At 39.9% G+C, this 576,716-nt stretch overlaps 5 protein-coding genes and 1 pseudogene across 19 annotated transcripts; 1 reads left to right on the forward strand and 5 right to left on the reverse strand.

Annotated features, from left to right (window-relative positions):
* Window positions 1–8,666: 8,666 nt before the first annotated feature.
* On the reverse strand, window positions 8,667–44,004 carry TMPRSS12 (transmembrane serine protease 12). Its single transcript, XM_055394768.2, has 5 exons — window positions 43,758–44,004; window positions 42,894–43,089; window positions 28,223–28,491; window positions 16,801–16,943; window positions 8,667–8,918 (listed from the first exon to the last, which is right to left on the reverse strand). The coding sequence occupies exons 1-5, from the start codon at window positions 44,002–44,004 to the stop codon at window positions 8,667–8,669; spliced, it is 1,107 nt and encodes a 368-aa protein (XP_055250743.2).
* Window positions 44,005–73,534: 29,530 nt separating this feature from the next.
* ATF1 (activating transcription factor 1) lies at window positions 73,535–142,054 on the reverse strand. Of its 8 annotated transcripts, XR_008681727.2 has the most exons (9): window positions 141,422–141,573; window positions 129,053–129,151; window positions 99,199–99,318; window positions 94,346–94,446; window positions 83,673–83,803; window positions 80,150–80,332; window positions 79,905–80,064; window positions 77,094–77,215; window positions 74,920–75,038 (listed from the first exon to the last, which is right to left on the reverse strand). XR_008681727.2 is itself a non-coding variant. In XM_055394409.2 (8 exons), exons 2-8 carry the CDS (start codon window positions 129,143–129,145, stop codon window positions 74,894–74,896), a joined length of 933 nt encoding a protein of 310 aa, XP_055250384.1. In that variant the 5' UTR covers window positions 129,146–129,151; window positions 141,788–142,054; the 3' UTR covers window positions 73,535–74,893. The 8 variants fall into 8 exon arrangements, 7 of the variants coding, with proteins under 7 accessions (XP_055250384.1, XP_055250383.1, XP_055250385.1 ...); XM_055394409.2 differs by lacking the exons at window positions 77,094–77,215; window positions 141,422–141,573 and adding an exon at window positions 141,788–142,054 and having other exon boundaries at window positions 73,535–75,038; XM_055394408.2 differs by lacking the exon at window positions 77,094–77,215 and having other exon boundaries at window positions 73,535–75,038; window positions 141,422–141,571.
* An 11,265-nt stretch (window positions 142,055–153,319) lies between these two features.
* Window positions 153,320–382,177, reverse strand: DIP2B (DIP2 acetate--CoA ligase B (putative)). Of its 3 annotated transcripts, none has more exons than XM_055395794.2 (38): window positions 381,244–382,176; window positions 270,732–270,803; window positions 251,742–251,870; window positions 230,575–230,700; window positions 220,903–221,115; window positions 218,120–218,272; window positions 217,580–217,702; window positions 214,273–214,470; window positions 212,748–212,839; window positions 210,661–210,771; window positions 208,976–209,099; window positions 208,256–208,365; window positions 204,749–204,851; window positions 203,522–203,586; window positions 201,313–201,406; window positions 200,720–200,839; window positions 199,158–199,272; window positions 198,316–198,455; window positions 197,581–197,717; window positions 193,751–193,831; window positions 191,555–191,682; window positions 189,732–189,846; window positions 186,214–186,415; window positions 180,770–180,879; window positions 180,552–180,632; window positions 176,835–176,958; window positions 175,316–175,437; window positions 173,961–174,072; window positions 171,509–171,618; window positions 170,900–171,030; window positions 168,808–168,976; window positions 167,802–167,972; window positions 166,758–166,819; window positions 165,852–165,909; window positions 164,161–164,235; window positions 162,031–162,208; window positions 159,192–159,315; window positions 153,320–157,436 (listed from the first exon to the last, which is right to left on the reverse strand). In XM_055395794.2, exons 1-38 carry the CDS (start codon window positions 381,341–381,343, stop codon window positions 157,184–157,186), a joined length of 4,731 nt encoding a protein of 1,576 aa, XP_055251769.1. In that variant the 5' UTR covers window positions 381,344–382,176; the 3' UTR covers window positions 153,320–157,183. The 3 variants fall into 3 exon arrangements, with proteins under 3 accessions (XP_055251769.1, XP_055251771.1, XP_055251772.1); XM_055395796.2 differs by having other exon boundaries at window positions 217,583–217,702; window positions 381,244–382,175; XM_055395797.2 differs by lacking the exon at window positions 220,903–221,115 and having other exon boundaries at window positions 381,244–382,177.
* On the reverse strand, window positions 301,889–316,629 carry LOC129536728 (small ribosomal subunit protein uS5 pseudogene; annotated as a pseudogene).
* Window positions 382,178–402,101: 19,924 nt separating the features above from the next.
* Window positions 402,102–474,102, reverse strand: LARP4 (La ribonucleoprotein 4). Of its 5 annotated transcripts, XM_055394302.2 has the most exons (17): window positions 473,953–474,066; window positions 462,792–462,840; window positions 450,126–450,273; window positions 448,999–449,151; window positions 445,131–445,206; window positions 437,623–437,759; window positions 436,072–436,175; window positions 429,627–429,737; window positions 428,844–428,897; window positions 417,967–418,179; window positions 417,660–417,793; window positions 413,573–413,782; window positions 412,885–412,933; window positions 409,997–410,158; window positions 406,921–407,045; window positions 406,636–406,804; window positions 402,102–405,558 (listed from the first exon to the last, which is right to left on the reverse strand). In XM_055394302.2, exons 4-17 carry the CDS (start codon window positions 449,126–449,128, stop codon window positions 405,220–405,222), a joined length of 2,013 nt encoding a protein of 670 aa, XP_055250277.2. In that variant the 5' UTR covers window positions 449,129–449,151; window positions 450,126–450,273; window positions 462,792–462,840; window positions 473,953–474,066; the 3' UTR covers window positions 402,102–405,219. The 5 variants fall into 5 exon arrangements, with proteins under 5 accessions (XP_055250277.2, XP_055250275.2, XP_055250276.2 ...); XM_055394300.2 differs by lacking the exon at window positions 462,792–462,840 and having other exon boundaries at window positions 450,126–450,270; window positions 473,953–474,102; XM_055394301.2 differs by lacking the exon at window positions 462,792–462,840 and having other exon boundaries at window positions 413,573–413,764; window positions 473,953–474,102.
* A 4,644-nt stretch (window positions 474,103–478,746) lies between these two features.
* On the forward strand, window positions 478,747–565,521 carry FAM186A (family with sequence similarity 186 member A). 2 transcript variants are annotated; one of them, XM_088836688.1, is made up of 10 exons: window positions 478,747–478,917; window positions 515,669–515,885; window positions 517,040–517,210; window positions 528,446–531,204; window positions 532,213–532,464; window positions 532,537–534,323; window positions 550,931–551,123; window positions 556,642–556,793; window positions 557,436–557,618; window positions 565,500–565,521. In XM_088836688.1, exons 1-10 carry the CDS (start codon window positions 478,747–478,749, stop codon window positions 565,519–565,521), a joined length of 5,907 nt encoding a protein of 1,968 aa, XP_088692814.1. The 2 variants fall into 2 exon arrangements, with proteins under 2 accessions (XP_088692814.1, XP_088692813.1); XM_088836687.1 differs by having other exon boundaries at window positions 528,446–534,323.
* The last annotated feature ends 11,195 nt before the right edge of the window (window positions 565,522–576,716 follow it).

Consider the following 576,716-nt stretch of genomic DNA (forward strand, 5'->3'; position numbering starts at 1 on the left):
TATACATATACACAAATATTATTTTTGAAATTATTTTCCATTATAGGTTATTACAAGATATTGACTATAGTTCCTTGTGCTATACAGGAAACATTTGTTGCTTGTTGCATATCTATTTTTTATTAGAAATCTAGCATTCTATTCGTGTTAAGTCAAACAAGTGGAATCAAAATGTTATAAATTTTTTAGTTAGGCTAAGATTTGTAAGTTTTCTGATATATATTGTACATACTATTTATAAGTATATGAAAAGTTTGCTTGATAAAGGCTTGAGAAAGGAACAAAGAGATGAAGAAATTGGAAAACAAACTAAATGTAACGAGAGCACTGAATATGAAATAAAAAAAGCGAAACGAGCTAGATAAAAGATCATCATATAGTTTAGTTCTTTTTAAACATGGCTGCTCATTGGAAACTTATCTGGAGCTTTGGAGAAAAAAAAATACCTAGACATTTGTATTTTTCCAAAAAAATTCCAAGATAATTCTGATATGCATCTGTATTTTAAAAAGTGATTACATATATTCCTATTAAATGGAAGTTTTGATGATATAGACTTCTATTATTTGTCCAGTGACAAATCATGATATAATGGTATTAAGTGAGTAACAGGTGCATAATCAGAATAGTAAAAGATGTTTATCTGTTTTCACAATATAGCCAGACAGAAAATAAAAGATAATTACAACTGCAAGCTGTAATGGGAACATGATTAGGTAACAATATAGAATAATTACATACAATTTGGGGTGTTGAAGCAGAGTGATGTGGTAAGTGGAAGTGCATAGATGAACATGTTTGCACCCTCCGAGCTAGTCTACGTCTTTTGGTTGATACATTTAATCCATTTACATTTAAGGTAATTTTCAATGTGTATGCTCCTATTACCATTTTCTTAATTGAGTTTATTTTCTGTAGATCTTTTCCTTCTCTTGTGTTTCTTGCCTAGAGAAGTTCCTTTAGCATTTGTTGTAATGCTCGTTTGGTGACGCTGAATTCTGTTAACTTTTGTTTGTCTGGAAAGCTTAAAATTTCTCCATCAAATCTGAATGAGAATATTTCTAGGTAGAATAGTCTTGGTTGTAGGTTCTTCCTTTTCATCACTCTAAATATATCATGCCATTCCTCTCTGGCTTATAGAGTTTCTGTTAAGAAATCAGCTGATAACCTGATGGGAGTTCCCTTGTATGTTGTTGTTTTTCCCTTGTTGCTTTTAATATTTTATCTTTGTCTTTAATTTTTGTCAGTTGGATTACTGTGTCTGAGTGTGTTCCTCCTTGGATTTATCTTGCCTGGGACTCTGCACTTCATGGACTTGGTTGACTACTTCCTTTCCCACATTCAGGAATTTTTGAGCTATTATCTCTTCAAATATTTTTTCAGGTCCTTTCTTCTCCTTCTGAGACCTTTATAATGTGAATGTTGGTGCATTTCATGTGGTTCCAGAGGTCTCTTAGGGTGTCTTCATTTTTTTTCCATTCTTTTTTCTATATTCTCTTCTGTGGTAGTGATTTCCACCATTCTGTCCTCCAGGTCATGTATCTGTTCTTCTGCCTCAGTTAGTCTGCTATTGATTCCTTCTAGAGTATTATTCATCTTTGCTTGTTCTTTAGTTCTTGTAGGTCTTTGGTAAACATTTCTTGCCTCTTCTCCATTGTTTTCTAGAGATCCTCGATCATCTTCACTATCATTATTCGGAATTCTTTTTCTGGAAGGTTGTCTATCTCCATTTCATTTAGTTGTTTTTCTGGGGTTTTATCTTGTCCTTCCATCTGGGATATAACTTCTGTTTTTTCCTCCTGATTAACTTTCTGTAATGTGTGTTTTGTTCTAGCAGCTGTGGCATTGTGGTTCTTCTTGCTTCTTCTGTCTGCCTTGTGATGGAGAAAGCTAAGAGGCTTGTGTAAGCTTCCTAATGGGAAAGTGAAAGTCACTCAGTCATGTCTGACTCTTTGTACCCCATGGACAATAAAGTCCATGGAATTCTCCAGGCCAGAATACTGGAGTGGGTAGCCTTTCCTTTCTCCAGAGAATCTTCCCAACCTGGGGATTGAACCCAGGTCTCCCGCATTGCAGATGGATTCTTTACCAGCTGAGCCACAATGGAAGCCCAAGAATACTAGAGTGGGTAGCCTATCTCTTCTCCTGACCCAGGATTAGAACTGGAGTCTCCTGCATTGCAGGCAGATTCTTTACCAGTTCAGTTCAGTTGCTCAGTCATATCCAATTCTTTGTGACCCCCATGAACCTCAGCACACCAGGCCTCCCTGTCCATCACCAACTCCTGGAGTTTACCCAAACTCATGTCCATTGAGTCAGTGATGCCATCCAACCATATCATCTTCTGTTGTCCCCTTCTTCTCCTGCCCTCAATCTTTCCCAGCATCAGGGTCTTTTCAAAAGAGGCAGCTCTTCGCATTAGGTGGCCAAGGTATTGGAGTTTCAGCTTCAGCATCAGTCCTTTCAATGAAAACCCAGGACTGATCTCCTTTGGGATGGACTATTTGGATCTCTTTGCAGTCCAAGGGATTCTCAAGAGTCTTCTCCAACACCACAGTTCAAAAGCATCAATTCTTCGGTGCTCAGCTTTCTTCACAGTCCAACTCTCACATCCATACATGACTACAGGAAAAACCATAGCCTTGACTAGATGGACCTTTGTTGACAAAGCAATATCTCTACTTTTTAATATGCTGTCTAGGTTGGTCATAACTTTCCTTCCAAGGAGTAAGTGTCTTTTAATTTCATGGCTACAGTCACCATCTGCAGTGATTTTGGAGCCCCCCAAAATAAAGTCAGCCACTGTTTCCCCTGTTTCCCCATCTATTTGCCATGAAGTGATGGGACCGGATGCCATGATCTTAGTTTTCTGAATGTTGAGCTTTAAGCCAACTTTTTCACTCTCCTCTTTCACTTTCGTCAAGAGGCTCTTTAGTTTTTCTTCACTTTCTGCCATAAGGGTGGTGTCATCTGCATATCTGAGGCTATTGCTATTTCTCCTGGCAATCTTGATTCCAACTTGTGCTTCCTCCAGCCCAGCGTTTCTCATGATGTACTCTGCATGTAAGTTAAATAAGCAGGGTGACAATATACAGCCTTGACCTACTCCTTTTCCTATTTGGAACCAGTCTGTTGTTCCATGTCCAGTTCTAACTGTTGCTTCCTGACCTGCATACAGGTTTCTCAAGAGGCAGGTCAGGTGGTCTGGGATTCCCATCTCTTTCAGAATTTTCCACAGTTTATTGTGATCCACACAGTCAAAGGCTTTGGCATAGTCAATAAATCAGAAATAGATGTTTTTCTGGAACTCTCTTGCTTTTTCAATGATCCAGTGTATGTTGGCAATTTGATCTTTGGTGCCTCTGCCTTTTCTAAAACCAGCTTGAACATCTGGAAGTTCACGGTTCACGTATTACTGAAGCCTGGCTTGGAGAATTTTGAGCATTGCTTTGCTAGCATGTGAGATGAGTGCAATTGTATGGTCGTTTGAGCATTCTTTGACATTGCCTTTCTTTGGGATTGGAATGAAAACCGATCTTTTTCAGTTCTGTGGCCACTGCTGAGTTTTAAATTTGCTTGCATATTGAGTGAAGCACTTTCACAGCATCATCTTTCAGGTTTTGAAATAGCTCAACTAGAATTCCATCACCTCCACTAGCTTTGTTCCTAGTGATGTTTCCTAAGGCCCACTTGACTTCACATTCCAGGATGTCTGGCTCTAGATGAGTGATCACACCATTGTGGTTATCTTTTTTGTACACGGATTCTTTACCAACCGACCCCAACGAAAAACAAAAAAATAGAACTACCACCTGGTGGTTTAGTTGCTAAGTCTTGTCCAACTCTTGCAACCCCATGGACTGTAGCCTGCTAGGCTCCTCTGTCCATGGGATTCTCCAGGCAAGAATACTACAGTGGGTTGCCATTTCTTTCTCCAAAGGATCTTCCTGATCCATGAATTGAACCCAGGTCTCCTCCATTGCAGGCAGATTCTTTACTGACTGAGGTATGAGAGAAGCCTCTCCTATTGGGAAGGACCAGGAAAAACTGGGTCTTGCTCTGGTGGGCAGAGCCTTGCTCAGTTTTTCTAATAGTCATGTATGGATGTGAGGGTTGGACTATAAAGAAAGCTGAGTGCTGAAGAATTGATGCTTTTGAACTGTGGTGTAGGAGAAGACTCTTGAGAGTCCCTTGGACTGCAAGGAGATCAAACGAGTCAATCTAAGTGAAATCAGTCCTGAATACTCATTGAAAGGACTGATGCTAAAGCTGAAACTCCAATATTTTGACCACCCGATGTGAAGGACTGACTCCTTAGAAAAGACCAATGCTGGGAAAGATTGAAGGCAGGAGAAGGGGATGACATAGAGGATGAGACGGCTGGATGGCGTCACTGACTTGATTAACATGAGTTTGAGCAAGCTCTGGAAATTGGTGATGGACAGGGAGACCTGGCGTGCTGCAGTCCATGAGAACGCAAAGAGTGAGACATGACTGAGCGACTGAACTGAACTGGGGTTTTGCTCCCTTCCTGCTGTTTGGCCTGAAGCAACCCAGGTCTGGGGTCTGTGGGCTCTATGGTGAGGTTAATGGTGACCTCCAAAAGGGCTTATGTCTAGGGGGATCTTCTAGGACTGCTGCTGCCAGTATTCCCGTCCCTGTGGTGAACCCGAATGCAGAGGATTCTATAAGATAGTTGACTTGGACTCTATCACTGTTATAAAAGACAATATAGAATATAAAATAAGGATAGAGGAAACTATTTTAAATTAAAGGACATTGCAATGTGTGGAATTTGGATTATATCCTGGAGTAGGGCAGAGACTATAAAAACATTTTTAAGACAGGAAGATTGGAATATAGATCCTATATTAGATGGTATTAATAAATCACTGTTAAATTTCATTGGTGGGATAATGGTATTGCAATTCTTGTTCTTGGGAGATAATGTGTTGTAGTATTTGCTTTCAGATTGTTAAACCAAAAAAAAAGTGTGTGTGTGGAGAGAGAAAAAAAGAATGTGCAAACAGGGCAAGAGTTTAATGTTTCGTGAATAAAAGCAGACAGTCATACTACTCATCTTTCACCTTTTAGACTGAAAATTTTGAAAATAGCTGGGATAAAATAATGCTTAAGAAGAGACTGTAAAAATCCACCTAATAAATGAAATAGGCAGAACTTATGGTAGCTGCCTTTGCATAGTATGCCTATGTATGATTTTTTCTCTACTTGTTTTCTGTACTTCAGATTTTGATAGTATAATATATATGAAGATAGACTATTTTGGGAATTGTAAAAATAAATTAAAATTTATAATAGTATACTTTAATTTTAAAATTTTATAAAATATTTATTTTCTATGCCACACAGCTTGTGGGATCTTAGTTCCCACAACTAAGGGATTGAATCCAGGCCACAGCAGTGACAGCACTGAGTCCTAACCAATGAAAACACCAGGGAATTGCCCTATTTTATACAGTTTTTAAAGATAACTTTCCACTCTCCATTTTGAAATATTGGCTATATTCCCTATGTTGTACAGTACATCCTTGAACCTATCTTATACCCAGTAGTTTGTACCTCCCACTCCCCGCCTCTGTATCGTCCTCACCCCAAACTGGTAACCACTATATCTGTGAGTCTGCTTCTTTTATGTTAAAAATAATATACTTTAAAATTTGAGTTTATAAGTAATAACAAGTTCTTTGTTCTAGTAAGTTTTTCATATTTTGAAAGAAATAAGGTATTGATATATCTGTCTATCTATATAATGAAAAGACTGTATGAATCATGTGTGTGCTAAATTGCATCAGTTATGTCTGACTCTGTGCGACCATGTGGAGTAGCCAGCCAGTCTCCTCTGTCCGTAGGATTCTGCAGGCAAGAATACTGGAGTGGGTTGCCATTTCCTCCTCCAGGAGATCTTTCCAACCCAGGGATCAAACCCACATCACTTATATCTCCTGCATTGGCAGGTGGGTTCTTTACCCCTAGCACTACCTGGGATAATAATAATAGGAACTGAGCACCTTCAGTATATCAAAACTTTGTATAATCAACTTGTTTAATCATCACAACATTGGTGCCAAGTAGGTATCAATAATCGTCCCAACACTTACAAATACTAATTTAACAGAATGAAATTTGAAACAAAGTCTGTCTTAGGTTCCAAAATCTATCCTCTAATAGTCTTTTGTGGTGGAGAGAAATGATATATAACTGAATTATGGTTGGCTGAAATAAGTGAACTAAACTGGGCAAGAGAGTTCCAGAAAAACATCTACTTCTGCTTCACTGACTATGCCAAAGCCTTTGACTGTGTGGATCACAATAAACTGTGGAACATTCTGAAAGAGATGGGAATACCAGACCACCTGACCTGCCTCTTGAGAAACCTGTATGCAGGTCAGGAAGCAACAGTTAGAACTGGACATGGAACAACAAACTGGTTCCAAATAGGAAAAGGAGTAGGTCAAGGTTGTATATTGTCACCCTGCTAATTTAACTTATATGCAGAGTACATCATGAGGAATGCTGGGCTGGAAGAAGCACAAGCTGGAATCAAGATTGCCAGGAGAAATAGCAATAACCTCAGATATGCAGATGACACTACCCTTATGGCAGAAAGTGAAGAGGAACTAAAGAGCCTCTTGATGAAAGTGAAAGAGGAGAGTGAAAAGGTTGGCTTGAAGCTCAACATTCAGAAAACAAAAATCATGGCCTCTGGTCCCATCACTTCATGGGAAATAGATGGGGAAACAGTGGAAACAGTGTCAGACTTTATTTTTTTGGGGCTCCAAAATCACTGCGGATGCTGATTGCAGCCATGAAATTAAAAGACGCTTACTCCTTGGAAGGAAAGTTATGACCAACCTAGATAGCATATTAAAAAGCAGAGATATTACTTTGCCAACAAAGGTCCATCTGGTCAAGGCTATGGTTTTTACAGTGGTCATGTATGGATGTGAGAGTTGGACTGTGAAGAAAGCTGATTGCTGAAGAATTGATGCTTTTGAACTGTGGTGTTGGAGAAGACTCTTGAGAGTCCCATTGACTGCAAAGAGATCCAACCAGTCCATTCTAAAGGAGATCAATCCTGGGTGTTCATTGGAAGGACTGATGCTAAAGCTGAAACTCTAATACTTTGGCCACCTCATGTGACGAGTTGACTCACTGGAAAAGACTCTGATGCTGGGAGGGATTGAGGGCGGGAGGAGACAGGGACGACAGAGAATGAGATGGCTGGATGGCATCACTGACTTGATGGACATGAGTTTGAGTGAACTCCAGGAGTTGGTGATGGACAGGGAGGCCTGGCGTGCTGTGATTCATGGGGTCGCAAAGAGTCGGACATGACTGAGCTACTGAACTGAACTGAAATGAACTGAACATTAATAGCCAGGGTTTATCAAGTGAATATGAATGATAGAATAAACAGAAAATGACTAATGTATTATACTGATTGTTATAGAAGCATCACCCACTAATTCCTTATAAGACCTTGTCAATGGATAAACTAGGGTTTCCTTCGAAAAAGAAGAGTCAGTATCCCCTGAATGTTGCTCACATGTCTATAAAAAAAATCAGTTTTCTACCCCTTGAACATTAAACTGCTGATGATTCCCCAAGGGAATTAATTGATGGAAAACTTATGCTTCAGTTCAGTTCAGTTCAGTTCAGTCGCTCAGTCGTGTTGGCAAAGTAATGTCTCTGCTTTTTAAAACTTATGCTTACTTTCAGTTAAATCCTAAAATTACGTTAAAGCTAAGCAGAACAAAACAGCAAAAATACATGGTTTTAACTGGTTGAATGTTAAAAGGAAGGATGAGAAAATAATTATTTCTCCTTTATGCATTAGTTCTCCAAAGTTTAAGGGAGATGTGAGTAGATCCTAATCCTGTCTTTTTTGTTTTAATAATTCATATTATAGACTAGTCATCATAATGTTAATCCCAGGTTGGTATTCTTCCTTTCTGAGCATGCTTCTCAGTCACCTCTCCTCATCGTTAATTCAAGGGCCCAAGGAATATAGACTTTTAGCATGGGCTTCAAGAAAATAATGTTCAGAAAGTAGGTTATAACGTTGCAAAAAAAGAAAGTCTTAGTATACATTTCTAAATTAAAAGTAAATTACTTGGAGGTGTTTGCACCACACTTCTCTCTTGGCATCAGAAAAGAAGTATTAATAATAAATAGTTCTAATTAGAATTTGAATAATAGGCAGATACTTACTTCTTCAAATATCCTTTGAGAGTCAGAAACAAGATGATAATTCAAAAAATATATATTATACAACCAAATGTTTTTGAATAAAATAAAACCTAACTTAAAAGTTTTGATTAACAAAAACCAACTTTTCTTTTAATTATTAACTCTTTATTATTTGACATTTATATACATATATATTTAGCTGTTTATACAAATTCTAGGAAGATATTCCAAATGCAAAATTATGATTATAAAGTATAACAAGATACATCAAGGAAGAATGTGATTGAGTGCCAAATTTGTAATCACTTATCTAATATGTCACAATCCTTTTATTCCAAAAAATGTTCACATGAGAACTCTAAAATGGGCAATTATTTGTCAAAAGAATAAATGATTTTCATTACGTAGAACATGGAAAGGGACACGATGCAAAATAAAAATTCTTCAGAATTTTTTTATGGAGTTGCAAGTAAGACAACAGAACCTAAGGCTATAAGGACCTGTCCAAGTAGAATATTTATATTAAATATGCCTTTATTGCTTGTCTGGTAGAGTTGCTCTGTCAGCCACTTTTGGTTGAAGGATGGTGCACTATAGACACCAGGAAAATTTTTTCGACCACAGCCATATCCGTAACTGGTAATTCCCATTACAAAATATCGTTTACGTTCTGGTAGGTAGCACATTAATGGTCCACCACTATCACCCTATTAAAAAAGTCCCAAAATAGTATTAGTTACTTCCAATAGTCCTTAAACAACAATAAATCTGGAATAAATTAATCAAATCAATCATATATTTATATAAATATACATTTTTAACTTACTTCCAACTTATAAAGCTGCATAGATTTTCAGTTTTATATTCCAACTGAAACAGGTATTCAGTCTGGCCTATTATTTTTGAGGAATCATATAGCTGGTGGGTAAATTTTCCACCTGCATAGTTTTGAACCAAAATACTATAAATCGAATTGTTTGGATTTTTTAGTGTAGTTACTCAGGAGGAATATAATTTAGGAGCTGTGCAAAATGCTATAAATATCGTCTATTAGAATACTTGTATTAATGCTGTGTAGGAATGGTAGAACTAAGATATATAATGGATTCATTTAGGTGTGTATGTGGTTTGCTAACTAGAGGACAGGAGTGAACGGGCATCTTGCAAGACATGGCATCTTTCTAAGTGTTGACGTTGACTGGTGCAGGATCATAGGAATAAATAGCTAAGCATGCAATGCAGGAGACCGGGGTTCGATCCCTGAGTCAGAAAGATCCCCTGGAGAAGGGCATGGCAACCCACTCCAGTACTCTTGCCTGGAGAATTCCATGGACAGAGGAACCTGGTGGGTTACAGTTTATGGGATCACAGAGTCAACATGACTGAGCAGCTAACATTTAATGGTATTATAAATGACAAATCTCTGTAATAGTTAATACTAGACTGTTAATACACTGAAACACCATTACTGAAGAGTATTAATCATTCAAAACAGTAAGGACACTGAGATAACTGTTTTAATGCTTAAAGTTTAAGGACCATGTTTCTCAGGTGTTTTCAAATTCTCTATATAAGGAAAGCTTTAAAAAACTATTTTTTGACGATGAGAATGTTTCACTTGTGAATGCAATTAAATTAGATTGAATTCTTCTACTCAGTAAGATTTTTAAGGAAAAGGATACAGGAAAGATAAACCCTGAATAGCAGAAATCAAAATGAGTAGGAAAAGATCAGAGCAGGGGACACTGTTTGGGAGTGATATGCTGGTAGATTTAGAAGCAGTGAAGAAAAAAGAGGAATAAAGAAAGATTTAAAAGCCACAAGGGACAAAACAAAAACAGATAAATTGGATTTTGTAAAAAAAAAAAAAATCAAAGATGGGAATTCCCTGGTGGTCCAATGGTTGAGAATCCACCTGCTGATACAGGGGACATGGGTTTGATCCCTGGTTCTGGAAAATTTCACAGGGTGCAGGGCAACTAAACCCATGTGCCACAACTACTGAGCCCCTGCTCTAGAGCCTGCATGCTGCAACTACTGAAGCCTGCACCCTCAAGAGCCAGTGCTCTGCAACAAGAGAAGCCACTGCAATAAGAAGTCTGTGCATTGCAACTAGAGAGTATCCCCCTCTTGCTGCAACCAGAGAAAGCCCATGTGCAGAAAGAAGACCCAGTGCAGCCAAAAACAAAAAGTGAGAAGAATAAAAAAACATGATGGGACCTCCCTGGTGGTCTAGTGGCTAAGACTCTGTGCTCCCAGTTCAGAGGGCCTGAGTTCAATCCCTAGTCTGGGAAGTAAATCCCACTTCCCAGATCTGAGAATTCAATTGCCACAACTAAAGATCCCGCAGTGAAGATTGAAGATCCTGAGTGCCACAATTAAGACCTAGCTCAGCCAAGTAAATATTAAAAAAAAAAATTAAAGACGCTCCTTCCCTGGTGGCCCAGTGGTAAAGAATCTGCTTGCCAATGCAGGAGACACGGGTTGATCCCTGGTCAGGGAAGATCCCACATGCTGTGGGGCAACTAAGCCCATGTACCACAACTACTGAGCCTGTGCTCTAGAGCCCGGGAGATGCATGTGCTGAGCCGTGTGCCACAACTACTGAAGCCTGCCTGCCTAGAGCTCTTGCTGTGCAACAGGAGAAGCCACCACAATGGGAAGCCTGCATACTGCAACAAAGAGTAGCTCCTACTCACCACAACTAGAGTAAAGCCTGCGTAGCAATGAAGAGCCAGCACAGCCAAAAATAAATAAACTTGTTTTTAAAAATCATTACACGAAACAGAAACAAACTCACAGACATAGAAAATAAACTTATGATTAACAGAGGGGAAAGGGGTAGAGAGAGGAATGAATTACTTAGAAGTACAGGATTCACAGATACAAACTACATAAAATAGATAAGCAACAGGATTTACTATATAGAACAGGGACTATGTTCAGTATCTTGTCATAACCTATAATGGAAAATAATCTGGAAAAGTATACTCATATAACTGAATCAGTTTGCTGTACACCTGAAACTAATACAGTATTGAAAATCAATTGTATTTCTATTTAAAAAAAGACAATAACAAGTGCTGACAAGGATGTGGAGAAATTAGAAACCCAGATAATCACGATGGTGTGATCACTCACCTACAGCCAGACATCCTGAAATGTGAAGTCAAGTGGGCCTTAGGCAGCATCACTAGGAACAAAGCTAGTGGAGGTGACAGAATTCCAGTTGAACTATTTCAAACCCTGAAAGATGATGCTATGAAAGTGCTGTACTCAGTATGCCAGTAAATTTGGAAAATTCAGTCAGTGGCCACAGGACTGGAAAGGTAAGTTTTCATTCCAATCCCAAAGAAAGGCAATGTCAAAGAATATTCAAACTACCACACAATTGCATTCATCTCACACACTAGCAAAGTAATGCTCAAAATTCTCCAAGCCAGGCTTCAACAGTATGTGAACTGTGAACTTCCAGATGTTCAAGCTGGTTTTAGAAAAGGCAGAGGAACCAGAGATCAAATTGCCAACATACGCTGGATCATCGAAAAAGCAAGAGTTCCAGAGAAACATCTCCTTCTGCTTTATTGACTATGCCAAAGCCTTTGACTGTGTGGTTCACAACAAACTGTGGAAAATTCTGAAAGCGATGGGAATACCAGACTACCTGACCTGCCTCTTGAGAAATCTGTATGCAGGTCAGGAAGAAACAGTTGGAACTGGACATGGAACAACATACTGGTTCCAAATTGGGAAAGGAGTACGTCAGTCTGTATATTGTCACCCTGCTTATTTAACTTCTATGCAGAGTACATCAAGAGAAACGCTGGGCTGCTCTGCATATAAATCAAATGCTTTTCTACCATAGGCCTGATCCTATGCTAGTTTTAGAAATTAATCCAATTGTCGGGTTTGTAGACATGTAAAAGCTCATTCTGCTTATACAAAAACTTTGTTAGACTTGTGCCATCCTAATGTCCTTAAACCATGGCAACAGTCTGCTTCTAAATAGGAAAATTAAAAACAATAGCTAGAAATCAGAGTCAGGGCTATGGGAAATCCAAGATGGCTGCTTGGCTTTTCCCAGCTCCCTGACAAACCTCATTTTTTTATTTGATGGATTAAAGCCTCCCTGGCTACAGTGCCTCCATAATGAAAAATCACGGAATATTAAGTTTTGTAAATTGTGAAATTAAGTTTCTAGTTTTGTTAATGTCTGGCAAGCCACTCCAGTACATGGACGGAGGAGCCTGGTAGGCTGCAGTCCATGGGGTCGCTACGAGTCAGACATGACTGAGCGACTTCACTTTCCCTTTTCACTTTCACACATTGGAGAAGGAAATGGCAACCCACTCCAGTGTTCTTGCCTGGAGAATCCCGGGGACGGGGGAGCCTAATGGGCTGCCGTCTATGGGGTCACACAGAGTCGGACACGACTGAAGTGACTTAGCAGCAGCAGCAGCAGTGTTTACTATGACTCACTGCTGAGACAGTTCCTTGTTACGTGATACTGCTAAAAGATTTAATTAAGTTATTAAAAAGGACACTCTAGGTTAGTTTCTAAGGCTTATCTCAGTAACCAATCTTCAGATTAAGGTCAGATGCTCCATAATGTACAACCAGGAGATTAATACCAGACTATAATCATTTAACGAATGAAGTCAGGTGACTTGAGGTATACCAGGCTTTATCTAATGAAAGTTCTTGACTTATAATTCTTATTTTACTAATAACTGCTGCTGCTGCTGCTGCTAAGTCACTTCAGTCGTGTCCGACTCTGTGTGACCCCATAGATGGAAAGAACACCGGAGTGGGCTGCCATTTCCTTCTCCAATGTGTGAAAGTGAAAAGTGAAAGTGAAGTCGCTCAGTCGTGTCTGACCCTCAGCGACCCACGGACTGCAGCCTACCAGGCTCCTCCATCCATGGGATTTTCTAGGCAATAATAACTGCTAGCTATGGCTATATTATTTTCTATGTCACTTGTTTCACTGAGCCTGTGATATAATGCTGAACTGACAGTTCCATATGAGATCAATAATTGTAATAATGTGGCTCTGGGTATGGGAAAAAGCAACAAGAGGAAATATTTTCCTGGACCAGGAGGCTAGTAAGACAGTGGTCCAGAGACTTTTGCTACTTGCAAGGCCTGGTCCAGTTTTAGCACACTGAGTGGCCCATCACTTCCCTAGACCTGGGAATGAGCCTTCCCAGCACCGCGGGACACAATGGCCATGAAATGGTGTCACATGGTCAGATATGTGTCTATGAAGGGACCCTGCTGACTGGAAGTTGGTCCTTGCCAGCTGCCTCTACAAAGATTACATCATGACCATTGCAAGCTGCTGACCTTCAACACCCCCTGAAAGAAGTTCAGGGTGAAAATCAGGAATGAGGCACTCTCTGCTCTGAAAAAAAAAAAAAAAAAAAAGGCAGAACAGGCCTTCAGATAGTTAGATATTTTCAGAAAAAGGTTTTATGAGTTCCAATTCTTGCATCTTCTCATACCTAGAAAAACACTGACGTCATCAATGGTGAAATCTGCTTTGGCTATTAAAAAAAATTTTTTTTTTACAATTAAAAGTCAAAATAGAGTAGCTATGGTTCAGACATCCTGGGAAATAACTATTTCCCAGATATCCTGAAAAATGATATTATGGGTGTGATTTCAGATTAGATGCTGTGACCTAATGTAAAACTTAATGCTCCTGTAATGCATTTTTGCTTCTGTACTTTGCTTGCTGCTCGTAAAACCAAAGTTACTCCATTTTAAGATAAGATTGTTTTTAAGTAAAGATTCCTAAAATTGTTTTTGAAAAAATAAAAAAATTAAAATAAATAAATTAATTAAAAATATTTTTTAAAAAAATGAAAAGTTCCCAAATTATAATAATAGCATAATTCTATTAGCAATTTTATGGTAGCTGTAGTAGATTATGCTTCTCAAATAATCACTCAAGTTCTTACAGGATTTACCTGGAGCAGTAACTATGCCTATCAATTACTTAGAGATTATAGCTTCATTTTAAATCCTTGTTAACCTTTCAATTAAAATGCTTATTAAAATTAAAAAAAAAAAAGAAACGCTGGGCTGGAAGAAGCACAAGCTAGAATCAAGATTGCTAGGAGAAATATCAATAACCTCAGATATGCAGACGACACCACCCTTATGGCAGAAAGTGAAGAAGAACTAAAGAGCCTCTTGATGAAAGTGAAAGAGGAGAGTGAAAAAGTTGGCTTAAAGCTCAACATTGAGAAAACTGAGATCATGGCATCTGGTCCAATCACTTCATGGCAAATAGATGGGGACCCAGTGGAAACAGTGGGCTCCAAAATCACTGCAGATGGTGATTACAGCCATGAAATTAAAAGACGCTTACTCCTTGGAAGGAAAGTTATGACCAACCTAGACAGCATATTAAAAAGCAGAGACATTACTTTGCCAACAAAAGTCTGTCTAGTCAAGGATATGGGTTTTCCAGTAGTCATGTATGGATGTGAGAGTTGGACTATAAAGAAAGCTGAGTGCCGAAGAATTGATGCTTTTGAACTGTGGTGTTGGAGAAGACTCTTGAGAGTCCCTTGGACTGCAAGGAGCTCCAATCAGTCCATCCTAAAGGAGATCAGTCCTGGCTGTTCATTGGAAGGACTGATGCTGAAGCTGAAACTCCAATACTTTGGCTACCTGATGCAAGGAGCTGACGCATTGGAAAAGACCCTGATGCTGGGAAAGACTGAAGGCGGGAGGAGAAGGGGACAACAGAGGATGAGATGGTTGGATGGCATCACTGACTCAATGGACATGAGTTTGAGTAAACTCCGGGAGTTGGTAATGGACAGGGAGGCCTGGCGTGCTGCAGTCCATGGGGTCGCAAAGAGTCAGACACGTCTGAGCAACTGATACATTGTTGAGACAGTCAAAAGGCAGATAAAAAGATGCTCAACATCACTAATTATCAACATTAGAGAAATTCAAATCAAAACTACAATGAAGTATCACCTCACACCAGTCACAAATGGCCATCGTCAGAAAATCTGCAAACAATAAATACTGGAGAAGGTGTGGAGAAAAGGGAACACTTCTACACTGTTAGTGGGAATGTAAATTGGTATAGCTACTGTGGAGACAGTATAGAGGTTCCTTTAAAAACTGAAACTAGAACTACCATATGACCCAGCAATCCCACTCCTGGGCATATACCCAGAGAAAACTGTATTTCAAAAAGATTACATGAAGATTGCATCACTGTTTATAATAGCCTGGACACAGAAACAACCTAAGTGTTCATCAACAGAGGAATGGATAAAGAATATGTGATACATATATACAATGGAATATTACTCGGCCATTGAAAAAGTAATGCTATTTGCAGCCACATGGATGAACCTAGAGATTATCATACTGAGGGAAGTAAGTCAGACACAGAGAGACAAATATATGATACTGCTTATATGTGAAATCTAAAAAAAGGAGTACAAATGAACTTGGTTGCAAAACAGAATTAGAGTCACAGATGTAGAAAACAAACTTATGATTAACAGGGGATAAGCGGGGAGGGGTAAATTGGGAGATTGGAATTAATATATACACACGACTAAATTGAAAGCAGATAACGGAAACCTGCTGTAAGCACAGGGAACTCTACTCAATGTTCTGTAATGACCTATATGAGGAAAGAACCTTTAAAAGTGAATATATATATATATATTTAATTCACTTTGCTTTATACCTTAAACTAACACAACATTGTAAATCAACTATATTCCAATAAAAAACAGAAGAACTCTCATATTGCTGCATAAGAATTTAAAATGATATAGGCACTTTAGAATACCGTTGGACAGTTCTTTAAAATGTTAAGCATTGACTCAGCAGTTCCACTGCTAGGTAGAATTTCCAAGAGAAATAAAAACATACTTACACATAAAAACATGTACACAAATATTTATAGCCATGTTATTCATAATAGCCAAAAGCAGAAATAGCTTAAATGTCCATCTACAAATGGATGGGTGAATAAAATGTGACATATCCAAACCATGGTATATTATTTGGCAATAACATGAATAAGGTATTAATACATGCTATAATGGAGACGAACCTTGAAAACATTATGCTAAGTAAAAGAACCCAGTCACAAAAGACCACAGATTGAATGATACTGTTCATAGGAAATTTCCAGAATAGGCAAATCTCTACAGACTAATGGTTGCCTTAATGGGAAGAGGTATTTTTTTTTTTGAGGGGGGTGACAAAAGTATTCTAAACATTAGATTATGGTAATGGTTGCACTACTCTAAATATAAAATCCCCCACTGAGTTTTATACTTTAAATTGGTGAATTGTAAATTGTGTCTCAATAAAGGTGGTAATGAAAAAAAAAGATTCAAGGCAAATATTTCTTAAGGTTGATCATGATTGTAGAAACCAAGGAATTAGGCAAGCATGATGATTTGGATTGTTGGAATAGTTAAAAAGGAGAAAAATAATTTAGATTTGAGAATTAAGACTTCACCAGAAAGTGATCAAAGACTTGTTCAAGTTCCTTTCTGTCTTTAGAAAATATTGCTAAGGAAAATTATTTGGTCTTACCCTGCAAGAATCAAAAATTCCGTCTTCATCACCTGCACAAAATGAAGTGTTAGGAACTATACCCCCATAGCTCCTCTCAGAATTACAGAAACTTCGAGAAATATAGTGCACTTCTGCTTCTTGTAACTCTTTGGTAGCATTACCTATTAACAACAACAACAACAACAAAAATACCAGTTAAATCATTTTGGAGAGCAGACATTTGACAGCAATATAAAATGTTCATGTTCAACAGGTTTTCTTTCCATAGTGACTGATTGAACAATTATGTAAAATTGTATCCAGATATGTATGCATGTATGCCTGGAGGTACAGTGAAAGAAAGTCTACCAAGTCTTAATGATAGTTATCTCTAGATGGTAGGGATTTCAGGTTACTTTTTTTTTAATCTTTACTCTCTTTTGTTTCTTGGAGGTCTCACAGAAGGATCTGTAGTGTTACAAAATAAAACTATAAAAATTGTCAAGGGCTAAAGAGGTAAATGCTGAAGTCAGTCTTATGTTGTAAGTTGTGAATAATTTTAATTAAATTTTCTAATGATGCTGTCTCTCAAAATGTTGAACGTGAAAATAAAGCAGGTTTCTAATTCATGTACTCCCCTAACTTCTCTGCTTATTCTTGAACATAAAGTGGTTCTTTGCTACAGAAAAGATAGGAAGATAACACTTCAGATTATTCTAAGATTTATCCACAGAAAAGCTACTGTAACAGGAGCATCTGATACCATCAGGCTGTCTCAGAACTGCAGTTGTCACATGTGGAAGCTGAATATTTTATGTGCACCACATTCTTCCTTAGCTTTTCAAGTAATAGATGTTTTCCCGTTCACTGCAAGTGGGAAGATGACCAAACTGTTCCATTCACAGAATTCCATTCTCCTGGAATTAGTCTAGAGGTGACTATATTTGGTATCAGTTCAGTTCAGTTGCTCAGTCATGTCCAACTCTTTGCGACTATAAGCCTAGTCAATTGGCATACTTATCCAGCATTTTTTAACTGGAACTGTCAGAGAAGAATCTGTTTCACCCTAGTCACATGATTAGCTATTAATATAATTTCAAATCAGCCTGCAGCCATAGTTCCACACTTATGAGGACAGGCAGCCTGAGAAAGTAAAGTCAACATGGATAGAGAATAAGAAAAGGAAATAGAAATAAAGTATATCTAATAACATCCAAATTCCTGGATCAAGGCTTCCTGGAGGAAAGATGCATTTCTACCCTTTGTTTTCAAATAATTTAAGTAATACTGACTGTATATAAAAGAGTATATGTAACATAGGGAGCCTGGTGGGCTTCCGTTGATGGGGTCGCACAGAGTCGGACACGACTGAAGTGACTTAGCAGCAGCAGCAGCAACATAGACGTGAACCAGATATAATAATGAAATGAACATCTGTAAACCTACCACCTGAACAATACTAATCCAGTGTGGTATTGGTGTAGGGTTATTCAAAATAACTAGAGATTTTCATGGCATTAATTTGAGAGAGGGATAACTTAGGTATGGCATTGGGTTTTTTTTCTTTTTACAGCTTGAGGCAGTTGTAAAATAACTTAATGTAGCTTTTTGCAACTGTGTATTCTATAGTATTTTTTTCATTTGGTGAAATTTTAACTGTTAATGTTTTTGGCACTGTGCTTTGTACCATTTATTAAATAAAAATAAAAAAAAAATAACTAGAGATATTCGAAGTGAATAGGAGAAAGAGAGTCCAGAAATAGATACCTGGACTGTTTTCTGTTCTGTTCCACTGCTCACTTAGAATATTCTTGCATAAATACAATACTGATTCAATTACAAATGCTCTCTTCCAACAACACAAGAGAAAACTCTACACATGGACACCACCAGATGGTAAATTCCGAAATCAGATTGATTGTATTCTTTGCAGCCGAAGATGGAGAAACTCTATACAGTCAGCAAAAACAAAACCAGGAGCTGACTGTGGCTCAGATCACGAACTCTTTATTGCCAAATTCAGACTTATATTGAAGAAAGTAGGGAAAACCACTAGACTATTCAGTTATGACCTAAATCAGATCCCTTATGATTATACACTAGAAGTGACAAACAGATTCAAGGGATTAGATCTGATAGACAGAGTGCCTGAAGAACTATGGATGGAGGTTCTTGACATTGTACAGGAGGCAGTGATCAAGACCATCCCCAAGAAAAAGAAATGCAAGAAGGCAAAATGGTTGTCTGAGGAGGCCTTAGCTGAGAAAAGAAGAGAAGCAAAAAACAGGAGAAAAGGAAAGATAAACCCATTTGAATGCAGAGTTCCAAAGAGGAGAGATAAGAAAGACTTCCTCAGTGATCAGTGCAAAGAAATAGAGGAAAACAATAGAATGGGAAAGACTAGAGATCTCTTCAAGAAAATTAGAGATACCAAGGGAACATTTCATGCAAAGATGGGCACAATAAAGGACAGAAATGGTATGGACCTAACAGAAGCAGATAAGAAAAAGTGGCAAGAATACACAGAAGAACTAAACAAAAGAGATCTTCATGACCCAGATAACCACGATGGTGTGATCACTCACCTCGAGCCAGACATCTTGGAATGCAAAGTCAAGTGGGCCTTAGGAAGCATCACTATGAACAAAGCTAGTAGAGGTGATGGAATTCCCACTGAGCTATTTCAAACCCTAAAAGATGATGCTGTGAAAGTGCTGCACTCAATATGCCAGCAAATTTGGATAACTCTGCATTGGCGACAGGACTGGAAAAGGTCAATTTTCAAAATCCCAAAGAAAGGCAATGCTAAAGAATATTCAAACTACCACACAATTGCACTCATCTCACACAATAGCAAAGTAATGCTCAAAATTCTCAAGCCAGACTTCAACAGTATGTGAACTGTGAACTTCCATATGTTCAAGCTGGTTTTAGAAAAGGCAGAGGAACCAGAGATCAAATTACCAACATCTGTTGGATCATTGAAAAAGCAAGAGAGTTCCAGAAAAACATCTCCTTCTGCTTTATTGACTATGCCAAAGGCTTTGAATGTGTGGATCACAACAAACTGTGGAAAATTCTGAAAGAGATGGGAATACCAGACCACCTGACCTGCCTCCTGAGAAGCCTGTATGCAGGTCAGGAAGCAGCAGTTAGAACTGGACATGGTACAACAGACTGGTTCCAAATCAGGAAAGGCTGTATATTGTCGCCCTGCTTATTTGACTTATATGCAGAGTACATCACGAGAAACGCTGGGCTGGAGGAAGCACAAACTAGAATCAAGATTGCTGGGAGAAATATCAATTACCTCAGATATGCAGATAACACCACCCTTATGGCAGAAAGGGAAGAGGAACTAAAGAGCCTCTTGATGAAAGTGAAAGAGGAGAGTGAAAAAGTTGGCTTAAAGCTCAACCTTCAGAAAATTAAGATCATGGCATCTTGTCTCATCACTTCATGGCAAATAGATAAGGGAAAAAATGGAAACAGTGGCAGACTTTATTTTGGGGGGCTTCAAAATCATTGCAGATGGTGACTTCAGCCATGAAATTAAAAGGTGCTTGCTCTTTGGAAGAAAAGTTATGACCAACCTAAACAGCATATTAAAAAGCAGAGACATTACTTTGCCAACAAAGGTCTGTCTAGTCAAAGCTGTGGTTTTTCCAGAAGTCATGTATGGATGTGACAGTTGGACTATAAAGAAAGCTGAGCGCCAAAGAATTGATGCTTTTGAACTGTGGCGTTGGAGAAGACTCTTGAGAGTCCCTTGGACTGCATGGAGATCCAACCAGTCCATCCTAAAGGAAATCAGTCCTGAATAATCATTGGAAGGACTGATGCTGAAGCTGAAACTCCAATACTTTGGCCACCTGCTGTGAAGAGTTGACTATTGGAAAAGACCCTGATGCTGCGAAAGATTGAAGGTGGGAGGAGAAGGGGATGACAGAGGATGAGATGGTTGGATGGCATCACCGACTCAATGGACATAAGTTTGAGTAAACTTCCCTGGTTATGGACAGGGAAGCCTGGCATGCTGCAGTCCATGGGGTTGCGAAGAGTCAGACACAACTGAGTGACTGAATTGAACTGATATACATTATTATCTAGTTATAAGGATTTAAGATTATTATTATTTCATCTTTGATATATGAGTTATTTTGTAATATATTTTAAATTTTCAAATGTGTGATTTAAATTTTTTTTTGGTCATTTTTAAAGAAGCTTGATTTATGTTTAATTTACATAACCATTCTCACACTGTAAGAAAGCAGTTCAATGATTTTTGGTAAATTTATACCAGGCCCACATCGAGTTTTAGGATACTTCAACTCCAAAGAGTCCTCTCCATGCCCAACTGCAGTCACAATTCTCACCTCCAGCCTCACACTCAGAAAATGACTGATAGAATTTCTGTCTCTGTAGGTTTGCCTTTTCTAGGAATTTTGTATAAATAAATCAGTTGATCATAAACATAAGTTGGGTTGTTTGGGGGTTTTTTGGGACTCTGTATTGTGTTCCATTGATTTCCGCTGTTTAACCAACCAGCACTGCAGAAATACAAAGGATCATAAGAGACTACTACAAGCAAATATACACCAATAAAGTGTATACCTTAGAAGACATGGGCAAATTCTTAGAAAGGTACAATCTCTCAAGACTGAACCAAAAAGAAACCAAATTTGAATTAACAGTACTGAAAGTGAATCAGTAATTTAAAATCTCCCAGCAAACAAACAAATATCCAGGACCAGATGGCTTCACTGTTGAATTCTACCAAACATTTAAAGAATAGTTAAAATCTTTCTGAAACTATTCCAAAAACTTACATGGGAACACTTCCAAACTCACTCTATGAGACCCCATCACCTGATACCAAGACCAGAGAAAGATATTACAAAAAAGAGAAGATTACAGGGCAGTATCACTGATGAACATAAATGCAAAAATCCTTAACAAAATACTAGCAAACAGAATCCAACAGTGCATTAGGAGGATCATATATCATGACTAAGTGGGATTCATCCCAGGGATGCAAGGATTTTCCAAGGTCCGTAAATCGATCAGTGTGATACATTGTATTAACAAATTGAAAAATAAAAACAATGTGACCATCTCAATAGATACAGAAGAATTTTTATAAAATTCACCATCAGTTTACAATAGGAGCTCTCCAGAAAGCGGGCATAGAGGGAACATACTTCAATATAATAAACGCCATAACTAACATCATACTCAATGGTGAAAAGCTAAAAGCATTCCTTCTAAGATGAGGAACAAGACAAGGATGCCCACTCTTGCCACTTTTATTCAACACAGTTTTGGAAGTCCTAACACAGAAGTTGAAGAGGAAAAAGGAAAAAAAAGGAATCCAAATTGGAAAGGAAGAAGTAAAACTGTCATTATCTGCAGATGACATGATACTATACGTAGAAAATTCTAAACATGCTACCAGAAAATAAATCAATACCATACTGTATTAATGGCTGTAGTTTTTAGTATACTTTTAAATTAGGTAGAGTAACTTAGTTTTGTTGTTCTTCCAGAAAACTTTCTGACTATTCTCGATTCTTTGCCTTTCCATATACATTTTAGGATCAACTTTTCAAATTGTATGAAAACCCTTGTTGGGATTTTGATAGGGATTGTACTGAATATATGGGTCAATCTGAGGATAATAGCCGTATTAACAACATTGAGTCTTTGAATCCATGAATGTGGTATGTCTTTCCATTTATTAGGTCTTCTTTAATTTCCCTGTGTAATGTTTTGTAGTTTTAAGTATACGTGTTTTACACATTTTTAGTCTTTTTAAAATCTTAATTGGGATTTGTTGAGCTTCTTTATTATAAATTAAAGTTTTGTGTTGTTTTTCTTTTTCCATGAAATTCAGGTAGTTTGGGGCCATTATTTTCTTCAGCTATTTTTTGGTCCCCATTTTTTTCTCTCTTTCCTTTCCAGAAATCCCACTATCATCCCCATGGAAAAGAAATGCAAAAAAGCAAAATGGCTATCTGAGGAGGCCTTACAAATAGCTGTGAAAAGAAGAGAAGCGAAAAGCAAAGGAGAAAAGGAAAGATATAAGCATCTGAATGCAGAGTTCCAAAGGATAGCAAGGAGAGATAAGAAAGCCTTCCTCAGCGATCAATGCAAAGAAATAGAGGAAAACAACAGACTAGGAAAAACAAGAGATCTCTTCAAGAAAATTAGAGATTCCAAAGGAACATTTCATGCAAAGATGGGCTCGATAAAGGACAGAAATGGTATGGACCTAACAGAAGCAGAAGATATTAAGAAGAGGTGGCAAGAATACACAGAAGAACTGTACAAAAAAGATCTTCATGACCAAGATAGTCACGATAACGTGATCACTGACCTAGAGCCAGACATCTTAGAATGTGAAGTCAAGTGGGCCGTAGAAAGCATCACTAGGAACAAAGCTAGTGGAAGTGATGTAATTCCAGTTGAGCTATTTCAAACCCTGAAAGATGATGCTATGAAAGTGCTGCACTCAATATGCCAGCAGATTTGGAAAACTCCGCAGTGGCCACAGGACTGGAAAAGGTCAGTCTTCATTCCAATCCCAAAGAAAGGCAATGCCAAAGAATGCTCAAACTACCGCACAATTGCACTCATCTCACACGCTAGTAAAGTCATGCTCCAAATTCTCCAAGCCAGGCTTCAGCAATATGTAAACCATGAACTCCCAGATGTTCAAGCAGGTTTTAGAAAAGGCAGAGGCACCAGAGATCAAATTGCCAACATCCGCTGGATCATGGAGAAAGCAAGAGAGTTCCAGAAAAATATCTATTTCTGCTTCATTGACTATGCCAAAGCCTTTGACTGTGTGGATCACAATAAACTGTGGAACATTCTGAAAGAGATGGGAATCCCAGACCACCTGACCTGCCTCTTGAGAAACCTGTATGCAGGTCAGGAAGCAACAGTCAGAACTGTACATGGAACAACAGACTGGTTCCAAATAGGAAAATGAGTGCGTCAAGGCTGTATATTGTCACCTTGCTTGTTTAACTTATATGCAGAGTACATCATGAGGAACGCTGGGCTGGAAGGAGCACAAGCTGGAATCAAGATTGCTGGGAGAAATATCAATAATCTCAGATATGCAGATGACACTACCCTTATGGCAGAAAGTGAAGAGGAACTCAAAAGCCTCTTGATGAAAGTGAAAGAGGAGAGTGAAAAGTTTGGCTTGAAGCTCAACATTCAGAAAACAAAGATCATGGCATCTGGTTCCATCACTTCATGGGAAATAGATGGAAAAACAGTGGAAACAGTGTCAGACTTTATTTTTTTGGGGCCTCCAAAATCACTGCAGATGCTAATTGCAGCCATGAAATTAAAAGACGCTTACTCCTTGGAAGGAAAGTTATGACCAACCTTGATAATATATTGAAAAGCAGAGACATTACTTTGCCAACAAAGGTCCGTCTAGTCAAGGCTATGGTTTTTCCCATGGTCATGTATGGATGTGAGAGTTGGACTGTGAAGAAAGCTGATTGCTGAAGAATTGATGCTTTTGAACTGTGGTGTTGGAGAAGACTCTTGAGAGTCCCTTGTACCGCCAGGAGATCCAACCAGTCCATTCTAAGGGAGATCAATCCTGGGTGTTCATTGGAAGGACTGATGCTAAAGCTGAAGCTGCAATACTTTGGCCACCTCATGCGACGAGTTGACTCACTGGAAAAGACTCTGATGCTGGGAAAGGTTGGGGGCGGGAGGAGAAGGGGATGACCGAGAATGAGATAGCTGGATGGCATCACCGACTCTGTGGACATGAGTTTGAGTGAACTCCGGGAGTTGGTGATGGACAGGGAGGCCTGGTGTGCTGTGATTCATGGGGTCACGGAGAGTCAGACATGACTGAGCGACTGAACTGAACTGATACTTGATGTTGTGCCACAGGCCTCTCTGAGTGTGTTTATTTTTCTTTAAGAATTTTTTCTCTGTTTTCTCCAGAGTATATTATTTCTGTTTCTGCAGTTTAAGTTCACAGATGCTTTCTTGTGCCATATCAAATCTCTAGAATTTCCATTCGGTTCTTTTTAAAATTGTTTATTTCTCCACAGGCATTCCCTATTTGTTAAGTCATTGTCATCACGTTTTTAATTCTTTGAACAATAATTTCTGTTTAATTTGTCAAACATATTTAAAGAACTTCTTTGAAGTCTTTGCTGTATTCAACATCTAAACCTATTCAGAGTCAGTTTCTATTGACCACTTTTTTCCCCTGAATATAGGTCACATTTCTGTGACCTATATTTTTTAATTCTTAGTTTTTTGGATGTCTTACAGTATTTCTGTTGAAAATTGTGCATTTTCAGATTAATGTACTGTAACAACTCTGGGTTTTGATTCTCTTCTCAACAATGTTGTTGTGTTTTCTTAGAAATAACTTGCCTGGACTTAAACTGTAGAATCTGTGTGTCCCACGTTGTGTGACTGTTGATGTCTCTGCTCAGGTTTTTAATTCTGATTTTTACCTTTTAACCTGCCTTCACAGAGCTTACCCATGTATCTGTATAGTTTACTTATCAGTTAATGATTTGGGTTTTCATCATCTGCTGATGAGTCTATGTATGGTTTGGGGAGTGTGTTCAGAGGTTGGTCAGATTTCAAGTCTGCCTTGGTTTTCACTTTATGCTAAGCTCCCTCATTTTTTTTCCCCACACGTATATACATGTATGTTTCCCAGTAAACCAAGGATGTTTGGAAAGCTTATCTAGCCATTCTGTAGCTGTCTCATTTTGAGGTTCTTCCTGTCAAGTTTCTGAACTTTTCCACTCCTGGCTGCATCTAAGATCACAATCCCAGACCAGCAGAGCTGTGTGTTTCCCCCATTCATCTCTTGCTAAGTACAACACTTGTTTAAAATTTATTTTTAAAAATTTTTATTTAGTTTTTTGAATCAGTTACTTTTACTGACAGTGCTGTTGGCCTGGATTATCAACTAATCAAGTCCATTTCCTCTGGTAGCAAGATTCTTTTTCCTCATGATCCTCATGATCTTGGTAAAGCTATTACCCTGACTGATCTGAAAGGGAGTTAGGAGCAGCCACAGCAAGAAAACTACAAGTTCCTTTTTTTACCCAAATTTCTAAATGCTTATAATAAACAAATACTCCTTAATTTATTGTGCATTTTTATTTCCAGGGCTCTGAAATGTTTGCTTTTGATAGTTTTTGAGTTTTTTTCCAATTTATGCTTATGTTGGGGGATGAGGATTTGCCGACCTCCTTATTCCATCATATTCCCATCTCTCTTATTTCTAAATTAATTGTAATCAGAGTATATAGTCTGTACATTACCTGTCCTTCGAACTTGGAGATTTTCTTTATGGCCTAGTAAGCGGTCAGTTTAGGTTTTACCTGTACTTGAAAAGATGAAAGTCTCCGATTTGGGATGCAGAATTTTCTGATTTGGCTATTAAATCAGGCTTGCCAATTCAAACATTATAATTTTTTTTTTTTACAACCAACACTTTTATTTGCATTTATTTTTTGCGGCATTTATTCCCAGGCCATAAGTTTTTGTTTCTTCAGTTTCTTCTGGGATATCTTTTTCTTCTGTGCAACCTCCTTTTCTGGTTTAGGAACAATCTGTTCTATTTCAGTAAGGATCTTCTCAATATGACAGGGAGAACTCGTGTAGGGGTTGATCCAACCGTGAGCTCTGTAAGTCCTGTGCCACATCTTGGGGGCTTTGTTCACCGGGATGTGCTCAGTGACCACAGAATCTACATCTAAGCATTACTCTGCATTTTTGAGCATGTGCAGTAAAAGCTCAGCACTCTTTTTGGGCCGCCAACCCTGCATCCAGCTCCACTGTTTGGCCTGTGCACACCTATCAGCTCCACCACTGTAATGACAGAATGGCACACATTGCTTCTTTAAAGTGACGTCCTTCAGACACTTGGTGACTTTTCGGATATGCATACCCATTATGGCCTGGGCAGTTCCACAAGTGTTCTTTAAGTGAACACGAAGATTTGAATCTCCTGATTTGCATGATTTTGTGGCGTTTTCTGGATTGAGTGAATAGAGCACGATTTTTAGAGATGACCTCAGGCCACCAACTGGAAAGGCAAACATTATAAATCTTTACTAATTTTTCATCCGCTTAATATGCCAATAATAAAAGAGTTGTGTGAAAATTCCCTATTATCATAGGGAAGTTATACAATTCTATTGTCATACAATTCTATTTTTAATATTTTTAATTCTTTAATATTGTCTGCAGAGACTGTTTTCTGTTTTTCTATTCCTTCCATTAGTTCAGATAGTCAATTTTTTGTGCCCCTTTAGAAAATACATGGCAATCAACCTGTTTGATACTAAACAGTACACTAAATAAAAAGGATACTAAATTTTATTCCTTATAGCCAGAAGCTTATTCCATATAGCCAGAGACATTACTTTGCCAACAAAGGTCCATCTAGTCAAGGCTATGGTTTTTCCAGTGGTCATGTATGGATGTGAGAGTTGGACTGTGAAGAAAGCTGAGTGCCGAAGAATTGATGCTTTTGAACTGTAGTGTTGGAGAAGACTCTTGAGAGTCCCTTGGACTGCAAGGAAATCCAACCAGTTCATCCTAAAGGAAATCAGTCCTGAATATTCATTGGAAGGACTGATGTTGAAGCTGAAACTCCAATACTTTGGCCACCTGCTGCGAAGAGCTGACTCATTGGAAAAGACCCTGATGCTGGGAAAGATTGAGGGCAGAAGAAGGGGACGACAGAGGATGAGATGGCTGGATGGCATCACCGACTCGATGGACATGAGTTTGGGTAAACTCCGGTGGGTGGTGATAGACAGGGAGGCCTAACGTGCTGTGATTCATGGGGTCGCAAAGAGTCGGACGCAACTGAGCTGAACTGAGCCAGAAGCTTATCGTTTAAGATAAGCAAATCTGCCACAGAACTTGCTTTGTCACCTAGGAGTCTCAGAAACTATAGAAACACTTGGAACCATCATCCTCTCTGAGAAAGTCTAAAAGTTTAAGTGTCTTGGCATGTAGGCATGTATAACAAAAGAAGTCTCTATTTCTGCTTTGGAAGATAAATTTCTCTCTCCCGCAAGGAAGAAAAAAACATAGAAAATTAAAAGACATTTTCTTTTCACTAGTTTATAAAAACTTACTGTTTAAACTCATGATATAAAGAGATTTAAGTGAAAGTCACTCAGTCGTGTCCAACTCTTTGCGACCCCGTGGACTATACAGTCCATGGAACTCTCCAGGCCAGAATACTGGAGTGGGTAGCCTTTCCCTTCTCCAGGGGATCTTCCCAACCCAGGGATCGAACCCAGGTCTCCTGCATTACAGGCGAATTCTTTACCAACTGAGCCACAAGCCCAAAGAGATTTAAAGACATACATAAAAGAGTTCACCCTCTGCCGATTATCAGGAAAATCTGTATCAGCAAAATTCAGATTATAATTACCTTCTTCTTTTGTTCTTCCCCAGCCACTTATAAAACATGTTGTGTTTTTGTTTAGTCTTTGGAAGACACCGAAAGGTAGACAAATAGGCTGAATGTAATTATTATAACGCACTGCTTTTTTTAAGTGAAAAAGTGCAATATCATTATCATAAGATTCCACATTGAAGTTTGGATGGACCATAATTGCATTAACTTTGATCTTCTTGCTGTATGGCTCACTCCCTTTTATATTATTAGTTCCAATCACAGCTCTCCATATTACAGGATTTCTGAAAGAAAGTAAATGCTTTTGTTATAAACATGGTTATTTAAGTAAATATTTTTTTCTCCCACTAGTTTTTGTTTTTCTCATGTTAGATTAATAACAAAAAAAATTAATCCTACTTTCATCTGACAAAGTTATATCAAGGAAAAACCTAACTACTGTGATGTAGGAAAGGAGAAAAAGATCAGTGGGACAGAAAGTCTCAAATGGATTCAAGTACCTGAGAATTTAATATACGGTAGCAGTTCTTACCAATGGACAAATGGATGAATTATTCAATAAATGGTATTGGAACTAACAAATGAGTTTGAAAAGTGAAATAAAAGTAAATCTCTGAAAAATATTAAACAGTAAAATAAGCTCCAAATGGATTAAATATTTAAATACTCAATCTTTTAAATAAAGACTTATCTTTCAGAGATACATAAAGTGGAATGTCTGAGATTTCTTTCAAAATAATTGGAGGGGGAGTTGGCAAGAATAAAGATGAAATAAGATCAGGCATGAGCTGATGAACTGAAGCTGCATAATATGTATTGGGAATTCACTAAACTATACTTTTTAACATTTTTTAAATCCTTGAATAAAACATTTGGATATTAAATAAGGATGAGAGGTTTAAAACTTAAACCAGAAAGAAAATATAGATGAATATATAACTTTGATGTTGGGAAGGACTTTATATATTCCACTGGACTGTATCTTTATGAGAAAGGACTTTATAAAGCAAGACACTAAATGTAAAAGAAGCAACTAATGGATCTTGACAGTCTTTAAAAGAAAAGCAAGCAGAAATCAAACTAAACCGAAAAATCTTTTGTAGGTCAAAAATCAACAATTAAAGCGCCAAGTCGTTAATAGTTACTGCATTTGAATTTGGTTTGGAGGAACTATTTACTTTATACCCTGTTGTTTACAAATGCTGAAGCTCCTCTCACCCTTCAAATTGGCAGATGGTGTCTATGCATATTTTATGATTATGCTCAGTACAGACAAGACTCAGAGGAACAAAGTTACTCTTATTCATTGGGGAAAATATAAATAGATGGGTATTTTGGCAGCATGTACCAGTAACCTATAAAAGCTACGTTGTATTTGACACTGCAGTTTAGCTTTCTAGAATTTATTCCAAGGAAGTAGAAGATATTTAGCTATCTTAAAAGTGGGGGTTCAAGAGGGGGAACACATGTACATCCGGTTAGGATTCATGTCAATGTACGGCAAAACCAACCAATATATTCAGTTCAGTTCAGTCGCTCAGTCGTGTCCGACTCTTAGCGACCCCATGAACCACAGCACGCCAGTCCTCCCTGTCCATCACCAACTCCTGGAGTTCATTCAAACTCATGTCCATCGAGTTGGTGATGCCATCCAGCCACCTCATTCTCTGTCGTCCCCATCTCCTCCTATCCCCAGTCGCTCCCAGCATCAGAGTCTTTTCCAGTGAGTCAACTCGTCGCATGAGGTGGCCAAAGTATTGGAGTTTCAGCTTTAGCATCAGTCCTTCCAATGAACACCCAGGATTGATCTCCTTTAGAATGGACTGGTTGGATCTCCTTGCAGTCCAAGGGACTCTCAAGAGTCTTCTCCAGCACCACAGTTCAAAAGCATCAATTCTTCGGCGATCAGCTTTCTTCACAGTCCAACTCTCACATCCATACATGACAACGGGAAAAACCATAGCCTTGACTAGACAGACCTTGGTTGGCAAAGTAATGTCTCTGCTTTTTAATATGCTATCTAGGTTGGTCATAACTTTCCTTCCAAGGAGTAAGCGTCTTTTAATTTCATGGCTGAAATCACCATCCGCAGCGATTTTGGAGCCCAAAAAAATAAAGTCTGACACTGTTTCGACTGTTTCCCCATCTATTTCCCAAGAAGTGATGGGACCAGATGCCATGATCTTCGTTTTCTGAATGTTAAGCTTCAAGCCAACCTTTTCACTCTCCTCTTTCACTTTCATCAATAGGCCTTTGAGTTCCTCTTCACTTTCTGCCATAAGGGTGGTGTCATCTGCATATCTGAGGTTATTGATATTTCTCCCAGCAATCTTGATTCCAGTTTGTGCTTCTTCCAGCCCAGCGTTCCTCATGATGTACTCTGCATATAAGTTAAATAAGCAAGGTGACAATATACAACCTTGACGTACTCCTTTTCCTATTTGGAACCAGTCTGTTGTTCTATGTCCAGTTCTAACTGTTGCTTCCTGACCTGCATACAGGTTTCTCAAGAGGCAGGTCAGGTGGTCATTAATGTAAAGTAATTAGCCTCCAATAAAAAAAAAAGTGAAGAAAAAAAAAGTGGACTGAAGTGAAGCCTCTCAGTCCTGTCTGACTCTTTGTGACCCCATGGACTGTAGACCACCAGGCTCCTCCATCCATGGAATTTTCTAGGCAAGAGTACTGGAGTGGGTTGTCATTTCCTTCTCCAGGGGTTCTTCCCAACCCAGGGATCGAACCCGGGTCTCCTGCATTGTGGGCAGAAGCTTTACTGTCGGAGCCACCAGGGAATCCCAAAAAGTGGACTAGGTAACCTCTAAAAACTTTGTAAAAATATTTTAAAGTCCTAGTTCTATTGTGTTTAAAAGGAAATTATAGCTTAAATGCTTTAAGCTACTTTTAAATACCTGTATGCAGGTCAGGAAGCAACAGTTAGAACTGGACATGGAACAACAGACTGGTTCCAAATTGGGAAAGGACTATGTCAAAGCTGTATATTGTCACCCTGCTTATTTAACTTATATGCAGGGTACATCATGAGAAATGCTGGGCTGGAGGAAGCACAAGCTGGAAATCAAGATTGCCGGGAGAAATATCAATAACCTCAGATATGCAGATGACACCACCCTTATGGCAGAAAGTGAAGAAGAACTAATGAGCCTCTTGATGAAAGTGAAAGAAGAGAGTGAAAAAGTTGGCTTAAAGCTCAACATTCAGAAAACTAAGATCATGGCATCCGGTCCCATCACTTCATGGCAAATAGATGGGGAAACAGTGGAAACAGTGGCTGACTTTATTTTTCTGGGCTCCAAAATCGCTGCGGATGGTGATTGCAGCCATGAAATTAAAAGACACTTACTCCTTGGAAGGAAAGTTATGACCAACCTAGACGGCATATTAAAAAGCAGAGACATTACTTTGCCAAGAAAGGTCCGTCTAGTCAAGGCTATGGTCTTTCCCGTTGTCATGTATGGATGTGAGAGTTGGACTGTGAAGAAAGCTGAGCACCAAAGAATTGATGCTTCTGAACTGTGGTGTTAGAGAAGACTCTTGAGAGTCCCTTAGACTGCAAGGAGATCCAACCAGTCCATCCTAAAAGAGATTAGTCCTGGGTGTTCATTGGAGGGACTGATGTTGAAGCGGAAACTCCAGTACTTTGGCCACCTGATGCAGAGAGCTGACTCATTTGAAAAGACCCTGATGCTGGGAAAGATTGAGGGTAGGAGGAGAAGGGGATGACTTAGGATGAGATGGTTGGATGGCATCACTGACACAATGGACATGGGTTTGGGTGGACTCCAGGAGTTGGTGATGGACGGGGAGTCCTGGCGTACTGCGGTTCATGGGGTCACAAAGAGTCGGACACAACTGAGCGACTGAACTGAACTTTTAAATAATGTTTCTTTTCTTTCTTGAATTAAATCATCTTTATTATAAAGATAAAGATATAATTTATGTCTTGAATTAAAATTTTTTTCAGTTTTATTGAGAAATAATCGACATACATCATTGTGTAAGATTAAGGTGTACTGCATATTGGTTTGATCTACATATATTATAAAATGATTACCACAATAGGTTTAATTAACATCCATTATCTCATTTATATGCAATAAAAAAGGAAAGAAAAAAATTCTCGTGATGAAAACTCTTAGGACATACTCTCTTAACAATTTTCCTGTATATCATACAGCAGTCTTAACTATACTTATCATGTTGTATGTTACATTCCTATTTCTTATTTATCTTATGATGGAAGTTTGTACCTTCTCCCCACAGCCTGTCTCTGGCAACCAGCCACAAATCTCATCTCTTTTTCTCTGAATTTGGTGGGGATTTTTTGTTTTTCTTGGATTCTACTTATAACTGAGAACATGCAGTATGAATTTGTCTTTCTGTCAAACTTATTTCACTTAGCATGATGCCTTCAAGATCTATCCACAGTGTCACAAATGGTAGGGTTTCCTGGTGACTCAGAGGTTAAAGTGTCTGCCTGGAATGCAGGAGACCCGGGTTTGATCCCTGGGTTGGGAAGAGCCCCTGGAGAAGGAAATGGCAACCCACTCCAGTACTCTTGTCTGGAGAATCCCATGGAGGGACGAGTCCATGGGGTCACAAAGAGTCGGACACGACTGAGTGACTTCACTTTCACTTTCCTCATTATTTATGGCTAAATTACACACACACACACACGCACCACATTTCTTTACTTTTTTATCCATTCATCCATCACTTGTCACTTAGAAGCTGTTGTAAATAATTCTGCTATGAACATGGGGTGCAGATATATTTTCGAGTTAATGTTTCATTCCTTTTGGATATAGTCCCAAAGATAGAATTGCTGGATCATGTTATAGTACTATTTTTAATTTTTTGAGAACCCTCCATACTGTTTTTGCATAGTGGATATACCGATTTACATACTCCCATAAGCAGTTCACAAGTGTTCCGTTTCCTCCACATCCACAACAGCATTTGTTAGCTGTCTTTTTTGATGTAGGTCATTGTAAGGTGATATTTCATTGTGGTTTTAATTTACATTTCCTTAATGACTAGCGAGTTGAGCATCTTTTTGAGTACCTGTTGACCATTCATATATCATCTCTGGAAAAATATCTATTCAGATTCTATACCCATTTTAAAAATCATATGATCCTTTGTATTTCTGTGGTATAAGTTGTACTATGTCCTTTTGCATTTATAAGTTCATTGATTTGGGTCCTCCCTCTTTTTTCCTTGGTAAGTAAGGGTTTGTCAATTTTGTCTGTCTTTTCAAAGAACCAACTCTTAGTTTGGTTAATGTTTTATATATTTTTGGTATCTATTTAACACTGTGCTAATCTTTATTGTTTCCTTCCTTCTAATTTTAGGTTCAGTTTCTTCTTTTTCTAGTTCCTTCAGGTACAGAGGTAGGTTGTTTATTTGGTATCATCTTGCTTCTTAATATATGCATTAATTGCCATGAACTTCTCTCTCAGAACTGCTTTTGCTGCATAAGTTGTGTTTCCATTTTTGTCTCAAAATCCTTTTTAAATTTCTCTTTTAGTTTCTTCTTTGATCCATTGGTTTCCTAGGAGAGTATTGTTTAATTTCCATGTATTCACGCATTTTCCAATTTTCCTCTTTTTATTGATTTCTACTTTCATGCTATTGTGGTCAGAGAAGATCCCTGGTATGATTTCAGTCTCCTTGAATTTGCTGACTTGTTTTGTGGCCTGACACGGTTTGTCATAGAAAATGTTCCATATGTACTTGAGAAGAATATATAATCTGCTACTGTTGACTAGAAGGTTCTGCCTATGACTGTTAGGTCATTCTTGATCTATAGCATTGTTTAAATCTGCTGTTTCCTTATTGATTCTCTTTCTAGATGATCTGTCAATTGTTAAGATCCCCAACTAAAGTTCCCAACATTTCTGAATTGCTATTTATTTCTCCTTTTAACTCTGTTAGTTCTTGCTTTATCTTTTTAGATGCTCCAATGTTGGATGCATAAGTATTTACTGTTGTTATGTCTTCTTGATGGCTTGACCACTTTATTATTGTTGTTCAGTCGCTAAGTTGTGTCTGACTCTTTGATGGACTCCAGCATGCCAGTCTTCCCTGTCCTTCACCATCTTCTGCAGTTTGCACAGATTCATGTACATTGAGTGGGTGATGCTATCTAACCATCTCATCCTCTCCTACCCTTTTTTCCTTTTCCCTTCATCAGGGTCTTTTCCATTGTATGCTATCTTTTCTTGTCTCTTTTACCATTTTATGCTTAAAGTCTATTTTGTCTAATATAAATACCCTTGCTTTTTAGCAGGTTACCAATTTCTTGAAATATCTTTTTCCATCCCTTCACTCTGTCTATGTGTGCCTTTAAAAAAATTTTTTTTTAATTTATCTATTTGGCTGCTTCAGATCTTCATTGCTGCACATGGAATCTTCGTTGCTGGACATGGGATCTTCATAGTCTCATGTGGGAACTTTCACTGTGATGTGTGTGCTGTCTGGTTGTGGCATGCAGGCTCAGTTGCTCCATGGCATATGAGATCTTAGTTCCCTGGAATTGAACTGCACCCCTTGCATTGCATGACAAACTCTTAACCACTGAACCACCAAGGAAGTCCTCTATGTGTGCCTTTAAAGCTAAAGTGAGTCCCTTGTAGACAGCAAATTGTTGGATAAAGACTTCCTGAACAAACAAAAGCTGAAGGAGTTCATTACTACTAGAATAGCCTTACAAGAAAATTCTAGAAAAACATCTTGTTTTGCTTCATTGACTAAGTTAAAGCCTTTGTGTGGATCATAACAAACTGTGGAAAATTCTTAAAGAGATGGCAATACCAGACTATCTTACCTGCCTCCTGAGAAACCTGTATGCAGGTCCAGAAGCAACAGTTAGAACTGGACATGGAACAATCAGTTCAGTTCAGTTCAGTTCAGTCCCTCAGTCGTGTCCGACTCTTTGTGACCCCACGAATCACAGCACACAGGCCTCCCTGTCCATCACCAGCTCCTGGAGTTCACTCAAACTGATTGCATCGAGTCGGTGATGCCATCCAGCCATCTCATTCTCTGTCGTCCCCGTCTCCTCCCGCCCCCAATCCCTCCCAGCATCAGAGTCTTTTCCAGTGAGTCAACTCGTTACATGAGGTGGCCAAAGTATTGGAATTTCAGCTTTAGCATCAGTCCTTCCAATGAACACCCAGGATTGATCTCCTTTAGAATGGACTGGTTGGATCTCCTTGCAGTCCAAGGGACTCTCAAGAGTCTTCTCCAACACCACAGTTCAAAAGCATCAATTCTTCGGTGCTCAACTTTATTGATAATCCAACTGTCACATCCTTAAATGACCACTGGAAAAACCATAGCCTTGACTAGACGGACCTTGGTTGGCAAAGTAATGTCTCTACTTTTTAATATGCTATATAGGTTGGTCATAACTTCCCTTCCAAGGAGTAAGCGTCTTTTAATTTCATGGCTGCAGTCAGCATCTGCAGTGATTTTGGAGCCCAAAAAAATAAAGTCAGCCACTGTTTCCACTGTTTCCCCATCTATTTCCCATGAAGTGATGGGACCAGATGCCATGATCTTAGTTTTCTGAATGTTGAGCTTCAAGCCAACCTTTTCACTCTCCTCTTTCACTTTCATCGAGAGGGTTTTGAGTTCCTCTTCACTTTCTGCCATAAGGGTAGTGTCATCTGCATATCTGAGGTTATTGCTATTTCTCCTGGCAGTCTTGATTCCAGCTTGTGTTTCTTCCAGCCCAGCATTCCTCATGATGTACTCTGCATATAAGTTAAATAAGCACGGTGACATATACAACCTTGACGTACTCCTTTTCTTATTTGGAACCAGTCTGTTGTTCCATGACTGGTTCTAACTGTTGCTTCCTGACCTGCATACAGGTTTCTCAGGAGGCAGGTCAGGTGGTCTGGTATTCCCATCTCTTTCAGAATTTTCCAGTTTATTGTGATCCACACAGTCAAAGGCTTTGGCATAGTCAATGAAGCAGAAATATATGTTTTTCTGGAACTCTTTTGCTTTCTCCATGATCCAGCGGATGTTGGCAATTTGATCTCTGGTGCCTCTGCCTTTTCTAAAACCTGCTTGAACATCTGGAAGTTCACGGTTAACATATTGCTGAAGTCTGGCTTGGAGAATTTTGAGCATGACTTTACTAATGTGTAAGATGAGTGCAATTGTGCAGTAGTTTGAGCATTCTTTGGCATTGCCTTTCTTTGAGATTGGAATGAAGACTGACCTTTTCCAGTCCTGTGGCCACTGCGGAGTTTTCCAAATTTGCTGGCATATTGAGTGCAGCACTTTCATAGCATCATCTTTCAGGGTTTGAAATAGCTCAACTGGAATTCCATCACTTCCACTAGCTTTGTTCCTAGTGATGCTTTCTAAGGCCCACTTGACTTCACATTCCAAGATGTCTGGCTCTAGGTCAGTGATCACGTTATCGTGACTATCTTGGTCGTGAAGATCTTTTTGTACAGTTCTTTTGTGTATTCTTGCCACCTCTTCTTAATATCTTCTGCTTCTGTTAGGTCCATACCATTTCTGTCCTTCATCGAGCCCATCTTTGCATGAAATGTTCCCTTGGAATCTCTAATTTTCTTGAAGAGATCTCTTGTTTTTCCTATTCTGTTCTTTTCCTCTATTTCTTTGCATTGATCACTGAGGAAGGTTTTCTCATCTCTCCTTGCTATTCTTTGGAACTCTGCATTCAGATGCTTATATCTTTCCTTTTCTCCTTTGCTTTTTGCTTCTTTCATGATTATTTGTAAGGCCTCCTCAGAGAGCCATTTTGCTTTTTTGCATTTCTTTTCCATGGGGATGGTCTTGGTCCCTGTCTCCTGTACAATGTCATGAACCTCCATAGTTCATCAGGCACTCTATCTATCAGATCTGGTCCCTTAAATCTATTTCTCACTTCCAGTGTATAATCATAAGGGATTTGATTTAGGTCATATCTGAATGGTCTAGTGGTTTTCCCTACTTTGTTCAATTTAAGTCTGAATGGACTGGTTCAAAATTGGGAAATGAGTACATCAAAGCTGTATACTGTCACTCTGCCTATTTAACATATATGCAGCATACATCATGTGAAATCCTGGGCTGGATGAATCACAAGCTGGAATCAAGATTGTTGGGAGAAATATCAATAACCTCAGATATGTAGATGATAACCACCCTTATGGCAGAAAGTGAAGAGAAACTAAAGAGCCTCCTGATAAAAGTGAAAGAGGAGAGCGAAAAAGCTGGCTTAAAACTCAACATTCAGAAAACTAAGATCATAGCATCTGTTTCCAAAGCTTCATGGCAAATAGATGGGGAAACAATGGAAACAGTGACAGACTTTATTTTCTTGGGCTCCAGAATCACTGTGGATGGTGACTGCAGCCATGAAATTAAAAGACATTTGCTTCATGGAAGAAAAGCTATGACCAACCTAGACAGCATATTAAAAGCAGAGACATTACTTTGCCAACTAAGGTCCGTCTAGTCAAGGCTATAGTTTTTCCATTAGTCATGTATGGATGTGACAGCTGGACTATAAAGAAAGCTGACTGTCAAAGAATTGATGCTTTTGAACTGAGATGTTGGAGAAGACTCTTGAGAGTCCCTTGGACTGCAAGAAGATCAAACCAGTCAATCCTAAAGGAAATCAGTCCTGAATATTCATGGAAGGACTGATGCTGAAGCTGAAGCTCCAATACTTGTGTTACCTGATGCTAAGAACTGACTCCTTGGAAAAGACCCTGATGCTGGAAAAGACTGAAGGCAGAAGGAGAAGGGGATGACAGGATAAGATGATTGGATGGCATCACCAACTCAATGAACATGAGTTTAAGCAAGCTCCAGGAGTTGGTGCTGGACAGGGAAGCCTGGAGTGCTGCAGTCCATGGGGTCACAAAGAGTTGGACATGACTGAGCGACTGAACTGAACTTGACTTCAGTTTATATTCAGAACATAAGATTAAGAAAGCAAGTTATATACACTGAAAACTATAAAACTTTGCTAAAAGAAATTAAAGATGATGTAGCTAAATGGAAAGGCATCCCTTGTTCATGTATTAGAAAACTTAATATTGTTAAAAATGACAGTACTAGACAGAATGCTCCATAGAATCAATGCAATATCTATACCAATATCAATGTTTTTGCAGAAATTAAAAAAAAATCCTAGAATTCATATGGAATATCAAAAGACCCCAAGTAGCCAAAATAAACTTGAAAAAGAAGAATGAAGTTGGAGGATCATACCTCTAGTTTTCAAAACTTAATGAAAAACTACAGTAATCAAAACAGTGTGGTACTAGCGTAAGGGCAGACATATATGGCAATGAAAAGACTAGAGAGCCCAGCAATACATTCTTGCATATGTGGTCTGTTGATTTTTGACAACAGTGCCAAGACTATTCAATGGAGAAATGAAAGACTTTTCAGCAATGGTGCTGGGAAAATTGGATATCTACGTACAAAAGAATGAAACTGGATCCTTACTTTCCAGTATAGGCAAAAGTTAAGTCAACACAGATCAAAGACCTAAGTGTAAGAATAAAGCTATATAACTTTTAGAAGAAAACACAGAAGAAAAGCTTCATGATATTGGATTTGGCAGTGGTTCTCAGAAGTGACATCAAACATATAAATAACAAAAGAAAAAAAATAAATTGGAGTTGGTCAAAGTTAAAACTTTTGCATCAAAGGACACTATTAAGAGAGTGAAAAGACAACTCACAGAATTTGAGAAAATGTTTGCAAATCATATATATTTAATAAGGGGTTAATATTCGAAAATATATAAAGCATTCCTACAGCTCAATATCCACAAAAAGCCAAACAGCCCAGTTCAAAAATGGGCAAAGGACTTGAATAAATGGTTCTCCAAAGAAGAATACAGGACTTTTTTGGTGGTCCATGCTTCCAGGCTTGATTACTAGTCTGAGAACTAAGATCCCACATGCTGCATCAGTTCAGTTCAGTCACTCAGTCGTGTCCGACTCTTTGCGACCCCATGGACTGCAGCACTCCAGGCCTCCCCATCCATCACCAACTCCCGGAGTTTACTCACACTCACACCCATTGAGTTGATGATGCCATCCAACCATCTCATCCTCTGTCGTCCCCTTCTTCTGCCCTCAATCTTTCCCAGCATCAGGGTCTTTTCCAATGAGTCAGCTCTTCGCAGCAGGTGGCCAAAGTATTGGAGTTTCAGCTTCAACATCAGTCCTTCCAATGAATATTCAGGACTGATTTCCTTTAGGATGAACTGGTTGGATTTCCTTGCAGTCCAAGGGATTCTCAAGAGTCTTCTCCAACACCACAGTTCAAAAGCATCAATTCTTCGGCACTCAGCTTTCTTTATAGTCCAACTCTCACATCCATACATGACCACTGGAAAAACCATAGCCTTGACTAGACAGACCTTTGTTGTCAAAGTAATGTTTCTGCTTTTTAATATGCTGTCTCAGTTCAGTTCAGTTCAGTCACTCAGTCGTGTCCAACTCTTTGCGACCCCATGAATCACAGCACGCCAGGCCTCCCTGTCCATCACCAACTCCCAGAATTCACTTAAACTCATGTCCATCAAGTGGGTGATGCCATCCAGGCATCTCATTCTCTGTCGTCCACTTCTCCTCCAGCCCCCAATCCCTCCCAGCATCAGAGTCTTTTCCAGTGAGTCAACTTGTCACATGAAGTGGCCAAAGTATTGGAGTTTCAGCTTTAGCATCAGTCCTTCCAATGAACACTCAGGATTGATCTCCTTTAGAATGGACTGGTTGGATCTCCTTGCAGTCTAAGGGACTCTCAAGAGTCTTCTCTAGCACCACAGTTCAAAAGCATCAATTCTTCAGCGATCAGCTTTCTTCACAGTCCAACTCTTACATCCATACATGACCACTGGAAAAACCATAGCCTTGACTAGACGGACCTTAGTTGGCAAAGTAATGTCTCTGCTTTTTAATATACTATCTAGGTTGGTCATAACTTTCCTTCCAAGGAGTAAGCATCTTTTGATTTCATGGCTGCAATCAGCATCCGCAGTGATTTTGGAGCCCCCAAAAATAAAGTCTGCCACTGTTTCCACTGTTTCCCCATCTATTTCCCATGAAGTGATGGGACCGGATGCCATGACCTTTGTTTTCTGAATGTTAAGCTTTAAGCCAACTTTTTCACTCTCCTCTTTCACTTTCATCAAGAGACTCTTTAGTTCTTCTTCACTTTCTGCCATAAGGGTGGTGTCATCTGCATATCTGAGGTTATTGATATTTCTCCCAGCAGTCTTGATTCCAGCTTGTACTTCCTCCAGCCCAGCGTTTCTCATGATGTACTCTGCATATAAGTTAAATAAGCACGGTGACAATATACAGCTTTGACGTACTCCTTTTCTTATTTGGAACCAGTCTGTTATTCCATGTCCAGTTCTAACTGTTGCTTCCTGACCTGCATACAGAACATGCTGCATGGTGCAGCCAAAAATAAAGTAAAACAAACTTTACAAAAAGGAAGAAGAAATACGATGGCCAGAAAGCACACGGAAATATGCTCGCCATCACTAATCATTAGGGAAATATGAATAAAAACCACAATGAGATACCACTTCACACTCATTCAGAGTAATAGTGTAAGTACTGTAAGTAATTTACTAAGGATATGGAGACTGATATTCTGAATCTACTTCTAATCAGTGGGGAGTAGTATGTATTGGGAGACAAAAAGAAACAAATTTAAGAGATACTCCATACTGGGTAATGGAACTGTTGGTGAAGCTATTATCTAGGAAAATAGAGAAGGGAAAGAATTAGAAGAAAGATTTCAAAATTTCATGTTTAGACTTCTTGAGAATGTGACTCCAATATATATGTATAGGAGGGAGCTGGAAATATGACTCAGCTGGAGAGACTTGGGAGTTACTAGCACATGATGACTCCTAAAACAGGAGTCTCATCTCATTTCCGAGATGAGACATCTCTCGAAAGAGTTCAGATGATAAGACAAGAGGATAGAAGGTGGAACTCTTGAAAATACTGCCATTTAAAAGATGACAAGGACTTCCCTAGTAGTCCAGTGGTTAAACCCCACATTTCCAATGCAGAGGGTGTGAATTGGATCCCTGGTCAGGGAATTAAGATTCTACAAGCCACATGGTGCAGCCAGAAAGAAAGAAAGAAGAGAACAGTAATCAACTTTGCCAAATGTTATAGAGATAAAATAGGATGGGGATTGAGTGGAGCTCATTGGATTTGGCATGGAGGTGGGTCTTTAATAGTGTGTTCTAGCCACAGAAATCAGATTGCAACTGAAATTTTATGAGTCAATGCAGACGAAGCAAAAGGAGTCTTTTTTTTCAAGGAATCTAGTAGTGAAAAGAAGAACAGAAACAGGTAGGGTTCATTTGTTTGTTAAATAATGATGAGTTGACCTACACATGTTTGAAAGCTGTAGGGAAGAAACAAGAGGAAAATATTGAAAAACACTAAAGAGACAGTGTGATATAATAAAACAGCATAGATTTGAGAATAGGTTGAAATCAATAGGTTGCCACTTTACAGCAGTGTGATCTTGGGCAAGTTACCAAATCTCTCTGATCTCTGGATTCCTCAAGTGTGAAATGGAGGTAACAGCAATTTCAGAGGGCTACTGGGAGGGTATTTTATTTAAATACAGAATTATATGTAACATCTTTAAACAGTACCTAATCTCAGAGCAGGTCTTTGATAAATAGTTGTTTTAAGAAGGAATAAGGGACAGCTGATGGTGCAAGATTTATAAAATCAAGGGGAACAGGAATAGAAGTGGCAGAGTCTTCTGAAACAGGAGGAACTCCTAAAAACTAGACTGTACCTCAGTAATGTTGACTTCCTCAGCATCTTGCCCAATTCCTAGTATATAACATATTGAGTAAATTTTTGTTGAGTAAAAAGGTAAAAATATCAATAAGATTTAGCCTTGAGAACTGTTAGGTGGAAAATTAATACTACCTTCAAATGCTTGGAAGAGGAATGAAATTCAATACATACGGTTTCAACAGGCAGAATGAAAGTCAAGACACTTATTCAGCATAAGGAAAGGCTTTCTAAGAATTAAAGCTGTACAGAATTTAAATGAGGTTCTTCCCAAGATTCATCAGCACAAAAGGTATTTTAAGTAGAAAGCCAAGTGGTATGGTTATGTGTGTGGATTTTCATTCTGACACATCTGGATTTGATCCCTGATTTTGTTGTTTTCCAGTCAGGGTCTCCCTCTGGCAAAGAGTGGTTGTGGGGAGTAGTGGAAATTGTGTATGAAAAAATGCCTGGCTCAGTGCATTAAAGCAGTAATTATTTCAGACTAGAGAATCCTTTATTTCAGTACTGTAAGAAGGATTCAAATATAGGACAGAGGATTGAACTAAACCCTTAAAATACCTCTTTGAACTCTTAAGATTCTGTGACAGTATAACACAGCTATATTATTTGATCAAGTTGGTACATCTAGTAGTTTCTGGAGCCTTACTTAAAATCACTGCACCACAAAGTGTCAGAGGAGGACTAAGATACAGGTTGCCCCTCTCCAAATGTGTTAGTCTCCCCACTGTGTCAAAGAAACAGACCAGTAAAGGTGCAATGTCAGGACTTAATAGGTGAGAAGAGCTTCAAAATATCCCCTAAAAGAATAAAGTAGGAATGTTCTGAATACATACCTAGCATCCTTAGTGCAGTGGGCAGCCGTAAGGACCCATCTATTTTTCACTAAGCTTCCCGCACATACATGAGCACCATATTTGCCGGACTGAATCTGTAGGCTAACTAGCCATGGCCATGCGCCAATTTGAGCCTCTGTGCCCCCTACAATCCGAGACCCCTTGAACATATGCATAAGTGGTGCTATTCCACAATCTAAAAATAAAAATGATGTATTATTTGAACTGAACATATATGTATTAGTTTCTAATCTTAATACATTAATATAATCTTTAAATTCCTATTTAAAAAAACTGATAGAGCAAGCTGGATACCTAAGCTGTGCCCATATTTTGACAAAAAAATCTTAGCGAGTTAAAACAAACATGATGTCTAATTGCTTACAAGTAGACATCAAGTAAGCTCAATTCATGAATTTTAAAACTTTACTTCTAAAAAGTGTAATATTGAGATAAGTTTCTCTGGTCAGGTAACACATTTTCCCCTATCTGAAATGGCAACTGAGAGCTCCTGGGACTGGTGAACCAAGAGCTACAATTTCTAATACTTGCCGTTTAACTTGTGGGGTTAATTTTTCTCAACTGTAGCATGAACAAGTTAGCTAACAGCCCTTTCAGCTTTGAATTTCAGTGAACTATTAATCTGTAAAATGGGAATGACACACCCCATAATATTTTAAGGTGAATATACAGACGCACAAGTGTACGGCATTTCTACCACAAGTGACTACTATGAAAGTCATCATTTAAATAGAACTGCTAAGGTCTGTAAATTTTTAGGTGAAGGCAGTTGGTAAAAACAGAACCCGACTTAAGTGGGACAAAAAAAACAAAGGGCGACTGTCTAAAGAAGAGAACAGATACTGCCCTTTGCGTCCAACTCTTCCTGTTCCCGTGCCTCGTGCGCCTTCTGTTCTCTGGGCCTCCCACTCACGGCCTCAGGCCACCCCAGACCGCCAGCCTGTTCCCGCGAGGAGCCGCGCCTACTCCTTTCAGAGAAGAGCGAGTAGTGTTCTGAGCATGTGAGAGCGCTCGCCAGAAACAGCAGCCCTGCGCTCAGGGGCCCCAGCGCCATGTCTGAACTCCTGGTGGGCAAGATGGCGGCAGGCATTTCTTGCCGGCTCCCGCCTCGCCGCGAGCTCGTGGGCCTGCGGCCTAGGTAATGTGGTTTGCGAGGTGGGAGAGACGGGAGTGGAAGGCGGTGGCGAGGCGCGCGGGGCGGCGGGGGAGGACTGTGCATGAGAAGTAGGCTAGGAGCCATACGTGAGGCCTGTGAGGCTGCCGAGATAACCTGGTTGGGTCAGGCCTCCCCCTTGTTCTAGTTACCGGGCAGACGGAGTATCTCGCCCTCAGCCAGGGTCTGGGGATTCGCTGACTGATGAGACCTTCCTGAGCCAGATCTACCTGCTTAGATGATACTGTAAGACTGTTGTGGTCAGAAGGGAGCTGCTGGAACCACTGGAGGGCGCTGCTACCTCAGATTTCCAGGGCCAGGAAGGCTTCCAGAAGGAAGAGCATCTAAACTGAAGTGGGTGAGCTGGACAAGGGAGACGTAAAGCAGAAGGCAGAGAAGTACGGAGGTTGGGATCTGAGGCCAATTTCAGTTGTACACATTGATCTTACTATAGTTTTGTAGTAGTTTACCTTCAACAGATCATCTTAGGGTGAGCTGATAGAATCAAATTTCAGTTCAGTTCAGTTCAGTCGCTCAGTCGTGTCCGACTCTTTGCGACCCCATGAACTGCAGCACGCCAGGCCTCCCTGTCCATCACCAACTCCCCGAGTTTACCCATACTCACGTCCATTGAGTCGGTGATGCCATCTAACCATCTCATCCTGTCGTCCCCTTCTCCTCCTGCCCTCAATCTTTCCCAACTTCAGGGTCTTTTCAAATGAGTCAGCTCTTTGCATCAGGTGGCCAAAATATTGGAGTTTCAGCTTCAACATCAGTCCCTCCAATGAACACCCAGGACTGATCTTCTTTAGAATGGACTGGTTGGATCTCCTTGCAGTCCAAGGGACTCTCAAGAGTCTTCTCCAACATCACAGTTCAAAAGCATCAATTCTTCTGCGCTCAGCTTTCTTTGTAGTCCAACTCTCACATCTGTAGTCCAACTCTCACATCCGTAGATGACCACTGGAAAAACCATAGCCTTGACTAGACAGATCGTTGTTGGCAAAATAATGTCTGTGCTTTTTAATATGCTGTCTAGGTTGGTCACAACTTTCCTTCCAAGGAGCAAGCATCTTTTAATTTCATGGCTGCATCTGCAGTGATTTGGAGCCCAGAAAAATAAAGTCAGCCACTGTTTCCACTGTTTCCCCATCTATCTGCAATGAAGTGTTGGGACCGGATGCCATGATCTTAGTTTTCTGAATGTTGAGCTTTAAGCCAACTTTTTCACTCTCCTCTTTCACTTTCATCAAGAAGCTCTTTAGTTCTTCTTTACTTTCTGCCATAAGGGTGGTGTCATCTGCATATCTGAGGTTATTGATATTTCTCCCAGCAATCTTGATTCCAGCTTGTGCTTCCTCCAGCCCAGCCTTTCTCTTGATGTACTCTGCATATAAGTTAGATAAGCAGGGTGACAATATACAGCCTTGACATAGTCCTTTCCCAATTTGGAACCAGTCTGTTGTTCCATGTCCAGTTCTAACTGTTGCTTCCTGACCTGAATATAGGTTTCTCAAGAGGCAGGTCAGGTGGTCTGGTATTCCCATCTCTTTCAGAATTTTGCACAGTTTATTGTGATCCACACAGTCAAAGGCTTTCGCATAGTCAATAAAGCAGAAATAGATGTTCTTCTGGAACTCTCTTGCTTTTTTGATGATCCAGCAAATGTCGACAATTTGATCTCTGGTTCCTCTGCCTTTTCTAAAACCAGCTTGAACATCTGGAAGTTCATGGTTCATGTATTGCTGAAGCCTGGCTTGGAGAATTTTGAGCATTACTTTGTTAGCATATGAGATGAGTGAAATTGTGCGGTAATTTGAACATTCTTTGGCATTGCCTTTCTTTGGAATTGGAATGAAAATTGATCAAATTTAAGGACCTACAAAGATGAGGACAGAGCCTGAGTGGAGATCATTGTACCTCACCCCAAACACACACACACACACATACACTCTTCAGGCCCCAGCCTGAGAGATAATATTCCTTGCCCCATTAGAACGCCGACATTGCAAACTGTGGTTGCAACACTGTGGAAAGAGAGCGCAGATAAATGGCCTTAGTTAATCGATCCATTGAACAAGTAGATATTAATCTCACATTTTGTACCATACACCAAAATAAATATTATATTAAGGGAAGTATGTTAAGACTTGGACCTCCAGCCCGGAGAACATTATACCTTGGCTAGTGGAGAAAATCAGGGCACATTCACTTGGGGTTAATAAATAAGGAAGTCCTGACACCCAAGCCTAGTATGAATTCAGACACAGGGGATTGGTGTCAGTTGTCTGCCTGTAAGAGGAGGATGTGAGCTGGACTTAGAAGGGGAAGATCAAGAAGAGGAAGGAGATGTAGTGAAGACAGACTAAGGCATAAATGTGTATATCTATGTGTTTCTCCAGAGAAACAGAACTGATAGGATATACAGATATAGATATACAGATGTATTGTTTTACTCACTAAGTCACGTCTGACCCTTTTGTGACTCCATGGACTGTTGCCTGCCAGGCTCCTCTGTCTGTGGGATTTCCCAGGAAATAATACTGGAGTGGATTGCTATTTCCTTCTCCAGGGGATCTTCCTCACCCAGAGTTGGAACCCACATTTGATTCTTTACCACTCAGTCACCAAGGAAGCCCAATAGATATATAGAGATATATAAGAGGAGATTTTTTTATGGGAATTGGCTCACACAATCATGGAGGCCAAGAAGTCCCATGATGTGCCATCTGCAAGCTGGAGAACTGGGAAAACCAGTGTTATAATTCAGTCCCAAGCCAAAGGCCCGGAACCAGAACCAGGAGCTCTTAAGTGGGAAAGTAGGAGAGATGGGTGTCTCTGCTCAAGAGTAAAAAGGTAGACATTGCCCTTCCCATACCTTTTTGTTCTGTTTGGGCCCTTAATGAATTGTATTGGATGATAGCTATCCACATTAGTGAGGGCAGATTTTTACTCAGTCTACCAGTTCAGATGTTAATCTCTTTCAGAAACACCCTTATAGACACACCCAGAAATATTTTTCCAGTGACTTTGGTGTCCTTTAGCCCTATCAGATTGACACAGAAAATTAACCACAGTAATGATAATACCTAGACAGAATATTAAAAAGCAGAGACATCATTGGAGTTGGACCATAAAGAAGGCTGAGTGCCGAAGAATTGATACTTTCGAACTGTGGTGATGGAGAAGACTCTTGAGAGTCCCTTGGACTGCAAGGAGATCCAACCAGTCCATTCTAAAGGAGATCAGTCCTGAATATTCATTGGAAGGACTGATGCTGAAGCTGAAGCTCCAATACTTTGGCCACCTGATGCAAAGAGCCGACTCATCAGAAAAGACCTTGATGCTGGGAAAGATTGAGGGCAGGTGAGAAGGTGGGGACAGAGGATGAGCTGGTTGAATTGCAGATCAACTCAATAGACATGAGTTTGAGCAAGCTCTGGGAGATGATGAAGGACAGGGAAGCCTGGAGTGCTGTAGTCCATGGGGTATCAGAGTGACTGAACAGCAATGATAATACAGTGTGTGTTTATAACTTTATTTTTTTTTTTACTGTTTTCTATTGTTTTACAGTCTAAAGAGGGAAAACATGTCTTAAAAATTTTAATCAGGGTATATAAGAGAAAAACCGAAGTTGAAATCTTCCTTCTGGTTTTGCATTTGATTTGATTCTGTTTGGAGTTCAGGATCATGTATGGCCCTTCTTCCCTTTAGCAGAAAAATTAAACTTTGGTTTTGGATATGCAGTAGTAGCCTTGGACCTTGCTTTGTACTTAAGGGTGTAAGTAAGCTCAGCATAATGAAGAGAAATTTTTCAGTGTGCAGAGGAGGCTGGGGGAGAGAGAACAAAGAAGCGAGCTGCCCAGCTACATGGCAGGCCAGGCTTGAGCCAAAAAGATGTCTGTGAGAGTTTCACTATGGTGGGCTGACTCAGGGTTTTTATGAACAATGATGTGTAACATTTGGTTTTAAATTGTTTTATCATTGCTATACTGAACAGTGCTAAAGTTTGCCTCTGTTAACCCAATTACTTCAGTAACAAGGGCACAGCGTGGGCTGTGGTAGTCTGGGAGGCTGGTCACATGGTGGGGATTGGAAGTAAGGGTCAGCAAAACGACAGTGCCTAGCTCATGTCATCCTCTGAGGCTGTCATGGTTGGCAGCATTAAATCCAAGGAGGCTATTAGTTGAGGCTTACAGGTATTAAGAAGTGGGAAGAGAACAGAAGTTTAGGGCTGAACTGAAATTCACTGGGAGGGAGGCAGGCAGTATTGACAAAACACATTGCAGCACAAACTGACCTGACCCAGGAGCAGAAAAGGAAACAAATTTCCTGTTCCCCAAATAGTACGGTGGAAGGTGATACCTGAAAGTAGGAAAACACAGTTGGGGTATGTTTCTGTGGGGAAGAGATATGATCAGATTGGGTATACACTGTAAGCAGGGCAAGATGATGGGTCTTGCTGTGGCAAATAATAGAGATTTGACATTTATTTTCAATATCCTGGTCAAAAATAGGCGCATGCAGCCAAGTTATGAACTGGCAATGAAAAGTACAGTGGACCAGTCAATACGAGCAAAGGTTTGAGCCCTGGAATGCCTTTGCCTTCTCTAGGTCTTCGTTCTTCCCTCCTGCATTGTTACTTCCTTTCTTTGTGGGATCACTCCAGTCAGCAGACAGATATCCTCTGGAGTGGTGGGCAGCTTCAAAAATAGCCTCTGTCCACACCCTTGGTAAGTCACCTCCCCTTTAGAGTTGGCTGGATTTAGTGACACACTTGTAGCAAATAATGACAGAGGGAATGGGCTATGACTTCCAAGATTAGATTATAATAATAAGATTGTGGCTTGTCTTTTTCTCTAGTTCTCTTGCTCTGTGGGAAGTTGGCTGCCATGTTGTGAGCTGCCCTATGGCCCCATGGAGTGTCCTCCAGTAGTAGTCAGTCTAACAGCCCCACGAAGAAGCAAACCACATGAGTGAGCTAGGAAGCAAAACTTTCCCAGGTCAAACCTTCAGATGAAACTACAGTTCTGGCTAAGACTAATAAATGCAACCTTATGAGAAACCTTAAGCCAGAGGCATCCCCTAAGCCACTCTGGAAATGAAACTCATGACCCACAGAAATTGTGAGATAACAAATATTTGTTGTTTTAAGCTGCTAAGTTTTGGAATAATTTGTTGCATAGCAGATAATGCATCTTGTTTCTCCTGTCTTTGAAAGAGGATGAGGGCATTAATGCTGGGCCTGGGGTTGGATGCAGGGATATAGGATGGTAGGGTTGACTGGGTCTTGAGTTAGGGGAGATTTTATTCTTCCTAGTTTTCCCTTGTCCACTTGAGTTAGTGCTAGAAATCTTTTTAATAAAAATATTTTATTATGTAGGCTATAAATAATAATAAAATAAATTTCTGTGTACCCACCACCTCATTCACTATTTTTGCTTGTTATGAAATATTTAATACTTTTGAAAGAATATTTATGGTATAGTTTAAAGAATGAATATAAGGCCACCTATTGAAGAAAAAGAACATTATTGTTACTTTGGAAATCCCCTGTGTATCATCCCTGATTCTGTCCCTGTCTCTTTCCCTTAGAAAAAAAACATTATTGTAAATTTTATACATACTATTCCATTGATTCTCTTTATAAACCTGACTGTACAGTATGGTAGCAACTAACAACAGGTGACCATTTAAGGTTAAATTTAAATTACCATTCAGTTTCTCAATCAGGTTAGTCTTGTGGCTAGTGGTTACCATACTGTATAGCCAAGTTATAGAATATTTGCATCATTGCAAAGTTCTGTTGGACAGCAGTGCTCTAAACAATTTTAGTTTTGCATGTCTTTAAACTTTATGGCAATTGAATCAGTCCATTTTCTTTTGTAGCTAGCTTTGTTTCTTCCAGTGTTAGGCTCCAAATGTTTATTCACGTAGTGACCTGTAACTGTTGTTTTTCAGTCGCTCAGCTGTGTCTGACTGTTTGCGATGCCATAGACTGCAGCACGCCAGGCTCCCTTGTCCTTCATCATCTCCTGGAGCTTGCTCAAACTCATGTCCATTCAGTTGATGATGCCATTCAACCATCTCATCCTCTGCTGTCCCCTTCTCCTCCTGCCTTCTATCTTTCCCGACATCAGGGTCTTTTCCAATGAGTCGGCTCTCCACATCAGGTGGCCACAGTATTGGAGTTTCAGCTTCAGCATCAGTCCTTCCAATGAATATTCAGGGTTGATTTCCTAGGATCTCATTGCTATCCAAGGGACTCTCAAGAATCTTCACCAGCACCACAGTTCGAAAACATCAATTATTTGGCTCTAAATGGCAAGCCACTCCAATACTCTTGCCTAGAAAACCCCATGGATGGAGGAGCCTGGTAGGCTGCAGTCCGTGGGGTCACTAAGGGTCGGACACGACTGAGCGACTTCACTTTCACTTTTCACTTTCACACATTGGAGAAGGAAATGGCAACCCACTCCAGTGTTCTTGCCTGGAGAATCCCAGGGACAGGGGAGCCTGGTGGGCTTCCGTCTATGGGGTCACATAGACTCGGACACGACTGAAGTGACTTAGCAGCAAGCTTCTTTATGGTCCAACTCTCATATCCATCTATGACTACTGGAAAAACCATAGCTTTGACTATATGGAACTTAATCTGCAAAGTAATATCTCTACTTTTTAATATGCTCTCTAGGTTTGTCATAGTTTGTCTTCCAAGGAGCAAGGATCTTTTAATTTTGTGGCTGCAGTCATTGTCCACAGTGACTCTAGAGCCGAAGAAAATAAAGTCTGTCACTGTTTCCATTGATTCCCCATCTATTTGCCATGAAGTGATGGCACTGGATGTCATGATCTTCATTTTTTGAATGTTGAGTTTTAAGCCAGCTTTTTCACTCTCCTCTTTCACTTTAATGAAGAGACTCTTTAGTTCCATTTTGCTTTTTGTCATTAGAGTGGTGTCATCAGCGTATCTGAGGTTATTGATGTTTCTCTAGGCAGTCTTGATTCCAACTCGTGCTCTTCGCATCAGGTCAAAGTATTGGAGTTTCAGCTTCAATACCAGTCCTTCCAATGAACACCCAGGACTGATCTCCTTTAGGATGGACTGGTTGGATCTCCTTACAGTCCATGGGACTCTCAAGAGTCTTCTCCAACACCACAGTTCAAAAGCATCAATTCTTCAGTGCTCAGTTTTCTTTATAGTCCAGCTCTCACATCCATACATGACCACGGGAAAAACCATAGCCTTGACTAGACGGACCTTGGTTGGCAAAGTAATATCTCTGCTTTTTAATATGCTGTCTAGGTTGGTCATAACTTTCCTTACAAGGAGTAAGCATCTTTTGATTTCATGGCTGCAGTCACCATCTTCAGTGATTTTGGAGCCCAGAAAAACAAAGTCAGTTACTGTTTCCACTGTTTCCCCATCTATTTCCCAAGAAGTGATGGGACCAGATGCCATGATCTTAGTTTTCTGAATGTTGAGCTTTAAGCCAACTTTTTCACTCTCCTCTTTCACTTTCATCAAAAGGCTCTTTAGTTCTTCACTTTCTGCCATAAGGGTGGTGTCATCTGCATATCTGAGGTTATTGCTATTTCTCCCGGCAATCTTGATTCCAGCTTGTGCTTCTTCCAGCCCAGCGTTTCTCATGATGTACTCTGCATAGAAGTTAAATAAGCAGGGTGACAATATACAGCCTTGACATACTCCTTTCTGTTGCTTTTGAATTTAGCAGTCTTATGGGTATGAATTGAGGACTCATGGTTTCAATCTGCATTTTCCTGACTTTAAATGAATTTGAGTATTTGAATATGTTTTCATGTTTTCATCCTGTATTTAAGGGACATTAAGAAGCACAAGCTGGAATCAAGATTGCTGGGAGAAATATCAATAACCTCAGATATGCAGATGACACTACCCTTATGGCAGAAAGTGAAGAGGAACTCAAAAGCCTCTTGATGAAAGTGAAAGAGGAGAGTGAAAAGGTTGGCTTGAAGCTCAACATTCAGAAAACAAAGATCATGGCATCTTGTCCCATCGCTTCATGGGAAATAGATGGAAAAACAGTGGAAACAGTGTCAGACTTTATTTTTCTGGGCTCCAAAATCACTGCGGATGCTGATTGCAGCCATGAAATTAAAAGACGTTTGCTCCTTGGAAGGAAAGTTATGACCAACCTTGATAGTATATTAAAAAGCAGAGACATTACTTTGCCAACCAAGGTCCGTCTAGTCAAGGCAATGGTTTTTCCCATGGTCATGTATGGATGTGAGAGTTGGACTGTGAGGAAGGCTGATCGCCGAAGAATCGATGCTTTTGAACTGTGGTGTTGGAGAAGACTCTTGAGAGTCCCTTATACTGCAAGGAGATCCAACCAGTCCATTCTAAAGGAGATCAATCCTGGATGTTCATTGGAGGGACTGATGCTAAAGCTGAAACTGCAATACTTTGGCCACCTCATGCGTCGAGTTGACTCACTGGAAAAGACTCTGATGCTGGGAAAGGTTGGGGGCGGGAGGAGAAGGGGACGACGGAGAATGAGATGGCTGGATGGCATCACCGACTCTGTGGACATGAGTTTGAGTGTACTCCGGGAGTTGGTGATGGACAGGGAGGCATGGCGTGCTGTAATTCATGGGGTCGCGGAGAGTCGGACACGACTGAGCGACTGAACTGAACTGAACTGAACTGAAGTACCTGCTTAGGTCTTTTATGTGTTTGTCTTATGGATTTCGTTAATGCAGCCACTCGTCTTGTACTGTTTCTATAGTTTTGCCTTTTTCAGAATATTGTATAATACATACATACAGTATGTAGCCTTTTCAGATTGGTTTCTTTTACTTAGAAATATGCATTTAACATTCCTCTGTATCTTTTCATGACTTGAGATCTCACTTTTTTCTTGTGATCAATAATATTCTGTTATCTGGATATACCGCAGCTTATCCATTCACCTATTGAAGAATAACTTAATTGCTTGCAAGTTTTGGCAATTAGGAATACATTTGCTATAAATACCTGTGTGCAGATTTCTGTATAAACATAAGTTTTAAGCTCTTTTGGGCAAATGTCAAACAATGCAATTGCTAGATCATATGATAAGAGTATGTTTAGTTTTATAAGAAATGGCCAAACTGTCTTCCAAACTTGCTGCACCATTTTTGCATTCCCATTAGCGATGAGCGAGGGCTCCTATTGTTCCACATTCTTACCAGCATTTGGTGATTTGGATTTGCCTATTCTAAAAGGTCAGTTTTCATTCCAGTCCCAAAGAAGGGCAATGCCAAAGAATGGTGAAACTACTGCACAGTTGCACTCATTTCACATGCTGTTAAGGTTATGCTCAAAATGATTCAAGTTAGGCTTCAACAGTATGTGAACTGAGAACTTCGAGATGTACAAACTAGATTTAGAAAAGGCAGAGGAACCGGAGATCAAATTGCCAACATTTGTTGAATGATAGAGAAAGCAAGGAATTCTAGAAAAACGTCTGCTTCATTGACTACACTGTTTGTTTCCAAGGCAAACCATTCACTATCACTGTAATTCAAGTCTATGTCCTGACCAGTAACGCCAAAGAAGCTGAACAGTTCTATGATGACCTACAAGAACTTCTAGAACTAACACCCAAAAAAGATGTCCTTTTCATTATAGGGGACTGGAATGCAAAAGTAGGAAGTCAAGAAACACCTGGAGTAACAGGCAAATTTGGCCTTGGAATACAGAATGAAGCAGAGCAAAGGCTAATAGAGTTCTGCCAAGAGAACGCACTGGTCATAGCAAACACCCTTTTCCAACAACACAAGAGAAGACTCTACACATGGACATCACCATGTGTAGATGGTCAACACTGAAATCAGATGGATTATATTCTTTGCAGCCAAAGACGGAGAAACTCGATACAGTCAGCAAAACAAGACTGGGAGCAGACTGTGGCTTGGATCATGAACTCCTTATTGCCAAATTCAGACTGAAATTGAAGAAAGTGGAGAAAAACACTAGACCATTCAGGTATGACCTAAATCAAATCCCTTATAACTGTACAGTGGAAGTGAGAAATAGATTTAAGGGACTAGATCTGATAGACAGAGTGCCTGATGAACTATGGATGGAGGTTCGTGACATTGTACAGGAGACAGGAATCAAGATATTCCCAAGAAAAAGAAATGCAAAAAAGCAAAATGGCTGTCTGAGGAGGCCTTACAAATAGCTGTGAAGAGAAAGGAAGCGAAAAGCAAAGGAGAAAAGGAAAGATATACCCGTTTGAATGCAGAGTTCCAAAGAATAGCAAGGAGAGATAAGAAAGCCTTCCTCAGTGACCAATGCAAAGAACTAGAGGAAACAATAGAATGGGAAAGACTAGAGATCTCTTCAAGAAAATTAGAGATACCAAGGGAACATTTCATGCAAAGATGGGCTCAATCAAGGACAGAAATGGTAGGGATCTAACAGAAGGAGAAGATATTAAGAAGAGGTGGCAAGACTACACAGAAGAACTCTACAAAAAAAGATCTTCACGACCCTAATAATCATGATGGTGTGATCACTCACCTAGAGCCAGACATCCCATCCTGGAATGTGAAGTCAAGTGGGCCTTAGGAAGCATCACTATGAACAAAGCTAGTGGAGGTGATGGAATTCCAGTTGAGCTATTTCAAATCCTGAAAGATGACACTGTGAAAGTGCTGCATTCAATAAGCCAGCAAATCTGGAAAACTCAGCAGTGGCCACAGGACTGGAAAAGGTCAGTTTTCATTCCAATCCCAAAGAAAGGCAATGCCAAAGAATGCTCAAACTATCATACACTTGCACTCATCTTGCACGCTAGTAAAGTAATGCTTAAAATTCTCCAAGCCAGGCTTCAGTGATACATGAACTGTGAACTTCTAGATGTTCAAGCTGGTTTTAGAAAAGGCAGAGGAACCAGAGATCAAATTGCCAACATCTGCTGTATCACTGGAGAAGGCAATGGCAACCCACTCCAGTATTCTTGCCTGGAGAATCCCAGGGATGGAGAAGCCTGGTGGGCTTCTGTTTATGGGGTCGCACAGAGTTGGACACGACTGAAGCAACTTAGCAGCAGCAGCAGCTGTATCATTGAAAAAGCAAGAGAATTCCAGAAACATCAATTTCTGCTTTATTGACTATGCCAAAGCCTTTGGCTGTGTGGATCACAACAACAAACTCTGGAAAATTCTTCAAGAGATGGGAATATGAGACCATCTGACGTGCCCCCTGAGAAACCTGTATTCAGGTCAGGAAGCAACAGTTAGAACTGGACACGGAACAACAGACTGGTTCCAAATAGGAAAAGGAGTATGTCAAGGCTGTGTATTGTCACCCTGCTTATTTAACTTATATGCAGAGTACATCAAGAGAAATGCTGGGCTGGAGGAAGCACAAGCTGGAATCAAGATTGCTGGGAGAAATATCAATAACCTCAGATATGCAGATGATGGCAGAAAGTGAAGAAGAACTAAAGAGCCTCTTGATGAACGTGAAAGAGGAGAGAGAAAAAGTTGGCTTAAAGCTCAACATTCAGAAAACTAAGATCATGGCATCCGGTCCCATCACTTCATGGCAGATAGATGGGGAAACAGTGGAAACAGTGGCTGACTTTATTCTTCTGGGCTCCAAAATCACTGCAGATGGCAATTACAGCAATGAAATTAAAAGATGCTTACTCCTTGGAAGGAAAGTTAATAACCAACCTAGACAGCATATTAAAAAGCAGAGACACTACTTTGCCAGCAAAGATCCGTCTAGTCAAGGCTATGGTTTTTCCAGTGGTCATGTATGGATGTGAGAGTTGGACTATAAAGAAAGCTGAGTGCCGAAGAATTGATGCTTTTGAACTGTGGAGAAGACTCTTGAGAGTCCCTTGGACTGCAAGGAAATACAACCAGTCCATTCTAAAGGAGATCAATCCTGGGTGTTCATTGGAAGGACTTATGTTGAGGCTGAAACACCAATACTTTGGCCACCTGCTGTGAAGAGCTGACTCATTGGAAAAGACCCTGATGCTGAGTAAGATTGAGGGCAGGAGGAGAAGGGGACGACAGAGGATGAGATGGTTGGATGGCATCATTGACCGATGGACATGGGTTTGGGTGGACTCCGGGAGTTGGTGATGGACAGCGAGGCCTGGCGTGTTGTGATTCATGGGGTCGCAGAGTTGGACATGACTGAGTGACTCAACTGAACTGAACTGAAAGTCTTTTGACTGTAGTTCACAACAAAGTGTGGAAAATTCTTAAAGAGATGGGAATACTAGACCACCTAACCTGTCTTCTGAGAATCCTGTATATGCGTCAAGAAGCAACAGTTAGAACCAGATATGGAACAACAGACTGGTTCAAACTTGGGAAAAGAGTACGGCAAGGCTGTATATTGTCACCCTGCTTATTTAACTTATATACAGAGTATATCATGTGAAATGCTGGGCTGGATAGGTTGTAAGCTGGATCAAGATTGCTGGGAGAAATACCAACAACCTCAGATATACAGATGATACCATTCTAATCCTAAAGGAAATCAACCCTGAATATTCATTGGAAGGACTGATGCTGAAGCTCCGATACTTTGGCCACCTAATGTGAAGAGCCAACTCATTGGAAAAGACCCTGATGCTGGGAAAGACCGAAGGCAAAAGGAAAAGAGGGCAGCAGAGGATGAGATAGTTAAATAGCATCACCGACTCAATGGTCATGGATCTAAGCAAACTCCAGGAGATGATGAAGAACAAGGAAACCTGGCTGCAGTCCATGGGGTCACAAAGAGTTGGACACAACTTAGTGACTGAACAAGCACCAACACCACTCTAAAGGCGGAGAGTGAAGAGGAAGTAAAGAACCTCTTGAGGGTCAAAGGGGAGAGTCAAAAAGCTGACTGGAAACTCAACATTCAAAAAATTAAGATCATGGCATCCAGTTCCATCATTTCATGACAAATAGAAGGGGGAAATGTAGAAGCAATGACAGAGTTTATTTTCTGGGGCTCCAAAATCACTGTGGATGGTAACTGCATCCATGAAATTTAAAAACCCTTGCTCCTTGGAAGAAAACCTGTGACCAACCTAGAGAGTGCATTAAAAAGCAGAAAAGTTTTTGAGAGAGAACAAGATGGCAGAGGAGTAGGTGGACATGGTGTACATCTCTCTCCACAGATATATCAAGAATACACCTTCAGACTCAGAAGGGCTTGCAGTACCCCTACTGAGAACAGGCAGGAGTACCTGACCACTGGAAAACAATATATAGAACCACGCAAAACTCAGCAGGATGAAGGAACTAGGGGGAAAAACAGGGAGTGTTAGTAGGACTGGACCTGCCCTCGACGGGTGGGGGAACTGAAGCAGGGGTCTGATCCCCACATCGGGGCAATTGTCTGGGTCAGAGGAGAAACATTTGAGACTAAGAAACATAAAGCAGCTGATCTGTGACAGCCTAAGTGAAATGAGAATCAGTCAATCCTTGCTACAGACATACGTACCCTGGACGGGGACGCAGGTGCCCTAGAAGGTGCAGCAGCTGGGAGCTGGAGCATAGAGATTGTGGAACAATCCCAGGGTGAAGGCTACTGTTGACTGCTTGGAGATGGACTGAGAGGACGTGAGGGAGGAAGTGCCTATAGAGGAAAGTCAGGCAGCCATGGAAGCAGGGATACTGCTGAGTCATGCATAGGGAGTAGAGCCATCACCGTAGCCTCTCTCTCTCCGCACGTCAGCACCGGCAGCTGAAAAATAGAGATGCTGGCCCATCAACTGCCTGATGTGGGGAACAGTAGAGTAGGACTCCACCCAGGGTGCCCCTTTAAGTGCCTGACACACTCCTTTAACTCCTATGGCTGAGGCAGTCCACATCCCTGCACACTTGGCGCCACCAGGGTCCCCACAACCCAAGCAGCTGCACCACCTCAATACCTGGCACTCACTGGAGCAGACCTAGGTTCTTCAAGGCAGCATCAGGAGCAAACCCCAGTGGACTACCCACATGCAGAGGTGGAGATAAAACCACAATTGAAACCCAGGGGCAGTGTGGCTAATGAAGAGGACCCAAAACCTTACCACCAGCTGTAGAAGCTGCAGATTAAATCCACATGATCAACTAGTCAGACCCTGTTATCTATGCAATATATAAAAAGACATTGAGTGCTCCCACAAAAGAAAATACACTAGTTCTGACAGCTGTGGACACTGGAGGCAGGAACACACAAGAGTAGGACCAGATTATATTCTGAGCTGCCCTCACAGCAGGTTCAGAGACCAGCACATTGTTGGAGGGCATCCTAGTGAGGTGAGGTGGACTGTGATTCCCAGTGAGGGAAAGGACGCTGACAGCAGAGGCTCAAGAAAAACATTTATTATTCTTATATTTTGACTTGTTCTGTAGTTTCTTTGGATTTATTTTTGTTTTTTTTCCCCTCCTTCTGTTGTAGTTGTTGATTTTATTAGCATTGTGAAATCTATTTAAGCTTTTGAGTTTTTTTTTCAGTCACACTTTTTATTTCTGTTATAGACTTCTTTCTCTATGTTGGCCTTTTGCAGTTCTGTAGAGTTTTCCTTTTCTCTCTTTTTATTTAAATTTTTTAAACATTATTTTTTCTACATTTATTCCTTTGTTTGCTTTTCCTACTGTTCTTTACCCCTTGCTGCTAATCTTTAATATATATAAATATTCTTTATCTACTTCTGTTTAACTTTGCATTTCTATTCTCTCTTTCTTTCCTTTCTTTTTCTCACCGTATTTGTTAGTTTTGCTTTCATTGCTTTATTCCCCAGTTGGTACCTTGTTTAGTTTTGTTTTCCAGTTTGTGCTTTAGTTAGTTTTGTTCTTAACTTGTGGGTAACATTTTTGGTTTCTTTTGTTCACCAGGTCAATCTATGTACTTTATTTTTGTTGGACTGTTTTGATTTTGCTTGTGGGTGTATATGTATGTGTGTATAGTCCATTATTTTAATTATTATTTGCCTGATTTTGTAATTGCCATTTGTCTGGGGTTGTCTTTGGTTTCTTGTTTTTGCGTATTTATTTTAATCCCATTTAATGCCATAATAGACCACTTGTGGAATCTCTGTTCCTGGCCAGAGATCAAGCCCTGAGCCTTTGGAGTGGGAGCACTGACTCCAAGACCTTAGACTACCAGAGAACTCCTCACCCTAAGGAATATTAAATAGTGAGAACTCCTACAAAGGCAACCACTTGTATACAAGATCTGGCATCACCCAACTATCAGTAGCACCCTGTGCAGGGCACCTCATCCAAACAACAAACAAGACAAAAACACAAACCTAATCATCAGCAGACAGGATTACCACCTCACTCAGCCCTGCCCATCAGAGGAAAAAAAAAAAGCCCACCTCCTTCCACCAGAACACAAGCACAAGTTACATCCTACATGAAGCTTATACAAACCACTGCACCAAACTTACAAGGGCAGAAACCAAAAGAAAGAAAGAATTCAACCTTTAAGTCTGGAAAAAGGAGACCTCAAACACAATAAGTTAAAAAAAATAATGAAAAGGCAGAGAAATACTGAACAAATGAAGGAACAAACTAGAAACACACATGTCCAAATAAATGAAGAGGAAATAAGCAAACTACCTGAAAAAGAATTCAGAATAATGATAGTAAAAATGATCCAAAATCTTGAAAATGGAGAAAATGCAAGACTCAATTAACAAAGACCTAGAAGAATTAAAGAATAAACATACAAACAACACAATTACTGAAATTTAAAATATTCTAGAAGGAATCAAGAAGATATCTGAAATAGAAGAATGTATGAGTGAGTGAGATAAAATGGTGAAAATAACTGCTGAAGAGCAGAATAAAGTAAAAAGAATGAAAAGAACTGAGAATAGTCTCAGAGATCTCTGGGACAATATTAAATGCTGCTGCTGCTGCTGCTAAGTCACTTCAGTCGTGTCCGACTCTGTGTGACCCCATAGACGGAAGCCCACCAGGCTCCCCTGTCCCTGGGATTCTCCAGGCAAGAACACTGGAGTGGGTTGCCATTTCCTTCTCCAATATTAAATGCACCAACATTCAAATTATAGGGGTCCCAGAAGAAGAAGAGAAAAAGAAAGGGTATGAGAAAAATTTTGAAGAGATTATAGTTGAAAACTTCCCCAACATGGAAAAGGAAATAGTCAATCAAGTCCAAGAGATGCAAAGAGTCCCACACAGGATAAACTCAAGGAGAAACATGCCAAGACACATACTAATCAAACTAACAAAGATTAAATGCAAAGAATATTAAAAGCAGCAAGGGAAAAGCCACAAGTAACATACAAGGGAAACCCCATAGGTTTAACAGCTGATCTTTCAATAGAAACTCTGCAGGCCAGAAGGGAATGGCAGGATATAAAGTACTGACAGGGAAAAATCTACAACCAAAATTAATCTACCCAGCAAGGATATCATTCAGAATTGATGGAGAATTCAAAAGCTTCACAGACAAGCAAAAGTTAAGAGAAGTCAGTACTACCAAACCAGCTTTACAGCAAATGTTAAAGGGACTTATATAGTCAGGAAATACAGGAAAGGATAAAAATCTACAAAAACAAACCCCAAACAATTAAGGAAATGTCAATAGGAACATATATATCAATAATTACTTTAAATGTAAATGGATTAAATGCTCCAACCAAAAGACACAGACTGGATAAATGGATACAAAAGCAACACCCATATATATGCTGTCCACAAGAAACCCACTTCAGATCTAAAGACACATATAGACTGAAAGTGAAAGGATAGAAAAATATATTCCATGCAAATGGAAATCCAAAGAAAGCTGGAGTAGCAATCCTCATAACAGACAAAACAGATCTTAAAATAAAGACGGTTTCAAGAGGTAAGGAAGGACACTATGTAATGATCAAGGGAACAGTCCAAGAGGAAGACATAAAAATTGTAAATATCTACGCACCCCACATAGGAGCACCTCAGTACATAAGACAAACACTAACAGACATAAAAGGAGAAATTGACAGTAACACAATAATAGTAGGAGACTTGAATACCCCATTTACACCAGTGGACAGATCATCAAAACAGAAAATTAATATGAAAACACAAATCTTAAATGATACATTAGACGAGATGGATCTCATTGATATCTTCAGGACATTCCATCCAAATGCAGAAGTATACACCTTCTTCTCAAGTGCAGATGGAACATTCTCCAGGATAGACCACATCTTGGATCACAAATCAAGTCTCAGTAAATTTAAGAAAATTGAAATCGTATCAAACATCTCTTCTGACCACAACACTATGAGACTAGATATCAATTACAAGAAAAAAACTGTAGAAAACACAAACACGTGGAGATTAAACAATATGTTTCTAAATAAGGAACAGGTTACTGAAGAAATCAAAAAGGAAATCAAGAAGAAACGAAATGAAAACATGACAATGAAAACACGACAACTCAAAGTCTATGGGATGCAGCAAAAGCAGTTCTAAGAGGGAATTTTATAGCAATACAATCCTAGCTTAAGAAACAAGGAAAACATCGAATAGACAACCTAACTTCATGCCTAAAACAACTGGGAAAAGAAGAATAGACCCCCCCCAAAATTAGCAGAAGGAAAGAAATCACAAAAATCAGAGCAAAAATAAATGAAAAAGAAATGAAAGATAGAACAGTAAAGATTAATAAAACTAAAAGCTGGTTCTTTGAGAAGATAAACAAAATTGACAAACCTTTCACCAAACTCATCACGGAAAAAAGAGAGAAGAATCAAATCAACAAAATTAGAAATGAAAAAGGAGAGGTTAAAACAGACAGTGCAGAAATACAAAGGATTATGAGCAACTATATGGAAATAAAATGCATAACCTGGAAGAAATGGACAGATTCTTAGAAAAGTTCAATCTTCCAAGACAGAACCAGGAAGAAATAGAAATTAGGAACAACCCAATTACAAGCAGTGATATCGAAACTGTGATAAAAAATCTCCCAGAAAACAAAAGCCCAGGACAAGATGGCTTCACAAGTGAATTATATCAAACATTTAGAGAAGAGCTAATACCTATCCTTCTAAAACTCTTTCAAAAAATTGCAGATGAAGGAACACTTCCAAACTCATTCTACAAGGCCATCATCACCCTGATTCCAAAAGAAGACAAAGACAACACAAAAAAAGAAAACTACAGGCCAATATCACTGATGAACATAGATGCAAAAATCCTCAACAAAGGTTTAGCAAACAGAATTCACCAACACATTAAAAAACTCATACACCGTGATCAAGTTGAGTTTATTCCAGGGATTCAAGAATTCTTCAGTATACTGAAATGAATCAATGTGATATACCATATTAACAAATTGAAAGATAAACATGATAAATACAGACAAAATTCAGCACCCATTTATGATTAAAATTCTTAAAAAAAATAGGCATAGAAGGAACCTACCTCAATATAGTAAAGGCCATATATGATAAGCCCACAGCAAACATTATTTTCAATGGTGAAAAACTTAAAGCATCTCTTGTAAGATCAGGAACAAGACAAGGGTGTCCACTCTCACCACTATTATTCAACATAGTTTTGGAAGTCTAGACTATAGCAATCATAGGAAAGAAATAAAAGGAATACAGATCAGAAAAGTAGAGTGCTCCCTATTTGCAGATGACATGATACTATACATCAGTTCAGTTCAGTCGCTCAGTCGTGTCTGACTCTTTGTGACCCCATGAATCACAACATGCCAGGCCTCCCTGTCCATCACCAACTCCCAGAGTTCACTCAAACTCATGTCCACTGAGTCGGTGATGCCATCCAGCCATCTCATTCTCTGTCGTCTCCGTCACCTCCCACCCCCGATCCTTCCTAGCATCAGATTCTTTTCCAGTGAGTCAACTCGTCGCATGAGGTGGCCAAAGTATTGGAGTTTCAGCTTTAGCATCAGTCCTTCCAATGAACACCCAGGATTGATCTCCTTTAGAATGGACTGGTTGGATCTTCTTGCAGTCCAAGGGACTCTCAAGAGTCTTCTCCAGCACCACAGTTCAAAAGTATCAATTCTTCGGTGATCAGCCTTCTTCACAGTCCAACTCTCACATCCATACATGACCACGGGAAAAACCATAGCCTTGACTAGACGGACCTTGGTTGGCAAAGTAATGTCTCTGCTTTTTAATATGCTATCTAGGCTGGTCATAACTTTCCTTCCAAGGAGTAAGCGTCTTTTAATTTCATGGCTGCAATCAGCATCTGCAGTGATTTTGGAGCCCAAAAAAATAAAGTCTGACACTGTTTCCCCTGTTTCCCCATCTATTTGCCATGAAGTGATGGGACCAGATGCCATAATCTTCGTTTTCTGAATGTTGAGCTTCAAGCCAACTTTTTCACTCTCCTCTTTCACTTTCATCAAGAGGCTTTTGAGTTCCTCTTCACTTTCTGCCATAAGGGTGGTGTCATCTGCATATCTGAGGTTATTGATATTCCTCCCGTCAATCTTGATTCCAGCTTGTGCTTCTTCCAGCCCAGCGTTCCTCATGATGTACTCTGCATATAAGTTAAATAAGCAGGGTGACAAGCTTGCCATACTCCTTTTCCTATTTGGAGCCAGTCTGTTGTTTCATGTCCAGTTCTAACTGTTGCTTCCCTGGCCTGCATACAGGTTTCTCAAGAGGCAGGTCAGGTGGTCTGGGATTCCCATCTCTTTCAGAATGTTCCACAGTTTATTGTGATCCACACAGTCAAAGGCTTTGGCATAGTCAATGAAGCAGAAATAGATGTTTTTCTGGAACTCTCTTGCTTTCTCCATGATCCAGCGGATGTTGGCAATTTGATCTCTGGTGCCTCTGCCTTTTCTAAAACCTGCTTGAACATCTGGAAGTTCACGGTTCACATATTGCTGATACTATACATAGAAAACCCTAAAGATATTATCAGAAAATTACTAGAGTTAATCAGTGAATTTAGCAAAGTTGCAGGATACAAAATCAATACACAGAAGTCACTTGCATTCCTGTGTACTAACAATGTAAAATCAGAGAAATTAAGAAATGAATCCTCTTTACCATTGCAACAGAAAGAAAAAAATATTTAGGAATAAACCTATCTAAGGAGACAAAATAATTGTATACAGAAAATTATGAGACACTGATGAAAGAAATCAAAGACAGCGTAAACAGATGGAGAGATATTCCATGTTTTTGAGTAGGAAGAATCCATATTATGAAAATGACTAAGCTACCACATGCAGTCTACAGATTCAATGTAATCCCTATCAAATTACCAATCACTTCTTCAAAGAACTAGAACAAAATTACAGTTCATATGGAAACACAAAAGACTCTGAATAGCCAAAGAAGTCTTGAGAAAGAAGAATAGAGCAGGAGGAATTAACCTTCCTGATTTCAGATTATACCACAAAGCTACGGTCATCAAGACAGTATGGTACTGGTTCAGAAACAAAAATACAGACCAATGGAACAATATAGAAAACCCAGAAATAATCCCATGCACCTATGGATACCTTATTTTTGACAAAGGAGGCAAGAATATACAATGGGGCAAAGACAGTCTCTTCAGTAAGTGGTGCTAGGAAAACTGGACAGCTACATGTGAAAGAATGAAATTAGACCACTTCCTAACATCATACACAAATATAAACTCAAAATGGATTTAAGTCCTAAATATAAGACCAGAATCTGTAAAACTCTTAGAGGAAAACATAGGCAGAACACTCGATGACGTAAATCAAAGCAAGATCCTCTGTGACCCACCTCCTGGAGTAATGGAAATAAAAACAAAAGTAAACAAGTGGGATGTAGTTAAACTTAAAAGCTTTTGCACAGCAAAGGAAACTATAAACAAGGTAAAAAGACAACTCTCAGAATGGGAGAAAATAATAGCAAATGAAACAATTGACAAAGGATTAAACTTCAAAAATATACAAGCAGCTCATACAACTCAATACCAGAAAAACAAATGACCCAATCAAAAAGTGGGAAAAAGACCTAAACAGACATTTCTCCAAAGAAGACATACAGATAGCTAACAAACACATGAAAAGATGCTCAACATTGCTCATTATTAGAGAAATGCAAATCAAAACTATAATGAGATATCATTTCACACCTGTCAGAATGGCCATCATCAAAAAGTCTACAAACAATAAATGGTGGAGAGGGTATGGAGAAAAGGGAACCCTCTTGCATTGTTGGTGGGAATGTAAGTTGATTCAGCCACTATGGAAGACGGTATGGAGATTCCTTAAAAAACTAAGAACAAAACCACCATATGACCCAGCAATCCCACCCCTAGGCATATACCCTGAGAAAACCAAAATTGAAAAAGACACATGTACCCCAGTGTTCACTGCAGCACTATTTACAACAGCTAGAACATGGAAGCAACCTAGATGTTCGACCGATGACTGGATAAAGAAGTTGTGGTGCATATACACAATGGAATAGTCACATTTGAGTCAGTTCTAATGTGGCTGAACCTAGAGCCTATTATACAGAATGAAGTAAATCAGAAAGATAAATATCGTATACTAACACATTCAGAAAACAAAGATCATGGCGTCTGGTCCCATCACTTCATGGGAAATAGATGCGGTAACAGCGGAAACAGTGTCAGACTTTATTTTTTGGGGGCTCCAAAATCACTGTGGATGCTGATTGCAGCCATGAAATTAAAAGACACTTACTCCTTGGATGGAGAAGGCAATGGCAAGCCACTCCAGTACTATTGCCTAGAAAATCCCATGGATGGAGGAGCCTGGTTGGCTGTAGTCCGTGGGGTTGCTAAGGGTCAGACACGACTGAGTGACTTCACTTTCACTTTTCACTTTCACACATTGGAGAAGGAAATGGCAACCCACTCCAGTGTTCTTGCCTGGAGAATCCCAGGGACGGGGTAGCCTGGTGGGCTTCCGTCTATGGGGTCGCACAGAGTTGGACACGACTGAAGTGACTTAGCAGCAGTAGCAGTACTCCTTGGAAGGAAAGTCATGACCAACCTAGATAGCATATTAAAAAGCAGAGACATTACTTTGCCAACCAAGGTCCATCTAGTCAAGGCTATGGTTTTTCCAGTGGTCGTGTATGGATGTGAGAGTTGGACTGTGAAGAAAGCTGATCGCCGAAGAACTGATGCTTTTGAACTATGGTGTTGGAGAAGACTCTTGAGAGTCCCTTGGACTGCAAGAAGATCCAACCAGTCCATTCTAAAGGAGATCAATCCTGGGTGTTCATTGGAAGGACTGATGCTAAAGCTGAAACTCCAGTACTTTGGCCACCTCATGCGACGAGCTGACTCACTGGAAAAGACTCTGATGCTGGGAAGGATTGGGGGCAGGAGGAGAAGGGGATGACAGAGAATGAGATGGCTGTATGGCATCACTGACTTGATGGACATGAGTTTGAGTGAACTCCGGGAGTTGGTGATGGACAGGGAGGCTTGGCATGCTGTGATTCATGGGGTCACAAAGAGTCGGACACGACTGAGCGACTGAACTGAACTGAGCTAACACATATATATGGAATCTGGAAAGATTGTACTGATGAATTTATTTTCAAGGCAGCAGTGGAGAAACAGACATAGAGAACAGACTTATGGACACAGGGAGAGGGGAGGAGAGGGTGAGATGTATGGAGAGAGTAACATGGAAACTTACATTACCATGTGTAAAATAGACAGCCAATGGGAACTTGCCATATGTCTCAGGGAATTCAAACAGGGGCTCTGTATCAACTTAGAGGGGTGGGATGGGGAGGGAGTTGGGAAGGAGGTTCCAGAGGGAGGAGACATATGTACACCTATGACTGATTCATGTTGATGTTTGACACAAAACAACAAAATTCTGTAAACCAATTATGCTTCAATTAAAAAATAAATAAAGTTTTTTTAAAAAGGCAGAGCCATTACTTTGCAAACAAAGGTCCGTATAGTCAAATCTTTGGCTTTTCCAGTAGTCATGTTTGGATGTGAGAATTGGGACCAAAAAGAAGGCTGAGCGCCAAAGAACTGATGCTTTTGAATTGTGCTGGAGAAACTTTTGAGAGTCCCTTGGGCAGCACAGAGATCAAGCCAATCAATATTAAAGGCAATTAACCCTGAATATTCATTGGAGGAATTGATGCTGAAACTCCATCTCCTTTGGCCACTTGATGTGAAGAGCCAACTCACTGGAAAAGACCGTGATTCTGGGGAAGATTGAAGGCAAAAGGAGAAGGGAGTGGCAGAGGATGTAAGTCAATAGACATGTTTGAGCAAGTTCCAGGAGATGGTAGAGGACAGAGGAGCCTGGTGTGCTGCAGTCTGTGGGGCCGCAGGGTCTTAGCGACTGAACAATGAGTGAGTGTGTTGTGGAATCTCATTTGTAAAACTTAGTTCTTGGCTGCACTGGGTCTTCTTTGCTGCCTGTAGCCTTTCTCTAGCTGTGGAGAACAGGGGCTGCTTTTTGTCCTGGTGTGCAGGCTCTAGGGCTGTGGTCTTCAGTAGTTATGGCACATGGGCTTAGTTGCTCTACAGCATGTGGGATCTTCCCGACCCAGGGATCGAACCTGTGTCTCTTATGTCTCCTGCATTGACAGGTGGGTTCTTTACCACTAGCACCGCCTGGGAAGCCCCTAGTCCTCTATTAGGTATGTCTTGTGCAGATATTTTCTCTCAGTCTGTAGCTTTTCTTTTCATTGTCTTTCACAGAGCAGAAACTTTTACTTTTAATGAAGTCTAGTTCATCAGTTATTTCTTTCATGGATCATACTTTCGGAATTATTGCCAAACCCAAGGTCATCTAGATTTTCTCCTGTTTTTTTTTTTAAAATAGTTATTTATTTATTTAACTGTTGCTGGGTCTTAGTTGCAGCATGTGGGATCTAGTTCCCTGACCAGGGATTAAACCTGGGTCTCCTGAATTGGGAGCATGGGGTCCTAGCACTTGGACCACCAGGGAAGCCCTCTTCTATGTTATCTTCTAAGAGTTTTATACTTTTGTGTTTACATTTAAGTCTGTGGTCCACTTTGAGGTAATTCTTGTGGAGGATACAAGGTCTATATCTAGATTCACTTTTTTCTTAATGTGGATCTCCAGTTGTTCCAGCATCATTTATTCAAAATACTGTCTTTGCTCCATTTTATTGCGTTTGCTCCTTTGTTGAAGATTTGTTGACTAAACCTATGTAAGTCTGTCTCTGGGCCCTCTGTTCTATTTGATTGATCTATTTGTCTGTCCTTTTTTGAGTATCATCTTGATTATTGTAGCTCTATGGTATACGACTGAAGTGACAGCAGCAGCAGCAGCATGGTATATCTTTAGGTCAGGTACTGGCAGCTCTTCAACTTCGTTCTTTTCCTTCAATACTATATTGTCTATTCTGAGTCTTTTATCCTCTCTGTATAACCTTTAGAGTCAGTTAATATCCACAAAATATTTTGCTGAGGTTTTGATTGGGCTTGTGTTGAACCTGTAGAACAAGTTTGGAAGAACTGCCATCCTGACAGTGTTGTCTATCCATTGACATGAAATACCTGTCCATTTATTTAGTTCTTATTTGATTTCATCAAAGTTTTGTGGTTTTCCTCATATAGATCTTGTACATATTTTGTTAGATTTATACCTAAGTATTTCATTTAGGGGAGTGTTAATGTAAATAGTCCCACTCTGGTACTCTTGCCTGGAAAATCCCATGGACGGAGGAGCCTGGTAGGCTGCGGTCCATGGGGTTGCTAAGAGTTGGACATGACTGAGCGACTTCACTTTCACTTTTCACCTTCATGCATTGGAGAAGGAAATGGCAAACCACTCCAGTGTTCTTGCCTGGAGAATCCCAGGGGCAGGGGAGCCTGGTGGGCTGACGTCTGTGGGGTCACACAGAGTCGGACACGACTGAAGTGACTTAGCAACAGCAGCAGCAATGTAAATAGTATTATATTTTTAATTTAAAATCCCAGTTATTCATTGCTGTTATATTTGAAAGCAATTGACTTTTGTATATTAACCTTGTATCCTGCACCCCTGCTGTAATCACTTATTACAGGAGTTCCTTTGTCAAATCTTTTGGATTTTCTACATAGATTATCGTATCATCTGTGAGAAAATTTTATTTCTTCCCTCTCAATCTGTACACCTTTTATCTCCTTTTCTTGTTTTATTGCATTAGAACTTAACGTTATGATGTTGAAAACTAGTGGGAGTTCCTGGAGGTCCATGGTTAGGACTCGGTGCTTTCATGGCCGGGGCCCAGATTCAGTTCCTGGGAAGGGAACTAAGATTCCACGAGCCACAGAGCATGGCCAAAGGAAAAAAAAAGTCCACTCTTACCAGTTCTATTTAATACTGTACAAAAAATCCTAAGCAGTACAGTAAAGCAAGATAAAGACGTAAAGAAAGATATAAAACTGTCTCTGTTCACGAATGTCACTATCTAGATAGAAACCGCCCCCCATTCCCCAAGAAAATCTGTTTTAAAAACTCCTAGAACTACTAATGAAGAAGGCAATGGCAACCTACTCCAGTACTCTTGCCTGGAAACTCCCATGGACGGAGGAGCCTTGTAGGCTGCAGTCCATGGTGTTGTGAAGAGTTGGACATGACTGAGTGACTTAGCAGCAGCAGCAGCCACAGCAGAACTACTAAGTGCCTTTAGTATGATCCCAGGACAAAATTTCTCGTTTCATATATTCCGTTCCGTTCTGTCGCTCAGTCGTGTCCGACTCTTTGCGACCCCGTGGACGTAGCCTACCAGGCTTCTCCGTCCATGGGATTCTCCAGGCAAGAACGCTGGAGTGGGTTGCCATTTCCTTCTCCAGTGCATGAAAGTGAAAAGTGAAAGTGAAGTTGCTCAGTCGTGTCCGACTCTTCGTGACTGACTACCAGGCTCCTCCGCCCATGGGATTTTCCAGGCAATATAGGTTTCTATAACTTTTTTTGGGGGGGGGCAGTTTGTCCCGCCTGTTTCTTTTGGATTAATGAGGGTTTTTTTTTAGTGGGTATAGATTTCTAGATTTCTTACAACATGCAAATAATGTAGTGAAAAGTAGAGGGGTCTTCCGATGTCCTGTCATTCCCCAAGTAGTTTGAGCTTGTGAAACACCATGTTTCATGTTTAATTAGTATTCTTCACTGAGCAGCTAATTTATTGAAATTTTATTTGATTGCTTATTTATGATGGCAGTGCGTAGTGGAGAAAGAAATTATGACTTTTTTTTTTTCTTTTTAAAATTCATTGCAGGTCTGTTTTATCAACTAAGCCTAAGCTTTCTTGCACATCTTATGAATTAAAAAAATTTTTTTCTCTTGGCAAGTATTTTTTTCAGAGATGATGGTAAATTCTAAGAATTGTCAGCTGAGAAAAAAAAATTGCTCTCATATTCAGGTTTTTTCCAAAAGAATTACTTTATCATAGCTAAAATCCTAAATTTTCTTTGGTCTGCTTGATCTTACATTTGGGGAATTAAAGTACCATTTATAAACTTCTAAAAGAGATACTACAGTCTGATATGTTATTTATGGGTTCATGTAGTAAACATAAAAACATGGACTGGTTCCATACTGAATTCATGACAGTGGTTTCCTTCAGGGAGGGAAATTGGACTAGGGAAAGAAAGATGGAGTTTATCTGTGCATTTTCTTCTTCAGAAAATGAGCTGAAGGCAACAAAATGTTAACATTTATTAATTCTGAATGGTGCATGTACAAGGATTTGATGTGTTAACTTGTGTAATTTTCTATGTAATTTTTAGTTTGTAAGACTTCTGTGATTTTTTAAAATGGAGGTTGCCATCTAGTGGACACATTTAAATAGAACTTTAAAAATCTTTGCTATTCGAGTGCAGAGCTTCAGTGAAGCTTTTCAGATTTTCCAGCACGTTAAGAAGATACGCTCTAGGTTAAGACCACAGACTTTGGAGTTGATCAAACTTAGGACCAAACCCTAGTTTTGCTATTTACCATGTAACCCTGGGTAGAGCAACATTAGGTATAGAATCTGCCTGCAATGCAGGAGACCTGGGTTTGATCCCTGGGTCAGGAAGATCCCCCTGGAGAAGGAAATGGCAGCCCACTCGTCTTCTTGCCTGGAGAATCAAATGGACAGAGGAACCTTGTGGCTCAGCTGGTAAAGAATCCGCGGGTAGACCTGGCTTCGATTCCTGGGTTGGAGAGGGTAAAGGCTGGAGAAGGGAAAGGCTACTCACTCCAGTATTCTGGCCTGGAGAATTCCATGGACTGTATATTCAATGGGGTTGCAGAGCAGATACAACTGAGTGACTTTCACAGTCTGTGGAGGTCGCAGAGTTGGACATGACTTAGTGACTAACACAACAATAGAGCACTCCTTTAAACCAGGTAAGGACTGCCCTAGACTGGGGGTACAGGAAAGCATAAGATGCAGTCTCCCCTTCAAGTTTAAAATAAAGATGTGTGTTGTTGGAGCTAAGGGTATATGTGCTGTTTTATATTGAATGGTTAGAGGTTAGGTTTAAATCCCAGATCTCTAGTTATTAATATTCATATAACCTTAGTTAGATATTAATGTCATCCTGTGAGACTGGTACTTACCTAAGTTCCATAAGAGAACTCTGCCTTGTTTGTCACTCTTCCTGTAATGCTTGGCATGTAAAGGGCTTTCAATAAGTATCTTCTTCTGAATGTCTACTTTAATAGTTTCTTATGCATAGTAATTAATAAATAGTAGATGTTAAGGAAATGGTAAAACTGTACCTGTTATATATATAGGTAACTCAATTTTGTAATAAATGTATATTTATATGTTAAAACATATATACTTATTGAAGGCAGCAAACTATCACATATATTCATCAATTTTGAGGAAAAGGATCTCAACCATGAAATGGCAAAGACTTGGTCTCTGATCCCTGGCTGTGTTTGCCATAAAGAAATGTACACGAATAAAAGGGGACTGAGTTAACAGAATCTCTTTTAAAAAAGTTAAATGGCCTACACCTCCTTCAACTGACTCTCTTAAAGATTTCTGCCAAGGACTTCCCTGGTGGTCCAGTGGTTAAGAGTCCACCCTTCCACTGCAGGGGACATGGCTTCGGTCCCTAGTGGGGGAACTAAGATTCTGCATGCTATTTTGCATGCTGCATGGCATGGCCAAAAAAATATACTTCTGCAAAACACTCCCAAGAGTGGGCTTCTGAATTCTACAACCTTGATTTAAGTGTTCCTTTACTTTCTTTATAGGAAAAAGTTTTGGGGGAAAAAAAGGAAGTATTTATTTAAAAAATTAAAACCAAATTTGAATAACAGTAAATAATATGATTACTGCAATTAGACTGTGATATACTTTGACATTTTGTTTCACTATAATCTATGACTTTTCCTTTAACTTAGTAAAATTCACTCAGTTTTTATCAATTCAGCATCCGGGAATCTGAATTGCAATTATAACAACTTTATAATTCCAAGGCATAATATGTTTTAACTGGAGAAAAACACAGGTTTAGCCAGTAACTTTAAAGTAGTAATTGCTTAATGAAGAAACAAATATGGTAAGATTTCTGAAGCTTTAACACTTGTCCAGTCTTCATGCTCTAGTCAGTAAAATTAAAGGGATTTTTTTTTAAATTTTATATGCTCAAGGATGCATCCGTGGGCAGTAATGTTATTTCCATCAATGTAACAAATTAGTAAGTGATAATTTATTTATAAATTCAGTAGTAAATTGATTAAATAATTTCATTGGTCTCTCAAACTTTTGAAATCTTAATTTCAGGCTTGTAGTATAATCACCTTTAAAGTGTCATAAACCTCATAAATTGGTATGCATTTATGGATTCCTCAGTGGCTTGTCCATGCCTGTTACATATAGCTTAACTACATAACATGAACTAGTGAGCAAGACCCTACACCAGAAATGTGTAGGTTGTGGAGAGTTTACAGTATTTGTATATGTCCAGTTGCTAAGGCACTAAGAGCTAGGGTACTGGAGCCAAATATAACATCCACCCAATAAATTAACTTTTAAAACGCTTTTGATATAACCCACTGACCCCCATACCTCCTAATATTCTTTAGCCTGATGGGCCACTGTTTTGAGACTCAATAGAAGTAACTCCACTGGTGTTCAGACTTTTCTTTCTTTTCATAAACTGCTAACACATCAACAAAAAAATGTCCCATTCTAAAAGATCAACAGAAAGTCCCATTCTAAAAGACCTGACCCTGTTAATGAAAAATTTTTTAGAATTAATAATTTATCAATTAAAATTTCTACATGACAGGCCCCTTAACCATGTCCCAAACACTTGTAGAACAAAATATTTAGCTATCTTTATTATAACTGGTTCTGACTGAAGCAAAACATATAAACATATCCCCTTCTTAAAATAGGTTGTGCAGCCCAGATTTGTAAATTTATCCTCATTTCAAAACTAGGAGTGCACTATAAGTTAGTATAATTAATAAAATGGTTATCGGGAAGCTTGTCATTCATATATCAAGCAATGTATTTTATATTCATCAAACTTAATTTTATCAAATGTCCTTTAATTCTCATACACAACAATATGATACATATTGTATAAGAAGCGCACAATAGTTTTGCAGTACAATTTCAAAGTGTATACAAATTGGAATACAGAAGTTGAACACTTGGTGTGCTGACAGCATTTTTGAACTTTGGATAAACTGCATACAAAACTTACAATTCAAATATTAGCCAATCTGGAAACTTTACTTCCCATAATATAAAAATGATACTTTTGAGATGCAAAATATTTTTTACTAACAAACTATATAAACATTTAAAATAATCATTAAAAACTTAACTTTAGAATTTATAAAGATTAGCTATAAAAATATATTGGCAGTCACTTTTCTTATAAATGTACCATTCACTACATTACAAAATAGTCTCTAACATAAAATTGCCTTAGTAACTGTATTTAGAATCTGATAAGCCTTACATTAAACTGATTATAAAATCCTCTTGGAAAACTTTGGTATGCATCTTCAGAAGGGTTTTTAAAATACTCTAATTGTCTTAAGGGCCTGTAAACATTCCATTCTATTAAAGCACAACAGAATAAGTAATGTATATTCAACTGCATACAGAATATAGAATCAAAAAACAATTCATTAAATATTTGTAGAAAATCACCATTCCCAGAGTAACCAAAAAACTATTTAAAAGTATCAAACTTTTAAACAATTCTTTTTCCATTCTGATAAAAAATGTTACAAAAATCACCATACTCCATTCATGTACCTTAGATGTCTTTTAGGACAAGGCCTCAAAAATTGTTAACCTAGTCTCAAAACCCGTCCTGAGTCCAATGAACAGACTTTTAAAAACCCATTTGAGACCTGACAACAGAACAAGTATATATAATCAAGATACATAATTTATATATTTAGTTATGTATTAGCTTTTCTTTTATATTTGCAATGTAGAATTTATTGTCAGAAACAGAACACACACACAATTGAAAAAAGATACATTTTAGGAAACAGAAATGCAAACCTGTAAGTGTAAATTGATTTATTTTTAAAGATTTGATTTACCAAATTTCATCTCATCTGCCATTTTTGGAATATTGGCAACTATTGTTATTTAGAAAATCTGAATTGGTGAAAGTTCATTTCAAATGTTTCTTGAGTATGTTTAATTTTTTACGGAGCTTCCAGTTGTGCCAGTAACTTCCTTGAGGTCTTTTTCCACTTTATCCTCTGTCACCAGATCTCTCATGTAAGGTATTCTCTTTGAGTTGTAAAAACCTAAATAAAAAGCTTCATTTTTGACCTTTTAATTCGTAAAACTCCACTAAAAAGAAAAGAACATCTAATTTTTAGGCAAGTCCACAAAAATATTTTCTTTCTTAATAATCAAACACTTTTATTAGAATAAAGATCCTTCAAAGTTTTTAACTCTTCTATTAGAGTTTTGTTTTGATTTTCCAGAACTGCGACTCGATTTTCCAGGCATTTCACATATTCTTTCTTCTTTCTGCGACATTCTCGAGCAGCTTCTCTAAATATAAGCGTTAAAAACCAACATTAGAAAAAAGTTCAAATTCTTTAAATGGTAAGTGTGTGCTGTGTATGCGCTAAGTTGCTTCAGTAGTGTCTGACTCTGCGACCCTATGAAATGTAGCCCACCAGGCTCCTCTGTCCATACAATTCTCCAGGCAAGAATATTGGAGTGGATTGCCATTCCCTTCTCCATGGGATCTTCCTGACCCAGGGATTGAACCGGCATGTATTATGTCTATTACATCTAACCTGCATTGGCAGGGGCTTCTTTACCATTTGTACCACCTGGAAAGCCCAGGTGAAAAAAGTTAGGAAAAAAGTTCACATTCTTTAAATGGCAAATACACTTCAGTAATTTTCCCTGGTCGTTCTTTTTTTCCCCCTCATTAAAAAAAATTAAGGTATCATCTATATACAGTGAAACACAATGATCTTAAGTGCAGAATTCAATTTGCTATGGCAAACGCATATACCTATATAACCCACACATCCATCAAGACAGACATTTTTATTGCCCCAGAAGTCCCCTCATGCCCCAAGCAACTACTGTTTTGATTTTTTTATCACCAGAGATGAAGTTTTTCCTATTCTATAACAGAACTTCCTTCAGATAACAGTCATACAGAATGTACTCTTCTATCTGGTCTCCTGTCACTCAGTATATTTTGAGGTTTATCCATACTCCACTGTCTGGATATCATTACAATTTGTTGATCCATTCTGTTGAGCCTTTATACTAGTTGTAGCTGCTACGCGTGTCCTTGTGCCAGTCTCTGAGAACATATGTCCCATTTCTCTTGGATAAACACCAAGAAGTGAAATGTATCAGTCCTCCGGTTAACTTTGGACATATAAATCCTCTAAATTTCAATCTTTAATTATAAACAATGCTTTGATACTCAGTTTTGTACATGTCCTGTTAGACTATTTCTATGGATTTTCATTGAAGTTTTATATACATATACAAGTAAAAAAGTATTTTGAATTTTTTTTTGAACGAAAAACTGAAGATAGTAGCTTTTTTTTCACATATACTATTTTAATGATGTCTCTATATTGGTACACAGTTCCTTGTCATGCAGACATTTCATTGTTAATTTTCACTTCCCTAACTACTACTGAAACTGAACATCTTCAAAAGTTTAACTGTCTCCTCTGGATCTGCTCTTATTTATTTGCCTGTTCATTCATACTTTTTGCCTATTTTACAGTTAGAAATTACTAGAAAGACACACAACCTAAGAACTCTCAATGAATTATACATACTAACCCGTTATCTGTTTCTACATTATTTTCTAATCTACCACTTGATTTCTGATATTTTTCTTATATGATAAATTCTCTTTTTTAGTCTTTTTCTTGGCTGAGATTAAAAACTGCCATGCACTATATATTCCTAAATTTTATTTTCAAGATTTTATTGCTTAATTTTCAGAGTTGTCTTTAATCCATCTGTAATTACTTCTGTATGTGGTATAAAATAGGAGTCCAATTTAATTTTCTTCTGGATGTGGAGTTGTGTATCATTTCAAAAACATATTCAACTTTTTTTCAGTTGATCTTTATATTTTTTCAAAGAAATCTTTTTTGGGGGGGCAGATATGTTGCAAATATCTTCTATAGGTTTGAAGCTTATATTTTCAGTCACTTTCTTTTAATGAAAAGAAGTTATTGATTTTAATGAAGATTCATCAATCTTTCATGTTAATTTTTTATGTGTGTGTTATTTTAAGGAATCTTGCCTACACTTGAAACCATGAAATTATGTATTTTCAACCTAAAAGTTTTTAAAATTTCACCCTTCACATACTCTTTAATTCATCTGGTATGGTGTGAGGAAGAAATCTGAAATTTTTTCACATAAAATAACTACCCTAGCACCATTTATTGGAGTCCCTCCTTCCCCAATAATCTGCCCTACCAAGGTTTCATGTATTCACAGATGTGTTTCTGGGCTCTCTACTGTATTTCACTAGTGATTTTGTTTACCTCAATGCCAGTATCACACTCTTTTAATTATCATGGTTTAAACAAGATTTGATTATCTCCTCACCTTATTCTTGTCTGGAATATTTTGGCTGCTCTTGACCCTTTTTACTCTTCTATAAATTTTAGTATCAACTTGTCAAGTTCTTCAAACAACCTGTTTGGGTTTTGATTGGAACTGCATTGAATCTATGGATCAATTGGGGGGAAAAATAGTCATCTTTATAATACTGAGTTTCCATATCTGTGGACATAGTATATTTCTCCATTTATTTATTAGATCTTCTTTAATGTCTCTAAAAAACATATTTTCCATAAATGTCCTGGACATCTTTTGTTAGATTTATTCTCATATATTTCATTTATTGATAATATAAGTATCTTTTAAATAATTATTTATCAAACTCTTTATTGCTGATGTGAAGAAAACAGTTGATCTTTGAAACTGATTTTATATCTAGTAACCTTATAAATTCATTACTTAGAGTAATCTTTCTCTAAATCCATTTTGTTTTTTTTTAAATCAGGCAATCATACAAAAAATAGTAACAGCTTTTATTTTCTTCATTTAAATCCTTGTAATATCCCCCCTTTTTTCCTGATTTACTAAACTGGCAAGGATTTCCAGTACAGTGTTGAAGAGAACTGGTTTTTTTTCATTTCTAAAGAGTCTGCAGATTATTTTCCTGGATATTCTAAGCAAATGAATATATCTTTGTTAAAATTAAAATAACAGTTTTGCTTTTCTCCAATTTTTATCGTTTTTATGGTCTCTTGATCTTTGATGATTTTCAAGGACATCCTTTTCTAAATATGAAAAACATGCTTCTTTGCGTCTCTCTTATTAGATAACTGAAGACTTCACAACACTCATTCTGTTGTCTGCTCTTTCTGCTGACTCTGGCTTCTAAAAGGCTGTGTGGTATTCCTCAAGACTCTGCACCCTAAAACCTGGACCCATGAATTTAAATCCTACCTCTTATCACTTACTGGGCAGAGTAACCTTGGTCAAGTAACTAGACTTCTCGAGGCCTCAGCTTCCTCTAGAAAATGGAAATAATTTTTTGTGAAAATGGTCCATGGGCTTGGCATATATAATGGACACCTAATTCTTCGGGTATTTTGATTTTTCAACTTACATTTGTTAGAACTCAATGTGTAGGAATTCTTTAGAGCCTGTGTTGAGGTTGCTTTCTCCAAGCAACTGGGGGCCCTATGAACCCTCACCCAGTATTTATTTATCTATTTTTTGGACTGCACTGGATCTTTGTTGCTGTGCGCGGGGGCCACTCTCTAGTTGTGGTGTGTGGGCTTCTCATTGTGGTTTCTCTTGTTGCGGAAGACAGCTGTAGGGCGCGTAGGCTCAGTAGTTGTGGCACACAGGCTTAGTTGCCCTGTGGCATATGGATCTTAGTTCCTGGACCAGGGACTGAATCAATGTGCCTTGCAGTGGCAGGCAGATTCTTAGCCATCGGACTATCAGGGAAGTCCCGATACCCATTTTTTAAGTGACAATTCTCAGCTTATGGGTGTAGATCTTCTTGGGTCTTGACTCAAGGAAGAAAATCTTTGATCCAGTTCTTAAGCTGGAGTCCCTATGCTCTGTCCCTGGTCGCCTCTGCATACGAAAGCTATGCCGATTACAAAGATCTGAACTTATCCCCAGGAATATACAGCAGCTGCTTCAGTGCTTATTAACATCATGGTCTTGTGGTCTTGTGCTTCTGGTTCATTTCTAACCTCAACAGATCTCTTTCTGCATGCTCATCCAATCATTTAAAAGAATGGCTTTTATATTTCATTAAGCTTTTAAAAATATTATGCAGCTGAAGTTACACTGTCAGAAAGAGAAGTATCACTCTAGTAATTTTTAACAAGTCTTCTGGGTTTCCTAGGTACACAATATCATCAGCAAAGAAATAGGATTCTTTTCTAATATTTATGGAACTTATTTCATTTACTTTTCTTACTGTATTTGTTGGAGCCTCCAAAACAACAGATGGTCTCTGTCTTGTTTCCAAGTTTATTTACAGTGATACTTGCCTCTTATTTTTAGTAAAACATTTTATCTCGAAGTAACTAAGTGTATCCATCTGGTCCTTTATGGTAATTTTTATTGCTCTAGAAAATTATCATTTTATTCTGATTTTCTAACTTACTTGAGAGGACCTGAATTTGTTGTAATCTGTAGCTATTTACCCTTTTTTGTTTCTAATATAGTTTATTGGTATCTTTTTTATTCTCCCCTGAACACAATGCAAAAGGCTATCCATTAGATTCTTTCTCTCAAAGAATTAGTTTTAATACCAGATGTACATGAGATGCAAACAGCATTGTTTAAAATGCATATTAAATGAAAGGTAATCAGGGAGGCCTGGCGTGCTGTGATTCATGGGGTCGCGGAGAGTCGGACACGACTGAGCGACTGAACTGAACTGAACTGAATGTTTCTGAGGGCTGAATGACTACTACATTTTCATGATCAAAATTCATTTTTAAGAACAATTCTGTATCCATAAGTATACTAGGTATTATGCCAGAAACCTAGTTATTCTTAGTCAACAAACAGCAAGCAGCAAATTATTATTTTTACTTAACTTTGTCAACCCAAAGTTAACCCAACAAGAACAAAATATACTGTTTAAAAAGTTTAGCTTAAGAGTGCTATTTGAAGAACACAACAGAAATGGAAGAACTCTAGGTCATATATTAAGAGACTGTGCAAAGGGACTCACTGATCTGCTAGAAACATATAAGACAGATTAACAAAATAAAACTGATATAAACTCTTCTCATTTCTAACATATAATCTCAGTTAAAATCTTTCTGAGATTTATAAAAACATTGCCCATTCTGATAACACAATTTTACCATTTACCTGTTTTTCATCAACCTTATTTCTCTTTTCAGTTGGGGGTCATCTGTCTTAGTTGTCTGAGATGTAAGGGTCACGGGAGATGTCATCACCACGGTTTGTGGTAGTGAAGTAGCTGAGGGTGTGGTACGGATCTGGTATGTCTGCATATCTCCTGATGCAGCTGTGTGGTTCAAAGAATGAGTTAAAATTTATGTGTCTTTGAAAGTACTCTAGAATGCTTTCCATAGATACTTAAGCATACTTACTTTGTACAACAACCTGGTTGCTGGGCACAAGTATTTGTTGTCCATCAGAAGTCTGTGCATACTGGAGAATTGTTGTACCTTGTTGAGTACTGCCTGAATTTGTCATGGTTAATGTCTGAAGGCCCTGTACTCCATCGGTGCCTGGACTGGCCAGCTGTAAGGCTCCATTTGGGGCAATGGCAACTTTAACCAGAGAGAAAACATAGCTAATGTAAGGCTATACAACACACTTATTACAAAGGACTGGCAAACAAAACAATCGCTTTTTATTAAAACAGATTTAAATGCAATTTCACTTGATGACTGTTGGTTACTTTAGGTGAGCTACATGTAAAAGAAGTAAAATTTGGCATTTCTTAATAAAATTTTGCACTCATCTTGAATTTAGTCTTAAATTATACAGTAACTGATTGGTCATTTTGGGCTCTATGGGGCACTGCATGCTAACTGTTAATGCTGTCACAGCAGTTCTCGGGCATGAGAAGGGCACACCACTGATAACTAACTTTTAAAGCAAAGATGAGTAGAAGCAAAGAGTAACATAGTCTGTAATTTTTATTTAAAATCATTAGAAAGATTTTATCTTAAAATTTTTTGAATAGGTAAGTGTGCCTATGGAAGGATAGAAGGTTACGTAATGAAAAAATACATCTTCATAGGCTTTCTCAGCTCCACTGTCCAGTGGTGACACTGTTTCTAGTTATCCTTAGCCTTTCCCTATTGCCACACCACAAATATTCCCATATAATTCATAAAATGACTTCAGAAGAAAAGACAATGAAGTTTTTTAGATGGAGAGATTTGTTTTAAACTTACAGTAGCAATTACTTTCAATCTCTTTCCCTGTAACAGACATTACATACATACATAAATATATATATGAAAAGGAAAAGTCTGGCCTTCCCTGGTGGTCCAGTGGTTAAGAATCTGCCTTGCAAGGCAGGGGACACTGGTTCAATCCCTGGTGTGGGAAGATCCCACAAGCCACAGGGCAACTGTGCCTGCCCGACCCAGAGCCCATGCTCCATAATAAGAGAAGCTGCCACAATGCGAAAACTATGCACTGCAACTAGAGAGTAGCCCCTGCTTTCCACAACTGGAGAAAGACTGCATGCAGCAGTGAAGACCCAGTGCAGCCAATAAATAAAAAATAAAAAGAAAAGTAAAAGGCCCATTATCCCCATTTATTCCACTCGCCATTTCCCACCACCCTCTTGAGGTAGCACATCCTTCCTGGTATCTTCCTATGCTTATATAGACTGATACATAATATCAAAATATAGGGACTTCCCTGATGGTCCAGTGGTTAAGAATTGCCTGGCAATGCAGGGGACAGAGGTACCCTGCATTCGTTCATCCCTTGTCGGGGAACTAGGATCCTACATGTTGCAGAACAACTAGGGCTGTGTGCTGCAACTACTGAGCCCGTGGGCCACAACTAGGGGGTCCGTGTACTGCAACTATAACCCAATGCATTATCTATTCACACACATTACAGATACACATCTTCTGATGTATATGCAAATGTATACACTAATACAGAATTGTTTCCATTTTTGCAACATATCTTCCTGTACTTGATTAACATGTGTATTTACCTGGTTGAATTTACTCTCAATCTGTACTATTCAGTATAGTGGCCATGGGCCACATATGGCTATTTAAATTAATTAAAATAAAAAATTCAGTTCCTCAGTCTCACCAGGTGCTCAGTAGTCACACACAGCTTAGGAGCTACTGTATTGAACAATGCAGATATAGAACATCTGCATCAGCAAGGAAGTTCTGCTGCATCAAACTGCTCTTAATACAACATGTACTGTACTGTACTTCGATTGTAACACATGAAATACTGGCCTAAGTTTCTATATAGTTTTCATAATAATAAACCATGTATCGTAACTTTTAACTTGCTAATATGCTGTCTTAAATATTTTTGGAAATAATAATACATGCATGATAAAAAAAATTTTGTTTAAAATGAAAAGTGAACCTCCCAACTGCTTCTGAGCTCTGCTCCTAAGTTTCCTTCCTTGCAACCACGTTTCCCAGTTTGTGTTCTCAAAAATATTCTACATGTACTCTTAAAATTATATGTTCATAACACACTTTACTGAAAGCCTACTATGTGCCAGGCCCAATATGCCAAGGTTATAGCTGTGAACAAGACAAAGTTCTCTCCCTCAAGGAACTATATTCATAAATCAAATAAGCTAATCTGTAATTATATCTATTCTATAATTAAACAAATATACTTTAAAGCATTTATATGTAATTATATTGGAAAAGTACCTAAGAAAATAAACTGAAGGGTGGAGCAATATATTTTAGCCACAGTGGTCTCTCTGAGGAGGTGACACTTAAGCAGAGCAAGAGTGAGGATGTAAGCCATGTGAGTATCTGGGTCAAGAACATGCAGGTGGTAGGGATGACACCTCCAAAGATCCTGAGGCAGAAATAAGCTTCATGTGTTTAAGAAACAGTAAGAAAGTTTGTGTGGCCAAATGGCATCAAGTGGCAGGAGATGAGATCAGAGTAGGCAAAGCCAGATCCTGAATGTAATGCCTTGTATGACTTATTTTAAATGTGTCAGAAAGCCACTGGAAGATTCTGAGCTGAAGTGGTGTAATCTAACAGACATTTTAAATAAACTGCTTTGCTAGCAATATGGAAAACTATCAGAGCAAGAATGGGAAGCAAGGTAACTAACTGGATACTGCAGTAGTTCAGACGACAGTATAAACCCAGGGGGTGGAGCTGGTGCTGCTGCTGCTGCTGCTAAGTCACTTCAGTCGTGTCCGACTCTGTGTGACCCCATAGATGGAAGCCCACCAGGCTCCCCCGTCCCTGGGATTCTCCAGGCAAGAACACTAGAGTGGGTTGCCATTTCCTTCTCCAATGTGTGAAAGTGAAAAGTGAAAGTGAAGTTGCTCAGTCGTGTCCGACCCTTAGCGACCCCACGGACTGCAGCCTACCAGGCTCCTCCATCCATGGGATTTTCTAGGCAAGAGTACTGGAGTGGCTGGAGCTGGTAAGAGGTGGTCAAATAGGACAGCCGTTTTGTGGCAAGAGCCAATTAGACTTAAACAACAGGGCTTATGAGAGAAGGGAGAGGTTATTTACAAATGGGATAGCACAAATGAACTTCTTGGGGGTGATGGAGTATCTTGATTGTGGTGATGCTTAGGCAACTCCATGCATCTGTCAAAACTCAGAGACCTATCCCCCCAAATAACTATGTAAGCTATGTATCACTAGCAAGCTGTGTGACTCTAGGGATATTAATTGTCTAACTCTCTAACCTCAGTTCCCTCATAAATTGGTAACTGCCCACCTTACAAAACTGTTGTAGGAAATAAATGAGATAATGCTAACAAAAGAACTTTGCATTATTTCTGGCTCAAAATGTTACTTATTATGCTTTACTAATCATCACTATTAAAGTATGACAGTCTATACCACTTCTTCACACAGAAAGGTTATTTTCTGTGTCTGTCAGGTGGGAAATCATTCCTGTACGTACTGTACTGTCCGGTGCTAGTCTGATAGATGGGAGTTGGAACAGACATAGAAGTGACAGCAGAAACTCCAGGGTTTTCTCCGTCTCCTTTTCTGCCCCGTGTATCTTCTGAAGATAGGTCTTTCAAAATCTTTCTGTGGAAAATAGAACTCTATTATTAATGTTGGTAATGAGGACAACTTTACAAAAAGAAATTACTAAACCTCTTTTAATTTCAGGTTAAAAATACAGTGATCTAGTATACACCTAAACTGTGGTGTCAAAAGAATCCTTTGTTTATTTAGCACATACTAGTTTTTTACTGCAAGCTAGAGATAGTGAAAGACAAGGAAGCCTGGTGTGCTGCAGTTCATGGGGCTTCAAAGAATCAGACAGGACTTAGTGACTGAACAACAAGACTTTGTTTAGCAGGCTGGTTACATTTTAGTTTATGATGACCTGAAAAGAGACAATGAACAAATATCCATACAGAGTGCCTTTTCAACAAGGCCCTTGTAGAGGTAGAAAAGGTCTCTTTATAGGAGAGATGGCTCCATTGTGAGTACAAGGTACTATTCATTTTCTAAATAGTGTCAGTTACCTTTATTTAAAAAGATCAAATTGGGGACTTTCCTGGCAGTCCAATGGTCAAGAATCCGCACTTCCACTGCAGAGGGCACGGGTTTGATTCCTGGTCTGGGAACTAAGATCCTACATACTGCATGGTGCAGCAATCAATTAATATATTAAATTTATTTTTTCAACCTTCAACTCTATAATGGAAGAGAAACCCATAGTTCTCAGAAAGAAACAAGAAGATTAAAAACACTACTCTAAGACTGGTGGTTGCCAAGGTGGAAGGGGATGAACTGGGAGTTCGGGGTTAGTGAATACAAACTGGTAATATTTAGAATGCATAAACAATATTTTACTGTATAACACAGGGCACTATAGTCAATATCCTGTGATAAACCACATGTAAAAAATGTATATATATGTGTGTATAAATTAGGGGGATGGAGTCCATTTTCCTAACTTTGATGGAAAGTATAAAAAAAATTACTATAAAAACACAGAGTATCTGTGATAAATAAAATTCATTATTTTAACAAGAAGTACACTTGACTCGGCAAAAATAAGGGGAGGGAAAAAGATGCCTTGCTGAAAAGAAAGGTCTTCCAAAACACAGCTGGAGATGGAAGGAGCATTATTTGTTTCTGAGAAGAAAAGAAAAAAGAAATTTTTACTCAATTCCACGTTTGCTGGAGAAAAATTAGAAAACCTTAACTACTTGTGCAAAAACAATAACAAAAAAGAATCACAAAGGAAAAAAAAAAACCCTTGGCATTAAAAGAGATCTTTCATGTTACCTATGCTAAACTTCCAGCCCATTCAGGAATTCTCTAACATTACTAACAGCTTCTATCTCTAGGAATAAGGCATCCACAATTTCAAAAAGCACACTGATGGTTAGAGCTCATCCTTGTTTAGATTCAAAGCTAATTCCACCCAGTGAAACTATGCCCTAGCTTTGCAGTATCTGACAACTGCTTCAGGTTTTCTTCATTGGAGGCCAGATAATTTCAGATCCTTCAGATATTCTCTTATCACATGGTGAAGATCCTTTCCCAGCTTGGTCCCCTTAACCTGGACAGTCTTCCCACCAAGAACTACAAGTGTAGAGTATACTAACAGAAGTTCTATGTTGGAGAACAAAGGACGTGGCGGTCCTACGAACTCTGTTAGCCATCTGTAGAACAGTCACTGTGTTTTCCAAACCTGCTATGTACCAGAATCATCTGGAGAGGCTTATTGAATCCAGATTCCCAAAGGGCACCTCTAATGATTTGAGTGAGCAGGTCAGGACAGAGCTCGAGAATACATTTAACATACTGCCTGCATGGTCCTAAGCAGCCAGCCTTGCATGAAACTGTACAATGCTGTGCCCATTCTTTTTCAATTTTAAGTTACAAAATATTTTGAGCACAAAAAGTACAGAAGGGCTTCCCTGGTGGCTCAGTGGTAAAGAATCCGCCTGCCAGTGCTGGAGCCACTGGTTCAATCCCTGGTTCCCTGAAGATCCCACACGCTGTGGAGCAATTAAGTCTCTGTGCCACAACTACTAAGCCTGTGCTCTAGAGCCAGAAAACTACAACTCCTGAGTGCATGCACCCTAGAGCCCACGCTCAGCGATGAGCGAAGCCACCACAGCGAGAGGCCTGCACACAACTAGAGTAGCTCAGCTCAACTAGAGAAAAGTTGTGCGAGACCCAGCTCAGCCAACAAAAAGGACAGAAAGCAGAACACCTATGTACCATATACCAGGAATCAACTGATTGCCATTTTGCCATGTTTGCTTCAGATATCTCATTTTTAACAGGAATTAAGTTACATATACACCAAAATGTCACCACCAATTCCTTTCCCTTTTCCCTCTCAATAAGTGCCATTATCTGTTATTTATCATTCCCACATATATTACTTTATTTTCACTATATTTTGAGATACTGTTTGCCATTGTCTTACATTCTTCCTCATCCTCCTTATTCAACCTTGGAGAATCTGAAAGAGCCGTCTTTCGGACTTCTCCATCTACATTCTTTCCAGTGAGCTTATCTGTCCCAAAGGCTTGAACACCCTGTATACACTGATGACCCCTCAAAATGGTATTTTCTCAGCTTCTCTCCTGAACTCGAAACTCACATATCCAATTGTGTACTGAATGCTTCAACAGGCACCTCAAACTTAATACCTTCAAATCTAGTATCAGATATCCTTCTACCCCTGGCAGTCTTACCCACGTCAGTAAATATCAACTCTACTTTTCAAAAATTTTGGAGTCGTCCTCTTTCTCACAACCTTTATCTGATTCATGAACAAATCTCACTGTCTCTATCTTGAAAATATATTCAGAATCTTACCCATCCTCATCACCTCCACTGTTGTTCCCCCAGTCCATGCCACCAACTCCTCCGGACTGAACAACAGCCTCTAGCAGGTCCTCCTTGCTGCAGTCTATTCTCCACACAACAACCAGTCATCTTTTTAAAATGTCAGTTAGATCAAATCACTCATGTGCAATGGTTCCCTATCAGAATAAATGACATGGTTGACAAGGTTTGTCCTGTGACTTCTCCAACCACTCTTCCCTTTATATTCATCATCCAGCCATCTTGCTACAAGATTATCAATTTTATTGATTCCACACACCCCCACCCCCGCAAAGAACCACCTGTCAGTTATATTATCTCTATTCGTTTTCTCAGTTCACAGATTTCTGCTCTCCCACACCCCCACTTGCGCCACTTGTCTTGCAGGGTGTTAGTTCCCCAACCAGGAATTGAACCCTCCAGCAGTGGAAGCATGGAGTCCTAAGCAACAGACAATCAGGAATTCCCTGATTTCTGCTTTTAATCTCTATTATTTTGTTTCTCATGCTTGTTTTAAGCTTATTTTGTTTTTCCCCTAGTTTCTTAAAGTGGAAGCTGAGACTGTTGATTTGAGACCTTCTTTCCTATAAAGTGTTTAATAAGGTAAATTTCCCTCTATTTCCTACTGATTTGTTATTTCCTACAGAGTTTGGTATTTTGTATTTTTATCTTTCATTAAGTTCAATGTTTTCTAATTTCCCTTAAGGTTTTCTGTTTGGTCCACAGATTATTTCTAAGTGTGTTAATTTCTGTATGGAGATTTCCTGTTATCTTTCCTTTATTAGCTTCTAGCCTAATTCAAGTATGAGTAAAGAACTTTGTGTAATTTCAGTGTTTCTAAATTTGTTAAGGTTTGTTATGATCCAGGATGTGGTCTTTCTTGGTGGATATTCTTTGTGCACATAGGTGAAGTGTTCTAACAATGCCAATTAGATCCAACTGGTTGATAGTATTGTTCAGTTCTATAATCTTGCTTATTATCTGCTGTAACTTCTGTTGGCTACTAAGATAGATGGACACAAGTTTTCAACTGTAACTGTGGATTTATTTTGCTTAGTTCTGTTAAGTTTCTGATACATGTATTCGGAAGCTCTGCTGTTAAGTGCATACATATTTAGGGTTGTTGTATCTCCTTGGTGAGCTGATTTTCTCTTTATCTCTGATAATATTTTTTGCTCTGAAGTCTGTTTTGTATGATACTAATACACCCACTTTACTTTTATTTTCATTATGTTATTTCTCTTGGTTATATATACAGCAATAGTAGTAATGGTTTATAAGGTAAGTATGTTCAGTATTTTGAAGAACTGCCAGATTATTTCCACAGCCACTGTCCTCCTTACCAACATTTGTTATGTTATGTTTGGGATTTTTTAAGCATCCTACTAGGTTTGAAGTGGTATCTTATTATTTTGACTTGCATTTACCTAATGACAAATCATGCTGAACAGTTTTTCATATGCTTATTGGTCATTTGTGTATCTTCTTTTGGATAAATATTCTAGTCTTTTCCTCATTTTTTAACTGGGTTATTTGTCTTAACAATATTCAGTCTTCCAGTTGATGAACATGTAATGTCTTTCAGTTAAGATTTTTAAAAATTCCTCTCAATGAAGTTTTTTAGCTTTCAATATGTAAGTATTAATATTATATACATCTGTTAAATTTACTTGACTGGTCAAAAAGTTCATTTAGGCTTTTCCATATGGAAAAAATCCAAACAAACTTTTGGCTGACCTGATATATAATTTTAATTTATAAATTTAATTTCAAGTATTTTATATAGTTTATGTTGTTATGAGTAGGACTGTTTTCTTAATTTCATTTCTGAATTGTTTATTGCTAGTGTAGAGAAATACAATTGATTTTGTATCCTGCAACCCTGCTGAACTTGTTTATTATTTCTACTTTAGTGGATCCTTTGGGATTTTCTATATATGAAATTACTGTCATCTGCAAACTTTTGTTTCTTCCTTCCAGTATGCTTATTTAATTTTCTCGCTTAACTGCCTGAGAGTAGAAGTAGTGAGAATAGACATTCACAGCCTTGTCTTGTGCCTGTTCTTAGGAGGAGAAAATATTCAATCTTTCTCCATTAAATATGTCAGCTACGGGCTTTTGTAGATACTTATGATCAGGTTGAGGAAATTCCCATCTATTTGTTTGATGAGAATTTTTATCATTAAAGGGCACTGTGTGTGTGCTTGGTCATTCAGCTGTGTCTGACTCTTTGTGATTCTTCGAACTGCAGCCTATCAGGCTCTCCTCTCCCTGGGATTCTCCAGGCAAGAACACTAGAGTGGGTTGTCATTCCCTCCTCCAGGAAATCTTCCCGACCCAAGGATCGAACCTGTGTCTCTTGCATCTCCTGCATTGGCAGGCAGATTCCTTAGTGCTAAGTCATCGGGGAAACCCTTTAACCCAGATTTCATCAAATGCTTTTTGTGTCTGTTGAAATGACTATAAGTTTTTTGGTTTTATCCTACAAATATGATTTATTACATTAATTGACTTTCAGATGTTAAAACAATTTTCCATTCCTGGGATAAATGCTACTCAATTATGGTGTATAATACCTTCTATCTGTTAACGTATTTGATTTACTAATATTTTGTTGAGGATTTTTGTGTCTGTATTCATGAGGGATACTGGTATATAATTTTATAATCTCTTTTAACTAGTGAGTTTAAGTCATGTGCTCTTTTTTTTTTTTTTTTTTTTGCCACACCACAGGGCATGTGGAACTTCCCTGATCAGGGATGGAACCCATGCCTCCTGCAATGGAAGTGCAGTCTTTTTTAACATTGATTTTTATTATAGAGTATAGTTGCTTTACAGTGTCATATTAATTTCTGCTGTACAGCAAAGTGAATCAGTTATACATACACATATACCCCTCTTTTTAGATTTCCTTCCCATTTAGGTCACCACAGAGCATTAAGCTGAGTCCCCTGTGCTATACAGCAGGTTCTCATTAGTTTATCTATTTTATACATAATAGTGTATATATGGGGAAAGCAATGGCAACCCACTCCAGTACTCCTGCATGGAAAATCCCAAGGACGGAGGAGCCTGGAAGGCTGCAGTTCATGGGGTCACTGAGGGTTGGACATGACTGAAGTGACTAAACAGCAGTAGCAGCAGTGTATATATGTCAATCCCAATCTCCCAATTCATCCCACCCACCCGCCTTGGTATCTGTAAGTTTTTTCTCTACATCTGTGTCACTATTTGCTTTGCAAGTAAGTTCACCTGTACCATTTTCCTAGATTCCAACTATAAACAATATTATACAGTATCTGTTTTTCTCTTTCTGAGTACCTCACTCTGTATGGCAGTCTCTGGGTCTATCTGTCTCTGCAAATGGGTCTATCAGTCTCTGCAAATGGCACTATTTTGTTCCTTTTACAGCTGAGTAATATTCATTGTGTATGTGGATCACATCTTCTTTTATCCATTCCTCTGCTGATGGACATTTAGCTTGAAAAGTGCAGTCTTAACCACTGGCCCACCAGGGAAGTCCCATGCTCTCTTAATATAATTATTGACATTGGTGGAACTAACATTTTATTATTTGCTTTTTAAAAAAATTATTCTTCATTCTTTTTAAGATTTTTTAAAACTCCAATTCACCTATTGTGTATTTGACTAAATCTCTTTGTATAGTTTCTTTACTAGTTGCTCTGGTGTTACAATACAGATGACAAGTCTACTTAGTCAATGTTTTACCACTTGAAGTGAACCTTAGAAACCTTACTACCATATTAAATGCCTACCTTATCCCGTTTATTTTGTAAGTTGTCTTATATATTACCTCTGCATACACTGAAAGCCCCATCAGTGTCATTTTTTTCAAATATCAAATATATCTCAACTATCAAGCTATTCACAGAAGAATAGTCTATTTGCCAGATCTTGCTATTCCAAGTTTCTTTTGGTCTTAATAACTTTTTTAGAGCAACTCTGCTGTTAATGATTTCTCTTAGTTTTCTTTTATCTGAGAATAGTCAACTCCATTTCCGAGTGTTTTTACAAGACACAGAATTCTGGATTAACAGTTCTTTTCTTTCAGCACTTTAAAAATGCTATTCATTTCTTCTAGCCTGCAGTTTTGGTGAGAAATCTACAGTCTTTCACAGAATTCCAAGTGGTGTGTCATACAAATGGTTGCTCACAATATATGTTTATTTCATAGCTATTTGATTATGGTATGTCTGGGCAGGGGTTTCTTTGTGTTTTATCCTGTTCAAGATTTGCCAAGTTTTTTGAATCTGTAGGTTTCAGTGAACTTGGGAACATTTCAGTCATTATTTCCAAAAGTATTTTTTCTGCAACATACTTTTTTTCTGTTCTATGACTCGCATGACACAATGTTAAATCTTTGGGTATTGTCTCTCCAGTCCCTGAGAATTAATTTTTCTGATCTCTATTCTTCAGACTGGATACTCTCCATTGAACTATCTTTAAGTTGAGTAACTTCTTAGCTCTGTTCTCCTATTGAATCCATCCAGTGAGGTTTTATTTCTGTTAACTGTATTTCTCAGCTATAGAATTTCTATTTTGTTCTCTTTATATCTTTTTCCTGAGAGTTTCTCTTTCCATTCATTTCAAGAGAATCTACCCTTACTTGTTAGTCAGAACATTGCAGTAATAGCTCCTTTAAAGTCCTTGTCATATAATTCCAGTATCTTGTTCATCTAGGAGATGATGGCATTTGCTGATAGTCTTTCCTTACAAGTTAAGATTCTTCCAGGTTCTTTGTATGCCAAGTAATGGACATTTTCAATATTATGATATCTGACTCTTTAAATCCTGCAGAGAATTTTTGATATTCTTCTTTTAGCAGGCTATCAACCTGGTTGTGTCTAAGCCACAAGTTCTGACTGGCCTTCTGTGGGTTGTAGTTCCAACATCAGTTTCAGTTTTCAAAGACTCTGCAGTGCTATTCAGATTTGACCCTGTGTGCACCATGTAGCGGCTAGTTTGGAACTTGAGCTATGATCTGCCACATGTATAGTTCAGTTCTCAAAGTCCATGTATGCTAGGAAAGTCCATTTTTATTCTTTACTTGCTAAAAATATGAGTAGGTGCTGAATTTTATTAAGTACTTTTTCTGCATTTGAGTTGATTATATATTGTTTCTGTTGATTCTCACTTATGATGGTTTATTTCCTCGTATGTTTGATTTATGACTGTAAATTCCTATTTGGTTGATTTTTGATAAATTCAGAAAACTTAACTTGGGGAAGCTTTGTTACAGATGTTCTAGCTTCTTACAGGGTTCTCAGCTTAATACAAAAATCTTGGGTTCATGGTCCCTTCCTGCAGAAGTAATGGGTATACCTTGGCTTTCATGCTTGCTAGTTTGCGCTTCCCATTCTGGTTTCAGCAAATATATCTGTCTGTACATGGCTTTATATTTATTGGAGTAGGGTGAGAAGACATGTCTATTATTTCCTATAAATGCACAGTTCATTAGTAAGTATCTTATCTAGGAGCTAATTGTTTTGTGCTGAGAGGCCTCCTATTTGAAAAGTAAATATTTTACCTGTATTCCTTTGGTCATTATGTCTAACAGTCTAAAGGTAATTAATACAAGACTCTAGAAGACCATTCCAGTCTTATATGTTTCTGTCTGGTATATTTTTTACATTTGATTTTAAACTACTCAAATTAATCATTATTAGTATTATTCTAAAAGGTCAATGGTATCTTAATGTCTTCGATCACCATTCTTATATTCACATTCCTATTGTTTCATTTCATTTTATTCTTCCTGACATGTACCCTTTGGTAATTTCTTACATCAGTTTCAAATGATTTTAATTTAACTTCACCATTATTTCTGAGTGATTCTTCAGGTGGATGTGTAATTTCAGGCCAACTGTTATGCTCTCTTGTCATTTAAAGATTTTAGTCCATTGTCTTCAAATACTACAGTTCAAAAATCTGTTGTCTGCCTAATGGTCACATCTTTTCTCTTTGGAAGCTTTCTTCCAAAGATCTTATTTTTATTGCTATATCTAGGTGTAAGTTTATATTAATTTATCTGGTTGGGACTTTTGTTTTCTAAGGCTGAGAAATTCCTTTCATACTGGATTACTCTTTTTTTAAGTCACACAGTACGGCATGTGGGATCTCAGTTCCCCAATGAGGGATCGAAGCCCCGCCACCTGCAATAGAGGCACGGAGTCTTAACCATTACACCATTAGACCACCAGAGAAGTCCCTGGATTACTTTTTTTTAGTTTCAGATTACGATTTCCTTTTAGTAGGCTTATTTTTCACATACTTCCTCCCCCAAATTCCAGACAAAATTTCTTCTGTTCGTTAACTGTCTATTCAGTAGAGTCCCAATTCCTTAACATGGTAACAAGGTTCTAAGTAACAAGGCTCCTGTTTACCTTTTCTTGCTAAACCAACCCATTCCTCTCTGTACCTTAAGTTCTCAGTCCCCAGAACAGGCCAACTTCGATATCATATAATCCACCTTTATTACCCTGTTTCCTCAGCCTAAGAAGCGCTCTTTCTGACTCACAAAACCCATCCCTGCTCCTAGCTCTCAAAATTTATCAGACTGATAATGAACTAAATCACATCTTTTATGAAGTCTTTCCTATTTGTTCCATCAGGCAGGAATGACTCTACACTCTATACAAAATTCTCTTATAAGATCTAAAACCTTACTGCATTTGTTTACCTGTTTCAAAACCATTTTATCCTTTTCTGTCTCCCTTTCCTCCGACCCTCTAGGCACCAGGTTTTGTCAGTTCTAACACAGAAATGTCTCAGATCCACCCATGTCAAAGATATCCCACTACCCTATATGAAATCACCCAGGTTATTTTAAAAGCTTTCTGTGAATTGTACTACTTCAGCTCTCCATTCATTCATCAAGTAATTATTACGCATCTACTTTCAGCTGGTCATTGTGATAGGTTCTGCTGCTGCTGCTAAGTCACGTCAGTCGTGTCAGACTCTGTGCGACCCCAGAGACGGCAGCCCACCAGGCTCCCCAGTCCCTGGGATTCTTCAGGCAAGAACACTGGAGTAGGTTGCCATTTCCTTCTCCAATGCATGAAACTGAAAAGTGAAAGTGGAAGTCGCTCAGTCGTGTCCGACTCTTAGCGACCCCATGGACTGCAGCCTACCAGGCTCCTCTGTCCATGGGATTTTCCAAGCAAGGGTGCTGGAGTGGGGTGCCACTGCCTTCTCCGGTGATAGGTCCTAGGATCACAAAAAATAATGCATAGACCATGCCCATAAATAAATTGGAATTCTAATAGGATGAGATAAGTACTATAAAAGGAATCAGTTAAAGGATGCCACTGAAGAAAGACCCAACCTGAAGCTGCAGAGAAATAAACAAAGAATGCTTCCAGGAGGAAATGAGGCCTAGAATATACGCAGACTATAGAAGAGTTGTGTTTCACCAAAGGGACACACACAAAAGGAAGAGACAAAAGCTAGGAGGCTAAGGACGGGAACACAAAGTAGTTCAATTCTTAAAATCTACAGTCCTTTCAAATTACTATTAAAGTTAATGAAAAGTAAATACAGATATTTAATACTTTGCCAGAAGGTAAGTCTAAATTCCTCCTTAGTACAGCAACAGGGGTACTTCATAACCTGGCTCAAGCCTCTCTCTCTTAACACGTCCCTTCTGATACAAACACATGTTCCTTCTTGATGTAATTTGCTTTGCACAACACCATTCAAACTCATGTGGTAATATAACACATGAAGGATTTGATACATAGCACTAACCTGTAAGATGGGCGCCGTGCTAGGATCCCGTGGGTTTTCTGTGAGGAGCCTATGCTGTCAGATGAGTCCTGAGACTCCTCACTCTCTGATAAAGATGATACCTGAAAAACAAAACTGGTTTTACTAAGATGAACAAACCAAGCGGGAAAAGAATTAAATTTAATTCTTACTTTCAGAAAAAAATGTTCTGTCTTCTACCACCCAAATTCATTTGTCATTAAATCTAAGGTCTAAAAGAAAGAAATAAAAGGAAAAAGGGAAAAGTTTATTTCAGGAGTTTAAACTAAAGGAACAAACAATACAGCGGGTTCAGAACTAGCAAGTCAATCCTCCAAATAAAGCAACACTACTGCACTAGAGTTGTAAATATCAGTCTTGAGACTGATGCACACTACTCAGATTTTTTATCATTAATGCTATCTGATTTGGTTTTGGACATGCTTTGAAATGCTATTAGATATCCTACTAATATCTAGTTAATAGATAATGACATTGAGGAATCTGCTGAACATACTAACCTGTGTGTCAGGGAAGAGCTCTGGGCTAGACATACATATGGGAAGTCAGCCCTCTAGGACAGCCCTTAAAGCCACAAGACTGAGTGAGCTCAGGAAGGAGAGATAGGACAAAACCCAGCGACATTCTTAGCAGTAAGAGGCTGGAAAGAAGGGAGGAACCAGCAAATGAGGCAAGAATAAGCCACCAGTGAGGCAGGAAGAATACCAAAGTAGCACAGTGTCCTTGAAAAACTAGCAAAGACAGTATTAAAGAGAAAAGAATGATCAACCATGTCAAATTCTGCTAGCAGGTGAAGTAATATAAGGACCCAGGACAACAATTAGATCTGGCAAAGTGGAGGTCACTGGCAAGGGCAGGTACAAACATAAGTAAACTTAAAAATCTGTAATAATTAGCTTTATCTCATGTCATAACTGAATTAGTTAATACATGTAAATACAGATATGACCTAAATCAAATCCCTTATGATTATACAGTGGAAGTGAGAAATAGATTTAAGGGACCAGATCTGATAGAGTGCCTGATGAACTCTGGACGGAGGTTTGTGACACTGTACAGGAGACAGGGACCAAGACCATCCCCATGGGAAAGAAATGCAAAAAAGCAAAATGGCTGTCTGAGAAGGCCTTACAAATAGCCATGAAAAGAAGAGAAGCGAAAAGCAAAAGAGAAAAGGAAAGATATAAGCATCTGAATGCAGAGTTCCAAAGAATAGCAAGGAGAGATAAGAAAGCCTTCCTCAGCGATCAATGCAAAGAAATAGAGGAAAACAACAGAATAGGAAAAACAAGAGATCTCTTCAAGAAAATAGAGATTCCAAGGGAACATTTCATGCAAAGATGGGATCGATAAAGGACAGAAATGGTATGGACCTAACAGAAGCAGAAGATATTAAGAAGAGGTGGCAAGAATACACAGAAGAACTGTACAAAAAAGATCTTCATGACCAAGGTAATCACGATAATGTGATCACTGACCTAGAGCCAGACATCTTGGAGCCAGACATCTTGGAATGTGAAGTCAAGTGGGCCTTAGAAAGAATCACTACGAACAAAGCTAGTGAAGGTGATAGAATTCTAGTTGAGCTATTTCAAATCTTGAAAGATGATGCTGTGAAAGTGCTGCACTCAATATGCCAGCAAATTTGGAAAACTCCACAGTGGCCACAGGACTGGAAAAGGTCAATCTTCATTCCAATCCCAATGAAAGGCAATGCCAAAGAATGCTCAAATTACCGCACAATTGCACTCATCTCACATGCTAGTAAAGTCATGCTCAAAATTCTCCAAGCCAAGCTTCAGCAATATGTGAACTGTGAACTCCCAGATGTTCAAGCAGGTTTTAGAAAAGGCAGAGGAACCAGAGATCAAATTGCCAACATCCACTAAATCATGGAGAAAGCAAGAGAGTTCCAGAAGAAAAACATCTATTTCTGCTTCACTGACTATGCCAAAGCCTTTGACTGTGTGGATCACAATAAACTGTGGAAAATTCTGAAAGAGACGGGAATACCAGACCACCTGACCTGCCTCTTGAGAAACCTGTATGCAGGTCAGGAAGCAACAGTCAGAACTGTACATAGAACAACAGACTGGTTCCAAATAGTAAAAGGAGTACGTCAAGGCTGTATATTGTCACCGTGCTTATTTAACTTATATGCAGAGTACATCATGAGGAACGCTGGGCTGGAGGAAGCACAAGCTGGAATCAAGATTGCCGGGAGAAATATCAATAACGCCAGATATGCAGATGACACCACCCTTATGGCAGAAAGTGAAGAGGAATTCAAAAGCCTCTTGATGAAAGTGAAAGAGGAGAGTGAAAAGGTTGGCTTGAAGCTCAACATTCAGAAAACAAAGATCATGACATCTGGTCCCATCGCTTCATGGGAAATAGATGGGGTAACAGCGGAAACAGTGTCAGACTTTGTTTTTTTGGGCTCCAAAATCACTGCAGATGCTGATTGCAACCATGAAATTAAAAGACGCTTACTCCTTGGAAGGAAAGTTATGACCAACCTAGACAGTATATTAAAAAGCAGAGACATTACTTTGCCAACAAAGGTCTGTCTAGTCAAGGCTATGGTTTTTCCTGTGGTCATGTATGGATGTGAGAGTTGGACTGTGAAGAAAGCTGAGCACCGAAGAATTGATGTTTTTGAAGGTCTGTCTAGTCAAGGCTATGGTTTTTCCTGTGGTCATGTATGGATGTGAGAGTTGGACTGTGAAGAAAGCTGAGCACCGAAGAATTGATGTTGGAGAAGACTCTTGAGAGTCCCTTGGACTGCAAGGAGATCCAACCAGTCCATTCTAAAGGAGATCAATCCTTGGTGTTCACTGGAAGGACTGATGCTAAAGCTGAAACTCCAATACTTTGGCCACCTCTTGCGACGAGTTGACTCACTGGAAAAGACTATGATGCTGGGAAGGATTGGGGTCAGGAGGAGACGGGGACGACAGAGAATGAGGTGGCTGGATGGCATCACCGACTCGATGGACATAAGTTTGAGTGAACTCCGGGAACTGGTGATGGACAGGGAGGCCTGGCGTGCTGTGATTCATGGGGTCGCAAAGAGTCGGACACAACTGAGCGACTGAACTGAGTACATGTAAAGCATTTAGTGCATGGCATAGCGCAAGGACACATTAAATGTTAACTACTATTAATAATAATCATATTGATTGTTCGTGAAAGGCTCCTTGATGAGATATTGAGATCTGAAAGGCAAGAGAAGCCAGTGCTGGAGATGTTGAGGAGAAAACTTTCAAGCAGAGAAAAAAGGAAAACCTATTAAAACTAGTTAGCACAATAACCATATGCAAGTTTTAAATTATATCTAACAATTGAGAAAATAAGAATTTTTAAAATGTATTAAATTTCTCAATATTTTTCTGAAGCTACATTGTGATACCTTCTTTTAATAAAACAGGCTTCTAGAAATGACATAATAAATAAATTCTCTACATTACCTACTGTACAGAAAGCCTTCCCCTAAACTATTTAGACTTAGATCTTAAATCTCCAAAGAAGCTTGTTTTACACTGTATCAGTTCAGTTCAGTTCAGTCACTCAGTCGTGTCTGACTCTTTGCGACCCCATGAATCACAGCACGCCAGGCCTCCCTGTCCATCACCAACTCCCGGAGTTCACTCAAACTCATGTCCATCGAGTCGGTGATGCCATCCAGCCACCTCATTCTGTCGTCCCCGTCTCCTCCCGCCCCCAATCCTTCCCAACATCAGAGTCTTTTCCAGTGAGTCAACTCGTCGCATGAGGTGGCCAAAGTATTGGAGTTTCAACTTCAGCATCAGTCTTTCCAACAAACACCCAGGACTGATCTCCCTTAGAATGGACTGGTTGGATCTCCTGCAGTCACCTTCAAAAATGAGTTCAAATGTACTTATACTTTTTTATATCTTAAATCTTTATGACCCGTTCTTTCTTTTCTATCAAAAGATAATCAGTAATAGTTAACAAATAATCACAGTAACAAACAATACAGTAATAATTAAAGAAGATCAATCGCTTCTGTTTCCTCAAGCATCACAGATATACCATTTCTAATCTAAATCTTAGCGGTTTTACCTTTTGTCCGCAGGTTTACTCCAAAGTCTCCCAGTGAACTCAAGGAAGAAAATAATTCCTAGAACTAAGACATTACTTATAACTAAGAGGAAGAACCTCTAATGACAGCACTAGCAAGTAAGAGTAAAATCTTCACATAAAAACTCAGCAAAACCACGCAGCAATCACCTTTCGCAAAAGAAAAAACGCATAAAGATGCAGCTCCAGAGCTGACAGCCCTGCCAGATGCTGTACATACTCAAGAGGAAAAATGAGCTACACAGACACTGTATATACTCAAGAGGGAAAATAAGCTACACAACTTTTCTTCCAAGATAGCTGCTTCTAAAAATGAGAGATGATCAAATGCATTCCGAGACTCACTCTCTTTTATTTGATCACCATAAAGCATAAAGTAGGTACTTTCTTACCTTCCTAAGACACTCACATCATCACCCTTTCTTCAGAATTCTCTTTCGTGAAGGATACCACTAGGATAAAAAGGTGCTTTCCCTTCAGAAAAATCTTTCATTTCCTTAAATTCTAAACAATAACTTCTCCCCAAAATTGCCTTGTGTTTTCACTGGGTAGTATATACATGAAACTACAAGTTCTAAAACTTATCCATTAACTTCATTTGTTCTATAGTCCAATTTCTAAGACATCATCATCTTGGTCTATAATATTGAAACTACAGCAACTTCAGTTGTCCAAAGACTCCAGGTTCACAAGTCCCCTCTCTCAACCACTAAGTCTTTTAATTTCTGTACCGTTTGCACGTGTGGTGGGTGAATTACAGAAGACTGAGCTGTCTGGATGACCCCCTGAACCTCTACTTGCTCTCCAGGAAGAGGTACAATTGTCACTGGCGCAGATCCTCTTAATGACATCTAAGAACAAATAAAAATTAAATTAACATAATATAATACCTGTGCATGTAAGATAGCTGAGTTCTTTATACTAGAAAACACATTTTAGAGCTTATTATATATAACCACATCTATTAATCACACATTAACTATTTTCTGTGTGCAGGAGAGTGAGCTAGGAGTATAAAATGAACAGAGTAAGAGTTATAATACAAGCAAAAATACAGAAACCAATCTACTGTGGGAGCAAAGATAGGGTGCTATTTCAGCTGGGTCTTGAAAGATATATAATTTACTGATGGTATGTATGGGGAACAGGGTTGGAAGATATTTTGGGTGGTGGAACTGATTGGATAAAAACATCATTGTTCTTTAGAACATGTCATTCTGAAGAGAGCGGGTTAAAAACTAATTAAGAAATCAAGGGTCAAAAAGTGAGAGAGGGGCTTCCTTAGTGGCCCAGTGGTTAGGACTCTTTGCTTCCATTGCAGTGGGCACAAATTTGATCTCTGATAGGGAACTAAGATCCTGCAAAAAAAAGAAAAATACAATGAGGTACCACCTCACACCAGTCAGAATGGCCATATTTAAAAGTCTACAAATAACAAATGCTGTAGAAGGTGTAGAGAAAAAAAAGAACCCTCCTACAATGTTGGTGAGACTGTAAGCTGGTGAAGTAGTTCAGACACCATAGAAAACAGTATGGAAATTCCTTGGAAATCTAAAAACAGATTTACCATATGATCCAGCAATCCTACCTCCTGGGCATATATTGGAAAAAACCACAATTCAAAAGATACATGCATCCCTATGTTCATAGCAGCAGTGTACACAATAGGCAAGACATGGAAACAACCTAAACATCCATCAACAGATGAATGGATAAAGAAGATGCAGTATATATAAACAATGGAATACTACACAGCCATTAAAAAGAATGCCACCTGCAGCATCATGAATACAACTAGAGATCATCATACTAAGTGAGGTCAGAAAGAAGGATGACAAATACCGTATGATTCCCACTTATATATGGAATTTCAAATATGACACAAATGAACCCATCTATGAAACAAACAGAATCAGGGACAGAGAGAGAATAGACTGGTGGTTACCTAGGGGCAGGGGTTGAGGGACAGAATGAAGTGAGAGGTTGGAGTTAGATGTAAGCTTTTATATATAGAATGGGTGAACAATGGGTGTACCTAAGGTCCTACTTAGGTACAGCAGAGAGAACTATATTCAATATCCTATGCTAAACCATAAGGGAAAAGAGTATTTAAAAAAAAAAACATATATACATACATTATTCTTGTCAATATTATTTTCCCTTACGGTTTAGCATAGGATATTCTGTGTGCTCACTCAGTCGTGTTCAACTCTTTGCTGTCCAACGGACTGTAGCCCACCAGGCTCCTCTGCCCGAGGAATTTCCCAGGCAAGAATACTGGAGCAGGTTGCCACTTCCTACTCCAGGGGATCTCCCTGACCCAGCAATCGAACCCATATATCTTGTATCTCCTGCGTTGGGAGGTGAATTCTTTACCACTAGGAGATCAATCCTGGGTGTTCATTGGAAGGACTGATGCTAAAGCTGAAACTCCAATACTTTGGCCACCTCATGCGACGAGCTGACTCACTGGAAGACTCTGATGCTGGGAGCGATTGGGGGCGGGAGGAGACGGGGACGACAGAGAATGAGATGGCTGGATGGCATCACCGACTCAATGGACGTGAGTTTGAGTGAACTCCGGGAGTTGGTGATGGACAGGGAGGCCTGGCGTGCTGTGATTCATGGGGTCGCAAAGAGTCGGACACGACTGAGCGACTGAACTGAACTGATTGCCATCTGGAAAGCCCTGGCATAGGATATTAAATACATACTCTGAGAAGGGAATGGCAATCCACTCCAGTATTGTTGCCTGGAGAATTCCATGGACAGAGAAGCCTGGTGGGCTATAGTCCACGGGGTCTCAAAGAGTCGGATATGACTGCGCGACTAACACACACACACACATATATATGGAGAGAGAGAGAAGAGAGATTATTATTATTGTTATTAGTTGTAACTGAATCACTTTGCTGAACAGTGTAAGTAACACAACATTACAAATCAACTACACTTCAATTAAAAACAAACAGAAATCCCTTTATCCAGGTACCGAAAAACTAGATACTCAGCACAAGCAACCCCATTCAACCTCCCTCACACACTGTAAGAGACAAGACCAAACTCTAGCACAGCTTCTGTCAGCTTAAGGCTGCGTCCCTAGGATGACCCAGTATCTTCAAAAGGTCTCCCTGAGAAAGATTAATGCTGCCAAAATAATTAACTGCTTGTTCTAGCCAACACCTTTGGCCTCACTTTTCTTAACCTTAGAAAAATTGCAGCTGTCAGTCCTTTCTCTGATCCTTGAAATACAAATCTTTTACAAGCCAGAAATGATGTCTCTCTCAAGGACCTGAACGTTATCCCTTTGAAATGTAATCACCGAGAATGACAGGGCCCTTGTCTACCAGTCTCTGGAAGGATGGGAACCTCAATTTGAGAAGTACCAATTAGCAACCAGACACAGACGGCTTGATCACACTGACCAAGCTCTCCACCTAACATCTTCAATACTTTTCCTTTAGTACACCCCAGCATTTTAAAAGGGACCCAACTTTTCTTTCAGCAGAGTTGAGCTTAATTGATGCTGGAGTTTCTCTTCCCTAATGCATGAATGAACTGTGAAATTTTGCTGCCTTTAACAGGTGTCTAACTGTCTTTTTGTTGATGGTATCCCACCTTGGAGATACAGAAATTAATGAGTAAAAATAAACAGAACTCATGAACCTTAAGAGTCTAGCTCTAGAGGTAGCCTTACACTCAGAAGTTCCCTTACTTTTCAGATCCTAACTAAAGCCAGTTCAGTTCAGTCACTCAGTCGTGTCCGACTCTCTGTGACCCCACGGACTGCAGGACACCAGACTTCCCTCTCCATCACCAATTCCCAGCATTTACTCAAACTCATGCCCATCAAGTCGGTGATGCCATCCAACTATCTCATCCTCTATCATCCCCTTCTCCTCCTGCCTTCATCTTTCCCAGCATCAGAGTCTTTTCCAATGAGTCGGTTCTTTGCATCAGGTGGCCAAAGTATTGGAGTTTCAGCTTCAGCATCAGTCCTTCCAATGAATATTTAGGACTGATTTCCTTTAGGATGGACTGGTTGGATCTCCTTGCTGTCCAAGAGCCTCCCAAGAGCCTTCTCCAACACCACAGTTCAAAAGCATCAATTCTTTGGCACTCAGCTTTCTTTATGGCCCAACTCTTACATCCATAGATGACTACTGGAAAAACCATAGCTTAGATGGACTTTTGTTGGTAGAGTAATGTCTCTGCTTTTTATATATGCTGTCTAGGTTAGTCATAGCTTTCCTTCCAAGGAGTAAGCATCTTTTAATTTCACGTCCGCAGTCAACATCTGCAGTGACTTTGGAGCCCAAGAAAATAGTCTCTCACTGTTTCCGTTGTTTCCCCTTCTATCTGCCATGAAGTGATGGGACCAGATTCCATGATCTTCGTTTTCTGAATGTTGAGTTTTAAGCCAACTTTTTCACTCTCCTCTTTCACTTTCAACAAGAGGCTCTTTAGTTCTTCTTCGCTTTCTGCCATGAGGGTGGTGTCATCTGCCTATCTGACATTATTGATATTTCTCCCAGCAATCTTGATTCCAGCTTGTCCTTCATCCAGCCTGGCATTTTGCATGATGTACTCTGCATATAAATTAAATACACAGAGTGACAATATATAGCCTTGACGTACTCCTTTACCAATTTGGAACCAGTCTGTTTTTCCATGTCTGGTTCTAACTGTTGTTTCCTGACCTGCATACAGATTTCTCAGGAGGCAGGTCAGGTGGTCTGGTATTCCCATATCTAGAAGAAGTTTCCACAGTTTATTGTGATCCACACAGTCAAAGGCTTTGGTGTAGTCAATAAAGCAAAAGTAGATGTTTTTCTGGAATTCTCTTGCTTTTTCCATGATCCAGCGGATGTTGGCAATTTGATCTCTGGTTCGTCTGCCTTTTCTAAACCCAGCTTGAACATCTGGAAGTTCACGCTTCACATTCTGTTGAAGCCTGGCTTGGAGAATTTTCAGCATTACTTTGCTAGCATGTGAAATGAGTGCAACTGTGCAGTAGTTTGAACATTCTTTGGTATTGCCCTTCTTTGGGATTTTGAAAACTGACCTTTTCCAGTCCTGTGGCCACTGCTGAGATTTTCAGATTTGCTGGCATACTGAGTGCAGCACTTTCACAGTGTCATCTTCTAGGATTTGAAATAGCTCAACTGGAATTCCATCACCTCCACTAGCTTTGTTCATAGTGATGCTTCCTAAGGCCCACTTGACTTCACATTCCAGGATGTCTGGCTCTAGGTGAGTGATCACACCATCGTGGTTATCTGGGTCATGAAGATCTTTTTTGTGTAGTTCTTTTGTGAGTTCTTGAACCTCTTCTTAACTCTGTTCTTGAACCTCTTCTGCTTCTGTTAGGTCCATACCATTTCTGTCCTTTATCGAGCCCATCTTTGCATGAAATGGCCCCTTGGTATCTCTAATTTTCTTGAACATATCTCTAGTCTTTCCCATTCTATTGTTTCCTCTATTTCTTTGCATTGATCGCCTAGGAAGGCTTTCTTATCTCTCTTTGCTATTCTTTGGAACTCTGCATTTAAACGGGTATATCTTTCCTTTTCTCCTTTGCTTTTCGCTTCTCTTCTTTTCACAGCTATTTGTAAGGCCTCCTCAGACAGCCATTTTTCTTTTCTGCATTTCTTTTCCATGGGGATGGTCTTGATCCCTGTCTCCTGTACAATGTCATGAACCTCCGTCCATAGTTCATCAGGCACTCTATCTATCAGATCTAGTCCCTTAAATCTATTTCTCACTTCCACTGTATAATCATAAGGGATTTGATTTAGCTCATACCTAATGGTCTAGTGGTTTTCCCTACTTTCTTCAGTTTAAGTCTGAATTTGGCAATAAGGAGTTCATGATCTGAGCCACAGTCAGTTCCCAGTCTTGTTTTTGCTGACTGTATAGAGCTTCTCCATCTTTGGCTGCAGAGAATATAATCAACCTGATTTCGGTGTTGACCATCTGGTGATGCCCATGTGTAGGGTCTTCTCTTGTGTTGTTGGAAGAGGGTGTTTGCTATGACCAGTGCGTTCTCTTGGCAAAAGTCTATTAGCCTTCGCCCTGCTTCATTCCGTATTCCAAGGCCAAATTTGCCCGTTAGGCCAGGTGTTTCTTGACTTCCTACTTTTGCATTCCAGTTCCCTATAATGAAAAGGACATCTTTTTTGGGTGTTAATTCTGAAAGGTCTTGTAGGTCTTCATAGAACTGTTCAACTTTGGCTTCTTCAGCGTTACTGGTTGGGGCGTAGGCTTGGATTACTGTGATATTGAATGGTTTGCCTTGGAAATGAACAGAGACCATTCTGTCATTTTTAAGATTGCATCCAAGTACTGCATTTTGGACTCTTTTGTTGACCATGATGGCTACTCCATTTCTTCTAAGGGATTCCTGCCCACAGTAGTAGATATAATGGTCATCTGAGTTAAATTCACCCATTCCAGTCCATCTTAGTTTGCTGATTCCTAAAACATCGACGTTCACTCTTGCTATCTCCTGTTTGACCACTTCCAATTTGCCTTGATTCATGGACCTAACATTCCAGGTTCCTATGCAATATTGCTCTTTACAGCATTGGACCTTGCTTCTATCACCAGTCACATCCACAAGTGGGTATTGATTTTGCTTTGGCTTCATCCTTTCATTCTTTCTGGAGTTACTTCTCCACTGATCTCCAGTAGCATATCGGGCACCTACCGACCTGGGGAGTTCCTCTTTCAGTAAAGATGATGCTGTGAAAGTGCTGCACTCAATATGCCAGCAAATTTGGAAAACTCAGCAGTGGCCACAGGACTGGAAAAGGTCAGTTTTCATTCCAATCCCAAAGAAAGGCAATGCCAAAGAATGCTCAAACTACTGCACAAATGCACTCATCTCACATGGTAGTAAAGTAATGCTCAAAATTCTCTAAGCCAGGCTTCAGCAATACGTGAATCGTGAACTTCCAGATGTTCAAGCTGGTCTTAGAAAAGGCAGAGGAACCAGAGATCAAATTGCCAACATCTGCTGGATCATCGAAAAAGCAAGAGAGTTCCAGAAAAATATCTATTTCTGCTTCATTGACTATGCCAAAGCCTTTGACTGTGTGGATCACAATAAACTGTGGAACATTCTGAAAGAGATGGGCATACCAGACCACCTGACCTGCCTCTTGAGAAAGCTGTATGCAGGTCAGGAAGCAACTGTTAGAACTGGATATGGAACAACAGACTGGTTCCAAATAGGAAAAGGAGTACGTCAAGGCTGTATATTTTCACCCTGCTTATTTAACTTATATGCAGACTACATCATGAGGAACACTGGGCTGGAGGAAGCACAAGCTGGAATCAAGATTGCCGGGAGAAATATCAATAACCTCAGACATGCAGATGACACCACCCTTATGGCAGAAAGTGAAGAGGAACTCAAAAGCCTCTTGATGAAAGTGAAAGAGGAGAGTGAAAAGGTTGACCTGAAGCTCAACATTCAGAAAACAAAGATCATGGCATCTGGTCCCATCACTTCATGGGAAATAGATGGAAAAACAGTGGAAACAGTGTCAGACTTTATTTTTTTTGGCTCCAAAATCACTGAAGATGGTGATTGCAGCCATGAAATTAAAAGACGCTTACTCCTTGGAAGGAAAGTTATGACCAACCTAGATAACATATTAAAAAGCAGAGACATTACTTTGCCAACAAAGGTCCATCTAGTCAAGGCTATGGTTTTTCCCGTGGTCATGTATGGATGTGAGAGTTGTATTGTGAAGAAAGCTGAGCGCAGAAGAATTGATGCTTTTGAACTGTGGTGTTGGAGAAGACTCTTGGGAGTCCCTTGGACTGCAAGGAGATCCAACCAGTCCATTCTAAAGGAGATCAGTCCTGGGTGTTCACTGGAAGGACTGATGCTAAAGCCGAAACTCCAATACTTTGGTCACCTCATGCGAAGAGTTGACTCATTGGAAAAGACTCTGATGCTGGGAGGGATTGGGGGGCAGGAGGAGAAGGGGACGACAGAGGATGAGATGGCTGGATGGCATCACCGACTCAATGGACATGAGGCTGAGAAAACTCCAGGAGCTGGTGATGAACAGGGAGGGCTGGCATGCTGCGATTCATGGGGTTGCAAAGAGTAGGACATGACTGAGCGACTGAACTGAACTGAACTGATATGGTAACTATAAAAATAAATACAATGAAAACAACGCTGCTATTAAATATTTTTTAAACTTAAAAACAGCGTATAATCTTAGATGTTTCATATTTCTTGATGCTTCTCTGTCCTCTGCTTCTTATATTCTAAAGACTCAAGATTCTAAATCACCAAGCCAAAACCTGAAATACAGTATGAACAAATAAAAGAGTAAATAAAATCACTTATCAAGGCGAACTTGAACTGCTCTCCAATGAGAAGGGAACATTATTAAGAAGCCAGGGTTTTCTCTAGGTAAAAAGGACCACATCATCAGGGTAAGGTAATAAAAGGAACATTCCATAGGTATGGAGGAGGGAAGGGGTGAAGAAAATGTAACTAGTTCTCTAGTAGAACCCAAATTAACCTGACCTAAATGGTACAAAAAAGAAAAGGAGAGCCTGAAACTCTGGAGGTGGTTCCCCAGGCACCTGGCAGTAGTAAATTCGTTTTGGAGAAAAACTCTCATCTTTGGCCACAAAAAAGGTCCAGAGTTTCTCAAGATTAATGGGCAGTAAAGAAAAAATAACCACAAGGCAGGAGGAACAAGATGTTAAAACTACAGTAGACAGCACAATCAGACCCAAATGATTTTAGATAATGACATTGTCAAAGATTATAAAACAATTATGCTATGTTTACATAAACGGTAGACTATATTTCAAGAAAAGCTTGAAAATATCTTCAGTAAATACAAAACTACAGTAGATTTCAAAAAGAACCAAACGGTTTCTAAAAACGAAGATGTAATACTTGAAATTTTAAAAATCATTGTTCAGATACACCGAACAAAGCTAAAGTGAAACTTAGTGAGCGGGATTATAGGTATGAAGAAATTATCTGAACTGCAATATGGACAGACAAACAGATGGAAAATGAGAGGTTAAGAAATAAGGAGGACAGAGTAAGAAGGACAAAGAAGAGGACAGACGGAAGATGTGAAGAGATAATGGCTGAAAGTATTCGTAGAACAGACCCCAATCCATAGACTCAAAAACCCTAGTAACTCCCACGGTGAATAAATAAGACGAGTTCTACACCTAAACACAATATAAGGGAACATGCAAAACAACGAAAGGTAAAGAAAAGACTATATAAAAGTACCTGAAAGAAAAAAATTGTTATATTTAAAACAGCAATAGTCATGTCTTAATCTGACTTCTCAAAAGCAACAATGGAGGCCAACAGACTGATATTTTAAACATGCTAAAAAATAACACAGAATTCTACACTCAGGGAAAATACCTTTTAAAAATGAAAACGAAATAGGTATTTTCAAGAAACAAAAACAGAGCAGCAGACTTACATCAAAGTAAATTCTAAAGCAGTGGTTCTCAACCAGGAATGATTTTGCCCCTCAACAACATCTGACAACATCTGGGGACATTTGGGATGTCAGAATTGGGTGGAGTGGCTGGTACTGATGTCTAGTAGGCAGAGGCCATGGGTGCTGCTAAATATCCCACAATGCAGAGTCCCCCACAATAAAGAACTGTCCAGCCCAAAATGTCCATAGTCCTGAGGCTTTTCTAAAGCAAATACCTAAAAGTAATCTCAAGTGGAAGCTGTGACATGTGAGAAGAAAGGACGAGAAAAGAAAGTGATAAATATGTGGGAAAAAATGATGAATACATAAAATAATTATGTTTTACGTGACTAAAAGAAAGTAAGAGAATAATGGGAAATAAATGTTCTAAAGTTACTGGACTATCTGAGATGAAAAGTATTAATTAACTTTGGGCTTTACTAAGTAGGCATGCTGTAATTAAGAAAAATCACTAAAAAACTAGTAGTAAAACTAGTATACATACATGGTTTATGTATAGTTCAAATTAATACAAGTGATGGCAGGATGGAATGAGAACAAATAACTCAAAAGACAAGAAAGGAGAGAAAAACATGGAACCTGTGGGTCAAAAAGTACAAAATAAGACAGGAGATCTAAATATGTATCAGTAATTATGTCAACTGTACATGGATCAAAGCTCTGTTCAAAGTCTAGGAGGGACTTCCCTGGTGGTCCAGTGGTAAAGAATCTGCCTTCTAACGCAGGAGATACAGCTTCAATCCCTGGTCTGGGAAGATTCCATGTGCCCATGTGCCACAACTTCTGAGCCTGCCAGCTGCAACTACTGAGCCCACAAACCCTAGAGCCTGTGCTGCACAAAAAGAGAAGCCACTGCAATGAGGAGCCCGCGCACCACAATGAAGACCCAGTGCAACCAAAAATAAATAAAAAATTTTAAGTCTAAGACACTACAATGGAATACTATTCAGTCATAAAAAAGAATGGACTCTTGTCAGCTGGGACAACATGGATGGATCTTGAGGGCATTATGTTAAGTGAAATAAGTCAGACACAGAAATACAGAAACCATGAGCTCACTTACATGTGGAAAAAAAACACCACCACCATTAAGCTCACAGAGAAGACTGGTGTCTGCCGGAGACAGGGGGTGAGCAAAATGGGCAACGGGGGCAAAAGATACAAACTTCCAGTTAAAAAACTGCTTAGTCACAGGAAGGCAATTTACAGCATGGTGACTATAGTTAATAATACTGTACTGCCTATTTTAAAATTGCTGAGAGAATAAAAATTTAAAACTCATCACAAGGAAAAGAATTTTTGAAATTATACAGTAAGGGATGTTAATTGGACATATTGTAGTGATCATTTCCCCATGCACACAGATATTAAATCCTTATACTGTACACATGAAATTAATACAGTGTTACATGTCAATTATACCTGAAACAAAACAAAAACCACAATAAGATACTGCAACATATTCACCAGAATGGTTACAACTTAAGGAAATAATACCAATTTTGGGCAATTAAGTGGATCAACAGTGTTCTCATAAACTTCAGATGGTGCTGTCAATTGGTATAAGAAGTTTATAAAACTGTTGGCAATATCTAATATAACTAAATATCTGCATACCAACTCATGTGCAGCACAGACATGTACAAGTGTGTTCATTAAGCATAATTTACAATACCTAAAAACTGAGGGGAAAAAAGTCTAGGAGAGTAGATCTTTTTTTTTTTAAATCCAGTTATATAGCATTAACAAGAGATATACCTAAAATCTAACTTAAAGACACGGAAAGACTGAAAGTAGAGATGCAGGAAAAAAGACTGCCACTAAGATACTAAACTTAGTATCAAATTAGACTAAGGTAAAAGGTATTTCTAGAAATAAAGACACAAAAGGGACAATTCTCCAGGAATATACAGTTTTAAAATCTACATTCATTTAATAACAGCCTCATAGCACACTTTCAATCACAATACACAATTATAATGGAAGATTAAAAGCAGTGCTTTCAAATCAAAGAACAGACAAAAAGTGATAAAGCCATACAAGGTTTAACAACACAACCTAAGCTGACCTAATAAATATATAGAACTCTGCATTCAAATGCAGAATATACCTTCTTTTCAAAAGCACACTGCTGCTGCTGCTAAGTCACTTCAGTCGTGTCTGACTCTGTGTGACCCCATAGACGGAAGCCCACCAGGCTCCCCTGTCCCTGGGATTCTCCAGGCAAGAACACTGGAGTGGGTTGCCATTTCCTTCTCCAATGTGTGAAAGTGAAAAGTGAAAGTGAAGTCGCTCAGTCGTGTCCGACCCTTAGCGACCCCATGGACTGCAGCCTACCAGGCTCCTCCACTAAACATTTTTAAAAGCTTACCATGGATTCAGTCAGTTCAGTCGCTCAGTCGTGTCCGACTCTCCGCGACCCCATGAATCACAGCACGCCAGGCCTCCCTGTCCATCACCAACTCCCGGAGTACACTCAAACTCATGTCCACAGAGTCGGTGATGCCAACCAGCCATCTCATTCTCCATCGTCCCCTTCTCCTCCCGCCCCCAACCTTTCCCAGCATCAGAGTCTTTTCCAGTGAGTCAACTCGTCACATGAGGTGGCCAAAGTATTGCAGCTTCAGCTTTAGCATCAGTCCCTCCAATGAACAGCCAGGATTGATCTCCTTTAGAATGGACTGGTTGGATCTCCTTGCAGTATAAGGGACTCTCAAGAGTCTTCTCCAACACCACAGTTCAAAAGCATCGATTCTTCGGCGATCAGCTTTCTTCACAGTCCAACTCTCACATCCATACATGACCACGGGAAAAACCATTGCCTTGACTAGACGGACCTTGGTTGGCAAAGTAATGTCTCTGCTTTTTAATATACTATCAAGGTTGGTCATAACTTTCCTTCCAAGGAGCAAGCGTCTTTTAATTTCATGGCTGCAATCAGCATCTGCAGTGATTTTGGAGCCCAAAAAAACAAAGTCTGACACTGTTTCCACTGTTTTTCCATCTATTTCCCATGAAGTGATGGGACCAGATGCCATGATCTTTGTTTTCTGAATGTTGAGCTTCAAGCCAACCTTTTCACTCTCCTCTTTCACTTTCATCAAGAGGCCTTTGAGTTCCTCTTCACTTTCTGCCATAAGGGTGGTGTCATCTGCATATCTGAGGTTATTGATATTCCTCCCGGCAATCTTGATTCCAGCTTGTGCTTCTTCCAGCCCAGCGTTCCTCATGATGTACTCTGCATATAAGTTAAATAAGCAAGGTGACAATATACAACCTTGACGTACACCTTTTCCTATTTGGAACCAGTCGGTTGTTTCATGTCCAGTTCTGACTGTTGCTTCCTGACCTGCATACAGGTTTCTCAAGAGGCAGGTCAGGTGATCTGGGATTCCCATCTCTTTCAGAATGTTCCACAGTTTATTGTGATCCACACAGTCAAAGGCTTTGGCACAGTCAATGAAGCAGAAATAGATGTTTTTCTGGAACTCTCTTGCTTTCTCCATGATCCAGCGGATGTTGGCAATTTGATCTCTGGTGCCTCTGCCTTTTCTAAAACCTGCTTGAACATCTGGGAGTTCACGGTTTACATACTGCTGAAGCCTGGCTTGGAGAATTTTGAGCATGACTTTACTAGCGTGTGAGATGAGTGCAATTGTGCGGTAGTTTGAACATTCTTTGGCATTGCCTTTCTTTGGGATTGGAATGAAGACTGACCTCTTCCAGTCCTGTGGCCACTGCTGAGTTTTCCAAATCTGCTGGCATATTGAGTGCAGCACTTTCACAGCATCATCTTTCAAGACTTGAAATAGCTCCACTGGAATTCCATCACCTCCACTAGCTTTGTTCTTAGTGATGCTTTCTAAGGCCCACTTGACTTCACATTCCAAGATGTCTGGCTCTAGGTCGGTGATCACATTATCGTGACTATCTTGGTCGTGAAGATCTTTTTTGTACAGTTCTTCTGTGTATTCCTGCCACCTCTTCTTAATATCTTCTGCTTCTGTTAGGTCCATACCATTTCTGTCCTTTATCGCGCCCATCTTTGCATGAAATGTTCCCTTGGAATCTCTAATTTTCTTGAAGAGGTCTCTTGTTTTTCCTATTCTGTTGTTTTCCTCTATTTCTTTGCACTGATCACTGAGGAAGGCTTTCTTATCTCTCCCTGCTATTCTTTGGAACTCTGCATTCAGATGCTTATATCTTTCCTTTTCTCCTTTGCTTTTTGCCTCTCTTCTTTTTACAGCTATTTGTAAGGCCTTCTCAGACAGCCATTTCGCTCTTTTGCATTTCTTTTCCATGGGGATGGTCTTGGTCCCTGTCTCCTGTACAATGTCACGAACCTCCGTCCAGAGTTCATCAGGCACTCTATCAATCAGATCTAGTCCCTTAAATCTATTTCTCACTTCCACTGTATAATCATAAGGGATTTGATTGAGGTCATATCTGAATGGTCTAGTGGTTTTCCCTACTTTCTTCAATTTAAGTCTGAACTTCGCAATAAGGAGTTCATGATCTGAGCCACAGTCAGCTCCTGGTCTTGTTTTCGCTAACTGTATACAGCTTCTCCATCTTTGGTTGCAAAGAATATAATCAATCTGATTTCGGTGTTGACCATCTGGTGATGTCCATGTGTAGAGTCTTCTCTTGTGTTGTTGGAAGAGGGTGTTTGCTATTGACAAAACTCTATTAGCCTTTGCCCTGATAGCAAAGTTTACTGCAAGTTAGTTTCGGAATTATTAATTTTGTAACCAAAATTGCATTCTATTACTTCAATAGAAGATATATCAAGAAACCACAGAATTGCTTCTCAAGAAAAAAACAGGTAATTCCCTGGTGGTCTAATGATTAGGACTCAGCACTTTCACTGCCAAGGCCTGGGTTCAATCCCTAATCGGGGAAATAAGATCTCACAAGCCAAGTCACGTAACTACCAAAAAAATAGGGTACTCCAAATTATATCATTACTTAGGAAAATGCACTCAACGTGAAAATTTTGAAATACAAACTCAGTTTTGTTTTTTTGTCTGTGCTACACAGACAAAAATGCAGGATTTTAGTTTCCTGACCAGGGACTGAACCTGTGCTCCTGACAATGGAAGCAAGGCGTCTTAACCACTGAATCACCAGGGAATTCTCTGAAAGTATTTTTTTTTTTTAATGAATTCAACAAAGTTGGAGTCGTAATAACCCTAGGGACAGAAACTTGTTGATCATGGTTCCTCTAAATAGTTGTGTATGCTATGATGTACTAAGTTTTCTTCTAAGATGTAATTGTTGTTCTTAGTCCTCTTACTACAAAAACCTCTTTTCATCAACAGAAAAAAATGCTACTGTGCGTACTCATATTTCTTTGAAAAAGTTCACATATACTCAAGACCTCTTGGGCTTCCAACATTTGGACATCTCAGTGACCTCACCAAGTCTACCTTAACACATTACAATAACTATTTTGCTACTACTATACTTCAGATATAGATCAGAACATTTTGTTCTGATAGAATGTTCTATTCTGGGGAACATTAATTTCTTACCATAGACTGTTAAGTGAGACTTCTCATGTTAAAGTCCCTCCATATATACTGATTAACTTAAATTATGAACCTCTGGTCTGTTAGTTCAGTCATATTACTTTATATAATTTTGGACTGTAATCCAACAGTTCTATAGGTCAAGTCCAGAGTAGTAACACTATAGACAGTGATTATGATAAAATGATGATTCTAAATCATCCTCAAATGTCTACTATAGGTAAAATTTTATTTTAGCGTATTTGTAACATACCTGCTCTCACATCCCACTGAAGAAATTAGCTATTCTTTATACATTTTCTAATAATTTCTGAAGCTAAGAGTCATTCCCTTATAACAAAATCTTATTTTACACTATGCAAAATGAATGGGTAGATGATGAGAACATCTGAGCTGTTCATAACTCTTAATCTGCTTCCAAAATGAAAGAATTACAAGTGAACCAGTTTCTTACACACATATAAAAATAAAAAAAAAACAGACAAGTGCAAGATCTGAAACCATAAAACTTCTACAGGGAAAGAGACAGCAGAAGTTGGACACTGGTCTTAGTAATATTTTTCTGGATCTGTTTCCTCAGACAAGGGCAACAAAACCAAAAATAAACAAATGGTACTACATCAAGCTTAAATACTTTAGCACAGTGAAAAAAATCTCAACAACAAAAAAAGGCAACCTACTAAATGGGAGGAGATATTTGCAAATGATACATCCAATAATAGGTTAATATCCAAAATACAAAAAGAACTCAAACAACTCAATACCAAAACACCCCAAACAATCCAAATGTTAAAATAGAAGACCAGAATAGACATTTTTCTAAAAAAGACATACACATGGCCAACAGACACATGAAAAGATGCTCAATGTTACTTATCTCTAGGGAAATGCAAACCAAAACCACAATGAGGAATTACCTCACATCTGTCAGAATGGCTATCATCAAAAAGACAACAAATAACAAGTGTTGGCAAGGATGTGAGGAAAAGGGAAATCTTCATGCACTGTTGAGAATATAAATTGGTCCAAACACAATGGAAAGCAGTATAGTGATTCCTCAAAAAATTAAAAATAGAACTACCATAGGACCCAGCAATTCCACTTCTGGGTATTTACCAAAAAAAACAAAACACTAGTTCAAAAAGATATATGTGTACTTCCCTGGTGGTCCAGTGGTTAGGAATCCACCTGTCACTGCAGGGAACACGTTTGATCATTTCAGTTCAGTTCAGTCGCTCAGTCGTGTCCGACTCTTTGCAACCCCATGAATCACATCATGCCAGGCCTCCCTGTCCATAAGCAATTCCCAGAGTTCACTCAAACTCGTGTCCATCGAGTCAGTGATGCCATCCAGCCATCTCATTCTCTGTTCCCCTTCTCCTCCCGTCCCCAATGGTGGGGGAAGATTCCACAGGCTGCAGGGCAACTAAGCTCATATGCCACAACTACTGAAGCCTGAGTGCTCTAGAGCCCATGCTCCACAACAAGAAAAGCCACTGCAATGAGAAGCTCATGTACCGCAATTAAGAGTAGCCCCCGCTCACCACAGCTAGAGAAAACCAGAGCACAGCAACAAAGGCCCAGCACAGTCCAAAAGTAAATTAAAAGATATGTGCACCTCTACGTTGATGGCAGCCTTATTAACAATAGCCAAGATATGGAAGCAGCCTAAGTGTCCTTCAATAAATGAATGGATAAAGATGAACAATGGAATATTACTCAGCCATAAAAAAGAAGGAAACCTTGTGATTTGCAACAACATGGAAAAGACCCTGATGCTGGGAAAGATTGAAGGCAGGAGGAAGGGGATGACAGAGGATGAGATGGTTGCATGGCATCACCGACTCGATGGACATGAGTCTGAGTAAGCTCCGGGAGTTGGTGATGGACAGGGAAGCCTGACGTGCTGCAGTCCATGGGGTCACAGAGTCAGACACGACTGAGCGACTGAACTGAACTGCATGTATCTAGAGGGTATTATGCTATGTGAAATAAGTGGGACAGAGAAAAACAAACACTATATAGTTTTACTTATATATGGAATCTATTTTTTTTTAATGAACAAACAAAAGATACAGACTCACATATACAAAGAACAAACAGATTTTCCAGAAGGAGCAGAATGAAGGTCGGGCGAAATAAGTGAAGGGGATCAAGAGGTACAAACTTCCAGTTGTAAAATCATCTGATCACACTATGTGATACAGAAAAAGCATCTGAAGCATCTGACAGATTTAATATCATTTCATGGAAAAAAAAATCTTAGAAAACTTAAGACGGAAACCTCCTCAAACAGGATTTATAAAAAACTTACACAGCTAACGTCCAGATTTAATGATAAAAAATGAATGCTTTCCCTTTGAAATTGGGAAAAGAAAGGATGTCCATTTCATCACTCTATTCAAGAAAATTCTAGAAGCTCTAGCCATTACAATAACACAAGAACGAGAAACAAAATGCAGACAGATTGGAAAACAAGAAATAAAACCAACTCTATTTGCAGCTGACACTACTAAACATACAAAATCCTAAGGAATATTAAAAACAAATGAAAACACCAAAATCATCCCTCCTAGAATAAGTGTGTTCAGCAATGTTGCAAGGCTCAAGATCAATAACCAAAATCAACTGCACTTCTATGTCCTTACAATAACTGAAATCTAAAATTAATACAATATCACTGAAATAGCTCTAAAGAAAATATGCAATATTATTTACAACTGCTCCAAGGAAAAGAAAATACTTAGCTGTAAGACTAAAAAAACAGATACGGGAATAAGATGTCAGTTCTCCCCAGCTGATCTATATGTTCATAGACACAGACAAGCTTCTTCTAAAATCTGTAAGGAAAAGGACCTAAAAATAGCCAAAACAATTTTGAAAAAGAATAAAATGGGAGGAATCATCTTCCCAATGTTAAGGCTTACTACACATTGTACACAAGACAGTGTGGCACTGACAGAGGGACAGACATATAGATCAATGGAACGTAGCAGAGAACTCAGAAACAGACAAATATCCCGAAATGATTTTGGATAAAAGGGCAAAAGGAATTCAATAGAGGAGGGGACTCTTTTCAACCAGTGCTATAGCACTTGTACATACATAGGCAAGCAGAAAACAAAAACCCTCAAATCTATACAAAAATTATCTTAAAATGAATCGTGGACTTAAATGTGAAATATAATACTATAAAACTTCAGGAGAAAATGGGGGAAAAGTCTTTGAAATTTAGGACTAAGCAAAGAGTTCTTAGATAAAGTCAGCACAGTTCATAAAAGGAAAAAATTTATAAACTGGACCTAATCAAAATTTAAAACTTTCAGCTCTGTGAAGACCCTATTAAGCAAATGAAAAATGAAAGTTATCCTTCTAGTCCCCATACCATCCATACTGGAAACACCTAAATAAACTTAGATTTCTAACTCTCTATAGAATAACCTTTCTTTCCTGAAAAGCAAAATCTAGATGACCGAGAACATCCAAGACATTAGACACAGAACCTCCAGGTAAGAAAGGATTACCAAAAACACTGATGTGCACGTGCACACATGCTCTTAGCTTATCCCCCCTTGGGTCAAGTTCTCATGTCAAAAATATGAATGGAATGAAAATCAATCTGTTTTAAAAGTGTTCTGGAGCCAAGCTTATTTGGAATTTCTTAAATTAGCCTCATTTATCCTCATCCATTGCCTGGAGCCAACAAACTGTGGTGATTATGAAGTTTGCAGTTGTAACAGACACCATGATACAACAGCCAGATCCCCTTTCTCTGGTAAAAGACTTACTTCCCAGCTACTGGAGGACAGCTGCTGACAGTGGTCAGCCCTCTTGGGAAATACCCTGGCTGATTAGAGTCACCTTGCCTGAGGTCACACATACTCCTTCCCAGATCAGTCAAGACACAACGCCTGGTGCATGCAGAAATAAAAAGGCCTGGCTGGTTCCTTACCCCAATTCTGAAGAGCAATCTGAGCTTCAAAGATCCCCACTGAGGTCCTCAGTGAGACTGAATCAAAGTCCAACTTTTCCCTCAGTCCAATCCTGCTTCCTTCTACTTCCTTCTTTCCCTTCCACAGGCGGTAATCCCAAAAGTCCTCCTAATAAATTTACTGCCTGCTAATGTCCATTGCACTGTCTGCTACCCAGGAAACCCAAGCCGTGTGGGAAGTCAACTTCTGGAATTCAAATTATCTCTCTAGCCTTAGTAGTTGTAAGAACCTCTAAAATGGGGATTATAAAACCACAATAGGTTGATAAGAGGTTTGAAGGTGTTAAAACATGTTTAGAATACACTAGGCACACAGTGGATACTCAATACATGTTAGCTGTTATTAGTCATATTTCCCCATTCACACATGGTTAAAGTATACAAATTTCTCTACAGTATGAGAATTCTCTACAGCATGAGAATTACTGAAACTTATGAGCTGAAAAAGACCTTAGAAATCACCACATATGATGCCTTAATTTCCAGGTGCTGAACATCACGTCTAAATAAGTTGACTCAAGTCAATGTTCCAGAATCACTAAATGACAAAACCAGGATTCAAACCAGGTCTTAAACAAGGCTGCTTCTCAATCTATGTATATTTTGTAATTAAATGAAACTCATCAAGTGCTGAGCCCTTCCCCTTCACCTTTTTGCCATAAATGAACCTCTGCTCTCCTCTGGAGAACACCACTTCTCTCCTCATCAGTTCAGTTCAGTCGCTGAGTCGTATCCGACTCTTTGTAACCCCATGGACTGCAGGATGCCAGGCGTCCCTGTCCATCACCAACTCCCGGAGCCTACTCAAACTCATGTCCATTGAGGCAGTGATGCCGTCCAACCGTCTAATCCTCTGTCAGCCCCTTCTCCTCCTGCCTTCATCTTTCCCAGCATCAGGGTCTTTTCGAATGAGTCAGTTCTTCGCATCAGGTGGCCAAAGTACTGGAGTTTTAGTTTCAGCATCAGTCCTTCCAATGAATATTCAGGGCTGACTTCCTTTAGGATGGACTGGTTGGATCTCCTTGCTGTCCAAGGGAATCTCAAGAGTCTTTTCCAACACCACAGTTCAAAAGCATCAATTCTTCGACACTCAACATTCCTAATAGTCCAACTCTTACATCTATACATGACTACTGGAAAAACCATAGCTTTTACTAGACAGTCCTCTGTTTGTAATGTCTCTGCTTTCTAATATGCTGTCTAGGTTGGTCGTAACTTTTCTTCTAAGGAGCAAGCATCTTTTAATTTCATGGCTGCAATCACCATTTTGGAGCCCAGAAAAATAAAGTCAGTCACTGTTTCCATTGTTTCCCTATCTATTTGCCATGAAGTGATGGGACCAGATGCCATGATCTTAGTTTTCTGAATGTTGAGCTTTAAGCCAACTTTTTCACTCTCCTCTTCCACTTTCATCAAGAGGCTCTTTAGTTCTTCTTCACTTTCTGCGTAAGGTGGTGTCATATGCCTACTGAGGTTATTGATATTTCTCCTGGCAATCTGATTCCAGCTTGTGCTTCATCCAGCCTGGCATTTCTCATGATGTTCTCTGCATATAAGTTAAACAAGCAGGGTGACAATATACAGCCTTGACGTACTCCTTTCCTGATTTGGAACCAGTCTGTTGTTCCATGTCCAGTTCTAATTGTTGCTTCTTGACCTGCATACAGATTTCTCAGGAGGCAGGTCAGGTGGTCTGGTATTCCCATATCTTGAAGAAGTTTCCACAGTTTGTTGTGATCCACACGGTCAAAGGCTTTGGCACAGTCAATAAAGCAGAAATAGATGTTTTTCTGGAACTCTCGTGCTTTTTCGATGATACAACGGATGTTGGCAATTTGATCTCTGGTTCCTCTGCTTTTTCTAAATCCTGCTTGAACATCTGGAAGTTCATGGTTCACCTGCTGTTGAAGCTTGGCTTGGAGAATTTTGAGCATTACTTTGCTAGCATGAGATGAGTGCAATTGTGCAGTAGTTTGAGCATTCCTTGGCGTTGCCTTTATTTGGGATTGGAATGAAAACTGACATTTTCCAGTCCTGTGGCCACTGCTGAGATTTCCAGATTTGCTGGCATATTGAGTGAAGCACTTTCACAGCATCATCGTTTAGGATTTGAAATAGCTCAACTGAAACTCCATCACCTACACTAGCTTTGTTCATAGTGATGCTTCCTAAGGCCCACTTGACTTCACATTCCAGGATGTCTGGCTTTGGGTGAGTGATCACACCATGGTGATTATTTGGGTCATAAAGATCTTTTTTGTATAGTTCTTCTGTGTATTCTTGCCACCTCTTCTTAATGTCTTCTGCTTCTGTTAGGTCCATACCATTCCTGTCCTTTATTGTGCCCATCTTTGCATGAGATGTTCCCTTGGTATCTTTAATTTTGTTGACAAGATCTTTAGTCTTTTCCATTCTATTGTTTTCCTCTATTTCTTTGCACTGATCACTGAGGAAGGCTTTCTTATCTCTCCTTGCTATTCTTTGGAACTCTGCATTCTAATGGGTATATCTTTCCTTTTCTCCTTTGCTTTTCGCTTCCCTTCTTTTCTCAGCTATTTGTAAGGCCTCCTCAGACAACCATTTTGCCTTTTTGCATTTCTTTTTCTTGGGGATGGTCTTGATCACTGCCTCCTGTACAATGTTTGGGCACTCTGTCTATAAGATCTAATCCCTTGAATCTATTTGTCACTTCCACTTTATAACAGTAAGGGATTTGATTTAGGTCATACCTGCATGGTCTAGTGGTTTTCTTACTTTCTTCAATTCAAGTCTGAATTTGGCATACGGAGTTCATGATCTGAGCCTCAGTCAGCTCCCAGTCTTGTTTCTGCTGACTGTATAGCGCTTCTCCATCTTTCGAGCCTAAAGATAAGATGTGTACTTCCTCTGTTCTTCATTGCTACTCGCAGGCCATTGTCCCTTCAATGTTCTACATGGAAACTCCCAACTTTGAGGTTCATAGCAGCACATTCTCCTTGTGGCAGTCATGTCCCCTCATTTCTTTACGACTTTAGCCCCAGAATCACTCTATCCTCTCCAATACTATTCCTGACATAATTTGTGGTGATTTCAGTACACAACATCCAGTATCCTTCCATGCCTGGGACTGTTTTGTTTGATTCCTCTGCTCCAAAGCCCTGTCTTCTACCCTCCTCAGCCACCCATTCCACTGTCACACCCTACAGTGTTTCTAAACAGGGAACTGGGGCAGGACAATTCTTCCAGGTTCAAGAATATCCTGCTCAATGAAAAACATTTAGCGTCTCTGCCCCTGCCCATTAACTGTGAGTAGCAACCTCTACCCCTAACGCCGTGTGTATTTCCAGACATCCCACTGAGGAAGCAGTACCACTCCAGTATGGAGAACCACTTACCTAAACCCTATCATTAACAATAAACGCACCCTCCTATAATCTCAAATTCAAGTATCTCTCTCTCTGAGTACCACCTACTTCTACACTTCTACTTCATTAACTCTACTATTTGGAATCTCGACAGTCCTTGGACTCCAGAGAAACCTATAATCCATTGCATCTACTATCTTTTCCCTGCTTTCGACCCCATCAAGTCCCCACTTCTTCCTTACACAGCTTAAATTTCAAGGTCCAGCATTATAATCACTGTGTCACATACACGTCCAGTGTCCTTGTCTTTTCTTGCTTTGCTGTAGTCTCTGGACTAAACAGTAACCTGCTAACTCACATACTTGATGCCTGTAACTGGTTTACAAGTATCTGAATCCAACTGGAGAAAAAAACAAACTGAATTTAATGGTCTCACTTTAAGTTCATGATCACTAACCTCAAGTGGACTGTTAATGCTTTCCAACAACCCTACGGCATATCCCTTGTCCACCTATGTTCTCAAAATGTTTTATTTGACTGAAAAACAATGTATCAAAAGAAAACTTTCAGAATAGCTCACCCACAATCTACCTACAAAGTTCCCAATCTACCTACCTAAGCACTGGACCACCAAGGAATTCCCACAATGAAGTATTTTTTAATTAAAGTATGTTCACTATTTAAACAGAACGCTAAAGCACATTTTAACAGACTACAATACACTATAAACATAACTTTTAAATGTACTGGGACACCAAAAACTTTGTGTGACTTGCTTTATTGCAATATCAGCTTTACTATAGTGGTCTGGAACACAGTATTCATTAACACCGAACTTACAGTCAACAGCACTGCAAATCATACCTGAATGAAACTCATCTAACACATTTATTTTCTACACAAGGTACATCATAACCTTCTTGCACTTAACACTTAAGCTCTAGGCTTAGAACCCATTTTAAACAGCAAAATCACCAACAAAAAGCACAATAATGTGAAAAATACAGCAATAACTAGACCACAAAGAGAATAGTTTATAGTATGAGAGCTAACGTAAGACAAAATACTGACATTATTCGGCCTCAACTGAGAAAGTGACTCATATTTTTCACTACAACACACATGTCCACTAATGACCATAAAAGTACATACTGATTTGGGGGTTACAAACAAATTTTACTAAGTAGGTAAATCTGCAAACACAGAATCCTTGAAAAGTGAAAATCAACTACATTAATAGTTATTGTTACTCCTCATCTGACCTACCAGCAGCAATTTACATAGCTGACCATCACCTCATTCTTAATTTCCAAAATCCTAATCTCTCTTATTTTTTTTTTTACTGTTTTTTTTTTTTTTTTACCACTTTGGCCATACCTTTTCAATCTCCCCAAACCCCAAATGTTGGGAGTCCCAGAATCAAATCCATTGACCTCATCTCTGACTACACTCAATCCCAGTCATCTCGAGATATTGTGGCACAAATCTCAGGTGCTCTGTTTTCCTCTGCCCTTTTTCTCTTTGTTTTACTCTCTGGATAATTTCTGTTGGTCTGTCTTCAAGTGTACTGATTCTTTCCTCAGTTGTGTCAGGTGTACGAATAAACCCTAAAACATACTTCATCTATGTCACAATTTTTATTTCTAGCATTTCCATTTGATTCTTGCATAGTTTCTATTCCTCTGCTGAAACTTACCTCTTGTTCATACATGTTCTCCACCTTTTCTACTAGAACCTCTAATATATTATTGTTATTTTAAATTCACTATCTGATATTTCTAACAACTGAGTCACCCTGAGTCTACTGATCATTATTACTTCTGACAGTGGGTGGCTTTTTGTTCTTCTGTATGTGCTTCACGTGTAAGGACATCATGTGTAAGGAGTAGAGACTGAGCAAACAGTATTTACACCTAGAAACGGGCACACTACTTTTTACTGGGCTTTTAGTGGAGGCGATAGGGGCGGGGATGACTCAGTCCATTCAGGAGTTGAAACCCCCATTCAGGGACTTGGGTTCTGTTATGATTACTGGAAGTACACTTCCTGTGTTTAGTCGCTCAGTCCTGTCCAACTCTTTGAGACCCTCTGGACTGTAGCCCACCAGGCTCCTCTGTCCACAGGATTTTCCGCGCAAGAATACTGGAGTGGGTTGCCATTTCCTTCTCCAAGGAATCTTCCAGACCCAGGGATCAAACTGGCATCTCTTTCGTCTCCTGCACCGCAGGCAGAATTCTTTACCTCTGAGACACTGGCCTCCCTTTAAGTGTACTATCAGCTCCAAATTCCTCTGCTGTGACCTTCTGCTTAGGGTCTGGTTTGCCAGAGGGTTTTTCTCAGTGTTCTTGCTCCACCCTCAGCTTTAGGCTTTCTCTGTACACCTGACCCAGTGTCTCTCTAAACTCTTGGCACTCCCCAAGGGTAGGGGATAGACTGCTGTTGCTTTACGTGTTTGGAGGAATGGGGCAGATGGGGAAGTTCTCTGTTATCCTGGCCTAGTCTCAACTGACCTGTTCAAAATTGGAAAAGGAGTACGTCAAGGTTGTATACTTGTCACCCTGCTTATTTAACTTATATGCAGAATACATCATTCGAAATGCCAGGCTGGATACATCACAAGCTGGAATCAAGATTGCCAGGAGAAATATAAAAAACCTCAGATTTGCAGATGATAGCACTCTAATGGCAGAAAGCGAAGACGAACTAAAGAGCCTCTTGATGAAAGTGAGGGACTGAAAAAGCTGGCTTAATACTCAACATTCAAAAAACTAAGATCACAGCATCCAGTCCCATCACTGCATAGCAAATAGATGGGGGAAAAAGCGGAAACAGTGACAAATTTTATTTTCTTGGGCTCCACCGTCACTGTGGACGGTGACTGCAGCCATGAAATTAAGACCCTTGCTCCTTGGAAGAAAAGCTATGACAAACCTAGACAGCGTATTAAAAACCAGAAATCACACTGCAGACAAAGGTCCATATAGTCAAAGCTGTGGTTTTTCCAGTAGTCTCGTATAGATAGGAAAGCTGGACTAGAAAGAAGGCTGAGCGTCAAAGAATTGATGCTTCTGAATTGTGATACTAGAGAAGATCTTCAAAGTCCCCTGGACAGCGATGAGATCAAACTAAAGGAGTCAATCCTAAAGGAAATAAACCCTAAATATTCACTGGAAGGACTGATGCTGAAGCTCCAATCCTTTGCCACCTGATGCCAAGAGCCAACTTATTGGAAAAGACCCTGATGCTGGGAAAGATTGAGGGCAGGAGGGGAAGGGGAAGACAGAGGATGAGATGGTTGGATGGCATCACTGACGTGATGGACATGAATTTGAGTAAGCTCAGGGAGATAGTGAAGGACAGAGATGTCTGGTTCTGGTGTGCTGCAGTCCATGGAGTTGCAGAGTCAGACATGACCTAGCGACTGAATAGGTCTCAGTCTCAGGAAGTAAGGCTTTCTCCCAGTAGTAGGCAAATTAATGATCTGAACCTGGGAAAGTTTTCTGCCCTTCCCTCAGGGTTTATGGATTTTCTTTTCTTTTCACTTCTCCCACCCATAATGGAAAAATTGGGTTTATTCCCTTCCCCAAGTTGCTTTAAGCTTTTTTCCACAAGGATGAACGGTCCTGGCAGGCCTGTACCACCTAGAGAAGCATTCTCTATATCCCTTGCTTCCTAATCTTTCTCATAAGCAACTCTTGGAGGTCCTTGGAGAAAAGCCTAAAAGTCGGTGTTACCTACCCTTGTTTTGCAGCTCCCAAGGGTCATTTCATGCTAGCCTACATTTAGACTTTAGCAGTTCATTAGAAATTTAGCTAAATTCTCTTTTCTCCCTACCTTCTTCCTGTGCTCTGCTACAGGTGAGCCACGCCCACATCCTACTTCTAATGCATTGAGAGAAGTTATGATTTTTTATATATTATAGCTTATTCTTGTTTCACAGTGGGAGCAATATGCTTTCCAGCTTTCTACATCCTAAAAGGAACTCCATGAGTTCAAATATTACCTATATATCTAGAACTTCTAAATTTATACTTCTAGTCTGGACCTCTCTTCTGGACTCCAGACCGTATATATCCAACTACACACTGGACAAGTCTACCTGTATGACTTGCCAGACAGATTCTAAGGTGGCCCCCATGGTCTACACATTCTGGTGTACATGCCTTTGTGTGAGTGTTAGAGGGATCTGTAGCTTGCTTCTAGCCAACAGAATAAGGCAAAAATGATGGAATGTCATTCCTGTGATTATGTCACGTTTTACGGCAAAATAAGGTATCACCCCTGATTATGTTATATAAGGCCCTGTCTTGCCAGATGACTCATTCTAATTCTCTTGCTGAACTAAAAAAGCCATGCTGTGAGCTGCAAACTGCAGGTGACCTCTAAGAGCTGAAGGTGGACTCCAGTCAAAAAAGAAGTTCTCAGTCCTACAGCTGCAACAAAATGAATCCTGCCAACAAACTGAGTGAGCTTATTAGAAGTGAATTCTTCTCTGTTCTAGTCTCCAGATAAAAAGGCAGCCCTAGCCAACATCTTGATGAAGCTCGTGAAACTCTGAAACAGAGAACCCAACTAAGAAGTGCCTGACCCTATAGAAATTGTGAGATAATCAATACATGTTGTTTTAAGCAACTAAATTTTTAGTGATTTGTTTTGCAACACAGAAAACTAATACAGATAGTACCATAAACTTAATATGCCCAAAAGCCAAATTCCTGCAACATCTCCCCAAAAAGAAAGAAAAAAAGTTCCAGTGTTGTCCATCTCAATAAATGGCAACTCCATTATTACAGTTATTCAAGTCAAAAACTGTAGAGTCAATCTTAACTCCTTTTTCCTCTAAACCCACATCCAATCCCAAAGCAAACACTATTGGCTTTACAATCAAATTACACGCAGAGTCTAACTTTATCTCACCACCACCACTGCTTCCACCTTAGTTTGAGCCACCACTGTCTTTCATGCACGTTTAGTGTCTTTAACAGCCTCCTAACTGGTTTTCCTACTTCCACTCCACAAAGCAGACAGAATGATCCTATTAAAATATCAGTCAGATTACATTTTTACTCACACCACTCCAAAGGTTCCTCATCTTACCGAGATTAAAGGCAAAAATCTTATAGTGGTATATAAGGCCTACATCATCTGGCATTCTTCCCTCCCAACCCAACCTCTCCGCCTCACCTTGTTTGTGTCACCTGCCTCTCCCACCACAGTGGCTGCCCTGCTACTCCTTAACCATGCCAAATGCAGTTCAGTCTCTGAGTTTACAGTTGTTGGTCCATATAATTAAAGAGATATTTCCACAGATAGGACTTCTCTGACCAGCTTATATCAGACAGCAAGTCCCCATCCCCATTAACAATCCCCTATCCCTCCTATCCGGCTCTATCAATCAGCCTCACAGCACATATTACCAACTAATATGTTTTATTCTCTCCAATACTAGAATATATGTTCCATGAGAACTGAAACTTTTGTTCACTGTTATATCCCCACCTTATACTGAATTACTGAACAATTACTATATTAGATACTTTTTCCTTACAGAATTTAGAGTCGAATAAAGCAGTCAAGCAACAAGGATACAAAGTCAGTGACATTATTTAAAAAGAATCACTATAAAACTATTTATGATCTAGAAGTGTACTTATTCAATCTCTGTAAATGCGCTTCTAAGGAAACTTGGAAAACATTCACATCTAACCATAATTACTGAAATGTGTAAGTGAACTGAATTAAAACATCTGTGACAGGTTCTACTAACAGAAAGGTAACTGAAAGACTCTATCACTATTTACCAGCCCTGCATGGAGACAACACCATTATTCTTCACAGATATAGCCAAATAATAGAGAAGAATAAATCAAGCTTGAAGGAGTAATCCTTTAGATGCTTAGTTTTCCTACTTTTTCATCTCTTTTATACTCTGAAAAATTATTAAGGACCCCAAGGAACTTTCATTTATATCAGCTTTTAATCTAATACTTACACTTAAGACTTAAATGAAATTTTAAAAATATTTGATAGTTTATTTTAAAATAACAACCATAAATCCACTACACATTAACATAATATTTTAATTAATAAAACTAAGTATTTCCCCCCAAGGTTAGTGAGAGAAATGACATTGTTTTACATTTCTGTGTATCTCCTTAATGTTTGAGTAAACAGAAAATGGCTGAATTCTCTTTATCTGCTGCTACATTAAATATATGCCACATGTTGTTTTGGTGGAGGTATATGAAGAAAGATGCATGCATCAGACAATTTGAAATTTTAAAAATACAGTGGATAAGAATCTGCGTGCCAGTGCAGAGGACACAGGTTCAATCCCTGGTCTGGGAAGATCCCATATGCCATGGGGCAACTAAGCCTGTGCACCACAATTACTGAAGCCAGAGCTCTAGAGCCCACCAGCTGCAACTACTGAGCCCATGAGCTGTAACAACTGAAGCCTTCACGCCCTAGAGCCTGTGCTCTGCAACAGGAGAAACCACTGCAATGAGAAGCTCCTGTACCACAACCTAAGTAGTCCCTAAATCTCCACAGCTAGAGAAAAGCCCATGCAGCAACGAAGACCCAGCGCAATCAAAATTAAATAAACTAATTTTAAAAATATCATTAATTCTCGGGACTTCTCTGGCAGACCAGTGGTTAAAACTCTGTGCTTCCATTGCACAGGGCACTTATTCAACCAGTGATCAGGAAACTAAGAATCCCGCCTACCATGTAGCCAAAAAAAATTTTTTTAATTTAAAAATTAAAACAAAAAATCATCAATTCTGCAATGTACATGTCTGTCAATTTAAATTATCAAATGAATATACCTATTTTCCAGTTAGGCAAAAATATTTTTTCTATATCCACAATACATATACTGAACTGAAGATGGTTTGAGTCCTAAAACTATTATTCTCTATTTCAAGTTAAAGAACCAAACCATTTTTCATTTTTCTTATGTAGCAACAAAATTAGTCTGAAAAAAAAACTAATCATGTACCGCATAAAATGAAATCTATCAATATCTCAAGTTCTGAGAAGTATATGCATATTAAAACAACACTATATTTTGGGATATAGGGTGGGATAATTTGGGAGAATGGATTGAAATATGTATATTATCATATGTGAAACGAATCTGACGTGGTTGGGGGCTCCCCACCTCAACACTCTGTGGATTTAAGAGGCCGTTACTTCCGAAAGTGTATAAATTAGTCTGGGATAGAACCTGCATGCTGAATTTACTAATTAAGAAATGAGAAACCAGAACTATAAAGGTGGCATAGAAATACAAGAAATTATTAAGTAATTTTTTAAAACTTTGAAGAGTTACAGATTTAGGCATTTGTTATAAACTGGTATATGTAATTTAACCAGAACCATGAGAAAGTTGGTATTGTGTGAATTCTGAGGCACTTTCGACATGTTGTAGGAGTGATGTGGACTTTTTTGAGTTTTACACATTCATAAGTGAATGGTCTGTATCTCGTGCCTTTGTTGGTTCTCTGTGAGCTGTAGTTTCTGGGAAGTGAGCTGCTCTCATTCCTGTAACTCTTGTAACCCAGTTATTCGTGTGCTTCCTTTATGAGGATTCACTGCGGCTGTGGTGCTGTTATCCCTCTGATAGGAACTCTAACTCGGTGTAAAGCCCCAAAGATCTGTTACTTATTTTTATGTTATATTGTACTATATTTTATTTATAGTGTTGTGCTTGTTTCAGGTGTATAGCAAAGTGATACAGTCATATATATTTATATATATATATATGAATTAACAAAAGCAGTTCCCGTCTTTTGATGGGGAACTCGTGGTTTATAATATGGGATAACTTAGGTAAGGCACTGGGTTTTTTTTTCTTTTTGCAGCTTGAGGCAGTTGTAAAATAACTTAATGTAGCTTTTTGCAACTGTGTATTCTATAGTATTTTGTTCATTTGGTGATATTTTAGCTGTTAATCTTTATGGCATTGTGCTTTGTACCATTTATTAAATTTAGAAAAAATTAAAAAAATAAATAAAACAACACTATATTTTGTAGAAAAGATAATAAAACTGAATCATCTTGACAACATACGTAAATATTCCTTCCATACATTTCAACATTTTAGCTTTTCTCTATTGCTTATTTTTTTGAATGTTAGTAATTACTGACTTGAAACAACAGATTCATCTGCAATAACAAACACTGCTAACTGGTTCCTGCCTTACCTGTTGAGCAATATGAGAAATATGAGCTGCCTGAACTGTTGAACCAGACTGAGGTGCTGTCTCTGAAGTGTTACTCTTGTGAGAATCTTCCATAATCAACTGTAAGGAGAAAAAAAAATCAGTTAAAAGATGCTTTCTAACCTCATTTTCAAGAAATCTTATGACATTTCTCTTCTTAACATGCATACTTTTTCAGAAGAACAAAACAGAGCTTTGCTATACTAAAGGCTGCGTTCAGTTTATCCAGACTCATGTTCCCATACCTCTGCTCTGGTGCATAGTGACCTAACGGTAAAATTTTTTTAAATGGCAAATCAAAAGTGCTACAGAATATAACTTGGTTGCCTCCATGGAAGAGAACTGGTAGCTATCGTATAGAAAGAGAATAGAGATTTTCCTTGCATATTCTTTTAAATTTTTTGAGTTTTGATCCACACGATCATGTTTAAATTTAATAAATGGTATACAAACATATATGACTATGTTTTCAAATGCTACCCCACTCAAGAAGTATGACAGGACTTCCCTGCAGGTCCCGTGGTTAAGAATCCGCCTGCCAATGCAGCGGACATGGTCTAGGAAGATTCCACATGCCATGGAGCAACTAAGCCCATGTGCCACAACTACTGAGCCCGGGCTCTGCTCTGCAACAAGAAGCCACTGCAAGAAGCCTGCGCACAACGAAGCGTAGCACTGCACCCCCCTCCCCGCAATCTGTCAGCAACAAAGAAAGCCTACACGCAATAACAAAGACTCAGTACAACCAAAAATAAATATTAGATAATTTTTTTTAAGTATAATATGCAGGAACACAAGCATTCTTTTCTGCAGTCTAGGGAACAGTTTCTAATTGGATACATAGTTTAATATAGAGAATTTATTGAGCAAAGGTTGAACAGAATAAATGAATGAAATCATACCTAAGGACTTTCTAAAGATCTAGATGATCTAATCAATGCAGGACATGTAGTATGGATAAGAATGAGAATAAGTGGGTTATGAGAGATGGAATATGTCAAGTAGAACTACTTAGAGACTGGTAGAAGTTTTAGGCAGAATTTAAGGTTTCTATAATTTTGTGTAAAGACATAAAAAGAGAAAAGGCTGGCCAGCAAAAAATGAAAAGATTCTCAACTTCATTAAATATTAGGGAAATGAAAATCAAAACTACAATAAGATACCACCTCACATCCATTATGATGGCTAATATTTATTAAAAAACAGAAAATAAGGGTTACAAGGTTGTGGGGAAACTGAACATTTGTGCATTTTAGTTGGGAATGTAGAATGGTGCAAGCACTGGGGAGGAAGAACAACATGGTAGTAACTCAAAAAATTAAAGACAGAATTACTATATGATCCAGCAATCCCATATTTGTGCCTCTATCCAAAGAACTGAAAGCAGAGTTTTAGGGAGATATTTGTACAGCCCTGTACATGGCAGAATACAGCCCTGTATACAGTAGCTAAAAAGCAGAAGCAATTAAAATGTTCATCAATGGATGAATGAATAAACAAAGTGTGATATATGTATACAACGGTATACTGCTCAGCTTTAAAAAGGAAATTGTGATACATGCTACAATATAAATGAACTTTGAGGACATAACGCTAAGTGAAATAAACCAGTTCCCAAAAGCCAAATATTGAATGCTTTCACATATTTAAGTTACTTACGAATAATCAAACCCATAGAAACAAAGAATGGTGGTTACCAGGGATGGGAGGGACGGAGAGATGGAGAGTTGTTGTTTAACGGTATGAAAAAGCTCTGTAGATTGGCTGCACAACAATGTAATGTACTTAACACTACTGAATTGTATACTTCAAAATGCTTATGATGATAAATCTTATGTGCATTTTTCCATAATTCAAAGAATTTTTAAAGAGAGAGAATTCCCTGATGGCCCAGTGTTTAGGACTTGATACTTTCAATGCTGGGGCCCAGGTTCAATCCCTGGTCAGGGAACTAAGATACCACAAGTCATGCAGCCTAATTAATTGATTAAAAAATTAAAATAAACATACAAAATCATTTCCATAGGATATATTCTGAAGAGAAGAATTACGTGGTTAAGAAGTATGAATATTTAAAGCTTTCTGAAAGAACTGTAGTCCACCAGAAGCACATGAGAAAGCAATGGGAATTTTTTAAAGTCATTACTAACGCAATAGATGGAAAATGGTACGCTGTCATACATTTTTTAAATTCTCCATTAATCATGTGAGCTCTGTTCATATTATATGTCCAGTCATCAGATCTTAGTGTTATCCCTATTACCCTATATTATTTCTTCATATATAAATTTTATTTCTATCATGTTAATACAAATACTCTTCCAATATGACTTAATCATGATTATTTAAAAATTTTGACAAGTTCATTTGGTGCTTCCCTGTTGCTTCTTGAACTGCTTTTTAAGCTACATATGGACTCTTCTTTAGGAAGAGTGCAGTGATTTTTAATCTACACTAAGAGAAGTGGTAATCCCACAGATTAAACGTACAGAAAGCATCAAAGATGGAATTTTATACTTTCTACATATCATTGCTACTGAAAATGCCTTTTTAAACACTCCATTTCAGAAGACACAAGAATACAGAGCAGAAAACAAAAAGAATAAAATACCTAAGAATAAACTTACATAAGGAGAAAGAGCTGTATACAGAAAACTATAAGACACTGATGAAAGAAATTAAAGATGACATAAACATACGGAAAGATATACCACGTTCCTGGGTAGGAAGAATAAACATTGTGAAAATGACTATACTACCAAAAGAAATCAACAGATTCAATGCAGTTTCTATCAAATTACCAATGACATTTTTCACAGAGCTACAACAAAAAATTTCACAATTCGTTCAGTTCAGTTCAGTAGCTCAGTCGTGTCCGACTCTCTGTGACCCCATGAATCACAGCACACCAGGCCTCCCTGTCCATCACCAACTCCCGGAGTTCACCCAAACTCATGTCCATAGAGTCAGTGATGCCATCCAGCCATCTCATTCTCTGTTGTCCCCTTCTCCTCCCGCCCCCAACCTTTCCCAGCATCAGAGTCTTTTCCAGTGAGTCAACTCGTCGCATGAGGTGGCCAAAGTATTGGAGTTTCAGCTTTAGCATCAGTCCTTCCAATGAACACCAAGGATTGATCTCCTCTAGAATGGACTGGTTGCACAAAAGATCCCGAATGGCCAAGGCAATCTTGAGAAAGAAGAATGGAGCTAGAGGAATCAACCTTCCTGACTTCAGACTATACAACAAAGCTACCATCATCAAGAAAAGTATGCTACTGGCACAAAAACAGAAATACAGACCAATGGAACAACATAGAAAGCCCAGAGACAAATCCATGCACCTGTGGGCACCTTATCTTTGGCAAAAGAGGCAAGAATATACAACGGAGAAACGATGGTCTCTTCAGTAAGTGGTGCTGCTGCTGCTGCTGCTAAGTCACTTCAGTCGTGTCCGACTCTGTGTGACCCCATAGACGGAAGCCCACCAGGCTCCCCCATCCCTGGGATTCTCCAGGCAAGAACACTGCAGTGGGTTGCCATTTCCTTCTCCAATGTGTGAAAGTGAAAAGTGAAAGTGAAATCGCTCAGTCATGTCTGACCCTTAGCGACCCCACGGACTGCAGCCTACCAGGCTCCTCCATCCATGGGATTTTCCAGGCAAGAGTACTGGAGTGGCTTGCCATTGCCTTCTCCAAAGTGGTGCTAGGCACTCCCTAATACCAACACAAAGATAAAATGGATGAAAGACCTAAATATAAGACCAGAAACTGTAAAACTTTAGAGGAAAACATAGGCAGAACACCCTCTGACATAAATCATAGCAAGATTCTCTATGACTCAACTCTTAGAGTAATGGAAATAAAAGCAAAAATAAACAAATAGGACCTAATTAAACTTAAAAGCTTTTGCACAGCAAAGGAAACCATAAACAAGATTAAAAGACAACGCTGAGAATGGGAGAAAATAACTGCAAATGAATCAACTGACAAAGGATTAAACTCCAAAATATACAAGCAGCTCAACATCAGAAAAGCAAACGATCCAATTAAAAAATGGTCAGAAGACCTAAACAGACATTTCTCCAAAGAGGACATACAAATGGCTAATAAGCACACGAAAAAATGCTCAACATCTCTGATTATTAGAGAAATGCAACTCAAAACTACAATGAGGTATCACCTCACAGCAGTCAGAATGGCCATCAAAAAATCTACAAACAATAAATGGTGGACAGGGTGTGGAGAAAAGGGAACCCTCCTGCATTGCTGGAATGTAAATTGATACAGCCAATAAGGAGAATGGTATGGAGATTTTTTTAAAAACTAGGAATAAAACTATCATATGACCCAGATAATCACGATGGTGTGATCACTCACCTAGAGCTAGACATCCTGTAATGTGAAGTCAAGTGGCCTTTAGGAAGCATCACTATGAACAAAGCTAGTGGAGGTGATGGAATTCTAGTTGAGCTATTTCAAATCCTAAAAGACGATGCTGTGAAAGTGCTGCACTCAATATGCCAGCAAATTTGGAAAACTCAGCAGTGACCACAGGACTGGAAAACGTCAGTGTTCATTCCAATCCCAAAGAAAGCAATGCCAAAGAATGCTCAAACTACCACACGATTGCACTCATCTCACACGCTAGTAAAATAATGCTTAAAATTCTCCAAGCCAGGCTTCAGCAATACGTGAACCGTGAACTTCAAGATATTCAAGCTGGTTTTAGAAAAGGCAGAGGAAGAAAAAAAAAAAAAAGAGAGAAAAAGGAAAAAAAAAAAAGAAAAGGCAGAGGAACCAGAGATCAAATTGCTAACATCTGCTGGATCATGGAAAAAGCAAGAGTTCCAGAAAAACATTTATTTCTGCTTTATTAACTATGCCAAAGCTTTTGACTGTGTGGATCACAATAAACTGCAGAAAATTCTGAAAGAGATGGGTATACCAGACCACCTGACCTGCCCCTTGAGAAACCTGTATGCAGGTCAGGAAGCAACAGTTAGAACTGGACATGGAACAACAGACTGGTTCCAAACAGGAAAAGGAGTACAAAAAGGCTGTATATTGTCACCCTGCTTATCTAACTTATATGCAGAGTACATCATGAGAAACGCTGGGCTGGAGGAAGCACAAGCTGGAATCAAGATTGCTGGGAGAAATATGAATAACCTCAGATATGCAGATGACACCACCCCTATGGCAGAAAGTGAAGAAGAACTAAAAAGCCTCTTGATGAAAGTGAAAGAGGAGAGTGAAAAAGTCAGCTTAAAGCTCAACATTCAGAAAACTAAGATCATGGCATCCGGTCCCATCACTTCATGGCAAATAGATGGGGAAACAGTGGCAACAGCGGCTGACTTTATTTTTCTGGGCTCCAAAATCACTGCAGATGCTGATTGCAGCCATGAAATTAAAAGACACCTACTCCTTGGAAGGAAAGCTATGACCAACCTAGATAGCATATTAAAAAGCAGAGACATTACTTTGTCAACAAAGGTCCGTCTAGTCAAGGCTATGGTTTTTCCAATGGTCATGTATGGATGTGAGAGTTGGACTGTGAGGAAAGGAGAGGACCAAAGAATTGATGCTTTTGAACTGTGGTGTTGGAGAAGACTCTTGAGAGTCCCTTGGACTGCAAGGAGATCCAACCAGTCCATTCTAAAGGAGATCAGTCCTGGGTGTTCATTGGAGAGACTGATGTTGAAGCTGAAACTCCAATACTTTGGCCACCTGATGCGAAGAGCTGACTCCCTGGAAAAGACCCTGATGCTGGGAAAGATTGAGGGCAGGAGGAGAAGGGGACGACAGAAGATGAGATGGTTGGATGGCATCACTGACTCAGTGGACACGGTTTTGGGTGGACTCCGGGAGTTGGTGATGGACAGGGAGGCCTGGCGTGCTGCGGTTCATGGGGCTGCAAAGAGTCGGACATGACCAAGTGACTGAACTGATGACCCAGCAATCCCACTACTGGGCATATACCATCAGGAAACCAGTCTAAAAAACACAGGTACCCACTGTGTTCATTGCAGCACTATTTACAATAGCCAGGACATGGAAGCCACCTAAATGTCCACTGACAGAAGAATAAAGATATTGTGGTACATACATACAATGGAATATTACTCAGCCATAAAAAGGAACCAATCTAAGTCAATTCTAGTGAGGTGGATGAAACTAGCGACTGTTACACAGGGTGAAATAAGTCAGAAAAATAGATATCATGTATTAACACATATGTATAGGATCTAGAAAAATGGTACAGATGATCTTATAAATAAGGCAGCAATAGAGATGCAGACAGAGAGAAGAGACCTGTGGACACAGCTGGGGAAAGAGAAGGTAGGACTAATTGAGAGTAGCACTGAAACATGTACATCACTATATGTAAAACAGACAGCCAGTGGGAATTTGTTGTATGACACAGGGAGCTCAACCTGGTGCTCTGTGACAACCTAAATGGGTGGGATGGGGTGGGAGACGGCTGGTACGTTTGAGAGGGAGGGGACATATGTATACCTATGGCTGATTCATGCTGATGTATGGCAGAAACCAACAAAACATTGTAAAGCAATAATCTTTCAATTAAAACAAATTTTCAAAAAAGAATATAGAGCAGAGGAGCAAAAAAGATGTAGCGCTAAAGCACTGAAAGAAACTGAAAAGATTTTTTAAAGCCTTGTTAAATTATTGAAAGTGATACTTTGCTGTTTCACTCTGACTCACTGATTTCCCTCCATAACAGTATTGTTAAGAAACCCAGTAACTAACATCATCAACAAAACATCACACATTTCCTAGTAAAAGCCACTACAGTACACAAATTCACTCAGTCATGTCCGACTCTTTGTGACCCCATGAACTATACAGTCCATGGAATTCTCCAGACCTTCTGGAGTGCAAGTAACATTTTGGACAATCACTGGAACTATATTTTCTGGAGTGCAAGTTAACATTTTGGACAATCACTACAACTATATTTTCTACAGAAAAGATAACCTGTTTTCTGTGTTGTCTTTTTTTTAAAGAGGAATTATTCAGTTTTTTTCCAAAAAATTAAAAGTAGCGTTATAGCTTCAGTTCATTAACTATACATATTTTTTAAAGTGATGTTATCAGGATAAAACCTTTATCCGCTCATTTTTTGAAAAAAGCTATTATTCCTGAAATTAAGGTTAAGATAAACAATCTGTTAAAAACTTGCTCGACATACAATTTTATTTCTATGTGTACAAAGACATTTTCTGTAAAAATAAAGTAAGCCTCAGGCAGCAGCTGGAAGCTTAGCATAAAACAATCCCAAGTTGGGCAAAATCACAAGTGGGCAGTGAAACACAGATTCAAAAGCATAGTCAATGGGGGAGTTCCCTGTCTGTCCAGTGGTTAAGACTCAGTTCTTTCACTGCCGTGGCCCCAGGTTCAACTTCTGATTGGGGAACTAAGATCCTGTAGCCCGCAAAGTGTGGTAAAAAAATAAACCAACTGAACTGTATTTCAAGTGAATGAAATAAACAGACTGAAAGAAAAAAAAAAAAAGTACCATCATTGGGAATGAATAATTTGGGGACCTAAGAAATCAGAGCAGGCTTTGATCTTGCAAACATATGAACAATGTTAAAGGCATGGCACTTTCAGGAATGTATGTCAAGAAAGGAGCATAGGAATTCCCTGGCAGGTCCAGTGGTTAAGACTCCATGCTTCCACCGCAGGCGGCATGGATTCTATCACGGGTTGGGGAACTAAGAGCCTACGTGCTGTGCAGCATGGCCAAAAAATAGGAAAAAAAATGCTAGGAACTAAACTAATAGCTTTTTATATACCATCATCTGGATTCTCTATTTTAGAGATGTGTGAAAGTGGAGAAAACCACTAGACCATTCAGGTATGACATGGATCAAATCCCTTATGACTATACAGTGGAGGTGAGAAATAGATTTAAGGGACTACATCTGATAAGAGTGCCTGATGAACTATGGATGGAGGTACGTGACACTGTAAAGGAGACAGGAATCAAGACCGTCCCCAAGAAAAAGAAATGCAAAAAAGCAAAATGGCTGTCTGAGGAGGCCTTACAAATAGCTGTGAAAAGAAGGGAAGCAAAAAGCAAAGGAGAAAAGGAAAGATACACCCATTTGAATGCAGAGTTCCAAAGAACAGCAAGGAGATATGAACGCCTTCCTCAGTGATCAATGAAAAGAACTAGAGGAAAACAATAGAACGGGAAAAACTAGAGATCTCTTCAAGAAAATCAGAGATACCAAGGGAACATTTCATGCAGAGATGGGCTCGATAAAGGACAGAAATGGTAGGGACCTAACAGAAGCAGAAGATATTAAGAAGAGATGGCAAGAATACCCAGAAGAACTGTACAAAAAAGATCTTCATGACCCAGATAATCACGATAGTGTGATCACTCACCTAGAGCCAGACATCCTGGAATGTGAAGTCAAGTGAGCCTTAGGAAGCATCACTATGAACAAAGCAAGTGGAAGTGATGGAATTCCAGTTGAGCTATTTCAAATCCTAAAAGACGATGCTGTGAAAGTGCTGCACTCAATATGCCAGCAAATTTGTAAAACTCATCAGTGGCCACAGGACTGGAAAAGGTCAGTTTTCATTCCAATCCCAAAGAAAGGCAATGCCAAAGAATGCTCAAACTACTGCACAAATGCACTCATCTCACATGCTAGTAAAGTAATGCTTAAAATTCTCCAAGCCAGGCTTCAGCAATACGTGAACCGTGAACTTCCAGATGTTCAAGCTGGTTTTAGAAAAGGCAGAGGAACCAAAGATCAAATCGCCAACATCCTCTGGATCACTGAAAAAGCACGAGAGTTCCAGAAAAACATCTATTTCTGCTTCATTGACTATACCACACTCTGACTGCGTGGATCACAATAAACTGTGGAAAATTCTGAAAGAGGTGGGAATACCAGACCACCTGACCTGCCTCTTGGGAAACTTGTATGCAGGTCAGGAAGCAACAGTTAGAACTGGACATGGAACAGCAGACTGGTTCCAAATACGAAAAGGAGTACATCAAGGCTGTATATTGTCACCCTGCTTATTTAACTTATATGCAGAGTACATCCTGAGGAATGCTGGGCTGGAGGAAGCACAACTGGAATCAAGATTGCCGGGAGAAATACCAATAACCTCAGATATGCAGATGACACCACCCTTATGGCAGAAAGTGAAGAAAAACTAAAGAGCCTCTTGAAGAAAGTGAAAGAAGAGAGTGAAAAAGTTGGCTTAAAACTCAACATTCAGAAAACTAAGATCATGGCATCTGGTCCCATCACTTCATGGCAAATAGATGGGAAAACAGTGGCAACAGCGGCTGACTTTATTTTTCTGGGCTCCAAAATCACTGCAGATGGTGACTGCAGCCATGAAATTAAAAGACACTTACTCCTTGGAAGGAAAGTTAATGACCAACCTAGACAACATATTAAAAAGCAGAGATATTACTTTGTCAACAAAGGTCGGTCTAGTCAAGGCTATGGTTTTTCCAATGGTCATGTATGGATGTGAGAGTTGGACTGTGAGGAAAGCAGAGCACCAAAGAATTGATGCTTTTGAACTGTGGTGTTGGAAAAGACTCTTGAGAGTCCCTTGGACTGCAAGGAGATCCAACCAGTCCATCCTAAAGGAGATCAGTCCTGGGCGTTCATTGGAGGGACTGATGTTGAAGCTGAATCTCCAATATTTTGGCCACCTGATGCGAAGAGCTGACTCGTTGGAAAAGACCCTGATGCTGGGAAAGATTGAGGGCAGAAGGAGAAGGGGACGACAGAGGATGAGATGGTTGGATGGCATCACCGACCCTATGGACATGGGTTTGGGTGAACTCCGGGAGTTGGTGATGGACAGGGAGGCCTGGCATGCTGAGGTTCATGGGGTCGCAAAGAGTCAGACATGACTGTGCGATTGAACTGAACTGAAACGGAGGTTCAAAGAAATTGCCACTACTATGGATTTCACTTAATAAGTGAATTTAAGATCTGAAGCCAGAACTGTTTTAACCCAAAATCCATGTTCTTTCATTCTACACTGCCCCTCATCCAGGAATACCTTCACCTCCCCAACTTATCCCCCTGGCAAACTCATTTTCAAGTTTCATCTCAAACCCAACTGCTCTGGGTCCTTCCTTCCTTGTTCCACTGTACTTTGTTATTTATAATGAGGTTACTTAACTTTCTGAACTGTGTTTATTGACATGTCTGTTTCCCCCAGTCTCAAGGTGCCCAAGAACAGGGACTCTATCTTGTGAATGTACGCTCTGTGTCCAGCAGAGATCATCAGGTACGCTGTAAAACAGTAAACATCAACAACGGTAGTATAATGAAGCGGGTCTTAAGTTTCTCCACCTGTAGATGATGGACAAGTCTGGGGACAAGAAGTCTATTGCTCAACACTTCCACAACTCAGCTCATGATATCCCCTCAAAATTGCCATTCAGTTCAGTTCAGTCGCTATTTGCTTCAGATCTTCAAATGTGCCTGCAATGCTTTCACCTTCCAGCTTTTGTGTATTCTGTTTCCTCTGTCAGAAACACTATCCCTTCTCATGTGACCGATTCCTGTGAGTTATTCTTACAGGCAAACTTTCCTGCCTCCCTTAGACTGGTCTAGATGAAGTCTAGAAGCTTTGGCTGTACCCCCATGGCACAAGTTTCCTCTACCTTTCTTGGCACTCATCACAGAATTGAAATGACCTGTTTTCTGTCTCCCTACCAGAAGGCAAGCTCTAGGGAGTCAAAGACCACATCCTACTCCCAAAATAATACCTTGCACTTACTGCTGCTGCTGCTGAGTCACTTCAGTCGTGTCCGACTCTGTGTGACCCCTTAGACGGAAGCCCACCAGGCTCCCCCGTCCTGGGATTCTCCAGGCAAGAACACTGGAGTGGGTTGCCATTTCCTTCTCCAATGTGTGAAAGTGAAAAGTGAAAGTGAAGTCGCTCAGTCCTGTCCGACCCTTAGCGATCCCACGGACTGCAGCCTACCAGGCTCCTCCATCCATGGGATTTTCTAGGCAAGAGTACTGGAGTGGCCTGCCATTGCCTTCTCCGTTGCACTTACTACTACTCAATAAAACGTGTTTAGATGGGTTTACCTACCTAAAACTGATAGAAACAATGATATCTTCAGATGCCTTATGAAACAAGATAGCTTCAGAAAATTACTTCAACCCAGCTTTAGAAACAGGAAAATTCAGGCACAAGAGAACATCCTATTTTAGAGCTGAAAATTCAGTAGTATCAATATAAATAAATGGAATGACATGTGAAGGGAAAAAAACATTTTGAAGGTACTACCACCTACTGGTGATATAGCACTACTACACAGATGTATCCGTTCCGTTCCGTTCCGTTCCGTCGCTCAGTCGTGTCCGACTCTTTGCGACCCCATGGACTGTAGCCTACCAGGCTTCTCCGTCCATGGGATTCTCCAGGCAAGAATACTGGAGTGGGTTACCGTTTCCTTCTCCAGGGGATCTTCCCGACCCAGGGATTGAACCCGGGTCTCCCGCATTGGAGGCAGACGCTTTAACCTCTGAGCCACCAGGGAAGCCCACACAGATGTATCAGACAAACCTTAAAAGTTAACCGCAAATTCAATAGAACATATTCGGCTTTAAGAACACCGTACTGATTCTACTTGAGACAGAGGAAAACTGCAGATTATACCGTCTATAGGAAAAACCGCATTTAAATAAAACTGCATACATCTGTTCATAATGAAATTTTCAGGATAAAATTATTTTTGCAAACATAAGCAAATATACTTTGCTATGATAAAACAAATACATCACAAACGAGGCCAGTTTGGCGAAGATGCTTGCCAAATTTATGCTGAATTAAGCCTCAGAAACGAAAAGGATCCCGATGACTATTATTAGCCCACTATGCCTCAAAAGTTGACAAAACTAGTCCTTGACATCTACAATAATAATTGAAAGATCAAGCGGGATGCTCCATGGCGAAGCGGACGCTCTGAAATACCATGCTTAGTTTTGTGATACAGGAGGAAATAGAAGAGAACGTTTTCTCGGTTTGAACGTCTGTCCAGTTGGTAAACAGACGAGTTCTGTCACTCCACACTACCTTCCCATGACTGCTTCGTGTATGATTATTCTACCGTATGTCTCCCCACTCGACTGGAAGCTGTCGGATGATAAGGGTTGGCTCTGCCCCGACAGCGAGCGGTCCGGGCCCCGCACCCCGAGGGCGCCGGGCACGCTCTACGGTCTTCGGAGAAAATAACCGGTCTCTGGCGGCGCTCGGCGGACGACGCGCAGAGGCCAAGGCCATGCCGCCCTCCCCACGGCTCCCGTCCCAACCCCGAGACCTTCGACAGAGGGCTCTCGCCTTGGGCCGCGGAGGCGGCTTCAGAGGCGAAAACCGCCCCGCGGCGGGAGGTCTTCGTTTTAACTTTCATTGGGGGAACAGCAGGCGGGAGGGCGGGAGGAAGACACCGCCGACTGAAGGGGTGCAGCAGGCCGGGCAGCGAGAACCGGAAGCGTGCCCCGCCGGGGGAGGGCGAGCAGCCCCTCCCCCTTCCGCCGAGCGCCCTCCGCACCCCTCCCCCACCGCGGCGCCCCGCGCGCCCCCCACCAGACGCGCGCCCCGCCGCGGCGTCCCCGTCCCCGCGCCCTCCTGCTGCCCGGGGACGCGGGAGCACGTCCCCACCCCGCCCCCCCCGCCCCCTGCTTACCTGTGGCTGCCGCCTCGCCGCTGTCCGGGGCGGGGAACTTCCACTCCCCCCTCCCAGGTGGATCCGAACTCACTACCCACTTCCCCACCCCCTCACGCGGTGGGGGACGTGCCTCTTTCTCAGGGGTCAGGCGGGGCGGGGAGAATCAGTGTCACTTAACAGCCAACTGTCCTAAGCTACCGTTTCCTCGGCAGTCAGGGCCGCCACTGGCGGCATGATCTACGCCAGGCCGGGGGCGGGGGAGTGAAGGGGGGCAAAACTGAGTAACAGAGCGTGGGGGGAGAGGTTAGGGCGGTCCTTCCGTGAGGGCGCCGTCCTACGTCACCGCGTTGCGCACGTGACGCGCCGCCATCTTGTGCCGGGGTATCCCGGGACGGCGAGTTCGTGTCGCGACGGTGTTGCTCTGGCGAGAGTTGGGCGTGGCGTTACCTGCAGTTCCTTTTAGCTTCAGGAGCTCTGTCTTCACTGCTCCCGGACGTCTGTTTTCAGAGGCCAGCACCCGCTCGGGGGCTCAAGAGGCCACTCGGCCTGAGACAGTTTTCTTCGGTTCGTGGCGTCAGCCTCAGCTCAACTCCTACTTGGTGCGGCCCAGAACTGTTGTCCCGGCTTTGACCCACGCCTGACCTGCCGCCTGTTGTAGACTGAGTGACTTGAAGCCTGAAGGCTTGTCCTCAGTTTTTCTTACCACCCAAACTAATGTTAATCCCATAAAACTGCGTTGGGAGTTGTATCTTTAATCACACATGAAAGGATTAAAAGCCACACCCACAAGGTGTCGGTAGGGTGTGTCATTGTGTCACGCTGAGCGCAGATTTGAAGTGAAGAAGTGAAGTGAAGTCGCTCAGTCGTGTCCGACTCTTTGCGACCCCACGGACTGTAGCCTACCAGGCTTCTCTGTCCATGGGATCCTCCAGGCAAGAAAACTAGAGTGGGTTACCATTTCCTTCTCCAGGGGATCTTCCCAGCCCAGGGATCAAACCCAGATCTCCCGCATTGGAGGCAGACGCTTTAACCTCTGAGCCAACAGTTAGACCCCAACTTAAACTCGAGAAAAGTTACAGTGCAGTCGAGTGTTGTAAAATAAAATCACACCGGGAATTTCTGGCGGTGCAATGGTTAGGATTACGCGCTTCCACTGTAGGGGAAGCAGGACTCCATCTTTGGTCTGGGATCTAAGGTCGCGCAAGCCGCACAACCCGGCCAAAGGAAAAAAAAATACAATGACACCCTTTCTGATACATTACAAAAGCTTTTTAAACTTTTTTTTTAATGACTGTCTACCTTTCTATAGAAGGGACGGTGTTATTATTCTGCTACATTCTGAATTTTTTTGTTTATCCATTTCCTTGCGAATGTTCTTTGCTGACTTTCTGGAGATAACAGACCTTTTAATTTGCTCTTGACAAAAAGTTCTATAATTTGTCTAAAATTTTCATAGCTTGAGATCTCCAAGTAGGCAACCTGATTGAGTCGATAGGGCCCTTCCCCGTTTGACCTTTAGGGCCGGATAATGTAATCCAACCAGTCCATTCTAAGGGAGATGGATCCTGGGTGTTCATTGGAAGGACTGATGCTAAAGCTGAAACTGCAATACTTTGGCCACCTCATGCGACGAGTTGACTCACTGGAAAAGACTCTGATGCTGGGAAGGGTTGGGGGCGGGAGGAGAAGGGGACGACCGAGAATGAGATGGCTGGATGGCATCACCGACTCTGTGGACATGAGTTTGTGTGAACTCCGGGAGTTGGTGATGGACAGGGAGGCCTGGCATGCTGTGATTCATGGGGTCGCGGAGAGTCGGACACGACTGAGCGACTGAACTGAACTGAATGTGATTTAATTATGACATTAAATTAGGGCTGGATAATGTGATTTAAAGCTCAAGAGTTACTCTGTGCCAAACTGTGCCAGACTCTCCTAATAACTCACTAATGTTTATCCATTGTCATTCATTCAGGAAAACACTGACTACCTATTAAAACCTACAGCAGTTAACTGCCCGCGGTTTATTTGTTTTTGGCAGAGCCCTGTGGCTTGTGGGATCTTAGTTCTCCCAACCAGGGAACCCAAATTTCCTGCATTGTAAACACAAAGTCTTAACCACTGAACCACCAAGGAAGTCCCCAACCGCCCTTACTTTAGCTTTTTGATTAGGTAAATTATCCAGCCTAAACGTGTCTTATCAAAATTGGGAAAAGTGTAAAAAAATGTCATATAGGAAAGCATAGTCCTATAAAAGTAGAGTGGAGAAGAGGTTCTCAGACATCAACCTTTCATGATTAACAAAGCCTAGCAACAGTCATTCTAGAATCCAGAATATTAATGACTGGAAGGCTGGTTCTATATTTATTGTTCTTTTCTTGCTGGGTTATTTCCTCCTTGGAAGACAGGATGCTTAACAAATATTGATCTGGGCCAGAGGGATTGCCTGCAGCGGGGCGGGCGGAGGGGGACTGGAAAATGTCAACCATTGAAAGACCTGAGGGCTCAGCAGGTAAAGAATCCACCTGCAATTCTGGAGACCCAGAAGATGTGGGTTCAATCCCTGGGTCAGGGAGTTCTCCTGGAGGAGGAAATGGTAAACCACTCTAGTATCCTTATCTAAAAAATCTCATGGACATAGGAGTCAAAGAGTCAGACATGACTAAGCACATGAAACTAAATTTTACTGAAACCTTCAAAATGTGCATGGACTCCTTCTTTAGTTCCCTTTCCACCTATAAAGCATCTTAAGTCTAAATCAAATTTTATCCTGTGCAACACTGCTACTCACAAGTATTTAATATTTCTACCAGCCTGTTTCTTTCTCATGGAAGTTTCCCAAGCAGCACCAGCTGCTTTTCTGCAATTTGAGGAATAACTGAAGATGAAGAAAAAAAAAAGGCTAGTTTATGATGCATATTGGAGTTTCAGCTTTAGTATCAGTCCTTCCAATGAACACCCAGGATTGATCCCTTTAGAATGGACTGGTTGGATCTCCTTGCAGTCCAAGGGACTCTCAAGAGTCTTTTCCAGCACCACAGTTGAAAAGCATCAATTCTTCGGCGATCAGCTTTCTTCACAGTCCAACTCTCACATCCATACATGACCACGGGAAAAACCATAGCCTTGACTAGACGGACCTTGGTTGGCAAAGTAATGTCTCTGCTTTTCAATGCTGGGAAGGATTGGGGGCAGGAGGAGAAGGGGACAACAGAGAATGAGATGGCTGGATGGCATCACCGACTCGATGGACATGAGTTTGAGTGAACTCCGGGAGTTGGTGATGGACAGGGAGGCCTGGCGTGCTGTGATTCATGGGGTCACAGAGTCGGACACAAATGAGCGACTGAACTGAATGATGCATATAGTTCTAGCCCGATAGTAAGAATTTTATAAACCAGAAGGACAAGTCTTTGACTTCAGAAGTGAGGAAGTAGAGTAAAACAAAGAAATTTAACTTTCAAAGGTAACTGTTTTAAAGCAAACTGGCCAAACCAGTGGTGGCACCTCATGGGCTCTCCTGGACCACTGTTTTCTAGCTAGGAGATAGGGACATTATAATGAAATAGGTTAAACAATACTACCTATTTCATGGGGCTTTGTAGATTTTTTTTTTTTTTTGGCTTTGTAGATTGAATGAGTTTAACACAATAAAGTTAGACACAGTGCCTGAGATAGACTAAGAACTCAATAAATGTTGGATATTAGTACGAAGGGTACTGCAATATAACTACCGGAAACTTAGGTGCTAAAAACATTAATTGGTTGCACGTTCCTAGAAGCCTCATGGGTTAACGAAAGGATTGAGCTGAAGAAGAGGACTTGAGAGCTGTGCAACAGTATCTGGAACAGGTCACCTCTCAAAAGGAAGAATTTATTTAAAACTAGAAAATGTAGGCTTTGTGGTCTAATAATAGACTTGTTTCTCTTTTTGTTTTGTCCTTTTTCAATACTCAAGTCTAAACTCACAGGAAAACCTACCCAAGTATAAGTTCTAAATGCCTACAGTAATTATATGAACTACAGCTATACTTGTTTCAACTAACACTCTTAAAACAGGGTTGTCACATATAACTTAGCTCTGAAACTTTCCTACTTCATGTTAATATGCTTGAACTCGCAGAACTAATCTGTGAGACCCTTGGAGTAGCGGTGTCCGTCCATTCCTCCTCCTTTGTACCAGAATTTGTCAGGCATCCATATCTTACCCACAGTGGGCACCTGACCCAAGCTGGGCCATCAGTCTCCCCTATGGAAACTTATCTTTGCACGAAAATTAGTCTCCCTCTAGGTAAATGAACCTAAAGCTTAGGAGCTTTATAATGAGTCTCTTCCATCTGCAAACAGCCCATGAGCCAAGAGAGCTACCCAGTGGCTTTCTAGGTCCCAGTTCTAGAACCTGCTGCTTGCCTCAGCCCTTAGGTACCATGAGCCTCTTCTTTGTCCTTGTAATGAATACAGCTTTTCTATTTAAAGTAGCTTACTTCGGTTGCTATTATTTCTAGACCAAGTACACGTAATAAATATACCTAGACATAGGAGAAACTATTTCCTGTGACCTCCTCCCTTTCTCTGTACCTCACCACTAGTGCAGTATCATTACCTCTTCCATTGTCAATTGCAGTAGCCTCCTAGCTGGTTCCAAGTAAAATCCTACAGTGAACAAATACTGGTTACTGTTAGGTGGAGTTTATAAGTAATCAAATTATTTACCTTCAAGATTATGATTCCAGGGTGGCAGCAAGACAACTTACAACAGCTTCCTGGAGGAACCTTCTTTATGTTGGTCAGAGCAGCCTGCAAGTATCATGCACCTTCATAAGCCCACAGGTAGTGAGGCTGAGTAAGGCTCTGAGGGTAGGAGAGTCTATTTTTTTCGGGGGGGTTAATTTTGGCTGCTCTGGGTCTTTGCTGTGGCATGCGGGCTTTCTCTAGATGTGGCCTGGGTGGGCTTCTCTTGTTGCAGTGCCACAGGCTTAGTTGCCCTGTGGCATGTGGGATCTTAGATCATAGTGGGATCTTAGACCAGGGATTGAACCCATGTCCCCTGCACTGGGAGGCGGATTCTTAATCACTGGATCACCAGGCAAGTCCCAGAAGTATCCAGAAAAAGTAAGTCTATTAACATAAGATCCAGTCACTAGCCCTTGAGGGCTGGAAGCAGCCCAGTGTGGCTGACTTACTATTAACCAGTCAATTAGTATCCCAGGTAAATATCGCCACCTTGGAAGCTTAGTGTTGGTCTCTGTCAGTATTTACTTAAAGATTCACAGACAGCAGCAGACAAATCAGTCTTGGTAAGTGGGAGTCCATGATACTGGGCCTTTTCACACCCTCCATCTTTGCCAGTGTACTGATTCAATTCACATGCTTATTGTGCTAATGCTGAGACGGTCAGTATGTGGCCAACGTCAGCCAGCCATGTCATTCTGTCTATTTGGAGGTTAAGTGTCTCTGCCAAGGTGAATTCTTTTTCATGGGCATTGACATATGAAGCAAAGATCTTCATACTCTGTCTTCCCTCCTCTATATCCATCTATATACTTCTGCCCCAGATCTTGCCGCAGCCAAACATCTAGTCTTTTTCCTTTTAACATACTAACCAACTGGCCAGGCCATTTGCCACAGTCCATGAATTCATATATATTCTCATTTTGAACCACTTCTCCTTCCACACAAGATGGATGGATGATCCCATGTTAATATCTGCCCGTTGAGAAGATTTTCCTTGCAACTGCCTTTCAAAGTTACCCCTCAAGGAGCCACTCAGCCAACAAGAACAGTGGCTCCAAGAAAAAGAAAAAGCTCCGAAAGCTATGCCAGGAAAGTTAGAATGGACATGTTCCTAGTGGGGCATAACTTAACAGAGGTATTCCCCATCCCATCCCCTAGGGCCCCCCCCCAAAAAAAAGTTACCCCTCAGAATGGCTGTAATTGACTCATAAGCCAAATGGGCTTTTTCCACCTGCTTCAGCAGGAGCCACCCCTATGCTCCACTATGGCCACAGATATGAGCTGAGTGGAAAACACTGGTGTAACTGCAGTAGGTAACAGGAGCTTCTGGGTTACCTCTGCACACATTTTGCTTGTGTCCTCTGATTCTGCTTAAGCTTGATCCCAGCTGTAGTATTTCTGTCTTATGACATCTTTATGTTAGGCTCATCTGACTTTATGACTTGGTACATTTGACAGAATCCAGTCAGTGGTGGACAGTTCCAGATGCATCGTCATTTGGTGTCTCCTGGTCAAGTTTTCTGTGTCCATCATGGCCCAGTAGCACACCAGAGGCTGTTTTCAAAAGGCTTAAGATTCTCTGCTACAGCTGGCGTATCCTTGCTCAAAATATTCAATAGCTTGCATTTGATTCTCCCACTGGGTCTTGCCATAAACATACCACTGCTTCTTTTCGCACAACTGTCATCTCCACCACCAAGGGATCCACAGGAAGGATCATATGATTCCAAGCCTTACTTGTCACCTGGTTATTGTCCAGAGCAGTATTTCTAGGCATGAAATGTGCTGTCTGCAGAACCCAAAGAAGCTTACCAAAGATTGTGCTTCCTTTGAGAAAAGGGATGCAAGATGCAGTGATTTGTTTTTTCCATCTTAGGGGATTATGTCAGCATGCCCCTGACCACTCACTAGACCTCTGAATCTTCAGAGAGTTTATTTCCTATCCTCTGGATTGCTTGCAGCTTACCAAGACCTTCAGGGTACTAACCACTTCTTGTTCTGTCTGATCAGAGTGATGTCATGTAATATAATTCTGGGGCAAAACTATAAATGTATGTTCCTGTCCTTTCTATGTGAACTGCTTCTGATTCTTTAACATTTTTAACTGAGATATAATTAACATATTAGTTTTTAGATGTACAATGTAATGATTCAATCTATGTATATATTGCAAAATGATCACCACAGTAAGTCTAGTTAATATCCATCACATTTAGTTACAAAATATTTTCCTTGAGAACTAATTGATTCTCTTTCTTGACTGGAATACAAAAAGACACATTTGTCAAATCAATGGCTACATACTATGTACTGAGACCATATTAATCTGATCTAACAAAGATACAACAGCTATAATTGGGTCTACTCTTCAGCTGAGCTTGCAGTAATGTACTGCCATCCTCCAGGATCCATGAATTTCTGCAGGGACCAAACTGGTGAATTAAAAAGAGTTTAAACAAAGACCACTACCTCTGGTGATATCTCCACCATTTCCTCATAAGATGAAATGTTAATAGTGTTATTAATTTATTAACTTGGCTAAATTGGGAGCCATTTCACTTTCCCATTTCTGGACTTTGAGTTCTATTCCACTGACTGACAGGTTTCTCCTTCTGCTAGAATCACACTCTCTTTATTATAGCTTTGTAGGTTTTGAAATATGGGCATGTTAGTACTCCAACTTCATTATTCTTTTCCAAGATTGTTTTGACTACTGAATCCTTTATATTTCCAGATGAATTTTAGGATTAGTCTATTCATTTTGGCAAAATAGTCAGCTAGGATTTTGATACTATGTTGAATCTGTAGATCAATTTGGAGGATATTGCTATACTACTACTATTAAATCTTCCAATCCATGAACGGGACAACTTTCCATGTGTGTAGGTCTTCTTTAGTTTCTATCAACGATTTTGTAGTTTTTAGTATACAACTTTGCACTTTGATTAGAATTAAGTATTTATTCTTTTTGATACTATTTTAAATAGAATTGGGTTTTAAATTTCATTTTTTGGAATGTTCATGGCTAATTAATTAAAAATACAGATTTTTTGTTGATCTTGCATTCTGCAACCGTGTTGAACTTGAGTAGTTTGCATGTGTGTATTCTTTATAGAGTTTCACTTATACAAGTCATTTCATCTGAGACTAGAGATAGCCTTAATTTTTCCTGTTCAATCTGGATAACTTACATTTTTCTTGCCTAATTGCCTTTTATTCAATGTTGAATTGAAATAGTGAGAACAGACTTTCTTGTCTAGTTCCCAACCTCAGGGAGAAACCCTCCAGTTTTTCACTATAAGTGTGATATAATCAGTTTTTTTCATAGATGATCTTTATCAGATTGAGCTTCACCGTCATGTTTGAAAGATCTGACAAGGCACAGAACTGATACCTTTTTTCTCTTCCAGCACTTTAAATAAATCATTCTGTGTTCTCCTCGTTTCCATTATTTCTAATGAGAAGTTGGCTATTATCATTGTTCTCCTGTATGTAATGGGTCACTTTCCCTTGGCTACTTTAAGACTTTTGCTTTATTGAAGTTTAACGGTTTTCCCTTGATCATGCCTAAGAGTGGTTTTCTATATGTCACCCACGGTTCCTGGAATTTCCTCAGTCTGTAAATTTATGTCTTTTCAAATTTAGTGAGCTTTTGTCTCTATGTCTGCACATATTTTTCATGCGTCCCATTCTCTTTCCTACCTGGAATGCCAAATGACTCTAAAGCTTTCTCTTACTTTTTTCTTCAATCTTTTTTTGTCTTTGTTCTTCAGGTTGATAATCTATTAATCAATCTTCAAGGTCACTTATTGTTTATTATACCAGCTTCAATATGTTGTTAAGGTCATTAAGTTCCCCAATTTTTCATTTCCATACTGTACTTTTCAGTTCTGGAATTTCCATTTTTTAATGTAGTTTCTATTTCTCTGCTAGATTCTCTGTTTATCCATTGTGTGCATATAAACATATAATGTTCATATATATTATTTATATATATAAACAATGGCTGATTTGATGCTGTTGACTACTAATCGCACCATCTCAGTAAAGTGAACTTGCAGTTGCTATCTATTGACTGATTTTCTTTTTCCTTAAGTATGAGTCATATTTTTGTTTCTTCAGATTTCTAGTAGTTTTATTATTGGGATGGATTATATTCATTTACAGAGTGATTTTTATTCCAGAAGGCAGTTGATTTGAGAGGGCTTAATTTCCAATCTCTTTCTTTTTCAGTCATGGACAATGGCTATTATTTCTGCTCAACTCTTTCAGCTTCTAGCTGATGTTTTATTTCACCAGGAACTCCGGATTTTTCTCCATATAATTTTGTTTAGCCATTAATCAAAGATTTTGACAGATTCTATATGCAGGTTTGCAGACATATCTTCTGGGGGTCTCTCGCTTCATAGATTTTTCATCTACCTTCTCTCTGGCTGCTCTGCCAACCTGGAACTGTCCTTTTACACCATAAGCCAATAGATTGTGGCTCTTTACTACTTAAGCTATTTGGAGTTATGGGGATGTCCTCAAACAAAAAGTCACAAACACACAAATATCACCTATTGCACTTCATTTTTCTTTTCTCCTTTTTCAAAAGTAGTTATTTCTATCTTTGGGTGGGGGTGGTTAATCTGACCATGGTAACTCCACCATTATCAGACTCATGATACTGATTTTTTATGCTCATCTTGTATTCAGCAATCTTGCTAAATTCCTATTTGTTTAAATTTGTATTAACACATTCTCGGGACTTCTCTGGTGTTTCAGTGGCGAAGACTCAGCCTGGATTCGATGCCTGGTCAAGGAACTAGGTCCCACATACTGTAATTAAGACCTAGTACAGCCAAATAAATAAATATTTTAAAAAATGTGTACATTCTCTTGTATTTTCTACATAGACTATTATATTGTCTGCAAATATTTATGTTTTTCTTCCTTAGTATCCAATTCATATAGCTCATTTCTTTCCCCCTAATTATGCTAGCTATAAACTCAAGTACAATGCTGAATAAAAACGATAGATAATAAGTATCCTCATCATAGTCTTGACCTGCATGGTAGTGCTTCTGAAGTATCACCATTAAATATATTTTACTGTAGGTTTGTAATAGATAATCTGTTAAAGAAATCTTTAATTTCTCTTTCTGCTACTTCATTGCTGGTGTATAGAAAGGCAACAGATTTCTGTGCATTCATTTTGTATCTTACAGCGTTACCAAATTCATTAATGAGGTCCAGTAGTATTCTGGTAACATCTTTAGGATTTTCTACGTATAGTATCATGTCATCTGCAAATAGGAAACAATCCCATTTACCATAGCATCAAAAACAATAAAATACCTAAGAATAAATCTATCTAAGGCGGCAAAAGTCTTCCTTGGCAACTCAGTAGTAAAGAATCTGCCTGTAATGCAGGAGACGCAGGTTTGAACCCTGGATTGGGAAGATTCCCTGGAGAAGGAAATGGTAATCCACTCCAGTATTCTTGCCTGGGAAACCCCATGGACAGAAGAGCCTGGCAGGCTCCCAGAAGGATCCCAGAGTCATACATGACTTAGTGACTAAGCAACAAGTGAGGCAAAAGTCCTATACTCTGAAAATGGTAAGACACTGTAGAAAGAAACTGAAGCTGCCACAGATGGAAACATAGACTATGTTCTTGGATTGGAGGAGTTAATACTGTTAAAATGATCATATTACCCAAGGCAATCTACAGATTTAATGCAGTACCCATCCAATTCCAATGGCATTTTCCACAGAACTTTGGCACTGTTGAGCACTTCCTCCCCTTTGAAACTCTTCCTACGATTTCCTCCTTCCTGGTTTTGACCCTATCTCTCCAGCAATTCCTTCTCCCTTTTGTAGATTCTTCTTCCTTCAGCCTTTAAAGGCTCATGTTCTCTATGACTCCATTATTAAGTCTTGTCTCACTCTATATGATCTTTCTTGGCACCATCATCCATTTCCACGACTTCAATGACCACTTTTAAAAGAACGTCTCCCAATACATAGTTCTGGGCCAGAGCTGTCCTGCTGTTTCTCTCGCTCTAGTTTCAGATGTGATGACAGTGACTTCTGTCTAGTGAGTTAGGCACTCAATCAATGTGTGTTAAATTTAAAAGGTTCTCAGCTGCCTGAATAACTTGAACTATAATTCCAAGACCAGTTTCAGTGTTGGAGAATGTGCACAGTTTGATAAAAACTCCTATCAAGTTTCTTGAAACCAGGAAATGGTAGCACAAATGAAGTCTCACCTTAGAAAAGCTGCAACCCAGGACTTCCCTGGTGGTTCAGTGGTTAAGAATCTGTATGCCAATGCAGGGGGCATGGGTTTGATCCCTGGTCTGGGAAGATTCCACATGCCACAGGGCAACTAAGCCCGTGCGCCACAACTACGGAGCCCATGTGCCTAGAGCCCGTGTTCTGCAACAAGAGAGCCACTGCACTGAGAAGCCTACACACCACAATGAAGAGTAGCCCCCAACTGCCGCAACTAGAGAAAGAATGCTCTCAGCAACGAAGACCCAGCACAGCCAAAAATAAATAAAAGTTTTTTTAAAAATGAAAAGCTGAAACCCACATCAATTACAGATTTAAAAAAAATTAACATGTATGCTCGAAAGTTTAACACTACCAAATACCACATGGGTAGGAGGAAAACTAAGCTATAATTGTTCCAGACAAAAGGCTTATTTATTTTCAAAATGACTCTACTGTTCCTCAATCTGGCCTCCTTTTATAGAACTGATCTGCTGTAACTCTGGATCTCTGTGTTCATTTTCCTAAGACCTCTCCAGCCATCTTTGGGTCTTACTATCCAAGTTAAAATAAAATTTTATTAATTCCAATTTATCAGCTTTCCCAACATGTGAAGCATTAAACACAATCAGGCATCAATATTTATTAACACAAGACAAAGGAAACACATTCAATGAGTTAATAGAACACTGTCCAGCCAGATGTTAAATTTAAAAATGTATATCTAGTCTAATTTCAAATAAATAAAAAAAAAACTTTATACATAATTACACAGTACTATAATTTGAATCTGACACTGGTAAATATCTTGACAAAAAATAAACAAAACAGCATTTAGGACTAAAAAATTATTCTTATATCTTTACACTCTCTTCCTCTGGACAAAAAACATGGCCCATCTACATATACCTAAACCAGAAATGTTGTATGAATGGTAAAGAAAAGGCCTATTGTGTATTTGGAGTACTGCAGCTTGCTCCAAATACTCTTGCTTTTACAGGAAAGCAGACAACAAAAACAACTCTAAGGCATAGATCATGTTGGAGTTTGAGGGTGAGGTGATAACTCCTCATTGCTTTAGTCTAAAGATTCCTGGATATTCACGGAAAGTAATTTATTTGGCCAAGATATTGAGCACCATGCCTGGGGCAGAGACCTTAACAACAACAACAACAAAACTAAGGCCTCCGGCCCTCTGTTGATTCAACAAAAGCATTAAGCAAGCATTGCCCAGGGACTAACATTAAGAGGCTCAAATGACCAATAGACAGGCGATGGTCCCTAAACAGCCTGAGGCAGCACTTCAGGAGGACCAGGTACAAGGGAGATAGGGGCCCTTTAAGAGGCAGGAAGGAAATGAGTGTGGCTTCACTGATGCCTATTATTAGCATGCTGGTCATCCCCAGGGTCTCACTAGTGCAGGAGATGGTATTTGTCCTGAGGCAGCCCCTCCCTGATCTACCCTCCATACTTTTGCTGAGAGGCAGAGAGGTTCAAAAACTTTCAGATGAATAGGTTCTCTCTTATTTGAAATGAGGGCTTGCTATTCATTTAGGTCACCCCTCCCTCCCCCAACACAGGCATGAAAAGCTAGACAGAATGTGTTCCCAAGTTTTGGCAACGCTGTTTCTATCAATAATGGCCTTTGGGGCCTGTCTTAAGAGCCAGTTCTACCATAAAGGTTCTGCTTTAACATGGAAAGGCTAAGAGCACTGTGTCATCAAGACAGTTTTCTTACCAAGTCTGCAACAGACTAGGCACTGGATCTGCAGATGATCCCACAAACACATCTTAATTAACAACTAGACTCTCTTCCCCTTCCAGAGGAAACTTTTCCCCAAAGACACATCTTAGTTTTCTTTCCCCCACTAGCTTATTCTGGCTTTGGGGGATAGGCAAAAGATAAAGCGGCCATAGGGCAGAAAGCAAAAAGATAACAATAAATCAGAGGCCTGAGGAACTACCAAACTAGATAATCAGCCCCTAAAAGACCAGGAATTGGGCATACTGTGAGATTAACGGAATATTTCATTTGAAGGAATGAGTATAGATCCACACTGTCCAGTATGGTAGCCAATAGCCACACGTGGCTACTGAGAACTTGAAATACGGCTAGTCTTGAATTCAGATGTGTTTAATACACACTAGATTTCAAAGATATAATATGAAAAAAAATGTAAAATCTCTCATTAATAAATTTTTATATTGATCCCACGTTGAAATGATAGTACTTTTGATATATTGTGCTAATAATATATTAAAATCAATTTCACCTGTTTCTTTTTACTTTTTAAAATGTGGTTACTAGAAATTTTTAAATGACAGATATGGCTCACATTTTATTTCTAGCAGACACCCTACCTTGTGCAGTAAGAATTCTGAAAGCAACCCATAGGACAGACTCTGTCTTTTATATCTTTTTCTTAGAACTTGTGGATCACGGAGACAGGGGATCCTCAGGATCCCTTGCTTTGATTAGTGACTCATTAAAAACTCTTTTTAAGAAAATTACTTTCCAAATAAGCAGGCTGTTTCTCTGCAGACCAAACCATTGCTAGTCACTGGGACGTCTAACCCCAATGCAAGTGCTTTTTTCCTGTATATCCTAGAACCTCTCCCATCCTGTATAATAGAACGTCATCCAAAATGCTGAAAAGAGATCTGGAACTGGAAAATGTCAAGGTCTTCCCTCTGTGGAGAATGAGTTTGGAGGAAAAGAGGATTATGTAAAAGGAAGTCAATAAAGTGGCTCTGAGTCATAAGCCTGTGTAAGGGCAGCCCCTAGGAGTGCTGCTGTGGCAAAGGGTCTGGTCTTTTCATTATAAACCTTATTTTCAGGGTAATTACAAGTCTTAAAAATTGTTTAAAAACATATTTAGTTTACATGATGTTACAGTGGGGTAAATAATATGTATTATTAAAATAGTCTAAATAAATATTTACACAATAGATCAGAGTGGGTCAAAGAGAACCATTCTGATTTAACAAGTTAACTCTGTTCACTTTTGAGTTTTTTTAATTTTTAAAAATATTTCTGTAAGAAAAAAAATAATAAAATTCAACTATATTCAAATACATGAAGTATCAGACCAAAGAAAGGAAACCGAGCCAGAGGCCACACTCAGTCCCAGGCTCTATCTGCTTGGCCTGGGCACCACAGTTATTTCAAAAGGGTTTCTTGCATACATTAGACTTCCCCTATTTCAGCATAAGCCTGGCTGTTTTGGCAACCCAAATTGGTCAATTTTGAGACGTGGAGTTAGTTACGAGGCCTTAATGCCTTCGCGTGACTGTCGATCCCACTGCTTTCCCAGCCTATCACTCTTGTTCTTAAATCCCTGCCCTCATGAACTGGAAGCATAGAGGATGCTCTTCAGTTCTCAGAAAAGAGAAGCTATATGTGTAACTGCAGACACAGTATACAACGGGCCTGGAAAAGAGGAAATTCTAAATTCTTGTGTCGTCACTTTATATGTGAAAGACTGTTTCAACACTGGGGGCCAGAGTGAGTTATTATGGTTCCTTAGAATTGGGTGGGATCTAATGAATCTTCGCTTTTCCTAACATTTTGATTTTTCAACTGAGATTTTTCAGTTTGTAAAAACAGGCTGAATTCTTAAAAGCTTAAGCTGATTCTGGGAATGCAAGCCTAAAAAACAAATATAGGCAGCTTCAGTTTATAAAATATACCAGCCAACAGACATAGTACAATGTGCAGCAAAACCTGCAAACAATTTGCACTTTTTAGTCATCTATCAATTACACTGCACCCAGAGAATACCGAGATTCTCTCTCAGAGCAGCAATGTTTCTACTTTAGTTGTTACAACTGTACAAGCCAATTCTTACGTTTTTTAGCTGAATTATGTGTATTCCTATTTACATGTTTAAAACACTGGTCAAAATGTTTTACAGTCAAGAATTATATATATAAAGTAATTCTCATAATCAGTGGGTTATCTGATTTGCTTATGGGTCAACTGAAAGTAAGCCGAGTAGTTCCATGTTAACAAAACCCGCAGAGTGTCTAACTATGGTAAAATGGCAAAATACAGTACAGAGCGGGGGACTGTGTAACTCAAACTATCCCCTTCATGTGAATTCATTAAACTCCCTTACAAAATTCTAAAACAGCATTAGATAAAAATACAAGTATATACAACAGATGAAAAAAATGCAACATGCATGTAATTGCTTTAGTAACGTGCTGTTCACGCTATGTCAAAGCTCATGACTAACAGACTGTTAACATTTTTTTCATTTGCCACCACAGAATTCCCCTCTCCTGCGTGTCCTGTGATGGTAGGATCCCACAGGATGAGATGAAGGATATAATGTAGCCATCTCAGCTTATTTCACATCAGTCACAGGTCTCTGGTTCCCATGGTTTTGTAGGACGGTCCCTGCAATCCCACAAGGCTGGTCACATGTTGTACGCCACATAGATGGGGTCCAGCTGGTCGGCGAGGAAGCTGTCACGGAGGTGCATCCTCTGCTTCTCTCCTCTGGAGTTGATGGGGATGACGCCTGGGTCTACCACAACCACCACGCCCACGATGAGGTAATGCTCCTCCAGGACCACGTTTGTCACTAAAGGAACCAGATCCAGCGCCTCCTGTTCAGAGCCACACAGTTCCACGACGACCACGAGCAAGTTGGTCCACGTGAACACGGCACTGCAATTTCAGGGACGCTCAGTTAATGTGGCACCTTTTACAGTGTCTGCCTGAGACTTACCCTCACTGCCCCGAGAACTGCCTTCTCACTCGGACCCAACCAGAAGGCTCTGAGTCACACGTGGAATGAATGGCCTCGGCCCTATGATAACAACTGATTGGTTAAACCATTTAAAATCTCTTGGGCGTTTGGAAGTGGGACTGAAAATTGTTAGCTGGTCAGATGAGCTGAGGATGTGTGGGCTGGAAGGTTCTGATGCAGTGGGTGTGCAGAGACATACAGAGAATGGCTTTCAGGGAGGAGGGAAAGAACGGAGTAGATGCCCAGACGGCTCTAGAGAGCGCGAGAAGACGGTGGTCCCTGATGGCCTTTCCATCCCTGTTTCTACCTTTCTTGAGATTTCAGAGCTGTTTAGAGGCTTCCCTGGTGGCTCAGACAGTAAAGCATCTGCCTGAAATGCGGGAGACCCGGGTTTGATCCCTGGGTTGGGAAGATCTCCTGGAGAAGGAAATAGCAACTCACTCCAGTACTCTTGCCTGGAAAATCCCATGGATGGAGGAGCCTAATAGGCTACAGTCCATGGGATCGCAAAGAGTCCGAAACAACTGAGCGACTTCACTTAGAGACTTCTAGGAGCCTCTGAGATAACCAACCAGTTGTTCTTTCTATGACCTCTCTTTTGCTTAAAAGTTGTTTTGAAGAGAATTCTTGATATTTGCAACATAACAGCTTTGACTGAGATTATTATCTACAATCCAACACCAAACAGGAAGGGAGTCGGCTGGCCTCTTTGAGCTCAGTGCCCCACTCAAGTGTCTCTCCTGTCGTGCCATAAGGCACAAAGTCACCTTACGTTCAGAGGGATTGCTGCGTTAGAAGGTATGAACTGACTTGTGTTGTGCAGTGTTGAGCTGCTTTAAAAATAGATTCCAATCATTAAGAAAAATGTACACAATATTTGGTTGCATTAAAAGTCAAATGCTTAAAATTAGGGGGTAAATGGCATCCAACTTTTCTGCACTCTTCTTATACTTCCTTGTTCAGGTCTGAGGAGAGACTGACAAAAGCAAGACAAAGAAGCGTCTGGAAAGCACGAACAAACCACTAAAAGAACTGTGGCTACTTTGCATGAATTAAAAAAAAAAACCTGAGGAAGGACACACCAACTAAAATATGAATAAAAAGAAACTGGGTGGATTCTGTATTGTTAAGAATCCAGGATGAAAGCCAACAGTTAAAAATTACAGAATTTCAGTTTTAAGAAATTTTTAGTCAGCATGAGGTTGGATGGTTCTCTATCAGGGATAATGAAGCGGGAATTCCTGCCCAGACAGGGAACCTGGACCAGATAATGATAATCCTTCTCATCTGCTGAGTACGAGATAGAGTACGAAGCACACTCTCACTTGATCCTGCTCATGATCAGGAATGAACAGAGGAGGTATTTTTAGATGAGGAAAGCAGCCACCGTGGCAGCGCTGGGTCTTCCAGATGGGTCTTTTGACCCAAAAGTCATGGTTCTTCCCATTAGCCCCACCAACTTTCTAGAGGTGGATGATCAGTTAGGTCACTTCCAGTGGTAAGATCCTGTCATTAAAAGGACTCGGCCCCAGAGTGGGTGCACGGAGCCTGTCTCCACAGCTTGCTCCCCTGGAGTTCCACATCTGTAGGTGTCTCTGGTACAGTAGACTGACTAAAGATCAACTTTAACTTACTGAAGCTGAGGAGAGACCTACTCTGTGCAGAGGACTTACCATTCGGCAATGCTCCTGTGGACCCGAGACACTGAGGTCTCAATGTCGATGGGGTGGTAACGCAGGCCTCGCAGCTCCAGGGTCTCGTCCAGAGCGCCCACCACATATAAGGCATCATGACGCTCTGATGGGGCAAGAAAGAGAAACTTAGTATATCAGATGTATTGAGTGAGATACATCACTGGAGTTAAGAGCCCAGTGTTCAGACTGCCACCACATCACCTGGTGCCACCACTCACCAGCTGTGTAACCTGCAGCCATTAACTTAAGTCTCTGATCCTGCTTCCCCTCCGTGAAACAGGGGTAACAATAAATGGCTGCTATGAGGATTAAATTCACCAAAGGGAGTTAGTACGATGCTTGGTTCATTGTAAGTGCTGAAGAGTATTTACTGTTGTTCAGTTGCTAAGTCATGTCTGACTCTCTGCAATCCCATAAACTGCAGCATGCCAGGTTTCCCTATCCTTCACTATCCCCAGGAGTTTGCTCAAACTCCTGGCCATTGAATCAATGATACCATCCAACCATCTCATCGTCTGTTGCCCCCTTCTCCCGCCTTCAATCTTTCCCAGCACCAGGGTCTTTTCCAATGAGTCAGCTCTTCCCATCAGATAGCCAAAGTATTTGAGCTTCAGCATCAGTCCCTCCAAAAAATATTCAGGGTTGATTTCCTTGAGGACTGACTGGGTTGATCTCCTTGCTGTCCAAGGAACTCTCAAGAGCCTTCTCCAGCACCACAATTCTAAAGCATCAATTCTTCAGTGCTCAGTCTTCTTTATGGTCCAACTCTCACATCTGTACATGATTACTGGAAAAATCATAGCACTGACTAGACAGACATTTGTCGGCGAAGTGTTATTTCTGCTTTTAAATACGTTGTCTAGGTTTGTCAGAGCTTTTCTTCCAAGGAGCAAGAATCTTTTAATTTCTTGGCCACAGTCATTGTCCACAGTGATTTGGAAGAATATTAGCTCCTGTTATTATTACTACCATGTGCCAGGAACTGTGCTCAGTGTGGTGAGTAAAGATGACAAAATATAGCACCTGCTCTAATACTTGCCGTCTAGTGGGGGGAACACACACCATGGGTGTCCCATGGGCGGACATCAGATGGAACGTGGTAAACCCAGTAACCAGTGTGGATGAGGGGCAAGGGGACAGAGGACATCACCCTCCCCTCCCCCAACCGCCCCCAAGCTCAGCTCACAGGTTCAGAGAAGGAAATGCTAAAACCACCTGAGCTTTTAAGGATGAACAGGAATTAGCCAGATGATGGGTGGGGAAAGAAGGAGAGGGGAGGATCTGAGATGGAAAAGAAAGGAACGTATGGTCATTGTTTCTAGATGTCTTTAAGGAATCCATGGAGAGACTAGTTCTGGTTATTAATAGGCTTCTAATCCAGCAGGATGTGGCAGAAATTTCACTCTTTTTTAAGATTTTATGCACACACTGTACACACAAGGCTACATGGTTTATGTCTACACATAAAGAGAATGATTTAGCTAGGTCTACAAAATGTTTTGGGCTCTCCAGGTGGCTCAGTAGTGAAGAATTCGGCTGCCAAAAAGCAGGTTTGATCCCTGGGTCAGGAAGATCCCCTAAAGAAGGCAACGCAACGGCAACTCACTCCAGTATTCTTGCCCAGGAAATCTCATGGACAGAGGAGCCTGGAAGGCTACAGACCATGGGGTTGGGGTAGCAAAAAGTCAGACATGACTGAGCAATTAAACAGTAGTAACAACAGAATGATGTATTTACAGGAATAGGAATATTTCTGAAACATTTAGCAAAACAAAGTGCTAGAAGCTGTTGGAGAGAGGAAGGTAAGGAAGGCCAGTCACATAAGATAAGCTGATGATTACAGTGATAAAAACAACAGAAACACAGTAGCTAATAACTAGGGAGTGCTTTCCGTGTGCCAAGTAGTGTTCCAGACACCTGAAGGCATCATGTAATTTAATCTCACATCATATCTACAAGACAGGAAATGTCATCACTCCCACTTCCCAGGTAGGAAACTGAGAAATTGAGTGACTGCTCAAGGTCACACAGCAAATAGCAGAGACAGGCTTCAAAACCAGGACACCCAGCGAGGCGTGCTTCCCCTGCCTCCAGCATGCCTGAGTCCGCTTCCCCATGAAATATAGAGTGACTGCAGAGGCGGCCAGCAGGGAGCAGATGTAAGAGGCGAAGAAGAAATGATTTGGCTCCATTCCAGCTGTTCAGTCCAGTGAGTGATGCATCAGTTCTTGATGTGTATGATGCACGCAGTGTAGGGTATTTTTAAATGGCCATTAATGGTGGCAGGAAGGTTGAAGCCAGGCCTCCTTACCAGGTAGACAGTGACTGGGGGCTGCTTACCCCAGAGCCCTGCCAAGCAGTCTTGTGAGCCACCAACGGCCAGAGTGCTTAGCAGGTCAGCTCCTCCACACTGACTCCTGCTCGCAGGGCTTAGGAACAGAGGAACTACAGATGGAACACCTGTCCCAGGAGCCTGCTGGGGGATGCAGGCAGCCCCACAAGGCTGCTGAGAGGCCTTATCCTGCCACAGGCGTTCACCCATCACCAGGCATGTCTCTACGACTGCTGGCCGAACTGTCCTGAGGCTCAGCTATCCTGATGCTGACACAAGGCCCAGGCGTTTACTTGCTGGGTCCTTTTCACAGGACAAAGTCTTACTGTAAAGGAATATAAAGTCACGAGTGGGTTCTAGAGTTGCAGAGGAGGAATAATTCAACACACATACTCCACAATGCAAAGGCAGGTTGCAGAAGGCCAGCCTGTGCTAGGGGCATTTGAAATGCACAGCAGGACAAGGGGGAAGAGCCAGTGAAGGTACCTCCAGTGGCTGCTGTGAGCTCCGTCCGGCGGACAAAACCCAGGTATCCTGTCCGAGCCCAGAGGGTCTGGGCAGCATCCCCAAAGCTGAGGCGGGTGTTGAAGTGGTCAGCTTGCAAAGTCTCACTGTCATAGATGGTATAGTAGCCGCTGGCTGTATGGGGACTATTCACCCAAATCTACAAGAAAAGGGCACTGGTCACATTTTGCCAGAATCAATTCAGTTCACTTAGGACAGATTATGTTGGTTTTCTTAACCTCATTTTTATAATAACCAAAAAGTTACAACAATGAAAGCAGCTGCCAGGTACTGAATTTACCATGTGCTGAACAGTACTTTCGGAGAAGGCAATGGCAAGCCACTCCAGTACTCTTGCCTAGAAAATCCCATGGACGGAGGACCCTGGTAGGCTGCAGTCCATGGGGTCGCTACGAGTCAGACATGACTGAGCGACTTCACTTTCACACATTGGAGAAGGAAATGGCAACCCACTCCAGTGTTCTTGCCTGGAGAATCCCAGGGACGGGGGAGCCTGGTGGGCTGCCGTCTATGGGGTCACACAGAGTCGGACACGACTGAAGTGACTTAGCAGCAGCAGCAGCAGCAGAACAGTACTTTATAAACATCACCCCCGTCAATCTTGACATACATGACATGACAATACAGTCTGTACAACTGTCACTCCCATTTTACAAATGGAAAAACAAGAATACTAGAGTGTGTAGCCACTCCCTTCTCCAGGGGATCTTCCCGACCCAGGAATCGAACCTGGTTCTCCCGCATTGCAGGCAGATTCTTTACCATCTGAGCCACCAGGGAAGCCCTTAAGTAATTCACCTAAGACACAGAAACTAAGAGACCCAGATCCAACCTGGAGGCTACGCTGCCTCCTTGGCTCATTTCTCAGCCTCTTTCAGAGTCTCACCAGTGCACTGAGGGATCATTTCTGTGCTTTGAAACTGAGTTAAAAAGCCCACAGGAAAATACTATAGGATATCTGGATTTATAATGTAAACACACCGATAGCCAATAAGAGTATTAACATGAGTGTTCACTGTGTGACAGGCACTGTTCCATGTGTATACAGATACTAATGCATTTAACTGTCACACAATTATACTAGGTAGGTGCCATTATTATTTACAGTTGAGGAAACTAGGCCCAGAGAGCTTGAGTAACTTGTGCATTAACAAGAAGCTGGTAACTGGCAGAGCCTGGTCATCAGGCTCAGTCACCTGGAGCCCTGCTCCCGGTTGGCTGTGAGATAAGACAGCAGTTGTTTCTCGGAGATTTGGAAGGAAGAAAAATTTAGTCTTTTCAGTGTTTTATAAGGGCTTTCCAGGTGGCACTGGCGGTAAAGAATCTGCCTGCCAAAGCAGAAGACATTTGAGACGCAGGTTCCATCCCTGGGTCGGGTAGCTTCCCTGGTGGAGGAAACGGCAACCCATTCCAATATTCCTGCCTGGAGAGTCCCACGGAGACAGAGCCTGGCAGGCTACAGTTCACGGGTTGCAAAGAGTCAGGCACGACTAAAGCGACTTGGCATGCACAATATTTTTCTATTAATACAAAAATGAATACATTTTGGAATAAAATTTGTATAAATCTTATTTTATTTTTTAAATACTTATTTTACTTGGCTGAGCGCAGTCTTAGTTGAGGCAAGTGGGATCTGTAGCTGCGGCATTCTTAGTTGCAGCATGTGGGATCTAGTTCCCTGATCAGAGATCCAACCCATACCCCCTGCACTGGGAGCAAGGAGTCTGAGCCACTGGACCACCAGGGAAGTCCCTGTATACATTTAAAAAATTCAGCATTTGTGGCTCCTTTTAGTTCCACTCCTTAACAGATGGGAGCAGATGAGTTCATCCATTTTCCTCTTCAGCTAAGGGAATGTCAGTGGACAAATCTGGGACTAACTCTAGCATGCGTGCCTCAATCTTCTCTCCATTCTGGCCTCCACCTCCCCTTCTGCCTCATTTCAGTTTGGAGCCTTGCAGAGAAAGGTGAACATTCTCAAACATTCACCATGAGGGAAAAGCTAAACCCACAGTTTCCTGACTTCTAAAATATGAACCCTGGGGTCTTTCACTGCTGACTTTTCAGAGTCAAGGGGAGAATTATACATACCTCTCCCAGGTGAGAGTCTCCAACAGGCCCTTTGGTCTCTGGATTAACAATAACTACTTTCACTCCAGGCAAGATCTAAGAATCAAAGAGAAAATACAAAAATTGAGTTCCATCAGATCTCATGACCTCTAATAAATGCAGTTTCCACTTCCTCCCTCCAGGGAGGTGAGGGAGTGCACACAGGTCAGAGCTGAGCCGGTACTCACAGGATCGCCCTCAGGGGACAGAGTATGTATAACAAGGTTCTGCCTCAAAGCTAAACTGGGGAACCAACCTGTCTGCCATCTTCTCAAAGGTGAGAAACCGCAGACCAGTGGCGGTTCGGCAGGAGAGGGGAGAGACATCACATGCCTGCATCTCCCTCGGAGGGAGAAGGAAGCGGCAGGTGCTGGCTGAGGATGGCTTGGGGCCTCTTCAGACACCTGTCTTCTATCCTAAACCTCTCTTCTCCTTGGGTTTCTAGCATCAAAAAGCTCACACATGTAAGACCTCAAGGAAGGAAGAGGAAGGCCATTTTTGCTCGTGTGGGCCAGGCACAGGCACTGCTCTGAAGTCCCGGAGATGCTGGCCGCCAGTGGAGGCAGAGGAAGAGCTGGCAAGACGGTAAGGAGGTCAACCCAATTCCACTTGGAAAAGTTTAAACAGAGGAGTGAAACAGGGATTTCCCCAAGGGGCTGAGCCACGACTGCACAGGTGAGGCTGGGCCCACTGTTTTCTTCCCTACGTTCTCCTTGGTCTTTCAGAATTACAAGGGATGCTAAGGCATCATTACTCTCTCTTCAAAAGGATGAGAAACTTGATAGTTTATATGGATTTGATCTACTCAATGTGAGTAAATTGTTCAGAACTAAATTTTCAGAACTGCTATAGACTGAAATCTATACGTTGAAATATGACCCCTAAAGTGATGGCATTTGGAGGCGGGGCCTTTAGGAGGAGGTCAGGGGTCTGCTCTCATGAATGCAATCCATACCCTTATACACAAGACTCAGAGATTCCCTGCCCCTTCCACCATGTGAGGACACAGCAACAGGACAGCCATCTAAGAACCAGAAATCCCTCATCAGAATCCGTGGGCACCTGCATCTTGGACTTGCCAGCCTCCAGAAATGTGAGAGAGAAGTTTCTGCTGTTCATAAGCTGCCTGGTCTATGGTATTCTGTTAGAGAAGCCTGAATGGACTAAGGCAATAACAAAAGTCTCCCTGAACAGTTTAAAGCCTTATTCTCATCTAAGAAATTACTCTCAAATATCTTCTTCCCTGTTTTGAGTTCTCTTTCAACTTTAAGTATGTGTATGTCTTCCCTGGATCTTAAACCACACCACCATCTGTCACCCTATCTTTCCACTTGTAATGTTCATAAAGATAGAAGTGGCTCTCAGTGCTGCTCGTCTCTTTACCTTGAGTATAATAAACACTGAATTTAGTTGCTTTGTCATATATGTCGGTAGGATTTAAAAATAAAAATCTATGAAAATTAAGAAAGTTCAAATCCAGTCTTCTTCTTATTTATGTACCCATATGAATTTGAAAGTATTGGCTAAAAGTGAAAATTGTTGAATTATCTCCAGAAGTCAATTCAGTCCTGCCCTGGGTACTAACATGCATATCATACAGCTTCAGGTTTCTTTAAAACTACTTCTCCACACAGGTGACACACACCTTCCCAATGGTTAACACAACAAATTACCTTTCCAGACTCTGAGAGGAGCAAACTCTGGGGGGCACCCCGTTCCACAAGACGAACCCTGTAAAAGAACAATATTTACTACACAGGAGCCTTAAAAAAAAGGTCCAGCACAGGTGTACACTCTCCTCCCAAACCTCTAATCTATTAATAGCTCTCCTCACATTAGTGCAGTTTCTCAAACTCAGCATTACGGACATTTTGGGTCAGATATTTTACTGTCATTTTTTGTGATGCGCTATCCTGTGCATTGTAGGGTGTTGAGCAACATCCCGGCCTCTACCCACTAGATGTCAGCAGCATCCCCTTGTTGTGACAACCACGTTTCCAGACATTGTCCTTTGGAGGGCAAGCTCTCTCCAGGCTGAGAACCACAGCACTAGAGACGTTCTGCCTGTGCAGGCTGGGTGAGTGCCACGGGCTTCACCATGAACACAGCCTAAGAAAGCGGGACCCAGAGACAGGTCCCAGAGCCCTCAACCAGGAGCTCCCCTGGAATTCACCTGTGGGCTGGTGAGAAGGAAGGCTTTTATTCCTGTGGTTCAGGTACAGTGTTGCTTCAAAAACCCTACACTGTCTCATTTACTTATCTCAGTTATTTTTAGACTCCCAGAGGAAAAGAATCTATCCATTTAAGTGTAATTTATGTCATATGTCATAAAATACGAGTATTACATTTTAATATTAAGGAATAGTGCAGGCACTCTAAGAATTAAAGCTTTCCTCTTACAAATGCAAATCTTATTAGGTATTAATAATGAAAATGAGTTCCTTCCCTCTTCTTACCCTCCTCCCCACAAAGACACAAACAAAATGAATGAGGTGAGGGGCACAGCTGGCTTTCTTGAGGCTCAGAAATTTATATGCTTAGGAATGCTAACAGGAAACAAGCTTAACAAATCTACTTACCTGTCATGTCTTAATGATTTCAGATCTACGTATACAGTAGTTGGATCAGGCCCTGAGGTTCCCTGAAGAAAAATAAATCAGTGGGCTATTTATTTAAAATTAGCTGAATGGCATTTCCATATGTTACATTTTCAAGTCAAGATATAGATAATTTAGTCTCATACAGGAAAAATCCAAATTCTGTTCTGAATGCTCACCCTGTCTTCAACCAGATGGGCCAGGGCTGTAGTCAACACCTAAGAGAAGACTCCTGGCCAGCTTTCTCCTCATCTTTCTTTCCTTTCCTCCAGGAGAGGAGGCTGGGGGCCAGAGCAGCACCAAACGGTTACCAGGGTGAGGAGGGTCCTCAACCCTGGACTCAAGGCAGGGGTATGACAGACCAGTATCATGGGACTTCCAAAACCAATACTGGTCCAAGCTGGCGGCAAGGCGCCCACAACGGGGCTCCAAGGTTAAAGGCTTGTGATGCTGCTCCAAAGCCACCCGACCCAGACACAGAGGACCTGAGCGTGTCCACCCAGCTATGCCACCTTCTTTGACTCTCACTCTTGTCCATGCCTGTATTTGCCTTATGAATTTTCCAAGGGACAGAAAATTATATTCCACTCTTTTCTGTTATTTTAGCCTCTTTTCTATTATTTACCCACCACGATAACACGGCAAAATTGCCATCTGGCTAAAGAAGAGAACACAAACTTATTTGTGCTTCCTTTGCCAAAAAAAAAAAAAACCCACAAAGAGTAATATACAAATAAAATTCAAGTAGGATTCAGAAATCCTGACTCATGTCAAGGACCATAAAAACACTGACAGTAAACATTTACATTAGTGCCCAACAGGCGGGCATGGCTCCAAGAGATTGGCACCTAGAAATTTGGTGGTTCTACAGGACAACCTTGTGAGGGACAATACTATCATCTTCATTTTACCAATGGGCAAAATCAGGCACAGTGAAGTCCAAATAAAGAGCCCAGAGGCCCTCGGCGGGTAAGCAGCAGTCTATTCTCTGAGTTCCCCACACAAACAAGATATCACGACAGTCACCTGCAAACATATCGCGACATTGACTCTGGATCCAAAAGTGGTGCTGACAGCCCGTGGAGACAGACCGATGTCCTTGAAAAGCTTGGAGAAGGACTGCTGGAGGGCAATGCGGGGCCGCTCCTCAGCCACCACCACACACGTTCGGATGCAGGAGAGGTTGATTCCCCGCGTCTGTAAGACACCGCGTTGGGGAGGTGGGGGGGGCGGAGGCGGAGATCAGTAGGGTCACAGAACCACTGGATAAGCAATTTCGTTGCCCTACCTCTTTGGTCAGGAAAAGCCAAGGAACTGTGTGCTCTCATCTCACATACCCAAAGAAAAGGTATACCTTTTTGAAAAACACTCAGGCATTCCTCTAAAGTCATTACCCACAGGTTGATTTGCTCATTCTCTATTTCTTTCCTCTTTCGCCTAAAACTCTTAGGTTTTTCAGCAATATATTTTTAATTCCTCTTCATTTCTGTACCTTAGATTTCTCTCTATTTCAAAATGGAGAGATGGGACAAACAGAAAAATAAATTCAGCAACACTGAGATCTAATCTCGTCTCTTTTTTTCATTCTTAAGGTCATACTTCTCTATTAAAGAAAATTCGGTGTTTTCTGACTCTCTCATATGCCACTTAGACATATGATCACTGGATACACTCATGAATGAGTGACCCTTATCTATGGAGGAGGACCCAATCTCTAATATCCTCAGGTTGCAAATTCTATTAGGAAAAATCCTCTTTCAGTTCACAGTTTCTGTTCATCTTCACATAAAAGTCATTTCTATTCAGCCTTCTAACCAGCTTTACCTTCTTTTCCACAATGTGTAAATCAGATTAAACTCTAAAAGAGTGCATTAAATTAGACAGTGAAAGAGAGACACCTACTGAGGTTTACAAATACCTGTTTGGATAGAAAAAAGCAGGCAGGTATGTCTGGCCAGCCCTACAAGATGGGGTATCACCACGCCTGGTCCATTTCTCTCAGGACTAGCTCCTTGTTATAGCTGCTTCTTACCTTCAGCACCTCCACTTGGTTTCCAAGCCCTTTGGTGCAAAGCTCCATTACTGAATAGGAGCAGAAGGTGTCTCTTATTTTGTACTGGTTGACCGTGGAGAGCCAGAGGAAAAGGTTATTTTCCAACTCCATAGGAGGAATTAAGATGGACTGGTGACCTGAGTAGACACTGCAATGAAAAAAGGCAAGCGCTAACACGATCAGTTCATCCTAGAATACCATCGATTCAACAAATATTTACTAAGCACGAGGGACAGGGGAGGGTCATATTAGATACAAAGGCCTAAGAATCAGCCTGGTTCCTATTCAACTCACACAACACAGTAACTACAGAATAAAGCAGACTGTGGAAGGTGGACACCGAGATGTGAAGAAAGGCTATCACAGTCACAGGGTGAAGAGCAAGTCCTTCAAACTGGGCGGGTGTTTCACAGAGTAGGTGACAGCTGGGCCAGGCTTGAAGAATGAGCTGGAATTTGACAGTGGCTGGAGGAAATGAGGAAGCTGGTGAGAGCTCTTCAGGCAGAAGAACAGTATATGCATAGGCACGGAGATATAAAATTACATGGTGAGTTTAAGGTCATCAGAAATGGTATTCCAGTGTTTGCCTGGGGAAGTGGTGAGAAGTGAAGGCAGAAGGGCCAGGGTCAAACTGTGAAAGGACTTTACTATTATTACATGAAAGAGTTTAGAATGTGCCCAGCAGACAGTCACTACAGCTTGAAGCTGGGGTAAAGCTAGCTACATGAAAGGAAGGATTAGAGACATGAGTCACTGAGGGCTGACAGGAGAGGCTGCAATAATCTAGGTGACAGAGGATAAGGGCTTGAACCCCACCAGCACTCCAGGATTCAAAGGAAGGAATGGCAGAGTCTCATATCATATGTACAGTCTCCAGCCATGAAACCTCAACTTCCTAAACCTTGAGTATACATCAGAGTCACTAGGAGTCCAAGAATCATCTATTAAAAAAATTACTGGACAGGGGCTTCCCTGGTGGTCCACTGATTAAGACTCTGTGCTTCCACTGCAGGAGGAATGGGTTCGATCCCTGGTTGGGCAACAAAAATCTTACAAGTGAGTGACTTTATCTATGGAGGAATCCCCAACCTCTACTATCCTCAAGTTGCAAATTTCTATTAGGAAAAATCCTCTTTCAGGTCACAGTTTCTGTTCATCTTCATATAAATAAAGGTCGTTTCTATTTAGCCTCCTAACCAGCTTTATCTTCTTGTCTACAATGTATGAATCAGATTAAATTCTAAAAGAGTTTGCTTTTTTTTTTTTCCCTGGCAAGGCCAAAAAAAAAACCAAACCTGGAATTGTGCTCTTCTCCTCTGGAAAACTCGTGAGTACATCTAGAGAAGCCTCGTTGATTTTTTTTTTTTTTTAAATAGACCCCTAGGTGATTCTTATGTATAGATAAGAATAACGGAGACAAAGGATATGACATTTAATTGGATGTGTGACATAAAGATACAGAGTTGAAGACAGAGCCCAAGTTCCTAATATGGTTCCCCAAGTGGACGACTCCATCCTAAGAAGGAAAGGAACACAGGAGGAAGATGCCGAGTCACAGGTGTCTGTGAAGCATTCCTGGAGATGCTCACCAAGGAGGTGGAAACGCAGGTTGAGATGAGGTCCTTGGGGGGAGCGGAAAGAGCTGGGATCTGCTCTTCCACAAGAAACAATCTGGCCAGTGTGCTACCTTCCAGCCACATGCTGTCACCCATCTCATTACAGTCCTTCCTGCCAAGCCTAGGGGGTACGTTCTGGCTAACACAGCATGCCATTCACCCAAGTGTCATCCTTCTACTTGGCTCTGATTCTAAAATGAGGACGGATGACAGGATGGAGCACAGGAGAGGTAGAAAGATCAGAGCCCTTTTGTCTGAGGCGTAAAACTAACAGAAAAGAGGGAATGCAAACAAAACCAGACAAACGTCAAAGATGCAGCAGGTGCACAGATTCCAGGAAACATCAGCATTTTACTGAAACTTAACCAAATTAAGGGAGCACTTGAAAGGATGGGATGGTCACAACCTCAAAGATATTCCCATGCATTCTGATTCTTTGCTTTTTCCATGCCTACCTGCAGAGACACCAGAGTGCAAAGCCAAGTCCACAGTAAGGGTCAAGGCAGATGGCGATCTGCCGAGAGGAGTACAACTCACACTGGAGCTTGATGGCTCTGCAGAGAGCATTGACCGCAGAGTGGGACATCTGGAAGGTAAGGAACACGGAACAGGATGGAACCGGCACCCCACAGGCAGAAGAGCAGCTCCAATGATAGAGTTGACATGCTCCAATTCCCTCTAGCTCCTCAAAATGACATGTATCTTCTGTTGCTTCAAAATGCCTAATCTAACTCAAGTCTATCTGTTCATTTGTCAATATTGAGTCTTAAGAAATATGAATTTATGACTTCATACTGGCTTTAAATGTAACTTGCATTATCTATTAGTGTCTATGCTAGGTTCAGAACACTTTGTGACACAAATTCCTTGGGATAACTTATTCCGGAAGAGCCAATGCTTTTATTTAAATATAGCAGAGGCCCTTGATCCTCCGCCTACTGGTCGCTGGTACAACCAACTGGCCTCTCCATCTGAAGTCCCTGGGGCAGTGGTCATCTCTATTTTTTGCAGACCTGGCATTTTACCAGTCTCCAATGAAAGTAAATATATCCCGACTACTCTACCTTCACTCCTGTGAGCATGCCAGTTGTGGAGACACTAAAATCAAGATATGCCAGCATCTCAGGAGTGGGTGGTTTATAGAGCTGAGGTAACCGTTTCCGGGGTAAATCATCTGCAAAGAAAAGAGAAAACCCAATGTCAATCACACACATTGACAACAAGGTCCTACTGTGTATAGCACAGGGAACTATATTCAATATCCTGCATCCTGTGATAAACCATAATGGTAAAGAATACACACACACACATATATATATAAACTGAGTCACTCTGCTGTAACAGCAGAAATTAAACACAACATTGTAAATCAACTACACTTCAAGAAAAACCCTGACACACTGGAACTTAAAAATCATTGCTATTCAGTTGGTCTTCTGTGGCTTTGCTAAAACCACATTTAGCTTCTGAGATTTGCTAAGGCTTAGGGCTTCTAGCATTTAACCAACCAGCTCACATACATCACTCCTGGAGTGATGGGCTGGGGCTGAGGGCACCATAAGACAATATAAACAAGGAAACGACATCAGGTAGATGTATTTACCAGAAGACTAGTGAGCAGTACCATAACATAGTAGCCGAAAACAGGCTAAAGAAGCAGGCTGCCAGTGTTCAAATTCCAGCTGTGCCACTTATCAACGATGTCGTCACCTTGGTGCTATTTAACCTCTTTGCTTCTGTTTACTCCTCTCTAAAGTGGTAATAAAATCTGCTCTCACTGAACTGTTAGGAAGTTAATTCACATAAAGCACTTTAAAACAACTCAAGAAGATTTACTTGTTGTTATGCTGGTTTCAAGTTATTTAGTTTAGGACATGGTATAGTAATCACAGTCTGCTTTAAAACTGGATGGTTCTTCTCCAAGTTAACATGACAAATTTTAAGAATGACAATTTAGAACTGGGAATTATTTCCCTTTGCTCTTTTATGATACCTCTCCTTTCTGTCCAAATCTGTATGTGGAATCCAAGGATATCAAGGATGTCTCCGGCCCTAGCCATGCCTCCTTAATGGCTCCTTTGGCCTCCAAATCAAGAAAAAATTCTGACTCTTGTTTTACAATCTCTGTGTCACTGGGCACTCATCTCTGGCCAAACCAAAGATTGTCTCTACCACCTTCCACCCAACCCTGTGTAGGGAAGAGCTGCTCCAGCACTGAAAGAAACCTTTCTGTTGTTTGTATCACAGCACACATTTCAGGTCTTCCTGAAATGTGATTGAGTCCAATAACCACAGTAGACTATCTGCATCGTTAACACCAATGCAATCCACTTGTGTTGCATACTATATAAATGACTGCTTACAGTTCAGCATCTGGACAATAACCATAAATAGATGTCATCCCTGGGTTTACAGCCATATTAATTGTTCCTGAGGTGGATACTATGTAATATTTACCTGAGAACTGGTAGGGCGTAAATTAATGGTTAAGCAACTGGGAAAGGAGCCAAACTGACTGGGTTTGAATTTCAGCCTACTGGTTCGCCAAAAAGTTCATTCGGGTTTTTCTATAACATCTTACACAAAAACCCAAACGAACATTTTGGTCAACTCACTACCTATTTAACTTCCCCGTGCCTCAGCCTTCTGATATGTAAAATGAGGATACAACTGGCATCTATCTGATAGGGTTGGTATAGGAGGAAATGATGTTATACATGTTAGATGACTGCCACACGGTAAGGACCAAAAAAGTCAGATGTTGCTATTATAATGATTGTGTGCTGGTGCTTCACATGATGTCATTTAATCTTTACAGCAACATGAAGCAGCTACGAGTGACAAGAGGACGAGGATTTATACTTGTCTGCGTGACTCCAAAACCCGCACTCGCTTCTCCACTACCATCTCCAGCCACCCTAGAGTCCCACCGCCTTCTTTAGTATGAACACCAGTTAAATTCATACACTTTATGGTTTTCAAAGTATTTTCATATTATGTTGCATTCGACATCCCCAGTAAATATGTGAGTTATGCAAGGGTAGGTAGTATTTTAAAAGAGGCTAATCTCAGCCAAGGTTATACAAAAAATGAGGACCAAAGCTTGAACCAGAACCAGGCCTGCTGACTCCTAGCCCAGTGCTGTTCCAATTCTATCGCATCTGGAAGTCAAAGGTCAGATCTTCTCAATGCTTTATGCAGCCCTATATGTCTATGGTCACATCTGGCATAAACACCTAACCACACTGTTTGATGATGCCAAGAGTATGACAGGAAGACACGCTTTGTTTCCAGAGTTCGAGCACATTGTGATCTGCTTCTTTGGATCTGGTCGTTGCAGCATCCAGTGCTTTGGTAACTCAAGCTGAGTGCATATTAAGTTTTGCATCTGTCTTAGCAGGTGGAATGGGCTGCATTGGAAGAGCTACGTAAACATCTTTGGCATGAGAATCTAGGAAACCTCAGGGAGTGAATATTCTTGCTCTCGTAATGACCCTGGAGAAATCTCCCTTTCACCTGTGTCAATGATAGTTGGCCAGGTTTTCACGTCCACGGCTGCTGCTGCCTCTCGGGACCTCAATAACCTCATTAGGGTCTGCGTGGTGAGAATGCACGCTGCTTTGCTGACCTAGAAGACAAATGGACAAAAATAAGCACCAGGAAGCTTAGCCCCGTGTAGCACCATAGGCACTGGTTGCAGATAAAAGCAACTCGCACATCCAACTGGGACAGGGCAGTGCCAGCCTTTCAAAGAACACACACAGGACAATGGAAGTCAGTATTCCCCTTATGTTTGTTCGGAAAATACACTGAATTAGAATGATGGGCTTGTTCACAACACAACTTACTATTTACAACAGTGATTCTCAAATATTCCATGGTCATAATCTCAGTATGGACCCCAGATCTGTTGTTTCATGAAGACCACAATAAAATAGAAACATGGATTTCTGTGGTACTCAGGGAATGAGAAGTGTCAGAGGATCATCTCTGAAGCAGGTAGTATTTGCAACAGTCCAGGGAGTGGTGAACTGCACTGGACCTAGAAAACATATCCTGAACTTGGTGGACTCTGTGTGCTCACAGGAACCAAGCTCTCCCACACATCTGCACGTGGAAATGCAAAGTCACCGACTTCCCTTACCACTCAAACTGTGTCAGTGGAAGGAAACTCCCCTCCCTGCTGCCCTGGCCTACATTACACACTAACCAGGGCGTTCTGCTGAACTGAACTCTGTAGAAAAATCATCTGTGGTGAATGTGGCTTCTATACTGCAGGTTCCAGCTGCTGACAGAGCAGCAGTTCTTAGACAAACAAATGTTACATCAATTGGAATTTTGCAATTTGCTTTAAAGTACATTAGGATATGATGCAATACAGATTTCTTTCACTGTCTTCAATTCTCATTTCCTGCAGAAACATCTATCACTTTCACAGCAAGATCTGGACACCTTTTTAATACTATACCAAGTGATTCTGTAAGACTAAACCCCCCAAAAGTGACCTTACATCAGGAGAATTCAGTTTGGCATCTAAAATTATCTTGGTTAGTATGCAGAAAAAATATTAGAATTTTTCTAAGAAGAAAGAAAAAAAAACAAGTTTTATGGAGAATTACTAAATGGCACCTTCACTTACTTCCTTAATGTTTATGATAAAAACATAATCCTGTATCTCACCAAAAACAGCATTTCCATATTTCTTCACTAAAAATGCTGGTCACTGTGATCAGATGAAGGAAAACAAGGTACTTTTCAAGAGTTAGATTTGACTTCCTGACTCAACTAAACTGGAAAAGAGTAAGGATCCTTGGTTGTCTGACTTGGGGCTTTACGAGATGAGGACAAGGAAAGTTATATCAGGTACTTACGTCAACAATCATGCGGACAGTGGGCAATGTGGCTGTGAGGTTCTGAGCATGAGGGGGTCTGACAGTCACAGGTATGCACCCCGCGTACAGACAGCCATAGAATGCAGCGATTAACTCTATGCCTGCAAGACACAGCCGATTAGCGGCCTGGTTTGTCACTGAGAAAGCAAAAGGCAGAGTTTCCAAACCTAGGTTATTAAATCGTGTGCCAGACAGGTTAACTAGACCAAAATTTAATGGAGAATAAAAATTATCAGAATAATTTTTATTTTTTTAGAGAAAAAAAAAAAAAAGTTTTTTGACTGTGTGGCATATGTGATCTTAGTTCCCTGACCAGGGATCGAACCCACGCCCCCTACCTTGGAACTGTGGCATCTTAACCACTGGACCACCAGGGAAATTCCTAGAAATTTTTTAAATTAAGAAGAAACTGAAGGTAAAGAAGGCAGCATATAAAACAACTTTTTAAAAAATACAGAGAAGCCAAGAATAAACAAATGAGAAAGGAAGTCAGAAGTAAAGAAAACACTTGAAAGATACCTGAAGAAGGTATTTTGACATCATTACTTGATATTATTTAGGAAAAATAACTGCAGAGATTAGGGCTGTTTCACTTGGGAAATAAAACAATGGGAAAGGAGAGATGAGGAGCATCTGAGCTTTCTCTCAATCTTAAAAAGGCCACTGTGTTTTAAGAACAATTAGACCCCTGAGATGTCACTTCCCTGGTGGGTGCAGCTATTAGGGAGGCAAAGCGTCACTTGATACAAAGCCTCTACAATGTAAGGACTCGGAGGGAGGCCCCCTCGGGTAGTGCTCATGTCCATCACCGTGATTAACTGGTGGACAGAAAACAACCTCCCAGAACAAAGTTGTTCTTAACAGCTTCTAAGAAATCTTAGTATCAACATAAATAGAAGAGCAAGTAAGAATCACTGAGTAAAATGAGGTAAACGGGATAAAAGACCACAGAAGCCTGGATGTGTGAGTAGGTTAGGTGACAGAAGACTAAAGAAAGGGACAACTGAAATATTCTGCCTAAAATTCTGAATACATCGAACTGTCATCAAATAATTGAGTCCCTCTTGCTGTGAAGAGTTGCTGAACTAGATTATAGAGTGTGGAAGATGAAAGCAGTAATAATCGAGGGACAGTAAGCACCAATTATAATGTGTAGAATGTTAAGTCAGAGTTCATGCACAACATACTTTTGGAAACTGGGTGAAACGATTCCTGAGAAACAGTCTCTTTTGAGTGTTTCCAAAAGTCAAGAAATCACCATTCACTCATCCAGTATTTACCATACTGAGCTAGACAGTGGAAATACAAGAGTAAGTACAACAGGCTCGGTCCTGGCCAGAACCCCCACACCCCAGAACTCTGGAGGGAGGGGCTGTCTGAATGGCAGCAGCCTCCGCACACAGCCCATGTGGTCATGTACGGTGGCCCTGAGCGCCTGTCCTCTCAGAGTCAGTAGTCCACTAACAGAGCTTGTCTAGTCCACCAAGCCAGCACTCACCAGGTGGGTAGAGCAACACCACATTGTCTCCTGCATTTAGATGTCCCTTGTCACTAAGAACGGCTGCAATCCTCTCTGCTCGCTTATGAAGCTGAAGGCAGCTGGCTGTGCACACTGTAGTCCCCTGGAACAGAAGACAGTATATGCACGGTTGAAGCTCAATAACGAAATACAACGGTAACAAATATGGCCAATTTGACATTACGTGAAAGGCGTGTGCCTTGCTAGATTATCCTTAGCAAGCTATCAAATTCAGTGAAACTTTCCCAAGCACCGAAAGACGTGTGTGGTCTTACTTTTTCTTTCTCAGTGTTTGAAAGTGCTGCAGGACTAACTAACAACATTAACTCAAATCAAACATATGTATTTACAGTCTTTCTACGTAAGGCAGCTTTAAAACTATATAGCAACTTATTAATTTAAGTGAAGAAATAAAAGTAGAAGGAAAATAATGAAAAGTAGGATGAAGGCAGGAATGAGGTCAGGACACTGGCTATGTGGTCAAATACATTTGCTATGAGAAAAACACAAGTCTGGCTCCATGTATTCTAACAGCAGAGACGGAAACGAAAATAGTAACAGTGAATCTGAGTCTGCTAGCTAACAATAAAGGTCCTGAGAATAATTTCTCCTGCGGGTCTTCATAAATAATCCTTATTGTCAATTCAAGTTTCACTTAGCTGGGCTTTTGAACCCCCGTTCCTCTGTAAATATAACATCCAAGTGGGAAAGTGTAGAAGATCTGAATGTGCAGGTTAAAAACCAGCCTGATGTGAAAAAGACCACTGCCAGCAGCTCAAAAGCACCCCATGGATGCCCTCACCAGCCCTCACCTTCCCTCCATGTGCTGGGGCTCAGTTGCATGGTCGTGTCTGACTCTTTGCGACCCCATGGACTGTAGCCCACCAGGCTCCTCTGTCCATGGAATTTTCCAGGCAAGAATACTGGAGTGGGTTGTCCTTGCCTTCTCCAGGGGATCTACCTGACCCAGCAATTGAACCTGTGTCTCTTGTGTCACTTGCACTGGCAGGCAGATTCTTTACCACTGTGCCACCTGGGAAGCCCCCTTCCCTCCATCAGTTCAGTTCAGTCATGTGTCCAACCCTTTGCGACCCCATGGACTGCAGCACTCCAGGCATCCCTGTCCATCGCCAACTCCCAGAGCTTACTCAAACTCACGTCCATCGAGTCAGCAATGCCCTCCGTAGGGGACCACTATCGTGATGTTTTAATGTTAGTGGCTTTCTTTTTCTTTACATTTTTACGACCATGAAGTATTTGATTTTCATAGAACTGTGCTGTACATATATATTTTGTGCTTTACTTCTTTCTCTCAACATTCTATGAAGTGTCATCTAGGCTGTGGGACCTAGGTGGAGTTCATCCATTTTTGTTACTGCACAGCGTTTAATTGTCAGAACATACCACAATTTACTCATCCATTCTACTTCTGATGGACTGTTCACTCTAATATACACTGGTGCACAAATATATGAGTTTTGGTCAGGTATTAGGTGTGCCTACAGTTCACCAGATAAAATCAAACTATTTGTCTATACAGTGCCAATAGCACATTGTCTTTAATTATTTAAAAACTTAATTTTTTAAAACGCATGATAAAAACAAGTTTACTAAGCTAGTTTTTTGAAAAATAACTTTTAAGTTTCATGAATATATAACAGTAGGTGTTCAATATAGAAAATTTGGAAGATACAGATTAGTAAATATAAGCTGGAACCACCTGGTTTTTAAAAACTAAGTATATATTGTACATAAATTCACATGAAACATTAAAAAAAATATATCATACTATATTATGCCAGAGGCTATACAGTGCATTAGCTAAGAATGAGGGCCCTGAAGCCAGTCTGGGTTTAAATGAAGGAGCTAAATTCCTAGTCCTAGCCCTTGGCCCTGCGAACTCAGGCAAGTGATTTTATGTCTCTGTGCCTCCGTTCCCTTAATCCTAAAATGAACTATGAAATGGAAAGTATCTAGGACAGGGTCTTCAGTAAGTACTCCATTATTAAAGTTTTATATTCTACTTTTCCTACTTCCACATTATGAATATTTTCTGGGTCATCAACTATTCTTCTATAACACTGTTTTTAATGACTGCATAGTATTTCATCATGTTTATATGTCATAATTTATTCAGTCAGTTGTCTACTGTTGGACATTAAGAATATTCCTTTGGCTAAAATTGGGATTAAATTCATAAGGCCATTTCTTACAATAGCCTTTTTTTTTGGATGGCTTGTGGGATCTCAGTTCCCCAATGAGGGATTGAACTCGGGCACCCTGCAGTGAAAGTGCAGAGTTCTAACCACTGGACCACCAGAGAATAATCACAATAGCCTGCTTTTTGGCCCATGGTACAGCAAAAAAACTAAACTTCTTTAAGAAGCATTTTCCGGGCATAAGGGAACATTGTTGTATGGTTCCTAAGCTTTCTGGTGGCTCGGGCTAATCCAAGGTAAAATGTTAAAATACACAGAAGAATAAATGGACTTCATGTCCTTTTGTTATCCATATATATTATTTCTCTAACCAAAAAGCAAATTTAAACTTAAGTTCACCAACAAATATATCTGGAGTATGATTTTTATCGAGCTGTAACTTTAACTGTAGCCAAGCCCGGGAGTGGACTGGGCAACAAGCTAGGCTGACATCATCTTACTGAAATGGGAGCACTCTAATCAATCCATGGCCTTAAAGAGAAGCCCACTTCAAGCAGAGATGGAACAAGGAAGTCCCAAAGTTTTCTACCACAGAGCAATGGTTCTTAAGATTTTAACTGACTCTTCATTAAGATGCACAACATATTCCTCTCAAGTTCTATCACTATATAAACTCTCAGTGTTGTGTGTGTGTGTGTGTGTGTGTGTGTGTGTGTGTGCGTGTATATATCAGAATCCAAGGGGCTGGGGCAGAAGGGGGCAATCTGGGTAAGTCCCCTAAGAGATGCCAATAGATCCTCCAGTCTTCTGCCTGTTGGTGAGAAATACTGTTCTATGCAAAGGTCACAGTACTTTTAGCTACTGACTCAGCCATTAAAGGGGCTTCCCTGTGGCTCAGATGGTAAAGAATGTGCCTGCAATGCAGGAGACCTAGATTCGATCCCTGGGGCAGGAAGATCCCAAGGAGAAGGGAATGGTTCAGCCATTAAAACCCACAAATCTCAACAGACTCACGTAAAATGTATAATGTAAAAATATAATATTCTGGTGATCCATCTATATGAAAGCAGTAGTTAAATATATTCTTGAATGATTTTCAATTGGCTTTTTAGGTTAGCAAAAAAATCAATTAAGTAGCTAAAAATTACTCTGGTTTTTAAAATGCTGACCTAAGGTCATTTTATTTCTGGTGGAAATCAAAGAACAAAAAGTCAAACTGAGTAAAAAATTACACTGACACAATGCATTCTGCACATCTGTAGATCTTGCAATTACATGGTTGTCCCTACCGTTCCTATCGGAATAAAGATGACTTGATTGTGATAAAAAAGAGACAGTACTGAACGACACTTCAGGAGGTCTCATTTCAGCCTTGAAGTAACTGCACAATTTATCCTCATATATCAAAACAAGGAGAAAGCAATAACTCTCCCCTCAGAGTTGGCAATCAAAATTTTCTGATGAAAGAGAGATCAAGAGTGCCTAAGATACTCTCACAATAGCCAGCTGATTAGATATGCAATTGAATGTTTAATACCTTGGCATTTAACAACATGAAGAGGACATGGTCAGGAGTTGCCTGGGCTCGCCACTGTAAAATCTCTGCCAGAAACTGGTGCTGAAATCATATGACAGAAAAAAAGAATGAGGGTCAGCAACTTTTAAAAAGCTGGACTATGCACCTCCCATCTGTTATCTGAAGCCTAGGTTTTGTTCTTGACTTGTCTATAAAAGTCAACATTCTGGAACACTTACCTTCCTCACTAAATCATTCTCTTCAATTTGCCCGAGATCCCTTCCTGCAGCTTGTGCTATGCGTTTTCCTGCAACCAGATTCCCAACCATCACAGAAGCAGGGCCTACACCTGCAAATTAAGAGTAAAAATCAAGTCTCAGGAGATGAGAATTCAAGCAATGTAGCACATTCCCTCCACAAGCATTTCCAGACTGACCAAAGCTGATTCAAATGTTCATTCAACCACACTGACTGAGCACCCTTCTAGGCACTGGGATACAGGAGCAAACAAGACGGCTTGTATTCTAGCGGGAAAGGCAACCAATAAATATATACACAAATAAATAACGTCAGGTGGCAGGAAGTGCCAGAAAACAGGACTACGGGAGAGACGGATGGGGTTAGCGGGGGTGGAGCGAGCAACAGAGTACAGAGGGAGTTTTCAATCTCAGGAGGTGATGGTTGGTTGCATTGGTTCCTGCTGCTGCTGCTAAGTCGCTTCAATCATGTCTGACTCTGTGCGACCCCATAGACGGAAGCCCACCAGGCTCCCCCGTCCCTGGGATTCTCCAGGCAAGAACACTGGAGTGGGTTGCCATTTCCTTCTCCAATGCATGAAAGTGAAAAGTGAAAGTGAAGTCGCTCAGTCGTGTCTGACTCTTAGCGACCCCATGGGCTACAGCCCACCAGACTTCTCTGTCCATGGGATTTTCCAGGCAAGAGTACTGGAGTGGGGTGCCATTGCCTTCTCCTGCATTGGTTCCTATTGATAAACAATTTTTATCTGCTCGAATCACAGATAAAACCCTAACAAGCAGGCTTAACACTAATGAATATCTGTTCTGCAAAGAAATCTGCCATCTATGAGGACTGAGAATAAGTTCAGCAGGAGTATCAGAAGGGCTTTAAGTGAGTAAACAAATCCACATTGTGGGACACTGCACAGGACAATTAGCTTGGATTCTTCAAAAATATTTGTGTCTTGAAGACAAAAGAGGTTGGGAGTTTTTAAGTTAAAGGATATGAAAGCCAAAAGCAATATGTGACCCTGACTAGGTACTGAGTTAAAAAAAAAATATAAGCTATATAAACAAGGGGAGATAAATGAATATAGGCTGTATATTATTAAGTGATAGCATTATATTAATGGTAAGTTTCTTAACAGGATAATGGCATTGTGGCTGATTAGGAAAATTCTAGGAGAATGTTTTTGTTCTCTAGAACACAGGTCCCCAACCTCCAGAATCTAATGCCTAATAATCTGAGGTGCAGCTGATGTAAATAATAATAGAAATGAAGTAAATGTAATGCACTTGAATCATCCCGAAACCATCCCCCCGCCTCCCCTGGTCTGTGGATAAATTGTCTTCCATGAAACATTGTCTTCCCTGGTGCCAAAAAAGTTGAGGACTGCTGCTCTAGAGATAACACAGTTGAAATATGTGGGGGAGAAATGTCATGATGTCAGAAATTTATTTTCAAAGAGTTCAGTTTAAGAAAAATAACAGTTACTGAATTTAGGGGAATGCATATGGGTGTTCATTACAGTATTCTTTTAACTGTCCCATAGGCTTGACAATTGGGGGAGAAAAGTAAAAACTCCCTTTCTCAAGAGAAAAAAGAGAAAACTTGCCCTTTCTCAATAATGCTAAGGTACTGTATGCCTTTCTTGATGGTCACGTAAAGACTAAGATTCTAATGTGTCAAACTAAGAAGATGGCTAAAACTTAACAAAACTTATGGCCAGCTGAGTTCTGAATAATGCTGATCTTATGCTTGGATTCATATTAAATAATGTTTATTGACAAAATATGTTGATTATGAATGTACTGGAACAGCTGGGACAAAAACTACTTAAATCATAGAAACACTTTAAAATATTTGGGCAAGTTGGGTAGAGAGAATAAGGGAATTAAGTGAAATTATTCCAAAATGAAAAGTTAAAGAAAAATTTTAAACTTGAAAAAAAAAAAAATCACAGCTTAAAGAGTAAAGTACACCCAATACTCTGCTGAACAGTTTTCATCTAGAAAGCATTTGCTCACTGAAATTTTAAGTATAATATGCAAAACTCTTTCTCAAGAGACTGCTTAATAAGTTACAGATATATCCTGTTGGAGATAGCCTTTCTATATAGGTAGGACTCAGAATGTATGACTGTGTAAGCTGTCCAATCCTGGACTCACACTGTAAAGTTAATAAAGGTGTGACATTTTTTAAAAGTGAATTTTTCAGAGTAATTTAAAATGACAAAATTAATTCAGCAGTAAATTCTTGAGGTCCTTCTGTGAACATTTCTTGAGTCCATGTACTCATAACATGCCTTCTTATTCTCCCCACAAAATTCTGTAAATTTCCAGTGGCAAAGACTGCTGGTCATCAACTCCAGTTCTATTCTCCTCTCTGCCTTAAAAACAGAACATCCAGGGACTTCCCCGGTGGTCCAGTGGCTAAGACTCTGCGCTCCCAATGCAGGGGGCCCAAGTTCAATCCCTAGTCAGGGAACTAGACCCCACATGCCACAGCTAAGAGTTTCCACGCTGCAACTAAAAAAAGATCCTGCATGCTGCAATGAAGGTCCAAGATCCAGTGTGCCACAACTAAGACCCAGTACAACTAAATAAAGAAAAACAAACAAAATACACAACTCGTGGTTTTTTGTTTTGGGGCTTTTTGGCCGCACTGTGCAGCTTGCAGGATCTCAGCTTTTTGCTCAGGGACTGAACCCGGGTCTCAGCAGTGAAAGCAAGGGGTCCTAACCACTGGACCACCAGGGAATTCCCCACAACCCCCAGTTTTTAGTTGGGCAAATGCCTGAAATAAAGACTGTATTCTTTATTTTTTGGCTGCGCCATGCAGCATGCAGGATCTTAGTTTTCTAACCAGAGACTGCACCTGTGCCCCCTGCAGAGGAAACACGGAAGGACTATGTTCTTTAGTGTGGGAGGATAATATATAAGGGTAAGTAATAAGTGCAATTTCTGGAAGATCTGTTTAAAGGGGAAGGGTACTCCCTTTTTTGTTTTTCCCTCCCACCTGCCAGCTGGGACGCATAACTGATGCTGGAGGTCAGGAGCTTAAATGAACCCTGAGGCAGTATGCTAAGGCTGGCTGGATTGTTTTGTTTTCTTATAAGTCTTCCTTGCTGTGATTACATGAGCAGAGTATACACCCCTCTGTTCCACCGACTTCGGGCATGGTCTGAATTGTTTTGGACAATAAAATGTTAGGAAACAAGAAGCAAACAGAAGCTGTAAGTATGCTTGTATGGTCTGGCTTGGCTTCTTACTTCTGCCATCTGCCTTGAGGAAAATACGGCCCAGCTAGCTGCTGGTTGCCTGATGAGGAGACACATGGAACAGTTCTGAACCCAACTTACAGTCTGGAGCCAAGCCAAGGCCAGCTGAGCCCAGTCAGGGCGAGCAGATCCACATTCCATGAGTGAAAACTAAATGGTTCTTACTTTAAACCACTGAGTTTTAGGGTTATTTGTCATGCAGCATATCTATGACAGCAGTTAACTGAGAACAGTGCCAGCACAAGACGGGAGGCTGGATCCACAGTGACTGAGGATCCACCATCCTAGCCCTGGACTGCCTAACTCTGGATTTCTTTAACCTGAGAAAGACATAAACATTTCTCTTGTTTAAGCAGCTGTTATGCTCTTCTGAAACCTGCAGTCAAACCGGTCCTAACACTCCTCGTTCTTTATACAAGAGCTTAACAGGAATTTCAATGAAATTTCTGTCACTGGGCTGTCTTAACACCGTTTCGATCTTCTTCCCCTCCTTTCCTTTCTAACTTCATTCCCATCCATCTCCACACTCCTGTATTCTTAAAACTCCAACCTCTCATGCCATCCCCACATCATGTCTGCTCCATATATTTCTCAATTTTCAAGCCGCTTTGGTATGACCCATACGTGTTCCACTAAGATCTTAGCAGATCATCATGACAGACGGCAAAAACACAGAATCCAAACATAATGCCTTCATTAGACAGGTGGATGCTATGCCTATGGGGGCTTATGAATAAACCTTTTATTTAGGTCTCATCATTTAGTAAAATTAGGTGAAATCTGGCTAGCAAAAGCAATGTTTTAAACATCTATTAATATTATGTCTCTAAGTCGCATCTTTTAAGCATCTACTGACATAAAAGCTTTGTTAAAGGAATTCTAGATTAAACGCTATTTAAAATGGTATTTCATTCAAATGACGAATGTAGGACTTCAGCATAACAGAATATATGATGGAGAAGGACTTCTATGTCTTCTGTATCTATCAGGTACTTAGGCAGGAAATGTGAAAATACATCTTTTTATGTATTTCTTGATTAGTAATGTACAGGTTTCTTGATTCTAACTGCTCCTTTAGAATATTAATTTCCATAAACTCTTATTTTCACTAGCAGAAACTAATAAACACTATATATACTTTAGCTCTATGCACACTTTTACTAAGGTAAGGTTACTTGGTGAGCTGACAATAACTTCTAGATAACCAACTGTGATACAATCTTCAACGGCCAGACCACTGAAGCAATAACTACTAATATCCTAATAAAAATATTCTAGAGAGTCAGAAGCTTACCTTGTATTTTATTACCGTACATCATATTTACTTTTCAGCAAAAGTAGTCTTAATGGAAATACAATTAAATTTCATACTCCCCTTTGTCTTCCTAATCCTCCACTTTCACGTCCTCTTCTCAACACGTTTGTACACATGCTGATGGACACAGTGTATTTCTGTATGTGTGTGTGACTGTGTATGCAAGTGTGTGTGGTAGCAGTGGGAGCTGTCAAGACCAGATTTCAGCTCTCATGTGTTTCCAGGCATACAAGAAACTGGAAACTATTGTTAACTTCTCATTTAAAATGAAAAAGCATTAATAAAACTTCCTGACTTCATGTTGGATTAAACAGATATTTTAACCATCCATCAATTACTCCTGCCTTTAGTCTCCTTCTCAGTTAGCCCCATAACCTAGGTCTAACCAGCAATATGACTTTTGGCATAATTCTCAACTTCTCTGAACTTTACTTTCCATAGCTGAGGACAAAGCTTTAGGATCACATTATAAAATGTAAAAGTTAGCTAGTATTTAGCTCTTAGTAAGCACTCAATAAATACAAGCTGTCTTACTATCAGAACCTTGCTTTATAGGACTTGCTTTGTTCTACCTCCACTAGTGGGAATCTGATCACCTCGATCCCATGCCTTACATCATGGAAAATGGTGGCAGTCTACTGAGAATTACTCAGAAGACTGAGCCAACAGTAAACCTGGACAAGCCAGTTTACAAAAATCTCAATCCTCCATGCTTTTGGTCAGCTGATACTATTCTCATGTTACTTACAAATCTTTTTAAAGTTTAACTCTAGAGAAAAAAGTCACACTGAAAGAATTCAGCTTCTTGAAGTTACAATTTTCATGTCATGTCTTCAAAGTCAGCACATTACCTGGTTGCTTTTGCCGGGGTTTTGGCAAATTGGTCACGCATGTATGTGGGCACATGAGGATGTTGCAAGGATGCAGCGATCCCTCCAGAAAGAGCTGTTTCGTCTGAGATATGTGGATCCCTCCCAGCGGAGTTTTGGGCAGTGTATTGGCAGGCACCAGAGCAAGACAATAAACCCCCACTTGATGAATGCTATCGATTGCCTAGAAAAATATGAAGAAAAATATTCAGTTAGGTTAATTTTATAACATTTGGCATCCTCCTAACATAATCCATTATTCTACTCTGGATTTTTCTTTTTCTCTTGATTCTAGGTCTAGAATCTGATAGATTATTAGCATCCCATACATCTAAAGGTACCTAATCCTTCCAGTGATGGCAGTGGAGTGAAATACAATCTAAATGGACGGAGGTGGATACTGATTTCCAAGCCTCAATGTGTTCTCTCTTGAGTGATAAAGTCTAAAACCTACAAATTTTGGTTCTTTTAATATTTTAGATGTCTAACACAGCTCATTAAATAGAGGCAAAGTATTTCTAGTATGACCACAACAGAACCTCTGTAAGTAAGCCCTTGCTTAAGTGGTTCACCAGGTTAGTGGGCATCCCATTTACAAAACATCTAGGTGAGGCCACTGCACACTGAGTCCTGGAGGCCACCAGCTCCCAGGGTACAAGGGTTCACCCCTGCTCCCAACCACCCAGCTGTGCACTCACTGAGCATTAGCTGTGCCTGCTTCTATACCTTTCACACCTGCTGTTCTTGGTATTGTTGTTTATATAATTTAATTAACTACCATGTCAAATGATAAAATATGAATGCAAAACAATACGAAGAGCTATGCTTTTGAAAGACTTATTAGAGGTGAGCTCCTAACAAACTACTGTTGATTTTCATAGGAATGGGCAAGTTCATTCTAAAAGGCAAGTATTATGTATTCTAGTTTCTTTCAAATACTCATGTTCTAGTCTAACTTGAAGTGAAACTAGAAACTAAAGACAATGCATTTGGATGTAGTTTAGGAAAGTAAGCTGGCCTGGAACTCAAATTGGTGTACTCAGACGCACATGCCTCTGCACTGAATGAAAGCACACTTGTACATTTTGTGTTAAAAGTTAACAGTTGAAGAATTTCTCACTGTTACAGTTTTCTGCTTCAATCACCTCCTAAAACTAACCTATCAACTATCAATACCAGTTTCAAACATACCAGGTGAGAGAGTTCTTTTTTAATTATTTCTTTTTTTGGCATCACCATGCAGCATGTAGGATATTAATCCCCAGAACAGGGACTGAACCTGCCCCCACCCCCTAACCGCCCCCACCCACCCACAGTGGAAGCATAGTATCTTAACCACTGAACCACCAGGGAAGTCCTGAGAGGATTCTTTTGTATTACCCACAAGTCTTACTGAAGAGGAGATCCAGCCTGAGAAGAATGGACCAAGAGCCATAAAAGATGGATTAAGTCCTTTTATTAAAAAGGCTTAAGATGGCAAAGGAATAGACCTGAATTCCATATTCCTCAGACTATCTCACTAACCAACAGCGATAAGTAGGAAATGGGAAGTCTGGAAGAGCTCCTAAGTCTCTAGTATCTTAGAATACGAAAATGTATCATGTGTGGCCTGGATTTTCCACTGAAAATATACTGCCTGCGGACTTCCCTGGTGGTCCAGGGGTTGGGACTCTGGTTTCATGGCAAGGAGCACGAGATCAGTCCCTGGTTGGGGAACTAAGATCCCACAAGATGCACAGCCAAGAAAACAAAAACAAAAATATACACCACTTGGTAAGTCATTTAAGGACCAACTTCCTTTGAAGGGGCTGAGTTAATTTATATCATACACAGACCTAGAATTAAACAACCTCTGGGCTCTAACCTACAGAACATATGGTATTCTTACTGTTGTTCTATGGATCCAAGAGCCCCAAGCTGAGAAGTTACAAAAAAGATAATAACCTCGTATTTCACACCCTAATCAAACCCAAAATGACTTTAACAAAAACTCTGATTAGTGAGATAGCACTGCATTTATCCTTACAGTTGCTTTCCAGGGGAAAATAACAACCTGGGGAATTTGCTTCCTATCACAGGAAAAAATGCATACTTCACCACAAGAGACTACCACTATTCCCCAAAATTCTTTCTGAATGAAACAAGCAGTGTGTTTGAAAATATGAACAGTATGAAAAAAATTCTCTTAGCAAGTCTGATTCTTAATCAGAGATCTTAATTCTCTTTCAGAGACCACCCAGTTCTACTTTCTTCCCCGCTTTTTCTGTCTACTCTATCTTCAGTAGATTCTCTTTCCTTTCTCTGATTTTCCACTACAAATAGCCTATGCTCTACCAGCTGACAATTCAAAATCACAGATCCTGCAGATAGATGAATCTTACAAGCCATCTAGTGCTATCACTCATCTCAGGCTCACATCATTTCTACAACTTTACTACTAGTTGGCAGTAAATAAATCCAAAAGCCTCAAGCAGACAAGTTACAGACACTGTGAACAACCCCAATACATATAAATTGCACGAGAAGGACAGTCCATGTTTCCTCTGGACCATCCATTCATCCAACAAATATTCTCTAAATTCTTGACTAGAGATTTTGCTTATGATGATTCTTCTTATGTTAACAATAATCACCATCATCTTTTACTGAATGCATGCACTAAATAGTTCATTATCTAATTACCATATTCATTAACCTTCCAATAGCTCTGAAATGGAGAAGGAAATGGCAACCCACTCCAGTGTTCTTGCTTGGAGAATCCCAGGGACAGCAGAGCCTGGTGGGCTGCTGTCTATGGGGTCGCACAGAGTCGGACACGACTGAAGTGACTTAGCAGCTCTGAAATACAGATAATTTTGTCTCCACTTTACAGATTAGGAGAGAAACTCAGCGAGGTGAAGCAGATGGTCTAAAGGCATTCATGTGGTAGGGGGTAGAGCTGGGGTTCAAAGTATGATTCTAAACGAACACCAGGCTCTCTGCATCATTCTAGTCTGATCCCCTGGAAAACACATCTTTCCTATTGAGCCCAAATCTTCCTCCTTCCTTAGTGGTTTATTTCACCTAGATCTCTAACTCCACAGTAAAGCTTCATCAAATTAAGAACAACAGCTCATATCAGGCACCACTTGAAGCAAGTAGTAAGATTGTGGCTGCTGGCATGGAGTTCACTAATTATGTCAAGCATGTGTTCCACATTTGGACAGTTAAAATGTTTGTGGGTAGAAACACTTAGGCACAAAAGAGCAAAAGAACTTGCTGAGCCGAGTCAAATTCAATTGTTTTTGGCAACCTGAGCAGAAAAATATTTTGTGGTCCATAAGGAGGCATGCTATTAATGATCTGATTTTGCTAACATTATCCGGAATATCTGAGTAGTTACTGGCAGGAAAAGAAGGCAGCAACATAACTCATCCACTGAAGAAAATGCTTCAGCAGTGGCTGCTGCCGCCTTTGACAGAAAAGCCAACCATCCCGACAGAGACCCCAGGTGTGCTTACCTGTAGCACACGGCTCATCCACTGGAAACTATCTTCCTCGGAAGCGTCAGGTCTTTGTTCTGCAACCACCACGATGCGCTCATCATAAAATACAGACACAGAAAACACAGCAATTCTAAGAGAGACAGATCAAACACATCAGGACTCCCTTCACAATCAGTCCTATTTGCTTTGCTCAATTGGAAATACAGAGAGGAGACATGCCCATTGCACTGCCCAGGAATGAGTAGTTTCGAAAAGAAAACGTCACAATCATTACCATCGAAACGAGGACGCAAAAAACATGTACTAAGCACCACTGTCGTGAATGTTGGGACGGAGCGATAAATAAGACAAAGTCCCTGTCTTCGTGGAGCTTGCGTGTTGGAGACAGAACAAACAAATAAATATGAAATAATGTCATGTCGTGCTATACACTAGGGGACAGAGGCAGGGCGGGGGCAGAGCAGTGTGTGGAGGTGGGCAGCGCCTCCCAGAGGAGCGGACATTGGAGCAGAGACCTGAATGAGGTGAGGACGCGAGCCACGCCGAGATCTGGAGGAAGAGGTTTCCGGGCAGAAGGAACGGAAAGCGAAAAGGTTCTGAGGTAGGAACGAGCTTGGCAGGTTTGAGGAACAGCAAGAAGGCCAGTGTGCCTGGAGCAGGGTGGTGAAGCAGAGAGTGGTGGGGAGAGGTCAGACCTGCCCGGACGTCACAGAGGGCCAGGGGAGGGGGTGCTCTGAGTGAGGTCTCCGCTCAAACGTCCCCCTGCTAGTGAAGCATCCTGGGACACCACCTTCCCCCCACATAACCAGCAGGAACCCCCACCCAATGTGGCATTTTCGTCCCCATCACCAGCTCACGTGGTCGTGATACCTATTTCCCCATGTGGTTACCTTAACCTGCTCTTCCCCCAGTGAGAATGGGCGCTTCCAGAGGGCAGAGACATGGTCTGTGTTGTTCACTGTCACACCCCGAGCATCTCAGTGGCACGCAGCTGGCAACCAATATACGCTTGTTGAATGAATGTGTGAAATAATGGGAAGGCATAGGAGGGGTGAGGACGCCGGCATGCCTGACCACCTCCCTTCCTTCTTTCCTTTCACCCACACATATTTAATGAACATCAACTGCATCTGCTGCGTGCTGAGTGCTGGTGATGTGACTGTGACCAAAGACAGAATCTCACAGGAAGCTGGTCCATTAAAAAACCTACACATTTCAGGAACTGGTTCTCTACTGGTTTGATCAATCTTTCTTACTCCTTCAAAACCTAAGGGACATCAAGACTGCTTTACACATATATCCATGACTGAAAACTACTGCATAGGATATCAATTACTCAAATATCTTTTCTTGCGTTATTATACAAGCAAAGAAAAAAGGCTATCTAATTGACTTCATCCATGGAATTTGAAACTAGCACTTATGTACTATGTAAATCTCTGCATTAAAATGGTGTAAGAATTTGGAGTCAAGTAAGAGAATAAACGCTTAGATGTAAAACTCCGACAGAGTAGCACCTATCTCAATTAGACTGAATGGGGTGACTTCTGTATTGAAGGAATGTAGGAAGTTCAATGTTTCAGAATTCTCAGTCTCAGGACTCAACAAACAGTAATAATCAAATACTGAAATCAAAATAAAAAACTAGCATATGTTTATCTTATTCCTCTCAATTACAGCCAAAGAACCAGACATTCTAAGATAAATAATCAAAGTCTGGTTTCTATTACACTTAATAAAAAACAATCTAATCTAGAGGATTTACAGAATATAACTCACACTATAGAGATGTTTAAATTTCACCGGAAGTGCTAACATCTGAACCTTGTACTACTCACCTTCCTCTATAAACAGTCTTTATTGACTCAACAGCCAGTCCAGTAGCAACAATGTCATCAGCATTATGTCTTCGACCACTAACCATCAGTAACCCGTCCATTTTCCCAACCACAAACACCAAGCTTCCCTGAAAGGTAACAGAGATTTATAAAATTTAAATAGTAAAACAGACATTTTACTCCCTGCCTTGAAATAAATCTTGAAATAAAATACTATACTTTATGGAGTCTAAGAAAGTGTTTGACATCTCAGAATCAGTGGCATCCTTTAATTAATAGGGTCATAACAGTACATAAGATAACAATTCATTCATATTCTTTCTTAGGGAGGAAGTTTACTTTACTTTTGGCCACAGAGAGCGGGCATGTGGAATCTTAGTTCCTGACCAAGGATCAAACCCATGCCCCTTGCAGTGGAAGTGCAGAGCTTTAACCACTAGACTGCTAGGAATTCTAAAAGAAAGAAATTAGGATGCCAAATGAGCACAGTTCATTTCTCCAGTCAGGTATTATGTTATTAGTTCACTTGTACTTATTCACGGAATCAATGCAGAGGAGAAAACTGTTAAGCCATTTAACACTGGAATTAGGACAAGAATAAAACAGTTTCAATGTGAGAATGAATGTCTCGATTTATAAGGGTAATGTTTCCATCTGGTAAGATTAGAAATATGTTAAGAAAGAAAGGTCTAAGGAATTGTAAGAGCCTCTCCATTCCAATAAAATAACTGAGCTACAGGAAGTCTGCTGTCAATGTCCTAAAAGCATCGTTTGTATAAATAATTCTATTATTATTTCATATAATTTTTATCAATAATTTTCCCAGACACGTTTGCAATAAACTAACTTTTCTCATTCATTACAGAATTCCTAAATTTTTGGACCATTTACATATACTGAATTATCTAGTAATCATCTCCACTTGAATGTCACTCCTTGATTCACTAAGTACAATGCAGTGCCACACACTGATGAGGCTATGTAAGACATAATCTCTAGTCTCAAGAAGCTACTGGTCCATCCTTCCGTCATCCCAGAAGACAAAAGAGAATCAGTCATTGCCAGCACAATCTGAAAGTGGACGTAAATAAAGAGAGTAAGACAGTCACTGCTAGTCCCCCAACGTCTGTTTCTCCATTTCTTCCATAGCAATAGGATTTCGAGCTGGGCATGGCTGACCTAAATAAAGACTGCATTTCAGCCTCCTCTGCAGCTAGGTTTGGCCAGGTGACTAGTTCAGAACAATGAGATATAAGGAGAAGTGTTGCTCAGCAGCTTCAGGGTTCTCTTAAGAGATAGTAGGACCGTCCTGTTTTATGGAATGCAAATGTGATGGCTGGAGCTCCATCTTAGACCTCAGCAGTGGAAAAGGAGCAAAAAGGAGCTCGGTTTTTGAGAATTTCTTGGTGCTAAGTGAATAAGTCAAGATAGTAGGTGTAGATGTCTCTTTCTGGGAGAGTGATTCTCTTAGAGGTATGCCCTCACCCCCACCATCCACCTATTAATGATGGGGAGGAAATAAAATAAAATTAGATCTTTTCTTATATAACTTGAACTGTTAAAATGAGAAAAAGAGCATATGAAGGTAATTAAGAGATGGGGGGAGATATGTTGGCTCAAAATAAAATCCAAACTTCCCATTATTTTATATAACACCCTCCAAGCTCTGGCTTCTGCCTTTCTCACCAGCTCATGAAGTTAACAGTGAGCTCTTTGAGAATAGGTTTTGTATCTTAATTGTATCTATAAACCTAGGACCTGTAAATTCTATTTGCTGAAAAACAAATTATTTTCTTTCAAAGAATTTTCTGTTACACCTGAGGCAGTACTGATAATCTATATGAAAATTATTTGTACACTATTATGGTTTCCTTTTGCTGTTGAAGTGAATTTTTCAGCACTCTTCTAACTTACTTAAATATATTAATCAAATCAAAGCAATGTAGCAAGAATAAGTGAAAATAACTAAAAAGAGTTTTGAAAGTAAAAAATAATGTTTTGATTTGAAGGAATAAAATGAATTTGGGTAATGGAAGCAATAAACACTACTCATTTTATGACACTTTTACAGAAACTGCTCTAAATATAAGTTAAGTGACCCTGGAATACTCTTGGACTAATTAGAATTTGTTCTATGAACTAAAGCACAAATATTTGGATCAGGTGCACCTAAACAAACATGAAAGCATCACTTACTGGCCCCACAAACCCCAACAATCCCGACCGGATGAATGGTACATCTCCAACTGGAGAGCCGGCAGAATTCACTGGAATCACCTAAAAGGCAGAAGAAAGTGAAAATGTTAGCTTAAAAATAAAAGAAGCATTTAATTTTTAAAATGTCTTTTAAAAACTTTTAAACAGTAATACACGCTTGTTGAAAACTAAAATATTATACGTAGTGAACCCAGGAATCCCACCCCCTTAAGAGATAACAAACATTTATAATTTGTTGTTTATCTCTCTAGACTTAATATATTGAGATTTTTTTTAAAGGGATCATAAAACACACTGTTTTGTAACTTGTTTTTTTCACGTATTATATGTGTTTCACATAGTGTATGTATTTTGGATCCCTTTTCAAGTTGGTAATAGTCAATCTATCTCCCTTTGTACAAGAATCCTATAATATACCATCACACTGGTGATGACATAACATAGCTTGTGGAGTCAGATAAAAATTCAATGTCTGGCTTTGCCATTTACTAGTAATGTGGGTCTTGAGGAGGTTCCCACATTTCTCTAAACCTGTTTCTTTGGCTATAAAATGGAACTCCCAATGCCTCTCACAGGCTTAGGGAATGTAAGCAGATTTGCAGATATAAGCACAGTGCCTGGCCCAGAGTCTGTACTCAAGAAATCATCAGAATTAGGACTATTAGAATGTAACCAGTCTTTCTGGCTAGGTAAGTCACTCTAATTTTTCACTATTACTAACAGTGCTTTATTGAATACTGCTGTACATATTTCTGTGCATTTGTACAAAAGGCATAGTCTTTTCAATTTTAACAGGCTGTCCTATAAAACTATTATAGCAATTTACACTCTACCAATATCATATTAGAATGCTTTCTCTATACTTTGGCTAACATGTTTTATCATTTTTTCCAAACTCTGCCAATCTGGTAGGCAAAAAAAAGAAATCCCACTGTTACTTTAACTGCATTTCTTTATTACTAACACAGATGAATTTATTTTCCTTTGCTTATCAGCCATTTGTATTTCTTTAGTGAATGGCCTAGTCAGGTCTCCTGTCTATTTTTTCTATTTGACTGGATTTTTCCCTTTAATTTTTAAGATTTCTTTTTTTTTATATAGGGAATAACTATAACAAGACCTAACATTTATTAAATGCTTATCATGTGCCAGGCACAGGTGTAAATACTTTAGAAATAATCAAGAAAACCCTGTGAGACAGAATAGTTTCATTTTGCAGATGAGAAAGTGAGGCACAGAGAGTTTCATTTGCCTCATATCAATTAGTAAGTGATGACAATGGAAAATTAGCTCTTTGTATTCATATGTGTTACAAAGTTGTTCTCACCAAAGCTTTTTTTCCCTTGGCCACACAATGCAGCTTGCAAGACCTTACAGTTCCCTGACTAGGAGTTGAACCCAGCTCTCCACAGTGAAAGGGAGGCATCCTAACCACTGGACCACCAGGGAGTTCCCTACCAATAGTTTTATTTTTAAAACTCACTTTTATCTTCTAACCAGCCATTTTAAGATCTTTTTCTAGTGAAGTATTAACCACACTGGAAAATTCTCGTAGGGTTTAAATGTAAAAATCCAGTAAGAAAAATATTAGAAAAATTTTAATCTGCAAAATCAGTGCAATAGTTTTCTTCTTTTTTGGTTAGGATTTTTATTCCACTTCACTGCCATTAAATTCTTACTGCAGATTTCAAAATTTCTTCATCACTATGGACCTAGAAGCTTAGTATTAAATCTGAGAATTTTGGCTAGGCACTTGCCCTCATAGGGGAATGTATTAAAATATTATTAGTAACTTCAAACACTGCTTGAGAATTTTATTTATATAAGGAAAGCGCAATGAAGAAAAACTCAGATGGAAACATATGTAGTCCAAGCACTTAAGAGAAATAAGGCGAGACTGGAATTAGTAAAATGTATATACCCTTAGCAAAGAAAATAAGCCAAGAGAATGGCAGTGAACATGTGCTTTAAGAGTTTATGAATTGGTCACAACTTCTTTTTTGCTTTGTGTTCTTTTTTGTTGTTGTGGTGGTCACAACTTTTGAAGGGAGGCCAAGAATGTAGTAATGATGATGATGATGATGGTAATAAAAGATGGTATTAAATTTAATTTAGTAATAAATTACTTAAATAATTTTAAAATATTTATTTAATAATTTCTATCATATCATTTTAGGCTGTGTAAACACAGATGATGGAACCTTTTTCAGCCACCACACCACACATAAAGATAACATTCTCCTGCCATTTATACCTCTTATTACATAATTACATGTGCTGATTTTTATATGGGATGGCAGAGAGATGTGCCATACCATACTGAGACTAAGAACCACTTGCCTGGATTAACAGAAAAGTGAAAGTGTTAAGTCACTCAGCCATGTCCAACTCTTTGCAACCCCATGGACAGTACCCTGCCAGGCTCCTCTGTCTATGGAATTCTCCAGGCAAGAATACTGGAGTGGGTTGCCATTCCCTTCTCTAGAGGATCTTCCTGACCCAGGGATCGAACCTGAGTCTCCTGCATTGCAGGTAGATTCTTTACCATCTGAGCCATCAGGGAAGCCCAAAAGGGAAGCTAAAAGAACTGAAAACTGGCAGTAGTCATATAAGCCCTGTTTAATGTGAAGGGAACATGGCCCACAAACTGGAGTTCTCTGTTCCCTAAAAGGGAGCCTGAGGCAGGTTAATCCCAGTTAGGAAATACAGACAATTAATCATGCCTGTTCTGATTTCCAGGCTCACCAGGCGGACTTTCATTACAATTTGGCTTCACATGCAGAACTGCCTGCAGGAAAATGATGCGCTAGTTTCACTGAAAAATGAGCTATTTGAGGAGTTTTGGGTTTTCCTGATGTACCACAAGCATGGAAAATAGTGCCAGACATGCAGAAGGCACTCAATAAATATTTCTCTCACTGAAAGACTGAATAACCAGAGCAATCTGCCCCTGTGACAGACCAGGTTTTCATTTTTCATTAGGAAGCTTGCATTCCAATTTACATCCATCTATTTTTTTGTAATCAATTTTTATTGGAGTATATTTGCTTTAATACATCAGTCTTTACAAGCTTGGCTAACCTCAGTCTACTCGTGAAAGATTAATCCATTCTCACTGCACTCTCAGAATTAAACCTTGGGGCTTAGAGGACTTTCCTCGTAGTCCAGTGGTTAAGAATCCACCTGCCAGTGAAGGGGACATGAGTTTGATCCCTGGTTCAGGAAGATTCTACATGCCATTCTAAGCCCGTGAGTTGCAACTACTGAGCCCATGCACCCTACAGCCCAAGCTCTGCAACAAGAGAAGCCACCACTATGAAAAGCCCGAGCACTGAAACTAGAGAAAGCCCATGTGCTGCAATGAAGACCCAGAGTAGCCAAAATTAATTAATTAATTAATTTGGGGGACTATAAAGCTCAAACCATGGGACACTGACCAGGGTGAGTTTCTGTGAGGACTTTTAGTTTTTAAGAGATAAACAAGAACACTTTCTGTGTGCCAGGTGCTCGTCTAAGCACTCTATAAACATTAACTCATTTGGTTCTCACAACAATCCTGGGGTAGATACTATGATTACTCACATTTTAAAGAGAAGGAAAGGTTGCACAGAGAGGTTACACAGTTCACCCAGGGTTGGCTAGGCCTAGGGTCTCAGGGATGGACCCTGAGCACTCCAACTCTGGAGCACACACTCCCAACTGCTGCACGGTGTATTTCCCATCAGCCAGCTCAGCTGCCATAGCAACACCAACACTCAGCTGCCACAGCTGACCCAACATCTTCCCCATGAAACTTGAACATCAAGTACCTCAAATGTGTTTTTGGTCACCCCAGCAAGCCCAAAGTACATCATGCCTCCTGTCCTGGAGCTGACACAGATTTCTCCAATTTCATCTGTTTTGCAGAGTTGAGGAGGTCCATCGGGTTTCACAATGCACATCATTCCTAGGGTACAGAATACACAGTCAAGGGACAGTCTGGAAAACCTTCGCAAAAAAAACCTCATCCTAATGAACCCAGGAAAGTTTCCCATTTATTGAGCAGCATTAAGTCAGAATACCAAACAGGAATGTTAAAAAGAGACCTGACACTGTACAGGTATATCTGAAATTTCCATCTTTTGGTTCTGAAGGTAATTTTTTAAATTCAGCAAACAAAACATACAAGAGATGCAGACTGAAGCTTTTAAAGACTGACATTAAAAATGACGGCAAAGTCTGAAGAAACGGGTTAAATTAATTTGCCCTTACACAGATCAAACTCAGACACACAGGAAGCAGAGTACTCTAACTTTCTGTCAGCCCAACACCTTGATAACCATAGTGAAAACCAGACTAGGATCACTCAAGTGTTTAGCTATCCACGTGAACAACTGTAACTCAAACACTCACAATTAAATCACCCAATCCTGCTGGAAGGTAAGACTCTTACAACAGTCCAAGCACTAATTTCTGGATTTCTGGTTTGGGATTGCATTTCACCAGCCTCCACTATCTCTAGAGACACATCTTATGAAAAGCAAATGGCGCTCCTGAGAACTCACCCCCGGGCATCACATGGCCCACGTCCTGAACAGTCAGTGCTGAATTTTTATCTTCAGTGTTGACCCGTATTACTCCATAGCTCAATCCATTCATGGAGAGAATGGCTCTTCCTGGCAGAGGGGCCCCTGGAACTCCAGGTCTGAAGACAAAATAAACATCAAATTTGTCAAATTAAAAGCTATTAAGAGAAAAGTACAAATATGGAAGAAAGAAAAATTTCCTCTGGCTACCACACAAACAAAAATCCTCATTTCTCTATTAAAAATCTGCCAAATTAATCAAGTTCACACTTGCAAAGCATGGTGGAAAAAGTAAATTTTAATCGGTTGTCAAGAATATATTGGCTTGAGGACTTCCCTAGTGGTCCAGTGGTTAAGACTTCATGCTCGCAATGCAGGGGGCATAGGTTCAACCCCTGGTCAGGGAACTAGATTCCACTTGCCACAAATGAGACATTCTGCCGCCAAATAATAAATAAATAAATTGTTTAATAAAAGAATATATTGGCCTGAGTATACTACATGTGCAGGTAGTATCTACACATAAGCTACAATCAAGTACATTTCCTGTCTAAGATACTAAGGATTTTGAAGAGAGAAAAAGAACTATTTCACAAATACAAGATGAGAACTGCTGAAATAAAATTTCAGTTTCTAGTTATACTTCGGGCAATAGTAGGAATAATAAATGAGATGCTTTAAATTGCTTTACAAAGTCATTTTCATTTTCAGGCTTATGAAGCAGAAAATTAGACCTCACCCCTTTGTCACCACCCGGTCAATTCTGCACATTTGATCAGAGCTGTAACATCCATCAACAACACAAACATTCTGAACAATACCTGCGGATTGCGACAGTCATGGCTTCGGCAGAAGTAGCACATGGACAGATGGCCTCAGGTTTCAGACCATGGCTTTGGAAAAGACTCAGGAAGGCATCACAGGATGACACAGACCCTGAGGAGTTGAAACAGATCAACCCGAGAGCTTGAAAGTGTGATTTTCATTACTGCAGGAAACTGGTAAAGAACAGAAAGCTGACACATTTGTACATCATTTGTGTGAGTGTATGTTCAGTCGTGCCCAACTCTTTGTGACCACATGGACTGTAGCCCATCAGGACCCTCTAACCATGAGATTTTTTCCAGGCAAGAATACTGGAGTGGGTTGCCATTCACTTCTCCAGGGGATCTTCCTGACCCAAGTATCGAAACTGCATTTCCTGCGTCTTCTGTATTGGCAGGCAGATTCTTTACCACTGAGCCATCTGGCAAGCCATTAATTCTGTGCAAGTATTTTACTGTGTCTCTGAGATGGTTGACAGGTTTCAAGGACAAACAAATGCTTGTCCAGCCCATGAAAGGTCACTGGCACTATTTAAAGTTACAGCGTGGAATTGGCTGTTCCTACTGAACTGCCCAATCAATAGCAGAGGTGTACTGCAGGCAACAGGCAGCTGGTTTGGAAGCAAGCAACTCTTCCTGAAGCCACTACTGCATTGCAGCCAGTGCATTACTAATATTCTGGCTTAGCGCCATCCTTTTCATGTACTCACTGACTTTTTTCTTATTAAGGCCAGTCCCAGGTTTGTGTTTTATACCAGGATGATCATTGTGACTGCTGACAAAAGTTCCCTGATGACAAAGAACACGGTAGTGTCCGATGTTCTACCTGATTCTACCCTACGGAGGCTCAGGATGTTTGTGCTTGTTAGGAACACAGTAAGGTCTCTAAAAGCTTTTGCAAACTCTTCTGATTTGCTGACAGGGAATTTACAGAAAGTCCAGACACTTGGTTATAGTAAGTTATCTCCTCATTGCTCTTTTTAGTTACATGACAGAGACAGGACCTAAGTGAGTGAGCACAGAGTGCTTTTAAAAGCTTATAGATCCATCAAATGATGAACGACTACATGAAATGTAATATATCTATACAAAGGAATATTATATGGCAATATAAAGGAATAAAGTCCAGACATAGGCCACAACATGGAGGGATCTTGAAAATGGAAGTGAAAGGAGTTGGTCAGAAAAAAACCACACATAGCATGACTACATTTATGTGAGATGTCCAGAATAGGTAAATATATAGAGACAAGGAGTAGATTAGCAGTTGCCTGCGGCTAGGGGACAGAGGATGGGAAATGGGAAATGACAACTAATGGGTATGGGGTTTCTTTTGGGGATGATGATGTTCTAAATTCAGGTCAGTGGTGATAGTGTTATAACTCTATGAACATGCTAAAACCACTCAACTGTATTTTAAATGGATGAGTTTTATGATATATGAATTATCTCTCAATACAGATGTTTAAAAACAAAAAAACTGCTTATGGAAAGGGGACGAAAACCTCAGCCTACCAAAGGAAAGGAAATTCCCAGATTGACACTCCAAAAATACTCACAGGGATTAGCTCCATCAGTCACAATCAACATCCGGAGGGAACTCAAGCTCACATCTCTTTGGTCCCGATGAGCCATCATAGCCCAGTGCAAGTCTCGGCATTTCACTAAAGCCACCCTGGCTATAAATGCAAAAGAGGTAAAGTTAACACACATGTGCTAAATCTGGTAGATATTAATATGCTACAGTAAAAACATTTTCATTTATTTTAGGAATCATGAATTGCACTTAAGAGAAAATAAGAAAGGTCTCAAAGAAATGGTGCCAGGTGCTCTGAGGCAGCAGTGACTGACGGAAACATGACTACCTTGCTCAGACACCTATAGAGAGGTCTCGTGTCCAAGCCAAGGAAGGATCGAGCACCAGAGCATTCCAATAAATCTAATTCAGGCCCAGATTCACAGAGTCATCTCAGTCCTTCAGAAAGGACAACAACCGAGATGAACTAGACAACATATCTAATCTTATAGCAACCAAATTCTAAAATCTGTTAAGGTACCAAGGTATAGAAGTATATCTCTAGAAGACCAATTTGAAAAGCCCTGAAATCTCAAACAGTTACATAATTAAAGCTTAGATGCGATGTGTAACTACCTTTGTGAGCATGTACTCTTTGGACCCAAGAGAGAGGGCAAGTCTTCATAACAGAGTAGGGAACACTAATTGTATGCATCTTATTCATTACATTCTGAAAAGCAAAGAAAGATAAAAAGTAATGAGTATCTAATACACACTTAGCATTTTAAAACTGAATTGATACTCTGTTAACAATTTTAACCATATAATACTCAAACACTAATGCTCTTTGAAAAAAATCTAAAATATTCTCTATAAGGTTGAAGCCTCCTTTGCTACCTATTCTCAAACCTGATTCCCTCCTCTCCTCCTCAGAGATAGTCACTGTTAAGAATCTGCCATGGACCCTTCCATTCCTTTTTATAGGTATCTATATGTATATTCTTATTTTTAACATGAAAGGCATCATACTATACATGTATCTGCCACTTGCCTTTTTTTCACTTAAATTGTGTTAGAGCTAATGTATATTTGTGTGTTAGTCGCTTAGTCGTGTCTGACTGTGACCCCATGGACTGTAGCCTGCCAGGCTCCTATGTCCATGGGATTCTCTAGGCAAGAATACTGGAGTGGGTTGTCATTTCCTTCTCCAGGGGGTCTTCCCAACCCAGGGATCAAATCTGGGTCTCCTGCGTTGCAAGCAGATTCTTTACTGTCTGAGCCACGAGGGAAGCCCGAAACATATGAAATCTATCTATATCAGTGTAACAGATCTATATATTTTTTTAACCCACTGCATAGTATTTCATAGTATGACTATACCAAATTTACTTAGGTATTTCCCTATTGCTGACAAACTTTTTGCAATCATAAACAACGTTTCAAGGAACATATTTATACTCATTTCCCTAGCATGTGGGCAAGTGTTTCTCTAGGGTAGGTAGAGAAAAGTTGTACCACTGAGTCACAGGCTGCATGCTTTTAAAATGGAACAGACAACTGCCAAACTGCCCTCCAACCCTCTAAGTGCCTTCCCTCAACATTCTTATGAAAGCATAAGCACATATTACATACCACAAAGGGCTGGGTCTTCCAAAGCAAGAAATCAAAGTTTATCTGTCACTAACAGGAGATCCTGCCCAGACCCGTTAGGTGTTTTGGGAGATAAAACTGAACAACCTGAGAGGGTCATGCAATTTGGTGTCTCTCCTGCCGAACATAGCCAGGACCCCCGTACCCAAAGAGATCCAGCCTGACAGAGTAACTGAATCTTGGTACTTAGACTGGCCATTCTGTGTACCACCTATCCAAAGATACCAAAATACCGCTGCAAACCTATTTTTCCTCCCTCCCCCAAGTTTCCAGCTACGGTGACAAACTTGGATTTCAGGGGAAGAAAGGTGTTTATAACTAATTCTTCACCCATGTCCCTATCTTGCTTTGTGTATCACAGAGAGAAGATTCTCTCTAACTCCTCACAAGGGTTTCTTAAGTTTTGATTTAAAAAAAAAAGGGGGGGGGAATGGGAGGGACTTCAGAGAAGAGCTAGAAAGAATGTATGGCTCAAGGAATAAGGCTTTTACTAATCTGAGGGATCCTGGGGGAAAAGGGAAACACTCTCCTTCCCTGGGCTTCATTTCCTACTCTTTCTCAGTCTCCTGCAATGTGTGAGAAGTTGGACAAGACACTCTCAAAGGTCCTGAGGGTCCTGTATCTCTTCTCTCCTCCCTCCTAATCAGAATGCTCCGTAAGAACCTTTTTCCACTTGAAATGCACCCCTCCCCCCATTTTCACCCTCCCAAAAATCTCTATATGACTATATCTTACTCATTTCTCAGTCCAATTCAACTGATACCTCTTTCATAAAAATTGAGGCCAGAGCTAGGAGGAAGTCACCTTTTTCTAACTCCCTTAGCATGGTACCTGTTCCTCTACTGTGGAAAGGAGCCTGAGCTACCTTGTTTACAATATTCTTTCATTGCAGCATGGACTCATTCAAACATTCTGTCCAATGGAAAGTTAGATATTATTAACCACAGCTTCAAAGTTCTAGATACATGCTATTATGTGAAGGGTACAACCAACCACACAATGGAGGAAAAACAGAATTATGTTCTCCCTTAAAAAAATTACCGTTCATATCACAAAATTAAATTCCCCTGGAAAATATGACTGATCTTTTGGCAGCTTAAATTTCATACAAACACCGTGAGATGCTGTGGTTACACAGTACACACAATGATCTGAATCATAAGTACAATAAAGCTCTTGATTCTGTGTAGCTTACCGCAAACATGCCATGCCACAGCCCAGCATCCTTCTTAAAGTCTAGAACATTTACTACTGTTTCTCCTATAACAGAAAAAAAAACAGGAAAAAAACACAAGGAAATCATCTTTAGTTTAAGTAGCAAAATTCTGTCATTTGCCTCTATGAAACAATCGACTTGGTACTTTTAAAAAACCACTAAAAGCTCTCAGGGTCTTCTGATTACATGAGGGTCCCCTCACACTGGCTGGGGAAGTGATCATAGAGTGACGTGGTCACAGATGACACAATGAATTTGGAATTCCTTGACTTAGGCACTGTCTTTGAGATAATAATTTTTTCCTAATTATATAAGGATCACATGTTTGCTTCAGAAGTTTCACAAGCATATGTAGAAAATTATACTTCCTAGAGAAAATAAAAAATGGTGGTATATGCATAAATCTATATATAGTATCTACATACACACACATATGCTTCTAAGCTTATATACTTGTATACAGATAGCTATCTGACAACAAAATTGGTATATATTGCTCTGATTTGTTTCCACTCAATGACATACTGAAATAATCATTAAGAACCTGAGTTTTGAAACCTCAGATTATAACCCAGTATACGAATATATGATAATTCAATCAACTCCTTTTGGTATTTTGACTGATTTTATTACATATATATATATATATTTTAACCAAACAAGAATGTGGCTGTATAATGCTGCCATAAGGAGCATGTATTAACTTGTTTCATTCTATGAAAGAAAAATAAAACACTAAAAGAATTAATATTGTGAAGAACATTCTAAGGGAAATCGTCATTATGCAATATCTATCAACACATCTGAAGTCCAACAATCCAGAATACATTTTGTGTTTTAATCTGTGCTTTTTGGTAGCAGAATTTCTTTGATTCTAACTCCAAACATACAGCAGGTGACAGCTCTATATGCATGGGGAGATGAAGGTACTTGACATTCCACAGCTAATAAACACATGGATTTAATTAGCTCTCTATTTCTGCACTCTAGAAATCATTCTTTACATATTTGGTTTGCCCAGAATTTTTGTTCCTTTAAATTACAGCATATTTGTGAAAAAGAAGAAAGAAAAAGCGAGCCAAGAATGTGTCTTAGAACATTTCCCTCTGAATGCGGTCATTAACTGGAATCCAGTCACCGGGCAGAGGGCTCACAGTTACAGAGATCTGAGCTCACAGTGCAGCCAGTCATGGGGTGAAGTCTGACCTTCAGAATAATTGCAGGCCTGGGACAGAGCTTGGCAGTGAGACAGCATTGCAAGGCGGGACACTGTAACTCCCATTACACTCCCTTCTTTGCTTGTTTTATACTAGGAGAAAAAAAACACAGAAAACAAAAACACAAGAAACAATAAAATGGATTATTTCAAATGACAAAACTAGAATCCATAAATGAAACCCAGAAAAACCATGACAATGGGCTGAATTTAACATTTCATATAAATATCTGAGGCTAGGCGACTGGGACCCAAACTTCAATCACACAAAGACAGGACTAGGGAATGACAAAGCTCAACAAAAATTCACACAAAAGGTGTGAAAAATTCTTCAAAGTTTAATTAGTTAATTAGTTAATCAGTGTGAAGTGGCTGCTAACGAAGCTGAAAAAAACAAGTGACTTGGGCTGCATTAACAGAAGCACAGCATCAAATACAGGGCAAGCAGAGTCAAAGGTGCAGAAGTGTATCAGCAGCTCCTGGCGGGGAGGAGAGACTGGGAAACGGCCTAGTCATGCCTCCAGACCAATCAGCTGTAATTTCGCTTTTACCTCGAAGCTGCTCGATACCTCCTCAAGTTGCTTTTTACCAAGATCAGTCACTTTTTATTATTAAATCAAAAGCACATACTGCACACTTCACTGTATCAGACCTTTCTGTAATTTCTGACACCTTTCTTGACACTTTCTCCTTTCTCAGTTTTTGTGATAATCCTCTTTCCTGTTCAATATTCTCTCTCCCTTCCCTCCACTTTCTCTGCTCATCCTTTGAATGCTGGCATTCCCTGAAAGTCCTGTTCTTCCTCTTCTTTTTTCACTTAAAAATTTTTTTTATTTATGTATTTTCGGTTGCACTGGGTCTCTGTTGCTGTGCACCGGCTTTCTCTAGCTGCAGAGAGTGCAAGTTACTCTCGAGTTGCAGTGTGCGGGCTTCTCTTGTTGCACAGCACAGGCTCTAGGTGGACAGGCTTCAGTGGTGGCAGCACACAGGCTCAGTAGTTGCGGCTCGTGGGCTCAGCAGTTGCAGCTTTGGGCTTTAGAGCACAAGCTCAGTAGTTGTGGCATATGGGTTTAGATGTTCAACAGCATGTGGAATCTTCCCAGACCAGGGATTGAACCCAGGTTCCCTGCTCTGGCAAGCAGACTCTCATCCACTGTATCACCAGGGAAGTCCTCTTTTTGCTTCTATCCATCAGGGTACCACACTCCTGATGACTCTCAATTCTCCATCTCCAGCTCAGACCTCTTTCCAGAGATTCAGACTCGGAGGGTCAACTCTTCACCGCGACTGACCCATAGTCCCATGAAACCCAATGTAACCACCACCACCTCTCCACCCATGAAAACTTTTCTTGCCATCACTTTTTAAAAAAAAATTATTTTATTTATTAGGCTGCACCAGTATTAGTTGCGGCACATGGGATCTTCGATCTTTGCTGGGAATCTCTCTTCAACACGTGGAGTCTCTAGTAGTGGCATGCAAACTCTTAGTTGCAGTACGCACTGGGAGAGTGGAATCTTATCCACCAGACCAGCAAGGAAGTCCCTCTTGCTGTACTTTCTATCTTGGTGAAGGATGCCATCATCTCTCCTGCTGCCCAAGTCAGAAGCCTGCGTGTCTTTCTTGCCTCCTCCCTCTCCAGTCAGTCATTAAGTCCTGCCTCTTCTTATTCCTTACTGCATCTCAGTTCCATCCATCCACTTTTCTCCATCCCCATCTCCACGAACTTGGGTTCACCTGGATAACTGTCAAAGTTCCTCATTTCCTATCTTAACCCCACCATACAGATACATCTTTTAACCACGTATTTATTCTTTCCACTCTGCTGCTGACAATACTTTGATGGCTTCCTATTACCCACAGGACGCTTGAAACTCACTAGCAACATCCTATGGATAATAAGAGGATTCCAAAGAAAACTGCAAGTTCATTCAGAACAGCAGAAGCCTGGAAATGTACAGGATAGTAGTTCTACATGCTCAGAGCTAAGCAGCAGCCACATAACAAAGGGCCCTTAACCTTTTAGGAAGAACCAATAAAGAAGCCTGAAAAAGAGTGGTCAGTGAGTAGTCAGGGAAGCCACTGAACAGTTTTAAGGAGGATGAAAGGATGAACCATGTCATCACTGAGAGATGATATGCATTGAGAGCTGACTGCTAGATTTAGTATTTTAATTGCCTATTTACTTGTCTGTCATTTAAACATACTCAAATCCCTTTCATCTCTAAAAGCAATCCTTCTTCCATCTAACATTACCTCGTTACCTCTTAAAGTTACTGCCCACTCTCTTCCTTTTTCTTTTTTTAAATTTTCTCGGCCACACTGCATGGCATATGGGATCTTAGTGCCTTGACCAGGGATCAAACCTGCCCTTGCATTGGAAGCACAGAATCTTAACCACTGGACCGTCAGGGAAGTCCCTCTTTTCCCTTTTATGCAAAAGTCGTTTAATCGTGTCTGACGCTTTGTGACCCCATGGACTATAGAGTCCATGGAATTCTCCAGGCCAGAATACTGGAGTTGGTAGCCTTTCCCTTCTCCAGGGGATCTTTCCAACCCAGGGATCGAACCCAGGTCTCCCACATTGCAGGTGGATTCTTTACCAGCTGAGCTATCAAGGAAGCCAGGGCTCAAGGTTGGGGGGATTTTTTCCCCAAAATCTTTTTTTTTTTTAATAATTTATGGATGTTTATTCATTAATTTAGCGAACAGTTGAACATTTACTAACATTGTCTCAAGCAAGATGCAGAGTACTTGAGGGCACAGCTTTTAGAGTGCAACAGATGGGAATCTGAGTTCCAGCTCTGTCATTTTTGAGTCAAAGGTTTTAGACAAACGTTTGGTTGGTGACTCAGGTTAGTTTAAGTCTCAGTCTTCTTAGCTACTAAGCAGGTTTATTAACAGCCCCCACATCCCCCCACCTCACAGGGTACTTGTGAGGATTGACTGAGATACTGCATTTAAAGCACTTGGCCTGGTGCCTGGTATGCAGTAGGACTTAATCCCTCAACTGGATTATGTCATCAATCAATCACGCAACCACAATAACCTTCAATACCAAACGCTCCAGCCATCTGTTTCTTCTTGCTCTTCATCTGTTAAATTTGTTCTTTTCAAGCACAGCTATTTTTCTTCCTCATTTCTTCAGTCTCTCACTTCCCCCCTCACCCCTACCACTCCCATCCCCAAAGCAGCAGAGAAATACCTCTGCCAGTAAATCACTCCTTAAACCTCGGAATTTCTCAAAGTCTTCTGTAACTTTCTTACATGACAAGGGTCAATTTCTTTGTTGTCTTTCTCTTGAATAGGTAGTTATGCTCAAAATAATTGGGACAGAAGGGCCATTGGAAAGCATCTTATGGGGCAAAAGATGGCAATCTAACAAACCAAGGGGACCTTCTAACATTAAAACTGCAAAAAGTGAGTTTTAAATTTCAAGGGACCTCAACCAAAGCCAAAGGAAAAGCCAGAATGTACACCCCAGACTTAGGACTTACCTCAATGTATGCTGGCTCTGTGCCAGCAGGTGAGATGAGGGGCTGCCAGTCCTTAGGTGGCTTTGAAAGGTACTTGGAATCTGTTACAACCCATTTGAGTCGGGGCCAACCTAAACCAAACCCAAGATAAAAATTGAATTGCCTAAGCCATCAGAAAAGAAATTCACAATGAATTGGTCATTTTAAATATCAAGAGATCAAATCAAGATCATTTTATAAACAAGAAAATACCTCATTTAGTGTTTAGCGATAAATCACCAGACATTTATACCTTCTTTCAAAAGCCCAATCGTTCCACATGCTAACACCAGGCCTTGACATTACCTCAACAACTGGGAGGTCCATTTGGCAGTGGAAGTCCACTGAGGTTAGTGGTCTATCCTCTGTCTCTACATGGAGCATTTACTTTTAGTGAACAGAGTGGTAGCTTTTCCAACCATCAGCATAAAGGTTAAGAGTGTGGGCTGTGGAATCAGACAGATTTGGGTTCAAATCGCTGCTCTGCCATATCTTAGCTGTGACTTTGGGCAAGTTACTTAACCTCTCTGTGTCTCAGTTTCCTCACCTGTAAAATGGGGATAATAATGGTACCTACTTCATAAGACTGTGAGAATTACATAAGAAAATATGTTAAATACTTAGCTACTATTAAATTAAAACACTAATTAAAGCACTCAGCATTAGTTTTTAACTGATAATTCAGGTGCAAATATTACCAACCTTTAAATTGTACGATTTCTCCATTCTGAGTTTTTGGCAATCCCTTTAGACAAACCTCACTGGTAAGAGCTAAGGCAATACCACAGCTTCCTAGCAAGAAGCCAATCTGCTGCCCCCCAGCATCCTGTGGAGAAAAAATAATGAACATGGTAGGGGAGCGAACGTGAGCACACCCAAGCCCAAAATCTGACACTGAGTAATGCTCTGGCACTTGTGCAATACATTCATGAAATCCCCCTGATATCTGGCAACTGTCAAAATCCAGTGACAATATGTTCTTCCAAATAACTGCTACAGCACAATGATTTCCTGAGTGCAAACCACGTTTTATTAATCTGACACTGCTAACGATGAATTCCACTAGCCAAATGTGGCCATTTTAGTCAAAGGTCAGCAATGCTCCTCTTCTAAATTAATCTCAGGAAATAAAATAAAAGTGAACATGGTTAAGTTGTCCTGACCAAGCCATAAACCCAAATCCAAAAGGAAAGCAATTCAGGTCAGAACAAAATAAATAATGTAAATGGACACCAAATGTCCAAATTTACAATGAAAGTAAATGGACAATTATAGCCAAGTTCATATACTTCCTATTATTCTATTTTAAAGGAGATAGATTTAAGCCTTACAACAGCAGCAGAGAAATAAAACCAAAAGATACAGCCTAAAGCATTTCCATTAAAATGTCATCTTAAAAGTATCATTATGAAACCACATAAACATTGCCAACTTAATAATTTAAGAACAACCCTATGATTTCCTTACCAATCTAAGGATACTTCCTTCTACCAACCAGAGTTTCAGGGATGCTACTCATTTTGTTCTTTTATTCCTTTCATAAAAAAAACTCTTTTCTTGTAAATCTACAGTTTCCACCATATTTATCTTCATCATCAACTCTCAATAATAAACTGCATGAGAAAATTAAGAGTCAAACAGCTCATGGAGAAATCACTTGATTAAACTTTGACATTTGCTACATATGCTTCATTTTAATAGGGCTGATGTGTTGCCAAAGTAACTTCTATATCCCAGAGTATAACACATCACTGCATCACACTTGGACTTAATAGAAATCTTAGATGTTAAGGAAAATGCTCTTATAGAAAGATTCCACCTACTATAAATGTGGATTACTTACAGTCTCTGAAGCAAGAATGGGACTCTCTATAAAAGCTAATTGTTGAAAAGTCAAGTACACCCCCGTAATTTTTAAGTGGTATATATATATATAATATTATAAAAATTCCATCTTAGTTGCAAATAGGTTATTTTCATGAAACTTGAAAATATTCATAAATAGATTTTCTACAACTTCCCTGTTTTTAGAAAGTGAAGTTAAGTTCTTAGGAAAATGGTCAGACTGTTTTAAGTGTTCTGTGGTGTGTGCTTAGATGCTCAGTTGTGTCCGACTCTTTGGGACCCCATGGACTATAGCCTGTCAGGCTCCTCTGTCCATGGGATTCTCCAGGCAAGAATACTGGGGTAGGTTGCCATGCCCTCCTCTATGGAATCTTCCCAACCCAGGGGTTGAACCCAGGTCTCCTGCATTGCAGGCATATTCTTGACTCTCTGAGCAACCAGGGAAACCCCTTTAAGTGTTGTAACTGTGTCAATTCATCCAAGAACCTCGATGCCTGCCGTGTTACATCAGGCTACATTCCTCTTAAATTAAGCAGCGTTACCTTTCTGGTAAGAGGTACCTCTATCGGCACTGGAATCACTTCTGCCAGGAGACACCCATAAAAAGCCACCATAAACATGACTGGATCATTGTTGGGGTAAACCAGAGCTACCTAAAAGGCATAATGACATTCAATAACAGAGGAATAAAAGCAGACTAATGCCTTCAATGTCTCTAAGTAGTACATTTATATATGACATTTATCATGAAGACAATAGGTCAAACTATTTAATAGCCTAAAGAAAATTAAGTTATTGAGATGGATGCACAAATCTAAAAGGATCTCTATCATTCCCATGATTATACAAGGCACAATTTAGAGACTATAATGTAATCTATCATCATCACCATAAGAAATTTTTCACTTAATTCTATTGGTGATTTAGCAATAAACAACTCATCTTAAGTAGTAAGTTAATTACTTACAAAACCTAAGGTAATTTACTTTAGTGCAAGGCTAAAGCAATAAAATAAATCTGATGAATCTCTCTAGAGAGACAAGCCTGTTAAAGAATAAGTCTTATTTCTCTCAGAGATGAACCTACAAGAATGAAAGGACTCAATTACAACCTTAAGGCAAACCTAAGGTTTCTTTGTTTTTTGGTCACTCAGTCGTGTCTGACTCTTGGAGACCATATGAACTGCAGCCTGCTAGGCTCCTCTGTCCATGGAATTCTCCAGGCAATGATACTGGAGTGGGTAGCCATTCCCTTCTCCAGGGGATCTTCCAGACCCAGGAATCAAACCTGGGTCTCTCGTATTGCAGGCAGATTCTTTACCATCGAGCCACCAGGGAATTCCCAAATACTTTTTAACAAATTCACTGCATTAAATCCTTACTAATTTAACCAACAATGCAAGTGTTCTAGCAAGAAGGCATTTGGGAGTTTAAGCACCACTGGTAGAAACCTTTATGAATATAAAGTTAATTCACTTAAAAAAGGTAAACAGTGAAACCTCCATAATATGTTCAGACCTGTGATCTCACCTGTAATGTATCACAGGGACAACTGACTCTCCCTAATTTCCTCAAGAGATGCAAAAATACAGAAGTCATGATCACTGCAGAGCTTGTTACTTGGTTTGGATACTCACAGGTTAACATCTGAAACTTAATTATAACACTGGACCCCTGTCTTCCCTTCTCTCACTTTCAAATTCTCTTAAATTACTCCCAAGATAAGTTTAATTGTGAACCTTCCAGTATTTCTAAAAAAAATACTAACTCCAAAAGACACTTAAACAACCCATTTCCTTTCTGCACACAAGCGTCCATGTCGTTAGGAAGACACAAAACTACCTTCTCAGGGTTCAATGAAGATTATGAAACGCTCACATGTCACACTTATAAGTAAAAGTCTACTTTAGCTTCCCTTTGCCATGACGCAGAATTTTTAAAAGGCTAGTGTAGGAGATGCTGTAATCATGAGTCTACTAAGAAGAATTCTGTTGTGTATGCATTGGGTGTTTTATTCTACAACTCCAAATGAAAAGTAATGCTGGATGATTGGAAATACTTTTATTTAGAAAGTGCAAAAAAACCTCTAAATGTTAAATAAAATTTAATGTCACCTTCATTAAAGAAAAAATAATGATGTAAATTTGCTCCTCCTTAGAAGTAACATAACTCTCATTTCCTGTCTATATAAAACTCCAGAAAACTTGTTTTTAAAGTTTTATGGGGCATTTTTCAAAGAAAAATATCAAAGCGTAACCTTGATTGCTACTGTTGTTGTCCAAATACTGAAATATTTATTTACAGAAAGATTTAGGTTTCTTTTTATTTTCACTAGTACCTTAAAACAGTATACTGATTAGCAGCCACACAGAAAGAGACATGTGACTATTTTTCAAACTATAAATGCAAGAATTATAACCTGGGTTGGAACCAAATGATTTTCAACTTCTAAGAATAACACTTACATAAATTGTGCTGCTGTACATTAAAACCCAAATGATTTTCAGTTTCTAAGAATAACAGTTTTATAAATTGTGCTGTTGTATATTAAAAAAATCCAGAATGTGCATGCTAGAAAACAATAAAACATCACCTCCTTAAAAAAACAAAACAAAACAAAAAACAATTACCCTATCTCCAGGTTTTAATACAGGTTCATTTTTGGTCCCCAGTTTATTAAGCAGTGTATAGGCCAACTTTAAACTTCTGCTCCACAACTTTCCTAGAAAAAGAAAAGAAAATAATCATGTAGAAAAACACAGGTCTCCTTTAATAAGAAGGCACTCAGTTCACTAGCACAATGAATAAGATATCCATCAGCGGCAAATGATACATTAGACAAACATCACCCTCCACACACAGAGAGGCCTTCCCCACAAAAACTGCTTTACATTCACCCTAATTTAGGAAAGCCAGTCCTGTCTACAAGCAAAAAGGAAACCAAGAAAAGCTCACTCTAGACAATATTTCATATTCTTCTCTGATGTAATCTATCTTTAGAAATAATTTGATGCGAGCTGATCACACTTAAAAAGGAAGGAAACAATTTTTTATCACAAGACTGAAAATCAGAAGACCACTTCTTTCTAAGCCTTTTCTGAAGAACCACTTACATATATGGTATTGAATACTTGAAGTAACTGCAAAGCAGAAGTATGACTGAAATGACTGAGTATTCCATATCACTATATTTCAGTGAAAACAGACAATAAAATGAAAATTATGTGAAACATGCGGATATATTCACAGATATTAAATAAACATGTAAAAATATCGCTGCTTTCTTGAAGGGTATATGGATGAGATTAATGTATAGCTCCTGAGATGAATGCTAAAAACAACTTTAGGGAGGAAAGTCTATTCTTTCCCTTTTCTTGCTCCTTTTCCCAACCACCTTATAAATTGTTAGTTGAGATTATGAAGAAACTGAAAGAGAAATCACTTTACTTTGCACAGGTATGTTAGTTTTATATACAACTCATTCAGAGGGGCATCAAAGGTGAAAACTCATGTCAATCTGCACAATTCTTTAAATAAAACCATTTTTCTTCTCTAAAATAGTCTATATGGAGGTCTCTGGATAATGTACATCACTTTAGAAGGGAAAGAGGAATCTGTCTGAATAAACTAGAACAAAAGTGCACAGCCCAGGTTGAATCCATTCTTCTTGTTATTTAAGAGAAAACGTAATAAAAATATCTTAAAAATTTATAAAACAAAACTAAATGGAAAAGTACTGATACTCTGATCATTATAGAAGCCTGTGCCTATTACGTGCAAGTGTCAGGATGAAGTAAATGACAAAGACATGAAAAGTAATCAACTTCAATTTTTAGATAGAACTCTGATTTTTACCATCACCATTAATCCTGCCCAAATGTCCTCCTAAAATCCTCTCCTGGTATTTAAACATCAGTGGATCTACAAAGTCTCTTTCTTCTTTTAAGTAACAGCTGCTGGCAATAGTCACTTTAGCAAAAGAAAATATTTGGCAACAGCTATATTTAGGAGCTTAGGATCCCACTGAAATAGTTTAAAAGATCTACTGAAATAAAGTGACCAGTCACCACTAGATAGCAAGATTGAAAAAAACATTACCCATGATAATCTGAAGAGCTATTAGGAGAAAAGGAAGCTGGACTCATGTAAACTCACCATAAGTAAGAGTGTAAACTGGCTTCCCCGTTACATCCAGTGCAGTCAGACAGGGGCATTTTGCCTGAGTAGTGCCCCAGCGCTGCAGGGCAGACTCCAGAGCAGGGGGCCAGTTACAGATGACTCCCAGTGGCTCACCCTTCACAGGGGTCATCTGCCGTCCCTCAGGCCTGGGTTGGTTAGGGTCTGGCTGAGGTACTGTACCAAAAAACACCCCAATAGGTTACATGAACAAAAGATCTGAAATAAGTACAAATAGCAGCTAACATAACTGAGGTCTCTAATCTTAAAATATTTCTCTTTCCCTTTTTCTGGCTTAAACTTACTCTGAGAAAAGAAAGGACATTGTTAGAAATAGTAATCCACACACTGGGCCTTAATTCATTTTCCCACATAACTGTAAAACCACATTTAATACATTTTATGCAACAAAACCTGACCCTGACAAAGCAAATCCCCAAACACACAAAAAAGCATAAATTTGCATTTAGTACTTTTACAATTTTTAGTAAATGTTTTTTGGTTGTTGTTTTATTCTTAGTAAACTTGTTTTAAAATCTTTAGCTTGTGTCTAATGTTAGAGAGCCAGGTTCTACCTCACCAGGTTATGTTTAATGAAAAACCATGGAACTGTGAGTCAGGAAACCCAAGCTTACATTCACTTTTTACTAGTATGACCTTGGGAAAAAGGAGTTACGTGAGCCTTTTTTCATCTGTAAAATGCAAATATAGTAACAGGTATACAACAGGGACCTACTGGCATCAGGAAGACAAGGGGCATGAATGACAATGTCCCTTCCTGTCTCTGCACCTCTGCGCACATCTCACATGGCCAACCCTTTGCCTCTTGGTGAATGTGCATTCATCCTTCTTAGGAGATACCTTCCCTGGGAAGCCGCCCGGCCATTCCTTCCTTAGTTCCTCCACACTTCACATGAGTGCACTCTTATTAAAGCACTGAGGATACTTAAGAGCTTCTATTACTCTAGACGGTTTTCTCCCTCTTAGACTGAGAGTTCCTGGGGAGAAGACATAGGCTCTTATTCTTCTTATTGCCTTTAGTGCCTAATATATAATGGTTGCTTAATTGATGTTAACTAAATTGAACGGAACTTGGGGGAGAAAAAGGAAAAGCACTAGGCAATTCCCTGGTGGTCCAGTGGTTAGGACTCAGTACTTTCACTGCCGGCGCCCCAGTGGTGGGAGAAATAAGATCCCACGTAGTATGGCCAAAAAAAATTTTTTTAAAGCAGTAGATTTATAATAGGGTAAATTCCAGAAACTGGAGGTGAATAATATTTCATACTTTTTCACAGAGACAGAAAAGTTCTCTTAATTTTTTTACAATAAACAAGTACTGCTGGAACTTAAAAAAAAAAATCCAGTATTTTCATAGCAGGAAGGATAATTTACATATGGAACAAAAGGTCAAGTGTTCACTGAATGTCAACTCTGTATGTAAGATGTGATAAACATTGAGAAGATAAATGCTGCACAGATCATTCTTTGAACAAACATTTATTGCTTCTAATAATGTCAGGTACAAGTAGTACAGAGCCATGTCCTCTAGGAGCATCCAGCGTGCAGTAGTGGGGAACCACACTCGTACACAGAGCAAAGCACACATGGCCAGGGCATGACACAGATATGAGGAGAAAGGGCAGCAGAGGACCATGCCTCCGAGCTTAGAGGATGAGGGCGCCCACCCGGAGGAGGTAACGCCTGGGCTGAGTCTTAAAGGAAGAGCAGGGATTAGACAGGTGAACAGGAGACAAGAGAAGGAGCACAGAAGAGAGCATGGATGGAATGAGCACCAAGTATTAGAAGGGCAAGTGAAATATGAAATGAAATGCATGTTGAAGCTCAATTTAATGACAGATTCGGGAAAACTTAAAACGTCTTCACTCATTTTTCTACTGATACAAAATTAACAGTTTCACTTTCCAACTCACCACCCTAGGTCACTAACGTTTGCATACTCCCAGACCCTAAACCACCTAACTATAAAAATAAACATGGGTGATTCTATACATTATTGCCATCCATTAGGCCTCACTGCAGACCCTGGGGCATACTCTTCCAAAGACTTCCAAAGACATAAAGGTATTTTTCTCTTCCAAAGATAACTGTCATTCAAATGAAAAATCATTGCCTATTTAACATTAGTGGGAAGCTGTTAGCTCTATTTGGCCAATGAATGTTGCTCAAGTATGATTCCTATTAGATTTGACTTTCATTTGCCTTCTGAACACACAGTACTAAAAAGACTGAAGAGGCTATTACTGGCATAGACACTTGAAAATTCAGTTCATCAAGAAAGATGACCATAGTTCAGTGAGTTTAGTGACTCCAAAAGAAAGAGAAATTCATCTTAAGCTCATACATCACGTTGCTTGGTGCTTCCTGCTGCATCAAATGGGCTAAGACTGGGTTGAGTCTACTAACATGCTTAGTTCCGTTAAAGTCTGATGTGATCAAAGTCTGTTAGTCTCAGGACATAAAAATGGACTGCAAAATTACCAAGGCTCAAATCTTCAGACAAAGGCTTTTTTTAGATAGATCTATTCATCACCCACCTTTAATAACTATTAATATCAAATGGCTACCTTCTATGCCCCCACATAGCCCCTTCCCAATCTTTCTATTAAATTCTAGATTCATTTTATCCCTAAATATTTTTTAAATTGTTGAGAGAATAAATCACTCTTATCACTTTCTCTAGGGAGCTTTCCCCAACCATACAGATGAGACCGATTTCTTCCTTTCTCCAAGTTGCCAGTACCAGTTGATACATACTTATTGACTAAACTCAGTTTCCGACTGCAGTGTATGTTTTGTCTAAATTGGAAACAGCATGATGGAAGTGACTATATTTTTATGAACATTTCAACCATCCACCATGTTAAAACAGATCTATATATGTGCTGACTGACTGATTTAACAAAAATGACTGGGTTATATATATTAAAAACAAAAAAGGGCAAACTTTTGAGAATGAATTTGACACTTCTAAGATAATGACAAATATAAATAATTTTTTAAATTATCTGCTTGTTCCTAATTTTAAAAAACTTATTTCCAAGGATAATTCTATGTTCCATAGTTATCTCCTTGTCCTTCCCTCCTCTCCCTCTATTTTTCATCTGAGATTTAAAATATAAATGATCATAAGGGAAAAAAGATCAGAAAACTATGAACTCTTCAACCAAAAATGATGCCTTATCCATCCATAAATCCTATAATATCTACATGCAGTAACTGTTCACAAAATTTCTAAGGAATATACGTGGTTTGGTATTATTACCACTACCTTCCACAATTTCTTCAGAATCATCCACAAAAAATTCTTTTAAGGGAGGCCTTTTGGGTCGTTTCAGAGTGTTGAGAAGCTGCTGGATTTTTGTGGATACTCTGCTATTGACAGGAACACCTATAGAGAAAAAAATGGTAAGTTAAAACTAACCGATTTTAGGAATATTTCACTTCCTCAATTCTCTTAGGAGCTTTCATTTTTAATGATGTTTGGCCTTTGTTCACAGTCTCATTCTATTTCAGCTGGGCTAAATAGGAACAAATATGTACAGGATAATTTTTATGGCAAGAGTAAAAATATGGTGCTATTATTAATACTGTTTGAAGACTCCATCTAACATCCCTTTTCTCTCCTAGCATTCTTTTCTTTTTCCATACTTTTTGTTCAGAGTATCTTTGAAAAGAGAGAGCTAAAATGATTTATGTGAATAGGTCACAAGTCCTGTCACTGCTGGACATTAGACACTGCTGTTTATAATTCGAAATTTTTGAATTTAACTAATATGTCGTATTTAACTACCAAACAGCTGCCTACCATCAGCTGTATCCATAAGGCTGGACCTGTTGGATCCTTTGTGCATGCCTTTAACTATCCCCGATGGGGGTAGATCAATATTTGCTGGGCGTATTGAGGAAGATGATGACGAAGAGGTAGTTGTAGTGACGTCAGGGGGAGCAGAGAAATTCTCTAAGAGGGGAGAAAACAAAATTTAAAATTATGTTAGCAGTAAGAATAAGAATCTTTAAGTCTTTTTTTGTTGCTGCTGTTTGTTTTTTAACAAGAGAGAAAACTACTTAAAGGGGACTACCTCTAATTTTACTAGCAAGATATAATGAGACAAACAGGTTAAGTCAGGGCATACCAGCTTTCTAAAACTATTACTTTTGAGAACTTAAGCAGGCTTAGTAAGATCAAATCACATATCAAATATTTCTCAAACACATTCTTTTCTACACAGAAAGTCTGGTAGAAATCCAATGTTATAAAAATAACCACAATAAAATAAAAATTGCTGGTGACTTCAAAATGAAACCAAAGTCAATATGATCATTACGGTACTAACATTCTAGTCTCTGAGCATTTCTTCATTTATGGTGGTTTATCTATGTCTCTTCACTCACTAAGGACAGAAACTGCATCTTGAAAGTGGGTCAGATTGCTCAAGTCTCAGATGAAGAAAACTAGATAAAATCCATCTTTAATTTTTGTAAAACAACCCAAAGGTAACTTGAATCTACTTGAAAGACAAGGTTCTTCCCTTATTCTAAGCATGATTAAACAGGGCTGTGTTATTCTGCTTCATGTAGGGATTCTTACTATAAAGAAATAATGATATAGTTGGAAGAGAGCCACTGAACAGGGAAGTGTTACCAAAAAATTAGAAGAAGAAAAAGAAAATTAGAGGAAGCAAAACGCAGAGTTCACAAGAATAATGAAAAGCCACTCAAAACTATGAACAAGGAAAAAAGCATAATATAAACAATTTCTAAAATTATTTTGGGATTTAGATTTCCAGGCCCCAAAAGTCTATACTTACTAGCTTAATACTTTTTAAAGCTTTAAATACTTTGCACAAGTATACTGCAGTATAGTCTTTCTGTAGGATGATGTGGTTAACAAAGCACTAAAAATAGACATTTTTACCTGACCCAGCAATTCCACTTATAGGAATACATCCTAAGAGGAAACAATCAAACAAAAGGACAAAGTTGTGTGTGTGAGGATGTTCATTTCAGTTTTCATACAGCAAAAAACTGGATACTACTTAAATGTCCAAAATAGGGAAATGGCTAAAATAAACATGGCAGAGCCATATATAGTGGCATATTTGAAAACCATGAAGACAAAAGTATGATTCTATATTAAAGATATAAAAGATTTCTGCTTTAAAAGCAGACATGTCTGCTAATAAAAGCAGATTCTATTTAGTACCATTTCATTTCTGTAAAAACAAAACCAGAGCCTTATGTTATGCAAATAAAGTCTAGGATCACCTGAAAGTGATAATATTGAAGTGTTATACATAAGTGGGGCTGTAGCTTATTTTTCCTTATATCTGTATTTTCAAATTTTTCCTTTAGAAACATGAAGTACTTACTAATTTCTGTTAGAGCAAACATCGAAAAGGCAATAATGTTGGATAAAATGGTTCCTGTGAGTTCCTGAACTTTTCACAGAGTAGAAGCAACATGAGATATGAAGTCAGGTAAAATCATCTTGTTAACAAAAATTGAGATAAAGTTAACTGAGTACCAGGAAACTATCTTTCACAAGTGAAACTGCTCTTTTAGACAATGTGGAAATAAAACCTGACCCTGCCATGGCTCTGTTGCTGACCCCCCCAAAAGGAGAAGTGTTGAGTCTGCTCATCTGTAGCTGCTTTGGGGTGGGGGGTGGGTGTCAGTCAATTAAGAGCACAGGACAAGCCATCGGCTGCTGGCCCTGACCTTTTAATGTAGGCAAGCATGACCTTAAAGTAGCTATTTTCTTTAAAAATTACAGGCTTGAATCAAAAGGTTTCCAAGTTTTTCCTTTTCAGAAATCACTTAATAAACATACTTATAAAGTGGTACAAGAAAGTCACTGACAAAAAATTAAGACACCAAAATGCAAATGAATTGTCAAGAAAAAAGGAATGGTATCACAGACACATGATGTTTATATATATTGCTTCATGCTGTGTGTACCAACTAATTAAGCAAAGGCAGAGACCTGAACTTTTATCTTTATTTGCAGATGTCACAGACGCTTAGAACACACACACACACACAAACATAAAGCCAAGTCAAGCAAAAGCACTGACCGACATTCTCAGCCCGCACACTTCTGTTGCAATAGTACAGCAGCAAGGACAATAAATCCAGTCTTTATGCTACAGACGAAAATCTCACCGATACTGTCTGAATTCCGAATTTTCCCAGGTTTAATTTTTTTTTTTTTTTGAGAGAGAGAGAGAATATAGGCAACAATCCTGGGAAAAATCTAAGATGTGGTGTCTTTGAACACTTTTTCCTTGATGGAATATTCTCCAGTACAGATAAAGCACACTAAGACTGGTGTTACATCTTGCAGCTTGAGTATTGCTTATGGAAATATCTATGGCTTCAGGTGGGCAATACTATCGCCAATAAAGCAGACATCCTCCATTGTTCCAAATGTGCAGCTCGTGTTTCCTTCTTTGCCTCATTGTTTGTCATGTTCATTTTGATACTATTTTTTTTAGGCCATCCTGAAAAAACCTAACACAAATCATAAACTATTTCCTGGCTCCTGGGAGCCAAATGGAACATAATTTCTTGGGGAGATTCACCTCCTACCTATTCGAGTATTGGCAAATACATCAGCTAGAGACCCACTGGTTCCTTTGACCTCTCCATGGGACAGCGTAGAAGATGCGGATGAAGAAGTGGACGATCCCTGAATTGACCGGTTGATCCAGGACTCAGCATTCTGTAAGCTCTGTTGCAAAGCAGCAGAGAGAGCAGCTTGGCGTCTCAGAGAGCCCTCATCCTCAGAGGCCGAAGACGTGTCTGTGTGGAATTAGAAAAACAGAAGTTCTCGATCCTGCCTAGAACACAGACCTTCCAGATCTTTCTCAATTAGCACACATTCAACTTTGACAGCAGCAAAACATTTTATGTAAAATTTCTTGCGAATCTCAAGGCAAGGCTTATGAACCAAAGTTTGCAAAAATAAAACAGCCAAAATCTAGAGGTTATTTTAAGCTCTTTTTAAAAACCCATTTTGAACATTTAAACTTCAGTCACTGTTTTTGTTGTTGCTGTTGCAGTTGTTTTGTTTTTTTGGTTCTGGGCTTAATCAGTATCTAAATTCTTCTGGCTTATCTCCTTATGTTCAAATAATGCTGAACTGCTTCTATTATCTTCCTCAGCGTCTTTGTTAGAGAACACTGTGATGGGCTGCTACCCTGATTTTCACAAGTACTTATTAATTAGTGTCTACTTAAAAGGAAATGATCTTGATGGCAAATATAAAAATCTTATTTTTGGTAACAACAACTGAAGTGCCAAACAGTGAACTAGATTTTGGGGAACTGACTTCTGTGGAATAAGAAACAGTGCTCAGCCCAGCAGCAGTCATGGTTTTAGTGGGAAAGCTAGCTGGACACAGGGCACAGGTGAGCTCTCCAAACAAGACTGGAGAGGCCACAGAGGTACTTTTCTCCTTGGTTGCCAGAGAACTGTGAGGAATTCACTGGTGTCTGTATTTAGACCGGCTCTGACTTTCTAAATTAGAAAAGTATGCATAAAAAAATAAAAAGAGAAAAGTTCAACCAAATATAGGACAGCTAAGGGAAGCAGAAGTCAAGAATTTATTCCAGTGCTCTGAGCATATGAGGCATACATGTTACAGCGGCATTTGGTCTGATGTCAGATAAACCCTCCTAAATGATTTTGAGGGTTACAATTCATGACTTGTGCCTTGAATTTCATTCAATTTTAAAAAAATTAATATTCTATGGTTAGTCCTGCTGAACTCTTTCCTCTAACTCAAGTGAAACTGCAGGTCCGAGTTCTACTTCAGTTTAGACAGCCAGAGAGATAATTAACAGAGCTAGAACACTGCTAGCTCCTGACAACAGAAATTCAAAGAACAAAAGACTAATTTAATCTAGAAGTCAAATTGTGAGGATCTGAGTAAGAAAGTTAATGACTATATCCTTTCTTCCTGTTTTCAAACTACCCCTAATTTATTATCTCACACTGAAGGAGATGTGAGGCCCAAGACTTATTATTATTTTACAGTGTACTACTTAACTGTAATATGTGCTAGGAACTATCAGTTCTGGGAGTTTTGAGATGTATAAATTCTTATGAGTCAGTAAATGCCCTAAGAAGGCTTACCATCTAGTACAGAAGACACACAACTCCTCAGATTATTTCATATGAATATAATAGATGCCAAGAAATGGGGTGAGCAAAGGGTTTCATAGGAGGAACTCCAATCTCAGTCAGGGATTGAAATACTTCTATGTAAATCATGTGGACTTTGGGGAGTTAAGAGCAAAAGAGGCTGGAGAGGTAAACAGTGACCAGACTCCAAAGGGATAAAGTGATGAGGTTCTTTAAAAAGAAAAGAGATTTATAATCAAAAGGAGGGTGACAAAAGGAAAATACAGAGAAAGAAATGTAACAGCTCCTGTAAAATTTTACTTAATGAAAATATTTTTTGCATAATCTTAAAGAAAAATGTTCAACTGTACCTTGGGAGGCAGAGATTTCTGCCTTTGCAAACATGCTTTAAAAAAAGAAAAAAGCATCTATGGGAGGAATGGGACAGGTGAATCTGACCCTGAGAATAAAGTATTATGGGGGTGATACATCACAGGATCCCACAACCTCCACTGTATTCACGGAGTGTCTTTATTGCACCATTTATTTTAATCTGTGTAAGTCTAAAATCAGAATAACTCAATTTTTAAAAGATAGTAAAAACAGTATTTTCATGATTAGGTTTGTGGAAAATTGGCTTCATTATGTTTCTATACTGGATCAATTATGTAATTAGGTATATTGTTTCAATTCAATTACCTTGTTTGCCGGCTAGTCCTCCTTAAGAGTGTTTAGTGACTACAACTGTGGGGAGACTTAGTGCAGTAGAAAAAACATGGCTTTGGTGTCCTTGCATTGGAACTCTGGGGCCACCATTTTCAAGCTATGTAGGGGACAAAGTTGCCCATCCGAGAAGGCTGTTTGCTTATTTATCCATTTAATAAATACTCTAAGGATTACACTAGTTGGCAGGAATAAAATGGTAAGCAAGAAGACACAGTCCCTACTATAACAGGACTTAGAGTCTTAAAGAAGTTCAGGGTTGGTGCCCAAGGAAGTGAGACCTCAACCAAGGTGAGAAGGGTTAAGTAGGAATCATTTATGAGAGGCACAGAGGTGGGGACAGAGGGGAGTCAGGTGAGAAACCTGGGAGGGGGCAGGAAACAAAGCACATTTGAAGATCTGGAAGAGATGAGACTAGCTGAAGCACAGGATGCAAAACGGGTAGTGACAAAAGATGAGGCTGGACAAGCAGGCAGCACTGGGTTGCTAACGGCCACGTAAGTCAGCTAAGGAAACTCACCTGTGCTAACTGCTGCGGGGGAGCCCCAGACAAGACGAGCTACAGAAAGCACCAGTAGTGCCCAAATATAACAGGTGGCCAATAAACATCAAGCCCCCCTTTCCCCTGGAAATCCCACCCTACGTTACCTCACAGGTACAGAACTTCGGCTCTGCAAAGTTTTACAGTTTACATGTTAAGATTACACAAAATGTAAGTAGCTCTCTAGGACAATATCTTAAAAAAAAAAAAGCTCCTTTACATATTCATACATTTTATACTTTTTTAAAAAAAATAACTGTCACCCACAAAACTGTTAGGGATTAGTAGAAAATTGGGCAAGATTAAATTAATATTAACAAAGTCATTCTTTTCCCACTGATTCTGCTCCAGTTATAGGAACTCACAACTCTTATCTATCATAACTAAAGTCCTTGCCAAACCACTTGTATATGATGAATTTAATAGGTTTACACAACAGGAAAATATTCTGGAAATATAGCGTGCCCTTCAGGTTGTAACTGGTGTGACTTTAACACTGTATCATTTAATACTGATTACTGGGAAGTCTAAAATCCATTTATAATCAATCAGGAAACATATAATGAGGGGTATGGTGCAAGCTACAAAAGTTCCTGGAAAGACAATGCCTGACACTGGGTTCTGACAGCCGATACCCAAATTAGGTCCAGATACCAGCTTAGAACAGCAGGTAAGTCAAGATTCACTGAAAGGAAGACCTCACCCTAACAAATGCTACAAAATATGACACATAAACTAGGCCAGGAAATGAGAGCTTCAAAGAACAAGTAAGGGAAACAACCATTAAGACAGTTAGTATACAGTAGTCTGGAGTCCATGGAAAGAAATATTTGTGTGTGTTTGGGGCAGGCGGAGGGGAAGGGGTGGTATCAGGTAGGAGAGTGTCATGTTCCCTTGCACTGGTGGGTCAGGGGAATGAAGGACTTCCAGAACCTTAAAGAGGGGCAAAGTAAGTTTCCACGTAGGCAAAGAGAGTATGAAGCTTAGGAAGGAAAAGCTTTAGAGACCCAAGAAGGTGCAATCTAGGAATAAAAACTTATGTGAAAAAGAAGATTAAAAGGTTAGTTCGAAAGCAATCCATTCTGGACTTACCTTGGGCTACAAATTCTGAAGTGATTAATCTAGCACTACACTCAATCAGGGTGGATACTGATTGACCAGACGTGGATCAGGAAGATGTTCAGAACTATCTGAGAGATTTTCCAGCATCCCACAGTGATCTGGGTGCACAGAGAGCTGGCTGGGATGGGAAATTACTATCTAATCGCTGATCAGCAGAGGCCCATGCATTGTCTATTAACATCCATATGGGGATACTTATGAGAGAGGGGCGCTCACTAGTAATAATTACTCCAGGATCACTCTACCCATAAGGGATTTCCGAACACTGTTTTTCAAGGATTGTACCACGTCTATGAAAAAACATTTCACAAAATGAACTAGTATTACAATTAATCCTGCGGTGAGAAGACAGGTACTTTTTTTTTTAACTTACTGCCTGCTTGAAAAGTTAGACCAAATATGCAGCAATTGCTAGAGCTCCAGAATAAAACCAGAAAACATTTACTTGACACGGTAGTTCAGTTGGTAAAGAACCTGCCTGCAATGTAGGAGACCAGGGGTTCAATCCCTGGGTTGGGAAGATCCCCTGGAGAAGGAAATGGCAACCCACTTCAGTCTTCTTACCTGGAGAATCCCATGGACAGTGGAGCCTACAGTCTATGGGGTCACAAGAATCGGACACGACTTACTGACTAAACCATCACCATGGTAGGATGAGAGGCCATACGCCAAGTGGTTTAGAGAATAGGCTTTTTAAGGCCAGACTGCTTTGGATTCCAATCTTAGCTCTGCCATTGATAGGAGCTGGCCAAAACAGTTCTTACGCGTCTTACTTCTACTGTTTTTCTATTGTTCTTTTCTATTTTGGGGTTGTTTGCTCACAAAATCCAGCGTATCTTTATCTGTGGGGATTTTAAATCCCTAGACTGATGTACGTCCCAGAAACCACTTGTGCCCCAGGTTATCATCAGCCTAGGACCACTTTCTAACATTAGATTTAACAAACAGGACACCAGAATTCAATTCTTGTACCTACTGACCACAAATTATTAGAGAAGGTCCCTGCCCTCATTATTCTAAGGCAAAGCAGGCAAGCTTTCTTGAGATTTTCTTTTGCTGGGAGGTTAATTTTTAATTTAATTTTTTCCAATTGTCCCTTCTGCTAAAGATGTGAACCCCTCTGGGATCTCAATCCCAACTTTCAACCTTACGTATGTCTGAGGTTTTACCTTTCCTACCCTTACAGTAATTAAAATTTAGGTCCTTTGTGGATGGTCTCTTCTCCTCCCTAGGACAGCCAAAGTCAGCCCCATCTCACCATACTGATTCTTAGTGATCATTCTCTACCTCTCTCACTCCTGTATGTATTTAAAAAGAAGCTGATTATATTCTACCTAGTATTTCTAAAGAGAAATTTTCTTTTCCCTCTTTCTAAGAGAGTTTTCAGGTTGTTTAACTGACCACACAGCTAGAAATAGATATCTGAGCAAGTTATTGAGCCTCTTTAAATCTGTTGTCTCATCTGTAAAATCGAAAGAGAATTGTCAAGAAAACAAATGATGAAAAAATGTTAAGCACTTAGTCTTCTGACTAGTACACAGATATTCTCAAGAAATGGTAGCTATCAAATTACGATTATTGGAAAACCTTAAATTTTACAATCACTTATTGAAATAAACTAATTCAATCTGATAGACTGGGTTTTTGTTGTGCTTTGGCTTAAAGAATATTGAATATCAAACTTCTAAGTACTTGCGGAGCTCTACTCATAACTCATATCAATACTAATGAAAGCATGTTATTAAAAGATCCAAAATTTATTAATTATAGCACATTTATAGAGGTCTGATTTGCCATCTCTGTTTACTTTGTGATTCTGAATAAAATTAGAATATCTACGGGAACTCTCCAAGTTAGTAACTGACTAATAATGCTTTAGCCTATAAGCTCTCAGAAGGCAACAGCTGTTCAATTTGTTTGGAATAATACCCATTCCAGGACCATGCATATAGGAGTATCTATTAAGCAAAAAAGAACTTTCCAGGAGTAAAAACAAAATCAAGCAACGAGTCTGACACATAATTGCTAAATCCTAGGACAAATCACTTAGTGATTGTAAGCTTCTCTGTTTCCTCATCTCTAAAGAAATCTGGACTTCGCACTTTACAGAGTAGTTGGTTAAGCAGAACAACTGAGGCAGGGCAGCCACTGGTATATGAAAGTCCTTTGCATCCTGTAATTTCATATAGCATCATTACAGTTTGCTAAAACTGTAACAATATTCCAGTCTGTTCCTGGGCATTGTTTTCATATACAGAAACACAGAGAGGAAAATGTCTCTGTGTCTGGCCCTGTGAATTACTACTACAGTCACTTTCAAGCAGAGCCCTGTATAAGAGAAACTCAGAGAGACCTCTAAATTTTAAGCTTCATCCTATGCAAGCCAGTCAAAACAGCTTACTGTGCTTTGGGGTCATTATGTGGTCTATTTGTTCATCTGAACACCCTCAAAATGCAGTGCAGGGTAAGCCCACATGGGTGCAGAAAAAGCTTAGAGAAAAAAATATATGCTGTAGTTTTTGCATTGTGTTTATCTGTATGAATGAGTAATAGCATTACACAAAGAAGCCCTACAACGAAAGAGCTGAGGTAATTGCCTCATGACATTAGTAAATGATTTCAGCACATAAAGGGAACTGGATGGCAGTAATTCAAACAGTCTAAAAGACTATGAAAAAGGCCACAGGCACTAAAAGAACCACAGGCTGCTACCAACTTGGAGAATTTAAATTTTCCAATCCACAAGATAGAAATCAGCACATATATCAATAAGCAGGTTTTAGGGTGACTGACATTTTATTATTTGAGAAGGCTATATGAACAAAAGACAAATCAGCTCTCATGCCAAGTGTTTACCATATTCTCCAGATTATATGATTACTATGAACAAAACCAAGATTTATGACATAGTTCACTTCCAGACTCTTTCTGTTAAATCCCTCGAAAATCAGCTCTAGATTTTCATCACTTCAGTGACTCCCACAGTTATATGCTGGTTGCATCTCTAAGAAGTCGATTGGCCAGTGCGCTTTAGCAGGTATCCCAGAAACTAGGTTCACCTGGCACAGCATGGGCAGAGGAAGGGCCCTGAGCAGAAACATGTTCTATGACGTGTGCAGTGTGGCCTCTCGGTGCACAAAGGACAATGGAACTACAATACCGTGAAATCTGAGGTTAGTCTCGCCCTGCAAGAGTGGCACAATTTTTCTAGAAAGAAAATAGTAGCAATGTCACTTTCATAGCTGCCTAGAACCTGTTTTGTTTTTTTTAAAATCAGCCCATAACTATCAATAATTACTGTCAATTCTCCTCTTCCTCTTCACCCCTTGAGCAGAGCTTCAGCATTTCCTCTAAACTTTATAGTGTTTTGGGGGCTAGTAAAAAGGCAAGATAAAACCTACCTGCCTTCCCTGGGTTAGGCTATAACAGGTTCTGGGAGACAGTGATAAAAGGGTTAAGGTTCAATGGCCAAGTCTCTAACTGGTGGCTCTCTGATGCTTGGAGAGAACGGAATCCATACCCAGGCAAGAATACCAGAGTGGGTAGCAATTCCCTTCTCCGGGAAATCTTCCCCACCCAGGGATACAACCCGCCTGCATTGCAGGTGGACTCTACCACCTGAGGCACCAGTGAAGCCCTTATCTTAACTTGGGAAGAACAAATTTCATCCCCCCAGTGGAAAGGTCTTGAGAGAAGCCTTATGATACAGTCCCTCCACAGCCCCTCACACTGGAGCACAGGATGGGTCCAGGCATGTGTGTTGTTGTTGAGCAAGAGCATCAGGTGCATCAGGGTTCAGCTCTCTGTGGGCCCATGTGAGAAACTGCTGCGTGGGTGCTCTCAGTGCTAGAGGTGGGAGAGGATCCCTCTTCTATTCGACAACACTGACGTCTCTAAGAGCGTATCAACATCTCTCACATACCATTCAGAGTTCCCAAAACAGGACATAAATAGACAGGAAACCTTCTTATTACTCTACTGAATAAAGGTCTTAAGAGAGAGGATTGAATCTTTACAATCATGAAATTATTAAAACTACCAGGTAATCAAGAAAACAATGCCACTTCTTCAAGGCTGCAGACAGAGTACAACATCATGTTTACAAATACAGAAGCCTGTAGTGAATTCCACAGGACTATGGTCTTGTTCAGCAATGAACAGCCTAGATTTAGAGCTGGTAAATTCCCCTCAGGCAGTGACTTTGGAAGGGGACAGAAGAGGTTTCCATTCCGTCTGCGCATTCTCAAAATCCTTTGCTGCGCTCTCCCATTTCACCCGCGGCCATGGGAGCAGACTACCTCACAGCTGCATTTCTTTAGCACAGTTCTGGGGAGGACTGGTTTGAAGGACTTGGGAGTCTGCGCTGCTCCCTACCCTTTGCCATTTACTACAACTGAACCCTCAGCCATACTGCGCCAGAATCTGCCAGCAAGGAATAGCTGTGAGACTGAGAGCCCTCTTTGTCCACGAGGACCCGGCTAGCGCTGTACTAATGCGACAGGGAAGCCATCCAAGATTCTGAACGAGTGGGCTGGAAGTATGCACCACTACAGACACAAAACGTCTCATTGTGACAGTCTGCTAGAGGTATCCTGCGTTACATTTTGAGGATCACTTGAAGCCACAGAGCTATTTCTCTTTGGAACATATTGACACCACAGATGTAAAGAAAAAAAGCACACACAGTTAATGAGCCCACAGCACATCCGGATGCTCTGAGAAGTTAGCCAGAACCTAGGAAGAGACTATTAATATAAACCTAGGCCAGAGGCTAGGATCAGTGTGAACAGCTCAACCTGACAGCTGTGAATCAGAGTCAACCACGACAAATGTAATCTTCCTGGAAATCTCCCCCAAAAGACAGGGTAAGTCACTGAGACCAAAACAATTCAGGAAATGTTTCTCCCCAAAGATTTTATTACCAAGAACATGACAGTGGAGAAACAGACATTATACTGAGGCTCTGAAACAGATGGACTGTTTAATCTCAGAGGCCTACACATCGAGATTCTGAGATTTCATCTAAATTTTTAAAAACTTTCTAAATGGAAAAGGCAACTTAAAGGTGTTCCAGTTGCTCTTCAAATATGAATTTGTTAGGGGTGGGGGTGGCAAGTCTTCCAAGTCTGGAGAGTGGCGATGGGCCTCTTAGTTCTTGGCTTATCTCCTGATCCAATTATAGAAAGTGGATTCTCAAAGAAATATAAACATATACAAAATATATTAACACACACATAAACACTTATATATGTTTTCTAGATTTATTGTAACTTTACATGACTGCTCTCCTTCATAACACAAAAACATTTTGTCCCGAGATCACATACTCCTGTGACTGCTGCAGAAACAAAGGATCTGATTTAGGTATATAAATTTGTTAAAGACATACATATATGACTCTGGGTCATATTCTGGATGTCAATAAAGAATAGCTATTTAGTCAGAGAAGGGTATTTTTTAGACCCTAAGCTTTGGCTTTATTTATGACTACATGAGTTTGGAGGTTAGAGCAAGGAAATTCTGGAATTTCAGAAGAAAATTAAAAAAAAAAAAAAAAAAAAGCTTTACTCTTAAGGCCTTTTTTATGTGTTGTTTACAATGCAATAATCAAAACCTGTCACTTTCAGTGTGCACTCATACATTTCTGATGACGAGGACAGAGTTCTAGCTCCTACCTCAAAAAAGAAAAAGCAGAACTCAAGAAACATCAAAGTAGTAACTGTCAGAGAGAAAGCTGCTGATAAACCTACCAGGTGGTGTGCAGGCATCCGCAGGAGACTGGACGAATGTGGACCGCCTTTTGGTTGGCATGGGCAAAGCCATTTTCTGTTCTTTATGCTTTGCCAGTGCAGCTTGAACTGCTTCTGTGTGGATATCTGAAAGATTAAATATTCGCATTTATTAGCTCCTGGCTCTCAAACTGTTTATTTCTTTGAGCTGAACTGTCACTGCCTCAGCTGTTAAAAGGGGATATTTAGGTGACTTTTGTCTATCATTTGTGTTACAGCAAAAAGGAAAAACAGACCAAAGAAGTAGTCAAGGAAAATTTACATGAGAGAAAAATGAAGCCCAGAACGATGAGAAGATCGTTTAACACAGCAGACAAGAAGCTGATGGAGATGGAGCTGGGTGTGTAGCGAGAGGAAGAATCTAACATGCATCAGGGCCAGGTGGGAACCCCACCTCTGAACGGAATGCATGTGATGCAGGTACCCAAAGGACACTCTCTGTTCAAGCTCAGGATTTGCTTAACTGTCTGAAAGGAGCTGACACTTCAGTTCTATACCACAGGAGAGATGGGCTGACTCTGATCTAGAAAATACAACAGCCAGCGGTACTTGTTTGCCACTCTGCCCACAAAAGAACATAGCTATTCACTTGAATATCTAATAGCGATCACAAAATTAACATATCCAGAGAAAACTCTTCATTCTCCACTCCTATACCAAAACTCAATCTATACTGCTACAAAATAGGATCATATAACATACAGTATTTTGGACTGTGCTTTGATTTTTTAAAAAAATATATTTTTATTTATTTGGCTGCACCAGGTCTCAGCTGAGGCATGTGGGATCTTGTGGCATGTTAACTCTTAGTTGTGGCATGTGGAATCTAGTTCCCTGACCAGGGATCGAGCCCCACCCCCTGCATAGGGAGTTTGAAGTCTTAGCCACTGGACCACCGGGGAAATCCCTGTGCTTTGATTTAAAAAAAAAAAAAACTCTTAGCAAATCCTTCTGAGGCAGGTAAGATCTGAGGCGGCTTCCAGGTTCAGAGAAACTTCCTCTCAAGGAATTGGCCCAATCTACATATGCAAATGATCCTTGAAAGCCTGTCCCTTGTAAGAGCTAGGCTAATCAGGTCATTTGCAGGGGGAGGCAGGGGGCGGGGGTGGGGGGGTGGGGGCGGGTTGTGTGTGTGTGTGTGTGTGTAAGTTTAAACTGAATCAAGAAGCTGCAGCTCCTAAAGTGGAGTCACATGAACAGCAGTACCCTAGAACAGACTAAGTCATGATTAGAAGCTTAGAACTTTCAGCCCTACCCTCCATCCTCTAGAGAGAGGAAAGGGACTGGGGATTGCACTAATCACCAAAGACCAATTACTTAATTAAGCATGCCTAGGTAATGGAGTCTACATTAAAAAAAAAAAAAAACCCTCTAAAGTAAGGGATTTGGAGAGCTTTCTGAGTTGGTGAACACATCTTTGGGCCAGCAGGGTAATGTACCCTAAACTTCACAGGGACAGGAGCTCTTGGGTTTGGGACTCTTCTGCACCTTGCCCTATGAGCCTCTTCATCTGGTTGATCATTTCTATCCTTCATAGTAAACTGGTAACATTAAGTATTTTCCTGAGTTCAGTGAGCCATTATATAGAATAATCAAACTTGAGGAAGAGGGTGGTGGGAATTTTGATTTACAGCCAAGTTGAACAGGGATGTCCCTGGTGGTCCAGTGGTTTAGACTCCGCACTCCTAATGCAGGAGACACAGGTTCAATCCCTAGTTCAGAAACTAAGATCCCACCTGCTGAATTAAGCAACCCCATAAAGCCAAGCTGGCCAGAGGGAAGCAATGTGGAAACACTACAAATAGTCTCCAACTTATGACAAATTCAACTAGTGATTTCTTTTTTTTTACTTTACAATGGTATAAAAGCAATATGCATTTAATAGAAACTGTACTTCGAATTTTCAATTTTTTTTTTCCTGGATATGATTCTCTCTTGTGATGCTAGGCAGTAGCAGCAAGCTACGGTTCCCAGTTAGCCACAAGATCACAAATGGTTGATACACTTAAAAACCATTCTGTAAACATACAGCCATTCCACTTGCCCAACTGTAGGCTAACGTAAGTGTTCTGAGCACATTTAAGGTAGACAAGGCTAAGCTACGATATTCAGTAGATTGTTGTTGTATGTTGAGTCACTAAGTTGTGCCCAACTCTCTGCAACCTCATGAACTGCAGCATGCCAGGCTTCCCTGTCCTTCACCACCTCTCAGATTTTGCTCAAACTCATATCCATTGGGTCAGTGATGCCATCCAACCATCTCATCTTCTGTCACCCCCTTCTCCTCCTGCCCTCAATCTTTCCCAGGATCAGGGTCTTTTCCAATGAGTCAGCTCTGTGCATCAGGTGTCCAATTAAATGCATTTCAACTTACAATATTGTCAGCTTATGATAGGTTTATTGGGATGTAACCCCACTGTAAATCAAGGAAGGTCTGTACTTGTGACTGGCCACTTCCTTCTCCAGGGGATCTTCCCAACCCAGGGATTGAACTCAGGTCTTCCGCATTGTAGGCAGATGCTTTACCATCTGAGCCACCAAGAGAGTCCAAAGGTAGGGGCGGTCTTATGAGCCTGTGGGGTCTCCACTAACTCCAGGTAGTTAATGTCGGAAATGAATTAAATTGCAGGACAGTGACTTGCTGTCTGCAGAGAACCGGAGAATTGATGGGTGTGAAAAACCCACACACTAGGTAGGTACCTACCACACAATAACCACTTCTACATCAAATCCACTCACTCACTATAGGTAACCAATCTCTTTATTGATTTATCCTGCCTGTATTTCCTTGTGCAAAAAATAACCATATTTTTTCCATATCTCTGCCTTTCATACACACAAGGTAGCATACAATATGTACTTTTTTGCACTATGTTTCTTTCACTTAACAGTATATCCGAGAATTCATTTTGTGTCAGCTACTAGAGATCTTCTTCATTCTTTTTTTAAAGTAGCGTATATAGCCCCTCATTGTATACCACAGTTTTATTCAATTGCTATCCTACGTGTTACAAATAATGATACAACAAACTGCCTTGTGCAAACACACTTCTATGCTGATGAGAATATATCTTCAGGATAAATTCCTACAAGTGAGACTCCTAAGTGAAAAGTCAAATACAGTTTAAATTTTGTTACATCTTGCCAAATTCCCATCTGAAAGAGCTTTATCATACTATAGTACTATCAGCAATGTATAAGAGAGCCTGTTTTCCCACTGACTCGCCTTCAGAATATATTATCTACCTTTTCCCTGTTGCCAGTTCAGTGGCTGAGAAATGGCACCTCAGTATACTTTAAATTTGCATTTAAAAAAAATTCATTACTGATATTAAACATCTTTACAGAGGATTTTAGAGCCACTTAATATTTGTGTGAAAGTGAAGTGAAAGTTCACAGCACTTCACCATTTTTCCACTGGGAGTCTTAGTTTATTTTCCCTTGATTTTTAAAAATTCTTCATATATAAAAGATATTAGCCCTTTATCTCCGAGAAATGTTAGAAATACTTTATTTCAGTTTGTCATTTGTCTTTTGCTATTGTTTGCAGTGGTTTGTTGCCATGCAAAAGTTTTTTTTTTTTTTTTTAAGATTTTATGGAAAATCTCAAGTCAGCAACCTAAATGCACAACTGAAGGAACTCAAAAAAAGAACAAAATAAAACATAAGTTAGTAAAAGAAGGAAATAACAAGGATTAGAGGAGAAATCACTGCAGATGGTGACTGCAGCCATGAAATTAAACGACGCTTGCTCCTTGGAAGAAAAGCTATGACAAACCGAGATAGTATATTCAAAAGCAGAAACATCGCTTTGCTGACAAAGGTTCATATATATACAGTCAAAGCTATGGTTTTTCCAGTAGTCATGTATGGATGTGAGAGCTGGACCATAAAGAAGGCTGAGGGCCAAAGAACTGATGCTTTCAAACTGTGGTGCTGGAGAAGACTTTTGAAAGTTCCCTGGACAACAAGGAGATCAAACCAGTCCATCTTAAAGGAAACTGGTTCTGAATATTCATTGGAAGGACTGATGCTGAAGCCTAAGCTCCAATACTTTGGCCACCTGATGCGAAGAGTTGATTCATTGCAAAAGATCCTAATGCTGAAAAAGACTGAGGGCAGTAGGAGAAGAGGGTGACAGAAGATGAGATGGTTGGATGGCATCACCGACTCAATGGACACGAGTTTGAGCAAACTCTGGGAGATAGTGAAGGACAGGGTAGCCTGCCGTGCTGCAGTCCATGGTGTTACAAAGAGGCAGACATGACTTAGCAAATGAACAGCAGTGCAGAAATAAAACAGGGGGAAGGAAAACAACAAAAACAAGAACTGGTTTTTTGAAAAGATGAACAAAGCTGACACAACTTTACCTACATTAAGAAAAAGACAACATCCTTGGTGGCCCAGTGGGTAAGAATCTGTCTGCGAATGTAGGGGACACTGGTTCGATCCCTGGTCTAGGAAAATCCCACATACCTTGGGGCAGCTAAGTCCATGCTCCACAACAAGAGAAGTCGCCGCAATGAGAAGCCCATACACCGTAACTAGGGAGTAACCCCTGGTGCAACTAAAGAAAGCTCACTAGCAGCAATGACGACCCAGAGCAGCCAAAACAAATAATAAAATTTTCTAATTTAAAAAAAATTTTTTTAATTTAAAAAGAAAGAAGATATAAATAACTAAAATCAGAAATGAAAGAGGAAATATTTCAACTGATGCCATAGAAATAAAAAGGATTATGAGAGAATCATCCAGTTCAGTTCAGTTGAGTTGCTCAGTCGTGTCCGACTCTCCGAGACCCCATGAATCACAGCATGCCAGGCCTCCCTGTCCATCACCAACTCCCGGAGTTCACTCAAACTCATGTCCACAGAGTCAGTGATGCCATCCAGCCATCTCATTCTCGGTCGTCCCCTTCTCCTCCCGCCCCCAACCTTTCCCAGCATCAGAGTCTTTTCCAGTGAGTTAACTCATCGCATGAGGTGGCCAAAGTATTGGAGTTTCAGCTTCAGCATCAGTCCTTCCAATGAACACCCAGGATTGATCTCCTTTAGAATGGACTGGTTGGCTCTCCTTGCAGTCCAAGGGACTCTCAAGAGTCTTCTCCAACACCACAGTTCAAAAGCATCAATTCTTTGGCGATCAGCTTTCTTCACAGTCCAACTCTCACATCCATACATGACCACTGGAAAAACCATAGCCTTGACTAGACGGACCTTTGTTGGCAAAGTAATGTCTCTGCTTTTTAATATACTATCAAGGTTGATCATAACTTTCCTTCCAAGGAGTAAGCGTCTTTTAATTTCATGGCTGCAATCAGCATCTGCAGTGATTTTGGAGCCCCCCCAAATAAAGTCTGACACTGTTTCCACTGTTTTTCCATCTATTTCCCATGAAGTGATGGGACCAGATGCCATGACCTTACTTTTCTGAATGTTGAGCTTCAAGCCAACCTTTTCACTCTCCTCTTTCACTTTCATCAAGAGGCTTTTGAGTTCCTCTTCACCTTCTGCCATAAGGGTGGTGTCATCTGCATATCTGAGGTTATTGATATTTCTCCCGGCAATCTTGATTCCAGCTTGTGCTTCTTCCAGCCCAGCGTTCCTCATGATGTACTCTGCATATAAGTTAAATAAGCAAGGTGACAATATACAGCCTTGACGTACTCCTTTTCCTATTTGGAACCAGTCTGTTGTTCCATGTATAGTTCTGACTGTTGCTTCCTGACCTGCATACAGGTTTCTCAAGAGGCAAGTCAGGTGGTCTGGTATTCCCATCTCTTTCAGAATGTTCCACAGTTTACTGTGATCCACACAGTCAAAGGCTTTGGCATAGTCAATGAAGCAGAAATAGATGTTTTTCTGGAACTCTCTTGCTTTCTCCATGATCCAGCGGATGTTGGCAATTTGATCTCTGGTGCCTCTGCCTTTTCTAAAATCTGCTTGAACACCTGGGAGTTCACGGTTCACGTATTGCTGAAGCCTGTCTTGGAGAATTTTGAGCATGACTTTACTAGCGTGTGAGATGAGTGCAATTGTGCGGCAGTTTGAGCATTCTTTGGCATTGCCTTTCTTTGGGTTTGGAATGAAGACTGACCTTTTCCAGTCCTGTGGCCACTGCTGAGTTTTCCAAATTTGCTGGCATATTGAGTGCAGCACTTTCACAGCATCATCTTTACATACCATAAACTGGATTACTTAAAAGAAAAGGAAAAATCTCTAGGAAACATATAACCTACCAAGATTAAAACCAGAACAGATCAATTACTAACAGGAAGATTGAATCAGTAATCAAAAACCTCCCAAAAAAGAAAAGCCCACATTTCACTGGAGAATTCTATATAAAGCACTTTAAGAATTAACATCAATCTTCTCAAACTCTTTCAAAAACCAAGAGGGAACACTCCCAAAAACTCATCGATAAGGCTACCCTATCCTGATACCAAAGCCAGGCAAAGATACTATAAAAAAAACTACAGGCCAAAATAATGTTGTTAACCAATACTAACTACAGACCAACTACAGACCAGATGAATATTAATGTAAAAATCCTGAACAAAATACTAACAAGCCAAGTTCAACAGCACATTAAAAGAACGATATGGCATTAAAAAGACTATCCACCCAAGTTGCAAGGTTTGATTCAACATATGAAAATAAATGTAATACACTAATATAACAGGGGAGAAAAATCCTATGACCATCTCACTAGATATAGAAAAAGCATTTGACAAAATTAACATTCTTTCATAAGAACATGAGAACAGAAGGAAAGTACTTCCAAGATAATTATCAAACATGAAAAGCCCACAGTCAACATCATATTCAACAGTTAAAAACTGAAAGCTTTTCCCATTATCATCAGGAGTAAGGCAAGGATGCTCACATTCACCTATCTATTCAACACAGTACTGGACATTCTAGTCAGAGAAATTAAGCAAGAAAAAGAATAAAAGGCATCCAAGTTGGAAAAGAAGAAGTAAAATTGCTTCTGTTTACAGATGATATGATGTTATATGTAGGAAACCCTAAAGATCTCACACACAAAGACTGTCAGAACTTATAAATTCAGCAACTGCAAGATAGAAAAATCAACACACAAAAATCAGTTGTGTTTCTGAACAGTAACAATGAACCATCTGAAAAGAAAAGTAAAAATTTACAACAGCATCAAAAAGAACAAAACACTTAGGAATAAATATAAATAAGGAGGTGAAAGATTTGTACAATACAAGACACTGATGAAAGAAAAGAAGCCAAATCAGTGGAAAGGCATTTTATGATTAAGTCCAATAAGGACTGTAAGACTTAATATTGTTAAAACGCCCATATTACCCAAAGCAATCTATAGATTTAATGCAATTTTTGTCAAAATCTCAATGACACACTTTTAAGAAATAGAAAACAAAATTCCTAAATGTATATGGAATCTCAAAGGACCCCAAAGAGCCAAAACAATCATGAGAAAGACGAACAAAGCTAAAGGCTTCACTCTTCCCGATTTCAAAACATATTACAAAGTTATAGTAACCAAGACTATGACACTGGCATCCAGACATACATATAGAGAAATGAAACAGAACAAAGAGCCCAGAAATTATTGTGGTGTACATGGCCAAACAGTCTTCAACAAGGGTGTCAAGACTATACAATGGGGAAATGACAGCCTTGATAAAAACAAATGGTGCTGGGAAAACTGGAATATCCATATGTAAAAGAATGAAGCTGATCCTTATCTTTCACCATACACAAAAATTAATCAAAATGGATTAAAGATCTAGACATAAGACCTGAAACTAAAATTCTTAGAAGAAAACATACGGGAAAACACTTTACGACCTTGGAATGTTATAATTTCTTGAATGTGACACCAATAGCACAAGTAACAAAAGCTGAAAACTGAACTAGAACTATATCAAACTTTAAAACTTCTGCACAACAAAGGAAACGACAGAGTGAAAAGGCAACTCATGGAATGGGAGAACATATTTGCAAATCATCCACTGAATAAGGAGTTAATATCTAGAATATACAAAAAAACTTCTACAACTTAATCACAATAAAATCTCAAATAACTCAATTTTAAATGGGCAAGGGAATTGAACTGATATTTCTCCAAAGAAGACAAAATGGCCACTTTAAAAAAAAAAAAAGGAAACTCACAAATGTTGACAGAGATGTGGAGGAAGTGGAACCTGCATGTACTGTTAGTAGGACTGTAAAATGCTACTGCTGCTGTGGAAACACTATGTAGGTTCCACAAAAACATTAACACTAGAACTGCCCACAACAATCTTACTTTTAGGTGTATATCCAAAAGAACTGAAGGCAGAGTCTTGAAGTGATAGTTACACATCTGTGTTCACTGCAGCATTATTCACAATAGCCAAGATGTGGAAACAACCTAAATGTCCATGAATGGATGAATGGATAAAAGAAATATAGTATATACAGACTACATTATGTATTAAGGCTGGAAAATCGTTCAGCCTTGAAAAAAGGAAACCTTGACATATGCTACAACACTGACATACTAAGTGAAATAAGCCAGTTACACACACACACAACCCCCTAATATATACCACTTTTAAGAGGTATCTAAAGTACTTAAATTCATAGATATAGGGAGCAAAATAGTGGTTGGCAAAGACTGGGGCAAGAGGAAACAGAATTATTGATCAATGGACATAAAGTTTCAGTCATGCAAGATGTATAACAGCTGTTGTATAACAAAGTGCATACCGTTAACAATACAATGTACACTTTAAAATTCTAAGAGTAAATTCATGTGTTTTTACCACAATAAAAAATTTTTCTGTAGTCTTCTAATACATCTGGATTTTCAGTCTGATAAAGTCTTCTCATAGGCTTTTCATAAACTTAGATTATTAAAAATTGACTAATATTTTCTTTAGGTACTTATATGGTTTCTTTTTTACATGAAAATCTTTGATCCATTTGAACTTTTTGCTCATATCTGGTGTGAGATAATAGGTTTACTTAATTTTTTCCCAGTTGTTGTAGCATAATTTATCAAAAAGTACTTTCTCACCCAAGTGATTTGCGATGCTATCTTTATCATACACTAAACCCCAGATGTACTTCGGTCTATTTCTGAACTTGTTATTCTATTCCAATGGTCTGTCTGCCAATTTGTGTGTCATACCACACTGTTTTAATTACAGTCTTTGGAGTATGTTGCTAGATATTAAAACATATCTAGTCACTCTTGTAGGTTTTCTGAGTGTTTCCTAGCTATTCTTACGTGTTTACTTTTCAAATTGAACTTCAAAAATATTTCTTCTAGCTCCATAAATAAATTTGATAGTGATTTTACAGGGCCTGGATTAAAATTATAATTTTTGGAGTCCTACCATCTTTGTGATATTGAATCATCCTATCTAAGAATAAGGGATGACTTTCCATTTATCATGTCTACTGTGTGTCATTCAGGATGTTCTAAAGTTTCCATCATAAAGGTTTTATACATTCCTGAAGTTTATTCCTAAATATGTTTTATTTTCTTCTATTGCTTTTGTAAATGAGGTCTGCTCTACCATTACATCTATCAACTAGTTATTATTAGCAAATATGAAGGCTACTGATTTTGGCACTAATTTCATATCTTGCTACATGATATAATTATTTCATTAAGTTACTTTTGCCATCAATTCTCCTGGGCTTTCTAAATGAATTATCATATCAACTGCAAATACAGTTTTCCATCTTCTTTTCTAATTCTTATGCCTCTAATTGATTTTTTTTTGGTACTCTTCTAGTAAATTTAAATGTTAGTAAAACACATACAAAAAAATAAGAAAAAAAAATAACTCCATTTAGAAAAAGCAGGTTTAGGCAATGGAAAGGTGGTATACAGAAGAAGCCACAAATGGAAAATAAGCATATTCCTAAAGGTCCAATCTCATTAGTAATAAAAAAAATAACATTTCTACCAACAAGATGGAACAATGTCCATTTCCCCACATCTATGGATAATACTGGGCCATGTTTTTTCATGTTTCCCAAAAAGATAAGTGGAAAATGTTACTTTACATATTTTAAGTAGTTGCTCCTATTCTTGGCTTGTTGTTATGAAGTAGTTACGACATGGTACAAAGGTGGCGCTGCTGGGCTTTAGGGACCAGGGGCAGAACCAACCAAGCGCCCTCACCTGCGAGGACAGCACTACAGATAGGCAGACGGACACACAGACACGAACAGACTGAAAGGCACATGCGTGGGCGGACTGAGTCATTTAGGTAGAGAGGTACAGTTCAAGGAGTTATCTGTAAATCAATCAGTAGTCATGCCATTTTTACCAATTTCTAAGGTACTGACCACTTCGCCATTTTTAATTACGGCAGAGGCAGTAACTGTTAGGTTCTGGAACGTTAGCATATCACATTAATTTTGGCTCTATTGTATGTGCTAGTGGGGAGGAGCAGTGAAATTTTAATTCTGCATTTCACATTCCCTTGCTTTTCAGTTCAGTTCAGTCGCTCAGTTCAGCTCAGTTCAGTTCAGTTGCTCAGTCGTGTCCGACTCTTTGCGACCCCATGAATCACAGCACGCCAGGCCTCCCTGTCCATCACTAACTCCCAGAGTTTACTCAAACTCATGTCCATCGAGTCGGTGATGCCATCCAGCCATCTCATTCTCGGTCGTCCCCTTCTCCTCCCACCCCCAATTCTTCCTAGCATCAGAGTCTTTTCCAGTGAGTCAACTCGACGCATGAGGTGGCCAAAGTATTGGAGTTTCAGCTTCAGCATCAGTCCTTCCAATGAACACCCAGGATTGATCTCCTTTAGAATGGACTGGTTGGATCTCCTTGCAGTCCAAGGGACTCTCAAGAGCCTTCTCCAACACCACAGTTCAAAAGCATCAATTCCTCGGCGATCAGCTTTCTTCACAGTCCAACTCTCACACCTATACATGACCACGGGAAAAACCATAGCCTTGATTAGAAGGACCTTTGCTTTTTAATATGCTATCTAGGTTGGTCATAACTTTCCTTCCAAGTAGTAAGCGTCTTTTAATTTCATGGCTGCAATCAGCATCTGCAGTGATTTTGGAGCCCAAAAAAATAAAGTCTAACACTGTTTCCATTGTTACCCCATCTATTTCCGATGAAGTGATGGGACCAGATGCCATGATCTTTGTTTTCTGAATGTTGAGCTTCAAGCCAACCTTTTCACTCTCCTCCTTCACTTTCATCAAGAGGCTTTTGAGTTCCTCTTCACCTTCTGCCATAAAGGTGGTGTCATCTGCATATCTGAGGTTATTGATATTTCTCCCGGCAATCTTGATTCCAGCTTGTGCTTCTTCCAGCCCAGCGTTCCTCATGATGTACTCTGCATATAAGTTAAATAAGCAAGGTGACAATATACAACCTTGACGTACTCCTTCTCCTATTTGGAGCCAGTCTGTTGTTCCATGTCCAGTTCTGACTGTTGCTTCCTGACCTGCATACAGGTTTCTCAAGAGGCGGGTCAGGTGGTCTGGTATTCCCATCTCTTTCAGAATGTTCCACAGTTTACTGTGATCCACACAGTCAAAGGCTTTGGCATAGTCAATGAAGCAGAAATAGATGTTTTTCTGGAACTCTCTTGCTTTCTCCATGATCCAGCGGATGTTGGCAATTTGATCTCTGGTGCCTCTGCCTTTTCTAAAACCTGCTTGAACATCTGGAAGTCCACGGTTCCAATATTGCTGAAGCCTGGCTTGGAGAATTTTGAGCACGACTTTACTAGCGTGTGAGATGAGTGCAATTATGCGTTAGTTTGAGCATTCTTTGGCATTGCCTTTCTTTGGGATTGGAATGAAGGTGACCTTTTCTAGTCCTGTGGCCACTGCTGAGTTTTCCAAATTTGCTGGCATATTGAGTGCAGCACTTTCACAGCATCATTTTTCAGGATTTGAAATAGCTCAATTGGAATTCCATCACCTCCACTAGCTTTGTTCGTAGTGATGCTCTCTAAGGCCCACTTGACTTCACATTCCAAGATGTCTGGCTCTAGGTCAGTGATCACGCCATCGTGATTATCTTTGTCGTGAAGATCTTTTTTGTACAGTTCTTCTGTGTATTCTTGCCACCTCTTCTTCATATCTTCTGTTTCTGTTAGGTCCATACCATTTCTGTCCTTTATCGAGCCCATCTTTGCATGAAATGTTCCCTTGATCTCTCTAATTTTCTTGAACAGATCTCTTGTTTTTCCTATTCTGTTGTTTTCCTCTATTTCTTTGCATTGATCGCTGAAGAAGACTTTCTTATCTCTCCTTGCTATTCTTTGGAACTCTGCATTCAGATGCTTATATATATTTCCTTTTCTCCTTTGCTTTTCGCTTCTCTTCTTTGAGGCATTTGAGGGCAGACACACTGCAATCATAATCCCATAAAACTAGTTGATCTGATCATATGGACCACAGCCCTGTCTAACTCAATGAAACTAAGCCATGCCGTGTGGGGCCACCCAAGACGGACGGGGTCATGGTGGAGAGGTCTGACAGAATGTGGTCCACTGGAGAAGGGAATGGCAAACCACTTCAGTATACTTGCCTTGAGAACCCCATGAACAGTATCAAAAGGCAAAATGATAGGATACTGAATGAGGAATTCCCCAGGTCGGTAGGTGCCCAGTATGCTACTGGAGATCAGTGAAGAAATAACTCCAGAAAGAATGAAGGGATGGAGCCAAAGCTAAACAACTACCCAGTTGTGGATGTGACTGGTGATAGAAGCAAAGTCCGATGCTGTAAAGAGCGATATTGCATAGGAACCTGGAATGTTAGGTCCATGAATCAAGGCAAATTGGAAGTGGTCAAACAGGAGATGGCAAGAGTGAACGTCGACATTCTAGGAATCAGTGAATTAAAATGGACTGGAATGGGTGAATTTAACTCAGATGACCATTGTATCTACTACTGTGGGTAGGAATCCCTTAGAAGAAATGGAGTAGCCATCATGGTCAACAAAAGAGTCCGAAATACAGTACTTGGATGCAATCTTAAAAACGACAGAATGATTTCTGTTCATTTCCAAGGCAAACCATTCAATATTACAGTAATTCACATCTATGCCCCAACCAGTAATGCTGAAGAAGCCGAAGTTGAACGGTTCTATGAAGACCTACAAGACCTTTTAGAACTAACACCCAAAAAAGATGTCCTTTTCATTATAGGGGACTGGAATGCAAAAGTAGGAAGTCAAGAAACACCTGGAGTAACAGGCAAATTTGGCCTTGGAGCACGGAATGAAGCAGGGAAAAGGCTAATAGAGTTGTGCCAAGAGAACGCACTGGTCATAGCAAACACCCTCTTCCAACAACACAAGAGAAGACTCTACACATGGACATCACCAGATGGTCAACACCGAAATCAGATTGATTATATTCTTTGCAGTCAAAGATGGAGAAGCTCTATACAGTTAGCAAAAACAAGACCAGGAGCTGACTGTGGCTCAGATCATGAACTCCTTATTGCCAAATTCAGACTTAAATTGAAGAAAGTAGGGAAAACCACTAGACCATTTAGATATGACCTAAATCAAATCCCTTATGATTATACAGTGGAAGTAAGAAATAGATTTAAGGGTCTAGATGTGATAGAGAGAGTGCCTGATGAACTCTGGACAGAGGTTCGTGACATTGTACAGGAGACAGGGACCAAGACCATCCCCATGGAAAAGAAATGCAAAAAAGCAAAATGGCTGTCTGAGGAGGCCTTACAAATAGCTGTGAAAAGAAGAGAAGCGAAAAGCAAAGGAGAAAAGGAAAGATATAAGCATCTGAATGCAGAATTCAGTCGCTCAGTCGTGTCCAACTCTTTGCAACCCCATGAAACACAGCACGCCAGGCCTCCCTGTCCATCACCAACTCCCGGCGTATACTCAAATTCATGTCCATCGAGTCGGTGATGCCATCCAGCCATCTCATCCTCTGTCTCCTCCTGCACCCAATCCCTCCCAGCATCAGGGTCTTTTCCAATGAGTCAACTCGTCGCATGAGGTGGCCAAAGTATTGGAGTTTCAGCTTTAGCATCAGTCCTTCCAATGAACACCCAGGACTGATCTCCTTTAGGATGGACTGGTTGGATCTCCTTGCAGTCCAAGGGGCTCTCAAGAGTCTTCTCCAACACCACAGTTCAAAGCATCAATTCTTCGGTGCTCAGCTTTCTTCACAGTCCAACTATCACATCCATACACGATCACTGGAAAAACCATAGCCTTGACTAGACGGACTTTTGTTGGCAAAGTAATGTCTCTGCTTTTTAATATGCTGTCTAGATTGGTCATAACTTTCCTTCCGAGGAGTAAGCGTCTTTTAATTTCATGGCTGCAATCAGCATCTGCAGTGATTTTGGAGCCCAGAAAAATAGTCTGACACTGTCTCCACTGTTTCCCCATCTATTTCCCATGAAGTGATGGGACCAGATGCCATGACCTTACTTTTCTGAATGTTGAGCTTTAAGCCAACTTTTTCACTCTCCTGTTTCACTTTCCTCAAGAGGCTCTTTAGTTCCTCTTCACTTCCTGCCATAAGGGTGGTGTCATCTGCATATCTGAGGTTATTGATATTTCTCCCGGCAATCTTGATTCCAGCTTGTGCTTCTTCCAGCCCAGCATTTCTCATGATGTACCCTGCATAGAAGTTAAATAAGCAGAGTGACAATATACAGCCTTGATGTACTCCGTTTCCTATTTGGAACCAGTCCGTTGTCCCATGTACAGTTCGAACTGTTGCTTCCTGACCTGCATACAGGTTTCTCAAGAGGCAGGTCAGGTGGTCTGGGATTCCCATCTCTTTCAGAATGTTCCACAGTTTATTGTGATCCACACAGTCAAAGGCTTTGGCATAGTCAATGAAGCAGAAATAGATGTTTTTCTGAAACTCTCTTGCTTTCTCCATGATCCAACGGATGTTGGCGATTTGATCTCTGGTGCCTCTGCCTTTTCTAAAACCTGCCTGAACATCTGGGAGTTAACAGTTCACATACTGCTGAAGCCTTCTTGGAGAATTTTGAGCATGACTTGACTAGCGTGTGAGATGAGTTCAATTGTGCTTTTACCCAATTACATTTCTTTAGTTTAGAATATCTATGTAACAAACAGCTATTCATTCTTCAAAATGGCTCAGACTTTGCCACCTCCACAAAGCCTGCCCTCAACAGTGCCTGGTATTCAGGCTCCTTCCTCTGTCACCCGCTCTTCTCTGTTGACTATACCTTTACAAAGGTTTCCTGTGTTTTCATCTGTGTTTCTCTAGCACTGAAACTGTGCTCAACTTGCAGGAGTTCTACAACAGATGCTTGCTTAAACTGAACTGAACTTATCTTCCTTGGTATGAGGAAGTGTATTAATAAAGAAATAAAATGGTCCTAGTGTGCCAGTGGCAGCCACCTTGGTAAAAGTCACTGTATCAGAGAATATATGTAGACAGAGAAAGTTAGTTCTCAATTAAGTTGACAGAGGTAGTTATTGATGAATTTAGCTCCCAGCATTAAGTCAAAAGAATCCACACTTAGAGCAAAAATCATGAAGAACAATGGATGTAAGGCTTTAAATATTTTACCCATGGATATCACTTTAAAAACTATCTTTTACATTGTTTTTGCTCCCGCAAGCTGCAGCAGAAGTCCCAATAAACAAAGACTTGCCTGAATTTCTCAAAAAACAAAAACAAAAATCAAAAAGACCCTATCTTTTACAAACTTCCAGTTATAAAATAAATAAGCCATGGGATGGAATGTATAGCATGATGACTATAATTAAAAATATTGCATTGCACATCTGAAAGGTGTTGAGAGAGTAGATTTTAAAACTCCTCTCAGGGTGAGAGGGAGGCTCAAGAGGGAGAAAACATGTATACTCACGGCTGATTCACATTGTTATATGGCAGAAACCAATGCAATATTGTAAAGCAATTATCCTCCAATTAAAAATAAATGTTTTAAAAAGTCCTCTTATAACAAGAAAAAACAATTTTTTTAACTTTGCAAGGTGACAGATGTTCATGAGACCTACTAGGATCATCACAACAGGTACAAATATCAAATCATTATGCTGTATACCTAAAACTAATGTCATGTTATATGTCGGTTATACCACAATTTATGTTTTTATATTATTTTAGTGTCTTTAAGGTTTACTTATTTAGTTGAATCAAGATAGACATATTTTACTGAATCTACGATGCTATCTTATAGAAAAGATATTCTCCAGGATTAAAAAAAAATGATATTCTGATTTCAGATATGCTAAAATGTGAAAAGTGCCCTTCTTGTATTAGATGAAACCATGGTTCTTAGCTGTCTTGGAAAATGCGCATATTGAGAAAAAGCACTTTCTCAACAGAACAACAGCACATCAAATGCTCACACTTATTAATTAAAAATACTACACTTCCAAAAGTATTGCTGCATGAGACATAAAACATGCAAGAGCAAACTACGAATACTAGGGACTTATTCACATTAGTCAAGCTTTAGAAGGCCCATGAAGTTTGGGTAATTAATAAATACAGAGCATGTTCTCTGCCATAAGGATCTGCAGCATCAGAACACAGAACAAATCAAACCACTCATTTATTTTCTAACATGATAGGCCCTGGCCCCTACATTTGCATCAAAAAGGAGATGTTCAGTTACTGTGTTAGCAAAGTCTCTTATCGATAAGAACGGGCAGCTCTTATAACTGGATTTGACTCCTTCGGCCAACATACAATTCATCTTGATCATCTGATAGAGAAATCACTTCCAAAGTTCAGTCCCCAGACGCGGCTGACTTTGGACATCTCTGCCAGGAGCATGGGAAAGTTGGATTTCATTTTCCAGCACTAATGTTTGAGCTCAATAAGTTGATACAGCTACTCTTTAAAAGTCCTTTTTTTTGTTTGTTTTTGCTGTTTTGTTTGAGGTGGCTAACTGCTCAAAAGATTAACATTGAAGAAATTGTCACAATGACTTACCACCCACTTTCCATCTCGGAGATTAATTGGTATTTTCTACACTTGGGACCACAAAACGTGTGTGTAGAAAATTGCATCCTGCTTTGATGGGCAGGAAAAGGAGGTACTAAGTAAGTGTATTTGAAATGTCAGACCCTTTTGCCTAAGCACAAAGAATACAATCAGGTCAGAAAATCTAAACTCTGAATAAACGTAAGCTCTTTACACCATGTCTGAAACATGAAATACTAAGTTCGATTATGACTGGTTGAAATGTTGTAGGTGTTAATAAGGTTCTACCAAATAAGAGAGGATTTTCAAGTTACACTCACTGAAATCAATGTCAAGCGCTTTCTGTGTACTTTAATCTGAATGCTTATAATTTTTCCTAAACATACCCTCCATTCTTAAGTTAATTTTGCATGTGACATGTAAATATAAGCCTTCCTATGAATGAAGTAGCAAAGAGGTGAAGTTCAACTCTGATAAACTTCTACAACTTCTTTGCTCTATTTCTGCGGCTGCTGTTCAGTTCAGTTCATCTTCTTACTCATGGAAACCAGAATTTGCAGCGTGTGCTGAGATTTTCTCTGCTATCCGTAGGGTCGCACCTCGGTGGCCATCTTGGCTTCCCCTCCCCGGCGGCCATCTTGGCTGCTGCTGCTTCTCCACTTCATTTCCCGCCGGCGGGAAAAAGTCCCGCCAAACCGCTAAAGAGTCACTGACTCAACAGCTCTCGACCAAAATCAACCCTCCCTCCTGACCTCCAGAGCGACCAACCCGGTCAAGCCACCTCGACTAGCTGACCTATGAGAGACCACCACTCCAGACCTCGCCTTTTTTGGAAAGAGTTTGCCGGCTCCTTACTGAGAGGCTATATAAGTCGCTCTCTGCGTTTGTTTGGCGCGGACTTCTCGACCTCGCTCTGTTAGGTCTTGGGGTTCTGCCCGGGGGCGCCTGCCATTAAAGCCTGCTACATTATCTATCTGGCGTCTGGGTTCCTTTATTTAACAGCATTGGGCTGTTTCGACCTTACACTATTTAGTTAGGCATTTCCTTCTACTTTAAAAAATGTCATTTCCAGCCAAAAGTCACGCTTGCAGGCCTCCTCTTTCATGTTCCTCCTCATAACAGTATTGCAGAACGTTCATTATCTTCAGGGTTTTCAAATCACCTTTGTTCCCCACTTTACCTCCTCTCTGGCCGCCTCAGTACTACTCCCCCTGGCTAAATTCCCGGTGACACAAATATCCAAAACCCAACTACTGAACTCTCCTCAATACCCCTGCACCTAACCAAGAGTCTCCACAGTCTGCTAACCGGTGTATGATTCAGACTACACTTTCTGATACTGGGGGTAGGTTTGAAAGAACTGATGTAAAAGATAGTTGGGTTTTAGTGGCTCAGTGGTAAAGAATCCGCCTGCAGTGCAGGAGACACAGGTTTGATCTCTGGGTCGGGAGATCCCCAGCAGAAAGAAATGGCAACCCACTCCAGTATTCTTGCCTGAGAAATCCCCTGGACAGAAGCCTGGCAGGCATAGGCCAGGGGTCTCAAAAGAGTTGCACGTGACTTAGTGACTAAACAACAAAGGTGAACATCAGAAATGTACACTAAGGAATGAGCTCACTAAAGACATTTTTTCTCCGTGTAATCAGCTTGGACACAGAGTAAAGAGAATCCTCTTTGGGGTTCCTTACTAACTTTTTTGTTAAATGCTGTAAGAACAAACAAAAAACTTCCCAGCAGGCCTGGGGTGAGTGCTGCAGCGGCTAAAGCCCTTCCAGGCTGGTGACAACCCGCTATTGCCAGACCTGAGCCCAGCCTCTAAAGGCAACACCAGGTGCTGGGAACCCAGCGGGGGGTGCAGTGACCAACAGGAGCTCCTGATCAGCTGTTCCAAATCCAGCCTCACCTCCCTCTGATCCATGCCCTAACTAATACTACTTTTATACCTTCCTTTCTCCAAAACATGTATTTTAACTCTTACATGTGTTAGGCCCTGTGCAGCTGGTCCAAGCTACTAGAACAAATTACAAACCTGTGATCCTGCTCTGCTAAAAATTCTTCAATGGTATTCAAGATTCCTCAAGATTTGCCCACTGATTATCTTTCCAGCCTCATCTCTCACCTCTTTCTGGGTCCTTGCTTTCTAAGTTTCAGCCATAATGAACTATTTTCAAGTTTGCTATCTGACGTTATTTCCCTAACTTTGCCTGCCATGACATGGTTCAGATGTCTTAGTCTCAGAGAAAGCCTCTTCTTATCAATCAGCCCCAGGTTAGGTACAAAGGAAAATTGTGTGGATTTTTATTTTTCTGACTGAACACTTTTCACTCCTTCCTTTCTTCCAGTGTGTGAAAATACATATCTAATAATATCAGCTCATAAAATAACTGTGTCCTTTTCCTGGTTTCCTCTAAAGCCGTTTTCATGAGGGTGTGATACACACCCTGTTTTTCAATTCAAGAAAAGGATAGGGTATCCTTGGTTGCTAACAGGGGAAAAAAAAAATCTGGAAAAAGTAAAATAACATTCCAGTTAGTCTTCTGGCTTAATTCTGCTTATTCTTAAAACAGTAAATGTGCTACAGAGACTATCCCAGTGCAGAGGACAGTGGATAGATATGGGACGGGCTTACTATGCCACATGTGCTGACGTCTATGATCCATTTCTGCTTGTCAGTGCTGGACGTGGTATAGCTGGAGCATGCCCCCACAGCACATCGCCTTTTCTTTTCTGTTCCGTTCCCGTTCCGTTCCGTCGCTCAGTTGTGTCCAACTCTTTGCGACCCCGTGGACTGTAGCCTACCAGGCTTCTCCATCCAAGGGATTCTCCAGGAAAGAATACCGGAGTGGGTTACTGTTTCCTTCTCCAGGGGATCTTCCCAACCCAGGGATCGAACCCAGGTCTCCCGCATTGGAGGCAGACGCTTTAACCTCTGAGCCAGCAGGGAAGCCCTTTTCTTTTACCATGGGTATTTTCTGAGTGAGAAGAAATAAAGTTTATGGGTTTCAGTTCAGTTCAGTCACTCAGTTGTGTCCAACTCTTTGCGACCCCATGGACTGCCGCACACCAGGCTTCCCTGTCCATCACCAATTCTCGGAGCTTGCTCAAACTCATGTCCATCAAGTCGGTGATGCCATCCAACCACCTCATTCCCTGTAGACCCCTTCTTCTCCCGCCTTCAATCTTTCCCAGCATCAGGTTCTTTTCTAAGGAGTCAGTTCTTTGCATCAGATGGCCAAAGTATTGGAGCTTTAGCTTCAGCATCAGTCCTTCCAAAGAATATTCAGGACTGATTTCTTTTAGGACTGACTGGTTTGGTTTCTGTGCAGTCCAAGGGACTCTCAAGAATCTTCTCCAACACCACAGTTCAAAACCATCACTTCTTTGGCACTCAGCCTTCTTTATAGTCCAACTCTCACATCCATACATGACTACTGGAAAATCATAGCTTTGACTAGACAGACCTTTGTCAGCAAAGTAATGTCTCTGCTTTTTAATATGCTGTCTAGGTTTGTCATAGCTTTTCTCCCAAGGAGCAAGAATCTTTTAATTTCATGGCTGCAGTCACCATCTGCAGTGATTTTGGAGCTCCAAAAAATAAAGTCTCTCACTGTATCCCCATCTATTTGCCATGAAGTGATGGGACCGGTTACCGTGATCTTCGTTTTTTGAGTGTTGAGCTTTAAGTCAGCTTTTTCACTTGCTTTCACTTTCATCAAGGGGCTCATCAGTTCCTCTTTGCTTTTTTATGGGTTTACCAATCTGAAATTTCTCTGTTAAGTTTCTGTTCCAGCTCCATGAGTCAAGAAACTAATCAACAGCCCTGAAAAACACAGAAAGACCTGCCTCTTCCAAGAGAGTCTACTTTGCTTTTCTAGTACCATCTCATGAGACCCCAGCCCTCTGCTTTCTTATTTATTTATTCACACTGTCTTTGTACTTGCCTGGCTCCCCTGCTGGCCTAGAGGGCAGAAATGTTTTATTTGGGGCTATAACCCTAGCAAATAAGAGTACCTACTGCATCTGGCATGTAACAAGGACTCAACAAATGGCTGATGAATGAATATAGACCTGTTGGCACTTCAAGAGAAAAAAATACACATGAGGTGCTCTTAGGATGTACAGTTCACACTACAGTAGGTAAAAACTGTTCCAGCAGTAATTTTCAGTTCCCTCTCACCTGATCGGTATCGTTCATCCCTGGCTCCCCCAGATCGACTTCGATGATACTTAGAAGGAGCAGAAGTTGGAGCTGCAGATGGAGCAGGTGTCTGGTTTCTGTGTTCTTTCTGTACTGATGAATCAGTTTCTAAGAAAGGAATTTTGGAAGATGGTTATCAGATAACAATAATAACTAACATTTTCTGAGCACTTTATAGTAGCATTTCCACAACACTTTGAGGTAGGTAACACTATCCATCTACAGTAAAGGGTTAGAGAGCTTTAATACACATACGTTAAAAAAAAAAGCATCCAGACTAAAATAAAACAGAACATTATTTTGACAACATAATTGTCAACAGGTGATGGGAGATTAAGCAGGTGAAAAGTGAGACTCCACAAACTGGGAGGATGGGGGATACAGTGGGGTGTACATGACCCTCTAATCCTGAACAGTTGCAGAAAACATAGCTTGGGAAGTGTTAGTCTCCCTACCATAAGTTACTCCAAATAAACATGTCATTAAAACAAAACTAGAGTGCTTAACTGTGCAAACATAGCTTCAAGTCAAGTCTTCCTAGCCCCTCTTCCAACTGGAGGCATCACCGAACTTAACCCTTTCCAGTCCCTGGCCTGTCCCCACATTCTGTCCTCCCAACACTTAGTTTCTCATCAAGAATATGGGGAAGACTGCAATCCTATTCCTGGACATATATCTGGAGAAAAACATGATCCAAAAGGATACATGCACCCCAATGTTCACTGCAGCACTGTTTACAATAGCCAAGACACGGAAGCAATCTAATGTCCATCAGAAGAGGAATAGCTAAAGAAGATGTAGTACATATATACAATGGAATATTACTCAGCCATTAAAAGGAATAAAATAATGCCATTGCCATTTGCAGCAACATGGATGGACCTAGAGAGTGTCATACTGAAGTCAGACAGAGAAAGAGAAATACCATATGACATCCCTTATGAGTGCAGACAATAAAGAAATGATAACAAATAAACTTATTTACAAAACAGATTCACAGACTTAGAAAACAAACTTATGGCTACTGGGGGAAAGGATGGGAGCTTGGGATGGTCATGTACACTGCTACATTCAAAATGGATAACCAACAAGGACCTACTGTACAGCACATGGAACTCTGCTCAATGTTATTTTCCAGTCTGGGTGGGAAGGAGGTTAGGAGGAGAATGGATACATGTATATGTATAGCTGAGTCCCTTCGCTGTCACCTGAAACTACCACAATATTGTTGATCAACTATACCCAAATACAAAATAAAAAAATATGAGGTGGGATACAGAGAAGAGAAAATAAGCAGGGAAAATAAGCAGAAGAAAAATACTTTGTTCTGATATTTTACTACCTTTTTTTTTTCAAATGGTATTAGCTCGCAAGTCATAATTTTTTTAAATTGTAGTAAGAATATTTAACATGAGATGTACCCTTTTAACAAACTAAGTATATAATATGGTATTGTAAACTATAGGTATGATGTTACACAGCATCTTCAGAACTTATTCATCTTGTATAGTTAAAACTTTTACCCACTGAGTAGCAATTCCCCATTTCCCCCACTCCCCAGCCTCTGGCAACCACCATTCTACTCTCTGCTTCCATGAGTCTAACTATTCTGATTCTCTGTATAAGTGGAACCATACAGTATTTGTCCTTCTGTGATTCATTCAGCTTCACGTCCTCAAGGTTCATCCATGTTGTCATATATGATGGAATTTTCTTATTTTGAGGTGTATTTTAAGTTTCTTCAGTAGCATTTAGCTGTGCTCAGAAAGGCACCTTACATACAGCAAATTAAGGGCCCACTTTACGAAGGTGTCACCTATCCAGACAACAGCTAAGAAGTGGCTTATGAAGCCAAAATATAAAAAAGCAGACTGAACGCAGAGCGTTCATTAGTAAAGGCTGAGGGGAATCACAGTACTATATGGAACTGAGATGTGTAATGACAAAGTCATATTGATTTTCAAAACTGGTATGAGTGCTGGAGAAGCCATGTATAAGAACTTTAGTCCACAGTTCCAGCTGAGCTCTGCATTCCATGCTAGTGAAGCCATCTGGGATCTTTCAGACCTGGTGAAAATCATTTAGTGACTCCAGTTGGCACCATGTGGCCCATAAGAATCACCCAACTGAGTCCTGCCCAAATTCCTGATCCACAAAGTCATACTATATAATAAAAAAGGCTTCATTTTTTATATACTGCTTTTAAGAAGACAAGAAACAGTATATTTCAGGGTGTTCTCTATGTTAAAGTGCTTTTATGGATTTTTAAACATTTATTTTCCTAGTAGCTGAGATTTTTATTATGAAAATTACATATTATCTGAGCAGAACAAATTTAAAAGCTGAGACTTTTAAATGTAATGTCTGGGGTTGTAAATCAAGTTTTAATATTTTTAGATTTTAATTTTTTAGTCAATCTAAATCTTCTTGATAATCCACTTCACAGAAGACTTGTACTGATTCTTGATATATTCATACCTTATGTCATTTGTTAGTTTTATTTCTCTAGAATAGGGGTCAACAAACCATAGCCCATGTCTGTTTTCATATAAACAGTTTTATCAGAACATAACCACACACACTGTTAGCATATTGCCTATGTGAAGGCAGTGATGAATTACTGTGACAGAGACTGTATGGTCCTCAAAGTCAGAAAGATTTACTATCTGGCCCTTTACGGAAAAAGTTTCCCAGCTCCAGTCTATAATAATAAATGCTACATTTAACTGTTTGCTTTCTGCTAGGCACTGTGCATTTAGAAGTTCACACATTTGATCTTATTTATTCCTCACAACAACCCTACAAAGGAAGAACTAGTGATATGGATTATGTTATCTAAAGTCACAAAGTCAGAGGACAGAAGAGCCAGGATTCAAACCCAAGTCTAACTACACTGGTTCTCCTATGAGGAAAGCAATCAGAATTAATAACTTAGTATCAGTTCAGTTCAGTTCAGTCGCTCAGTCGTGTCTGACTCTGCGACCCCATTAACTGCAGCACGCCAGGCCTCCCTATCCATCACCAACTCCCAGAGTCCACCCAAACCCATGTCCATCGAGTCGGTGATGCCATCCAACCATCTCATCCTCTGTCATCCCCTTCTTCTCCTGCCCTCAATCATTCCCAGCATCAGAGTCTTTTCCAGTGAGTCAACTCTTTGCATCAGGTGGCCAAATTATTGGAGTTTCAGCTTCAAGACCAGTCCTCCCAATGAACACTCAGGACTGATCTCCTTTAGGATGGACTGGATGGATATCCTTGCAGTCCAAGGGACTCTCAAGAGTCTTCTCCAACACCACAGTTCAAAAGCATCAATTCTTCGGCGCTCAGCTTTCTTCACAGTCCAATTCTCACATCCATACTTGACTACTGGAAAAACCATAGCCTTGCCTAGACGGATCTTTGTTGACAAAGTAATGTCTCTGTTTTTTAATATGCTGTCTAGGTTGGTCATAACTTTCCTTCCGAGGAGTAAGCGTCTTTTAATTTCCTGGCTGCAATCAGCATCTGCAGTGATTTTGGAGCCCCCCAAAATAAAGACAGCCACTGTTTCCACTCTTTCCCCATAATTTAGTATAGGAACATCTAAATGCTTCAGGATTTACAGTCAGGAGTTAAGAAAACATGTTTTGTTCTTTGTTGTTTTTTTTTTTTAAATCATCTGCCTTCATGTAAAAGATTCTGCAAAAAGCCCCTCCCTCTAAAAATAAAGTTTTCAGCCATTCACTACAGAAATTATTTAAAACATTTCAATTAACTTTAGAGAATAAAAAATAGAAAGGGGCTTTTTTTATTTGTGTAGTCAGATGATATATAGGAAGGAAATCAGATTAGCATACATGAGCTACTTTGCCTGTAAACATGTACGGAGAAAACGGTTTGACTTAAACACTAAATTTAAAACATGACCTTTGCATCACTGTTTGGAGGTACAGTGAATATATAACTGAATTACCGTCAATAATTTCTTTTTAATTAAACAAGCAGATTTGCTAGGATAAACCAAACTACCCTGCTAAGAAACATGGTGCCTTCAAATTAGATAACTAATAATCCAAAGGATGAAAAGCAGGTATATGGATTCTCATTTCACAAAGGATGCTAACACACAATTGATATATCTTCTCCTATTCCTCTCTCATTATGCTTTTACTTTGTGTTTTTCAATGTAGTTAATTAGGAAAAAGAAGAAAATGTGGACTAAATAAAAATTTTTTACCAAGAAATGATCTGGAGGTGAAAAGGGAAGTGAGAGTTGATCTATCCGTTTGAGGAAGAACTAGAGAGAATGAACATTTCCACTGAGGATTATCTAGAGGTTACCATACATCAAACCACAAGGAAATATAACACAAATAGACATTTGATGAGAATCCAATCAGATGACACTTAGCGAAGAGATCTATGGAAACTGGTACCCCCCCAAAAAAAGCCTCACAACACACCATTCACCAAGCAACATTAGTATGATGCTCGGCAAAGTTTAGCTCAGTCTCTTTAGGAATTTAGTCTTCCAAACGGACGAGGTCTCTTTTGGGTCTAAAATCATGACAGACATTTCAAGGTAACTTGTCAGAAGTGAAACCAAAAGGTTGACTTGCAGTTTCAATAAGTGGCTGACAAGTTGATTCAGTGAGCATTCCTCGGGTGCCGAACACACGATGCCACAAACATATAGATTTCTGACAGAACAAGTGAAAAGAGCAGTCACTCAGTCGTGTCCGACTCTCTGCAATCCTATGGACTGTAGCCCACCAGGCTCCTCCATCCATGGAATTTTCTAGGCAAGAGTACTGGAGTGGGTTGCCATTTCCTTCTCCAGGGGATCCTCTCGACCTTGGCTCAAATGTGTAACACACTTGCTCCAAGTTCAAGAGAGGCAATATAAAAAACAAAAAGAATAAAAATTAATTCCTAAGAACTCAATCACTTTAAGTGTAACGTGGGAGCTTAATAATGAAACTCTGCCGCTTATCTTTTCGAATGTGAATAATCACTCTCCAAGTTATTCTAAATTTTATCTTCTAAAAACTTCTATTTCCATGTATTGGAGTTTGTTTTTTTTTAAACATAAAGATTTCCAGATAGATTTCATTTGTGCATTGAAAAAAATGGAAGGAAAATAAAATGTTAATAGTAATTATCTCAGGGCGATGAGACTGGATGTGTTCTTTTCCCATACGCTTTACTGGGTTTCTATAATTTAGAAAAGTTCTCTTTCTCAGTATATAAAAATAATATATGTTCATTATAGAACATCAAGATAACAGTTAAGTATAAAGAAGAAAATAAAAATAATACTGGATTTTCTTAATTTGAAGGTCATACTACAGAGAGCAGATTCTTACCAAAATAAGTTAAAATAATATCCAGTTTTCAGCTTCCTAGATAAATTACAACACTGTGAGCAGAATTTTCCAACCCTGTAAAACCAATTGTCTCCTTTTCCTTTCCCCCAAAGCAACTGGTATTTCAGTGCATATCTGAAGGTGAGAGGGAGGAAACGATGTCCTGGTTGGATTAAAAAATTTTTGGATGGCTTACTTGCTTACTTAGCTTACTTGCCAGGGCAACAATTCATCACAGAAAGAAAGCAGGAAACATGGACCACCAGCTTCCTGAAAAAGGAGGAAGCGGTCTGGGGGCAGAGGGGCCCAGCAAGGCATTATTTAACAGCACGTCCAGTATCAGTGGAGAAGGCAAGATGCTGCTTAAAGATGAATCATGCCCTGGCCATGGTTTCACACTCCAACCACAACTCAGGAATCACCTGGGGCCCAAAAGCAGAGATTTCTATAGTTTGAATAAGATGTGCACTATTTCACTACCGCAGTAAGAAGCTAAAAAAAAGAAAGATGGAATTAACTAGGAACATTCTGAAAGAGATGGGAATCCCAGACCACCTGACCTGCCTCTTGAGAAACCTGTATGCAGGTCAGGAAGCAACAGTTAGAACTGGACATGGAACAACAGACTGGTTCCAAATAGGAAAAGGTGTACGGCAAGCTTGTATATTGTCACCTTGCTTATTTAACTTATATGCAGAGTACATCATGAGGAACGCTGGGCTGGAAGAAGCACAAGCTGGAATCAAGATTGCTGGGAGAAATATCAATAACCTCAGATATGCAGATGACACTACCCTTATGGCAGAAAGTGAAGAGGAACTCAAAAGCCTCTTGATGAAAGTGAAAGAGGAGAGTGAAAAGATTGGCTTGAAGCTCAACATTCAGAAAACAAAGATCATGGCATCTGGTCCCATCACTTCATGGGAAATAGATGGAAAAACAGTGGAAACAGTGTCAGACTTTATATTTTTGGGCTCCAAAATCACTGCGGATGCTGATTGCAGCCATGAAATTAAAAGACGCTTGCTCCTTGGAAGGAAAGTTATGACCAACCTTGATAGTATATTAAAAAGCAGAGACATTACTTTGCCAACAAAGGTCCGTCTAGTCAAGGCAATGGTTTTTCCCGTGGTCATGTATGGATGTGAGAGTTGGACTATGAAGAAAGCTGATCGCCGAAGAATCGATGCTTTTGAACTGTGGTGTTGGAGAAGACTCTTGAGAGTCCCTTATACTACAAGGAGATCCAACCAGTCCATTCTAAAGGAGATCAATCCTGGGTGTTCATTGGAGGGACTGATGCTAAAGCTGAAACTGCAATACTCTGACCACCTCATGCGACGAGTTGACTCACTGGAAAAGACTCTGATGCTGGGAAAGGTTGGGGGCGGGAGGAGAAGGGGACGACGGAGAATGAGATGGCTGGATGGCATCACCGACTCTGTGGACATGAGTTTGAGTGTACTCCGGGAGTTGGTGATGGACAGGGAGGCCTGGCGTGCTGTGATTCATGGGGTCGCGGAGAGTCGGACACGACTGAGCGACTGAACTGAACTGAACTGATCAACATGATATGGATTAAATGCCATGAAAAGTGAAAAAACTATGCAGACATATAAAAGGGTCTCAAGTGATAAAAGAACACAAAATATTATGTACATTATTACAAATGTGTACGTAAAACTATTCATCTATAATTATATGAACTGGAGGACACATAAAATCCCTTAAGTAGTTAGGATGAGGTAGTGATAGCTGCTGTGGAGAACTTCACCATTTCTTTACCATTTTGTTTACTGAAAGAGCTATGTATAAAACCAAAGTAATTTTAAAAGACACTAAATATAGGTTAAGTGCTGGAGGAGAGGTGCGAACCTCATAAATCAAGCCTTCTTCAAAACTTCTAAATTCTAGAGCAAAACATCCTTGAGCTTCAAAGAAAAGGATTACTGCTGATTACTACATACAGTGACCACTTCAGTTTAGGGGTTCCCGGATCTTTCAGTCTGTTATACACAGCATCCACTAGGGGTCACCCTTATGTTTAAATAGGGATGATAGAATGTTCAACAGTAAGTTTAGACAAATTTTCATTTCTTCTACAACACAAAGCCTCCTTTCTCAACGGTCAGCATGTACATAATTTACTGTTCTCTGACAAAAAGAGACACCAGAGTCTCCCATGATTCTATTGTTGGAACATAACAACAGTGATAACCTGAAAAAGAAGCTGATCTTTAGTATAAACTATGCAAAATTTCCAATTCAGGTACATGGAAGAAAGCCAACTTCAGCTTCTTATCTTTCAACTCTGCCAATGATTTAACAGAAATTTTCATCTGCAAGAGTTACAGAATAGGGAAGAAGGATGTGCTCTGAGAACCAAGGAATCCAATGCTTCAACTTAAGAGTGATCAAAGCAGACATGCTCACTGGTCTTAGTGCAGGTGTCTAGAGAAGACACCTTTTTCTTTAATATAGCACTCATAATAAATAAGAGATCATTCATTCATGTGTATCTTTTCCATCATGATATGTGCTGAGTGAAAAAAAATAACGTTCTCTGAGCCTACATAATGAGGGATTTAATTTATACTATTTTAGGGACGGTCTTTTAAAAGGAGACTCTGATGTAGGTTTCTGTTAGGCGCAGGAGTGGTGGTGGTGGGGGTGTTCCTGGGGGAGGAGCTACTTTATACAAAAGCACAGTATTAGAAGTCCAGTGAGGGAGAAAACCTTGACAAGTCAGAGGAAGATCGAAGGGGCTGAAAGTGAGAGGAAAAGTGCAAGAGGTGGAGTGAGACAAAATGAGGCTGGAGAAGAAAAGCTGGGTCAGGAAACTCGTCCTAAACCAAAAGAGCAGCCTTTGAAGGGATTTGGACAGGCAGTGACAAAATAACAATGATAATACAGTTCTATGACTCTTTAAACTTTCAAAACACCATCACATTTTATATTCACAATAACATTATCTGATAGATACCATTAAGGAAGCAGGACACCCATCACAGAATAAATTTATTTTCCTACAGTGAGAGTGTGTCCATAATCACCTTGAATCATTATATCGTTATATAAACAGAGCCTCCACTCCCATCTCCACCCTCCACCCTAGGTGAAGGTACCCTGAATCACTCTGAGATTCTTCCCTGGGAGCTCACTGAGGAAAGCCTTCCTCAGAAGGCTGAGTGATTAACCAGCCCTACTGCCTCTGGGGAGGGAGGAAAGACTCTGCATTTCAAGTATGGAAAGGGGCCACCTGCCCATGATGAATCCTAGGGGTGGATTCTGGGAGGGAGGGAACTGGAGGTTCTGGGTCTGAGAAGCTTCCCTGGCCACTTGGCATCAGGAAAATGACTGTGTATGGGCTAAAAGAACACAACATCAAGAGCTTTGCCCTGAGAATTCAAGTGGGGTGTCTTGGCTGAGCCTAGCAGAGTGGGGTCCCTTCCTCAGAGTGGCTGAGGCAGGACCCAGGCTTAGCACTGGGTTAGCATTACTGATCACAAAGTAAGGGCTGGTTTTCAACAGCACCCCATGAGACACTGAGGGGCAGCAGTAGATAATGGGGCTCCTCCTTTTGGGATGTGGAAGCTGCACTGACCACCTCTTCTCCTGCACTACCGGTATCCCAGGGAGTTCCTGGATAATCCAAAAGGAAAGAGAAACCCAAGGGGAAAAACAGTGGATTTCCTTCTAATGAGGCATGCGGGGACAAATAAGATTGTAATGCATGCTCCAGTTCACAGTGACTGTACTACTGTCCAAACCTAGCAAATAAAAGGGCAGAACTGGGACTGGAATGTTCTTTTCGTTATGCCGTGATCCCCACTTGGGAAGGAACTTCTGTATTAAAATGTGATAGAGGAAACACAACAGATCCCACCATCCCACTCCCATAACAAAAAAAGGCACTCTGTCAGTTCAGTTCAGTCACGTCTGACTCTTTGCAACCCCACTGACTACTGCACGCCAGGTTTCCCTATCCATCACCCACTCCCGAAGCCTACTCAAACATATGCCCATCGCGTCAGTGATGCCAACCAACCATCTCATCCTCTGTCGTCCCCTGTTCTTCCCACCTTCAATCTTTCCCAGCATCAGGGTCTTCTTAAATGAGTCAGTTCTTTGTATCAGGTGGCCAAAGTATTGGAGTTTTAGCTTCAGCATCAGTCCTTCCAATGAAAATTCAGGACTGATTTCCTTTAGGATAGACTAGCTGGACCTCCTTGCAGTCCAAGGGACTCTCAAGAGTCTTCTCCAACACCACAGTTCAAAACCATCACTTCTTCGGCACTGTCTCTCACATCCATACATGACTACTGGAAAAACCATAGCTTTGACTAGATGGACCTTTGTTGGTAAAGTAATGTCTCTGCTTTTTAATATGCTATCTAGGCTGGTCATAGCTTTTCTTCCAAGGAGCAAGCGTCTTTTAATTTCAAGGCTGCAGTCAACATGTGCAGTGATTTTGGAGCCCGGAAAAAGAAGGTCTCTCACTGTTTCCATTGTTTCCCCATCTATTTGCCATGAAGTGATGGGACCAGATGCCATGATCTTCGTTTTCTGAATGTTGAGTTTTAAGCCAACTTTTTCACTCTCCTCTTTCACTTTCATCAAGAGGCTCTTTAGTTCTTCGCTTTCTGCCATAAGGGTGGTGTCATCTGCATATCTGAGGTTATTGATATTTTTCCCGGCAATCTTGATTCCAGCTTGTGCTTCATCCAGTCTGGCATTTCGCATGATGTACTCTGCATATAAATAGGCAAGGTGACAATATACAGCCTTTACATACTCCTTTCCCTATTTGGAACCAGTCTGTTGTTCCACGTCCAGTTCTAACTGTTGCTTCTTGACCTGCATACAGATTTCTCAAGAGGCAGGTCAGGTGGTCTGGTATTCCCATCTACTGAAGAATTTTCCACAGTTTGTTGCTGTGATCCACACAGTCAAAGGCTTTAGTGTAGTCAATGAAGCAAAAGTAGATGTTTTTCTGGAACTCTTGATTTCTCTATGATCCAACAGATGTAGGCAATCTGATCTCTGGTTCCTCTGCCTTTTCTAAGTCCAGCTTGGACATCTGGAAGTTCATGGTTCATGTACTGCTGAAGCCTGGCTTGGAGAATTTTGAGCATTACTTTGCTAGTGAGTGAGATGTGTGCAATTGTGCAGTAGTTTGAACATTCTTTGGCATTGCCTTCCTTTAGGATTGGAATGAAAACTGACCTTTTCCAGTCCTGTGAGTTTTCCAGATTTGCTGGCATATTGAGTGCAGCACTTTCATAGCATCATCTTTTAGGATTTGAAATAGCTCAACTGGAATTCCATCACCTCCACTAGACTTGTTCGTAGTGATGCTTCCTAAGGCCCACTTGACTTCACATTCCAGGATGTCTGGCTCTAGGTAAGTGATCACACCATTATGATTATTTGTCCACCTAATATTTACATAGCTGGGAATGTTCCACAGCATTCCAAAATGCTGTTCTTGATTTCAACAGCCAGTTTTAGGTTCATGTCCCTTTGCATTTCCTCAGTATTTTGTTTAGAACTTTCTTACAGGGCTTTTTTCCACTCTGTATTTTATGATTATTTGTATACCTATCTTATCTTTCCTATTAAAGTATAAATAAACTTGAGGTCAGAGATCTTAACTCACTTTGTATATCCTGCAGTAATTAACTGGGTCCTATACCGCAAGTACCCAAATTTTTGGTTAAGATAAATAATTATGATATTGTCTGTCTCTTCACTTCCATCAATGATTGGGGGAGTGGCTGGAAAAACCAAAGACAAAAATGAAGAGGTAACAACTGTTAATCTCAGAAGTCTGCTTATCTGTATATCTCTAAGCCACACAACGTTTATGCAAAAATTTGTGCCTCTCAAAATCTTTATACAATCATATGAGGTCATTAAGAAAAACAGGATCACAGACTAGCCTTGAGAGGAGTTATCACAGTCTTTAGAGAAAAAGGATAAAATTTCCAAGGCTTTCTTTTGTTTTGTTCTAACTTGATTATATACGCATTTGCACAATCTCAAAGGCAGGACTGAACTCAGAAGAGTTGTGATGGAAGGGGTGGGGAATAACTGGCAAGCTCAGCGTATGTACATACACTGGAACACTGGTGAGCAAATATCCTCCAGCAAAATAGGCAGCAACCACAAAAGGAATCTGAATTTGGGGAAAAAACTTTGGATCACCAGTACTTCTTACCAGGACAAGCTAGAAAATGTCAACACATAACCATATTCATAAACTGACATGTCTTACCCCTAAAAGGGCAGCAGGTAAGGGCCTGGGGAAAAAATAATTGAGGAAATCTAGGCCAGGAAGGAATATATAAAAGGCGAGATCCTCTTTTGAAGCAGAAGACAAATACAATTAAATGCAGTGAAAGACAGCAGGACAAAGTCAAAGGATGAAGGAAGAAAAAACAAATTCACAAAGGTCACAATGATCTCAAACACACGAAGACTGAATGGAATGTGTACATCAATGCCATCAAAAACAGAAGCTGCAGTAATGTCCTAAAGCAAAGGATGTGGGTCCAAGAGAAGATGAGGTTGTTGGACTTCATGGCAGTTTTAAATAGTGTAGATTTGCAAAACAGAGCTGAGACAGGGCTCTACCTTGGAACCTCCCAGAGTTAATCTAATCGGGCTGTGATAAGAGACTGTTTGATCAGCTTGCTGGTGCACAGCCAGCAAAAGAGGCACTGACGTCTTTGAAATCTTTCAGGTTGGTAGAAACGATCTTTGCACAAGTTTTGAACAATCCTCAAATAGAAATGTTAGAATAAAGTATTCGGATTAAACATGGCAGAATAACACATCTCCCTATCCCCTGCGCCTTCCCAAAACACTACTAGAAAGATAATGAAGGCCTGTAGCGGGATAAAGGAACAATCAGTGCAGGAAGAGAGATGGCATCAAGAGTTGTCTCTAGAAATAACAATAAAATGATGGATTAACTGTTTAAAAAAAAAAAAAAGGAAATGTAATCCTAATAAACCAAGTGATGTAGCTGTGAATAATATTTATATAACCAAAATAAAGCAAGCACTGAATGCTGATTTAGCAATAACAAAAGTAATACACTGAACCACAGTGCACAATGAGTATGAGATGGGAGATGAGAAGGAAGGATAAAGGGAAAAGGAGTGTGTGGTCCCCAGGTGGTTGGGGAGGAATGAGTAAGAAGGAAAAATTCTAATCGTTGATGGTAGGAAATGAATAAATAATGTCTCAAGTTGGGGAAAAAAAAGTCAAGAAGTACTGGTAAAATGTTATACAGAAATAGAGGTAAACACCAGAAGAAACGGTTAAAACAGTTGAAAGAAGTAGTCTCTGGGGAAGAAGAGGACACCGTTTATTTTTGCTGTTGCTACAAACCTCACAGTAGTATTTGATTATTTAAAACAGATCCATTAATTTCATTTTGAAAATAAAAAAGTGAAGAGGAATGCTAAATCTCCAGTGAAAATCAATATGCTCTGTACAATCTCTTGAGATTTAGTAGATCTAAATGAAAAGATCTACTGAAGGTGGAGAGAAGTTGCCAGGACCAATAATTCTCCAATCCGTAGAGTAGCCTGCTTCTTTCATTACCTGACACGTTCATCTTCACAGATGTTTGTGTGCTGAGTCACGCAGTCATGTCTGACTCTTTGCAACCCCATGGACTGTAGCCCACCAGGCTCTTCTCTCCTCGGATTTACCAGGCAAGAATACTAGAGTGGGTTGCCATTGACTTCTCCAAGGGGATCTTCCTGACCTGGGGATAGAACCCGCGTCTCCTGCACTGGCAGGTGGATTCTTTACCACTGCGCCACCTGGGAAGCCGACATGTTTATGCAAGGAAATATTTCTAAATTCTAAATGTTCCTTGTTTAGTTCCATCCACTGTGTGCCAGATACTCATGCCACAAATTGGGGATGTAAAGAATTAAAAATAAAAATAAAAGAAAATGTTCCTGATTTTAAAGACCTTGTAAGTCCTGTATGGGAAAAATACACATGAACAAATCATAATCTTTAGGGCTGTGAGAGAGAGATTCTTAAAAATGCAACTCAGATCATGCGAGTGCGGACTGTTAGAGCTGGTCAAGGAAGCCGTCTTAGTGTCAGTCCTAGTTGAGCAAACCCCGAGCAGACAAGAGAGCAAGCCAGGGATCTCAGGCTGTCTTGTCCAATGCTAGTTGCTTGTCTCAACAGTACTTGGGACACAGAAAGCACTTAGTAAACACATGCTGACCTGAGGTTCTGTCAGCAACCCCATATCAAAATACAATAAACTCTTTTCTATTAAAGCCACTTGGAAATAATCAGCTACTTGTATCCAAAGTATCTTCAAGATTAGACTACAGGATCAGACTGGGATGCTATCTCACTACACAAAACCTTTCATTTTCCTCTAACTCCAAGAATGTCCAAGAGTGACTAATTTACAGAGGAGGGAGAGCATATGTGGTTTGAAAATTCAATTCTTTGGGCCATGCCAAAAGACAGTTAATTTCTGGCCTCTTCTCTCTGAGAAGCTGCTAACTAAGGCACGTGGGAAGCTGTAGATCTAGACTCTCACAGCTTCCAGTGACTGAACGATGTTCTATGGGTTACTCCTTTCGAAGAGCATATGGCTCAGAACAAGGAGATATAGAGCTTTTCTGGTGGTCCAATGGTTGAGAATCTGCCTGCCACTGCAGGGGACATGGATTGAACCGCTGGTGTGGGAAGATTCCACATGCTATTGGGCAGCTGAGTCCATGTGCCACAACCACTGAAGCCCAGGCACCCTAGAGTCCACACGGTGCAACAAGAGAAACCGTGACAGTGAGAAACCCGCACACCACAACCAGAGAGCAGCCCCTGCTCGCTGCAACCTGAGACAAGCCCCTGCAGCAACGAAGACCCGGCACAGCCAAAAATAAATAATTTAAGACAAGAACAAGGAGATAAGTGCCTGCCACATCCCCATTTCTCCCTATCTCTCACAGGGAGAGCACCTTGAGGCCCTGGATATGGTTTTAATCTTTATCAAGATACGAATTTCACACAGCCTGGCCCTTAAATATCAGAGAAAATTTGGGTTTGGTGTAAAGAAACAATAATCAGTTCCAATGCTGGTGGGTTTAAGTGACTTTCAAGGGTAGTTCTGACACATCAGATTGGTTATGGACAGGGAGGCCTGGCATGCTATGATTCATGGGGTCGCAAAGAGTCGGACACGACTGAGCGACTGAATTGAAATGAAGTTTAAAATCTAGCCCCTGTGGTGATAGTGAATTAAGCTATGTTTATTACCCCAAACTGTCCTTACTCAATTTCCACTAAGTATTTTCTTCAACCTTGTGTTCTTGTCCCTATTTCCCCATTTTTCCTGTTAGATTGATTTTTTTTTTCTGAAGTCCTATTGTAAAGATTCATATAACATTTGTAAAAAAATCTAAAATATACATAAATATGCACCCCAAGATAACTCCAGATCAATTCTGTACAGAAAATCACTCACTAAATTTTCAGATAAGCATGTGCACGTAATTGTTCCAGCAGTACAATGTTGCAGGCAGTATTAATTTTTCTTTCAAGAGAGATTAGTGGAGAATGTTACTTTTATACACTATACTCAAGGAGCCACCCTCAATGGAGCACCTCAAAACTGGAAACAATGAAATCCAACTAGATGACAGTGTTTGAAAGAGGCTGAACCCCTTCAGTTCACAAAGAGTCGGACATGACTGAGCGACTGAACTGAACCCCTCCAGAAGTAAGAAGTAGCAAACTCCTACTGACTTTCATTTCATTTCATTCTATTCAGTAAGCTTAAAATCTGGGCTTCCCAGAGGCTCAGCGGTAAAGCATCTACATGCAATGCAGGAGACTCAGGTTCGATCCCTGGCTCGGGAAGATCTCCTGGGGTAGCAAATGGCTACCCCACTCTAGTATTCTTGCCGGGAGAATCCCATGGACAGAGGAGCATGGCAGGCTACAGTCCATAGGGTTGTAGAGAGTTGGATATAACTGAGAACGCATGCATGCATGCAGGCATAAAATCTTCATTAAATCCAACGTCATTTAACAAAAAACAACCAAACTAAATACCTCCTTCAAAATCTACAAAGATACATGAGGTAAAAATGTCGAAGGATAATCTTTTCTTTTGCTACAGAACCTGTATAATATAATCAGCCCTACAAACAATCCATTTCTGGGAAAGATTAGTAGGTTTAAGAACAAAGGTGGGAAAAGTGATAAATGCAAATTGAGAGAATTTTTTTACCACTAAGAAACTCCAATTAAAATATGTAACTATTGCAAGATGAACTTCAGGAAGAAGGAAATTGAACCGAGAGGAAAGAGTCATATATGCAAAGGAATAGTGAACAAAGAAACAGATATTAACTACTATTAACTACACAGAACAATAATAACTAATAATTCAGGGGGTATGAACACAAGGAGGTACTAAAAATGCATTTGTTCTTAAAGTCCACGTGTTGTTTGGGAAGAGAATTAAAGTTCTAATTGTGACTTGATTTTGAACAGGCATGTTCTCCGACCACAGTCAAATGGAGAAACACTCACCTTTGAAAAGAAAACTGAAAACCTAAGCATCTGACTCAGGAAACTTAGAAAAGGAGTGTAAGGAAGGAAAAACATAGAGAAGCTGAAAATGATGAATGAAAAAATAAAGACATACTAAAAAGAAGATCAACGAAATAAAAAGCTTGTTCTTTGAAATGACAAATCTCTGGGAAGACCGATCAAGAGAAAAAAAGAGAAAAGATAAAAGAGTTATACACAAACAAAGCAAAAGCTTTAAAAATAAAGAGAATACTGTCATTAACAATAAATTTGAAAACTTATACAAAACAGACAAATTCCTAGAAAAATTAAACTTATAAAAACTGACTCATGAAGAAGCAGAAAATGTAACTTGGTAACAGGCAAGAGACGGGGAATGAAGAGACTGCTGAGATGACTTTTGAGTCTAGTTGTTGGGCTTATGAACGGGAGTTCTATTCACTCAGAAGTGGAAACTAGAAGTCTGGGAGACGCTGGATAATGTATTAATAATTTTGTGTGAATGTACACAGGTAGGGAGGGGAAGGTGCTGGTGGTACAGGTAGTGTGAGCTTAAGTTATACATAACATTTAATGGTTTTGTTTGTATATGTTGAAATGAAGGTTCCTTTAAGATATATAATGGAGTTGTTAAATATGCAGTTGGATCTATGATCAGGAGTTCAGGAGAGATCTGAGTTGAAGACTCATATTTGGGAGTTATCTATAAATGATAATTAAAGCCACAGGGATGGCTGAAAAGCTCTAGAGAGACAGAGCATTGTTTCTCCATACCAGCAACTGCAGCATCACCTGGGAACCTGACACAAATGCAAATTCTCAAACCTCAACCTGGACCAACTGAATCAGAAACGCTGAGAATGGACAGGGTCCTGCAATCTGTATTTACAAGAAGTTCTCCAGTGATCCCAAGGCAGGCTAAAATCTGAGAACCACTGCTGTAGAGTGAGAGGTCAAGAGGGCTTGAGGCTTTGCCTTGAGAATGCCAAGATTTAACAGAGGAGGAGCCCGCAAAGACGACTAGGAGCAACAGGGAGAGGGGAGTGAGAAAACGCGGAGGTGTTTCTAAAGCCGTGTTTCAAGAGGTAAAGTGGCAAGGGACTGGGACAGGCTGAGAAGTGAACAGGTGCTGAGAAAACAGGGATAACAAGCAGAGACAGTTCTCAGCATTTAGAACTGCTACTTACAGCACTTAGAATTGCTATCCATGGTGATAAGAAAAAGCAGACCAACTTTTTGTTGGCTTTATTACCGCTTTTCAAATTTCTACAGATTCTGCACCCCTCACTGCCTGCACCAGGGTGGCTCACTCCCACTGCCTTGTCCTTGGTGTCACTGGGTATAAGGTTTCTGAAAAGGGAGGAGGGGATGGGATCCAAAGCACTGGTGGAAGGACTGCCCTTGGCTAGGACGGAGAGATCACATTTTCAACCAGAAGGCAGGAGGTCATGAACATGATGGGCACTAATATGGTGAGTTTGAAGTTCTGACAGCAGGAAGCTGAAAGAGCCGCCATCAAATGACTTCTATTTCCCCCATGAGGTCACGTGCACAACCATCCCTGCTGTGCGATGCCATGTCACACTCCCTTGGCCGTCGTCTGATTCGTCAAATCCGTGCTCACTAAGCAACGTTCTATACGTGATCAAGCTCCCCATGTAGGCCTGCCCGTGGGGCAAGAATGTGCTGACCACACAGACTAGAGTGTGTCTCAGTCGTTTCTCGTAGTAAATTGATAAACTGGTTTTTGAACATGATTTAGTTTCTATATAACCTGACTACAGAGAGCAGACGGAGCATGGTCCTTTTTATAGTTACATTCCTCACTGAGTTATTTTCTCAGGATCTGATTGCTTTTGCACAAAGTGACTACAGTAAATCTCTGGGCCTACAGAGGCATGGGCCAGATCCATAATTAAGCAGCCAATCAGAGGACTCCCCTTCTGTGTCATGCCTTGCTCAGCAAAAGCTGGCTTTTCATTAGCTGTCGCTGGCCTGATTTCTACCTCTTTTCTCTCAATTCATTTCTATATCCATCTGTTCATTAAGATACATTAAAATGGCTATCTAGGCATTGACCTACTAGTTTTTACAGGGAGGAATTTCCAAGAATAATGCAGTAAATAAACCAAGGACTTTGGTAAAATCTATTCGTATACCACCATTATTTACTTATTTATTCCACTATCCATTCAACAAATATTCACAAACTATATACCTTGTGCAAGGCTTAACATTAGAACCACAGGGGTTCCAAAGTCCTCAAGGGATTTATAATCCAGAAATAAAAGCAATGATTATTAGTTCCACAAAAAACAGTCATGTGGAAACAGACTCTGATTGCAGAGGGGAAATGAGAAATAAAGAAAAAATTCCTCATAGTAAAAGTGATTAAAGTAGAAACGGGCCATCAGAGGAAATCCTGGATGCTGAGTAACTTCAAAAATATGATGACTTAGAAACAGACAGCCTTGCCGAGAGGCAAAGGTTCCAGCAACCCGTCTGGAAATAAGCACAAAAGTGACTCAGGACTTTCTGATATTTAAAGAACATGCCAGTCTTTTTGTACAAGTCAGGCTGCGAAAAGGTTTATTCAGGGTTCTTATCCCCAAATCCCCAGGTACTGCAATCTTTGGGTTGTCCCGCAATACTGAATCTGTTCCTCCTTCTTATCTTCGCCTCCCTTGCTTCTCTCCAGCACAGTTCATACTCAAGCATTAGATACAGTTTTTCTATGACCTAGAATCTTCTGCCATTGAATCATGTCAGCGACACACAGACACAGTGACTATCACCCAAGTTCTGTATGAATGATTTGATGACCTTGGGTATTTTTAAAGTGCCTACTACATAGCAGATGCTCAATTAAGATCCATTTCCTCCTTTCTTTCCTTCTGTTTTTTTTTTTTTCCCCTTCCCTGGTGAGGAAGGGAGGGAAAAAACAGGAACCAACAAAAAAGGCAGATCTCCAGTGAGATAGCATTCATTAGTGTAAAAATACTGAGAAGGTTTAAAACCACTTCGCATTACGTACCTTGTGTCTGCGGGATGTAAGGAGACAGGAGTTTTGACCTTTTCTTTTCATATCCCTTCTGTGTGATGTCCCCTAAAATAGCAAGAACAGAAATAGGTTACTCATTATTCTTACTCTGTGGTTGTTCACTGTAAAAATAAAATTAATTACAGAGTGTTACAGAATTACCACATAGAGAGTAGGGAAAAAAATGTATGCTTCTTTGCCAAGGATTTTGCTATGTGTGATTTCCCACAGGCTTGGAGCTGACTTCTTGTGGAAAATTGCAGGGCTGGCCCCTCCCTACACCAATCTAGTGGCTCAACGTGCTACATTCCATGTCAGAGATCCCCAAGTTCCTGGGCACCCCTTGTTTCCATGGCATTTAAGATATACTAAAATGGAATGTGCCAAAGGCTAGCAGACAAATGATCTTTCTCTCCAAGGTTACACTCTGACCAAATGAATGCAATTGACTTGGGAGGTATTCAATTACACAGCAATACAGAACCGCATAAAATCACAAGTCTAGTTAAGGGGAGAAGTCAAGGTTCAGGCACCGGGATGGGATTTCTGAAAGTCCCTTCTGCACCCTAGGACCTGTGCTGGAACCCGGGGCTGGAATTCCCACATCTTCTCCACTTGGTTCACTGGTTTGTATTTTTGATATATGTGTATGTCTTTTTCACAAGGTTAAATGGAAAAGTATACCTGAAGCACACAAAACAGTACATACATGATAAATGCAGTAAAGATAAAACTGATTAACAGAGGAGAAACTATGGCGCTGAAGACCAAGAAATCTGATTCGTCCTAAAGAAAGGGTAGAAAACGGATGGGCAGAGAGCAGGGTTAAAAAGACCAGGAAATCAGCAGGAGAACAAAGGGACAATCAAGGGACAGTGAGTAACTCAAAGCTGGGGGAATAAATATATCCGGTGAATAAATATATGCGATGGTGGGGGAGGAAGCCCATACTGATGGACAGAGATTTGAACTCATGTGTGATGAACATCAGACATGTCGGTCTCAGCATTTGACTGATGGAGCAGATGGGGGAGATGAAGCAGGGCTCACTGAACAGCTTAAACGGAGGGGTAACACTCGCAGATCATAGAGTGCAGCAAGTTCACTCTTTCTGAGGAATGTGGAACCAAGGGTAGAAGCCAGAGAGAAAAGTGCTTGCCCTGCTGCTACTATAGTGAGCTGGGCAAGATACTAGTAGCTTAAATCAAAGATAGAGGTAGAAGGGATGAAAAGAAGTGACTGGATTAAGAGAGACACTAGAGAGGAAAACTAAGTAGGATTTGATGACTGATTCAGTGTAGGATGGAGGTTTCTGGCTGGAGCAACCAGGCAGATGGTCATGATATTCTCTGACAGAGATACACCCCAAGAACTGGGTTGAAGAAGATAAGAGTTGAGCTTATTAGGAAAATTCTATGAGACACACAAGAGAAGATGTCCAATCAACAGTTGGCTATATGAATCTAGAACTTTGGAAAGAGATACAGATTTGGAACTATAAGGATATAGATGAAAAATAATACAATCTCTAGAGAAATGTGGTGATTTCTATCAAAATTCAGATTCATCAACTGCACTTCTAGAAATTTATTCAATGATAAAATTCACAGCGGTGTACAAAAATCAACATAAGACTATTCTCTGAGTTATTCTTTGAATGGAAACACTGGAAGGACTCTAGACACTTATGTTATAGACCATCTGTATCAGTGGCTTTCAAAGTGGAATGACTCTACCCTCGAGGGGACAACTGACAATGATTAAACAGGGGTTCAATCCCTGGTCCAGGAAGACTCCACAAGACTTGGAGCAACTAAGCCCATGCGCCACAACTACTGAGCCCATGGGCCTAGAATCTATGCTCTGCAACAAGAGAAACCACCGCAATGGGAAGCCCACCCACCCCAACTAGAGAGACCCTACGTGCAGCAATAGACACATTTTCGTCACAACTAGAGGACGGGGTGCTACTGGCTTTTAAAAGATATAGGCCAGATGCTGCTAAACATCCTGCAACGCACAGGACAGGTCTACAACAAACAATTAGCCAGTCCAACATGTCAGTAGCACTGAGGATGAGAAACCTTGATCCACATAAAATTTTGCAGGTATTCCTAATGTACTGCCTCAAGAAGCTGTCTAAAATATATTAAGGGTAAAAGGTAAGCTGCAGAACAGTAGGTATAATAGGATCTAATTCTTTTTTAAAAAGTAACATGTTTGTATATATAAAGAAAGAAGTCTAGAAGAGCATATATACTTTAAAGCGTTTGACCAAAAAAAGTCTGAATGACTTCTATAATCTCAATAAAGTTTTTTTTCCTGAAGAACAAAGGGTTTAGGACTTTCCTGGTGGTCCAGTGATTAAGGATCTGAGCTTCTAGTGCATGGGGCTCAGGCTTGATCAGGGAACTAAGATCTCACATGCTGTAACTAGGAGTTTGCGTGCTGCAACTAAGACCCAGCACAGCCAAATAAATAAGTGAAACAAATATTAAAAAAAAAAAAAAGAAGAAGAAGAATGAAGGGTTCTGGGCTTCCCTGGTGGTCTAGTGGTTAAGAATCCATCTCCAATTCAGGGAACATCAGTTCAATCCCTGGTCCAGGGAGATTCCACAAGACTTGGAGCAACTAAGCCCATGCGCCACAACTACTGAGCCCGTGGGCCCAGAATCCATGCTCTACAACAAGAGAAACCACCGCAATGGGAAGCCCACCCACCCCAACCAGAGAAAGCCTACATGCAGCAATGAAGGCCCAGTACAGTCAATAAATAAATAAACAAACACAACTTGGAAAGAAAAAAAGAGCCTGTTCAGCTTCTTTAAAAAAAAAAAAAGATGAATGGTTCTGTAGGTATATATTTGTTAATATGATAAGATGGTCACAATTTATAACAGAAAAAAAGGAACTATACTAAATAGTATATGCAGCATATTCAATTTTGGAATTAAAAATATTTTTATACATACAGGTATACACAGAAAAAGAAAATCTAAATTTTAAACACCAAAATGTTAACAATGGTTACCTAATACTTGCAAGATTACAGATTGGTTTCAGCTTTTTGTCAATTTTGCTTGCCTGTCTTTTCTAATTTTTCTACAATGAGCATCCATTATTTCAAGAAACGATAAAGATTTTAAAATTGCAATCATGACTACTTACTAAACTGTACAAATTTAACCACAGTGGCCCTTCATCTCTGCTTTCCTAGTGAAATAAGAGAAACCCACAGTGCATTTTTGTTAATAAAAACCAAGCCTTGTCAAATTAGCAAACTGAAGAGTTTAGGTCATCTCTAACAATACACAAAACTAGCAGGGATGTGGGAGCCTACCAAGGAAACCTTCCTAAGAAGCAGGAAATCATGTCTTTCATTGAAAAAGAAAGAAGCATTCTCCTGTCCTATCCACACTCTCAAGCTCTCCAGTCTCCACCACACACTCTCTCTTACTCACTCTCTCACTGACTCGCACACACCATTCCTTTAAGGGCACAAAGACCTCTTCTGCTGCCTCAGAACACATCTGGTAAAGTAAAAAGCCTTCAAAAGCTTTCTTCAGTGCTTTGACTGCCAACCATTCACTGTCAGTAACTGACAGACTTGGTATCTTGGACATTAATCAACTACCAACCAACTCGAGGTGTGAAAAAAGTCAATCAAGAGAGTCTAATTCAGCCATGCCAATTAGCTCCATTTGTTCCATAAACGAGAAAAGACACTGAAGCGCTCTAGGAGAAGACACCCTGCAGAGAGAAGTGAGGACTCCGGTGATATCACTTACAAATGCCCCCTTCTTCTTCTCTGGGTACAAGACCTGCTCAAAGTCCCCTCCTCTGTGACACCTGCCACCGTTTGCTAGCCACTTCCCCCTGGTGCCCCCGTCGGCTCTGCACACACGTCTGTGATGGCACCAAGCACATCACTGGTGCTTTGTTTACACACCTGTGTCCCTACCAGACGGTGCACTTGAGGGCAGCTGTGCCTTGCTCATCTCTACAGCCTGCCCACAGCCTGGCACAATAGACACTTGTTGAATGAGTGACTGAATGAATTGGGAAAACGAAGGCACTGAGGGAATAATAAATCAGAGACACACGTTTGGGTGGGAAACTGGGAATGGCAGAAAAAGAGGTCTTTACGTTTAGGAGGAGCAGAAATGCCCAGGGAGAGAAATTTAGTGAACCAAAAAGTTTACTGAAACTTGACAGGTAGACCTCAAAGCTGGCCAGAAAAGCAAGAGAGGAATAAATAATACATAAATCACTGGGCACTGAAGCGGAAGGAACTCTACCAGATAGCAATGTATCCCATAGCCAGAGAGCAAGACCAGACAAGGAATTCAGTTATCCCACATAACTGAATTTGTTATCCACATTGCTGTCATTGCCTCCTCCAGCCTGTGCTCTTATCACTCTCACCACCTGCTGCTAAGAATTTTTTGGGGCACTAAAGCAATGCTTGCTAAACTCTTCCAGTTTTTAAGAATCACCAAGGAACGAGTAAAAATACAAATTCCCAGGCCCTTCCCTTGAAGATTCTGATTCACTAAGTCTCGGTTAAAACCCAGATACCTGCTTTTCTAACAAGTGCCTTCCAATGAGTCTTAAAGATCAGGAAGTTTGCCAATGACTGCACTAAAGAACTCTGGAGCATGCTGGGCAGTTGCGCTGACAACGTGAGGAGGGTGCGTGAGGGGAAGGCTGTCTGGGCAACGTGGCCTCGAGGGACAGCATGGAACCCGGGGAGCTGACAGATACTAAGTCACATCACAGGCACTCTTACAACCGATTTTTGGCCATCTGGCATACGGAGCAAAAAGGAGTGTCATAACTAGACCTGTATAAAATTTGCATTAAAATGGCACAAAGCTAAGTTAAACCTGTTGTTCAAGTTTTCTGAGTACTGAACAAATATAGGGAGGATGAGCCTTCCCCTCCAACTGGGGTAACGTATTAATATTTCTCCACCGATATGAACATTCAGAAGAGCAGCCACTTCCTGAGGTCTAGAGGCATGAAGGCACCAGGCCTGATGAGACAGTGACCCAAGACTGTCTAGATGCTTCAGCACCACTACAGTCTTGAGCCAACACTAGACCTATGGAAAGATGGGTGTCAGGGGTGGGAAAGAAAGGAAATAATATGTTCCCAACTTCTCTGCTTGCCACCTGGGATCAATGCAAGTGGCTTGGCATGGGCAGCCCACAAATCATCTCCAAGCAGATCGACAGAGCGCCTGGGAGGAGGCGGGTGTGCGCCTGCCAGCCAACCCAGCCTCTTCAAGGTCAGTGGTGACAGGAGGAATCATCCCACGAGTCAGTTAGCTGTTCGAGGGGAGTGTATGTTTACACTGGTGGGGCGGCACGACGCTGTGGTTCAGAACCTACAGCTAGACACAGCCGCACCTGCAGCACAGCCTCACCACTTCCTGGCTATCTGACTCTAAACAAGTTTCATTTAACCTCTTGATGAGTCTCGATTTCCATGTCTGCAAAGTGAGGAAGAACAGTATCTACCTTGCAAAGTTTTTATCTGTGGTTAAAAGTACTCAGTATGGGCTCTTGGTAACTGACAATTCCAACAGCCACAAACATTTATTGATGGCCTACCCTACTGGCTAGGTAGGGTCTAGGGTGAGCAATGTGTTCAAAGAGGAGATGAAGCAGACAGGCATCACTAATTCTCCACAGTGTGGAGTGGGCTGTGGGAGAAGGAAGGGTTGTGTTCTCCGCTTGGGGAGGGAAAGGAAAGTTGGGACAGTGCAGTGGCATGTGGTTTGGGTCTGGGCTTTCTAATATCAGAACTAGGACCTGAACTTGTAAAGATGCAGTCACTTAGTGGTTCACTGGTTTTCCTCTGCTGTGTGGGTATGGCCATGTTTGGCAGTTCCTTTATGATTCTCATCTCCCAGAGAGAGCAGAGCAATGCTAAGTAGTTCTCACAGATGACCTTGGGCAGCACCCTGAGCAATTAGGTGCTAAATAAACACAGGGTCTGAGAAATTCTGGAGGCCCACCAAGTCAGATGTATATAGGGTGTTGTTGGACAGAGAGCAAGAATTACAGCTCCAGCCATAATCTCTTTCTGCTCCAAAGGAAATAAAAAGGGATGTGCCATGGAGCCCAGCCTCAAAGTCACACCTAGTCAGAGGGGATAATAGCTGGGGGATCTGGAAGATGCTGTAAAAAAAATATTTTTGAGCACTGAATGGATGATATAGAGTGTTAAGCAAAGATGAATAAAACGGTATCCATGTCTTCAAGAAGTTCCAGGTCTAGGGACTTCCCTGGTGGTCCAGTGGCTAAGACTCCACACTCCCAATGCAGGGGGCCCAGGCTTAATCCCTGGTCAGGGAACTAGACCACACATTCTGCAACAAATGATCAAAGATTTCAAGTGTTGCAACCAAGATCCCACACGGCCAAATAAATAAATATTAAAGGGGAAAAAAAAAAAAAGGAAGTTCCAGGTCTAAACAAATAATTACAATAAAAGTGACAGGGAAGACACTAGAGATTAAGTACAAAGTTCTACGTGAGTATGAAGGAAATAATGGTGATAAAAGATAATTATAATATTCAGTAAGAATAAGTACATAGCAACAACACTCATCAAGGGCTTACCCGGTATCAGGCTCTGTTAGAAGAGGCTCAGGTAGTTTCATCAGCTGCTACTACCATCATTCCCTATGTTACAGGTGAAGATACTGAGACACAGCAAGTTCAAGCAACTTGCGCACAATCATACTTAGTAAGTGCTAGGATCAGGAACTGAACTCAGAGAGACTTGGCTCCAGGAGCCCCCCTCTTAAACACAACACTGTATTCATTTTCAGTTCGAAGTTCCAAATTCAGCTCTAGAGAGACTGGGATGACTTCACAGAAGTTGCTCTTGGGCTGGGTCTTGAAAGATGACAGAGAGATAGACACTGAGGGTGAAGACACGACTTCTCAAACCCTCAGCTGTGAAAGAGAATGGCATTCCTGGAGCAACAGGCAGATATGTAAAGTTGTAAATTCAATCTCCCATGAACCAGGAAGGAAAATGGCCTTACTGCTGCTCCTGCAGGCCCAGGCAGACAGGAGGATCAACATGGGATCCTCAGACACTTGAAACTTAGGACCGATATTTATCTCACAGGTCATCAGTTTACTTCTCTCTTCATTAAATGCCTCTAAAGTGAAGTCGCTCAGTCGTATCTGACTCGTAGCAACCCCATGGACTGCAGCCTACCAGGCTCCTCCGTCCATGGGATTCTCCAGGCAAGAGTACTGGAGTGGGTTGCCATTTCCTTCTCCAGGGGATCTTCCTGACCCAGGGATCGAACCCGGATCTCCCGCATTGTAGACAGATGCTTTACCGTCCGAGCCACGAGGGAAGTCAATACAATAAGGCCATCATTCTAAATTTTCAAAATATTCTGACAATTCATTTAATCTGCCATAAAGTCCTCTTCAATAAACAGGAAACGTGTTACCTTTATGACAGAACAAGAAACTGAGATACGAAAAGATAAATGTCTTGTATCAATAACCTCAGATATGCAGATGACACCACCCTTATGGCAGAAAGTGAAGAGGAACTAAAAAGCCTCTTGATGAAAATGAAAGAGGAGAGTGAAAAGGTTGGCTTGAAGCTCAACATTCAGAAAACAAAGATCATGGCATCTGGTCCCATCACTTCATGGGAAATAGATGGGGAAACTGTGGAAGCAGTGTCAGACTTTATTTTTTTGGGCTCCAAAATCACTGCGGATGCTGATTGCAGCCATGAAATTAAAAGACGCTTACTCCTTGGAAGGAATGTTATGACCAACCTAGATAGTATGTTAAAAAGCAGAGACATTGCTTTGCCAACCAAGGTCCGTCTAGTCAAGGCTATGGTTTTTCCCGTGGTCATGTATGGATGTGAGAGTTGGATTGTGAAGAAAGCTGATCGCCGAAGAACTGATGCTTTTGAACTGTGGTGCTGGAGAAGACTCTTGAGAGTCCCTTGGACTGCAAGGAGATCCAACCAGTCCATCCTAAAGGAGATCAATCCTGGGTGTTCACTGGAAGGACTGATACTAAAGCTGAAACTCCAATACTTTGGCCACCTTATGCGACAAGTTGACTCACTGGAAAAGACTCTGATGCTGGGAGGGATTGGGGGCGGGAGGAGAAGGGGACGCAACAGAGAATGAGATGGTTGGATGGCATCACTGACTCAATGGACATGAGTTTGAGTGAACTCCGGGAGTTGGCGATGGACAGGGAGGCCTGGAGTGCTGTGATTCATGGGGTCACAAAGAGTCAAACACAACTGAGCATCTGAACTGAAGGATATACAGCTAGACTAGAATCTAGGTCTGTGGTCTTTTCTTAGTGTTCTTTGTACATTGTTCATTTGTAGATGGTCCCCCTATCAGATGCAATAAAAGTATAAAATGAATCTATTGTTCATAAAATAAATAGCATGGGATAAACAACTTTTATGACTCACTCCAAAACATACATGACTTTCAAGAAGGCATTAAATACCACTACCACCACCACCCTGCCTGCAACAGAGCTCTGGGTGAACTGTCTTTTTTAGTCATTTTTAAAATGAGAGCCAGTTGGAGAAAATGTCCAAGTGCAGCTTAAAAAAAAAAAAGTCAGCAAGAAGTGATTACACATCATTACTAAATACTCAGCTAAGAGAGAGTGGGGCCTCTCTGTTTCGTTAAGGAGTAAATAGGAGGGAGAGAAATGAGAGACTGAGAGAAAAAAATTCTGCAGTCACCACCTTTAAATCTATACCTGTATCTAAAACCTATTCTATCCTCTACATGTAAATCTTTGACCAGGAAGGTGGGATGTGCTGGCTGTGACTGGAGATGGGGAGTGGGACTGGGGTTATGGCTATTACGGATGTAAGCACACACACAGAAAGAAAGAGCCAAAATGTAGCCAAGAATGTGAATGAGGTCAATCTTAGCAAAACTGAAAAAGGCAGAGGCTTGGATCATGTCCAGGAGACACTGGCTTGGAAGACAAAGAAAGTTTTCTATTATTAAATTTTACCATGTTCTTCTTACAATGATAATTTCATTCAATCAATTATATGTACCAGCCACCATCCTCCTAACATCCTCCTTTCAGAGGTAATATATAAAGGTTCACAAACACACAGAGTAAAGGCTCATCATCACAGAAAACAATAGCCTTACCCCTTAAGCCAAATATAGGGCATTTTGGCCTTTATCTTCCCCTACCAAGTGGCCAAGAAGACTCCAAAGAATGTGAAACCCTAAATTACTTTTAAAACTCTCATAAAAAAAATAAAATAAAAAAAATAAAAATAAAAAAATAAAACTCTCTGAAGTTTCTTTTTACAAACAGGGAGGACTATTCTTATATTGAAGGAGGGTGAAAAGATACAATATTTTCATAGTCTAACCAGAAATAAACTGGTAAAATAGTTCAATCTGCTGGAAGATGAGAATTTTTATTTTATCTAGTTAATAATTTTTCTTTTGGGGGGAAAAAATCAGTGTTAAAATATTCAAAGATTAGTTGTCTCTTCTTTTAACTTTGCTAATCTTACAAAAGATTTTCAAAAGAATTTAACTGAAGTTAAATTCAAATTTCCATTCTCAGTAGATGTCCTCTCACCTCATTTAGGACAGTAACTAGACATTTCCCACAACAGGAACTTGAGCATAAGCCCAGACTGCTTTCTCCCAAAACTCAAATCTAAGAATTGCTTTGGTTGTTTTTTAGGTCAAATATATATGACTTCTTACAGATGGTATTTCACCTAAGGCACCATGCAAGTTCAAACAAATAAAAAGCAACAGAGTGAAACCCTTGAAATGCTCTGAGAAACTGAACTCTTAAGTCTACTACATCATCGGGCAGCTGGCTAAAGTAATTCATCTAATGCAAAAGGTATGCTTGTGTGTCCATCAGAAAAACTATGTCTGCAAATAAGAAATTTGCTATCCAAGCAACCTGAATGTTTAACCAGGACAGGAGGAGGAGGAAGCCCTGAGATTGTTTAGCTGGTAGAAAAAGCACACGGTTCGGCATGAGGCAGACCTGGACCTGGGTTTGGACCCTCAGTCTGCCATTTATTGGCTCCTTGACAAGTTACTGAACAACTCTGCCTCAGTTGCATAATAGGTAAAACTGGAATAACTCCTACCTTGAGTGCTTATGATGAGTCTTGAATGAGAAAATACATGCAAAAGTTCCTGGCACACAGCACACATTCAACTAGTTTTATTTGACACCACCCCAGCCCTAGCCCCACCCTTAAGTCCTAACAGTAGCTTTACCCTTAAAAGGGTGATTTAGAAAATTCTGGGTTGGTAAGTTCTCTTAAAAAAAAAAATTCTTTTTTAAAGAGGAGAGAGTACATTAAGTGTCTTCCCAGGTGGAGCCAGCAGTAAAGAACCTGCCTGCCAAGGCAGGAGATATAAAAAACAAGGGTTTGATCCCTGGGTTGGGAAGATCTGGAGGAGAGCATGGCAATCCACTCCAGTATTCTTGCCTAGAGAATCCCATGGACAGAGGAGCTTGATGGGCTACAGTCCATACGGTTGCAAAGAGTCAGACACAACTGAAGCGACTTAACACACAAAGACACTTGGTGGCACAGTTCTACATCCTTAGCAGTAGGAGCCAATAAAGTTAGTGCCTTTGGCAGCTAAAGTTTAAAAGAAGGAAAACTGACATCAAAGAGGAGGTACAAATATCTAAACTAGAAATAAGCAAATTAGTTCAAAGAAATATATGTAAATAAAACAGTGCCAATATGCACAAAACAGGATTACATGCATCCGATTATGGATGCCGTAGTTTTAATTTAGGGCTCAAACTGCAAATGCCTAGCGGGGAAAAAGACAGGAAAAAAAGATAATTTTCTTTACAGCTTCTTCTTTTCCCTGATTTTTATCTTCAATTTTCCTTAGAAAATTAGAAAACGGTTTCTTACAAGAACAGCTAGGCATATTCAATTACTCTGCCTTTATTCTAGCATCCATGAGAATGATTTCTTTTAAAACTAGGCAGTAAGTAATAACAGCTATGCTGTTCATTGAATCTAAATTAAACAGTGCATGGTGCCAGGCATTCTTTATCAGTGGTGCAGATAAAATTAACAATGAATCAAAAATCTAAGTATGTCCTCTCACAAGCACAGAAATACAGTGAAAATTTCTAAATAGGAAGAATTTTGTTGGTAGCCAGTTCATACTGCTCTGGAAACCAAAGATGCACAGGGAAAAATACAAGTAGAATAAAATAAGCAGCTTGCTTGATCTCAGATTCCAGGTGTCAGAAGGCTTTTATTTTCCTCCAAACTAGCTCTGTGATCCTGCGCAAGCCATTATACACTTTTCTGGGCCTCAGTTTCCATATCTGCAGGAACTTAGGATAAAACGAGCTCTAAACCATTCTTTCGGTCAACATTCGATGAACGCCACTTGCCTGGCACTGCTATGTGTGACAAGGCAAAACGAGGTAAGGAATCGAGTAGGCAACAGGACAGATGAGCTCTGGGAACGACGGATACATCCTCACAATTGGTGTAGGATGTGGGAGCGAAGAGCGCGGGTGTGAATGACATCATCAGAGGGGAGTGCAGTGTGAAGAGAAGAAGGAATCCTGGAGGAAACCAACGTTTAAAGAACAGGGAGAGGGGAAAGGAGCGATCCCGGGACACAGCAGGGAGCCCAGGAAGGAACTGGGGGAAGGAGGAGGGGAGAAGAGGGAGAGGGAAAGTGAGGAGACGATGAATAATGCACACTGACACAAACGTAAAATCAGAATCAGAATCGGAAAATGCTTGCTCGATTGGGCAACTAGATCACCAGTAGTGGCCTAATTAAAGGAACTGGAGGACGACAGTTATTCAGAGTACTAAAGAGGAGATCAGCGGTGAAGTGAGGCTAGCAAGATTTTTTTCTTTCAATATGCTTTGTTATAAAATGAACAAGATATGGAGCAGTATCTACAGGAGGCTACAGAGTCCAGGAGACTGATGGTCACACCTTGAAGATGGACAAATTTATACATTACAGAGAAAGAGCTACTCAGTTCAGTTCAGTTGCTCAGTTGTGTCCGACTCTTTGCGACCCCATGAATCACAGCACGCCAGGCCTCCCTGTCCATCACCAACTCCCAGAGTCCACTCAAACTCAGGTCCATCGAGTCAGTGATGCCATTAAAGAGTGAAAAAACACTTACTCAACCAACAACAATCAAGAACTCCCAACCTGAAAAGCACTACTTTAGAGGAACAGGGCAGATGTGGCTCCGAAATGTAGAGTCATGGTCATGAGTCCTCCAGCACAGAGACTCCCAAATAACAATGACATAATGAAAGACTTAATCACCAGTTTGATAAGGGCTGCACTGCAGTTGTTCAGGGCTAAGAGGGCTCTGACAGGTTTCAGCAGGCATGTTGCTCAGCACAAACTTACAGACAGGTTTACATACCAGACCGGACCTAGTCTGGGCACCCGGACAAGACTGCTCTGAGGAAGTGAGTGACATTTAAGCTGAGATATTTTTTAAAAAATAAATAAATACATTTAAGTATTTTGAAAATGACACAGGAGCTGGCAGGACAGGCAGTAGGCTTGCAGTGGTGACAAGTTCATCCCTTGAGAAGACCTTGAGAGGGACACATCTGGGAGGGAGCACAGCTGAGAGCCAGCTCAACTGGTGGGGAGGCAGGATATGGTAGGGGGTGGTGAGGTAGGGGAGGCAGCAGGGTCCAGATCCTGCAGGGTCCTGGAGACCACGTGAGGGTTCAGGGATTTCATTATAAATGAGAGAGAAAGCCTTTGAAGGGCTTTAAGCAGAAGGGTAACATGATCAAACACAGCCAAGGAACAAGGTAACTGATAAGGACTGAAGCTCCTGAAGGGATCAGAAGGAGTAAGAGTCAGAGTTTGGAGTAGGGGTACCTCATGGCTCAATCGATACTGGGACTAGGGTCTGTGTCCTTAATCTGAGTGCTCCCTGGGTTTGGAGGGTTATCCTCTGCCCTCGGGCTGCCTGGCAGAGCTTAGAGGAGCTGGAAACTCTGAAGCTGTCACCTCAAGTAGACAACAGCCTTTTTAATCCCTCTGTATTCAAATATTATCATTTTCTGTGTCTGTCAGGATGCACAAAAGACTGGAGGCGCTACAGGACTTTAATGATATCTGATTCTTGGAGAAAAGAGTTAAGGATGGGTAAGTAAATATAGTTGTTGAGGGAGTGCTGGAGGTGGGGTGGAGGGCAGAAGACAAAGAGGCTCTGGTCTGATGATCTCTAAATTTCTTTCTGAGTAGCAGCCAAAATAAAGGTTTTTAACCTATTTCCACCCTCGCCTCTACTTTCAATTAGTATTAATGATAATACATGCAAAGTTCTTAGTTCCTAGCACAGAGGAAGCACTTAATAACATCTGCTACTCTAACGGCAAATTCTGACAGAGATGGGAATACCAGACCACCTAACCTGCCTCTTGAGAAATCTGTATGCAGGTCAGGAAGCAACAGTTAGAAGCGTATGTGGAACAGCAGACTGGTTCCAAATCAGGAAAGGAGTACATCAAGGCTGTATATTGTCACCCTGCTTATTTAACTTCTATGCAGAGTACATCATGAGAAACGCTGGGCTGGAAGAAGCACAAGCTGGAATCAAGATTGCTGGGAGAAATATCAATAACCTCAGATACGCAGATGACACCATTCTTATGGCAGAAAGTGAAGAAGAACTAAAGAGCCTCTTGATGAAAGTGAAAGAGGAGAGTGAAAAAGTTGGCTTAAAGTGCAACATTCAGAAAACTAAGATCATAACATCTGGTCCCATCACTTCATGGCAAATAGATGGGGAAACAGTGGAAACAAACGATTAAAGACAAAAGCCATGAAAAAAGTGATAAAGAATAAAGAAGACAGAAGATTAATTTATGTTCTAAAGAAGAACATAAAAATTTTAAAATTTAAATTTTCTTGGGCATTTCCTCCTAAAATGCCAGGGGAACAGGGTAGAGTCTATAAATGAAGAGATAACTGCTGGTACAGGGAGTGGTTTTGTGGGACTTGGTGGAAACTGAGAAGGGGTTCAGGTGAAAGAATGACTGATGGGATGGGTTAGTATGAGAAGGGGATGGGGAGGGAGAAAAAGAGGATTAAGCTATCAGGGGATGAAACGGAGTTCCTAAACCCAGCAGGGTCCACTCTGAATCAGATTTTCATAAAAGATGTTCAGACGCTACTGCCAGTTCCTCTTTTACCATGTCAAAATTTAAAACAACTAGCTGGCGGTCACTAGTTTTAAAGATTAAATAATGCAGCCTGTCAATGCAGCCTCAGCAAAAAGAATAAACGTTAAATGTTCCTAATTCTCTTAGGAATACAGGCTCCCTGAGGAATGGTGGATAAACAAGCAACAAGAATAAGAATGATCTTGCAGGTATACAACTTGTAATAGAAAGTAGCTCATGGTTTTTCACAGGTTCAGGAGCTGATGTCCTTAGCAGGTTAAAAAAAAAAAAAAAAAGCTAGCATGAAAGAAAGAAATGGGATAAACCGCTTAAGGATTTTTACAAATGACTCAATTTTGAATACACTACAGGAGCTGTAACTTTGGTTTGGCTGATTCAGAACAGTTTCTTTCTTTCTGTAATGTGTGTGTCTCCTGTTCCCCTGAAGATACTTAAATCTCCAATACCGTTACTAAAAAATCTACCTCTTTCCTGCTATTTCACTTAGAGAAAAGAAAAAAAAGAAAAATTCCTTCCCAAAATAGCAAAGACAACAATGCGAGGAATAATACTTCAGAGTCTGAACAGATATTTCCTGCACTTCACTCAATGTACTAATCACAAAGTTAGGAATCGAAAGGAAAAAAACACCACTACTGACACTTACCTTCAATAACAACAAAATACCCAGCACACCACTCTTGCCCTACCCTCACCCCCCACCAAAACAGTAAGACACTCCTTGCTACATGTCTGAATACTACAAAAAATAAACTTTGAAAGCTGTCAATACATGGAAATGTGAATATTAAGCAGGGTAAATGTTCTTCATAATAAAGATGTAAGTAAATGAGAAAAGCCATTATTCTAGAATAAAAGCTAGAAATAATCAAATTGGATCTGTTCAATTAGTAGTTGTATACTTAGATTTTTTAAAAATTTTACTAAACTTATTCATTAAAATTATTTTGTCATTGTGAATTTGAAATCCTATTTCCTTATTCCCATTCCCATCTGAAACAAGCATTTTTGCAATGTCGTTTTTTCAGAAGGCAATTATGATATTTTAGCAGAACATGAAAGATGAGGAAACAGTATAAAAAACTAAGTACAAAAGAAAGAAGAGTCAAGCACAAGCAGTTTGTGTGTCAACAAGTTTAAAGACAGATAAGTGCCCCCATCTCTTCTCTTCTCCTCCAGAAGAGAATTTTTAGCCGGGTAAATACACAACAACCCTCAGGATCAAAACCACATTCCCCAGTCCCCTCACAGCTAGGTGTGGTCAAATAGCGGTTCTGGCCAATGCGGTTTGGACAGAAAGTATGTGTTAAACTTCCAGGTCCTGCTCTTTAAGGGAAAAAGCACGTCCTTCCTTTTTCTCCCTTTCTGACAGCTGAAATGGGATTGTGATCAGCCATCTTGGATACAGACTGATGGCCAGAACCAAGAACTGTGAAGTTCAGAAGAGAAAGAGCCCAGAGTCTGATGACCTCACGGAGCAGAGTGGCCCTACTGGTGCAGACTATTACATAACACATAAATCAACTTCCATCAGGTTTAAGTACCTGTTACCTGGGGTTTCTCCTACATATAGTCAAACTCAAAATCCAACAAGTACATAGTAAATGAGATGACTTCCAGTCTGTGACAGCAAATAATTGCTGCTACTTGGTGTCCCCACCAGAACCACAAACCATGGCACTAAAACTGCTAAAAGCTAATTTAACTATTAGGTAAGACACAGCCTTATAAGTTAATAGCCTTATAAACTTTTCACTGTTAATCTTCCTGATGAATCTTTTTACATACTCCATCTTACATAAATGTGATTTTGATCCAGGCTGAATTCTTTTAAAGTAAATCAAAACAATGCAAAGCAAACTCTCTGCAAAATTATCTAAGAACACACACTAAAAGTCTTGAACTGTACTCATCAATATACTGTGTGTGTTCAACATTTCTGATAGATGCTGTTCCCATGAAAGGTTTTTAGCATAATCAGGATGGCATTTCTGCACTGTGCATGTATGCATGCTCAGTCATTTCCGATTCCTTGCAACCCCATGGACTGTTGCCTGCCAGGTTCCTCTGTCCATGGGATTATCCTGGCAAGAATAATGGACTGAGTTGCCATTTCCTACTCCAGGGGATCTTCCCAATTCAGGGATCAAACCTGTGTCTACTCCAGCTCCTGCATTGGCAGACAGATTCTTTACCACTGAGCCACTTACTACATGGTTCAGTGGTAAAGAATGTAGTAAATGGGAAGCTCATTTATTACACTGTACTTGTGTTTATTTTTATTCTTAAAGTTAAAACAGCAATCATTTGATACGCTGAATTCCACATCAAAACATACCTAAATAAACTCCTAGTTAGAAATGGAGCTTGAGGGGCTTCCCTGGTGGCTCAGTGGTAAAGAATCTGCCTGCCAATTCAAGAGACACAGGTTTGATCCTTGTCCCAGGAAGATCCCACATGTCATGGAGCAACTAAGCCTGTGTGCCACAACTATTGAGCCTGTGCTCTAGAGCCCGAGAGACATAATTACTGAGCCCATGTGCCACAACCACTGAAGCCTGTGCGCCCTAAAGCCTGTGCTCCACAACAAGAACACTGCAATGAGAAGCCTGTGTACTCTAACTAGAGAGTAGCCCCCACTCGCCTCAACTAGAGAAAAGCTCAAGCAGCAACGAAGACCCAGCACAGCCAATAAATAAATAAAATAGATAATTAACACAAATTCCAATTACCAGTGTGACAAATGTTGAAAGACAGCAGTCTGGAAATAAGCAAAATGTTTGAGGAATGACGTTTTCCCTCTGTTTACAGACTAAGAGCTTGCTATACCAAAGCCATTAGTAATTTCAGGAAATTCTCTGAGCTTCAACCAGAGCAATTCTGCTGTTACTGGGTATACTCCATTGTGCTTCAGTGTAAGACTCTGCTTGAACAAAAACCCCTCACCTTACCCAAAAGATTTTAAAACCTAAATATATTGGTAGGCACAGAGCAACAGGCATATAGTTATCACTAAAAAGAAAGCTGTCAAACAATGGAAGAAAGTATTAATAAATCATTGGAAAGATCTGATTTGATGAAAAGTAAAGAGATTACTATTAAAAAAAACACAAAAAACATTAAGTTTAAAATTTTCTGGAGCTGTCCTAAAGTCAGACAGATCTAGATTATAAGCCTAGCTCATCACTTATCAACTATATCTCTTTGAAAGTGAAAGTGAAGTCGCTCAGTCATGTCTGACTCTTTGCGACCCCATAGACTGTAGCCTACCAGGCTCCTCTGTCCATGGGATTTTCCAGGCAATAGTACTGGAGTGGCTTGCCATTTCCTTCTCCATATGTCTCTTTAGAAAAGTTACTTAAGTTTCCTGGGTCCTTGTTTTATCCATCTGTAAAAGGAGAGGCCTGGCGTGCTGTGATTCATGGGGTCGCGGAGAGTCGGACACGACTGAGCGACTGAACTGAACTGAACTGAACTGAAAAGGAGGAAACCTGTACTTATCTCATAAGACTATTAACAGGATTCAGTGATTACCTCTGCAAAGTTCCTAGCAAAGTGCTTAGTCCAGAGGTGCTGTTCACTCACTCAGTAGCTAAGTCCTCTCTGACTCTTTGCAACCCCATGGACTGCAGCACACCAGGTTTCCCTGTACTTCACTATCTCCCGGAATTTGTTTGCTCAGATTCATGTCCACTGAGTCAGTGATGCCATCCAACCATCTCATCCTCTGATGCCCCCTTCTCATTTTGCCCTCAATCTTTACCCACATCAGAGTCTTTTCCAATGAGTCGGCTCTTTGTATCAGGTGGCCAAAGTAATGGAGCTTCAGCTTCAGCATCAGTCCTTCCAATGTTCAGGGTTGATTTCCTTTAGGATTCACCAGTTTGATCTCCTTGTTATCCAAGGGATTCTCAAGAGTTTTCTCCAGTGCCATAATTTAAAAGCATCAATTCTTCGGTGCTCAGCCTTCTTTACGATTCATCTCTCACATCTGTACATGATTACTGGAAAAACCAGGGCTTTGACTATATGAACCTTTGTCAGAAAAATGAGGTCTCTGCTTCTTAAAATGCTGTCTAGGATCAATAAATGTTACGCCCCTCCCTATCCACTCTGCCACCAAACATCAGAATCTCAAAACAAATTACAAACAAAAGAATTCTGAAGTGGGTTGTACGCCTTTTTGCAATGGGTGATACTTATGTTGGAGATGAGCTAAAAACACTTCCCTGGATGAAACTGTACACTTACTCAAAAATTTGTACATCTGTGTTGAAAGCAGCATTATTCACAACCAAAAAGTAGAAACAATCCAAAAGTCCAACAACTGACAAAGGGATAAACAAAATGTGGTATATCCAAACACAGAATATTATCCAGCAATAAAAAGGTACACGTCGGGCTTCCCAGGTGGTGCAGTGGTAAAGAATCCACCTGCCAATGCAGGAGACTCAGGAGACACGGGTTCGATTCCTGAGTTGGGAAGATCCCCTGGAGAAGGAAAAGGCAACCCATTCTAGTATCTTTGCTTGGGAAATCCCAAGGACAGAGGAGACTGGTGGGCTACAGTCCATGGCGTTGCAAAGAGTTGGACACGATTAAGTAACTGAACATGCATGCATACGCACACACACATGTTACAACATGGATGAACCTTGAAAAACTTATGCTAAATGAAGTAAGCCAGTCACAGAAGACTACATTTTGTTTGTCTCCATGGACACGACTGAGTGACTGAGCACACACATTTCTGTGAAATGTCCAGAAGAGTCAAATCCATAGATACAGAAAGTAGAGGGGGTAGAAGGCATGGGAAGCGACAACTAATGGACATGGGGTTTCCTCTCACGGTGATGAAAGTGTTTTATAATTAGACTGCAATAAAGGTTGCACAACACTGTGAACTTACTAAAAAACACTGAATTGCATACTTTAAATGGGTCAATTATATGGCATGTGAATTATACCTCAATGCAGCTTTTAAACAAACCTCACTGCATCTAAAATGTCATGAATCAAATCATAGCTACTGAAAATATACCATCTGCTAGAAAACAGACTACACTGGTGGGTTCTGTTCTGTTCTGTTCAGTCGCTCAGTCGTGTCCGACTCTTTGCGACCCCGTGGACTGTAGCCTACCAGGCTTCTCCATCCATGGGATTCTCCAGGCAAGAATACTGGAGTGGGTTACCATTTCCTTCTCCAGGGGATCTTCCCAACCCAGGGATCGAACCCGGGTCTCCCGCATTGGAGGCAGACGCATTAACCTCTGAGCCACCAGGGAAGCCCCTGGTGGGTATGTGCACATAAAACCTCTAATGTCATTTTATAATGTCTCCAGCAGTTAGTTCATCATGCTCACTTCTTTCTACTCGTTATATGCAACAGATGCCTTATCTCCTGTGTGCCTCCAGTGATACCAGCTATGTGCCATGCTTGGGAAAACTGAGAAGAGCCACTCCGCTTACAGTTCTTGTGGAACTCTAATTGATAAACATTCTTTTAAAACAAATAGAACATTTACGAAAACTGACCACATCAACAGACCACAAAGTAAGTTATAAACATTTCAAAGTACTGCTAACCTACAGACCACTTCATCTGTCAACAATACAATATAAATCAAAAAGATAACTTTTCAAAAAGACCAGCTATAAAAAAGTCCTCTGCTGTGCCATTTACTTGTATTATATACTTGCATATGTATACTGCCACTTGATAATGTTAGTTCACAAGGAAATAGCTGAGGCTGGGTGTATGTTTGCATACTGCCAACAGATTTCCTTGTTGTATCTAATACATCTGTTTCTCAAAAAATATATACAACCAAGCATTTTTAGGAGTATTTGGGAATTTGCTATTTAAAGCATTCACGGAGTAAATCATTTTGTATTATAAATAATTATTGCCTAACTCATCTGCACTTAATTCTTTCAAACGCTTATTCTGTATTTAGCAGAGTATTCAGTACTGCATGAGATGCAAAACAATGCAGAGAAAGGAATCTGGTGCTCTGGTCAGTGCCAAGGTCAACATTTCCCCAAAGTGTTCTTCTAATTCAGCAAGCCAAGGCCTGGAACCAGTCCACGGCTTTATCATCATTGTGGATTTATCCTTGAGCAGTTCCTGAGAAAAGACCTCCACCGGGTCCTATCTCAGCAGAAAAATGGGACCAGGCTTCAATTACCTGAGGTGACCAAGAGGTGACCAAACTAGCTTAGAAATTTGAAGGACAGCCAACAATCTTCCTCATCACTAAAATGGAGTGCCAAGTCATAGCTCTACCCTCTCTTTTCCAGGCCAATGTCACTGAACCACTTGAGCCTCTTTTGAAAGACCTAATTCACAACTGCTTGCTTTTTATTAGACTAGAGCAGTCTTCACAGGAAGACAAAGCTAAATGCTCATTTCTCGGACTGTGATGTGCTCTTCTGCTGGTTCACCCCCTCTGCCTACTCCTCTTCTCAGACCTGGACATATCAAAGGCAACACTATATTCTTTGCTAATTTATAAAAAGGCATGATCTTGTCAATCCTGTCAACGGTCTCTTTAAATTGACATCACTTGTTTATTTGCTTGAGAAAAATAGTCACAGCAAATAGAAAGTAGTAAATTTTAACCTGGATACCAATTACACTGCTGATGGATTATACATAAACTTTGATACAACCATAGCATTTGTTGAGTATGCCAATCCCTTCTCTATTTCTATCTCATCTCTTTCTTCTAACAACAGATTCCTAGAAAGGAAGATGGGAACTATTGACTTTTAGTAAACTAATATACAAACTTTAAGTTTGAAACCTATGAACTTGCTCAAGGCTGACACGGAGGATTTTTCCAGAACTCCGAGCGTTCCTCTGTGATCCAGCCCTGAGTGGCTCATAACAGGAGTGAGAGAACTTTTGTTCTCTGATCACAGGATCATTATGTTCAATTATATAAGAGAAGCAATAACTGTGGCAACCAGGAGAGCACTGAGCAGGAAACACAGGGGTGAAGACTGTGCCTAGCACCAAAATCACATGCAAACAGATGTGGGCTCTTTAGAGACGTGGTATGAGCAGGGTAAGATTTAAGTGCCAGGATAAAAGTAACACGTTAGTTACGAAGCAGAGTGTAGTTAAGAATGCCTAGACTCATTATCAAGGCCACCAAAAACATCCTACTGTGAGGTACTGTGGCATGCTGGTTAGTGCCCCAAATCTGAAGCCAGAAGCTTGGGTTTAATTCCGGCTCTGCCACTTACTAAAAACTGTTCGCAGAAGCAAGAGAAGTGTCCACTGAACTGATCAAGATGTAAAAAGCCAGTGTTTAAAAATCTTAAAATACATAAACCATAAAAAGCAAAGATACTTTTAAAAGGCCTCCTCTGGTCAGCCCGTTTCCCACACTTTGTACTGTACACATAAACACAGAGAGGCATGCACATATGTAAGTGTGTGCTACTCATCTCTCCTCCAGCCACTGCTGACGGCCTGCGAGGAGTCAGGCATGGTCTAGGCCCCCGGGCTGTACTGGAGCAGATATCCATTCCCTTGTGGAGCTTTGATCTGAGAAACAGAAAACTACTATAAACAAAATAGGTGGATGAATTATACAGAAATGTTAGAAGGTAGAGAATGCTTTGGAAAATGAAAAATTTAGAAGGAAAGCAGGGTCTGGGGGCTCAGCAGGCATTAAATAGGGCAATCAGGCAGAAATGATCTGAGAATGTGAGATCTGAGTAAAACTGGAGGGAGGAGTTAACCACACAGACAGCTGGAGAAGAGCCTTCTGGTCAAACTCTTCCAGGAAGAGGAAACAGCTATGCAAATCAATGAACTGAGAACCCCAAACACGATTCAAACTTTAACACTAGAAGCAATGATCAGCGTTTTACCCAAATAATCACTCATCTTTGGAAAAATACTTTTCTGAGAGGTTTAAAAAAGACAGATAGGAATATCTGAACTTTATAGAAATATTTTTAAATTTAAAAAATTATCATGGTTAATCTGAACAGGTAAGTGAATATTCTCCTGAACAACCACCCCACAATAGAAAGAAAGGAGCCTGCAGGCAGCTAAGGACAGACCAGGCTCGCAGGGCCCCACCTCCCCATTCGTCTGTCAGGCCTGTTCCACCTGAGATTCCAGGGAGCAAACCCCCCATCGGCTATCAGACTGCTCCCCCACACAGGAAGCAGATCCAGTTTGGGACTGTAAAGTGTTACTTACACCCACACTCATTCACACTACAAGGGCTTTTCTGTGGGAAATAGCAATCAACTATTCTAATAACTAAAATAGTAAATTCTAAAGAAATATCTTGTCCTCATCAGATACTCTTGCTTCCCTTGTAGCTCAGATGGTAAAGCGTCTGCCTACAAAGCGGGAGACCCAGGTTCGATCCCTGGGTCGGGAAGATCCTCTGGAGAAGGAAATGGCAACCCACTCCAGTACTCTTGCCTGAAAAATCCCATGGACGGAGGAGCCTGGTAGGCTACAGTCCACAGGGTCGCAAAGAGTCGGACATGACTGGGTGACTTCACCTCATCGGATACCAGCTAAAAGGGACTAAAGGGTGGTTTTGGAAATCATTTGAAACATCAAAAGATTAACTGTCCTGGTCAAATGAACTGGCCTGGTTATAAGTACATAACTGAGGTTGCATTCAAACATATACAATTTTTGAATTTATTTGTCTCCTACCCTGAGTGAGTAAATGCTAATTGCTAACCATCATGAAAATAGCTCTCACTGGTTCCATAAATTGACACCATCTCCCAGCCATTTGAGGTAGCTTACTAATCAAAAACAAAGGTTCCCAATATTTCAATTTTTTTTTCCTGTTCAGTTGAGCTGCAGGAAATGGAAGCAGTTGAATGTGAATGTAAATACGGATGTCCTTACAGAACTGCTGTCATAAATTACATGATCAGGAAAAGAGCGAAACAATACAAAAGATCATAATCTCACAGTCTCCTGTTGCCATCACAGAAAACAGGTCTTTGTTATAGAAATGGTGTTGATGATAACAGTTAAACTAATAAATAACAACCAGTGACTACAGTCTCCCTAGGCAGAGGCTATAATTACACTGTCAAGCTTTCTGTTATATTCTAAGGCTATCTGGCTAATATGAAGAAATAAGGAAATCAGAACATCCTTTCAGGGGAAACAATTGTGCAGTGTTCACAAGTCTGTAAAACATTTATATGTTTCGATCCAATACTTATTCTAGGAATCTACCCAAAAGAAAAACAAACCTGTCCACTCGATGTTATTTTTACAGGGACCAACTGCAAACAGTTTTAAGAAGTATTTTAGAACATTATATATTGGGCTTCCCAGGTGGAGCCAGTGGTAAAGAATCCACCTGCAGAGCAGGAGATTTAAGAGTTTTGGGTTCGATCCCTGGGTTGAGAAGTTCCCCTGTAAAAGGGCATGGCAACCCACTCCAGTATTTTTACCTGGAGAATCCCATGGACAGAGGACCCTGGTGGGCTACAGTCCATACAGTCACAAACGGTAGGACATGACTGCAGGACTTAGCACCCACGCACATATCCAGCAAAAACAAAACTATGTTCATTAAGAATTCCTCTAGCAGAAAGGAACTATGTTTGTTTAGGAAAAAACTTCTTAAATATACAAAGTAGACAGTATAGTACAGGATTAAATGCACAGGTTTGGGAATAAAATGATCTGGCTGGTGATCTGGTTCTATTCTTAACTACTGACAGCTGTTTCACTTTAAGCCAGTCAGTTCCAGCCCTCTGTTAAGTGTCCTCATCTGCAAAATAGGGATGTGACTAACCCACTTACCTTCCTCATAGTAATTTTTGTGTGTGCCGGTGTGAACAAAGGAAAGTAATAAATGAATCTGAAAACCTTTGGAAGTTGTTAGTAAAGGATCATTATCATCATCATCCAAGTTGCAACTGAAGGAAAGAATAAAAATGTGAAAAGAGATACTTTTTTCTCCGTAGACAAAGGAGAAAAGGAAAGCGTGATGTCTTGTAAAATTACCTACTTACGGATGACCAGAGAGGTGGAACAATGGTATTCAGGGAGAATCTACAACTGGACAAGGATACATTTTAGAGCAATGAGGAGTAGATGAAAAGCCAGGTAAAATATGTTCCGAAAGTCTCTATGAGAGGAGCGCGTGGCGTGTGAATGGGGGTGGAGAAGAAAGGGCTCTGTGTGAGGGGCGGGAGGCAGGCTGACCAGAGAACTCGTGTCAAGATTCTCCTGAGGACTTTAAGGTCAGGATTAAGACAGTGAACAAAATTCTGTTCCAGAAGAGTACAACTAATGATGCAGGCAGGTTATATCCATTGTTCCTGAGACACTACCATTATCACTGCCTTAGGTAACTGGATTACTCAGTTTCTGTAAATCACCAGGATTCCCAGTCTGTCCTTCCTTTAAAGAAAAGATCCTGTGCTCATTAATGCAGAAACAGGTAGGTGTGGATGACTTGGTGGCATTAAAGAAAGGAAAATAACCCAAACTCATATTTAGAAATTACTTATTTCTGAATCTTACATCAGTCAGTCACATGGCTGCTTTGGACCCAACCTGATGGAATTATGTGTGACCATGTTCTGCAAGAGTGCTCACTTCATGCCACTGGGAGGGAAAAAGGCTGCTTGTCAAATGGAATAAAGAAAACTCTGAAGGGCTGAAAACAACTAAGCCAATGAGGAAAACCATCCAAGAAACCTTATGTTCATTTGCAACCCTCTCCCTTAAGTGTGAGTACTCGCTTAACATATACTTTATATTCACAAAGAAGATTGAAAAGATAACTATAAAAGAGAAGCTCAAAATATTATTAAAGCACTCTACTGTTTCAGTTAAACATTTATCACACACACACTCTGTGACGAAGTCCAGGATAGCGCAGGAAGAGGTCCATGAGACCCCCTCCCTGACTCCAGGGGCAATTTCTCCTGACACCCCTCCGCTCAGAGGCCCTCAGTCTATCAGACATCATGCATCCCAGTGCCACCCTCTGACTCAAAGAGATGCTCATTTATTAATCACACTCCTCCAGGAACAGAAGACCACAGCACTACCTACTATGGTTCTAATAAAAAGATAACATTCTCACTTTTACCCTTTTCCCTCTCTAGAGTAATCAGAACAGTGAGCTGTTGTCTGTAAACTCTGGCTACAATGTATAAATTAAAAAATCATTTACATGAAATTCCACAATGCTGACAAAGAATCCGAGCATTTCAATATAAATGCCAGGTACAAGTAAATTTATTTACAAAACAGAAGTAGAGTCAGGGACATAGAAAACAAACTTGTGGTTACCAGGGAATTGGGGTGAAGCGGGGTGGGGGTTGGCAGGCGGGGAGAAAGATAAACTGGGAGATTGGGACTAAAAATACCCACTACCATATATAAAACAGATAACATAAGAGTCTGCTATACAACATAGGGGACTCGATTCAATACTCTGTAATGGTCCATATGGGAAAAGAATCTTAAAAAAAAAAAAAGAGCAGATATATGTATAACTGATTCACTTTGCTGTATACCTAAAACTAACAATATTGTAAATCAACTATACGGCAACAATTTTTTTTAATTAGATGCCAGATCTTCAACCACCTTTGCTTGAATTAAAATAATTTTTACAGTGACATAAGAAGTTATGTTGTCAAATAAATGGTGGACTTCGCATTCCAATATGCACCATGCAGACCTTTTAAAGAAATGAAGTAAATCAATAATTGTTGATATGGAAAGCGCTGTGAGATAAACTGATAAACAAAGCGCAAAAGACTTTGTATGGTGGAGCTCCTCCATATAAAGAGTGTATCTCCGTGTGCATATGCTAGTTTGCCTAAAATACAAATTAACAGAAAGATTCACAAAGATTGGAAAGTATGTCAGTTTTAAACTAACTATAAACAAAAAACACCAGCTTAGGTATCTTTCAGAAGAATGTAGTGGAAATTTTTACTAGTCAAGTATAAATATCTAACTATATTTAAAGCAAATACTACCTCTTCTATCATAAAAAGTAAAAATAACCAAGTTTCAAAGAAATAAAACTGAGACAAGCGATAGCTATTTTTAAAACATGCAAATCAGATTTATCTAAATACCTTGGGTTACTGACTCTTCAGTCTATTTTAGTGCCAACTGGAAACTGTGTTGTTTAGGATCACTTGAATCAAGTCAAGACTGAAAGTCTCCTGGTCTTGGACACATGTCAAAGCTCTAAGATACAATAGCCTTGGACCAGCTGGGCATAATAATGATCACCATCAATTTTCAATATACATGGCTTTTGTTAACCTGTTTTAACACCATGCAAAACAGACACAATCTAACTCATATAGTTAAAACTTTGTCTTTAAGACCCTCTCCCAATTTCTCACTTTTTCATTTCTACTTATGATCCTTAGTTTATATTTGAAAACAAACTCTATTCCTGCCAAAGGGTTTCTTTTGTATCTTTCTCTTTAGTCTCTCAGTCGTGTCCAACTCTTGCAACCACATTAATTGTAGCCTGCAAGGCTCCTCTGTCCTTGAGGTTCTCCAGGCAAGAATACTGGAGTGGGCTGCCATTATATAAAGCCCTGATAAATGAGATTAAATTCTTCTTACACAAATCAAAGTCTTAAAGCCACAGAGCTCTCAGGCTGGAGCACTCTGTGTAAGACGGTAGCAACTACTGGCAACATGCAGTAGAATTATTCAGCTTTACTGACACTGTAAGTACCCAAAACACAGCAGCAAAGAAACCATGTCGGAGAAAATGACTGGAGTTCTGAGATCACAAAGGCACAAAGAAATTCCACCCTGAGGGCAGAAGAGGGAAGGTTGACAGTAAAAGGGGAGAAGGGAGGAGTCCTTCAGTACATTTCCAGGAGGCCAGGTGCCAGAGGCCACTTATTTCATTCCTTTCTCATTCTTACTTTATTCCGTCTGGTGATTTTTCTTCTGTGAATAAATAAATATTACAGCATAAATCAATACACAGCCTTTTGGTTAATAAATTCAATTGTCACAAAGAAAGAAAAAACCATACATGAGCAACATGGATGCAGCATTCTCCTCAATGACCATTAAGTGTAACTGTGGTGTACTTGATGTTTTCTGATAATAAAACCTGACCAATTTACTCTCCAGCCCTAAACATATTCACTGATACATAAAGGGATAGGTACTTACCAGCTGTGTGTACTATGAGCTTGTTAACCTGCATTTCCAGTGCCAGCACGGTTTTACCCTCATTAGAGCCAACAGCTGCCAAAGTGTTACTCCTTCTAGACCTTGAAACCCAAGCTCTGTGATAACTGATGCGGCCAATTTAACTTAATGGTACTATGAAAATAATATTTTTAACATATCAGGTTATTCAAAGTAGAGTTCCTCCCTCTCAATAAGAGAAAAATGTCAAAAGAATTACAAAAGAAAACCAGACAAACTACATGACGGCTAAAAACTGAAAGGTGGGAGAATTCCCTGGAGGTCCAGTGGTTAGGACTTAGCACTTTCCCTGGTCAGGGAACTAAGATCCTGAAAGCTGGGGGAAAAAAAAGTGAAAGATGGGTCACCAATTCTGAAAGACAAGCTCTTAAAGGAGTACGTCAAGGCTGTATATTGTCACCCTGCTTATTTAACTTCTATGCAGAGTACATCATGAGGAACGCTGGCCTGGAAGAAGCACAAGCTGAAATCAAGATTGCTGGGAGAAATATCAATAACCTCAGTTATACAGATGACACCACCCTTACGGCAGAAAGTGAAGAAGAACTAAAGAGCCTCTTGATGAAAGTGAAAGAGGAGAGTGAAAAGGTTGGCTTAAAGCTCAACATTCAGAAAACGAAGATCATGGCATCCTGTCCCATCACTTCATGGCAAATAGACGGGGAAATAGTGGAAACAGTGACTGACTTTAGTTTTTTGGGCCCTAAAATCACTGCAGATGGTGACTGCAGCCATGAAATTAAAAGACGCTTATGCCTTGGAAGGAAAGTTATGACCAACCTAAACAGCATATTAAGAAGCAAAGACATTACTTTGTCAACAAAGGTCCATCTAGTCAAGGCTATGGTTTTTCCAGTGATCATGTATGGATGTGAGAGTTGGACTATAAAGAAAGCTTGAGCGCAGAAGAATTGATGCTTTTGAACTGTGGTGTTCGAGAAGACTCGAGTCCCTTGGACTGCAGGGAGATCCAACCAGTCCATCCGAAAGGAGATCAGTCCTGGGTGTTCATTGGAAGGACTGATGTTGAAGTTGAAACTCCAATCGACTCAATGGACATGGGTTTGGGTAGACTCCGGCAGATGGTGATGGATAGGGAGGCCTGGCGTGCTGAGGTTCATGGGGTTGCAAAGAATCGGACACGACTGAGCGACTGAACTGAAAGATACCCAGGGCTAACACTGTTATTTTACTATTGCTAAAATAAACGAGGTAATCTTATCTAAGATCTTATCCAAAAAAAATCTTTATTCTGGGGGGGACTCCAAAATCACTGCGGATGGTGACTGCACCCATGAAACTAAAAGACGCTTACTCCTAGGCAGGAAAGTTATGACCAACCTAGACAGCATATTAAAAAGCAGAGACACTGCTTTGCCAACAAAGGTCCATCTAGTCAAAGCTATGGTTTTTCCAGTAGTCACATATGGATGTGAGAGTTGGACTATAAAGAAAGCTGAGCACCAAAAAAATTGATGCTTTTGAATTGTGGTGTTGGAGAATACTCTTGAGAGTCCCTTGGACTGCAAGGAGATCCAACCAGGCCATCCAAAAGGAAGTCAGTCCTGGGTGTTCAATGGAAGGACTGATGCTGAAGCTGAAACTATAATACTTCGGCCACCTGATGCAAAGAACTGACTCACTGAAAATGACCCTGATGCTGGGAAAGATTGAAGGCAGGAGGAGAAGGGGACGACAGAGGATGAGATGGTTGGATGGCATCACCAACTCAATGGACATGAGTTTGAGTAAATCTGGGAGTTGGTGATGGACAGGTAGGCCTGGCGTGCTACAGTCCATGGGGTCACAAAGAGCAGGACACGAACTGAACTGAGTATTATCTAAAAACCAGCCTGGCAAAATAAAAACATCAAAGCATCTAAATTGATATAAGACCAATATAGACATTTAATCATATATCAAACAATGGTGGTGGTGGTTTAGCAGCTAAGTTGTGTCCTTTTGTGACCCCACAGACTATAACCTGCCAGGCTACTCTGTCCATGGACTTCTCCAGGCAAGAATACTGGAGTGGGTAGCCATTTCCTTCTCCAGGGGATCATTGCGACCTAGGAATCAAACCTGGGTCTCCTGCATTGCAGGCAGATTCTTTACCGACTGAGCTACAAGGAAAATACCTATTACTGTATATTATATTTGAGCTGGGCTAAACTTTTAAAATACATTAATTTTAGTATTTCTAATGTCCTTTTCTGGTTTGAGAGTTAATGTTGAGTTCTTGGATTAACAATCTGATGACTTCACACTTACTGTAAAACCTTTTCACTGAGCAAATATGAGTTTCCATCTATTTGGTTCTGTGCTCTAACTAATTATTAAGGCAGTAGAGAAGGGTTGGTTAAATAGATAAACGTGCTCAATCATGTCTGACTCTTTGCATCTCCATGGAGGATCAGAGTGCGCCAGGCTCCTCTGCCTGTGGAATTATCCAGGCAAGAATACAGGAATGGGTTGTCATTTCCTATTCCAGGAGATCTTCCTGACTCAGGGATAGAACCTGAGTCTCTTCCATCTCCTGCACTGACCGGCAGATTCTTTACCACTAGCACCACTTGGGAAGGGTTGGTTGGATTCCTTACCACTAGCGCCACTTAGGAAGGGCTGGTTGGAATCCAGCAGCTCAAGAGTTGAAACAAAGGGGTGTGTTCCTAACAGGAACTACTGATTTTCCTGATACTACCTACACAACATCTCCATTTGTGGCCTTAGGTGATTCACTGATCTCTGATAGGTTCTTTCTCATATGCAAAATGGGTGGAGTCATTTGTAAGACTGGTGGTTTAGTCACTCAGTTGTGTCCGACTTGCTGCCCCATGGACTGCAGCCCCCCTAACATATCTTTAATGATAGCTGCTGCTTTGGGTTTACCATAAAGTCAATGTGTTCTACATTTCTAGAAGACTAAATTCAGCTCTGGTCTTAATATTCAATACCAGGACATTAAGTCTAAAGCTATACATAATTTCTAATTAATGTATGAGTTTTAATTTCAACAAGAGTAGAAAGGTTGAGAAAGATTGTAGGAAAAGCATAAAACTCAAGTTTTAGCTCAGACTGAAATTCAGTTACCTGTTAAAGAGAAAAAAAGTAAAAGATTTAAAATAACACACACCAGATGGAAAAACAAAAAGATCAATATAATAAATCTTAGAATACCTTAGGTTCAACAATTAGGCATCAAGTTCAGCCAGCAGCATCTGGCCAAGCCTTCGTGGAGAAATGAGATAAATGATTAAGTTCCTACTACCTGAAAAGGAATTTCCCACATGGGCTCTGGTCCATAAACAGGCTAAAATTTTATAACATTAAAATGTGATCAATCTATACTTTTATATTAAAGCCTAAATTCCTATTAAAGGGGAAAAAAAAGCTTTCACTGGAAATGATTGCAGTAATGATTCTCCAGTAACAGGTACTGTAACAATTAACCCAGTGAGTCACTCCTTAGCCCAAAGCTGTGAACCTCAGTCGTTTCTCCACTGGGGGCGACAAACGCCACCTTTCCTTCCTTCCTTTAAGAGAAGGAAAGTGAAAGTGAAGTCGCTTAGTCGTATCCAACTCTTTGCGACCCCATTGACTGTAGCCTACCAGGCTCCTCGGTCCATGGGATTTTCCAGGCAAGAATAATGGAGTGGGTTGCCATTTCCTTGTTCAGGGGATCTTTCCGACCCAGGGATCGAACCTAGGTCTCCCGCATTGTAGGCAGACGCTTTACCATCTGAGCTATCAGGAAAGACCCCACACTGCAAACATTACTCTATCTCCTCCAGCACCTTACTTTCACCAGTTGCAAGTCAGGAAAAAGAAAGAAAGCAGCATGAGAATCTCAGAAAAATAATTACTCCTGGTTAGCACATATCTGGGAGAAGGCAATGGCAACCCACTCCAGTACTCTTGCCTGGAAAATCCCATGGACGGAGGAGCCTGGTGGGCTGCAGTCCATGGGGTCGCTAAGAGTCGGACACGACTGAGCGACTTCACTTTCACTTTTCACTTTCATGCATTGGAGAAGGAAATGGCAATCCACTCCTGTGTTCTTGCCTGGAAAATCCCAGGGACGGGGGAGCCTGGTGGGCTAACGTCTATGGGGTCACACAGAGTCGGACACGACTGAAGCGACTTAGCAGCAGTAGCAGCAGCAGCACATATCTGCAGTGTTAAATCACTCAATTGTTTAAAATTTAGGTAACATGAAGAATCCTCCTCTGGCCCAGAAGAGCCCCTGTTCACCTGTATCTACAGATCCCATCACCATTCTTCTAACTCACCGACCTCACACCCTTTGCACTTACTCCAATACATCAATTCTGCAGACCCCTGCACCAACCATTTCCTGTGCCCAGAACACACCTTCCCTAGACTTTCTCATAAATGGACTTCCTCTCATAATTTCAGGTCTCAGCTCAAATTATCACATCTTCAGAAACAATGTTCCTCATCATCCTAGAGAAAATGGAAGTCTGTTACCCCCAGCTTTATCTTATTTTATGGCAATTACTTGCTAAGAAGTTCAGCCATTTTAAATCAATCAGCTGGACTATCACAATTTTAAATTAACAGACATGTAGCAGTCACTTCACTCAGTCAAATGACTTAAAAAGTCCTCAACCTTTAACATAAATAATACAAATTCTGAACATTAAGAGATTTTACCTGATACGTTACTTCACGTCACCAGTCCCCACTCCACCCTCCACACCTACAATGTTCTATAGAGACAGACACAAAATCTAGATGGACAGTAGGGGCCATACACATAGAACCCAGCACCTGGGTTAAAAGATGGAATTCTAGTCAGGATGGTCTTGTTATGGGTGCCTGTTCTCCACCACAACTCAGGGAATAGAAAGGTATCTCATTCAGCCAGCATTACTTAAAAAGGATCCTCCTGATCTTCAATGAGGTGACTAGTAAGGAAATAACTACTGTACATCCATTTGGAACTCTGACACTTGTGTAAGTAGTACAGTACAGTAGAAGTACCGACACCAACACAATTTCTAAAGCTATTTTGAGTGTGCATGCTCCGTGATGTCTGCCTCTGCTATCCTGTGGACTGCAGCCCACCCAGGTCCTCTGTCCATGAGATTTTCCAGGCAAGAACACTGGAGGGGCTTGCATTTCCTTCTCCAAACCCGCATCTCTTGCACTGGCAGGTGGATTCTCTACCACTGCATCACCTGGGAACATCTACCAATGTATTATTTCAAGGTTAGTTTTCTCGTTTCGCAGGGGGAGGGTCTGGGTAACTGAACATTTATGCCTAGCTTTGCTTTCATTCATCAGTATTCTATAGCTACCAAAATAAATTCTAAGGCCACAGATTACATTTTTATAATAGTCAATAGTCCCAAGAGGCAGTTTTTCTTCAAAATTTCTTTCCTATACCTTGTTTTCAAACACAACTAGGACCGAGTTTGAAGTACAGTACAACTTGTTCTTCTCTCTGATGGACCTCAGAAGAGAAATGTAGGCAGAACACTTGCAATATCTGATTAAGGAAACAGAAAACTTAAAAGAATCTGTAGGAACAGCAGAAGAGAGAAGCACAGGTGGCAGGCAAAGTTTATGTGTATTTCCAGCTTTCAAAAATGAAGTGGAAAAGGTTAAAAAGTATTTTTAGGGTTGGTGCTTCCACATAAGACCTCCAAGCATAGGGGACACTACGGAGAGGAAGAAAATCTGAAAACAGAGACTAAGATTGAACTAGTTTAACAGTACTGGCAACTTCCTGTGTGACACAAATCACTTCTAAGCACCTTTATTACTTAAAATAATAAGATGTTAGTCTTATTTTGGACAGAATCTAACAAACTTCCCATGAAAAATATTCCTTTCTCGTCAAAGATACCTCCATAACCTCTCATAGAACAGACATCCGAAAGAAGTGGTGGTCAAAAGGTAACTTTAATTATTATTTTTTTGAACTGAAAGAAAACTTTTTTTTTTTAAGTGAAAAAAAGAAAAAGAGGGAGAACATTTACAGAAAATTTTTGAACAGAAGAAAGGTGCCAAGACGCAGAGGAAGACAAACATGGGGACATAAGGAACAAAGGGCCCTGTGGGAGAGACCAAGAACTGGTGGACAGCCTGAATCACTCTGTCTTCACATCAAGGATGAAGAGAGGAGAGCTGGTACTGGGGGCACTGGAATCTAGGGAGCAGAGTCAAGTATGAGCTGTGAGGAGGTCCACACACCCCGAGCTCCCCTTCCCCACTCCTGCCCCAAATCCCAGGGAATTCCCAGCCAAGGTTCTGATGGTCTTGGTGGGAGAGTGAAGAGGGGACAGGGGTACCCACCAAGTCATAAGAGTAAAGTGTGTAAAAAGTAATTTTAATTTACTAGCCATCATAAAAATATTTTAATAAAGTCCATAGAGCAAGTGAAGGGCGAAACAAGAGGGTGGCCTAAAGACTAGGTGTCAACACCAGAACATCCACAGAATCTGAAAGGACAAGGGAACACGTATACTAAACTATCATGTTGCACACACTGTACGTGAGCATGAGGACAGGGAAAGGGCACGAGAAGCGACAAGGAGCTTCGACTTTGTGTCAAGCTCCAATTTTATCTAGAAGTCAACTGGCTCGACATATTTCCAACTGGTGTGAAGAAAGACACCTTCCTAAGGTGCACTCATCTGAAAACAATGTGGCTGCATCTGGAAAACAGAGAAACCTAAGAGCAGACCAGCTTCAGCTTTACCCGATGTGTACTACTCACTTTTATCATACCTTGACCTGCGGTCCAAAATCCAAAGATACAAAAGATACAGTGAAAACACCATTCCCTCTCCTGTTTTCCAGTCAAGTTCGTTCCTGAGAATTTGTCCAAAGATGCACATGCTATAAGCAAAAGCACATTTTCACATGGGCAAATTTTGATAAAGACGTTTATAATGTTTTTTGAAAAGCAGTCTCTGTTCTAACTAAACTCACTAGCATCACACACATCCACACATTTCAACTTTTCTATGAAGCTGACTTCAAGACTTTGAGGGGGTAGGGGGCAAGCAGTATGGCTTGTGGGATCTTAGTCCCTCGGCCAAGATTAACCCTGGGGCCCTTGGCAGTGAAAGGGGATAGTCCTAACCACTGGACCACCAGGGAACTCCCAAAGACATTTTAAGTATCAAGAGAAGTGGGCTTCCCTGATGTCTCAGACAGTAAAGAATCTGTCTGCAATGCAGGAGACCTGGGTTCGATCCCCGGGCCAGGAAGATTCCCTGAAGAAAGGCATGGCTACCCACTCCAGTATTCTTGCCTGGAGAAGTCTATGGACAGAGGAGCCTGGCGGGCTACAGTCCAAGAAGTTCCAAAGAGTCAGACACGACTAAGCAGCCAACATTTTCACTTCACTTTCATCAAGAGAAGTGGTAGAGTGAAAGCGTTGGATTATGAAGTCCGGTTTCTCGCCTCAATTCTGTGCAAGTTTGGGAAAGTCCCACCATTTCTTCAGCACTCTCCCTTATCTCTGTGGCCGCCTCTTGAGTCCAGGTCACCTTCAGCTCCTGCCTGGACCTGCCCAGCCCCTCCACATCCTCCAAAATAACCCACCCTCTTGCCTCCTCCAGGCCATTCTACTCAGGGCTGTAGCTGACATAACTTTAAGTGTAAATCTTGTTTTTATGTGAACACTGAACTCTTGTGCAATCTTTTCACCACTTTGGTGAAACCAGGAACAGAGCACATCCACAGCATCCAGAGTGAGGCTGGCAGTCTTCAGAGCTCACTTCCTGAGCTGGATTCCTTCACTCAACACATGAAAAGACTGGAGCCCACAGAGACAAAGTAAGTGGGCCACATCCAGAATGCCACGTGGTTCCCAGAATGCCACGATTATGTGGAAATCTAAAGGTCATCCACCCACTGATGAGTATTTACCAAAGGTCAGGCACTGTGCCAGCTTTCAGGAACTTTGGTGAAGAGGTGAGACCTCTGACTTCGCAGAGCTTATATTTCTAGATACAGTTCTAGAAAAGCAGCACATACCTGAGATGGTGTTCTCTCACTTCACTGGAATCCCTTTCAAAATGTCGCCTCTTCTAACCACTGTCTAGAACACCATCCCTCACTTCCCTCCACCTGCTTCATTTGTCTACACAGCACAGATCACCATAAGAATATGATATATTTGTGGTTCATCTATTTGCCCACTAGTTGGAAGCCTCCTAAGTGTACCTACCTTGCTCACTGCTATCTACCCCGTGCCTGGAACAATGTCAGGCACAGAGTAGGCACTCAATAAATATTTGCTGGGAAAAAACAGGTAATGTGACAAGAGGAGACTGAGATGGGCAAGCAGCCACTTTGGGAAGGGTGATCAGAAAAGGGCTGTCAGACAAGGTGACATTTAAGCTGCAGCCTGAAGAACAGTAAGGAGAAGAGTCAGGAACAGATAAGTCTGTGGAGAAGGAACAGTGAGTGTCAAGGCCCTGGGGCATGAGAGATCCCAGTGTGAAAGGGACAACTTTGCCCTGCATAGTGAGGGAGGGGAAAGCAGTAGACAAAGCTGGAGAAGCAGGCAGGACCCTGAAGGCTATGCTAAGGAGTCAGTAATTTATCCTATACGAAATGCCATCATTAAGAACTGAGCAAGGAGTTACATGATATGGTTGTGTTTTTCATAGAGCACTGTACCTCCTGTGAGAACAGTGTATGGAAGACAAAAATGAAAGCAGAAGGACCAATTAGGAAACTCAAGCAGTTTTCCAGTTAAGAAATTATAGTAATTTAGTGGCAAAATATAGACAAAGAGAAGTGAAGATACTTGAGATATGTGTAAGGTAGAATTGACAAGACGTGCTGATGGGCTAGACGGAGCCAGGGACGATGTAAGATGATTTCCAAGTTTCTGACTTGTGCAACTGGGTGTATCAGGATCTGCTAATTGAAGTGAAAAAGGGTTGAGGGGGAAAGGCCAGAACTTTGTTTTGCACCCATGAAGCCTGAGTCATAGGTTCCTGATCTCCAGGTGGAACTCAGAGGACAGGTCTGGGCTGCAGCTACACGCTCAGGAGTCATCAGCATAAAGATAGTATTTAAAGCCACGGGAGTAAGTGAAATGACCAAAGGGAAGAAGTACAAATAAAGAGAAGCGAGGCCCAAAACTGAGCCTGGAGGCATTCTAGCACTTAGAGGTCACGCAGAGCACGGAGGCAGTAAAAGAGAAGGGGAAGGACTGGTCTATGAGACAGAAAGAAAACAACTGGATTCCATCACAGAGGACCTGGGGGCTCTTGGCAAGAATGGTTTCGGTGAAGTAGGGAGGAACAGAGCCAGTGCTGAGCGGTTCAAAGAGTGAATGGAAGAGAAAAAAGGTAGAAGAAAGAAGAGACAACTCTTTTGAAAGGTTTAACTGTGAAGGGGAGAAAAAAATGGGCCACTGGAAATCAAGAGAGGTGAATTTGACAAGGGACAATTTCTTTCTACAAATGGGGTGCACCAGAGCCTATCTATACACTAACAAGGATGCTCCAGCAGACGGGGGGAGCCAGAAGACGGGAGAGACAGAGAGGTGACCACAGAAGCAGCAAGGTCCCTGGGAAGGAGGTGGGGCACTCAGAGCAAAGGGAAGAACTGTGATGGGGGTGGAGGGTCAAGAGACGATACCAGTGCTTGTTCCATTATACCCAACCGGAGATTCCGAGAGAAGAGTGGCCCAGCTGCCAAAACAGAAACCTCTGGATGAGGAGGAGGGCAAAGGAGGGTGTCCCTCTAGACGGATTCTTATTTTCTCAGGCAAGCACCAAACAAAGCCATCAGCTGAGAGAACAGAAGTTTGTACAGTTTGAGGGAAAGGTATGAAGTATTCTTCTTAGAAGCTGAGAAAGCAAACGTAAAAGCTGGGCTTCCTGACAGTGATGAACCCCATTTCAGACTGTGGTATGTCAACATGGAATTTCAGTTAAGACTTCCCGTACATGGTCAATATTTCCTTCAATCAATGTTGCTATTCAAATTTATACCAAGAACTAGGTTTGTAATATCATCTTGGGAACTCACTGATCTAATGTAAGTAAATGTCCCCTCTCCCACCAAAACAGAATATTACAGACTCTCTACACATTCCCAGGATTTCAATCAATCATCAGATAATCAGCATCTTTAAAAAAAGAGATCAGAGAAAAAAATTACATGATCGGAGGAAATCTGACCACAGACTGAGTATCTTACATATTTCTAGACTAAAATGCATACTGATACTTGATATGCTTTGAAATAACTGAAGAGGGCAAGAGAAAGTGGGTAAGGGTATAGACGAAATTAGACTGGCCATGTGTTAGTAACTGTTGATGTGAGGGTAATCAGTATACAGGGATTCCCTATGCGAGTCTCTCTACTCTGAAATGTGTTTGAAAATCTCCATTTAAAAAAAGTAAAAAGTAATAAAAGGTATCCAGAACACTAAAGGATACTAATATTTATTTTATGTTTCCAATATAAATTAATATTCCCAATATTTCATAATTTTATTCATTTCCCAAAATTCTAGTTTGCTTCCTTAACAACTAACTCATCAGGAAAGGAGGCCCTTATCCTTCTAAACAAAATTCGCTTTATTTCAAAAATAACTCTCTCTCTTGTCTGTTTTGTGGGATCAAGCCTGCCCCACTGACCATGGATCTTACTGCGTGAGGCCTGCCCAGGGCCCCCAGTGCAGTCTGAGACAAGGGGGCACTACTGCCCAACTCAGGGGGTTCGGATGCAGGCTGGCTGGCTCCCACACTAAGCTCTGCCTCTATCACTATTAAAGGTAACATGTGAGCCTCAAAAATGAAGAGAAAAAAAAGTAAAATAAAAGGGATCAACTTTTCTTTCCTTCCTCAACAAATGTCTGATCTCCAGAGCTCTTGGAACCAGCACAACAAAAAAGCTCACCTTCATTAACTTCTCTTTTAGCAAAAAAAGTAAAGGACTGGGACATGTCCAGAGGTTAAGACTATGTGCTTCCAATGCAGGGGGTCAGGGCTGATCCCTGGTCAGGAGGAAGGGGAGGCAGAGGAGGAGAAGGGAGAAAAGGAAGTAGGGAGGAAGGGAAGAAAGGACTGAGACCAGAGGATCCTTGCTGGTGGGAATGGAGTGGACAGTCCTCTGTGCTTCCCAGAGCCCCCTGCCGCCTTGGTCAGATTAATTTATACCAGAAGTAGCTTTTAAAGACACTTAACCACTGTGGTGAATGCGGGTAGCAAATGAATGCTACGGAGGAGAAATCAGCACTGAGTAATTCCCCTCCTGAGACAAAAGGCAGATCATATTTCTCTGATTCTACTACACAACTCTCCTCCATCCCTTCCCACATCTCTTTTCCCTACGAACCCCTTCTAAAACCAAACTTGTGGCAAATAAAATGAATTGGATACCATATGACTGGAAAGAGCCAAAATTTTAAGGACACCACTGCTCCGGTTCTACCCTGCCAATTGGAGGGTTACCTGACTGGTTTCACTGACAGAACTGGTTGCCCAGGAGGGTGGATGTTATCTCTGAGAGCCACAAAGACCATCTTCTCTTTGCAGCAGCTACTCGAAACGTTTCTTAGTTTATGAATACGTATCTGTTTCAGCGGTCTCCAAATCTGGAATTTTACAGGAATTTCTAGAAGAGTTATTTTAAGATTTGGTTGGGGCCCATAAACCTGTATTTTTTAAAAAGTCATCAGGTAGTTGCACTTACTCAGGATTAGAAACAAATGATGTATTATGAGCTGAGGTATAAACATAAGTCATATTCAAAAGAGTAACCTACCTCTAAAAGCTTTAATTATTCTGAACATAACCAAAATATTTTCTCTAAATAAAACTACAATTCTAGATAATATGCAAAGTAAAATCAAACTGCTAATTCAGAAAAAAAAAAATAAAAAGCTAACAAATTACAAGGAAGGATTAAAGTACAGTCTTCTAAGACTGGTCTTGCGGGCATATTGGACTGGATGATTCTTAGTTGATAGAGGCTATGCACTGTTGGCTATTCCTATCGACCGAATATAATTTCAGTGAAAATCTTATTGTAACAACAGAATGAGTGATTTTGCTGAAATGAAGGCCAGCTCTCTGATTTCTATCCACTAGATGCCAGTAGCACCCCCCCAAGTCATGACAATTGAAAATGACAAATGTCATTTGACTCTGTCAAATGTCCACTGTGGGGCAAAATCACCCCAGTTCAGGACTACTGGATTAAAGGAACCAGATTAAAAATTAGAAGGTAAAAAAAAAAAAAAGGCTAAAATAGGTTGGAGTGAAGATAGAGCAAAATAAATTGTCTTCAGAATATAAAGCAGTAGCATGAGGCACACTCTCACTGGTTGTTTTTATTAAAAACAAAACTAAAGGAAATGGACTTAAGTTTCACAAGGGAGCATCCAGAGTACTCAGAAGGAAAAACTTCTTAACTCCTAAGTTTTATTACAGCCAGGAAATCTGGAGACCCTTTCCTGGAGATAATTGGAATGAAAAGGCTATGAAATGACTCAGAAGCTTTGGGACTAGAGAGTGCAGGTCTCAGAGACCTACGGAGGGCCCATTTTAGCCTGAGAACCTCTCCCGCCCTGGAGCCTGAAAGACTCCTCCAGAAGGAAAGCACTTGACTCACAGTTAATGTCTCCCTCTGGACTCAGGTCCATGTGATGTGACCAGTTTCTGAATGCACACACAGCAAGCCAACAAGGCTAGCAGGTTTACGGCCCTTCCCTGCTGCTTGTGTTCCTTAAGGCCAAGGTGAGGCTGTGAACCGGTCTTCTCTTTTGCGCCCAGGGTCAGTCTGAGCACTGTTCTAGCGCAGAGGCTGCCAGTCCAAAGTGGAACTGTGACCAGGAATGGTATTCTACCCAGATCAGCACGTCTATAGGGTCTATCTCAGTAAAAGTAAAGGCAAACAGAGGAAATCTGAGAAAAGAGAAAGAAACAAGTCAAGCCACAAACTACTGCAAATCAGCAGTTCCCAAAAACGTGATCCACTGACTTCTGGGGGTCCCACAAGAACTTGCAAAGGTCCACACACTGTAAAATACTTTAATAAAGATATTAAAAGATTTTTTGCCATTTTTACTGTGTGAAAGGCTATTTTATATTTTAACCTTTTGCTCTTCATCCATAACAATGCATCTCTAAATTCATACTTTTAAATTATTTGCTCTCATAGCATAAAAGCAATGGTGAATAAAATGGCTGGAGACTTAGCACAAATCAAGGCAGTGGCGACTTAGGCCATGCATGTACAGTCTGGTTTTATTACATCTTGATCCCTGAGTCCACATCTTTCTAATATTCTGTGTTGTCTCAAGGAAAAGTACTTACACAGTTCTGAGCTGAACTGGCTGTCTTCTTTCTAAACTGGCTTCATTCACTTTTTTTTTCTCATATGAAACTATGTGGTGGCTACAGCTGGAGCCTGGGTCCTTTGCACGGAAACTCTGGGGTGGGTCTTTACAAGAAGGTCAGTGAATTCCTGATACAGAGGCTCAGACAAAGACTCAGTGAACAATGACTCTTTCCAGAGATCAGGGGTGAGATAACTGTAGGTCTTGGAAATGGTATTAAAAGTGGCCTTGGCAAAGCTGTCCAGGATGGCAGTGATGGCAGGATGGAGATGCAGCGGTGGTCAATTCCAGCCATCACCAGTAGCTTCTTGGGCACAGGGACTGACATGATGCCAGTGTCCCTGGAGACAGGGATGAGCTACCCCAGCACAGAGCCACAGTGGTGAGTCACCTTGCAAGAGACAGCATGAGGCTTGTGGATCTTGTTCCCCCAGTAACCTCACTGAACAGGGAGGACAGAGAGTTTGGCCAGAATTAATGTCCAACAGATGGCAGTGGCTACCCCCTGAGAGCACTTAACACCCATACACCATTCCTACTTTAACATCATTTCTACTTGAACTGATGGACAAACTATGGTTTTCAGACTTGAGTATCTGGCAGACATTCTCTTAAAAATTAACCAAGTGGGCTTGGTACCAGCAGCACTGATAACAATCATAAACTTCAGTGAACTGGCAGTAATTTCAAAGCAAAAATCAGAATTCTGGAATACTTGAGCTTGACAGCTTTCCAATACTTAACATTTTTTCTTATGAGACTGAATGTGAGATTAACAAATACAACTTTTGCTAATGTATAATGAAATGTGTCATAATTTGAAAGATGTACCTAACATAGTGATTCAATATTTTTCAAATGACCAATGAATGATGTTTAAAAAAATTACACACTAGTAATAATCCATTCAAAATATAAGACAGATAGGTGCTTCCTCCATGGCTCAAGTGGTAAAGAATCTGCCTGCAATTCAGGAGACACAGTTTCGATCCCTGGGTCTAGGAAGATCTCCTGGAGAAGAAAATGAATAAAATCTGTAAAATGAGTAATCTAGTATAGTCAAAGCTATGGTTTTTCCAGTAGTCATATACAAGTGTGAGAGTTCTTTATAGAAGGCTGAGCGCCAAAAAACTGATGTTTTCGAACTGTGTCATTGAAGAAGGTTCTTGGGAGTCCCTTGGACAGCAAGGAGATCAAACCAGTCAATCCTAAAAGAAAGCAACCCTGAATATTCATTGGAAGGACTGATGGTGAAGCTCCAATATTTTGGCCACCTGATGTAAAGAGCCAACTCACTGGAAAAGACCCTGATGCTGGGAAAGATTGAAAGCAGGAAGAGAAGGGGACGACAGAGGACAAGATGGCTGGATGGCATCACCAACTCAATGGACGTGAATTTGATCAAACTCTGGGAGATGGTGAAGGGCAGGGAAACCTGGCATGCTGCAGTCAATGGAGTTGCAGAGTTGGACATGACTGAGCGACGGAACAACAACCAACTCAAACTAATTAAATCTTCACCAATATTTTTTTGTATTGGAACTAAGAAGTTCTTAGTTCCTAAGAACTAAGGAACTAAGTTCCTTAAAGCACTCACTGTATGTATTAGTTCATTACAGCTAGGTAAAGAAGGTATAGAAACAAACTGGAAATGAAACCTGAATTCCAAGTGTACACAGTGGAACAGGGATGACTGAACGGTAAATGGGCTCTCAGAACACAATCTAGAATGTGCAATAACAGAAGTAGAAACCAGGCGGAATAGGGGCGTAACTGCAGCAGACAGGTGGGCTTAATGGAAAAGGTGACCACTAAACAGAGTCCTAGGGGCTGAAGAGGTTGTAGGAAGAAAATAAAAGAGAGAAGGGCAAAACACACTGCAGGATTTTAAATAAGAAAGGACATCATTAGGTTTTCGTGTTTTATAAAGAAATCTGACAACACTTAGTGAGGAGCCAAGAGAGAAACAGGGCACGTGAGATGGAGAGGAGCAAGGGCCAGCGGGGACAGAGAGAAAAAACAAAAGTGATGCTTTGGAGGGAGAACTGGTAAGATGTGTTGACCAAGGGCTGCAGTCGGATAGTAAATACACAGAACCTGTATGCAGGTCAGGAAGCAACAGTCAGAACTGTTCATGGAACAACAGACTGGTTCCAAACAGGAAAAGGAGTACGCCAAGGATGTATATTGTCACCCTGCTTATTTAACTTCTATGAAAGGTACATCATGAGGAACGATGGGCTGGAAGAAGCACAAGCTGGAATCAAGATTGCTGGGAGAAATATCAATAACCTCAGATATGCAGATGACACCACCCTTATGGCAGAAAGTGAAGAGGAACTAAAAAGCCTCTTGTGAAAGTGAAAGAAGAGAATGAAAAAGTTGGCTTGAAGCTCAATATTCAGAAAACAAAGATCACGGCATCTGGTCCCATCACTTCATGGGAAATAGATGGGGAAACAGTGGAAACAGTGTCAGACTTTATTTTTTTGGGCTCCAAAATCACTGTGGATGCTGATTGCAGCCATGAAATTAAAAGACGCTTACTCCTTGGAAGGAAAGTTTTGACCAAACTAGATAGTATATTAAAAAGCAGAGACATTACTTTGCCAACAAAGGTCCGTCTAGTCAAGGCTATGGTTTTTCCAGTGCTCATGTATGGATGTGAGAGTTGGACTGTGAAGAAAGCTGATCGCCGAAGAATTGATGCTTTTGAACTGTGGTGCTGGAGAAGACTCTTGAGAGTCCCTTAGACTGCAAGGAGATCCAACCAGTCCATTCTAAAGGAGATCAGTCCTGGGTGTTCATTGGAAGGACTGATGCTGAAGCTGAAACTCCAATACTTTGGCCACCTCATGCGACGAGTTGACTCACTAGAAAAGACTCTGATGCTGGGAAGGATTGGGGGCGGGAGGAGAAGGGGACGACAGAGAATGAGATGGCTGGATGGCATCACCGACTCTGTGGACATGAGTGTGAGTGAACTCCAGGAGTTGGTGATGGACAGGGAGGCCTGGCGTGCTGTGATTCATGGGGTCGCAAAGAGTCGGACACAACTGAGCGACTGAACTGAACTGAAACTGCAGACAACAGAGGGCCTCTATAACAAATACACATACATGCTTGTTTTAAACAACTCAGAAATGTAAAAAACCATTCTTGGCTCACAGGCCTCGGTTAGATGTTGACCTCTGACCTAGGAGATAAGCAACAAGGGAGAGAAGAACCTACTGAGGTGACACCCATGTTTCTGGCTTAACCTAGTAGACAGGCGGAGGTGCCACTCACAAGAACTGTGGGTACAAAACGAAATGCTCAAGGGTTTCTGAGTGGTGGTAGTTGAGAGCGTGGAGGAAGAGTAAGTTAGTTTCAGATGGCCCAGGTGGAACTGTTAAATAGAGTGCCAGACATATAAATACGGAGCTCAGAACAGAGGTCTGGGTGGAGAGAAAGATTTGGAAATCATCAATATACTAAACAGCTAAAACCATGTAAGTGGCTGACAGCCAAGGTGAGAGTGTCAAGTGAAAAGAAAGTTGGCTACAATCACGGGAAACACTAGAGGTTGAGGAGGAGACAAAAGGAGTCTGTGAAGAAAACTCAAAGAAGAGACAGAACAGCAGGTATATTTTAAAATGCTAAAGGACAGCAGCAAACTAAGTTGCGGACCTTCACTCAATGCCCAGGAAAGATGCCAAATCACAGATGGTTCAGAAAAGCAGTGAGGGCTGCCTAAGGGCACACAATTCCCATGATTCTGGTAAACAAACGTTTGCTGCAATTTCCAAGAGGCCACTTGTTATAAGGTCTCTTCCCCAAAACAGAAGTTTGTTTCTAGCCTAGTCATGCTACCATTTCCTACCTGGTACCAACCCATTCTTCATGGAAACCACACATAGGAAGGAGCCGAATGCCAACGGGGAGCGTTAACTCCTCACTGCTGAAGTCTGGCTTCGTGAATGTAGCCCTACCAGTTGTAACATCCCTGGCAATTCTTTGTCACTTACATGCTTCTATCCTGGGAAGGGAAGTAACTGATCTGACTGGCAGATGTGGGGAAAATAAATGGTCCAGCTGTGCCTTTCTTCCTCTTATGAGTGAACTGGATGGGAGTTTCGCTGGGTGGAAGCTTTGTCTACTACACATGCCTTCTCTAATCCAGCAGTACTGTGACTGGGGGCAGGTCTGCCTAATTCTGGAATTCAACAAGCTGATTTGGCTCTAATACTAACCTGCTTCCTTTACCTTGCCTTCATCAATAATAAAGGTGATATTATAGTCCCTATTTGCTAATCCTTTAGTTTCCATCCAATCTATTCAAAACTTGAGTGGCAGAGAAAGGTGCTATTTATTGCTCTCCCCTCCCTTCCAGATCCTAACATCAAGTTTAAGTAACTTTAGATAAATGCAATCTAGTTAATCTAATTTAATGTAATCCTAGTAAAATAAGGGCTTTCCAAGTGGCAAAGTGATAAAGAATCTGCTTGCAATGCAGGAGACCGGGGTTTGATCCCTGAGTCAGGAAGATCACCTGGAGAAGGGAATGGCAACCCACTCCAGTATCCTTGCCTGGAGAATCCGATTGACAGAGAAGCCTGGTGGGCTAAGTCCGTGGGATCGCAAAGAGTCAGACACGACTGAGAGACTAACACATGCACAGTAAAATAATTTAAGACTTTTAAATGGTTATGTCAATTCTCCTTCCTTTTAGATGGAAGCTTCTTTACTATTTTGATGGTGTGTTGCACTTCTCATTTGTTATGGAACAGGTGAGACACTACCACCATTAAAGACATAATTACAGTTGAAATAAATCCCAAACATTATATCCACTTTCAGACTTTGGAACAAATTTCCAAGAACTCTTAACGTCATCAAACATAGTCAAGGAAATCACAGCATAATTCTATTCTTAACAAAAACACATCTCCAAATACTCTCCAAGTACTTACATATAATTCATAAATATTTATCCCAGGTCATTTAAAAAATACCTGAAAAGATAAATTACTTGAATGAATGAATCGAGCGATTTCATGCAAAATAACCTCACACTATTATATACCACACTGTGCCGTTTATAGTCTGAGGACAGGAAAATAACACACTCTGTAGAAAAAGGAAACGTAAACAAAATGGGCTAACCATTTTTAAAGACTGCTTCCTATCTGGGTTCCGCCTGTTCATGAGACCTGATCACAAAAATACAACGGCCCTGAAGCAATACCTCAAGTGATTAGTGCTTACAAGGGGCTTCATCAGGCACCGCAGACACTGTCCAGCGATCTAGGCCCGTCTCTTGTACTGTTTCCAATATCCACTCTCCATTCAGGATAAGGTTACAGAGACTGTGTTGGAAGAGCCATACTGGACGAGGCAGGGTCAACACCAAGTGGTAAGTGGCTACAGACCAGGGCAGGCCAGGAAGACATGGACCTGCAACGGGGTGGCAGGCAGAGCAGTTAGAGCAGGTGCCACTCCATCCAGAAACTACCTGACTGGTACTCACTCTTGTCTCTTTACAGCCTGAAGCACCCAGCACAGAGCTCTACACAGTAAAGGTAAGTGGCTATACTTGGAGATCACATCTTCTGGATTATTTGCTGATGGCCTGGAACAGATTTAGGGGGAAGCCTAAATGGACACTTAACCATTTAGTTCTGCCCAAATGAAAGCACTGAATGCCCTGCGTGGCTTTATTTATTGCAGCTCACACACTGAATGGTACATGTCTAATCAGTTGTTGGGTGCCAAGAGTGTTCTTTGTTTAACAGCACTCTCTAGCCAAGATGCTGACACTGGGCATATTCTCAAACTCTCAACTGTCTCCTAGAGCTGCTCAGATCTGATTTAATACTGTCAATGAAGACTCACAGCACGAGAGGGGCTGGCTCAAGATGCTCCATGAAAAGCAGCCACTCATGGAAATGTTAATTTGTGGAAGGAGGCACCAAATATTTTCTGTTATTTTAAATCCTGGCAGCAGTAAGGAGAACCAGCCCAACATTTTAAGCAAACTAATTTTATACCCTTTTCAGCTTACAGAATCGATAAATTACAGCTCTACTTTTCATTATCTGGGAAATGGCAAAAATGGAGAAGAAAGGAGACTCAGTGCAGTAAACTGGAAGATCCTTTAAAACAGAGCCTATGTTTTGTTCATTTTCTTTTCCATCAGAGAGTCTAGCAGCAGTGCTTTGACCACGGCACTCAGTGAGTGTTTGCTGAATCAAATTGTTGTGAAAGCATTCTCAGCTCACCACAGATCCAGCATGTCACGAGTTTAGCAACCCTTAGCTCTCTCCTAGCAAATGTTTTCAGTTCCGCTTACAGCAAACAGTTTTTTCCAAGAAATATATCTTAACTTCACGACACAAAAATGAAAAACCTAGACTCTCCTTTGTAAAGGTGCATTTCTTTTTAAAAGGAGCCATATACTATAAATGAGAAATATTTTGTGTTAAAAAGGAAAGGGCAACCTAAGCAAAGCAGTATATCTGTAACTGTGCTGTAAGGAACTCTAAAGAGCAAACATCTGTAACGCTGCCATACAGCTGCATCCATAAACGCCTTCTCCTAAAGGACTACTTAAACTAAAGGTTAAGCTAGAAACGCAGGTGCATCTTTAAAATAAACTCCCAGTCCTAGATGTATGTTTTAAGTTATTTATGAATAATTAAAAGGCCTAGGTTCCAAGGGTCACAGAGAATTGAACTCCCATCTACTCACAGCCAAAGTCGTTCAAGGGGCTGCCAACAATAATATATTCTGAGGCTTTTCCTGGCAAGCCCATTCCCCAGCCCCTCCCCTATGTTGCCATGGCATTTTCTTTTCATACCTCTATTACCGTTTACCTCAGCATATAATCAACCTTTAACTTCCTTTTCATTGCAAATCAGTTCCTGATTAGACTGTGAGCCCTTTGTGGACAGGAACTGGGCCAGAGTCACTTTGCTATCCCCAGAATCTACTAAATAGTAAAGCAGTTAGTTAATAAAACTTCTGTTCAAAGAATGAAATCAAAACTTCTGAGACTATTGTTTTACATATTTAAGGCTGCTCACTGAAAGGAAGTGCTCAAGTAACCCAAGGGACTGAAAAAACTGTTTAAGCCTCATATATCCACATATTGTCTGCCTTTATCTTTATGCATTTATACAGTCAGCAATTGTCTCATGCAGAACAATGTCTGAACTTAGTAGGTGCTCAAATATTAATTGATCCAAGGAATACATGTTGAACACTATATATATATAAAGAGAGAGCGGGCCAGGGTAGAGGAGAGGGAAGAGGGGAGAAAGAGAGAGACAGAAGAAACACATATTATCATACACTACAGAATTCCCTGGATCTGTTTTTTGAGATATGAACATGTTAAGTAACATATAAAGAAAAACTATAGAACTTTCTCACTTTTAATCAAGACCTGGAAAATCTTAGAGCTGATTTTCAGAAATGATAAAAGGATCATGACACAACAAAAAAACATCTGACTACGGAATCTCTCATAAAATAATTGGATAACTTCATTCACAGAGGTGACAAGTTTCTACAACCAAACTGCAAAAGATTTCTCACTTTAACAGCTAGCAGCAAATGTCAACACAGAAGTTGAGTTGTTACTCCTTTTTGGAAGCCAGTAGATTGTTAAACTTATTAGTTTCATAATAAATATAAAACCATGTAAAAATACAATCTTTTAAAAACCAGTATTCATCTGATATTAATTTAACTTTTAATACAGTAATTACAAAAACAAGCATAAAAGCAAAATCTCTAAAGATATCAATATTTACCTGATATGTACATAATAATATTCAAAATAATTATAGTTCATTTAAAGGTGGAGTAGGTAATTCCCTGGCAAGCCAGTGGTTAGGACTCAGCCCTTTTACTGATTGAACCTGGCCCAAGGTTCAATCCCTGGTTGGGGAACTAAGATTCTGTAATGAAATCTATAAAGGTGGAATACAGTTTTATAAAAGAGAGCTAAACTTCACCCCCCCTCTCTGGTAAAAGGTAATCCTGAGGAGTCAAAAAAAACAGGTTCTGACATTCGACAGTGAGGCTACACAATCTTTAATCACCACCTGTATAAGAGGTAAAGAGCCTCATTTTTCCCTTACAGCTTTGCCTCTAACCCACTGGAAACAGCGGTGATGAAACAGCAGGCCAAGAGAAGGGGTCCAACAGTTCAGGTGGTGGAGTTCACAAGCACATTCTCTTCCACCTTCAAGTGTCTGGCAGGCTGCAAAGTCAACCAACCACATAACATGGCCCTGGTTTTCAGAAACGAAATGTCATTTAACAAGTCCCAATAAAACAAAATCTCCTAAAAAGTCCCGGCCATCATGGCACCTGGAGGCAAACACTGTGAGGCAAGGGCAGCACATGCTGCTGAAAGTGGGACCCAAAGCACTGAGTACCCGACCCTCCTCAGTCCCCAGAGGAGGTTAAAAAAAATACTAGAAGCTTGTAAGGTCCCCATGACTTGGATGTCTCTGAGAACAGTGGCATATCCATACGCCAAGTCGTAAAGGCTTCCTCCTTGGAGCCTGGAGCTTTCCCAAATGTATTTGCTAATGGTACACTGTGGGAGGGGGACCCCAACCCCTCAATGGTCGACTGGGACCCCCAAGAATGGGAGGTGGCAGCATATGAGTTGAGGAAGAAACGACCTCTGTCCTAGGCATTCCCTGTTAATATCTGCTGTACCAAAAAGCCCAACAACGACCAGTGTGAACAAGGAACAGAGACGCCTAACTACACCAGGCAGAAATGCAAGGCTTTTCAGAAACAGTCACCAAAGGGAGAGGGAGAAGGTTGCTAATGGTTCACAGGGGTCTCTGAAACTGTTTTCAAGCTTTGTTTACACAGGAAGAGGCCCCTCCAGGCTCACAGAGACAGAAGGAAGCAGCTCAGCCTCCTACACAAGATAAGCGACAGGCTCTCTGTACTGGCAGCTGCAGAAATCAGGGTCCCTGATAAGTCATCTCGGGACAGCCGAACACAAGTTAAAAGCCTTGGTTCAGGAGCTGAGAGCTCTTCAGGAGACTTCGGTCCCATCCCAAAGGATGAAACTGTCACCTCTTGCAATGCTCCAGCCCTGACCGCAGACTCTGGGATCCCACACCCAGATCTCTCAAAGAGATACAGCCGGCAAGGCCCTAGGGACCCCTGCAGTCCCCTGAGCTCGTCCCTCCACTGAAGGACAATCACCTGTTCACTTCTCTAATTATCCACTGGGATGCTCTCATTGACACCGGAGCCCAGGTTACACTCTTCCCCGGAACCCTTCCAAACATAAGTGAGGGGCACCCTGTCAATTAGAAGGCATAACAAGTAGGATGAACGTGAAAGTCGCTCAGTCATGTCCGACTCTTTGAGATCCATGAACTATACAGTCCATGGAATTCTCTAGGCCAGAATACTAGTGTGGGTAGCCTTTCCATTCTCCAGGGGATCCTCCCAACCCAGGGATCGAACCCAGGTATCCCACATTGCAGGCAGATTTTTTTACCAGCTGAGCCACAAGGGAAGCCCAAGAATACTACAGTGGGTAGCCTATCCCTTCTCCGGTGGATCTTCCTTATCCTGGAATTGAACCAGGGCCTCCTGCATTGCAGGCAGATTCTTTATCAACTGAGCTATCAGGGAAGCCCCAACAAGTAGGATAGCAGATGTCAGAAAAAAAAAAAAGCCCAAGATTTATAAGTTTTATAAACATAAGATTTATTCTTATGTTTCAGAGAGTGGTGATTTCCTTATAGGTGACATGGTTGATAACTCTCTTTACTATCTCACTAATGAACATATCCTTTGGATAAGCGACAGTAAGAAAAGAACAGTTCCAAACTCTGGAAGAGAAAAAAACAATAATCACATTCACTAAAAACTATACTATCTTCACTGCTAAACTGTTTCCTTGACGAATAAATAAGGAAAAATGCTTCTGAGACAGTGGTAATCTTCATTAACATATATAATTCAAAATTTATTACAGATACATTAAAAGCATAATTATAACACAGATCTAACATTCCTTTCTTCTTTAATGGAGTATGACTACTTTCAGTAAAAAACATATACATTTATTATAAATGTACAGTGATACTATGGGCTTAATTTTGTCCCCTTAAAATTCAAGTATTGAAGCCCTAACACCCAGTACCTCCAAATGGGACTGTAACGAGAGACACAGCCTTTAAAGAGGTAAGTTAAAATGAGGCCCTTAGGATGGGCCCTAATCCAATTGAACTGGTTTCTTATTAAAAGAGGAAGCTTGAACACATAGAGACACGAGGGATGAGCACACAGAGACCATGTGAGGGCACAGTGAGAAGGCACCGTGTGTAAGCCAAGGGGAGAGACCTCAGAAAAAACCAAACCTGCTGACATCTTGACGGTGGACTTCCAGCCTCCAGAACTGTGAGAAAATAAATTTCTATTGTTTAAGCCACCTAGTCTGTGTTAGTTCCTGTTACAGCAGCCCTAGCAAATTAATACGCAAAGCAAAAAGATGTTCTCCTGGCTTCCCAGGTGGCTCAGCGGTAAAGAACCCATCTGCCAATGCAGGAGACACTGACCCTGGAAGATCCCACATGCTTTAGAGCAACTAAGCCTGTGCCCCACAACTACTGAGCCTGTGCTCTGGAGCCTGCGAGCCACTACTACTGAGTCCACGTGCCCTAGAACCTGTGCTCTGCAACAAGGGAAGCCCCCACAATGAGAAGCCCATGAAGTACAACGAAGAGTAGCCCCTGCCCACTGCAACTAGAGGAAAGCCTGCGCAGCAAGAAGGACCCAGTACAGCCATAAATAAGTAAAAGAGACATTCTCCACGCGATCAAGAAATAGTGTGGCAGAGATGGCTAGCTGCCCACCAGAGATTTATGCTTCCCTTCACAAGTGGTGCCAGAAAGCAGCTGACAAACGCAGACTATATCTTCTGCCTCCCCACCCTACCAATCACCCCTACATCTAGGTTGGGTCTCACCAAACCAACATGTCCACTCTGGATTGAGGTTAAGAAGTGAGTATGCTTTTGTTATCCTCTTTTTTTGTCACCCCTTCCCTTTCCCAGTCTCCTGGCTGGGTATCAACCCCCAGGACACCCAGAAGCTATGTATGAACCATGGATGAATCTTCATCAACCTGGGTCTCCCATGATCTCACTAAGCAGTTTCCCCCATTCCCTGTCCAACAAGAGAATGTCCATTTTGGACTGTGTTATGCATCTGAGAGGGCTTCCCCGGTGGCGCTAGAGGTGAAGAACTCGCCTGCCAATGTGAGAGACTAGGAGACTAGGGTTCAATCCCTTGGTCGGGAAGATCCCCTGTAGGAGGGCATGTATCCTTGCCTGGAGAATCCCACGGACAGAGGAGCCATGGGATAGCTATAGTCCATAGGGTCATAAAGAACTGGATACAACTGAAACGACTTAGCAAGCATGCATGCATCTGAGATTTTGGATTTGTCTGTTAAAGCAGCAAGCATTCACCTTAATACAGATGCTATTTAAACTTGAGGTTTCATTTTCTTTCTTCATATTTCAGAACTGAGAGTTAAATATAGGTCAAATTCATGAGAAACTGCTGTTTATGTAAGTCAAAGATGATCAAGTATTGTTAATTTCATATGTTTCAATCTAACATGTTTGGTCTACAAAAAAGTGGAAGATGCATGACTGTTCCCCCAGCTCACTACTCAATTCCCGCACAGAGTTGAACACACTGATGGATTCTAACAGCTCAACACTCTTCACAGACTGAGAGGCAATTTCAAAGAAAACTGATATTCAGTACTGGCTAATTCTCTGCTTTCACAAATCCATGCCCTTAACTAGTTTCTCTATTATTTGATATTTTTTTTTGCCCTGAATTCATCAAATTACACCCTACCAAAGATGTCAAGATGGAGTAAGCCCACTACAGACTCTCTTTCCCACTGTGTGCTGTGTTCAGTCATCCAGCTGTCTGACTGTTTACGACCCCATGGACTGTACCCCACCAGGCTCCTCTGTCTATGGGATTTTCCGGGCAAGAAAACTGGAGCGGGCTGCCATTTCCCACTCCAAGGGATCTTCCATATCTAGGAATCTCTTGCCTCTCCTGCACCGACAGGCAGATTTTTTACCATTGCACCATCTCTCTCCCAGTGATTAAAGCTAAAAACTCTGAACTGAGTAGGCTTCCCTGATAGCTCAGTTGGTAAAGAATCTGCCCGCATGGGAGACCCTGGTTCTATTCCTGGGTTGGAAAGATTCCCTGGCAAAGGGAAAGGCTACCTACTCCAGTATTCTGGCCTGGAGAATTCCATGGACTGTATATCCATGAGGTTGCAAAGAGTCAGACACGACTGAGCAACTTTCACTAAACTAACTGAACTGAGTACAAAAAGAAAACTACCCAAGGAAGGAGAAAAGTAAATAACAATCAAATAGGTAAGGGAAGTAAAACCTTGAAAAATTACTACCAGTGAGTTTCCTTGCCCTTTTTTATTTTTAAACTTTACTGCCCAGCTTTGACCCAATTCACAAAATAGCACAGCAGACACACACACTAAAAATGCTGAGAGCAACTTCCTCATTCTGGCCACAGGACTGGGGAAAAGAAAGAGCCAAAGCAAGCCAAAGAGTACAAGGTAAATTCTTCCCTTTTTTCTTTTTTTCCTTTCTCCACAGAATTTCATGGGAAAGGGGCTCCTGGAAGCCCAAGAATGTGGGGATACACCAAACAAGAAAAAAATGGCAAGAGAGGATCCTCAATTCTACATATAAACAAATATAAGTCTTAGGCTGAGTCCTTCTCCCCTGTGCCCTCCCCCTACAGTGTCTGTCTACTCTCCAAGTTTGCATGTGTAGAACAAATCCAAAGACGGACAGCAAAGGCGTTGAGCCTGAACTACAATATAAGAAACTGCCCAAGTCCAATTACCAAGGGCAGTGTAGTTCCAAAAAGCATAGCAAATGCTGAGAACTCAAATGACAATGGAACCACCACTCACAGAAGGTGAAACCAAACTTAAGATCTGAACCTAACCAAACCGTCAGCTAAAACAAAAAATTTCAACATTCTCCAGAGGATTTTAACAGCACCCGAAGTTTCAGAAAATAAAACCCAATATGTTCCTGACACAATTCAAAACTACTCAACAAACAAAGAACCAAGAAAATATAACCGATTCTTTGGGGTAAAAACAAGAGATGCGAAAACCAAAATTAAACAGATATTACAATTATCAAAGAACTTAAAGCAGTTGCTATAACTATGCTCCATGAGGTAAAGGTAAACACTCTTAAAAAGTAGATGTTCCCAAAAGAAAAGCAAAAACAATGAAAAAAACATTAAATGGATGATGATAACAGTTCCGTAGTTTGACTGTCGGGCCAGTTACATGATACAACACATGATAAAATTGCATAAAATCATACTCACACATGGGCTTCCCTTGTGACTCAGCTGGTAAAGAATCTGCCTGCAATGTGGGAGACCTGGATCGATCCCTGGGTTGGGATGATCCCCTGGAGAAGGGAACCCACTCCAGTATCCTGGCCTGGAGAATTCCACAGACTTTACTGTACAGTCCATGGGGTCACAAAGAGTTGGACACAACTGAGCAAGTTTTACCTTCATACTCATACACAGGAATGTGCCCATATACACACAACTGCATATGTAACTGGAAAAGTCTGACTAAGCTCTATGGATTGTACCAATGTCAATTTTCATTAATAATGTACAACAGTTACACACAATGTTAACACTGAGACAGCCTGGGAAAAGTTCAAGGTACTTTCTTGCACATTTCTTTGAAACTTCCTGTAAATACATAACTATTTCAAAATAAAAGTGTTTTTAAGAGAACCAAATGGAAATTTTACAACAGAAAAGTATGTCAAATAAAAAGATCACAGGATGAGCTGGAGAGCAGATAATGGGAGAAAACTCATAAAGACAGATGAATATTATGATTCAATATGAAGACCAGAAAGAGACTGAAAAAATTTAATAGCCTCACAGAACTATGAAATACTATCATCCATGTCACTGGAATCACAGAAGAAAAGAAGAAACTGGTTCATGTAGAAAAAATAACTGAAGAAATAACGTCTGCAAACTTCCCAAATTTGGTGAAAGACATAAATTTACAGATTGAAGAAAGTCAAGCAGAATAAATTTAAAGAAAATCACATCCAAACAGCTCATAATCATACTGCTGGGAAAAAAAAAAATCTTAAAAGAATATCCAGGAAAAAAAGTCATATTACATACTGGGGAAGAATAATTTAAATGAATGCAGACATTTCATCAGAAACCATGGAAGTCAGAAGACAGTGGAACAATAATTTTAAAGTGCGAAGAGAAAAGCCTAGAGAAGGAATGGCAACCCACTCCAGTGTTCTTGCCTGGAGAATCCCTGGACAGAGGAGCCTGGTGGTCTACAGACCATGGAGTTGTAAAGAGTCAGACACGACTGAGCACACACAAGAGAGAAAAGTAGTGTCGACCCCAAATTCTAAATTCAGGGAAGATTATCCTTCAGGAATAAAGGTGAAACAAAGATGAAGAAAGGCTAAAATAATTTGTCAGGAGCAACGAGAACTTTCTGTACTATCTCCACAATTTTTCTGTAAACCTAAACTTGTCCTAAAATAAAAATTTTATTCTTAAAAAAAAGATAGGACTTCCCTGGTGGTCCAGGGTCTGGGACTCTCCATTCCCAAGGTAGAGGGCCCAGATTCAAGCCTTGGCCAGGGAACTAGATCCTGAATGCCACAACTAAAGATTTCATAAGCTGCAACAAAGACCCAGTGCAGCCAAATAAACAAATTTAAACAACAACAAAAATTTTTTAAGTGATAAAATGAATAAATTTCTAGAAAAATATAAAATGCCAAAGTTGGCACAAGAAAAACTGTGAACTTAAATAGACTATACATTAAGAGGCCAGAAAGTGATAAATCAATCATGAAAAAAATCTTAACTTTTCCATTCAAACTTGTAAATCTTTGCCACATCTAAAGGGTAAAAATAGATGAAATTTAATTGAGACTACAGGTTGGGAAGATCCCCAGAGAAGGAAATGGCAACCCACTCCAGTATTCTTGCCTAGAGAACCCCATTGACAGAGGATCCTGGTGGGCTGCAATCCATGGGGTCACAAAGAGTCAAGACACGACTGAGCGACTAACATGCAAAATTGGGACTACACTGAATTTATAGATTAATTTGAGAAAGAAATACATCTTTTTAATTTATATACCCTATGAGTTTTTAAGACAGCACAAAGCAGAGTGAAAAAACAAACAAAAAACACACAATAAAGGTTGGTACTAATGTGAGAAAAAACAATATACCTAATAAAACAAAGACTATCAGAAAGAGAGTCATGAAAATATAGAAACATGATGCAGAAGAGGTATAACTAATTTGGTGCCACAAAGTAGTTCATGGGGTTGGAAAAACAATCTCACTACAAGTAGAAAAGATTACTATTCTAAGCCATATATAATGATGGACTCAGATTAAAGACTTAATATAAAAAACTAAATTCTAAAGTATATAATTTAAAACGTAGACTCCTTTATTATATTTAACAAGACCCTGAAATCATAAGGTAAAAAATTATATAACAATGTTAGCTTCTGCTCAACAAAAGGCACCACTGACAAAATTAACACACTATGACAGTAATATTCTAAACTAGATAAAAGATGTCTACAAATCAACCAGGAAAAGATATGAACTCTAATTAAAGAAATGGGTGAGAGATGTGAACAGGTAATTCACTGAAGAGACATTTGAAATGGCCCTAGTGGAATACAAAGAAATGTTGCAACTCATTAGTAACTGGAGAATGCAAATTAAAACTACATTAAGATACCACTTTACCCATATCAGATAGGCAAAAATCAGAAAAGCAGATAAAGCCAAGTGCTGGCAGGAAGATGGAGAAACAGGATCCACTGGGCACACTGACAAAAGAGCCCAAATCCGGTAGTGCTTAATCAAATTACATGCAACAATTCACTCTTATGCACATGTCCAGAAAATTCTCCCACAGGACCACAGGAGAACAAGAACATGGCTATTCATCCCACTGTCTGTGGTAGTGGGGAGCTGAAGGTAATGTGGGTGTCCATTACTGACAGAACAAGTCATTTACAGACAGTAGATGGCAGTTATACACAAAGAACTAGATGTATACACAGAAACATAGTCCTCAAATAGTCCCTAAATGAGGACAGGGGAGGCTGGAGGGATAAGAAGCAGAACAAAGATCACACAGCACACCATTTAGGTAAATTTAACAATACACAACCAAAAAAAAATCCCACTATGTATTTATAAAAATACATTAAATATATTAGAACAGTGAACTAAGGGAGACTGAGAGCAAAAATGAGAAGTGGAGGTAAAAGAAAATTAATTCTGATTAATTTTAAAAGCTAAGAGAGAAGACTTGCACAAACCAGTGTTGATGGTGTGTCATGAATTGAGATGTATGATTAACTCAATCCTCTCCACCTGAAGACTGAAAAATAAATTTGCCACATGTCATGCCAATGCTTCAAGGGTAAGGATCAAAGAAAGCACACAGAATAAGAGCGTAAAAAAAAAAGGAAAGGAAACAAAGTTGAAGAAATTATACCTCAACAAGACTTAAACATATGTTGAAATCAAACAACCAGCAGCTCCCAAACAAATGAATGAAAACTGGTGCACTGGTCTTCTGGTTCCATGAGTAAATAAAGCAGTGCTTTATAACCTTAAAATTTTTAAAAATTATTCTACACTTACTTTTATTAAAGTATGATAGGTTTCTTTGCGGCAGCTAAGTCAACTGAGATACTGATTGTAGTTAAAATGGATCTGGCAGTTCATCTCTGGTGTCTCAGTGATAGAATCCCCCTGCCAATGAAGGAGCTGCAGGTTCAATCCCTGGGTGGGGAAGATCCCTTGCAGTAGAAAATAGCAACCTACTCTACCATCCTTGCCTGAAAATCCCATGGACAGAGGAGCCTGATGGGCTACAGTCCATGGGGTCACAAAGAGTCGGACACAACCTAGCAAGTAAACAACGACAACCAACATGACTAAGTATTTATTTGGCTTACATTTCATATTTACTACAGTCTGTCCCTACCCCACTGCCAGTCACCCAATGGCCATTAAGTCATACTAATGAATTATACTTAGGTAACAAATTAATCTGACCATAAAATAATCTGAGGACATTTTTAAAGAAAAATTAACTTCATAAATTTCAACATAAATAGCACTGCTGAAAGGAATGGGAAGTTATGCCTTTAAGCATCTGCTCCAGCCCTATATACAGAAGAGAGCTAAATGCTAACTTCCTTCCTGTCCTTATCACCGTACACTCCCTTACTATGCCCTTACTATGCAGCCATGAGATTAAGATACTTGCTCTCTGGAAGGAAAGCTATGACAAATCCAGTGTATTAAAAATCAGAGACATCAACTATGCTGACAAGGTCCTTAGAGTCAAAGCAATGGTTTTTCCATTAGTCATGTACAGATGTCAGAGTTGGATCATAAAGGCAGCTAAGCACCAAAGAACTGATGCTTTCTAATTGTAGTCCTGGAGAAGACTCTTGAGAATTCCCTGGACCGCAGGGAGATCAAATCAGTCAGTTCTAAAGGAAATCAACCCTGAATACTCATCAAAGGATTGACGCTGAAGCTCCAATACTTTGGCCACCTGATGCAAAGAGCTGACTCACTGGAAAAGACCCTAATGCTGGGAAAGACGGAAGGCAAAAGGAGAAGAGAGTTGCAGAAGATGAGGTGGTGAGATAGCATCACTGACTCAATGGACCTGAATGTGAGCAGATTAGGAAGATAGTGGAGGACAGAGGAGCCTGGGGTGCTTCAGTCCATGGAGTTGCAAAGTGTTGGACACAACTCAGCAACTGAACAACAACAACAACGAGGCCCTCTAGTTCCTGCATTCTAGAATCACCTAACCCACTCCAGTGTTCTTGCCTGGAGAATCCCAGGGACGGGGGACCCTGGTGGGCTTCTGTCTATGGGGTCACACAGAGTCGGACACGACTGGAGTGACGCAGCAGCAGCAGAATCACCTATAACCACTATAAGACCGGATCCAAACTCTAGATGAACAGCTCAAGACAGTTCCCCCTCCCCCCACCACCCTTTTTTATTCAAAAGCTTGTCTCCAACAGTCAAAGTCACTTGAGATAATCTAAAGCAATTCACATGTCACTTTGGAAAGTGATTCCAAGTATCTGAATTATGATACTATATTATTTATTCTCTTTAATTCAATCAAAAAGGACTTAGTAGCCCTCACAATATAGAGATGAAAAACGTGGTAAATTACTAGTAGATTAAGAATCCCTCAAAGGGAAACACACCAATATTACAAAAGAGACTGAACAGTATTATGTTACAATTAATTTCCTCAATTATATGATAAAACAAATATATATACACAAAACTATTTTACAGACAACTTCTCAGGAATATTATTTCTATAAGCCAAAGGTACATAAAACGGCAGACCATCTTAGATGCAATGTGTCCATGGGTATGCTAATTTAACTTATCTTATCTGAAGAGCTCCACAGAAGCTACTAGTAGCTCTCTTTAAAATAACAACAAAAACAGACAGATATATGCTGCTGCTGCTGCTAAGTCACTTCAGTCGTGTTCGACTCTGTGCGACCCCATAGACGGCAGCCCACCAGGCTCCCCCGTCCCTGGGATTCTCCAGGCAAGAACACTGGAGTGGGTTGCCATCTCCTTCTCCAATGTGTGAAAGTGAAAAGTGAAAGTGAAGTCGCTCAGTCGTGTCCGACCCCTAGCCACCCCACGGACTGCAGCCCACCAGGCTCCTCCATCCATGGGATTTTCCAGGCAAGAGTACTGGAGTGGCTTGCCATTGCCTTCTCCGAGACAGATGTATAGCTCTCTTTAAACAAATATATTTAACTATGTGAAAGTCACCGCTGGAGATGAGTGGGAATAAACATCTGCATGTGGAAGCATGAGAAAATATCTACAGAAGAGTCTTATGCCTTTTAATGTTATCTGCAAATATAATGACAAACTGTAGAATACATAATATAAAAACACACTCATCAGTTTTCTTTAAGAAACTGGAAATGTCTCTGAGTCAAAATGATGGCCACAAGCATAGTTCATGAAGGACAACAAAAATAAAATCTCAAATATTCACCAGTATTAATTGCTTTGTCTGAATAGAGGAAGAAAAAGGATCTTGAATGTCTAATTTTTCAAAACAATCTATACTGAGTCTCAGCGGTAAAGAATTTGCCTGCCAAGCAGGAGACACGGGTTTGATCCCTGGGTCGGGTAAATCCCCTGGAGAAGGAAATGGTAACCCACTCCAGTATTCTTGCCTGGAAATCCCAAGGACAGAGGAATCTGGTGGGCTATAGTCCACGGAATTGCGTAAGAGTCGGACGTGACTTAGCAACTTAACAACAACAAAATAGCTGACTTATATCGTGTTCATTTCAGGCATACAGCAACATCCCTTCTACAAGGGCAGATACACCTTAGGTTTCATTGTACATCACTCTCACCTCCACGGCCAAAACATGTAAGGTGACTTGCAAGATCTACAGATTAATAAAATATTTTTTTAAAGCTTCAACTGCTGACTAATCCAATTGTTAGGACAAAACTAGTATACCGAGAATGGAGAAGACAATGGCAACCCACTCCAGTGTTCTTGCCTGGAGAATCCCAGGGACGTCAGAGCCTGGTGGGCTGCCATCTATGGGGTCGCACAGAGTCGGACACGACTGAAGAGACTTAGCAGCAGCAGCAGTATACCCAGAAAGTATTTACTCTTCATCTTTTTATAGTTCATTACATCCTCTTCTCTTCTGTGCATATTAACTTCTAAGTTACAGGAGAGGAAAGAAAAGGAAAAATGAAATGTTATCCAAAAACCTAAATGATTCACTCAGTGGGAGACTAGTTAATAAGAAGTTTGTCCTTTTCCAGGGTAGGGGTTAGGAAGGTCCGTCTAGTCAAGGCAATGGTTTTTCCCGTGGTCATGTATGGATGTGAGAGTTGGACTGTGAAGAAGGCTGATCGCCGAAGAATCGATGCTTTTGAACTGTAGTGTTGGAGAAGACTCTTGAGAGTCCCTTATACTGCAAGGAGATCCAACCAGTCCATTTTAGAGGAGATCAATCCTGGATGTTCATTGGAGGGACTGATGCTAAAGCTGAAGCTGCAATACTTTGGCCACCTCATGCGACGAGTTGACTCACTGGAAAAGACTCTGATGCTGGGAAAGGTTGGGGGCGGGAGGAGAAGGGGACGACGGAGAATGAGATGGCTGGATGGCATCACTGACTCTGTGGACATGAGTTTGAGTGAGCTCCAGGAGTTGGTGATGGACAGGGAGGCCGGGCGTGCTGTGATTCATGGGGTCACGGAGAGTCGGACACGACTGAGAGACTGATCTGATCTGATCTGAATTATCTGTGTCGCAAATTTGGAACTAAATCAACTTTGGTATATGATACTGGGTATGGAGAGAAATTATACACAAGTAGAAAGTGCCTTCACAGTGTGCCCTCTTTGCCCTCAACTGTGCCTGATGTCCCCCATTCTAAAGACACTCTATTTTACCCTCTTTAGAAAATAAATCTATAGTCTTCTGCCAGGATGAAGAACTCTCTTGGCTGCAGGAAGGGAGAGGATCTGTCAGTATCAACTTTTCTTAAGCAAACTTTCAGTGAATCTTCCTGTTTGTAACCTACTTTTTCTCCCATCACCAGAGGAAACTGATCAACTCATCCCTGAGCTTTTTGGATTTTCACAGTGGAAATCGCCCTGTTTCCCCACTGCCATTGAGGATTCCGTTTTCTCAGGGCTGCTCAGTCAGCTATCACTCACCCACTTGCTTTCCAAATTTCAGAATTTTGTTGCTGTTGTCTCTTCTGCAGTTCTGTTTTATCCTGAGTTACTGCTAATTTTTTTTTCCTTTACTGTCATTAATTGAAGTGTGATAGAGAACAGAGGTTGTTAGGCGTATTAATTTACCCATTTCTGACTGGAAGCTCTTCAAACTGTTCTTGAGATACTCCTCATTTATGGAAAACAAGTTCAGAAATACAGAGCTGCCGACTGAGTGACTTCAAGCAAACTACCCCACCTCTCAGAACCTCAATTTCCACATCTATAAAAAATGTCAGAACAGAGAATTTCTAATGTTCCTTTCAATCCGAGGAGTGTATAATTCTCTATTACACCCTTGGTGGAAGCACAGAAGCTTTTAAATCACCTTGATGTCCTTAGCCAGTGCTGCCATATTAGAACTAATTTTTTCTATTATTTGTGTTGTCTCTAAGGGTAAAGGAGATTAATAAAACAATGCAATCTCCAAAAGTTTTTTAACTAGATCGAGTTAATTTATTTCATAAAACCCTATAAATCTTGAAATCTGTGACAATTTATATTGCATTGCGTTGATGCTCACTCTTTACTATCTATAACACTACAATTTATGTACTTAGTTTTTCTTCTTTAAAAAAAAAACAAAACAGTTGAACAAATCAGTGTGCCAATTATACAGCAGAGAGGCAAAAGCAAGTTCAACCTTAGGAAAAGCAACAAGAACACCAGACTCCATTTACTAAGATTCACAAAGTTTACATAACTGTATTCTTCCAGGGCTAAGCAGACAGTGCACATAAAAGCAGTCACAATAATGGTAATACATTTTTGTTAGCTTTTGCCCTTCATGGGTTCCAGCAGATCCCTCAGGGCCTATCTCCCCTAGAGCAGCCCAGGAGCCACAGTTCAGCAGGAGACAGCCACCATCTTGCACTCCTCCTAGTGTCTGCTGCCTAGGGAGGCCTTGCCATTGCTGTGAGAACATCAGTGTCCCTACCAAGAATGGTATAACCGATGCTTCACATTTGCCAAGCTACGAGCACAGAGCAGCAATGGCTTCCACCCAAAAGTAGAGATATCACCCAAACCACAGCCATGCCCCCCAGGGATCTACTAAGTCTTGCTGGTACCCACCACACACAACCCTTGGGAAAGCAGCTCCCGCATCTCTACCTGGACCACATGCAGGAGGCCAGACAGGGACAAAAATTACATTTCAGAGCTTCCCAGACACTTTTGCTCAATCCATCTCATTTGCCTCTCAAAGTACCATGAAGTCCCAAATCTCACCCATAAAGGATGAGATTACTGTTCCCATTTTACAAATAAAGAATCAAGACTTGGCAATTCAGGAAGTCTCACAATATATATTATTATTTGGGACAATAAGTTCAGTCTTCCTGATGTAATGTTAGTTCTATTATTCATAATGTTTATTCTATGTAAGTCTGCCTAAACCCTCCGAGGAGGAAGACATATCAAAAGATGAGTGGTCAGTATAAAGATGAAAGTCAGAGACGTGAAGCAGAATAAAAGGTACCAAGAATGAGAAAGAAGCAAAGTCAGGACATGCGCTAAATCAACAAAGATTTAATTTCTAAAGATGTGTGTGTGTGGTCGCTGCTGTTGTTCAGAATAATTTCTTGAACAGTTAATAAAATGCAGCTAGACCCAGGCTTTGATTGGTGTTCTGTATACTGGAGAGAGGGTAGCTCAGTGGTAAAGAATCCACCCGCAATGCAGGAGACGCAGGTTCAATCACAGGGTCGGGAAGATCCCCTGGAGGAGGAAATGGCAGTCCCCTCCAGTATTCTTGCCTGGAGAATCCCATGGACAGAGGAGCCTGGTGGGCTACAGTCCATGGGGTCAAAAAGAGCTGGACATGACTGAAGCAACTTAGCATGCATGCATGCATACTGCTTAGAAGGGAACCTGCCAAGAAGCAAAGGGAGAGAAAGGTTACTCTGCTTAGTTGGAGGCACCTAGAAAAGGAGGAGATCAAGAGGTGACAAAGAAGCGTAGAGTAAAAGGAAACAACAAAAGATAAAATGTCAAATAAGCTGAAAAAAAATAAATATTAAGGATGACAGAGGGACTTCCCTGGTTGTCCAGCGGTTAAGACTCCACCTTCCAGGGCAGGGGGTTTGATCTCTAGTCAGGGAACTAAGATCCCATGTGCTGGAAGCCAAAAAACATAAAACAGAAGCAATATTGTAACAAATTCAATGAGGACTTTAAAAATGGTCTACATCAAAAAAAGGCTTAAAAAAAAAAAGGATGACTGGCGATGGAACAAGTGAGGGTAAAGTTACAAGTCAGAGGTGACAAGCAGAAAAAAGACCAGCACGAGAAAAAGAAGCCGAAATAAAGGGCAGTTAGGGAACTTCCAGTCAGAGACAGCAGAATGGGGGTGCCTGGCCCCTGCATACCTTACTACATGACAGTGACAGGGAAAAAATTAAACTCTAACCCACAAGGGAAAAAAAAAGACTGAAGATACAGCAGCAACAAAATTTTCACATTTGGAAAGCAGGTAGATAAATGATAGGTGACTGAGCAGACCTGAGCAAGCTGTATCCTAAGTGGCAACGAGGAAGCAGGGTGACTTATACTGTGAAAGTCTGAAAGGCTCAGGGACAGGCTGGATCAGTTCCCTCTGGAAATGGGGTGAAAGTAGGTTACAAACAGGAAGATTTGTTGACGGTTTGTTTAAAGCAAAGTTAGACTCACAGACCTCTCCTTTACTCCATGAAGCCAAGAGAATGCCCTTTCTTCACCCAAGCAAAAGACTATGTGTCAATCACTCGGTCATGTCCAACTCTGCAATACCATGGGATGTAGCCCACCAGGCTCCTCTGTCCATGGGATTTTCCAGGCAAGAGTACCAGAGTGGGTTGCCATTTCCTTCTCCAGGGGATTCTCCTGACCCAGGGACTACAGATTTATTATCTAGAAGGCAAAACAGAGCATCTTTAGAATAAGCTGAGGGGGCAGGCCTCATATTGAAAAACAAGATGCATGTAGAGATGCATTTCAGAGATGCACTCAGCCAAAGTTAAGGAGTAAAACTCAAAAAGGTGAAGACATGGAACCCAGAAAACAGAGTCTGTAACACAAAAACAAAGGAAATCCCTAGGTAGCTAGAGAAAGGTGATAATTACAGAATGGGAGAAAATATTGACAAATCACCTTTTGCCACTACACGGATGAACCTTGCAGGCCTTATGCTAAGTGAACTAAGTCAGACAGAAACACAAATACTGCATAGTATCACCTATATGTGGAATTTGAAAAGAAGTCCAACTCACAGAAAACAGACAGCAAAAAAGTGGTTGCCAGGGTCTGTGAGGTGGAGGAAATAGGGGAGATGGTAAGATGACACAAACTTCCCGCTCTAAGATGTGTAAGGTCTGAGGATCTAATGTAAAACCTGGTGACAACTGATAACACTGTACTGTATAACTGAAATTAGCTAAAAGAGAACTTAAATGTTTTCACCAGAAAAATTAATTAATGAAACGCATACATGCACATGTAAAGTGACAAATACGTTCAAATTAACCAGAGGGGCAAATCCTTTCACATGTATATGCTTTCAGATCACTACAATGTATACTCTACATATCCTACAATTTTATATGTCAGTTATAAAGCTAAAATTTTTTAAAACATTTACAAATCATAGATCTAATAAGGAGTTAATATTCAGACTATATAAAGAACTCCCACAACTCAACAATTTAAAAATCGAATAATCTGATCAAAAAAATGGGCAAGGGACTTGATTAGACATTTCCCTAAAGATAATACGGCCAACAAGGGGCCTTCCCTGGTGGCCCAGAGATTAAGAGTCCACCCTGCAACGCATGGGACACTGGTTCAATCCCTGGTCCAGGAAGACCCCACATGCCACAGGGCAACTATGCCTGAGCACCACAACTACTGAGCCTGAGCTCTAGAGCCGGTGAGCCGCAACTACTCAGCCCACCTGCTACAACCACTGAAGCGCAATGCCCTAGAGCCTGCGCTCCCCAACAAGAAAAACTACCACAAGAAGCCTGCCCACCACAACTAGAGAAAGCCCACACAGAGCAACCAAGACCCAGAAAAGCCACAAATAAAAATAAATAAATATTGTTTGAAACAATAAATGGCCAACAAGGATATGAAATCAGGCTCAACATCACTAATTATCAGGGAAATGCAAACCAAAAACACAGTGACTTCAAATTCACTCCACTGTATATAAAATAAAGAAAACGGAAAATAGGTGCTGGCAAGGATGCAGAGAAACTGGAACACCTGTACACTATTCATGGAGGTCGTAAAATGATACAACCACTGTGGAAGACAGTATGGTGATTACTCAAAGAATTAAATACACAACTACTATATAATACAGTAATTCCACTTTTGAGTACACAGCAAAAAAACTGAAAGCAAGGTCTCAAAGAAGAGATACTTGCACACCCACGTTCACTGCAGCATTATTCACAATAGCCTAGATGCAGAAGCAACATAAATGTCCACTGATGAATCAATACAGGAAATGCAATATATATGAATAAAATGAAATATTATTTAGACTTAAAAAGAAAGGAAACGGTGACACATGCTACAACATGGATGAACCTTGAGGACATTATACTAAAGTGAAAGAAGCCTGTCACAAAAAGACAATACTGAGTGATTTTACTTATATAAAATCTCCTCTGTCCATGGAATTCTCCAGGCAAGAATACTGGAGTGGGTAGCCATTCCCTTCCCCAAGGGATCTTCCCGACCCAGGGATCAAACCTGAGTTTCCCACTTCACAGGCAGATTCTTTACCATCTGAACCACCAGGGAAGTCCCCTATATAAAGTACCTTAAGTAGTCAAACCCATAGAAATAGAAAGTAGAATGGAGGTTACCAGCGACTGGTAACCAGGAGGAAGGAAAAGAGGGAGTTGTTTGATGGGAAGAAAATTTCAATTTGCAAGATGAAGACGTTCTAGTGATTTGTTTCACAACAATACAATGTACTTACACTACAGAAATGTACGCTTAAAAATGGTTAGGGTGGTAAATTTTATGACGTGTTATTAGCATACACAAAAAAAGCTTAGGTGGGAAACAAGCAAATAAGTGGTTAAGAAAAGATGCGTGGAGGAAAGGTCTAATGAATAACACAGGCCCTCTGGGGCATATGAATCAATTCACTGTAAACAAACTTTCCTGGCTGCTTACAAGGCACTGCCTTAGGTTCTTTGGGGATGACAAAGATGAATGAGACTGCACTCCTGCCTAAGAACTGACAAGCTTGGGGGAAGACTCACTGGGCTCTCAACCAGAAGACCAAGCAATACACGGTAAGCTCTAGACTTATAGGTGTAAGTGCTGTACTAGAATAGAGAAGGTAGAATTTGATTCCTAAAATGAAGACAGAAAAAAACACCTGTGTAAAAACACGAACAGACATAGCAGGGGAGAGAAGATGCCAAAACTGCCCACAATGAGCTCACAGTCCAGAGTTCACAGTCTAATGGAAGACGCAGATAAGCAACGCACAAAATAGCACCACAGGAGGGTTGAGAAAAGAGATGGCATATGAAAGACACCTAGAACCCAGCCCCAGGAGGGAGCTGATAAGGGAAGGAGTCACCTGAACTCTGACAGAAAAGATAAGAATGGCAAAAGAAGTGAACTGTGTCAAAGAACTGAGATGTAAAGATACACAACTTGTTCTAGGACCCACAGAGGACTAGAGGAGCAGGCAGGCAGGGCACGGGAACTGATTCAAAAAGTTGAAAAAGCCGAAATAGCCTAAATGAAGAATGGGGGATGGGTTAAATATATTATGTTACAAGCATACTATGAAATAGCATGCAATAACTGAAAATGATTCTGAAAAAGATTATTAAGTGTCCTTTCAATAGAACTTACCACTCTGCCCCACACCCACCTCCCCCCAAAAACCCCCAGTGTTATATCTATCAGTAAATTTATTTCCACATCCCTGATTGCCTATACAAGTATCTGCTAAGCAGATTACAAAACAGTATGATTCCATTTGGCAAAAAGAAAAAAAGAAAAGGACATAGATATAAAACTGTATTAAGTCCTTCCATACACGAATATATCCCTGCGCATGCGCGCGTGTGGCTCTGTGCATGTGTGTCTTTAGGGACACATAACAAAATATTAACAATAGTTGGCTCTGTGGTACGTACATGAGTAGTTTTTCATCTTGTTTTTGCATAGCTGTGATTTTTCACTTTTCCAATGAGTATGCATTGCTCAGTATCGGGAAAAATTTAACCAAATTCAAATCTAAAGTAAGTGAACTGATCTCACACAGAAGTAGCAGAAAAGCAAAACAACCAGAAGTCATTCGGTACAGAGATGAACAGACTTTCACACGTCCAATGCCCAAGGACAGCACAGTAATATACAGTACAAGGCAAGAGACATTCAAAATAATGAACCCCAGGTTATTAATAAAAGGTTAAACTATGCTATGTTTAAGAAATTAGAGAAATATGTCACGCAATTTAGGTTGATTGCCAACATCCATAACTCAAATTTAAATAGATTTTGCTCTTAAAACGTGCTTATGGTTAAGTACCAGTCATTTGGGAGATCTATTAATACGCATTCAAAATACCACATTACTCAATAATAGTAAAAGGATTATTATCACATTTTTTTTGCTTTATCCTTTTGAATCAATTCCCTGACTGATGTAATATTTGATACCTTAAAAAGAAAAGGTATGGGCTTCCCTGGTGGCTCAGTGGTAAAGAATCCGCCTGCCAATGCAGAAGATGCAGGTTCAATCTCTGATCCAGGAAGATCCCACATATGGCAGAGGAAGGAGCAACAAAGCCCGTGTGCCCCAACTGCTGAAGCCTAGCGCCCTAGAGCCTGTGCTCCACAAGAGCAGAAGCCACCACAATGGGAAGTCTGCATACCACAACTAGAGAGTAGCCACTGCTCCCCTCAACTAGAGAAAAGTCCACACAGCAACGAAGACGCAGCACAGACAAAAATTGATAAATATTTTGGGGAAAAAAAGCATAAGTGAGAGAAGTCACAAAAGGCCACATACTATTATTTCATTTATATGAAAATTCCACAATAAGCAAATCCATAAAGACAGAAAGAAGTTTGGTGACTGCCTAGAGCAAGGCAAGAGGGGAAACGGGAAATGATTTTTAATGGTTTGGGGTTTCTTTATGGAATGCTGGAACGACCTTAAAATTAGACAATGTTGAAGATTGCACAACTCTGTAAAAATAGTAAAAAGCATTAAATTAATTGTATAATTACTTTAAAAATGTGAATTTGGGGGGCACGTAAATTACATCTCTATGTAAGTTACATCACCAGGGATTCCCTGGTGGCTCAGTGGTAAAGAAACTGTCTGCCAGTGGCAGGAGACGCAGGAGATTGACTCAATCCCTGAGTCAAGAAGATCCCCTGGAGAAGGAAATGGCAACCCACTCTAGTATTCTTGCCTGGGAAATCCCAAGGACAGAGGAACCTGGCAGGCTACAGTCAATGGGGTTGCAAAGAGTTGGAGATGACTTAGTGACTAAACAACAAGAACAAAATTATATCTCAATAACACTGGGAACTTCCCTCAGTTGGGAAAGAATCTGCTCAGTTGGTAAAGAATCTGCCTGCAATGCAGGAGACCTGGGTTCGATTCCTGGGTTGGGAAGATCCCCTGAAAAAGGAACACGACTTAGCGACGAAACCACCACCACCAACAATGTTGTTAAAAGAGAGAGAGAGAAGAATACAAAAGCTGACCAAAAGGAAGCTTGACAAAAGGTCCAAGTGTTTAATTCTCATGTGTAAATGAAAATAACAATACGTATCTTTCAAGGTTTTCACAGAAATAATATAAATAGGGCACTTGGCACAGTGTCTGGCACAAAGCAGGTAGGTACTCAATAAACAGAAGTGACTGTTAATATATACATTATGTAAGCTGCTTTGACTACACACCTCAAAACAAAGATATGACAGCATCTAGTCCTCAATATACTGTGTTTTGAAAACACTACTGATAAACCTTAAATTTGTAGCTAAATGGAATCCCTAGGAAAACAGCAATTTGTCACTTGCTTTGATATGTGTGTAGGCAGCACCTGTCGCCAGCCTACGGCAGTGTTTACCAACTGCACAAACTTAGCCAATGTGTAGCCTATAGATTAACAGTCACAATAAGCACTCACTGACAAATCACTCCTTTCCCACAGAAGCAGCACGGTTTAGAATCTGGTTCAGGGATTCCCTGGTAGCTCAGTGGTGGAGAATCCGCCGGCTGATATGGGAGACACAGGTTCAGTCCCTGATGAGGAAAGATCTCACATGCCGCACAGCAACTTAAGCCAATGGGCCACAACTACTGAGTCTGTGCTCCAGAGCCTGGGAGCCAGGCACTCTAGAAGCCCACGCACCCTACTGAAGCCCACGCACCCTAGAGCTCGTGCTCAGCAACAAGAGAAGCCACCGCAATGAGAAGCCCGTGCACCGCGACTAGAGAGCAGCCCCTACTCACAGTAACGAAAGAAAAGCCCATGCAGCAACGGAGAACCAGCACAGCCAAAAACAAATGAATAGAATCCTTATGTTTAAGGCAATTTTTCACTAAGGTAAAATGACTCATGAGAGATGGAGAAACCTGTTAGGTTATCCAGCCCATTCCCCTCAGAAATCCTAGAACATGGTCAACTTTTATAGACCTAGTAATATAGTAATGATCATAAATAATATTTTAGAGGTTACTTGTTCTTTCTGAGTAGATTTCTCTCATGAAATTGTCATACTTAAGATTCTGAGTAGTTCAATTTCTTGATTCACTTGTGAATGTCACAGTCTCATGAAAAAGATGAATGGAGAAAAAAAAAAATCAATGAAGAAACTGGCCAAATCTGCAAGAAACGTCAAGGCTCAAAAAGCAAGCTGGAGGAAGCTTAGCTTGGTGCTCTGTGATGACTTAAAGGGGTGGAATGGGAGGATGGGAGGGAGGCTCAAGAGAGAGGAGATATATGTATACACATGGCTGATTCACGATGTTGTTCAACAGAAACTAACACACTGTAAAATAATTATATTCCAATTAAAAAAAAAAAAAGTTGGCCCTACAAGTATACCGCTTTTAATTCCAAATTTAAAACCCAGGAGATCTCATCAAAATTTTGAAAACTTAATGTTATCCATTACACACAAAACTAGTCAGGCCTAACAAACAAAATTCAGTTTCTAGGCAAAGAACTAACACAGTATATGGCTGCTATCCATAGGGCTGACGGAGGACTGAAGGAGGAAAACAGAAGCCTTAATAACCTGCAAACTGAAGAGTCTCTATAAAATCTAAAATTGCCAGTGACACTTAAGGGAAGGGAAGGAAATCTCCAAATCTGATACATCTAGGCATTTTGATTATTATATCTGGAACAGGACTTTTCCTTTGTTACATGCAGATCTTAAATTTCCATACTAAAAAGCAACAGGTCACAAGATTCAATTCTTTAAAAATTATTCAGAATGAAACCAAATTAAGAGCACAGAGACATAAGCTAAATATTTCTACATATAAAGATCATTACGAAATAAATTTAAACCGGAAATCATAAACAACTAACCATACAGCTTCTTTAACAGCCCCCACTCTCATCCCTGACTCGCTCAGCGGAAGAGAATTCCAACTTACAGTCTAAACTGGAATGGTTGCACTCAGAGTTTCGTTGCTCTGGAGTACTTTCTTTGCTCTGTTTCAAAGGTCATCGTGCAGTTGGTTAATTACCATAAAATTTAAACTTTAACTAAGACACATGAACAAGCTGTAACTTGCATTGAGGAAACTGGAACATATATTACTGCCACACTAGAAAATTACACATTTCCAGAACAAATCCAGTCACTTCTTAAAGAACTGAAGAACTATTCCTGTACACAGCGATGTCTGAAAAACACTTCGTTGTGTCTTCCACTTCAAAATGCACGTAGTACAATGCATCTTGTAGCTTAATTGAATGTCCAACTGTACTAACGCTGTTTGCATAAATTTATTTGCATATATACAGGAATATGCATATAAATACACAGAATTTTAAAAGGCATCTTTTTTATGAGTAGCTAGTTGACCCCCCCTTACTGTTCCCCATTAATTTTCTTTTTTCTTAAGGTTGCTTTATTTGAAAATTACTGGAAAGGACACACAAAAAATGCAAAAGTCATCCATAATTATCCACCACAGTAAGAAAAGAAAGTTCCTTACTCTGTCTCTCTAAGCCCAATTCCAAAGTAAATTACCATTATGATTAAAGTGTTTTTTCTATGCTTATAGAAACATTTAATACGTACACTCTCTTTTTAAACAAAAATGAAATTCTGTTATACATACGTGTCACAGCCTGATTATTTTCACTTATCAGACATTTCTTAGCTCAGTACATGTATAACTCATTTTTTTTTAAAGAATGAATAATAAAGATGAGCCACAATTTCACTATTTTTCTATGTAGTTTCCCACTTTTGCTCTTAAAGTAATATTATATTTAGATTAACATTTTACAATAAATATTTTTACTGTCCTTGTTGCTATTTTCGTGCAAGAGACTGCTAGACATGCAACTGCTAGATCCCAAGTTACAGGATATTAACCCTGCTGAGCTACTGCCAAATTACCTTCTAAAAAAGATGGTACCAATTAATATTCCCATTAAGTGTTCTTAAGTGATTCCTGCCTAGTGTTGTACAGTCATCATTAAATTACACTGGGAAATTATTACTTCCTAGATATCTTTCAATCTTTTGAGCAAAACTTTAATTTTAACTACCAAACAAATTAATAATCAATGGTTAAACAAACAAGTTTGTCCTTTCTATAAAAAGGACACTCCCTTCCTCCCTAAAAAGGGAGTGAGATTGTTTAGAAAGTGGTGTTTTCACCACAGCCAAGGAATGAAAGGGCTTCATTGAAGTTTGTGGTTGACAGTGCCATGGGCCTCATCGGGGACAGAAGTAAAAAGGGCAAGGTGAACTGTTAACCTTTGAATAAGCGGCTTCAGTGAAGTGGGGGATAAAGACAAATAGGAAGCGGCATCTTTTTTAATTGTTTTGTAAATAATGCATTTCTAAATTATTTATACATAAAATCAGTTGTAAGCTCAAAAGCAACCTCTCATTTAAAGATTCTTTCTCCACTGCCTGCTACATTAGCCCCTGAAAACTGACACACAGGGCCAAGATGGGATCATTCGTGGTACGGAAGTATCCCTATTTGACAGCCGACACTTGTTAGGCACCTAATATCTGCAAAACACTGGCAGGGACGCTTTACATGCATTACCCTATTTAATCCTAACAAGTATGTGAAGAAGGTATTACTGAACTCATTTCCCAAATCCTGAAGAACAAAATAACTTGCCTAAAAATAAGGGCTGAAGATATCTGAAGGTGAAAGGTAAACGTGTGACATACATGTCCTCTTCCTGCAACAAAAGGAGATGTATCTATTCAGTGATCATAGGCACGATCTCAGAATTCTCCACGACACGCACCTCCAATTGACAGGAAGGAGTAAGCATCTAAGACTATATGTTATCCCTGCAGTAAACCATGCTGCCCCTCATTTAATATCAATTCATGGTATTTCCTGAAGGGCAGGACTAACTTTTGCTATATCGGTGCATATTTGCACAAGTGTGCATACACAATGAACTGTTTTCATCTTGTTTGAGACAGGAAGCACATCTGGTTGGCCGAGGACAGGGTAAGAAGATGTAATCAGTACAGAGTGGAAATAAAGCTGATAGACACACAGCAGCCCACGATGTCCCACTGTACTCATATCTTTTCCATAGAAGGAACTGTAAAATCACGGGGGAGGGGGGGATCCTGCTTTTTTTCCCAGTAAATTCCTCAATAAATCTTTATCTGTACTCTGATTTTTCTATTAAAAAGGTGTTCCATAAATATATTCCGTAAGTCTTTTTTTAAAAGGGTAAAGAAATTCTGAAATTTACATAATTCACACCAATTATAACTAGATAAAGCAAAAAAGCCAAGATATTATAAAAGTAAATTATAATTTTAAAATAACTTTGTGTCACACTATTTGTACACCCAAAATCATTCACTGAACCCCTAAATCATATACCAAGTATTCTCCTAGACCACACATGAAGTTGTTCAGTCATATCCGACTCGTTGCAACCCCATGGACTATATATACAGTTCATGGAATTCTCTAGGCCAGAATACTGGAGCAGGTAGCCTTTCCCGTCCTCAGGGGAATCTTCCTAACCCAAGGATCGAATACAGGTGTCCCACATTGCAAGCGACTCTTTACCAGCTGAGTCACAAGGGAAGCCCAACAATACTGGAGTGGGTAGCCTATCCCTTTTCCATGGGATCTATCTGACCCAGGAATCAAACCGGGGTCTCCTGCATTCCAGGCGGATTCCACATACCAACTATTTTCCTAGAACATAGTAACAGAAAAATGAACAAGATTCAGCCCTTGTCCTTAAGAAGCTTATTCTAGTATGAAAGACATGCAAAGTGTTACATATATCTTGCATGATAAATACAGAGGTTAGCAAACTTTTTCTTAAAAGGTCAGAAAGGAAATACTTTAGGCTTTACTGACCAAAGGAAAAATCAAGACTATTATGTAGGTACTCATGCCTTTAGTCGCTAAGTCATGTCCGACTCTTTTGTGACCCCATGAATGGTAGCCTGTCAGGCTCCTCGGTCCATGGGATTTTTTTAAACTGAGGAACAAAAAAGAAAAAGAAAGAAAGGGACAGAGGAAGGGAGGGAGGGGAGGAGAAAGAAGAAACATTTTGGCAGGCTTGAAGAACTAAAACTAGACTACTAGTAGCTCTCCGCCAGACCACTGTAAGTGGTCTTGGAGCCAAAAGGAGCTTCAGTTCAGTTCAGTCCTTCAGTCCTGTCCCACTCTTTGTGACCCCATGGACTGCAGCACGCCAGGCCTCCCGCTCCATCACCAACTCCTGGAGTTTACTCAAACTCAAGTCCATACCCCAAATCTATCTTTTAAATAACATGTGCTACCCTTCCAACATAGAAATTTCAACAAGTCACTCCTTTGCTTAAAATTCTTCAAGGGCTCTCACCTACTATAAAATGAAATACAAACTCATGAAAATGACACACATGGTTCTTACTGATTCTTCAGGCTCATCTAAGGCCACTCCCCTTTACCTACCCGATGCTGACTCAAACCTAAAACCTGAAATTCCATGAATGGCCCATGTCTCTTCCGTCCCCATGCCTCTTCCGTCCCCATGCCTCCTCCTGCCTTCCTTCATCTTGTCCACCTGGCTAACTTCCATTATCTTCAAGTCTCAGGTTGAGCACCGTTTTCTCCAAAAGGTAAAACTTGGTTCCAGGGACAGAGTCTGTTAGTTATTCTGCACAATTCACCCTCCTCGTCTAAGTTAGGGAACTCTCATTTTTAGCCAAGCACATGGGAAGGACCCCTGTTTTTAGCTAACAACAGTGGTTACATAATGAAGCTCTCACCGATGTAATGGAAGCCCAAGTGTCCATGGACCTTCTTTATGAGACAACTCTATGCCTCTTCTTCTTCATTCCTTTCCCCATCCCACTGCCTGAAAGAAGAGGCTCCATCTCAGACCATGAAGCTGGGCACACGCATGGTGGAACACTAACACGGATACCCTAACACCACGGAATACCACACAAGCCCCAGGCCACCTAAGCAGGCAGTTACCTGAGAGGGAAACAAACTTCCATTTCACATTGCTGCTGCTAAGTCGCTTCAGTCGTGTCCGACTCTGTGTGACCCCATAGACGGAAGCCCACCAGGCTCCCCCGTCCCTGGGATTCTCCAGGCAAGAACACTGGAGTGGGTTGCCATTTCCTTCTCCAATGCATGAAAGTGAAAAGTGAAAGTGAAGTCGCTCAGTCGTGCCCGACTCTTAGCGACCCCATGGACTGCAGCCTACCAGGCTCCTCCGTCCATGGGACTTTCCAGGCAAGAGTACTGGAGTGGGGTGCCATTGCCTTCTCCCTCTATCTCACATTCAGTTCAGTTCAGTTCCGTCGCTCAGTCGTGTCCGACTCTTTGCGACCCCGTGGACTGTAGCCTAACCAGGCTTCTCCGTCCATGGGATTCTCCAGGCAAGAATACTGGAGTGGGTTACCGTTTCCTTCTCCAGGGGATCTTCCCAACCCAGGGATCGAACCCGGGTCTCCCGCATTGGAGGCAGACGCTTTAACCTCTGAGCCACCAGGGAAGCCCCTATCTCACATTAAGTCACTGTTAATCTGGGCTTCCTATCTATCTCAGCTGAACCTAACTCTAACTAATACAGAACTTCCCTGGTATTTCTCACAACGGCACCATTTGTGAGGGTTGTCATTTTGATAGGGGTTGTCAACAGTAGTTTGTGTCTTCTTCTAGTGAGACTGGGGGTTCCCAAAGAGGAAGCTAATCTAATGTATCCCTAGCCTTGCACAGTATCTGGCACAATGTCCTGGCACACTGTGTGCGTGCTAAGTCACTTCAGTCATGTCTGACTCTTTGTGACCCTATGGACTGTAGCCCTTCAGGCTCCTCTGTCCATAGCACTGTCAGGCAAGAGTACTGGTTGCCATGCCCTCCTCCAGGGAATCTCCCTGATCCAGGGACCAAATCCACAGTTCTCATGTCTCCTGCACTGGCAAGCAGGTTTTTTACCACTAGCGCAACATGGGAAGCCCATCTTGGCACATCAATAGGTGTTCAAAAGGGATTTATTGAATTTAATTATACTGACAACCAAATACCATGCCATTAATGTCATTAACTTTATCTTGCCCCTTCTTTCTTTTTAGTCCCAAATACGACAGGTCTTCCCTTCCCTTGCTCAGTATTTCTCCCAGTCTTCTGCCCCAAATCTCAAACTGAGCTACTTTTTCCCTTTTAAACACTGCCGATTGAACATAAAATGTATTTTTACAAATGACAGTGTTCTCAGCATCTCTTCCATGTCAGCAACTCTAAAAGATCAGAAATAAATTCATCACCGATTCAAAGGCCTGTATTAAGTACACATCAGGCACCATAAAATCAGCTTAGAATATTAATTAGGTTTCCCTGGTTCCTGGCTCCCAAGCTTCGTTCAGTTTGGTGTTTCTAAGAGGACCCACCCCAAGCCCAACAAGAAACATCAAACTGTGCTTTAAGGGGACTTGCACTAAAAAAAACAGACAATGATGAGCTATACCCTGTGCCTTCTCTGTTCTCTATCTGTGCCTCTCCAGCCTATTTACTCCAGCCCTTCCAGCCTAAAGCAGCTTTTCCTGACTCTCCCATTTATTTCCTGGTAATATCCTATCTCCCTAGTCCCTTCATGGAAACTCTGTACATAGCCTTCTTGATAACTGACCTCTGACTTGGTCCTGCCTACACTTTTTGAATACTATTTCAGGAGGCAAAGGCAGTATCCTAAGTTTCCTATCAGTCTCTCCCCAACACAGACACATCAACCCTTTTAGGGGATGTGATGTAATGGAAAAGGCACTGGCTTAACAGCCTGAGGCATGGACACGTACAGCCTTCAGAAAACAAATAAACCTCTCGAGCTTCAGTTTCCTCAAATGTAAAATGGGGATTCTCTCCATCCATTAGTTACTATAAGGACTAGAGAAAATTCATGTAAAAGGCCAAGGGCAATGGCCAACACAGAGAAGTAAATATTACAATAGATCTGAACTCTTGTAATAAATTATAACAATTAATATTAATAAGGAAAACCTAATTATAGTTTCACAAAATTTACTAAGCACTAACTCTAAGTTGTGCTAGGTACTGGAATTGTTAACTGTAAACAAGGAAGTACCTGCCCTCCAGGGGTTTACATTCAGATATGGAAGAAAACCAAGTAGAAAGTTAATTATGGTATAATGAGGCAAGGACCCAAACACAGGTAAGGATAAAGTTTAAAACAGGAGAGCATAAAATACTTTAGATTTAGATTGAACACATCCAGGGAAGGAGGGAGGCAGAAGAGACTCCTTTGTGAAATATAAGGAAGAAGTCAGCTGTCTATTGGCCAAATTGCCCCGATTACTGTCTTCATGTTCAAATAACCAGAACCAAGACCAGTCTACTAACTCATATACTGGTGTTAAGATTCTTATATTTGCGCTAGTCCCCTACCTCCAAATCCTAGTGTTATAAAATATCCACACCTGAAATACAATGTCCACATACAGTGCACTGAGAACATGAATGAGACCCCACAGCGAAAAAGCACTGATCTACCCAATTCAGTTTAAAACAGACGAAGAAAAATCAATGGGCCAATTGGGGAAATTCTGAACACATATCTGAATACTTGGGGAAATTAAGATTATTTTTTTAGGTGATCATAGTGTAATGGGTTTGTTTTTCTTTTTTTCTTGGTTTTGTTAAGAGTCTGTTTATTTTTCTGTTCAAGGTTTGTTTTCCCTAAAGATATGTACTAAAATATTTATGAACAAAATGATACAGCTAGGATTTAAAATAGTATGGGGAGGGGGAAGACAAGAGGATTATAAATGAAATAGACTGATCATAAACTGATCATTGTTAAACTGGGTGATAGGTACATAGGGATTTGTTATACTAGTCTCTCCACTTTTGTAAATGAGATATTCCATAACAAAAAAGCATTTTATGAAGCACTAATCTGGACAGTCCGTAACAATAGAGAATAATATTCATGAAGTTTCTTCTTTCCTGTTGTTCATTTAGAAACTCACAGCAGAAAAAAAGATTTTAAAATTTACCTAGTCTCCAGTTATCTTGTTTTTATACGATATTATAGATATGTCTTATTTTCTTTTTAGAATCTTGAATCACAGAAAGGACAATGAATTCTTAACTAGGAGACAATGAATATGTCTTTTTTATTTTTTTTAAGGCTGTTGTGTTGGGTTTTTTTTTTTTAAGTCTTTTACTAAATTTGTCATAATGTTGCTTGTTTTATGTTTTTGGTTTTTTAGCCACTGGCAACCCACTCCAGTATTCTTGCCTGCAGAATTAAACGGACAGAGGAGCCTGTGACCCCATGGGGTCATGAAGAGCTGGACACCACTGGGCAATTAACACTTTCACTATGTGGGATCTTAGCTTACTGACCAGGGATCAAACCTGCACCCCCTGCACTGGAAGGCAACCACTGGACCACCAGGGGAGTCCCCACCTATATCTTAAAGAAGATAATTCTTTCTAGGATTTGTCCTCCAAAGGAATCGGAGGACAATATAACAGAAAATTATGGCTGTATTTTTAAAGGGAAATTAATTTTTTAGCAAAGAAAAACTTTTTAAAAAACAACGCAAGTATTACATGTTTTTTAAAAATTGATTTTTTTTTTAAGTGAAGTGGTTAATGAGCTATATAAACTGAACTTCTGGTGTCTACAGCCAAATGCTGCTTAGAAGAGTTACCTGCAGAGGACAAAAGCTTAAACAGGAGAGGCAGTTTCCAATTCAGATATGACTCTGAACCCAAAAGTAGAAAAGTGGAATAAAACAATTTTTGAATATGTGAATTTATAAAACTTTAGGATTACTTGTGGACAAGGCAATGGCAAGCCACTCCAGTACCCTTGCCTGGAAAATCCCATGGATGCAGGAGCCTGGTGGGCTGCAGTCCGTGGGGTCGCTAAGGGTCGGACACGACTGAGTGACTTCACTTTCACACATTGGAGAAGGAAATGGCAACCCACTCCAGTGTTCTTGCCTGGAGAATCCCAGGGACGGGGGACCCTGGTGGGCTTCTGTCTATGAGGTCACACAGAGTCGGACACGACTGAAGTGACGTAGCAGCAGCAGGATTACTTGTATCTTTTCTTATTTTAGCTCTCTTAAAAATTCTGGTTTGCCAAAAGCATCTGTAAACTCAGTCTTGTCCTTACAAATAAACAGATGTTTTTAACCTTATTTTTTTTAGCCTTTACTTCCTAATAACAGTAAATAAACATTTACTGAGCTCGCACTATGAACCACAGACACCTGCCATTAATTGTATCATTTTCACAAAAACCTTATCAGGTGAATTCACTATTACCTGCATTTCAAATACGAGGAAACTAAAGTTGAAGGACACTAAATAACATGCCAAAACTAGTTAACAGAAGAGCTAGAATTCCAACCTTAGTTCTTAACCAAATAAATAATACTTCCTGTCTTTTTGTCCTCAGTCCCTGTTTTTAACTTTTGGTTCGCAGCTCTTTTCTTCTAACTCTGGAGAAAAGTAAAGTCAACTTGTACTCTTTTATGCAAACCCTACTTTTTAAACAGATAGATTAAAACATATCAAGATCTTCCGCCACTGTGTGCAATTTAAGCATTAACTTGTATGTACAATACTTACTATAAATACATGATTCTACTAAGCTAATATCACCAGGGATTGAGCTTTTAGTGACCTCCCAGGGTTAGAGAGAAATTTCACTAATCCATTCACAGGCTCAGCTGGTTCCCTCCTGCATTGAAGGGCCCATATTTATCTGTATTGCTGGAAAGGCATTATGCTGGACAAAGCTAACAATAACAGAACTTCTAAGTTTATTTTCTGTTTTTGCACTGTCTGCCAAGTAAGTGACCTATGGCAAGACACCATGTGTCTACATTTTTACCAAAATAACACTGTCAATTTTTACAAGTTTACTGTGTAATCAAGAGAGACCATTAAAAGAGTAAAACCTCAAGGCACAGTGAGAAGACATTTGCAGTGTGTGCAACAAAGAACTCATCCTCAGCATACATAAAGAAGGCCTACAAATCAGTAAGAAGAAGGTAAACACAATTTTAAACCTTCCAAAATATATGAACAAGCACTTCACAGAAGAGCATATTCAAAAGGCCTTTTAGGAAAGGTGCTCACTATCATGAGACCTCAAGGAAATGTAACTGGAAACCACTAGGGAATACTACTACAATATATCTAGTAGAATGGTTAAAAAATAAGAAAACTAACAATATCAAGTGATGATAAGTATAGGAGCAAATGGAAGTCTCATACGTTGCTGATGGGAATTTGGTATGATCACTTTGGGAAACCATCGGATAATATCTACGAAAACTGAACATGTGAACTCTAGGACCAAGCATTTCCACTATCAGGTATATATTTAATATACGGCACCAAAAGACATATAGATGAACATCTATAAGAGCCAAAACTGGAAACAAACCAAATGTCCACAAACAGTAGAATTCACCTGCCAATGCAGAAGACATAGATTCAATCCCTGATCCAAGAAGACCCCACATGCCCTGGAGTAACTAAGCCCACAAGCCACAACTACTGAAGCCTGCACCCTATAGCCTGTGCTCTGAAAGAGAAGCCACGACAATGAGAAGCCCACACACGGCAAGCAACTAGACAGTGCCCCCACTCACCGCAACGAGAGGAGAGCCCACACAGCAATGAAGGCCCAGCACAACCAAAAACAAAGAAAGAAAGAATTAAAAAAAAAAAAAATCAGCTACTGCTATATAAGTAACAACATGGACAAGATGCACAGACACAAAGCTGTGCAACAGAAGCCAGACTCTAAGGGGAACATAGACCCCATTTGTGTAAAATTCATAACAGGCAAAACCAATCAATGATAACAAGTAGTGGGTAACTCTGGGGAGGTTAATAACTGGGAAGGGGCACAACTTCTGGATGCTGGTAATTAATGTTCGCTACAAATTCTCTAAGCTGTATGTTTATTCTGTGCTCCCTCTGGGCTCAGCTGGCTCAGGTGTGTCCGACTCTTTGTGACCCCATGGACTGTAGCCCGCCGGACTCCTCTATCCATGGGATTTCCCAGGCAAGAATACTGGAGCTGGTTGCCATTTCCTACTCCAGATGAATCTTCTCAAGCCAGGAATAAAACCTCTATCTCCTGCATTGGTAGGCAGATTCTTTACCACTGATCCACCAGGGAAGCCCCACATGCTTATTATTTGGACTCTCTTTTTGTATTTGTTATAATTCTTTTTTTTTTTTTTTTTTAATCTTTCAGCTACACTGGGCTATGGGATTTTGGTTCTGGCATAAGATTCAGAACTAAGATCAAGAGGCACTATGGCATATGGGATCTTAGTTCTCTGACTAGAGATTGAACCCGCACCCCCTGCATTGGAAGCACAGAGTCTTTTATTTTTCCTAATTAAAATAGTCCTTTATTATCTCAAACAATGCATTATCATTTATTATGAAAGCCTGGAATCTTAACCAATGGACCACCAAGGAAATTCTTATAATTCAATTTTAAAGTTTACTTTAAAAGCAGTTTACTGTAGAAAAATTGAAAGTTACCTATAATTCTAACAGTAGGTGAATATTTAAATATTATGGTATATCCAAATCCATGGACTTATTACTCAGTCATGTCTTTAAAGAATGATGAAATAGGAAATGTTCAAAATAGTTTTTTTAGGTGAAATTGAATTTACTATGTTACCTCAATTTTTTTTTGTTGTTTTTTAATGTTATCTCAATTTTTTATTTTTATTTCAGTTCAGTTCAGTCGCTCAGTCATGTCCGACTCTCCGCGACCCCATGAACCACAGCACGCCAGGCCTCCCTGTCCATCACCAACTCCCGGAGTTCACTCAAACTCATGTCCACAGAGTCGGTGATGCCATCCAGCCATCTCATTCTCCGTCGTCCCCTTCTCCTCCCGCCCCCAACCTTTCCCAGCATCAGTCTTTTCCAGTGAGTCAACTCGTCGCAATTTTTTTATTTAGAGAATACTTTATTAGTTTCTGTAATCAAACCCATGTAGATAAGACCTTACATATTTAATACAGCACGTTACCCCTGTACAAATGGAAAAAATTATGTTTAACGTTTCTAGACCAATATGGCTGTTAATTTCTGTACAATGCCAACCCAACACAGTACAACTGGGATACTTTTTCCAAAGTTGACAGCACAGCTAAAGTTTCCAAAAATTCAAATTATATATATGTATATATATATATAGATTTATTTATTTATATAAAAAGACCAATAGCAGTATGTTATGCATCAATAGCAGCAACAGCTTTTCCAAGTTCTGCAGTCATCTGAACAAAATTATAGAGACATCCAGCACACTCCATTAAAAAAAAAAGGTAAAAAAACAAAACCTCAGAAAACAGCAAAGTTCTGTTACTGTTGTGGTACCTGGCACCATTTTTTTAATTACATTTCTCAATCATCATCTGGAAAGAAAACATTCTAGAATAACGTCATTAAAAACAGATCTGATAAAGCACGGTCACTACTACATATCATAAAGCAGGTACAAGATATTTTACATTCACAGAGGTATGATACAGTACTGTCCTACATCTATAATACTAGAGGATATAATTAAAAAGGCATTATTGGAGACTTGATTCTACTTTTCCAACAGAGGGCCCAAAGGATGGTCAATTTTTTGACCTCAATTTTTTTTTGTTGTTTTTTACCTCAATTTTTTAAAAAGATACCTAAGCAGAAAAGTGACAGGAAAGAAATTAACTTAAATAGCTTTAGTGTTTATATTCTGATGTTACGTTTAAGAAAATATTCATTTTTTTCTTTAGTTTCCTTTTTTTAAAATTAAGCATGTATTATTTATATAGAGGGAAAAGTTTTTTTAAAAACATGAACAGCTCGCCACAGACACTGCAATTATGTTAACCTTAATGAATTTACCCATGAACATCTCTCTTGGTGTAGGATCTGTAGCACTGAAACCACTGAACCAGAACCAACAATACCAAAAACAACTAGAAATGTGTCTTGGTTATGTGTTTTGTTTTCTTTGTATGGCCAAAGTGAGAAACAGGGTAATCATGAGTCTGATTAAAGCCGTGCAATTGTTCTAGCATCATTCAACTTTGCTGATGAACAACATACATGTGACATACTAAAATCCGGACAGGATTTAACAAGTAAGGTATATCAAACACAGGCCCTGTTATTGTCAAGGTTTCTAGGTGTGGCTGTAGCTCAAGTATAATAAGATCATTTACATCTCTCTGAGTCAGTCACCGCTGTGCTGTCTCTCTCCTTTCACATCAGACGTGGGCAGGAACGTAACACTCTACACACAGCACAGATCAGAGCAGAACAGTAGATTCTAGGTGAGTGGTGACTCAGGAATATCAAACCTTTTTCTTTTATGAAGGAAAATGAAGAGATGAAAACCTGTTACTGAAATACACAATTACAAAAATGAAAAAACTTTTTAAAGACATTTATGAATCCCAAAACAACTGTAGCTTTTACCATTTTATTTATATTTTCTAGCTTGCCCTAATTGTGTGTGTGTGTTACCTTCCCACACTACATATTATAGACAGTACAAATAATTCCAGAAAGTTCAAAATCTAAAAAGGTCACAGAGCTGGCAATCAGGCATACTACTCAAGTTCATAGAATTCTGGTAGAAGTCTAGTACAAAAGTTAAGGGAATAAGAAATGCTACAGTAAGCTACAATACAGGATTAAACATTTTCTATTTGTATTTCTCTTAGTCTGCCTTTCTCTGTTCTCCAAACAGAAGCTGTCTGTGACCACGGATTAAAAAAAAAAAAATTCCCCAACTGGAAAGTACATCAGTTCAGCTTTTATACTGCAATGATGCAAATTTCAAACCGGAATTACAACTATTTTTAACACCCTAAGCACTTTTAGGAATTTTGATTCTCATGTAAATCAAGTACATGTGGATCCCTTTCACTTACTAACTTATCCTAAAAATAACAAAAATACTGAATACTAATATTTGGGTCATTTCTTCCCTACCTTTTCCTCCAGACTCTAAATCTTATTAAGATGGGGCTAATCAATACATAAGAGAATAACATTCTGTATGGGGGAAACTAACACTGCTCTGTAAACACTTGCACTCTGTCATTCAGTCATGTCTGACTCTTTGTGACTCCAAGGACTACAGCCTGCCAGGCTCGTCTGTCCACAGGATTTTCCCGTCAAGAATACACTCACCAAGACCAAAACAAAATCTCTAAAAGGCTTTGCCATGGGACGGCACAGAAAGATCATGAGTATTCTGTTTGGTAAAATATGAAAAGGAATTGATGTAAGAAATAAAGCACTCACATTTTAGAAGTCAACATGGACATTAAGTGGGTTGCTGCAACCCCAATTTTTACTTTCTCATCTCCTGAATCATACATAAGTCTGAACTATCATCAAGAAACTTTCTTCATCCACCTCAACTCTGAAGTTTGGCCTTCCTGAAATAAAACTGGCATTATAGCCAATTTTTCTCAAGTTTGTACAATACATTTTGCTGCAAAGAGGTGGTACAAGTGACGTCTGGGATTCCTCCAAAAGTGAGGTTTAGGTTCTTTCATAAATCAACTGTGGAAAACTGCTTACATCAAGCAAATTCCATTATCCAAATTTAATACCACAGTGATCATCAGAAATTATCAACCAACTCCCATAATAAATGGATATATTACCACATTTTGAACTTCAGGAAACACTCAAAGAATGATAATTGCCTTAGACAGAAAACTCCAGAGGCCTGTGAGTGACATTTGTCAGAGAGGGATGCATCATTAAACGGAAGTCAAACAAAACTGTTCCACAAAATTCAGAGGTATCCAAAATGGATTTCTCCTTGGAGGATGAATACCGCATGATATTACTTATATGCGGAATCTAAAATACGGCATAAATGAACCTATCTACAAAACAGAAAGAGAACAGATTTGTAGTTGTCAAGGGGGAGTGAGGGAGGGGGAAGGATGGACTGGGAGTTTGGTAGATGCAAACTATTACATTTAGAAAAGACAAACAACAAAGTCCTAATGTATAACACAGGGAACCATACTCAATATCCTGTGATAAATCATAGTGGAAAAGAATACTAAAAAAGAATGTATATATATAATGGAGTCACTTTGTTGTACAGCAGAGATTGGCACAACATTGTAAATCAACTATATTTCAACAACATTAATTAATTAAAATGGATTCCTCATTATGTCGGAGGCCAAGTTTATCAGTTCTATTGCCAATCAATGAAAATTGAATACAAATTTCCCAAGCTCTGTGGTCAGCTGTTTTGAATACCTCAATTTGCTCTGAGTCAGTGACACCATATAGGAAAACTGTTATCCTAAGTAAGTCTCCGTAATTTAGTCAGAGTGTCCAAAATCATTATCAAAGCCTGGCACGTCTTAATCTGAGAAACCTTAGCACTAAAACCAAAACAAAACCCCCCAAAATTCACAATGCAAGAGTTCAATTAACCTATAATAAATCTCTTAAATTATTTCAATGCTTTAAAAGTATTCTTAGTCCTTAGACAGCGAAAGTTTTTGGTGGGTCTCCTTTATCCTACATGATGCTAACAAAGGAAACGTGAGTTACTAATGGTATATAAAAAGGAAAATAACAGAAAATAAGTTTAAAAGATACAAACTTGACAGAAAAACTATAATTCAAGCCTAGAAGTACTTACAAATAGACTTACTTGATGGTATTGTTAATGATTCTATAAAGTCATTAAGCTTGCAAAAAAATCATATTAACACATCAAAGTTGAGTCTTTCCACATTTATTAATGCAAATTTCTCTTATTAGTTCTTACTCTTTTCTGCATTTTTCCAAGAAAAATAGCCATGTATGTCAAATTGCTTTTTTTTAAAATTCCAGAACATGAAATTAAGGCTATTAGTCAAGGCTATGGTTTTTCCAGTGGTCATGTATGGATGTGAGAGTTGGACTGTGAAGAAAGCTGATCACCAAAGAATTGATGCTTTTGAACTGTGGTGTTGAAGAAGACTCTTGAGAGTCCCTTGGACTGCAAGGAGATCCAACCAGTCCATTCTAAAGGAGATCAGTCCTGGGTATTCACTGGAAGGACTGATGCTAAAGCTGAAACTCCAATACTTTTGGCCACCTCATGCGAAGAGTTGACTCACTGGGAAAGACTCTGATGCTGGGAGGGATTGGGGGCTGGAGGAGAAGGGGACGACAGAGAATGAGATGGCTGGATGGCATCACCGACTTGATGGACAAGAATTTGAGTCAGCTCCGGGAATTGGTGATGGACAGGGAGGCCTGGTGCGCTGTGATTCATGGGGTCGCAAAGAGTCGGACACGACTGAGGGACTGAACTGAACTGAAGAAACTATGGAAAACACCAAGTTTATAAAAGTTTTTAATCATTCAGTTTCCTATCCAGAGATTCTGTTACTTCATTCTAGACTTCTACATATGATCTGAAAATCGATGACTAAAGGTTTAAAATATATATGTGTGTATATTTAAATGTAGAAGACATACGGAGGAATGTTCATAACAATGACATTTGCAATAGAAAAAACTAGAAACAACTAAAATACATGCCAACTGGTGAATTAACTAATAAACTGAGATGAATTCAAGCAGTGGAATGCTAGAGCAGCAGGAAACAAAAAGAGAACTACAATAATCTGCATCAGCAAGAATAACCTCGTGAACAATGCTAAGTAGGAAAAGCAAAAAAGCAAGCTGAAAAAGAATATACATAGGATGATTCCACTGCTGAACTTCAAAAACCGAAAAAACTAAATACTATTTTGCTGCCTGGGATATATACAAACAATAAAGCAAAAATAGGGAATGCGTAAGGAAATTCAGGATGATGGTTACAAGGAAGGGTGAGGTGAATGTACCAGGACAGGCCCACCAGGCCTTCAGGGACACTTTAAGGTTTTAGTTCTTAAACCAGATCACAGACAATTTACTATGCTTCCTTAAACTCTGTACACACATAATATATACTCTTTTTTTATGGATATTCCATAATAAAGATGGAAACACCTAGGAAGACCTATTCAACTCCAGAAGAAAACTACACCAACTACCTAGTCTAGATAACCGAGTCACTCACCTAGTTACTGCTCACCCAGTAACCTAGTAACTATTCACACCTAACCTAGTCACTCACGTTAGCTGTGAACCACCACAAACGACATCTGAGGAAACCCAACGAAACAAAAAAAGCAGGCCAAGATGGACTTCTGGCAAAACATGACCCAGAGGAAATACGTGCTATTTCAAGAATTAGATGAGAACTTTTAAAAAATTCTAATTAGCTTGCTCAGAGAGATTCAAGAGGATATCATGTCTATAAAAATTAAGAATAAACAGCTATTTTTAAAAAGGGTAAATAAAAGAGAAAGGGGGCAAACACAAAGTAGATTTAAAAGCACTGCTCATGAAAGGGAAGAAACAATAAAGCAAAACTGTCCCTGAGTTCCAGAAGGATACCCAATGCACACAGATTTAAAGAGTCTACTAACTGCCAAATAGGATGGCAGAGCAGACAAGTGCCTAGACACACCCTGGTGAAAAACATCAGCGCTCCAAAGACAAAAAGCAAACCCTCAAAGTGTCCAGAGTATAAAAATAAGTTACATTCAAAGAAATAAAAATCAAATGAGAGATAAAGACATTTCTAAAAGGCAAGGACTTGAGGTTTAACTCTTATGCACCTCATCTTAAAAAACAACTACTCCAAATTTTAAGAAGAATACAAGAAAAATGACAACTTAAAATATGAGAAACAAGAGCAACCAAGTCAGACGGAAGAGGAACACAGAAAGCACAGAAGAAATTAAAGAGGATCGGGTCAATCCTGAAACTGCACCATTCTCTCCGAGGCAGCAAAACCTTATATTTCCTTCTCCAGGAGCACGTCTGGGTTCTGAAGTGATATTAAAAGTGGTCACACCTTGGAAAGTGGGACTGGGTTGGGGTGGGGGAAGAGGAGGCTATTTTTCCATTCCATGGAGTTTTTCAACAATGCTTTTCCATGCCATTTTTTTAAATTAATTAGTATTCTTACAAGTATTCTCATACTTCATTTCCACCTCAATAACCCTTAAATAAGACCATCTTTTTTCCTCTTTCCTAAATACACTCATGAAGGGACTCAGCAATGTTGCCAGCTTAAACTGTGAAGGGCCTAGGGTACCAAGGCCCTGAAGCCCCAGAGTATGTTCCAACTTTATGGCTGGCTTCTTTTGCTTCCCCCGACCCCTGGCCCCCAACCCCAAGTCCAGTTGCTGTCCTTGGGGTTGGCGTTATTCACACTGACAACCTGTATGACACCCTGATCTCACACCTGGACACAAGCATCGCACTTGTGTCCCCTCCAGATTCATGCTGACCATACTCGGTCTGGTCTCCAGAGCACCAGGATCGCTTTCTTGTGTCATTAATTCCTCTCAAGCTCCCCTGCAGCTCGGAGAAGGCAATGGCAAGCCACTCCAGTACTCTTGCCTAGAAAATCCCATGGATGGAGGAGCCTGGTAGGCTGTAGTCCGTGGGGTCGCTAAGGGTTGGACACGACTGAGCGACTTCACTTTCACTTTTTACTTTCACACATTGGAGAAGGAAATGGCAATCCACTCCAATGTTCTTGCCTGGAGAATCCCAGGGACGGGGGAGCCTGGTGGGCTTCCGTATATGGGGTCACACAGAGTCGGACACGACTGAAGTGACTTAGCAGCAGCAGCAGCCCCTGCAGCTTCTGCTCTAATTCTTTTCTCATGTCTCAAAACCCCACGCTTCCATCTTTCTATTCTTTTCCCTTTAATCCCACACCAATTTCCTCTCCCCGAATCATTTTTTCCAAATCAAGCCATTCTGCCCATCTCAGAGAAGGATCCTCCCTCCTCTCTAACCAGCCCCACCATCCTGCTCTCTAATTCACCCTTATCTCCCCTCCAGGGATCCAATCTGTGTCCAAATCTCCCTAGCCAATACAATCTTTTCTTAAGACTCCTTTCTCAGCCTCCCTTCTCAGCCTCCCTAGGACTACAAAGATTTCTCAGTAACCTCTATTATAAAAAAATAATAATAAAGTAAAAGAATAAGGACTTCTTTGAATCTGCCCTTGTTCTTTCATTCTTCCCCCACCCCAACCTTCAAAATAAGAAGCCTACAGACTCATTGTTTGTGTCCTCACCACTTTTTAACGCAGTCTCTGATTCAGCAGGACTGAAACTGGCTAATCCAATCATCTGTATTTCCTCATCTAATTCTCCTAACCCTTCTGCAGCTTTAGCATAGTTGAGCATTTATCTCCATAAAAGCCACTCACTATGCACCTCCTACCCCAGTGATTACCTCTGGCAGCCTAGATGACTGTTCTTTCTTCTCTAGCTTCCTAAACACAGGCATTCCCCATTAGCTTCATTTTTCACTTTCCTTTTCAAAGACTTGATTCGTTCTGATGAACCTCATGCAAAGCTTCCAACCTCTTCGGAGCAAATCCTCCGACCACTCCAGGATGATATTCACCATTTCTAACTGCCTATTGAACAGTCTATCTATCTAAATGTCCTGCCAGTGTCACAGATTCCATCATGTCCAAAAGTGTATTCATCACCTTCTCCCCAAACCAGCACCTCAGCTATTTCTATATATAACACCAACATTCTCCCCTTACCCCAGTTAAAATATGAGCCATCTTTGATCTGCTGTTATCTACATCCTCACACATTATCTTCCTTTCAGTGTTTTACATAAGAAAAGTAACAATGAGTAAGACATAATTTCCAGCCTCTGGGAAAGATAAACAATAATGTAAGGGGATACGTGTATGAGTGCTCACTCAGTCATGTACAACTCTTTGTGACCCCATGGACTGTGGCCCAAGAGGCTCCTCTGACCGTGGAATATTCTGGGGCAAGAATACTGGAGTGTGTTGCCATTTCCTCCTGCAGGGGATCTTCCCAACCTAGGGATTCAGCCTGCATCTCCTATACAGCAGATGGATTCTTTACCACTGAGCCACCGAGTAAGCCCTATAAGGAAATATGTGCATGTGTGTGCATGCGTGCTAAATCACTGCAGTCGTGTCCGACTCTTCACAACCCTGTAGATCGTGGCCCACCAGCTCCTCTGTCCATGAGATTCTACAGGCGTGAACGTTGGAATGGGTTGCCATGCTCTTCTCCAGGGGATCCTCCTGACCAACCCAGGGATCAAAACTGCATCTCTTACGTCTCCTGCATTGGCAGGTAGGTTCTTTACCACCAGTGCCACCTAGAAAGTCTGATAAGGGAATACAGGCATTACCAAAGATAAATGCACAAGATGCTGAGGTTGGGAGCGGGGTTGGGGGGAGAGGGACAAAAGGAAGAGAAGATGCATTAGAAGGGGACTTCAGTAAGCTGTCACTTCTGAGTCAGAAAGACAGTTCCATCCCATAAGCATCACTAGGCCAAAATAGTAACAGCACACATCCTAAATAATTAAATGTACACCTCACTTTAGGAAAATTCAACATACAAGTTTTGATGGAATGAATATAAATTGGGCAACTGATGATTAGGCTAATTTATTTGTAACTCACTATATGTTTTCTTCAAATAATAACTGTCCTAATAAATTTAAAATAGAACTTCCTCGCGAATTCATTCCCTGGCAGTCCAGTGGTTAAGACTCTGCACTTCCACTGCAGGGGGCACAGATCTGATCCCTGGCCAGGGAACTAAGATCCCACACGCTGCATGTGTGTGTGCATCTAACGTGTGTGAGCCTGTGTGTAGTGGAGTTCCTCTTCATAATTTTCCTAAAGTTTATTTACAGATCACCCCAGGAATTAAGAGCTGGAAAGAACTAGACTCCCTCACCTACCCACCTCATCTCCCAGAGGCTAGGAGAGGTTAGAGGATTTGCCTGAGGTCACAGAGCTTGTAAACAGCAGAACAGGGACCTGAACCCAGTGATCTTTTCCCTATTACCTCACTCTCTGCCTCTGACATACTCATCTCAAAATGCTTTTCCCAGTTGATTCCCATAAAAGGCAACAGAAATGAGAACTTGTAAAGAGGGTCCAGACATCAGGTTTCTTTCGAAGTGGCCAACATGGTCTCTTAGACACACATACACACACGTTCTAGGGCAATAGGGATCTGACTGTAACACAGTGAAGCGAAAGTAAAAATGAGAAACAGGTACTCAGATTGTTGACACCAACCTGACTTTAAGACTCTCCTGTTTCCTAGGTTCTCTCCCAAATGCTGATAGTCATTTTTCTTCCCTCAAGTAACGTCCCAACTGGAGTTCTAACTATTCAAACTAATGGCTAAAACCTGAAAACTGAGGGGAATGAGGTTGAGACACATAGGGTTACCTGACTCCCCATTCAGAAGTGGGATGAATTCTAAGAAATGAATTCTAAGTACTGAGCCAACTGAGACTATACCAAGTTCCAATTAGCATGTCTTGGTCAACCTCTGATTTCACCTTCTAGCAAGAAAAAAAAGTACTTCTCTCCATCTCCAAAAACTGACAGGTGCTTTTCACACTATAAATCTGTCTTCCCTGATCGGGCTCTTCAATAAGGGATTAGAATGTGCAGCTTGTTCTAAACAAAACCCCTTTAACTCTAATAATATGAGCCTCCGATCATTTTATAGGGAACATGTTTTAACATGTGAGAAATGCAAAAACAGAAGTAACCAGGACTCAAGTCCAACTCTGACTTAACTGTCAGAGACTGACTGGTAATAATGGCCAATATAACAGCAAAAGATAAAAACAAAATTAGCTTCGCTGGGTTATTTAATTTCAATGAACATCTCGAAAATTAGAAGACACATCCTTACTACTCTAGTTTCCCTTTCAGAAAGTTTCTGAGAAATAAGTAGTCTTGACCTCAGACCGAAAATAAAGAATTCTGAACAGGTGCAACCTTATTACTAAACAACTGCTAATGTAAACACAGTGGATACTGTAATATACTTTAATAAATCAAGTCTAACTCAAGCCTGATGAGGTAAATAAATATGGTCATGCTGTGCTCTCTCTGACTTACTGCAACACTGACACGTCCTTTCTCTCCACTACCTCCGCTTCTACACAGACAAATCCTTTCAGATAACAGGTTTGTCAAAAGTTGGGAAAGCAGTTTCCTGTCAAATGAATCAGAGGTAAATCACTGGAAAACCAGCCTGGTTAGAACCAGAAGAGCTGCTAATAATGAGTGACTACTTCACTCAAGGCTCAGGTTTCTGTTCATTTTATCTCAAAGAGGAAAGAGGGAGCCCCATGCACTCAACGCCTCTCCTCTCCCACTTGCCCAAGATCCAAGGACACTCTCCTGCAGGCAGAAGGTCCCTGGGGCGGGTGAAACGGCTGTGCACAGGGCGTGTGGACCGCTCCACCCAGCTCCCAGCCACTCCCTGCATTCCTGCCCGAGAAGAGAGACCTCCTGTCTCACCTACTTACTCATCCCCTGGGCGCATCCTTCCCTCATCTACCCTTTATGTCACTGACCGCAACCTTGTGTGTGCCTACAATTACCTGTCTATGACTCTCCCCACAAGCCTAACTGCTTAAATAGGGGTGCATTTTTTTTTTAATGTCTTCACGAAATGTTTTCCAAGGATACACATATGATACTCATCCTTTATTTTTAACTCAGAGAATGCTCATAAGACCATCAGGAGAGAACTCCCTCAACTTCCTCCTCTACCACCTGTAAATACCTGCCTCTGCTCCCATTCGTTCCTCCATTCCTTCAATTTCAGCAGAAAAGGAACCACTCTGGGACTTCCCTAGTGGTCCAGTGGCTGAGACTCCACATTCCCAATGCAGGGGGCCCGGGTTCAATCCCTGGTCGGGGAAGTAGATCCCACATGCCTCAACTAAGACTTGGCACAGCCAAATAAATATTCTTTTAAAAAAAGAAAGGAAAGGAGTCATTCCTGGTATCCTAGATAGTCAGTCCAGAGTGACTTGAAATCTCAAACTTTGCTGACTCACGGAGCTCATGTTCCATCACATCCTTTCTAGACCTTCAAACCCTCCTCTCCAAGACTTCTTACTCTTCACCTCACAAATATGCTCAAGCTTCTCCCTTCTTCACGTAACTCACTAATTCGGCCATCAAATATTTACTGAGCATCTACTAGGTGCTCTTTTCTACCCTGGAGATACAGCAGTGAATAAAACGAAATTTCTGCCCTCATGCAACTCACCCTCCAGTGGGAGAGAAAGAGGAGGTGAATGTATGAACATCCCGGCTACTGTTCTCTCCTTCGCTTCACACAGTCAGGCTTGCAAAAGCAGCGCAAGCTGCCTGCCTCCACTTTCTTTCCCACCCAGGAGGCCTCACCCTCTCTGGACAGGTTTGTAGTCTGCACCCCCAACACCACAGAAACCGCTCAGGGAAAGGTCACCAGCAGTGACCTCTTCCACTTGTAAACTGGCATTTCCCAGTCCCCTCTTAACTCTGCAGCAACAGGCACTTCCTGAAATTCTCTGCTGCTCTGCGCTTCTCCTCCCCCTTCAGCCACACACTGTTCAATCGCTCAGCCCTATGGGACTCTGCGACCCCACGGACTGCAGCACGCCAGGCTTCCCTGTCCTTAACTCCCTGGGTTAGCTCAAACTCATGTCCTCTGAGCCGGTGATGCCCTCCAACCATCTCATCCTCTGCCACCCCCTTCTCCTCCTGCCCTCAAGTCTTTCCCAGCCTCAGAGTCTTTTCCAAAGAGTTGGCTCTTTGTATCAGTCAGTGAAGTTGAGATTCCAAGGCCCTCTGGAGTGACTTCAGGATATCAGGAATGACTCTTTTCTTTTTTAATATTTAAAAAGTGTTGGAGCTTCAGTATCAGTCCTTCCAATGAATATTCAGGGTTGATTTTCTTCAGGCTTCACTGCTTTGATCTCCTTGCTGTCCAAGGGACTCTCAAAAGAGTGTTCTCCACCCATGCCTCTGACCATTTCTCAGGTTCTTTTCCTTCTGCCTCCCCACTACATGGCAGCACCTCTGGAGCGCTGTGTTTAGCTCCCCTCACCCCTGTGTTCCCCTCAGACCACCTCAGTCTCGCCCGGGGGTCCCACTGCCAGTGATGGCCACTTAGGAACACTGAAGGTGTGTCAAGAGTCCAGGCCTTTCTAAAGAGCTCCACACACACAGAGCCCACTGTCCACTAGAGATCTCTACCCACAGGATCCAACAATCTCTCCAACTAAGGAACACCGAATTTATCTCTTCCCAAACTTCAAACTGTTCTTCCCCTATTCTCTGTACTAGGTAATGATGCCCTCCTTCCCTCAAGGTGCTAAGCCAGAAACTTGGGTTTCTCAGGCGTCAACTTAATGTTCTTCCTACACATCCCATGCCCCCTCCTCTCCAGGCTGGTCTCACTGATTCTCTCTCTTTAAATATCTCTTTTCAGTCCCCCTTCCCCAGTCTCACCACAGAGGCCACCCGCTCATTTCAGCAGCCACCTTGTCAGTCTCCCTTTCCTATCTTGCCCTCTTATCCTGTCTGTATCTACTTAAGACATTTGACATGGTATTCCGTGTGAACGGTGACCCCTGACCATGTGACACAGGAGCCTCAAACCATTCTCCTCCAGGCTGAGCTCCACCAAATACAGACGCCATCCACTCCTGCTTACAGCTCCTTAATGATCCCCTATGAACCAGATGGGTGCTCTTTAAACTTTCACCTGAAGAAAGTGATGGGGGATGTTTTCTTAATTTAAAATTACATTTTATCTTGGATTTTAAATACTGTATTATACTATACTCATGTTTCAACTCAGCAGTAATTTCCCCAAACTTCAACTGGATACCCCAAGAAGATGTACCATGTTTATCCTACAGTTTAGAGTACCCCTGGCTCATTTCCCACTGAGAAGCAAGAACCAACAAGATAAAATATAAGATTCTAAGATCCACCCTTGCCAGGCTCTCAGCCCTGCCCACCTGTCCAGGCTTATTGGACCTACTGAGCTTACTCCTTATGCTCTAGCAGTGAGACTACTCATCACCCTAACTCCTTGAGCATACTCCAATGATTCAAAAACCCATGCCTTCCTCCAAGACTAAAGTACCCTCCTCCCTGCTCAGTCTTCCCATCAAACTCCTACTCAACTGATGACTCTGAGCCTAAGTGATACTCCTTTGAGGAATCCTCCTTAGGAACACCACAGGTACACGAATGCCCTTTGCCTGATCTTCCTCCATATTTGCACGTGTCTTCTTTATGGCATTTATTATGTAATAAAGATACAGTTTGCAATATCTAATCTCTGCAAATAACTACAAAAATACTGTTGTGTCCTGCCCCTCCTGCTGCTGCTGCTAAGTCACTTCAGTCGTGTCCGACTCTGTGCGACCCCATAAACGGCAGTCCACCAGGCTCCACCGTCCCTGGGATTCTCCAGGCAAGAACACTGGAGTGGGCTGCCATTTCCTTCTCCAATGTGTGAAAGTGAAAAGTGAAAGTGAAGTCGCTCAGTCGTGTCTGACTAGTAGCGACCCCATGGACTGCAGCCCACCAGGCTTCTCTGTCCATGCGATTTTCTAAGCAAGAGTACTGGAGTGGCTTGCCATTGCCTTCTCCGCCTGCCCCTCCTAACTACTGTCAAATTTACTAAAATTGTTTTGGTTTTGAAATGTATCTATTTTCTCCCATTCACTCCTTAACTCATAATTCCCATGTGGGCATGCGTGCTCAGTCGCTCAGTAGTGTCCAACTCTTTGCAATCCCATGGACTGTAGCCCGCCAGGTTCCTCTGTCCATGGGATTTCCCAGGCAAGAGTGGGTTGCCATTTCCTCCTTCAGGGGATCTTCCCAACCCAGGGATTGAACCCATACCTCTTTCATCTCCTGTGCTGGCAGGCACTGAGTCACCTGGGACCACTGCATTAAAACTACTCTCACTAAATTAAAAAAATCACCTAGTGGCTAAATACACTGACTCCATCCAATCCTTATCATTCTTGAATCTGCAGCAACATTTGATCATTCCCTCTTTTGTCTTTCTGATCCTCTAACTCTCCTGATCTTCTTTCTCTAGCTTTCTCGCTACACCTTCACTTCTTCCTGGCCATCTCTGCAGGTTTTCCTTTCCTCTGAGCATGTTAGCGTACCTAGGGGTCTGCCTGAAATACTTCTCTCTGCTCACCCCAAGCCCCTCTCCTGGGTGAACTCATGTATTCTCATGGCTTTAACTACCCTCCTGTTTCAGGTAGAGCTGGAAACCTAATCTGGGTTCATATTATTCTACTCACTAATCACACTTTCTGCGAGGATGACGTTTTGGAAATTTAAAATACCACAGCATCACAGCAGCATAAGAAAGATTATTAGTGCTTATCACTGGCTGGGCACTGCTCTAATCACTGTATTTTTATGTATAGACTCATTCAGTTCTCATATCAGTCCTATGAGATAGCATTTTTATCCACATTTTATAGGGAAGGAAACAGAAAACTAAAACTGGCAAGGGCGGAAGGGGAAAGAATCTCCACCCCTAACGAAAAAATCTTTTTTCAACAATTGTAAGGAAAAGTTAGACGATAATCAAATCAAATTCAGAATTCTGAGCAACTTACTACTCCTGACAATGGTGATCTTTGGTTGGTAAACATATAATTTCAGTCTTGTTTTCAACATGATACTCATCTAAGTCATATTTATTTCTGTTTTTACTGAAATAGGATAATTTAAATTATTAAGATATTTCAGAAGCTCTTCATCTCAGCCACAAAAATACACTTCAAGTTGATGACAGAATAATAAATAAATGGAATATTTGAGATTTTTATTATATTTATCCTATGCATAAAATTACAATAAATTTAATGTTTGAATACTATCTTGGACACAGAAACTCAAAGAAGTCCTTGAGAGAAAACATTAGGACCTAAGAAAAAAGTGTTGTATGCACACAGGTGGACATAGTATGGGTGGCCCATGAGTGCCTTCAGCAGTCTCACTGTCCCATGCAATGTGCGTAAACTAGGATAAATTACCCAAGAGTCTGACTTAGTTCAGCAAATCAAATATTTACCATATGGCTAAATATTTCACTTCCCTGGTTTTCCAACAGTTTTGCAAAAGATTTAATACAATCAAGAAAAGATGTTGGAAAACCAAACATGGGAAACATTTAGTTTTTTTCCAACCAATACTGACCAGTTAAATCAAAATGAAGGTTGTTTACACTATTCTAAAGAAAAATGCACCCAATGAGCTTACATCTCAGATTAGCTCCTGTGAGTAATACGGCTGGTCAAGGCAGAGGAAAAGGAACTCGACATACAAGCAAGTACAAGGCAACACAGAAGTGGACGTCCCCCCACACAGGGAGCAGACACACTCAGAGGCCCAGCTCCAGCTCCTGGCTCTCATGCAAGGGCTCTTTTAGGCTTGGCACTGCGTCTGCTATACATTTCCACATAATAAATAGCAGGTAAGGCTAATGAAACGGAAAGTTGTCACATACCACCCAACTGTAAAAGGCACGTGGAAAATCGGAGCACGCAGATAAACAGGTGAGGGAAACAAAGAAAAAACAAATGTGAGAAACTAACCCAGTGCCAGGAAACATCATGCGCCCCTGAGTTCCAGCCCTGGCCAGCTTCCACAGGGGTCCCTGTCCCTTCCTAGAAGAGGTCCTGGGACAGAGCTCACACTTCTTTACTCGGTAAAGCTGTCACCATCTAAGGAATCCTGTTGGAATCTTCTCTCTGCAAAGCCCATCTGTTCGCAAACAAGTGTTGACTGCGTGTCTTCTATTCTAGGCCCTGGGCATCCAGCAAGAGCAAGACAGCAGTCTCTGCTCTCAGGGAACTCCCATTTTACCGGAGGAGAACCAGATAATGAACAAATACACAAGCAAGATCATTTTAAATGGTGGCATTAAGTTGAAAATTTTAAACAGGAAAAAAAAAAAAAGACTAGAAGGAGCAAGGCGGGAGGAGTTGCTCATTTAAAGTCAGGGGTCAGATAAAAATTTAAAAAAAATAAAAATTAAAAAAAATAAAGTCAGGGGTCAGGGAAGATATCTCTGAAAAGGTCACTTTTGAGTTGAAACAGAAAGGAGGCAAAGTTGTCAGCCAAGCACAGCTCTTTGGGGCAGAGCATTCCCGGCAGAAGAAAAGCAAGGAATGAGGCCTGGGGGCAGGAACAGGCATGATGAATTCAGCGAAGAGAGAGAGTCTCGCCACCCTCAGGTTCCAGTGTCATTTTCGAATGAAGTCATCCCTGACTCTAAACTATCCACTGATCAGCCCCAGTATTCTCTATTCCTCTTCACAATTCCTCTCCATTGAAATTTTTACTATCTGACAGGCAATATACTTATTAATTTCATCTACTTATTAATCTCATCTACTTATTAATTTCTGTCTATTCCTACAGAATGCAAGCTCCTTAGGGAAGGGATTTTTTTTTTCATATTTATTTATTTAGCTGCATCGGGTCTAAGTTGGGGCATGCGGGGATATTTAGTTGCGGCATTCAAGATCTAGCTCCCCAATCAGGGATGGACTCCAGACCCCCTGCCTCGGGAGCACAGAGTCTTAGCCACTGAATCACCAGGGAAGTCCCAGGGCAGGGACTTTTGTTATTTTAACCACTGCTGTGATGCCTGTACCTATGTGGCACAAAGTGGGCACTCAATAATAGGAGCTAAATAAATAAAAATGAAAGAGAGAGAGAACGGGAGGGAGGGAGGGAAGGAGAGAGAGATAGGGAAGTAAGAAATGAGAGAGAGAGGAAAAGTGGAAGGAGAGAAAGAAGAGTCAGCCAGCGTGGCTGAAGCACCGTGGATGGGGAACCGGAATGCGAATGAGGAGATCATGAAACAGATGCTGGAATTTCATTTAAAAGACAGAATCTGTTGAAGGGTTGTAAGGCAGGGAAGCAAGAACATCTAATTTTAGTTTACAGAGCTGACTAGCTGCCACGTGGAAAACAGATTAAAGAAAGCAGGGGACACTAGGTGAGGCGCTATGGAAGCTAGAGATGAGGTGACAGAGGCAAGGCAATGATCATCAGTGACCACAGAAAGAGGGAAGCAGATGCAAGGGTAGCACCCAAAATACTTCCTGATGGACTAGATATGGACTGTTACATTGAAGAAAACAGAGGAATCAAGAATGTGTCAGTTATCAACTTAGTGCCTCTCAGACCCAAATCTCCCCTTCACTGCCTACTCTGTGAAAATTAAGATGAACCCTTTAAATATTTTTCCTATGCCAGATGCCACGATGTTAAGCTTTGTCTGTAGAGGCACTGGAAAGACACTGCATGAGGAACAGACTTTTCTTTCTGTTTCCAATGTGCTCCTTTTGGCAGGATAAATGGAGTCTCAAAGATAAATACAGTACTAGTATTTCTGATACCCTATGGAGCCCTGGTTAACTTACTGTAAGAGACTGTGGAGGAAGAAATGGCAACCCACTCCAGTACTCGTCTGGAAAATCCCACGGACGGAGGAGCCTGGTAGGCTGCAGTCCATGGGGTCGCTAAGAGTCGGACACAACTGAGGGACTTCACTTTCACTTTTCACTTTCATGGATTGGAGAAGGAAATGGCAACCCACTCCAGTGTTCTTGCCTGGAGAATCCCAGGGACGGGGGAGCCTGATGGGCTGCCGTCTATGGGGTCGCACAGAGTCGGACACGACTGAAGTGACTTAGCAGCAGCAGCAGCAACCCAAGGTCCTCAAGAAGAAAGAAAGAAAGAAAGAAAATCCTACAGCTGCTTTAATTTATCCCTAAAAGCAAGAATCCTCTAAAAACACAAAAAAAGATATTAGAGCACCAGTCCTTCATAAAAAAGTAACTCCAAAAAAATCAATTAAAAGTACATGTTGTCTACAGAAATATCTACATTAAACATTAATTTTTAAATTAAACAATAAATATCCTAAGGAAAAAAATAAAACAAAACTAAAAATTCTTTCTGAAGCAGAACAGAACCACAATACTCAACCTGAAGCTCAGAAAAAAAAAGTCCAGGACACAAGGACCTTTCAAATATGTCCTGTGGGCTTTCATTTAGGGTTGACCTGTATAGCATTCAAAATATTTTCTTTCTGAATTTCCCCTTTTCAGCTTTTCATCATCCCCATGTAGATTCAAGGAAGAAAAATTAATTTCACATCAAAATATAAGTACATAAAATTATCTCTTACTTTACGAATACACAATCTTACAAGGATTTTACCCAATATCTTTAGTTCTTTTGAGAAATAAAGCAGTCACACCATGCCAGAAGTTAGGCTGATGCAACTTCTCCAAACACATTTTAGAGTGCTAACTCCCCAGGGTTCTGACAAAACAAGGTCAAGAATAACCTCACTCCTATTCCTATCTATTTCTCCTAGAACAGGGTGGAACATTTCCATTCTTTTCTCTCCAGGGAGCCCTACTCCCAAACACCAAAGACAGAAACTGTATTCTAAGAAAAGGGGGCCCAAGAGTTAACACGGAAGAAAATTCTGCTGAAATTACTTGAAACCACGTGAGTCAGGGAGATGGGAGCCAGTATGGAAATACCATGGATTTTGGAGCCAAGCCGATTTGGGTTCCAACCCCAGCACACTGTACTTCCAGACTTCACGTTCCTTAACAAGTCTCTACAGAATGGAAACAACACACTATCTTTAGGAGTTGTTAGGATTAGAAGCATACTTCAAAGACTTGTCCAAGGTCACACAGTAAGCAAGGGAGACAGGACTTGAGCCCAGCTGTGTTCTCTCTCCTTTGCCATTCACATCAGATGTTTCTGCAGCTGGTAGGGAGAAAGGGAAAGACCAGGTCATGTGTAACGGGCAGCTCTGGCACACCCTGCATGCCTCTCAAGCTTCAGGTGCTTCTTGCTAACTCAGTTCCCTCATCATCATGATAATAGGAGCCATTTATTCAGCACCTACTTACCTGGCTGGGCAGGGTATACACAGTTTATAAACCCTGTTACATAATAAGCACGCAATAATTGATGGCTACTTATACAGAGACCTTAACTTCTTAAGAGAGCTTAAAAAAGGCTGACGTCTTACAGGAAATTGAATGGAGAAAAAGTCAACCAGGCAGAAAAAAGGGAAGAATATGTCAGAGTGGGCATTTCTCAGAGAAAGGCAACATTTACAATGCAATAGCGTGCGTGCTCAGTCACTCAGTCATCTCTGACTCTTTGTGACCCCACGGACTGCAGCCCTCCAGTCTCCTCCGTCCATGGAATTTTCCAGGCAAGAATGCTGAAGTAGGTTGCCATTTCCTACTCCAGGGGATCTTCCTGCCACAGGGATCAAATCCATATCTCCTGCGTTTTCTGTGTCAGCAAGTGGATTCTTTACCACTAAGCCACCTGAGAAGCCCCCTACAATACAATGGCATGGAAGTGAAAAAGCACCATGCATTCAGGGAAGGACAAGTCGTTCAGCATGGCTAGAGACAAGAGCAAAACTGTGGAAGGCACAGGAAGGAGGGTTAAAAAGGTCTTGATACACAAAAGATGCCTGGATTTTATCCTGTGGATAGAAGAAGCCAATGAAAAATTTTCAGGCAAAAGGACACAGTGAGATGTGTGTTTCAGGATGATCGTTCCATCCCAGAATAGAGAAGGATGAATTGGAGGGAAAAGAGATGGAAGGCAGGCAGACAAGTTAGGAGTCTCAGTAAAAGATGGTAAGAGCCTAAACAAAGGCAGAAACAATGTGAATGGAGGGGAGGAAGCAGAATCCACAGGATTCACTGACTCATTAGAAGTTAAGGATGACCCTCAAGTATCTGTGGAGCAGACTGAAACAAGGAGTCCAGTTTGGGATCTCCTAAGTTACAGCTGTCTAGGGGGAATCAATGGGAATCAAGGCTTCCCTGGTGGCTCAGAGGTTAAAGCGTCTGCCTCCAATGCAGGAGACCCGGGTTCGATCCCTGGGTCGGGAAGATTCCCCTGGAGAAGGAAACGGTAACCCACTCCGGTATTCTTGCCTGGAGAATCCCATGGACGGAGAAGCCTGGTAGGCTACAGTCCACGGGGTCGCAAAGAGTCAGACACGACTGAGCGACGGAACGGAAGTTACAGCTGTCTAGGGGGAATCGATGGGAATCAAGGGAGCAGACGGGAGTCAGGACTAAAGATACAGACTAGAAAGCCATCTCCCAGTCAAGATAGCCGAAGCCTTGAGCACAGGTGCACTCACTCAGCAAGTGCATGTGAAGTGAGATGAAGGCTAGTGACTGATACAGGAACACCCACACTGGGAGAAAGGGAGAAAAAGAAGCCCAAGGGAGAGGTGAAGGAGGAACAGTTAGGGAGTTGGAAGGAAATGACACCATACAAGCTACAGAAGAAGGAAGTTTCATAAAGATAATGGAGCATGGTATCCAGTGCTGCAGAGAAAGTTGCTGTATACCGTGGGTCCTTTTCAGTCTGAAATCAGAAGTCACTAGTGGCCTTGGCAACAGCTGTTTCAGAGGCTTGATGAGGAAAAAGCAATGACTGAAGAGTGAGCAAAAGTAAGAAATAAAGGATCGCTGAGAGGGGGAGAACACTAGCACTCAAGAGGAAACAGGTTCCAACAAAGGGTTGTGGGAAGACACTTTGCTTAAGATGAGAGAAACTGCAGTACTTTCATAGTCTGAAGGGAAGGAGCCAAGAGTCAAGTATTAAGTGAGAGGCTAAAGATGAGAGGAAAAGACAAAGACAGAAGACTGCAAATGAACAGAGCAATCAACAAAGATCCCAAGATCCCAGAAGAGAAGGGATGGGACTGAGAGCACAGTCAGAGGGATAAGCTGCAGAACCACAGGGTGACAGCGCTTCCTCTGAGAAAAGGAAAGGGGATAACACGGGAATTGAAAGAGCTAAGTCTGTGAGTGCTGAAGAGAGAGGCTCAGGCAGTCTGGCCCTCCTTACCAACTAGTAATAAGGAAAACTGGTCATACAGATTTGGTTCTTTTTTTTTTTTTTTTAAAGCACAGTGGGAAGGAGGGGCTAACTTAGCAGCCATTCTCCTTTGCTGCCTTCTTCCCCCCCTCCCCAGATATTATTTATTTATTTATTGGCTGTGCTGGGTCTTCATTGCTATGTGTGGGCTTTCTCTAGTTGCGGCAAGCAGGGGCTCCTCTCTCATTGTGGTGCAGGGGCCTCACTGCGGTGGCTTCTCTTGTTGTGGGGCATGGGCTCTACTCACATGGGCTTAGTTGCCCCACGGCATGTGGGATCTTAGTTTCCCGGACCAGAGATCAAACCGTGCACCCTGAGTTAGCAGGCAGATTCTTAACCACTGGACCTCCAGGGAAGTCCACAGATTTGGTTCTTAACTTTGCTTCACAGTCCTCTTTAAGAAACTGATGAAAGCTGGACACTCTGCTCCACAAAAAGGCACATAAGCACACTCAAAATTCTAAACACAACTTCAGCATTTCCAGGTCCACTAAAGCCAACCCACGTATCCAAAGATCCTATCAGCTGTGATGCTACAGAATTCCAAAGAAACAGCCTTTCAGAAGGTATTTTGTTCACAGAACAGCATCCACAAGGGAAGACCACTTATTCACTATAAACACAAGTATATGAGGAACTTTCCTGGCAGTCCAGTGGCTAAGACTCCATGCTGTCAAAGTAGGGTGCCTGGGTTTGACCCCTGGTCAGGGAACTAGATCAAACTCAACCAAGAGTTTGCATGCCACAACCAAAGAACCTGTAAGCCACAATTAAGACCCAGTGCAGCCAAATAAATATTTTTTAAAAATATCCCACAAATACATGAAAAACGTACTTAAATATCTATGGCATACTTAGTTACCAAAAAAGATGGACTATTTGATGTGCATCAAAGCACTCAGACTCTAGGTATAAAGGATACAGAAGACCATCCTTGCTTTCACAAATCTCAGAATTTAAAGACAATGAGTTACAGAGCCTTGGATTTACCAATGGTTTTAAGATCAAAGTAGTATTTTTAAAAGATAAAAGATCAATCTAGAGCTGACTCTTAGGTCTAAAGACAAACGACTGAGCAAGGCTGGAGATAAATGCAACTCAAAGGAAAAGTGGATGCAAGGAAAGTTTTGAAGGAGGAACTGAAAGGATTTGTTCACCAAGGACGAATGGAGGAAAAAGAAGAGTCAAAAAACACAAGTGAAGGCCGAGTATCCACATGTGCCTTTTCATAGCTTGGAGATGCCTGAGTCTAAGAAACCATGCTTAGATGTCAGAGCCATTTGCCGGAACCTACAGGCTTGGAAATGCACACATGCCAGATGCCTGTGTGAAACAAACCAGCTACTCTTCTGCTCTAGTCAACTGCTTGCCGTGACCCAACACGTGTTGAACAAGGGTAGAGGGTGCCGACAGGAGCAACTGATGGAGGAGTCAAGTCTTACTTACAGAAAAGAATTACACAAATTGATTCCATTCATCACATCATACATAACCATATTCTGCTAAGTAACAGAAGATATTAAAAACAGCCAAGTCACTACGCATCTATTCACTATCAGAAACAGTAAAGATTACACTTACGGAGCGCTGACTGCATGCACACACCACACTCAGCTATAGGATCTCTTTTTAAACCGCCTTACAACTCTAATAAGGTTAAGGTTGCCGTTCCTTTTTTTAAGAATGGAAGAAACTAAAACAAGGGTTAGGCAGTCTGTCCAAGGTCAGAGAGCTCAGTGACAGCCAGGATTTGGATGCCAGCCCACCAGATGCCAAAGCCCACACTCCTCAAATATCATACAACCCTGCCTCGTGCCAAGATCAAATCCCCAAGACAGAGACTTTATGTTTCAATTCACATCTAAATGAGGTGAGCAAAAATTTATTGCACTCTTACGACAAGAAATCGCTCAGCAGTTGTTTAAAGGACTTAAAGAATGACCTCTGCAGGAGTTTACATTGAGGTGAAATGAAAAACAACTTAAATAATTTAAAAAATCTATGACTGGCAAAAATGTAAATGGTGTAAGGTTTGGAGCAAGAGAGCTCACAGTGGTCAGGGGCAGGTTTAGAAAAAAGGTAGAACTTCAACTAATTCTTAAGGAACTGTGAGAAATGGTGCAGATGAGGTGCAAGCAGGAAGGAGTGTTTCAAAGAGCATTCCTGATTAATCATGAGAACCATGAAGGACTGTAATCATTACGATACAAACACATGTGAAGGTCCTTTTTAGCCAATCATCTGAACTTTCAACCCTGAGGCGCTAATCCGCACATAGGCCAGGAAAGAAAGCTGCCATCAGGCGCTGGGCTGAGAGGGAAGGATTAGAGATTTCTCTTGTTCAAAAATTCCCCTCAATGTTATGGGACTGTCAAACAACGAGATAAATTTTTCAAAATGTCAGTACATAGAACTAGAATATCCAAACAAGCGCCATCCTTTACAGTAAAGTGAATCATCCTTCCAGTGACTTTGTCTGTCACTACTTTCTGGAACTGCCCTCAAAACCAGTTTACTACCATTCTAGTTTTTTGACAGTCACAAATAAAACCCATTTATAATCACTCTAATTTTTTTCATTCACAGCTAGTTTGGACTCCAAGAGAACATCCACCAGCTTTTCTCTACTTGACACCAAGTGACCTATAAAATGAAACTCTACCCTCAAAGAATTAAAAATTGCCACCATCAGGGTCTGCAGAGCTAGGTGTCACAGGCTCTGACGAGCAATTCCTAAAGATGCATTCCGACCTAAGCCGAGCACAGCCCACCAAAAAAAAAGAGATATGCAAGTTTCAGAGGATAAACCACTTAGCTAATGCCCTGTTTGGGTTATTCAAAAACCCACACACCTGCTTTCCTTAGTACTTCTAACACTAGGAAAGACAACTGCTTAGATGTCACTTTCTGATAAAGGTGTTTTATGAATTCATGACTATGCTACATATTTGAGGAGGAGTGCCACACTTTTCCATGATAAGTAAAGCAAGGATTTACCAGTTCTCTGGTAGTTTAATTCTAAACTCCCAGTTTGGAGACTGTGCAACACAATCTCAATTCAGCATCTCTCCCCTTTCCTCTTCAACTCCTCTGCCCAGCTCCTAAAGGGGGTGTACTTCAACTTCTAGGAAATGGCCGTGTCTTAACCCTCCACCTTCAAGGCCGACCTGCACCACGCTCTGAGGACCCTGAGTTATGTGATGAAATAGACAGGAGAAAGGGAGGATGTGTCTGGGTTTGTTGTGTTTGTACTCAGAGAAGTGTTCAAACAAGAAAAGGGAGGATCCCTTCCTGTAAGTGTTATTTTATCTTAAATACCTTTCCAGTTGTCACCGTGGGACTGTTCTTAGGCAGAAAGACTCCCACTCCCATCCCCTCCTCGATATACCACAGACAGCCTTCTTTCCTTCACACTTAGGACTGAGCTGCACCAAGCTAATCACAGCCCTCTCTACCAGCGTCCAGTTCTGTATTTATGGTTCTCTGCTGTTTCTTTTTCACAGTGATAAAGCAGACAGTTTCCTCTTTTCTTAGACAGCAGCCTCTGTACAAACTCTTATGTACCCTTTGGTCTCATGAACTGTTTTGTTGGCATTTTTAAGTAATTTCCCTTTCGGACTCAGAGCTCTTTGAAAGCTAACACAGTACCCTGCTAACCTCTGTGTCCTGAGCACACATTAAGCAGAAAATAAATGTCTCCTCAATCAAATAAGTGAATGATAGATTTTAAAAGAGATTTCAGAAAGATAATCAATAAGACTCTTTAGAATTATGGCATACAACTTTTTTTAAATATAAGTTTTTTGGTTTTTTTTAATATTTATTTGGCTGCACAAGGTCTTAGCTATAGTACATGGGATCTAGTTCATTGCTCTCGGATCAATCCTGGGTCCCTGCACCGGGAACCTGGAGTTCTAGCCACTGGACCACCAGGGAAGTCCCGGCATACAACTGTTTTGTAGCATTTGCTTAGGGTAAAAATTAGACTTAATAGCTTGTGCAATAACTGTTCAGATATTTAAGTCATTCAATGGTAACAGATGCCATAATAATATGGCAGCTTAAGATACTGGCACTAATTAGTGAGCAGCTAATACTCACTGACAAAACATTTAACCTTGCTTTCCCTTCTGTTAAGTTAAAAAAAAAAAAGTGAGGCTCAAATGATATATCAAATCATAACACAAATACAACGTTTAAACAAATTCCCATCATTAGTGTTATTTTATGTGCATACACTTGACTAAAACATATGATTTAAGTTCAGACAACAAAGCTCATCGCCAAATATATAAAAAACATAATAGTACATATAGGTCATGAAAAAATTTCAGTTATGAGGATACTTATAGAAACCTCCTACCTATTCAATTAGTCTACAGAAAAGCTTGCGACTAGGTGCTAGTTCAGTTTTCAATGATTCTCCGGACAGTGCTGGCCTGCTCTTTCTGCTGCAAAAGCAGGCAGCTTGAAGTACCAAGTCCACCGTGACCTGCCTGAACAGAGCACAGGCCACAGCGCTGGGCTCTGCAACGCGCTCTGCGGCAAACACCCCAGGGAGGCACAACCTGTGTTCCAGCGCAGAGCTGGCTCATCTGCGACCCAAGCCAGTAGCTGAAAACACAAGGGAGCACAAAGAAAATTCTTTAACGGCATACAGCTCAGACAACCGCTATAATGAGGACCCACTACAGCCTGAACCGAGAAAAATGAATAAAACTGAGGAATGAGAGCACCAAAGCCAACCACACACAATAAACACATAGTTAAAAGTATCTCTTTTTTTTCCCAAAGAAAAAAGTACTTTTCTCAGAGCAGTAACTGTAGAGAAAATGTAAAACAAACAAAGGTCCCTTCAAAACATGCTAACAGACATCAAAAATAACACTGTGCTATAGATTTGGGGATTGCTGGTGGTGGTTTCAACTTCACTTGAATTCCTAAAAATGTCTACCTACTTCTCCAGTCAACCATTCTCTGTACTTTAAGCAAGAGAGACGAACAGATGGTGAAGATGCTGACACTGCAGGCCTGAGGTTTTTCAACTGTATTTTTTCCAGTTTTCCATCACTATAAGAGATGAAATACCGGATAATGTAGTATAAATCTTTAAGAAACCATTTCAAATCTCAGTCACATGCCAAACCAAAACAATCCTGCAACAGGAAACAAACCATGCCCTTGTCCTGAAAAATGCTGAAGCCTTAGCCTTACAGTCTGTAGGAGTTTCACATCTTCTTCAAGGAGAGAAAGGTGAGCTAGCCAGTATGAGTCCTAGAAACAGTTCCTTGGAGTCATCTCTAGAAACAGCCACAGAAGTAAACAATAATCAGCTGGAGGCAGCTATACCAAGAATAAGGAGCTTCCAGGATTTCCCTCTCCATGTAAAAGCAATTAACTCCTATTTTTAATCTCTTTCTGACGCAAACATCCAGTCAAACTTCTCTCTTTCTAGCTAATCAAAGATAGCCGATGTGTTACTCTAACTTGCTTTAAAAGTCCAATTTGAATGAAAGTCATCATGGATTGAATGACAATGCTTTAGTCTAGAAGAATGAGGTATTTTGAGAGGTAGAATCAAGATAGCAATGTCCTGAACATTTCACAGAAACAAAGTCATCCACAACTGATACTGGGGACTGGCCAAAGAGTAACTTCCCAACTGATTAACTGAAAAATAATACGTTGCTAATTGAGTGCAAATGAAAAGGGCGCCTCCCTATACATTGGGAAACCCTAACAAGGTTATTAAAAATAATTATTTCCCTCCATGCCCAAGTGACTTTATAACACTCAAATCTACTTCTGGTTTTTTTACTGTAAAGGAGGGGGGGAGGGAGTGTGTAGAGAGAATGCCTTGATAAGTAAACAAAAAGTCAAAACTCTACTGGAAACTTGTCACATTCTTCTTTTCCAATCAGCAATTTTTAATCCACTTGAAAAATGCTAGTGGAGAGGGCCTTTGGCAAAGAACTCGAGAAGAATATGCAACTCTGGGGGCACCACCACAGTACTGATATCAAGCTTGGAGAAAATGCTGCTTTTGTCTCAGAGGCAGCCTGTGACAAAAACAGGAACTTTATGGAGAACTGATCACAACTGCACAAGAAGCCTGATCACATGCCCACAACAGAGCAACGTTTCTCTCATTGTTGTCCAGGGACTTCTCGAATAATAGTGGCTCGATTTATTCCATTCTTTTAATTCTCAAAACCAATCCAAGCGTCCTTGTAACAATCCATTGTCAAAAGAAAGACTGTTCCGGCCAGGATTTGCATGTAACCGGTAGCCACCTCTCTCCTTTCCTCTTCTAAGATTCCAAAAGGTGATCAGATGCGGAAAATTCAGCCCAAATACAGGCACCAAGAGGAAAAAAAAAAAAAAAAAACAACCCTTTTGACAAAGGTGGTCTAAAAGCCGCCCCGTGTCTCTCTCCGGGTTAATGCCACTGCTTCTGGCCTCCTTAGGACCCTCAACGGCCCACCCCGCTTCTATCTCACTCCTGTCACTGGGGACGCACCTCGCATTGTTAAACAAGGAAGAAGAAATGCTGGCGGATTTCCCCTGTGTCTCTCTTTCTGAAGGGGGGAAGGGGAGCTGAAACAGGCGAGGGGCCCTCCCCTGGAAGAGAGCACAGGAGCAAGCTGTCAGCCACCCCGCGGGCGGCCTCACCCGCACCCCGCCCCCACCGTGCCCCGGCGCCCGGGCAGAAGCCTGAAGCGGGAGGACGCAGCTTTGTCTGGGCTTTGGGGGGACAGGGAGCGCAGCAGCAGCCCGAGCCTGAGGAAGACCTCTCCTCCCAGCCCCGACTCCCCCCGCCGAGAGAACACAATGAACCACACGGAAAGCCACTTTCCGGGGTAGGAGACAGGGAGAGCGACCCTTCACGTGAAGCGCAGGCCAGATTTCCGGCACCTCCTCCCCGCTGCCCGCACGGCGACCAGGGCGCGCGGTGGGGACCTGGTCGCCCCTCGCCGCGATCCGCAGCGGCGCCCGGGCGCCCGCGCCCTCGCCCGGCTCCTACCCTCCGAGAGCTCCAGCTCCAGCTCCGCCAGCTGCGCCCGCACTTCGGGCGGCAGCGCCGCCACCGCAGCCGGCGAGGGCTCCAGGCCTCGCTCCGCCATCCCGGCTCTACCAGCCACACTCCGGAAGACAAACGAGGGGGCCGAAGCAGGGACGGGCTGACGCGGGCCCACACCCCGGCTACAGGATCCAGCTCCGGCCGCCGAGCGCCGCCAGCGCAGCCGCTGCCGCCGCCGCCATGAGCAAGGGTCACGTGAGCCCGGCGGCCCCGCCCCCGGACCCAGGACGCACCGCCTCCGCGGGTGAGTCAAGCTGCGGACTCCCGGGCTGATGGCGCCCTCTACTGGGAGGTTCCTGAAACTACGAGTCCAAGCCCGCTGCCACGATTTCGTTCCAGAGAAATGGGCTCACTGTGTTGCTGTGGACCCGGACGTTTACCTTTTAAGAACTCGCCAGGAAGGAGTTTTCAGGGGCCCCAGGCCTTGCTTTTTCCAGTTCTCTGCACTTAATAGTGTATGTTTTTATCTTGTCCCTTGCTTCGTTTCCCGGACTATTTGACACCACCCATTCATAATGCCTTGAACTCAGGCAGTTCTTTTCCCTGGGGCTTCCTGGTCACATTTACCAGGAGCTCTTTGCGTCTAAGGGGCTTCCCAGGTGGCACTAATTGGTAAAGAACCTGCCTGCCAAAGTAAGAGACTCGGGTTCCAATTCCTGGGTCCAGAAGATCCCCTGGAGGAGGGCATGGCAGCCCACTCCAATATTCTTGCCTGTAGAATCCCATGGACAGTAGAGCCTGGCAAGCTATGTTTCTATTTCAGTTCTAGCATTTAAGACAGAAAAAGGAGAATCTGCGTCCTCTCGCCTAGACTTCTGACCTCTTCTCAGAGAACTTCGTCTTCTTTATCATCCTCGATGTATCATTAATAGGTGTTCCAAAAGTATTAATATTTTATTTCAACTTAAGGATCCAGACCTTATGTATTTTTTACTACTTATGTATTTATTTTTAAATTTTTGGTTGCTCTTTCTTGCTGCTTGCTGGCTTTCTGTAGTTGGGTGTGATGGGGCTACTCTTCATTGCCTTGCCCAGGCTTCTCATTGAAGTGGCTTTTCTTGTTGCGGAGCGCAGGCTCTAGGCACTTGGGCTTCAGTAGTTGCAGCAGGTGGGCCTCAGTAGTTGTGGCCCGTGGGCTTTAGTTGCCCGTGGAATGTAAAAATCTTCCCAGACCAGGCTTGAACCCATACTCCCTGCATTGGCAGGTGGATTTGAGCTCACTGTACCACCAGGAAAGTCCAGACCTGTGTGTATTTTTACCAGAAACTACTGGGACAGTTGCCTTAAATTGCCATTCTTTAATAATATTGTCTCTTTTATGTAAATGCCAAATCTCCCCATACAGTTTGAGAGAATTCCAGTGTTTTTCTTCCCTTTCCATGTTGGTCCAAAATTGGTGCTTTGAGAGTTAAGGCCTCAGCATCTATTCTGTAGTAGTTCATGGGCTGGAAGGAGGAAAAAATTTTTTTAGGCTAAGAAAAGAATTTCAGCTTGAAAAAAGGAATGTAACATCATGCCTGGTTGGGTAGTAGAGTTTGAAATTTCCTTTTAACTGCAACAATGTAAGAATCTGTGGGAATGTAAGTGTATCTGTCCTCTGGTTTACAAGGAGGACTGTGGCAGCTTTTTTTAAGGTGGTAAATTTGTTGACATTCCTCCCATCAAAAAAGTGAGGTCCAGGGCTTCCCTGGTGGTCCAGTGGTTAAGAATCCACCTGCCAGACATAGAAAACAGACTTGTGGACACAGTGGGGGAAGGAAAGACTAAGACAAATTAAGAGAATAGCATGGAAACATATATATTACTGTATGTGAAGTAGATAGCAAGTGAGAATTTGCTGTGTAAAACAGGGAGCCCAACCCAGGGTTCTGTGACAACCTAGAGGGATGGGATGGGGAGGGAGATGGGATGGGGTGTTCAGGAGGGAGGAGACATATGTATCGCTGTGGCTGATTTGTGGTGATGTGTGGCAGAGGCCCACACAATATTGTAGAGCAGTTGTCTTCTGATAATTGTATTTTGTTCCATACTTCTCAATATTGTACAGTTATAATCTTTAATAATTATTTAAAAAAACAATAAATACAAAAAAGAAAAAAAATCCACCTGCCAATGCAGGGGACATGGGTTCGATCCCTGGTCTGGGAAAATACCACATGCTAAGAGGCAACTAATGCAACTAAGCCCACATGCCACAACTGCTGAGCCTACCTGCCTAGAGCCCGTGCTCCACAGAAAGAGAAGCCACCACAGTAAGTCCCGTGCTGCAACTAGAAACTAGCCCCTGCCGCCACAATGAGAGAAAGCCCTGTGCAGCAGTGAAGACCCAGTGCAACCAAAAGTAAAAATTGAGGTCCATGATCCCTTCCCTGAATTTGGCTGGGCTTCTGATTGCTTTGACCAGTAGAGTTTGATACAAATGGCACTATGTGACTTCCGAGGTTAGGTCCTAGAAAGCAGGCAGCTTATCCTTGGCCTCTTGGAATTCTCCCTCTCCAGAGAACCACTTTCAAACAGTTTCAAGAGGGACTTTCCTGGTGGTCCAGTGGCTAAGACTCCCCTGCTCCCAATGCAGGGAACCCAGGTTCAATCCCTGTTCAGAGAACTGGACCCCACATGCAGCTAAGACCCAAAACAGCCCAATAAATAAATATATATATATTTTTTAATTGTTTCAAGGAACACACGTTTAAGCTAAAAGAGAAGGTGTTATTTACTGGAAAGAACGATTAATACGAGGCCGAAATTCTCAGACTTCAAGGCAGATTAACTGCCGACCAACAGAAATACAATGTGACCAGAGATGTAATGTTAATATTCTAGTAGTTATATCAAGAAGTAAGAAGAAATAGCACATCTCAAAACTAGCTACATTTCAAGTGTTCAGTGACTAATTCTGGCTAGTGGCTACTGCATTGGACAGCACAGGTCTAGACACAATCTTTACCTGCTTTATCGGCGCGTGGAATTCACTGGGTTGAATAGTCCAGAAGCCCACTAAGTTTTTGCAGCTGATGTATTGCCAAAGACACTCCAAATCTGGCTGTAACAACTTCCAGCTGTTCAATTTCTAACTCGCAACTCCCACCAATAGGGACACAGCAACAAACCATGCCACCCTCAAGAAAGACATATACCTAAAGCCCATACATAGTAGCATGGCTTAGTATGGCAGTGAAGGACAACGAACAACCATGTTACTCCTGGAGATGAGAACCAGAGGCTGCCAGACTAACAAACTTACTCCATCTGCCAAGGCAGGGCACCCTCACTAATCCTGTCAGGCCGTATGGTGAAGTGTTTGCAGGAATGGCTGCAAAAATATGCACCACCCCCCATCCCAAGTATTCATGACCCTCGTGTAGACCCCCTCCCACACAGGGGGCTTGATCATATGGTTGCTTTGACTGTGGCAATAGCAAGCATGACACAGAGATGTGGAAAGTGCTGGTCGCTTATCCTCTTTCTTTCTGCTTTTGGAAACTCTGAGACCACCGTCTTGTGACTGAGTGGGAGCTGGACTACTGGTTGAGTGGAGATATGGCACAGCTACCCTCATCACTCCCGGCAAAACCCAACCAACTGCAAGGTGTACATGAGGCCAGTTGATCATAGGGCCACAGGTAAGCCCCGCTGAGCCCAGCCTACATGGCCAAAGCACATGAACAACAATGGTTGCCATTGTGTGTCACTAAGTCTTGTTACACAGCAAAACTAAGAAAAACGGGGTGTGGTATGTGCTCAGGAGCAGTGTCTGCTGCACGTTTTCTCATCTTTTTTTTTTTTTTTAAAGGAGAGAGCAAGATTCCTACATGGATATTTTCTATAGTCATGTCTTTAATTTCACTTACTTATTTCGGCTGTGCCATATCCTGGTGGTGGGGGCACACAGGCCTCTCTAGTTGTAGCTTGGGGGCTTAGTTGTCCTTGGCCTGTGGGATTTTAGTTCCCTGACCGGTGATAGAACCCATGTCCCCTGCACCGGAAGGTGGATTCTCAGCCACTGGGCCACCAGGGAAGTCCCATATTTCCTTTCCCGAATGGAAGCATTATTGTACTTACACTTCCTTTTCTGGCTTTGTCTTTTGCAGTGATTCTCAAACTTCAGTATGTATCAGAGTCACAGGGAGAGTTTAGTAAACACAAAGTGGTAGATACAACCCAGAGTTTCTTTCTTTTTTGTTTTTTGCACCAAGAGGTCTTTTTATTTAAATTAATTGCATTTACATTTTAACTTAAATTCTTTTTTGTACATGTACTCTATGTCTCACATTGTCATTTTTTTAATATCGAGCATTTGTTTCACCCTGCTTGATGCTGGGGGAGATCTTTTAAAAAAGAACTTATTTCATTCTTAACATCAACAGACTTACCAATAGGGGATATAAGGTAAATATTATATATTACATATTGCTGTCACTTTTAAACAAAGGGCCAGTACAATTCTAAACACTAAACACATTAAATCAATTTTCACACAATCCCTTTAAGGGACTATACTGTTAGTTTCTAATTTTGCTGGTGATGAAAATGAGTCATGGAGATTTTAACTTGCTTAAGGTCCCATAACTAATGTGTGGCGGCGCTAAGATTGAAATCCAGGCATTTGAATATCAAACCTCAAGTTTCTAACCATTTTATTGTACTGCTACTGAGAAAGAACAGGCTGCTTAATATACAGAGTTCTAAAGTTAACACTTATTTCTCAGGAACCACTATCCTTTTTTTCTTTCTTTTGTGTTTTTGCTTAGGAAAGTAATAACACAAAAGAGAAGATAGCTTTCCCTATAGTTTGAGGCCTCAAACCTTTAAAATTACATTGTACCAGCGATTTCACAGATATAACCCAGATTTTCTGATTTCATAGCTTTGGGATGTGACCCAGTCATTAATTTTCACATCCAATCAGTTCTGTGGTTACACTGCTGTTGCTGGTATAAGAACTGCACTTTGAGAAACATTGGTCTATTAGATGTGTTGGAGACAGTTAACTTAGCTTGAAACTCCAGGTTTCTGGTCCACGAATCATTTCAGATCTGAAAGAGAAGACTGCATAGTCCCAGAGGTCCTAGACCCAGAGGAGCTGGAGGACAGAGCTGCATAATCTTGGGGTTGTCTTCCTTTGAGGGATAGATGAGATTTCATGTAAATGAGTTCTCTGTGTGTGTGTGTTCAGTTGTGTCTGACTCTTTGCAACATCCAGGTCTGTAGTCCGCCAGTCCATGGAATTTTCCAAACAATAATACTGGAGTGGGTAGCTGTTTCCTACTCCAGGGGATCTTCCCAACCCAGGGATTGAACGTGTCTCTTGCATCTCCTGCATTGGCAGGCAAAGATTCTTTACTATTATCACCATTTGGGAAACCCTGTAAATGAATTATACACATTTTTAATTGTTTATAATGGAATAAAAGTTTGTTGCAGTTGAGTGGGCCATGGCGGAGGCTGTGAACTGTATACCCAAAGCCCATATCCTCTCCTTTCTACTTTATCTAGAGAGCCCACCCACCACCACAGAGGCTAAAAATGCCAGGTACTCAGCCTCACTTGCCACCCAGGCATTAGCAGAGCGCCCCATTCCCACCAGGGTACTTGAAGGGAATGCCACTGAGGAAGAGGAAGTGTGGAGGTGGAATTCTGGGAAAGATATTCCTCCCTGATGAGGAGAATCCTGAGAACCCTACTGGGGCTCTTGGATAATTTTACCCTCAGAGAACAGTGGAAGTAGTAAGGCTGGCAAACAAAAGCTTGGAACACAGGGACAGTCACAGTGTCCTGAAGGTGGTGGCAGAAAGCAGCAACCTGGAATGACTTGTGATCTACCTCCTGCTGCTGCTGCTGCTAAGTCATTTCAGTCGTGTCCAACTCTGTGCGACCCCATAGACGAAAGCCCACCAGGCTCCCCTGTCCCTGGGATTCTCCAGGCAAGAACACTGGAGTGGGTTGCCATTTTCTGCTCCAATGAATGAAAGTGAAAAGTAAAAGTGAAGTCGCTCAATCATGTCCGACTCTTAGCTAGGAATACTCAAAAAGTGTGTCAGCTGGATGAAGAACAGGAGAAGGATGTTGTCAGAGAATCTCACTGGTAGGCAGAAGCGACAAAATTGTTTGCATTCATGTGACCCTAAACTGAGTATTAGGAAAATCAAGGTTACAGAAAACCTACTTATATTTGAAACTATGTAAGAAAGCCCTGTATAAACTGGAAGACATTCCATAAAGTAAAAAGCTTTTGTGAGATGAACCAACATCTTACGATTAGTGTGGAGATTTTTATGTTAAGCTCATCTGAAACCATGGGAGAAACAGAAGGAACCTACAATAGGCTCTCTTCAATTTAGCATGGCTCAGGAAAGTATTAGAAAGAATGATCTGCTCCTGAATGTGCTGTGACATATTACCAGGAGAGGCTGAGGTGTACTTTAGAAGGAAAGGCATCTTTTCTAACTATGAGCGTAAGTGAAATGCTGGCAGGCAGTAGAAAAACAGAATAAACTAGCTGAACCCTTTAAATGCTAATATTCAATCAATTTGCATGATCCAATCCCCATTATGATCATAGCTGCTTCAACCATAGCTATAGACTTCGAGATAAAAAGATTGTAATATGGTCAGAGGTGAGATCAGTGCATTTACTATTTCTATTTCATTCTAGTATGGAATGAACGTATAACAATGGCTAAAAACAAACAAACCAACTTTCTGTGTGGAGGGTTACATCTGTAGGAAGTAAAGCAAATAACAACCTATACAGAGTTATGTAGAACATTAATTTAAAAAGAAACTAGAGAAGCACCAATCCCACTCCTATATATCCAGAGAAAACCATAATTCAAAAAGCTACATGAATCCCAATGTTCATTGCAGCACTATTTACAATAGCCAGGACATGGAAGCAACATAAATGTCCATCAGCATTGGAATGGATAAGGAAGACGTAAGTATGTACAATGGAATATTACTCAACCAGAAAGAGGAATAAAATTGTGTCATTTGCAGAAATGTGGATGGAATAGAGACTGTCACACAGAGTGAAGTAAATCAGAAAGGGAAACACAAACATCATATGTCAATGTATATATGGGATCTAGAAAAGTGGTATAGGTGATCTTAATGTGCAAAGCTGAAACAGAGGCCCAGAGGGAGAGAACAGACACACGGAATAGCAAGAGAGGAGGGGGGGTGAACTGGGAGACTGGGATGGACATGCGTATACACTGCTGTGTATCAAACAGAGAATTGATGAGAACCTACTGTATGGCACAGGGAACTCAATGCTTTGTGGTGACCTAAATGGGAAGGAAATTCAAAGCAGAGGGGACATATGTATACATGTGGCTGAATCACTTTGTTGTACAGCAGAAACTGACATAGCAGTGTAAAGCAACTATACTCCAATAAGAAAAAGAAAAAAGAAAATTATATGAAATTCAAAAATGAATAAATAAATAAACACTATATAAGAGACAAATTTTCCATATGCAGAATTCCAGGTAACTTAGGGAACTACTCCTCCCTTCTGTGAGGTGGAGTTTAACTTCTCACCACTTGCTGCTGCAGCTGCTAAGTCACTTCAGTCATGTCCGACTCTGTGCGACCCCATAGACGGCAGCCCACCAGGTTCCTCCGTCCCTGGGATTCTCCAGGCACGAACACTGGAGTGGGTTGCCATTTCCTTCTCCAATGCATGAAAGTGAAAAGTGAAAGTGAAGTTGCTCAGTCGTGTCCGACCCTCAGCGACCCCATGAACTGCAGCCTTCCAGGCTTCTCTGTCCATGAGATTTTCCAGGCAAGAGTACTGCAGTGGGGTGCCATTGCCTTTTCCCACTTGAGTGTGGGCTATATTTGGTAATTTGAATCCAAAGAATACAGTATGGAAAGAGGAAACAAAAACTTTCCGGTGGAAAAACCTGGCAAACACTGCCTTAGCTAGGTCATACAAATTAGCATTATCAGTCCTGTTGAGAGTATGAAACTTGATCCTATGGGATGAAAATGGTGTTTCACTTCTGCTGTCTTTCTCCCCAGAATCCATAGCTCCATTCTAACCAGGGGGAAAAAAACAAATTGAGAGACATTCTACAAAACACCTGACCGATATTTCTCAAAACTGTCAAGGTCATCAAAACAAAAATGTCTGAGAAACTGTCACAGACCCGAAGAGCATAAGGGGACATAATAAGTAATGTGGCATATGATGGGATCCTGCAACAGTAAAAGGACAATAGAAATCTCAATAAACCATGGACTTTAGCTAATAGTATGCATCAGTGCTGGTTCGTCAGTTTTGACAACTGTACCATACTATGTACCATAGTATTCATAATGTAATATGTTAACAGTAGTAGAAATAGGATGCAGGGTATACAGGAATGTCTATACTATCTTAGCAACTTCTCAGCCAGTTGAAAATTATTCTCAAATGTTTATTTATAATAAAGAAGAACCATGGGGGATTTTAAAATATTTCTAGCATAAAGTATAAAAAGTAATATAACACAGTTACCTAATATACTGCTTTCAGAAATATCAACATTTACCCTATCTTATTCTTTACAAGGAAAATTTTATAGAGTTTAAGCCCCTGTGAACCCTTTCATCCCTTCTAAGATATTTCTTTTTCTACATGTTTCAGTTCAGTTCAGTCGCTCAGTCGTGTCCAACTCTTTGCGACCCCATGAACCACAGCATGCCAGGCTTCTCTGTCCATCACCAACTCCCAGAGTTTACCCAAACTCATGCCCATTGAGTTGGTGATGCCATCCAACCATCTCATCTTCTGTCATCCCCTTCTCCTCCCGCCTTCAATCTTTCCCAGCATCAGGGTCTTTTCCAATGAGTCAGTTCTTCGCATCAGGTGGCCAAAGTATTGGAGTTTCAGTTTCAACATCAGTCCTTCCAATGAACACTCAGGACTGATCTCTTTTAGGATGGACTGGTTGGATCTCCTTGCAGTCCAAGGGACTCTCAAAAGTCTTCTCCAACACCACAGTTCAAAAGCATCAATTCTTCGGCGCTCAGCTTTCTTTATAGTCCATCTCTCACATCCATACATGACCACTGGAAAAACCATAGCCTTGACTAGATGGACCTTTGTTGGCAAAGTAATGTCTATTGGAAAATGTCTACATGAACGGTATGAAAAGGCAGAAAGATAGGACACTGAAAGATGAACTCCTCTGGTCAGTAGGTGCTCAATATGCTAGTGGAGATCAGTGGAGAAATAACTCCAGAAAGAATGAAGAGATGGAGTCAAAGCAAAAACAACACCCACTTGTGGATGTGACTGGTGATGGAAGCAAGGTCCAATGCTGTAAAGAGTAATATTGCATAGGAACCTGGAATGTTAGGTCCATGAATCAAGGCAAATTGGAAGTGGTCAAACATGAGATGACAAGAGTGAAAATCTACATTCTAGGAATCAGTGAACTAAGATGGACTGGAATGGGTGAATTTAACTCAGATGCCCATTATACCTACTACTGTGGGTAGGAATCCCTTAGAAGAAATGGAGTAGCCATCATAGTCAACAAGAGTCCGAAATGCAGTACTTGGATGCACTCTCAAAAACGACGGAATGATCTCTGTTTGTTTCCAACGTAAAACCATTCAATATCATGGTAATCCAAGTCTATGCCCCGACCAGTAATGCTGAAGAAGCTGAACGGTTCTATGAAGACCTACAAGATCTTCTAGAACTAACATCCAAAAAAGATGTCCTTTTCATTATAGGGGACTGGAATGCAAAAGTAGGAAGTCAAGAAACACCTGGAGTAACAGGCAAATTTGGCCTTGGAGTACAGAATGAAGCAGGGCAAAGGCTCATACAGTTTTGCCAAGAGAACACACTGATCATAACAAACACCCTCTTCCAACAACACAAGAGAAGACTCTACACATGGACATCACCAGATGGTCAACACCAAAATCAGATGGATTATATTCTTTGCAGCCAAAGATGGAGAAGCTCTATAAAGTCAGCAAAAACAAGAAGTGAATAATATAGCAATACAAATGTACACTATCTTCTGCATATAGTTGTGGGCATAATATCATATTGTATACCTCTCTCTGTATGTATGTATATACGTAGTTCTAGGTAATTCATTTTAACTGCTTATTGATATTGTTGTAGTTTAGTCGCTGAGTCATGTCGACTCTTTCGCAACCCCATGAACTGTACTCTTCCAGGCTACTCTGTCCATGGGATTTCCCAGGCAACAGTACTGGAGGGGATTGCCATTTCCTACTCCAGGGGATCTTCCCAACTCAGGGACTGAACCCATGTCACCTGTATTGGAGGCGGATTCTTTACCACTGAGCCACCTGGGAAGTCCCAAGACCATGTTATAATTTATCTCTATTAAACATTTAGAATTTGGGGCTTGTTTTTGGGTTTTGATTTTTGCTATTACAGAGTTCCACAAAAGTCTTGTATACATCTTCTTGAGTACATATGTGAGAATATCTTGTCTATATCTGAGTTGTTAAGTTTGATCACCTTCACCTGCATTACATACTTCCAAATGACTTTCCAAAGAGCTAATACTCCCACCAGAAATCTAAGAGAATTCCCAGTACTCTGCATTTTACTGTACTTGATATTAGCACAGCATTGCAATGTTATCAGTATGATTAATACGAAATGATATCTTGTTTTAAGAGAGAATTCATATTTCCCTGAAAGACTTTATTATTAACTCTTAGATTCCCATGTCAGTGAATTGCACTTTACAAGCTTGCCCTTTTTCTTCTCCCACTTTGGATTATATTTTTCTAATTGTTTAATAGAATTTTTAAAAATGAATCTTCCTTATGGTAAAATATTTTACAATTATCTTTGGTCTATAGCTTTTTTTTTTTTTTTTTGGTTTTACTTTGGTTATGATTGAATCTGTGCCCCCTGCAGTGGAAGCGCAGTGTCTTAACCACTGGACTGCCAGGGAACTCCCAGTATAGAACTTTAAAATAATACTTTATATATATATATGTTACTTATTATTTATTTAGCTGCACAGAGCCTTAGGTGCAGCATGCGGGACCTAGTCCCTAGTTCTCTAGGGATCAAACCTGGGCACCCTTCATTGGGAGCCGAGTCTTAGCCAATGGACCACCAGGGAAGTCCCTAAAATAGTACTTTTTAAAGGGAAAACACACTCAAATATTTAGGGATGAAATGTATGCCTGAAATTTACTTCATAATAACCCACTGGAAGGAGAGGGCAATGGCACCCCACTCCAGTACTCTTGCCTGGAAAATCCCATGGATGGAGGAGCCTGGTGGGTTGCAGTCCATGGGGTCGCTAAGAGTCAGACACGACTGAGCGACTTCACTTTCACTTTTCACTTTCATGCATTGGAAAGGGAGATGGCAACCCACTCCAGTGTTCTTGCCTGGAAAATCCCAGGGACGGGGGAGCCTGGTGGGCTGCCGTCTATGGGGGTCGCACAGAGTCGGACACGACTGAAGCGACTTAGCAGCAGCAGCAGCAACCCACTGCAGGGTGGGGTAGGAAGAAGGTAGAGGTGTATCTGAAATAGCAGGAGTTGGGTGATGGGAATATGCAGCTTGAGTCTACTTTTGTACATAGTTTAAAATTTCCATAATCAAACATTTTTAAGTACAGAGAAAATTTCTTATTTCTGCAGAAGATCATACCTTTGTAATTTTATCTTTTTCTATTTTATCTAATATTGATATGTATGCAAGAAAAAGAATATTTTAAAATATGAACCTACAAAGCATTTTTTTAATTGCCAAAATGTCTTATAATTACAGTAGTTAAAAACTTGGAAATATTGTCTACCCAGAAACCCAAGGAAATCAACTAAAATACTATCATTCACTCATTCATTCATTCAAACACACTGAGTTAATGTAACATGAAAGGCACAGTCTAATACAGTGTTTGAAAAAGGTCTCTCTTGTCTTATAGCATAGCAATAGTTAATTCAAAGAAAAAGCCATTCTGTTACAGCAAAACATAAGTAGAAATAAACCTAACAAGAAACATGTTAAGATTTATATGAAGAAACTGTAATCATAAATAATAGTTACCTATTCCCAGATGAGAAGACTCAATACCAATACTCCAAAAATTAATCCAGAAAAGTTAATGCAATCTTTGTAATTTTCTAAATCTTGACTGATTCTAAAGTCTAAATAAAGATTGGATGTTCTCAGTTGTTAAGTTGTGTTTGACTCTTTTACGACCTCATGGACTGTAGCCCGCCAGGATCCTCTGTCCAGGGGATTTTCCAGGCAAGAACACTGGAGTGGGTTGCCATTTTCTCATACAGGGGATCTTCCTGACCCAGGCGAACCTGAGTCTTCTTCATCTCCTGCATTGGCAGGCAGGTTCTTTACCACTGAGCTACTTGGGCTTCTTGAATGTTCAAGGAAAGTAAAAAAAAAAAAAAATTTTTTTCACTGTTTAGAAGAAATAAACACTTTATAATGCACCAAAAGAAAATGAATGTATTTAAAAGTTATAATTTAGAGAAAAAATTATTCAGATTTTAGAAGGAAAAACAGTCACACAGATAAAGGTTGATAGATATGGCCCTCAAAAAAATTAAAAATGCAAGAAACCCATATCAGTTCAGTTCAATTCAGGCGCTCAGTCATGTCCAACTCTTTGCGACCCCATGAATCACAGCACACCAGGCCTCCTTGTCCATCACCAACTCCCGGAGTTCACTCAAATTCATGTCCATCGAGTCGGTGATGCCATCCAGCCATCTCATTCTCTGTCGTCCCCATCTCCTCCTGCCCCCAATCCCTCCCAGCATCAGAGTCTTTTCCAGTGAGTCAACTCGTCGCATGAGGTGGCCAAAGTATTGGAGTTTCAGCTTTAGCATCAGTCCTTCCAATGAAACCCATATACAAGTTGAAAATTTTAGAAGTTACGATAATATACTTTTAGTATATTTAATAAACAATGAAATATCCAGATCATAAAGAGCCCTACCAGCAAGCAACAACAAAATGATAACCTAATGGAAAAAATAAGTAACATTTAAAAAATTACCACCAAGCTTTTGAAAACTTACCAGAAATCAAGGAGCTGAAACTTTAGCAATAACAAATAAAAGGATAAATGATAAATAGATACGGGGTGTATCCCATCCCTTGATGACTGAGGACCACAAACTACAGAATCATCAGAGCCCCAAACTCTCGAGAGTGATTTGCCCTGTTACGTGAAAGATTTGTCATATGCACACTGGGAAGAGAATTCTTTCCTTAGCTGCAAGGACCAGTTAAACCTCTAACTGATACTGACCAATCTTTCCTGTCACATACACTTGAGGAAGAAGCCAACACACAGCTAGCAGCCTGGGCATGCAAGGGAAAGGTGTGGAAAAAAGGTGAGAAGGAATGAGAAAGGCAGGGATTAGAATAATTCTAATTATGCACTTGGATCCAGCTCCATCATGGGACGTTTAAATAAGCCACTGGCTTCCCTCTGCTTCCTTTCTAACCTTTTCTCAACCTCTGTCATCAGGCTTCCACTCCTAGTCTACTGAATCAGTTTGGTAATGGTTACCAGTAAGTGTCCAACTGTCATATTCAATGGCTTTTTCAGTCATCTCAATTACGTGGCATTTATACTTCACATCTTGAAATTTCACATCTCTTTCTCTTGCTTTTGTCAGGACATTTAATGCCAGTATTGTTTGGGAACTCCTTTTCCTCTGCCTTTTTTGTATTTTCAAAAATTGTTTTTTATTTGAAAATATTTACAAGTATAGAGAATTATACCTATGTACCTATCTAACCACCTATTTCTGCTTTGGAACTTTAAAGACACAGATATATTTGAAGACCCTTTACATACATCCCTTGTTATTCACCTCCCTTCCTCCTTCCCCAAAGATGGTTATTTAAAATGTATCCACTATCTTGCAGCTGGTATCATTCCCAAGTGTACTAGCACATTTTTATACTTTCACTAAGTGTATCCATAAGCAATATATAGTCATGTTAAAACTATAAGTAAAAAGTGTCAAACATGTCAATCTAACTTGCTCTTTAAAAATTTCTTTTGACATGTAAGAGCTGTTCCAGTTCATTCACTTCAAGTGATACATAGTATTCCATCACAAAACTTACTATAATTTTTTTTTGATGGACATTGTTTTCATCTCACTGTTAAAAAAAAAAACTGTAATATTCTTATAGCCTCCATGAATCAAGTCCCAGGGTATATAACCTAGAATTACAAACGCAAATTTGTGCTCATCACTCTCTAAATGCAGCAAATTGCTCTCCAAAAAATGGTCTCATCAATTTATGCTCCCATAGCAGTATCCAGTGTTCTTGCCTGGAGAATCCCAGGGATGGGGGAGCCTGGTGGGCTGCCGTCTGTGGGGTCGCACAGAGTCGGACACAACTGAAGCGACTTAGCAGCAGCAGCAGTATATAAGAACTTTTGTTTCATCCCATCCTTGCCAAAACGATATAGTATTCGCATATAAGCTGTGCATGCTGTGCTGTGCTTAGTCGCTTACTTGTGTCCAACTTTGCCACCCCATAAACTGTAGCCTGCCATGGGGATTCTCCAGGTAAGAATACTGGAGTGGGTTGCCATGGCCTCCTCCAGGGGATCTTCCCAACCCGGGATTGAATCCAGGTCTCCCACATTGCAGGTGGATTCTTTACTGTCTGAGCCACCAGGAAAGTTCATAAGCTATGCATGCATACCCTCCAGTATACTTTTTTCTCTCATATACTTAATTTCTAAATTACATATAAAACCTTATGCAATATAAATCCTATGTAAATAGTTGCCAGTGCACTGCAAATTCAAGTTTTGCCTTTTGAAATTTTCCAGTACATTTTTCCTGAGTATTTTAGATTGCAGATGCAGAACCCAAGAATACAAAGGACCAACTGTACTATTCTCATCCTGCCCCTAAAAGCCTGACATTTTCTAGGCTTCTGTACTTATCCCTCCTGTCTTCTGTAATCAATTCCTAATCTTATTCACTCATGACTTCTCAAGTTACTGACCAGATATGTCTCACAGGCATCCTAAAATCTTCCCCTCATTCTCACATCTAATCAGATACCAGTTCCTACCCACTTGACTTCCTTCAAATCATATATACCTGCACCATTGCTGCTACAGCAAATTATCACAAACTTAGTGTTTCAGAACACTACACATTTACTCTTTTACAGTTCTAGAGGTCAGAAGCCTGAAATGAGTCTTATCATCAAGGTGTTGCCTGGGCTGGTTCCTTCTGGAGGATCCAGAAAATCATCTTTCCCCTGCCTCTTCTAACTTCCAGAGGCCGCTGACATTTCTTGGCACATGGACACATCACTTTCATCTTCCATTGTCACACTTCCCACTAATCCCTGCATTCTTGTGATTATATTGGGCCCACCTGGACAATTCATGGCCCACCTCATTTCAAAGTCTTGAATCTCATCTGCAAAACCCCCTTTGCTGTATAAACAATTTTCACAGGTTCTGGGATTAGGATGCGGACATCTTTATTCATCCTCTCACAGTTTTAACTGTTGCTCCCTTAAATTCCAAACATCTTTCTTACTTGGCCAATTCCCAAACTATTTACAAAGCCACCAGGTTTGTGTTCTCATTTTCCAGTCTAACCATAATCCTCTGCTTAAGACTTTCGGTGGCTCTCCATTCCCTACAGAATCAAGTGAAGTCATTTCTTTAGTACACAGCTGGTCATGATTTGACTGTAAAGCAAATCCTACTAGCTTTTCTCTAGTACTCTACTGAAACCTGCACTCCATCCATTCCAAACTGTTATACTGATTTTGCACGTGATCATGCCTCTTTGCCTTCATTTGCACTTTGTCAGTTTGCTGCCCATTCTTCCTTCACCTACCAAGACAACACATACTGATCAAGACTCCATCTGGAAGTTAATGTCTTCCTCCGCCAGGAGGGTTGACCATTGTCTCGCTGTATACCCAATATCATCAAAACATTCATAATATTTTTTAGCAATATTTTGGCTTATAATGCTGGCCTCTGAATTTATGAAGGGTGGAATTTTCTTAATTTTAGCATCCTGTGCACCTAGTATCCTGACTTACAGTAGATATGTAAGATCAGAATGGTCATAAATGGAACAATTAAGGTCATGGCGCTACTGTGTATTTTCTCAGGATTTGAATACTGATGAAATATGGCATTCTACACAAATAGCCATATGTCCACAAGAAAATAAGATAGCGGTAAGATACAATAAATTATTTTTTAATTTAGTCTAAGTTAATCTGGAAACTTGATGAGTATTTCCTATTACCCCCTAATTTTTTTTTTGATGAGTACACAAGCTGAAAGGAATAATCTTCACAGGTATCTTTTAAGGGCTTCCCAGGTGGTACTAGTGGTAAAGAACTCACCTGCCAATGCCTAAGACACAAGAGATGCAGGTTTGACCCCTGGGTCAGGAAAGTTCCCAGGAGTAGGAAATGGCAACCCACTCCAGTATTCCTGACTGGAAAATTCCATGGACAAAGGAGCCTAGTGGGCTACAGTCCATGGAGCAGAGTCAGATACCGCTGAGTGACTAAACACATACACAAGGATCTTCACATAGAAAAATGGCAAGTTGATAACAAAACGCTTGTTTTAGCAGTAATAACAGTTACAACAAGCTTAGTGCTTTTAATTCCTCCCCAATCTATTTTATTGGTGAGGACTGAAAACATTACAACCTGAATGAAGCCATCTAAGAAGGGCTTAGCACAGTAGTGGCTTAGCACATGAGAGGTCAGGTTGGAGAGAGGATAATGATTAGGATTAAGGTAGCAACAATTAAGACAAAGAAACAGAGGCAGATATAAACTATCTTTAGCCCTATTCCCCAGTAAGCTGAAAAAAAAAAAAGTTATCCAAGGAAAGCCACCCTAATGCTAAACAATCTTTATAAAGGGTTTTAGTGTTTAATTTTGCAGCACACCCAACCATCTTGCCATTTTTAGGATTACCAGAAATCCTACAAAAGTAAGCATCAGTTCAGCTCAGTCACTCAGTCATGTCCGACTCTTTGTGACCCCATGAATCACAGCATGCCAGGCCTCCCTGTCCATCACCAGCTCCTGGAGTTCACTCAAACTCATGTCCATCGAGTCGGTGATGCCATCCAGCCATCTCATTCTCTGTCGTCCCCGTCTCCTCCCACCCCCAATCCCTCCCATTTCAAATATTTTCCTCCCCACAAAAGGTTCTTTGCCAGTGTATTCAACCATGGTGAATGCCACAAACTTCCAGTTTCAAAGCTACAAATGTGAGTCATTTCTTATGCCTTCCCCTTGCCCTCTGTATCTAATCCAAAGTGTTTATACCCAAATGTTTCTCAAATCTACCACTTTGCTCCAACTGTATCATCACCAGGTAAATTCTAACTGGTCTCATCTGTTCTCCACAATGCACAAATTTTAAGTCCCTGGTGTCTGGCTCTTACCTCTTTCTCCAGCCTCAGCTTGGAAGATGAAACAAGTCTTCCATACTGTATCTGCAGGACCCTACAATTCTTCCAATGCATCATAAAGTGGTAATGGACAGATTACTCCTTCATTTCCAACACTCTCCTCCTGGCTCACCTACCTACCTACTACTCCCATCATCTGTCCTCTGCTTCTCAAGAAAGGTTCCTCTTTCCATGGAATTTTCCAGGCAAGAATACTAGAGTGGGTTGCCATTCCCTTCTCCAGGGATCTTCCTGACCCCGGGATCGGACCCGGCGACTCTTGCATTGCAGGCAATTCTTTACCACCTGAACACCAGGGACACATTCAATTCCTATACCATCTCCCACTCCAGCTGCATGGATTCTGCCTGATTCCAGCTTTCACATTTACTGCTGGTCTAATTTTGCAATGGCAACCCACTCCAGTATTCTTGCCTGGAGAATCCCACAGACGGAGGAGCCTGGTGGGCCACAGTCCATGGGGTCGCAAAGAGTCGGACATGACTGAGCAACTTCACTTCTTCTTCTTCACTTCTTAAGACTATCTAATGCTAAGGACCATAATGGTTGGAATCCAACCTATTTTTTGCTGCATAGCACACTGCCTGGAAGTGTAAATACTGGTAATACTGGAAATACTGGCTAAAGGAACACCCCACTCATGATTACCTTCAATGCTGTCAATACCCTGAGTTTTGACATGTTGAGGCCATAGTTATTTGTATAGGCAGAATTTGGAATGCAAAATAGCTGAAATAGAACTTAAGACAAATGACAGCTTACATAAGGGTATGGGGAGGCTGAGATTCTACCATGGTTCATTAAGTGTGATACAGAAGATACACAAAGGAAACAGAAGTATAGGGGCTTCATAGATTTGCAGAACAGCTACTACCAAAATTAATTTAAAAGAAAAAACTTTTTGGAAGCTTGTTCCTTCCTACAACACCATATGATGATGAAGGTCCATATTTAGGAGCATTATGAAGAAAGTGAAAACATCTCAATTCCTTTAAACCCTCAAACCAATTAAAGACACCTGTGATAGTTTTCATGCCAAAAATTTTAAAGGAAACTCACAATCCTTTAGTAGTAAATGTTAAAACTTTTTATAACAACTTCTACGCATAAAACTGAAATTTAAACTTGGGAGACATACAATACTCCGCTAACATTTTCTAACAAGGCATATGTAAGGTTATCTCAGTGATGAGAATCTTTCGACAAAGGCACTTTTAAAACAACTGAAAAGCCTAGATAATTAAGTTTATCAATTGGGCATTAGTCCACCAAAAATAATACACAATTATACTCTGTTCCTGATATGGTAAAGAAGAAAAAGTTATGCATCTCCTCTCTTGGCCAAATAAACTCAAAACACCTGATAGGAAGCCCTAATGCTTTGTTAGCATGTTACCCCTGTAAATCTGTTATTACTGGGATGATTTTGCTCACTGATAACAGCTAACTTCATTAAGATAAATGTTCATTAGCAAAATAAAGGTTTTAGCTATTGCAAGGACAATATTACTGAGCTAAGTAACTATCAGAGTGAATGTTCACATTAAATGTTATTATATATATTATTTATAAACTTACATTAACTTGGTTGAATAAAAATTTCTGAATATGAGGATTAGAATATTTAATTTCAAATTCAGTTCAGTTCAGTCACTCAGTCATGTCCGACTCTTTGCGACCCCATTAGCCTATATTTAAAAGACCTTGATTTCTACTATTAAAAAGTTCATTATAGCTAGACAATTCAAGAACTGTGGCATAACAGCTATGTAACACTCAAGGGCTTTATAGCAATACTGTATTAAATAAAAGTTGAGCTATCATTAATTTACAGATATCAGCTATTTGAAAAAGCCACAGATTAATCAGTTTTTCCATTTTTGCCATTATCATAGATTAAAAAAAAAATTAAGACTCATACTGTTTGTACTCAAAGCAAAGAGGTGGTTGAAAAAGTAAAGGTAAAGTAAAGGCTTTCTTTTCAAAATAGAAGTTTAAAGGTCCAGAGCTTAACATACTGAAGTCAGGCCATTATCTGACCCATGAAGGCAAAAAGATATATATTGCCTTATGATTCTTCTCCCCTTCAATAACTGCTTCTGACACTAAAAGAATAAAACCCCAGAATCACAGAGCTGAATATTCTAGCTTTTTACTCTCTCACTTTGCAGATGAAGTAACACAATCCACTTCAAGCTCTCCCACCCCCTCACACAAAAAACCACAGCTGAACTCAGAATAGAACTAGAGTGGGCAACATAAAAAGTAATCAGAAAGTAAATACAAGCAGTCATTAGATATAAGCCACCTGGAGAAAAGGAAACCAGTCCTGCTTTTTAATAATTTTATTTTTCTAATTTTGTGTTACTTTAATTTCCGATAGCACCTTGGCAATGTTGAAAACAAAAATACAAATACAAGGATGTACTCATTTTAACATAATATGCATGAGCATGTGTCACATGTCGGGGGGCATCGGGGGGCAGTTTGGACAACAAGAACAAACCTAAGCAATGAACAAGAGAAGCCAGATAACTGGTTCTGACTCCTAAGCCCAAACATTTACGAGATGTCACTCAAAGGACACGTGAATCAGGAAAAAAAACAAAAAAACAAAACCCAATAATGAGCAGATTGTTTCTTATACTAATCAGTATTTTGTGCTGCATAATTGAAAATAAAACCATTTTATACAAAGCCTTATTGATATCTCACTTGTACTTTTAGGAACCGTCTACTAACAATTTACAGCTTTTAAAAATAAAATTGAAACTAACAATCAGGTGGATTTTAAAAGAAAATACACTCCCAACTTGAAAACAAATTCTCTTTCAACTTCTTAAAATTTCTCATTTAATGAGGACTGAAATGTCTATGTTTCTTCTTGAAATCTCCGACTAGCTAAATTAGCGTACACCAAAAGCCCTAGGTTAAATTAATGGCCACCAAATTGTAAAGAAATGTAAAAAGTTATGAAAGAACCCCATAAATTGTAGTTAAGAATTTATAAAAATCCCTCAAAAGGAACATACTTTCACATTTTACCTTTTCTGTAAAAACAAAAAAAAAACAGTACTTTAAAAATATGGTTAATATACATGGCCAACATATATATCAGAGACCTAACCCCAGTACTGTTTAACGGTGTCAAAGTAAAAAACCAGTGGACATTTAAGCCAAAAGATTACATATTAATGTCACAACTAATAAAACTTCAGAAAGTGTTCAGCGACTTTTAAATACTATTCTCTGCTCCAGCAGATGCTAATACTCCATCATGAAGCCTTCTCCAAAGCCATCCTGGTTATTTAAAAAAGAAAAAGGAATGTAAAACAATATTCAAGCTACCTTAATTTTTAGGAACCCAAAATAAATAAATCTGCATGTCATTTGATCACATGCAAATTGAACACATATGATGATAACAATAAAACCATATCACTGAAAAATCATATCTTCTTCTAAAATCCAGTTGAAAAAGATTTAGATGGATCATTCCTTTAAATGCCAGTGTATTTGCAAAAATGAAATTACTCAAAGACAGGCCTACATAACATGAAAATCTTAATTATCTGGATAGAAAATGGAGGCAGATTTTGCCATGTCTCTATATAGCTTCTTTATGAAGTGCAAGGTGATGAACTTGTATTAACTCTGCTCCTCATACCTTAAAAACTATATATAGCAGATCATCACTGTACCACACACTCAATTATCGTTTGTATCTACTTTTACCCTCCAACAACCCAAGCAAGTGTTAAGTCATAAGAATGAAGAGAAACTCTAGACATTTAAATTCTGCCTTCTAAAGAACCAAATAAATAGTTAAACTACAATGAACGCCCAACCCTCATCAGTTTACAGAGTAACGCTGGACAAAAAAACCATCAGTTTCATACAACTCACAGGTATCACTTAGATACAGACCTTAAATCTGATGTAATAAAATAAATGCTAAATACATACTGTGAATATATATATTATATACACACACACACACACACATTATTCTTCCCTATATATCCCATCAAAATGGAAACTATTAGCTGTAATGAGGCAAATTAAGTTAAAACACTGTATTTAATAAGAAATTTTAAAATGGTCATGTTTTTAAATTTCTACTTTCAATAACATTCTTGGAAAAAGCAAGAACACACTTGCTTTCTTAAAGAAGAACTCTTTTTTCTTGTGTATCAATTAAAACCTTTAGTTTTCAGAAGTTAGGTAGACTAACAGTAAGACACACAAGGATACAAATAATAAAGGCCTATTTCTGTGACACATTGTAAAAAAAAAAAAAGTTTCATCTAAGTGCAATAATTAAGTTTATAATCCTTACCAAGTGATTTTTATAAAATGTTTATTCTCTTAAATCCAATGCATTCACAGAGTGTTAACACTTTAAATGCTTATCATTCCACCAGCTGCAGCATTATCTAAGTAAACCAAAATAAGCACTTTTATCATAGATGTAGTCAATGATTATTTAATACTTATTTTTTTCTTTAAAGGACCTAAACTTCCCCCAAATTTCAACACAGGTAGTTTTATTGTATGTTTCATTTAGTAGAAAATAGTGTGTAGAAATGAATAGCTTCGAACTGCTTAAATATATTATATCATGTTATCAATCCACCAAATCAAAAGCAATTGCCAAGCTGAATAATAAGTTACAAAGAAGTGATAATTCTGGATTGTACAGAAATGTGCAGTGTTTTCAAAGCTCTGAACAATTACCTACTAATACAAATCTCCAAAGCTTAACTTAGAGTTGGAAGATGAGTTTCACAGTAATGTAATTTTAACCTCCATTTACATTCATTTTAATATATTACTAAGATGTTTATTCTATGTCACAATGGTGCTTTCCAGTGTTCACAATTTACAGTTTCAGTTTGTACAAATGTAATTCACTAACATAAGGGACAGTTATTACTATCACAAACTATCCCTAAAGAGAAAACACAGAACTCTGAAAATGGTATGACTTAAAACAGATTAATGCAACATGTTTTTTGATTTTTTAGCCATTTTCTAAACACCAGCATGTAAACTTGCCTATTTCATATAAGAGTTACAACTTTATTCACTGAGAAATTATGTTAATTTTAATTATCTTTCTAACTCATTAACTCAAAAATTTTGTGACTTGCTGGCTCTGTTTCTGTGAATTCCAAACTTGTCTTTTTTTTTTTTTTTTTTGAGAAAGAGAAAGAAAGGAGGTGATAAATACATTGTAAACAGAAAAAAGTTGTCCCCAAATTAAGCCTTTTAAAAGAAATTTCTTTTAATGTCTACACTATTTAACACTTTAAGAGTTGGCTACAATATTTCATCTTTAACACTAACAAATAAATTATTGTAGGGTCAGTCTGCCCTACCATTCTGGGATCTAAGTTCTAAATACACGACCAGAAGAGTAAAATACTTCAATGTTCAAGTCAGAAATTTAGAACAGTTATGATTTGACTAGACTGATCAAGGCAGTTAGAAACATACAATTCTGTAGTTGGTTGGTTATTTTTTGCTTTTGGGGGTGGGTAGTCAAAGAACTGAGAGTAACAAATGAAGTTAACAAAAGAAAACTGTTTCCTATTTTAGGAGGGCTGGGGAGAATCACAGGGCTGCTTAAACCTCTGCACTCCATTTGATCCAGGGACTCAGATCTACAACAAAATTGCAGTTTTTTTTTAATAACCCCCATTCTTTCCTTGAATTTCAAACTGATTGGTAGTCATATCTCTAAGTACAATCAGAGTTTAACAGCTTGTTGAATGAAATATTAGTAAGGTTGAAAAGACAGACTAAATTTCAAACTGGAAAAAAATCTACTCAAGTATTACATTCAGTTTTCAAATCATTTACTAACATGACAACAGATTTGGCTTCAATCACACTTGCACACACTCACACCACAACAGGCACCCCAGCCACTGATCTGTTTTGCAACACAAGGCCATATAGGCAGAAATGGCATTCTCCAAGCCAAACTTTAAATAGATTAAAAAAATTAATTTCTAATTTTACAGAAATGCTTCTTCAAAAAATATTTTCTCTCACTCCCTCATCTCCTACTGAAGGATGTGTAATATGTTTTTTTCCCAAGCTAAATCTGAACCCTCAAAATTGATTCCACGCAGAAGATCTCTGCAAATTAAAATCAAAAACAAAAATAGAAAAATTATATTTTTATATATGTATACATATATATATATATATTTATACTGATTGGAATCCTCCAGCATTTTAAAATCACTTTAGAGATGAATTTTGGGATTCTACTGCTCACAACTCCAAAATCCGTAATGATTTAAGGATGTACTTTCTCTTGCTTCCTTCCTGGCCACCCCCTCCCCTCCAAAACAGTTCAGTATAGCCACGGCTCAAGTTTAATGGGAAGAGAGAGAAGGTTTTGAATAGTTTTTGTTTTGTTTTTTACTTTGGTGATCTGGGTGGCACATATTGCTCTTTGCCATTACGTCGAGTCACTCCCTGAGGTATAGACCTATGGCCAAACTGGCGTCTCTGTTCCCTGATTTTTCCAGCTGCTCCCCTGGGAATGGCATTGCCTCGGAAGCCAGAGTAATCCTTACTAGCCCTTGTTTCTGGCTTCTCATGTTGTTTCTCAAAGGACTTCTCAGGAGCTCCATTCTCTTCATTTTTGGTGGGAGATACTGCATTGGAGCGCAGTTCTCTCAGTGGCTGCGCAAGAGCTGGAGCTGGCTCTTTAGGGGGCTTCTGGCACACTTCAGCATAACTGAGCTTTCGAGGTTCCTTTGAAGTAGAGAAACAAAAACATTTATGGTACATATACTCTAAGTGATAAAGTTCGAAAAGAATAGTGTCAACCACAAGAAATCAGTAAGGAAAGGGAAATACGCAATCTCATACAAATTGCTATTAAAGTGTATTTGGTGTATTGGTACAATTAAAAAATTTTTTTGAATATAATTAAAAAGTCCTAGCAATTTACGTATGATACCATAATTTCACTTGAGATATTTATTTGAAGGATGTACAAGTCAGGACTGTTTATAGTGATGCAAAAAACTGGAAACTTTAAGTGTCTAACAAGGAAAAACAGATTAAATTAATAATGATGATGAAATGCAATGGTTCCATTCTCTCCTCCCTGGCTAAGAATCCTGAGAGAGACCAAAAAATCTCAGCAGAGCATCTGGAAACCAATAATGATAAAGTCTTAACTACCTCATCTGAAAAGGAGGAGAACAGGGATGCTGTGAGAATGGGCCAAAGCATGCAAAAAGACTGCAGTCCTGGTCCCAGCATAAAGAATAAATCTAAAAACTGGCAGCTGCTATTCTATTATTACTTTTGTTATTAAATGACAAGGTAAAATGTTCTTAACCTAGAAAAAAGAAAGAACTGTACCAAAAATGGACAGTTATATCAATAAATGAAAGACTTATGGCTAAATTCTGTGGGTTCTTCCCCTCCTCTCTGCATTTCTGTATTTTTCAAATTTATAGGGATGATTCTGGAAACTTAATAAAGATGGCAGTGGCCCCTCAAGGGTTTCATAGATTTGTTAAGCATCATACAGAAAGAATTTCAAGAGGTTCAAAGCCAAAAAAGACAGTTACCAAGAAAAGTAAGCGTCACTTAACCATAATGATTGGAAATAATAACAGTAATTTCTTCACTCCCTCAACAAGGCTAAAATTTCCCTTTTCTTCAGAATGACTTTAAACTCTTTTTTGATGCAGGCAGCCAGCCCCAGTTTGGGCTATTTCCAAATGACTCTGCTCTAGTAGAGTTCTATGAAAAATAAAATTTCTCATTATTTAACCTATTGTTTTATTCTCACATAAGCTAAATGTACCACGTTACCTGCAGGGCCATGGCTACAGCCGCACTTATGTTACTATTACATGGAGAAGCAGTATTTGTTCTCGATGGCTTTGCAGTACTCGGGGAAGAAACTGGTACTGTAGGCTGGCTGGGAACATCCTTCTGAACAGTGGAATCCTCTACTAGATCCTTTTCAGGCTGAGTTGTGCTACCGAAAAAAGAAATTGACATTAGGCTTAGAATATAGCACAAAGAACAGCTGAGCAAATGACCGGATGCAAAAGTAATCTAAATGTGAAAGATCATCTACATTGAAACGTGTACCTTAATGCAGAAAGCTCAGCTGTACATGGGGGGCTGGGGCTCATACTGAGTTGCTGGCCAGAGGTGCAGTCTGTCTGTCCATCCTCTGCAGGCACTGGGCAGCTAACTCTGAATTCTTCATTATCCTTAAAGTGGAAACATATTTCAAAATTGAATTTATATACTTCTCCAAGGACGATAACCATGGCCAATAAGAACATGCATGAAAAGCTTGACATAATTATCCAACAGGGAAATGCAAATCAAAACTACAATGAGAAACCACTTCACACTCACTAGGATAGCTATAATCAGTAAGATAGACAGTAACAAATGTTAGTGGTCGTATGTAGATATTGGGATTCTCAAACATTGAGGATGGAAATGTAAAATATGCAGCCGCTCTGTTAAAACAGTCTGGCAACTTCTCAAAAAGTTACATATAGAGCTACCATATGACCGAGCAATTCTATTCAGTTAAAAATCCAAGAGAAAACATATGTCTATATAAAAATTTGAATACAAATGTTCACAGTTCATAATACAGTCCACTATTCATAATAGCCAAAAAGTGACCAAGCTAAACATTCAGCTGGTGAGTGGATGAACAAATGTGGTATGTATCTATCCAATCGAATATCACTGCACAGTAGAAGGAATGAAGTACTGATACACACTAAAACAAAGAATGGTCCGTGAGGACATTATGCTAAGTGAAATAAGTCAGTCACAAAAAGACAATTATTGTTTGATTTCACGTATATGAGGTACCTAGAATAGTCAAATTCATAGATACAAAGCATGATGGTGGTTGCCAGGGGCTAAGGGAAGAGCGGAATGTGAGCGACACATTTATCATGGTTAAGATGATAAATTTTATGTTACATGTATTTTACTACAAGTATAAAAAAAGAAAAACCAGAAAGACCCCTAAGAAATTAAAATTTAAAAAAAAAATTAAAATCTACTGACAAAATAAAATTTCAACACATTTTTAGGGATATGGGATTAAAATTTTTTAAAATTTCACAACAGGTTTTAAAGGTAACATTCAGGAAAAACTTTGTAGAAAATATAGACAAGTAAAAGACAAAAATTAGAAAAGCCAAACAAGAAAATCAGAGATCTAACATACAAGGTCCAGTATCAATATTGTGTTTATCTCAATTTGTGGGTTAGAATTACAAGAAGTACACTTTATTATTATTCTTAAAAAATGTGTCTGTGTGTCACTGGAATTAGATTTTTTGAGCAGAGCAGTCATGTAGCAATTTCTGATGAGATGTCTCCAACACACCCCTGAAATGAGATGTGTGCATACTCAGTCATGTCCAACTCTTTGTCATCTCATGGACTGTAGCCCACCAGGCTCCTCTGTCCATGGGATTCTCCAGGCAAGAATACTGGAGCAGGTTGCCATTTCCTTCTCCAGGGGATCTTCCTGACCCAGGGATCAAATCCGAGTCTCTTGTGTCTCCTGAACTGGCAGACAGGTTCTTTACCGCTAATACCACCAGGGAACCAACACCTCTATGTATCATACCTCACCAAATTTGAGAAGCCATCAACAGTAAAACATACCGATTAGTTTATATACTACTAAGAAAAAACACTGCCACTAAAACTACAAAAGATTTTAATTATAAGACAGCCTGATTTTCAAAGGTGAAAATGTTTTTTTAAAAAAAAAAATCTATCTTAGAATCAGTGAGTCAAAGTCAGTGTTAGTTTAGTTGCTCAGTTGTCTTTGATTCTCTGTGACCCCATGGACTGTAGCCCACCAGGCTCCTTTGTCCATGGAATTCTCCAGGCAAGAATATTGGAAGTGGATTGCCATTTCCTTCTCCAGGGATCGAACCCGGGTCTCCTGCATTGCAGGCAGATTCCTCACCATTTAAACAACTACAAAATAACAGAATTACATAATTAAAAAAAGACTGTAAAATACCTTAAAAATTCTGAGGGAAAACAATTTCTAATAACACAGAGAAAATCTACTGGTCAAGCATGAGAACCAAAAAACACTTTTAGAATGCAAGATCTCAAAAAATTTATACTAAAAACCTCTCATAAAGGAAGCCTAGGAAGATCTGACTGACCATAAAATGGGAAAGTCAAACAAGAGTAAGAAGAAGGGATCCACCAAAGAGGATTCTTAGGATGATGGTGAAGTCCCAGGAACACAGGTGGGCAGAGTATAATAAAGGAGACATAATAACAGTATGCTATGAGGCTCAGTTATGGGAGAAAAAAAAAGATGCAACATTGAGATACAACTCATAAATGATGGCATGACCTACTAACTGGCAGTGTCTTTACTTTCTTAGTGATACCAAAATAACGGGGCATCCTTTGGCTGATGGCATCATAGATATGATGAAGTACAATACACTGGGAGGATAAAGTACATGGGTTTAAGAGAGTTAAACCCTTAGCTTCTAGAGTGTAAAGTTAATAGACAACACCTAAACCTGAATAGTCAAGAAGTAGCAGTATAAACATGTTAAATTAGAAATACAAGGATAAATGTGAGGAGAAAAAGCTAGAGTTGAAAGTGGATTCAAGGGACACTATTTTTCTTTATAAGCCCAGATATACTATGTACATATACTCTTATAAATAAAACTGAGTTAGAAACAAAAGGTAGAAAATGAGAAAAATTTGTGGGGCATGAAGATTTAGCATACAGAGGTCTACACTCAAAAATATTGTAGGATGGGTTATCCCAAGCTTTTGACATCAACTCTCCATTTTTTTGAAAGACTGAGTTTACCAAAGTAGCTTAGAATTCACTCGCATTATCAGTTAATTGGAAATGACACAAGTTGAAACAACACTTTCCATTCAGCTTGCATTAATTAGTTCTACCAAGCTGGGTTGACTGATACAAAGACATGCAAATATGAAGAAACATTTTATTGACCTTGTGTAGCTTTAACACAAATCTTTGCATAATACTCAAATTATGCCGAAAACCTCATGAATTAAACACTCTGGAAGAAGTAAGCACTGAACACAAATAAAATTCTAATAATAACCCTGAAAACAAAGGCAAAAATTGGTCCCATAAGATACAGATCGATGCTTCAGTGTTTACCTTTTCTTTGCAGACACCCTTAACAACATCAGACATCCTGCTCTCCAAAACAAGTTCACCTGGAGTTCTTGATGAACTTCCAGGTAAAGGAGGAAAATTTGAGGCTAGTAAGTCAAACTTTGGTGTGGGAACTTTTGCTTCAGCTGTTGAAGGATGGGGCCTCTAAAAGACACAAGTCAAAAAACAGGTTACGTGTCTATTTCATTCCTTAACCCTGTACCACAGAAGCTGAAAGCTGTAGAAACAAACAAAATTGCAACCGAATGAACGGAACTGTTCCTCTATAAATTCTTGGATTCTCATCTTAGTTGAGCTCTAATTAGTAATTTATCGGTCCAGTTTATCCTTAGTCAGCTTCTTCTCTTGGTTCCTTTGCAAACTTTGCCACTTTCCTTAAACCTTCTAATCAATCTCCACTATTCTTTGCTTTCTAAATTTTCTATACCCTCTCCCGTAACAACAGAAAACCCTACACTATCTAGATTTGCCAGCATCTTTTCTCCTTCCATAGTCTCAAGAGAAAACATTATCTTTCCTTAAGAATCTTATCTTTCTTAATTCTACCATTCTCTATATTCTCAGACAAACCTTTCACATATTATATTTTCTCCTCCACTCCCTCACCTCTGTATTTACCACACCACTAAAACTGCTTTGACAAGTCACCAATACCTTACACAATACAAAATCTGAGGTTTCCCCCACTGACCTCACTAGAACAAACATTCTTTCCTGTGGGAGCTCATTCTCCCTTTAGCTTCTGATACTGTCTCTTCATTCTCAGGTCTGACAAGCATGTGCTCGTCTTTCCCCGTCAACTTCTTTGGAAGGTTTTTGTCTTCTGTATTACTACTACTCCTACTGCCTTCAGAAACTCTCCCTGTGTGATACCCATTATTCACAGCTTCAACTACTACCTACGTGCAAACAACTCTAAAAACAATCATTTTCACTTTTTGGAAAATTTTTGGTTGCACAACTCTGAAAATTTAGCAAAAATTACTAGGTTGTATACTTTTAAATGTTTTCAGAGCAGATCTTTGCCCGAAACCCAGATGTCCATTTGGCTATTAGCTATCTTCACTTGGATTTCTCTTGGATACTTCAAACAAAATGAAATAATTCATTTTTCAACCCCAAAGCTACCATGATCCTCAAGGTTCCATTCTTGCTGTTTTAAAAATCAGTCTACACAGAGTCCCCTGCATGAACTTATCTATTCTTATAACTGTAATTACTACCAGTAAGCCTATAAATTCTAAATTTCACCTCTAGCTAAGATCTCCTCACTGCACGATGGCACCCCCACCCTGCCTTTTCTACAGAAAAGCATGTTTGCCTATTTTCCTTTCAATCCTCAATCCAGATGTTTTCAACACATCGAACAGACCTCCAACCTAACTCTCCTCTCAATTGTTCAGGGCCACCTGAAGGTTCACATGGCCTGCTATAACGGTATCTTAAAAACTTGCCTTACAATCTCAAGGCTGTCCATGGTATAGAAAGCTGTAAATGCATACAACCACACTTTTAAAGGGTTCACAGTTTGCCCCAAGAACTATTCTTTGTGTTAAAATGCAATTATTTTTCTTTGAAAGTTGGCTGCTTTTCACTGCTTAAACATATAGTATCTGTATATTTTTAGGTATATTACATAAACACTATATAGTATACTATTATATATGTATATTAACTTACTACTTATGCATGTAAAGCATTATAGTCCACACATATATGAAAGTGAAAATGAAGTCATTCAGTCGTGTCCGACTCTTTGCGACCCCATGGACTGCAGCCTACCAGGCTCCTAAGTACATGGGATTTTCCAGGCAAGAATACTGGAGTGAGTTGCCATCTCCTTCTCCAGGGGATCTTCCCGACCCAGGGATCGAAGCCAGGTCTCCCACACTATAGTCAGACGCTTTACCGTCTGAGCTACCAGGGAAACCCTCCACACATATATAAATGTATATAAATGTAAATTCTAGTGTTTCCTTGAAACCTCCATGCTTTCTTACACTATTTTTATTCCTCAACTCCTTTTGACCAGTTAGGAGACGGCAAACGTTCACCATGAACAATCCTCAAAAAATATGAGTAATGTGAAGCTAGCTAAGTGAGGATTCAAAAACCTGCCTAGAACTATAAAAAAAATTTTTAAAACAAATCTTAAGTGGGAAATATAAAAATCAGCAATAGGTAGAGAACTGCCCCTAAGTAACAATTAATAAATAGTGTAATAATTTCCAACACCACCCAACAGACCTTTAAAAGTGAACCACGTACTATGTTAGATTTGCAAAAAATCATATACTTTGTAAGGCTATGGACAAATAGGAACTTTCTTCACTGAGTGAAAATCGACACAAACCCTATAGAAAGCCATCACGCAGTAACTTACTGAACTGTGACTCAGAAATCTCACCTCCAGGGATTCTCCTTCAGATATGATTGCACAGACAGGAAGTGGTAGTTATACAAGGTTATCACTGCACTATTTGTAACAGCATTGTAAGATTAAAACATTGAAATTCCTTAAATCTCCATTAATAAAGCAATAATTAAACTTTACATGGAATATTTTCATGGATTTTATTTTAAACCACGTGACTAGCCTAGGCATTCCAGCAATTAAAAAAAAAAAAAGTGAGCAATACACGTCAAATCTCTATCTACATGTGTGCTTTAAGGGTGATGAGTGGTGGTAATGGTGGATATTACAGGGTCAAAAACAGGCTGTAATTATCTTTGCTCAATATTATAACCAATAAAACAAAATCGAGGAAAGATATAGCAGAAGTCAATGCCATACTAAATCATACAAGAAAAACAAACAAACCCTGAACACATGTAATAATTAAAAGTTAAAAAAAAAAACAAAAACTTACTGGAATCCTTTCATCTTCCCGACGCCTTCGACCTCTGAAGAGAGTTCTCCTTTTAACAATGATGAAAGGGGGTGAGGGGTGGGGGTGGGGGAGGAAGGAGAACTCATTAAATTTCTTCAAATGTGCATGTTCTATCAAAGATGGGTGAATTTCTGTTTTAAGTATCTATACTTCCTAAATCTCCTTTACTATTAAAAGATTTATATTCTTCTGAAGGGATCCGGAGCTGATCTATATGGAAAACTTCACCTACCACCACCACCACCACCAAGTAAACTGGCCCTTGTTTCACTAGCAGTGCTCCCTCCACATCAGAAGCATATTAGGTTCAGTTTGTTTGTTTAGGAAGGGTAGGCAATATATAACCCAATTCCCACAGTTCACATGTTGCCAGAAATTAAAACTATGGTGGCTTAAGATTTTTCTAAGGTAATCTTTCCTTAGTGAACTGTAAAGAACTTCAGAATAACTTTTATAAACCTCTGACTCAGTTATATTCTTTATAGGGATTCTGAATTTCTTAATTATGAAAAACTAGTAACCCATAGTACGTGAACAAAAAAATTTTTAGCATAACTATATACCAATAATTTTAAAAAATCACTAGATCATGGACTTCTAATATTCATATTATGATGAAAGAATTTTCATATACATTATTTCCATATTTATTACCATATTTCCTTACCTGCCCCTGCCATAGTCCCCATTCTGTTCCATCTGCAAAGTGGGAGTCTCTTTTGGAAGGTAGCTTTGTTCCTGATGCCCTGTTACTGCAGGATTATGTCGTTCAGTTGCAAAGTTCCTTGAACCAGATCTGGTCAGTGGTCCATCCCCCAATGACACAGAGCCCTCTGTTGAATGTTCTGAACCACCTGACCTAAAATGAGGCTTCACACTGTAAGAAGCATAAGGCCATATACACGAAAGAATAAATTAAGACAGAAAAATTCTTCCTCTTAATGGCAGAAATTCTTAATAGGCCAAGTTAAAAACTGCCTTCTGCTGTATTCTGATTTTTCCATAAACTAGGTTGGACACAGCATTATACTATAAAAATGTAAACCCTTTAATGTCTCAGATGTATTATTTTTAAAAAGCAAACAATTTTTACATTAAAAAAGTTGTTTGGAGTGATCTGGGGAGCATCCAAAGTTCTTCAAGATTAAGCTACTTCTACCTCAAAATTCAGGATATAACTAGGACTTCAGCTAACTTCTTTAGCACAAGATACAGTTTTGACATATCTAAATCAGCCAGACTAGAAGCTTATCGAATCTATGCCACACATTCTCAATGGGGCAATAAAACCCCCAAAGGGAGTAAGAATTGGAATAAATAGACATACAATAATCTCTAGCATTAAATTCTCATATGAGGGAATTGAGGGAAAAGTCTGAAAAGGCTCTTTAGGGGACTGAAAATTTAAAAAAAAAAAAAAAAAACAGCAAGGAATACTGAAATATATTAAAATTAAAGCTTCTTACTAAGCATCCCTCTCCAAATGCAAACAGTTGTTCGAAGATCCAACAAAACTGTGGGACCAAATGACTAGGAAAATATAATGCAACTAATAGCCTGGCACAACTTCATGAATTAAGGTAAGAAATCTGATGAGAAGCAAAAAGCCAAACCAAAACCAAACAAAACACAAAACCACCTACTCGTAACAAAAGTAGCTTTTGCCTTGGATGATAGGTATAAGTACTCAACTCTCTAACAACTATAAGCAGATGAAACTAGGGTACAATAAATGCAAGAGGATGCAGTTTAATTAATAGTGAAAACATTTAGGACTTCCTGGGTCCAGTGGTTAAGAATTTGCCTCCCAGGAGATTCAAGGGTGTGTGTGTGTGTGTGTGATTCACGTTGATATATGGCAGAAACCCCCACAATATTGTAAAGTAATTATCCTCCAATTAAAAATAAAATTAGGAAAAAAAAAAACCACCTTTCAATGCAGGGGACAGGGGTTCAATCCCTGGTTGGGGAACTAAGATGCTATAAGCTATGGGGCAACGAAGCCTGCAAGCCACTGCAACTATTTAGCCCACATGCTCCAGAGCCAGCAGGCCACATATGCCACAACTAGAGAAAGCTTGGGGCCGCAAGAAAGACCCAGTACAGTCAAAATTAAATAAATAATTAAACTTTATTTTTAAAAAGTTAGAATATTTCAAGTAAGCTCAAGTAACTGAGGATCTTGGCTCTATAGCAGATTAAAATAGGAAGTACTAGATTTTCATCTAAAGTAAAGGCTTGGCAGTGGTCACTTAAGAAGTAAGATGGAAATCAAAAGATTTGGGTTTGTAGTCAAAAGGCTCTAGTTCATCTGCAACATTTACATTTTCATAAGGAAGTATCTGTGTATTATAACTATCTACACTGGTGTAAAAATTATAACTATCTACACTGGTCAAACATATGGATAAAACTATACACAAATAGATTTGAGTAATAAGGAAAATCACACTAAATCTATATCTCCAAAGCCACAAGAATGACTTGACTGTCATTCTTGGCTTTCTTATTGCAATTTTACCTCTTCTGCCAAGAAAGCAAAGCAGATAAAAACATCAAGTGACAATAAAGGAATACCATAAACCCACATAATGCATTTTTAAGGTAAACATCTGCAAACACTAATACTTTTTGTTGCTACTGAAAACTGTTTTTAGTCTATCATATAACCAAGATGTCTATTTCACTTAACTGCTTAAAGCAAAATTCACCCCTTCAAAGAAAAGTGAAATCAACAGATACATATTTCTACAAAGTTACTATTTCTAATCATAAGAAATCTATATCTCCTCAAAAAGGAAGTATAAACTGTCATTTGTATTAATGGAATTATTTTCAAGGAAAAAGAAACATATTAATCTTAGGTTTGCTAATTAATAAAAAGCCATGTAACCCTAATAAGATAACCATCCCTCTCAACTTTCAGTTTCATCTGTAAAATGAATTAATAAAACTACACTATAACAAAGGTCTTTCCAGACTTAAACATCACTGTCTCTATGTGCATATGGTAATTAAATAATTTTTTTTTACAGGATGGAGCTTAGAGGACAGTGTGTTTTAAGGCTCATTGAACTTCTACACATACGTCCTAGCAATTACTTGAATTTTGTTCTTATTACTGTATCAAACTAAAATTTATAAGAGCACAAGTAATCTTTTGTTTATAAAGAATCCTTCATTCTTACAAATGAAGAGTTCTCATTTGAAACTTCATAAAACAATTATCAATGTGTATATATAGTAAAAATTTCCAAACACTTAAAAGTGACCTTCAGGGAATTCTCTGGTGGTCCAGTGGTTAGGACTTGGCGTAATCAGTGCTATGGGCCCAAGTTCAATACCTGATTGGGGAACCAAGATTCTACAAGCTTCCTGGTGCGAACAACAAGATGTTCAAATGTTTAAACCAAATGTGTCAGTTAAAAGTGAGTACAAAATCTGTGACTAATAGAGAGTGGTACATAGGAATGCTTCTAGAATCTACTGAGACGAATATTTTTTTTAATACTGGAAGGCTTGTTTCTTCAGTGAAGCATGTTTCAGAAAAATCTTATAAAAAAGAATTTAAGTTCCTAAAAGTTATTTTGGAAAAACATACCCCACATGTGGTCTCCTTACCAGAAAGAACCAAGTAAGAGAATTCTCATTCTGGCCAGAAAAAAAAATTACTGAACAGAAATAATTAAAAACAAAAAACAACATAGGAGGCTCACAAAATAAGGTGGAGAAATAATAGATGTGAACTACTAAATAAATCTAAACAACTAAATAAATCTGAGCCCCTTCTCCTTTGGTTACTTACACTCTGGCAAAAGTCATATTATATACGAAATTACTGAGATTATCAGTTGATAATTTCAACTGAGGTTCTACAGTTCTTAATAATTTATTCAGAATACTATGGTTTAAGTGTAGGCTTTGGAATCAAACTGCCTGGACTCAAATCTTGGCTCTGCAAGCTACTGGCTACATGCTTTTAGACATGATACATAACATTTTTATTTCTCAAATTTCTTCTTTTACATAGACACATTACTGTATCTAAGGTTATGAAAATTAACAGTGATATAACAAGTCAAGGCCTTAAAACAGAACTTTAGACATGACTCAGTAAGGAATAGGCTTCCACGGTGGCTCAGACAGTAAAGAATCCACCCACAGTGTAGAAGACCTGGGTTGGATCCCTGGGTCAGGAAGATTCCTTGGAGGAGGGCATGGCAACCCACTCCAGTATTCTTGCCTGGAGAATCCCCATGGACAGAGAAGCCTGACAGGCTACAGTCCTTGGGGTCGAAAGGAGTCAGACATGACTGAGTGACTCAGCACAGCACAGTTCATGGAAATCAAGTCAATCCTTAAAAATAATAAAAAAACTCACTCTTCCAGTATTAGTATTTATTACTCAAATCAGTTAACATTTCTACCATCAAAAAACTCATTCTCCAAAATGTTATTTAACACATTAAATGGTACCTAGGAACCAGATATTATATTGTTACCACAAAATTTTTTCAGTTCTCTTTATTATTAAAAAAAAGGTCAATATATACTGGTGTATAATCTCAGTCCCAATCCTTTTTATATGCATTATCAACTCTGAGGTAAAAGTGTGTTTATTAACTGTTAACATACCTTTTGGGGGGGGGACCCTTTTTATTGTGTTAGAAAATAAGCATTGCTATTAACATAGTGACTGTAAGAACTACCGGGAATTGTGTACAATAAATTCCAGCTGTCATATTTTACCTTACCGATTTTTTTGGAACGGTCGACCCATATTTACAGCAGCAGCAGCGGCAGCAGCAGCAGCGGCAGCGGCAGCATTTGTTTTATAAGATCCTGGTGAATTAAAGCCATTCACAAAACTACCATTGGGAAAGGGAGCCTAAAAGAAAATTTTAATGTTTAAATTGATTTGGGGTATTAAATATACTTATCACCATTTAAAGCCTAGAAAGTAACCACCATCAACACAAAACAAAACAAGAACTCTAACTCTGATTTCTTCAAATTTCAGCTTCAGTGAAAAACCATATATTCTCTAAGGATCTCACTTACCAGCGGTGTTTCAAAGTAAGGTGCGGGATTTGGAGACCAAGACTGAGGCACAATACTATAGACAGAGTACTGTTGGTGAGGATTATATACAGGCTGCATAAAGACCGGCGAGGCATACTGTGCTTGAGTTTGAATGGGCTGACTATACATACTAGAATCCATTAATCGATAACCATTCTTAGCAAAAAATGTATTGATGGCTTTTATCCTTGCCTAAAAGCAAGAACACAAAGAATATATAATCACAAAGGATTAAGTGTATACTTTCACAAATATATTTAATTTACATTTTAAACACATTTTACTTTTTAAAACTTTTACACAGAAAATACAATTAATAAAGTCAAATCATAAAAGTCAAAATATTAAAACTAACTGCAACTTATCAAAACAAGGGGAAAAAAGGTAAGGCTCTTACGTGAAAAGATGCTAGGCCTTGCTCACAGAGAAATGCAATTAGAATGGAATTAATATTTCTCACTTATAAAATTGGCAATAGTCTAAAAATCTAACAACATACTCTACTGAAAAAGCTGTGGCAAAACACATATTATGATACACTGATGATGGGCGTTCAAAACAGTACAACCCTTAAAAAGGGAAATAAATAAAAGTAACCTGGTGACTCCAGAGCCTTTTGACAGAAAATGTATAAGAGCCTGGAACATCCTGCCCCATTAGAAAGCAAGGAACATTGAAAACTACCCTAACAAAAGGACTCAAAGAAGCCACACTTCATCAGTAAGGACAATAAACACACCAAATATGTTTAAACATTCAAAAACCAAAAATATCTGAATGGTTGTTTTTGAAGGTCATTTTGAAGGGGCTTCCCTGGCAGTATAAAGAATCCGCCTGCCATGCAGGAGACTCGGGTTCAATTCCTGGGTTGGGAAGATTCCCTGGAGAAGGAAATGGCAACCCACTCTAGTATTCTTGCCTGGGAAATCCCATGGACAGAGGAGCCTGGCAGGCTACAGTCCATGGTGTTGCAAAAGAGTCTGACAGGACTTAGTGACTAAACAACAACAAGGGAACCAACACATTATTTTGAAAACTGGTAATAAAAGCTAGAACCAGGCATTTATCATACCTCACATACAAAACCTATACCTAAGGGTAAGGAGAATCCCAGGGACAGGGGAGCCTGATGGGCTTCCGTCTATGGGGTCACACAGAGTCGGACACGACTGAAGTGACTTAGCAGCAGCAGCAAGGGTAATGAATATAAGGGAAAGTATTTTGACTTAACAAATGGAAAAAATATCAACAGAAATAGCAACAGATAGCAACCCTTAATGAATTAATGTATCCAGTCAATGATCAGCAATAGCTAGTACACAAGAGACACACAATGACATATACTATGTTTTTGTTCTCTCTGCTGCTCCAAAATCAAGTCCAATTCTGACTAAGCCTCTAGATCTAGCTACCAATTTGCACGAAACAGATAGGACAAAGACTGTGTTAAAACTATGCTTAAGAATATAACTAGCCAACTAAAAAGCAGGCTAAGAACTTGAATACACGTCTTTAAAGATATACAAATGGACAATAAGCACACGAAAAGACGCTCAACACCACTAATTCCTAAGGAACACAAACTGAAACCACAAAGCAATACCACGTCACATCCACTAAGATGGCTACTAACAAGAAACAGAAAACAGTGAAGTGTTGGAGAGGATATGGAGAAACTGGAACCCTGTGCACTGCTGGTAGGAGTATAAAAGGGTACAGCTACTGTGGAAAACAGTATGGAGGGCCCTCAAAAAGTTGAAAGTAGAATTACCATATGGTCCAGCAATTCCACTTTTGGGTATATATACAAAAGAACTCAAAGCAGAGTCTTGAAGAGGTATTTGTACACCCATGATTCATAACAGCATTATTCACACGAGCTAAAATATGGAAGCAAACCCAAGTGTCCATCAACAGATGAATGGATAAGCAAATTCTGTTATATAAATACATTGGAATATGTATCAACCTTACAAAGGAGGAAAATTTTTAATATGCTACATGGATGAACCTTGAAGACACAGTATTAAGTGAAATAAGCCAATCACAAGGAGACAAATACTATATGATTTATTTATATGAGGTAAGTAATCAAATATAATATAGGCTGAGGTGGTTGTCAGGGGCTGGAGGAGGGGAAAACGGGGAGTTATAAACAGGCACAAAGTTTCAGTTTTACAAGAAGAAAAGAGTTATGAGAATGGATGGTGGTGATGGCCGTACAACAAAGACAATGTGTTTACTATTACTGAACTATTAAATGAAATTAAAATAGCTAAGATGGTAAATTTTATATGTATTTTAACACTATGTGTATATACACACACACAGAGCTAACTTCCCTGGTTGTACAGTGGTAAAGAATCTGCCTGCCAAAGTAGAGTACACAGGTTGGATCCCTGGTCTGGGAAGATTCCACATGCCATGGAGCAATTAAAAGCCTGTGTGCCACAACTACTGAGTTTGCATGCTGTCAACTACTGAAGCCTGTGGGCCTAGAGCCTGTGCTCCGCAATAAGAGAAGCCACAGCAATCAGAAGCTCATGCACCACAATGAAGAGTAGCCCCCGCTCACTGCAGCTAAAGAAAGCCCACTTGCAGCAACAAAGATCCAGTGCAACCAAAAATAACAGATTAATTTTAAAAACAGAAAGTTTGAGTGTGTGTGTATATATATATATATATATATACAAATAATAAATACACACAAATAATAAATTTTAACTTATATTATTATGGACACTGCCTGCAGCTTGTGAGATATTAGTTCCCTAATCAGGGATTGAACCCATGCCCCCTGCAGTGGAAGCATGAAGTTCCAACCACTAAACCGTTAAGGCATTCCCTACCTAGAGGCTTTTTTGGTCATGCTGTGTGGCATGTGGGATCTTAATTCCCCAACCAGGGATCAGACCTGTGCCCTCCAGTGGAAGCATAAAGTCTTAACCACTGGACCACCTGCAAATCCCATCACCAAATTTTTGAATATAGAAAACAGATTTAAAAGGACAGCCCACTAAAAATGACATAAGCAAGGAACAAAGATGTCTAAGAACAAGTAACTAGGTAATCAAGTTGCAGTACAGACATACTATACTTTTATTGCACTTTGTTTTACTGTGCTTCCCAAATATTATGGTTTTGTTTTTGTTTTGTACTGTTTTTACAAAATAAGGGTTTGCGTCAGGTCTGCATTGGGCAAGTCAATTGGTACAATTTTTCCATCAGCATTTGCTCACATTGTTAAGAGTTGATTCATAATATTATATTAGCTTCAAGTGTATAAAATAAAAGTCCAATTTTTAAAAAAAATTTATTTTTGGTTGCACTGGGTCTTTATTGCTGCAAGCAGGCCTTCTCTAATTGTGGTAAGTGTCTCTGCATGACATTTTGGTAATCAATATTTCTCATTTTTTGTCATTATTGTTAAACTTGTTATGGTGATCTGTGATCTTTGATGTTACTGTTATAACTGTTTTGGGATACCACAAACCACGCTAATATAAGGTGACAAGCTTAATCAATAAATGTGTGTGTTCTGGCTATTCTACCAATGGACAGTTTCCCTGTTCTCAATCTCTCCCCGGATCACCCTATTTCCTAAGATACAACAATATTGAAACTGGGTCAGTTAATCCTAAAATAGCCTCTAAATATTCAAGTGAAAGGAAGAGTCACAGCTCTCTTACTTTAAATAAAAAACTAGAAATGGTTTTTAAATTATTTATTTGGTTGTTCCTGGTCTTACTTGTGGTATGCAAACTCTTAGTTGTGGCATGTGGAATCTAGTTTCCTGATCAGGGATAGAACCTGGGCCCCTGCACTGGGAACATGAAGTCTTAGCCACTGGAACTTCAGGGAAGTCCCTAGAAACAAGTTTAGTGAGGAAGCATGTTGAAAGTCAAGAAAGGCCGAAAGCTAGGCTTCTTGTGCCAAACAATTAAGTCAAGTTGTGCATGCAAAGAAAGTTCTTGAAAGAAATGATGAGAACTACTCCAGTGAACACACAAATGATAAGAAAGCCAAACAGCCTTATTGCTGATGTGGAAAAGTTTGTGATCTGGATAGATGATCAAACCAGTCACAACATTCCCTCAAGCAAAAGCCAAATCCAGAGCAAGACCCTAATTCTCTTCAATTCTGTGAAATCTAAGAGAGATGTGGAAGCTACAAAAGAAAAGTCTGAAGACAGCAGAGACTGGTTCATGAGGTTAATGAAAGAAGCCATCTCTATAACATCGAAGTGCAAGGTGAAGGATCAAGGGCTGATGTAGAGGCCACACCAAGTTATCCAGAATATCTAGCTAAAATAAGTAATGAAAACTTTCAAATACCTTAGGATTCTCATAGCTAAGGAAGATAAGTCAATGCCTGGCTTCAAGATTTCAAAGCTTAGAAGGAGAGGCTGACTTTCTTGGTAGGGGCTAGTGCAGTCAATGACTAAACTTGAAGCCAATGCACATTAACCATTCCAAAAATCCTTTGACCCTTCAGAATTATGTTAAACCCACTATGGCGAAGAAGAACTAAAGAGCCTCTTGACGAAAGTGAAAACATTGGCTTAAAACTCAACATTCAGAAAACTAAGATCATGGCATCCAGTCCCATCACTTCATGGCAAACAGACAGGCAAACAATGGAAACAGTGACAGACTTTATTTTTAGGGGGCTCCAAAATCACTGCAGATGGTGACTGCAGCCATGAAATTAAAAGATGCTTGCTGCTTCTTGGAAGAAAAGCTATGACCAACCTAGACAGCATATTTAAAATGAGACACATTTAAAAGCAGAGCTTGGGATTAATGTATACACATTTACACATATATACACATTAACATATACACCTTTGCCAACAAAAGTCCATCTAGTCAAAGCTATGGTTTTTCCAGTAGTCATGTATGGATGTGAGAACTGGGACTATAAAGAAAGCTGAGCCCCGAAGAATTGATGTTATTGAAATGTGGTGTTGGAGAAGACTCTTGAGAGTTCCTTGGACAGCAAGGAGATCCAACCAGTCCATCCTAAAGGAAATCAGTCCTGAATACTCATTGGAAGGACTGCTGCTGAAGCTGAAACTCCAATACCATGGCTACCTGATGCAAAGAACTGATTCATTTGAAAAGACCCTGATGCTGGGTAAGATTGAAGGCGGGAGGAGAAGGGGACGACAGAGGATGAGATGGTTGGATGGCATCACCGACGTGACGGACATATTTGAGGAGGCTCCAGGAGTTGGTGATGGACAGGGTAGCCTGGTATCCTGCAGTCCATCAGGTCACAAAGAGTTGGACACGACTGAATGACTGAACCAAACTATGCCTATGTTCTATCAATGAAACAACAAAGCTTAGAAGACAGCACAACTGTTAACAACATGGTTTACTAAATATTTTAGAATTACTGCTGAGATCTGCTGCTCAGTAAAAAAGATTCCTTCCAAAATATTACTACTTACTGACAATGCACCTGGTCACCCAAGAGCTCTAAGGAAGATATATGATGGAGTTTTTGTTGTTTTCATGCCTGCTAACACAACATCCATTCTGTAGCCCATGGATCAAGGAGAAATTTTGGCTTTCAAGACTTAACTACATAAGTTTTACCATACATTTCATAAGGTTTTAGAGTAGTTGACAGAGAAAATGATTTCTTTGACGGAGACGGACAAAATCAATTAAAAATCTTCTGGAAAGGATTCACCATTCTAGATGCCATTAAGATTATTCATCGAAAGAAGGCAAAATACCAACATGAACAGGAGTTTAGAGTAAGTTAATTCCAACTTTCATGGATAACTGAGCAGTTCAAGACTCAAATTTACTGGAAGAAGTTAAATGTGGATGTGGTAGAAATAGCAAGAGAACTAGAATTAGAGCTGAAGATGGAACTGGATTGCTCTAATCTCATGATAAAACTTGAACAGATAAGGAGTTGCTTCTTATGGATGAAGAAAGAAAGTGGTTTCTTGAGATGGAATCTACTTCTGATGAAGATGGTGCAAGACGAAAGGATTTAAATATTATATACACTTGGTGGCAAAGCTTGAGAAGACTGACTCCAATTTTAAAAGAAATAGAGCTGAAGATGGAACTGGATTGCTCTAATCTCATGATAAAACTTGAACAGATAAGGAGTTGCTTCTTATGGATGAAGAAAGAAAGTGATTTCTTGAGATGGAATCTACTTCTGATGAAGATGGTGGAAGACAAAAGGATTTAAATATTATATAAACTTGGTGGCAAAGCTTAAGAAGACTGACTCCAATTTTAAAAGTTCTAGAGACCTCCCTGTTGGTCCAGTGGTTAAGAATCCACCTGCCAGTTTCTGGGGACACAGGTTCAGTCTTCCGTCTGGGAAGATTCCACATGCTGCAGGGCAACTAAGCCCATGTGCAACAACCACTAAGCCTGTGCTCTACAGCTTGCGTGTCACAACTGCTAAAGCCCCCACCCCCTAGATTCTGTGTTCTGTAATGAGAAAACCGAGTATTGCAACTAGAGAGTAGCCCCCGTTCACGACAGTGAAAGCGTGCATGCAGCAACTAAGACCCAGTGCAGTCAAAAATAAAAATAAATAACATTTTTAAAAAATAAATAGAAAGAAAAGGCTAAATTATAAAAACCTTTGTTAGAAAACATGGGGTTAACATTTCAAGATCTTGGATTTGGTGATGATTTTTGATGTATGGCACCAAAAGCACATATAACAAAAAAATTAATTGAACTTCATTAAAAACTTTTGTGTCTCAAAGGACACTTCAAGAGCGTCAAAAGGTAAACTACAAAATGGGAAAAAATACTTGCAGATCATATATCTGACATGAGGTTAATAGTCAGAATATATAAAGATCTGGTACAAACCAACAAAAAAACAAATAACCCAATATAAAACATGGATGGTCAGGGACCTCCCTGGTGGTCTATTGGTTAAGAATCTGCCTCCCAATGCAGGAGATGCAGGTTCCATCCCTGACTGGAAAACTAAGATCCTACATGCTGCCAGGCAACTAAACCTACACACCACAACGACTGAGGCCTCACGCCACAACGAGAGAGAAGTCCGTGTATTGCAACAAAGATCTCACGTGCCGCAATTAAAACTCAATAGTCATAAATTTAAAAATACTTTTAAAAAATAAAAAATGGTCAAAGGACCTGAATACACATTTCATCAAAAATGACATAAAAATGTCAAAGAAGTCCATGAAAAGGTGCCCAATATCTTGTGTCACTAGGAAAATGAAACCCAAAAACATAATTAGATTCCACTTTTACCCATTGGCTTTATCAAAAAAGCAAAAATAAGTGTTGGCAAGGATGTAGAAAAATTTGAATCCTCCTCTATTGCTGGTGGGAATGTAAAAGAATACAGTTTCCTTGGAAAACAGTTATGCACTCCTCAATATGTTAAACATATAATTGTCATGTTACCCAGTAATTCCCAGTACATACGGGAACTCAGACAGTTGTACAGCATTGTTTACAATAATCCAAAGAGGGAAGCAACCCAAGCATCTTTCAAAAGATAATGGATACAAGAAATGTGGTATATACACATAGTGGAATATTATTCATCAAATAAAAAGTAATAAAGTTCTATACCTATGGCTGATTCATGTTGCTGTACAGCAGAAACCAACACAGTATTGTAAAGCAATTATCCTTCAATCAAAAATAAATTTTTTGAAAAAAAATCTTAAAGAGAAATGGATTCTAAAACATGAAAAAAAAAAAAGTAATGAAGTTCTGATATATGCTCCATATAGATGAAGCTTGAAAACATTATCCTAAGAAAAATAAACCAAACACAAAAGAACAAATACCACATAATCCCATTTGTATGTGGCATCTAAAACAGGTAAACTCAGAAAGATAGAGACTAGAAGGGAAGTTACCAGCAGCTGGGAAGAATGGGAAATTATTGTTTCATGGGTATAGCATTTTTATTTGGGAGGCTGGGATGTTTGGGAACTTTGTTTCAGAGTTTTTGTTCTGAAAAATACCAGTAACGATTGTATAGCGATGTGAATGTACTAAATGCCACTGAGCTGTACACTGAAAAATGGCAAATTGCATGCATGCATATTTTACCACAATAATAAAAAAAAATGTTTTTAAAGCATACATTACAAATTTTCTGTAAACAGAGCAACAACTTAATGTTTTTCCATGGAGATAAATGATTAAATCATGATACACACAAACAACACTGTATATTGTAATATGTATAACAGAAACAATGGAGAATGAAAAGATCCTGAAAGATCTACTATGAGAAAAAAACAGAATTGTATACACTGTACATTTCTATTCCCATAAAGATAGATACAAAAAAGATTTCTAAATGCATACAGAAAAAACTGCTCTCTCATATTACCTATAGGGAAAATGACTGGAGGAATCTGAGAGAGGGAGATTTAATTAATTAATTTACTACGAATCACTTGACCTTCTTACCACATACAGGTATTACTTTCATAGTTAAAAATTCTGAGACAGTAAATATACAACAAAAAAATATATAGAAGTAAATATATATACTATATATATTCTATAATATATACAATTTATATGAAATCCAAATAAAAATATTCTCAGTCATAAAAACTCAACTAAAACAGGAAGTACTGCCTCTTAATGAAATTATCCACAGCACAGGAGGGCAAGCATTGTTCACTGAATCCCTTTGTCCTCTAAGATCACTGCTTTTGAACCAGAGAACTTCAGAAATGAAAAGCACGCACACTTCAAAGAAATAAACCAAGACCTTAGGGGTAAATGACATGCCCAGATCAAAGGATGGATGGCTGAAAATAGCATCAAGGCCTGAACATACAATTTCTTGTTCCTGCATGTGTCTTTCTGGGTGCAAGGTCATCTGGTTTTAATGAATGATATAAAAATTAATGTGAATCTCCTAGCAAGAATACTGCTTTGTTGTTGTTGTTCAGTTGCTCAGTCATGTCGGACTCTTTGCAACCCCATGGACTATGTGATGGATAATCAAAAGAACCACAGATGAAAACCAAAATGACAGAGAAAGAAGAAAACTATTTATAATGAAAGAAAGGAAGGAACGAAGGGACAAACTTACCACTAAACCTGAGATCTCAGCAAAATCAATAAGCTATAAGATACAGGAGGTATAAGGAATAATCAAAATAGTGATTATTTACTGGTCAGATCTATCAAGCAAGTAATCCAAAAGGGCCAACAAACTAATAGATCTAAGGAGTTCAGCAAGGCTGCTACAAATGAAAACATTTTTGGAAAAAATCACTAAGTTACCAAGGAGAGGGAAAAAAAGCAGTAAAAAATTAAGGAAATAAGAAATACAACAGACTTGAATAGAGAAAATATATCATAATGAAGTTACCACAATAATAAATAATTCAGGGTAAAACTGAAAAAATCCCCAATTTAATGAAATAATTAAATGTAATCCCATTAATTCCAATAAGGTTTTTGTTTGGTTCTTTGTTACTATTAGACAAACATTCTAAAATTCATATGGAAAATACTCAAGATAATTCTAAAAAAGCACAAGGAGGAAGACTTTGTACAAGGAGAAAAGGATATTAGAAATCTATGGTAATTAAAACAACTAGAGATATAAAGGATAGAAGCAACATTACACACAACTTGTGGAAGGACAGACCACTTAATAAGTGCTAACACAACTGCCTTTCTATAAATGAGAGGAAAATGAAATTAGACCCCTGTCTTACACTATATATGAAGCTCATTCCGGATGTATCAAAGATCTAAATCTGACATATAAAACTTTAAAGTTGTTAGAAGACCTCGGGGAATATCCTAATAGCCTCAAGCAGGGAAAGGAAATAAGAAGAGTATTACAGGTAGAGGAACTAGAATGATAACTGGCAGAAACCTTCATGCGTAATATGGAAAGTAACACCACCATGGAAAGTAATAATACAGTAGTAGTGAGATTTAAATATGTCATGTTCTTAGAACAGTATCTGAGATACAACCTCTTAATAAATGCAAGCTTCTCTCAATCTGGTTCTTTCACTTACTAGTTATGTGGAACTGGGTAGGTGACTCGCATGCCTCACCTTCTTTACCAGTAAAAAAGACTGTACCTACCTTACTAGGTTCTTGTAAAAATCAAATGAGTATACACACACCATGCTTAGAATACACACTGATATACACTTAAGAACTCAATAAGAGTAAGAACAACACACCACATTTACAAACAATAATTACATATTACACCGGGAATGTGGAGCTTGTCAAAGTAAGTGCATGATTAGGATTCTGTCCTAGATGGTAGGTTTGGTAATAATGTGGAGGATGGGTTTTAAGGAGGGGAAAGCTGAAGGCACACTAGTTAAAAGGCTATTCTAATCTCTCAAGCCTAAACAATGGCAATGATGACTGAAAGAAGTTTTGAAGTGGATTTTGAAGTGAACAGATTAGACTTGTAAACAGTGAGCCAAGTATCATCAATGACAATTTCCAGGTTCTCAAACAGCTGAGTATTAGCATAGATGCAATTAACTGAAATGAGGTTGGAAATGGGGAATGTTTCCCACCTTCGTTGCTAAAAACTCATTCCTGCTCCTGACTTTTGAGATCTACCATTATCTTACACGTTGTCAATCAGCATCTAACTAAAACTTCATGCTGTCTGAAGTTATACTTTCAGAAGTTGTTGCTGTTTAGAAAGTATTTTGATGTTCTATCAACTAATTTTCTGAAACAGCATTTCATACGAGCCAGAAATTTCTTTAAACTCATTATGTGATTTATAAAATGTCATTCATCTTTGTTAACAGACAACAAAAACTTCCTTGTCTGAAACTGGACTACTTAACAAATGTTTCTTACCATGATTGGCTTGCCCTGAAATGTCTTAACTTCTTCTCTTAAGTATTTAAAAGCCTGTTACAAAGCAGAAAGGAACTTTCATTAGCATTCAAATACTTCATTAAAGCAATCATTATTCTATTGAGAGGTTTAATATTACCAACTATCTCTAAACTATAAAAAATTCTGAAGGTGACCCCATTATGCAGATGATAGGAAATGAAAAAGCAGAAATGTAAGACCTCAGCTACAGTTAACATTTATTATATAATAACTACTTTGGATTACTACAGATAAAACGCACAAAATTCAGAAAAGACCCAAAATATCACAACATATCAATTTTAAAATAGATTCAGAGAGTCTTCTAAGATGAAGAATTAAGACAAATTTGTGAGTGACTTAAAAATGTTATTATATAAATTTTTGTTTCAAAGTAATTTTACTTATCTTTATATAAAACATGGTAACAATTAAGAGTTATATCATTATGTCAAAATTCCAAGAATCAGAAGTTATATATATTGCCACCTACTATGTAACAGAAATAATAACTACTGAGTACATGTTAATTTGAAAACTGTGTGCCAATTTTTTATTGATAGGAAATGGTTCCTATGTTGAAACAAAGCTTTAGGAAGATCATCAAAAAGGAAGCCAATTAGAAAGCAAAACCAAAAAGGTGAACAAAGTTCTCCAAAGTCTTGATAAACATTACTATAAGCACACATTTTTCTCAATTAAAATACACACTCTCTCTTTTACCACCAGCAGTTCAAATCAAAAGAAAAGCTTTCTTCTCACCTGTTGTGCATCTGTGTCTGACTGGAAAGTGATATACCAGTTGCTATTGTGCGCAAACTCACAGCTTATCACCTTGGGGCAGTTTTCATTTTTAAACAAAGCTTTTACTTCCTAAAAATGAAAAACTTCAGTTAACCCTAAAAATATATCAATAATAGGCTATTTTTCCTCTTCATGTCTTTTGGTCCTTTCTATTTCTTTACTTAGTAACTGTTTATATCTTCTGCCCATTTTTTTGTTGAGTAGAATTATGCTCTAAAAGAAGAACATGCACAGTCATAGTGTAAACTGTGTGCGTGATTTAGGGAAGGAAACTATTTTATAATCAGCAAAATTGAAAAATTATTTCCATCCTAATGGCAAGCTAAATCTTCCTTAAAGAAAAATCTCTGAAGTCCTATCATTATTTAAAAAAATGGGAGGGGGGAAGGAGAAGGTCCTAGATTAGCATTTTCTAGGTGCTAAGTATTTTCATGCATTTCTCCAGCCAAGTTTGGCCTTGGAGCCCAAAATGAAGCAGGGCAAGGCAAACGAAGAGTTTTGTCAAGAGAACGTGCTGGTCATAGCAAACACCCATTTCCAACAACCTAAGAGACGACTACACATGAACATTACCAAATGGTCAGTATCAAAATCAGACTGATTATATTCTTTGCAGCCAAAGATGGAGCAAATGTACACAGTCAGCAAAAACAAAATCTGGACCTGACTGTGACTCAGATCATCAGTTCCCTATTGCAAAATTCAGGCTTAAATTTTAAAAACTACAGAAAACCACTAGGCCATTCAGGTAGGACATAAATCAAATACTTTATGATCATACAGTGGAGGTGACAAGTGGATTCAAAGGATTAGATCTGGGAGACAAGAATGCCTGAACTGTGGACAGAGGTTTGTAATACTGTACAGGAGGCAGTAACCAAAACCATCCCCAAGAAAAAGAAATCCAAGAAAGCAAAATGGCTGTCTGAGGAGGCTTTACACATAGCTGAGGGAAGTTCAGTTCAGTTGCTCAGTAGTATCCAACTCTTTGCAACACCATGGACTACAGCGTGCCAGGCCTCCCGTCCATTACCAACGCCTGGAGTTTACTCAAACTCATGTCCATTGAGTCGGTGATGCCATCCAACCATCTCATCCTCTGTCATCCCCTTCTCCTCCCACCCTCAATCCTTCCCAGCATCAGGGTCTTTTCAAATGAGTCAGTTCTTCACATCAGGTGGCCGAAGTATTGGAGTTTCAGGTTCAGCATCAGTCCTTCCAATGAATATTCAAGACTGATTTCCTTTAGGATGGACTGGTTGGATCTCCGTGCTGTCCAAGGGACTCTCAAGAGTCTTCTCCAACACCACAATTCAAAAGCATCAATTCTTTGGTGCTCAGCTTTGTTTATAGTCCCAACTCTCACATCCATACATGACTACTGGAAAAACCATAGCCTTGACTAGACGGGCCTTTGTTGGCAAAGTAATGTCTCTGCTTTTTAATATGCTGTCTAGGTTGGTCATAACTTTTCTTCCAAGGAGAAAGCATCTTTTCATTTCATGGCTGCAGTCACCATCTGCAGTGATTTTGGAGCCCAAGAATAGAAGCAAAAATCAAGAGAGAAAGGGAAACTTACCCAACTGAACACAGAGTTTCAGAGAACAGCAAAACAGATAAAAAGGTCTTCTTAAGTTAACAGTGCAAAGAAGTAGAGGAAAACAATAGAATGTGAAAGACAAGATCTCTTCAAGAAAACTGGAGATATAAAAGAACATTTCATGAAAGGATGGGCATGATAAAGGACAGAAATGGTAAGGATCTAACAGAAGTAAAAGAGATTAAAAAGAGGTGACAAGAATACACAGAAGAACTATACAACAAAGGTCTTAATGAAGGTAATAACCACAATGGTCTGGTCACTCGCCTAGAGTCCAACATCCTGGGATGTGAAGTCAAGTGGGCCTTAGGAAGCATTACTACAAGTAAGGCTAGTGAAGGTGCTGGAATTCAAGCTGAGCTATTTCAAATCCTAAAAGATGCTGCTGCTGAAGTGCTGCACTCGATAGGTCAACAAATTTGGAAAACTCAGCACTGGCCACAGGACTGAAAAGGTCAGTTTTCATTCCAACCTCAAAGGTCAGTGTCAAAGTATGTACAAACTACCATACAATTATGCTCATTTCGCATGCTAGTAAGGTTATACTCAAAATCCTTTAAGTTAGGCTTCAGCATATATGAACTGAGAACTTCCAGATGTACAAGCTGGATTTAGAAAAGGAAGAGGAACCCCATCAAACTGACAACACGCCAGATCATAGAAAAAGCAAGGGAATTCCATAAAAACATCTACTTTTGCTTCATTGACTATGCTAAAGCCTTTGAATGCAAGATTGCCAGGAGAATTATAAACAACCTCAGATATGCAGATGATACCACTCTACTGGAAGAAAGTAAAGAGGAACTAAAGATCCTGTTGATGAAGGTGAAAGAGGACAGTGAAAAAGTTGGCTTAAAACTCAACATTCAAAAAACTAAGATAATGGCATCCAGTCCCATCACTTCATCACAAACAGATGGAGAAAAAGTGGAAGTAGTGACAGATTGTATTAGACTGCCACCCATTGATGTCTACCTTCAAAAATCTATCAATATTCTTCAGATATTTCCAGGTCCTTTAAATAGTATAATGAATTTAGTTAAATTTTAATATAATCTATTATTGTTACCCTTTTATCATTCTTTAGAAAGAATAATATTCACAGATTTACTTTCACAAGTATAAGAAGTCTGGATATAAATGAATCGAAAATTATTCTACCTGACAGCAGTCTTTCAGGTCACCATCCAAATCTCCTCAATTTAATTTGAATTTTAGAGATTATTGCCAAGATCAACCCTCTCTGGCTATTTTAGTCAACTGTACTTCCTTTACATTTTTTTTTTTTTAATGAATAGTGTGTTGTTTTCTTTATCTACTGTTTTTCATCTGTATAAACACTCTGTATGCAGTTATAATAACTACAGAAATAATAACTGGCTAATATACCAAGTATTGCTCAAAGCTCTTTATATAATAACTTGATTCTCACAATTTCATTCGTTACTACTATCCCATTTGGAACTCTGAATGCAGGGTTTCAAAGAATAGCAAAGAGAGATAAGAAAGCCTTCCTAAGTGAACAATGCAAAGAAGTAGAGGAAAACAATAGAATGGGGAAGACTAGAGATCTCTTTAGGAAAATCAGAGATACCAAGGGAACATTTCCTGCAAAGATGGGCACAATAAAGGACAGAAATGGTATGGACCTAATAAAAGCAGAAGATATTAAGAGGTGGCAAGAATATACAGAACTATACAAAAAAGATCCTCATGACCCAGATAACCCTGATGATGTGATCACTCACCTAGAGCCAGACATCCTGGAGTGTGAAGTTTGACCCTTAGGAAGCATCACTATGAACAAAGCTAGTGGAGGTGATGGAATTCCAGTTGAACTATTTCAAATCCTAAAAGATGCTGCTGCTAAAGTGCTGCACTCAATATCCCAGCAAATTTGAAAACTTAGCAATGACCACATGATTGCAAAAGGTCATTTTTCATTCCAATCCCAAAGAATGGCATTGCCAAAGAATTTTCAAACCACTGACTGCATTCGTAACTGCACTCATTTTACATGCTAGAAAGGTAATGCTCAAAATCCTTCAAGCTAGGCTTCAACAAAATGTGAACTGAGAAACTTCCAGATGTACAAGTTGGATTTAGAAAAGGCAGAGAAATCAGAGATCAAATTGCCAACATTCGCTGGATCATAGAAAAAGCAAGAGAATTCAAGAAAAACATTTACTTCTGCTTCAATGACTACGCTAAAGCCTTTGACTGTGTGGATCACAACAAACTGCAAAATTCTCAAAGAGGTGGGAATTCCAGACTACCTTACCTGCCTTCTGAGAAACCTATCTGCAGGACAAGAAGCAACAGTTAGAACTGGACATGGAATAATAGATTGGTTCCAAATTGGGAAAGGAGTACATCAAGGCTATATAATGTCACCCTGATTATTTAACTTACATGAAGAGTACATTATGCGAAATGTCTCGCTGGATGAAGCACAAGCTGGAATCAAGATTGCCAGGAGAAATATCAATAAACTCAGATACGCAGATGGCATCACCCTTATGGAAGAAAGTGAAGAGGAACTAAAGAGCCTCTTGATGAAGGTGAAAGACGAGAGTGCAAAAGCTGGCTTAAAATTCAACATTAAAAAGACGAAGATCAAGGCATCCAGTCCCATCACTTCACAGCAAATAGATAGGGAAATAATGGAAACAGTGACAGACTTTATTTTTGTGAGCTCCAAAATTACTGCGGATGGTAACTGCAGCCATGAAATTAAAAGGCGTTTGCTCCTTGGAAGAAAAACTGTGACAAACCTAGACAGTGTATTAAAAAGCAGAGACATTACTTTGCCAACAAAGGTCCATACAGTCAGAGTTATTGTTTTCCAGTGGTCATGCACGGATATGAGAATTGGACCATAAAGAAAGCTGAGCGCCGAAGAATTGATGCTTTTGAACTGTGGTGTTGGAGAAGACTCTGGACAGTCCCCTGGAATGCAAGAACAAACCAGTCAATCCTAAGGGAAATCAGTCCTGAATATTCACTGGCAGGACTGATGCTGAAGCTTCAATTCTGTGGCCAGCTGATGCAAAGAGCCGACTCACTGGAAAAGACTCTGATGCTGGGAAAGACTGCCAACAGGAGGAGAAGGGGACAACGGAGGATAACATGGTTGGATGGCATCACAGACTCAAAGGACATGAATCTGAGCAAGCTCTGGGAGATGGTGAAGGACAGGGAAGCCTGGCATGCTGCTTGCTCTCCATGGGGTAGCAAAGAGTCAGCCATGACTGAACGACTAAAGAACAACAACAAATTATCCCATTTGGGCTTCCCAAATGGCACTAGTGGTAAAGAATGTGCCTGCCAATGCAGGAGACAGAAGACCCCCTAGAAAAGGGAATGGCTACCCACTCCAGTATTCTTTCCTGTAGAATCCCATGGACAGAGGAGCCTGGCAGGCTACCGTCCATAGAGTGGCAAAGAGTTGGACAGGACCGAAGTGACATAGCACCCATGCATTATTCCATTTAATAGACAAGAAAACTGTGGCAAACACAAAAAGAGATTAAGTAACTTATCCCAGGTCACAGAGCTAGTAAATAAAAATGCTGGAATTCAAATCCGGGCAGTTTCTAGCTCATACACTTGAAATTTTTTCTTAATATTGCAAATATTCTTCCTTTCTGCAATTTTCCATTCAATTTGTTACTTCTGACATATAATTAATAATTTAAAATCCAAGATCCATCTAGTGACAGTTTCTTTTCTAATTTCTCTCACTGCTTCTAAGTTTAGGAAATCATTCTTTTGGAAATTTAATACTGAATGACTCCAGGCAAAAAGATTAACTACTTATGTGTCAAATAGGTGACAAGGGTCTAAAAATTCCTTTTAAAATGGTTAATCAATTACCATATCAGTTAGTGATTAACCCTCCTCATCTCTAATTTATCCTTAACATGGCAACTCAGTGTGAAGCTCCATGGCTTAAACAACATGTGTTTTGGAAACACGAAGATTAAGTTTGAATCCAGACTCTGTAACTTAAAACAGTACATGTGTTATTTAACCATTCCAAGGCTCAGTTACTTTATTTGTAAATCAAAACAAAAAACCTTAGGCTTTAAATAACTATAGTACATGAGAGTTGGTAGAATCTGATTATTAAATAAATGTTATTATACTATGTTATTACATAAAAGGATCTATTTCTGGATTTTTCAAAATAAAACACCTACTGAATGCTTTTAAAATTCTATTTCGATTTTTATTTATATTCATTTCATTTCACCGAGCTACATGGTTTGTGGGACCTCAGTTCCCTAACCAGACATTGAACCCAGGTCATGGCAATGAAAGCCCTGAATCCTAACCACGAGGCCACCAGGTAACTCCCCATTTCTGGATTTATTGTCTCATTAAAATATTATTTTACCCTTCTACCTGTACCATACTATCTTTATGATTGCAGCTTTGCTTTGTTATTTTGCTAACCAGTCCTAAATCATTAATCCTTACTCAAATGTTTCATTCCTAAGTTAATCCTTTCAGTTTAATCATCAAGCTCCAAAAGAGCCTATTTATATTTTAATTGGCATTCAATCAAATTAATAGAGAATCAATATCACTGCAATAGTCAAATTTATCCTTCTAAGAACACAGAATTGTATCATTTTCCTCCCTGTGTGCCATTCTTTCAGTGTTTCAGAATTTACAAAGCAAATCAGTGTTTACCCTATTCAACATAATTGACGTGACAGCAGTGACAAACCTTGCTTGTTTACCTCCTCCAATTTAAACAGTAAAGAATATTTAGCTCAAACAATGCTAATGATTTACCTCTATTGGTGTTGTTTCGGGAATCTCTCTAAGAATCACAATACAACGCTTATGACTTGGTCTCACTTTCTCACCCTTCTCATCAACTTGTACCATGGGAGAAGCTGAAATAAAAAAAAATTTCATTCAAAAGTGAAAAATAGTGATATTATAATTTCATTAAAAAACTATTCATTTCAATTTCCAACTAAATGAATCAGCAGAGGCTAACATCCTAAAAAAATTAAGTGGTAGATTCAAAGATTACAGTTACGATAAAATACCTTGATATTGATATGCAAAGAACACCGTCCAATGTTATTCATTGAATAAATACTCAGAATACTTGCTCTGTCACTTGGCACAGAGTTGGAGCTGAAAAGAAGCCTTCATAGAGTATTCAGTAATTATTTTTCATAAGGTATTTCCCTATAGACAATTACTGAATTCAAGTAAAATCAATGTACCTACACTAGCCAAACACTACTCTGGTAAGTATAACAGGCTTTGACATGTGAAGAAACTCTTCTTCAAGTCTGAGAAGCACTTAAATCAAGAATTATATAGAAATCATTACAAACTTTCTGTGATTTTAACATATTTACTCTTATTTACTACTACAGAGACCTAGAAGCCATCTTTGAGATGCTGCTTTTGAGTAATACTGAATAAAGGTATAAGCCAAAACTTTTATTTCTAGTACCTTCAAAGGATAATATTCCACATCTTTCCACATCTCCCTGCACAGGCAAGTAGAGAGAATAAAAGCAGTTGTTAAAGAAGGCGGCTTGTTTATAAATCCTAGGTTTCAGCCCTTGGAGATTCTGTCTCTTGGCCAAATCTTTAAATGTTGACAAGACTGGGTCATTTTAAGAAATTATCTTTCCAAGTGATCAGAGATTTAATAAATATCTCTATTCCTCTGAGAATGGAAATTCCTACTCCTATGTAAAACTATTATTGGACTTTCTGTTTTTAACTTCTAAACATCTCAAACAAATTTCATATAAGACTGAAGATCTGTCTTTACTCAAGTAGTTAACAAAACCCATACAAGAGAGGTTACCAAGAAATGCTGATGTAAGACACAATTACCATCAAAAATTCTTAAACCTCAATCTAAAAATATAAACTCTTTACCAAATGTTAGAGCAGTGTTTGTTAAACTGCAGGTTGCAACTCTCTAACAGGTTGTGAAAACAAATTCAAAATAAAAGAAATGAACTCATTTCAAGCATTCAGTACTAATCGACATAATTAACATTTCAGTGCTATGTAGTAGCATGTGTATCAGGTTATGCCATCAAGTTTACTTCTTACTGTTGTTCAAGAAAGACATTGCTTTAGAGGGTGGGATAACAATACATAAAGCATTTTAACAGCCAAAAAAACTAAGGTTTAATTGCCTATACTTGAGTAAATGGTATCAAGATGAACCACCAAGGTACAGAATTGATATAGAAATGTATCAGTCAATACAAACAGAAAAATTATTAGCAGAGAATAACAAAAAACATGGAGTTAAAAACAATTTCCTATACTATCAGAAATCAAAAGGTATGATTTACATACATCTCAAAACTTCAAGAATTAGGTCAGGGTCTGTGGTCAATTTTTTAATTTCTTCCATGTTAGCAACTGTCCAAATTGGGATGAACTGATCACTGTCCATTTGAGATATTAGGTAAAGATCCTTTGACAAATTTTCTCTGAAAGGAATAAGAGAAGTACAGTTCTATAAAACAAACTTAAAAAGCACCTAAAGAAAAGAGATGCCTTATTTACTTTTATCACTAAATCTAGGAAAACAAAATTATGCTATCAGAAATAACAAGGTAAACTATAAAAATACATAATATGCAACAGATACATTTTAACAACTTCTGGCAAGTTTCGGCATCCCTGAATACACTGAGTCCAACAGTTTTGAACAAGGGAGTTTATAAAATTATACTGATATGCAAAATGGCTTAAAGTGTATCACAAAATATTACATGCAATTTTGTTCCATCATACTTTATCACTGATGTTAGAACATGTATATGGAGAATACAGTGTAAGTCATGAGTTGGATCATGAGGGATTTTAAATTTTTTAATGTTTTTTATTTTTAATAGGTACATTTGACTTTTAAATTTAAATAATAAAGCTAAAACAACAAATTTAAATCATTTTAAATTAAGACAAAAGATTTTGTCTCATACATTTTTTAAAAAGGAAAACACACTCTATTTTTACACATAAAATACTGTTTAACAACAAACTGAAGGAGAATCAAATTAATGTCTTAAAATTTACATCAAACCTTTGAAATAGTATGGTTATAGATAGCTAGAAATCTTTGCTTAAAAATCGTCTCAAAAAAAAAAAAGAAAAAAAAAATCGTCTCAATGACCACCCTATAACTAAAACCACCCAAGCACTCCTGTTTCGACTCCTCCCTTGCTTACTCAGCTCTACTTTTATCCACTGCACTTATCACCCAATACACTTCTAAGCTGCTTATTACATTTGTTTTGTCTCCCCAGTCAGAATACAGGTTCCACAAAGTATCTCTGTCATTCAATATGGGTTACAAAGCCTTGTGCTTTGCTTAATCGCTCAGTCATGTCCGATTCTTTGTGTCCCCATGGACTGGAACCTGCCAGGCTCCTCTGTCTACGGGGATTCTCCAGGACAGAATACTGGAGTGAGTAGCCTTTCCCTTCTCCAGGGGATCTTCCCAATCCAGGGATCAAACCCAGGTCTTTCACATTGCAGGTGAATTCTTTACCATCAGGGCCACCAGGGAAGCCCAAGAATACTGCAGTGGGTAGCCTATCCCTTCTCCAGGGGATCTTCCTGACCCAGGGATCAAACTGGGGTCTCCTGCATTGCAGGCAGATTCTTTACCAGCTGAGCTAGTAAAGAATCTGCAATTGTTTGGACTGCAGCCCACCAGGCTCCTCTGTCCAAGGGGATTCTCCAGGCAAGAATACTGGAGTGGGTTGGCCAAGTCCTCCTCCAGGGAATCTTCCCAACCCAGGGATCAAACCAGTGTCTCTTATGTCTCCCACACTGGCATTTGGGTTCTTTCACCACTAGTGACACCTGGGAAGACTTAGTGCCTGGCAAAGAGCAGGGTCAAGGCCTTTACATTCAAATTATACTAAAATTGGACTTCCCTGGTGGTACAATGGATAAGAATTTGCTTGCTTATGCAGGGGACATGGGTTCGATCCCTGGTCTGCAAAGATCCCACATGCTGTGGAGCAACTAAGCCCGTGCAACCACAACTACTGAGCCCCAGTGCTGCACTACTGAAGCCTGTGCTCCCAGAGCCTGTGCTTCGCAACAAGAGAAGACACCACAATGGGAAAGCCATGCACTGCAACAAAGAGTAGCCCCCACCTGCCACAACCAGAGAAAGTCCATGTGCAGCAACAGAGACACACACAAACCAAAACAATAAAATAATAAAATTTTTAGTAATAAATATTAAATAAGATCATTTAAATTTATTATTTAATAAAATTAGTATATTAAAATTATACTAAAATAGAGTATTAATTACTTTAAGGTTACCACTGTCAACAAATAGAGGTTATTTGTCTTGGAGGGAAAAAGAATACAGACGATAACAGTGACAAATTCACTCCAGCACAAAAGAAAGGACATTAGAACATACTGTCTTATTCCTTAAGAACCTGAAAACAAGACTACTGTAAACGTGAGTACAACTAAAAGACTGTAGTCTAAAGACTTTCAGCAGGTTTATTCTTATAAAACAGAATGGCATACCCCTAAAGAAACCGCACCTTGTCAGAAGTTAAGTCAAATTAATAGATATGTAACATCTAGGATTACGACTAATACCTAATATTGTTCAGTCGCTCAGTCATGTCCGACTGACTCCAGGAACTGCAGCACTCCAGTCTTCCCTGTCCTTCACTATCTCCCAGAATTTGCTCAAACTCAGGTCCTCTGAGTCAGTGATGCCATCCAACCATCTCATCCTCTGTCGTCCCCTTCTCCTGTTGCCCTCAATCTTTCCTAGTATCAGTGTCTTGTCCAATGAATCGGCTCTTCAGATCAGGTGGCCAAAGTATTGGAGCTTCAGCACCAGTCCTTCCAATGAATGTTCAAGTGTTGATTTCCTTTAGGACAGACTGGTTTGATCTCCTTGCTCCTTGAGGGATTCTCAAGAGTCTTCTCCAACACCACAGTTCAAAAGCATCAATTCTTCGCTGCTCAGCCTTCTTTACGGTCCAACTCTCACATACATACACGACTACTGGAAAAACCATAGCTTTTTCGGACCACTGTCGGAAAAATGATGTCTCTGCTTTTTAATACACTATCTGGATTTGTCACAGCTTTTCTTCCAAGGAGCAAGCGTCTTCTAATTTCATGACTGCAGTCACCGTCTGAATTGATTTTGGAGCCCAAGAAAATGAAATCTGACACTGTTTCCACTTTCCCCCTTCTATTTGCCATGAAGAGATAGAACCTAATACCTAATATGTTCATGACTAAATCTAATATGTCTCAGTGGCAAGTTTGCTGAGCTACAAATCTCAAATGCCCAGCCAGTTTGAACTGCTTCGTAGTTCTGAGTAGCATGTGGCAGATGATGATAAGCTACAGCTCATGTTGTAACAACTAAAAAAGCTTGGATAGATTGCCAAAAAGTCATGTTTTTGGTGATAAAGGAGAGCTGTGGAAGCTACAAGGACAAAATGAAATTCCAGGAAGATGCTCTTTCTTTTCCGAGGGTATGTGCAGATCCTGGACCAGAAGGAAACTAGCAGAGCTTTATCTCAGGCATTTGCACAGGGTTATGGTTGGAGCCTCCAACACACAGCTAATTTTCCTCCATATGACATTTATTGAGTTCTAATGCTAGTAAAGTCAAGCTCAAAATTCTCCAAGCCAGGCTTCAGCAATACGTGAACCGTGAACTCCCAGATGTTCAAGCAGGTTTTAGAAAAGGCAGAGGCACCAGAGATCAAATTGCCAACATCCGCTGGATCATGGAGAAAGCAAGAGAGTTCCAGAAAAATATCTCTTTCTGCTTCATTGACTATGCCAAAGCCTTTGATTGTGTGGATCACAATAAACTGTGGAACATTCTGAAAGAGATGGGAATACCAGACCACCTGACCTGCCTCTTGAGAAACCTGTATGCAGGTCAGGAAGCAACAGTCAGAACTGGACATGGAACAACAGACTGGTTCCAAATAGGAAAATGAGTACATCAAGGCTGTGTATTGTCACCTTGCTCATTTAACTTACATGTAGAGTACATCATGAGGAACGCTGGGCTGGAAGAAGCACAAGCTGGAATCAAGATTGCTGGGAGAAATATCAATAACCTCAGATATGCAGATGACACCACCCTTATGGCAGAAAGTGAAGAGGAACTCAAAGGCCTTTTGATGAAAGTAAAAGAGGAGAGTGAAAAGGTTGGCTTGAAGCTCAACATTCAGAAAACAAAGATCATGGCATCTGGTCCCATCACTTCATGGGAAATAGATGGAAAAACAGTGGAAACAGTGTCAGACTTTATTTTTTGGGGCTCCAAAATCACTGCGGATGCTGACTGCAGCCATGAAATTAAAAGATGCTTGCTCCTTGGAAGGAAAGTTATGACCAACCTACATAGTATATTGAAAAGCAGAGACATTACTTTGCCAACCAAGGTCCGTCTAGTCAAGGCTATGGTTTTTCCCGTGGTCATGTATAGATGTGACAGTTGGACTGTGAAGAAAGCTGATCACCAAAGAATTGATGCTTTTGAACTGTGGTGCTGGAGAAGACTCTTGAGAGTCCCTTTTACTGCAAGGAGATCCAACCAGTCCATTCTAAAGGAGATCAATCCTGGGTATTCATTGGAAGGACTGAAGCTAAAGCTGAAACTGCAATACTTTGGCCACCTCATGCGAAGAGTTGACTCACTGGAAAAGACTCTGATGCTGGGAGGGATTGGGGGCAGGATGAGAAGGGGACGACAGAGAATGAGATGGCTGGATGGCATCACCAACTCGATGGACATGAGTTTGAGTGAACTCCGGGAGTTGGTGATAAACAGGGAGGCCTGGCGTGCTGCAGTTCATGGGGTCGCAAAGAGTCGGACACAACTGAGTGACTGAACTGAACTGAACTGAAGGAGGAAGATGGGAGGCTGGGAGCCAGGCTGAAAAAGTAGAGTAGAATCTTTGTAGTCCTATGGCAGTCCCAGTGGAAGAAGGAACCTTGCATCAAACCTAAGATAGGTTTTCTTGATAAGATATTTGCCAGATTTTGAAGCTGTACAGAGTAAGAGGCTAAAGAGCTCATCTCAAACCTCTGAACAACAGAACTAAATCTCCCTTGGTGTTTCAGGACTAAGCAAAAAAAAAAACTGCGTTTCCAAATCAAAAGCCTAAGAGGGTAATGCCAAAAGAACAGAGATAAATCAGAGGTAAACTGAGTTTATTTTAAATGGCTGCTCAGCCCTGACTCAGCTCAATTCCTGACTAGACTGAAGAAAGCAATCTGCTACTGCCAACCCAAAGAAAGCTCAAACCTTGTCTAAAGAGATAAATTACGGCACTTGCAGCTTCTAGTTTCTTTTTATATGGTGTGGCCAGCATATGTAGTGTCCAAATTATAATCAAAATGCATAAGACATGCAAAAAGGCAGAAGTTATGAATAGAGAATTAAGAGGAAAAAAACTCAAGAAATATAGGCAAACAAACAAATGATCCAGTTAGTAGGCAAAGATTTTTAAATAACTACAGCAAGTATGTTACACAAAATGAATTGCATCACAGGCGCAAATGACTAGAGAAAAGCCACAGGTCTTCTACAGAACTAGGGCCTATTCTAGACTACCAAGGCAAAGAATAAAAAGGAGAAGAAAAGGGAGATAATTCAAGATGAAGAATCAATTAAACCCAAGTCAATACGTAGTCTATATAAAGAAATAAACAAGTCTAACAAAATCCAGGTTGCTAGCTTAAAAAACTAGTCCTCCTCTGAAAAACAGAAGACATTACATTGCAAGGATATTCAAATTCTATCTCTTCTGGAAGAGGAAGTTCTACAAATTGAAATTTTATACATCTAAGCTATAAATATACCTACATAATTCTGAATTCTTATCTGTAAATAAGACATCTTAAAATGTTTGCCTTTTCTAAGAAATAATTGGTAATATAAATTCTATACCCCTATAAATAAAAAAAGAGAAAAATTCTATATACACCTTATGAAACAATCTTATTAAGTCATCTCATTAAAAAACAACTCCATGATCAAATGTTATAAGAGCAAAGTACTACAACTATAATTAAGAGATAACTTAAGAACCTTAAAAATGAATATGATTATAGGAAAAATATCCAACTGAAATTTCATTATTTTTTTACTGAGAATAGATCCTTTACATATTCAATTGGAGACTATATCTTTAAATCTAGTTAAGAAATACACTGAAGAATGATACCAAAATACATTACCAAAGGAAATTTAAAAAACCATTTTTCCGTTCTATTCAGTACAGTTCAGTCGCTCAGTAGTATCATGCTCAGTAGTATCCAACTCTTTGCGACCCCATGAATCACAGCACGCCAGGCCTCCCTGTCCATCAACAACTCCCAGAGTTCACTCAAACTCATGTCCACTGAGTTGGTGATGCCATCTAGCCATCTCATTCTCCGTCATCCCCTTCTCCTGCCCCCAACCCCTCCCAGCGCCAGAGTGTTTTCCAGTGAGTCAACTCTTTGCCTGAGGTGGCCAAAGTATTAGGTTGGTGCAAAAGTAATTGTGCTTTTACACTGTTGAACTTTGCCATTTGATACTGGAATACATTCTTAAATGAGGTTATGTTATACATTATTTTAATGCACATTTCTTGCTTTATATTTTCTTGCTAATGACATTATTTGCCGTGTATATTTATTTTAGACTATGGAAACGATGTTAGACAAAATGCAAACCCGAGAGATTTTCTTGGGTTCAAAACGGGTTGTAAAGCAGTGGAGACAACTTGCAACATCAACAACACATTTGGCCTAGGAATTGCCAATGAACGTACAGTGCAATGGTGGTTCACAAAGTTTTGCAATGAAGAAGAGAGCCTTGAAGATGAGGAGGGCAATGTCCAGCCATCTGAAGTTGACAATGACCAACTGACAGCAATCATCGAAGCTGATCCTCTTACAACTACACAAGAAGTTGCCAAAGAACTCAACATTTACCATTCTACAGTCGTTCAGCACTTGAAGCAAATAGGAAAGGTGAAAAACCTCAGTAAGTGGGTGCCTCATGAACTGACCAAAAATCAAAATAATCATCATTTCGAAGAGTCATCTTCCTTATTGTAGGCAACAATGAATCATTTCTCCATCAGATTGTGACATGTGATGAAAAGTGGGTTTTATATGACAACTGGCGATCACCAGCTCAGTGGCTGGACCAAAAAGCAGCAACAAACTTGCACTAAAAAAATTCATGATCACTGTTTCATTGTCTGCTGCCAGTCTGATCCACTACAGCTTTCTGAACCCCGGCGAAACCATTACATCTGAGAAATATGTTCAGTAAATCTATGAGATGAACCAAAACTGCAAAACTCCTACAGCCGGCACTAGTTAACAGAAAGGGCCCAATTCTTTTCCACAACACCTGACTGCACATTGTACAATCAACTCTTAAAAAGTTGAATGAAAAAAGTACAAAGTTTTGCCTCATCCACCATATTTACCTGATTCTCGCCAACCCACTACCACTTCTTCAAGCATCTAGACAACTTTTTGCAGCGAAAATGCTTCTACAACCAGCAGGAAGCAGAAAATGCTTTCCAAGAGGTTGTCAAATCCTGAAGCACAATTTTTTACACTACAGGACTAAATAAACTTAATTCTCGTTGGCAAAAATGTGGTGATTGTAATGGTTCCTATTTTGATTAATAAAGATGTGTTTGAGTCTTGCTATAATGATTTAAAATTCATGGTCTGAAACCAATTACGTTTGTACCAGTCTAATATTTCATTGATATTTTACACATTAATCAAACAATTCAAAAGAGAATGTCAATTAAAAAATGATAGTGTACCGTGAGAAACAGAATTCTAATTGTTTCTTTAAACACTCTTTTAGTTCTTCTGTAGAAATTGCTGAGTTGCTTTCTCCTGATGGTAGAAAACAAGAGAGAAAAAGTTAACACCTAATTACCACAGGTAGTAACCCCTACATATTGTTGTTTTAAGAATAAGCCACCAAGTATGCACAAATTAAAATCACCAGAAAACTGTTTTTCACTCTTTTTTTAGAATTCAGATACACATGGTCTAATAAATTCTTTCAACTTATCTATCCTTGTTTGTTTAGAAAGATTTCATGTCAGTTTTAAAACTATGTATTTTATCAAGCAATTAACAAATCATCAGTAATACTAAAAGCACCTGAATACCATTTTGTAAAACATAGTCATCAATACTTTAAAAATGTGATAACTACTTATTCCTTTAATGAAAACTCAAAGAACTAAAGTAATAGTAATCTAAACTTGAAGACAGGAACTACACAAAGTGGGATATATATATATGGCTCCACATTTGTATTACTGGTAGTAAACCTGATGTGAGTCACACTCCTTAAATTTCTCTCTCTCAACAGACTTGTGGTACCCAACGTGTATGTATGTGGGGAGGGGAGATGGACTGGGAGTTTGCAGTTAGTAGATGCAAACTGTTATATAAAGAATGGATAAACAAGGTCCTATTGTACAGCACAGGGAATTATATTTAATATTCTCTGATAAAACATAATGGAAAAGAATATAAAAAAGAACATATTTATGCATGTATTTTGCTGTACAGCAGAAATTAGTAACACTGTAAATCAACTATACTTTAAGAAAATAAAACCTACTTCTATCTTTTTATACTCTTTTCATTGCTTAATTTTAGAGCACTGTATCTTCCTAGGAGTATTTAAAGCATTCAAATGTCCAAAGGATTGGACCAACTCTCTAACAGCCCTCTATGCTTTCTATTACTTAAACCCAGAACATGATTTTTCAGGACTAAAGCCTGGAAAACCATCAGTTCTTATTAGATTCTTACACAAAACACCACCTCTTCTTTAAAAGCACTAATGATTAAGTAGGCTAATTTCCTTTAAATACACAGATAATAGGATATATGTAAACATATATTCTGTGCATGATTTTACCACTACTTTGTCTTATATGCAAGTGTTACTAGATATTAAAGCGTTCTATTTCTATGTAGTATATTCAACTTCTAACACAAAAAATCCATCAAAATGCTTAAGCTTTCAATATCATTACATCAAACCTTTAAAAATACAACTGGTTGCCACTTCACTTAAACCAACTCTACTTTCAAAACGTAGCCAGTGGTTAGGTATTTTATAACATGAGGGAGTAAAACCTAATCAACCTTTCATTATTATATGGAAATACCATCCCATTTCACTTGAGGAATCAACTTTCAAGCTGGCTGACCTGAGAAATCTAATTCAGGTATTTATTTAACAAACTGAGGATAAAGGTTTACAGACCTTGACTAATGTTCGGTTCAGTTCAGTCGCTCAGTCATGTCCGACTCTTTGCAAACTCCATGGACTGCAGCACACCAGGCTTCCCTGTCCATCACCAACTCCCTGAGCCTCCTCAAACTCATGTCCACTGAGTTGGTGATGCCATCCAACCATCTCATCCTCTGTCATCCCCTTCTCCTCCTGCCTTCAATCTTTCCCAGCATCAGGGTCTTTTCAAATGAGTCGTTCTTTGCATCAGGTGGCCAAAGTATTGGAGTTTCAGCTAAAGCATCAGTCCTTCCAATGAATATTCAGGACTGATTTCCTTTAGGATGAACTTGTTGGATCTCCTTGCTGTCCAAGGGACTCTCAAGTCTTCTCCAACACCACAGTTCAAAAGCATCAATTCTTTGGTGCTCAGCTTTGTTTATAGTTCCAACTCTCACATACATACATGACTACTGGAAAAACCATGGTTTTGACTAGACGGACCTTTGTTGGCAAAGTAATGTCTCAACTTTTTAATATGCTGTCTAGGTTGGTCACAGTTTTACTTCCAAGGAGCAAATGTCTTTTCATTTCATGGCTGCAGTCACCATCTGCAGTGATTTTGGAGCCCAAAAAGATAAAGTCTGTCCCTGTTTCCACATCTATTTGCCATGAAGTGATGGAACCAGATGCCATAATTTTAGTTTTCTGAATGTTGGATTTTAAAGCCAACTTTTTCACTCTCCTCTTTCACTTTCATCAAGAGGCTCTTTAGTTCTTCTTCACTTTCCTCCATAAGGGTGGTGTCATCTGCATATCTGAGGTTATTGATATTTCTCCTGGCAATCTTGATTCCAGCTTGTGCTTCATCCAGTCCAGCATTTCTCATGATGTACTCTGCTTATTAACATATAAGTTAAATAAGCAGGGTGACAATATACAGCCTTGACGTACTCCTTTCCCTATTTGGAACCGGTCTGTTGTTACATGTCCAGTTCTTACTGTTGCTTCTTGGCCTGCATACAGATTTCTCAGGAGGCAGGTCGGGTGGTCTGGTATTCCCATCTCTTTCAGAATTTTCCACAGTTTGTTGTGATCCACACAGTCAAAGGCTTTGCATTGTCAATAAAGCAGGAAAAGATGTTTTTCTGGAACTCTCTTGCTTTTTTGATGATCCAACGGATGTTGGCAATTTGATCTCTGGTTCCTCTGCCTTTTCTAAATACAACTTGAACATCTGGAATTTCATAGTTCATGTACTGTTGAAGCCTGGCTTGGAGAATTTTGAGCATTCCTTTACTAGCGTGTGAGATGAGTGCAATTGTGGGATAGTTTGAGCATTCTTCGGCATTTCCTTTCTTTGGGACTGGAATGAAAACTGACTTTTTCCAGTCCTATGGCCATTGCTGAGTTTTCCAAATTTGCTGACTAATGTTAGCAAATCAGTAAAGGAAATCAGTCCTGAATATTCATTGGAAGGACTGATACTGAAGCTGAAACTCCAATACTTTGTCCACCTGATGCGAAGAACTGACTCATCTGAAAAGACCCTGAGGCTGGGAAAGATTGAAGGCAGGAGGAGAAGGGGACAACAGAGGATGAGATGGTTGGATGGCATACTGACTCAATGGACATGAGTTTGAGCAGGCTCCAGGAGTTAGTTATAGACAGGGAAGCCTGGTGTGCTGCAGTCTATGGGGTCGCAAAGAGTCGGACGTGACTGAGCAACTAAGCAGTAACAGAAATGCCTACTGCCTATTTCACTTATTCTCCAAAGAGACTGTTCGGAAGTTAGAAAAACAAAGTTAGGTAATCAGGGTCTATGGTCTATTTTTAATTTCCTTTAAATTTCATCCATTTTAAATCCAAGCAACTACTAACCTATGCCAACAAATGAATGTGGAGGGGAAAAAAAACTGATTATCTCACAAGTTGAACTACAACAGAAGTATGATTTAACACAACCCTTTTCTCAAAATTAATCCCATAGACATACACAAACAACACACATATATAATCTCAAAATTAATCCCATTTAAAATCTATTTCTCCTTGACAAAAATGACCGGAAAATTGACAGAGCTTGCGCTGACAAGTTCTGTCAAGTCCCACTAATAGACTCTTGGACTCTCTGAAAGATTGTAATTTAGGTCTCTTTTAACTATGTTGACTGTTTTTTCATTTCATCTTTAACTTCACACTTTCTTTTAATAAGATCTTTAAAATAAACATTTTAAAAATTATAATATTCATGTTTGACTATTTTATCGGTAAAAATCACCTAATATCCCATTAATATAAATTTCTTTTGAAGCAATAAAATAGACTGATCAATGCTATTGTTTACTAGAACAATGACAAAGAGACTGGAAGGGGGAAAAGACTAGCATACTGCATTCTCATTTTACCAATAAAATCATAAAGTTTACCAGAAATATCATATATTTGATAATTCAGATCATCTGGCCCCAAAATCATTCCATCAGTTGATTCTTCAATGCCTGTAGTATTTCTTCTGGTTTCACAAGATGAATACATTACTTCATATTCCTTACACATATCATCTGCAAGTTCTCTACTACCTGTATTAAAGAAAACATACTGAAAGTAAACAGTAATTCTTTAAAATCCTATCTTTAGGTACTCTGGGCACTTGTCTTCTATAACAAGATTTCAAAGAATTCTATCAACTGGGAAAATGTCCATATGGTTTTAAGTAAGAACTGTCTTCGACAGGATGTAAGGTTGACCATTACAAATAAGCTAAAATGATTAACAACTGGGACTTCCCTGGTGATCCAGCAGTTAATACTCTGCACTCCCAATGCAGGGGGCCCAGCTTCAAACCCTGGTCAGGGAACTAGATTCCACATGCTGAAACTAGAGATCCCATATGTGGCAACTAAGACCTAGTGCAGCCAAATAAAGTTAAAAAAAAAAAAAAAAGGATTAAAAATAGCTTAAGAACTTCCCTGGCGGTACAGTGGTTAAGAATCTGCCTGCCAACGCAGGGGACATGGGTTCAATCCCTGGTCCAGAAAGATCCCACATCCCACTCACCTTAACTACTGAAACCTGCACACTCTAGAGTCCACATGCAGCCAAATAAATGAATAAATTTACAAACTTACACAGTACTATCTATGTATATGACAGCTTCACATATATTATTTACTTAATTCTCAGAAAATCCAATGCCAAACTATTATTGCCAAGGTTTTACAAATGAAGGCAACAGGCACGGAAAGGATAAATCATTTGCCCAAGGTCAAACAATGAGTAAGCAGCACTGTCGATGATGGCAGATCAAAGCTAATTTAAAAATACCATACTGTACATGGGCTAAACACTGAACCCAAAGACAAAGTTGCTCTCTGAAATCAGTGACAATCTATTCATACCGGATATAAACAAAAATGGTATACAAACTACATGTTAAACATTTATAAATATAGCTTATCAAATAATCAAAGGATGCAACCCAAAGTTCTATAAACTGGTTGGTCAAATGTTTAACCAAACTGTGAAGCATTCTGATGAAATATTCAGGACTTACCCTCAGGAAGAGACCCTGATGTAGCTGCTGTTTCATGCCAAGAGCTTTCAGTTCCATGAGCTACTGGCGTAGCATCAGTATTTCCCGGAGGTATTTCTTGCCATACTTTGGCGTTAGGATTTAAACCAGTTCCTTTAGATGTCACCTGCTAAATAATCATAGGATTCATTTGTAAATTTTAAAAGTTAGTGCGTTAAAATTACAAATTTAGATTAAACAATATTTTAAAGTTTTTGGCTCAACTTGAAATATAAACCTTTTAAGCAGATGAACTTGAAATGTTTATACATAAAATTTAGCTACCTATACAATAAAAACATCTCCATAAAATACTATTAATATAGATATACTACTTTACCCCAACCTATTTGCAAATATTATAGTTAAAACTATGTACATTATCTTGGTCATTTGCATTATCAAGAGCAATTTTTCAGAGTAAATTTTTATTGTCATCTAACTTGTGACAGAATGATTCTATAAGTGGAAAGTGTTTTCCAAGTCAAAACCAGCATTCTGCCTTACATTCAGTTCAGTTCAGTCGCTCAGTCGTGTCCGACTCTCTGCGACCCCATGAATCACAGCACGCCAGGCCTCCCTGTCTATCAACAACTCCCGGAGTTCACTCAAACTCATGTCCACAGAGTCAGTGATGCCATCCAGCCATCTCATTCTCTGTTGTCCCCTTCTCCTCCCGCCCCCAACCTTTCCCAGCATCAGTCTTTTCCAGTGAGTCAACTCGTCGCATGAGGTGGCCAAAGTATTGCAGTTTCAGCTTCAGCATCAGTCCTTCCAATGAACACCCAGGATTGATCTCCTTTAGAATGGACTGGTTGGATCTCCTTGCAGTCCAAGGGACTCTCAAGAGTCTTCTCCAACACCACCGTTCAAAAGCATCAATTCTTCGGCGATCAGCTTTCTTCACAGTCCAACTCTCACATCCATACATGACCACGGGAACAACCATTGCCTTGACTAGACGGACCTTGGTTGGCAAAGTAACGTCTCTGCTTTTTTAATATACTATCAAGGTTGGTCATAACTCTCCTTCCAAGGAGTAAGCGTCTTTTAATTTCATGGCTGCAATCAGCATCTGCAGTGATTTTGGAGCCCCAAAAAATAAAGTCTGACACTGTTTCCACTGTTTTTCCATCTATTTCCCATGAAGTGATGGGACCAGATGCCATGATCTTTGTTTTCTGAATGTTGAGCTTCAAGCCAACCTTTTCACTCCCCTCTTTCACTTTCATCAAGAGGCTTTTGAGTTCCTCTTCACTTTCTGCCATAAGGGTGGTGTCATCTGCATATCTGAGGTTATTGATATTTCTCCCAGCAATCTTGATTCCAGCTGGTGCTTCTTCCAGCCCAGCGTTCCTCATGATGTACTCTGCATAGAAGTTAAATAAGCAAGGTGACAATATATAGCCTTGACGTACTCCTTTTCCTATTTGAAACCAGTCTGTTGTTCCATGTACAGTTCTGACTGTTGCTTCCTGATCTGCATACAGGTTTCTCAAGAGGCAGGTCAGGTGGTCCAGTATTCCCATCTCTTTCAGAATGTTCCACAGTTTATTGTGATCCACACAGTCAAAGGCTTTGGCATAGTCAATGAAGCAGAAAGAGATATTTTTCTGGCACTCTCTTGCTTTCTCCATGATCCAGCGGATGTTGGCAATTTGATCTCTGGTGCCTCTACCTTACATTAGAATGCACTATTCCATCTGTCCTTAAAGTGTATATTCTTACTGTCTGAAACAATTATTTAACATACTATCATCTAAAATGATAATTTGCATACATCACCTAATCTCTCTCTCTCTCTCACACACACACACAAAGTAGAAATGGATCATGGGGCGAGGAGTGAGAGAGAAGAGTATTCAAGAGGTGGAAGGAGAGGAACCAGGATGCACAAATATATTTCTCTTATAGCATTCAAACAACAGGAATGATCCTTCTCAAGTACACTAATGATCCTCCATAGAATTCACTCCTTTTCCAGAAAGTTACTTTTGTCTTCTCAATTGTAGGCCCCTCTCCTGGATGACAAGTACCAGAAGGTACAGCAAGGAAGCTTTATGACCTGCAGATACTAGGGATTTGATTTTCATAAAAAAATAATTGGCACACACTGAGCCATTTATCAGGACACTGTCATAAATTCTGTCTACTTAGAGTTCTTACAACTGACCTTGACTCATGGGGTTTAGGGAGAGGTGGGAAAATAGCCTTTAAGTATCACCAACACCAAAATATAACCAACCAAAGCAGAACTCTGGATAGAAGACTTGAAAAGGCTCAGAGAGAGTTGCTGAGAAGACTCAGCTTCTGACAGGCCTAACTGTACTTCCTGTAATTATGTACCATGAAATTCCCCTGTACCCTTGAATCTAATAAACGGATTTTTCACTTTGAGTGAGTTTCCTTACGTTGCAACTAACATGGCTAACATAACTTGAATGTATGAACCAATGAAGTATCATTTAATTATACTCCACAGCTTGCATGTATCTTTGGATTCCTTTCACATATCAACTGAAATCCAATCTGGAAAAAGAAGAATGCCCAGACACAATGCCCTTTTCCATATCAAGGTTCATTTGTATCTTGGGAACAGGGCTGGGCCTTGAAATGTTGGTGTTAATGGACATTATTTTACCCCTGATACTGTTTAGAACTGTATATAAACATCTGGCTTTTAGTCAATTTTATTATTATTTTAAAATTCTCTACAGACAATACACCCCCTTCCTGCATTCACCAGAGCAGTAGCCTCTCACCACTTAGCCTTTGGAGCGGAAGGGACTGACTGTGATTTGGGAATTTTAAGTATAGTTTAATTTCTGACTGATGGTAGAAAAGAACCATGAAGAGTTTGTGACAGCATAGCCTTCCTACCATGGGAACAACATTTAATTTTGTGTTAAGCATTTTGACAGAAGAAAATTTATTTATTAATACACACTTACCCTCCCCTCCTTTTACTCAATTCTGAAAATACCAATTATGACCCTACCCTCCAAAATGGCAAATAATAAAGACCATGGTTCTCAGAAAAATCAAACTCTTAAATCTTGATAAATACAATAAAAGAGTAAAAAATTCATTTCATGAATAAAACCCGTACATGAAAAATATACAGTAGAGAAGCCATGTATCTTACCAGAAATACCCTTAACTAATAGAAAGGCTGTGGCTTTAGTAAAGCAAAATAGGTAACAACTATAGATAACTACATGCAAAAGTTGAGGCTCTAGAATCACATATTCAAAACCCAGCTCCAACATTAACAATTGTGTGATTGTGGGGAAATTTCTTAACTCAATTTTCTCAACTACAAATTGAAGTAAGAATTCCTTATTTTAGAGACTTCCCTGGTGGTCCAATGGTTAAGAATCCACCATGCAATGAAGGGAACTGGGATCCCACATGCCATGGGGCAACTAAGCCTCGGGCCACAACTTGAGAGCCCACAAGCAGCAACTAGAGTCTGAGTGCTGCAGTGAAAGATCTTGTGTGGCGCAGCTAAGACCCAAGGCAGCCAAACAAAGAGGTCCGAGGTGGTCTGCTTAAAAAAAAAAAAAAAAAAAGAATTCCTTATTTTAAGAACTAAATATTAACAATGAAAAGCAATTGATACGTATAAATACTCCATATTCTTTTTTACGAAGCATGCTGATTTTGAATAAAAGTAATTTGGCTGTCTCACCCTCAAAAGAATACTACGCAAACACTAATGCATTAATCAAAATAACTGCGAGGTATGTTCAAAGTTAACTATTTACATAAATGTTTACATAAATGTAAACTATTACGTCACAGAAAACTAGCTTTAAATAAGCAAATACAAATCACACAGAGAATGGCTGACTACAGAATAATACAAAACTGAAACAACAACAAAAAACAAAATAAAGACTAGGAAAATAAAATTCTAAAAAAAACCTCACAAATGCACACAAATAGGAAAATAAAGTACCATTTTTTGCTTATTAGATTAGCAAAGCACTTAAAAATTCCTGCCTTGGCATAAAATTTCCAAACTCGTTATTTTACTAAAGACTATAAAATGTTGCAACTTAGCTTCCCACATTCTAGTATTATTTATAAGAGCCGAGAAATGGAAATAAACAAAGGAGCAAAACAGGAAATTAAAACACATTCACTAGATAAAGTGAGTTACACAACTACTCAAAGTTATAAAGAGGGAATCCCCTGGCAGTCTAGTGGTTAGGACTTGGCACGTTTCGTTCACTGTCAGGGCCCAGGTTCAATCCCTGGTCAGGGAACTGATATCCCCCAAGCCACATGGAGAAGTCAAAAAAAACCCCACAGAGCTTCCCTGGTGGTTCAATGGTAAAGAATCTGCCTGCCAAGGCAGGAGACACAGGTTCGACTCCTGATCTGGGAAGATCCCACACTGAGGAGCAACTAAGCACAAGGGACACGACTACTGAGCCTGTGCCCTCAATCATGGAAGCTGCAACTACTGAGCCCACAAGCCCCGAAGCCAGTGCTCTGCAACAAGACAAGCACTGTAATGCAAAGCCGGGGCACTGCAACTAGAGACTAGCTCCCTCTTCAGTTCAGTTCAGTTCAGTTCAGTTCAGTCGCTCAGTCATGTCCGACTCTCTGCGACCCCATGAATCACAGCATGCCAGGCCTCCCTGTCCATCACCAACTCCCGGAGTTCACTCAAACTCATGTCCACAGAGTCGGTGATGCCATCCAGCCATCTCATTCTCTGTCGTCCCCTTCTTCTCCCGCCCCCAACCTTTCCCAGCATCAGAGTCTTTTCCAGTGAGTCAACTCGTCGCATGAGGTGGCCAAAGTATTGCAGTTTCAGCTTCAGCATCAGTCCCTCCAATGAACACCCAGGATCGATCTCCCTTAGAATGGACTGGTTGGATCTCCTTGCAGTACAAAGGACTCTCAAGAGTCTTCTCCAACACCACAGTTCAAAAGCATCAATTCTTCGGCGATCAGCCTTCTTCACAGTCCAACTCTCATATCCATACATGACCACGGGAAAAACCACAGCCTTGACTAGACGGACCTTTGTTGGCAGTAATGTCTCTGCTTTTTAATATACTATCAAGGTTGGTCATAACTTTCCTTCCAAGGAGTAAGCGTCTTTTAATTTCATGGCTGCAATCAGCATCCGCAGTGATTTTGGAGCCCAAAAAAATAGTCTGACACTGTTTCCACTGACAGAAATGGTATGGACCTAACAGAAGCAGAAGATATTAAGAAGAGGTGGCAAGAATACACAGAAGAACTGTACAAAAAAGATCTTCACGACCAAGATAGTCACAATAACGTGATCACTGACCTAGAGCCAGACATCTTGGAATGTGAAGTCAAGTGGGCCTTAGAAAGCATCACTAGGAACAAAGCTAGTGGAGGTGATGGAATTCCAGTTGAGCTATTTCAAATCTTGAAAGATGATGCTGTCAAAGTGCTGCACTCAATATGCCAGCAAATTTGGAAAACTCAGCAGTGGCCACAGGACTGGAAAAGGTCAGTCTTCATTCCAATCCCAAAGAAAGGGAATGCCAAAGAATGCTCAAACTACCGCACAATTGCACTCATCTCACATGCTAGTAAAGTCATGCTCAAAATTCTCCAAGCCAGGCTTCAGCTCCCTCTTACCACAACTAAAGTCTGTGCAGCAATGAAAACTCAAGAACAGTCAAAAATAAATAAATAAAAAAGAAACACCTCAACAAAGCTATAAAGATACACTACCACATTTATTAAATCTAAAGGGGGGTGTTAATACATCACAAAAAATTGCTATTAAACCATGACACGTCAAATATTGTATTGATAAATTGTAAAAAATATCAAAATGGAAAGTGATTTCACACAATGGAATAGAAAAAACATCACCACCACAGTAAGCGATTCTCTGGGCTAGGTGCTATACTGAACACATCTATGAACTCACTGACTTCTTAAGACAATCCATAAGTACTAATATTTCCCTCTTACACGTTATCCTATTATATGAGAAATAACATATCCAACTAGAGATATACAGAGATTAAGTATAGAGTCTGTATTAACCTACAGTGATAACAAATCACACATTATTACACTGTAAAAACTCACATAAACATGTGGACACGGGCTAGGAGGAAACATTATCTGCTACAATAACTAGTTCAGGGGTATTTTTCCTCCATTAAGCATTTCATTAACAAATCATTCATGGAACTTCTCCAGTGGTTAAGGCTCTGTGCTCCTAGTGCAGAGGCCTGAGTTCAATCCCTGGTTGGGAAGCTAGATTCTACATGCCACAGCTAAAGACCCCACATGCTGCAAAATGAGGATCAAAGATCTCAAGTGCCTCAACTAAGACCTGGAGCAAATAATAAAACAAAAAAAAGCATTCACTAAAATGTTGCCTTTTTGATGTTTGACAGCAAACAACAAAATTCTGTAAAGCAATTATTCTTCAATTAAAAAATAATTTAAAAAATGTTGCCTTAAGTCTAAGTCATAAAAAATATGAAAATGAAAAAGGTTTATTACATCCATTAAGGATTTTTCAAATCAGAGCATAAATGTCAGCGGGGAATTCCCTGCTAGTACATTATCATCAAAGATAATTTTGCGCCCTTTGTGCCTGCATATATGTAACATATACTCAATGTTTATTTAAATTTCTATAAATTCTGACCAATTATCTTTGATCATCTTTTTTTTTTTTTTTTGCATTTCAGATGTTTCTTCTGGATCATTTTCCTTCTTCCCCAAGAACATCATTCAGAACTTTTGTAGTAAACTCCCCAGTTGTGGTTTCTCAGAAAATACCTTTATTTCTATCCTCTACTTTTGCTGTATACAGAAATCTCTCTAGACACATAATTCCTCTTCAGCACATTAAAGACTAGGGATAGAACCCAGGGCCCCTTTATTGGGAGCATGGAGTCTTAGCCATGCCCCACTGCCTTCTGTTTTGTACTACTGCTGGTCAGAATTCAGTCACTAGTCTAGCTGTCATTCCTAATCTCTCTTTCAACTCTGGTGCTTAACCTCTGTCAATGGTGTTTTGCAATCATAAGCCTAAGTGTGGAATTCTTTATTCGTCTACTTGGAGTTCACTGAACTCTTTGAAATCTGATGCATCTTTCATCAACTCTGTAAAATGTTCAGTCATTCACCTCTTCAAATTTGCTCTCCACCCACTTCTCTTATTACTTCCTCTGGAATGCCAATAAAATATTCCATACCTTCTAATCCTGTATCCCACTTCTCTTTGTATCAATCTTTCTTTCTTATTTTCCACATCTTTGTCTTCCTAAGAAATTATCTTCTGAGCAATTTGAGATCTTTCTTCCAGTTCATCAATTCTCTCTTCAGCTGTTTCTAAGATGCATTCAACTAGTACAGTAAGTCTCTAAGTTCTTTCTACATTTTCATTTCAGAAGTTCCTTTTGGTTCTTTCCTCAGATCTATCCGATCAATGTTTTGTTTTTTGATCATCCTTCCAGGGTGTGTGTGCACTCAGTTGCTCAACTGTGTCCAATTCTTTGCAATCCCATGGACTGTAGCTATCTCCTCTGTCCATGGAATTTTCCAGACAAGAATGATGGTGTGGGTGGCCATTTTCTCCTCCAATCCTTCTTTTTATGGTCATACCACCACAACCAGATTGAACACAGGCCTGTTGCAGTGAAAGCTCAGAGTCCTAATCACTGGACCACAAGGGAATTTCCAGTAGCTTCCTTCTTTTAAACATTCTAATTATATAGTCTGTATCTGATAATTCCAGCATGTGTAATATCCAAAATCAAAGGGTTTGAGTTTCTGCTGAGATCTGTTTTTTTTAATGCTAAACCATGTTCATTAAGACTTACATGTTTTATGATTTTGTTCCGCACACTCGTTTTCCTTGAAACTTTATTTGTGGGAATTTTAAACGTTGTTTAAAATGTGCTCTTCAGGATTTGTTTTCTTTCTGTTGGATGACTACACAGTAAGACTATCAATCTGGTATCACTTATATTTTTCTTTAAAATGTATCTATCTGGCTGTGCTGGGTTTTAGTTGCTGCCAAGTGGAAGCTAGTCACTTGACCAGGATCAAACCCAGGGCCCCTGTATTGGGATCATGGAGTCTTAGCCACTGGACCGTGGGGGGAGTTCCCATGACTTAAAGTTTTGAAAGTTTAAAACTTAAAGTTTTAAAGTTGGAGAACAACAAGTACTGGGAATTTCAGCCCTGCGTTGCATCAAAGAGGATTTGTGGTTAATATAAGACCCCTATTTCCACCAACCCAGAGCCAAGACTGAAGCTGACCAGCTTTCTTTTTTTCTGATAAATCTTGCTTTTTCCCTTAGTGTGCTGTGTGCTTCAGTGAAAGATCCTGTGTGGTGCAGGTAAGACCCAATGCAGCCAAACAAACTGGAATAGCAACCCACTCCAGTATTCTTGCCTGGAGAATTCCATAGACGAGCCTGGTGGGCTACAGTCCATGGGGCTGCAGAGTCAGACACAACTGAGCACGCATGTCAGCATAACACAACCATGCCTGCAGGCTTGGTGTAGACAGGGTCAGATAGAATTAAGTTTGAAGTTTCAGGGCTTCTCAGGTGGCGCTAGTGGTAAAGAATCCATTTGCCAATGCAGGAGACTCAAGAGACTTGCGTTCATTCCCTAGTCCAGGAAGGTCCCACATGCCAAGGGGCAACTAAACCCGTGCCCCACAACTACCGAGCCCATGCTCTAAAGCCTGCGAGCTGCAACTGCCAAAGACACTGCAATGAGAAGCCCTCGCACCACAACAAATAACAGGCCTCATTCACCACAACTAGAAAAAGCCTGTGTACAGCAACTAAGACTCAGAACATCCAAAAATAAATAAATCTTAAAAAAAAAAAAAACAGAGAGAAGAAGAAAGTACTAATATTGGTACTTTAAAGCTAAATTGAAGAGGAATTCCAACAATTAAAAGTCAACTCTAGTGTAACAGATAAAAATTAACTTTACTCTGCCACCTAGTATTTATGCAGTCACTGATCTCAGCTTCCTTGTTTTAAAAAAATATAATGGCTGCTCTACCAAAACTCCTTATAGTGTTTACAAACCTTGGACACCTAACTTTGTCTTGGTCACTACTTCTCTTTCCCTCTTGTTATTTGTACATACTTCTAATTTGTTACAACTGTAATAGTTTATGAAGTGTTCTTTAAAACAAGGCAGTGGACTCAATCAAAAAAGGTAGAAGCTGGGTCATCCTCTACTATTTCAGCTATTAAACCAGGCTGAGAGTAGACCTTCAACTGTCTATTTGAATGGAACAGTTGAGGCATAGGTACAAAAAAAGAAATTAATGTTTAGATACTGTATTTTACCCTTCTGATGTGACAGAAAGTCAGAGTTGATACAATCTGCCTTTTTCTCATATGCCTGTTTAAAACAGAAGTCTTTTATTGGAGTGCTTCTTGGCTTATGATTTCAGGGCTGACAAAGGCTTTCACAATAAACATCAAAATCAATAACAAAATGTCAAACCTAGCAAGGGGCCAAAAGGATCTTTGAAGTAGCACCAAAGATAAATAACCAAAGCAACTTCTTAGCTTAGAGATGTTAATTGACAACTGTTTCATACCATAATTAGCTCAGGGAAAAGAACAATCACTTTCCTTACAGTACCACCAGCTAGCCCCAAAAGGACAGGTACACAGATAATTTTTAAAAACCTCTATGGAGGGCTTCCCTGGTGGCTCAGTGGTAAAGAATCTGCCTACCAATGCAGAAGACAGTGGTTCTATCCCTGATCTGGGAAGATCCCACGTGTCACAGAGCAACTAAGCCTACGTGCCACAACTACTGAGCCTGGGCTCTAGACTTTGAGAGGCAAAACTACCGAGCCCACATGCCACAGCTACTGAAGTCTGAGTGCCCTAGAGTCTGTGCTGTGCAACAAGAGGAGCCACCACAAGGAGAAGCAAATGCACCGCAACTAGAGAATAGCCCCCAATTACTGTAACTAGAGAAAAGTCTGCGCAGCAACAAAGATCCAGCACTGCCATAAATAAATATGTAAATAAACAAAAACTATATTAAAAATAATTCCATGAAACCTTCCTGACAGCTGAGACTGAATACTTCTTCCACAGCAGGCAGTATAGGTTCAATCTCTGGCCCAGGAACTAAGATCCCACATGCCTTGCAGCAAGGCCAAAGCAAAGAAACAAAATCTCTAATTTCCCTGGTAGTCCAGTAGTTAGAACTCGGTACTTTCCCTGCAAGGGGCACAGGTTCAACGCCTAATCAGGGAATTGGGATCTCACCAGCTGAATGGTGTGGCAAAAAAACCAAAAACAAACAACAAAAAACACCTCGAGGTAGCAATTGTATTTTTATTTTTCTTTAGGTAGCAATTTTAGAAAGCAAGTCATCTTTATATTTGCCCCTATGCAGAATGCGAACAGTGCATGCTTATTAGTGTTCAGAATCCACTCTGGATAAATTAGACAGCAAAGTAAATAAAAGGTAGTGTCACTGTCATTGGAAAGCCTGAAAAATTAGATGCAAAGGTAATCTCACTCAAAATAATGTTGCTGAAGCGGCTTGATGAGGAAATCACTATCCATGCCACCATCAAGTGGTAAATGCCAAAAGTCAAATCCATTACAACTTTTATTATTACCAATATCAATGTTACTTCTCCATCAAGAACTCAACCTTAAAACTATTAACTCTACTTAAAGCTGACCACCTCTACTGCCATTCCTGACTACAAAATGGAAGTTAAGAGTAGAACCCTCATTTCCCTACACTGTATATATTTTCAAGTAGAAGACACCTATAGGTGTGGTCTGACTAGCAGCTCTCAGTAACATGCCTGCATCCATCTAGGTATAAGGGAATCCTGGAATTTGAGTTTTGACTAGTACGTTGACTGGAGAGGCCTAACTTATTATGTAGGCATTTCTGCAAATATAGAAAGCTATTCAAGAACTGGGAGACCCCAAATATGACAGAGAGATTAAGACTAACATTTAACATACAAGATATTATTATCCCATATATACTTATTTATAAATAAATACATAATATTGGGGAACTATGATTTTTAAAACTTACCTTTTACTTAGTGATGGGATGTACTAGTTCACTGATCATTTAATAACTCAAAATAATTAACTAGATGCCTTTCAGTTATATACTACCCATAAATCTGATGTCTCCTTTGCTAACGGTGCCAAGAATAACCAAAGTGTGAGGTCTATAGCATATAGATAGCAGTACACCTGGGCATATTTATATTTTTCACCAGCCTAGTTTAACAGTACACTCGAAAAGTCATTAATGTACAAAAGAAGACATATATAAGAATGTATACTGCAACACTGATCCCATTAGTGAAAGACTGAAAACCACCTAAATGTCCATCTATAGACAAACGGTTAAATAAAATGCAATATATTTCATAACACAGAATACTATAAGAAAAAAAAAAAAGGCAGGTCTACATACACCAATGTGAAAAGGGCTTCAAGGCATATTGTTCCAGGAAAAAATTCAAGTTGCAAAACAATAAGCATTTTAAAATTTATATTAACACATAAAATCATTGTACAGATAAGCATATTGGTATGTAAAAACAGAAAAGGTCTGGAAGGTTACTATTAACTGCAAACTAGTAAAAGATCCAAACATGGAAGATATACTAAAATAAGCAGGAATAATCAATCGCAAAATGTGAATTTTAGGGAATTCCCTGGTGGTCCAATGGTTAGGACTGTGTGCTTCCACTGCAGGGGTGCGGGTTTGATCCCTGGTTGGGGATCCTGCATGCCACACATCACAGTTTAAAAAAAGAAATCTGCAACACCTATGTAAAGCAATCTGTCAACACTGATGTGAAAAACTTTTAAAACGTTCACCATATGAGCTACCACAATAAATGTTAGTCTAAGAGCTTCATACACAGGAATGTCTTTATAGAATTACTCAACATAAAGAAAATTTGGAAACTGACAATGTCCATCAAAAAAGCAAGTTGATGTGTCTTTCTATAACAAATAATCTTTGAAATGACACAATAATGAATCTGACAAGTCAGTTTAACAAGAACAAAGACTTACTTTTCCATTTAAATTCTAGATAACCACCTTTGACTCATCTTTTCACTAAGGTTTAACAAAGAACTCCATAAAAATCCTTCTCTCTCCCACAGAACTAGAAATAAGCCCATGAGGCTACACAGTTATATAAAACATCTATTAAAGGATGTAAATTATCTAAGTGCATGCTGAAACTATCTGCCAACATACACATATGTAGCACATAGGCACACATATACTCACAAACCACCACAAAAATATTCAAATTGTCAGTTTGTAAAACTAACAGATCAACACCTCTATTTCTAAGCAATACATGTCATTACTGAATAAGCCAAAAGCAGTCTTCATCACTGCCCCATTTTATGTTAGTTCCTATCTGGGGAAAGATACAAATGAAAGGAAAAAAGGGAAACATCAATTTCTTGGCAAAACGATACCCTCCGGTCAGAAGAGAGCAGTTTTAAGATAACAGAAGCAAGAGTTAGGAAAAAGTCACCATAAATATGGCAAAACCATCTCTGTGGTCATACACAGATTTGACCACATATGTTTGGTCAAAACATAGATTTGTTTTACTTACCTATTGACTATCAGAAACAGAAATCCCATGCCACTTAACCCTACAAATGCTGAAAAACAGAAATAAAGTAAATAGAATGATTAAACTTAATTGCCTCATGGCAGATCAATCATCTAGGTTTAATTTTTACATCTGCAATATTGAGAGGACCACAAAACTACAAGTACATTAAAAAAAAAAGAGAGAGTCCCAGCAGTTACAAGTCTGTGCTTCCACAGCTAGGCAGATGAGTTCAATCGCTAGTCGGGGAACTAAGATCCTACAAGCTGCACAGGTGACCAAAAAAAAAAAAAAAAAGACAAAACAAACACCTGTCATTTCATCCAGCATGAAACTTCAGAGTCCTATTAGAATAAGCTTATGGTATTTTATAAAAAATAAAAATGAAAACTGGGACATTTTCATCCTTCTCACAAGGAAGGATAGTTAGCATTTATGAAACACTGAATTCATCTTCATAACAACTACATTAAATTTTATCATCTACATTTTGCAGATACAGAAAAACTTACTTTACCTAAATGTAATCTACCCAGGGTTATATAGCTAATAAAGACAGAGCCAGAATTTGAACCTAGGCTGTCCGGAGCGTGCCACTACACTACAGTGGCTCTTAGCCACTATACTATAGTGCCTCAGAGAAAACTTTAAGACAAATAGTTAAACTATTTAAGGAATATTGCAAATCTCCTTACCAAGTCAAACAGTCCCTGGCCCAAAGGCAAGTTAAGACTGGGTAACAATACAGAAGAAATGGATACAGAAAAAGAGCTACCAGATAAGAACTAGAGTACTCAGGGCAGAAGTCAATTGAGCTCTGCAATAATTTCTATCTTAGGGCCATGGTACAACTAACTTCCAGTTAGAAAAAAAAAAAAGAAAAATGGTAGTCTGTGCAATAAAATTTATCCCTTATAACAAAGCACTTATCCTAACTTGAATTATTTCGTCTGCAAGCTCCACTACAAGCAGTGACCTCATCTATGGTTTACTCTTCCCTAGCAACCTGAACAGGAGATCAACAATAAAATTTATATATGTATGTGAGTTTCTTAAACAGTAGTGCTTATAAGAATCATCTAGGGATTTTGAGAAAAAAGAAGATTCTGATTCAGCAGTTCAGAGATAGGGCAGAGAGTTTATATTCTAACAAGTCCTGGGTAAAGAAGTTTGCTGAGGCTCACACTTTGAACAGCAAGGGAACTGGACCACCCTAAGTCATATGCCAAGTTGTCAAAAATCAGGATTCACTTATTCCACACCCAGAAGAAAACCTTAAGTTTATTCATCAATAAAGCTATAACTGCTGGTCCTCCACTATCAGAGGAAAAGATAAGTTCCCTAAATTCTCACAACTTCAGTCAGATGACAGATGATGACTGTTTTAAAAAAAAAAAAAATGAGGCTGCCATAGATTACCAGCTTAACTTCTGGAGTCATGGATTGCTCTAATATATAATCAAACAGACTACTTACAGAAAGTTCTACTGAGATTAATGTACCACCTTACTGTTAAAGATTAGGAACCCAACTGATAGGTATTTAGCATTCAAATATAGTCATCAAAATAAAGAAGGCAATGCCAAAGAATGTTCAAACTACCACACAACTGCACTCATCTCACATGCTAGCAAAGTAATGCTCAAAATTTTCCAAGCAAGGCTTCAACAGTACGTAAACCAAGAACTTCCAGATGTTCAAGCTGGATTTAGGAAAGGCAGAGAAACCAAAGGTCAAATTGCCAACATCCTCTGGATCATAGAAAAAGCAAAAGAATTCCAGAAAAACATCTACTTCTGCTTCAATGACTATGCTAAAGCCTTTGATTGTGTGGATCACAACAAACTGTGGAAAATTCTTCAAGAGACGGGAATACTAGACCACCTTACCTTCCTCCTGAGAAACCTGTATGCAGGTCAAAAAGCAACAGTTAGAACTGGACATGGAACAATGAATGGACTGGTTCCAAATTGGGAAAGGAGTACGTCAAGGCTGTACACTGTCACTCTGCTTATATAACATGCAGAATACATCATGAGAAATGCTGGACCGGATGAAGCACAAGCTGGAATCAAGATTGCCAGGAGAAACACCAATAACCTCAGATAGGCAGATGACACCACCTCTTATGACAGAAAGCAAAGAGGAACTAAAGATCCTCTTGATGAAAGTAAAAGAGAATGAAAAAGCTAGCCTAAAACTCAACTCAAAAAATGAAGATCATGGCATCTGGTCCCATCACTTCATGGCAAATAGATGGGGAAACAATGGAAACAGTGACAGACTTTATTTTCTTGGACTCCAAAATCACTGCAGATGGTGACTGCAGCCATGAAATTAAAAGACGCTTGCTCCTTGGAAGAAAAGCTATGACCAACCTAGACAGCATATTAAATAAAGCAGAGACATTACTTTGCCAACAAAGGTACGTCTAGTCAAAGCTATGGTTTTTCCAGTAGTCATGTATGGATGTGAGAGTTGGACTATAAAAAAGGCTGAGTGCCAAAGAATTGATGCCTTTGAACTGTGATGTTGGAGAAGACTCTTAAGAGTCCCTTGGACTGCAAGGAGATCAAACTGGTCAATCCTAAAGGAAATCAGTCCTGAATATTCATTGGAAGGACTGATGCTGAAGCTGAAACTCCAATACTTTGGCTACCTCATGTGAAGAGCTGACTCACTAGAAAAGACCCTGATGCTGGGAAAGATTGAAGGCAGGAGAAGGGAGAGATGACAGAAGATGAGATGATTGGATGTCATCACCCACTCAATGGACATGAGTTTGAGCAAGCTCCAGGAGATGGTGAAGGACAGCGAAGTCCATGGGTTTGCAAAGAGTCAGACACAACTTAGCAACTGAACAACAAAATACCAAGTCATTTTACTTCAAATTGGTCATCTTATAAAGCCAACAGCTAATTACACAAATGAGTTCAAAAAAACCTCAAAACTCAAATATCAAAATAATCCTTTTCAAAAAAGGACAACTTTTAATTTCTAGTGTGTACAGTCAAGTCAGCAAGCCATTTGTTATGGAAACTGAAATGAGACTTATCTTTCGTAAGTAATATGTGAAAGAAAACTCATATATATTTATTATTTACCAGATACTAACTGCTTTACATTGACTGTCAATCCTCTTAACAACTCTTTGAGATAAATAATAAGTACAATATTATCTCATACTTTAACATTATCCTGAATTTACAGATAAGGAAACTGAGAAACATGTGTTAAACAACCTGCACAAGGTCACACTAAAAAGTTGCCTAACCTGAGCAGGCAGCCTGGCCCCAGAGTCCATGTTCTTAACCATTCTTTTATGCAATCTTTCACATAACTGTATCTTATCATTATTACTCAGTCAATGCCCTCCTATTTTTTTTCCTTCCTCCAACTCAAAAGAATAGAATAACCTATTTCCCTTAGCTCATGGCTCAGCGGGTAAAGAATCCTCCTGCAATGCGGGAGACCCGGGTTCGATCTCTGGGTTGGGAAGATCCCCTGGAGAAGGGAAAGGCTACCCACTCCAATATTCTGGCCTGGAGAATTCCATGGACTGTACAGTCCATGGGGTCGCAAAGAGTCGGACACGACTGAGTGACTTTCATTTCATTCATTTCCCTTAGCTAGCTCAATTGTAATTCTCAATGCCTTCAACAACAAATACTTTGATACCAACTTAGTACACTGTCTTGCCTTTTTAATGATATGGGGGAAAAAACTTGCCAACAAGCACACAGTGAGCCTCTAATCTCTTCTGAAAAAAATTATCATACAAACCAGGACATTTTTGAGAATAAAACAGGACAGTTGTTCCAGAAAACAGGTGTACACTATGACTGTTCAGGTCAAAACGGGAGCTATGGCCAATTTCATTTGTTTTGTAGTTTGCAGTATCCAGTGGTATTATTAAAATACTTCCCAACTCTACACTATATAAACCCTGGATTACTTCTGACTTTTCCGTCCTGACAGAGAAAATACTCTTCTCTTTCCAAAATAATATATAAACCAAACAAAACTTAATTCCATATCCTTGGCTCTCTGCCTATGCTCATACCATACTTCTAGTAATATTCATCTGAAGTATTCCTCTGTCTTTAATTTAGAGGCAGTCATTAATATATACAGAGAGATTTTCTAAACTAAAAATTGGTTCAAATGTCTTGACAAGGCAACAGACAAGACAGGAAGCATGAGTATGTGATGTTCAAATTTCTTTTCCTTACATTTACTTACACTTACACATTAGAAGGGCTTCCCTGGTGGTTCGGATGGTAAAGAATCTGCCTGCAGTGCAGAAGACCCAAGTTCAATCCCTGGGTCAGGAAGATCCCCTGGAGAAGGGAATGGCAACCCAATCCAGTATGCTTGCCTGGAGAATTCCACAGACAGAGGAGCCCGGTGGGTTGCAGTCCACAGGGTCACAAACAGTTGGACACAACTGAGGGACTAACACACTATACACTGGAAAAAATATTTTTTTTCCAAAAGAGCCAATATAAAGTGTCTATTTGCACTTTATCAATTGTATTTCTTTAAATCTTGCACATAAATGAGTCTGTATTTTAGCAGACTACAGTCTTCATCCTCATTTTTAAAGTTTTATTTGCCTAATTAATAGTATACCCAAAGTATAAAAACTTTAAGGTAATTAACTGCTTTGCCTTACCGAGAATCAGAGCAAATCAGTAACAAGCCTAGGATTAGGTAGAACTCAAAGATATATGCCTCTCTTTTTTTAATATATTTACTTTAATTGGAGGCTAATTACTTTTTGTAGTGGTTTTGCCATACATTAACATGAATTCACCACGGGTGTACATGTGTTCCCCATCCTGAACCCCTCTCCCACCTCCCTCCCCATCCCATCCCTCTGGGTCATCCCAGTGCACCAGCCTCGAGCACCCTGTCTCATGTATCAAACCTGGACAGGCGATCCGTTTCACATATGATAATATACATGTTTCAATGCCATTCTCCCAAATTATCCCACCCTCGCCCTCTCCCCCAGAGTCTAAAAGACTGTTCTATACACCTGTGTCTCTTTTGCTGTCTCGTATACAGGGTTATCATTACCATCTTTCTAAATTCCATAAATATGCGTTAGTATACTGTATTGGTGTTTTTCTTTCTGGCTTACTTCACTCTGTATAATAGGCTCCAGTTTCATCCACCTCATTAGAACTGATCCAAATGTATTCTTTTTAATGGCTGAGTAATACTCCATTAAATCAGTGCTATCATACAGTAGTTTTTGCAACAAACAGTGCTACTATCACCTAGTTTTAATAAATTTCCCAGAAATATCTAATATATAAAAGTAAAAATTTCAGTCATTTGGAAGGCCATATCCTGGACAATTTACACAATGACACACTTGCTGTGATGATCAAATGATAACGTCTGTCAAGACTTTACCTAGACTGTACTGCAACAAGGTTTACTGTATCACATAAACACCATTAACACAACCTAAATAGCAGAAGAATCACTCTCAAACTACCGATAGGAAGTTGCTCAAAAAAAGTTGTCACTTGTCTCAGGTCATAGCTAACATTTGATTCCAGGATTCCAAACCAAAACCCTTACAAAAAATCACAGTGCAAAAGTTTACAACAGAAACTGGAAACCTCCCTCATGAATAACTTTAAAGAAAACACAACTTAAACAAAACGCAGAATATAGAAATGATAAATGAAAATGCTATAAGCACTATAAGAGCTAGAGTCATTTTTCATTTTCACTTAAGAATACTCGAAGTGGAAATTAAATCTTTTTTAAGACTTCACAATGACAGCCGCATTAGTTTCTCCATTTCCTCTACTTTCTGCTCCTCTGCAATACAGAGACCCCATCTCTAACCACAGGGTCAAAATCTTTTTTTTTAAGCTCCTAGGTATGACGCAGTGATAAAGAATCTGCCTGTCAATGCAGAAGATGCAGGTTCTATCCCTGGGTCAGAATGATCCTCTGGAGGAGGAAATGGCAACCCACTCCAGTATTCCTGCCTGAAGAATTCCACGGACAAGAGGAACTTGGCGGGCTACAGTCCACGGGGTCGCAAAGAGTCAGACACAACTGTGCAATTGAGCACACGTGCACACATGCAAAGACCAAAATCATAGATGTCAAATATTCATGTCTAGTACTTAGGATCATTTCCATCAGCTGGAAAGTAATATGGAGCAGGGAGACAGCCTGAACAAATCCAACCAGACAGGAAACAGTTGAATACCAATATTTCTAATTTCTAGTTTTTCACAAGTAATTTGAAGCACTTCGAAGTACTTCTACATCTTTATATTTACTTCTGAGCATGCTATTCCACTTTTCACACTATGAAAATAGAAAATAATTTCTACTTCATTTTCAATCCATTACATCTAAAAGTATTTCTTTGAAAATGTCTATCCATTTAAATATTCTGCATCCAGAATTTTCCAATAAATATTCCAAAATCAAACTGTTCAAAAACTTCTCAGCCATTTACTTATTTATTACTTCCTGGCAATCAGTTCACAATTTGTGTCAACATTTTTTTCAGGCATTTTTGAAAAAGCATTTTCAGTCGGTGATATCTAATAACTTTTTATAAATACAAACCTATTGAAGCTAATGGGGAAAAACTGAGTACTGCACTGAGCGTAAAAGACACAAAGCTATTCATAATTACTGCAATATAAAATTAATATCAACTTTCATTATTAAGGCAAATATGTAACTTATTTCAGATTCTAAGGCTAATCTAAAATTTAAAATGTTATCACCTAAAAAAGCAGAAAAATTTACAAGTCAGATAAGTTATTTTACAAATTGTGTAAGGGACATCCCCTGGTGGTCCAGCGGTTAAGAATCTGCTTGCCAATATAGGGCACACAGGCTCAATCCCTGGTGCAGGAAGATTCCATGCGCTGTGGAGCAACTAAGCCAGTGCGCCACAACTACTGAGCCTGTGAGCCACATCTACTGAGCCGGTGAGTGCTACAGCCCATGCTCAACAGGAGAAAACACCACAATGAAGGTCCATGCACCGCAACCAGAGAGTAGCCCCCACTCATCACAACTACAGAAAGCCTGCACAGCAATGAAGATGCAGAAAGAAAGAAAGAAAATACTTTTTAAAATTGTGTAAGATCTGGGGGAAGGGAGAACAGGGATTTACTGCTTAATGTGTACAGAGTTTCAGTCTTACAAGATGAAGCTTCTGGATAGGGATAGTGGTAGTGGTTGCACAACAATGTACTTAATACTACTGAACTGTATATTAAAAATGGTTAAGATGATATATTTTATGTGTACTTTCCATAATTAAAATTATTTTTTAAAAATTATGTGAGTGTTAAACATCCTTGAATATTCATTTTTAGGGAAAAACTCAAACAGAGACAGAAATCCAATTAAAACATTGCCAAACAACTAGAGCAGACATAATTGACTGAAAATATTGGAGGGGGTAAATGATCCGAAAAGAGAATAAAACGTTAGCAAACCATAGAAATATGAAAATAACTGCACAGTGTTTCCTCAGTGTTCAAAAACTTAAATAACTCAATAATCACCAGAAGAACACTGCACATTGCTGTTTCAAACTTTCAGAATTTTTGTAACTAAGTATGTTGGAGCGCCGGAGAAGGGAATGGCACCCCACTCCAGCACTCTTGCCTGGAAAATCCCATACATGCACTACAGTCCATGGGGTCACTAAGAGTCAGACACGACTGAGCGACTTCACTTTCACTTTTAACTTTCATGCATTGGAGAAGGAAATGGCAACCCACTCCAGTGTTCTTGCCTTGAGAATCCCAGGGACGGGGGAGCCTGGTGGGCTGCTGTCTATGGGGTCGCACAGAGTCAGACACGACTGAAGCGACTTAGCAGCAGCAGCATGTTGGAGCACATTTGACAATTTGGTATATTATCCAAAAGTTTTTACCTCTACCCAAAGACAGACACTTATGTGTCTACTTCAGAACAGAGGTGAGATAAAAACAATAAACTACTGAAGTCTGAAGTCTGTATAGCCCTTTGTCTGCAAGATCAAGTTTTTAAGTATTATTTAAAATAGGATCTCTTGTCTGCCTATAGATTTCTATTGTAGTAAACTGCAATTTGAAGAGGCCATGGCAACCCACTCCAGTATTCTTGCCTGGAGAATCCCCATAGACAGAGGAGCCTGTCAGGCTACAGTTCATAGCATCGCAAAGAGTTGGACACGACTGAGCGACTAAGCACAGCACAGCACATACTGCAATTCAGAGTTTTAACTCCAGCTTCAATACTCACTAGCTGCATGATCTTGGGCAAGTTTCTTTAATTTTCTGTGTGTTAGCTTTTCTCTAAAATGGAGATGATAATGCTACCTACCTCACAGGTAGGCTTGAGTTGATGTTTATAAATGTATACATGCAGCAAGACTTAAGAGGCCTGACACACAGTAAGCACAATTTATGTGTACACCACTATTATTATAGTATTATCATTACTATCGTCTATTCCACTGATTCCAGTTATAAAATAATTAAGCTGGGGTCTCTCCAGAAAAATGCATGCATGGATAAAAGATTTTGAACACAACTGCAGAGGACTCACAGATCCTATATTAGAGAACTCCTATTCAAAGCAACTTGGCTTGTAGTCAACTGGTTATTAACCTCCTTGGACCTTTTCAGTAGTCCAATTAACCTATGAATCTCTTCTCAGAATATTTTTTAAGTATATGAAATATGCAGAACCACAAAATAGTTACCAAAATATTTTAAAATGTCTACTTTAGTAATAAATGTGCTTCTTCACTAATGAATTAAATAAGGCTTTCTTACCTTTAACAAGGAGCAATACACATAAATATTTCATGATATCTGCAAAAACTGTAATATGAAGTGAAAACATTTCTCTCGGTGCATCCATTTGAAATGTCAATAATTTTTAATTCTTTTCAATCCTAGATTTCAATTAGTAGCTAGTGAAAATAAATATGTAATTTTTTTTTTCCATCAACCAAGTTCTGTGTTTAGGGACCCAGATTAGGAACCCTTGGGTCACTGGAAAGTAAGTGCAAAAATAAGTTTTGGAATCAGTGACTTGTGTTCTAGAAGTCAGACTTCAGACTTTAGTCCTCACATTATTTACACCTGAATGACCTTGGACATCAAACTTCTGCGCTTTAGTTCCCTCATTTAGAATACAAGAGGTTACAGGGACTGAATATTAGTTAACAAAATGCCAACAGGCCAGTGTGTTATATTTTACTGATTTTAATACCATGTAATTAGACCCAAATATTTAGTGCCATTGTTAATTTTCAGGAAAACTAATTATATGTAAAAACGAAACGACAAAAAACTAAAAGCCAAATACTGATTTATAAAGAAAATGATTAATGGAAATATTAGTTGTAGGTAACATTAAGTGAGAGTCATGATCTGGCATCAGAATGACCTGTATCTAAATCCCAGCTCCACTATTTTAGGTTTACCAAGTTATTTGACCTCTCACCTCAGTTTTCTCATCTGTAGAACACTGCAATGTTGTTTTAGAAATAAAGAGCGGTTCAGCTTAAGCTGTCAATAAATGGAGCTATTATTAAGGTTCACGTTTTAACAAAGCCAAAACAATCAATTTGGAACTCAGAAGTTTGTTTTGGAATTAATCTTGGATATAACTGAAACTTCAGTCTTTTGCCGGGTATAACACAGACACTTAAAACCCGCAGCATTTGCTTGCCGTAACATTCTGATACAAACTGGCGCTGTTTAAAATCATCTGATTTCTTATTCTGCCCAAGGAAATCAATGAGGATTAGAAAAACAAAACAGACTCAATAACTTAAAATCTCTTCATGATGTACTTGAAATGTTTCAGTGAATGTTTATTATCAATGTTGAACTATTCTTTAAAATCCAATCATCAGCTACACAGTCGATTAAAACAAAAACGTAGAAGCACGTATTTATGTCGGAATATTACGGACTAAGATTCCTCCCTTCGTCTGAAAGAAACCCGCCATAGACTGGCCCTGGTTCCCGACCCATTGTACAACCTGTAAATTCCTTCTCTCATTGAAAAGATTCTTTTTATGAACATAGTTAACAAGTGCCAAGTTGCGAAGTTGCAGCTTTGCTGGTTTGACGTTTTCACAATGCAAGAACAATACGATCTGGAATCTACTCAAAGCATTAGCCAGGCAGTCAGCTGATGCTCATTGCACACAAGAGAAAGACAGAAATAAGAGAAACTGAACCTTGTATTTATGTAAAATAGGTATCCACTACCTTTAAAACTAAAATACGCCAACAACAGATGTTCCAGTTAAAGTAATAAATGTGCTGCAGTCCATGGGGTCGCAAAAAAGTCGGACACGACTTTGCGACTGAACAACAAATTGTTAAATAACAATACAAAAAAAAAAAAAAAGGCTTTGCCCGAACTAGGTTTCGTTCGCTCTTGGAATTTTCCCTGTAAAAGGCTCTTATCCGTTCATAAAACCGGTCCTTCATCACGGAGTCGCTGCCTGAGTTAACTTTTACAAAAGGTCAAAGCGGTGCCTTTCAAGGCTTCCAAATCCTACAGGCTTTCTCCTCCGTTCACAGTAACTCGCTTTCCACCCACAGAACGTTCCAGAGACGAGGGATGGGGACCAAACAAAATTTGGTGGGGGCTGCTAGAAAGAGGCTTTCAACTTTCTTTTCCAAACACTTAGACGGAATTTCACCTTCCTCCCTCGGCGGCCCCACATGTTGCTCGCCTGCTCCCAGAGGCCCGCGCGAGGCCTCGCTTCACCCGGAACGCGCCCACCTGATTACCCTTCTCTCCCCAGACTCCGCCCTCTGCCCCCCCCCACCCCCGGCTAGCCTCCTTTAGGAGGTCCATATGGGACGCTTTCCCCTTCCTCCGATCCTCACGCCGCACCAGACAAGACTCGATTCTCCACCTCCGCTTCTCCCCAAGCAGGCACTCGCCGCCCCCTCCACAGCCTCCGAAAGTGCGGCGAGCGCGCAGCGCGGAGCCGCGGGCCTGCACGGCCCAGGTGCTGTGTCAGCCTGTCTGCCGGCTCCGCGCCGTGTACGGCCTGGAAAGTCACATGGCGCTGGGACCGGCCGGCGCCACCACACTCCAGCTCTCCTCAGAACACGATGAGGTTCCCAAGTCCACTCACCTCCACGAAGAGCAACATGTCTTCCTCCGCTCGGCCCAATCGTTCTCGCCGACGCGACTCCAACTGGCTTACAGGCCCGAGCCCCAATCTCCAGGATAAGGACACTCGCCTGGCCCCTCCACCCGGCAGCGGACCCGGCTCCTCCCCCGCCGTCAGCCGCTGCGCCCTGACCCGCCCTGTCCCACCTCCCTTGAAACAGCAACTGTTTCCGGCTCTAGAGAACAATTGCTTCCGGGAGAAGAGAAAAGCCTCGGCGCGCTCAACTATTGCACTACCTTTTCCAGCCGCAGTTTGGACTGTACTATCATCTGACATGGGGGTGGGGGGGGGATGGAATCCATCAGAGGAAAGCACCATTCTGTGCCACGGGGGGTTGGAAAAATTTTAAGGGCGCATTTTATCCCTGGCCCATTGAAGAGTTACCATAATAACTCCGCAGTTTCTCATGGCCCAAGACCTAGATCTGAGAAAAAGCCGAGATTGTGCAAAGTGTACTGAAAAACGCCCGGCCCTACTGAAAAGGCGGTGACTCGCAGAAAAAAAAGGAAAGAAGGAAAAAAATGCAGCAGTAAAGGTAAACATATTAACAACAACCCGTTCACATTAAAGGCCTGGCACTATCCTGACTATTATATGTGAATTAATCTAAACAATTCAACGCAATAATACTGTTATCCCCATTTTACTGTTGAAGGAGCCCTCTAGGGCTTCCCTTGTAGCTCAGTTCTTAAAGAATCTGCCTGCAGTGCAGGAGACCTAGGTTCAATCCCTGAGTTGGGAAGATCCCCTGGAGAAGGAAATGGCAACGTACTCCAGTATCCTTGCCTGGAAAATTTCATGGACAGAGGAGCCTGGTGGACTACAGTCCATGGGGTCGCAAAGAGTTGGGCACGACTGAGCGGCTATCACTTACTTACTGGGAGAGCGGGTTTCCCTAAGACACACATTCAAAGAACTTTGCCCCACGTTCTCCTGAATCAGGTACCCACATCTTTGCTCAGTATGTTATTTGGTAATAGCAATACTTAGTCTGGAGCGCCTCTTCGTTGATGTCCTGCCATCAATTCAAATGAAATACAATAAAAACAATTTTTTAATTAATCTTTGTGATTAACTGTTGCTGCTGCTGCTAAGTCACTTCAGTCGTGTCCGACTCTGTGTGACCCCATAGACGGAAGCCCACCAGGCTCCCCCGTCCCTGGGATTCTCCAGGCAAGAACACTGGAGTGGGTTGCCATTTCCTTCTCCAACATGTGAAAGTGAAGTCGCTCAGTCGTGTCCGACCTTTAGCGACCCCACGGACTGCAGCCTACCAGGCTCCTCCATCCATGGGATTTTCTAGGCAATAGTACTGGAGTGGCTTGCCATTGCCTTCTCTGATTAACTGTTAGATGATCCAAATTCTTTATCATCTTTAGCCACACTTACTAGGATTTATCCCGCCCTTAACAGTCTCACTTCTATATCTTAACTCAGACATTTGTCGTTTGATATAATCATGTCTTGATTTTCAATAAATTTTTTCCATTACATTATTTCAAAAAATCTTCCTAAATTGAAGGCTTCATTTTCACCAAACTGCTATTATATCCCATGTAATCTCCCTTGTCTGTATGCATGCTAAGTCGCTTCAGTTGTGTTGGCCTCTGTGTGACCCTATGGACCGTATCCCACCAGGTTCCTGTATCCATTGGATTTCCCAGGCAAGAATACTGGAGTTGGTTGCCATTTCTTCCTCCAGGCGATCTTCCCAACACAAGGATTGAATCCTGGTCTCCTGCGTTGCAGGCAGATTATTTACAGTCTGAGCCACCAGGGAAGTCTACATTCAAGGTTGCTGCTGCTGCTGCTGCTAAGTCACTTCAGTCGTGTCCGACTCTGTGTGACCCCATAGACGGAAGCCCACCAGGCTCCCCCGTCCCTGGAATTCTCCAGGCAAGAACACTGGAGTGGGTTGCCATTTCCTTCTCCAACATGTGAAAGTGAAGTCGCTCAGTCGTGTCCGACCTTTAGCGACCCCACGGACTGCAGCCTACCAGGCTCCTCCATCCATGGGATTTTCTAGGCAAGAGTGGGTTACTTCACTTCAATTAAACCAGTTACTTTTCCCCTAAAGTACAAACTCAGCACTCACCTCCAAAGCCATGGCTCAAGGTGTCTTCCCTATCTGGAATGCCTTCATTTGTCAATCAACCTTCTCTCTCCATAAGTTTTCCCAAAGACTCCGTTCCTCACAGATCTCTTCTTCATGTCCCTTGTTTAGCACTTGAATATTATATTCTAACTTAAATTCTTTTTTCTTTTTTTGTTGTTTTTCAGTTTCTTCACAGGTACCCTATCATATATTCTTCACAGTCTAGGATAATGGTAGCCACATAGTAGTATCTCAACAAATGCTCGTCAAATTGAAGAGATTTTTAAAAACTTGTTTTAAAAAGCCTTCATTGCCAGTTGCTGATGAATTCCATGCTGCATAAAAAATATGAGGGAGAGAGAAAGCACAATAATACTAAATTAGTTGATCAGCATGTAGGCTGCTTTGTGAATGCCTACTAGGGTAAGCAATATAAAGAAATCAAGAGGAATTAAGTTATTAAAGGATGTCATAATCTAATAATATTATCAACAAAGTAATTTAATACATTAATTGATAATGTCAAGGAATATTGGGTAATGATGGATATTTTAATGAAACCTCATGTTTCTGAAAGCATTCTCCTTAATTGGGGCCCTTTCAGAAAACGTTATGAACTCCCTTGAATAAACAGACTTAATTTTGATTTATAGGAACGGAGGGAGTGATATTTTATGGGGAGGGGAAGGAGGGTATACTCTTAACAATAAAAGAAAGTGTTCCGGACTTAGAGAAGTTTCCACAAGGAAAGGAGTTTTAATATTTATTTATCTACTTCCTTCCTTACTTATTTGGTTGCACTTGGTCTTAGTGGAGGCATGCGAACTCTTAGTAGCAGCATGTGGGATCTAGTTCCCTGACTAGGGATCTAACCCGAGCCCTCTGCGTTGGGAGCACAGAGTCTCAGCCACTGGACCACCAGGGAAGGAGTTTAAAACTATAATGAATGTCCAGATATTTTAGACAGTTTCCATGGAAGTACTGAAAAAGAGTATGCCAAACGTTAGACAAACCTAAAGTACAGGGAGTTCCCTGGTGGTCCAGTGGTTAGGAATCCGCCTTCCAATCCAGGGGACACAGGTTCCATCCCTGGTTGGAAATAGGATCCCACGTGGCACAGGGCAAATAAGCCTGTAGCCTGCAACTGTTGAAGCCCATGTGCACTAGAGCCAGTGCTCTGCAACAAGAGAAGTCTGCATGCTGCATAGAAGAGCTAGCACAGCCAAAAAAGGAAACAAGGAAACCTAAAGTACAGCATCTGGTTTTGAGAAGTTCGACAACTAGTAGATAGAAACAAACAACAAATAGTTACATTTCAATAAGTACTATAATACCAACTTTACAAGATGATTTGGGACCACAGGGGAGGGATAACTTAGACGACAGGATCTTAAAGAGAAGGGAATATATTTATATATTGCTTGATACTTTTAAAAGACAATTACATTATGATCCCCTGTATCCCTTTCTCCAAAGGACTGAAACAAATTGTTTAAATTTACAAGTTTTTCAACAAGCACTCATAAAGTACTCATAGTTCTCATAATTGGTATACATCTACAATTTGTATAAAATCTAAAACCTACAAAATGATATTACATAGTTTAGGAACACAAACACCTGCAGTAAAACTATATAAACATAGAGTAGACATAAATGCATCAGATTTATGCTTGTTATAGCCCTAAATACATCGGGTTTATGCTTGTTATTGCCCTCTGAAAATGGACAAAGGGGAAGGAAGGAAGCTGGGGAGAATAACAAACTTTATCTCTAATGCTTTATTAAAAAAATATCTGAAGCAAAATATGACAAGATGTTAATATCTGTTCATTCTAGGTGATAGGCACATGGCTATTTGTTCTGTTACTTTCTGTACTTTTTTGCACTTTTTTAAATTAAAAAATAATCTACACAGCCAGCAAAACCATCTGTCCTTTAATTGCTCCGGTGTCTAAAATACTTTCACCTCCTCTACAAAGGAGCTGCCCAAAGTGATTTTTTCAGTTAGAAAGCAGCCTCTAAGCATACCCTTCAATTTCTCAGCCAACTATGGAACTTCAAAGCCTTCTTCAGTCAGGCTCCTTGAATAAATGAGCCACTAGGCAGTGCAAAGAGTGTGATCTTCATCCAAATACTATCTTCCAAGTTACTACAAGTCTAGGAAAAGTTGAGGGGCAGCTGAGGAAGTTGTAATGCAATTATTCCATTACAAGCTTAAACATTCTTAAGCAAAACCTCAGGAAGAGAGAAGAACCAGGAGTTAAAATTGATATATTGGATCTTGAATTCTAACACCTAGATTTTAAGCTCATTTAAGCGAGGCTATATCGTCTATTTCTTTTATAGTTCCTGTTGTCTATTCTTTCCTACCCACCCTCCCCCCTTCACCCACTACCATACAGCATATAGAATGCCTAATTCTCTGCATATAGTAAGCACTCTTCAAGTATCTGAGTCAATGATAATGTCACAATGGGTCTATTATGACATCACCAGGACTGGAACACCATGGGTAGGATCAGGGTACTCCACAATCTCTGGGAGCAAGAAAAGCCTCTTCTAGCTTCCTTGTGGATGGCTTAAAAGCATTTGCCTATATTTTGTAAAAAACAAAGAAATAAAAGAAAATCACTCAACTTTCCAAAACATTTATCAAAATGTCAACTGAGACAAACGATGAATATGAAGCAGAAAAAGAAACTTCGGATTTCACCAAAATGTACAAAGCTGTCCTAGAAATATCAGAGGTTCCTGAGATTGAGATTCCATTTGAAGTTCAGGACGTCATCAGTAGGATTGAGCAAGCACAACTCCAGCGAGCCAGAGAGGTAGGTAGTAAATGAAAAGTTTTAGATTGCAACTTTCTTTTTAACCTTTCCATGAGGAGCTACTTTATTTTTTTTCAAGACTCACTTTGTTTTCATGATATTTGACTGAGGTAACTTTGAATTCAAGTGACAATTTCCTCTGACTCTGGATCAGTCAGTACAGTTCAGTCACTCAGTCATGTCCGACTCTTTGTGACCCCATGAACTGGAGCACGCCAGGCCTACCTGTCCATCACCAACTCCCGGAGTTCACTCAAACTCATGTCCATTGAGTCAGTGATGCCATCCAGCCATCTCATCCTTTGTCATCACCTTCTCCTCCCACCTTCAATCTTTCCCAGCATCAGGGTCCTTTCCAATGAGTCAGTTCTTTGCATCAGGTGGCCAAAGTATTAGAGTTTCAGCTTCAGCATCAGTCCTTCCAATGAACATTCAGACTGATCTCCTTCAGGATGGACTAGTTGGATCTCCTTGCAGTCCGAGGGTCTCTCAAGTCTTCTCCAACACCACAGTTCAAAAGCACCAGTTCTTCGGTGCTCAGCTTTCTTTATAGTCCAACTCTCACATCTATACATGACTACTGGAAAAATCATAGCCTTGACTAGAAGGACATTTGTTGACAAAGTTATGTCTCTGCTTTTTAAAATGCTGTCTAGGTTGGTCATAACTTTTCTTCCAAGGAGTAAGCGTCTTAATTTCATGGCTGCAATCACCATCTGAAGTGATTTTGGAGCCCAGAAAAATAAAGTCAGCCACTGTTTCCCCATCTATTTGCCATGAAGTGATGGGACCAGATGCCATGATCTTAGTTTTCTGAATGCTGAGCTTTAAGACAACTTTTTCACTCTCCTCTTTCACTTTCATCAAGAGGCTCTTTAGTTCCTCTTCGCTTTCTGCCATAAGGGTGGTGTCATCTGCATATCTGAGGTTATTGATATTATTTCCAGAATCTTTATTCCAGCTTGTGCTTCCTCCAGCCCAGCGTTTCTCATGATGTACTACGCATAGAAGTTAAATAAGCAGGGTGACAATACACAGCCTTGATGTACTCCTTTTCCTGTTTGGAACCAGTCTGTTGTTCCATGTCCAGTTCTAACTGTTGCTTCCTGACCTGCATACAGGTTTCTCAGGAGGCAGGTCATGTGGTCTGATATTCCAATCTCTTTCAGAATTTTCCACAGTTTATTGTGATCCACACAGTCAAAGGCTTTGGCATAGTCAATAAAGCAGAAATAGATGTTTTTCTGGAATTCTCTTGTTTTTCGATGATCCAGCGGATGTTGGCAATTTGATCTCTGGTTCCTCTGCCTTTTCTAAAACCAGCTTGAACATCTGGAAGTTCATGGTTCACGTATTGTTGAACCCTTGCTTGGAGAATTTTGAGCATTACTTTACTAGCATGTGCTGCTGCTGCTGCTGCTAAGTCACTTCAGTCGTGTCCAACTCTGTGTGACCCCATAGATGGAAGCCCACCAGCCTCCCCCATCCCTGGGATTCTCCAGGCAAGAACACTGGAGTGGGTTGCCATTTCCTTCTCCAATGTGTGAAAGTGGAAAGTGAAAAGTGAAAGTGAAGTTGCTCAGTCGTGTCCGATCCTTAGTGACCCCACGGACTGCAGCCTAACAGGCTCCTCCATCCATGGGATTTTCTAGACAAGAGTACTGGAGTGAGATGAGTGCAATTGTGTGGTAGTTTGAGCATTCTTTGACATTGCCTTTCTTTGGGATTAGAACGAAAGCTGACCTTTTCCAGTCTGTGGCCACTGCTGAATTTTCCAAATTTGCTGACATATTGATTGTAGTACTTTCACAGCATCATCTTTTAGGATTTGAAATAGCTTATCTGGAATTCCATCACCTCCACTAGCTGTGTTCATAGTGATGCTTCCTAAGACCCACTTGACTTCCCATTCCAGGATGTCTGGCTCTAGGTGAGTGATAACACCATTGTGATTATCTGGGTCATGAAGATCTGACAGAATGTGGTCCACTGGAGAAGGGAATGGCAAACCACTTCAGTATTCTTGTCTTGAGACCCCATGAACAGTATGAAAAGGCAAAACAATAGGTCACTGAAAGATGAACTCCCCAGGTCGGTTGGTGCCCAATATGCTACTGGAGATCAGTGGAGAAATAACTCCAGAAAGAATGAAGGGATGGAGCCAAAGCAAAAACAACACCCAGCTGTGGATGTGACTGGTGATAGAAGCAAGGTCCGATGCTGTAAAGAGCAATATTGCATAGGAACCTGGAATGTTAGGTCCATGAATCAAGGCAAATTGGAAGTGGTCAAACAGGAGATGACAAGAGTGAATGTCAACATTCTAGGAATCAGCAAACTAAGATGTACTGGAATGGGTGAATTTAATTCAGATGCCCATTATATCTACTACTGTGGGCAGGAATCCCTTAGAAGAAATGGAGTAGCCACCATAGTCAAAAAAGAGTCTGAAATGCAGTACTTGGATGCACTCTCAAAAATGACAGAATGATCTGTTTGTTTCCAAGGCAAACCATTCAATATCACAGTAATCCAAGTCTATGCCCTGACCAGTAATGCTGAAGAAGCTGAAGTTGAACGGTTCTATGAAGACCTACAAAACCTTTTAGAACTAACACCCAAAAAAGATATCTTTTTCATTATAGGGGACTGGAATGCAAAAGTAGGAAGTCAAGAAAAACCTGGACTAATAGGCAAATTTGGCTTTGGAGTACAGAATGAAGCAGGGCAAAGGCTAATAGAGCTCTGCCAAAAGAATGCAGACACCCTCTTCCAACAACACAAGATAGGACTCTACACATGGACATCACCAGATGGTCAACACCGAAATCAGATGGATTATATTCTTTGCAGCCAAAGATGGAGAAGCTCTATACAGTCAGCAAAAACAAGACTGGGAGCTGACTGTGGCTCATATCATGCAGTCCTTATTGCCAAATTCAGACTTAAATGGAAGAAAGTGTAGAAAACCACTAGACCATTCAGGTATGACCTAAATCAAATCCGTTATGATTATACAGTGGAAGTGAGAAATAGATTTAAGGGACTAAATCTGATAGAGTGCCTGATGAACTATGGATGGAGGTTCGTGACATTGTACAGGAGACAGGGATCAAGACCATCTCCAAGAAAAAGAAATAGCAAAAATGCAAAATGGCTGTCTGAGGAGGACTTACAAATAGCTGTGAAAAGAAGAGAAGCGAAAAGCAAAGGAGAAAAGGAAAGATATTCCCATTTAAATGCAGAGTCCCAAAGAATTGCAAGGAGAGATAAGAAAGCCTTCCTCAGCGATCAGTGCGATGAAATAGAGGAAAACAATAGGAAAGATTAGAGATCTCTTCAGGAAAATTAGAGATACCAAGGGAACATTTCATGCAAAGATGGGCTCGATAAAAGACAGAAATGGTATGGACCTAACAGAAGCAGAAGATATTAAGAAGAGGTGGCAAGAATACACAGAAAAAGTATACAAAAAACATCTTCATGACCCAGATAATCACGATGGTGTGATCACTCACCTAGAGCCAGACTCTGGATCAGTTCAGTTCAGTTCAGTTCAGTCGCTCAGTCATGTCCGACTCTCCGCGACCCACAGGCTCCAATTCTTTTTTTAAAAATGATTTATTTATTCATTATTTTTGGCTGTGCTAGGTCTTCATTTCTGCATGCAGGCTGTCTCTCCAGTTGCAGCGAGAGGGGGCTACTCTTCGTTTCAGTGCACAGGCTTCTCATTGTGGTGGCCTCTCTTGTTGCAGAGCACAGGCTCTAGGTGCAGGGGCTTCAGTGTTTGCAGCACAAAGTTTCAGTAACTATGGCTCAGGGCCACATTAGTTGCAGCCCATGAGCTCTAGAACTCGGGCTCGGTAATTGTGGCACATGAGCTTAGTTGCTCTGCAGCATATGGAATCTCCCAGACCAGGGATCAAACCCATGTCCCTTGTGCAGGTGGATTCTTGTCCACTGTATCACCAGGGAAGTCCCCACAAGCTCCAATTCTATATTAATCACTTTCAATTTCATATCAGAGTTAATCAAGCTTTTTAAGAAATAAATCACGTGTGTTATTCAGTGGTTGTAATAAAAAATCATTCTATAGCTAATATTGATATCTAATTTTAGTCAATAGCTTTCATTTTTGTCTACTGTGCTTTTATCAAATAGTTATTAACAAGAAGAAATGTGATTGACTTCTAGCTCCTTTTCTTTCCCCTGAACACTTCATAGAAGAGGGGTTTATTGGCCAAGAGAAATCCAAAGATGGTACATTTTTTCTTATGTGTTTTTCTAGGAGTTTTATACTTTTAGATTTCACATTTGGGTCTATGATCCATTTTGTTTTAATCTTTGTATATCATATCAGATATGGATCGAGGTTATTTTTTAAAAACAATTATTCTAGCTCTGTTTGTTGAAAAGACTACTCTTTCTCCATTAAATTGCATTTGCACCTTTATTGAAAATCGAATGACCGTATATGTGTGAGTTAACAGAGTCTCCAGTCTGTTCTCTTGACTACTTAAGTATCTTTATGCCACTACCACAGTGTCTTGATTACTGAAGTTTCATAATTCTTGAAATCATATAGTTTTAGTTCCTCAGCTTTGTAGTTTTTCAGTTGTCCCCAACTTCTCTCACATCTGCCTTTTAACTCTTTATCCTCTTCTTGGGCATTTCTCTCAATACTTAAACATTCGTAACCTAAAAATTGTCTTTGTTCACACTACTTTTTCTCTTGCTTTCCCATAGGAAATTTAGAATCAGTCTGTCAAACTCTATTGGGGGAAAAATGCCTACTGGTATTTTGACTTGAATGTATTGAATTTGTATATCAATTTGGGGAGAATTGAAATCTTAACAATGTTGACCCTTCTGACCCCTGATCATAGCATATCTCTCCATTTATTTAAGTCTAATTTTCCAGTGTCAGACTTTATTTTCTGGGGCTCCAAAATCACTGCAGATGCTGATTGCAGCCATGAAATTAAAAGACGCTTACTCCTTGGAAGGAAAGTCATGCCAACCTAGATAGCATATTAAAAAGCAGAGACATTACTTTGCCAACCAAGGTCCGTCTAGTCAAGGCTATGGTTTTTCCCGTGGTCATGTATGGATGTGAGAGTTGGACTGTGAAGAAAGCTGAGCGCCGAAGAATTGATGCTTTTGAACTGTGGTGCTGGAGAAGACTCTTGAGAGTCCCTTGGACTGCAAGGAGATCCAACCAGTCCATTCTAAAGGAGATCAGTCCTGGATGTTCATTGGAAGGACTGATGCTAAAACTGAAACTCCAATACTTTGGCCACCTCATGCAACGAGTTGACTCACTGGAAAAGACTCTGATGCTGGGAGGGATTGGGGGCAGGAGAAGGGGACAGCAGAGAATGAGATGGCTGGATGGCATCACCAGCTCCATGGACATGAGTTTGAGTGAACTCCGGGAGTTGGTGATGGACAGGGAGGCCTGGCGTGCTGTGATTCATGGGGTCGCAAAGAGTTGGACATGACTGAGCGACTGAACTGAACTGAATTTTCCTCAGTAGTGAACGTTAAGCCAACCTTACGCTTTTGGAGTAAACTATTTGCTTTGCGTATACTTTGCTCTTCTTTTGTTTTCTAGTTTCTTTAAGGACAAGCTGAGGTCACTGATTTGATAAAATTTGTTTTATTTTGTTTTGTTTTTAACTGTGCTGAGTCTTCCTTGCTGTGCCAGGGCTTTCTCTAGTTGCAGTGAGCAGGAGCTACTCTTCATTTCGGTGCATAGGCTTCTTATTGCGGTGGTTTCTTTTATTGTGGAGCACAGGTTCTAGTTGCTTCAGCTTGTTAACGTTTTTAGTGTTTTGTTCCATATAGTTCCCCCTCTGCAAATGAAAATGCTGTGTTTTCATTTTCATTCAGTTTTATCTATGTTATAGTTTCATTTTTAATTTTTTCTTTGCCCCATGTGTTATTTCAGTTCAGTTCAGTGCAGTCGTTCAGTCGTGTCCGACTCTTAGCGACCCCATTAGTTATTTAGAAGAGTGTTATTTAGTTTCCAAATATTTGGAGACTTCTTGCTCTTATTTATTTCAAATTCAATTTCATTGGGGTCAGAGACCTTATTTCATATGATCTGAAACCTAGTGAATTTCTTGAAATTTGTTTTATGGCTCAGAATATGGTCTACATTAGTAAATGTTATGTATGCCATTGAATACAATTTTCATCCTGTTATTGAATAAAAATAACAATTACCTCAAATCAGTTGATAGTATTGTTCAAGTCTTCTGTTGTTTTTTTTTCTCAACTTTATCACTTATTGAAAGAGGGATATAGAAATGTTTGGCTATAACTGCAATTTTGTATTTCTTCTGATAGTCTATCAAATTTCCCTCACGTACTTTAAATCTTTCCAACCAGTCCATTCTAAAGGAGATCATTCCTGGGTGTTCATTGGAAGGACCGATGCTAAAGCTGAAACTCCAATACTTTGTCTACCTCATGTGAAGAGTTGACTCACTGGAAAAGACTCTGATGCTGGGAGGGATTGGGGGCAGGAGGAGAAGGGGATGACAGAGAATGAGATGGCTGGATGGCATCACTGACTCGATGGAGGTGAATTTGAGTGAGTTCCAGGAGTTGGTGATGGACAGGGAGGCCTGGCGTGCTGTGATTCATGGGGTCGCAAAGAGTTGGACACAACTAAGTGACTGAACTGAACTGAACTGAAACATTTAGAATTGTTATGTTTTCTCAATGAATTGGCTACTTTACTATCATGGAATGATCCTATTTATCTCTAGTAATATATTTTTTGGGCTTCCCTTGTAGCTCAGTTGGTAAAGAATCTGCCTGCAGGAGACCCGGATTCAATTCCTGGGTTGAGAAGATCCCCTGGAGAAGGAAATGGCAACCCACTCAAGTATTCTTACCTGGGAAATCCCACGGACAGAGGAGCTTGGCAGGCTATAGTCCTTGGGGTCTCAAGTGTCAGACTTGACTTTATGACTAAACCACAATATACTTTTCTCTGTAACTTAAACAAACTTTGTTTGTTTGTAACTTATCAAACAAACTTTGTTATAGCCACTGTAGCTTTCCTTTGATGAGTATTACCATCCTTTTCCTTTTTACTTTCTTTCTTTTAGTCACATTGTTTAGCATGTTGGATCTTATTTCCCTAACCAGGGATCGAACTCATGTCCCCCTGCAGTAGAAGCATGGAGTCTTCTACCTGGACCGCCAAGAAGTCCTCCTTTCCTTTCTTCTATTCTTTTACTTTAAATATATTTGGCTTACTATATTTAGAATAGATTTCTTACATGGACTTTCATGGTGATACAGTGTATAGGAATCTACCTGCCAATGCAGGGGACATGGGTTCAATCTGTGGTCCCAGTAGATCCAATGTGCCTCAGAGCAGCTAAGCCCATAAGCCGCAACTACTGAGCCAGTGTGCTACAACTACTGAAGCCTGTGCGCCTAGAACCTGTGCTCTGCAACAAGAGAAGCCACTGCAATGTAAAGCCCCTGTACCATAACTAGAGAGAAGCCCCCACTTGTCACAACTAGAGAAAGCCTGAGAGCAATGAAATCCCAGCACAACCAAAAATAAATAAATAAATAATTTAAAAAATAGGTTTCTTATAAGAAGCATATAACTGAGTTTTTTTTTAATCCAACCTGACAATTTCTGCCTTTTATTTGGATGTTTAGACCATTTATATTTAATACAATTATCAGTATGGTTAAGTTTAAATTTACCATCTTGCTATTTGTTTTGTTTGTCCCATGTTTTTTGTTTGTTTCCTTTTATCATTTCTGACTTCTTTTAGAGTGAATATATGATTCCACTTTATTTCCTTTACTGGTTTACTAGCTATGCTTTTACTTTTCAATGGTTGCTTTGGGGTTCATAGTGTATATATTTAGGTTATCACCATTAACCTTAAAGTGTATTACACCAATTTTGACCAGTGTATAAACTTTACATCTATATTCTCCTTTTTTCCTCTCCTGGCCTATGTGATATTTATATCATACTTCTACATGTATTATAAACTTAATGTCTATTACTTTCCAATTATTTTTGTTTGAAACAAGCAGTTAACCTATTTTAAAATATTTTTTCTGATAAAATATACATAACAAAATTTGTGATTTGTATCTATTTTTAATTGTACAATTCATTGGCATTAAATACATTTATAATGTTATGTAACCATAAAATGAACCCTGAATATTCATTGGAAGAACTGATGCTGAAGCTGAAGCACCAATACTCTGGCCACCTGATGTGAAAAGCCAATTCATTGGAAAAGACCCTGATGCTGGGAAAGATCGAGGGCAAGAGGAGAAAGGGGCGACAGAGGATGAGATGGTTGGATGGCATCATTAACTCAATGGACATGAGTTTGAGCAAACTCCAGGAGATAGTGAAGGACAGGGAAGCCTGACATGATGTTTCATCACCCCAAACAGAAACTCTGACCCATTAAACAATAACTACCCATTCCCCTTTTCCCCCAAACCCTAGCAACAGCCATTTTTCTTTCTGTTTCTATGAATTTGCCTACTCTAGACACCTTATGTAAATGAAATCATAAAGTATTTGTCCTTTTGTGCCTGATTTATTTCATTTGGCGTGTCTTCAGAGTTCATCTCTGTTGTAGTGTTTGTTAGAATTTTTTCTTTTTAAAGCTAAATAATATTCCATTGTATGTATATATCATATTTTAGGCACATGAGTTGCTTCCACCTCTCTGCCATTGTGAATAATGTTGCTATGAACAAAGAAGTACAAATATCTATTTAAGTGCCTGCTGTCAATTCTTTGTATACTCAGGAGTAGAATTGCTGCATCATATGGTAATTTTATTTTTCATTTATTGAGGAACTGTAGCGCCAGCTAACTGATGAAAATTAAACCAAGAAACTCATTCTCTGACTTGCTGAATTGCAGTACAAGTTGAGCTCCCAGTGTCACTAGGTGGCTCATGTTAAGAGTGAGAACATTGAAAAAGGACTGGGATCCTGAAAACTGGAATGGGGATGTATGCAAAGACTTTGTTAAAGCTTGGAATATTGAAAGCTCTAAGTAATGATGAGTTTTCTTTGCCAGAGAAGCTGCCTCTTTACCCCGCATCAGTGAGAATGGCTGCTCCACACCTGTCTCAGAGGATTAACCTGTATTGCCTGAGGAAACTACAATGACCTTTCCTGAGGCAGTTGTACCAAGCAAGATGCTGCTGCTTCCTCAGAAACCACTCCCACAACATCTCTTTGTTTCTAGACCTGTAACTAGATTAAAATCCAGTAAGCCACTGAAGATGAGGTATAAAGTGTGACCCATGAGGAAGTGCACTACACTCCAAAAGAACTACTTGAATTTTCTAATTTTTACAGATGGAAGTCCAGGGAATATGTATGGGAATGGATGTTGAAGGTGTGGGATAGTGACAGAAGAAACATAAATTTGGAGCTTCCCTGGTGGTTTTAGAGAAGGAAATGGCAACCCACTCCATCACTCTTGCCTGGAGAATCCCATGGAAAAAGGAGCCTGACAGGCCATGGTCCATGGGGTCTCAGAGAGTTGGACACAACTGAGTGACTAAGCACGCACACGCACGCACTGGTGGTTTAGTGATAAAGAGTACACCTGCCAATGTAGGAGACACCAGTTCGATCCCTGGATCAAGAAGGTCACACATACTGAAAGTGACTAAGCCTGAGAGCCACAATTATTAAGCCTGTGGTCTAGAGCTGGGGAACTGCAGCTACTGAGCCCTCAGCTGCAACTATTGAAGCCTGAGTACCCTAGAGCCTGTCTCAGCAACAAGAGAAGACGCTGCCATGAGAAGTCTGAACAATGCAACTAGAGAGTAGCCCCCACTTGCCACAACTAGAGAAAAGTCCTTACAGCAATAAAGACACAGCACAGCCAATAAATAAATTAGAAAATTATATTAAAAAACATAAAAGTGGATCAGGCTAACTGATGTAGAATCACTAAAGCAAGATTTAGTATTTAATGTTGCAGCTTGGTGAGTTAGAAAAGGCTCTAACAGTTTGGTTGGTTGGTTCACTGAGACATGGACCAAAAAGTTACTCACACACAGTGAATAAGTTAGACATGCCTGACTTGTCTTGGTTTAATGTAGGGAATAATTAGAAGGATTAGAGAGACTGGAATGTTAAGGTGGATTTAAGATCTATTCATCCACCCTGGGAGAATCCAGAAGACATATCTTTCATCATAACTGTGAGAAATAACTTTATAAGAGGAGCCTTGGCATCCTTGGAGAACTCTGTGATCACTCTTTTCTGTAGGCCAGACCTTATACTGGAATTAGAAAATCTAAAAACATTGGGAGTAATTGTATCCTGAGGTGGCAAGGGCCAAGTAGGGGCATACAACCACCAAAGGCCGAGTGGGCATGGTTACCATAATGCACAGCAGGGTCCAGTCAGACACCAATCAGAATAGTATGACTTATGAAGACCTATGGCACTGGCTAGTTGATTGTAGTATTTCTACTAAAAGTAAAATTGGGTTTCCCTGGTGACTCAGCTGGTAAAGAATCCACCTGCAATTCAAGAGACCTGGGCTGGATCCCTGGGTTGGGAAGATCCCCTGGAGAAGGGAAAGGTTATCCACTCCAAATTCTGTCCTGGAGAATTCCATGGACTATATAGTCCATGGGGTTGCAAAGAGTTGGATATGACTGAGTGACTTTCACTTACTAAACTCTTACTTGATCTGCATAAGTGGAAAATTTCTAGGTCATGTGAACCAAAGTCTAATCTGAGTCATAACAACAGAGAGTCATGGCTCCTCAATCAATTCTCAGACTTAAGCCAGTTTATAGACCCAGAACCCCATGAAGGAAGGAGAGGATGGGTTTCTTTGAGGAAGGACATGGTCAGAAATTCATGCTATTAATCCTTCTCCAAGTCTTCTTCAAAAAGACCTGGCCTTTTACTAGAATGACTATGTATTGGAGAATAGGAAATAATGAAACCTTTTGGGGACTACTGGATACTGGCTCTGAACTGATACTAATTCTAGGAGATCAAGAACATCATTGTGATCTGCCAGTCAGAGTGTAGGCATTTATGGAAGTCATGTGATCAGTAGAGTTTTAGCTCAGGTCTATGTCACAGTGGACCCAATGGGTCCCTGAACCCATCCCGTGGCTATTTTGCCAGTTCTGGAATACATAAAAGGAAAAGACATACTCAGCAACTGGGAGAATCCCCACATTGGTTCTCTGACTGTGGAGAGGGTTATCACAGAGGGAAAGGCCAGGTGGAAGTCATTAGAACTGTCTTTACCTAGGAAAGTAGTAAACTGAAAACAAGACTGCATTTCTAGAGGAATGGAAGAAATAAATGCCATCATCAGGGAAAGATGCAGGAGTGGTAATTCCCACCACATCTTCATTCAACTTGCCTATCTGGCCTGTGCAGAAGACAGATGGACCTTTGAGAATGACAGTGGATCATTGTAAAACTAACCAGGTGGTGACCTCAATTGAACATCTGGAAGTTCACGGTTCACATATTGCTGAAGCCTGGCTTGGAGAATTTTGAGCATGACTTTACTAGCGTGTGAGATGAGTGCAATTGTGTGGTTTGTGAATTTGAGCATTCTTTAGCATTGCCTTTCTTTGGGATTGGAATTAAAACTGACCTTTTCTAGTCCTGTAGCCACTGATGAGTTTTCCAAATTTGCTGACATATTGAGTGCAACACTTTCACAGCATCATCTTTCAGGATTTGAAATAGCTCAACTGGAATTCCATCACCTTCACTACCTTTGTTCACAGTGATGCTTCCTAAGGCCCACTGGTTTTTTAGAAAAGGCAGAGGAACCAGAGATCAAATTACCAACATTCACTGGATCATTGAAAAAGCAAGAGAGTTCCAAAAAAACATCTATTTCTGCTTTATTGACTATGCCAAAGCCTTTGACTGTGTGGCTCACAATAAACTGTAGAAAATTCTGAAAGAGATGCACATACCAGATCACCTGACCTGCCTCTTGTGAAACCTGTATGAAGGTCAGGAAGCAACAGTTAGAACTGGACATGGAACAACAGACTGATTCCAAACAGGAAAATGAGTACGTCAAGGCTGTATATTGTCACCCTGCTTATTTAACTTCTATGCAGAGTACATCATGAGAAATGCTGGGCTGGAGGAAGCACAAGCTGGAATCAAGATTGCCGGGAGAAATATCAATAACTTCACATATGCAGATGACACCACCCTTATGGCAGAAAGTGAAGAGGAACTAAAGAGCCTCTTGATGAAAGTGAAAGACAAGAGTGAAAAAGTTGTCTTAAAGCTCAACATTCAGAAAACTAAGATCATGGCATCTGGTCCCATCACTTCATGGCAAATAGATGGGGAAACCATTGAAACAGTGGCTGACTATTTTTTTGGGCTCCAAAATCACTTCAGATGGTGATTGCAGCCATGAAATTAAAAGACGCTTACTCCTTGGAAGGAAAGTTATGACCAACCTAGATAGCATATTAAAAAGCAGAGACATTACTTTGCCAACAAAGATCTGTCTAGTCAAGGCTATGGTTTTTCCCGTGGTCATGTACGGATGTGAGAGTTGGACTATAAAGAAAGCTGAACACTGAAGAATTGATGCTTTTGAACTGTGGTATTGGAGAAGACTCTTGGGAGTCCCTTGGACTGCAAGGAGATCCAACTAGTCCATCCTAAAGGAAATCAGTCCTGGGTGTTCGTTGGAAGGACTGATATTGAAGCTGAAACTCCAATACTTTGGTCACCTGATGCAAAGAGCTGACTCATTTGAAAAGCCCCTGATGCTGGGAAAGGTTGAGGGCAGGAGGAGAAGGGGACGACAGAGGATGAGACGGTTGGATGTTATCACCAACTTGATGGACATGAGTTTGGGTCAACTCTGGGAGTTGGTGATAGACAGGGAGGCCTGGCGTGCTGCGGTTCATGGGGTTACAAAGAGTCAGACACGACTGAGCGACTGAACTGAACTGGGCTGACCTCAATTGCAGCTGATGTACCAGATGTGGTTTCATTGCCTAAGCAAATTATCATACCTTCTGGTAGCTGGTACGCAGCTACTGATTTGGCATGTGGCTTTTCTCCATACCTATCAGTATGAACCACCAAAATCAGTGTTCTTTCAGTTGGCAAGGTGAGCAATATACTTTTACTGGTCTACCTCAGGGACATATCAACTCTTCATGCTTAGTTGCTCAGTCATGTCCGACTCTTTGTGATCCTTTGGAATACAGCCCTCCAGGCTCCTCTGTCCATGGGATTTTTCAGGCAAGATTACTGGAGTGGGTTTTTCCTTCATCAACTCTCCAATTTGGTAGAATTCACCAGTGAAGCCATCTGGTCTAGGGCTTTCCTTTGTTGTGAGGTTTTTTATTATTGTTTTTTTCTCTGTCCTAATTATGGGTCTATTCAGATTTTATATTTCTTTTTTATTCAGTTTTCATATGTTTTGTGTTTTCAGGAATTTTTCCATTTCATCTAGGTTACCAATTTGGTGGCAACGGTTGTTCATTTTTTTTATAAAAAAATTTTACTTGAAGTATAGTTGATGTATAATATAAATTGTGGGTGTACAATATAGTGATTCACAGTTATTTTTCACCAACCCACCCATCACCCATTCACTCATCCATCCATCTACCCACCCACCCATTCATTCATCCACCCAGCGATCCACCCAGCTATTCTGTGACTCACAGTTTTTAAAGGGATTCCATTTATAGTTATTATAAAATATTGACTATATTCCCTATGTTAAACAATACACCCTTGTAACTTATTTTATACCTAATAGTTTGTATCTTTTAATCCTGTACCCCTATATTGCTCCTGGCCACTTCCCTCTCCCCACAGGTAACCGCTACTTTGTTCCTTATAACTGGGAATCTGTTTCTATTTTGTTATATTCACTAGTTTGTTGTATTTTTTAGATTCCACATTTAAGTAATATAATACAGTATTTGTCTTTCTCTGTCTGACTTATTTCACTTTGAAAAGATCCAAGTCCATTCATGTCACTGCAAGTGGCAAGTGTTCATTCTTTTTTTATGACTGAGTAGTATTCCATGGTATATGTGTGTGTACATCTTTGTTTTTTTAATTAATTATTTATTTGTGGTAGTGCTGGACCTTTGCTGATGGGCATGGGCTTTCTCTAGTTGCAATAAGCATGGGCGTACTACTCTTCCTTGCAGTGTACAGGCCTCTCATTGTGATGGCTTCTCTTGTGGAACAGAGGCTCTAGGTGCACAGGCTTCAGTAGTGGTAGCCGTGCTGGCTTAAGTTGCCTGGGGCATGTGGAATCTTCTCAGACCAGGGATAGAATCCTTGTCCTCTGCACTGGCAGGTGGATTCTTATCCACTGTACCACCAGGGAAGTCCTGTACATCTTCTTTATCCATTCATCTGCGTTGGACCCTTAGACTGTATCGATAGCTTGGCTATTGTCAATAATGCTGCCATGAACCTTGGGGTACAGATATCTTTTCAAATTTGTGTTTTTGTTAATCCTGTTTATTTCTGTAGAATCAGCAGTAAAGTTCCCACCTTGATTTCTGAATTTAGTAATTTGAGTAATCTCTTTTTTTCTTTGTCAATCTAATTAAAAGTTTGTCAATTATGTTGATTTGGGCGGAAGAGTCAACATTTTGTTTCATTGATTTTCTATACTCTTTATCTCTGTCTGCTATCTAATTTTTCTGATCCTTCCTTCTGCTAACTGGGTTTAGTTTTTCTTTTTCTAGTCCCTTCAGGCGGAGAAGGCAATGGCAAGCCACTCCAGTACCCTTGCCTAGAAAATCACATGGACAGAGGAGCCTGGTGGGCTGCAGTCTATGGGGTCGCTACTAGTCGGACACAACTGAGCGACTTCACTTTCACTTTTCACTTTCACACATTGGAGAAGGAAATGGCAACCCGCTCCAGTGTTCTTGCCTAGAGAATCCCAGGGACGGCGGAGCCTGGTGGGCTGCCGTCTATGGGGTCGCACAGAGTCGGACACGACTGAAGCGACTTAGCAGCAGCAGCAGCAGTCCCTTCAGGGCATAAAGTTAGGTTGTTGACTTGAAACCTTCTTTTTTTCATGTTTATCCCTATAAATTTCCCTCTTAGTGCTGCTTTTGTTACATTCCATAAGTTTTTGTATGTTGTGATTTCATTTTCATCTCTAAGTATTTTCTAATTTCTTTTGTAATTCTTCCTTGACTCCCTTGTTGTTTAAGAATACGTTTCCACATATTTGTGAATTTTCTAGTTTTCCTTCTGTGGTTGATTTATAACAATCTCATTGTGGTTGGAAAAGATACTTTGTGTAATATACACTTAAGTATATTGAGTACTTCCCTGGTGGCACAGCAGATAAAAATCCACCTGCCAATGCAGATAACATGGTTTCAATCCTTGGTCCGGGAAGATTCTACATGCTGTGGAGCAACTAAGCCAGTGTGCCACAACTACTTAGGCTGTGTGCCACAACTGCTGAAGCCTGCACGCCCTAGAGCCTGTGCTCCAAAACAAGAGAAGCCACCACAATGAGAAGCCCACACACCACAACGAAGAATAGCCCTGACTCTTCACAACTAGAGAAAGCCTGTGCAAAGCAATGAAGACCCAGCAGAGCCAAAAACAAATAAAGATATTGAGCTTTTGTGGCCTAGTCTGGAAATGGTCTATCCTGGAGAAGGTACCACCTGCCATTGAGAAAATCATATATTGTTATTTTTCTTTTTTTTTTATACTCTTGTTTGATGGAATAATCTATATACATCTAGATGATTTATTGGTTGTTCAAGTCCTCTATTTCCTAATTTATTTTCTATCTAGTTGTTCTATCCATTATCAAAAGTGAAATCTTGCCTTATTTTTGTAGAACTATCTGTTTCTCCCTTCAAGCCTGTCAATTTTTGCTTCTTTTATTTTGAGGCTCTGTTATTAGGTGCATACATGTTTATAATTGTTATATCTTTTTGCTCTGTTGAAACTTTCATTATAGTCTCTTGTAATTTTTTTTAAACTTTTTTACTTTGTATTGGGCTATAGCCAGTTAACAATGTTGTGATAGTTTCAGTTAAACACCAAAGGGACTCAGCCATACATATGGATGTATCCATTCTCCCCCATCTTGTAATCTTTTTTTAAAATTTAAAGTCTATTTTGTCTGATATTAATATAACTACCCACCCTTTGGTTATTCAGTTCAGTCGCTCAGTCATGTCCAACTCTTTGCAACCCCACGAACTGCAGCATACCAGGCCTCCCTGTCCATCACCAACTCCTGGAGTCCACCTAAACCCATGTGCATTGTGTTGGTGATGCCATCCAACCATCTCATCCTCTGTTGTCCCCTTCTCCTCCCTCAATCTTTCCCAGCATCAGGTATCTTTTTCTATCCTTTCAGGTTCAATCTCTTTAGGTCTTTAGATCTATAGTGAGTCTCTTATAGAAGGCATGGATCATTGGCTTTTTAAAATTTATTCTGTTAATCCCTAACTTTTGATAAGATGGTTTAATCCACTTTATTTAAAGTAATTACTGATAAGGAGGGTTTCACTTTTGCTATTTTCTATTTGTATTAAAACTTTTCCCCCTTCATTCCTTTCATTGTTGTCATCTTTTGTGTTTTGCAAATTTTTTTTTTAGTGAAATGCTTTAATTCCTTTCTCATTCCCTTTTGAGTATATCCTATACTTATTTTCTTTGTGTTTATCATGGGAATTACACATAACATTATAAAGTTATACACTCTTAAATTGAATTTATACCAGTTAAACTTAAATAGCATACAACTCTGCCCCTATACTGCTCTGTCCCTACTCCTTTCAGTTTCTGATGTTACAAATTATGTCTTCATACATCATGTGCCCCAAAACAGTAACTGTTTTCTTTTTTTAATGCATTTGTATTTTAAATCATGTAGATAATAATCGTTCCCCTGGTGGCTCAGACGGTAAAGAATCTGCTACAATGTGGGAGACCTGGGTTCAGTCCCTGGGTCAGGAAGATCCCCTGGAGAAGAGAATGGCTACCCACTCCAGTATTCTTGCCTGGAGAATTCCTTGGACAGAGGAGCCTGGCAGGCTACAGTCTGCTGCTGCTAAGCCGCTTCAGTCATGTCCAACTCTGTGCGACCCCATAGACGGCAGCCCACCAGGCTCCCCCGTCCCTGGGATTCTCCAGGCAAGAACACTGGAGTGGGTTGCCATTTCCTTCTCCCATGCATGAAAGTGAAAAATGAAAGTGAAGTCGCTCAGTCATGTCCGACTCTTCGAGACCCCATGGACTGCAGCTTACCAGGCTCCTCTGTCCATGGGATTTTCCAGGCAAGAGTACTGGAGTGGGTTGCCATTGCTTTCTCCAAGGCTACAGTCTATGGGGTCACAAAGAGTTGGACACGACTAAGCAACTTTCATTTTACTTCTTTTCAGATAATAATAAATAATAAACCAAAATTACATCAATACTAGCTTTTATAATTTCCCATGTATTTGCTTTTATCAAAGATTTTTTTATTTCTTCAAGCAGTTTTGATTACTTTGATTTCAACCTGAGGGATTCCCTTTAGCATACCTCATAAAACAGTTCCAGTGGTAATGTACTTCCTCAGCTTTTATCTGATAATGTCTTAATTTCTTCCCCATGGTTTCTGTAATTTTTTTCTTTTGACTGGGACATGTTTTCCTATTTATTTGTATGCATTATGATACTTTTTATTGAAAATTTGACATCTGAATCTTATACTGTGATCAGTCTAGAAAATAGATTCTTGTTCTCTCCTAGGGTTGTTGCTTGTTTTTAGAGTTGTATGGTATTTACTATGTGCCAGGGATAAACCTGAGGTATAATTTTTAGGTCAGGTCTTTTCTGAACCTGCATCTTTTTATGGGCATGCTTGGTGACCTGCTGCTGAAGCTGAAACTCCAATACTTTGGCCACTTGATGCAAAGAACTGACTCATTGGAAAAGACCATGATTCTGGGAAAGATTGAAGGCAGGAGGAGAAGGGGACGACAAAATGATGAGATGGTTGGATGCCATAATCAACTCAATGGACATGAGTTTGAGCAAGCTCCAGAAGATGGTGAAGAACAGGGAAGCCTGACGTGCTGTAGTCCATGGGGTCTCAAAGAGTCGGACATGACTGAGTGACTGAACTGAACCTGGTGACCTTCTAAGTTCCCTTGAAAATACAATCACATTCAATTTCCTAATCTTTAAATGTCTGGCTTCCAAAAGGAGAAAAAGGAAAAGTGAGGGGAAAAACCTGAAATTGCTTCTAAATCCCCTGAAAGCTGCTTCCACTCAGTGGAGTTTACAACAGTGGTAGCTGGCCTTTCTGTCTACATCTCTATGATTTGAAATAGCAATTCACAATCATAACAGACCTCTCGTATTTGGAGGATAAGGTTCTTATTGCCCTCCCTGGCTCTTCTAAGCTGCTCTAGGAACACTTCTGCCACAGTCGTGGAGGGTAAAAAATGAGTAGCTGCTATCATGCCTTACAAATACCTGAGAAAAGAAGAGAAGCTAAAGAAGGAGAAAAGGAAAGATATATCCATTTGAATGCAGAGTTCCAAAGAATACCAAGAAGAGATAAGAAAGCCTTCCTCAGTGATCAATGAAAAGAAATAGAGGTGAACAATAGAATGGGAAAGACTAGAGATCTCTTCAAGAAAATTAGAGATACCAAGGGAACACTTCATGCAAAGATAGGTTCAATAAAGGGCAGGAATGGTATGGACCTGACAGAAGCAGAAGATATTAAGAAGAGGTGGCAAGAATATACAGAAGAACTATACAAAAAAGATCTTCATGACCCAGAAAACCACAATGGTATGATCACCCACCTAGAGCCAGACATCCTGGAATGTGAAGTCAAGTGGGCCTTAGGAAGCATCACTACGAACAAAGCTAGCAGAGGTGATGGAATTCCAGTTAAGCTATTTCAAATCCTAAGAGATGATGCTGTGAAAGTGCTGCACTCAGTATGCCAGCAAATCTGGAAAACTCATGGGACTGGAAAAGATCTGTCTTCATTCCAATCCCAAAGAAAGGCAATGCCAAAGAATGTTCAAACAGTGTCAGACTTTATTTTTTTGGGCTCCAAAATCACTGCAGATGCTGACTGCAGCCATGAAATTAAAAGATGGTTACTCCTTGGAAGGAAAGTTATGACCAACCTAGATAGTATATTAAAAAGCAGAGACATTACTTTGCCAACAAAGGCCTGTCTAGTCAAGGCTATGGTTTTTCCCGTGGTCATGTATAGATATGACAGTTGGACTGTGAAGAAAGCTGATCACCGAAGAATTGATGCTTTTGAACTGTGGTATTGGGGAAGACTCTTGAGAATCCCTTGGACTGCAAGGAGATCCAATCAGTCCATTCTAAAGGAGATCAATCCTGGGTGTTCATTGGAAGGACTGATGCTAAAGCTGAAACTCCAATACTTTGGCCACCTCATGCGACGAGTTGACTCACTGGAAAAGACTCTGATGCTGGGAAGGATTGGGGGCGGGAGAAGAAGGGGATGACAGAGAATAAGATGGCTGGATGGCATCACTGACTCGATGGACATGAGTTTGAGTGAACTCCGGGAGTTGGTGATGGACAGGGAGACCTGGCGTGCTGTGATTCATGGGGTCGCGGAGAGTCGGACACGACTGAGTGACTGAACTGAACTGAACTGCACAATTGCACTCATCTCACATGTTAGCAAGGTAATGCTCAAAATTATGTAAGCCAGGCTTTAACAGTACATGAACTGTGAAATTCCAGATGTTCAAGCTGGATTTAGAAAAGGCAGAAGAACCAGAGATCAAATTACCAACATCCATTGGATCATTGAAAAAGCCAGAGAGTTCCAGAAAAACATCTACTTCTGCCTTACTGACTATGCCAAAGCCTTTGACTGCATGGATCACAACAAACTGGAAAATTCTGAAAGAGATGGGAGTGCTAGACCACCTTACCTGCCTCCTGAAAAACCTGAATTCAGGTCAAGAAGCAACAGATAGGACTGGACATGGAACAACAGACTGGTTCCAAATTGGGAAAGGAGTACATCAGGGCTGTATAGTGTCACCCTGCTTATTTAACTTACATGCAAATTATATCATGCGAAATGCCAGGTTGGATGAAGCACAAGCTGGAATCAAGATTGGTGAGAGAAATATCAATAACCTCAGATATGCAGATGACACCAACCCTTATGGCAGAAAGTGAAGAGGAACTAAAGAACCTCTTGATGAAAGTGAAAGAGGAGAGTGAAAAAGCTGGCTTAAAACTCAGCATTCAGAAAACTAAGATCATGGCACCTGGTCCCATCACTTCATGGCAATTAGATGGGGAAACAGTGGAAACAGTGACAGACTATTTTGGGGGGCTCCAAAAATCACTGCAGATGGTGACTGCAGCCATGAAATTAAAAGATGCTTGCTCCTTGGAAGAAAAGTTATGACCAACCTAGACAGCATATGAAAAAGCAGAGACATTACTTTGCCACCAAAGGTCCCTCTAGTCAAAGCTAGATTTTTCCAGTAGTCATGTATGTATGTGAGAGTTGGACTATAAAGAAAGCTGAGCGCAGAAGAAGTGATGCTTTTGAACTGTGGTGTTGGAGAAGACTTGAGAGTCCCTTGGACTGCAAGGAGATCCAACCAGTCCATCCTAAAGGAAATCAGTCCTGAATATTCATTGGAAGAACTGATGCTGAAGCTGAAATTCCAATACTTTAGCAACCTGATACAAAGAACTGACTCATTGGAAAAGACCCTGATGCTGGGAAAGGTTGAAGGCAGGAGGAGAAGGGGACGACAGTCAATGAGATGGTAGGGTGGCATCACTGATTTGGTGGTATGAGTTTGAGCAAGCTCCGGGAGTTGGTGAAGGACAAGGAAGAAGGGAATGCTGCAGGCCATGGAGTCACAAAGAGTCAGACATTACTGAGTGACTGAACTATTATGCTAAAGGCTTCAACTGAACGCAATTGGTAGTGCTAGTGGTAAAGAACCTGCCTGCCAATGCAAGTAGATGCAAGAGATGTGGGTTTGATTCCTGGGTTGGGAAAATCCCCTGAAAGAGGGTATGGCAACCCACTCCAGTATTCTTGCCTAGAGAATCCCATGGACAGAGGAGCCTGGTGGGCTACGGTCCATAGTGTCACAAAGAGTCGGACACTAGTGAAGCGACTTAGCACACACTCACCAAGAATTTACTGGTCAAGATTTCCTTTGAAATATGGAAACCATTGAATAGACGCCAGAATTTCAAGACAGTTAAATCAGATAGATTCTGCCAAAACAGCTTTGCCTAGTTGGACCAATAGATTCCTCATGCTTTCTGCTCAGCCATTTCTCTGGTATCACCCCTCTTGCCTAATTTTTTTTTTTTGAACTTTTTTTAAAGACCAGCGCTGGGTCTTGCTGCACATAGGCTTTGTCAAGTTGCTGCCAGCGGGGTCTACTCTTTGTTGTGACACATGGGCTTCTCATTGCAATGACTTCTCTTGTTGCAGAGCATAGGCTCTAGGTGCATGGCCTGCAGTTGTTGCAGCACATGGGCTCAGTAGTTGTGTTGTGCAGGCTCTAAGGGGAAGACTCAGTAGTTGTGGAGCAGGGGCTTAGTTGCTTTGCAACATGTGAAGTCTTCCCAGACCAGGGATTGAACCTGTGTCCCCTGTATTGACAGGCAGAATCTTACCCACTGCACCACCAGGGAAGTCCCTTGTCTGATATTTTTCAATCAAGTATCAAATATTATAAATTTTATCTTGTTAGGTGTTGGGTATTTTTTTCCAAACCTATAAATATTCTGAACTTTGAGATCTTAGTTAAGTTATGCAGAAGTATTAATAGTTTGAGCATTTTTAATCTTCCTTTTGTGCATTCTTATGGGAGAAAAAGAAATAGCAGCATTTTGTAGTTGTCTGTCACTCAGTCCTGTCTGACTCTTTGCAAACCCATGGACTGCAGCATGCCAGGCTTCCCTGTCCTTCACCATCTCCCAGAGCTTGCTCAAACTTATGTCCATTGAGTAGATGATGCCATCCAACCATCTCATCCTCTGTCACCCCCTTCTCCTCCTGCCTTCAATCTTTCCCAGCATCAGGGTCTTTTCCAAACAGTTGGCTCTTTGCATGAAGCGACCAAATTATTGGAGCTTCAGCTTTAGCATCAGTCTTTCTAATGAATTTTCAGGGTTGATTTCCTTAGGATTGACCGGCTTGATCTTGCTGTCCCAGGGACCCTCAAGAGTCTTTTCCACACATGCCTCTGACCATTCCTCCGGTTTCTTTCCTTCAGCCTCCACATTACATTCCAGCACCTCTGGAGCTCCGTGTTTGTCAGGCAAGAATACTGTAGTGGGTTGTCACTTCCTTCTCCAGGGGATCTTCCCAACCCAGGGATGGAACCTGCCTCTTTTCCATTGGCAGGCAGATTCTTAACTACTGAGCCACCTGGGAAGCCCACAAGAACATTTAATCTCTCACAATTTAAAGGTCAGAAATTCTAGAGGTCTGAAATTTGCAAATCACTGGGTTGGTTGTTAGCAGGGCTACACTCTCTCTCTAGACTCTGAGAATCCATTCCTTGTGTCTTGCAGTTTCTTGTAGATGCTGGCGTTCCTTGGCTGTGGCCACATCACTCCAATCTCCAGCTTTAAATCTCTATCTGCTCCATCTTCACATTGAACCTTCCCCTATGTGTCTAAATATTGCCCCTTCTGCCTCCATTTTATAAGGACACATGTGATTGCAATAGGATTCTCCTAGATAATCCGGGATAGAAGAAGGCAATGGCAAGCCACTCCAGTACTATTGCCTAGAAAATCCCATGGATGGAGGAGCCTGGTAGGCTGCAGTCCGTGGGGTCGCTGAGGGTCGGACACGACTGAGCGACTTCACTTTCACACATTGGAGAAGGAAATGGCAACCCACTCCAGTGTTCTTGCCTGGAGAATCCCAGGGACGGGGGAGCCTGGTGGGCTTCCATCTATGGGGTCACACAGAGTCGGACACGACTGAAGTGACTTAGCAGCAGCAGCAGCAGATAATCCGGGATAATCTCTGCACTCCAAGATCATAAATTTAATCACATCTGCAAGACCCTTTTTCCATATAAAGTAACATTTACACATTCCAGAAAGGGAGTAACACACTGTGGGGCCCTCCCTGGTACAAATTCTTTCCATGTCCCCAGTTTCTGATTCTCAGGAAAAAAGGCTTCAGCCTCCTTGACCTTCCCTGTGTTCCAAAGGGCAGATTCAAATAGTTGCTAATCAGGGAAGGGAGGGAATTTAGAAACAAAGGAGGAGCAGTCTAGGCACAACAGTGCAGCCTGGGGGCAGGTCAGGTTCCTCCTCAAGAAATATTCATAACAATCCTTCTGCAGGTAGTAAGGCCTCTGTCCAGGTGGAGGTGGTAACTTAAGGCTGAGCACAAGATTCCTAGAGTACTGCCCTGTTACCATACCACCAAACAATCAGAAGAAAGTTACACACACTGCAGCCCTCACCCCCAATTTTGCCTATAAAAACTTCTCCCTACAAACCATTGGAGAGTTATGGGTTTCTGAGCAGGAGCCACCCTTTCTCCCTGCTTGACCCTGCAGTAAACCTTTTTCTGTTCCAACATTTCCATTTGTTTGGCCTTACTGTGTGTTGGGCAGGTGAACTTGTGTTTGGTAACAATATTTTTGCAGGAGGGACATCATTCAGTTTACTATAGTGTTAAAAGTATAGAGAGTAAAATTCAGGATAGTATTTATCTTTGGACATTTATCTTTGTGTTTGGTAACAATATTTTTGCAGGAGGGACATCATTCAGTTTACTATAGTGTTAAAAGTATAGAGAGTAAAATTCAGGATAGTATTTATCTTTGGACATTGAAAACGACGCAGTTGATATTGGGAACACAGGAACCTTTAAGGATTTTCTGTTTCTTCAGTTGGAGAATAGGTGCATGCTTGCATGCTAAGTTGCTTTAGTTGTGTACAACTCTTTGCGACCCTCTGGACTGTAGCCTATCAGGCTCCTCTGTCCATGGGATTCTCCAGGCAAGAATACTGGAGTGGGTTCCATATGTTCATTTTGTTGTTGTAGGAAGGGTGACCCCTTCCAGGGCCCTGAGAGTGGCTCTTGTCTAACACTCAGAAAAGAACTGTTTAAGGAGATGCATGAAAAGCAAACGTCACAAAGCAAGTGACTTTATTGGAAAGAGCACCCCAGCAGAGAGCACCAGGGTAAGGGAACCCAGGAGAACTGCTCTGCCTTGTGGCTGACAGTCTCAGGTTTTATGGTGATGGCATTAGTTTCTGGGTTGTCTTTGGCCACTCATTCTGACTCAGGGTCCTTCTTGGTTGTTCACAAATTGCTCAGCCAGGATGGATGCCAGCGAGGAGGATTCTGGGAGGTAGCAGTACAGGTGGTGTCTCCTTTTGACCTTTCCTGAACTTTTCCAGTTGGTGGTGACTTGTTAGTTCCATGCTCCTTACCAGGATCTGCTGTCCTAAAATAATTCACGCTAATGGTGCTTGGCCAGGGTGGGCAGTTTCAGTGAGTGTGCTTTCCCTAGCACTGCTGTTGTTATTATCTGCCTCTCAGAGTCTGTCCCGCTCCAGGTTATGCTGCTTTCTCTACCCATCTTCTTACTTTGATCCTTTTACCCTTGTGGCCCATGTTTCCATCATGTCTGTCTCGTGACAGACTCCAGACTCCTCTGTCCTCCACCATCTCCTGGAGTTGGCTCAAATTCATGTCCACTGTGTTGGTGATGCTGTCTAACCATCTCATCCTCTGCTGCTCCCTTCTCCTTTTGCCTTCAATATTTCCCAGCATCAGGGTCTTTTTCTCTTCACATTAGGCGGACAAAGTATTGGAGCTTCAGCTTCAGCATCAGTTCTTCCAATTCAGGGTGTGGCACATAGTAAGCACTTAATAACCTGGTAGCACTTAAAGTGTTTACCATGTTATGTATGGTGTAAGTTTATCTATAGATTATCTCATCTAATCCCCAGAATAATTCAACAGGGATAAGTATTACTATTAATCTCATTTCACGGATGAGGAAACTGACAATATTTGAGGCTGGCCTCAAGGTCATGGTTGTTACACATAGTGGGTCCTGGAATCAAATCCAAGTATTCTGTGATTCTACGGCCTTTTTTAAAAAATTAAGGTAAAATTCACCCTTTTTGGTGTACTGTTCGAGAATTCTGACAAAGACATAGAGGTGTTTAATAACCACCAAAATTCAGATTTAAAACAGTTCTAACTCCTTGAAAAATCCCCTTACACCCTTCCGTGGCCACCCTTTTCCTGGCTGATAGCCTCCTGAAGCCATTAGTTTTCTGTGCTTATAGTTTTCCTTTCCTGAATGCCATACAAATGGAATCACACCCTCTGTCACTTGAATCTATCACTAGTTGAAAGATACTTGAGTTGTTTCTAGTTTGGAACAATTATGAATAAAATCACTGTAAACATTCCATGTACAAATTCTTTTATAAACATAAGTTTTCTTCTCTTGGCTAAATACCTAGAAATGGTATTGCTAGGTCCTACGGTAGCATACCTTCATAGGAAATTGTCAAACTGTTATCTTAAGTGGCTTTACTATTTTGCATTCCTATCAGAAAACTGTAAGAGTTCCAGTTGCTCTTCATCCTTGTCTGTACTTAGTATTGTCACCATTTACTTAGATCTTGATTTCTTTCATCAATGGTTTTGTAATTTTCAATGTACAGTTTTCTTGTTAGATTTGTAAATATTTCATGTTTTTAGTGTAATTGCAGATAATAGTTTTCTTAAATTTCAAATTCTAATTGTTTATTGCTAGTGTATAAAAGTATGATTTTGATTTTTATATACTGGCAACTTTTAAAAATATATTCCTTTGGGAATTTTTACACAGTTTTTTGTTTAATTTTTGGTTTGTTTTTGGTTTTGTATGATGTGTGAATGGAAACCTTTTTATTTCTCATTTTCCAATTAATATTCTTTTATTTCCTTTTTTTACCTTATTGCATTGGGTAGGACCTTGATAAAAGATTGAATAAAAAGGAATCCTTAGAGCAATTTAGGCTTTCACCATTAAGTATAATGTTAGGTGTAAATTTTTTGTAAATGTTCATCAGTTTGGGGAAGCTATCCTTATTCCTAATTTGTTATAGAATTTAAAAAAAATCATGAATGAATGTGGAATTTTGTCAACAGCTTTTTCTGCATCTATTGAGATGATCATATGCTTCTTCTTAGTCTGTTGATATGGTTATTTACACTTATTAATTTTCCAGTTTTGAAACAGCATTATGTTCTAATAATAAACCCCACTTGTTCATACTGTTGTATTTTTAGCACATTGTTTGATCTAATTTCTAATATTTTGTTAAGCATTTTTGTGACTGTGTTCATAAAGAATATTGACATAGTTTATTTTCTTATGTCTTTGTTGGCATCAGGATAATACTGGCCTCAAAGAATAAGTTGGGAAATGTTTTTCCCACTTCAGATTTCTGGAAGAATTTATGAGCAACAGCTTAGCTTGTAGTGTAATCTTCATCACTTGACCTAGCAAACTCTGTCTCAGTTCTCCTATATATCTGACAAATTATTTGTTGCAACTGGATCTTCTGTTTCTTATTGCAGTATTTCCAGCACCTAACATCTGATTACTCCTTTTATATATTAAGACATTTTTGTCTAATTTTAATTGTGGTAGAATACACATAACATAAATTTTACCATCTTAATCGTTTTTAAGTATACAGTTCAGTACTACTAAGTATAATCACATTGTCATGCAATCAACATCCAGAACTTTTTCACTTTTTTTTTTTTTGGCAGCACTGAAAATCCCATGGACAGAGGAGCCTGGTAGGCTGCAGTCCGTGGGGTCGCTAAGGGTCGGACACTACTGAGTGGCTTCACTTTCACTTTTCACTTTCACACATTGGAGAAGGAAATGGCAACCCACTCCAGTGTTCTTGCCTGGAGAATCCCAGGGACGGGGGAGCCTGGTGGGCTTCCGTCTATGGGGTCGCACAGAGTCGGTCACGACTGAAGTGACTTAGCAGCAGCAGCAGCAGCAGCAGCACAGCCCTTGCAGTGAGAGAGTGGAGTCCTAACCACTGGACCACTGGGGAATTTCCTCAGAACTTTTTCATCTTCCAATACCCTATTTCCTTCTTCCCTCTAACCTGTGGAAACCACCATTTTACTTATTTCTGTAAATTCAACTAGTCTCAGTTCAGTTCAGTTCAGTTAGTCACTCAGTCGTGTCCGACTCTTTGCGACCCCATGAATCACAGCACACCAGGCCTCCCTATCCATCACCAACTCCCGGAGTTCACTCAAACTCATGTCCATCGAGTCGGTGATGCCATCCAGCCGTCTCATTCTCTGTCGTCCCCGTCTCCTCCCACCCCCAATCCTTCCCAGCATCAGAGTCTTTACCAGTGAGTCAACTCGTCGCATGAGGTGTCCAAAGTATTAGAGTTTCAGCTTTAGCATCAGTCCTTCCAATGAACACCCAGGATTGATCTCCTTTAGAATGGACTGGTTGGATCTCCTTGCAGTCCAAGGGATTCTCAAGAGTCTTCTCCAGCACCGCAGTTCAAAAGTATCAGTTCTTCGGCGATCAGCTTTCTTCACTAATCTAGATACCTCATATTAATGAAATCATACAGTATTTTTTTTAATGTGGACAATTTTAAAAGTCTTTATTGAATTTGTTACAATATTTCTTCTGTGTTTTATGGTTTGGTTTTTTGGCTGAGAGGCATGTGGGATCTTAGCTCCCCAATCAGGGATGGAAGATACCCCATACCCTCTGCATTGGAAGGAGAAATCATAACCACTGGACTACCTAGAAAGTCCCCAGTATTTGTTTTTGTGACTGACTTGTTTCACTTAGCTTAATGTCTTTTCTTCAGGGGGAGGGGTTGCTGTGCTGGGTCTTCATTTTGATGACCACACTTCTCTAGTTGTGGTGCACAGGCTTAATTGCCCAAGACATGTTCAATCTTAGTTCCTTGAACAGGGATCAAACTCACTTTACCTGCATTTGAAGGCAGATTCTTTTTTTTTTTTTAACTTTTATTTGCATTTATTTTTTGCAACATTTATTCCTGGGCCATAAGTTTTTGTTTCTTCAGTTTTGAAGGCAGATTCTTAACCACTGGACTACCAGGGAAGTCCCAGCTTAGCTTAATGTCTTATGGTTTAACCACATGTGTGCTCAGATGCTCAGTCATGTCTGACTCTTTGCGACCATACAGACTATAGCCTGCCAGGCTCCTCCGTCCATAGAATTTACTGTTTCAGAATTTCCTTCCTTTAAGGCTGAATAATGTTTCATTGTAAATATAGTCTACATTTTGTTATCCATTCAGCTGTCAATGCACACTTGGGTTGCTTCTATCTCTTGGCTATTGTGTATAATACTATTATGAACATAGGCGTATGACTATCCGATAGGGTGCCTGTTTTCAGTTATTTTGGGTGTATACTCAGAAGTAGAATTGCTGGATTGTATGGTAATTCTGTTTTTAATATTTTGGGGAACTGCAAATACAGTTTCCATTGTGGCTGCACTATTTTAGATTCCCACAAATAGTGCACAGGAGTTCCAATTTTCATATCCTTACCAATATTTGTTACTTTCTGTTTTTTGCTTGTTCACTTGTTTTTCATAGTAGCCACCTAAATGGATATGAAGTGATATCGCATCGTGCTTTTGATTTGCATTTACCTAATGATTAGTGATGTTGAGCTTTTATTCATGTTTGTTGGCCACTGATGCTGTTGTTGTTGTTCAGTTGCTAAGTTTTGTCCCACTCTTTGCAACCCCATGGACTGCAGCACGTCAGCCTTCCCTGTCCTTCTCTATCTCCTGGAGTTGACTCCAACTCATGTCCTTTAACTTGGTGATGCCATCCAACCATCTCATCCTCTGTTGCCCCCTTCTCCTCCTGTCCTCAATCTTTCCCAACACCAGGGTCTTTTCTAATGAGTCGACTCTTCACGACAGGTGGCCAAAGTATTGGAGCTTCAGCTTCAGCATCAGAAATTCCAATGAATATTCAGGGTTAATTTCCTTTAAGACTGACTGGTTTGATCTCTTGGCTGTCCAAGGGACCCTTAAGAGTCTTCTCCAGCACCACAGTTCAAAAACATCAATTCTTCAACACTCAGCCTTCTTTATCGTTCAACTCTCACATCCAAACATGACTAGTGAAGAAACCGTAGCTTTGCCTATACGGCCTTTTGTCAGCAAAGTAATGTCTCTGCTTTTTAATACGCTGTCTAGGTTTGTCATAGCTTTTCTTCCAAGGACCAAGGGTCTTAATTTCATGGCCATTTGTACATCTTTTTTGAATGTCTATTCAAGTCCTTTTCCCATTTATGAATTGGGTTATTTATTTGATGCTGAGTTGTAAGAATTTTTTATATCTTGTAGTATTAACCCTTCATTGGATATATGATTTGCAAATTCTTTTTTCCCCACTCCATAGGTTGCCTTTTTACTCTGTGAATTGTGTTCTTTGATGCAGAAAAGTTTTACATTTTGATTTGCTGGTTCAGTGGTAAAGCATCTGCCTGCTATGCAGCAGACACGGTTTCCTTCCCTGGGTTGGGAAGATACCCTGAAGAAGGAAATGGCAACCCACTCCAATATTGTTGCCTGGAAAATTCCATGGACAGGAGCCTGGCGGGCTACAGTCCATGGGGTGGCAAAAGAGTTGGACATGACTTAGTGACTAAACAATCTATTTTTACTTTTGTTGCCTGTATTTTTGGTACCAAATCCAATGTCATGAAGCTTTTCTCTCTACGTTTTCTATGTTTTATAGTTTTAGGTCTTATGCTTAGGGTTTTTTTTTAATTCATTTTGAGTTAATATTTGTATATGGTATAAGACAAGAGTCCTACTTCATTCTTGTGTGGGTGTATCCAGTTTTCCAACATCATTTGTTGACAGATTGTCCTCTCCCATTAAAAAGCCTTGACACTCTTGTCAAAAATTATTTGACCAGGGACTTCCCTAGTGACCCAATGGCTAAGACTCCACACTCCCAATACAGGGGTTTGGGGTTCAATCCCCGGTCAGGGAACTAGATCCCACATCCCCCAACTGAGAGTCCAGAGTTTTGCAACTATAGATCGCACATGCTTTGGAAGATCCAAGATTCCAAGTGTCACAACTAAGACCCAGCACAGGCAAATAAATTTTTTTTTAAGTTAAAAAAAATTATTTAACCATATGTGTGAAAGTTTGTTTCTGGGCTTTGTATTGTATATGTCTCATAATTAAAATATGCCATTTAACTACTGTAAATTTACAATAATAATTGAAAATGAGATGTATGAGATCTCCAACTTCATTTTTCAAGACTGTTTTGGGTGTTCGGGGTTCCTTGAGATTCCACATGAATCCTAAAGATGTACTTCTATTTCTGCAAAAAATATCATTGAGGTTTTGCTAAGGAGTGCATTATCTGTAGATTTGTTCAGTAGTATTAATGTTTTAACATTGTCTTTCACCTTCTTGGTTGTTATGAATAATTTTATTCTTTTGATGCTACTGTAAGTAGAATTGTTTTCTTAATTGATTTTAAAAAGTTTTTTATTTTAAAAAAATTATTTATTTATTTATTTTTGGCTGTGCTGGGTCTTTGCTGCTGCATGTGGACTTTCTCTAGTTGCGAGGCACAGGCTTCTAATTGCAATGGCTTTTTCTTGTTTGGAGCACAGGCTCTAGGGTGCATGGTCTCAAGTAGTTTGGATGCTAGGGGTTAGTTGCCCTGCGGCATATGGAATCTTCCCAAGCCAGGGATCAAACCTGTGTCCCCTGCATTGGCAGGCAGATTCTTAACCACTGAACCACCAGCAAGTCCATGATTGATTTTTTAAATTCAATTTATTTCAACTAAACTAAAAAAAAAAAATTGATCACCCACTTTTCACACCATCCCTACCCCCACCTCTGGTAACAACCAAATTCTTCTCTGTGTCTATGAACTTAGTTTTATTTTTGATTTCACATGTAAGAAAGATCATATGGTATTTCTCTTCCTCTGACTTATTTCTCTTAGTGTAATGCCCTCAAAGTCCATCCATGTGGTTGCAAATGGAAAACCTTTATCTTTTTCTACAAATGAATAATATTTAATTGTATATTTGTGTAGGTGTATATATACACACATATGTTTATCTGTTCATTGTTGATGGATGTTTGGATCGTTTCCATATTTTGGCTATTATAAATAATGCTACAGTGAACATGGGAGTACATATTTGTTTTCTAATTACTATTTTTGTTTTCTATAGATAAATACCCAAAAGCGGAATTCCTGGATCATATTGTAGTTCTATTTTTAATTTTTTGAGGAACCTGCATTTTGTTTTCCATAGTTATTGTTATTCAGTCACTAAGTCATGTCTGACTCTTTGCGACCGCATGGACTGCAGCACACCAGGCTCCTCTGTGCTCCACTATCTCCCAGAGTTTTCTCAAATTCATTTCCATTGAGTTGGTGATGCTATCTAGCCATCTTATCTCCTGCTGCCTCCTTTTGCCTTCAGTCTTTCCCAGCATCAGGGTCTAAAGTGAATCAGCTCTTAGCATCAGGTGGCCAAAGTACTGGAGCTTCAGCTTTTTTTTTTCCATAGTGGCTGCACCAATTTACATCCCCACTAACAATGCGACTCAATGGAGGTGAGTTTGAGTGAACTCCGGGAGTTGGTAATGGACAGGGAGGCCTGGTGCCGCATGCTGTGATTCATGGGGTCGCGAAGAGTCAGACACGACCAAGCGACTGAACTGAACTGAACTGAATAATGCATGAGGATTTCCTTTTCTCCACATTCTTGCCAACACTAACAAGTGTTATTATTTCCAATCTTTTTGATAATAGTCATTCTGACGGGTGTGGGGTACATTTCATTGTGATATTGATTTGCACTTTCCTGATGATTAATGACTAATTATTTTCTTATGTACCCATTGAACATCCGTATATCGTTGTTGGAAAAATGTCTATGTAGATCTTCTGTCCATGTTTTAATCAGATTGTTTGGGTTTTTGCTATTGAGTTGTATGAGTTCTTTATATATTTTGAATATTACCCCCTTATCAGACATATGATTTGCAAGTATTTTCCCCCACTCAGTAGGTTGCTTTTTAATTTTGTTGATGGTTTCCTTTGCTGTGAAGAAGCTTTTTAGTTTGATGCAGTCCTACTTGTTTATTTTTGCTTTTGTTACCTTTGCTATTGGTGTGAAATCCAAAAAATTATCACCAAGAACAATGTCAAGGAGATTACTGCCTATGTGTTTTCTTCTGGAATTTTTATAGTTTGAGGCCTTACATTCAAGTTTTTCATCTATTTTGAGTTAATTCTTATGCATGGTATAAGATAGCAGTCCCCAGTTTCTTTCTTCTGTATGTGACTGCCCAGTTTTTCCAGCACCATGTATTGAAAAGACTGTCTTTTCCCCAGTGTATATTCTTGGCTCCTTTGTTGTAAATTTACTGTATGTGTGTATGGGTTTATTTCTGGACTTTCTTTTCTATTCCATTGATCTGTGGGTCTGTTTTTATGCCAATATCATATTGTTTTAATTTCTATAACTTTGCACTATTGTTTGAAATCAAGGAGCTCCAGCTTTGTTCTTTCTCAGTATTGCTTTAGCTATTCAGAGTCTCTCACGATTCCATACAAATTTTAGGGCTTTTTGTTCTATTTCTATAAAAAATGTTATTGGAATTTTGAAAACAATTGCTTTCAATGTGTAGACTGCTTTCGGTGGTATGAACATTTTAATTCTTAGGAGAATTAACAATATTAATTTCTTCATTTCTTTCATTTATGTCTTTCATTTCCAATATATAGGTCTTTCACCTCAGTTAAATTTATTGCCAGGTATTTTATTTTTTTATGCAATTGTAAATAGGATTATTTTCTTAATTTCTCTTTCTGATAGTTCATTATTAGTATAGAGAAAATTAAACATATCTATTTATTTATTAGGCTGGGTAAAGTCTTAGTTTTGCAGGATCTTTGTTGTGCCTTGTGGAATCTTTTGTTGTAGTGCGTGGACTTTCTAGCCGTGGCATGTGGGCTGCAGAGTGCACAGGCTCAGTAATTGTGGGCCATGTGCTATGTTGCTCTGTGGCATGTGGGATCTTAGCTCCCTGACCAGGAATCAAATGCATGTCCTTGCACTGCAAGGCAGATTCTCAACTACTGCACCACCAGGGAAGTCCCAGAAAATTAAACGTTTTTTGTGTGTGTTTGATTTTGTATCCTGCAACTTTGCTGAATTCATTTTGTCCTAACAGGTTTGGGGTGTGTGTGTGTATAAGCTTTAGAGTTTTCAACATATAAAATCATATAATTTGCAAACAAATATTATGTTTTTCTTTTCTAATTTTGAGTTTTTAAAATTTATGTTTCTCCCGAATTACTCTGGCTAGGACTTCCAGTAATATGTTGAATAGAACTGATGAGAGTTGGAATCCTTTACTTAATCTTAGAGGAATAACTTTCAGATTTTCACCTTTCAGTATGATGTTAGCTGTGGGCTTGTCATATATGACATTTATTATATTGAAGTATTTTCCCTTTACACATGCTTTGCTGAGAGCTTTCATCACGAAAGGGCGTTGAATTTTGTCACATCGTTTTCTGTATCAGTTGAGATAATCATATGATTTTTTTCCTTCAGTTTGTTAATTTGGTGTATTTCATTCATTGTTTTTCACATGTTGAACCATTTTTGTATCCCTGGAATAAATCCCATGTGTTTGCGGTATATAATTCTATTAATATGGTGCTAATTCTATTTCATATTTTGTTGAGGATGTTTGCAACAAACTTATAAAGATGTTGATCTGTAGTGGGTTTTGTTTTGTTTTTTTTTTTTTGCAATATCTTTATCTATCTTGGTATGAGGGTAATTCTGGCCACAAAGAATGAATTGAGAAGAGTTCTTTTCCATTCTGTGGGAGAATGTATGAGAAGTTGGTAATACTTTTTCCTTAATCAACATGTTATGGGTTAGTTTGTAATGTTATTCTTCATCCCTTGGCTTATCAAACTTTGTCTCTGCTCTCCTGTATTTCTGACTTAATTTACTGCAACTGCATTACCTATTTCTGACTGCAGTAATTCTAGCACCTAACATTTGATTACTCTTTTGGCATGGTGATTTGGCTTGCAAAATCCAAATCTCACTGCTATTGTAAGGAGTATAGAGGAAGTTAGGTTTATCTGAAGCCAAATTGAGAAAGTAATTGATAAAGTTGGAAAAGATGGAGCAGTGGGTTCTCCATCTATCAGATTTACTGTGCCCTTTTAAAATATTTTTAACTTCCCTTTTGTTCCTCTAAAGTGAACTTCCTAGATAAAATATCTATACTCATACTTTAAAAAATTATTCAGTTCAGTTCAGTTCAGTCGCTCAGTCGTGTCCGACTCTCCGCGACCCCATGAATCACAGCACACCAGGCCTCCCTGTCCAGAGGTAAATAAAAGTGCTAAATTTAATAACATGCATTTCAATGTGTAAATTCTAAGTCAAACTTCACTAGAAGACATTACAAAGATGTAGCAGAGGCTTGCATCTTTATGCAGAATTAAAATAAATATGAAAGCTATTAATATAGGCTGAAACAAATGCAGGTTTATTGCAGTGACACTGCATACTATTAGCAATAGTGCATTGCTCGGTGGTACTATGGTGAACATTTTATTGGTGAATGGTGAAATTTTATTGGCGAAATCCTAAAGAACATTTTCCTTTGATTTGCATAATATTTTCATTCCTGGAAATTTCAGTAAGCAATTAAACTCGGTAGGAATTTAATTTCCATTTATACTTTAAAAAGAATAAGTTTCTAGTCTCAGATAACTATAAACAGATTTTATGTAACCTATGTGAATATCCCATTGGACAGTGAAAATTTATGCGGGATGAACCAATTCTTAAATATGTGTACTGTCCATTGCACATAGGGTGGGCTGGCACAACTTAGCACCCTTTACTAAGTACAGGGTCTTCCCTTCCATTCATTGTTACAACCAAAAATGCTTCTTTTCTTTGGCAGACATTATGACCTTTTTTTTTAAGCTTATATATTTATCTTTATTTTTTGGCTATGGCGGGTCTTCATTGCTGTTAATGGGCTTTCTCTAGTTGCGGTGGTGGAGTGGGGGTTCTACTCTCTGTTGCAGTGTGCGGGCTTCTCATTGCAGTGGCTTCTCTTCTTGTGGGGCATGGGTTCCAGGCATGCAGGCTTCAGTAGTTGCAGCACATAGTTTGTGTAATTGCAACTCGCGGGCTCTAGAGCACTGGCTCAGTAGAAGGCTCGAGGGCAAAAAAAAAAAAAAAGAAGGCTCGAGGGCTTAGTTGCTCTGCAGCATGTGTGATTTTCTGGGACCAGGGATTGCACTGGTACCCCTTGCATTGCAATGCAGATTCTTAACCATTGAACCACCAAGGATGTCCACCTTTCTCTCTCTTTTTTTGGGGGGGAGCTACACTGGGTCTTTGTTGCTTTACGTGGGCTTTCTCCAGTTGTGTAAGCGGGGTCTACTCTTTGTTGCAGTCCTCAGGTTTCTCTTGCAGCCGAGCACAGGCTCTAGGAGCACGGGCTTCAGTAATTGTAGAACCTGGGCTCAGTAGTTGCAGTTCCAGGGCTCTGGAGTAGGGGCTCAGTAGCTGTGGTGCATAGGCTTAGTTGATCTGCTGCATGTGGACTATTCCTGGACCCAACATCAAATCCATGTCCCCTGCATAAGCAGGCAGATTCCTATCCACTGTACCACCAGGAAGTCCCATAAATTTTTAAATGCCATATATGAGGCAGTAATTACCTCACTGAGAACTACTAGGATAAAGTGATGAACAGAAGAAATTTACTGATAGATTCTTGAGAAGAGGAAATAATGAAATAAAAGTCATGTTGTGGAATATTCCAATAGCTGCTTTCCAGATGTAAGGGTTAATTTTTTAAAAAGTAATTTCCTTTAATTATTTTTTTTATAGCAGCTATAGTCTATAAGGCATTTCATACATGTTACATGTCTCAGATCAACTGTGAACTTAGCATCTCCATTATTTTACAGATGAGTCATGGTTGTAGAAAATAATTTTTTAAAGAGTTATCTTTTTAAAAATGACTTTTATTTATTTTTCAGCTGTGCTGGGTCTTCGTTGCTGTGAGGGCCTTTTCTAGTTGTATCAAGAGGAGGGCTATTCTCTAGTTTCAGGCTTCTCATTGAGGTGGCTTCTCTTGTGGAACATGGGCTCTACAGGGAGGGGACTTCAGTAGTTGTGGTGTATGGGCTTACTGCACTATGGCATGTGGAATATTCCCAGACCAGGGATCTAACCCATGTCCCCTACATTGGCAGACAGATTCTTAACCACTGGATCACCAGGAAAGTCCACTAAAAGTCATTTTAAGGAGGGAGCTAGAGTTAGAATCTAGATATAGTTTCAAACCAAATATTCTTTTCATTATATCATAGAAATTCTAGGATGAAGGCAGAGGGGAAAAAAATTAAGAGGAAAATCTTAGGCTTACAGAAAAATGAGAATTAAAAAGCTTTTGATTAGAGAGCTTTATAGTGACTATAACTGACATTCTGGGAAGAAAGGTGATCAAATCTTACTGTCAAACAGGATTTATTACTATAATCCCCCTTCTTATTCTTATAGTATCTTAATATGCAGCTGACAGACATAATGCAAAATGTGAAACGTATAATAAATCGCTATGCTATGGATGAGTATGCGCATGCTGGAAGGAAAATATCCCTTATAGAACATAAGAAACGGAGAGGAAGCTTGCTGGAGAAAATAGTTACTTGTGCTAAGACTGCTGAAATTAAAGACAAGACTCTTGCCTACATTCTGGCCTGGTTGGAAGAATGGAGTAAGTTTCTAGAACTGATTTAAAGTTAATGAAAAACCTACAGAACAGAATTATAAGTAAATTTTGAAGAATTAGAAGACTAAAGAAGGAAAGCCTAAGATGGTTAAACAGGTGCTCTCTGTTTCAGGAAGAATAAAATAAGGAAAACAAGTTTGCTCACTTAGCATGCTCCTGCCCAGTGTCTTAATGCTTCCTAGTCCCTTGCCTGGAACATTTTCTACCAGGTAGCCACATGGTTTATTCTCTGCTTATACCTCACTTTAAAATGATGTGTTCTCTGACCATCCCCATTCTCTACACCCTGGCACTGTCTGTTATTCTTTACAATTCTTTATTTTTGGGTATAGCTTTTCTTACCATCTGGCATACTTTATAATTAATAACTAATATTTAAAAATATTTTTTGTTTGTTTCCTTTCACTAGAATATAAATAGTAATAAAGTCAGGGAATTTGTTTTATTCAATGCTGTGTCTTCAGCATCTAGAACAGTATATGACAGAGGACACTCTAGTTGAGTGAAAGAATGAATAAGCTAAGAATCCAAAAAAGAGAAATTTCATTTAGTTACAAAAAATCTCAAATAACAGGGGTTATGAAATACTAGAAAACTTACTAAAGGAGTTAATTGGGGTTTTAATCCCCTGTATTAAAGCATATATTCACATTTTAGATCTTTATCCCTGATATCAGGGAATTAAACCAATTAAGCTCTGGGAGTTGGTGATGGACAGGGAGGCCTGGCGTGCTGTGATTCATGGGGTCGCAAAGAGTTGGACATGACTGAGCGACTGAACTGAACTGAACTGACTGAGACACCTTTTAACTATATTTTAAGCATATTTTCATGCCCAAGATTTACTGTTCAGCCTTCTATTCCAAGTCTTTTCTTTTTTCATTTCTTCACAGAGAAAAGCCTCAGAATAGAAATAGGTATAAGATATCTGTATTTCCCAATACTACAATATTGACTGTTCTTGCCTGGAGAATCCCAGGGATGGGGAAGCCTGGTGGGCTTCCGTCTATGGGGTCACACAGAGTCGGACACGACTGAAGTGACTTAGCAGCAGCAGCAGCAGCAGCAGCCAATATTGTAAGCCTATACAGTTATGATTATTTTTCTGCACAAAAGTAATTTTTTTTACTCTCTTCAAGATGTCACTTTGTCTGAGATTACTGCAATTGATGTTGAAGAACACCATCACTGTTTAGCACAAATGGAGATGTTACCAGAAACGTTCAAAGCTATTGAGAGCAATGTCAAGATACTAAGCAGAATTAGTGCATATTTACTTGAAGAAAAGAAGAAACAAAAGAAAAAAACAGGTAAGAGTGCTCTAAGACATTGGATATAGATTTTACTTTTTCTCAAAAACAGCTTCATTGAGGTATAATTTACATACCATAAAGTTTACCCACAATCGTTGTATAATTCAATGGCTTTTAATACATTTAGAGTTGTGCACCTATCACCACAGTCTAACTTTAGAACATTTTATGATCCACAAAAGATCCCTCAGGCCCATTTGCAGTCAATCCTCATTCCCACCTTCAGCCCCAGACAATCAATAATCTATTTTCTGTCTCAATAGATTTGCCTTTCTTGGATATTTCATATAATGGAACCATATTTCACATAGTCCTTTATGTGTGGTTTCTTTCATTTAGCATAATGTTTTGAGGTTACAGAATGTATCGTAGTTTCTTCCTTTCTAGTGCCAATTGTACACCATTGTTTGCATATGCCAAAACTTATTTATCCATTTACCAGTACATTTGCATTGCTCCCACTTTTTCATTTTTTTTTTAATAATGCCACTATGAACACACATGTATGCTTTTGTATGAACATAAATTTTCATTTTTTTTTGGAGATACCTAGGAGCAGAATTTCTAAGTCATTTATTTATCTATTGCTGGTAAACATATATTTAACTTTTTAAGAAATTATTAGCTTATTTCCCAAGTGATAGCACCATTTCAGTTTTCATCAGCAATGTATTAAGGTTCCACTTACTTCACATTTTCAGCAACACTTGTTATGTCTTTTTTTTCTTTTTTTTTAGTATAATTGCTTTACAATGTTGTGTTAGTTTCTACTGTCTTAGCTTTCCTAATAGGTGTGAAGTGGTTTCTCATTGTGGCTTTAATTTGCATTTTCCTGACTAATGATGTTGAGCACTTTTTCATGTGCTTATTGGTCATTCCTATATCTTCTTTGATGAAACATCTATTCAAATACTTACTCATTTTCATTATTGAGTTTTAGAGCTTCTTAGATATTCTGGATACAAGTCCTTTTTTAGAAAAGTAATTTGCAAATGTTTTCTCCCAGTCTTTGGCTTGTCTTTTCATTTTCTTAATGGTGCCTTGAAGCCCAAAAGTGTTTAATTCTGATGAAGTTCCATCAGTTTATCTTTTTTTTTTTTCTTATATGGATCATGGTTTTAGTATTGCATTAAGAACTTGTATCAGTCAGGGTTCAACTCTGAAAACAGAACCAAAAGGAGATTTTACTTTATCTATCCATCTATCTAGCACACTGCAATTTGGAACATATTTTGTATTATTTTAATCTTTTTAAATGTACTGGGACTTGTTTTATAGCCTAGCATATGACCTATTCTGTAAGCATTCCATGTGTTGCTGAAAAGAATATACACTTCATTGTTGTCAGGTAGAGTATTTTACAGTTTGTTTATATTGTTGTTCTAGTCATATATACATATATATTCACTGATTTTCTATCTAGTTCTATCCATTATTGAGAGTGGGATATTGAATTTTCCAATTATTTATAGTTATTTCTCTTTAATTCTATCAGTTATCTGCTTCCTGTATTTTAAGACTCAGTTGTTAGGTACACATGTGATTATAACTGGGGAGATTCCTGATGAACGGATGCTTTTATTTTTATAAATTGTCCTTTGTTGTCACTAGATCCATTTCTTTTTCTTTGCCTTAAAGTCTATTTTGTTTGATACTTGTATAGTCTCTCTAGCTCCCCTATGGTTATTGTTCAGATATTTAGTCATGTCTGACTCTTTGAAACCCCATGGACTACAGCACACCAGGTCTCCCTGTCCATCATCAACTCCTGGAGCTTGCTCAAACTCATGTCCTTTGTCAGTTATGCCATCCAACCATCTGTTGTCACCCCTTCTCCTCCTGCCCTCAATCTTTCCCAGCATCAGGGTCTTCTCCAGTGAGTCAGTTCTTTGCATCGGGTGGCCAAAGTATTGGAGCTTCAACTCCAGCATCAGTTCTTCCAATGAATATTCAGGACTGATTTCCTTTAGGATAGACTATTTTGGTCTCCTTGCAATCCAAGGGACTCTCAAGAGTCTTCTCCAACACCACAGTTCAAAAGCATCAATTCTTCAGTGTTCAGGTTTCTTTTGGATCAACTCTCACATCCATACCTGACTACTGGAAAAACCATAGCTTTGACTAGACAAACCTTTGTCAGCCAAGTAAGGTCTTTGCTTTTTAAAATGCTGTCTAGGTTTGTCATAACTTTCCTCCAAGGAGCAAGCATCTTTTAATTTCATGGCTGCAGTCACCATCTGCAGTGATTTTGGAACCTGAGAAAATAAAATCTGTCACTGTTTAAATTGTTTCCCCATCTATTTGCCATGAAGTGATGGGACCAGATGCCATGATCTTTGTTTTCTGAATGTTGAGCTTCAAGCCAACCTTTTCACTCTCCTCTTTCATTTTCATCAAGAGGCTCTTTAGTTCCTCTTAGCTTTCTGCCATAAAGGTGGTGTCATTTGCATATCTGAGGTTATTGATATTTCTCCCAGCAATCTTGATTCCACCTGCGCTTCATCCAGCCCAGCATTTCATATGATATACTCTGAATATGACAGAATGATCTCTGTTTGTTTCCAAGGCAAACTATTCAATATCACATTAATCCAAGTTTATGTCCTGACCAGTAATGCTGAAGAAGCTGAAACTGAACGGTTCTATGAAGACCTACAAGACCTTCTAGAACTAACACCCAAAAAAGATGTCATTTCCATTATAGAGGACTGGAATACAAAAGTACGGAGTCAAGAAATACCGGTAGTAACAGGCAAATTTGACCTTGGAGTACTAAATGAAGCAGGGCAAAGTCTAACAGAGTTCTGTCAAGAGAACACACTGGTCATAGCAAATACCCTCTTCCAACAACACAAGAGAAGACTCTACACATGGATATTACCAGATGATCAATACCAAAATCAGACTGATTATATTCTCTGCAGCCAAAGATGCAGAAGTTCTATACAACTAGCAAAAACAAGACCAGGAGCTGACTGTGGCACAGACCATGAACTCCTTATAGACAAATTCAGAGTTAAATTGAAGAAAGTAGGGAAAACCACTTGACGATTCAGATATTACCTAGAGCAAATCCCTTATGACTATACAGTAGAAGCGACAAATAGATTCAAGGGACGAGATCTGCTAGACAGGGTGCCTGAAGAACTATGAACGGAGGTTTGTAACATTGGACAGGAGGCAGGGATCAAGACCATCCCCAAGGAAAAAAAATGCAAAAAGGCAAAATGGTTGTCTGAGGAGGCCTTACAAATAGCTGTGAATAGAATAGAAGCAAAAGCGAAAGGAGAAAAGGAAACATATATCCATTTGAATGCAGAGTTCCAAAGAATTTCAAGGAGAGATAAGAAAGCCTTCCTCAGCAATCAATGCAAAGAAATAGAGGAAAACAATAGAATGTGAAAGTCTAGAGATCTCTTCAAGAAAATTAGAGATACCATGGGAACATTTTATGCAAAGATGGGCACAATAAAGGACAGGAATGGTATGGACCTAACAGAAGCAGAGGATATTAAGAAGAGGTGGCAAGAATACACAGAAGAACTATACAAAAAAGAACTTCATGACCCAGATAATCACGATGGTGTGCTCACCCATCTAGAGCCAGACATCCTGGAATGGGAAGTCAAGTGGGCCTTAGGAAGCATCACTATGATCAAAGCTAGTGGAGGTGATGGAATTCCAGTTGAGCTATTTCAAATCCTAAAAGATGGTGCTGTAAAAGTGCTGCACTCAATATGCCAGCAAATTTGGAAAACTCAGCAGTGGCCACAGGACTGGAAAAGGTCAGTTTTCATTCTAATCCCAAAGAAAGGCAATGCCAAAGAATGCTCAAACTACTGCACAATTGCACTCATCTCACACGTTAGTAAAATAATGCTCAAAATTCTCCAAGCCAGGCTTCAACAGTATGTGAACCATGAACTTCCAGATGTTCAAGCTGGATTTAGAAAAGGCAGAGGAACCAGAGATCAAATTGCCAACATCCGTTGGATCATCGAAAAAGCAAGAGAGTGTCAGAAAAATATCTACTTCGGCTTTATTGACTATGCTAAATCCTTTGACTGTGTGGACCACAGCAAACTCTGGAAAATTCTTAAAGTGATGGGAATACCAGACCACCTGACCTGCCTCCTGAGAAATCTGTATGCAGGTCAGGAAGCAACAGTTAGAACTGGACATGGAACAACAGGCTGGTTCCAAATCAGGAAAGGAGTATGTCAAGGCTGTATATTGTCACCCTGCTTATTTAACTTATATGAGGAGGATGTCATGAGAAATGCTGGACTGGAGGAAGGACAAGCTGGAATCAAGATTGCCAGCAGAAATATCAATAACCTCAGATATGCAGATGACACCACCCTTATGGCAGAAAGTGAAGAGAACTAAAGAGTCTCTTGGTAAAAGTGAAAGAAGAGAGTGAAAAAGTTGGCTTAAAACTCAACATTCAGAAAACGAAGATCATGGCATCCGGTTCCATCACTTCATGGCAAATAGATGGGGAAACAGTGGAAACAGTGTCTGACTTTATTTTGGAAGGCTCCATAATCACCCTAGATGGTGAGTGCAGCCATGAAATTAAAAGACACTTGCTCCTTGGAAGAAAAGTTATGACCAACCTAGACAGCATATTAAAAAGTAGAGACATTACTTTGCCAACAAAGGTCCATCTAGTCAAAACTATGGTTTTTCCAGTGGTCATGTATGGATGTGAGAGTTGGACTATAAACAAAGTTGAGCACCAAGGAATTGATGCTTTTGAACTGTGGTGGTGGAGAAGACTCTTGAGAGTCCCTTGGACTGCAAGGAGAACAATCTCGTCCATTCTAAAGGAAATTAGTCCTGAATATTCATTGGAAGGACTGATGCTGAAGCTGAAACTCATACTTTGGCCACCTGATGCAAAGAACAACTCATCTGAAAAGACCCTGATGCTGGGAAAGATTGAAGGCAGGAGGAGAAGGGGACGACAGAGGATGAGATGGTTGGATGGCATCACCGACTCAATAGACATGAGTTTCAGTAAACTCCGGGAGTTGGTGATGGACAGGGAGGTCTGGTGTGCTGCAGTTCATGGGGTCACAAAGAGTCAGACACAACTGAGGGACTGAACTGAACTCTGTATATAAGTTAAATAAATAGGGTGACAATATACAGTCTTGACATACTCCTTTCTCAATTTGGAACCAGTCCATTGTTCCATATCTGGTTCTAACTGTTACTTATTGACCTTCATACAGATTTCTCAGGAGGCAGATAAGGTGGTCTAGAATTCCCAACTCTTGAAGAATTTTCCAGTTTGTTGTGATCCACACATTCAAAGGGTTTGGAAGTCAATGAAGCAGAAGTAGATGTTTTCCTGGAATTCTCTTGCTTTTTCAAAGATCCAATGGATGTCGGCAATTTGATATTTGGTCCCTTCGCCTTTTCAAAATCCAGCTTGAACACCTGGAAGTTCTCAGTTCAGGTACTCTTGAAGCCTAGCTTGGAGAATTTGAGCATTTCTTCGCTAGCTGGTAAGATGAGTGCAACTGTGCAGTAGTTTGAACATTCTTTAGCATTGCCTTTCTTTGGGATTGGAGTGAAAACTGACCTTTTCCAGTCCTGTGGCTACTGCTGAGTTTTACAAATTTGCTGGCATATTGAGTGCAGCACTTTCACAGCATTATCTTTAGGATCTGAAATAGCTCAGCTGGAATTCCATCACCTCCGCTAACTTTGTTCATAGTGACGCTTCCTAAGGCCCACTTGACTTCGCACTCCAAGATGTATGGCTCTAGGTGAGTGATCACACCATCTTGGTTATCTGGGTCATTAAGATCTTTTTTTGTATAGTTCTTCTGTGTATTCTTGATACCTCTTCTTAATATCTTCTGCTTCTAATAGGTCCATACCATTTCTGTCCTTTATTGTGCCCATCTTTGCATGAAATGTTCCCATGGTATCTCTAATTTTTTTGAAGAGATATCTATTCTTTCCCTTTCATTGTTTTCTTCTGTTTCTTTGCACTGATCACTTAGGAAGACTTTCTTATCTCTCCTATTATTTGGAACTCTGCGTTCAGATGGATATATCTTTCCTTTTCTCCTTTACCTTTCATTCTCTTATTTTCTCATCTATTTGTAAGGCCTCCTCAGGCAACTATTTTGCCTTCTTGTATTTCTTTTTCTTGGGGATGGTTTTGATCACCACTTCCCATACGATATTATGAACATCCATCCATAGTTCTTCAGGCACTCAGTCTATTGGATCTAATCCCTTAAATCTATTTGTCACTTCCACTGTATATAATCATAAGTGATTTCATTTAGGTCACACCTGAATTTTCTAGTGTTTTTGTTTTTTTCTACTTTCTTCAATTTAAGTCTGAATTTTGCAATAAGGAGTTCATGATCTGAGCCATAGTCAGATACCAGTCTTGTTTTTGCTGACTGTATACAGCTTCTCCATCTTTGGCTGCAAAGAATATAATCCATCTGATTTTTCTATTGACCATCTGGTGATGTCCATGTGTAGAGTCATCTCTTTTGTTGTTGGAAGAGGGTGTTTGCTGTGACTAGTGTGCTCTCTTGGCAAAACTCTGTTAGCCTTTGCCCTGTTTCATTTTGTACTCCAAGGCCAAACTTTCCTGTTACTCCAGGTATCTCTTGACTTCCTACTTTTGCATCCCAGTCCCCTATAATAAAAAGGACATCTTTTTTGGGTGTTAGTTCTAGAAGGTCTTCATAGAACTGTTCAACTTCAGCTTCTTCAGCATTAGTTGCTAGGTGCATAGACTTGGATTACTGTGATACTGAATGATTTGCTTTGGAAACAAACAGAGATCATTTTGTCATTTTTGAGATTGTACCCAGGTACTGTGGTTATTGTTAGTACAATTGAATCTAAGATGTGTTGCTTATATTTGGATCTTTTGGATTTTTTTAAAAAATACAATCTGACAATCTCTGACTTTTAGTTCAGTTCAGTTCAGTCACTCAGTCTTGTCCGACTCTGCAAACCCATGGACTGAAGTAGGACAGGGTTCCCTGTCTATCACTAACTCCCGGAGTTTACTCAAACTCATGTCCATTGAGTCGGTGATGCCACCAAGCATCTCATCCTCTGTTGTCCCCTTCTCCTCCCACCCTCAATCTTTCCCAACATCAGGGTCTTTTCAAATGAGTCAGTTCTTCACATCAGGTGGCCAAAGTATTGGAGTTTCAGCTTCAGCATCAGTCCTTCCAATGAATATTCAGGAATGATTTCCTTTAGGATGGACTGGTTGGATCTCCTTGCTGTCCAAGAGACTATCAAGAGTCTTTTTCAGCACTACAGTTCAAAAGCATCAATTCTTTGGCGCTCAGCTTTCTTTATAGTCCAACTCTAGACTTTTAGCTGGTGTGTTTAATTAATTCACATTTAATGTAATTATTGATATGGCTGTATATGTATCTGCTATTTTGCTCATGTATCTTTTTTTTCCTTCTATTCTTTTCTTGCCTCTGTGTTCAGTTCAGTTCAGTTCATTCGCTCAATTGTGTCCGACTCTTTGCAACCCCATGAATCACAGCACGCCAGGCTTCCCTGTCCATCACCAACTCCCAGAGTTCACTCAAACTCATTTCCATCGAGTCGGTGTTAAATAGGTATTTTCTAGTTTACCTTTTAATTCCACTGTTTCTTACATTTTCTTATTGGTAGTTATAAGAATTGCAATATACATTTTAAATTACCACAGTCTTTTCCAGATTGGTACTAACTTAATTCCAGCGAAATACAGAATCTTTGCTCTAGAAGTTCCACACTCTTCCTCTTCTTTGTGCTTTGCCATGTATACTATGTATTTGAGCCCAACAATATAGCTTTATAATTATTGTTTTATATGATTGTCTTTTAATTAACTACGAGAGAAAAAAGAAAAAAAATTTTTGCTGTATTTTTATTTACCTACATATACTAGTGCTCTTTATTTCTTTGTGTGAAAATGCAAAATGTCAAAATGAAAAAAGAATGAAAAAAAAAGTGACCAAAAAAAAAGTGACAGATTTTATTTTCTTGGGCTCCAAAATCACAGCAGATGGTGACTGCACACCACGAAATTAAAAGATGCTTTCTCCTTGGAAGCAAAGCTATGACAAACCTAGACAGCATATTAAAAAGCAGAGACATCACTTTGCTGACAAAGGTCTGCCTAGTCAAAGCTATGGTTTTTTCAGTAGTCATGTACAGATGTGAGAGCTGGACCATAAAGAATGCTGAGTGCCGAAGAATTGATGCTTTTGAATTATGGTGCTGGAGAAGACTGTTGAGAGTCCCTTGGACTGCAAGATCAAACCAGTAAATCCCAAAGGAAATCAGTCCTGAATATTCATTGGAAGTTCTGATTTTGAAGCTAAAGCCCCAATACTTTGGCCACTTAATATGAAGAGCCGACTCACTGGAAAAGACCCTGATGCTGGGAAAGGCTGAGGGCAGGTGGAAAAGGGGGTGACATAGGATGAGATGGTTGGTGGCATCATTGACCCTATGAACATGAGTCTGAGCAAATTTCAGGAGATAGCAAAGGACAGGGAAGCCTGGTGTGCTGCGGTTCATGGGATGGCAGAGAGTCGGACAGACTTAGTGATTGAACAACAACATGAGAGTTGTACATGCGTGTACTTTGGGAACAGTGTTATTCCAGGGAATGATGTATTACCTTCTAGTAATATAGCATCAAGTTTGGTAGCTATTTTTGAAGAAGAATTTTGCTGGATATGGAATTCTTGGAAAGAAATGGCAACCCACTCTAATAATCTTGCCTGGAGAATTCCGTAGACAGAAGAGCCTGGGCTACAGTCCAAGGGGTTGCAAAGAGTCAGACACCACTGAGCGACTAACACACACACACACGTTATTCTTTCAGCACTTTGAATATATCATTCCCTGACTTCTGCTTCCTTTGTTTCCAGTAAGAAGTAATCTACTAAATTTCCTGTGATTCCTTTGTTCTAACTGAGTCTCCTTTGATTGTTGAGTCATTTTTCTCTTTTTGCTTTAAAGATTCTTATTTTGTCTGGCTTTCAACAGTTTGACTATGATGTTCCAGGTATGGCTTTTATGTGTTTATCCCACTTAGAATTTGCTGAGCTTCTTGAATGTGTAGATTAATGTTTTTCCACAAATTTGGGATCATTTGTCCATTATTTCTTCAAATATATTTTTAAAGTATTTTTATTTATATATTTTTAAAATTTGACTGTGCTGGGTCTTAGTTGCAGCCCATGGGGTCTTCAATCTTCTCTGGGGCATGGGGGATCTTTAGTTGCAGCATGCAAATTCTTAATTGCGGAATGTAGGATCTTGTTCCATGACAAGGGATCAAACCCAGGTCCCTTGCATTGGGAGAATGGAGTCTTAGCCAGTGGACCACAGAGAAGTCAGTCCTTTCTTCAGATATTTTAAATGCTCCTCTCTCTTCTTCTGGGACCTCTATTGCTTGTACACTGGTATGCTTGATGGTATCCCATAAATCTCTGAGCCTTTGCATTTTTCTTTATTGTTTTTTCCTCCCTGTTCTTCAGATTAGACAGTCTCTAGTAATCTAGCATTCAGTTCAGTTCAGTCGCTCAGTTGTGTCCGACTCTTTGCGACCCCATGAAATTAGGTTTGCTTTTTATTTCCTTCTTTCAGCTCACATATGCTGTTGAGCCCTTTTGGTGAATTTTTCATTTCCACTATTGTACTATTCAACTCCAATTTTTCCACTTGGTTTTCTTTTTGTTTTTTTAAGTTTTTTTTTTTTAATGTGGACAATTTTTAAAGTCTTTATTGAATCTGATGCAGTATTGCTTCTACTGTTTTACATTCTAGTTTTTTTTACCTCAAGGTTTGTGGGATCTTAGTTCCCTGATCAGGGATCAAACCCATCAGAGGAGTCTTAACCACTGGACTGCCAGGGAAACCCCTGTTTTTATTTTTAAGCCTGAATTTTAGGGGTTACTTTTGGTTCAGCATAGCTTAGTGGTCAGTCAATGATCAGTCAATCATCAATTAATCCAGATTGATCTAATAAGGCCTATACTCTTTGCTAATGAATCTGTTTATGTGTTAAAGTAGTATTGTTATAATACTGCATTGCTCCAGGTCAAATCAACCCCTCAGGCAGCAGAGTTGTCAGTCTTCACAGCCTGTCTCACTCTGGTAGAACTATCGGGCCATAGGGCTAGAGAGTTGGAGATGGAAGCAGCTACAAGCTAAAACATCACAGCAAATTTTTCTTGAACTAATTCTTCTCAATTTGTTGTATGCCTCTGGTCAAAGTCCGAAAATGGTTGTTTTTGGCAGTTTTGCTCAGCTTTTTTCTTGCTCTTTTGGGAAAAATTTGCTGAGTTTCTCATTCAGCCATTTTGAAAATCCCTTCTGTAAGGTCGCAGAAACGGGCGTCTCAAGCTGTAAGGAAATAACCCAGACACCAAGGGAAAGTAACAGGCTTTATTGGCAGTGTGCTCCCGGGCAGAACCCACTGACCGCAAGAATGGCCACGAGGAGTTCTGCCCCGAACAAAGGCAGGGTGCGATTTTTATGCCTTTGGGGCAGGAAGTGGTATCATATAACCTGGACAGGCCTAAGATAAGGTAAAGCTCGGGAATGCGAGATTGTGAGTGGTCACCTAGACCAGGCTGGTCACTCTGGAGGTCAGGAAGTGGGCTAGATCTCGGCAGAGGGTTATTATGTCAGAAATTCCTCAGCAGTTTGGCGGGACTTTTTCCCTCAGGTGGGGGATGGAGAGGGGAAGAAGGAGACGAGATAGCCACTGGGAAGGGGAAGCCAAGAAGGCCACCAGGGTCCGACCTTACACCTTCAAATGTTTGCCTTCTATTTTTTGTGATCCTTCTGAAAGAACTAAGGTTAGCTTTCACTAAGAAAAAGGAAAAAAGAAAGATAGGAACCCATTAAAGAAAATAGAAACCAAGCATTATCAAAACCAAAGGAAAATTTTGGTATTCATCCTAATCTAATCTCAAAATTGTAACCTAAAGTAAGTTGAGGTCACAGCTGAGTTCTTCTCCTAAACTCTGGAAGAACTTCTAGATAATTGTTTGGAAAGAGTCATTCTTTTGAAAATAATGCTATTTATTTGGGGGCCAAACTTCCCTAATGAAACTTCATCCTACATCTATCTGTTAATTTAGGCTAAATTCCTTAAACTTAGAGCACAGCACAAAAGGAGAAATGCAATCTCATGTTTTATGCTTTTTTTTCTTCTAGCATCTAGAAGTTCTCTATGGAAATCATGGAAAGAAAGAGTTATAAAGCGACCTGCAACAGCTCATGCTTTAAGACCAGATCAGATGATTAGTGATCAATTTGCCACAAAAACAAAGGTGTCAGAAATCCAAGATATGCTTCAGGAGCTCATAGGTACTTCAATGTTCAATAAACTGGAAAACAATGCTATTAAATATATATCATCAACAACAGTAAACCTTTCTAAAGCTTTGAGTACACTAAATGATGAAGTGAAAGCTATTAACCTCCATACTTCTGATATATATGCAAATGAGACAGCTGAACGAGAACAAGAGATTTCCCTGAAGATAATACAAGATCTCAGTAAAAGAAATGAAATGCTTCAGCAAAAACTTCAAGAAGCAGAAGAAAAATATGAACATCTTATTCGATCCAAAGTTGTAGAGCACCAAGCACTGCCCACATCAACACCAAAAGTGTTACCTGAGCCTTCTCCACAATCGGCCATTAGCCAAGCTGACACAGAAAACAGTTTAGACAGTATTTTGGTCAAAGAATTTGAAAATATGGTAGATGAGGCCCCCAAAAAAGGGACCAAAGCCTTGGGGATCAAGTGGGACTCATCTCATCTATATTCAGCCCAAGGTGAAACAACTCCAGATTTAACTGGCCAGCGGAAAAAGTCTTCCAGAGAGATCACTGAAGATAAGATATCAGTGAAGAAAGATGGTACCTTTCAGAAAGATGGGGCTGACGAGTTCCAGTCACAGGAAAACAAGCGTACAAAAGGCCTGTCTGTGCAGGAGACCTCTGAATCAAATGTGAATGATGATAAAGGTAAACAGAAAGCCACAGGGACCAAACTTGATCACCACTTAGAATTACAAGCACTGGATAAGAAGAGAAAAGAAACAAAATCCTTTCCTGAAGCCAAATCAAAGTCACTCACTGAATCAAAAAGTCATTTTCCTTCTGATTTCCCTTCTGACAAGAGCCAAGGTGGTAAAAGTGGAACAAGTGGTATACTGGAACAACTGAGGAAGGCTAAATCTGAACATCCACGGAGTAAAAGTCAAATTTCTTCAGAGAATAAAGAGGAGCTCACCACTGAGTCAACGGACAAAGATGGCAGAAATGAGATGAGTAGCCCACCAGAGCCATCCAGGTTGAGCCAACTTGATTATTCCTCTGAGAAAGTAAAAGGAAAGAAACACAGTATCTCTCTAGGAAGCACTACAAGAAAAGAAAAAAAATCTGAAGAGAAAGATACGTCGGTCTTCACAAAGCAATTCAAGTCTCTTAGACTTGCTAAATCAGGTATTCCAGATGGCGAAAGTGAACAGAGTAACCTAGAAGAATTTCAGAAAGCCATAGTGTCATTCCTTGAAGAGAAAATTGATAACATAGGAAAGCCCTTGGATAAAAAGACTGTGTCAAAAGATGAATTAGTATTAAAAAGATCAGAAGTTGAGACATTAGGAATCATAAAGGCAAAAATGGAGGAATATTTCCAAAAAGTGGCTGAAACTGCGACAAAAATCTTAAGAAAATACAAAGATATAAAAAATGAAGGACGAATTGGAGAGAAACCTTTGAAACAAAAAAAGGCAGTCTCATTTATGCCACCACAGCATTCTCAGGAACCAACTAGTACAAAGTCAGAGATTAGCACCTTAATTTCACAGGAGAGGCTTGACCCACTAACTGACAATTTAATACAAATGATCTTGACTGAAATAGAAAGTGAAAGGAATGTTCCAGAAGACTCAACAGTAGGGACAGACTATAAAGAGAAGGAAAAACAAGAACTAGAAGAAGGGAGGTTTGAGATGATAAATAAGAATTTGGAGGAGGAAGAGGCATGGCTCCCAGTGAAGGAGGGAAAGCAAGGGCAACAGAAGCAGAAACAGTGGCAGGAAGAAGAGGTGTGGAAGGGACAGCAAAAACACAAGACACAAAAGCAGATCGAGTCAGATGAGAAGCAAAAGCAAAGGGAAGTGGAGAAAGAAGGGCATCAGAAGTCAAAGCAGCAGCAGTTGGAAGAATGGAAACAAAGTATGAAAAAACAAGGTATGCCTTTGGAGAAAGGACAGCAGATAATGCAGGTTCAGAAGAAAGTGAGACATCTGGAGCAAGAAAGCAGTTTGGAGAGAGAGGAGGAGAAGCAGAAGGCAAGAAGAAAGGTAGGGGAGTATGAAAGTCAGAAGCAAAAAACAACAAAGACGATGAAGACATCTGAACAACTAGAACAGGTGCTCAGTCAGACTTCAACCACATTGTCTCCCAGGTGGGAGAGCACACAGAAAGACATACTGCAGATACACCAAAGAAAAGATTTCACTGGGACTCTTAAGAAATTAGGGGATCTGGCTGAAAGAAAGCATCCCATTCCAATGACTACTCCCATCTCCACACAATCTTCCTCAAGTGGACCCTCTTCTGTTTCTGGAGCGTCTCTTGAAAAGTCCATCACTCTTACCTCTAGGCTTGCCCAAGAAAAGGAAGTTGACCACACTTCTGAAGAGGCCCAAGCACTGGAAATCACAGACACCTTTAATCAGTTTCAGGCGTTGGGGGAAACTACTACTCCTAAGATGTCTCAGGGTTTGGGAGTGGCTCTCAGTGCAGAGCAGGCCCAGGCTCTGGGGATTCCTATCACCCCTCAGCAGGCTCAAGCTCAAGGCATCACACTCACCCCTCAGCAGGCCCAGGCAATGGGGATCATTCTCACCCCTGAACAAGCTCAGGCACCAGGGATCACTCTCACCCCTCAGCAAGCCCAGGCACTTGGGATCACTCTCACCCCTGACAAACCTCAGGCACCAGGGATCACTCTCACCCCTCAGCAGGCCCAGGCACTGGGGATCACTCTCACCCCTGAACAAGTTCAGGCACCAGGGATCACTCTCACCCCTCAGCAGGCCCAGGCACTGGGGATCACTCTCACCCCTGAACAATTTCAGGCACCAGGGATCACTCTCACCCCTCAGCAGACCCAGGCACTGGGGATCATTCTCACCCCTGAACAATTTCAGGCACCAGGGATCACTCTCACCCCTCGGCAGGCCCAGGCACTGGGGATCACTCTCACCCCTGAACAATTTCAGGCACCAGGGATCACTCTCACCCCTCAGCAGGCCCAGGCACTTGGGATCTCTCTCACCCCTAAACAAACTCAGGCACCAGTGATCACTTTCACCCCTCAGCAGGCCGAGACACTGGGGATCACTCTCACCCCTGAACAAGTTCAGGCACCAGGGATCACTCTCACCCCTCAGCAGGCCCAGGCACTTGGGATTACTTTCACCCCTGAACAAGCTCAGGCACCAGGGATCACTCTCACCCCTCAGCAGGCCCAGGCACTGGGGATCACTCTCACCCCTGAACTAACTCAGGCACCAGGGATCACTCTCACCCCTCAGCAGGCCCAGGCACTGGGGATCACTCTCACCCCTGAACAAGCTCAGGCACCAGGGATCACTCTCACCCCTCGGCAGGCCCAGGCACTGGGGATCACTCTCACCCCTGAAGAAGCTCAGGCACCAGGGATCACTCTCACCCCTCAGCAGGCTCAGGCACTGGGGATCACTCTCACCCCTGACCTAGCTCAGGCACCAGGGATCACTCTCACCCCTCAGCAAGCCCAGGCACTGGGGATCATTCTCACCCCTGACAAACCTCAGGCACCAGGAATCACTCTCACCCCTCAGCAGGCCCAGGCACCGGGGATCACTCTCGCCCCTGAACTAGCTCAGGCACCATGGATCACTCTCACCCCTCAGCAGGCCCAGGCACTGGGGATCACTCTTACCCCTGAACAAGCTCAGGCACCAGGGATCACTCTCACCCCTCAGCAGGCCCAGGCACTGGGGATCACTCTCACCCCTGACCTAGCTCAGGCACCAGGGATCACTCTCACCCCTCAGCAGACCCAGGCACTGGGGATCACTCTTACCCCTGAACAAGTTCAGGCACCAGGGATCATTCTCACCCCTCAGCAAGCCCAAGCACTTGGGATCCCTCTCACCCCTGAACAAGTTCAGGCAGCATGGATCACTCTCACCCCTCAGCAGGCCCAGGCTCAGGGCATCATCTTCACCCCTCAGCAGTCCCAGGCACTGAGAATCCCTGTCACCATTCCACAGACTCAGGATTTGGGGGCCCCTTACACTTTAGGACAGGCTCAAGCATTGGGAGTTTCGCGCTCTCATGAACAGTTTGCAGAATTAGGGGTTCCTCTCACCTCAGATAAAGCGTATACCTTAGAATATCTCCACATCCCAGAAGAAATCCAACCTTTGGAAGCTCCTTTCACCCTAGGGGAGTCCTGGTCTGTGGGTGTTACTGTTAGGTCTGTGGAGGACCTAACATCAAGAATTCCTCTCATTAAGGAGCAGCCCTTACCACCCTGGGCTAGTCCTCCTTCAGGATATACACAGAAAGCTGGGATCTCATCCATTACTGATAAATCTGTCACAAAACATGCTCCTCACACTCCTAAGGAGTCCCCAGTATCATCTGCTGCTATTGCTGAGAAGTCCCCTATATTTGAGGTGCCTTCTACTCCTTTGCGTTTATCAAGTTTTCCTCTTAAACAAGCCCACTCTAAGAGATTCTTGGGAATGATGATTCCTTCAGACCCTGGGAAACTCCTAGCACCACAGACTTCTCCTTCCTCCAGACAGACCCCAGTGTCTAAGGATCTATCAACCTCTGTTCCGTTCCCAATACCAATTCCCAGTCCAATATCTGGGCTCTCTCCCACTCCACAGCAGACCCTTGAACCAGAGGCCCTTCTTAGTTCTAGGCGATTCTTCATATCTAAGGACTCTATGACTCCCCAGTCACCTCTGATATTGAAGCCCCTTCTTGACCCCAGACAGCCTCTTATATCTGGAGTCCCAGTCACCTCTGCACAAATTCCCCAAATCTGGGCTCCTCTCTCTCCTAGGAAGTGCTTGGTTCCTGGGACTTCTTCCATCCCTCAAGAGCTCTTGAAATCTGGACCCTTAACACTTTCTGAGAAGTTTCAGGCATCCCAGACCTTTGCCACTCGTAAGCAATCTCCCCAGTTACAAGCTCCTTCTACCCTTAGGCAGCATCTGCCACCAAGGGCCCATCCTGGGCAAGCTTCCCCACTATGGGTCTCTCCCACTCCTGGGCGTACCCTAACACTGTTGACTCCCTCAACCCCTGAAAAGCCACAGAAAGATTTGTCCTCTGCTGTCTCTAAGAAAAGTAAGGAAAGATTGTCAATTATTTCTTCTCTGAAATTGAAATCAGTATTGGTCCATCCCAGTGCTCCAAGTTTTAAGGTAACTCAAGCCCCTTTCACCACTAAGAAGTTCCAAACAGCAGAGGTCTCTGACACTTCTGAAGAAATCCAGATACCCGAAGATCCTTTTGCCGTGGAAAGATTTAGAATGTTTAAGTCCCATCTCACCGATTACAAAACACCAGTATCACAAGCCCCTTATGTTGATGAGGGGACCCTTCCTACTACTCTCACTAAGCCTGTAATGCCACTACCTTCTCTTATTACTACTCAGCTACTCAAAACACGGCAGAGCTCACCTTCTGAATGGGACCAGAAATCCCAACTTCCCCCTATCAATAAGCCCTGGGTACTGACTTCAGTTTCAGATACCAAGCAACCCAAGATGATGGTGCCCACTTCCTATCCCCAAGAGCTCAAAGAACAGAACTATTTTGTTGATGTGGAGGCTCAGCGGAAGAACCTGATACTCTTAAATCAGGCCACAAAAGCTTCTATACTCCCGTCACAGCTACACACAGAAGCTAGGAATCTCATAATTGAGACACTTCATACAGACAAGTTTCGGCTGGGATACCTATTCCGCAAGTACAATGCCTATAGACTGATCCAGCGTGCAAGGTAGATGTAAATATTACGTGTCTATTTCTCTGATTTAGTCCTGATTTCAAATATCCTCCCTCATTACCCTATCAGTATATATGTATTTGTCAGGTTAGGTGTTCTAAAAGATTCTCTTATAGAAGGTTTGTAAGATGGAAGCACATTTAAGATAGCAAAAGGAGGTATATTTTTGAGAAATAAAAAATGTCATATAACATCCATTTCACTCATATATATGTCTAGCAGAGATTCTAAAATATATTTTGAGAATCATGGTTGATCTCCAAAATATCAGCTTCAAAAGTTTAGAAATGCTTGCAGTTATTCTGAACTGCTTTCATCCTGCACTCACCAGAAGACCTAGGATTCTTTTTTTTTTTAATTTACTTTTTATTGAAGTGAAGTTGGACAGAAGATCTATTAAAGTGGAAGATGGCAGGCAGGTTTATGTACTTCGTGTTGCCACGGCAACTTTGATGCTGGCATGACCTACAGGAAACAGGTTCTAGTCTTGATTTTTAAAATTGAAATGAGCCTGCCATTCTTGGCCTTTGTGTTTGAGGTTCGGTCCAGTTCAGTTCAGTCACTCAGTCGTGTCCGACTCTTCGCGACCCCATGAATCACAGCACACCAGGCCTCCCTGTCCATCACCAACTCCTAGAGTTCACTCAAACTCATGTCCATCGAGTCGGTGATGCCATCCAGCCATCTCATTCTCTGTTGTCCCCGTCTCCTCCCACCCCCAATCCCTCCCAGCATCAGACTCTTTTCCAGTGAGTCAACTCATCGCATGAGGTGGCCAAAGTACTGTAGTTTCAGCTTTAGTATCAGTCCTTCCAATGAACACCCAGGATTGATCTCCTTTAGAATGGACTGATTGGATCTCCTTACAGTCCAAGGGACTCTCAAGAGTCTTCTCCAGCACCACGGTTCAAAAGCATCAATTCTTCGGCGATCAGCTTTCTTCACAGTCCAACTCTTTGCCAACTTATTATTTGGGGGATTTAAAAAACATTTTTTTATTGTAGAAATTCTTTCCCCTTTTTAAAATAGTTAATTTATAATACTGTGTTACCTTATTTGGAGAATTTTTCTAACCTAAAATTACAATATGTCAAACTAAGATCTATGATAGAAAAAGCTATCATTAATTATAGGAACAATCTATGTCATTTATTCAACAAATATTTATTGACTATGTACTATTTGGCAAGCACTGTTCTAGATGCTATGGATACATCAGTGAATAAAACAAAGTACCCTGTTCTCTTGATATTTACATTTTTGAGGACTGAATTCATTTGAAAACTAAGCACTAGAATAACAAGGTATAAAAGAAAGACATTCAGTGTATAGACAGAAATTTTCATTTCAAAACTGAAGTTACCTTAGAATTGTTGAAATATTTTCTACTCTGTAGTGTGTTTTTCTCTTCCCAGAATGAATGTTCCTAGTCTTTTAAATCTGTTTTTACACGTAAACACATTCATCCACTTGAGAATTTGAAATAACATGTTTCTGGTCATTCTCCAGTTCCTTTATGTCTTTTTTTCTTTGTTATATTAAATTAAAATAAATAATTGCATTCACTTGGTGCAGTATTTTAAAAAATACAAATAGAGTGAAAAGCCTCCTTAATAGTCTTATTCTTGGCCATTAGGCCCCTCCTTTAGGGCTACCCAGGTATTCCACCCAGAGATACTTTCTACATATGTAGCAAAGTACATAGGCTCTTTTATCCCACTCTTTATACATTTAAAATTACAATGTTTGATTTTTTCATAACAAACCAGAATTTAGGTATTAATATATAGAGTCTACTCACTCATTTTACAGTTTTATAGTACTCCAACGGAGAAGGAAATGGCAACCCACTCCAGTACTCTTGCCTGGAAACTCCCATGGACAGAGGAGCCTGGTAGGCTGCAGTCCATGGGGTCGCTAAGGGTCGGACACAACTGAGCAACTTCACTTTCACTTTTCACTTTCATCCATTGGAGAAGGAAATGGCAACCCACTCCAGTGTTCTTGCCTGGAGAATCCCAGGGACGGGGAGCTTGGTGGGCTTCCGTCTATGGGGTCACACAGAGTCGGACACGACTGAAGTGACTTAGCAGCAGCAGCAGCAGCAATACTCCAAAGTCTAGATTTACCAGAATTTACTTAACCTTTGATGAGGTTAACATAACATTTATGCTATTTTCAATATTTTGCATTATAAAAAATGTACTTCAATGAACAGTCTTGTATATGCATATGTATACATGTATGTATGTTCCTAAAAGTAGAACTTCTAAATCAAGGGTAAGCATTTTGTCCTTGTGATAAATTTTTGTCAAACTGTTCTCCAAAGAGGTTAGCATTATAAAAGAGTATTTCCCCACAAATATTATCAACTTTTTTGTTCATTGTCAATGTAATAGGTGAAATATGGCACTTCCATGCTTTCATTTGCATTACTTTTATTACAGGTTGAAGTTAAGCATCTTTTCATAGAGTTAAGAACCATCTGTATTTTATTTTCTGTGAAGATTCTATTCAAATACTTTGCCCACTTTTCAATTGGGTTATCAAGTTGCTTTTTAAAAAAATTAATTAATTAATTTTAATTGGAGGCTAATTACTTTACAATATTAAGGTGGTTTTTGCCATGTATCGAATTGAATCAGCCGTGGGTGCACATGTGTCCCCCATCCTGAAGTCCCTTCCCACCTCCCTCCCCACTCTTCCCTCTGGGTTGTCCCATAACACCAGCTTTGAGCGTCCTGCTTCATGCATTGAACTTGCACTGGTCATCTATTTTACATAGGGTAATAGACATGTTTCCGTGTTATTCTTTCGAATCATCCCACCCTCGCCTTCTTCCACATAGTCCAAAGTCTGTTCTTTACATCTGTGTCTTTTTTGTTGTTACTGTCATTCTAAATTCCATATAAGTAAGTGAAGTCACTCAGTCATGTCCAACTCTTTGCGACCCCATGGACAGTAGCCCACCAGGCTCTCTGTCCATGGGATTCTCCAGGTAAGAATTCCAGAAATTCCATATACATGCGTTAATATTCTGTATTGGTGTTTCTCTTTCTGACTTATTTCACTCTTTATAATAGGCTCCAGTTTCATCAACCTCATTAGAACTGACTATATTCTTTTTTATAGCTGAATATTAATTCCATTGTGTGTATGTACCATAGCTTTCTTATCCATTCGTCTGCTGATGGACATCTAGGTTGCTTCCATGTCCTGGCTATTATAAACAGTGCTACAATAAACACTGGGGTACATGTGTCTCTTTCAATTCTGGTTTCCTCGGTATATATGCCCAGAAGTGGGATTGCTGGGTGATATGGCAGTTCTATTTCCAGTTTTTTAAGAAATCTCCACACTGTTCTCCATAGTGGTTGTACTAGTTTGCATTCCCACCAACAGTGTAAGAGGGTTCCCTTTTCTCCATACCCTCTCCAGCATTTATTGTTTGTAGGCTTTTTGATAGCAGCCATTCTGACCAGTGTGAGATGGTACCTCATTGTGGTTTTGATTTGCATTTTTCTGATAATGAGTGATGTTGAGCATCTTTTAATGTGTTTATTAGCCATTTTTCTTCTTTGGAAAGATGTCTGTTTAGGTTTTTTACCCAATTTTTGATTGGGTCATTCATTTTTCTGGTATTGAGCTGCATATGCTGCTTTAATATTTTGGAAATTAATTGTCAGTTGCTTCATTTGCTATTATTTTTTCCCATTCTGAAGGCTGTGTTTTCACCTTGCTTACAGTTTCCTTTGTTGTGCAAAAGTTTTAAAGTTTAATTAGGTCCCAGTTGTTTATTTTTGTTTTCATTTCTATTGTTTTTTTAATTGATTTCTGGGAACTGTTCATATATTGAGAAAATTAGCCTCTTGTCTGTGATATAAACTACAAAACTTTCCTCACTTGTGTTTAGACTCTCCTTTTGGTGGGTTTTGCTTTCTAAACAATTTTTATTTTTATACATTTACATTCAGTTCAGTTCAGTTCAGTTCAGTTGCTCAGTAGTGCCCGGCTCTTTGCAACTCCATGAACTGCAGCACGCCAGGCCTCCCTGTCCATCACCAACTCCTGGAGTTTACGCAAACTCTTGTTCATGGAGTTGGTGATGCCATCCAACCATCTCATCCTCTGTCATCCCCTTCTCCTCCTGCCTTCAATCTTTTCCAGCATCAGGGTCTTTTCAAATGAGTCGGTTCTTCGCATCAAGTTGCAAAAGTATTGGAGTTTCAGCTTCAGCATCAGTCCTTCCAATGAATATTCAGGACTGATTTCCTTTACAACTGACTGGTTGGATCTCCTTGCTGTCCAAGGGATTCTCAAGAGTCTTTTCCCACACCACAGTTCAAAAGCATCAATTCTTCGGTGCTCAGCTTTGTTTATAGTCCAACTCTCACATCTATATGTGACTACTGCAAAAACCATAGCCTTGACTAGATGAACTTTTGTTGGCAAAGTAATGTCTCTGCTTTTTAATATGCTGTCTAGGTTGGTCATGACTTTCCTTCCAAGGAATAAGTGTCTTTTAATTTAATGGCTGCAATCACCATCTGGAGTGACTTTGGAGCCCCCCAAAATAAAGTCAGCCACTGTTTCCCCATCTATTTGCCATGAAGTGATGGGACCAGATGCCATGATCTTTGTTTTCTGAATGTTGAGTTTTAAGCCAACTTTTCACTCTCCTCTTTCACTTTCATCAAGAGGCTCTTTAGTTCTTCTTCACTTTCTGCCATAAGGGTGGTATCATATGCATATCTGAGGCTATTGATATTTCTCCCGGCAATCTTGATACCAGCTTGTGCTCCCTCCAGCCCAGCGTTCCTCATGGTGTACTTTGAATAGAAGTTAAATAAGCAGGGTGACAATATACAATCTTGACGTACTCCTTTTCCTATTTGGAACCAGTCTGTTGTTCTATGTCCAGTCCTAACTGTTGCTTCCTGACCTGCATACATTCCCATCTCTTTCAGAATTTTCCAATTTATTGTGATCCACACAGTCAAAGGCTTGGCATAGTCAATAAAGCAGAAATAGATGTTTTTCTGGAACTCTCGTGCTTTTTCCATGATCCAGTGGATGTTGGCAATTTGATCTCTGGTTCCTCTGCCTTTTCTAAAACCAGCTTGAACATCTGGAAGTTCATGGTTCATGTATTGCTGAAGCCTGGCTTGGAGAATTTTGAGCATTATTTTACTAACGTGTGAGATGAGTGCAATTGTGCGGTAGTTTGAACATTCTTTGGCATTTCCTTTCTTTGGGATTGGAATGAAAACAAACCTTTTCCAGTCCTGTGGCCACTGCTGAGTTTTACAAATTTGCTGGCATATTGAGTGCAGCACTTTCACAGCACCATCATTCAGGATTTGAAATAGCTCAACTGGAATTCCATCACCTCCACTAGCTTTGATCATAGTGATACTGCCTAAGGCCCACTTGACTTCACATTCCAGGATGTCTGGCTCTAGGTGAGTGATCACACCATCATGATTATCTGGGTCGTGAAGAGCTTTTTTGTATAGTTCTTCTGTGTATTCTTGCCATCTCTTCTTAATATCTTCTGCTTCTGTCAGGTCCATACCATTTCTGTCTTTAATGAGCCCATCTTTGCATAAAATATTCCCCTGATATTTCTAATTTTCTTGAAGAGATCTCTAGTCTTTCCCATTCTATTTTTTCCTCTATTTCTTTGCATTGCTCGCTGAGAAAGGCTTTGTTATCTCTTGCAATTCTTTGGAACTCTGCATTTAAACGTGTGTATCTTTCCTTTTCTCTTTTGCTTTTTGCTTCTCTTCTTTTCACAGCTATTTGTAAGCCCTCCTCAGACAACCATTTTGCTTTTTTTCATTTCTTTTTCTTGGGGATGGTCTTGATCCCTGTCTCCTGTACAATGTCATGAACCTCTGTCCATAGTTCATCAGGCACTCTATCTATCAGATCTAGTCCCTTAAATCTATTTCTCATTTCCACTGTATAGTCATAAGGGATTTGATTTAGGTCATACCTGAATGGTCTAGTGATTTTCCCCACTTTCTTTAATTTAAGTCTGAATTTGGCAATAAGGAGTTCATGTTTACATTAATATTGTCAATAATGCTTTGTACCTTATTTTAAAAAGCCCTTTCCACTCTGAGAAATATATTTTTAAAATTTTATTTCGAGATTTCTTTTAGTACTTTAATAGTTGATTATTAGGCTTCCCAGGTGGTGCAAGTACTTTCTTCAATTTACATCTGAATTTTGCAATAAGGAGTTCATGATCTGAGCCACAGTCAGCTCCCAGTCTTGTTTTTGCTGACTGTATAGAGTTTCTCTAACTTTGGCTGCAAATAATATAATCAATCTGATTTTGGTGTTGACCATCTGGTGATGTCCATGTGTAGAGTCTTCTTTTGTGTTGTTGAAGGAGGGTGTTTGCTATGACCAGTGCGTTCTCTTGGCAAAACTCTGTTAGCCTTTGCCCTGCTTCATTTTGTACTCCAAGGCCAAATTTTCCTATTACTCCAGGTATCTGTTGACTTCCTACTTTTGCATTCCAGTCCCTTATGTTGAAAAGAACATTTTTTGGGGGGTGTTAGTTCTAGAAGGTCTTGTAGGTCTTTATAGAACCATTCAACTTCAGCTTCTTCAGCATTACTGGTTGGGGCATAGACTTGGATTACTGTTATTTGCTGTAGTTTTGTTTTTATGATGCTGAGTCTTTGCAATAGTTATTATTATTGTTTCCTAGTACTTGTCAATGAGATGTGAGCAGAATTATTGTGTATTGTTTCTGTGCTAAGCTTGCCATTGTCAGTTTGAGATCCTCTAGAGTCTTCTTTTCCATTGGCATGATAAGCTACAGTGTTCAAGGTGATGGCTGTTCTGTTAGCCTGTGTTCCTGAGAGTATAAAATAAAGTTCTTTTCTGCAAAGATATGATGGATTTGTACTGTGAGCAACAGATAAACTTTTGTTTGTAGTTTGAGATTTGGGGATTATTTGTTAAAACAGCAAAACCCAGCTTATCTTTACTAACATAGTCTTCCTATTCAAGAAAATGATATACCTCTTTTTCTGTTTAGGGTGTGTGTGTATGTGTGTGTGTGTGTTCTGTTGGAGTTTTCAAAGTTTTCATCTAGGTCTTGAATATTCTTCTGTAAGTGTATATCTTGGTAGTTTTTATTTTTGATGTTGTAAATGGACTCTCTCCTATGACACCTTCTAACTGGTTGTTATTGGTACAAAGGAAGGCTAGATTTCTCTATATCAATTTCATATGCACTCATCTTACTGTATTCAAAAGCATGTGATAGTTTTTCAGTTGATATTCTTAAGTTTTACAATTATATAATCATATCCCCTGTAAATAATAATGTTTTTACATCTAGATTTTCCAATTTTTAAGTATCTCATTTCTCTCTCTTGACTGCCTGAATTGATTAGGACCTTAAGAACTATATTAAAAACTATTGGTGATGTGGCCACCAGCACCAGGCCATCTTTGTTCATCTGACTTACCCAGAGTAACAGCTAGTTGTGCCCTTCCATGGCCTCATGTTATTTTTTTCTAGTAAAAATTCACCTTCAAGAATGTTTAAAAGGATTGTTTGTATTTATATTTTCCTTTCTAAAAAAGCTGCAAAACATCTTCAACCGTAATCAGTTTCATTTTGAGGGGAGTTATTTTCTCCATTCCTTTGTAACTCAGAATGCCAAAATGTAAGTCATTCTTTCACTGCTAATTACTAAAATGTAAATATGAATTGATTAAAAATATAATGGTGATAGAGAACATCATTCTAGTATCTGTCACTAAAAAATGCTGGCTTTGGGGTTGAAATACATTTTATCATATTAAAGAAGTATCCTTCAGCCCTGTTTCATTATTTCTTTAAAATCAAGAGTGGATGTTGAATTTTGTTAAATTTATTAAATTACATTATGTTAAATGTGATTTCAGTACTTAATTTTCATGGTTATTAGAGAAAATATTTTCTCCTAAGATTTATTAATATGACTAATGTTTTAAACTATCATTGAATCCTTGGAATAAATCCTATTTGTATTGGGTTGGCAAAAAAATTTGTTTGTGTTTTTCTGTAGCATCTTACAGAAAAACCTGAATGAACATTTTGGCTAACCCAGTATCTTTCTTTGAATGTGTTACATTTGCTAATATTTTATTTAGGATTTTATTTTGTACTGATATCCATTCATAAGTTTGACTGGTGGTTTATTCATTTATTTATTTGTGCTTTCTTTGTCAAATTTTGGTATAATTTTAAGTTTTCATATAATTTTAAGTTTGGCATCATTTTAAAAATGTGAAAATCTTCTTATCTATGCTGTAGAACAATTTAACAATAAAATTAGCTGTTCTTTTAAGTTTGACAGATTTTTACCTATGATACTATATGAACTTGGTACTTTTGTGGGAAGTTCTTTGACAATTTAATTTTTTTATGGCAATTAAGTTTGTTTATAATTATTGAAGATTTTGAAGACCTAAGTGACATGATGTGACTTGTTTTGGTAAAATCATTTAAAAACTGAAATAGATAGATCAACATTTCACAAAAATATTTAATTTATACAGTTATAACTTTAATCCCATCAAGGATCAATTCATTTATTTTTCAGTAAGCTCTTCTTTAATATTTAATATTATAATGATCAAATCACCAACAAGTCTAACAAGGAATTACATGCTGACAGATGAACAATTTCATAATAAAAATGGCTCTGTCAAGAAGATTGTAACATTGTATTGGAAAGAAAATGTAAACTATAATAATATAATTTATTTTTGAATAAAGAAATTTTTGTAGAACCTCTGTAAGTAAAGATTTCATATTTAAATACTAAAGTACTGTTTTAGAGTTATATTACCCTATGATCTGTGTTAATATACCTGAGAAGCAATGATGCAGAGGATATAAAATTATACCATGTGCTGATAATGAAACATTTCATTTCCATATGTATTGAAGAAAGTTCTTAAAGATACTAAATGTGGTAGTGATAGATAGGATTTAACTTATCATTTAGTTCATCATCAACATTTAAAAAATATGACAGGGACTGAGTTAGGCCCAGTGGGTGGAGAGTGGTTTATCCAAAAATGGATAAACTATATCCCTGCCTCGAGGGCACTCAAAGTCTCCTCAGAAACAGTCACACAAACAGAGGACTATATAGTATGATGTGGAAAGATCAATGATGGTATATCACCAACTCTATACAGAAGAATGAGCATACACGAGAGTTAGATGAAGCTTCTAGGCGTTCGGACTTTTGAACTATGTCTCAAAGAACTAGTCAGAGTCATTAAGGCAGTAAAGGCAGACAGTCTAGCAGAAAAAAGAAAGGAAGCAAGAAGCAAAGTGTGTGTATGTGTGTGTCTGTGAAAAGAGTAATTGTTTCAAGGAATGATGAACTATATCCACATAAGACGGTGGCAAATTTAAATGATAAATGTTTTGTGTGTTCTGACTGCTTCACCAACTGGCCATTCCTCCATCTCTCTCCCTCTCCTTGGGCCTCTCTATCCCCTGAGACACACAATAATAATGAAGTTAGGCCAATTAATAACCCTACAAAGGCCTCTAAGTGTTAAAGTGGAAGGAAGAGTCTCAAGTCTCTTACTTTAAGTCAAAAGCTGGATTATGAATGAACCTAGCAAGCAAGGCAAGTTGAAAGCCAAGAAAAGGTGAAAGCTAGGCCTTTTGCACCAATTAGCTAAGTTGTGATGCAAAGGAAAGTTCATGAAGGAAATCAAGAGTGTTTATCTTACAAATGATAAGAAAGACAATCTTACTGCTGATGTGAAGAAAATTTTAGTAGTATGGATAGAAGATCAAACCAGCCACAACATTCCCTTAATGGAAAGCCTAATCTAGACAAAGGCCTTAATTCTCTTCAATTCTATGAAGGCTGAAAGAGGTGAGGAAGCTGCAGAAGAACGTTAGAAGCTAGCAGAGGTTGATTTATGATGTTTAAGAAAAGAAGCTTCCTCATTACATCAAATGCAAGGTGAAGCAGCAAGTGCTGATACAGAAGCTGCAGCAAGTTATCCGGATATAGCTAAAATAATGAAGGTGGCTACACTTAAAAAAACAGATTTTCAATGTATATAAAACAGTCTATATGGGAAGAATATGCCATCTAGGATTTTCATAGCTACAGAGGATTAGTTAATCCCTGGTTTCAAAGCTTCAGACAGGCTGACTTCCTTGGTAGAGACTAATGCAGCTGGTGACTTTTATTTGAAGCCAATGCTCACTAACCACTCCAAAAATCCTTTGGCTCTTTAGAATTATTCTAATTCCACTCTCCCTATGTTCTATCAATGAAACAACAAAGCTTAGATGACTGCACAACTGTTGACAACATGGTTTACTAAATATTTTAGGCCTACTGTTGAGACATTCTGTTCAGAAAAAAAGATGATTACTTTTTTTAAAAGATTATTAAAATATTACTGCTCATTGACAATGCACCTGGTCACCCAAGAGCTCTAATGAAGATGCAGAATGATTTTATGATGTTTTCATGCCTGCCAACACAGTATCCACTCTGCAGTCCACAGATCAAGGAGTAATTCTGCCTTTCAAGACATTTAAGTCTTATACATTTCATAAGGTTGTACAGCAGCTGCCATAGATAATGATTTCTTTGATGGATCTGGCAAAGTCAATTGAAAACCTTCTGGAAAGCATACACCTTTCTAGATGCCATTAAGGTCACTCATAGGATTTGCCTGGCAGTCCAGTGGTTAAGAATACGCCTTGCAGTGCAGGGGACGCAGCTTTGATCCCTGGTCAGGGAACTAAGATCCCATGTGCTGCAGAGTAACTGAGCCTGTGTATCACCACTATTGAGCCCACATGTCACAACTAGAGAGTCCATGCACTGCAACAAAGATCCTGCCTGCTGCAACTAAGATTCGATGCAGCCAAAATAAATAAATATTTTGTTTAAAAGACCATTCATGATTCATGGAAAGAAGGCAAAATATCAACATGAATAGGAGTTGAGAAGATGATTCCAGCCTTCATGGATGACTTTGAGGTGTTCAAGACTTCAGAGGAAGAAGTAACTGCAGATGTGGTGGAAATAGCAAGAGAACTAGAATTAAAAGTGGAGCCTAATGATGTGACTGAATTGGTGCAACCTCATGATGAAACTTGAACAGATGAGGAGTTGCATTATGGATGAGCGAAGAAAGTGGTTTCCTGAGATGGAATCTGTTTCTGATGAAGATGCTGACAAGATTGCTGAAATAACAACAAAGGATGTAGAATATTACATAAACTTCATTGATAAAGTAGTAGCAGGGTTTGAGAGGACTGACTCCAATTTTAAAAAGTTCTACTGTGGATAAAATGCTATCAAATAGCATTGCACACTACAGAGAAATCATCCATAAAAGGACAAGTCAATGATATGGCAAACTTCATTGTTGTCTTATGTTAAGAAATCGCCAGGGCTTCCCTGATAGCTCAGTGGTAAAGAATCCACCTGCCAATGTAAGAAACATGAGTTTGATCCTTGATCCAGTAAGTCCCACATTCCTTGGAGCAACTAAGCCCATGCACCACAACTATTGAGCCTGTGCTCTCGAGTCTGGGAGCCACAACTACTGAGCACACATGCTGCAACTATTGAAGGCTGCAAGCTCTAGAACCCATGCTCAGGAACAAGAGAAGCCACTGCAATGAGAAATCCATGCACCCCCAACCAGAGAGTAGCCCCCTCTTGCTGCAACTAGAGAAAAGCCCATGCAGCAACAGAGATTCAACACACCATAAATAAATAAATAAAATTATTAAAAAACAACAAAAAAAGAAATCACCACAGCCACCCAAAACTTCAGCAGCTACTACCTGATCAGTCAGCAGTCATCAGCTCTGAGGCAAAACTCTACCAGCTCAGATGGTGGTTGGCACTCTTTAGCAATAAGCTTTTTATTTATTAAAAACTGAAATATAGTTAATTCAAAATGTGTTAATTGTAAAGTGATTCAGTTATACATATATATGTATGTGTATATATATATATTCTTTTTCAGATTTTTTTCCATTATAGGTTATTACAAGAAACTGAGTATAGTTTCCTGTGCTGTACAGGTCCTTGTTGCTTACCTGTTTCATAAATAGTAATGTGTGTAGTTCAGTTCAGTCGCTCAGTTGTGTCTGATTCTTTGTGACCCCATGAACTGCAGCACTCCAGGCTTCCCTGTCCATCACCAACTCCCGGAGCTTACTCAAACTCATGTCCATTGAGTCGGTGATGACATCCAACCATCTCATTCTCTGTCATCTCCTTCTCCTCCTGCCTTCAATCTTCCCCAGCATCAGGGTCTTTTCCAGTGAGTCAGTTCTTCGCATCAGGTGGCCAAAGTATTGGAGTTTCAGCTTCAGCATCAGTCCTTCCAATGAATATTCAGGACTGATTTCCCTTAGGATGGACTGGTTGGATCTCCTTGCTGTCCAAGGGACTCTCAAGAGTCTTCTCCACCACCACAATTCAAAAGCATCAGTTCTTCGGTGCTCAGCTTTCTTTATAGTCCAACTCTCACATCCATACATGACTACCGGAAAAACCATAGCTTTGACTAGACGGACCTTTGTTGGCAAATGTGTATATGTTAATGTATATATGTGTATATGTTAATCCCAAACTCCTAATTTATCTCCCCCACCCCCTGATTATCCTTTTAGTAGCCATAAGTTTATTTTCTATGTCTGTGAGTCTATTTCTGTTTTGTAAATAAGTTTATTTGTATATTTTTTCTTTTTTTGGCCTTCTCTGACTAGGAGTCAAATCCATGCCCTTTGTAGTAGAAGCAGAGTCCCAACCACTGAAATACCAGGAAATTCCCTGTATTATTTTTTTAGATTCCAAATATAAATGATATCATATGATATTTATCTCTCTCTGTCTGACTTATTTCACTTAATATGATAATCTCTAGGTCCATCCAAATGCTGCAAATGGCATTTCATTTTTTATGGCTGAGTAATATTCATATATATATATACCACATCTTTATCCACTCATCTGTTGATGGACATTTAGGTTGCTTCTATATCTTGGTTATTGCAAATAGTGTTGCTATAAACACTGGGTGCATGTATCTTTTCAAATTAGAATTTTCTCTGGATATATGCCCAGGAGTGGGATTGTAGGATCATGTGGTAACTCTATTTCTAGTTTTTTTAAGAAAACTCCATACTGTTCTCCATAGTGCCTATACCAATTTACATTCCCATTGACAGTGTAGGAGGGTAGTAATAGTTTTATATCCAAATCTTAGTCATATTTTCTCTTTAATGTCAGGAAGAGTTTGGTTCAAATTTCTAGTTCTGAACATCTCTAAGATTTTAGTGTGCTGACTCAAATTTGTAAAACTGATGATGTAATGATATATACTTCAAAGAATGATTGTGATGATTAAATGAAATAATATATTTTAAACTATTAAAATGTTTTATTTAACATAAATTTTAAAATAGAAATAACATCTCCAGCACAATGATTGATGCATGGTAGATGCTCAGTAAATGTTAAAACACCTTCCTTTGAATCAAAGTCCTATATCAAATACTATAAAATATTTATTAGAATGAGGGCAGTATTTTATCAATATAAGTACAATTTGCTAAAAGAGTGGGAATAAACGGTAGGAAGAAATGAACAAAAATGTTTCTAGATAGAAAATTTTAAATAATGAGATACCTCAGTGGTTGCTATTGGACTGGGTGATTAGATATTGAATTATATTTTAAAACACATAAACAATAAAATCTCTAAGTCTGAAATGAAACTGAAAACTTTTCCAAGTAGGGACATATAATTTCAATAAGGAAAAACTACGGGAAAAGTCTAAAAGACTGTGTGAATAGAGAGAAAAACGGCAGGAAAGATTTGATGTGGAAAATAAGACTTATTGGGAAGATCTAATACGTAGCATAGTGATTATAGTCAACAACACTGTATTTATAGGGACTTCCCTGGTGGTCCAGTGTTTAGAATCCACCTTCCAATGCAGGGAACACAGGTTTGATCCCTGGTCCAGGAACTAAGATTCCTCTTGCAGAGGGGAAACTAAGCCAGTGGTCCACAGCTAGAGAATCTCATGCACTGCAACCAAGAGCCCATGTACTGCAATGAAGACCCAGTGCAGCAAAAAACCCCACAAAACTATGTTTGTAAACTTCAAAGTTGCTAAGAGACCAGATCTTAATTTTTCTAATCACAGGAAAGAAATGATAATTATGTGACAGGATAGAGGGATTAGCTAACACTACAGAGGTAATAATATTGCAGTATATCAATGTATCATCAAATCAACACATTATACACCTTAAACTTAGTTTAAATTTATATCTTAATTTTATATAAATATAAAATACCTCAATTATAAATATACACAGTCACTTATATCTCAAATACATATCAAATATGGTTATTAGAATGCTACCCAATTGCTTCATTGAGAACACCTTTATTTATAGGAATGGATGTGATAGGAATTTGGTAATGCATGGAGAAATGATGCAGGAGATGCATGTGTATGATTACATGTGATTAAAAACACATGTAATCACAGGGAACTATGTTTAATATCTTGCAATAACCTATAATGGAAAAGAATCTGAAAGAGACCATGTAAATACATTTATAATATTTATACTATTTATACACATGTATATATAAATAACTGAATCACTTTGCTGTGACACAACATTGTAGATCAACTATACTTCAATAAAAAAGCTGGAAAAAACATATAATAAATATGATAATAGAAGTAGAAAAATAAAAATCACCTATGGGATATGAAAAAAACCCCTAAGGCTATTGGAAAATTAAAGTGAAAAAATTCGAAAAGCTAATATATTTAAGTATTAAATGATCCATATATGCAGTACATTCTAAGCTATTAATTATAATCCATAAAGGAGACCTAAGAGTTATTCCCTTCCCCCCACAATCTCTCTGTATATGTATGGCTTGTGTTGCACTAAGTCGCATCAGTCATTTCGGCCCGACTCTTCGCGACCCGCCAGGCTCCTCTGTCTACGGGATTCTCTAGGCAAGAATACTGGAGTGGGTTGCCATGCCCTCCTCCAGAGGCTCTTCCCCATCCAGGGACCGAGCACGTGTCTCCTGCAGCTCCTGCATGCAAGCAGATTCTTTACCACTGAGCCACTGGGGAAGCCCCTCTATATATGAAAAACGCATTTATTCAGAAAAACATCTTCAGTGCGTTCCCATTGCCTGCTGCTGCTGCTGCTAAGTTGCTTCAGTCGTGTCCAACTCTGTGCGACCCCATAGACGGAAGCCCACCAGGCTCCGCCGTCCCTGGGATTCTCCAGGCAAGAACACTGGAGTGGGTTGCCATTGCCTTCTCCAATGCATACCTCCCCCTAAATCCAAACTCCACAGCATGCCTTTTAAAGCCTTTCATAATCCAGCTGTTTCAGTCTTATCCCCCAATATGTATCCTTTCACGTATCTGTGGTCTAAAAAGTTCCATACTATTCACTCCCAAAATATAACTTTCATTGTCTTGCCTGTATTTATAGTATTCCCTCAATCTGGAATTCTTCATCCCCTTTTTCTCAGACTTCAGTGGATGTAAGGTTTACCTGAGATTTTGTTTAAAAAACAGATCCTGAAGCCTACCACCAAGCTTTTTTATTCAAAAGGTCTGCAGAGGTACCCTGGAATCTGCATATTCAACAAGTACCACTCTCCCTTCTCCCCACAAGATGAATCAGTCCAGGTGATTAGGGTCCACACTTTGAGAAATACTGGTATTGTGGAAAGAAAGATCTGGGTTTGCTTCCCAAGTCTGTTATTAATTAATTATGTGACTTTTGAAAACTTGTTCAGATTCCTTTTCCTCTCCTGTAGAATGGGGATGGCAAAAAAACTATCTAGGCCCAAATGTTGTGGCACAAAAAACAGAGAGTACTACATCCTCCAGATCCTATTCAACATTTTCCTATGGAGCCTTCTTTATTCCTCTTGTTAGAATTAATTATGTTTTCCTTTTTGCTCAAACAGATCAACTGCTATTTAGCATTTATTTCATTCTCTCTCTGACACAGTTAATTTTTATGAGTCTTCTAACCTGGCTTGTAAGTGCTTTGAAAGCAAGGACACTGTCTTTTTCAAGATATTAAATACCTTCTGTATGTCTTATATGTAACTACTAAAATATTACTGTATTTTAAAAGAAGGAAATGCAACCCACTCCAGTACTCTTGCCTGGAAAATCCCATGGACGGATTTTCCATCCTGGTAGGCTACAGTCCATGGGGTCGCAAAGAGTCGGACACGACCGAGCGACTTCACTTTCTTTAAAAAATAATAAGTAATACTACTGTAAGACTAGAAACTCTATGAGGAATTAAATGAAAATTTGACAGTCATATAGAGTTTTGAAAGTTTAGTCATATAGGGAACTAGATTAAGGTCACATTAAGCAAGACTGCCACCCCTCTACTATCTCTACTTACTAAGGATGAGATAAGAATGGAAAGTAACTGAGGCCAGGTTTGCTGAGTTAGTGTCAGTAATTTTATCAACCTAATTCTTGTTAATTTTTCCAAGAAACAACATAATTAAACGATTACAAGTCATCCAGAATACTGGAAAAAGTTATGAGACCCAGAACCTCTACATAATGCTGAAGAGGATTGATGATTATCAAAAAAAGGTGATGCAGATCTGGACAGAGAAGCAGAATTTTCTAGGGCAGAAACGGAATCAGTGCCTAAGGAAAATGATGTACTTATTCAGCCAGGTAATCTGTTTTCTATTCCCTCTCCCCAGTCTATTATAAGAAAAGTGAAAGGGGCAGGTTTTGAAAATATTAATAACAGTTCCCTAGAGATACCATGTATATTAGTTCCCTGTGCTGCTGTTAATTTGTTTGTAATAACAAATTTCATGACTTAAAAATAACAGAAATGTATTATCTTACAGTTTGGTTCCTTCCAGATGCTCTGAGGCAGAAATTTGTTCCGAGCTTCTCTTCTAGACTCTGGTGGCTATAGATAATCCTTGGCATTCCTTGGCTTGTCGTTGCATAACTCCAGTCTCTGCCTATGTCTTTTCCGTGGCCTTCTGCCCAGTGTGTTTTTTGTTCTTCCCTATTATAAAACCAATGTATCATTGGATTTAGGACCCATCTTATTAAACCAGGATGACCTCATCTTGAGATCCTTAATTATATCTATTGATGGTGGTGTTTAGTTACTCAGTCGTGTCAACTCTTTTGCAACCCTATGGACTATAGCTTGCCAGGCTCCTCTGTCCACGGGATTTCCCAGGCAAGCATACTGGAGTGGGCTGCCATTTCCCACTCCAGGGGATCTACCCAACCCAGGGACTGAACTTGCATCTCTTGCATCTCCTGCACTGGCAGGCAGGTTCTTTACCACTGTGCCACCTGGAAGCCCATAAGAATGGGAGAGACTTCCAGAAATGCTCAACTCCTTCCTAGTCAACCCACATCTACCAGCTTCTAGATATGAAACCTCTTGAAGTCATCACTCTCCAACTGATTCTTGGTGTTTACTTCTTTCCTCAAAACTATCAGAAAGCAAGTTTTAATATCAAGCATGTACAAGGAAACTAGCCGATCTGATCACATGGACCACAGCCGAATGTGGTCCACTGGAGAAGGGAATGGCAAACCACTTCAGTATACTTGCCTTGAGAACCCCATGAACAGTAACAAAGGGCAAAATGATAGGATACTGAATGAGGAATTCCCCAGGTCGGTAGGTGCCCAGTATGCTACTGGAGATCAGTGGAGAAATAACTCTAGAAGGAATAAAAGGATGGAGCAAAAGCAAAACCAATACCCAGTTGTGGATGTGACCAGTGATAGAAGCAAGGTCCGGTGCTGTAAAGAGCAATATTGCATAGGAACCTGAAATGTTAGGTCCATGAATCAAGGCAAATTGGAAGTGGTCAAACAGGAGATGGCAAGAGTGAACATAGACATTCTAGGAATCAGTGAATTAAAATGGACTGGAATGGGTGAATTTAACTCGGATGACCATTGTATCTACTACTGCGGGGAGGAATCCCTTAGAAGAAATGGAGTAGCCATCATGGTCAACAAAAGAGTCCGAAATGCAGTACTTGGATGCAATCTTAAAAACGACAGAATGATTTCTGTTCCTTTCCAAGGCAAACCATTCAATATTACAGTAATCCAGGCCTATGCCCCAACCAGTAATGCTGAAGAAGCCGAAGTTAATCGGTTCTATGAAGACCTACAAGACCTTTTAGAACTAACACCCAAAAAAAGATGTCCTTTTCATTATAGGGGACTGGAATGCAAAAGTAGGAAGTCAAGAAACACCTGGAGTAACAGGCAAATTTGGCCTTGGAGCACGGAATGAAGCAGGGCAAAGGCTAATAGAGTTTTGTCAAGAGAATGCACTGGTCATAGCAAACACCCTCTTCCAACAACACAAGAGAAGACTCTACACATGGACATCACCAGATGGTCAACACCGAAATCAGATTGATTATATTCTTTGCAACCAAAGATGGAGAAGCTGTATACAGTTAGCGAAAACAAGACCAGGAGCTGACTGTGGCTCAGATCATGAACTCCTTATTGCGAAATTCAGACTTAAATTGAAGAAAGTAGGGAAAACCACTAGACCATTCAGATATGACCTCAATCAAATCCCTTATGATTATACAGTGGAAGTGAGAAATAGATTTAAGGGACTAGATCTGATTGATAGAGTGCCTGATGAACTCTGGACGGAGGTTCGTGACATTGTACAGGAGACAGGGACCAAGACCATCCCCATGGAAAAGAAATGCAAAAAAGCAAAATGGCTGTCTGAGGAGGCCTTACAAATAGCTGTGAAAAGAAGAGAGGCGAAAAGCAAAGGAGAAAAGGAAAGCTATAAGCATCTGAATGCAGAGTTCCAAAGAATAGCAAGGAGAGATAAGAAAGACTTCCTCAGTGATCAATGCAAAGAAATAGAGGAAAACAACAGAATAGGAAAAACAAGAGACCTCTTCAAGAAAATTAGAGATTCCAAGGGAACATTTCATGCAAAGATGGGCTCGATAAAGGACAGAAATGGTATGGACCTAACAGAAGCAGAAGATATTAAGAAAAGGTGGCAGGAATACACAGAAGAACTGTACAAAAAAGATCTTCACGACCAAGATAGTCACGATAACGTGATCACTGACCTAGAGCCAGACATCTTGGAATGTGAAGTCAAGTGGGCCTTAGAAAGCATCACTACAAACAAAGCTAGTGGAGGTGATGGAATTCCAGTTGAGCTATTTCAAGTCTTGAATGATGATGCTGTGAAAGTGCTGCACTCAATATGCCAGCAGATTTGGAAAACTCAGCAGTGGCCACAGGACTGGAAGAGATCAGTCTTCATTCCAATCCCAAAGAAAGGCAATGCCAAAGAATGCTCAAACTACCACACAATTGCACTCATCTCACACGCTAGTAAAGTCATGCTCAAAATTCTCCAAGCCAGGCTTCAGCAGTATGTAAACCGTGAACTCCCAGATGTTCAAGCAGGTTTTAGAAAAGGCAGAGGCACCAGAGATCAAATTGCCAACATCCGCTGGATCATGCAGAAAGCAAGAGAGTTTCAGAAAAACATCTATTTCTGCTTCATTGACTATGCCAAAGCCTTTGACTGTGTCGATCACAACAAACTGTGGAACATTCTGAAAGAGATGGGAATCCCAGATCACCTGACCTGCCTCTTGAGAAACCTGTATGCAGGTCAGGAAGCAACAGTTAGAACTGGACATGGAACAACAGACTGGTTCCAAATAGGAAAAGGAGTACGTCAAGGCTGTATATTGTCACCTTGCTTATTTAACTTATATGCAGAGTACATCATGAGGAACGCTGGGCTGGAAGAAGCACAAGCTGGAATCAAGATTGCCGGGAGAAATATCAATAACCTCAGATATGCAGATGACACTACCCTTATGGCAGAAAGTGAAGAGGAACTCAAAAGCCTCTTGATGAAAGTGAAAGAGGAGAGTGAAAAGGTTGGCTTGAAGCTCAACATTCAGAAAACAAAGATCATGGCATCTGGTCCCATCACTTCATGGGAAATAGATGGGGAAACAGTGGAAACAGTGTCAGACTTTATTTTTGGGGCTCCAAAATCACTGCAGATGCTGATTGCAGCCATGAAATTAAAAGACGCTTGCTCCTTGGAAGGAAAGTTATGACCAACCTTGATAGTATATTAAAAAGCAGAGACATTAAACCAAGGTCCGTCTAGTCAAGGCAATGGTTGTTCCCGTGGTCATGTATGGATGTGAGAGTTGGACTGTGAAGAAAGCTGATCGCTGAAGAATCGATGCTTTTGAACTGTGGTGTTGGAGAAGACTCTTGAGGGTCCCTTATACTGCAAGGAGATCCAACCAGTCCATTCTAAAGGAGATCAATCCTGGGTGTTCACTGAAGGGACTGATGCTAAAGCTGAAACTGCAATACTTTGGCCACCTCATGCGACGAGTTGACTCACTGGAAAAGACTCTGATGCTGGGAAAGGTTGGGGGCGGGAGGAGAAGGGGACGACGGAGAATGAGATGGCTGGATGGCATCACCGACTCTGTGGACATGAATTTGAGTGAACTCCGGGAGTTGGTGATGGACAGGGAGGCCTGGCGTACAGTGATTCATGGGGTCGCGGAGAGTCGGACACGACTGAGCTACTGATCTGATCTGATCTGATCTGATGTACAAAAAAGGAGATAAGAGTTAATTAACTTGCTTAGAGAGTACCAGGCACAGAAGATCCTATTAAACTCTGACATTCACCCAATGTGAATGGGTGAATTCACTCTGATAACCGTCAGTGTTGCTTTTGGAAGTGATAGTGACCTTCCAAAAGTTATAGAGCTGAGATTAGAGTTCTTTGCTCTGGAATTACATGCTGCCCTTACTTTCTCCAGCGTGCAGCTCTGGAATGTTTTTGGAGTTCTAGTGTTTCACTACAGTAAAATTAATAAGATTAGCTTACTTGCTACTCTAGAAGGTACAGAGAAACTTCTCATTATAGACATGTTGTGAAGTTTTTAGAAGTTACTTTTTTTTTGGTTGTGCCACACAGCCTGCAGGATATGTTTCCCAACCAGGGATTGAACCCAGGCCTGGAATGAAAGCCTAGAATTCTAACCACTAGGCCCTCAGGGAACTCAACAGAAATTACATTATAAGTTATAATATATAAATATTAAAACTCTCTCACCTTAAAAATGGATATTTTTGACAGTTCTGGGTTTGGAAAATATGACCAATGTAGATGGAGTAAGGCAAGATGAATTGGCAATGTCATGAGCTTTCTAACAGGAATGACAATGTCTAGGGCATTTCAAAAGACGAATAAAGGTCTGGGGTCAGGAAAGCTAGAATCTAGATAATGAAGTAGGTATGAAGGTATTAAGAAAGGAGAGGGAAAAACAAAAGGAATGAAAGGGTAGAAATAATAAACACCTTACACCGAATCAGAATGGTGGTCAAGAAGTTGGTTCTGCTACCAGATTGGCTTTACTGTATACTAGCTAAGAGACCTTGGGCAAGCCACTTAAATTTTCTGAGCTTCATATCCCCATATGTAAGACAAGGATGATAATAGCACCTATCTCATAAGACTGTAAATATTAAATGAAAGTGAAAGTGAAGTTACTCAGTCGTGTCCAGCTCTTTGAGACCCTATGGACTGTAGCCCCAAAGGCTCCTCTGTCCATGGGATTTTCCAGTCAAGAATACTGGAGTGGGTTGCCACTTCCTTCTCCAGGGGATCTTCCTGACCCAGGGATCCAACTCAGGTCTCCCACACTGCAGGCAAGTTAACATATAGAAAGCATCTGACAGTCAATGTTAGCTATCATTACATTTGCACAGTGCTTCCTCACAATTTGTGAAGTTTTCCAAACATATTATGCAACTCTCACAACAACCTTGTATTATTATTCTTGTTTTAGAAATGAGAAGAAAGAGGTGCTGATAAAATTGGCAACTAACCCAAAGTCACAAAGCTAGGAAATGAGAGAAATAAAACTAGAACTTAAAGCAGGACCATGGTCTTTATATATTAATAGCTGCCAACTCTGAAATTGTGTGTTGGAGGTGGGTACAGATTGAGGAGTGGTTGGAGGAAGGGAGAAAAGGCATGGAGAAAGAGAATTAGGAAGAGGAAATATGTCATAGTTTAGCTAGGGCCAGCTCAGAAGATCATCCTAAAGACTTTGGCCCTTTCTTTTCATGATTTCCTTTTTCATTTATTTACTTTTAGCTTCAAGAGATATATAAATTGAATCTCAATCAACCTATCCCTTTGGTCACTGAAAAAAAGCAAATACCTGCCTCTACCAAATCTGTTCAACAGCCATGCCCAAAGCTACTGAAAGAAGAAAACAGGAAGTATAGCATTCTGAATAAATTTAGGTGTGTGGTTGGTAAGATTTACATTAAACTGTCTTTGGATAATAAATGGAACCTAATACTTTTTTCTTCTGCCCAAGAGATTCCCCTTCTCCACAATTATGATATGGTGCAGTGGATAATGGTGGTGCAAGTATTAATCTTCTTAGCTAGTCTGCAAAAGGCTTCAGTTCCGTTCAGTTGTAACATCTAGTTTTGAGTTCCTTTAAAAAATGAAGTTGATTCTTCGTTAGTAAGAAACAAATTATTTCAATATATACAATGAAGAAATTTAGAAATATTTTCTTAAAAAAAAAAAAGGTAGAAACTTTGGGAAAGAAAGGGAAAAGATTGTTGTGGAGGTGGGGCAATAGCCTGAATATGGAATGTATACTCCATGAAGCTAAGAAAGTTGTTTAAAATGTACTAGTAGATAAAGTCATGGAAAGGCAACTTTCAGGAAAAAAAACACGCTATATCTGCAAATTCTGCCATTTTAATCCATCTCTCAGTTGAAGTGACCATAACTAAAGTTCCTCAGTGCCAGGGGGAGCTCTATAGGACAGGGTGGTGGTGAAAAGAAGGAAGGAGAATAGGAATTATATCTTGAATGGCTTTGGATCTCAGGAGAGTTTGACGCTTAAGAAGTACTCTCTGATTCTCTAGAAAAGACGACCAACTGCAGGCCATCTGGAATACAGATCTATCCATCTCGAGTTACCCAATAGCAGAGAAGACATCAATGCATTCACTTTGGGCCCAGCTGGGTGGGTACCCAGATATTCCTATGCTGCTTCAGTTAGATGTTCAGTCAGCCTTCATAAGATCTCTTACAGGCATTCAGTCAAGGTAAGTTAAGGACTGGGAGAACTCTGATAATTGGCCTTTGGTCACATACCTTTTGTTTCCTTAACTTGACTTACAGCACCAGGGAGTTACCAAAAGTAGGTTCTTGGTGTGGTATCAAACTCACACCAGTTATAGAAAAGTACCCATAAATTCAGCATTAGTCTTTTAGTGTTTCTTTTCATGGGCCTATTGAAATAATATAAATAAACAAACAGACAAACAACAGTTATAATATGGCAAAACTTAATCTAACACTAGAAAGGTCCACTTTTGAATTAATTCCACTTAGGGATTTATTATTGGAAATACCAGAAAGACCATTGTAAAATGTTCTTGCTCACTTCGTGCTTCAGCAACATGACCTTAAATTCAATTGTCATATCTAGGCCCAATCTGAAGTAAATTCAGGGCTAATATCCCAAGATACACTGAAGACACTTGGAAACAACAGGTAAGGTGGTCGCGTGGTTCCATGTTTCCAAATTCTGTTAAACCAGATTTTAACCTATCATTGGAAATCATTCCAGTGGAACTAAAGAGTTTTAGAGTCTGCATTACCTCTTTCAGGAAAGAGAATTATTTACTGTTCTAAACTAAGAATTTAGAAGATTGAACTTTGTAACCTTAAAGAATTTATGGCAGCAGTCTCATTTATTCTGGTGAAATCCAAGTCCTGGGCTAAGAAGAAACAGCGTTAACTCATAAATTTGTTTAGGTGGCAGATACCATGAAATAAGACACTTAAAATTTTACTATAATAAAGTAAAATAATAGCAAAAATATTATGTAATCTTGTTGCTGCTGTTCAGTCACTAAGTTGTGTCTGACTCTTTGCAGCCTCACAGACTGTAGCACACCAGTCTCCTCTGTCCTTCTATCTCCTTGAGTTTGCTCAAATTCATGTCCATTGAGTTGGTGATGCTATCTAACCATCTCTTCCTCTGCTGCCTCCTCTACCTTTTGCCTTCAATCTTTCCCAGCATCAGGGTGTTTTCCAATGAGTTGGCTCTTTGCATCAGGTAGTCAAAGTATTGGAGCTTCAACTTCAGCATCAGTCCTTCCAATGAATATTCAGTGTTGATCTCCTTTAAGATTGACTGGTTTGATTTCCTTGCAGTCCAAGGGACCCTCAATAGTCTTCTCCAGCACTACAGTTTGAAAGCATCAGTTCTTCGGTGCTCAGCCTTCTTATGGTCCAACTCTCACATCTATATATGATTACTGGAAAAATAATAGCTTTGACTATACACATCTTTGTTGGCAGTGATGTGTCTGCTTTTTTAATACACTGCACCTAGATTTGTCATAGCTTTCCTTCCAAGGAGCAAGTGTCTTTTAACTTCATGTCTGCAGTCACCATCCACAGTGATTTTGGGGCCCAAGTAAATAAAATCTGTTACTGTTTCCACTTTTTCTCCTTCTATTTACCATGAAGGGATGGAACCAGATGCCATGATCTTAGTTTTTTGAATGTTGAATTTCAAATCATCTTTTTCACTCTCTTCTTTCACCTACATCAAAAGGCTCTTTAGTTTTTCTTCAGTTTCTGCCAGTAGAAGGGGTATCATCTACATATCTGAGGTAGTTGATAGTTCTGGCAATCTTGATTCCAGTCTGTGAGTCATCCATCCCAGCATTTCACATGATCTACTCTGCATAACTCTGCATGTAAGTTAAATAAGCAAGGTGACAATATACAGCCTTGTCATACTCTTTTCCCAATTTTGAACCAGCCCATTGCTCCGTGTCCGGTTCTGTTATTTCTTGACCCACATACAGGTTTCTCAGAAGACAAGTAAGGTGGTCTGTTATTCCCATCTCTGGAAATTTTCCAGTTTGTTGTGATCCACACAGTCAAAGACTTTCATGTAGTCAACGAAGCAGAAGCAGATGTTTTTCTGGAATTCTTTTGCTTTCTCTGTGATCCAACGAATGTTAATAATTTGATCTCTGGTTCCTCTGCTTTTTCTAATCTCAGCTTGTACATCTGAAGTTCTGGGTTCATGTCCTGCTGAAGCCTAGCTTGAAGTATTTTGAGCATAATCTTACTAGTATCTTGTAATTAACACTATCCTTGCACCTACCATGTATTGTAATTACCTTATTACTTAACTTTTAGACAATATATTTTAGGGAGATTAGCTGCCTATTGTGTTCAACTGCTTCTGTTTTTGCTCTGCTTGCTTTACTTTCAAAAATATTTACTACTTACTATGTGTCAGGTACTATAAATGAGGCACTCAGATACAATATGTGAGAAAGTTTCAAGAGACCGTGGATGCCAGGCAGAAGGAACAATATGTGAAAAAATTCAGGACCAATAACATATTGCTTCTTTTACTTTATCTCATAAATTTTTTAAATTAAAAATATATACAAACAGAAACCTCCCTTTTCCACCAGTACCCTTTCTTCCTGTTTCCAGCAGGGGTGACTGGGATTAAAATTTCTCTTCCTGCCTTAATGTGTTATGTGATGCTTAGAGCTAGTGTCATCTTTGGCAACCCTGAGGTGATATAACCACAGGACCAAAAAGACACTACACCAAGAATTACAGAGGAGGAAGATAAGTAAGATCCTATCTTTGATGACATTAAGTTACTGGAACAACCCTGAATACACCTGCCTCTGGCTTTTTTGTTAGGTGAACAATGAATAACTTTTTAGTTTCAACCATCCTTAGTCAGGGGTTCTGTTACTTACAGCTCAAAAACATTACTGACTTAATTAGTTTATATTTATTCTCCCTGAGGAAAGTTTTTCCTAATCTTCCGTATTGCCATTATGTGCCATTTCCCCGAATTCCATAATATCCTAAGCTTATTCCTCTATCTTTGTATTTACCACATGTATTACAATGATCTGTTTATGCATCTGTCTCTTTGTATCCCAAGAGGTCTGACATTTTGACCCATTAGAAATATTCAAAAAAGTTCAGTGTTGAATGAATGAATAAATACATGTTTCTGTCTCCAAAGAGGTAACAACCAAAGTAGGGGATGATAAGATACTGACGAATTACAAAATATAACAGCTAACAAAAGAACAATGTTCTTTTATTTTAAGAAGTTTTTATTTATTTATTTATTGGCCATGCTGAATGACTTGTGGGATCTCAGTTCCCTCACCAGGAACTGAACCCAGGCCCCTAGCAGTGAAAGTGCTGAGTCCTAACCACTGGACCCCCAGGGAATTCCCAAAGGAACAGTTTTCAACAATATATAATTTGAAATATCTCCATTAAAAAATTTCAAAAATACATAAAGCATAAGAAAGTATAACAAAGAAGATAAATTACTTTCGATCTCTACCATTCAGGAATAATACTGCTGCTAACATTTTGCTATATAAACTTCTGTTTGAAAAGGAAAGTTGTATTATTTTATTAAGGTATAATGTATTTTTTTTTTTAACAAATGGGGTTAGGAACTCTTCGAAAATCACAATCTTTAGTTAGCAGCACACAGACTCTAGGGAAAATGAAGCAAAAGAGTAAGCTAAGAAGAAAATATAAGTAACAATGACATTTTTATTTGACTCATTTAAATGCAAGTGGTATCAGTACATATTTACTATACATTAGAGTAATACCTATTATAGTCAAATTTGAATTTATAAAAATAAAAAACAACTTTAAGAACTTTATCACATTTGCCTAAGAATGGTATATATAATCTGATGAACACTTACTATCAGCTAATCCTAAAAACAAAAGCAAGACCTAGTTTAACCCAAACTTTGTTATATGAATGACTGAAGAGAATTTTATTCCAGGTAATGATTTCTGTTTTGGGTTTCTTTGTTTATTTGTTTCCAGGAAATAATTTCTAACCACACTATGGGATGGTAAGATTTTATGATTCCAACTAAATACTGATTATAAAACAGGGTTCACATTAAAAATAAAATTATAACTTGCCTCAAGAATGTTAAATAAACCAGACTATCGTTAATTAACTAAATAATTTCTATAAAAATATTTATTGAGGACCTATTATTGTGAAGTCCTAAGCAGAGGCCGGGCTTCCCTGGTGGCTCAGAGGTTAACGCGTCTGCCTCCAATGCGGGAGACCCGGGTTCGATCCCTGGGTTGGGAAGATCCCCTGGAGAAGGAAAATGGTAACCCACTCCAGTATTCTTGCTTGGAAAATCCCATGGATGGAGAAGCCTGGTAGGCTACAGTCCACGGGGTCGCAAAGAGTCAGACAGGACTGAGCGACTGAACAGAACAGAAGCAGAGGCCAGGGATTTTAGAATAAGTTTCTATACTTTCGGGGTTTATATTCTAATGGGAGCTATAGAGAAGTAAATCAACAGTTCCAATACCGTATGATTAAGTAGTAAGTGATGGTGAAAGTGCTGAGTATTTTGGAAGTACAAAGAAGTATTCAACCCAGACAAAGACAAAGTACCAGAGACGGTTTCCTAAAGATATGGACAATTAAGCAAAGATTTAATATCAAGAGAAAGATGGGTGATAAGGGGAAGAGGACTGGCTGTTATGGAGAGAAGGAATGAGGTCTTTTGAGGAAAATTGGTCAGCCTGGTGAGACTGTTGTGTACAAACTGGGAGTGGTAAGATTAGAGAGGTAAGTAGGGTCAGAGAAACCATGAAGGTGTCTGTAATTCATATTAGGCTCCCCGGACTTTCTCTAGAGGGTTATTGAAGTTTTTTCAGTATGTATTATCAATATTTCAGATTGCAAGAAACATAGTAATATTAAAAAATCTGCATATGCAGAAATATGCTCTTTACAAAAGAAAGGAAAAACCCCAAAAGCAAAACTTAAAAATATATAATACAAACACATATAAAAGTGAATTTCTCCATTGTACCCCTAACCAATGACCTTTTTTTCCTTCATGTGCCAGAGAAACCATGATCCTGAATATGGTGTTAATATTTCTACACATTTGGCTTTGTACTTAAAAACATAAACACATAATTGAGCAAGATGCCCAGTTAAATCTGCTGCTTTTCTCAACTAATTTCTGCTCTAATTTTTATTATTTCTTCTGATTATTTTGGATTTTGTCGGCTCCTCACTTTTTAGTTTCCAAAGGTGGAAGCTTCTTTCCTAACATGTGCACTCAATGCTATAAATTTCCCTCTAAGCACACTGTTTTGCTGCAGCTCAAAATATTTTAATTTAGCTCAAAATATTTTAAGATTTCTCTTGAAAAGTCTTCTTTAAAAAAAATTCACATTATCCAGTATTCCTGTGTGCTATCTACTTTTTCATCAACATCCTTAGCATATTAATCATAGTTAATTATGATTGTGATTATCTTAATTACAACATCACTACTGTACCTTACTCTGGTTCTGATGCTTGTTCAGCTTCTTCAAACTGTACTAGTTTTCTTTTAGTGTGTGCTTTGTAAGTTTTAAATTAAAATCTGGACATGATATATTAGGTGAAAGGAACTCTGGCAAATAGGCCTCTAGTGGTATGGTAGTGAAGTATGGGAGAAGGGGAAACATTTTACAGCTCTGTGATTAGGTCTTATCTTTTGGAGAGCCTATACCTCTGGACTGTGAACTTTACCAATGCTTGCCAGTACCCCTGACCCCTACCTCACCTTAGATGGGACAGGATTGCTAGAGCTGACTGGAGTTGGGTATTTCCTTGAAGCGGGTTCAGTTCAGTTCAGTTCAGTCACTCAGTCATGTCAGACTCTTTGTGACCCCATGAAACGCAGCACGCCAGGCCTCCCTGTCCATCACTAACTCCCAGAGTTCACCGAAACTCATATGCATCGAGTCAGTGATGCCATCCAGCCATCTCATCCTCTGTTATCCCCTTCTCCTCCTGCCCCCAATCCCTCCCAGCATCAGAGTCTTTTCCAATGAGTCAACTCTTCCCATGAGATGGCCAAAGTATTGGAGTTTCAGCTTTAGCATCAGTTCTTCCAATGAACACCGAGGACTGATGGGACTCTCAAGAGTCTTCTCCAAGACCACAGTTCAAGAGCATCAATTCTTCAGTGATCAGCTTTCTTCACAGTCCAACTCTAACATCCATACATGACCACTGGAAAAACCATAGCCTTGACTAGACAGACCTTGGTTGGCAAAGTAATGTCTCTGCTATTTAATATGCTGTCTAGGTTGGTCATAACTTTCCTTCCAAGAAGTAAGCGTCTTTTAATTTCATGGCTGCAATCAGCATCTGCAGTGACTTTGGAGCCCAAAATAATAAAGTCTGACACTGTTTCCACTGTTTCCCCATCTATTTCCCATGAAGTGATGGGACCAGATGCCATGATCTTAGTTTTCTGAACCAACATCTGATGGATTATGGAAAAAGCAAGAGAGTTCCTGAAAAACATCTATTTCTGCTTTATTGACTATGCCAAAGCCTTTGACTGTGTGGATCACAACAAACTGGAAAATTCTGAAAGAGATGGGAATACTAGACCACCTGACCTGCCTCTTGAGAAACCTATATGCAGGTCAGGAAGCAGCAGTTAGAACTGTAAGTGGAACAACAGACTGGTTCCAAATAGGAAAGGAGTACATCAAGGCTGTATATTGTCACCGTGCTTATTTAACTTCTATGCAGAGTACATCATGAGAAACGCTGGGCTGGAAGAAGCACAATCTGGAATCAAGATTGCCGGGAGAAATATCAATAACCTCAGATACGCAGATGACATCACCCTTATGGCAGAAAGTGAAGAGGAACTAAAAAGCCTCTTGATGAAAATGAAAGAGGAGAGTGAAAAAGTTGGCTTAAAGCTCAACATTCAGAAAACTAAGATCAAGCGGCTTAGGCCCTGATAAAACTCCAGCATGTTAGACTTTGGTAAATAGTTTCTCTTGAGGGTAGATTTGCTAAGAACAGAATGCTCTGCTCTACTTCAGAATGGTTATCTTCCCCAGTCCCCTGGGGTAAACAGGGGATTTTTCTCCAATCTTCACTGTCAGGACCTAGTAAAGTTTCTGGAGGTCTCTTTGACTAGGTCCCCTGGATATTTTAACTCTCAGATTTGTTTATACTGAACCTCCAACCATTCATCAATTACAGTTTTAGGTTTTCTACCAGGCCCTGGTTCCTGCAGAAGTTTCTGCTCATGAGCCTCCGATTTAGTTAAACTGTAATTCTCTACCATCTGTCTCTCCAATTTTGACCTCACTTCTCCGAAGAATCAAAGAAGAGTTGCTGATTTTTCACTTTGTTCAATTTGTTAAGATTGAGTAGTAACTTCTTGCATATATTTTTCAAAAAATTTCCATGCACCTACTTTTGGTTGAAAAAAATGGACTCATATCAGACACATCTTTTAACCTACATTGTGTTTCACTTAACAGTAAATCCTTGAAATTTTTCTACATTAATATAGACTTACAGCATCATTTTTATTGTTTACATGATATTTATTATATAGATCTATCATAATTTACTGAACGGTCTTCCACTGATAGAAATTTGGATCTTTTTCAACACTGCAAACAATGCTGCAGCAAATATCCTTGTACAGGTTTGTATATTTTTATGATGATTTCCCTATGAAAATTCCATAAAATAATTTTTTCCAATTACAAAGGTAATGAATATTCATCATAAAAAATCTGGAAAATACAGACAAGTCCATGCCTAGAAATAACCATTGTCAATATTCAGGCCATGTTCTAACTTTAGGTGTAAGAATACTGTCTAATAAATATAAACTACTGCCAAGTTCTGCTCTTCCTGATTTTATCCTGGGAGACATTCTGCCTTGTTAAAGGGACTTTTATATATATGGATTACACATTAATTTTACTAGTTTAACTTTGTGAGTTCTGGAGGTACTCAATTTCCCTATAAATCATCTGTATTCCCACAAATGTATTCAAGAGCAACTTGTAATAAGATTTTCTTGTCTTGTTTCCAGGTTTAAGAAGATTCCCAGGTGACTGTAAAATTAAATACAAGTATGTTGAGTGTAAATTTCAACATTTCAGTAAAATGCCTATTTTGTTCTCTTTCATCTATATACATTGCTTTGCCTATCCTATGCTTTAATTTCTGCCTGTAGTTCTTCAGGCCAAACAACTTCATTTCCAGACTACTACCACTCAAGAAAGAATATCTTCTGCTCTAAATTACTGGAAACACAAAGCTTCAACAAACTAGTACTAAAGTAGGCTGTTATAAAATGATCCCTGATGTAATGACAAAGTGGCCCAATATACCTCCCGTGCCAATCGAAGCCTAAATATACCTCAGAAATAAGAAATTAATGGGTCAAAAAAAATGAAAATGAAACCAGCAGAAATCCGTGGAGGGTCAGGAGATACTTATGATTTGATAAAGAAGGGAAATAGAAACCCTGGACAGAGGAGGGCCAGGTTTCCAACATGGAGGGTAGATCTGGGGAGAAATCTTGAGTTGGACTCTTTTCTATCCACCACTGCCCAGAGTTCAGTTCAGTTCAGTTCAGTCACTCAGTCGTGTCCGACTCTTTGCATCCCCATGAATCACAGCACGCCAGGCCTCCCTGTCCATCACCAACTCCCAGAGTTCACTCAAACTCATGTCCATAGGGTCGGTGATTCCATCCAGCCATCTCATTCTCTGTTGTCCCCTTCTCCTCCTGCCCCCAATCCCTCCCAGCATCAGAGTCTTTTCCAGTGAGTCAACTCTTCACATGAGGTAGCCAAAGTATTGGAGTTTCAGCTTCAGCATCAGTCCTTCCAATGAACACCCAGGACTGGTTGGATCTCCTTGCAGTCCAAGGGACTCTCCAGAGTCTTCTCCAACACCACAGTTTAAAAGCATCAATTCTTCGGCACTCAGCTTTCTTCACAGTCCAACTCTCACATCCATACATGACCACTGGAAAAACCATACCTTGACTAGACAGCACTTGGTTGGCAAAGTAATGTACTGCCCAGAGAAGATCATTACCTTTCCCATCAGCTCTTCTACAATACCAGAAAGTAGGTTCACAGGGGAACACTACTGGAAAGTTGGATTGAAAAAAAAACAATAACTTCTGATTCAAGAAACAAACATCTAAGGGTTTCCTCCTATCTTTCTTCATAGGCTTTCTCTTTATCCAGAGGGCTAGACAAATACATCCTTAGAAAAGAACAAGGTCTTGGGTATAGAGAAGTTCTCCAAGGGGCAAAGCCCTCTGATGAGAGCACATAAAGATATTCAAAGTTGGACTGTCTCACTCACCAGGAGTGGTATACAAGCTAAAACCTAGGTTTTGACACTTCCCACCTCATTCTCCTTCCATTACCCACTGAGATAATGGATACTCATGAAAGAAAATGACCTCACAGGGAAAAGTACCTAGACAATTGGGAAGAAAATAAATTAAATAACCTACTCTAGATGAAAGAATTACTAGAATACAAGCCACATAAATACCATAAAGAAGCTTGAGTTCTGAGGAATTGATGCTTTCAAACTGTGGTGCTGGAGAAGACTCTTGAGAGTCCCTTGGACAGCAAGGAGATCAAACCAGTTAACCCTAAAGGAAGTTAACCTTGAATATTCATTGGAAGTTTCGATGCTGAAGCTGAAGCTCCAATACTTTGGCCACCTGATGTGAAGAGCCGATTCATTGGAAAAGACCCTGATGCTGGGAAAGATTGACGGCAAGAGGAGAATTGGGCAACAGAAGCTAAGATGGTTGGATGCCATCACTGACTCAATGGACATGAGTTTGAGCAAACTCAGGGAGACAGTGAAGGACAGGGAAGCCTGGCATGCTGCAGGTCATGGGGTCGCAAAGAGTCGGACACAACTTAGGAACTGAACAACAACAATAAGCCAAATAAATGTTCCCAAGAGGATATTGATAATGAAGCAGAAACAAACATTTATGAAGAACCAAGTAGGATTACTGACTATTCAATGCATAATTAAAATATACTCACTAGATGATATAAACAGCAAAATGGACATGACCCAAGATCAGTCAAGAAACTTTTCTAGAAGACTCTGAGAAGGAATGAGAGATGAAAAAAAATACAAAAATTAGTAAATATGAGGTTAGAGAAACTTCCCTGGTGGTCCAGTGGTTGAGAATCTGCCTTCCAATGCGGGGGATGAGGGTTCAGTCCCTGGTCAGGAAACTAAAATCCCACATGCTACGCTGCAGTTAAGCCTGCATCCTGCAACTAAGATCTTATGAAGCCAAATATATAAATAAAAATAAATTTTATTTATTTATTTTTTGAGTCTTTTTTTTATTGGAGGCTAATTATTTTACAATATTATACTGGTTGGTTTTGCCATACATTGACATGAATCCGCCACGGGTGTACATGAGTTCCCCTGTCTGAACCCCCCTCCCACCTCCCTCCTCTCCTTATCCTCCCTCTGGGTCATCCCCGCACACCAGCACCGAGCATCCTGTATCATGCATTGACCCTGAACTGGCGATTCGTTTCACATATGATAATATACATGTTTCAATGCCATTCTCCCAAATCATCCCACCCTCATCCTCTCCCACACAGTCTCAAAGACTGTTCTATACATCTATGTCTCTTTTGCTGTTTTGTATACAGGGTTATCATTTCCATCTTTCTAAATTCCATATATATGCGTTAGTATACTGTATTGGTGTTTTTTTTTCTGGCTTACTTCACTATGTATAATAGGCTCCAGTTTCATCCACCTTATTAGAACTGATTCAAATGCATTCTTTATAATGGCTGAGTAATACTCCATTGTGTATATGTACCACAGCTTTCTTATCCATTCGTCTGCAGATGGACATCTAGGTTGCTTCCATGTCCTGGCTGTTATAAACAGTGCTGTGATGAACATTGGAGTACATGTGTCTCTTTTAATTCTGGTTTCCTTGGTGTGTATGCCCAGGAGTGCGATTGCTGGATCATATGGCAGTTCTATTTCCAGTTTTTTGAGGAATCTCCATACTGTTCTCCATAGTGGCTGTACTAGTTTGCATTCCCACCAACAGTGTAAGAGGGTTCCTTTCTCTCCGCACCCTCTCCAGCATTTATTGCATGTAGACTTTTGGATAGCAGCCATTCTGACTGGTGTGTAATGGTATTTCATTGTGGTTTTGATTTGCATTTCTCTGATTATGAGTGATGTTGAGCATTTTTACATGTGTTTGTTAGCCATCTGTATGTCTTCTTTGGAGAAATGTCTGTTTAGTTCTTTGGCCCATTTTTTGATTGGATTGTTTATTTTTCTGGAATTGAGCTGCAAGAGCTGCTTGTATATTTTGGAGATTAATTCTTTGTCTGTTGTTTCATTTGCTATTAATTTCTCCCATTCTGAAGGCTATCTTTTCACCTTGCTTATAGTTTCCTTTGCTGTGCAGAAGCTTTTGATTTTAATTAGGTCCCATTTGTTTATTTTTGCTTTTATTTCCAATATTCTGGGAGGTGGGTCATGGAGGATCCTGCTGTGATTTATGTCGGAGAGTGTTTTGCCTATGTTCTCCTCTAGGAGTTTTATAGTTTCTGGTCTTACATTTAGATCTTTAATCCATTTTGATTTTATTTTTGTGTATGGTGTTAGGAAGTGTTCTAGTTTCATTCTTTTACAAGTGGCTGACCAGTTTTCCCAGCACCGCTTGTTAAAGAGACTGTCTTTTCCCCATTTTATATTCTTGCCTCCTTTGTCAAAGATAAGGTGTCTGTAGGTGCGTGGATTTATCTCTGGGCTTTCTATTTTGTTCCATTGATCTATATTTCTGTCTTTATGCCAGTACCATACTGTCTTGATGACTGTGGCTTTGTAGTAGAGCTTGAAGTCCAGCAGGTTGATTCCCCCAGTTCCATTCTTCTGCCTCAAGATTGCTTTGGCTATTTGAGTTTTTTTGTATTTCTATACGAATTGTGAGATTATTAAATAAAAATAAATTTAAAAAATGAATTTAGACATAGAAAAGACAGCATTTATATAATAGGAGCCCTAACAGGAGAGAAAAAAGTTATTGTAGGGAAGATGATATATTTTTTTTTTAAGTGAGAACCTTCAAAGGAAGATTGATATTGGAAGGATATATCGGGAGGATAAATCAGGCTGATATAGGAAAATTGAATAGTTATTGACATTTTAATGAAATTTAAGAACTCCAAAGCAAAGAGAAAATTCTCAGCAAAGCAGCTCACCCACAAAGAAAATGAATCAGAATGATGTCAGACTTCTTAGGAGCAACAGTAAGGACTGGAAAACAATAAAGAAATATTTTTAAAATATTAAAAACAAACTTTGAAGCTAAGTTATATTCAACTAAGCTATTGCTAAACATGAGGGTATAACAAATATATTCTCAGATCTTCAAGGTCTCATTAGATTGTCATTAAGACCCCTTTTAAAAGTATTCCTGAAGGAAGTAATCTGTTGAATGAAAATGTTAGGAAATGCTATAAAATACAAGATAGTAAAAATGAGAAAATAATTTTGTAAAGCTTGTTGGTGTCTAAAAAACATTGTATATACATATATACATAAGCATTATACACACACACACATACCAGATATAACAAAGTAGGGGGAGAGTGTAATATCCAGAGGTGGGTAAGAGTGTATATTAAGGTATTTGTCCTAGGACTTCCCAGGTGATCCAGTGGCTAAGTTCTGTGCTCCCAATGCAGGGGACCAGGGTTTGATCCCTGGTCGGGGAACTAGATCCCACATGCCACAACTAAGAATCATGCGTGGCACAATAAAGACCAAAGACCCTGCATGGCACAACTAAGAAGTAGCACAGTCAAATAAATAAATATTTTTTTAAAGTATCTGTACCATTAAGGGTGAAGGCACAGATAGGTGTTGATAAGTTCAGTAAGTTGGAAAAGATAAATACAAGTAAGAGTCTTCACAAGTTAAAGATAACCAATGGAAGAACAAATATAAAATGTATAATTTTCAAACCCATAGAAAAAACTGATTAATATAAGGAAATAAGCAAGAAAAAATGAAAGAAAATTTAAACTAGGATGAAATAAAATATTCAACACAAAAATAATTTATTAGTTTAATTTACCAAGAAAAGGTAGAATTTTCAGATTTAATTTAAAAATAAGATCTAGCAATATAATATCTACAAGAGACACACTTAAAAGAAGGACAGGACAAAAGGAATCGAAAAAAGAGCGGATATATGTATAACTGACTCACTTTGCTGTACAGCAAAAAACAGCACAACACTGTAGATAAACTAAACACCATTAAAAACTTTAAAAAGGAAGACAGGACAAAGTTAAAACAAAGAGATAGAAAAAGACAAATATGTACACCCCACCCCAACACCTACCAAGGCAAAGCAGACATGTAATAACAGGCAGAAATAAAATTCAAGGCAAGAAGCATCATTGGGGCAAAGGGAGTAGATAAAGAATAAAGAGATAATATCATGCACCTATATACTGTTCAGTTCAGTTCAGTTCAGTCGCTCAGTCGTGTCCGACTCTCCGCGACCCCATGAAGCACAGCACGCCAGGCCTCCCTGTCCATCACCAACTCCCGGAGTACACTCAAACTCATGTCCACAGAGTCGGTGATGCCATCCAGCCATCTCATTCTCTGTCGTCCCCTTCTCCTCCCGCCCCTAACCTTTCCCAGCATCAGAGCCTTTTTCCAGTGAGTCAACTCTTCGCATGAGGTGACCAAAGTATTGCAGTTTCAGCTTTAGCATCAGTTCTTCCAATGAATACCCAGGATTGATCTCCTTTAGAATGGACTGGTTGGATCTTCTTGCAGTCCAAGGGACTCTCAAGAGTCTTCTCCAGCACCACAGTTCAAAAGTATCAATTCTTCGGCGATCAGCTTTCTTCACAGTCCAACTCTCACATCCATACATGACCACGGGAAAAACTATTGCCTTGACTAGACAGACCTTGGTTGGCAAAGTAATGTCTCTGCTTTTTAATATACTATCAAGGTTGGTCATAACTTTCCTTCCAAGGAGTAAGCGTCTTTTAATTTCATGGCTGCAATCAGCATCCGCAGTGATTTTGCAGCCCCAAAAAACAAAGTCTGACACTGTTTCCACTGTTTTTCCATCTATTTCCCATGAAGTGATGGGACCAGATGCCATGATCTTTGTTTTCTGAATGTTGACCTTCAAGCCAACCTTTTCACTCCCCTCTTTCACTTTCATCAAGAGGCTTTTGAGTTCCTCTTCACTTTCTGCCATAAGGGTGGTATCATCTGCATATCTGAGGTTATTGATATTTCTCCCAGCAATCTTGATTCCAGCTTGTGCTTCTTCCAGCCCAGCGTTCCTCATGATGTACTCTACATGTAAGTTAAATGAGCAAGGTGACAATAAACAGCCTTGACGTACTCCTTTTTCTATTTGGAACCAGTCTGTTGTTCCATGTCCAGTTCTGACTGTTGCTTCCTGACCTGCATACAGGTTTCTCAAGAGGCAGGTCAGGTGGTCTGGTATTCCCATCTCTTTCAGAATGTTCCACAGTTTATTGTGATCCACACAGTCAAAGGCTTTGACATAGTCAATGAAGCAGAAAGAGATGTCTTTCTGGAACTCTCTCGCTTTCTCCATGATCCAGCGGATGTTGGCAATTTGATCTCTGGTGCCTCTGCCTTTTATATACTGTTAATAAAGATAATTATAACACTATAACCTCAAAATATGCAAAGCAATAACTGACCCCTTGCTCTTCCCTGATACTACTGATAATACTTCCTCACTTTCAATCCACTCAAATGATGTCTATTTTATTTATTTACTTAAATTAATTAATTATTTTATATTTTTGGCTGCACTTGGTCTTCGTTGTTGCGCAGGCTTTCTCTAGTTTCGGTGAGCAGTGGCTACTCTAGTTGCAGTGTTCCAGCTTCTCACTGACGTGGCTTTTCTTGTTGTGGAACACACGCTCTAGGCGCTCTGGCTTCAGTAGCTGTGGCTCGGGGAGGGGGGGCTCAGTAATTGTGGCACATGAGCTCAGTTGACCCACAGCATGTGGAATCTTCCCAGACCAGGGATTGAACCCACATTCCCTGCACTAGCAGGCAGATTCTTTTTTTTTTTTTTTAAATTAATTTATTTTTTATTGGAGGCAAATTATTTTACAATATTATATTGGTTGGTTTTGCCATACATTGATATGAATTTGCCCCGGGTTTACATAAGTTCCCCCTCCTGAACCCCCCTCCCACTTCCCTCCTCCCTTTATCCTCCCTCTGGGTCATCCCCGCATGCCAGCCCCGAGCATCCTATAACATGCCTTGACCCTGAACTAGTGATTCGTTTCACATATGACAACATACATGTTTCAATGCCAAGCAGGCAGATTCTTATTTGGACCACCAGGGAAGTCCATCAAGTGTTGTCTCTTTTAACTCTTATCTCCCTTATTCACTTGGCCTGGAAATGAGGTGGGGATCTTCCTCGCTCCTCAATGCTACTTCCAGATCATTCTCTCCGAGTTTCTAATAAGATTCAACTTTAAATCTCCATCCATTGCTCTCTCTGCTGAAATCTTTTTTTTTTTTTAATTTTATTGGAGGCAAATTACCTTACATTAATATATTGGTTGGTTTTACCATACATTGACATGAATCCGCCCTGGGTGTACATGTGTTCCCTTTCTTGAACTCCCCTTCCACCTCCCTCTTCCCCATATCCTCCCTCCAGGTCATCCCCATGCACCAGCCCCAAGCATCCTGTATCATGCTTCGAACCTGGACTGGTGATTCATTTCACATATGATAATATACATGCTACAATGCCGTTCTCCCCAATCATCCCACCTTCACCCTCTCCCACAGAGTCCCAAAGACTGTTCTATATACCTATGTCTCTTTTGCAGTCTCGTATACAGGGTTAAGGTTACCATCTTTCACCTCTTCCTTTCTCACTGTAACTTTATCCAGTACTTCTGTCATATGTGTGTGTGTATGTGTTAGTTGCCCAATTGTGTCCGACTCTTTACGACCCCATGGACTATAGCCCATCAGGCTCCTCTGTCTATGGGAATGTCCAGGCAAGAATACTGAAGTGGGTTGCCATTCTCTTCTCCAGGGGATCTTCCCAACCCAGGGATCGAACTTGGGTCTCCTGCATTGCAGGCAGACTCTTTACTGAATGAACCAGAAGTCATCACCGGCAATTTCAATATTCGTATAGCTCTTTCCAATCCCTGGCCTCACAATTCTTTGATCTATACTTCTTCAGATTATTCTTCTTCTTGATCCATTAATCATAACCTTGACTTTGTCACCACAAAAAAAGCAGGGGTGGGGGTGGGGGGAGGAAAACTGTAATCCTTCCATAGTCTCAGTTTCAAATAATTCATTCTCCAAACATCATCTCTTTCCAGCTTGCTCCCTCTAGTACCCCAACTCCAACAATCCTTTTGAACTCCACAGGGACCTTTCCTTTATTGATTTAACTACCTGCTTACTGTCTTTCATCCCTCATGTTCTCACTTCCTTTGTAACCCAGCTAGAATTCCATAGTTGATAATTATAACCAGTTTCTGATCTATGCTCTAAACTTGAACTCACTTGTTTCTTTTTTGCTCTGAAATACTCCCTGGCTGATCACAGCTTGGCTTAAATTCAGTTTTCTCTGTCTATCTCATAACTGCACTCTGGAAGTTGAATGTGGCTTCAGGAAAACATTCAAACTTGCTGACTGATCTTACTTCAAATAATCATTAACCTCAAGTGGCCCATAATACTGCCTGGCAAATATACTCTATTTCTCTAATCCATTACTCTCACTGTCCTGGAAAAACTTCTGTATTTTCTCCTGTCCCTTCAGATCTCTGAGGTCTTCTCTTCCATCTTCCTTCTTGGCTAGTCATGTAGCTCCCCTACTGCACTGAGAAAATGCAGTCAATTATGATTAACTCAGATTATTAGCCACCTGTATGTACTTGCTTTGGAGAAAGCAATGGCACTCCACTCCAGTACTCTTGCCTGGGAAATCCCATGGATGGAGGAGCCTGTTAGGCTACAGTCCATGGGGTTTCTAAGAGTCAGACACGACTGAGCGACTTCCCTTGCACTTTTCACTTTCATGCATTGGAGAAGGAAATGGCAACCCACTCCAGTGTTCTTGCCTGGAGATTCCCAGGGACAGAAGGGCCTGGTGGGCTGCCATCTATGGGGTCACACAGAGTCGGACACGACTGAAGCGACTTTGCAGCAGCAGCATGTACTTGCTTAGTTGTTCTCTGACTCTTTGTGACTCCATGGACTGTAGCCCACAAGGTTCCTTTGTCCATGGGATTTTTTCAGGCAAGAATCCTGGAGTGGGTTTCCATTTCCTATTCCAGGGGATCTTCCTGACCCAGGGATTGAATCTGCATCTCCTGCATCTCCGGAGAAGGCAATAGCAACCCACTCCAGTACTCTTGCCTGGAAAATCCCATGGATGGAGGAGCCTGGCAGGCTGCAGTCCATGGGGTCAAGAAGAATCGGACATGACTGAGTGACTTCACTTTCACTTTTCACTTTCATGCTTTGGAGAAGGAAATGGCAACCCACTCCAGTGTTCTTGCCTGGATAATCCCAGGGATGGCAGAGCCTGGTAAGGGCTGCCGTCTATGGGATCGCACGGAGTTGGACACGACTGAAGCGACTTTGCAGCAGCAGCAGCAGCAGCAGCTCCTGCATCTCTGGCCTTGGCAGCAGATTCTCTACCACTGAGTCACCTGGGAAGCCCCCATTATTAGCCACCATATCTCCCTAATTATCTAAATTTGTACTTATATAGTCTTCTTTCTCTCTTGTTATCTGTGGATGAACTTAACTGTATGCTGCCTATTTACTGCCAGCTTCTCTACTTGCACACTAGACCTCTTCTATTCAAAGACATCAGTTCAATAGTTCTCCTATTTCTCTCAGTACCACTGACTTTTTCCTCTCTAATATGACGTTAATTATCTTAACATTTAACTTCAAACAACTCTCTTAGATCCACCTCCTCTGCCAGTTATTGCTCCATTTCTCTCACCCTTTCCACAGAAAAATTCCTTTTAAAAACTGTTTAAACTCACTGTCTCAAATTTCTTTCCTCTCTTGAACCCACTCTAATCAGGTCTTTGCCCCAGTTCCATCATCCAGCTTACTCCTAGAAAGGTCGCCAACAACCTCTAGATTGTTAAGTTCAAAAGTCATTTTACTTGGCCTTACTCTTACTTGGCCTGTCAGCTACATTTGAAAGTGCCAATCACTCTTTTTCTTTGTAATCATCTTTTCCACGTGGCTCCAGGACATCATGCTCTCCTGGTTTGCCTCCTATCTTTCTGGCTATTTCTACATCACTTTGCTGGTTCCTCTTCATCTCTCTGATGGCAAAATGTTGGGATGGTTCAGATTTTACTCTTTGGACCTCTTTTCCTGCATACACTTCCTTGATAGTTTCAGTCAGTCTTATGGCTTTAAATACCATGTATATGCTGATGACTCCAAACTTATATCTCAGCTTTTATTTTGCTTCTGAACTTTGACCCTGCATTCTAGTCCTGTATATCCAACTATCAACTTGATATTTTCACGTGGTTGAGCTCCTGATAGTTTGCCTACTCCTTAGACTTCGTCCCTGATACTTTTCACCTTGAATTTGTACCTTGAATATATCTATTTTGTTTCTGCATTTATTTGTTTGATGTTTCTGTTCATATTAGCCTGAAGCATCTACTTATATCTCCACTTTCAATTTGTCCATATTTTTTAAAGTGTCTTTTATAAATAATATATTGTTAGACTAGACCTTAATTTATGTCCAGTCTAAGCTCCAATCTGAATTTTTATCTTATTTAACTGGTTAACACTTATTGTAACTTCAGTTATATTAGAACTTATTTTTGTTGTTTTATTTACAAAAATGAGTAAGATGGACAACTCCCTAATGAGTTAATCAGCAAAAATATGTGAATATTCAAATCACATAATAAAATCAAGGGAACCAGCTACAAATACAGCAGAGATTGAAAAGAGTATTATGGTTAATTATAGACTAATACACTAAAAAACTTACCTGCAGTACATGATTTTGTAAAATTATAAAATGCCAAAAGAAATTAAAATATAAACAAACCAAATACCATAAATAAATTGAAAAGTAAGACCTTACTCCCTAGAAAAGAGCCTTAGGCTTACATGGTTTTAGAGTGAGTTTCCAAGACTTCAA

This window comes from Moschus berezovskii, chromosome 6, assembly GCF_049115385.1.
Source record: "Moschus berezovskii isolate FMDL1 chromosome 6, NW_MosBer_1.0, whole genome shotgun sequence".
Classification (NCBI taxonomy): Eukaryota; Metazoa; Chordata; class Mammalia; order Artiodactyla; family Moschidae; genus Moschus; species Moschus berezovskii.

Coding starts and splice junctions, on each gene's coding strand:
- ATF1 (XM_055394408.2), bottom strand. CDS start 141,511: ATGAAAGTTAAAACGAAGACCTCCCGCCGCGGGGCGGTTTTCGCCTCT. Junction 99,319..129,052: donor TTTCTCATATTGCTCAACAG/GTAAGGCAGGAA, acceptor ATTTGTTCTTAG/ATGTCATTAAGAGGATCTGC. Junction 80,065..80,149: donor CAACCAGGTTGTTGTACAAA/GTAAGTATGCTT, acceptor TGAACCACACAG/CTGCATCAGGAGATATGCAG.
- DIP2B (XM_055395794.2), bottom strand. CDS start 381,343: ATGGCGGAGCGAGGCCTGGAGCCCTCGCCGGCTGCGGTGGCGGCGCTG. Junction 218,273..220,902: donor ATTTGCCAATACTCGAATAG/GTAGGAGGTGAA, acceptor CTCCCCTCTTAG/AGAATTTCTCTGCTCCCCCT. Junction 191,683..193,750: donor TGTTGGGGTTTGTGGGGCCA/GTAAGTGATGCT, acceptor GTTACCTTTCAG/GGAAGCTTGGTGTTTGTGGT.
- LARP4 (XM_055394299.2), bottom strand. Junction 412,934..413,572: donor GGGGACTATGGCAGGGGCAG/GTAAGGAAATAT, acceptor CATTGTTAAAAG/GAGAACTCTCTTCAGAGGTC. Junction 410,159..412,884: donor GGGAAGATGAAAGGATTCCA/GTAAGTTTTTGT, acceptor TGTGTCTTTTAG/AGGCCCCATCCTTCAACAGC.
- TMPRSS12 (XM_055394768.2), bottom strand. CDS start 44,004: ATGCCTGCCGCCATCTTGCCCACCAGGAGTTCAGACATGGCGCTGGGG. Junction 16,944..28,222: donor GGGAAGAACAAAAGAAGAAG/GTAATTATAATC, acceptor TGTTGTTAATAG/GTAATGCTACCAAAGAGTTA. Junction 8,919..16,800: donor GAATTTTTGATTCTTGCAGG/GTAAGACCAAAT, acceptor CTTTTTTAATAG/GGTGATAGTGGTGGACCATT.
- FAM186A (XM_088836687.1), top strand. CDS start 478,747: ATGTCAACTGAGACAAACGATGAATATGAAGCAGAAAAAGAAACTTCG. Junction 478,918..515,668: donor AACTCCAGCGAGCCAGAGAG/GTAGGTAGTAAA, acceptor TTATTCTTATAG/TATCTTAATATGCAGCTGAC. Junction 534,324..550,930: donor AGACTGATCCAGCGTGCAAG/GTAGATGTAAAT, acceptor AATTTTTCCAAG/AAACAACATAATTAAACGAT.